Genomic DNA, 487,654 nt, shown 5'->3' on the forward strand with positions numbered 1-487,654 from the left:
AGGCCCAGGATAAAAGAGCTACGTAGACATCTTCTTACAGCGGGTGTCCCAAACACAGTAGGGCAGGCAGAGCAGAGCCCACACTTCTTTTTTCATTAAAGTACAGTTGATTTACAATATTGTATCAGTTTCAGTTGTACAGCAAAGTGATGCAGTTATATATTTTTTTCAGATTATTTTCCATTATAGGTTACTACAAGATATTGAATATAGTTCCCTCTGTTATACAGTAAATCCTTGTTGCTTATCTATTTTATGTAAGTAGTTTGCATCTGTTAATCCTATACTCCCAATTTATTGCCTCCACCTTTCCTTTGGTAACCATACATTTGTTTTCTATGTCTGTGAGTCTCTTTCTGGTTTGTATACAGATTCATTTGTATTATTTTTTAAATTCCACATATAAGTGATGTAATATTTGTCTTTTACTGTCTGATTTACTTCACTTAGTATGAAATTCTCCAGGTCCATCCTTATTGCTGCAGATGTCAGTATTTCATTCTTTTTTATGGATAAGTAATATTCTATATAAATATATTGTTGAGATCCCATGTCGGCTGCTCAGCCCCTTCTGGAGGACAGAGCAGAGGGATTTCTGGTTAATTCATGTCCTGTTCTGTGTCTGAAAAGAAGGTTTTGAGAGCCGCTAAGCCCACGTGGCTGAGGAGGACCCTGAGGAGGACCCACGGTCTGGAAGGTGCCAGCTCTCTGCCCAGCACTTGCAGCTCCCAGTCGCCTCCCCTGAGTCCCGGTGCGTCCATCATGGCGGAGCTGTCCCCTCATCCTGGCCAGGTTGGACCAGGAGGTTTGTGGCTGTCTTGCAGGGCAAAGGGCAAGTTCCTAGCTTAGGGGCTCCCAGCTGCCAAGAAAGGGTTAAGTTCCCTGCTGAAAGGCCAGGCTTGGGTCAGGAAAACCGAGAGCCTAGGAAGCAAACTGAGGGAGGCACGTGGCCCTAGTGGCGTGTTCTGCCCTGGCTCCAGACGCGCATAGAGCAGCAAAGGGCCTGGGCAGACGGACAGCGCGGGGGTGGGAGGGAGTCCGGGGGTCCAGCAGCAGCTCCTACCCTCACTCTCCATCCTGCCCAGCCCCTCCCGAGCCCATCAGGCCTGCCACGGACACTCCTAGGGTCAAAAATGGGAGATTGGGACCTGTGCTGGACATTTGGTCAGTCTCAAGGCAGCGCGTGACAGAGGTGACAGCCATTCCTGGAGGAGGGGAGGAATGTACCTCCAAGAGTCTCGGACTGCGTGTCAGGAAGCCCCATGACCCTGCTGACCCTGCCACTTGCCCCTCTCTTTCTCCGAGGGATCAAGTTCTTAGTTGTCACTTTCTGCTAAGCGGATATTTACAGAGGGCTCCCTGCACGCTGGGAGCTGCGCTGTTAAGACAAAGACAAAGACAAGGGATCAGCTCCGGGAAGGCTCTTCCTTTGTGGTATCCCCCTTCTTCCTCTGTAGTCGTGACTTTAATAGACACCCCAAACACCCGGTGATGGTGACCAAGCTAGGATCAGCCTGGCAGTGCCCAAGCAGGCAGCCTCAGGGACCAATGGTGGGCTGATATTTTCAAGCACAGTAATTAGTAAAAGCAAGTGAAACAAGGATGTACATCAGAATTTCACTGTATGACCTGAGCGATTTCCTTATTGATTTGGATAATACTTTTCCAGTGTGATTTGTATATGTGGGCACTGTCCACAGTATGACTACAGACCCAACACATGTTTACATTTAATCTGTGTTATTAGAACCTATTCCATTAATTTCTTAAGTCTAGAAAATCAACGAAACTATAAGTCAAGCCCTGATTTGTAGTATTTGCCTGGCACTGTGTGCAAATACCCATCATAGCCCATTTTAACTTTTACAATGTGTAGTCACTGAATACAGGTTTGGGAAGAAATTCACAGTTGCACACCTTTGCTTCTTATTTTTATCATAAAGATACAATAGACATAAATAACCGCAAGAACACAGACAACAGCAAAATTTAGTGAGATAATTATGTAGAGATGAAATTTGAGTAACTATTACCTTTCTAAGTAAAATTCACTTAACTGTAAGTATATATAATTTAATTGTGGTTCAGAAATTTCAGTAATTTTAACACGACTCTGGTTAGCTAGTCTGAGTCATCTCCAGCACAAAATCCTGTCCCCAAAAGAGGGATTTTGTGGTTTATATTTCTATTTGTATCTGTGTTTACTAGAACTCATACAAAAAACAAAACAAAACAAAATTAGCCTGTATTAACATATATAAATGTATATATTTTTATATGTATATATACATTAAAGTGTACATATACACTTAAAAAGTATATATATATACTTTTGTATGTGTATATATAGCACATATATATGTGTGTGTGTGTGTATATATATACACTTTTAATTAATAGTCACTTTTCAAGGGTCCATTCTGTGCCAAGAACTGTACATCTCTTCAAATCAGTATCATCTAGTGCAAATGTCAGCTAACTAAATGGGCCAAATCTAGGTTATTTTCGTACTGCCAGAAAGCAAGGTATGGCAAATATACATTTACATTTTAATTGATTGTCCTTTGCACAAGGATGGTTGCTTGAAGAGTTGAGAGCAGCACTAACAATCACCTAAAGAACAAAGTTTCCAGTGTCTTTAAATGAATAGACAGATGTTACTAATAATGCTCAGCTATCCCTGTGAGGAGTTGATGCCCAGTTTGAAGTGACTAAAAAATTCTCTATCAGTAGTCTGCTTAGAACAGCTGTGTATCAGAATATTTTTAAAGAAGTTGAGAAAATACTAATTCAGTACAACCTGAAGTAGAATCTGCTAAGACATATTTCAACTGATGCTGGGAAAAATGTGTGGAGCAGAAAAAAAAATTGGATACATTTATAAAATATGTGAAATATAAAGTGTTTTAGTCTGTATTTTTTCATTTTATTATTCATCAGAAAGTACCTTCCATAAAATATTTGAATCTATCATGTGTTATTAAACCAGCATTGTCATTGGTGAATTTCATTCACTCTGGTAGGTAGTTCTGTGATCTTTTTTGTCAGAAATTGGAGCTGAATAACCTGACTTTTGTTACCACTCAGTAGTTTGATGGGTTAGCATTCATGATGTTTTCTTGCCATTTTTTTCAGCTCAAGGGCAAGATTGGAAAATTGCTCTTAATGAGAAGAATTGCCGTTGGCCTATGTTCATGACCACTGAATAGCCTTGGGAATTAGCTTTTGCTACAGATTCGAAAATACTTCTTAATAAAGAAACATACAATGCTCGGTGAAATAGTGCTTATATGTAGAGCTTATACCATACGAGTCATTTGGTCAACTCATGTTCTATGAATCGTTAGTATTATCTAGTTGCTCTGTTCATTTCTTATGCTGTAAAAAGTTAAAACAGAAGAAAGATCTCTCTTCCCATAAATATTTGGAGCAGATTTTTTTTAAAGATCAAACTGCGGCTCCAACAGCATTTTTCACGTTGGAATGTTAAGTACAGAAAAAAATTTATTTCAAAGTCTACTTCAAAAATTTCCAATTGAGAAGCTTCTGCCTAATCTTTCAGTTGGGAACGATTACTTCACAATGCAATGACATAAGAAAAGACAAATATCAAGAGAAGGATTCAATAGAAGTCTATAAATGCCTCGTAAGGCATAAATATGTGCACTAAAAATCATATGCTGGTGGGCTGACGGTATTTGGCAGTACCTACCTCTGTATGTGACAAGCCATTTTCAAAGGCAAAATCCATAAAATTTCACCCCAGATCAGCATTAACATATGAGCATTTGCAATCAATTTTTATGCTGGGAAAGACTAACCCTGAATCCCAATTAAATAAAATTTTATTAAAAGAATTCTATAGTTGTACTAGATTATTATATTTTATATTTAACCAATAAAAGTTAGCAAAACATTTTTTCTCTTGTTACAGAAATACCTTCGTAATATCCTCAATTTTTTCTCTTTCTAGCAAAACCTAAAATATTTACTATCTGATTCTTTACAGAAAAAGTTTGCAGGCTCCTGATGTAGTTGAAAACAAAATTAACAAGCATATATTGACTCTTTAGAATTTTTTGTGGACTCACTCTGCCTACTTAATTCCTGCAGATAACCACGAGTCAAATGTTTTATAAATTTTATAAAAAATCCATTACAGTAGTAATAAATAATATAGATTCTTCAGTTCGTATTTAAGTATTTGGCATTAGATATATGGCCATTTAAAATGATAAAAGTAAACAATGTTGCTTGAGATAAAATATTAATTAATTAAAATCTATTATTATTGACATATATTACTGTATGCCTCTCTGCCCTGTAGAAATACTCTGTAAAAGCAGTTTGTATCTTTCTAGCTCACTATCTTCCATTTAGAGTTTAATATACATTACTATGCGTCAGTAGGCAGTACAGCAAAATGCAGCATCAGTCCAAATCACTGCATGGAGACAAGATGCCTTCAAGTTCTCTATAAAGTTGTCTTCAAGATACATTCTTGTAATGAAACTGCTTTGGAAAAGTAACTCCTACCCAGACTAAAATGATTGATACGTTCTCAGGAAAAAGAATCCCCTATTTTGCATTCAAAAGCTATTGATAGTAAAAGGCTTCATAAGAAGATTTATGTTATTGCTTTTTTAGCAAACCAGTTTATATATCCTAGAGATCAGCATACAGATACATTACAATTGATATTTCCTTTGGCAATCATTCACTTGTTGTTCTCAAGAGGACAGAAAGTTTTTATTCCCCTGTAGAAATTCGCTTCCTTTGTCTCTAATTGTTGTGGCGATTTATAATGTGGCCAAGTTTTCCACAACAAATTCTGAATTTTCAGTTTTGCAATGTATATTTTTTACATGGCTTACTGAACATAAACATAAAATTTCTATCCCATGAAATGTAACATGGACTGAAAATTCCCTAACTGTAAGTCATTGGTAACAGGAAAAAACTGCTATCCTACTTTCTCGATTCCACACTTAAAAATTATATAGTTATGAGTTTCTTATGAGTAGATGTATCTCTATGCTCACTTTAAGGCCTTAAAGTTTGAAAATCAATTTTAAATCTCAGGTCATTTGCGTAATGTTACACACAGAAACACTATCAGACAAGTAAGAAATGAACTCAATTGCCTTTTTATTTATTCCCTCATTAAGCATGTATTTACCTACATAAATACCTACTAAGTGCCCAGCATTGTATTAGATGCTTGATTCAGCCAAATAATAGCTATTGTACTACTTCATTTTTATTCAGTATCCTAATGTACTGATTTTTTTAAGTTTCATGAAATGGAAACCAAGGGATTATCATTCTTTTAATGAGTGCTTCAAATATCATATTTTAAATATTTTATTATTTTATTTCCCCTAACATAGAATAATTATGCTATGAGAGAATAGCATTGTTTGTCTTTCTTCCTCCAGTTGTACTTCTAATCATCTTTCAAAATGAGCACATAAAGTCAAATTTTATCCTAAAGACTAATTTGTTGAATTGGCCTTTGCTTTAGCTTGGATTTTGCAGTATGCTTTCTTATCCTCAGAAGATGAATATATTTAATATACTTTAAATTGCATTATATTTTATGAGCTCCCAAGGGATCCATTGTTACATGAACCCAGCATTATTGTATAATTATTGCTTCAAATATCTCAAATGATGACTAATTAAACATACATGTAATACATTCATTGGTGAAAAATTTTCAACGACTTAATTTCTATTCCCTCTTGAAAGTGCCTATATCCTCTGCATAAGAAGTTTTAAGAAGGAGCAAGTATCTCAGCAATTGAGAACATGATTAGCATCAATATTTCATAGTACAGTTGAGCGACATGGTTAACCAGAGAAATGCCACCATCCTCCCACCCTCCAAGTAAGTGTGACTCTTAGTTTCACTAAGAAGGTGATGTACAAGGCTCCATGGAGGATGTTGGTCTATCTTTGAATGTATATCCTATTTATGGTAAATATTTATTATTACTTTAGAATAGTGTCATTAAGACACTATTCTTTATGAATATAAATTCTTAAAAAAGAATAAAAATCTTACCACTCCTTTCTTCATTGAAGCCACAATCTATATAACGAATTCTGCTAGATTCTAATTCACTACATTTCCACAGGCTTAAATTGAAGATGAATCAGAAATCTTAGCCCTTTGGCCACTTCCACCAAGGGAAACGTTCCCAATGTGTTATTCCTGAACTATGATTTGAAATGAAGTTTTTACCAGCTTGTAGTTAGTTATATTCCATTTGTAACACAAAAACAAAGAAACATAAAAAAAGGCGAAGAGGAAACTTACATCACTCACATGGTCTGACAGTGAAAGTAGCTTACTGATAGCCGTGAGACTCTGCGTGAGGTGATCTTTAGCACTGCATCACATTAGAGATTTTCTCTACTTACTGTTTTGTGTTAACATGTCATTTCTTTTGAGGAATGATAATAATCCTTATAGAAATGGCAGTGATAGTAACTGATTTATTTAAGGCACTAATTTTGGTTAAATTACTTGTTTGCAACATATTTCTGTTTTCCTTTTTTTCCTTAGTTTTGCTTTGCTATTTATTCATCTTTGAAATACAAAGGACCAAGAACCATAGACCGTGTGGGAGGCAAATATATTTTCCCTCACAAATCTTCTAACAATGACTTCCAAGCAGGATGCACCTTGTGTGCTCTCCCCGCCAAAGATGAGTTCAGCATCCAAAGTACATTAGGATAGGATTGCTGTCGATGATGACATTGTGATGTTCCTACAGCTTTGTGGTATTTGTAAGGCACTGTTAATTAGTTTTCCTTCAAAATATTCCTGTAGGGAAGGGTGGAGTAATAAATTTCTTTGAGTTCTAGGGAGTAATTTATGCAGTAATCTCATGTAAAACAAAGCCTGTTGTTAAACTAGTCTTCGTGTTTATAAGTACAAGAACCTTTGAGTTCCTGACTGTCTAAAATGTTTGGATGATTCAAACTCTCTTTGAATTTGGCTCCTTTCAATATAACTCTTTTTTATATATAAATTTATATAAGCCAGTGCCTAATGTGAAAGGTTTGTAACATATTGATGCCTACAATTTAAAAATAATTTCCTATCGTTTCCAGACAATTGCCCACAAGTAGCAAGCCATTCTGGGAAAACAAAGCAAAATGGAATAGCAACAGAAAGAGAAGAAATGCCTTAAACATGGCAATAACATTAGGAGCTTTCAGATTTCTTGCTTTTTATTTTACATTAGAGGTCAGGGAATTCTCCTCCTTAACCTTTTATAAATTATATTTCCATATTCCCTCTGTATGTTTCTTCCCTTCACTTAAAAAGAAAAAAAGCGACAAGGAAATTCAGGTCCAGACGTTATTGAAAGAACTAAGCAAACTCTTCGTGCCTTAGTTAGGCACTACCAACACCTAGAAACCTGTGCAGGACTAGAAATGGTATTAGGATGTTTGTGGAATCAATAAACTGTTAAAGGCTAGTAAAAGATTTTGCTAAAAAATTAAGAATTGTTATATTTCTTTAAGCAATCAAAACTACACACATGCTAAAATACCTTGTATACTTTTTTTTTAATCAGGACTATAGTCTCCTCCTTCTTTAATAATTATGACCTCTTGTAGTTGCAACGATGCCAGAATCTGACCAATGGCAATATTGGAATGGCACTGACCACACTGTGCCCCACTTAGAGATGTCGTTTGACATATTGTGACAGGCGGCACCCACCCATAAGGACCTAGGAAAGTTCTATCCAAATGGGTCTGGGCATCCTGGTGCAAAGGTAGGCTTGGATCTCTATACCTTCTCCCTCCTCAATGTCTGACATCAATGTTAAGATCAAAATGAAAAGTTTACAAATTCTACACATCAAAAGGAAAAAGAAAAAAAAACATTATTGGTAATAGAGTACACTGCTTGTTACCAGATGACCTTAACTCCACCCAAGAAACTGCAGAATATTAGAGAATAGTCAACAGTACTATGGAAATAAATTTCTAGGCACAAGATGCCCAGGGTACCATGACAGCAAACCCAAACTTAGATAATCTGTGTTGTGGTGAGTGCTCTGTTTGACCGTACACGCAGTACATCCAGTAGCCAATTCTGGAACTCCCAGCCAGCTCTGGACTCTGCTTATTTCCTTGTTCCTTCTCACCCCAAAGCAAGTTTGACTACATGGCCCTAGGCAATCACATATTTTCTATTTTAATCTTCCTTGTTCTTTATGCTACAAAAACTTCCTGCTTTTCTGTCCCATTTTGCAGTTCTCCAAATGGAGACTGTCCACTTCATGGAGGGTTAAATAAAGTTTGTTTGTATCACCTAAATTGTCTTCTTTAATAGTTTTTAAAACTACCCAGTTTAGACAGGGAAAGTATCAGTATTACCTGGGAGCCATTAGAAACGCAGGATTTCAGGCCCTACTCCAAATACACTTAATCATAATCTGCCATTTACCAAGATTCCCTAGATGTGCTGTGTCCTCCCAAAGTTCATATGTTGAGATCCTATCCCCAAAGTGATGGCAATTGGAAGTGAGGGCTTTTGAAAGGCATTTAGGTCATGAGAGTAGAGCCCTCATGAATGGGACTAGTGTCCTCATAAATGAGGCTTCAGAGAGCTCTCTGGTCATGTGAGAACATAAGAAGCCTGAGGTCAATGAACCAGGAAGTGGTTCTCAACAGACACCTGTTCTACCAGTGCCTTTGAATCAGGAGGGAAGAGGGCAGGGCACAACCACTGAAGGATGGCACAGCCACTGAGGACAGGGCAGACTGGTTAGGACCAAGATGGCAGAAGATTCAACTTCCAGTAGACCTGGAGCCTCGTTGCACACTCACAGGCGCCATGACAGTTCCCAGGCCGTAAAAGACCAAAAAGTGGGCAGTGGCCCAATTCCTGGAAACCCCAACCTCTTTCCCAAGTTAGTTGGAATAATTCTCCCACTTGTGAGCGTATGAAATTACCCAGCCCATAAAAACTAACCACCCTCACACCTATGGAGTGTGTACCTCCCTGAATAAATCCACTTTCATTTTACTATGGCTTGCTCTTGAATTCTTTCTTGTGTGAGACAAGAACCTATTCTGCAGCAACACCAGGTCCCTGATCTTGGACTTCCCAGCCTCCAGAACTGTGAGGAGTAAACGTTGCATGACCCACCTGGTCTATGGTATTTTTTATGTAGCTGCCTAAATGGACTAAGACATGAGGGGATCAGGATACAAATTAAAATCTGAGAGGAAAAGGTAGAGGTCTATAGGACATTTGACCTGAGATTCCACCCTCTCTAGGTGAAGTACCTTGCTATACTAGTTTCAAATTAATGTTACCTACTTGAGTTTCCTTTATCTAAGGGAGTTGATACATTGTGAGAAAAAAATTCATATAGTAGTTCATCAGCTTGAATGTGTGGATGTAGATAAAGCCATGTTCTGTTATCTCCAGTGGATGTGATAATGAAACCTATTAGTTTCATCTACTGTGTATTGTTTGAATATTTTACAACCCAACAAGTGTGCATAAAATTAAACAACAAATGCATCTGTATTGAAACAAATTATATTCCATTATGAGCATTTTGAAACCAACACTAAACTGATCAAATTAAAACTTGAATATTTCAACATCACTCAGAGGTGACATCCTAAATAATAAGGATTTTTGTACAGCTTTAAAAACAAACCAAACTTAATAAAAACCATTTTTAAATAAATAGATGTCAGATAACATTTTGAGGAAGAAAGAGATTATACCCCACCCCCACACACATACACAATCCACGTGCCCACAAATGTTGGTTTGAAATAACTGTTCCATCTTTAGTGGATAAGAGAAGTAGGAACATTGAGCAATTTTCTACTGTCTAGTCAAGTATAAAATCAAGATATTACGAAGAGACATTATTATAATTAGCCAAAAACCCATAAACATGTTTTTTCCAAGGTATGCTAGGTACGATGATTTTAATGGATTCCTTTTACATGATATACTTCTTCACTAATGCCAAGAGATGGTCCAAAGAAGAGCCATTTTAGTTAAATTTGATTAATAGCCCTTGCTTCTTTGCAAAACTGGAATTGTAAGAGCATAGGTAGATGCTCAACCATATAAATAAGCAAAGACAATGTGGTTTATACAAGAGACTCTCAACTGAATCATTTAGACAAGAGAGTCTCTGGAAGAAAACAGGCAAAATGAAAGTCCTTCAGGGTAGGCTGTCAGACAGAGAATAAATCAGTAATATCCTCAGACGCTAATGCAGAAACTTTTATAAAATTACATGGAAAAAAGGCATCCAGGAAAATCTTGGGAAGTGAGCTATGTGCACAAACTTGTGTGATAATTTGTTACAAGTAACTAATTTTAAGAAAGAAGAGTAACTAAGCAGAAGCATTTTATATTATCGTTCTCTTCTTTATCACTCGAAGTCTTGGTTGAGCTACTTCATAATTCTCTATCAGTACAAGTACATTCATAGGGTAGAGCTTCCACTGACTTGGTTAAACTCTACAAATCTGGCTTGTGTAGAAGTTCTCTGGAGGGACACAGAGAGAATACTTACCGAACTTAAATAAAAGACATATACACGTCATCTGCTCTATGTCCAGACATTCACGATCAAAAAAGATTGTGTCCAAGTCTCCACAAATTTTAAAGATTGCCAAGGTTAATACTGAATATAATTGATGCTGAATTAGTTGTCCTGCCTTTAAAAATGTCATTTTGAAATGAATTAGAGAAATACAGGGAAAGAAAAAACATTAATTAAATTAGTTTAACTACTAACTGCTTTCTGTATTTCGGTTACTCTACTAAATACATTCATCAGCTCACATAATATTTACACAGTTTCTCTGGGTTAGCTACTATTTTTATCTCAATTTTACAAACCAGAAAAATAGAGAGCTGAAAGATTCTATTAGTAAACCAAATTCATATACTTCTATATGGTGGAGCAAGTGAATTCAAATGCAACAAGATACTGTGAATACAAATGCCTTTCATATATAAATACACCCATTTAAATTATATGTGGATGCTAATTATGAGCATTTCTGCATAATTTATCCATATGAATCTTTCTGTAATTATTTTTTTCAGAAAACATAAGATTGTTGCCAAAATTTATTTTCTTTACCCTTTCTCTGTGACTACAATGATTGATTTCTCTATGGCATTTTCATTATCAAAAGAGAAGTGATGGGCAAAAATGTCATCTGTTACAGAAAGGTAAATAAAAGGAACACAGAGAGGAAGCTGCTGGTCACTGATGATTGCTCCCAGATCATTTTCAGAATGATAATGAAAGCAGAGACTGAGTTGCATAAATTTGACAGAAGGAGGCAGCAAATAAAGAACATGTTTCAAGCAGCATAGCAGCAATGAGAAGCAGGGAGGCAGTGATTTAGAGAGGAGTCATAAACTATTTTCGTCTTCATATTAAAGACTAACATTGAAGGAAAAATGGATCACACAAAAGAAGGTTTTGAAACTACCAAAAAGAAATGATACTGAAGTTGCATGACAGAAATAGAGCAAATAAAGGGATAAAGATGAAAAGCATAGTTACTGGTTTTAGGCTGGCCAAGTGGGAAGGCTATTTCTGTTCAGCTTGGAATTAAAAAAAGGGGGGGGGGACTAATGAGAGAAAATATAAGAATCACTGTCCTTTGGAAATTAAACGTAATAAAATGTTATAGTTGGGATAAATTTTTAGATCTAAAGAACCCTCAAAAACTTATCACAAAAGCAAACAAATAACCTAATGTAAAAATAGGCAAAAGGTTTGAATGGGTACTTCACCAAAGAGGATATAAGAAGGGCTAATGAGCATGTAAAAACTGCTCATATCATTAGCTATTAAGGAAATATAAATTAAAACCATGATGAGATACCACTACATATCTATTAGAATGGCTAAAAATAATTCTGACAATACTAAGTGTGGTTAATAATGCAGAGCAACTGGAACTTTTTTACATTACTGGTAGGAATGCAAAAAATAATAAAGCCACTTTGGAAGAGTTTAGCAGATTTTTGTTTTGTTTTGTTTAAGTTAAATGTGCAGTTACCATCTGACTCACCAGTCCCACTACTGGGTATTTACCCTAGAGAAATAAAAATGTATGCTTACACAAAAACCTCCATGGAAAATTTTATAGTAGCCCTATGTATAATCACCTAAACAGGAAACAACTCAAAAGTCCTTGAGCACATGAAAGATAAACAATGGTACATCCATAGAGTGACATATTATTCATCAATAAAAAGGCTCAAGCTATGGATATATGCAACAACTTGGATGAATTTCAAGGAATTACACTGAGTGAAAGAAAACAGCCTCAAAAGTTTACATAATCTACAATTCTGTTTATATGACAGTCTCTAAAAGCTGTAGTGATGGAGAACTGATGAATGGTTGCCAGGGATTAAAGATGAAGGAGGGTATATCTATAAAGACATAGAACAAGAGGGTTTTCTGAGGTGATGGAACTCTTCTATATCCTAAACACGTGTGTGTGTGTGTGTTTGTGTGTGTATTCATAAAACAGTACACCAGAAAAGTAATTTTACTGAATAATAATTTTAAAACATATATTTCAGGTTGGGTCTGATGAAAGATCATAAAACAAAATGAGAGCTAGATTGCCTTGTACAATAAAATCATTGGAATGATGGCATTGTCTTCTGGCTACATAAGTAAAACATTGGAAAAATTTGAAAAGGAGGTGGGACAAGGAAGGACTGGCAAAAAACTCCCCGGCAATATGAGGCAAGCCGGTGAAAATTCCCGGCTGCAAGAGGAAATTATCAGCTCGTATGTTTTTTCCTCTTATGTTGATGATGACGCCTTGCCTCTGTTACTTCCAAATGTTCAATAAAAATTCTGTTTTGCACAGAAGTTACACATTAGAGTTACTTGGTCGAATATAGAAGTGGTCTCTGTCCATATATGGAGCAGCTGGAGCCACAAGCAAAGAGAAGAGCAGCTGAAGGAAACAAGACGGAAGAAGAGGACTGAGAATCCAAAGTGGTAGAGAAGGTGTAGAAAAACACTCCTCCTGCTTAGCAATCTTCTGCAATACTGTGATGGGTGTGGCCATGCTCCATGGAGTGAGATTTATGTCTAGTCAAGAAAAAGGCTCAGGGTCTTGGGGACACCTGGGTTATATATATATAGCTAGGAAATAGAATGCTGAGGTACCTTCTCAACTTTGCCAATGGGAACTTCACAACCATGATTTTCATAATTTAAGTTATCTGATACTTATCTCCTGTATGGAGAAGAAATTTTTTCATTAAGTCAAATATATTCTACTGAGAGTGCATATTATTAGATACGATTCTAACGATCTTATTATTTACCTTTCTACACCTTTGTCAACTCTCACACTCACTATTTTATTGTAATGTTTTTAAATCTCCATAAAAACCCATTTGGGCATCTGATAAGGCATTGACGATAGCACTGTGGCTGTAACAGCATGAACTGACCATCTATCAATTGCCTTTGGGTGGCTTGTATCCTCTCAGGTGCCAGGCCTTCTCCAAACCAGTAATAGCCCCAAAATATACTGTGACTTCTGCCATTTTCACACTGTCCTTTGCAGCATCTCAGTCAAAGTCAAACACAGAAAAGGATGATATCATTTGTAGGTAGTTAAAACTTAAACTTTTAAAAAGTTTAAAGACAACAGGTAGTTAAAAGACAACAGAGAAGTAAGCTGGGTTATGAAAAGTTCTGTTAAAAGACAGTAGTTAAAAGTAGTTAAAAGACAACACAGAAGTATGCTGGGTTATGAAAAGTTCTGTGACATGAACAGCATAACCCTTTGGTTTTACTGCAGATTTGAGTGAAACCAACAGTGATATAGCACTCTGTTATTATTATTATCCTAGCAAGAATATAACTTTTAGAAACCATGTTGGCTCCTACCTCATTTTTATTCACTTATTTTTTAAATTTTTATTGAAGTATAGTTGATTTACAATGTTGTGTTAGTTTCTGGTGTACAGCATATGATTCAGTTTTATATATATTATTTTTCATAACAGATTATTATAAGATATTGAATATAGTTTCCTGTGCTATACAGTAGGACTTTGTTGTTTATCAATTTTGTTTATGGTAGTTTGTATATGCTAATTCCAAACTCCTAATTTATCCTTTCCCCTTTGGTAACCATAAGTTTGTCTTCTATGTCTGTGTATTTGTTTCTGTTTTGTAAATAACTTCATTTGTGTCATTTTTTTAAGATTCCGCATATAAGTAATATCATGTGATATTTTTCTTTCTCTGTCTGGTTTACTTCACTCAGTACAACAATCTCTAGGTTCATCTGTGTTATTGCAAATGGTATTATTTTATTCTTTTTTATGGTTGAGTAGTATTCCATTATATAAATATACCACAACTTCTTTATCCAGTCATCTGTCGATGGACATTTAGGTTGCTTCCATGTCTTGGCTATTGTCAATAGTACTGCTATGAACACTGGGGTGCATGTATCTTTTCAAATTGGAGTTTTCTCTGAATATAAGCCAGGAATAAAATTGCTAGATAATACGGTAACTATTTTTAATTTTTTAAGGCATACCCATACTGTTTTTCATAGTGGCTGCACCAAATTACATTTGCACCAACAGTGTAGGAGAGTTCCCTTTTCTCCACACCCTCTCTAGCGTTTATTGTTTGTGGACTTTTTAACGATGGCTGCTCTGACTGGTGTGAGGTGACACCTCATTGTAGTTTTGATTTGCCTTTCTCTGATCATTAGCAATATTGAGCATTTTTTCCCATGTGTCTATTGGCCATCTGTATGTCTTCACTGGGGAAATGTTTGTTTAGGTCTTTGGCCTATTTTTTGATTGGGTTGTTTGGATTTTGGTTTTAAGTTGTATGAGCTGTTTGTATATTCTGGAAGTTAAATCTTTGTCAGTTACATCATTTGCAAATATTTTCTCCCATTCTGTGGGTTGTCTTTTCATTTTGTTCATGGTTTCCTTTGTTGTGTGAAAACTTATAAGTTTAATTAGGTCCCATTTGTTTATTTTTTATTTCTACTGCCTGGGTAGACTTACCTAGGAAAACATTGCTACGATTTTTGTCAGAGAATTTTTTTTGAAACTTATGTCAGAGAAACTTATTTTTGAAACTATGTATTTTCTTCTATCCCTCACTTTTTAATTTCTTTTGTTACGAAAACCATCCTTGCTCTCCCCCTGTAGAATAATTTACTTAGAGATACTTGCTGTATTGCTCTACTAGGGCTGTCGTAAAAAAAATACCACAAACTGGATGACTTTAATGACAGAAATTAATTTTCTCACAGTCTGGAGGTCAGAAGTCCAATCTAAGATCAGGGTTGGTTTCTGGTGAGAGCTCTCTTCCCGGTTGCAGCTGCCCCTTTCTTTATGCCCTCACATGGCTTCTTCCCTTTACCCTTGTGGGAAGAGAGTGTGAGCTCTGGTGTCTCTTCCTCTTCTTAGAAGGACACCAGTCCTATGGGACTAGGGTCCATGCTTATGACCTCATTTAACCTTAATTTTCTCCTAAAAGCCCTGTTTCCAAATACAAACACATAGAGGGGATAAGGCTTCAACATGGGCATTTTAGGGGTACACGTTCTGTCCATAACATTTAAATTGTTGAATCATTAAAAAAAAAAAAAACAAAACTGTTTATCTCCCATCAACCTTATCTTAAGGACCAGGTTAAGAAGAATCACTCAGGGATTCTTCCTACCCATTCAGTGGTCTGAGCAGTATTAGGTACAGGCTAGTCTTCAGTGGTGGCTGAGTGCCACCATCTTCAGTGGTGAACTGTGGGATAGGAACAAGAGGCACATTTGAGCTTTCGAACCAGCCTGCAACCACAGACTGAGTAGGAGCAAGCTCAGGCACTAGAGTGGTCCATTCACCCTGACAGCCCTCCTTGATCACAGCCTTTTCAGCAGAGGCTTGCTCTTCCTTTTCTTTCTCCCCAGTATCCCTGCAGAAGTAGACATCAGCCCTGACCTCTCATGGCTGGTGCTGTGTGTGTGCAGAACTTCCAGGGCCAGCATCCAGGACATCAGACCACTGTGGGAGTGACTTATTGTGGCATGAGAAGGCAAGGTCTACAAAGCACAGAGGAGAGTCTGTGTTACACATGCAATGGTTACCTGGATCTGGCTAGTGAAACTTCCAGGAGCGAAGCAGCCAGCAGTGGGGTGGCCCCAGTGACAGAAGCAAACTTCAGCACAACTCACTGGCCAGTTACTCCTGGAGGATATGACACTGACACCAGCTGAGGTTTCAGTGGTAACAATGGCACAAACTGTCAGCAGAAGCTTCTCCCAGGTTCTCTTCACATTTATGATGTAGATGCCACCACTCTTCCTTCTGTAGATGGACTGTTCCATTTAGAGGTCAAGGCTGGTGCCACCTAAGTGGGTGTTCCTGCTGCAAACAATTTGAAGATACCCTCTTCCTTCATTTGAAGGACATCATGAAATTCTCCCTTTAAGTTATGCTGGGATCCCAAAACAACACGGTCTAAAACTCTCTGAGTAGTACAGAAAGGGTTTGGTTTTGTTTGTTTTGTTTTGTTTTGTTACAGCATCAATCCTTGACTTTAGGGAGAAATTTGCACAGGGCAGAAACACACCTTCTGAAGAATCCACTTGTTCCTTTATATGACAATCTCTTTTATTAAAAATATGCCTGTTTCTTTGCTTCCGTATAACTATGTCATGAAGGACCCTTGCATCATCACCCACTGACAGGAAAGTACATGATCCGAGAGTCAAATATTTCTCTGAATTCCTGAATTGAATAGTGTTGCTCTTTAATGGCTCTGATTTAGAATCAATAAAACAGTGAAAGAAAGGTGCCCCATTCATCTCCCTCACAGGAAGAGTGATATGAGAAGAGGTGTAATTTAGGGATGTGATTTGAGGGTTTGGGCTGCACAACAAACACCGAGATAGTCGCACCGTTAGAGAAGACTGAAATATGTTCTATGAAGAAAAAAAAAAAAAAAAGAAAAGAAAAGAAAAGAAGAAAGGAAAGAAAGCACAATGCATGGTCTAACTAATTAGTTGAAAATACTGTAACAGCTCATTGGGCAATTTTGTAATCAGATGAGCCCAAGGGATGAATATGATCCAGTTTATAACAGTTCATTTTCTTTGAATGCAGCTGTATACAATGCCCCAGGAGATTCTAGAAGCAATGAAACCACAGTGACTCTTTTGATTAATAACATTTTCAATCCCTAAAATCCATGAACAGGAACGCTTATTGTTATGCTTTGAAGGGTAGCCACAGAGACTACGGACCCCCTTCTGGAGAGAGAGCGAAGAAGCTGGAAACCTCCTGTGAATGACCGTCTTAATTGTGTGGCCTTCTTAAAGATGGTCTTTTAAAAGTTGTTCCATTTTTTTCTTTGTATGTAAGTTCCTAGGGTTAAACTAATGCTGTGATTGCCATAATTGTTATTTCTCCCCCAGTGATTTTATAGCCAGCAAGGGAACATTTAGCACCCACTAACTCCTTGTGGAAAATAATCGAATTTAAGGATACTTGCTTCAGTTGAATCTTTTTTAAATGCTTTCCTCCATTACTTTATTATGGAGAAATCTGCACCAAGGCAGGACTGGTGCTTCCAAGAAGCTCACTTTTCTGCCTATTTATCCTTCCCTGGGAGTCCCAAGCCTCTGTTGATAGCATCCCAGACGGGTGTTAAGAAAGCAATTATGATTAAAGACATGATGGGAATTCAGAGCTGCAGGATGTCTGCAAGAATCAAGGACTCTTGTCAAGGGCCTAATCCCACACCCATTACATGGCTTCTTTCCTAGGGTTGTCTATCCAGCAGTAATGATTGGATTATTAAATACACACATTTAGCCAGCCCTTTGTATATTACACAGACAAAGCTGATCAGCTGTTCGAACAGTATTGGATATACTTTGGTTAGACACAAAAAATCTGACATATCTAAGAATCTCACTTCAACTGAAGGAAATTTACTGTAAAAGAATGTAGTAAACAAATGAAGTCAGTCATATGATTTTTCTCAGCACTGTCTAGCATATACAAGTAAATGCCAATTTCCTTCTCTTTCATCCTTTCTAAAGCCAAGTGTATGTCACTTAGGAAGGGGAGAAAAACCTGCCATAACTATAATACAAGTAATCTTTAAAAATTAAGTTAATCAGTTTCTTTAAATATTTTTGCAATGTAGGGAACAAGTAGTATCTAAAATAAAGTAAAATTCAGAGTTTAAAGCATACTCTGTCTCAGAGATTCAAGTTCTTCTGGGCCCCTGTGGTCTTGTTTTATAGCGTTTCCATTGTGTGAAAAGTTGATGATAACTGGATCTTATTGGTGCCGAGTTATAGGTAGTAAAATCTATTACTGCTTTCAGTCTGGAGAACCTTTATGACAACTAAAGGACAAAACAAGGAGCTGAGATCAGTGGTGGCAAATGATCTAATTAATAGATAATCATAAAATAGGTATGTGTGCGGAGATCAATTCAGGATATACAAGGAAATATAAAAGGACAAAGGAAGTGGCATGGTAATGGTGGAGGGAAGGTTGGCGTCTATAAATACCGTGGCTCCTAAATAACTTTTCAAGACTAGAAGCACCTCAGCGCCACGACTCTAATTCCGAGCACTGATGCGTTATTAGTGAGGCCCTGACCATGTGGATTTATTGTAGTTAAGGTATAAAATCTTACATAAGTTCTGTCTTAGGAGAGAGAACATGTGTACACAAGCAAGAATAATTCTAATGCTTGGTGAATGTTTAAAGTATCAAAATGAGGGGAAAGTTCCAGCAGGATTCAGAAGAATAAACTATATAAATGGCTGGAGAGATGGAAGGATTAAATGAGAAGGCAGCAGGGGTACAGAACACAAACTGAGTCTTCAGAGGCTGAAGAAAGTAGGAAACACTTCCCAACCAGCAACAGCTTGTAGATAAGGGAAGTAAGGCTGGAAAGCAGAGATTACCAGAGAGTTGGGGCTCCTCCACAGAATGAGGGGCTGTCAGACGTAAGGCTGGAAAGAAAAGTGGGGCCAGGACATAAGTAATACATGTGTTTTTTTTTTTCCCCCCAGTTTGGAGCTGTTCCACTTAAAATTGCAATATAATAAATGACTCCCAACTTTACCTGTGGCTTAAAAGAAACATTTCATTATGCTTGTGGATTTTGTAGCTCAGAAATTCAAACAGCATAGAGGGCATGGCTTGCCTGCTCCTTGTAATCTGGAGCCTCACTGGAGAGGACTTGAAGGCTGGGATGACTTCACTGCCAGGGAGCTGGAATCTGAAGGCTTGTTCACTTCTGTTGCTGGTGCCTGGGTGGGGACAACTCGAAGAACAGGGCTGTGACTGAGCAACCGTGTATGACATCTCCATGTGGCTTGACTTCCTCACAGCATGGTTGCCTCTGGGTTGTTGGACGTTTTGCATGGTGAATCAGGGCTCCAGGAGGAAGGATTCCAGCAAATAAGTTGGTAATTACAGGCCTTTTGTTTTTTTTTTTAATTGAGGTATAGTTGATTTATGATGTAGTGTTAGTTTGATCCAGCTTCATAAATCACCTGGTGGCATTTCCACTCTATTGGCTGAAGCAGTTCCATACCTGCTCATATTCAAAAGGAGGAGATGTAGGCCCCATTTCTAGATAGCAGAATTATCAATAAATTTGGGGGCACTGGTTTTTTTTTTTTTTTTCAGGGGGAGGCACTGTTTTAAAATCCTTATGGAAATGAGTACTAAATAAGTGCTGGATGGATGAATAATTTATGGATAAAATATATTGATAACTGATACCAGGATAAAGAATTGTTTAAAGTTGAGAGAGAATTAAAATTTAGTCTTATGAGACCCTCTTAAATTAAAAATAGGCACTGTCCTAAATACTTACCAAATTGTATTTCTAGTCCTTACATCTGCAAAGTAAGTTTTATTCTTACTAGTTTATAGATGAGAAAATAGACATTCAAGAAGTTACTCAACTTGCTGAAAGTCTTACAACTAATAAGTGACAGAGATTCTATTTCAAATCAAGTCTGAGTTTTGTTAGGATTTTTTTTTTTCTATTGAATGTAGTAGGAAAGGAAAAAAGGATTCATAAGACACCTTGTGAGGTTAGACTTGACACAACTTTGCAAACAATTGGATATGGAGGTGGTCAAGGAGAGGTGAAGTGGAGATGAAGCTTTGTGTCCAACATTATATAATGAGGCAGATAGTGGTTATGTTCTTAAAAAACAGAGAAGATGGAGACCAGATTCACATTAGTTGGCAAGAGGAGAATGAAGCAGCAGCACTGGCAACACAGTTTATGAAGCCCAGTTCAAAATGAAAATTTACTAAGAATTTCAAGACAGAAACAGCATCACATTAAACCAAGGGCTGAACCCTGTGGTCCGCCCAAATCCCTTCACCAGGAAGGCTGCCCTGGAAAGGGTTCAGTTTGGGGCGTGTTCCCTTTTATTTGCTAGAGGTATAGTGAAGGTGAATTTACAAAACAGGATATGAAGAATTACATGATCCTTTATAAATCAGAGGGACAGAGTAAGAAAGAACATTAGAAAAAACATGTATCAGCTGAAGGAATCTATACAATGGTAGAGGGCAAATTCTTTTTAAGGACAGTGTTAAGTATAGAGTGTTAATTTAACTGTTTCTTGAGTGCAATCATTTAGAACAATTTAGAAAAAGAAACGTCATCTACTTCAGAGAGCCAGTCCTGATCCAGGGATGGAGAGGTATTGCGGAATGGGCTACCACTCATGGTGGAAGACAGAATCTTTTATCAAGGAGACAGATGTTGGACTTCCATGACTTTTACTACTAACTAGGTGAATGGCCTTTAATAAAATAATTTCCTTCTCTTGTTCTAATATTTTCTCTAATTAAATGGTAGCTTGGGCTAGATATATTCATTTCATAATTAATGCCTAGTTTTACCTAGGCACCAAACTTACCACCTAAATACTGAAGAATAAAACAGAATCCTGGACATTTTTTTTTACCTACAGAATGCTAAGATTTGTTTAAACACACAAAGACATAATGATATATCATAAACAGTACAGTCCAGTCAGACCTGGGTGAGGGCTTCAGATCACCCTCTCACCACCTGAGTTACCTTGATCAAGTTTCTTTAATTTCTGCTTTCATATTTAATCTGTCACTTGAGACTAATGAGGCTGCCTAGTGACGTTTAAGATCCCTGTGCACTCATGCATGTAAAGTGCCCAGCTCAGTGCCTGGTGCCTAATGCTTACTAGATAAATGTTTATGACTTTTTCACTCTCTAACTCTTACTCCTCCCTCTGACTATGCATTTCAGATTCTCAGTATTAGCTCATCCATCCAAATAAGGATAGTTCCCTGATTGCCTCATCAGGGTATTTTGAAAACTGTTTAGAGAGCCTCTAAAAAACTGTTTTTTTTTATTAATTTAAAAACACAAAATTTAAACTTGGGCCAATTCTTCCTAGCGTCTTTAAACATCGTGATGGGTTTGGAGTTCCTTTTCTCTCACTCTCAATGTAGTGATTCTTACCTTTTTGTTCGTTTATAGATCCGCTTGAGAATGTAATAGCAGTTAAGGGCCCTCTTTGTAGAAAACCGCACGTGTACATGAAACAGCACACAATCTCACTGTGGTCCCAGGCTCCTTGGGCCCCTGAAGTTGGTCCATGCACCCAGATTGCGAACTCCAGAGTAAGCCAAAGACAGATGTATTTGCTACCAAAGACTCAACTTTGAATTTGAAATTCATGAATTCCAAGTGGTGATGGAGCTTGATAAATCATCCGTTACCATTGCTAATATCACCAAGGGAAAACTTTGAATCGATTCGATTTCACAGACCATGTGTGACTATTGATTTCAGCCCTGCCACGTAGGCCTTCTGCACGCTGAGTGAAGAGACTATTCCGCCCGCATTTCAAGGTGGGGCTCGTCCACCACAGTGACAGACACCGAAAACAAGGCACATGGGATCCAGCTGTCTCAAGCCGCGTCCTAGGCTGCTCTTCCATGTGTCCGAAAGATTAGTTAAGTTATATTGATACTTCTGCATGTGGTGTGAGTCCCTCATTGCCAGACTTGAAAGTAGAAGTTATTTGAAGTTTCCAAATCAATGTCAAAAGGCAGATGATTCTGAAAGTTCTACATTTTTGACTCTTTATAGGCAAAAATCCTTAAATGTTTAGATCTCAGTGATAGTTTATTTTGTGTTAAGTGTAAGATATATATGAAGTCTATACTTTATTAAAGTAAAAATGTTGCATTTTTTTCTCTTTATGTGACGCACCCGCCCTAGATCAGATTTTTATTTCCTTAACATGTTTATGGACTATCTTCCTTAAATTGGTTTGTGTTCAGATTGCCTCTGACAGACTGTTCCCACTAAACACAGTGCTTAATCTCTTTTAGTTGTTTTAAAAAGATATTCTTGTATTGCAGACATCATTATCTAATCCAGCCTGAGTGCTTTTTCAAAATGTATAAAAATTCATTAAAAATATAATAAAATAAGAAAATGTTTTAAGGCATTATGTGTCATGCAGTTTGACTAGTTTTCAAAAAAAGATATTATTCATCTTCAAAGGTGTATTGTTTTAGGGATGTTATATTTTAAAACATGTTAAAGATTAATAGTTCAGCTCAATTTTCTGTGAGACTTTAAAGTTTTGATTCCTGGTATATAAAAACAAAACATAAAAATTGTCTTCCCTATTACCCTCTATGGTAATTATTAAGAAACTTTTCTATGGATAGATAGTCAATTAAAAAAATTAATTCTATGGAAAAGTTCATGTAAAAACTCAGAAATAGCTACAGATTTGGCATTAGTATAGTATTTTATGCCCCTAATGTTAGTAATCTAGGGTTGTGTGTTCAAAGCCATTGCTTTATGTAATACAGACAAATAATTTAATTTTTACTTCTGATAAGCATCAGTTTGAAGTTTCTAAACTCAGAAATTTAAGATTGCAATTACTACATTGATAGATAGACCTCAAAAATGATTCAATACTTGAACTTCATTCTGCTAAATGAAGATAACTGGTCTGTCACAAAGTATTCTTGATAAACACCGGATCTTTGCTTTGGAAAAACAACAGTTCACTGAAAGCAAACCATAGGCCAGCAATTAGCTAAATGTATTTAATTTAGTCCTCAAACAGCACTATGTGGGAAATGATGCTGCCGTTTTAAAGATGAAGAAGGTGGGGCTCACAGAAGGCAAGTACCTCACAAGACTGGCAGGATGGAGATTTAAAGATGTGTCCTCCTGACTCCAAATTCTGAGCTCTTTCCCAAATCCATGACAAACATCGTGATTTTTTTTTTTTATAGACAAATATCATGGTCTTAAATGTCTCCCCTAGTTCTACACCTGGTGAAATGTTGTGCAAAATGTAAGAACATTGGTATCTTACTATGTAACGTGTCGTACCATGGTCGTGGCAAGCTGGGCTGTGGAACAAGACTGCCCGGATTGGATTCCTGACCCCACACTCAGTGGTTTAAGTTAGCCTCTCAGTTCTTCAATTCCCACACCTGCAAAAGCAGTGTCATCATAATGCTAGTTTCCTCGACTTATGGGAATGAAATGAAGTCCATTCATCAGTACGTGGCAATTAATAAAAATAATACCGGTCAATTACTCATTATTTGAATCCATTCAACAATACATGGCCCTGGGAGTAGTAGATATCCAATATACGTTAACTGTTAACACGATTAACTATTATTATTGAATTATCTTTGCTTCACATATGTTGGCCTATAAAGAATGGAAATTTGTCATCTAGAAATCAGATTTTATGATTTTCCCATCTCTGTTTAATGCAACTGATTCTTGTCATATAAAACTAAATATGTAGGTTGTCTTCTATCACCCTCCAAGGCAACTAAGAGTGTAATTTTTCCTGGACATGAGGATTCAGTCTTGAAAAATACTCCATTCTATGAAAACCCAGCCAAAGTCTAATATATCAGCAATAGGAAAGAAAAGAAAGAAAAGAAAGAAAAGAAAGAAAAGAAAGAAAAGAAAGAAAAGAAAGAAAGAAAGAAAGAAAGAAAGAAAGAAAGAAAGACAGAAAGAACGGAAGAAAGAACAGAAGGAAGAAAAAATTTTAAAAAGGAAACAAAGCTCTGGAAGCTGGGCATTTACATCACCTCTATGAGTTAAAATAATAATGCCTCCTTCACAGATTCCCTGCCAACACCTTTTCCTTTATACTGGGTGTACCAAGCTGTTTACCATATGGGTGTTATTTAGCCATTTCAATTGCCCAAGACTGAACTGAATGGCACCCACACAGACACAAATGTCCACACATTTTGTAACTTGAAATACCAAATAATAGTTATTACTATTCCGGATGAAAGACAAATGCTTTACCTCTTCATTTAATATTCTAACAGAATTTGCCAAAATATTTCTTAAGCTTCTTTCTTAAAACTATTCACAATCTTTGGTTTTTCATCACCCCAGATATTTTTTAGTTTTCAAGAAGCTTAAATATTTTCATCCAACATGGGTTTTTCACTCTTAATGAACGGCTTCATTTTTAAGGTAACACTGCTGCTTGCAGAGTTACTTGCATTGTTGCAAAACATTGCTGTAAATGAGTAGCAGGGTGATCTAAAGTCAATTTCCTAAGGAATAAAATTTGTTATTTTAATGATATATGGCCACACGACTGGCTGTACCCTCCTCTAGACTAGAGAAACTATCTTATCAATATAGGCCATCAAGATATGTTCACTAAACAGAACTCTGAACTTTCAATTAGCTAATAATAGTGTAATGTAAAACAGTAATGGGAATAAGGTAATGAGAAAAATGTGGTTATTTCAAATGTATTAATTTTAACTGGAGAGCAGTCAGAATGTTCCAAACTCATTTACCATCATTTTATCTCAAATCTGTTCAAATGGAACATCTTCCAAAAAAAAAAAAAAAAAAAAAAAAAAAAAAACCCAGTGGACTCAGACTAGGATAGGACCACATAAAGCATACAATTCTTAGTCACACTCAATGTCCCAAAATTACCTTTTTATATCATCTGTGTTTATCCTATACTTTGTGTGGCTGAAGAGAGAACTGAACAAAGAGCAATGGAAATCTGTCTGATTTAGTCAAATCATTTTACCCGTTTGGACTTTGTACTTTTGGAAAATAAGATAACTGAACTAATAATCTCTTGAGGTCCTTCAGATGTTTAAGTTTCCGCCTTTTCTACTTCTAATAGTGGGAAACTCACTATATTTTTTATAGTCCACTGGAAAGCTCAAATTTTGAGACTATTTTTTGACTCCCTGTATCTTTTGTCCACTGGTTCGGTGTCTGCCAGCGACCCAAGAAACGCCAGGTTGACTGGCTGCCCTCTCCCACAGCCTTTTACATATCCACAGGCTTGCCAGCCTGCCATCCTCCTGCCATTCTTCTCTTTTCTAAGCTAAGTGGAAATAAATAAAATGTAACTCATCGATTTGAATGACAACACATGAATTGCATTCAGTGAAATACTGAATTTTAGATGTTAAAGGTTTTGGCTTCAACATTCATCAGGGCTATGTTTTGGTCCAAAAAAAAAAAAAAGTGACCATTTAGTCATTTATTCAAACATCTCATTTTCTTCATACACAAATTTCATAGGGTCTTGTGAATGAATAATTACTCAAAAACACACAACCTACCAACTGTCCTCTTTATGCATTCTCTTTGTACTTCTTCAATGATCTTGGAGAAAATCCAAAGCTTCTAACATCTCACACTGGGGATAGATGACCTGACTTCAGCTCACCGCTTTTACTGTTTCCCACCTCACAGGTTTTGGTCAAGCACAAAATTGCCTCTGGCTCCTAAGCCAGAAGCTGCTATCTCTTACTGTCATTTACTGCTTCAAGCTGCTGTTCCTTCACTATCTAATTTATCTTCATTCCTTAAGCCAGCCCCCCAGAAAGCCTCCCTTTGGCTTTCTTAATGCCACCAGACAAGATTGGGGTCCCTTCATTATCCCGTATCTCCCGAGCAAATGTCATACCATTAAACTTAGCACAGTGATTCACAGATATCACTTCTGGTGATTGTTATTTGTCCTCTAGAATCTAAGCTATTGAGAGTAAGAACTCTATCTTCCTCATCTCTCTGTCCCCCCGACAGAGCACAATACCTGGCGTACAGCAAGCTCTATTAAGTGTATGAGGAACACCTGAACACCTGAATCAGCAGTAAGTAGATACTGAACAGGGCAAATTGCCAGTATATGAGAGATATTTGATCAATATGTGTAAGAAATGCCATTGATCTGTGCAGAATTTTTAATAAAGCCATCACAACAATAAAAAAAAAATAGGCACCTATTATATTGCCAGATAATTTGTCACTTAACTTGAAGAAACATTGTGACACATGGCGGATGTTTATCATCATCATGTAGAATGTTCCAGTTTCAAAGAGCATCACAAGTGATGCAACTTGAAAGTGGGAGGAAAGCGGCACATCCTTGAAGCCCCCTCCTGGGCTCTGTTGTTGGAAGGGGGTAGGAAAGGGAGGGAGAAACCGTATAGATGGCTGCGCACACTGCCAGCATAGCTGTGTTCAGCCACTCTCTATTCCTGCCAAAGTGGAGGTGGTGCAGGGAGCATGGTGTGCAAAACAGCAGATGAGGTTGATTCGGTCCCCATGGAAACCAGACCTCCCATTGAGAAGTAAACATATTTGGTACTTTTGTAATCAGAACCCATCAAAAAGTGAAAAACAATCCATTTTTGTGGCACACGTATTGTCTTAAGAGAATAGATATTTGAAGTCAGATTCACGGGAGAATATTTCCATTTCTGATGCAGACTTTATCAAGTTATGCCTCATTGACATAAGAGATTTGAAGTTTCTCACTTAGCATTGTGACTTAGCTCTCTCTATAGAAGTACTGGGAGTGAAATATGGTAAAATGACCAAAACATCTAAAATCTGTATCTAAGTATGTAATTGTTCATTCCAGATCTTCACCTACAGGCAGACAGTTCAGTATAACAAAACTTCTATGATGAAAATAATTATAAATCAAACTAAATAAACAGGGTCCTTGTCATAGCCTATGTGACATCATTTCAGTGCACCTTTAAAGTGTGTGTATTACACTTTCAAGTATACTGGAAAAGACGCTGTTTATTCCTAACACATTTATTAGGCAGTCTTTAAGAAGCTTTTGGGAAAATAATCAGTCCTGTCCCTTGAAATTTTCCCTTCGAGCATTACCTTTTCATGTTAAATAATAATCCTATACCTATTCTGAGTCAGAGGACTTGATTTGTAGAAAAACAAGATGCATAGCAATAAAGATCCAGTATCTATAAAATTCTACCCGATGTCCTACCACAATAGAGATCTTACAATTTCTTACATGTAGAAGTAGTATGACTTTACCTATACTGCTCTAAGTTTTGGAAAACTAAAACTTTGCCTCCGTGTGTTACCAAGGGCAAGTTTGTGTGCCCCACACCATAAGGCCAAACAAACTGATACATAGGAGTTTGGAGCAGAGAAATGTTTATTGCAGGGCCAAGCAAGGAGGACCGGGTAGCTAATGCCCCAAGAAAACCACAAACTCCCAGAAAGATTTCAGCAAAGCATATTTAAAGGCCAGGTGAGGGACGGGGTTGCAGAGTACATGATCTGCTTGTGCACAATTCTCTGGTTGGTTGATGCTGAGGGAACAAGACGGTCAACACTATCAACCCTTAGGTGCCAGGTCTGAGGGCCATGTGCTCTCAATCATCAAGCAGTAAATTTCTTCCCTTTGGTGGTAGTTTTATGCATCTGAAAAACTTAGGAAATATACATGAGATACTATTAACTGGGTGCTTCAGTGAGGAGCTGCAGCAGAGGACATGGGGGAGGGTCTGACCCTGGAGGGCCCCACAGGCTCCTGCTCAGCTACAATTGCCCCCTTTTCTTTGATAATCCTCAATCTTGAGAAGAACAGGTATTGGACAAGAAAGGAAATAATGTTTTGGACGGAGAAGTTAAAGATAAATTCAGCAGAGGAACCTAGTTTTAGTAGGAACTTGGTTGCAGTCTCCAATTCTATTTCATCCTTCCCCAGAGCTTTCAGGGAATGGGAATGATGACCTCTCTGGCTACTTCCTGCTGAAAAGGGACATAGTCCTGCCTCATTGTGGGGGATGGACACTGAACTGAAAAACATACCTGCATTTCAAGTCCTGGACCTGAGTATTGTATGATTAAGATCCCAGGCCTTTACTCGACCCTTTTGGTGCCAACAGACCCAATTAGAAATCACTGGAAGAGTAACAACCAGAACTTTAATAGACAAAATAGAGCCCATTCCCCATTCCCAGAGGAATTCAGGAGAATGAGCCTGAAAACCAGTCTGGAACTGGTACTTTAGGGGAGGTTGTAGCCAAGTGGCCAGTTGCCTACTTTAATCTAAGTAGGTTCTAACTTCTGATGTGGTATTAACATATACATATGGACATAACATATACATATACATATGGAGCTATTGGACATCACACATCTCCTTTCTTTAGTTACCATCTGATCTAAAACAATTTTATTGTCTAAAATTTAATACTTACAAGAGGAGACCTTGAAGTCAAAGGTTGCAGCTGCCAGCAGGCAGCTGCTTTGAGCATGACTGGTGGTCTCCCAAGTATGACACAGCTCAGAAAATTTGAGTTCTCCATGATATAAGAACATGTCTGAAATCGCGCCCCCAATGGTCACCTAGTTCTACCTTGAAGTCTGAATCACAGCTACTCTGTTTAGACTTTTAAATGCACTCCCCTCCTCAAGGCCAAAGCAGATGTACAGTGCATGTCCCAAAGGCCATAAAATATCCTCCTTTGGTCAGTAACAATTCACCATGTATAAGCCAGAATGACTTCCCCATACCTCAATATGTGCATATTTTTCCATCACTTACCCTTTTGACTGCAAATCTTTCAAAAGAAAGCACTGACAATCAATATATTCATCCCTCGATGCTGGGGTGATGGCTCCCACACAGGTTCAGATCATGCCCCTCAGTGCTAGGCCCCCTTCATATCTGCCTAGTTGTCCATGTTGGGAGAAAACTAATCAGGTATCGTGAACAGGCTTAAAGGCACATTAATGAGGAAACAGGTTATAGGCCATATTTTATCACTTACACCCAAGTGTTACACCAGCATTATAGGTGTGCTTTTAGCAAGAGACTTAGAGCAAGCATTATTGTTCATCATGAGTAGTTATACTCTGTGACAACTCCGTTAGAGAATTCTCTTTCTATTCTAAACATTTGGAGCCAACAGTGTGGTTGGAAGTAAAACAGATAGGGAGACAAACATCTGATAAACAATTCAACTTCAAAATGTAGATTAAAAGCTAGTAATATTTCAGACAAAGCCAAAACAATTATAACCATATTCACCAGTTTACTCAATCCTATGTAATTCTTTTTACTAACAGTTCTACGAAATCAGTTTTCACCAAGACTTCTAAATACCTTGGCCAGTTCAGCAGTATGATTTAAGAGAAAACTGTACTTGTCAAAAAGTCCCTTTTGTGAAACTTACTGATATGAAGCAGTTTTGCAAAGCATTGGTTGAACTGTCTATAAATGACAAAAGACTTAAAAAAGGCAAGGGTAAAGATCTGGTTACAACATTTTTGACAAAGAATTTTAGTCCAGTTCCTATGGCATACAACATTTAAAGACAACAACAAGACTGGAACTAGAGTTATGACTGGAACAAGTAGAATTATGACTGATAGCGTCACACCAGGACATAGCTAAACTTCGGAAACCTTATATAACTTCCAGAGCATCTATATTAATAACACTTATCACTATCATATAATCTGAGGAGGCTTATCACTCATTTGACTATGCCATGTAATTTAACATATCAATCAATCCTAGTTAGTTTAATATTTCCCTCTGAGATGTCTCAGGGGTCGTCTGAAGCCTCCCAAAGTTAGCTGAAGTCCAAAGAACTTTGATTAGAATTTGATAGGAAGCTTGTTAACAACATCAAAAAGTTTCACACAATCTGTTATCAGAAGCATCTGTTATCACAAGCAATTAAATTTGTTCTCTTTAACAGAGAAGAAGCAGATCTAGTCCTGCATGTCTTTTTTTTTTTTTATAACAAAACCCATTTACCATTTACTTAAGTTTAATCTAATCTCAGTCCAACCATGCACAAAACTCCTTTTTTAGGGGTCTCTTTCTATAAACCTTTCCCTTAACAAAATGTAATTCCATTCCTCATACTTTTTACTCAGAACATATATCCTACTTTCCTACTGTGTACTGAAATGTTTCCTTTGTTTTTAGTAGCTTTAATGGCACATTTAGATTAGAATCTTCAACTCTTAAAAACCTTAATTTCTAGTGAAAACCAAGAAGTAAGCAATTATGAACTGTCTTTTACATTAGCATTCTGTAGATTGGCAAACATAAATACCAATAATAATTTTTAAAAACATGTGCTTTTTATAGAAATCTCTGTGTGGCACCAAACATATTTAATAACAGTCCCAAACACCTTTAGTTTCTCTGTAAAGGGAAGCCAATGTTCAGTAAATAATGTTGCAGTATCTTATTTTGTTTGGGAGTGACCTGGCTAGTCAACAAACTTCCATCATTTAACACATTTAGCCCAAGTCTAAAATTTCAAGTATTCAAATATCTGGAGAAATAATCTTTAAGTAGACATTCCTAAAACAGAATTATTTCAAAAGAGTTCTCCCAAAAGCTTTTATGTTATTTGCATTTAATTTACTTAAGAATTTTGTCATACCAAGTTAATTGAATTTTTTTCTTTCTAGCAAATTCTACAACAGAAACAACAAGAACCTACTGACCTTCAGTAAATCTAGGTACAATAAAAGACATGCCTATGTTGATTATGCAAAAAGCTTAAGTTAGACTTAATATCAGATATTAATTTAATATTGAATATGTCCTAGATCACATAAGCCTGAAATCTGGTGTCTAGCTTCTTTTATACTTATAAGTATTTAATTTGTAAGTGCTTACTTCTAAGTCAATTAGGTAGAGCTCTTTTACATATTAATTTTACATAAAGATAGAATCAGAGATCTCAGTTTTTCTGCCTGAGTTTGAAAAAACACTTCTTCCTTGAGAGCCCGGTGGATCATTTACATCGCAAAGGCACAGAAAGAGAAATACAGATTCTTCCTCTAAGGGATCATATAAAACCCAATCATTTTGGCTATTTTCAGAGATTTTTTTTTTCCAGTTCCCAAATATCCACTTCAATATAAAGAAATAACAGTAACAGATAATAATATATATATTATTCACTCATGTTCAGATGCTTCACTTTCAGCAAAACTAGGAAGAGAATAGGATTTGGACTCTGGTACCAAAACACTCATACACACACACACACACACACACTCCCCAGATAAAAGCCAAACTGCAAAAGGTCCACTTTGACATAATAGCAGAGCAGTTAGGGTCATTGTTCTCCAGATCTCAGGAAGTACTGAGGTCATACAATGTTATAATAAAAATATCATTTGCTTTCATTTATGAGAGCATAGCTGAAGATCTCTCAGTTTTGCAAAATACACTCTAGGTGGACTCCATAAGATGAAATAGAGCTCTATCATCCATACTTTTTTTTTTTTGATCATCCATACTTAATTATTCATGGCCAATGTTATCAAATACCAAGCAAACAATTCAAAACGGTCTCTCAGAGTCACAGTTCCCTAGCCCATAAGGCAGATTCCTAACCAATGCCCCGTCAATCTAAAAGGGGAGAACCCCAACCAATGCCCCATCAGAGATGAAGCTGAATGAAAGACCAAGGCTAGAAAGGAAAAATCCTGACCAACGTTCCACCACAGAAGAGTCCAATGCAATAGGGAAGGATACCTTGGTGTCATCACACGCCAGACCCATTGCTTAAAGATGTCTCAACTGACCAATGCAAGTTCTGAACACACATACAAACAACAAACATGGTCCCACAAAAAGATCAAAGTGTAGCCCCCAAATTCCACTTCCACTCCTGGATGGAAGTCTCCAAACAGATGGGCCCAGCTCCCAAAAGAGAACAGACCCAGAGTGACTCTCCATGAGCCCAGAGTGGCTCAGTTTCCAGTGGGAATGAGCCCAAAATGGAGTGGAGAGAATTCCCAGCCTGTACAAGCTGGAGCGACTCACCACCAGGCGACACCGAATGCAGACCATAGCTCCTGATGGTTCTTGGCTCCAAATAGCTTCATGCCGTTGGGCAGCTGGAGCCTGTCGGAGACAGTCCCTCCTGGTTCCCCAGAACCAAGTGAGCTCCTGCAGCTGCTGGGACCCGGGAAAGGGGCTGCCCTTGGCAGGGGTCTGCTTGCCAGGAGCATAGACTCCTCTGCTAGCTCACCAAAATTGTTACGCAACGTAAGTTCCTGTGCCTGCTGCACCGGGGTGGGGGTGGGGGGCAAACAAACTGAAACATCGAAGTTTGGAGCAGAGAAATGTTTAATGCAGGGCTGAGCAAGGAGGACCGGGTGGCTTATGCCCAAGAAAACCACAAACTCCTGAAGGGTTTCAGCAAAGCATATTTAAAGGCCAGGTGAGGGAGGCGGGTCACAGAGGGCATTATCCGCCCATGCAAAATTCTCTGATTGGTTGATGTTGGGGGAACAGGGAGGTCAACACCACCAACCCCTAGGTGCCAGGAGATCTTGGGGCTACACGCTCTCCATCATCAAGCAGTAAATTTTTTCCCTTTGGTGATGGTTTTAAGCATCTGAAAATCTCAGGAAATATACATGAGATATTATTATCTGAGTACTTCAGAGAGGAGCTACAGCAGAGGATATGGGGGAGGGGTCTGACCCTGGAAGGCCCCACAGGGTCCTGCTCGGTTACACATGATTATACATTTATGAAGCTAAAGCACTGCGATATGAAATGAAAGGTTAGTTCATTAACTAAACATTAACATCTAAGTGAAATTAAGCATCTAGATATTCTAAATAATGGGATATTCGCGTGTTACAAAGAATTGAGAGTATTGTCCGCCTCACATTTCAATATACATCTTTCAGCATTGTCCAGGTAAAAGCAAAATAATAATACAAGTCCCATAAATATGAAATTAGAAATATCCTTCTAATATATTTACATATGAAGTCTCTAAAATTCTGTCTAAAATTTAGCAGATTTGTCTAATTAATCCCAGCACACTTGCCAATCTTATATAAGATTGTTCTTTTTACATCATTTATAGAAATTGGCATTCACGTGTTTCTAATATCTCATAAACACTAAAAATTCTTGCTGCTGTCTGTTTATTAGGTTTGGGTAAATTTTTAAAGAACGTATTCCAATCAGCTGCGCTATTGTCATGGCTTATGATGATACTGTAGAAAATTTTCTAATATTTTTGTTAGCAATATCAATAGCATTTTTATCATCTTCCAATATAACATAAAGTTTCAAATTTATTGCAACTATCTTAGCTAACTTGAAAAAAGAAAGAAAAAGAAAAAACAAGATTGAAAAAGTAACCAGCTCACAGATAAGCACTTTTCATGTGTACATGCTGTTCTGGAACAGGGCCTTTCAATCGTGGCCTCTGAAACTTGAGACAAGGACAAAACCTCAGCTGCAGGGGTTTTTGACCTTGCTTATTACGAGGCTTGAAGGGCTCAGCGATAGGAGGGATTTTTTTCCAGCCTATTTGCCCAAGTTCTTTACAATTACTTTCTTAATACATCGCCCTGCTCTGGTACCTGACCACCTACGCAGGCTTCAGTCAATCACATGTTTCAGTGCCCTTCTCTGCCTCTGACTTTACCCCCTGTCTTAGTCCATTCGGGCTGCTACAGCAAATTACCATAGATCGGGTGCCTTATGAACAGAAATTTATTTCTTACAGTTTTGGAGGCCGAGAAGTCTGAGATCAAGGCACCAGCACATTCAGCTTCTGGTGAGAAACCGCTCCCTGCTTCAAAGATGGCTGTCTTCTTGCCCTGTCCTCACCTGGTAGAGGTTTGAGTGAGCACTCCCAGGTCTCTTTTATGAGAACACTAACCCCATTCAGGAGGGCTCCATCCTTAAGACCTAATCATTTTTAATCACCTCTCAAAAGCCCCACCTACCAATACCATCACATTAGGTTTCAACAGATAAATTTTGTGGGGACATAAACATTCAGTCCATGCACTCCTTTACCCTAGTTCCTTTTGCACATTCTACACATTTCAGGAAACAGTTGCCTCATTGAAAAAGGGCATAGTGAAATTAATACACGAATACCATTATCAGAAAACCCCACTGTAAAAAGCCATCTAATTCAATTATCTTTCCAACTGAAGAATGTCACCATGCCATAGTATCAAATAATTGTTTCCCAATATGGGTGTTTTCTACAGTTAGCAAAAAAATACCATTTCCAAAATGAGGTTGTACCTAAAAGTGGTTTCTTCTCAACTAGCCAAAAATTTGATTGTTGTGAGTCTTACAATCAAATTCAATTACGTATACTCCCTAATTTAAATAGTTCAGGGATTTTTTTGTTTAACCACTTCACAGTCACTATCTATTATCATTTATTATATTGGCAAATATCCAGTGATGAGACAGAAAACTCACCAGTTATTCTAACAGATAATAGAAAGAACTGTTAATAGATACAAAGCTGACATAGGTTCAAAGGCAAACATGGAGCACTGGGTAACCACAGAGGTAACAACTGCAGGAAACAGTACCACCTGTACGGCTAGGGAAACAAAAGACAGAATTCTTAACACTCAGAAGCTCTGATGAGCGGCCTCTCAGCTGGCGCTGGTTCTCAGCTCAGAAAAGGGACGTTGAGGGGCTAGAATTCAGACCTCTGAGGAGAAGGTACTAGCTCACCGGCTTTGGTGTTTCTGAAAAGCTGCAGAAGAGGCTGGTTCTAAAAGTATTTTAAAAACTGCAAACTGGATTCAGCTGCTGCTATTGGAACAAACCATCGCTGTAGGGTGAAGAAGGAAGCTGGAAAGAGACTGACAGCAGTAGAAAACCAGTAGAGCAAAGGGGAAACAGCAAGTCCCTTTTTCTTTTTCTAGCTTTTTGGCCTTTCTTTAGCATCCCACTCAGGGAGTTCAACAGGGAGCCAGCTGCCAACCCAAAAACGTGGTTTGTAGCATCCCAGCCCAGCAGTAATGAAGACGCCTACGGCGGTGGGTGTTGAAACTGAGAGACAATCACTAAATAACTGTCACACTTACTTCACTGTGTTTTTAATTCTTTGTGTAAATCCCTTCAGCCTAAAAATTTCTCCTGAAAAGCAGGAAGTATATGTGTATCCCTCCCACTATCTGCCGTAGTACTTAATATACAGTTCCTATTAAATAAGTATATGGTAAAGGTATAACAGCCTATATTTATCCCTGTTTGATATTATTCTGTTAGATACATCAATTATCCTAGTTTGCAGAATGTGATTTCCCCCGACTCCCGCCACCCCAAATAATACTGGGTCTGTTGGTTATCATTGCCAGCTTTGGGGTCATCAGCAGATTTAATATGCATTACCTGTTTTCACAAGAAATTTATGTGAAATATATTGCAAAAGTCCTCTAACTTGAGAGAACATAAAGACCACCTGGAGAGCTAGTTCAGCATGGGTTCCCGGGCCCTAACCCCAGAGATTCTGACTCAGCAAGCCCTGAGTAGGACTTGGGAACTTCTGATTCTAACAGGTGCACAGGTACACCAATGTAGTCCACCCCTGAGCCACATTTTTATTTACACTGCTTTAATAAAAGATCGGAATGTAGCAGTCTTTAAAGCTGGTTTGCACTTTAGTTCAATCAAGCATTTATTGGACACATAGTATATACAAATCACCCTGTTGGGAATTGCAAAAAAATCCAGCAACAAGTAAGATATGTTCTCTCAAAAAGTTTATAATTTAATAACTTAGTAGAACATCTAGAAGCAATAAATAGGAACTAAAACAGAATAATTAAAGTTCTCGGGGACATACAGAGGAAGAAGTAATAATCAGAAATAGTGGCTTTTTTGTTTAATTTGTTTAAAATACAGCAGTGGACTTTGGGAAGTTGATTATTATTAATGTTGTACTCATTTCTATTGGTTCCTAATAGATGGATAATATGATGGGAGCATCCCATTCACACATCAGCAGCATCTGGCTTCAAATCTTTCTTTTGTACTTGATCTCCATCACTTACGCTCTTTTGGAGACTACCCTTCACCCAGATCTCCTCTATTATATTCTTTATAACAGAAGTTTTTAAGAAATCAAAATAGGGCAAGAAACATTGAAATAAGCTTCTGAAAGGGGAGTGAAGGAGAAAAGTGGAGGAGCTGAGGATTCCCCTCTTCCTCTGTGGCTCCAAAATGCCAGAACTTTATCATCAGAACACCAGGCGTTTCCCTCCACACGTGTCTACAGACCACAGCGTCATGACCACAGACTGTGTTACATGTAGCCAGGTCTTCTGTTCAGAAAGAGGGGTCGGGCCAGTGAAATGACGAGGATCAAGTAGGTCAAACCAGTCCTTCTGCAATCAAGTACTGGGGGGAAATGTCAGCTTAAATCCAATACCATGGGCTCACAGCTTTGGATCCTGTTTCCCTCGATTCAAATTTTGGATCCCTTAAATTTTAGTTGAGCCCCGAGTGAGTGATTTAAATGCTGTGCCTCAATTTCCTTGCCTGTAAGATGGAAATTAACATAGCATCTCTTTCATAGGATTGTTTTGAGGATTTAATGCATTAATTCAGGTAAAGCACTAAAAAGCATCTGACAGATAGGCATTCAACACATCTTAGTTGTTATCCAACTGTTTTCCTGTAGATCAATCAATAACATCATCTTCCACAGAGTATAGTTGGTCTTTTTACCAAAAAGATGCTATTTTAAGACCACCGATTTTGGGGGGAGTGTATTAGTTGTATGTCTTTGAAAATGAGTGAAAAAAATTTTTTTTAATATTATGGTGTATTATTGACATATTATGTCTATCCCCTTTGTTTTTCCTTCTGTTATCGAGAAAGGGGAAACAATTAGGTACAAGAATAATTTAAATAGAAAGATATTTGGATGAGTAATGTGATAGATTATAAAAGTTCACAAACATTTCAAAGAACATGAATATAGTGTGAGCACTATTTGATCTCAGTTTGAAATAATATGCAGAATGCTAACCATCTGTACACTATTGAACAAGCATTCGTATTCTTGTTTTATGCTTCTGTTGTACCTTTAATCTTTTATTCCCTATTATTTTGTTAAAATATCAAAGAGCATTGAACAAGCCATTATTATGATCTAAAATCCTTCCACCTGATAATTAATTGTGATTGAAACATGGTAAAAATGGTGCCTAGTACTTAGCAACACTAGATATGATCATTGTAAGGTGATAAGTTACAGTCATTTAGATCTGGTCCAGATCACTAAACAGTGAGTTAGACTTAATGTCCTTCTTAAAAATGACTTTGTATATTTGACACTTGTTTGGCAAAACTATCTCCTTGACTTCTTCACCAAAAAAGGATTCTCTCACAAATAACAGTATTTAGGACACACTGTCTTGATGTATGGATACTATATTCCCTTTCTCACTGCATATGTTTTTGGGAGAGGTAACTTAAAACAGGTAGGCATAAGGATGTGTGTCTGCACATGCATGTGTGCGTGCTTCCCCATCCTGATATATCCTGCTGCTTCTGTATATCCAGATATTTTTAACATGGGGATGTTCTCTCTTCTCTTCATTCTCGTGGTACCTAACTGTAAACTGCAGAAGTTACTTTCAGATCTTGTAGTAGGAGGAGGGAGGTCCTGAGTCCCTCATGATCCATGTAAGTCAGTACTTCTCAACTTGACTGAATATTGGAATCTCCTGGGATTTTTTGGTACAATCTTCCCAGGTGATTATAAAGAGTAGCCAAGTTTGCAGGCCATTAGTTTAAAACTAACAACTCATTATTTTGTTTTATCCCCACATTCTTGCCCCTTTTGCATCCAAACCATGTTACCTGGGTCCTACCAACCTCTGATTAAGACCCATATTGAGTTCATTAGTGATGGCAAGAAGATTTTCCCTTTTATCCTGTAGCAGTGAGCGTATTTGAGGGATATCTTCTTAATTCAAAGGAATCAGTAATTGTCTGTGCCAGTTGTATATAAGGCATCATGCTAGCAGCCACTGCAAATACAAGGATGAATCTGATAGAGCATTTGCAATCAAGGAGCTTGACATTTGTGGAAAGAGACAAACATATGAGCAAATATTTTTCGTATCAGAAAAGCTTTAATGCCGATTTCTCAACACTGGCTGCACATTTGAATCACCTGGTAAGTTTAAAAAAGAATTACTGATGGCCATTCCCACCCCCAGAAATACTCATATTAAATCTGGACTGCATCAGAAGTCTTTAAGTGTCCCTCCAGTGAGTGATTCTCCAGGCTTCAGAGCAATAAAACAAAGTGCTGTGACAGTGGGGAAAGGTACGTTCTTTGAGGAAAAGATAGCATTCAACAGTAAGAGAAACTGCCCACCATGAGCTTACTATATACTCAAATCTTTACATGATTTAACTCATCTAGTCATCACAGTCATCCTTAAAATAGTGCTACAATGATTTTTTTTTTTAATAACCAAGCAAACTAAGTCATAGAAAAATTAAGTAACTTACCCCAGGCTAACTGTGTGGTGGAGTCCAAACTAGAACCCAGGGAATCTGACTTCAAGACTTGTTCTCTCAAATACTATGCTGTTCTTCCTGAGGAATGGGAATTTAAGAAGAAAATGAATGGCAAAATATTGCAGGCAAACAGCATGGAGTAATGTTTACAGGCGGGGGCCCGGCTGCCAGTCTTGTGCCTGTTTGAATCCTGGCTCTCCCGGGAACATCACTCACTGGCCACTTACCTAGCTTCTCTGTGTCTCAGTGTCCGCATCTGTACAATGGGGATGATGAGAGCCCTTGTTCCAGGGTTGTTGTGAGGATTAAATGAGTTACTACATTAATATTAGCAACCGTAATTATTGTTCTGAGGAGAAGAAAAACTCCTAGGGGAGCTGACATGCTGGCTGTGGTGGTGAGGAATCCAGTGCGCTAGGTGATGGGGAGTGGAGGGGCCCATAGTTAGCATGACAGTCATTCTAGGTTTACACCTATTGTCTTGTTGTAACACCTGATAGCTCCTGTTTTTCCCTTGCATGTGTCCTGGTTGTAACAATAAAAAGAAGATCTACCATGGCTATAATATCCAGGCAGACCCCGTTTTATTGTGCTACACAGTTACTGCAATTTGTTCAAATTGGTTTGTGACAACCCTGACTTGTCAGATAACAGCATTTTTTTAGCAATAAAATATTTTTAATTAACATGTATACATGGGTTTTTTTTAAGACATAATATTATTTCATACTTAATAGACTCCAGGATTGCATAAACATAATTTTTATATATACTGGGAAACCAAAAAAGAAAAAAATTATGTAACTTGCTTTATTGTTGTATTCGCTTTATTGCAGGGGTCTGGAACCAAACTCACCCTTTCTCTGAGGTACGCCTGTATCAGACTGTAACAACCCAAGTGAAGGGTTTAGAGGAAGAACCACTCAGAAGGACTTTGAGTTGGGAAGTGCCACAATCAGAAAAAAATAAGGTCTGCGCTTTATAACAACAATTCAGGCAGCAGTGTGTTGTATGGATTGCAAGTTATACAATTTGATAATTTCCAACTCAAAGTGGTATAAACACATGATTTGAAAGGTAGAGTGGGCACTTGGGGACATCGATCAAGGGGAGAAGGGTTGAGAATGGGACGTATCCTAGGAAGACTGAATCGTTAATCTTTGAAGTCAGGGATCAAACCAGGAATTGTTTCATTATTAAGGCCATGTGTGGCCTGAAACACTCAAAAAGACCAGGCCTCAATAATTTGGCCACATTGCCAGCGGTGCGTGGGTTTGGATCTTTCTCACTGCAGGAAATAACAGCGATTCAGGCCAAACTAGAAAACACTGGGTCACATCTCGGTGTTTATGGCCCATGAGCTGGGAATGGGGACCAGTAGAAGGAACGGAGAAAGGAGACAGGAAAGAGAGGTGGTTGCTGTCAGATCTTAAAGTAACTGCCATTCATCTGAAGGGACAGGGGAGGGCAGCTCTTGGGAAATGTATTAAGTTCCTCAGCGTTTTCCTTACCTCAGTGATTTCCACGTGGATAAGAGTTCTCAGGCCAAGATCCTTTTGAAAGAACATAGCACCTCTCACATAACATTCCAGAAGCACAGCAAATAACAAGGGTGACTGTGGAGTGAACCTATGACTGGAAAGTGAAGCCAGAATTTCTGCATTCCTTGCAAGTACCCATAGTTCCTTTAATTATACTTGGGGCTTGTAAACAGGAAAGTGCTTCACAGATGTAGAAAATCCAAGAAGTAATCCAAAAAGTAAAATAAATATATGGTCTTGCAAAACCAAACTAGAATAAAGCGACGTGATTTACTAAGGGAGAGGACTATTTTGGAGACATAGTAGCAACAATGGAATCCTGCGCAAAATGCTACTGACTTGGGAAAGCTTTGTCACTCAGGGAGAGATTGTCAGGTTTGATAAATATAACAAAGATGTAGGAAATAAAATGAGGGAAATGACTTATATTTAAAAATCACAAGTTTAAGGGAAAAAAATCTATCTACCTATCATCACATTTCCAAACTTTCCTTTGAGAGAGAGAAAAAAAATTCCTAGAGTCCTTTACTTTTGCGGTTATTCCTGAAAATATTTTTACAACCCTCTTCAATCTATTTCCACTATTAAATATCTCCATCTTGTTTTACCAATTCATATTTGTCTAAATTTTGAGGTTTTACAGACTCTTCAGTTTTGCTTTTCTCCTATCCAGATTTCCATCTATGTAACATTAGGAAACCTCCGATGCCAATATGAAACTCATAAAATTTGGTAGTGAATCAGACCAACAATTTAAGAGGTAGTTTTCGGAGAAAGTCCAATTGTATTCAAAAACATCTGCAAAGTACTTTTTTCCCCCTCAGCATCCAGAAGGCACACATGAAGTTGATTGAGTCTGTTAGACATGAAGTATTTCAATCAAAGTTATCATTCCACAGAAGTAAGAATTTGTTCCATTTATTAACAATTAACATGCTGCTTATCACACGATTCATTAGCACGCTTGTGTGAACACAACAAGCTTGTTATCTAATTCGCTTTCCCAGAATTCCTCTCACTCTCCCTGGCGGGAAGTCACCGTGGGGACATCTGTTTCTTGTAGAGCTATCAAGAATGATAAGCAGCTTCTTGGGTTGCTTAAGTCATAGATTTTCCTCCCTCTTCTCCAACAGCTAATATTCTCTTTTTTTCTGCCATATGGAAAAAATAAATACCAGAACTTAAAATATCAGAAAAAAAAAAAAAAAGAGAAATGAGAATGAAACTCTTTGAACACTGACCATGAAAGAAATACTTACAGAGTGTGTTCAAAGGTGTTGGACTTTCTGTGTTATTGTTATTAAATTAGTGACCATATCAAAAATGTTAACTAGCAAAAATTTTCCTTTATGGCACTCTATTCAAAAGTTCAAATGGACACAAAATGTTAAAGTCATACCCCATTTCCAGTTATTTATTGCTATGTAACAAACACCCAAGACTTGGTGTCTTGAGATTACATTTTATTATTATCCTAATGAATCTGTGGCTTGACTGAGCTCAGGAAAGTGGTCTCAGACGGAGTCTCTCTAAGGCTTGCAGTGAGATACTGGTGGAGATACAGTCATCAGAAGACTCAGCTGGACTAGGTAAGCGGGATGGTTCACCCACGTGGCTGGCAGCTGGTGAAGGTTGTTGGCTGTGAACTTGACCACCTGTCAGCCGATGTGGGCTGGAGAGGGATTCGAGGAGGTGAGCTGCCCCACCAGAAAAATGTACGAGGAGCCGCCATACCGTGAAACAGACTGTGCGAGGGGCCGACATGGAGCAAAAGAGCACTTTATTGCAGTACAAGCAGGTGGCATGCACGGTGGGCGGCAGCAGCTCTCGACACTTTCGTCTAGTTCAACAAGATGGCACCCACCCGCGTGGTGCGCTTGTCCTGCTTTTATTCATTCTACCTGCACATGCGCATTGTTCATTTCTTTGTTCATACTGCTTACATAATGCCAGTAGCCCATGCGTGCCTTTACTTCTTTGTTCATATGGCTTACATAACTAGCACATGCGTACATTTACTTCTTACCTCGTACACAGGCGAGTTATTGTGACCTTTGGCCTGGGTCCCATGGCCTACTCACTTAAGGCTGCGGACACCAACTTAGACCCACCTCGCCATGTGGCTTGGGCTTCTGGTTGCACGGAAACTTGGTTTCAAGATGGAGTGTCCAAAGAGCAAGTGTCCCACAATACCTAGGCAATAAGCAAAGTTTCTTATGACCCAGCTTCAGAAGTCATGTGGCATCTCTTCTGTCCTATTCTACTGTTCAAAAAGTAAGTAGTGTCAAATTAAGTTCAATAGGAAGGGACCACACAAGGGCCCCCCAGTGAGGCAGGGGGCATGCCTCATTGAGGGGCCATCTTTGGAGATCAGTCACCAGACCTCCAATTAAAGCTTTATTTGGAAAGCCAAAGAGAAATTCTATGTAAAATATATATATATATATATATATATATATATATATATATATATATATATATATATATATATATATATATATATGAAATATACATCATATTTTTAAATGTTATTATATTTTGGAGGAAAACTTTCCCCAAAAGCATATCTCTAATTTTTAAATAGAATTAAAGGGGGAAAGTAATGATATATTGACAGACTGATTTTATATTAATTAAGCACTTATTTTAATATTTATGTTAAGCTGCTCCTTTTACATTACAGTTGACCCTTGAACAAAATAGGTTTGAAGTATGTAGGTCCGTTTATATGTGGATTTGTTTTCAATAGTAAATACCACAGTACTATGCTGATTCGTGGCTGGTTGAATCCATGAGTGGGGAACTGTGATTATATTCAGATTTTTGACTGCATAGGGGGTTGGTGCCCTGAACCCCTGCATCATTCAAGGGTCAACTGTAATTGCTTTTGGTGTCATTTTCTGTAACATTTATATTGAAAGAAAAGGCCAAGGATTTTGAACCCAGATATACTTAGAGACGTCAATATGATAGGTAAGAGTCACAGGACTTCTACGTTAATTGTTAGTAACATACTGCAGTCAAATAAAGACTTTTTTTACCCACTCAGCCATCTTGGATGACTGGGTTAAATGTCGCTAAGCTTTAACGCAGAGTGTAAGAAAGCAGATCAGATACCACTCAGCAGTTGTTAGAATTTAGCATTCAGTTTAAGGTAGTTTGGAAGAAAATAAAAAAAAGAAAGAAAAAAGAAAGAGAAAAACCTATTCCTAGTTCCTATGTTGCTGGTGATTAGGTTCTTGTCTCATCGCAGAAAGAATTCAGAGACAAGGTGCAGAGGTTAAGAAAGTAAAGTGAGGACTTTTTAAGGGATGGATGGTACACTCTCAAGGGGAGAGCAGGCAGGCTCAGGTGAGCGGCTACACTGAGTTTCTTTGACAAGTTGGTTACACAGAGTATAAAAATGAATGGGCAGAATATTCATTGGGGAGGAAAGGGTTTGGGGTCATATTCCCTGATTTTCATTCAACTCCATGTTCCTGAAGGGAGAAGGGATTTTTGTCCTTATTTAGTCTGGATCAGAAGCGTCATGGCATTAGTCCATGATGGGGTACTTCTAATCTGCAAGGCTAACTTTATTGAAATGAGGGCATAATGAGCAAGAAGTTACATTCAGACACTGGAGATTCCTGCCTTTTCTCACCTTTCTATGTTGGCCTCCAGGACACTTTCACCCCAAAATGTGTGACCTCTTATCAGCCCAGAGGTTCCCGATTTTCTTCCTCTGCCCAGGGACCCCCATTGTTTACATGATGTATGGTCTCTTCCATTTGGCTTATGCCCCTCCTTTTTGCCCAATTCCTGCCATTTGGCCTGCGTCCCCCTTTCTCTGCTCATATCTAGCTATCTGCCTGCTCTAACACGTAGTGTAGTAAATTTCATTTCTCTGATTATATAATCCTGTTTATTCTTCAAGACTCAGTTTTCTATTTCTTTGCTTGAGATAAATGCCCTTCCTTAGAGGCCCCTAAAATCTTGTTCATAAGTTTATCATTATTTTTGTCTCCTCCACCAGGCTGTGGACACTTCAAGGATGGGGTCATTCATCTTCTTATCTTAGTGTCTAACACAATATTTGCCCTCTAATGAATGTTCATAAAATGCCTATTGAATGAACAAATGAATGACTGAATGGGTTTTAATTTTTATTTTCAGTTTGTAAATAAATTGGCATGAAAAGAATTTTCTTTCTCAAAATGAACAAAGTTATTATGTTATGATGAATGAAATTGCAGCCTAATGCCATGACAGCATGCAATAAACAGTTTACTTTAAAAAATAAAGTGATTTTCTAACTTACGTATGATCTAACAATCCTTGAAGTGAAGTTATTTTTTTTTTCTGTACCCAGAAGACAAGATGTTTTCTAAAGACTGCTTTATTGTTTTGTTTTTGGAATTTGTTTTAGAAAATACAAAACAGGTGTGGATCATCTGTAGTCATTTAAAGAAACTTACAAATGAATTTTTTAGTATGTATTTCAAAAAATGCATGCAAACAGCTTTATTTCCAATGCAAATAAAACAAATATTGATATTTATAAATACCACATTTGAAGCTTTTAAAATTAATATCATAACTTCAAAAAATGAACTCCAATGTCTAGAGTGCTAAGAGAAGAAAAAATAAAGCAAACTTGTTAATTCCAGTTATTTATAGCCAAATATAGCTCATTAAATAGTGCTGCTTATTCAGGACAATATTGCTTTTGAACTCAAACCTGACAAAAATAGTTGCTTCACACATTAGGAGGTGACAATTATGGAATTTACTTTGTTGTGCTGATTCTTCCCATTGTTCAACTTAACTGAAAAACAACAACAAGAATAACAAATACTGCCAACCATTCAAGTTGCACCAATCAAAAATAATTCCATAAATTGTTGTTCTAGTGGACTAATTTTTGCATCTCTTACAATCTCATGAAAGGTTGTGTGTAAAGAAGATCTCATTAGACTGCCTGCTTAACTCCAGAGAAATGTAAGGAGGAGATGTCCAAGGAAGAGCTATTTTTCTTTGTTAAAAGAGAAACTTGAAATATTTTATTCATGCTTCCTGATAAATGTGTTGGAATTGTTTCCATCATGATATAATTAATTAATTAAACCAACTGTAGCGAATTCAGTGAACTATAATTCATTACTCAATTTAGAAAACAGAGGAAATAGTTCAACAATTTCATGTAACTTAAAATTAACTTACATGATTAATAATAACGTAAAGATTTTAGTAGTTGATAATTGACAAAGTTAATAATCATTAACATTTTAGTAAACTAAATTGAAATTTAAAACTTCAAAAATGAACCATAAGAAATTTTTAAATGTATGTATCTTCATGGACCTTTATTTTGAGGGGAAACAAAGTCCCAAAATGGAGGTTAGAAACATGTAATCTTGACTTTATCCCTATAGCTCTTTAGAGTCTTATTTAGAAAAACAGTTACTGTAGTAAATGTATTTTTTTCTACTATAAATACATGTAAGACAGATGGCAAGCCATTTGGAAATATTTTATGCCATTATAAAAAGGAAATATTTCACTGCTAATGAAGATCTCATAGAATTGCCACAAAAGGGCACTCAAACCCTGACAATTGAAAATGATTTTCCTCATATGAAAGACCATAATTTTATCAGGAATTCCTATTGCTAAGCACATAAATATTTGAAGATTTTTTATCCTATTTGTAAGAAATACCCTATACATTATTAATATAGCAAGTGACAGTTTAAAGTCTAAACCCTAAGGATGATTTACCAAATACTTATTAAATAAGCATTTATGATCTAATTGATGTTTCTGATGATTATTTGAAGGATTAGAATGACTGTAACTGTCCTCTCAACCTGGCATATTAATAATTCACCTTTATTAAATACTTCCTATATGTCAGATAGATACTTTACGGTAACTTAGATTCAGAGAAGTTAGGTAACTTGGACAAGATCACAAAACTAGTAAGTGGCAAAGTCAGGATTCAAATCCAGGGAGACTGGCTTTGTGCTCACAGCTGAGCTTCTACACTGCACTGTCTCCCTAGAGAGCATCTAGTAGTTCTCTTGTTACAAATAAGGAAGCCAAAATGCTCTAGGTTAAAATAACGTGTACAAAGCCACACAGTAAAGCTTTGTTGATATCAGAACGCAGCCCAGACAGTTTATTCCAAGTCCCCAGCTTTTTCCACTATGACAAACTGCTCCTCACTTCCCCAGAATCCCCAATTTCTCTCAATACCATGGATTTCCACTTCTGTCCTATTCACCCCCTTCTCAGACCTGTGTTTCTCCCACGGTTCAGTCAATCTGCTCCGTCCATGGGTCAGCTTCATACACCATTCTAGATCCACCTGAACTTTGGTGTAGGTCATTTGGCCAAAGTGGAAAGACCCTGAACTGGGCCAACTAGATAAGAGGCATGCATTTTCGGATGGACAAAAGGATCTGACAAAAGAGAGAGAAATAATGAGAAGAGAGAATTATTGAAAACATGCAAAATGTGAGAAGAGTGAGGGAAATTAATCTGCAAGAGAGAGAACACTTGGAAGAAGAGGCATTTTCTGGTTCAGAATATTTGGAGGATGATGTGCTGGCCACTCTCTGGCTGCCCCTCCAGATCCATTCTCCACTTGTCTTCACCCTGTATCTGGTATGATGACCTCTGTGAATTCCACCAACAGGCTCTCCTTCTGGCAACAGAAGTCACCAGCAAGACTTCAGAGGGAAGGGGTGTGAGGTCAGGTATTTATTTCTTAGTTCCCTTCTTGTTGGATTGCTGTGGCTTGGCTACAAAATTCTTCCAAAACCACCACCAATCAGGCTACTTTCTCCTTACACTGTCCTCCCTGAGTTCCAGGAACTGCCCTGTCCCTTTTCCCCTTCAAACCTAGCAGTGGTGATGGTTCTGTCACATTGTGAACCCCAGACTACAACATGCTGTCTTGGTGGTATCTCCAAGTCCCCTACCGATACAGGAAGGCTGGAAGACAGGAGAGAAGTCATCAAAAAAAATCTCCTTGGCTGTAAGTAAAGAATAGGTCTATTTCAACTGAATATCATTAAGATGGATTTTCTGAACAATGCCAATGCAGTATGTAGTCTGAGGAAACAGAAATCTCCATCATTTGAAGATAAAAGTCAGGCAATTAAGATTGTTCAGCATGCTGAAGACTTCCGAAAGGAAGCCCCAAACTCACAAAAATTCAAGTCAAAAGTAAACTTGTGAAACAACAAGTTTCTTCTGTAAAGCACAGGGAACTATATTCAATATCTTATAGTTACCTATAATGAAAAGGAATATATGGATGTGTATGTATGACTGAAACATTATGTACACCAGAAATTGACACAACATTGACACAAAATTGACACAACATTGTAAACTGGCTATACTTCAATTTGAAAAAAAGCAAATTTGTGGTGGTTGTTTTAAGTGTACTCTACCAAGTGCCTCAGAGAGCATTACTCTTTAATAGCCACTCATTTATTAAAGCAGTTTTACTCTAATTCAGACCCAATCTTTATATATTATTTTTAAAAGAAAGATCAACTATGAAAGAAAAATAAGAATATATAATATATTTATTATATACTAAGAACTTTGCTAAATATTCTTTTTTAACATCTGTTTGTTGAGGTTTAATTTATGTAGAGTACTATTCAACCTCTTTGAGTATAAAGTTCTACATTTTAACAAATGTATATAGTCATGTTACCACCATTAAAATTAAAGTATAGAATATTTCCATCACACCAAAGAATTCCTCTGTGCCCATTTGTAATCAGTCCTTTACCCCATACCCTCACTCTAGACCCTGAATACCAGTGAGCATCTGATTTCTGTACCTGTCAGTTTATAATTTTCCAGAATTTCATATAAATGGAGTTGCAATTTATGTAAACTTTTGTGTCTGAATTCCTTGCTTTAGCATAATGGTTTTGAGAGCCGTCCATATTGTGCATGTATCAGTAGTTTGTTCCTTTTATTGATGAAAAATATTCTATTATACCACAGTTTCTCTATTTCCCTGTTGATTCATTTTAGGGTTACTTCCAGTTTTTGTGATTATGAATAAAGCACTTATTCAGGAGGTCTTTGCGATAGCATATGCTTCCATTTCTCTTTGGTAAACACGTGTGACCATTGTGTCACATGGTAAGGGCATGTTAGAAAATTATCAAACTGTCTTCCTTGTGCTATGTAGTTATAAGTATTGTCTTATTCAATATCTAGAATACTAAACCTCATTTAAGTCTTAGGAAAGAAGAATGTTGGTCTCCTTCCATTTTACAGATGAGAAAACTGAGGCTTAGAGAGATGAAGTGACTTGTCCAAGGCTGCATTTCCAGTAAATTATAAGGCCAGGATTAGAACCCAGATATTCGAGCTCATGTTTAGAAAACATGACATTAGACTATACTGAATAGTTTGTTATTAAACAAATATTATATTGTGTATCTATTATGTACCAGTCACTGATCTAGGCCCTGAAAATCTGAGTTAAAATAAAACTGATGAAATCTCTGTGCCCAGGATTACTGCACCAAATCTTCAAAGCCAGTATAGAGGCAGGTGCCAACTGCTTGACTAAAAATAAACATCATAGAATTGCAGGAAAAACATAGTTTCAAAATCTGGCAGTAGATGATGACTGTTAGCAGCCTGGGGACAGGCACAACACTTAGGAATCAGACTCTGATCCCAGATCCAGGCTTGGTGACTTGCTAGGGGGAAGCCTTAGGTTGCGTAACCACTCTAAGCAATGGTTTCCTCATTTATAAAATAGAAATAGTCATTTCATGGGGATTCAATGAGTTAACATGATACAGCATTTAGAACAGTATCTGGCACACAGTGAGAGCTCAATAAGTGTTCGCTATTAACATGATCAGGGACGTACTGTCAGTTCCAGTCCAAATCCCAAGTTGGCCTCTTACCTGAAATTCTTTTAAGTTCAGTAAGATCTGTATCTATGAATGTGTTTATTTATTTTCTTCCTTGTTTCTGCAAAGTTGAAGATGGCATCTGTCAGTATTAGGGAGCTGAGGCTTATCTGAAGGTCATGAATGATGACTTTTAGGTTGTCTTTCAGCTTTGGAGTTTTAAGATTCAGCTTCATGGTGGTAGAATAACCAACAGATACTTCATGAGTAATAGCAGAGCCAGGAAAAATAACCCCATTTGTATTTGCCGACTTTTATGCCTATGCAAAATCACTGTGTCTGCTCCAACAGCACTCCGTCCTTTAGTTCTTGTTCACAAAGTAAAGTAGGGCTTGGGCAGTTAGGACATGCCAATAGCAAGCTTGGTGCTAAAGACATAATCAGAATTAAATATTAATAAGGTGTTTGTCTCCTTTTTACTTGCCAAACCAAATCAACCTCACACGTACACACAAACACACATACACACACACCTATATATACATACACATCATATGCATATATAGGTAAGCCTATATGTGTATGCCTATATATGTGTGTACGTGTGTGTATATATATGTATAGGTGTATATATGTATATGTGTGTATACGTGTGTGTGTGAGGTATGTGTGTGTGTGAGGTTGGTTTGGTTTGGCATGTACCAGATATACGTGTGTGTGTATTATATGTGCATATATATGTATAATAACACTTGCATCAAGAAAAAGAGCTCTGCACTTGAGTTAACTTTATCTCCCAACTTTAGAGTTTTGGACTTCTTATAACTCCCCGTATATTACAAAAACAACTACATTAAAATGTCTTGGTTTTTCTTTTATTATTAACATAGTATCAAGGATAGGAGTTAAAAATAGGAAACCTCTAAATTTACTCTAGACACATAAAAACTAAAGGGCCAAAATGTGCAAGTTTTAAATTTTACATTCTCCCTTATACTTAATATATATTATAGAAATTATTTGTGGTCAGTTTGAGATAATTTTTGATAGTTTATCCACAGTATTTATACAGTGTAAGATAAATCCATTTTGTGAAGGCATGCACACACAAAAACCCTACTATATTTAAAAGAATTCAATAGCCTTCTGAATGAAACCATTGCAAATGTGAATTATGCACGTGAAATAGGCTCAGATTCTCTTCAGGGAATGTCTCATCATTTGGACTCACCTGATGTTTGAGCCTATAGGGTCTTGAAGAAAGTCCAGCTCAGAGTGAAATTTAGGAAGGCAGAACGAAGCAGGCAAAGCCAAGTGATGAGAGCTGTCACTAGATTTGCTGTGGGATGAAATTGGCAGGCTTCACTTGGCTATGGCCAAAGGTGGAACATAATTTTGATGGCTTTATCTACAGTTCTTTTGAGCATTTTTTTCCCACATCATGGGAGTCTGGTTCAATTCAGTATGACAGATGGATATCTGATTTGCAGAAATGTGGAAGCCCCTGTACCCCAGGACTGAAAGAGACAGGGCCACCGGTCTTCCTGGAAACAAATGCAAAGTCAGTCAGTTGTGACACAAGGAGACTGTTGTTTGGTTTCCTCTTTCTACCCCCAGGCACGCAGTGTCCAAACCATAATATATGCATTGCCCCCTGCAGTTAATCCTGTTATCCTGGTTAAGCTTAAAAAAGGATGGAAGAACCGGATGAGTCTGAGTAACAAATTCTGAAGTCGCTTACTTGCTTTTTAAATCATTCTGTGTAACATATGCAGTGGGACAGAGCTCAGCAGGTTCACTGTCACTGAGCTAAAAGGGGCCCTGGTTCTGTTTTACAGGATCCACTGAAAGAGTTGATGTTCATGAAAATGTTCGTTCCAAGTTAGTTTTGAGATGTATGCAGTTTTTCTTCAGAGTTTGAGTTTTCTTCAGAATTGAATGGGAACTTTCAATCATGAATATTACAAAATGCTATCATGTTGCTCCATTTTCTTGTAAATTGTGTTATTCCTTTAATGTGTCTGAAAACGCAAGATCTAAAAAGGCTGATTAGAGAGATGTCATGGCATCGTGGGTAATGAATATCTCTCAAGAAAGTTCATTTTTAAACCAAATCTGGCTGTATTTTTAAGACTGGCAATCTATACAAACATGTATGAGTGCCAGGGTTCTCACAGTTTTTTGTTTTTTTTTTCCTCTTATCCCCTATGTGGCCATACATGTTTATACAAAGAAAACCAACACTGTGCTCAGCTTTTACTGAAGAACCAGCTGTGTTCTGCAGTGATACGCTCTCTGCTTGGAATGTTCTTTCCCTGCATATCCTCAAGGATTGGTCCCTCTTTTGGTTCAGATTTCCACTCAAAAGTTACTTGATCAGAGACTTCCTTGCCACACCCACTTCACTTCCTCACTCTCCATCCACCCTCTGTTTGAATATTAGGCAGATTTTAATCATGGGAAAGTCATATAGGTAGAAACAAGAGGTTAGGGTTTCAGGGTTGAGCCCGAACTGGACACGCATGCACACGCTTTCCTGGTATCCTCAAGGTATTCTGTAAGGCAGAACTGAATGCATTGGGATTCTGTTTTGTTGTTACTGTTTGGAAACAAATGCTTTGGCAACCTAGTTCTGTTTGATTCTCAGAGTAATTCTATCATTAAGTTTATTACCATTAAGTAAATCTTTCTGCTGAACTATGTGTGCTAAACTCAGTACTATACACCTACTTTGTTGTAGAAAACTCCACTTAATAGATTTCGCTGCAATGTATCGCCATATTTTTCCCCAGCCTTCTGTAAGTCCAGGAATCTTTTCCTTTTCTTCGCTTGAGACATAAGTCGAACTCACATCTATTTAGGTGAATATACATGACGAAGTTTGCTCAAAGACACCCCCCCCACATATTTAGTTAAATATAATGTGAGGAGGGGACAGAGCAGTATTAATTTTTCATACCTCTTTTATAAGCAATGGCTCATGAAATCAAGGAGACCGCTAGTCAAAACACACAAATATTTCACTCCAGAAAGAAGTACAATCATCTCTGAGTCACTGGAAAGCAAAAATCTGCTCCAAAAACGCAAGGAAGAGAGTAAGCTAACAACAACAACAACAAAGCCACAGCAGTAAGTTGTCGGGGAGGGGAGGGCAGCAGCAGAAAGTTCTCGTTATCCGTGAGAACAACCAGAGGCTTGTGGGACCGACCCTTCCAGAGCTGCCTCCCCTGACCGTCCTCCAAACCAGGCGGCCTGCAGGTGGGATGCGAGGGCCCGCCTCGGCTTTAGTAAAGGTATCTGGGTATCTATCAAGTCCATCTGTTGCTTGCCCTTTTCCAAAGAAGAATTAAAGCCCTAGACAAATTTTTCTTTTTCCTTTTTTTTAACTAGAGGAAACTGGAAGAAAGCGAAAAATGAGGGTAGGAAAAAATGAAACCAGAGATGAGGTTAGTACATAAAATGCATGTAATAGATCTGGTGAGTTTGATCTAGACCGGTCACAATTTTGCCTCTAAAAGCCCTCTAGAAGCCATGCTAAGTGGGAAACATAATAAACGCTATGATTTAATCGTCCACTAGGTAACAACAAACTAGTTGCTCAGTACTTTTCCAGGTACAGAGAAAAATGTTTCCCATAAATAGGACTTGTTTCAGATTGAAAATAATATTCTCTCAAAAACAGACTTTAAAATAAATATAAGACATTTGAAAGGGATATTTCTTATAATATGCTAATGATGTGATGAATCATTGCAATGAAAGCTACAAAGAACCCAAACAAGGGTCCCTGGACAATTTAATATGATGAACTGAATGTACTAGATAGTATTTTTTTCACAGCACTTTTGGTAATTTTGAGCAAAGTACATCCCTTGAGAAGTTTCAGATGTTCCACACTGCTCATTACGTGGACTCCTTTACACTTCCACGTTCGGTCACGCTGCAAGCAAATCTGACACGTGTACTAGTGCCAAGGGTACTAGGGAGGAAACACTGCTCATTAAATATACTTTTCTGTGAAGTACTTTATTTGAACTTGTCAAACAAATGACATTTGCCTAAAAGCAACAGAATTATATACTAAACCATTAACTGACTTTAGTGAGTAGTTAAAACAAACCTGACGCATACTTATAAGCATATCAGACAAGAGTGAGTTTAGCTTTGAATAGTAAGCCTGCTTCACAGAGTGTGTAACTATGGTCTAGCCATTGATGATGCCACCAACACATCATTCCTGCTCTTGCCTTCTACTCTCCTGTTTCTCTTGAATCTGTGGATGTGTCCCCAGAGACTTGAGAACCCCTTGTGTTCACTCAGTATCCAGGTCTGATCCCACCAGGATCCTGTAGTTTGGGAAGCGAATCGAGGTGAGCTGGCTTTCTTTTTTCCTGACTTCCCTTCTCCCTCTCCCCGTTGCTTTTAGAGTCTCTTTTCTGCAGCCTCACACTCTAGACAGGGTGCTAACATTTCTACTGAGGCTGCTTCTCTCTTGAGCTTCTCTTTCCCCATGTTTGGTCTGTGTCATGCTGTCATTGCTTTTTCCTGTCCTCCTGGTGCTGCCTGCCCTGCACTCATGCCTCAGTCTGTGTCCAGGTGCCCCCCAAGGGGCAAGTTTCAAAATATTTCTCCCACTCCATGACTGACCATTGCACACATTCCCCAGTTTCCACATGCAGACTTTTTCATGCTTTGCATTGCAGGAGGTTCTCAACCTTGGGATACTCTGTGTTGGCGGAAAGAAGCCACTGTCTGCTTAGTGAGCACCACCAAGAAGACAGCTGCCCTCTCCCAGGGAATCCAAACAGCTCTACATGTGATAATTTGCTTCTCCATTCATCTGAAGTGCTCAGGTCCTACCTATGAGAAGAAATCAGAGCTGCTTTCTAATCCTAGGGCTGTGCAGACATTAGAAAAATTTTGATACTTAACATCAGTTCGATGTGTGTTACATGCTTCTTCAAGAAGTAAATGCTAAAAAACATACAGAGGGGAAAAAAAACTCTTTCTGGAGGATTTTCTCAAGCCAGCATAGACTTATCATCCATCAGCCTAGGGAATGAATTAACATCAACAATGGTATACGTAGGAAAAATCACATTCCTGGTCACCTGAGAAGATGGTCATGACATGACATGACAACAAATTTCATGATGTCAAAAACTTCTCTTTCCAGCAATCTTGATGTAAAAATTTTTGCTTTAAGAATAAGGCAGTCTTTCAAGTAAATATCCCCATTGAACAACAGGAAAAAAGGTAAATTAATATGCTGTTCTCTCATATATAGAGAAAAATATTGTTCTATTTTTATATTAGCATTAAGCACGTGTATTGGCATCCACTTCACAGAACATTCTACTACCATATGCTGTCAGAGAGGGAAAAAATTAGGTCACTCTCTCCCATTATTTCAATTCTGAGCAAAGTTCTCATAAGGAATGTTACTCTTTGAGAGCCAGTCAGGCACGTTGGGATAGTTCTTTTCACGCGGTCAGATCACATAGGTACTAATTAGTTTATTGAAAGCAAAGTACTTCTATGACTGGTGCTCTCTTGATTCAGATAATCAACTGAAGCTCCTATGAGTAACTGGCACATGAGCAGCTCATGCGCTTGGAAGAGCTGGAGCCTATCACCGAGGTGAGGACTAGAAAACAGTCCAGTGAGATTTGGTATCATCACCCCATCAAAGGGCTGAGAGCAGCACAAAAGGACATTTTAACCCATCATCTTCTTTGATAAACAATATCCAAAATTGATAGATAAGGTTAAAAAGCACAGGTCAAGGATGAACTTTACAAAATAAAAAAAAAGAATTATGATTAACAATAACTTACACATATGGTGCTTTTTCTTGTAAGTGCCTTATAAATACAAATTTAATTCTTACAGATTCCTATAAGGGTGATGCATCATTAGCCCCATTTTAAAGATGAAGCGAGCAGGACAGAGAGGTTAAGTAAGTTGTGAAAATGATCCAAAAGATGCCATTAACTGCTAGTTAATGGCAAAAGGAGATTTGAACCTGGCAGCCTGGATTCAGAATCTGTGCTCTTAATTACTACACTTTAATTCTTACATAAAAACAGAAATTCAGACATACAACCCAATGGGCACATACGGCACGTGATCCTGAACAAATTATGGTTCTACTGTATTTTGATGTTTACAGGGTTAGGGATTATCAGTCATCAACAGTAGTAATAGCTCAGTTTACTAAGCATCTACTATGAATCCAGCATTTTGCCTACATCACTACTCACAATAATCTTTCAAAGCAATTAGTTAGTCTCTATATATGTGTGTGTATACATGCACCCACATAAAGAACTTTAGAGAAGTTAAGTCACTTGTTTAACTTTTTATAGACAGTAAGTGACATCACTTGGATTTAACGCCAGGTCTCTCTGGGTCCAAAGATTGTCTATATTCTATGTTTAGATCCCTCTCACTTAAGACTGATTAAAAAAAAAAAAAACTATTTGGGGTCTACAGTTCCTATAAGTCTTAGTAAAGTGCCACCAGTATATGTTTCTCAAACACATTTGGAAATAAGCATGATGGAACAAGAAGGAAGAGAATGAAAAACAGGATGAAGATTTTAGTTTAAATTGCATTAACCTTTCATCAGCATGGACCAGTGACTGGATAAATAGAAACTGACCCACCACTCCAATTTTAGCGAATGCCATATTTCTTTAGGAATAACTTCCAGATGCTGGCTTGGGTGTCCATTTTGTTATTTCTGGCAAAGAAAATTCTTTTGCATTTTGCCAGCCTAAAAGAGCAGAATCTATTAATCAGTGCCAGCCATGATTTGTTCTTCCAGCATAAAAGCACAGGCCTTCTCCTTGGAATGCTTTTAGTTATAAGCATCTTTTTCTCCACTTCTGCCTGCAAGGATGCACATTCGTATTTCTACCATGAACTGTGTCCGAGTTTAGTGCTAGTCTGTTAATTAACTGAATTAATTATCATGAACTAGTAAATGGCATACTCTTTCGGGAACACAAGCAGTCCTTCTAAGGCAGTGGTTCTCAAATTTTGGCATGCATTAGAATTGCCTGGACAGTTAATGAAGAAGACAGAGTTTAGGCTTCCTGAAGTAACATAGGGTCTGCGTCGTTGCACTTTTACCAAGTTACTAAATGATTCTGAAACCAAGCAGAGTTTAAGAACCACTGTCCTGTGGTTCATGTCAACCCTGCCTTTTTCTGATTCTCAAAGCTGAGCCACTGAAGCTTTCCAGATTCATAACCCCTTTCTTTATCCAGTTCCTGAACTGAAGCAATGGAGTTTAGCAGAGATTGCCCCGCAGGTACAAACGGCCTCCAAGCTAGCTTCTGAGTCACAACGTTTCCCTGTCCGTCTGCCCAGTTCCCAGGCCTAAGCTTAGGTTCTTATTTCCTTAGTGTTTCTGCCGTCATCTGGACATGTGGGCCCGTCTTCACAATGCCAGCTCTATGGTTGGAGTTACACCTTGCTCTGGCCAGCCCCTCACTGCCTGGGTCCTGACATCTAGCCACTGAAATCCATTTCCAAATAAATATCTCTTCAGCCATTTACCTAGACTACTTGATTTTTTTCTCTCAAACTCTGGTTGGTGTTTTGGTTGGTAAGATGGCCCCAATGATTCTTTCCTCCCCGAATTTACATGACGGGGTAATTCCTTCATCTAGAATGTGGAATGGACTGACTGATTCTCTTCTAATGACTAGAAAATGGCAGAAGGGACGGGATGTCACTTCTGAGGTGAAGTTATGGAAAGACTGGGGCTTCTGTCCTGGCAGGGTTTCCCTCTGACCCGCTCTCTTGGATTCCTCCCCCTGGAAGCACACCGCTGCCTTGCCATGAGGTAGCCTATGGAAAAGCCCGCCTGGCGAGAGACCAACCGTCATCAGACAGGTTGTTGGAAGAAACATCATAGGTCTTGTCTGAGCATAAAAATCCCATTGGATGATTTAAGCCAGGAGTCAGTGTTAACAGGCTCCATGAGGAGGGCTCACCTCTAGTTCCCATTTTACGAAGGGAGATGTTCAAAAGAACAAACCATATTAAATGTACAGCAACTGTCCACCAACCAAACTGTTGGAAGGAGTAAGAGAAACTTATGTGAGCATAAAAATCTGTTATATGTAGCTGCGAGGATCCTTCTGGCTCGTTCTAAAATATATAGCCAACTTCTTGATTTTATACAAAGACCTTCATGAGTTAAGGGCAAGGAACAGAACAAGAAGAGTGAAACACTGTCTTCTTACAAGTTAGTGAGGTTTGTTTGGCACTCATGTGTCTTGGAACAAGACAGCAATGTTAAAACCGTGACCACACAGAAAGGGCTGCAGAATAAAAATCAAGTATGGCCTATTGAGAATTAGAATAATTGAGCCACAAATTTAACAGAGTAAGAAAAGAAGTTCCAACATTGTGATGATGTTGCACAGAACCCAACTTGCGGTTATTTCTAAGAAAAATATCCTAATGTTTTTCATATGTAATCCGCTTTTTAATCAAGTAATCTCTAAACCCAAAAAACCTTGCAATTTTTAGACTAACATACTTTAAATGTAATTTTATTCATTTTTACTTAGTTACAGGCTTAATTTATTTCCAGAATATCCTTTTCTAGCTTTCAGATACCTGGCAACTACGAAATCTTTTTTTTATGATAATAGTCAAAATTGTATTATTTTTTTATGTGTGGAAGCTAAATATTATAAACATGAAATTTCCCATTTTCTGATTGAATCATACGTGTCTTCTAGAAAATAGAACAAAATGAAGTTTCCTTTTGGTCCTCCCCACTGCTGAATATCAACATACTTCAAGTAATCATCTCCTCCAGTGCTACAAAGGTATCCAACATGAACATGGTCATAAAATTCTTTTTGAGCCAGTGAACAACTTCAAGAAAGCAAATGGTATGTTTTTGAAAGCTGTTTTAACTTATTAAATCCTCAAGAGCACGTGTAGCAGTCTCCACCATCTCATCCCTCTTAAAATCTGGTTTAGAGACCCATCTTCTCTTCTACACTCAAAGATTGGCTTTATTATACAAGTGAGATAATATTATAAATACTATCTTATAGTTTTCTTTTTTCCTCTTTAAAATGTGTATCTCCCATCGTCCCATGTCATTAAATGTGCAGTATTTTATTATCTGGATGTCTTATTGCTTATTAAATTTTGTTTCTTGCTATTGAATAATTTGTCTGTAATTTTTCAATACAATTTAGTAAACAGTCTCATGGATCAATTTTTGTGCATATCCAAGATTATTTATTTATTTAAAGTTCCTAGAGGTGAAACTGGTGAAGCAAAGGCATTGAAATATGTTGCCAAATGACCTTCCAGGAAGCTGTTTAGCACTTTATATTTCTGTTGGCACCATGGAAGAATGCCCATCTCCTTTTTCACTTACCAATGATACTTTGTTGTTGATGCTGTATACTTGTTGGTTTTCTTTGATTTGGGGCTAATTTTATTGTAGAAAATATAATCTAACTGCTTTTTTGTTGGAGTCTCTGTGATTCTGAACATTAAAAAACTATAAATATTTTTAGTGGCTTTGTAATATTTCATCCTAAGGAGGTACAAAAAGTATTCAATCTTTCCCCATTTTTCCTTACAGATCCCTTCTAAATACTTCCATTAATAATGCTACAAATAAAATTTTTGTGTATAACTGTAGTTTACATTTCTGTTTATCCACAGGGTAAATTCCCATAAGACGTTAGTAGAAGAAAAAGTACTGCTGAGGTGCTGTGTACCAAGGCTTTACTAACTTATCAGTGTGGGACAGTGTTTGTTGTGGGTTAAATCATGTTAAAAGATATGCTGAAGTCTTAGCTCCTTGGTTTGCTATATAACTCACTATCTAAATGTAGAAAATAAACAGGAATCATTTCATAATGTTTATAAAATACTTCTGCTTCATAAAAATAGACTGTCAAATTATAACCAATAACAACAAAAATATTTTTTGGTTTCCCTAATTTGATGATGGTATTCTCTGGAAAGTTATATCTAAATTACATTAAAACTCTAAAAAGAACTGTCTTTCAGGGGAAAAATGAGAATGAAAGGACTGCATATGCAGTTTTATTCTTGTGTAGGGCAGATTAGGGATAAAGGATATTTTTCCTCATCATAGATCATCATATTTGCAGCAAGAATATTTATTACTCTCCAGTGAGTAATCTGGTAGCAAACTTCCATTAAACACAGCAGAACAGGAAGTTGTGTGATTATCAACAAGGTCAAGGAAAATTAACATTTTTATTTCTTAGAAGAAGATGGAAGGAATGGAAGGGAGGGAAGGAAAGAGAATGAGAGAAAAAAACAGCTCTGGAAAACTTCGAAGAAACAAGAGCAATCGGAATATTTTTAGATAACAAAATAATAATGTCTTGTGATGAAGAGATGGAGCTGAGGGAAGTCATACAAGATCGGCAGGAGTTATGATTCTGTCAGAATCCCTTCTCCGTGATAAAAGCAAGAGGCCATGATGATAATCACTGTGGGAACCTCCAAGATAAGGATTTATCTCCAAGAATAGCAATAAAAAGCTGACAAGTACAATTTAATTATGATGAAGTAGGTCTTGAATGACTGTAAATCTACCACTGGGGTCTGTATGAAAATTAAGATGCAGGAGTATATGTTTTAATTTATAGGAGTCTTCTTTAGACTGCTTATAAATCAAAAGAATAGCAGAAATTTCAAGGACAAAACACCGGCTCTTATCATTTTCTGAGGCCCTCTTGGGTGGGTTAGGTCTTTTTCTCCTTTGATGCTATAAAGCCAGGCAGCCAGAATTCTCGTGATTACCTTCTCACATGCCTTGTTATGTCCCCCTTCACAAGGCCTAATGAGTAGACACTACACAGTGATATGGTGTAGGCTCCTAAGACTTAATTGCAGTGTGTGTGAACAAGAAACTGAGCAGAATCATGTAAACTTACTTAATAAATAGACCCTAATGTGCAAAATAATTTGTGAACAACACATGAGCTTGTTTAGTTAGTTCAGAAAACCATACGGATGTCTATTCTGTGAAACATTCAGAACTACTTACCTGACCTTCGCAGTGATAACAAGTAGTCTTCCCTTTGCTCCCCTTTTCTAACCAGTGAAAAAGTGATTTTCCTTTGGTATAAGGAAAATAGAAAAACAATAATTTGTTCTCCCTCTTGTCAAAGGAAGACATTAGTATATAAATCTATTTATGGCTAATGATTTTTCTTACGTTCCATGTGAGATAAATTGCTTGAACATGTATGTTATCATATTTCAGAGTGGGTAGATATTATGAAAATTGTTCTCCAGTCTTTCACCCAATTCTTATTCTTTATTAATCCAACCTTTTAAATAGCTTTCCATGGTAATGGGATAACCACGTGACAATAGGACTAGGGGATATATTGGTGCAGAAGCTTAGAGACAGCATAAATGAAAAAGACAAATGGAAAGCTTAAGGTACACAGAAGATTCAAATTGGGGTGGCTGCACAGTTCACAATAAATTGAGGATTTATTCTTTCTCCCAGTCTCACCTCAACACCCTGCTCTGATATAATGTGATCCTATATTTCTGACAATGGGATTAAGGCAATGGTTTTTAATCAGGGGCTAATTTTGTCCACCAGGAGACATTCGGCTACTGGCACCTAGTGGGTAGAAGCCGGGGGTGCAGCTAAACCTCCTATGATAGGACTACCATCCACAATATGCAGTCAGTTAGCTGGCCCTGGGGTGTCAGTAAGCCGAGGTGACAAATCCTGACCCATTAAGCAACGTCAGTCAAAGCTCTTCCTTAAGAGCTTTGATTTTGTTTTTTAAATCTTAAAGATGGGGAACAAAACTCAGTTTCCCAAGTAACACAACTTGGAATGTGGAGTCTAGAAACTGCCTCGTGGAGGCCACAACAGAGAAGCAGAGCTTTCCAGTTAAAGCAGAAACCTCCCAGCCGGGGAGGGGAAGAGGGGTCCAATTCCATTTCTGTTTGCTTTGCCCCCAGTAACAACCCAGCTTTTCCCAGTTAGGTTAGCTGTTTTCTAAATTCGGTATTTGAACCATCACACTCTACTTTATAACCTGCCCTGTGTCGCGAGAGGCTAGGGCAAAATAGCCCCAAAGTCACACCAAAGACCTAGGGTGGTGGCCCTGTGGGGTTTCCTCCCCAGCTGACTGGCCAGGGTCCTCACAGCCTTTTCATCTCACTGCCTAAATGCACACGGTGCAAGGCCTCCTCAAAGGGGCAGGGCGAGGCCATGGTCAGGCTACAGCAGCTGTTCAAGAGGCAACTGTACATGAGTCAAGCTGGTTCCAGACCCTTAAAGTTATGAGTCACAATTTTGTAACTCCTGAAAACGAACACATTTGGTTCCAGCCCTGCCACTGTGGGGGTGCAGTCTGGACCCAGAATCCTTATGCTTCTTTCTCTTCCTACCTGGTGCTAGAGCTGGGCCACAGGTCCTGTGTCCCTCAGCTTTCCTGAGGCTTTTGTGTGTCTGGGGGATGTCGGGGAGGGTCCACCTCTAGGTTCCTCATATAAACTGAATGGCCTCATTCCCAGGGCTCTGAAGACTGTGATTCCAGCTGTTTTGCTAAGACAAACGAGAGATCCTTCCACACGTTCACTCTAGGGCAAGTTTGCCTGGTCTACATGGCATAGTTAATACAGGCCATAAGCATCTGCTCAAAGGAGAAGGATCTGGGCTCATGCAGTTTCTATACCTGAAGAAAAGCAAATCAATTACTTCCTCATGGGCCACCCCATAGACAAGATGCTCTCACAATCAAAGTCCCTATCTTGATACCATTTCACATTGTATACACTAAGATAAATCATTAAACAACCATCTTCACTACTCTTTACTGTAACTTGCCCTTTTTTTGTTGTTTTTTTTAATTTTGTGATGCAGAGAGACTCTTTTCAATAGTGTGTTTAAAATAGTGTAGAATCCGCCTGCATCTCCTGGAGACAGGCCTGGGGGAAAACATTACTCCAGGGAGGCTGGCACGCCCACCTGCATCCATCTCCTGCTGTCCCTCCTCTTTCTCTGCTCCCTCCCTTTCTCTCCACCTTTCCGTGCAGCCTTTCCTCCCTCCCCTGCATCCTTCCTTCCTCTCCAAGGGCTAACCCTAATGAGCCCTTATCCAAGTCCATCTGCTCTCCTGAAATCACTAGTTTCAGAATTCTTCTAACAAATAAAATGAAAATCCTGTTCATAGTTTCAGTTTAATAGGGTGTGTGTGCAATTAGAATAAAAACACCTATTAGCTGTCAATTAATAAGGAGTTATAATTTTTCTTGTTTACTTTCTAGCACTTTCCCTACCTCAAAAAGGAAAAACAAATACACAATGACAGGGGAAGACTTAACTTGACCTCAGCCAACTCAGTTCCCTGTGTGGCTTTATTTCCCCATAATTACCTTCATTTTATTTTTCTAATTACCATTATAGATATTAATTTGACATTATAGTTAAATTTTCACATCTTTAATAAAATGCACTGCTCTTGAAAATTCTTTGATACGGCACAAACCTTCAAATTTAAGTCCACTGGTAGCAAGAAACGTCTATATATCTTAAGCACCACTTATTTAAAAAAAAAACTTTTTGTATCTTGCACATTGATTTAATAAACCTTGTATTTTCATTTAGCAGATAGAAAAATGCTAATATAAAAACATTTTTGAATAGTTTCTAAGGCAAGGCAAATTTTACAGCACACAGAGTTATTTCTCTCTTTGACAAACGGACATTTTACAAGAAAAAAATTATTGCTTTATATGTTCCCTTTCACAGCCTATATCCATAGGGATTCACTCCTTGTGGAAGTTAACAGTCAAAATATACATGAAATGTGCTTGAAAGCTAGAAGTCCTCAGTGGCCCCGAGCAAGATGGTTCTAGAATTGATGACGTCAATAATATTCATGTTGACAGTTTCTTGCCTCAGTTTCTTTAAGAAATTAAATATTCAACAGTACCCATTCTTACACATACACATATATAAGGCTTTAGAGCCATCTACATGTACATGCACAAATGTTTTTTCTAACGTATTGTGTACTAGTCAACCCTAAATGTGTTTTACAGCATTCTCTTCCTCCACCCAAAATCCACTTTAACTTTCCTGATCCAGACTGGACATCTCCTTTCTCTGTATCCACAGACTCGCTTATGTTCTGATGTACAAGCTTAACATTTAATAAAAGCCAAAAGTAGAATATAAGAAATTGTGGAAGTTTAGAATGAGGTGAACAGGGTCAAGCCTGCCTCTGAGAGACGATCCGTGTTTGCCTTCAGCAGCCCTTCCCTTCAACACCACGTTCACCTGCTCCCCCTGGGAAGCCTCCTTTTCCTCTGACTCTCCGTACCTTTGCGCTGTCTCCTGGCTTCCTGCAGTCAGAGAGGCCTCAAAGGCACAGACCACCACTCACGGAAGGAGACTAAAGGATCCTGGGATCTGCCTGCCCCATGTGTTCTTTTATTTTGTGAGACAATATCCTATATACATTTTTTAAATAACTCAAGAATTTTATTTTACTTATTTTTATAATATATCTTAAGTTAAATGACTCAAAACAAAAAATTCATCCATCTGCAGATAAGTGGGAATTGCTCTCCATTTTGTTGCAAGTTAACCAAAATTCAGAGCTAGGAAGAGATGGTGCGGCTACTTGCCTTAGAAGCAGATATATGAGTGATTTATATTTTAACTACAATGTATACAAGTCTTAAATTTCAATTACTACAAAGCCAGTTATGTATGTATATATAAATATATATAAAGCCAAAATGTACATTTATATAAAACATATGTAATATATATAAAGCCCCAAATAGGTAATTCTTACCCTCTATTGTTGTATAAACAGCAATCCACAATGAATTAAATCAATAGTGAAGAAGCTAAGCTCACCATAACTTACACACAGACACAGGTGTACACACAACACACACGACTGTGAGAAGCAAAAGACCCTAACCAACTGAAGATCAAGATGAGTCACGACATAGCGTACTTCCAGAAAACCACTAATTCTGGTGATCCGTGAGTGTCTACAATAGGAAGTTTGCAGAATAGTTCGGTAGTCCTACCTTGAAGACCAGTAATTATCCTCCCGAGTTGAACGTATCTCCCTTAACTGTCCTTAAGAGTAAGTATGTTACCCTTAGTAGTACAAACAAATGAAATTCTATGGGTCTTCTCTTTATTGGCCTATATGAATCAAATAAATGACTTAGATTTTTGGAGTTAAGGGTAACAGTTTGAGAATCTAAGATCTGACGTCTTCACATTGCTCCATTCCACTTTCTGCTTTGTGGACATATTTTGGCTCCTTCTTTGAATTAAATTTATCTGTCTTGATAATAGCTTGAAATATATTAATAATATTCTGAGTTTAAATTTAAGGTTAGCACCTAAATTATGGTGCTCAGGCATGTGGTAGTTAAATGGTGGTTATTAAACAGAAAACAGTTATACATATATAATTGCTTATAATTCTAGAATGCTAAGCAAATTATATATAGTTTTCACGTGTGCCCTCTTATAAAACACTGAGGATTAGGTATTTTTTTCTATATCACTTAACTGAAATTCTATAAAAAGATATTAAAATATAGTTCTGTCCAATAGTAAATAGGTCTGTAAAATGAGTACTGAGCAGGCTTAGCAGATACACATCATATCAAAATCTACTAACAAAAGTAATACATATTCTCAGAGACACTCTAGATAGAAACATGTTTGAGATCTTTGCCATGTACAACTGCATAGTTCTAAAAATTGTATCTTGATGGAGATCGGTGAAATGATTTACTCTGACTCATTTGCAAACATATGTAATTTTCAAAAAAAAATGAGTTCTCCTTTTTAATTTAAAGCAATATATTTTCAGTGTATCCAAAATATCCAGATGCGTAAAATAAAAAATTATGCACACTGGAAATGAGACAGTCACGGTGTTCTGGTTTTTCATTTGAATTAGGCAAATATGGATTTGGTAGGTAGCATGTCTCCTGAAAATAGGGTTACATTTTATAAGAGTGATTAAGTGGTCCAGTGCTCAAAGAGTGAGATAACGTTTTGAAATCAGCCAAGAACTCAAGGAACCTGGAAAAAGTTGATGAGTGCTCTTAGAGAGATCTTAGGAGCAGTTTAGTTTCAATTTTCTGATTACTGCAACAGGGAAAGAGAGACTGCTACTGCCATCTGTTGGTCAAATAAAACATTGTCCTCTCTGGTCTATGGATTAACTTCCTGCAAGGCAAAATCTTCCCCGAAAGGCAAGGACTCTTGCTAACCCTACGGCATTAGGCCTGATGAGCCTAGAGTTCTGTTAGAATACCAAACAAAAGGACATTGTCCAAATAAACTTCTTTCTGCCTTGTGCATTACACTGTTGCTTTGTGGCGCTGTTTAAGAAAGGGGAAATGTTTGCGTCCTGACAAAAATCAAGAGATCTTCCAAAAAGTTTAGCTCAGCACTAAAGTCAGAGTGATTCACTGTGTTTCCATGTGTGTATGTGTGTGTGTGTGTGTGAGAGAGAGAAAGAGAGAGAGAGAGAGAGGTGGGGGCTGAGGAACAGAAAGAGACGAGTGGTGGAAAAGAAGGGAGAACAAAGAGGGAAGCTGTGATCTAACAGATATTCCTGGTATGCAGCATAGGCAGTTTGAAATACCTTTGTTACCATTCTGATGAGAGCATTGTCTTCAGGACATGCCTTTAGCTAGGATGATAGAATTCTGTTCTTTGTTATTCAAGGTGAGGACCCCAAACCAGCAGCATCTGTATCACCTGCTTGCTCTCCTTAAAAATGTAGAATCTCAGGCTCAATTCAAGAAATTCAGAAACTAATTCAGAAATTGATTTTTCTTAATCAAATCTGCATTTCAAAAAGATTGTCAGGTGATTCTACGCATGTCCAAATTTAAAAAAGGATCTTCTAGTTGGCTCCCATTAATACCTCAAAACAGACTGTTTGCTTATTACATTTATTGATTCTAAAATGCACATTTAATTTACATTTTTACATCTTTAAAATTAAGATACATTTTATAATCTATAACGTCTGATATTTTAGTTAGCAGTAGTGTTTTTTCATTTCATTGGTACATAATGTAGTGATCCATCTTGAAATTGCTGGAGTCTGAAATACAGTAGGCATCAGTTTGTTAAGCAGAGAAAGAATCTAAGGGGAGGAGGCAGAAAGCTGGTAATAATAAAAACAGCTAATATTTCCTGAACATTTCCCACACACTACATATTTTGCTAAGTACATGCATCTTATACTTAATCATAAGAGACACTATAATCAGTCCCATTTTACAGATAGAAACTAAGACTTCAGTTAAATGAATTTTCATGTCACCATATGGACTATAAACGTAGATTTGGAACTGAGCAGAACCCTGCAGGGCCCCCAAGTACAAAATCGAGCACTTAATGATTAGGACAATATATTCACAGACTCAAAGTGTCTGAAACATATTCCTGAGTTGTTTTACAGACACTGTAACTGCCGCCAGAGGACATGATGTGAGCTGCTCCATCTTGAGCAGCACTGACTCTAAGGCCAGCACCATTCCAAAAACTGGCCTCAGGAGAATGGAATTAATGTTACTGCTCATAATGATCTATATCTTTGTGGGCATCAAAATAATTGTAGCTTGCTCTGCTTGTATATGTAAGTGGGCACCTAAAATTGTCAGCAAAGAGATGCTACAGACCCATGTTGGCATCTTCCCCTTTGAGACACAGTGCCCTATGTCAGCGTGGAGAAGTTACAGGAGATGGACCCTCACCCCTAATCCTACAGAAATAGAACGATGTTTGATGGTGGGGAAGTGGAAACAGCTCTTTGCTCCTTTCCTGTTTGCCCATTCCTGTTCCCCTCTAACCATGAAAGAACCTAATTAAACTGTTGATTCTTTTCCTAGATAAAAAAGAAGAATGAAGAATTAAATAGTTAAGGAATGACTAGCTCTCTGCTCCCAAGAGCCCCCTTGGCAATCCTTGTAGGCAGATCACTGAGCAAGATAGCATCTGAGCAGAGAGTCAGCCAGTCTGCACGCAATGGAGAATGACGCAGAACCCAGCCTCCCTCCTTGATGATACACTGAGATTCTTCCCCCTCCTTGGGGAGAAAGTGTTAAAGTACATGGCCTAACAGTTGGCAATCATAGAATGAGTTTGGGAGTGTGCCCTCCTCTTCAATCTTTTGGAAGATTTTGAGAAGGATCAGTATGAGCTCTTCTTTGTATGTTTGATAGAATTCCCCAGTGGAGCCATCTGGTCCTAACTTTTTTTTGCAGGGTTTTTTTGTTTTTTTTATTGCTGATTCTGTTTCATTTTTAGTGATTGGTCTGTTCAAATGATCTCTTTCTTCTTGATTCAGTTTTTGTGGACTGTATGTTTCTAGAAACTTGTCCATTTCCTCTAAATTGTCCAATTTATTGCCATATGGTTGTTCATAGTGTTCTCTTATGATCTTTTGTATTTCTGTGGTGTTGGTTGTAATTTTTACATTTTCATTTCTTATTTTGTTTATTTGTGTCCTCTCTCTTTTCTTCTTGGTGAGCCTGGCCAGAGGTTTGTCGATTTTGTTTACTCTTTCATCAAAACCCCTCTTGGTTTAATTGATTTTTTTCTATTTTTTTTAATCTCTATTTTATTTATTTCCTCCCTGATGTTTATTATTTCTTACCTTCTGCTGACTTTAGGTTTTGTATGTTGTTTTTTTAAGTCTTTTAGGTGGTAGGTTAGGTTGTTTATTTGAGATTGTTCTTCTTTTTTCAGGAAGGCCTATAATTGCTATGAACTTCCCTCTTAGGACTGCTTTTTGCTGCATACTATAGATTTTATATGGTTGTCTTTTCACTATTGTTTGTCTCAAGGTATTTTTTAATTTCTTCTTTGACTTTATTGTTGACCTTTTTTTTTTTTTTTTGGTAGCATCTTGTTTAATCTCTATGCGGTCTTTTTTTTTTTTCCTTTTTTTTCGTGTAAGGACACCAGTCATATTGGATTAGGGCCTACTGTCATGACCTCATTTTAATGTGATCACTTCTGTAAAGACCCTGTCTCCCATCCAGATGGCCAACAGGCACTTGAAAAGATGCTCAATATTGCTCATTATCAGAGAAATGCAAATCAAAACTACAATGAGGTATCACCTCAGACCAGTCAGAATGGCCATCATTCAAAAGTCCACAAATGACAAATGCTGGAGAGGCTGTGGAGAAAAGGGAACCCTCCTACACTGCTGGTGGGAATGCAGTTTGGTACAGCCACTGTGGAAAACAGTATGGAGATTCCTCAAAAGACTAGGAATAGACTTACCATATGATCCAGCAATCTCACTCCTGGGCATATATCCAGAAGGTACCTTAATTCAAAAAGATACCTGAACCCCAATGTTCATAGCAGCACTATTTACAATAGCCAAGACAAGGAATCAACCTAAATGTCCATCCACATATGACTGGATAAAGAAGTTGTGGTATATTTATACAATGGAATACTACTCAGCCATAAAAAGTAATAAAATGATGCTATTTGCAGCAACATGAATGGACCTGGAGATTGTCATTCAAAGTGAAGTAAGCCAGAAACAGAAAGAAAAATACCATATGATATCACTTATATGTGGAATCTAAAAGAAAAAAAAAAAGACAAACAAACTTTATTTATAAAATAGAACAGACTCACAGACGCAGAAAACAAACTTACAGTTACCAGTGAGGTAAGGGGTGGGGTGGGAAGGGATAAATTGAGAGTTTGAAATTTGCAGATACTAACTAATGTATAAAATAGATAAACAACAAGTTCATAATGTATAGCACAGGGAACCATATTCAATATCTTATAACTTATGATTATAAAAAATATGAAAATGAATATATGTATTTTCATGTATCACTGAAACATTATGCTGTACACCAGAAATGGACACATTGTAAACTGACTATACTTCAATAAAAATATATGTAAAAACAAAACAAAACAAAACAAAACAAAAAAGAGTCAGCAATCAGAGGGTCTAGAAAAATAGGAAAAGCATGTATCAAAGAGAAGAAGATATTCAAAACTGCCAATGTAGGAAAAATTTTCAAAACTCTGAGTATGAGGAACAGATGATAGAACAGGCTGGAGTGGCAGCTGGGAGCCAAGTCCCGGGGAGGGGGAAAGATGTGCTGGCATTGGCAGTGAGGAGGCACCTGGGGTATGCTTGTCTCACCTCACTGCGTTATCATGGGCCATCCCTCCACAGGTGCCAGAAATGATCTTGTAGTGAGCACATGGGTAAAAGCAGTGGAGATTTCCTGGTGTTATAGCTGCATCTTTTGGGGCGTTAGTTAGTTAGTTAGTTAGTTAGTTAATTACTATTTTAATGTTACACAAAGGTAAGAATGTTTCCTAAGGTGACACAATCCAGATTTGATCTCTTACCTTTCAGACAAGTGCTATGGACTGCAAACTTCATAAACTAGGTTGCTCAGTGAGCTCATCAACAACTCTAGTTTGGAGATATTCAGGGAAAGTGATGATAATACAGATCTCTATCATCAGCAGAGTACCTGCTATTCCCCAAGTACCACAACAAGACCTTTATACACAGCAACCAGCAGGTCAGTATGCCCATTTCAAAGATGAAGAAAGAGATGCTTCGAGGACTTGAAATCCTAATGTTGCACAAACAGAAAATGGTAGAGCTGAAAGTTCCTGACTTGTATTCACATGATCAAATCATAGGGGAGGCAGGTAAGCAGGTATTAATGAAGTCCACAGGTGTTGAGGTTGCGTGAAACAGTCTGGCTTATGGTTCTCTCGGGTTAATAATTAACGGGGCTCCCATGCACTCTCACAGTTGTCATGGGTTGGACAAAAAACCATATGGTCAACCTCCAGATTGTGAATTAGTCCTCATTCTTACTGAGTTTGGGCAATTCAGAAAGAGTGAGCTCCCTTCAGGTTACCCTGTGCACCTCAGTCAAGTAAGTGGCTACCAGATACTTAAATCAGAAAAATACATAGAGAAGTGTTTGCAAGACTTGGCCCAAACCATAAGCAAATATGACCTCTAGCGAATACCAGCATCCTACAGCTAGATTCTCAGGGCAAGGATTCCCTCGGCTGACACTGGTTTAGAAATAAGCATTATTTATTACACTATATAAATATTACTGATAATGATGCTGATAATGTCTTCCCATTAAAGGTTGCACTCGTTGTTGTGTAAGCCTCCTCCTGCTGATTAATTGCCCACAGGTTAAGTCAAGTTAGTGTGTAAATACTACAGAGTGCCAACCGAGAAGAATCTAAGAAGCACAACTTCAAAATAAGTGATTATGGCAGAAAGCCATTTCCTATTGTCACTAAGTGTTTTAAAGGTTGTTAATAATATAATAAAAACATGCCCTAGTGATTTGTTGTTTCACAATATATATGTTTGTTCACAATTGGAAAATTTATTAAATATACAGTCCATCATCTTAATTAGTATGAAAGCATGACTGAGTTCTGAGCAGAACGAATTCCCCCAGGTATGCTTACAAGGAGTTCTGTTCAGCTTAGAGGCACTTTCATACTGGGTAGACGCAGAGATCCCACTGTTCCAATCATTTATCTCTGAAAGTCTAGAAACACTTTCTGAGTTTTCAGGTACAGTATTTCTCCCCGTGTTATTTGAATATACAGTGAAGGCATATAGTGACTTTTTATGCATGCACCAAGTGACTTTTAATGTCTGTCACCAAGTGACTTTTTAAATTTTTTAATCAGTGGGAAAATATTTTCAAAACATAAAAACAGAGAAATTCTGGCACAATTATAAGTGAAGAAAAATACAAGAAAAAAAGGAAAGCAATTCAAAATAATCTTTTTCATCTGAAAAAAAGTTTACATTTCTAATATTTTGCTTGTGGAATTTTGATTCTGAAACTGCAGATAAGGATCTTAGATTTTGTGGCTCTAATTTTTTTGGGGGGGGGGTGAAACATATTGCAAACGCAAACCTCTTTAGTCAATAGAGACAATTTACAACGCTTTGTCTTTTCTTCTCAATGGGGTGCATTTTGCTTTACTTCTCAAAGGAATATTCTCACACATTACTTATATACCCATGATAGCAATCGCTCCCATTTTTATTTTTTGCTTGAAAAATTGGTGAAGAATTTTAGACCAGTAGAAAAATCAAGGAGGAAGAAAATGCATGATTTTTCTGGAGTAGACTGTGTGTTAACAAAAACTAGGTTACTAAAATAAATTCCTAGCCTTGAACTTCATAGTTGATTTCCTTCACTTTCTACTTTCATCATAAAACTTTCTTTCCCTTTCTGGATGTGTTTATAGGATTGATTATTTGCTGGGTTGATTCACTCACACTCTTACCGAATTGTTACAACCAGCTCTGTGTTCCAGATGCCATTAATGTACTTTTGTTCTCATTGTTGTTGTAAAAACTGAATTAGGAATGATGATTTATTTTCCCAAGGTCATATATGAACAATTAATTGCAGCATGGCTCTCTCTGATTAAAGGCCATAATAAGAGCTACCAGTTATTTAAGACTACCATGTACTAGGCACTGTACAAATTATCTCAACAAAGCTGTAAATTAGTATCATTTTTTATTTTGTATTATTTTTTATTTTGGGAAGAGGTAATTAGGCTTATTTATTTTTAATGGAGGTACTGGGGATTGAACCCAGGAACTTGTGCATGCTAATAAGCATGTGTTCTAGCACTGACCTATACTCTCCTCTCTGCAAATTAGTATAATTTTTCACTGAAAAAAATAATACCCAGAGAAATGCAGGGATATGCTAAAGGCTACAACAGAGAGTTTGGATTTGAAGTCTTAGCTACGTGGTGCAAAACCTGGGCTTTTTTTACTATACCAATTTTGTGGTCATTGATTTAACAAATCTGTTCAATGAAAAAACTAAAATCAGCTACACTGTTTCAGGCCTCAGAGTGTGAAGGCTAGTTGCCACCAAAGAAAAAGAGGTACTTCTTTAAGGTAGAAAAGATCTAAATGTGAGGACTAGTGTAGACAGATAATAACCATGGAGATAATACATATGGCCCAATGACTTATAAAATTTTGTGGGAAAAGGTTATTTTGCTTTAGAGAAATCACTTACATAATTTGATTTTCTCCCCAATGAAAAGGAATTATTTGCTGTCTTAACATAAAACAAAGTCACAAATATACATGACGTCCTAATCTTTATGAGGAAACCATAGTTATTTGATACCTATGACTCAATTTATTCCATTAAGAATAGTTTCCCTTATGGAAAAAAAAAATTCTTCATAGTAATTTAAACACTAGCAAAACTTTAAAATTTTGAAATTCATCTCTATATAGAGATACTTATTCCCTTACTGTTTTCCCCCTATTTACACATTTTTTTTTACTCGAAACAGTAAAGTCTAGTGATGTGTTTATAGAATAAAAGGAAAAGGAAAAGTGCCAGTAATGAGCCTCAAAATATAAATTCCCTCTACACAGAAGTGAGGGGTAGAGGAGAGAAGCTGGTTCTCTACAGTGAGTTAATTCAACTGATTTCATACATCAATTAAAAGCACTGAATAATGGCTGATTTTTCCTCCCTTTGCCTGTAGCTATAGTGAAAAGAGAGAGAAAAAAATTTAATTTTTCTAGTAAATCCTCAGGCTTTGCCTAATTTTGAATTTGGGAAAATTCAATTGTTTTTACTACAGGGTAGAAATCATGTTTATTTCAGTGTTTGAGACCCCGAGATATTTTTCTAGCACATGGTGGGCAGGGACATCTATTTATGCATCTAGGTCATCTTTCTATTTATGCCTTAGTATTTTTAAAAATACCAGATCAAACTGTAAGCCAACCATAAGGCTTTCTGCATAACTGTGTGGGCGTTCAACCACAAATATTATCTATATTTATGTTGGGCGGCCCCACCCGTTGGCGGGTTTAGTAGGACTGACAGTCCTGGACAGCAGTGGCGCCACATCTATTCGGCACAGCTGTCTACATGGGACCTTCCTTCTGTTGTCTTTCTTTGGCCCAAACCAGTGAATGAAGTCATGCAGAAATGTGCCTAGTCATTGCGGATGCCTGGGACTGCGATAATGGAGGCGGCTAATCTGGCAGTGTGTCCGGTGGTTTCTGAATTATTTCCTCGCTCTGCGGGTTTTTGCCTGGCCTGATACGTGTGTGCCAAGCTTCCCACACTCAAGAGCAGTGTGCACAGGAGCAGAGTACATCAAGTGGCAGACGTGAGTGGAGAGACGTCGCCTCAGTCTTCTAGCTGGCTGGCAAATTCTCATCGCGCTATTCACACAGCCCTTTAGTTTGGGTTTTACGGGGCATACCTTCTTGGACTTGTGGAGCTGTGGAGTCGTGCTCTGTGGTTGTGTATCCACTCCTGTTAAGTTCCAGGTATGCTGATTACCAGTTGTAGCACAGCACAACACGTTCATGTAAGTCTACAGATTTGTGACCTGGGAAAAAGTTCAGATGTTTTCAGGGGAGTCCCCAGTCAATCATAAATAATTATTATATGCACTTATTTTGTGCCCGGAATCTTTAAAAGAAGGAGAGAGGGGGGTTGGGAGGGAGAGAGAAAGAAAGAAGATTAATTGTGGTGACAAGAAAAAAATGAAACTAGCTAAAAGTATGAAAGAACTTTCAGAGAACCTAAGATGACTCAGGCTTCAGTCAGGCAAGGTTGAATGCAGCAGGCAGGCTGGAGCCAGGCACTGAAAGCCAACCAGGAGTTGGTCAGACAGGTGGCGAAGTTAAAGGACCGTTAACACCATCAGCAAACATTTAGAGGATATCTGTGATATGCATATGCAGGTGTTTACACCAAGTGGGAAAACAAAGTGATACACAACAATCTCTTTACTCAGAACCTTATAATCTAATCAGAAGCACATACAATAGGAAAGCAAATAGTAATTCAGGCCAACAAATTATAGTGCTAAATGAGAGAATCTGACAGTAAAAGCGAGTAAGATTAGAAGCGTGGGAGGGATCAGGTGGCCAAGAAAGAATGAGTGAATGAGTCGAAATATAAAGTGGTCTCTCATAGGTAAGCCGGTCTTAGGTATGTAGAAAACACACCCTAAGCATTGCTTTATGTCCAACATGCATATTAACTGAACACAAACAATGTTTGTGTCAGGAATAGTGGGAATATGTGAGAATTAAGGTCAAAAAGTTATGCATCATAGGGCCATAAATTTGGAAGGGACTAGAAAATCATGTGGCTTTTCACAACCATAAAACCTCTACAAAAGCACTCTATAGTGACAAGGGTGCACGATTAGGGGAAATGATGCCTGGATTGTATAGGACTATTCATGCCAGGCTTTAAAGTTTGTTTAAAATTTACCCTCCAAGAGGCAAAGAGTAACTGAAAATATTTGAGCAGGCAAGGAACGTATTAAAATATATATACAGATGTTATGTATTAAAATCTACCAATCAAAACACCCGTTTTCTGATCCAATTAGAAGATATGAGCAGGCAGGTCAATGGGGAGACCTTTGAACTTGTCAAGCCCTAAGGTGAAGTAAGCAAGATGAAGTTTGGTGGCAGCATAAATACTGAAGTGATGGATCTGTTGTTAGAATTAAGAGAAGTTGAACAAAATTCTAGTTTAGTGGGAAAGAAACCTTGATTTCAGTTTTAGGCATGCTTGTTTTGAGTTCACAGAGGGCAAAGCAGAAATTTAGCATGAAGGTGAATGTATAAGACTGACACTTTCCAGGGTGCTAATAGGTTGAGAGAGAGGACTGGGCTTGATCATCGAGTATGGGGCGAGGTCTTCATCCTGCATCATGATGGAACTTAAGACTGGAAGTGTAAAAAGAAGTCATAATTATCAAGAAATTGAAAAAAATTCTAATTTTTTTTTCCTGTTTCTAAAACTGACAAGTTGAGCCTTCCATCTACACAGATTCAAAAACATTTCAGGTCCGTTTTACAACCATTAATCTGTGGGGCAAAATGCAACCCAAAGATGAAACTCCTTCTGCTGGTCTATAAGTTACTGGCAAGCCTCAGAGACTCACGGCAATGCTGTTTAAGTGGAGAGCAGTAGCAGAAGTATTTACATATATATGTTTCTTCCCTGCAAAACAAAGTGGCCTTAAATTCTATTGCTCCCCTCCCACCTTCTGCCTTCCAAACACCAGGCAAAAGGAAAAAGAAACAAAAAAAGTCAATAGTAGAATTTCCTTCTAAGTTTAATTTCTGGGTCCAGATGAGTACCAAAAATCATGATGTGATAGCTGGCTGAAGACAAACATAAAGCAAGTAAGTGGAGAGATCAATAAACAATACGGTCAAAACCATTCCAGGGAATACTTGGACTGCACCATATTGAATTAATACAAATGCCTTTGGTACAAAACCAAAATTATTTATGAAACAATAGAAAATCTGCTCTTAAGCAGGAAGAAAAAAAAAGCACTGAACATGATTTCAGTGAAAAAAGAACCAGATGTTACACACACTTAAAAAAAACTCAATCCCATATGCAGTTACCCATGAAATATTCAACACATACGTAAGTTGAGGGCTTACTGCCTCGATTTCTCTCCTCCCTCTCACCTTCATGCTAATCTTCCCATGTCAGCATTTCTCTGAAATCAGGGTGTGTTACTCAAATTGAGAAGAGAGAGCCAATTGAGGACTGACTCCAGTTAAAATTTTTGCCAGGTGCCTAGGGATGCTCTCATCCAAGAAGGAAGAGGATGCAATGACTCCATGCCAGGAGTGCGGGTGTGCAGGCATCACGGGACTGTGGGCTTTCTGCAGAACCAGCAGTGGTTAGACCTCTGCAAATAAATTTAATAATTAAGCGAATGTCTGTGCAAGAAAGGGGGTTGTTTAGTCCAGATTTCTATATTGCAGATGAGAAAGTAGACCTGAAATTATCAGTTCAAATCCCACCACTCAAAGTGACCTATGTGGTCTCAGTTACAAAGTCAAACCCTGAGCTGGATTATAGTATCCCAATTGAAATTAAATTTATATATGAAGTTTTGTTTTTTTTTTTAAGATAACACTGAATAACAAGCAGCCAACAATAGCAATCATATGTTTACCCACCCCTTTGTTATTTTTTCCATTGACACAAAAGCCCCAGGAGTTTCCTACATTTGGGATTTTTGTTAGCTCTGCTTTTTTGAAATCTGCTCTTGGACTTTTGACATTGATTTTATTTTTATTGTTTCTCCACTCAGTTAGATCTGGTGTATTCTGAAGCCCACAGCCATTACTAGGAAATACACAGATATGCTGTATCACCCATTCAAAAATGCAAACCTTTTACTTTAATATGCTGGTTTCTCTCTTTAAAAATTTAACAATATTAGGACTGTCTCATATGCCCACAATCCTTCCAGATTTCTGTCTCAAAGGAAGCACCAGTCACTCTACAAAGAATCTCAGGACCCCAGATTCTAGAGGGTTCAACGAGTATTAGAGGCTGACCATGGTGGGTTCTCCCTAGACCTACAGCTGAGCCCCCTGTGGGCAAAATTAGATCTCGGGCTGCAGGAGGAGATGTTATAAGCACTGTAATTATTTCACTGAGGGTACATATCAATCACAATTCTCTTCTAATTTTTTAAACAAGAACACCAATAGACAAGCTTTCCCAGATACTTTATAAAACATGCATTAACAACACCTTTCCTTCATTCAAAGCCTGTGAGGCACTTACCTAAATATTTGGGATTCATTCATTAACAAAGACAGATAGACTCCCTGACCTCCAGAGAGCACTTATATCAAAGATAATGTAAATTTAGAATTGGATATGGATATAAACATATAGTAGGTATGTGTCGATTATGTATATACTTATATAAATGCTATTTCTCTAGTTAGAGATATTTGTATAAGTAAATATATACATATAATATCACAACACGCCCATTTCTTTATATGTATGTATGCAGTTATCTTAATAGAGCATGTATGGTGTCTATATAGAGTCTTTAGAAAGCAGATACTTCACAGCATCTTGTTTGAGAACAAGTCATGGCCTTGTCAAAATAATCTGCTTTCTATAATAAGGAAAAAGCACGGCATAGGCAGAGCAAATATTCTCATGACACGTGTAGGAGATTTTCCTGAAGTTCTGCCCTACCCTTTCTAATCCATTTTAATCCAAAAAATTAATTGTGTTGGACCACAGAAATAGATTGCTTACAAGACAAGATAATGAAGAAAAACAAAAGTAGTCAGGGGAGGAATGCAAAAAATGCAAACCAGCACATCCTCAGATACCATGATCAGAGGTAATGTATACAATTTTCCAATCATCGGGACAGAGCAGAGTCCCTTGTTGATAGTACATTACCTGACGATGTGTTATTTATTCATCAGCTATTCATCAGTGGATGTACTACAAAAAGTGGTACATTATTTCCCCATCAATAAAAAGAGCTCACATATTTGGAATTAACTAAGATAAGCAGAGACTTTTTCCTTCAGCATTGTCTTTCCTTCCAAAAAACATAAAAATAAGTAAATAAAAATTTCCAAGAAGGGCATTGATGAAGGAAATAATTAAATACTGTTTGGGGTTGGAAATTACCAATCATGACTGTTGATACTAAAAACTACAAGCTCAAATAAGCTCTCTCCTCTTTTCCTCCTTCCCTCTCTTCCGTCACTTTTAATATATTTTTCTTTCATTCCATACTTAGTTTTATATATTTTCCCTTGAAAATAAGTCATGAGAAGGAAACTCTGTAATTCTTTAAATCTATGCACATTTAAAGGGACGGGCGTGGTGTGAAGTGTAAAGTCGGGAAGAAGACATGGCTGCAAATGACTGAATAATAACCCAAGTGGAAATAGAAATGAAGGCTGGCATTTGAAATATCCGAGAGGGCAGAATGGTTATGAGTGAGTTTGGCTACTATTAGCCATTCTGCAGGGTATGTAAGTCATAGAGTTACAAAGTACTGTGATTTTCATTCCATATCTTGGTTCGAGGTTTGAAGCTTTAGAAATGAGACGTACCAGCAAGATAGACAAGCATAAGGATGGGTAATCTAGTTAGGTGAAACTTGGATGTCCACTTAGACAGGAAGACACTGGCCTTAAGGAAGTCAGTCTTTAACTATGGGAGCCCAAGTCACCTAACTGAGTTCTGAGGCCGTTCCAGCTCCCACATACGGGTGCTGATCAGAGCAAAGCAAGACTCAACATCCCAGGGGCACTAAGGAATTAGACAGGAAATGAGAGTATGAATAAAAATGGAAACCAGATCAGAAGCTGAGTCCAGAGACAAGTTAGAACCTTGGGTGTAGACACTCTGGTACCAAAAACACCTTCAGAGCAAGGACACCACAGACAGCTCAGAACTAGGTAAGGTCCAAGGTCAGCCCTGTGATCCATGGTCTCAGGTCAGGTTTCCCACAGATATAACAAGTGGCACAGGATAGAGCCTGAGGGGATGTCGTGACTTTAGTTAGTTTGGTACAAAGAATCCAGAAAAGAACACTATCATTTATCAGATTCCACTTATACATCTGGCACAGTGTCAGATGTTTTGCATACATTTTTTTCTAATCCTCACAACCACTATTTAAGGTAGATATTATTAATTCTATTGTAGTGATGAAGGATTTAAAGGCAAAAAAGGGGGCTGATTTAAACTCTTAAATCCAGATTGGTCTAGGAATTAAAGCAGGGTTAATTGCACAGATAGGGATCTTAATGAGAGAAGGAAAGCACAGGAAGATAGAAAGCAGATGGTCTTTTAGCTGCTTTTCTGGGAGCATTATCTGTAACTCTTGCAGCTACCTGCCGTATGTAACATAGTCATGAGGGTTTGAATATCTACTCAAAATCCCAAGGCGAAGCCCAATTACGTGCTGGAAAATATCTAGGCACTGGGATATCTAGGGAATGGTCATGAGTTAGTTAGATAGTATATATTCTCACGGAGTCCGTATGCCAGTAGTTGATACCCCAATGAATTTTGTAAACCAATCATGGAAATCGCATGTCCAATAACCAGCCTAGACTTGTGGGACATGAGTAGTCAGCAGAGGACATTTGAGGAAGATTTTCTTTCCAAGAAAGTTCCAATCCCTCCCTATCGTTACGCAAACACAGAGGAAGCTAACTCCATGAAGCTGACGCTGAGGATGACAGAATGATAGAGGAAGCCCAGGTGCCCGATGACATCATGGAGTATCTGCTCATACTATTCTGTGGCCTGCTCTGTTTATGGGTTTTGATTATGTGAAATAATTTCCTGACTCCTTAATGTGAAAGCCATTATGAACTGATGTGTTCTATAATTTGTGGCTGAAACTTACCAACCTGATGCACAGACAGGAACTGAATCAAAGTATCTGTCCTATAGGCTAATTTTAGCCATTCAAGTATTATATGGGTAGGGTAGGGAGGCTAAAGAAAGGGTTCAAATCTAAATTGTAACAGGTAGAAGAGTAAGGCTGAGAGGAGAGAAAGAAAATGACCAATGAAAAACCAAAGCATGAGATGTGGAAGTCCTTCTCTAAAAACGAAACAAAACAAAAGTATAAGGGAAAGAAACAGAATCAAGTACTGAACAGACAAATCACCAAGTTGCCTTCCCAAAAGATTTTTCTGGAATAAAATGTACTTTTCCCAGAATTCCAGGAGCAGATTTAGTACCTATCATTTCAATTTGTCTTTATTAACTTTAAAGATACAGGTTGCAGAGTGTCCTGCCAGAGTCAAACAGCATGGACCTTGATAATGTTCATTACAATGAGCACACTCTCTCCTGTGAACACCTCTTTCAACGGCTCTGATATTTTTCGACTTGGAAATATTCGTACTCTGGAGCTATTAAACAAAGGTAGAGTCAGTGTAGGGCAGAAGAAAATTAATTTGATACAGAAGAATCTTAGATTTAAATCACATTCTTTTAAAACAGACATTTTAGAGCAACCAGTTGTTACTACTATTGCTCAGTCTTGCTGATTGGCAGTTTTTAAAATATTTAATTGAATTCTCAAGCTTAAGGGCAAGTAGCTTTCTTTAGACAATAAAAAGAAATATTACAAGGAAGATTTGCATTTAAAGTATCAAAATAGCCTTTGAAAGGACTGAAGTTGAAAGAAGAGACCTCAAGAATGGTGAACACTAGCATCAACTCTAGTAGCAATTAAATATTACTTACATTTTGCAAATTTTAAATACTGTTATTTTACAAAGAGCACAGTTTTATATAGAAATAATATAAAATGAAAACAATAGCTCATTGTTAAACTTCCATTCTAAGGATACCAGACATAATTGAGTTACATTAACTCTCACAAAATAGGACCCAGTGGTGACATCCTGATTACCATTCTCAATTAACACTGCTACATTTTTTAATGCCTATGTTTAATGTCAAAGCATTAAGAGGCTTCCAGGATAAGAAATCTATTAGTGTTTCAAAAATATGTTCCAAACCAGAGAGGCTAGAAACAGAATGAAACCATATGTCATTTGCACTAAGGTGATAATTTCAGCAATATGAATTAATCAAGTTTCTCAAGGGAAGGCTATAATTTAAAAAGTAGTAAAGAAATTCAGTGTTGAACACTAGGCTGAATCAGCTTGTTTAACATGCAAAACAACAAATCTGAAAAGATTTGAGGAGTATTACACTTGGGAGAGAGAATATTTCCATATTTCTAACTGCCAAGTGTGCCTATTCAAATAACGACCTTTCTGTGTGTTCTTGTTTATTAATGATGACCCTCACAGGGCCAGGCAAAAAGCATGCCTTCAATGTGTAGTTTATGAATGAATGACTAGCTTAAAGAAAAAAAAAATCAGAGGGATAAAAACCTTCAAAATTTAGGATTACAATAAAAGAGGCAATGCAACCTAAATCGGCATTCTAGTCCCAACTTGCAGTAAGTTATTTTTATAACCATGAGCAAATTATTTGACACACAATTATTACATCCCTGAATTTACTTACTAGATTGCTAGGTCTCTAAAATCCCTCCCAACTCTTCATTCTGTCACGAAAGCTGTGGCTTAGCTTTAAAAAATTAGGCCAATAAAATGTCCCAGAAGTTGAGACAAAGGAAAGGAAATACGGAAAATGGCTAAAAATTAGTAACGGTAGATGATTTGAAAGATTGTGTTTGTTTTTAAGATTGGAACCATCTGAATAAAATTAAATGGAAATAATCCCTTAGGGTCTGAATGTATTTAAATAGAAACAACCAGTCTAAAATACAAAGAATACATCCTTGATGAAAACAAAAAGCAAAATTTCCAAGTAGAAGATATTAATATTCAGAAGTTGTTCATTTATACATTCAATCAACAAACGTGTATTAAATGTGTTCACCATGCCAGGTACCTTGTTACTAAGGACGAAGGGTATAAGGATAAAGGAGAGAAACTCTGTTCTCTAGGAATTACTAATCTGACAATGAATTCACAATCTAGTCTAGAAATGTAATGCTGAGAGTTAAAAAAAAAATGTCACTAAAAGGAAATTCAGACAATAACAGTGTAGTCCTCAGACTGAAATGTATATATTTTGAAACATACAAAATTAAAATATAATTATTATTTTTATCTTGAACTTATTGGGAAAATCAAATTAATTGATCTGAATATTAACTGACAATGACAAGTTAAATGAGAAAACAGGCTAAAACAGAATGTTCTCTTGCATCTGACATACGCAAATGCATAAGCATCCCTAAAATATCTCTAATTAGGGTGCTTAATGTGTATTGAGACTCATTTTTTGTCCTTCTCATGCAAGGAATTTATGAAGACTGGGATTATTAGAGAGTAAACTTTAAAAACATTTTTAAACACAAAGCTAAATTACTTTGTCAAAAGTTTCTATTAATTTAAAATATATTAGTTAAATGTTCCAACCCATTCTTATGAGCAAAGAGCATTTTAATTATTTTATATTTTTGCTTTATTAACAAATATGTAGTATTTTTGTTTAAGTTTTGTCTTTCTTTCATTACTGGTGAGGTTCAACATATTTCTGTATGCAAACTGTTTGTCATGGCATTTTACCACTTCTTAAGGGCTTGTTATTCTATTTTCTTCTAAGTTTTATGTGCTTTCACAATCAAATATATTATACTTTCATCATATTTCCTGTAAGGGTTATTCCCCTATTTTGAAGTTGCCTCTTTGGTGTAGGCTTGTCTGGGATTTGATGTTTATATATTTAAAGTTTAATTTATAAAATGTACTATGATTTTTTACTTAATAGCATTTATAAGATATAACATTTTTAATTATAAAGTACATGATTTAAAAAAATAATGTAGTTTAATGATAAAGTGTCAAGTTTTGGCATTGCAATATAAGCAATACATGAATTATTTATAGATAAAATGTATAGTTCAAAGCGTACAGTCAAAAAAATTTCCCATAGCTAAAGCAGGATTTTCAAACAAAATTATTTTAAGCTGATGGGGCTATCAATGGAGTGTTTAGTAAGATAAAATAATAATACAAGTAAGAATAACAGCTAAGATCTATTGCGTCCTTTCTGTGTTCCAGGCCCTGTGCTAAGTAAGTTATGAAAAGTATTTAATCCTCACAACCACCATTTGGGACGAGAGACTGAACCTTCTCTAGAAAAAGCCTGGGAATTGGGAAGGGAGGGTTCTCTCCAAGAGTATCCGGGAAAAGACTTTGGAAATCTATTTGGTGTTGTTGGTGCTTAGGGGGTCTAAGGAAACATTTTGTTATACCTGAGAACAGTAATTCCCTGGAACAATCATAGGTACTGTTTTTATTTGATTTGTTTATTTCTGAGTTAGAAGGAGAATCCATGGTAAATGATTTGGAGAAATCCTGAATTAAGACTAAATATTTCTTTCCTGCAGGATTCTCAACACTTTTTACAAGCTTATATGCATTCTTATTCTTCAAAAAAACATATTCAGTATTACTTGTGCATATTTGACCACGGAGTATCTTTTTTTCCTATGAACCTAGAGATCCATGGAATGTTTTAAGTAATACTAGGTTAACCATTTGTATAACAGTTCTTTATGGAAATGGTAAGCCAGAGATTAGGTTATAAAAGCTCTTCTCACCAGTACAGCAGAAAGGGAGCTCGCTTGTTTAACCATGCACCACACTTTGGTGTACTGTGATCCAGGAACTTTCCACCGGAGGGAGAAATTAAGAAAAGAAATGGAGCTCAGAGAAGGGAAATGTTTTTGAAGGCAGGATACTTTCTGAGGACCTTCAAAGCACCAGATGTTTTTCCAAGTTCTGGGGATAAGGAAGATTAAAAGTGTCATAAGGGAGACTGCTAAGCAAACAATCACACTACCCTAGTGTGAAGTTGGGATAGTGGTGCTCTGGGAGCATAGAGAAAGAACGTCCAAAGTTCTTCTAGGAGGTGTCAGAGAAGGATAATGGAGAAGGGTGTTTTTACCTGAATCTTGAATACTGAGTTGTTAATTAAGCTGGTAGGTGGTGACAAACATCCCGGGAGGGGTAATAAGCAGGACAAAGGCATGGAAGTGTGAAAGAATGTATTGATGGTTTGGGAAAGCAAATGATTTGGTAGACTTACAGGTAGGGTAGAGTCATGGAGCTGAAAAAGTAATCAGGGATCAGATTCTAAGAGCCTTGTTTGTTATATGAAAAAAATAAGTTTTGAAAGATTTTAGGTAAGGGAGTGGTATGAGTAGACAGGTCTTTTAGAAAGTTCTGGAAACTCTGTGGAGGATGAGAATGAAAGCGGGTGAGAAGGTGGCAGGGGTGGTGGTCAGAGGCAACACAACAGGTGAGAAAAGCTGAGGATTTAGATTAATGCTATACAGGGGGAAAGAAGATGGAGAGAGGACAAAGCTGGGAGCTGAAGATGTTTAGAAGGTCATGATAGAACTTGATGACATGGTGGCTGTGGATGCCTAGAATGAAGGAGGGATTAAAGAAAACAGCTTTTTCATGGAAACTGGGGCCCTAATAGAGTTTCTTTCAAAAGAATCCAAGATCATTGCATTGTCCTAATGTAAAAATCAAAGAACTGCACAGTGTTCAGGATAAATGACATATTCATGGCATTTTCATTCTTATGCCTGTTTGTTCAGATTGTAAAAATAAAACATGCTTACATTAAAACATTTGAAAATATAATTCCTGTGATGCTTGAGAGAATTTCCTTTCAGGCTTTTCTTCTAAGCATATGGGGAGGGGCTGTGAGTGAATGTGTGTGTTTACTGTGTGCGGTGGAAATCCAGTTTTTATACCATACTGCACCTGAGTTTCTATTTAATATTATATCATCAACATTTTCCTATCTGTCTGGGCTGCCATAACAAAAATACCATCGAGTGGGTGGCTTAAACAACATTTATTTCTCATAGTTTTTGAATCTGGGGAGTCTGAGATCAAGGTGTCTGTCTGCTCTATGTCTGGTGAGAGCTTGCTTCCTGGTTCATAGACAGCCTCCTTCTTGCTCTGTTCTCACGTGGTGGATGGCTGAGGGAACTCTCTGGAGTCTCTTCTATAAGGGCACTAATCCCATTGAAGAGGGCTCCACCCTCATAGCCTACCTCCTTGTGATATCATCACATTGGAGGTTAGGATTTTAACATATGAATTTGGGGGAAAACAGCATTAAGTCCATAACACCATCATTAGAAATTACTCCTCAGCATTATTAAAGTTCTTTTTGATGGCTATATTAAATTGTTTAATAACTGTCTTACAATTAACTTAAATTTTCCTATTTTTTGATATGTAGGTTGGTTTTTTCCTTTTTTTTCCTTTAGAAGTAAGTATCTGTTCACCTAAGTGTTCTCAGATTCTTCTGATAATTTACTTTTCATAGATTTCATGAAGTGGAATTACTTTGTCAGAGGTTATAAATATTTCCAGTATTTTTATGGAAAATTTTGATTTTTCTAAATTTAAAAATGGAAAAACTAATCAAGAACAAGTTATTTATCTCTTCTATGTTTAATATATGTTTCTGATTTCTGCTAAAATCAATACTGCACAAGGTAGAAAATTTGGAAAATATGGTAATATCTACAGGAAAAAAAATTACTTACAAGCCTATCATCCAAAGAGAACCATCTCTAATGTGTGTTACCATTCACAATGGTCTGTGGGGTTTTTTTGTTCACAGATCTGATCCAAGTTTAACAAATATTTGTTGAATGAAAGAATTTTTTTTAGTTTAATTTCCAATATTTTACATAGATATTTACAATAGCTAACATTTATTGATTGATATATCAAGCTTCATGCTAAATGCTAAAATGCTACATGCAACATCTCATTTAATTCAACAACCCTTTTTGGTAGGAACCAGTGTAGTACTCAAATGGTAAATATAGTGTCTGTGCTTTGAACAGATTAAGTTGCCTGTAAAATGTCACATAATAGCCAACAGTTTAAGCTGTGGCAGGATATGCTTCTAACAACTACTCAATTCTGCCCCCTTGATAAGCAGATAAACCATAGACCTTTTATCAGGGTTTACTATTTTAAAACTGCTATTGTTTGTTATCCATTTTTTAAATCCCTGAATGTTTGATTTCCTGGAATTAGTAGCATTTATTAAAACATTTCCATTTTTTTGGATAATTTCAATATTTTGCTATTTTAATATTGTGATGTTTATCATTGTAATTAATAGTAAGTCCAGTTTCTGATAATTAGTTGTGATTTGATTGCTATCAGTGGAAGTACTAGATCAAGGAAAGGATTATTTTTAAGAATTCCAGTTTAAACTAAGTAGTTTCCACTCTCTGACAGTCTGTTGGTGTGCTCATTATAAACACAAGCAGTCCTCAATCATTTTGGTCACCAGACCCCTTCAGATTCTTAAAACTTATTGAGGACCCCAGGGAGCTTTCATTTATGTGAGTCAGAGCTATCTATAGTTACCATATTAGAAATTACAACTAGGAAAAGTTGTAAACACCTAAGCACACATTCCATTATCATCAGAGTGATGACTCAGCACAGATTAAGTAACCTGTACAAAAGTCTCCAGCTCAGTTGTGAGAGAATGAGAGTGAAAGGGCAAGTGATGCCATGGCTTTGTTATGAAAATGCTTTGACCATGTGGTTTCTGTGAAAAGTTCCTGGGGAGTCCCAGGGTTCCCTGGATCACTCTTTGAGAACCACGGCACTATACCGTACTTAGTATTTTAATTTACTATTTAAAAAATTCTTTCATTTTGATGGACAAAGAACAATATATCACCCTTGTTTTAAGTTGCATTTATTTGGGTCATTGTTATTTGATCTCCCCTTTTATGATCTTCCTTCTTCTTGTTGGTTTCTTTCTTTGTCTTTCACTGCTTTGAATCAGAATTCAAAATCTCTTCACATTTTCACTTGAAATGTAGACAATAGCACAATTTAGTTTTTCACTTTCTTTCTAGCATGCTGAAGCAAAATTATGTTACTTGTGAAGGTTCTGGCAGCCTTCAAGCTTGTAAACCCACAGAATAAATTCACCTGACTTCATACTTGCTGCAGGTGACCTGTGTGTGCGCTGCAGGTGACCTGTGTGTGCACTACAGGTACTTCAGAAAAGGAGACTTCTGTCTTGAAAAGCTGATAATCTGTTTAACTTCTGTGTTTGTTATATAGAATCTCCCTTAATGTTTACCTAAAGATAAACCTTTTACTCTTTCCTCCTCATTCTGTTCCTGAATGCAAGTCTGGAGAAAAGCCGTAGGAAAAAAACCAGAAAAGACACGCATACTTCTACACACTGTCATTGGGCCACCAAATTTGCTTCTTACTGCCTTTCCCCCATTTGGGTCTTTCAACACTTGTTGCCAGAATACCTGATATTATATAACACCAGCTCTTTTGCTATTTAATTTCATTCTCTTGACTTAAAAATAATTAGTTTCTAAACGATGCCTACACTTATATTTCTAACCATCATCTGTCTACATTTTCCAATTTAACATATAAAATTGGGATTCATTTTTAAGAGACTATCATGGGAATCATATTGTTTCAACTGAAATTATATTGTCTTGTCTGGATATTAATCATATTTTCTTCTATTGAATATAACTTTCCATGTTTAAAAAAGCTAATTTCATTTTTTGACAATAAGGTTGAGTTTATCTCAAAAAAAAATCCCTTGCAGCATTTGGGTTTACAGAAATTATGTTCTGTCAAAATATTTTATAATGGCAGCATTAAATATTGCCCTAAGGAAAAATACAGCTAAAAGTTGACTGAGAAATAATATCTTGGTGCTGTGCCACATTAGAATAATTTTTTATTTCCTGGAGATAATATTTTATGGCCATACTTTTGAAAGAGAATCTGTATTTGCCCACAAAGTAGAATATTTAAATGGGAAAGTTAAGGATTCATGATGCATTGCTAGATTATGAATTCGACTGCCACCTCCATACATTTCCACTCATAAAAGCCCCCTTTCCACTTTGTACTAAATGAAGTGGTTAATAGTTTGGGTAGAGTACTTAGCTTCTGAAAATAGCCTGCAGATAAAGGATGACATTAGTGATAAATATAATACACAACTGACAATTTACATACAGTGCTTATGCCGACAGTACTGTGTGATAATTAGCAAGCACCCCTGGCGACTCCCTGTATCCTCCCCTCCATCTGTTGCTTCACTTTGAGTTTTAGGCAACTAGAATATTGAGTATTTGGAATGTTTTTCAGGGCTGTGAAATTTTGTTTTAAATATATATAATGTACATATGCATATATTATATAATATAGTAAATAAGTAATATTATTGACTCAAGGACTCAAGAATTTTTCTACATCTGGCAATGGTTAGGCTGCCTATCAGATATTTGAAAGACATTTCCAGTCTTCATCTGTATATCTGGCATTCCTTTAGACCTTGAAAGATGGTAAAATCAACCCTGAGCATTGTCAGAGCAAGATCATATAAAAGATTACATAGGATAGCTGCAAATAACCCACATCGGGGACATGATTTCATGGTTTAAGAAAAGAAATATTGTCTATTTTCTGGAATATGAGACCAAATGGTTAATGATATCAATGTGATAAACTCAAAAAGCAAAATTATTTTATAGAATAGTCATTAAAATATGAATGATAAGAATCAGACTTTCTGGGTTAAAATCCATACCCTACTATTTACAAACCAGGTAAACTTGGTCAAGTCTCTTTATAATTTTTCTCTTTGTCTTGATGTTTGCATTTGTAAAATGAACATAATAATAGTATCTGTAGGGTTGTTGTGAGGATTGAGAGATAATATTCATAAACACTTGTACAGTATCTGCCACAGAGTAAATCATACGTGGTTGTTAAATGGCTAAAAAGGAATAAACACGCTATACTTATCTTACCTTTGCTCATTTTAGCCCTGAAACTGTGAAAGATGCCCAAGATTTGCTTGTGCTAATCAGTCATAAAATTCTTATTGAGCTCATTTTATTCTTCAAAAAATAATTTTATTAAATGTTCTTAACATCATGATAGAATTCAGTTGACTTCTATCTACATTTTATCATGAATAAAATGTAATGCTTTCACTTGAAAGACATGATACCTATTTTGAAACTGACTATTGTTTTCTGGGATGGTTCCAAATGAGACATGTCAGTTAGTATAATAACTAGCAGTGCTTATTAGTCAATGTGCCCAAACTTTTTTTTAAATCTGCAGAAAGTCTTGTATTGCATGTGAATATTTTTAATTGAACAAGAGACCATAACTAAAACCCTGGAGGTATAGATTAGATAATTAGTCACGGTGTGCCCTTTGCTGATCCCAACAGAAATTAGCTAAATCTAAACCACTAATGATGGACAGTATAATATGAGAGTAAACAGTGGTCCTGTTACTCCCTATTTGCTGATACATTCCTTTTAAAAATATGTTTTTAAAATAATTTTTTTCTTGTATCTTGGTGTGAATTTTTTAAATTTCAGGATGAAAGATTTTTACTACATAGTTGTAAGTAGCAGTAAAATGGTAATATAACATGAACAAAAATTTGCTTAACTCTCTTCTGTTTTTTTAATGGAGGTACTGGGGATTGAACTTAGGACCTCATGCATGTTAAGCATGCACTCTACCTCTAAACTATATCCTCCTTTCTATTTTTGATTTAAGTTCTAAAATACAAGGCAAACAACAAAGGAAACCATCTTTTGTTTCCTGTTTTAAATATATTAATATCATTAATATTCTTCAATATTCAAATAATCTTTCTAAGATCCTAAAGTTAGGAAAAAAAACCCCCAATTAATTTACACTGTATCTGTATAATTTATAATAAGTGCAAATAAACACAAATAAAAAGATATAGTTGTAGACAAAGTCTAGATGTTTTGATAGCTCATATGGATGTCATTTAAATACCTGCAGTCAGAACTTAGTAAATTTCTCAACAAGCAGGAGATTTGGGCAAATTAAGCTTCTCAATAATTGATTAAGAATAGCTCCAGTACCAGTTAGCTTTTGCTATGTTACAAGCCACCCATAAAAGGAAGCAGTTTAAAACAATAACAGGTTATCATTGTTAATGAGTCTATAGGTTGGCTGGGTGGTTCTGCTGATCTGGGTCAGACTTGGCTGATCTTAATGGCTGGGGTAGCCTAGGACACATGTCTGGATGTTGGTCAGGTGACATTCAGAGACAACAAGGCTAACTGGACCATTCTCTCACCATGTGGCAGTTTAGCCTAGACTTGTTCACGTCAGTCAAGAGTGAGAAAGGGAAGAAACACACAAGGTCCCCTGATGCTTGGGTTCAGAATGAGTACATCACTTTGCCAAATTCTATGGGCCAACTACAAGTTGCAAGGGCAGCCCAGATTCAAGGAATGGAAAAACAGAACTCCACCTTTTGAAGGGAGTAGCTACAAAGAATTATAGTCATTTCTGCAATCTACCACAGGTACGCTGGGTAATTTAGTAATAAATTATACTTTTTTCTTTAACTGAACTGAGGCCTAATCTAAGTACATCATGAGCCTTATAATTAATAAGTTAACTTTTTTTTCCTTCTTTCTTTTTTCTTAATATTAACAACGAGATAGGAAGTATGAAAAAAAAAAAATAGCCAGTCTGGCCTCAAAGACCCCTGAAATATTTTAGCCATGGTTGAACTAAACTATTTGATGGTTGATTCACAAGAAAACATTTCCAGGCCAAAGCCTCTTGATTTCATGTCAGCAAGTTAAATTCCTACCCTTTCTTTAAATTAACTGAATGGGAGTAACCATCGCAATGGCGAACAAAGTTGTATTCATTTAAAAATACCTACTCAATGCAATTCCAGTTGAATTGGCCTCCCAAACTCCAGCATGGTACTGTGGTAGACAGTTAGCATGTGTACAGCAATGTACCTATGATCTTGCTAGCTAAAAGTGCATCGGTAACAATCTAAAGTTTGGAAACATACAAACAATGCTTATTATGTGTTTTTTCTGTTCCAAGCACCAGATTTCTGTCTGCCATTTGCTGTGGAGGCCACCTGATACCTGTGCTTCTTTGTGAAAGGGTCTTCCAGCCTGGATCTTATAGAGGTGACAGAAAGGTTCAGTTGAGAAGAATGTACATCATATACACATTAGCATAGACTACATGCACACGTGTAAACATGTCTGTCTTTGCTACGTAACTCACAAGATCTTTTGCCCCATCTGTCACCCACCTTTGTTCCTCCCTCTTTACTTCCATCTCAATTATTGGCACCACTTTCTGTTCTGTTACTCAAGCCCGAAACCTAGAAATCCTTCCTAATGTCTCCTCTCCTTTATTCCCTGTCTGTAATGAATAACCAAGCCCTACGGATTCTCATTCCTCGATATCTCTGCTGTCTAACTTTGCCTCACCATTCTTCACGGCGACTGCCCAACTTCAAGCCTGACTCTTCAGTGATTGCAACTGTGTCCTGACACTTCTCCTTAAAATCAGTTTCATTTCCTCCAGCCCACTGCCTTCACTGCTGTTGGCATGAACTCCCTAAAACAACTCTACTTATGTCATGCGCCAGCCTAAAATTGTACACTGACAATTCATGGCCTTCAGGATAAAAGCCAAACCCACAAACACATGGAACAAGATTTTAAAGCATGACCCCTTGTGCATTTAATTAAGTTATTACCACAAGGTCTAGAACAAAGCGACGGGTGCTTGGTGCTGCCACCTTCCAAAAATGAGACAGTGCACTTTGTAGGCGGAGTTACTGAGAGTGTGGCAAAAGTTGATCTGCAACCCTCAACCTGTCACCTACTTCTAGGCTGGGGCTGTAGAGACATTTTAAAGTGCTTTAGCAACCACCACCCTCCACACCCAGACACACACACACACAAACGGAGGCACTCCCAAGTCCTGGGGAAGGGAAAGATGGTTCTTTCCTCTTGATCTAAGGTGAGTGGCAGGGTCTTTAAGAGGAATACTTGGCCCTGGAAATGTGTTCGGTACAGAAACCAGTACCAGAGCTACATCTGAAAAAGCCCACAGAGGATAGACTAGATGGCACAGTAAAGAGGCCACAATGGAAGCAAATTTCACTAGAGGCAGGAGGAAAGGCAGGTGTTGCTTTCTAATTTGTGGGCAAGGTGTGTACCACACGTAGGCTGAAGCTCTTTTAAATATCACACAGATGGCTGCCTGGTAGGTCGATGTGACCCCAACTGAGAGATGGCCCTTTGCATGCCCAGGGGCCTGAAGGACGGATCATAAGTAAAACGGACTGCTTGAGGCCAGCATTTCCCGTCTCAAAGGTACTGCAATCAGAGCTCCCAGCAAGGCATGTACCTGAGGAACCCAGGAAAGCAGCCACCATTGAGTATCAGCAGGAGCCAACATTCATAGGGCGCTGTCGCTAGATTACTCCTGTGCCTGTCAAAGAGCTCTTTTCTATTTCTCACATCTCCCCAGTTCTAGTCATTAGCGCCTCACGGGAGCCAGAGTAGCCCAGGGATGCTTTTGGGGAGAGTGAGAACAAGGCGATCCTTGCGCTGGATAAACTGTCCTTATCTCTGGCAAAGAAACTGGAATTGGTATTGTGAAAAGGGAGAATGGGAGATAGAGGTGGGTTGGGGGATAAGATAACACAACTTTTCTTTGTGCAAAGTTTCTTTCCCGGAAACTGACTATAAAGTTTTCTGCAGAATGTATTTACACCCAATATTCAGAGATACAGAAAAATCTAAGATACCTTCGCAGTATTTGGTTTTTCCTTTCTAGAACTAATCTCTACTTAGCCACAGATTCACTTGTATTTGAAGATAATATAAAATGCCCTCTTGTTTCTCTCAGAAAGGGAAATAAAACATCAGAACCTAAGAAGTGTCCTCAGTCATTACAAATAGATGTTTATAAAACACAATGGACTCTGGTTAAAGGAACTTAAGAACCTGGGGAAATATTCTCTGGCAACCCCTCTGGCAACATTTTAATTATAATGTGGCCTTACTCCCCAGACAATGAGTCCACTCTATTATAATATGAGCAACAATCTATTTACTACAACACATTAATAAATCCAAATATCTGGAACAGGTCATATCTCATTTGCTGTTGCCAATTAAAACAAATAATGGAGTAAGATGGCTTTCTGTCTCTTTCTTTTTCTTTTTAAAACACCATTGTGCTTGTGTCCAAGATTATTTTGGAAATAAAGCTTATACTTTAATACTCGAACAGATATAATTTTCTAAATTGTATTAATGACATGAAACCGTTTAAAAGCTCTTCTCTTGAGTACTTATCTTAGTGGTGATGGAGGCACTCTTATTTATCAGTGCTGTATGTATTTTGTAGACTGTTTCAAGATCATCTCCACACAGGTCGCTACAGGATGCCAAAATATGACTTCTTGAATAATGGAAAAGTGAAATCCCCTCTTCCCACCTTTGATCATTTCTCTGATCATTTGGTAACCATTTGCACAAATTACCTCTAGTTCCTATATTTTCTCTGAGAATTACAGAAATGATACCTAAAAGATGGCCTAGTGCATCACACTAGATTCTCAGCTAAGTGACAAACAATGGGTGTAGCCAAGCCCACATGTCACTCCATGCCCAGGGTGAGAGGACAGACCACCGTCCTCCACTCTCACTTACATCACAGTTGCCAGCCCTTTTTTTTTGTTTTTTTGTTTTTTTGTAAGTTTAAAGACTTCTCAGACTCCTGTTGGTATATCATTAGTTCCACTCTTCACAGAAGACAAAATCTTGAAAAGACAGCTTATCTGTGCATATAGGAAATGATTTTCCCTGAAGGGCATTTTCTTTTTCTTTATTCAGTGTATTTTTAAATGTCTCAAGCGACAAGGCTGGCTGTTCAACTAGGTTCAAGAACACACTTTTTTATTCAACCCATTATCTATCATTGTGAATTCAAACCTGCTGTTTCTCTCTGCTGATAATCTATCATCTAACGAGAGCGGGGATGGCTTTAAACCACAGGAGCAAAGTGCAGTCATGGACTTGGCTTACAAGGAGATTTATATGTTGAGCTACACACACACATGCACACACACACACACAGAGAAAACATATTCAGTTTAATAATTCCTTGCTCAAGTTTTACACAATGCTGTACACACATACACCTCCCCCTCGATGACTTTTGGAAACTTAAGAGACCTACTACAGAGAATTAACCAAATATTGAAGAAGAATTAATGGAGGAATCTAAAACTTATATCTCGTCTCTCAAAATTAATGTCCAGAATATTGTTTTTAGTGGGAAATGAATCATTATTGTCTGCACATAAATAGAAACCAGAAGGGATGTCCTGCTGAAGGACTCTCTCTCCTAAATGTCCTTATTCTTCCTTCATTATGCTATCTATGTCCCAGGATAGCAACATTAATTTGACATGGCTGAATTATGCTACCTGCTGTTCCTGTGTAGCACATGCAATGCCTGAGGCTGGGTTTCCCGCTCTGGGGATCAGGGGGCAGAAAGACATTTCTAACTCTACTCTAGTATGAGAAGCAATTAGGCTACAAGTTGTTTAGCTGTAAGCAGTTAACCTCACAAACCTAATAAATTATTTGATTACATGGAATGCTTAGAACCTGGACCCCCTTTGGTAAATGTGCATGAAATTGCAAAGCTTGTATTTTTTGGTTTTTGTCGCTTAATTATTTTACCATTGCCCCTCTTATTCCATGCTTTGGGATGTACAAAGAGCAAGCAGGATAGGTGTGTATGCTCCCTCGTTGCCAAATCATTGGATTATACTGTCTTTGCCACTACGATCATCACTCGTTCAGGCGCAGATTATATCATTTTATTTCTGCCTATAAGGAAAAGCAGCCTTTGTTCTTTTTGTCCCCTCTACTCAATTAAAGACAAACAAACAGGCATAAAAACCTTCATGGACACTAATGAACCCAAAATAGTCTGCAATTAATTTCAAATTCACTGCTAGTTTCAAAAATTAGCTAACACTGCAAATTGCACTGACCATGATCAGGCCCTTAATAACAAGGCCTATTGTGTGAAATGTGCAAGTCAGCAGAAACACAAATGAAAACCTTCCGGCTTCAAACACTTCTACCCGCATGAAAACAAACAGAGCAAGATGAAATCTGAAATTTCAAAAGGGCTTTAAGCAACTATATCTCATAGCATATCAATTAATAAGTCACTTCAAAGTGCACTTTCTTTTGTGTATACTCATTTTTTTCTGAGATCAACTCATAGGAAGCATGTCAGCCAAATTTTGCCTTTTTTCCTAAAACCTCAATAATAACATACCAGAAAGTCTTAGGCCATCTAGGGGCTCATGTTAGTTAAGTATATAAATGACCTTTATCTTTATTATGAGAATTAATTTGAAAATAGGCAAAATTAAACAAGTTCAAAGTATTATTTGAACTAACACAAAGATGAAATGTAGGATTATTATCTTACAGCTGACCATTTCCCTAATCCTGTTTTCAATCTAAGTATTCCTGAGATTTCTTTGCTTTTTAAGTACTGTAACAACTAAATCACAAATTTACTTTCATTTTCACTCTCCTTATATATATTCACTATTTATTTAGTCAAGGTAATATAGACTTGCAGTAATCATTTCACATTATTTGCATTTGCTGTTGTTATTTGTTTGCTTTTAAAGCAATGCAACTTTGAGCTATTATTTTTGAAATAGTCCAAATGGTTCAAACAGCCTGCTGAATCACCGTGCATCTTCAAGCACCATACTCTGTGGCTTTAAATTCCGGTCTTATCACTTGTCAACTGGGGGAAAATTGCTAAATCTATTTAATACTTGGATTTGTTGGTCATATAATAGGGATGACTACCTACGTCACAGGGACAAAAACTGCAGGGGCAATCTATAGTACTGACTAGAAGAATATGGAAAAGATATTTCTTTCCTTCAGTAATTGTTCTGTTGATCACCAGTTTCCACAGAATCCACACCCCGATCCTCTCCAGGTCTCCTCGGTGGCTCTGTAACTCATGGCCAATCGTTTTGCTCTTCTTCAGTTTTCATCATTTGCTGCTTCCTGTCTTATAAGAGTGCCCCTTCCCCTCACTGAAACTCTTTCTTCAATGCCCTCTTAATGAAAAATTTATGCAATACTTCCTCCTACCCTTTGTAAAATCTCATTCCACATTCTTAACGACTTTCCCAACAAAGGAAAAGCAGATGCTGTCCCCAAAACTCCAGATGCCACACAACGTCTGACACCACATATAGCTAATCTTATACAAACTAAAGATTCATTTTTTTCTTTCCCTGAATTTTTTTTCTATAGCACATGGTTCTGCTTATGAACGTTATACATACAGTCAATTATCCAAGCTAATGGAGGCGAGCAGTGGGAGAGCTAATTAAGAAGAGTAGATAATCTACCCTGCTATTAGTGCAGGTGTCAGCAAAGAGTCTGGCCTGAGACAGCACCATAGCGGATGTGTGGTGGGAAGAAGGCAAGCTTGTAGTCCCAAGCTACAGCAGAGTGGCAGGGAAAGAAACTACGGAGGGATGGGGAGACCAAGCCTGCAGGAGGGGGAAATGTTCAGACAGGTGATCACTCATCAATATGAATGTTGTGGATAATCTGGAATTTCCTATTATGTTTAAATGCCTACATGGAATATGATACTAGTCTTAAGTCATATGTTTGATTTATACCATGAGCAGTTAGTTTCCCCTACTCCATTGGTTGTATTTTAAGGTGACAGATCCTACTATCAGCCCCAGAAGCCATTGTGCCCTTATGATCAGTAAAGGATTGGCATAACCCAACACCACCAGCACTGGGAAATCATTTAACACACATATTCTATTGATTACAGGTCATTGCCATTGATTTTGTACATACAAGCCAGAAAGTATACCCTAAAACTATGACCAATTGGTTTTTAATCCATTTTTTTCCAGCACTGTTTCAATCAAGTGGTCTGTTCAAATGGGCAAGAATATGTGAGCATCTCTTTACTAATTCAGTAACTATTTCATAAAGGCCTATCATATGGTTTCCCGACCTAACAAAGCTTATGTAGTGGTGAGATCGTATACCTTCAGGATGGCAATGAACTCTTTCCATATTCTAAAGACATGATAAGTATTTTAATACTCCACATATAGAATAGAATCAAAATCATCTACCAATGAAAACTAAAGAAATATTAAAATCTACATGGGAGAGTAGCAAGAGTAATCCAGAGTGCTCTATTTAGTGCCTTTAAATAAAAACCCTGATACTAATGGAAATTCTTTGGCAATCTAAGAGCTTTTGTCTTTTTTTTTTTTTTTTAACCATCAGTGGTTTCAAAGGAGGCTACGAGTAGCAGATGCAGACCTTTCAGTTTACAACCTTCTTCCCCACAGCTTTATGCTGTGGTGTCCTTTGGGCAGAAACACTCCAGGGTCTCAACTAGTGTGTATTTCAATTACTGATACTGTCCTGCCCTGATAGATAGGAAGTGATAAAACAAAAAGCAAGAAATCATTTTTCATAATTCTTCAGAGTCCAATCTAGCCTCAGTCCTGCTTCTCTTGCAGACCTTCATGCCATGGAAGCTGAGTTTTAGTGGATTCTACAGCCTCAGAGTAGAATCACTTCACATATTTTTCAGTAGATTAGCCTCTGGAGTATTTCCTTCTCACTCTCAAAGTCTAGAAAAACAGAATATAGCCTATAAGCACTCTCACTGAGGAGACATAAATATCAGACAAAATATTTAAACAACCTTGCTGTCCAATATTTCAAACAACATATTTTCATTTAATAAACATCCCCAATTTTTTCCCAATTGGTTGAAGGAATCTGGAATATTTAGATGAAGCATTCAACACATAAAATCCCAGTGGATCTGTGTACTGGGAATTATGAAAATTATGAAATTTCTTTGCTTAAAAAGTTGAATGTCCAAGGAAATTAAACTGCAACTTGCCAAAAAATAATCTCCTTTCAAAGAAGAGAATCAATCATATATTGAAGTATTAAAATTTAATATAAAGAGTCTGTTTTTAATTGGCTTCATCTTTTGAGGTTAATAGGTATTAACTTTGATTTTTATAAAATATTTCCATGTTAATGACTCCAAGATCTATTGTTGCAAGGATTTTCCTGAGGCACATGAAGCTAAGGTTTAAAGCAGTTAAGGGTGCTTGAATTCCTTTACAAGCCTATTATAAGCCAATATTCAATCAAAACGATTATTGCTAGCCATTAAAAAATCTACCAAGTATCAGGGGTAATAACTCTTGCATGTTATTACTGGGAATTCCTACAAAGCAAAAGGCTTTTGTATTGCTGTTTGCAAAGACTGCTTAATTTATCTGACATCTTGCAGGGAAAAAAAATCTGCTGTTCAACCAGAAAAGAAAAAAAAAAGTAGTTTTGTCCCCATTATCTCTGAACAAGTAGTGTCAGGAAGCTTCAGGCTAGAATTAACATAAGATAGGCTATTACAGTTGTAAGAGCATTTAGCAGCCTTCCCTACTGACTTCAGGGTGATAATACAGACAGCTCCGTGTAATCTGTCTCTTCTGCTGCTCTTTCTTTGCCTCTTGCCTCCTCTCATTCTTTACTAATATCCATGCCTTATTATAAAGTGTGATAAGAAGTAAACAGCAGCATTTTTCTGCTAAAGTGACACCATTGGTTGAAGTCATAGAGTCACTGCTTATAGGGAACCATTTTAAAAAGCAAACATTCAGGTATAGAAATAGTCCATGACTTATCCTCTAAAGATTAAGCTACTATATCCTTTCTGCTAGAAAAATTGTTTTCAGATATTGCTAACTTGCACAGAGAATGCAAATATAGTTAAACTGAAGTTTAAGAAAACAATCATTTAGAATGTGGTATCTTAGTTCATGAAATAAAATGCAATAGTGTTAATAAGAGGTGAAAAATGTTCCTTGGTGATTCAGAATATCCATGATTATTATTGTAAATATTATCTACCTGGAACTGAGTATGGCTGAAAGCACATTTAAACCAAGGCTGAAAGCACATTTAAACCTTGAAATTTACAAGACAGAGTATACAAGAAATGTTTGAGCATTTTTGGTTCCTGAATTTCTCCAAGTGTTTCTAGTTTAATTTCTCTTAATTTTCCTTAAACTAATATTATTCCCCCTGAAATTAAAAATGGAAAGCAAAACAAAAATGACACAAGTGTGTAATTCAAAATTTGTTAAAGCTTAAGCATCACAAAAATCCAAAAAATAGCAAAGCTAATATAAAGTAAAATTATTTTGATGAAATTTCTTTTAATCAGGCGTTTTCAATCTGTTGACATTTAGAGCCATATGGTACTTTGCTGTGGGGGACCGTACCTTGTATTATAGAATGTTTAGCAGCATCTCTAGATTCTACCCATTAGATTTCATTAGCACCCTCCACCCTACACACCATGGTTGTGACAACCAAAAATGTCTCCTGAGGGTCAAAATCACCCTCACTGAGAACTACCGCTCTAGGTGGAAGACATAATCTAAATTCGATTAAATTTATTAATGTTTAATTGTATTATGAACACTGGAAAAAGGAAGTATCACCAAACTCTCAGTTGCAAAATTCAATTTGTTTTTAGAAAATGATACACATACTAGCTGTGGCAAGACAGAGCAGGGCTTCATGTACATTTCCTATACACATTCTGGGACACTGAAATATTATTATGCATATACAGGAAACCCAAAGATCCAAATACCATGAACACCATGAACATTTATAAATACCATTGTCTTAGCTTTCTCTGGCTGCCATAACAAAATACCATAGAATAGAAATGTATTTCTTAAATAATAGAAATGTATTTGTCATAGTCCTGGAGGTTGGAAGTCTGACAGTAGCATGACCGGGTTTTGGTGAGAGAACTCTTTCTGGCTTGCAAGTGGCTGTCTTCACACTGTGTCCTCACGTGACCTCTTCTTTGTGTGTACAAGACGAGAAAGAGAGAGAGACCTTTCTGGTGTCTTGTCTTACAAGGGCACTGATCGCATCACAAGGACCCAATCCTCGTGTCCTCATCTAAACCCAGTTACCTTGCAAAAGCCTCTCCTCCAAATACTGTCACACTGGGGCGTATCTGTTTCTCTGTTCCTGGAAGATAAATGACTGTCAGTTACTTTTTAGAATGTCATACATGTTGAGTGTTCAAATTAGATAAGCATTATTGACACTTTAATTGGTATAGTTAAATTTGAATTATTCTGGGTTGAGAACTTGTCTTTTTGTGTTTTATTCATACACATATAAAATAAAGAGAAAAAGTAAGAAGGTGCAAATTCACTTACCCCCAAATTACCTAAGATCACAAAAACTACATGAAACAGTTTCTTACTATTTATTACAAAACGATTCTATACTGTTAGACATCTGAATGTGATTACTTTTGGACAAGGGGAAGATTTAGTGACTCTAAGGGGTCTGAAGGGACCCTCTGAGCAGACTCGGTGACTGAGAGTATTCTGGGGGGTCATTTCATAACCAAAGTTGGGTACACTTTATGATTCATCAAGTTGTACACCTAGGACTTACAAAGTTTTCTTTATATAATTTATACTGTAAGTCCAATGTTTAAAAGCTTGTTTGAACACATGGAATCTGAGTCACACATTTATTGCTTTTGTGGATTCAAAGATAAATAAGATCCTCAAAGTCTAAAGAAAGGTTCAGACCTGTAGATAGACTGTACAATGCAATGTTATAAATGACATATATGAGCAGAGTTGTTTGAGAACACGGACAGTGAGGTAATTAACAGTGCCTGGGAAAATCAGGAAAGAATTTGTGATAAGTAGTGCCTGAACTGGTTAGGAAGCATGTTAAGAGCCCATCTTGCTACATATGAGTTATTGTAGAGTAAGTTAGCTTTGAAGAAAATGTATACATTCAGGTTAACTGATGATGTATGGATTTCAGTTTTTAAGTTGTTTCTATACTTTTGATTAAGACAAAAAACATGAATCAGATGCAACTAAATAAAAAATCTCTTGCCTTATTACCCAGAACTTTATTTAAATAGGAAAGTACTGAATAGTGGGTAGGCATGGATATTTGTTTATGCTCCATCTTTGGTGGCTTTGTCATTGAAACAAACTTAAAAAAATGTAACAATTAAAGGCAAAGGGTGAGGAAACAATAGAAGAGATGAAATAATAAAACGTCACAAAAATGCTGATGGAGTACATTATGCAAATTGATGCTATGCAAATACTTAAGCATTGCCTTCATAGTAACAAGATGAAACTATGAACAAATTTCTTTGAAAATGATTGCCAACCATCACTGACTGACCATGAATACAAAAATTAACCCTTGAGGAAGAGTAATGGTTATGTTCTCATAGATCTAAGTTTTAACCTGGAAGGAAACACAGACTTCTAGAAGCAGAGTTAACAGCAGCAGCCACATTGTAACCAGAGTTTGCAATACAAGAGGTACAGGTCTCAGTCCTGTCTACTAGTAAAGGGGCTGCTCCAGAGAAGGGTGAGAAAAAAGATCGCTTTTCCTGAAATTAAAAGTTAGACACAGGAATCTGTGTGTTTTCATTGGAGCTGTATTGCAAATTATTTTTCACTGTCAAAGCCGCTTTTGAATGATATACTGGAAAAATTATTCAACCAGGAGTACAAATCAAATTATTTAAAAATCCTATTTACTTTACTAGGCACAATATTAAATTGGGTATTTCTCATTCTTCCTTCTTTAGCAAAGTTCTTTCAAGATGGAACACTTGAACTAGTTAACTCTCACGTGTGATCCTGAAAGGTTAAACTCTGAAATGCTGGCATTCTTACAATCACCTATCACTTCATATTTCTCAGTCTCTTGGTCTACACTGCATTTCTGCATTGACCTCCAACTAGAGATTCTCTAATTAATCTCACCCTGCTTAGCAACTCTGTGCTAATTTCACCCTAGTGGCATTTTCATCACTTTGATAAATTCTCTCCCTTTTTCATCTTTCTACTACACCTTCAGTAACCAGTCACTATCCACTTGGATCCACTTGGGTCAATACAGCCCACCTTCAATTCTCTATGATTACCAATGCCTCACACACTGACAATGAAGAATCACAGGACGATGTTTATTGACGTTCTGCACACAGTTATGGTTTCTAATTTGAACTGCACCACTAAGGTGCCTACTGTTACACTTCTTTTTCAGTTCCTTGAGAAATCTGTTGTAAATGTTTACTCTTCAAATCCCAGAACATATCCTACACTGTTAAAAGAGATCAGTATCAGTCAAAAACTCTGTAACTCCTCCATCATGCTCAGGTATCTATATATAATGCCACACATTCTTTTTTTCCCTTTTTGTCTATGAGTTCAGAATCTTCCTATTCTCAAAGAGTAAACTTTGACCCATGAATTGGAAATTTTATTCTCTTTTTTTCTCTGAGACCTCATTCCTCTAATTGTCCTCTTTCCCTTTTAGATTATTGAAACTCTGTTTTACTTACCTAATTAAAATAATTTGTCTTCTTCAATCTAAAAACAACTGCCTCCCACCCCAACCCCTTTCCCTCTGGGGAAAAAAAAAAAACTTGCCTCAATATTACTACCTCCTCCAGTGACTGAACTATCACCTTCCTTCCTTTTGTGATCAAACCTCTTGAAAGAACACTTTGTACTTACTTTTGTAAATGTCCTAAGTTCCTACTTACTCCTTGTCAATGGTATACAGAGTGGTATGAACCTGGCCTTAACCTTTATAGAAGGCTATGGAAAGCTGTATGGCCTTGGGCAAATTATATAACTTTTCTAAGTCTATAAAATTTTAATGCCTACTGTGACAATCTGTTAGAGGGATTACATGTCATAATGGCACCTAACACTTGTGCAATGCCTGCACTGTGTAAGTTCTCCATAAGTATCATCTATCATTATTCTTATTCTTTCATATTCTTATTCTTATTATTGCTACTACTGTTCTTCAACCCAGTATAATCCACTTCTGCCCATAACCTCATCCCCAATTATCCTCTAGAATTGCCCTTTCTAGAGTCACCAATGTCCTTCTAGTTGTCAAATTCAACGTACTATTTTAAATGCATTACCCTGTTTGAGTATTAATATTTGATACCTATAGATGCTCTTGTCACTTGAAATACCTTCTTTACTCGGTGTTTACAGTGTCTCTCTTAATTCTTCTCTCTGCTATTCCTTCATGGTCTCCTTTGTTGACTCCTTGTTCTCAGTGAGCTCTTAAATGCTGGGTTTCATCAACGTTCTGTCCTTGGTTACATTTTCTCCACTTTCTTGCATGTTCCTTAAGAAAGTTCCTTCGACAAGGCTAATGGCTCTAGCTCCACATCTTCTCTAAGCTCTGGGCTGTATTTCCAATTCTGTGCTGGAGAGCTTCCCATAGATGTCTCATAAACGTATCAAACATAGCGTATCTACAGTGGATTCATATGCATTCCCCCTAAATAATCTTCCTCCTACAAACTTTATCTTAATTGTCCCTATCTACCAGACTCCGATTCTAATTTTGGTCAACTCAACATCTCAACTGAAATATTCATTTTTTTATCCAGTAGCTTTATACTTCAGTTTATCTGCCACAAGATTACCTTTTCAAACATAAAGTTAGCACCACAGTATGAATGGACTTAATACTGCAGAGCTGTACACTTTAAAATGGTTAAAGTGATCAATTTTATGTTATGTATACTTGACCACAATAAAAAGAAATTTAAAAAGTAAATGCATCAAATGCTGGCAAAAATTCTTCAGTGATTCCAGTTACTATACTCTCATCATTGCAAACAAGATACTTCAAAATCTGGTTTTAATTTACCCCTCTAATTCTTCTGAGTCTGGTATTTCTGTCACTTGGATGTTCACACTATTTGTTGAACATTCTAGGACACTTCACCACTTTGCATATATTGTTCCCTCTGCTCAAAATATATTCCTTTCTTGGTCTAATAAACACTTAGTGATGATTTAATCCCTAATCTCTCTTCTGTTAAGTTTGCTCAGAATCTCCCAGGCAGAGCCAGTGACTTCTTCATAATTACTCCAATAATAGCATTTTCTGTACATACCTCTACTACAGTGTTTACCACCTATATTATAATTATTCATTTCTTCTCTCCCTCCCTATGAACACATTAATCACAAGACTATGCCTCATTAGTCTTTTTATCCTTAGTTTTTAGTAGAATTCCTAGAACAAAATTGTTACTTTTTATGGGTTGCACAAATGGATGGATGAGTGAGAGTATACAGGAAAAAAGTGACAAGTGACGTTGCAAAAATCCCTGTTATAGTACTTTATTTAATCTAAGATGCCATCGATTCTCAGAAGTATCTTTTTTTGTGCGTGATTGTGAAGGAAAAAAATCTGCCAATTAAACTATGACAAGCTTTCCTGAAACATAAATATTTTCATTTTATATTTGTTGAAAGAGCTCTTTTAGACTTTTTTAGATGTACAAGAATTTTTAAATATAATTTATGCATACATTTAAAGGAAAATATAAGCAGACTGTATTGCTTTGAGGAGGATACATAATTTTCTAAGTCTCAATTCAATTGATATGGAATTCCTAAATTAGGTTTACTTTCAGAGCCTACTCGTTTGAATCTTTTTGACTTACTCATCCATGAGCGTGTTTACACCCCAATAATCATCTACTGTCCCACTAAGTGCGTTTCTGATGCACAGTTATTTCTTACATCTTCACTATTTTCTTCAAAATATTCATCTAGACTCTTGACTCCCATTCAGCAGGTTTTGATATCTGACACTACATTCATCTTACCAGCAGGTGTTAATAGATAGTATTCTTTCAGCAACAAGGGCTCATGCCCTTCTTTAAATGGTGCTTACATGGCTGGTTGAATGAAAATCATGAGGTTGCAATTGCAATTGTCCACTCACACTGGCAGCAATAACAACTAAGACATCATAGTTTTGGATAATTGTATTTTAAAACTGGTCCAATGCACATCCACTAACTAAAATCAAGAAGTAAAATATGGATACTCCTTAAGAAAGGTTCCTAAGTGTCTCTTCTAGAAAACATATATCCAGTCTAATAGCTCAGTAATTTTCCAACCATCTGTGTGTGTGTGCACGCACATGTGTGTATGCACGCGCACATGTGTGTATGCACCTATGTATGTGCGTGAAATGGTTTTGAGGAGATAGTCCTCAGAAGTATTTTTAGGTTAAAATTCAACATGGAGGAAACATTTGGCCGTTGGCAACAAGCACAGCTTGCTTCATGGTGATACATCGCCTTTCTTCATCCATGCTCATGATCTTCATCTTTTCGTGCTTTGGTCTTGATGGTCTGGTCTAGGGGCATGTCAAAGAGCTGCAGGATTCATCACCTTATCCTACTTGACTAAATCTATATGCAGTTTTCTTCAACTGAATCGCATGTTGCTGGAAGTGAAAGTACTCCTATTCAGTTAGTTGAAGTCTCTGACAAATGAATGTCAAGCACTTTAAGAATAATTCTGTGTTAACAATTGCATTGGTCACACCAACTTCTCATTGATTTGAAAGTTCATTCATTTATTCTGAGGTATACGGAAATTTCCCTTTCCTTCAGTTGCCTGGTCTGTGATTGCAATCGTTTTACAAACATCTCAGTAATAAATATATGCAGGTCTGATATTCTTGGATCTCATTAAAGCTTTTGGTTTTTCTTTGCTAGAAACTATAGAATTGCATTCATTCCTTGTCTGATGAATATTTGCTTCCTTAATATCAAATTCATGTCCTACTGCTCTGTTTCCATGCCTTTCTATGTACAAAATAACTTATTGTTTCAATTCTGAATCAGAGTAATCATTTTGATGACATTTTCAGCAATGCACATAACTCAATTTAAGTGACAATATGATTAGGCATGATAGAGTTCCCATATGTGCTGGAAATAGCAATTACATGAAGACTTAGCTAGCACTGATTTTAAGTTGCCATCAATTATTAAAATGTTAGAAGAAAATCATGCCTTATAAACAACAAAACATTGATTCCTAGGGAATTCAGCATAGTGACCATTCTAAAACTTCTCTATTTTTTTCTCCACTCACGATTCCACCATTTACTTATTTTTAATACAGGACTTCTTACATCACTTAGAGAATCAAGATGTTCAAATTAAGCTATTTATGTGCTCATCTGTCCACTTTTCCATAAAGTTCATCCAGACTCTTTCTTCTTTGCTTAAATCTCAGAGGCAAAGATACTCTTTTTCATTTTTAAAGATAAACTTCCTTTTGCTCTTTGCCTAGAAAAGATGTGTGACAAAAACGATGTGACTTAGATAAACACCACAGGTGACTGTGATGTAGGTAGTCTTCAGCTCTGTTTGACAGACAATGGTGCCGCCATCTTTCATCTTTGCCTCCACTAGGAGCTCTCCTGCTGTTATAAATACACTCGTGGGGTAATAGAAGTTTCCTGTTCCTTTTATGCACTTCCTTCCTTTAAGGTTGTCGATACTAACATAGAAGTGTTTACCTTTCAGATGTTAAACTCCAGAGAATCCAGACGCTCTCAATTACTCCCAGCAGAAAACAGGATGAAACCCCCAAACAACAGTATGATTTGCCCTGACTGCAAGGTGCACTATGACCTTGGTGTTTTGAGGCTGAGGAGAATGAGAAGAATAAAAAAAGAAGAGAAAAGCGATGAATGATTAAAAAAAAAAAAGTGAAGGTACTTCTGGGCACCCATTCAAGGCTGATAGGGCATGGACTACAGGAAATCCTATACAAAGCATGATGGCATTTCTCACCTTTTCCCATAAGCATGCTTGAGTCCACTGATTAAGAGTTTTCCCGGACCTACACATGCGCCCCACCAGATGTTGTGAGGTCTTATTTCAAGTATCTTGAAAACACTCTACTTCCTTTTATTTAACTCTCAGAATTTTGAAGTGTATTCTTCTTTCTACTCATTTTCTCACCATCATTTGCTCTTTATCTCAAAGTATTCTGACCTTCTGCCCCTACACTAATGAATCAAACTTCTGAAGGTCACCAATGACAATCACAAAATCAAATGGCCTTTTCCTCTGCCCTCTCTGCACCCACTGTACATGATTTTCACACTTTGACCACTCATCTTTGAGATTCTCTTTCCTTCTGACATTCCTAACACTAAACCAGGGATCCTCAACTTACTTACTTGTGTCATTTATTTCATTTTTATTGGATAAAACTCAAATTTCACAAAAGGAAGAAGCTAAGGGAAATTGGTAAAAAAAAAAAAAGAAAAAAAAAAAGTTATGTTGAGAGCAAAATCTTTCCAGAAAGTCATACAAAGAAAGGAATTGGAGACACACAACTTCCAACTCCACATTTCCAAACTGATTTTTTTCAGTGATAGGAATGTCCTTTCAAGCACGAAGAGAAGAAAGTCAGCATGTTATCTTTCTCCCATATACCAAAGGATGCTAACTTGCTTTTAATAACATTTAGCAATATACATTTAGTAAGAATGCTTTTAGAAGTCAACACCAGGGGTGGTTCCTTGGTTCACAATGATTTTTTTTTTTACTTATCTGATAATAACCCACTAATAAGCAAAAATGGGTTCTTAATAGCCATATGTGTACTCTAACCTTTCTATTCTGAGTTCATCTGAATATCAAGGGATAAATATCTGACCTCAGTTGGACATATAGATTTGGTATCCTAGGAATTCAAAATTTAGAAGGGAGAAACACAGAGACTTGCTGGGTATTCTACCAGAGTCATGTTAATAAATATCAATACCTGTAGCAAAAGGTATTCCTTCAAGTCCTAACAGTTGCCCTAGCCCTGTTCTTCAAATAAAGTATACTGCTCAATTCTTCAACTAAAGGTGTTATTCAGTATTAAGTACTGCATAGACTTACAGTAAGAAGGTACCATTAGCTGAACCCTTATGAAAGAGATACCAAAACACTGCAGGGTTGGGCTGTGTTTTCCTCTTTTGCTGTCCCTCACAGACTTTGGAGTAAAATCCCAAGTTCCAAATCATGCACATTTTGTGGATAAAAATCAAGCCATACGAAAATTTTGGTAGGTAAACATTGTTAGACTATATTTTTGTTATCAGGTTCAATGAGATGCTCAGCGTTTTATTACAAAGTTCAACCCACTTGCTTTGTTATCTCTTAACCATTTGTTTTCCTTCTCAGCTGAGCTCTGAGAATGGTTGTTATGTTCAGAGTTACTTTTTAGTGCCTGTTCTTTACAACACACTTGTGAGTTAGCAAAATATGATTATTCATACTGTACAGATGGTAGGACTAAGGTATAATGCCATCTAAAATCTGACTAGCAGGGTCGGACCAGAATTTATGATTCCCCAAACCTCAGGAAGTGCAGTATTTCCTGGGATATCCCTGCCCTCTCTTTAATGTTTATGAACAAAAGGCTGCGGAAAACTGCAATCTTTAATCAAAATGCCAAATACTTTTTCATACGGAACAGATCTGGTTCTCTCACTGCAATCAGTGTTGTTTCTTAAAATATAGATAATGGTTATTAGTAGTACTCAGAGATAAGTTCTAGCTGATTTTGAAAAGCATTGTCTTTTGTGTTTTGCATGAGTTTAACTCCTTTCTCATTAGATTTCTTGTTTAGGGCATGTTTTTTGAAACAAGCAGTAATCTCTGGTGGGAAAAATGTGTTGTTAGAAATAACATTGAGCTAAGTATTTAACCCTATGCTCCAGGTCTGGGAAACTGCCAGCTTAGTCACCCAGGGTAAATGACATTCTGTAGCAAGAAATATATGAAAATTCAGATTTAACTTATTTTACTACTGGTAAAGAAAGGAAGGACATAGGGAAAAAATAATTCAGACTGATACATTTATGTTCTTATTTCTAAAGCAGCTATACATCAATATTAATAAAATGATTTTTCCCCTCTAAAAACTAGGTATAGGAAGAAAACATGTTGGCCTCGCGTATGCATTTTTCCCATTCCTTCTCTTCTGGGGCCAATTTTGGAGTAACTAGGTTAACTGAACACATAGAATAAGATTACAATTGACTTTCCATAATGTAGAAATCAAAATACGCCTTTGCTCTATTTATCATCTATATAGTATCCAAATTAAGATTTCTGAAAGGGTTTTCAAAGTTGAGTTTACCAGCCATGTCGTTCAGACGTTTCTTCTGTCGGTTAATGAAGCGCAGGGGCTCACCTAATTCATGTGACTCCCATTCGTCATTGCTGCCGCAGTGAAGCCCAAAATGAAATTCCATTCTTCATTCAGTTCCTGTAGCTCAACAGTAGTCAGGTAATCAAGCACAACTCCTGGGGTCTTGCATTTTCAGGTGAGGAAACTAAGGTCAAGTGACTTTCCCTGGGTCACACAGCAAGACACCGTAAGAACAGGGAAAAGATCCAGCAACCTTGGACTGCCTCAGACGTTACCAAGACCACCGATGCATACCACCTTCTCAGGTAATTGCCTTCTCTGATATCAAGTGGGTCACATTTTATTACCTCTTTTTTTTCCTCTTTGAATAGAATCTTTTTTCTTTCTTTCTTTCTTCTTTTTCTTCTTCTTTTAAACAGGCATTTAGAGATGCTATTGTCTGCTTAGTGTTTCTGGTAATTATCTTCAAGGAAACCAGAATACAAATTTAAAGCCCTCATTAACATGCTGATTAGAAATTTCTCTCAAAGACTCAAAAGGCTGGAAGAGACCCCCAGAGATCATCTGATCCAGCCCCCGACTTCAGGCGTGTTTCACCTAAACAGCTTCCAGCAGATGGAAGACTGTATTTATGACCCCCAAGGAGAGAGTCCCCAACCTCCCTGGGCAACACAACCCTGGGCTTAGATCTGCTTTACTATGTAATGGGTTATGTGCAAATTGTAGAAGAAACTGCCCTCTCTTGTAATGTCAGATATTACTAAAATGACTAAGAGTAACCATAATTTATATTTGTATTCATGTAATTTATCTGACCAACATTTCTGACTCTATTTTAGAAAAGTCTTCCTTGTCATTAGGCATTCTTTTGACATAAACCTGTTGGAATTTATTTTTAAATTTTAAACCATATTCTGGAAGACACTGAATATTTGTCATTTTAATTGAAGTAAAATGTCTGCCCTTTTTATTTTTATGCTTTTTGCTTCTCCAGTGCTGAACGTGTCCCACAGAAATACTAGTATTTCTCTCAATCTCTATTTCATCATCTGAACCTGGATAACCTCAGCCTGGGTTTGAGGGAACTGTGAGACTTAAGAACTGTTTCTTGTGACTTAGATATTGAATAGGGTACATGCATACATCCTGACTTGTTCCAGGGAATTGTCTTCATCAATTTCTAATTTCTTTAGCAGATTGTGGGCAGGGCTTCAAAAAAATCGCAGCTCCATAATCCTAATCCTATTTCTGCATCATTCCTTTCTGGAACCGATCTCATCTCTGTCCATTTACGCTTCTGACGTAAAATAATTTTCCATCTTCATTCAAATCAGAATATATTTACAAAAATATTAATGAGTGTTCTGAATTTTCACACTGAATGGCAGAAATCATTTGCTGCAAGAAATTTCCTAGCTCAAATGCACCTAGGCGAATAAGAAGTTTACCCAAAGGGCTGGCCTCTCATATATACAAACCTGGCCTCAATGAGCTACATGAATTATACCCTGGGCCCTGATGGTGGTGGGAACATCTTGTCATTTCTTCATAAACCATAATGTCTAAGTATATCAACAATGCCTGCAGAGTTCTGAGACTGCCTTCCAGATCTTCTCTCTTCTTTATTCTCTGTCTCTTTATTAAGACAGGACAGGGCAAGCATTGGCTTGGAAGCTGGGTCATCGAGGGTTCCTCGTTATAGAACTCCTAGTGATAACAGTGAGTTTCAGCAATTCTTTGTTATGGGCCCTGATATCTATTTGTAAAACTAACAGCTTGTAACAGATGACTTGTAAGACCCTGTTAACCTCTGAAATTCTAGCATAGAAGAAATAAATGACTGAATAAATTATTAAGCATTCTGATCTAGTTTTACCTACTTTGTCTTTCTTGCAATAAAACTGAATGGTATGACTTGAATATGCATTTTTGAAATGTATTTAAATTATAAGCTAAATGTTGATTGAATATCGTTGACTTAATACAACTAATGTTTATTGAAACCTTATCTGCCAGCAATGTGTGGAGGACAAAAGAAAAAGGCAGTCAGTTATTTAAACATTTAAATATGTTGATTGTCAACACTATGAATACAGCCTGAGTCCAAAATTAAATCTCAAATAAAATTTTGATTAAATACAAATGCACTATATCCATAAAGCAGAACAAAGTATTAAACCAAGTCTGTTTCAATGAAAAATTTCATGTCAGGATTTGTCCAAATGTCATGTGTTTTACTCCCTTTCCTAGGAACCTGCTAGAGCCGATGTGAGAACGCAGCAGGGGTACTCTTGCCAGGGGAAAGCTAGACACGTTAGCATTTCGAACACAGCTAACCATGATGCATGACAGTAGAGAAGAACAGTATATCTATGTCAGTAAGGTCAACAGTGCTTTTTAGAACCACTTGGGGGGTGTAAGATAGCATTAGGGAATCAATCTACAACTGGAATAGGGCCAATGAGTCATACTTTTAAACAAACTTAGTCTCACCTCTGGTAGACAGAATGCTGTCCCTCAAAGGTGTTCACGTCCTAATGCCTGGAACTTGTGAGTAAGTTGTGTTACATGGCAAAGGGAAATTAAGGTTACAGATGGAATTCAGATTGCTAACCACCTGACTCTAAAATCAGGAGATTATCCTGGAATATCTGAGTGGGTCCCCTGCAGTCACAAATGACCTTAAATGTGGAAGGAGGTTAGCAGAGTCAGAGTTGGAGACAGATTTGAAGATGTTACTCTGCAAGCTTTGAAGATGGAGGAAGGGGCAAGGAGTCAAAGAATTCAGGCAGCCTCTAGAAAACACACCCCTGATGAAACCTTGATTTCAGTCCAGTAAGACCCATTTCAGAATTCTGGCCTCCATGACTGTCAAATAATACATTTGAGTTGTTAGGCAGTAAGTTTGTGGTAGTCTGTTACAGCAGCAGTGGGAAACTCGTACAGCATCCTTCTGGTAAAAAACCAAGGGTAGACATCCGAGAGAGGTTAGGGGTAAACCACTTGAACAGCCTCCTTTATAAACCAATATCCTGCTCCCACTAATCTCAAAATTGTATTTGAGACGCTCCATATCTCCAAAGGCAGCAGCTGTTGTCATAAAAACTGTCCTCACCCATACGTCTGTTCTGACGTGACAAATCACCTTGCTACACTTAACTACAAATTTAACCCTCTTAATACAAGTTACTTTGCTTGTGGGGTTAGTTGTCATCATCTAGAATAGATTATTCTTAATTTGGCAGAAACTCTATCTTGATACCTCTTTACACCTCTTTATGCCATACATAGAATAGACCATCACTAAATACGATCGTTGACTGTGTTCTCACAAGGACCTCGTAAAAATTAGTCTCAGGTGGACACTAATCTCACAACTGGGTCTGTATGTGCATCAACAAGATTCCAACAAACTGAATGCTCAGGTCTGTTTAAGAATGATTATCTTAAAGTTGTAATTTAAAAATAATATTAAATTTTTAATTTTTAAATTGTATGTTTTAGGCTGGTTTATAGCCTAAGTTATACTTCTGACAAATAAAAAAGAAACAAAAAGTGAAGATAAGCAATTCTCATATTAAACTATGAAAATATGATACAGCACTCCTTCAGAGTCTGAACATTATGTACATTCAGATATTACTTATGATTACTATTGTGTCTATCAGTAAGTTCAGGTTTATGCACTTTAGACATTCCTATATTTTCACTGCATCTAAAATATCGAAAATTATTTTCAAAATTATTTTAATTTTTCATCTACTCTTAGACATCTCTGAACTTCTGAGTCACTTCCCTGCATATAAAGAGAGACACATTTAAGAGGAGACCTTTTAAAAATGATGACACATTTCTAAATACAATAGATTAATTATAGCCCAACTATCTTAAAGATTTCCAAACAAATTTATGGTCACAAGTTCAATTAATCACATAATTTTTTTAGTGGCCCCAAATTGTACGACCATATAGTGTGACTTGTCATTTTAATTCTTGATGTACGTTTAATACTTTTACTAGACTTTTAACTTCTTTAAAACAAAACCCATCCCTAGTTCATTTTTAGACCCCTTAACTAGCATTGCATGTTTCATATTGCAGGTGCTCTTTAAATATTTGTTATGTGACTGAATAAAACAATGAAGAGAAGCCCATGTAAATGTAGCTTGAAATGGGTGTTACTATAAAAGGCCATCTTATTTGTGTAATAATAAGAAATAGAAAGTGTAATGCCACTGTTTTAGTAAATTATTCATACTTAGTAATTTACCAAGATCTAACATCCACAGCCTCTTTTAATTTCTACTCATTTGAAATAGAAAGTGAGATAGCTATTAAGGTTTATTTTATTGAAGAATCAAGTCCATCACTCCTATACTGAAGTTCATTTCTACCTTATATGGCAGTAGCTCTGTGCTCCAGAGTCCTTATTGGATTGAAGAGCAAATCTATACATACGCTGTGTTGTGCCAGGGGGCACAAATACTGTCTTGATTTACTCATGTGCAACTCCTATTAACACTGTGAGGAATTCAGCGCAAAGCTGAGTATATTTTTCAAGAAGGATCATGTTGTTACACATCCAAGTAACACACGAACTCTTTTTGACTATAAAACCAATGATGTGCAGCCCTACACACTTAGGGTCCTCATTTAGCTTTTCATTGACTAAATGTCCGACTGGTCTGACTCATTCTTTGTGGCAGATATTTTTAAAAGCAAGATTTGACAAACAGAAAAATGAGGCAAATTTCTGGAACTATGAAAGCATGGAGACAGAAGTCATAGGGAAAATTCCAAATTGTCATGCTGTAACATGGCGAACATGCTAAAACATGGGCAATGTTGCGTACATTATTTAGCTTGAAAGGGACAGAAATTACCCACATGTTTGAGATAATCTCCTTTGAGTGTTGTCCTTTGTTTTGTCGGGTAGAAGCAGCACTGCCTATTCTGCTCTGAATTTGGAGATGTTAAGAGAGGGGGATCCATGTACAGACGCTGAGCCCTGACGAGAGCTGGGAACCAGGAAGGGATGGTACAACGGGAGATCCTTCTCCAGCTTACCTTTGCCTGAAATCAAACCTCGTATTCCTCTGTGAGTGCATGTGGACCTTACACAGTCCACACTCTTTGCTGTCCTGCCCCCTGAGCACACACAACCTCCCCAGTCATAGCCACGTGGTAATTGACCAACAGAGCCGACGTCATCGACCAGGAAGTACGAACACACCAAAGGAGTCTTTCCTCACATCCTCTGACTCAACACCTTATTAGCTGTATGACTTTGAAAAGCCATTTCATTTCTCTCTTAACTGTTTACTTCAAGAAATAAGAGACTTTTCAGACTTTGCCAATGACTCTGTCCTAAGTTTCTACGTCTCTAAAAACAATTCAGTGCTATATAAGTTGACATGTTATTCACAACTTTGCTTATAAATAGTCAATTTTGTCCTGTAACATTATTAAATATAAGGCAGAATATAGTTTGTAATTAATGAAATAGCAAAACAGTTTTATAGTCTGTACAAATTTGAACCTAAATGAAACAGGAAGCAAAAAAGGGGATATCCACATTACTCTTTAGATTATTTATTGACTTGGAACCAGGCTCTCTAGACATATGCTGTTTATGGGGATGGATAATGTTGGCTGCTTTCAGATATATGAAGACTTGAAACTAAGTGTGTTAAGTCAATAGAAATGTACTAATTATATATCATGTCATTTTGGCATTGAAACATTGAAACATAGGTAATAAAAGATGCTACTGCATTATTAAGTTTTGATGAAATATACTTACATTCCAGTAGGAAATGATTGAAGTGTGTGACAAGAAATTCTCTATTCTCTCTGAACCCAAGGAGCTTAGGATCAGCTGCTGAGGAGAAGAGACCAACACAAACAAGTCTGTAATGAATCCTCCCAATATAATAAATACCAATGTTAGGCACATATTTCTTAAAAAAGTCAATTCTACAAATACAATGGAGTCAAGAACAAGAAAAACAGTTTTTTTTTTTTTAATTAAGGAGAAAGAAAAGGGCTAACTGGGGAGTAGGGTAGGGTGGAGTGTCTGTTAGGGTGAAGGTAACCAGGATCAGAATTGGAAAACATAAATTGAATATTTATATTTTCTCTATTACAGATGACTGAAATTCAAAGTGAAGAGATTGCTCTTGATAAAACACAAAAAGATGAGAGAGCTGGGAACAATACTGTGCATTGCTTGGTATGTGTTGGTGCTACTCTGGATGTTTACATGTATTAGTTCATTTAATTCTTTCAACAGCCACATGAAGGTAGTACTGATATTATCTCTATTGTACATGTGATGAAATGAACATGGAGAGGTGCAATGACTTGCCCCAGGTCTGACAGCTAGAAAGTGGCTGAGTCGGCACAGACCTGGGCAGTCTATGTCCAAAGCCAGCACTCTCAATCATGATGTTGTATGCTCTCAAGGGCCAAAAGAGTAGAAGAGGGTGTCTATTTAAATGATAGCTAAGACACCAAAAGACTGAAAAATGGCAAATACTCTGGATTTCAAAGAGGACACTATGTTAAAAAATATTCCAGAAAATTCTTTTAAATAGATTATTAAATTATGTTTTATTAATACTCAGAAAAGAAACTGTTAATCATGTGGAGGGAATATTGTTTCCTCTGGAATGAATGACACCAAACTCAACTCATCTCTTCTATCTTTATAGGTTGCTGGAACAGATAAAGTGTGATATAACATAGGCATACCTTGATCTCAGCAGAAAATTCTTTCTGCTTTATCAAAAATTACAAAAATCTTCAAAATGGTCCTAAAAAATGAAAGTTAAATAAAATCTTGATGACTTTGTATGAATGGATTCATAGACAGCTACCATGGCTCAAAAGTACTTACAAGCGAATCAATATAAAGAAGAATGGATGTCTCTAGTGATGCATGAAAACTTTTGTATTTGGGTTAAAATTATCCATAGTCAAGTATAGGATGGGGAGAACTGAGTAGGAATTTATATTTTAAAAAAAATACTAAAAGTTTTAATTGGCTAAAAGTTTGATACAATTCAAAGGACATGATAGTCAAAAAATTGTAACACAATCGAAGAGAGTACTATCAGAAATTCCGTGTACAGAACAAGGGAGGTAATAGATGGCATCATTCCAAGATCGCATGTAAACAATTATGTTCCACGTGAGGTGAGCGACACACAATGAAGGGAAATAAGCAGGAGGGAAACCCGGATGGTAAAAATTTGGATATTTAATAAATGAATAACAGAAGTTCAGTCTGTAGAACAGATATGTGCGTGTGCGCACATGCACGTGCATGAGTTCACACATGTATGTGGGGTCCAGACGTGAGTATTGAGATCATGTTGCTCTCTTTCTGAGAAACAGAATAGCATGCTCTGATTCACATTTTAATGGGACCACTCTGTCTGCTCTATTGAGACAAGAGAGGAGTGAGGGAAGGATGGAAGCAGGGAAGTAATACAGGTGGTAATGATCCAGAAGATGAAAGTTTCATGGATTGGGATGATTCTGAACTGTGAAATGCTCTATCTTTTTGGCTTTACCCTATCTTTAAGGGTGAAGCCAGTAAGATTTGATGACACTATCTGTAAGGAATGAAACACCATATACCAAGACATCATTTTAGTCATAATAAACTTCCCAGATTTAAAGGAAACTTAGAAACCTTCTTATCAAGACTGATTCTTTAAAGGAATTCTTTCTACAACAATCTACTCCTGCTTGACTACTTCTGTGACAAGGAACTCACTGTGTCACATACCATTCATCACATTTTAGAAAAGCTCTGCTTTTAAAAGCTCTTTTACTTATAGGAGCCTAAGCCTGTTTCTCTTTGATGAGCAAGAGTGATAGTGTGAAAATAGGTATCTGGTCTTTATCCTCAGCACGAAGCTCTTAAAGCCCTAGGGAATTCAAGTGATAAGAGCAATAAAGGTGTGTGTATTCATAACAAGCTCACAAGTGGGTATTAATGAGGTGACTTTTTGGAAAGCATCTAAGAACAGGCGCTGGTCACCAAGGGAACCAACATTAGAGGGTTGGAACTTACAGTCTCCTTCCTCCAAAATCTGGAGAGGGGAGAGGAGCTGAAGACTGAGTTCATTCACCACTGGTCAGTGATTTAATCAACCATGCCTATGTAAGGAAGCTTCCATAAAACCCCAAAAGGTTGGGGTTCTGGGAGCTTCCAGGTTGGTGAACCAGAATGCATCCATGTGCCACTGTGCCTGGGCCCCAAACCCCATGGGGACAGAAGACCCTGCATTCAGGACCTTGCCCGATGTATCTCTTCACCTGGCTGGTGATTCCATATCCTTTACTATCTATTGTAATAAACTGATAATCTAATGAGTAAACTGGTTTCCTGTGTTCTGTGATAATCCAACAAATGAATCAAACCCAAGGAGCAGGTCATAGGAATCTCTGATTTACAGCTGATTGGTCAGAAGCACAGGTAACAACCTGGACTTGTGATTGGCGGGAGCACTTTTGGGGGACTGAGCCACATCAGCCCTGCAGATATGATGCTACCTCTGGGTGGAGAGCGTGGGAATCGTCGGAACTGAGCTCAACTGTAAGACACCCAGCTGGTGTTGGAGAACTGCTTGGTGTGGGAAAAATATCCTACATGTCGGAATTGGTGTCAGAGAGTGACAGGTGAATGAGAAAAAAAGTAAAACCTGGGAGAAAGGTGCGTAAGAGAAAAGGGGAGGGGAACTGTATTTGTTTCTTCATTGGCATCTCCCAGCACATAACATGTCATGTGCCATTAGGTATGTAATAAATATTTTTCTGTCTGAGCAATTTGTATTGGGTCACAATAATGTGACCATAGGATATTAGTTTATTTCTTAATGAGGTTTAAAAATAATAAAATTTAAATGTTTTCTCTATCCACACACACACACATACATATGCTTATATATGTGTCTTGTTGACTCAGTAGGTTTGTATGTGTTGATGGTTTTAAACAAGTGAAAAATACCACTGCATTCTAACTGATGGTTCCTTGGTGTCCTAAATCTCAGTTAAGTTTAAGGGTACATGCCCTTCAATAAGGAGTGACAGACAAAATATATACCAGTACAGTTTGACCAACTAACTCATCAGAATGGATGCCAGTCTGCCTGGTGCCTATCAGCTGAATATCAGCCTGCTTCAAACTAGGAGAGAATTAAGCTATTTGAGTGCTGAGTTTAAATACTACATATTTCTATTTTGTCTTTATTGTTAATGAACAAGCCCTATCTTTAGCTCCTGCTGTGCACTTTTGGAGGGTCTTCCATATGGTTGCTGCTAAGTATTTTGGCATTTTCCCAACTGTTTCAATTGGGTCAGTGGGGGGGACTGTGTAGGAGTAATAAAACAAGGGTGACTGCAGCAGGGAGGAGTATGATTACTAGACACATAACAGCTTACTGCCTCTCAGGCATGAAAGCACAGCTCAGTGCCATCCATTACAACAGGCAGTCAGGGCAAACCGCCTTTTTGCCATAGAGTTTACTCCAGGAAAGGCCAGGCCTTGGGTGCAGAGATGAAATCTCCTGCTTCCAGTTGTTTTTTTTTTTTTTTTTTTCCTGTTTCCTTCCTTCTTCACCTTCCCACAATATCTCAAATGACTCGACAAGGAGTTAGACAGTTATATCTTGCACGCTACGTCATTCTGAGAAAGTTTTCATGAGTGGACTCAGCTAAATTTTAGCAGCAACAGCAGGGTATCAGTGGCCCTGAGGGCTTTGATCTTAGGAGAGGGGAAAATGGGGAGGGGAAGTCTGACTACCACAAATACTTGAAAATCCCTGAGACATGATTCACAAAGCCAGAGGTGACTGATAATACTGATACTATTATTGAAGTGTCTTCCTGTTAGAAATAAAATCTATGGAAAAAAGGTACTATTGTTTTCATCCTATGGAAGGCAGTGTTGCTTAAACACTAATAGATTGGGAGGGAAAAAGTCCAAAGCAAAATTAAGATTCTAAACAGCAAAATGATATATTAAAGAGATGTGTACACACACACAGAGACAAACACACAAAATGAACGATGTATTCAAGGTCTTGATCCAAAGAGAGTATTTCCCATATTTATGCTTATACACACAAGGATTGTTTAAATAATTCTTTATGCTTTTCCTTTCACATAATATGGCGCTTTTTCTCCACACTGAACACCAATATACAGCTATGTAGCATTCTAATAGGTTCACAGTGTAGTCAGTAATTTTTCTTGAGCAAGAAATCGAGATGTTAAAGAAATAGTTGGAGACATTTAAACCGGTAAACAAATATGTATACGGATTTCTTTTTTTCACGTTTCCAGTCAGGAACATTGAACAAAAATGTTGCATTAAAAAAGTTGCTCCACATTTCCTTCCTCCCCTGCCACCCCCAAGCCTAGACACGGGATCCCTGGAGACCCACACCCACCCGCAGTGAACGCCCCGGGTCTGGCAGGAGGCTGCGCGGGGGAACGAGGCAGGGCGGAAAAGAGCGTGAACTTCCTAGACAAACACCACTGGGCCCGGACCTCAGCATCACCACCAGCCCCTGCACTTAGGAAAGCACTACTACCGACAGCAGAGGGATGGTCGTAAATCAACTGGTTCCAGGAGGACCCACACTTGTCCTAGGACTCCAGGGAACCCTACTTCCAGCTCCCTCAGGGCAAGGAGAAAGCTAGGTAAGACTCATATCTGTCAGCACGCAGCACGGAATCCACACCTAGAAGCCCCTGACACCACCCGCGCGGTCTCCACACCGCAACCGCCGCAACTGCGGGACTCACCGCGCCGCGACCCCACGAGCGGGAGGAGCTGGCAGCCGCTGAAGTGAGGGCAGCGGCAGCGGCTTCGAGCGCCGCAGTGCGCAGGCGCGCGCGCAGACCGCGCAGACGCCGCCTAGAAGTGACTTCTCCAAAAAGTGTCTTAGTTCGCGGTCACCTGAGCTCCAGGCAACTCGGCAGCGGCAGGCTTCGTGGATATCCGCCCTCCGCAGGTCCTGCCTGGAGACCTCGCCCTCTCCTCTGGCCCATCCGCTCCGCCATCCCGAACCCTCCCGGGGTCCTGTCCTTTCCCTCCTGTTCTTTCCCAGTCGCGGGCCGGACCGGGCCGAGCCGGGCAGCCCGGGCGCGGTCCCTGACCATGGCGTCCCTCTTCAAGAAGAAAACCGTGGATGGTGAGTTCCAGGCCGGGCCGAAGAGGCCTAGCTCTGCGTTTCTCCGGTGTATTTTGGGGGCTTCCGGCCGCGATTCTTGTAGCTATCCCTGGGGGCGGGGCCGGATCAAGTGGCCCCACAGGTGACCGCCCTCGTGCGTCACTTTTCTGCTTCCTTATCTCTTCTGACTCGCCCCACCTCAACCTCACCTGGGCATTCTTCTTCTCTCTGATAACATAACCTTTAAATCCTCCCGGCCCCCACCTCCGGTTTCTCCTTCAGCGGGATCCTGAGCATTTCATGAAGGGAGGATGCGGCTGGACCTTGGGGGGTCCTTAGACTTGGGGATGTGATGAATTTCTTCTTGATCTCATCTGCTTGTCAGTTGGGAGCTGTACTGCTACTTCTGGGCACCAAACCGGAAACCTGTATTGAGGTGGGGGAGGGTGTAATAGGCTCCAGTTGCAAATTGAACTTGAGTCTGGGTTAGTCTTGTGCTAAGAACATCCCATCAATGGAGATGTGATACAAATGCTTCTTGACTGACTCCAGTAGAAAAATAGAAACCCAGGGAAAGTGCCTGGATTTTAGTTTTCGTACTAGATTTTTCTCTCTTATGATTATCTTTTGCTGTCTAAAGTAAGAGATGTTGTATGTATTGTCCGCATAGAAGTTTATTTACATTTTAAGATACTTGCATTGCTTCAGACATTTAGCTCAGTGTCATGTTAAGGGGAAAAAAGTGAATATACAGGGACATACAAATTGATGTTTATAAGCAGTGCCTGTTATTATATGATTATATAACTGTTTAATTAGTCCTGATATTTTTTTTTTGACTCTACCAGGAATCAGATTCATTCAAGTTACTTAAAATTTGTGTTTCCCATTACATGTTGATTCTAGGTTGCTGCTGGTTCAACCAAAGAATCACTTCTTTGTAAGGGTCTAACTCTGCCACAAAAGGAGCAGTGGTAGCTAGACAGTGATTGGTACAAACAGGGAGCTCAGTCCAGACCTGGGGTAACTCCTTCATTCTTTTGTATTGATTATTCCAATGCCAGCAAATTATTTTGTGGAGGATTACAAAGATGTCATCTTCACCCTGCCACTCTACCCTTCACTTCAACACATAATGTCATTTTACCTCTAATCTATCCCAGAGCATAATACATTTTTGCTTACCCTTAGTGGGTGAAATGGACTTTTTATTAACTGAGAAATACCATTTACAATACCTGAAATAACTACCAAGTTGGTATCGGAAGTAATACAATTATGTGAAATTGGTTTTATATGTGTTTTACCTGAAAATGCTGTTTAATCTTTAACATGGCACTTTATTTTTTTCAGTGTTTCAGTACCAATATTGTAATGTTCAGTTATTGTATAGTACTTCAAGGGAAAGAAAAAGATTTATTTTTTTGTTTCAGTTTCATAGAGTGAGAATTTACTAAACAGAGAAATGGGGCTGCATCTTTCTTACTGTGATGCTACAAATTAAATTTTTTTAAATTAACATTAAAAGCCAAACATCGCAGTTTTAATTGCTTGATATCTGTCAGATATTTTCACAGACATAAATATCAGTTCTGTATTCTCATTGCTGTGCTTCCTGGTGCTTTCAGCAATCTAGTGACTATTGCACTTGAAGTATAGAGCAGAATTAAAAAAAAAAAACAATGAGGATGTGCAGTGAGGGTATTTAACTGTATACTTATTTGCAGTTGGGTTAATTCATCCATGGAACAATGCTTTTGTTAAATAGACTTATTTGTGAAAAAAAGGTCTTAAGGCCTTTTGGGAGAACTACTGACTTAAAGATCTGTGTATGAAATTTCTGATTTCTGAAATTTCGCCACTGTTTACATTTACTATAACTACTAAACTGCATACTTGATGTTTTCTTAAATTATCCTGTCAATTCAGATCATTTAATGATGTCTTAATTATAGATCTGTACTTTCATTATTTTGACATAGAGCTTTGTTGATGTTTTTATTTTTTGTTTTATTAAAAAGAAGGTGTTCTGTTTTGTTTAATAGGTGACAGCATTCTTCTTAGTAATGATGGGGCTATCTATTATGAAATTAAATGTATTTTTAAGCATTTCCCCCAATCATGAGACTCATTGATTATTGATCATAAGACCTTTTACTGTATGCTGTCTTTTTATCTGTTTCAGCTGTAATGAAATTCTGATATATAAGGAAAATATGTAACTGCTTATAGAGCTGGAGAATAATTGAATCTTTTTGTCTCTTTGAATTGGCTGGAAGAGTTGCACACTATATCATTAAAGAATACTGCACATGTAAATTAAAAAGGGAGGCAACAGTACAGCACTTATTACTATTCAGAGTTATGTTTAATTCATTTTTGACACAAAGATGAACAAGTCTCTGCAGTGTGTACTTTGTTACAGAAATTAATGAGAATTGTACCTTAATGCCATAGAAGAGGAAGATTCTTTTGAATTTGAAATTACAATTCAGACCTTGATTTTCCTTTTACTGATTTATAAAGTATATACATATACAGGGCAGTGTGTTTATCTACAGTGTTGTATTTTGTTTTTGTTTTTTGTTTGTTTGGTTTGGTTTTTTTTCCAAAGTAGACTAATGGTGACCTATTTATTGAAGCTAATCATGAACCTGTAAATCAGGATGCCGTGAGGACTTGTCATGAATGCATGACTAAATATATTTCTTAAAAACTGAAGTTCTTTAAGCACTATATAATTCATGTCTGTGATCTTCAATAAAGACAAACTTGAGCCAGCATTGTGTTAGCATTTGGTATCAGCATCTTAATTCTTACAAAACCTGTAAGTACTAGTGTTATCCTCACTACATAGGTGAGGAAGTTGAGAGGCAAAAGGCTAAGTAACTTGCCCAGGATCACACAGCTGCTAAGTGGCAGAGCCAGAACAGCATCCCTTTGAGTATTATAATAGTTATTTTTTTCTCATTTGGGATCTTATGGCAGTTTAATTTTGCTGTTCTTGCTAAGTACATGAAGTTCTCAGCGTTTGATAGGTACCATGTGATGCTTACTTTTGCCTGTGAACCAGACTCTCTTCTCTCATAATTAGTGGTAGAACTTTAATTTCTAATGGTGGTAGAACTAGAAACAACCCTCCTCATCCTGACTCTCCCTTACTCCAACGTTTTCCTAGGCAGTATTGCCCAATCTCTTTTTGCACTTCATCTAAACCTCTTGAAGGGGTAGTGCTGTCTCCTGCCTCCACTTCATTACTTCTCTGACACCTCCCATCCTACAGCAGTTTGCTTTACATCTCATGTCATGAAATCTTGCTACTATCATCAGTGACTTCTACATCACCAAATCCAATGGTAATTTTTTAGTAGTCATCTCTTGAGCTTATGTTTTGCATTTGATCTTGATAATAATTTCTTCCTTGAAATTCTCTTTCAGCTTGCATTACATAACACTGATTTACTTTTCCTCAAATTCCTCTGACTATTCTTTTTCCTTTTGGGCTTTTCTTTTCTTTTTTGCTTTCTTTCTTCCTTCCCCCCTCCTTCCTTTCCTTCTTTCTTTCTTACTTTCTTCTTTTAACCAACCCTTTAAGTGTTAGTGTTTTTCTTGGTTCCATCTTGGGCTACAACTATTCTAACTGTACATCCTCTCTGTACATGGTCTTATCTTAACCCTTATTATTTTAGTTATAACTTAAGTGTTGATGGATCCCAACTGTGTCTCTATATATATTTTTCTGAGTTTCAGACCAGTATATCCAACAGTTTGATGAATATCTCCACCTAGATGCACAAGAGTACCTCAAATTAAAACAGATCCCAAACAGAGTTCATCACCATCTCCTTCAAGTCAGTTCCTTCCCTGAGCTCTCCTCCTGCAGTGTTTGACAGTTCTCAGTTTTGCCCTCTGTGTTCCATTGAGTACCAAGTCCTGTTCCTTTTGCCTATTAAATATTTGGCACATATGATCTTCCACTGTGTGCCTTCACCTCCTTGCTCTAATTCAGATCCCATTTATCTTGCTCATTACTGCATCACCTTTCTGCTTTTCTTTCCTGTAGCTTCATAGCCCTTGAATCTAGAGTTGCCTGTGTGATTGATAGACCCAAAATCCAAATCTTACTATACTGCTCCCCAGTGTAAACCCCTTTTTTGAGTCTCTAGCACCAGCAGGATCAAGTGAGTCCTCTTTAATAAGGCATGCATGGCCCTTCTGAATCTGGCCCTTGTCTTTCTAAAAAGAAAGCCATGTCCCTGGACAGCAACACTGTTCTCATATTCATCTCTATGTACCATATTCTTTCTCACTCTGATATATTTTTGCTTATGATGCATGGAATTTTTTTCTTCCTCTAGCTAACCTGAACTGTCTCAGCTCTTTTCCTTCTCTAGAAATTCTCCTTTGATGCCACCTCAAACTATGTTAAATACCTCACTCTTTGTGTCCTTTTTTTTTTTTTTTGGCATCTGCTTCCTGATTTGCATTCGCCAGAACCAAAGTAGATCCTTATGCACTTCCAGAGTTGGATTATGCTTTTTCTAAGTTTTTCCTACTTTCCATATTTGCAAGGTTAAAGAGAATCTTCAGCATAAATGAAAATAACTCTGCAGCAGTTTGTAATTCAGAGACTAAATTCCAAAATACTAGCATTTACTAACCAAAAGTAGTGTTCCCAGTATCCAGAGCTTACTATAGTCTGCACCCATTTTACCGCTACCCACCTGGCACCTTAGTGCAAGTTTAGAGATAATTTGAGGAATATTACTGACAGAAGAGGAACAAAGCTTCTTGGGTTTTTCCTCATTGGGGTGGTATCCATGCATGCTAGTTGTCCAGTGTTCAGAACCTGTGAAATTACAGATAAGTTGGATAAATCTCCTGTCAGGAGTCAGTTGCGATGCCACATTTTCGATAGCTCAAGAGGGAATAAAATTTACCATGTATATAAACTATGTCCCCTCCATTTCTCCCAAATAAAATGCAACATTCTCACGATGCTACCTGCGGGACCCAGATCTCTCCTAGCATACTGTGTGTTCCCTTACTGCTTGTTACCCTGAATACTTAAAAACTCAAATTTTACCTTTTGATTTGGCCCTTACATTCTTGGCACACCAAAGAAAAATAATTGAATATGGGATTCAGGAACACAGTCCTGTCTTCTGATCATTTTTCTGAGCGAAAGTTCTCCAGACAGAATGGGTATTTCTGTAGGAAAGTGTCTTTCCTCTGTATTTCTCCATCCCGAGAATGATGCTGAAGAGTGGTCTTTCTTTTCACAGTACCTACAAGTCCATATGTCTGTGAGACTGTTCTTTCGAAGGACATTTTCTTCATCCCCTCACTTGTCAAAGCTGAAAAATGCGCTTTGACAGTTTTCTGGCTTGAAGCTGTTACTTAGTACCAAAGCCTGTGCCTTTGAGAACCACATGAGACCGAGTGGTAAACAGATTCATTTCAGTGAGTTCCTCAGGGTTTGAGTGACTTCAAGACTTTAGTGGTAGGAAAAAAAAATTCCTTGTTACTTCCTTTTGTGCTGCCAAAGGGTAGACTCCTGTTCTCTTGTTAGTGGCGCACCCCTTCCTTCCAAGCAGGTCCTGTTGAGTGTTTCAGCTTCAGCCTGGTTCTTAAGTGGCTCCTTGGCTCCATGGACCAGTATGTAGATAAAGCTGTTGGTGTGATCCTCCTTTGTTTCCCATAGTTTGTTTGTTTTGTTTTTATTATTTTCTTTACTATATGTTAAGACTGATTAATTAAGCTGATACCATTCCTCCCTGCTTTCTGATGTACCCTGTCCAAAGCCTGAGAAATAGATTTGCCGTGCATATCAAATTCTGATTTCTCCTCACCCACTCTCTCATTGTCATTGTCCTTCTGCCTCTGAGTAAATTTGGTTTTTAGGGCCAGCATTTTCTAGTTACTGACCTTTAATATTTCTTTCTTAACCCTTAACCTTTGAGTTCAGAGCATTTTTGCAGTTTCTTCTCCTCATCAGCCTAAGAAGATGGTATATCCCCACGTGGCCAGGACCCCATCCCCCTTTATTGTTCACTGGTGAGCTCTACCGCTCCTGCTCCAGCAGGGCTCACACTCCCAGCTCTTCTGTTCATAGCCGTGATCAGGGTTTATTTAGTGCCCTTGATCAGTGCCGCAGTCCCCACTGTTTCCATTGATACCAGCTTGCAGAGTTTCAAGATGAAATCTAAAGAGGGGGCTCACTTTCCTCTTGGATCTTGATCTCCAAAAGCCAGTTAATGGAGGTGGTCTCGTAGGATGTGGGAGCATTTTGTGCACCTGTCTCAATTCTTGTGATGGTTAGATTCAGGATAATTGGTAGGCAGTAAAGTTGCATAAATCAAAATGATTTTTTTCTCTGAAGAAATACATTTAAAAGCAGAAAATATGACATATTAAGTTAGATTTTAAAATCCATCATGACCTTATAGTACAGCACCAAACCCAGTACCTGGTAGAGGGGATGCTGTCTAGGAGACCAGCGTGAATCCCGCTGATGGTACGATCTGTGCCTTGTGCCTTAGCGCTTGTGGGGCTGTAATCCTGCTCTGCCCTGTAAGCTTGAGACAGGCCCCCTCCCTTCTCTCAAAAGATAGACATTTTAAAGGATATTACAAATTAACGAGTGTCCATATTTGCAGTTGATAATTACTTTTTGCTTTAATCCTCAAATATACACGTAGCTTGTAAATGAGCAGAGTCTAGATGGACAGCCATAATTCAGTTTGGAGCTTGGCCCCAAACCTCGGTAGAGAATTCTAGTGAGCTCGACTAGACCACATGAGAGGCCCTTTTAGATTTTTTTTTTTTTTTTTTGGCTTTTCTTCTTCTTTTTCTCTGTAAGCAGATAGACCTTATTGACTCAGAAACAAAGAGGGCAGAATGACCTTCTCTGTCTATATCTTCTTAAGTCCAAAATTTAAGTCAGTGATCTTACCACACTGATGCACACATGGGTTATATTTTGTTCAGTGAGAAGAGCCTGAAGGGCTTGAGACAGGCTTTTAATGCTCAGAGTGGAGCTGGCCTGGGTGGCCCTTCCTAAGTGTTGTGCTGGATATGGGTGAGGAGAGGGTGGTGGGTGGGGCGCCTCCAGATACTTGGTACCTCACCGGATGGTAACAGAGAGAGCAGACCATAGGCACATGTGTGTACTTTTGACATTTTCACAGGTTGAAAGTTCCTTATACCCACCTGTTATGAATGCTTCACAACACCCCGCAAAGTAGATAAAGTGCTGGACTATAAGAATTCAGGGCACGCTCTGCTCTTCTGACTAGAGAAGGAAGCAGAGGATGGACAGGGAAGCACAGGCTAGACAGGAGCCAAGTGCTTCCCTTCTCCTAGGTCAGCAGTAGCTATTCTGTCGTTGTCATAACTCAGAATGAGAAGAGGGGAAAGCAAAAAACTGGAAGGGAAATTTCTGATTATTTCAGTGCTCCATGTTTCCATTATGGAAAAGTATCTATCATAGTTCAGATTTTATTATTGTTAAATTATAAGCCATCTTTCTTGCTAACCAATAGATTTTATTATACATGTTTTTAAAAAAATGTGTTCAAGTATGACTATTAGACAAAGTCTTTACAGTTAACTATGTATGTTTGTACCCCTTAGAACACTGTTACTGGGGTAGTAGTTGACATGAAGTAAAATAGGAATAGAAATAGGTAAATAAATAAATTAAATGCATTTATTTCTTGCTGGTAAAGAACTTGTAATCTTGGGAAGAAATGAGACCTACTAAGAAATAAATATAATGGAAAATAAACTTGGCCTTAAAAAATATTAAAAGTGTCTCAGAACCTTTCTCATGTTATTCCTTCTGAATTATCTAGAAGAGTAAGTAATTAACTGTGGGTTTAATGTAGGGATTGTTAAAAAATGAGAGTAATTTGTTTTATAAGATATACCTATCATTTCATGTAAAAAAATTTTTACTGTCTTTTCTTACTTTCCATAATATATTTTAAAGTGTTATGACTGTGTTTTAGTATATGGCATTAGATGCTCTTGGTTTATAGCTTAGAACTGTTTAAATATTAATAGGTCTATTAACAACAGGCTGTGGAAAGTGCAGTAGTTAATTTTCTTTATTTTTCCTCCTCTAATATACAGTGACAGTTATGGTGCACATAGTTACATAACATTAAGAAAAGTTAAGTCAAACTATCTTGATTAACTTACATGTTTTGTTAAAATTTCATGTCATAATACTTGTTTTTCAACAAAGATGGCTGTGTCTATTCTTTACTCTAATTCTCTGACACCAAGCTGGGTATCTCCAACAATTTAGTCCAGTCCTAACACTGACTGTCTGGAGTTAGCACAGACCCCACAGGTTAAGGGCTCAGTCCCACAAGCCTGTCCTCACTTAAGGGGCCCATCACAAGTCTTTGATTGCCACCAGTTCTTCTGACCGACCAGCTATAAATTCTAGTGTTACCACAACTCTGTCTTCAGGTTTGATAATTTATTAGAACAACTCTTAGAACTCAGGAAAGTGCTTTACATGCTATTACCAGTTTATTATAAGTATACAACTCGGGAACAGCCAGATGGCAGCACGGTATTGGCCTGGGTGGCAGGGGTAGGTAGGGTGAGGAGTGCGGCTCAGAGCTCCTATGCCCTCTCTGGACATGTTATCTTCCCAGAACATAAATATGTTCACCAACCCAGTAGCTCTTCCAATCTCCTTGTTCAAGGGTTTTTATAACCCAATCTCCGGCCCCACTCTTCTCCCTGAGGGATTTGGCTAAAAGTCCCTACCCTCTAATCAAGTATTTGGACTTTCTGGTAACTAGCCCCACCCTGAAGTTATCTAGGGGTACCCTTCCCTGAGTCAAAAGACATTTCTATCACTCAGGAAATTCCAAGGGTTTTAAGAGCACTGTGCTAGGAACTCAGGACAAAGACCAAATATGTATTTTTCATTATACCACTCTAGAAATGAAAACATCTATATTGATAGCATTCTAGATCTTAGCAGTTAAAGCTTTCAGCAGTTGCTTTGTACCATGTCAATTTTCTGGCCACAATTCAACTACCAATATGGTAGCTTCTCTTTCAACTCAGTACTGTCGTAATTTTAGAAGACCATTATTATCTCAATACTTCATCTTATCTTAGTTGAGTTCAGGGAGTACACAAAGGGATTGCACTCCAAAAATTAATTTGTAATATTATAGTTTTAAATTTAGAGCATATTTTCTATTGAAATAGTAGGAAAAGTGGTGACTGTTTTCATACCAGTGCATTGGCTTTGGCAAGATAGGAAACTAAGCCCAAAAGATGAAAATTGGCAGAGTTTAAGTGTTGAGGATGAAAAAGCTGATGATCGTTGTGAAAGATGGGGAAATGAGAACTTTCTTTGCTATTTTGTTTAGTATCAATCTATAAATGTCAGAGGAAAAATAATCTTGTTTAGTGGGCCTAATTGTGTCTCCCCAAAATTCATATGTTGGAAACCTGAGCCCTAATGTGACCACATTTGGAGATAAGGTCTTCAGGGAGGTAATTAAGGTTAAATGAGGTCATGAGGGTGGGGCCCTAATCCAACAGGACTGGTGTCCTTATGAGAGGAAGAGACACCAGGGATGGGCACACACAGAGAAGAGGCCATGTGAGAACACAGCAAGAAGGTGGCCATCTGCAAGCCAAAGAGAGAGGCTCAGGAAAAACCAACTCTCCAGCACCGTGATCTTGCGCTTCTAACCTCCAGACCTAGGAGAAAATACATTTCTGTTGTTTAAGCCACTCAGCCTGTGGTGTTGGTTATGACAGCCCTAGCAAACTAAGAAGTCATAAAATTTTAGAAAAGGATCCCAACCAGTGCTCCAGGAAGCGTTCATGTCTAAGAAATGTTTATTCTTTAAAAGGACCCTCAGCGTAATAAATCTGTGGAATAACATATATTTTCCTCTTAAAAGTTGACAATGCATATTCATATATTAAATGTTCTTAGAAGCCTTGAAGCAAAGAAATCGGTTTAATTGTTTTCAGCATGAAAATTTCTCAAATATGTTTGTCTTCGGAATATCTCCTTCCTCTTCTTTAAATGAAACATGTGTTTCCCATCCAGAAGAAAGTAGATGAGGGGAGAGACAACTCCCTCTCTTTTCATCTCGTGTAGATATTATATGGTTTCCTAGTCCTATGTTTAAGGAACATGTCGAATGTGTTCTTAGTAAATCCTGAGCATGAGATGTCCACCAATATAACTTAATTGAAATACAGGGTAAGCAAAGGAGGGGAAATAGATGTTTTGTATGTAGGATGTAGGAGCTCAGGCATCTTATATTAACTTTTATTGAGAAAGTCATTGTGGTTGATTAGTTATATTCTGTACAGTGACTTGGAGTGTTTTCATTGTTTGACCTGTATATTTTCATTGATACAGATCTATATTTATAAGGATTATGTCTCTGATAACTTTACTTTTTTGTTTTCCTAAAAGCGTCACAGTGTAATATCCTATTTAAAATCAGAGGCCTTGAAATCAGAATGCTTGTATATGAATCCTAGCAGTTTTTCTCCCTCGGGCAGATAACTTCAATGAATATCAATTCCTTCCTCTGAAACAAGTGAGCTAAGAGTACCTACCTTTTAGGGTTGTTGTGAAGCACTTAGCATAGCGCCTGTTACTTAGGATCATTAGTTATTTGAATCCTGAGTAAAGTTACATTATGACAGAAATACATAGAACATAAGTTGAGGTGCTCCATCACTAAAAAGGATAATGGTTGCTGGCTTTGTTGCTGTTTTAACTGAGATGAAATTCAGATAACATGAACATTTTAAAGTGAATAGGTCAGTGGCATTTTGTACATTCATAATGTTGTATAACCACCATTGCTAGTTCCAAAACATTTTCATCACCTCAAAATAAAACCTTGTGTCCATTAAGCAGTGACTCAGTAGCCCTCCCCGACTCCTGCCGACCCCCAACTCTTGGCAACTATCAGTCTGCTTTCTGTCTTTGTGGATTTCCCTATTCTGGGTATTTCACATGAGTGTAATCATATCTGGCTTCTTTTCCTTAACATAATATTTTTGAGGTTTATCCATGTTGTAGTATGTATCAGTACTTCATTTATTTTTATAACTGAATAATATATATTATATAAATATATGTATATGTGTGTGTGTGTGTGTGTGTGTGTGTGTGTGTGTGTGTGTTTGTGTGTATACCACAATTTATCTACCTGTTCATGGACATTTGGGTTCTTCCCACCTTTTGGCTGTTGTATATAGTGCTGCTGTGAACATTTGTGTAGAGTATTTGTTTAAGTACCTGTTTGAGTTCTTTTGGGTAGATACCTAGGAGGGGAATAGTGGGGTGATTTGGTAATTTTTTGTTTAACTTTTTGAGGACCCATCAAACCGTTATCCAAAGTGGCTGAAATAATTTACATTCCTACTGGCAATGTACAGGGGTACCAATCTCCACAGCCTCATTGACATGTATTACCCTTTTTTGTTTTTGATTGTAGCCATTTTGGCAGACGTGGAATGGTATCTAATTTCCCTAATGACACTTTGCATCTTTTTCATGTGTTTATTGGCCATTTGTATATCTTCTCTGGAGAAATGTCTATTCAAGTCCTTCACTCATTTATTAATTGGGATATTGGTCTTTTGTTTTTGAGTTGTAAGAGTTCTTTATATATTTAGGATACTAGACTCTCTAATGCGCCCGTGTGCGCACTCGCTCTCCCTCTCTCTCTCTCTCTCTCTCTCTCTCTATATATATATATATATATATAATTTGCAATATTTCTCCCATTTTCTGGGTTGTCTTTTCACTTGATAATATCCTTTGATGCATAGTTTTTAATTTTCACAAAGTCCAGTTTATCTATTTTTTCTTTTGTTGGCTTTTGCTTTTGGTGTCATATCTAAGAATCTACTGCCAAATCCCAGATCATGCAGATTTACTCCTGTGTGTTGTTCTAAGAGTTTTATGATTTTAACTCTTATATTTGGGTCATTAATTTTTTTTTTAGTTAATTTTTATATATAATGTGAGGTAAGGGTTCAGTTTCATTCTTTTTCATGTGGATATCTAGTTTTCCTGGTGCCTTTTGATGAACAGACTATTCTTCCTCTTGTAGTGGTGGTTTTATATCTGCCTCTTTACTAAAAAGGTACTCTAGTGAAGTGATTAGGTTCACTGATTCAGGAGACAACACTTGGATCCAAATCTGGCATCATTACCACTTACTACCTTGTGACCTTGGGCATGTTATTTAAACTTCCTCTCAATTTTCTTATATATAAAATAATAGAAAAAGCAACTCCATAGCATTATTGTGAGCATTATACTGTATAATATATATAAAGCACTTAGCAAGATTCCTGACAGTGAGAGAACAGTTTTGGCAAAAATAACTGTCCACGTCTGTGATCCTTCGAAGAAATCACTGTTTAGGAACAACTAACCCAAATTATAGTTCATCAGGCTTAGACTAATTCTTTAATTCTTCAAAAGGTGAGACTGATGCATCCAGATGAATTGAGATAAATTAGAAAAACATTAGCAGTGAGTGGACACTTACAGTGGAGTACATCAGCCATTGTATATGTTATTTACTCCTTAACAATTCCTATTTTATAATAAACCTGAGGTTTAGGTGGTAACTAACTTTGCAAGGTATCGTCATCTAACAATCAAGTGGCAGAGGTTGAATTCAGATCCACTTCTGCTTCATTGGAATGTCTGCTACTTCGCTCTGTTACGATGTAAGTACTTAGTGTAGAAGAAAAGATTTGGTAAACACATTGCCTCTTCCTTGGAATTTCACATAATATTGGAGTAAGGAGAGATAAAACAGGTTTGTGTTTGTGTGTTTGTGTGTGACGTATGTGCCATATAAAACATGTATACTAATCAGTTCTTTAAGGGAATATTTTATTGTGATTTATATATATACTTTTGGCTCAACCTCAGAATATAGCATATTTGTACTTCTGTAATTTTTTATATAATTAATATTTATAATTCATTTTAACATTTGACTACTTTTTTAGTATACTGAATTGAAACAAGAATTTTTAACATCTAGTAAATTAAGATTTTTTAAATTGAAGTTTCTGAGTTCAGTATTTTAAATGGTATTGAAGAAGATTTTACAATCTATACATTTAGGTTTCTTTTGTGGTTCTCTTAGATGTAATAAAGGAACAGAATCGAGAGTTGCGAGGTACACAGAGAGCTATAATCAGAGATCGGGCAGCTTTAGAGAAACAAGAAAAACAGCTGGTAAGTAGAACATTAAATTTCAGTTTAACTTTTCAGACAAATTTAGAAATTAGTGTTGGAATAATTAGCTAACTAGCAAAAAGACACAAGGCAGGTGGTAAGTGATTTACTTTACTAAGAAATGGCATTTAACGCCTTCTTGCAATTTCTGCTTACCTTTGTTTACTGTGTCATTCCGCTGACTTTTACCAGGAGTCTGTGTGTTCTGCTGATTATAAAATCAAATTATTCTTCAGTTTGTGATAGTCATGAATGCCTAGAAGAAATATTGCTCAGAACAGAGCCACCTTCTTCTCTGTTCACAGCAAAGATAAAATAGTCCTAGAAACCAAGGGAGAGTAATAAAAAAAAAATTATGCTAACTCAGAGGTATCTTACTTGATATTTTAACTATTATTGGGTCTGTGATAATGACTGTACTTTTAAAAATAGATTGCCTGGCTATCGTTAAATATTTTTGTGTTTTTAAATATATAGTGCATAAAATATTTTTTAAAACAGCATTATTGAGCACTATTGACATGCAATAGACTGTTCATTTTTAATGCACACAATTTGATAAATTGTGACTTATGTATTAACTCATGAAACCATTACACAGTCAAGTTAATGAACATATCCATCATCCCCAAAAGTTTCTTTAGTCCCTTTGTAATCCCTTCTGCCTACCCCGCCTTGTCTCCCTCCCCACTTAGGCAAACACTGATCTGTCATTGTAGGTTAGTTTACATTTTCTGGAATTTTATATAAATGGAATCATAAAATGGATTCATTTTTATATGGCTTCTTTCACTGTTAAGTATTTTGAAATTAATCAGTATTGTTACATGTATCAATATTAACTCCTTTTTATTGATGAATGTTATTCCATTGTGTGGATGTCCACAATTTGTTTATCCATTCATCAACCAATGGACATTTGAGTTATTTCCAGGTTTGGGTTATTTTGAATAAAGTTGTTACAAACATTCAATTGAAGTCTTTGTGTGAATATATGTTTCCTAGGAATGGGGCTGCTGGACAGATCACAGATTAAATGTATGTTTGACTCTATAAGAATGTTAAACAATTTTGCAACGTTGTTTCCACCAGTTTTATATATACATGAGAGTAAAGTTGTTTCACATCCTGGCCAATAGTTGAAGTTGACAATCTTTATTTTAGCCATTCTAGTGGTGTGTAGTAGATTGTCATTTTTAATTGCATTTCCCTAATTATTAATGATGTTCAGCATCTTTTCATGTGCCTATTTGCTAAGTCCTACCTAAGAAATCTTTGCCTAACCCAAAGTCACTAATATTTTCTCTTATGTTTTCTTCTAGAAGTATTATGCTTTTAGTTCTTACATTTAGGACTGTGAATCTTATTGAATTAAATTGTATTATGTTATCAGGTAAGGGTAGAGGTTCACATTTTGCATATTGAAATTCAGTTGTTCCAGCATCATTTGTTGCTGACATCTTTCCCTATTCAAATGCCTGTTATCTCTGGAAGATCAATTGTGCAGATGCACATGGGCCTCATTTTGGCTCTGTGCTATTCCACTGACCTGTATGACTATGCCTAAGCCAATACCACACCGTTTTCACTATAGCTTAATACTTAAGTCTCAAAGTTATATAGCATTAACCTTTCAGCTTTGTACTTCTTTTTCCAGAATTGTTTTGGCTATTTTAAGTGCTGTGTATTTTCATATGAATTTTAGAATAAACTTGTCAATTTCTCCAAAAACGATTAGATTTTGATTGGGATTACATTGAACCAAGTTGAGAAGACATCTTAACAATATTAAGTTTTCCAGTCCATGAGCATGCTATACTCTCCATTTATTTAGATTTTAAGTTTTTCTTAGTAGTATTTGTACTGGTAATTATTCAGCTCCTGTGCTTCTTCAGATTTCTGATATTTTTGTTGCTGGTATATAGATACATTCCTTTTTTTTTTTTTTTTGTATATTGATCTTGAATCCTGTAACCATCCTAAAGTCACTTATTGTAGTAGTCATTGTGTAGATTCTGTTAGATTTCTACATAAATGATCACGTCATCTGTGAATAAATAAATTTTTTATCTTCCTCTTCAGTCTTCATTTTTTTTTCCATACCTTACTGCACTGACCAGACCTTCCATTGTTAAAAGTGGAGATAACTTCATCTTTTTTATTGATCTTAGAAGAAAACATTTAGTCTTTCAGCATTAAGTATGATATCAACTGTGAGCTTTTTGTACAGGAAACATTTCTCAGATTGAGGAAGTTTCTTTTTTACCCAGTTTGTCGAGAGTTTTTATCGGAAATTAATTTTGTCAAGTCTTTTTTTTTTTCTGTATCTATTGAGATGATGATCATAAAAGTTTTCCCTCCTCGGTCTGTTAATGTAATAAATTACATCATTGATGGATTTTCCAAAGTTGAATCAAGCTTTTGTTACTGAAATAAACTTCATTGATACTGATGTACTTTTTAAATATTATTTCAAATTGCTGAAATTTTCACAAGAATATTAGCATCTGTGTTCATAAAAGATACGAATTTGTAGTTGTCTTTTTGCATAGTGTCTTTATGTGATTTTGACATTAGGGTACTCCTGACCTAAAAGCATGAATTGATAGCTGTCCTTAACTGTTTTCTTTACTGGAAGGGTTTGTGTGTTTCTTTCTTTAATGTTTGCTAGGACTCATCAGTAAAGCCATTGGGAGTGAAGTTTTCTTTCTGGATAGATATTTAAACTACAAATTTAATTTTTAAAAAATAGATAGTGGAGGTAGGGGTATATAGTCCATTTGGTAGAGCGTATGCTGAGCACACGCAAGGTACTTGGTTAAGTTCCCAGTATCTCCATTTAAAAAAGAAAAAAAAAAAAAGGAAATGAATATAAATGAAAAAAAAAAGATACAGAATGGAACAGGCTATCTGCCTTTTTGAATGAACTCTGATAGTGTGCATCTGTAAGGTAATTTGTTCTTTTCTACTGAATTTTAAAATGTATTGATACCTTGTTTATAGTATTTTTATTATCCTTTAACATTTTTAGGATATAAAGTGATGCTCCACTTTGCATTAAATTCATGTGTTCTCTCTGTTGTCTGTCTAAGTTTTTTTTTCCTCTTCTGACTGGTTAGTGGTTTATCAATTTGATCAGTTTCTTGCAAAAAGATAGCTCTTGATCTTATTAATTTTTTGTATTTTTCCTAGTTTATGGATTTCTTTTCTTGCTTATATTATTTCCTTCCTTTCATTTACTTTGTTTTATTTGCTCTTCTTTTTTCTACTTTCTCTAGTTTGAAGTTTACAAGATATTCATTTTTTAAAATATGAGTTTTAGTGCTATAAATTTCTCTCTAAGAACTTTTAACTGCAGCCCACACATTTTGGTATGTGGCATTTTCATTTTATTAAGTTCAAAATATTAACTCATTTCTCCTTTGATTTTTTTTTTTAAACCCATGATTTATTTCAAGCCATGTTGTTTAATTTCTGTTTGTGATTTTCTTTTCATCTTTTTCTTACTGCTTTCTAGTTTAATTTCATTGTAGTTAGAAAACTTACTTTGTATGATTTCAATCCTCGTATAGGTTGAGCCTTGTTTTCTGTTGCAGAATATGGTATATTTTAGTGTGTGGGGGTTTTTTTGGTTGTTGGTTTGTTCTTTCTTTCTTTCTTTTTTTAGTGTACACTTGGAAAGAGTGAGTATTCTGCTGTTGGTGATGGAGTTTTTAATAAGTTTTGGTTAGGTCAAGTTGGTGATTGTGTGTTTTTGTAATTCTTCTGTATCTCTACAGATTTTCTTTCCACTTGTCCTAACAACTATAGCAATATTCTCAAGAAAGAAATTACTGATACCCCTCATGCTAATTGGGTATTTGTCTGTTTCTCCTTTCAGTTCTATCAGTTGTGCTTCATAAATTTGGAAGCACTGTTGTTAAGTGCATACGTAGTTAGGATTCTTTTGACATCTATATATATTGATTTCTATATCATTATGAAATGCTCCTTTTTATTCTGGTAATATTCCTTTTTCTTAAGTTTTATTGATCTGATGTTAATGTAACCACACCAAATTTCCAGATTTTAATAACTATTTAAATAGAATGTTTTTCTATCCTTTTACTTAGCTTTATTTAGGTAATTAAAGTTGGTTTCTTGAGATAGCTTATAATTGCTTTATGTTCTTATCTGATCTGACAATCTGCCTTTTATTTAGATAATAGATGGACCTTTTCACTTAATGTAATTGTCTGTATTGTTAGCTTTAAATCTACCACTATGCTCCTTTTCTTTTTTTTTTTTCGCTTTCTCCCACTAACTATCTTTAAGTATCCATTTTTTCCTATCTACTTTTGGATTGAGTTTTTAATTTTCTTCTGGGTTTATTGTGAGTGCTGTACTGTTTTGTAGACTTGCTTTGTATTTATGGATGAAGGTACTAGTTCTTTCTTCCCCATGTAAAAATGTGGAATAAATTGCCCTCTCAAATTACTGTTTTTTTCTGACTTTATAACAGCTTTTGTTCTTCATAATCAGGGGGAAAGAGTACATTGTATATGTTCAATCTGTTCTTCTTAAATCATTGAGAACTCCTCCTTAGTGGTTTTGTCCCTCTCTTTTTATTTCCTCTCTTAGGAATTAGAAATTAAGAAAATGGCCAAAATTGGTAATAAAGAAGCTTGCAGGGTTTTAGCCAAACAGCTTGTACATCTACGGAAACAGAAAACAAGAACTTTTGCTGTAAGTTCAAAAGTCACTTCTATGTCCACACAAACAAAAGTGATGAATTCCCAGATGAAGATGGCGGGTGCAATGTCTACTACAGCAAAAGTAAGTGGGAACCTTTATGTCCATGGCTTTATAAAATTTTATCTGAGATATTTAAACGTCGATATTCAAATCATATTTTAAAGCACCCTCTTACATATATGTGATACTGAATCTTTGTAATTTTTAATAAAATGAGTTATAATACTACAAAATTCAGGTAGGTATTTTGAGATTTATTACTGATTTGTTTTCATATAAATTTTTTGTTTGTTTTAGATCAGTTCCACTGTTCCAAGATTACATGTAGCTTCTAAATTTTTAAACTACTTAAAGTGGTGTTTGCTTTTTTCCCTTAAATTTAAAAAGATTTTGGGGCCTCTTACTTCATTATGCCGTAAGTGTTGATATAATAATTAGAATAATAATTTCCTTTTGATTCATTTCCATGAATGTGTCAAAAGGACACATGAATATTGTCAGAAATTATCAGTTAATTTTATCAGGAACTTAGGATTAACTTAGTGTTTATAAAAAAAAAATCAGTGTTTTTTTCTACAGAACTTAAAGGACTGTGAGCCTTTCAGATATTTAATAAATAATGAGCTCCTTAATATATTAAGAACCATGAGAAATCAGAAGAAATTTAAGACAAAGGCTCCGCTTTCACAGATCTAACAGTTCAATTGGAGTGGAAGGAGGTTAAGATACGTCTGAAAAGGAAACTCACCATACATCAGGCTGTGCGAGGTGTCAGTGAACTGCACAAATCCTTGAAGACAATGATCTGAAAGGCTTTGTAAAAGACCTAGGTCCTAAAAATACCCCTAGGTTTTAAACATAGGGAAGGAAGAGTATGAATGTGAAAAGCAAAAGAAAAAAAGCCACAGAGGAGAGAAAGCACAGGTTTATATTAGGAAAATAGCACAGAACAGTTGATTCTTGTTATCCACAGTAGTTCTGGTCTATAAAGTCAGGAACACTGAATCAGGTGTATCGAACCGTTGCTCCTAGAGGAAGTGCAGGGTAGGTTTCCTGTGAGCCTTTGGTCATAGTTTTTGTCAACCAATCTATACCAAACCTTGTTTTATGTGTGTTTCTGTTGAAGGACGCCTCACTTATTATAGTTGATTCGTTAAAATTGAACTCATGGTCAGCAGCACTGTAACTCAAGCCCGAACAAAGCTTATCTAACAAATGTCTTTTCTCCACAAGGCCCATCATAGCCCTCTTACACTTAGCAACACGAGAGCACACTTTAGTACTATGCTGGAGGGCATTTTAAACGGTGAAATCACCAACCAGAGGCACAAAATAGACCGCAGGGAAGACACTAGTTTACATTATGAAGGCTGAGTCAAAAAGGAAGAGTGTCACCTTGTTTGACCTAAGCTGGAAACATGGGTGTTGGGTGACTCAAATTTTTTGCTGCTCTGCGCATGTCCACAACTGAACACTGAAGTACTGCAAGTATTGACGTGTAGCTATAAATGTATTTTAGTGAGTGGGCAGATTCACAAGTAAGGAATCCAGAAATAATGAGAATCAACTGTAACTGCCTCTTAGACTGCAGAGCACGTGAAAATAGAATGTGTCCATCTTATGTACAGGAAGTACAGTTCCTTAAAAAAACAGAATATTTCAATATAAGTTTTATTTTCAGTTGTCTTACTCTTGATGGAGCTCAGTCATTTTATAGTGAAAAATACAATTAAGGGCAAAAACTTCTGTTTTCTTTTTTTGGTTTTACAAATCAAAGAACTAAACAGTGCCTAATTGGAGGAAAAGATCATTTATGAGCATCACACACCTCGGCTGGATCACCTTCCAATAATGTTGAGGAGGAAATCTACTCATTTTGCAATTTTCTGCAAGTGATAGGGTAGGAAAAGATACTTCATGTGGTCCTACCATACAGCATTGTCTGACTTAGAATTTTCACTTGAATTTCTTAGAAATATGTTAACTCAGGAAATAGCATATAAACTGAAATCTGAAGTATTGATAGTAAAAACAAATTGAGAAAGGCATTCCAGGTTAGAGGCAGTGTATGCAAAGGTCCTGTGGCAGGAAGGAGCACAGCACATTTGAGGAAATGAAAGATCAGCACAGCTGGAGGGCAATGGTGCAGATTGAGACTGGCTTGTTAAGCAGAGTTCCAATGATGTTTAGTCTCACAGGTCAATTATGGAATTTGGCTTTTAATACTAAGAGCAATGCAAAGCCACTGAGGAGTTAGGTATGTATGGGCTGGTGGGGAATAGGGTAGTACAGTGTCATACTTGAAAAGATTACTTTGGCTACAGCATTGCATAGAAGACTGTGTTTGTGTCGTATCCTTGAAACCAACATGTTTCATACTGTATACACTTAGACACATATATAATGATAATATATAAAATATTTTTGCCATACTAGATAACATTAATTTCTTTTAATAAAATTAGTTGTGAATATAAAACATAAGAAAATTCTTTTCACATATTTTTGCAAAACTCAGTGTTTTGATCAGTTCTTGAAACCATGGTAAAAAATGTATTAATAGGTTAAGTATGTATGCTAGTATATCCTTTAATTTGAACGTCAAACATTTTTGAAAATTTTTGAAAAAAATGTAAAAATTCTTTTTAATTTAGACTTTACCTGCTTGCCACATAGTAGGCAAATGTAGTTTTCCCATTTGAATAGCAATGAGTTTTATGTTGGCAGTGTTTTTTATTACATAATTTTTTGCCTACTGTTCAGATGAGATTTTTCACAGTGGTCTTTATAATATAGATGTTAAGCAGATGGCTTCCGAATGAGTATTTTATTTTTTTCTGGAATACTAACACTTATGTTTCATTATGGCAGAATGTATATCTTTAAAAAGCCTGCCTTTTTTTGATGTGTTCCCTTTGGACTTGTTCCATAGTAAAATTTTCATAATTATGTAGCTAACATGGATCTTTTTATACATTTAAAGACAATGCAGGCAGTTAACAAGAAGATGGATCCACAAAAGACATTACAAACAATGCAGAATTTCCAGAAGGAAAACATGAAAATGGAAATGACTGAAGAAATGAGTAAGTTTAATAACTTGTAATGAAATTTACAGTTTTTCATCTTTGAATTCACAAGTTTATTGACCAGCAACCTCATGTTCTCACCTATGAAGGCCCAAGTGATGAGAAAGAAATGATACAGCTCCCTTCGAGACAGACGTCTTTATTGTAATTTCAGTGTATTTTTATATAAGGCTCAAAATTCTGTTCACATTTAACTGAAGGAAATTGTAAAATATACTATGCCATATTTCTGTGCCATATTTGCCTCAGCAGTTTTATTTTATTGATTAGTGGACCAAAACCAACTTGTGAATAAAATAGGTCTTCCAGGTGTAAGTAAGGTGGTTTCAGGCTTGTGTTGATTCTTTCATACTGTAGATTTGTTTATATTGGAGGTAGAGATAATGGAGCACTTTCATTCTTTTTTCTTTCTCCCCTCCCAAAGTCTAAATTTAATATTTAGTTTTATCCTTTTTGAATATAAACTACATCTTTTGGTGGAAATACAGAGAATAAAAGGAACAAAGCATATAAAAAAAATTTATCATCATACCACCCAGAGATATTTATTTATTTTCTGTATTTTCCTGTATCTTATAAAGTGAAATAATATAATGTATACAATTTTGAATCTTATCTTGCTTATAAAAGACATAGTAGTACATAATATAAGCATATATGCATGAACTTGAATTTTCTCTGGTCTTTGTTTGCTTTAATATTACGTAACATTAGTATAGCCTAATTTATTAAACCATTCTTACATTGGTTAGTAAGATTGTTTTAAAATGTTCAGTGTATTTGATAATCCTTTGATTAATATGTTTTTATAGTATCTTTGTCTGAATTTCTTTGATATTCTTAAGTATTAACTTTTATAAGATTTTTGGCTCATGCTTCTAGATTTATCCTGGAAAGACTATACCAGTCTTCATTTCGCCAATAACGAAGGAGTGACCCTTCATAGCCCCCTGGGCAACATTGAGGCATTGCCTGCATGATATGTCAAAACTGGCCTCATTGTTTCACAAAGATATTTTCTAATTACTTTACAACTGTGTAGGGATATTGCCAGTTTAGCTCTGCTTATCTGCTAGCATTTTAATTTAACAGTATTTATTGCATAAAATAATACCTAATTAATTACTAGCATTACTAAATTCACCACTGTTCTAGTTTTCCAATTCAGAGTATCTATTTTCCTTCTAAGGTTTAATGATACTGTATGTGAATCTTTGATAGTTCCAAAAATTCTTTAGTTTTTACTTTAAACCTTTGTTTTTGAAAAAATGTAATTTTTTTTAACATCAGTAAAATTGTAATGACTGAGAGAACTGTCATTGATATAACAATCACAGTATCTAACATGTTTGTGTGGGTTCCAGTGGTGGCACAGGTGCGAGCAGATCTCAGCAGAGGAGTGAACTTTCCCATTAAGCTATAATGAAGTGAATCGATATGTGCACTTCAGGCTCGTGTCTGTCACACTTGTTATAGTTTGTATTTTAGTTATTGCTGGTTACTTGGTTTTTCAGTAAAGTATATTAACTTTAGTATTTTCATCCAAAGAGAAATTCAAGGTTTTAAATGGACATATCTTTTTCCGATTAGAATTATTATTGTATGATGTTGCTCCAAAACTTGTTCACATTCAAGTTTTATAAACAAGATCTTGGGGAAATTTTTATTATATCTTTGATTAATTTTGTTACACTTTCTCTGAAAGCACTCTTCTGTGTTAAACCCTAATTACACCATTCTGGTGTTTCTCTTCTATCCTTTTCTTTCATTTTTTTCTGCAAGTACTTTTTTCTTTCAGGCCGTTATGGACTCTGACCTGGACTCTCCACCTCCCTTGTTACGTCACTACCAGCTGAGTGTCAACTGCTAAATGATTTTTCCAGAAGTTTACCTCTGAGCATCCCAGTCAGGTTCCCACAGTAATTCTGACTACAAAATAAGATCCAGATCATAAATCAAAAACAAGTTGCTGGTCAAGCCCCTTTGTTTTGTCGTTGAAAACACTGAGGCCCAGAGAGGTAAAATGACTTCCCAGCAAAGTTGCACAGGCACCAAGTGGAAGAATTGAGATGCTAATTAAAGCCTTAACATTCACTTTACTTCTTCAGAGATTATACTCCATTTTTTTGGCCTTAAGCTCTTTAGCATTTTTCCAAATTGACTTTATACTATTAAACTAACACAAAAACTCAGATTGTCAAACCATGCTCATACAAATCAGAGATCTTAACCAGTATCAAGCTTTGTAAGTAATGCCAAGGATACAGGCTGTGAAGATGCACGTGCAGCACAGGGAGAGGGCTTGGGCGTCCCAGACGCTTCCCCAGGTCTCTTCCTCCCGTATTAGACATGAGCTCTTTGACGCAGAATAGATGATGTATCTGATAGGTTTCTTATCATCTTAGATTGAAGAGAGCATGTGCTTTAGGAAATAAGTTACATTTATTGCTCAGATGGTCACCTTATGTGATATTTTCTAGGGAGTCATGACCTGTAAACCGATAGAGTATAGCTGTAGCAACCCTAAATCTTGGACAGCTTGCTAAGAGCATCCCATAGACAAGGACTCTCTTGCTAGCAAATATCAGTCTGTTTACCAGGAGCCCAGTTAGCAGCATTCTTACAGAGAGATCAGGCTAGGTTTCTTGTCTTTCTTCCTCTGGGGACATTCCCCAGTGATTGAGTTAGGTGTGATCACAGGCCAGCTGCTTTAATTCTTTTCCCCTTACACATCTTAAATAACCAAACAGAAGAACTTACTCTTCCTTATTTGTGTCCCGTCACCCTCCACCCCATCTTTGCTTATGCTTCTCTGTCTCTGTTCCTTTAAATCCTCTGTGTCCTTGAAGGAGCCCCTCAGGTGATACTTAACCCCCAAAAGGAAGAATGTAATCTCTTCCCTTTGAAGCTTTATAATCATTTACCTTTCCATTTATCACAATCTGTTTTTTAATCTTTTTCTTCTCTACTTAAGTGTAAACTACCTAAGGTCTTCATTTTTCCCATCTGCTCATCAATTTTATTGTACTATGTAAATTTACAAAGTTGGGCCTTCTTCTAAAAATAGAAACCCAACCTGAAATCTGTTTGAAAGTAACTGTTTTGTTCCCCCCCTCAAGTCAATGACACCCTTGATGACATCTTTGATGGTTCTGATGATGAAGAAGAAAGCCAAGATATTGTGAATCAAGTTCTTGATGAAATTGGAATTGAAATCTCTGGAAAGGTATGAACATCTAATTTTTCTCATTCAGAAATATTTTCTCTACCACTTTTGTCACTTAATTAAATTTCCCTTTATGTTAGGTGCATGTTTTCAATATTTGTTTGGAAAGTAAATTAAACCTCTTTGCAGCACATCCTTTATGTTCTAACCCAAAAGTTTGATAATATAATGCACATTTTTTTCTCTTTTCCTCTTTTTAATGTAGATGGCCAAAGCTCCATCAGCTGCCCGAAGCTTACCATCAGCCTCTACTTCAAAGGCTACAATCTCCGATGAAGAGATTGAACGGCAACTCAAAGCTTTAGGAGTAGATTAATCAAAAAAAGCCATTATATTTTGCCTATCATAATTTAGTATAAACCAGGCACAGTGCAGATTCCTTTTACAAAATACATTTATTTTGCAAAAATGAAGACCATGAGTAAACAGTTGTTTCCTAGCCCATGGCTATTTTGAATCTTTTGCCAAAGAATGACAATGATGCAAAATGGAAACAGTTTGGATTTTAATTAGAACTGTTTGGGGGTGATGATGTGTAAAAAGTTAACTTTTCTGCATGGCATAGAGAATTATATTCATTACTTAGTGTTGTTTATGTTCTAAATCTTTTTACACTGAATACAAATTTTGTTAAAGCCACTAGGCACCAACTTAAAGAGACTTGTAAAAATATTAAAAGTAAATCATTAATTCTGTATCTGTTACTTGTCCTTTGTAAGTGATGTGTTATGACCACAGGCGATTCGGCTGCCAAATTATTTTTAAATCATCTAAAAGAAGAGTGCTATTTAAACATCTGTCTTAAACAAAAACCATTATGAGCTTTTCTTCTCTCTTTTTTTTTTCCTTTGGGAGAACATTCTAGTTGGTAAGTTTATTACCTTTCAAAATATTCTTGGCACCTGCCTTAAACAGCACAAACATATTGTGCACATATTTAAATTATTTTAACTGACAGTAAAGAATTACAATTTAAACTCAAATTGAAGCCTCTTACAAAAATTATCCAGGCTCTTTTTTGTAAAGCTTATAAAAGTGAATGTAATTAGCAAAAAAACAGACACTGAATTAATAGCATTTTATAGTAATAAAACAGTATATTTTAGTCTTTCTTCCAAGAACTGAAGAGATTTTCTCCACATGAATTAGAATTTAGTCACTTTAACTTTGAACCGTGTTTAAGATGTATTGAACCCTCTAAATCGAAGCCATCATTCCCAATTAAATAACACTGCTGTGACAGAACTCAACCTAAATTTTAAAATAAAAATTAGCATTTTTTTCTTGGTAAATAAACTACAACCATGTCAGAAATTACTGCCTGAATGTGTATTAATGTATTAGCTGTATTTTTTAAGGTGAAGTTGCTATGGTATTTAATGTATGTATGGAAAGTAAGAGGAAAGAAGAAGTGGCAGATGAGTTAGGTAGAACTTAGAATTAGGTGAGTTTTGAAAAATGATGTCATATGTGGGCTCTAGCTCATCCCACCACAAAAACTCTGGAAGAGATCTGATAGTTGTAACCCCGTTAATTTGGGAGAATGGTTATTTCAGACTAATAATGATAATGTAGATACATTTTAGGATTAGTACACATGGCATATGGATTGGTGGGAAAAACAAAAACTGAAACTGTATAGTTTATAATCCATAAACCATTTTATAATGTTCAAAGATAAGGTTCCTTTATTGATAGTATCAAATACAGTTACCCTGCACCATGATGGGTCAGAACCTTTCATGGGTTATGGGATGTTAACCCAGAACTTGTTTTGAATCTTGGATGTACATAATAATGCCAGCTAACTTTATTTACTTTCTTGTTTACATGTGGGGTTTTTTGTTTTTAAAAATTATTTTGTTAAAAACCAATAAAGATTTATTGCTATTATACTTTTTTTTCTTCTGTTACTATTTTTTGGTTTCTGCTAAAGTTAAAAATTTTATGCATATCTGGTAATTTTTCAAAAGAATGATTTTTATTACTTTCTTGGAAGGACAAATTACTGTGCTATTTGTGTTTTAATAGTAATTGCTTTTTTAAGAATTAGCACTTGGTAAGGACTGAGATTTATGAATGGAATCATTTTAAGGATTGATGATTTCACATGAAATTTATTGGATAATATCTTCTGGAACTTCCAGGGGATAACTTTTTAAATATTATTTTTAAACAGGTCTTAGTGGGTTTTTTGTTTGTTTGTTTGTTTTAATTTCAGTCAAACATGGATGCCACGGAAAACTTTGGGATCCAAAGGAGAGAGTAGAGTCTTCTGATTTGGCTACATTTATAAAATGCTTCAGTGGCACTTTTCACAATCACTATAAATTTGTGATGTTATGGTATCCTTTGCTAAAAACAAAACTTTATTTTGATTCCTTAAGATTAGGAAACAAGGATTTTTATACAGTGAGTTTAACAAATATATTTTTTTTAATATTTTATTTATTTTTATTATTGTATTATTTAACTATTTTATTTTGGCATGGGGGGAAGGTAATTATACTTATTTATTTTTAGAGGAGGTACTAGGAATTGAACCCAAGACCCTGTGCATGCTAAGCATGCACTCTACCACTGAGCTATACCCTCCCCCGAAAATGTTGATTTTTTTTAACTTGATTGCCCTCATTTCCTACTTTTGGCAAAAAGATTTCATTAACAACTGTATTTAAACAAAAAGTTACCAATAAACAGAGGGCAGAGTTTAGCAATTTCTCTGTCACTGAAAGGAATGCAGCGCAATATCATTCTGTTACGGGGTGTAAAAGTCATGGATGGAGATTTCAGAATATCAGAGAAGTCGAATGTGATTCGAAAATGTCAATACTGATGATAATAACATCTTGCCGTAGAAAACATGAAATCACTGCCTGTCAGATGATGGTGTTGCACAGGCTGTCCTCTGAGCTCTGAGGGAACACCTGGTCATGGCAGGGGAAGTGGACACGGGTTCGAGTTTGTGACCCTCTAGAGCAGAGTGCGGGATTGCGGCCAGTGAGCTTTATGTTATCTGACCTGCACAGTGATGGGTATTTTATTATGTGTATTTGAGTGCCTTTAGGAGAAGCCTGCACTCTCCCCTTGGCCACATGTACATTCCTTACTAGCCCAGTATCCACACTTCTAGCCTGCCCTTAGTGGTCCTCATTTAAATATGTACTCCTGTGTCAGACACTCTTACGTTAAAAGGGATGAATGTCCGGGTCTGAAAAGAGACCTATGATGACTTTCTCCTCTAATGCCATTACCTACATGAATACGGTTTTGAAGCTACAGGAAAACAGATAAACATTCCAATTTCCTCTCTGTAGAAGCTGAGTCCCATAAGGTGTGACCATTTCTATAACCTTAGTTCCTTCAAGAGTCAGTTGAGTTGAATTTGTTTTCCAGGAAGCCTGGGGATGATGAAGTCTGATTTCAGGTACTCGACTGTTGGAACAGTACACACTCTCCCCCGTCCCCACCAAGCTACCCTCCCAAGAACTTGAACACAACACAAACACATACACAAACCTCCTGTCCCCAAACACTGAAAATATTTCTTTTAACTAACCAAATATCTCCACCATTAGAGACGGAAAGGTAAATTACGTGAATGAATTTCTCAACCACCCCTACAGGGTAAAACTGAATGTACCAATCTGTGTAAGTGGAAAACAGATCTTTCCATTTTAATGGAACTCTACTGAATTTCTGAAGATTTAGCACAAGAAGAGCTCACAAAAACGGAAAGGCTGTGTGGCTAAAGTCAGCTTTTGATGTTTATTCCCAAACTTATGAACACATAGATACTGCACAGTAAATTACATCTGTCATTTGCTTAATTGTGCCTTAGGATTCTAAATAACATTAGTCATTTTCTAGTTTTTAGACTAATACCTATTAAAATATTATGTCCATATAATTAGAAAATAGAGGCTCAAAACTCATTTATACAAATGAGTTAATAGTAAATACCAGCACATTTACAACTAGTGAATAGCTAAATAAGAAATTGCTATTTCAATATTAAGTATTGATTCAAAATATTTTTTAGGGAGAAAAATTGTTTTCCAATGTTACTTGTACCTAAACTTGAAAAGAAAGACCTATGAATGAATGATATTATGGTCTAAGCATGCATATGTAATGAATACTAAGCATATATACATGCTTGTTTTTGCTGTATATAAAGTAAGATTAAACAGACCCAGCAGATCCATATTTTAAGTGCAAAAAGTCACTATTCTAGATTTATATTGCATTACATTTTGCTTGTATTTGCAAGTTTCAAAGACATGCATGTATGTATTTTTATGTGTGTATATATATACATTCTTCCCTGCCTTTTGCAAATTAAAGCATCACTTCCCCAAGTAATATATTTTTTAAGTAGGTGAAATATCAAGAGAAAAGTACTTGTAAATCCACATAGCTGACTAATTGGGAATTTACTCTTAAATAAGAAAAGCCTTTATATATATATATATATGGTATATGTATATATATATGGTATTTAACTCCTCTTGGGTACAAGCTGCATGATTATACATGGCTGATTAAGCTACTGAAAACTAAATTTTTTGTTGTTAATATATCAAAGTTTCTAGCCATCCAATTAATGCTGAGTATGTGTGCACAGACATATATGATCTGCATAGACTATGGCTTGTGTAATGCATGGTCTTTATTAATATTATAAAAAGCAAGAGACTGGACAGTACAGTTTATTTAGTAAGCATTCTAAACAATAAAATTTGATCTAATTGTTCCAGTTTTGTTATATAAAATGTTATATAAACATTGCCAGCAGATTTACATTCAAAATGCAAAAAAAAAAAATTTACTATTTGATAGTGATATCACATTACATAGTTTGCTTCTACCTACAAGGTTCAAAGAAATGCATTCTCTTTTTTTAAATTGAAGTATAGTTGATTTACAGTATTATGTTAATTTCAGGTGTACAACATAGTGATTCAATATTTTTATAGATTATACTCCATTTAAAGTGATTATAAAATACTGGCTATATTCCCTGTGCTGTACAGTGCACATTCTTATAAATTAAATAAATATGTTCCTTAAGGTACAATTCCCTGAATTGCAAAGCTCAATATACCAAACTTTTTTATTAATAGTAAATCATATTCTAACCAATTAAACCAAAAGTGATGGTCTTTTCTGATAGGACCCCAGATGATTTTCTAGTTAGAGATATTCCAAAAATAAGTTATGTTATTAAATTAGGCACCCTTCAAGTTTGTAGCCATTGTTAAGAGCACATCCCTTTGTTTATGTAACAAAGATCGCATGCTCACTGTGATGAGATGCTTTCCCGGACGCCGGAGAAACCACAGCAAACAACACGGACATCTCCCTTGCACCGTTGCAGCTTACAGAAATTGTAGTGTGGCCCAAGAATCCATGGAGTGTACTTTCCATAGCTAAACATCAAAAAGGCTAATGTCTGGGAAAAATAAAAAGATCATAAATTAATATTTCTACAAATCTCTTTTGAAACACTTCTTTGGGCTCTATGCCATGAATGTTAACTTCAAAGGTGTCACTTCTGATTAAGATTTATTCCTACATGCAATAATAAAATTCTAAGGCACCTCTGGTTCATAAGTGCAAAACTTTTAGTTCAGAAAAACTATTAGAGATGATGCAAGCAGGATGTCAGTTAAGGACTTTTCTGATTGGATCCTCTCTGGTGATATTCTTTATGTGACATTACTGCCTGAAACAAAAAAGCAGATTTATAGCCTTTGGAAAAAGAACCTTTAAACTAGAAGACCCATGTGCACACTCATGTGTATGTGTGTGTGTGGAGAGAGAGACACTGGGAGAGAGAAAATCATTGTTTTATTCCTTTTAGTCTTTGGCTTAAAATGTACAATGTGGCTTCAGAGAATAATTCATCAATATAATTTAAACTGTATTTTTGAAAATAGAAAAGGATAGATTCTACAAAAGTTACTGATATTTTTTTTTGAAGCTAACCAAATAACTAATTCTATTTTGGCTAGAGAAGAGAAAGGAATGAAAAAATAGAAAACCTGGCTATTACATGACAGGAAACCTTATCTGCATTCAAGATGCTCCTTAGAAATAGTAAACAAACTCTGATTCAGACTTGTTTTCACCCGTTTTTCTCTTTGCCTTCGGTTGCAAAACCAAACCCTCACTACTTCTTTCTCCAGATTCAGTTCTTCAGCCATCCGCAGGATCTCTTGAGAGGAAGGTTTATTCTGTTCTCCAAAATGTCTCTCTAGAGCGTCTTTAGCAGCAATACTGGGAGGTGGGGAGATGAGGGGCAAGAAGAGAGGGATAACCTTTTTAGGAATGTTTTTAGCAGATCAAAATTAAGTTAGGTTGAATTTCCTAAATAATAACATAAAAAGGAAACTTAAAGACTCTGAAAATACTGTCAAAGCTCTTCAACAAAGATAAATGTTCAGTTTGTTGAACATATAGAGGCTTAACTACTGTTAGCAGAGTCACAGGAAGAAATAAGAAAGTGGGAGAACCCAGACTTTGTGTTTATCCCACTTTGTGCCACAAGAGGGCACTGACTTCCTGAGAAGGAAATAATTCTGTAGGCATTTCTAAATTTCCCCCAGAAATCATTTAGGTTACTTACAAGAAACGAAATCTTTAGTGTACCACTAACCGACCAAAACAAAACCTGCATTTTATCAATTCCTAAGTGAGCCTCTGGATTTTAGAAAAAGATCAATGAACAATCTTTCTGGTTTGAAATGCAGGGAGTCACCCTGGACTTAAAGAGACAGAAATACTGATGACTGATAACAACACAGATATATTGCCAGAGCAAGACCTGTACTTAAAAGGACAGTAGGAACAGTCACTCCTCTGGAAGTGATTGTTCAGTTTCTGTTTTATTCGACACTTGCAGAACAAAACTGTTCTTGAATCAAACAATACACAGTTTTCCATCAAATTTAAAAATTTCTAGCTATTTCCCACCATTAATTTATTAAATATTATGCTCTTTTTACCAATCTTGTTTTTTCAATTGACTCTATTCATTTTTATGTTCTATTGCGTTTATGCTTAAATGTTCATTCTATCTGTAAGATTCTTTTTCTTCTCTAGAAACTTAATATCTCAAAAGTATACCTGATAGTTGTTCTCCGTTTCCTTTTCCTTTCATTTGCTCCTACTTTCTCATTGTATAAAGCTGTGATGAGAAAACAATGATTACAAAAACAAAGTAGGTTTTTGTTTTAAACTGTCAGAACTGTACTTCAAGTTTTCTTTATAAAATGATGCGAAATAAAATCACCGTATACCTTTTTTAAAAAATTATTGTAGTCTACATCATTTTATATTCCAAGCCCTAGATTAAAATGTTAATGAGAAATAATAACTTTGCAAAAACAATTGTCTTTAAGTCATATCCCTACCTTACTTTTGTTGGAACACTTGCTCTAAATGCTCTCAAACCTTGCTCTTTATCCAGCCTTGACATCAATATAAGAGGATCATTTTATCATATTTAAGTGCTCATCTGGCAATAAGCTTATGTTATTCACTAGGAAGACGGTTGTGCAAGCGCTCTGGCTGCACTGATATGAGGTTATAAAAATGATTTACGTACAATTACTACAGCACATAGCACAGAGGCAAAAAGGGAAAAACTCTGCACGTGTTGGAAAAAATTATTTCACCGCTTCAAACCTGTGCCATGCTCTCTAGAAGCTCTCCTTCTCCAGTTTATTCTCTCACTATTTCCTTTCCCGGTAAATTTCTTTCTACACTTGCATTGGCCTTACTTGTTTCTAGTGTGACGAAAGAAGACATTTATGTCTCATCTCAAGAGAAAAATCAAACCAAACGAAACCTCAAACCTCTGGCGTTAGCATTCATCCAGCCAATGGACACCATTGTTTTTAGGCTGAAACACCACAGAGTCTTGAGAAACCCGGCTTTAGTACCTCCTACTTGCTCAGCTTCCTCCAGCCACTTGGATAATATTGCTTTTAGTTTGCACGCATTTTTGAAGCTGAGCTGCAGGTTTTCGAATCGGCAGATAGTTGTTTGACTGAACTCAGAGCCATGCACGGCTGCCAGGGCTTCCCCAACATTCGTTTGGGTGTAGCCTGTGAAACAAAACAAACACCCTGAGCTTCTGGTTTTCGAGAAGCATTCGTTTTGGTCCACCATCGCAGAAATCTGTGTAGCTTTTTTAGTCAACTGTTAAATACTGCTTTTAACCCTATATTTGTTGGCACTTTAGAATAACAGTAAGGTTCATTGTAGAATCATCCAGTATTTCCAAAAATATTCCTTCTCACTAATAAACTATTTGTTTAGAAGTTAAAAGAATTCAGATAGAAACATCATGATATTTAGCCAAATTGGTTAGATGTGTCAAACACTTTAGAAGACATTTTAAAATTCTCTCTTTGTCATTATTCTTAAATATCTGATGATATGTGCTCAAAAATCGATAGTACATTAAATATAATGCATAAAGTATATGGTGATATAAATATTTTTATCTCAACTGTAAGAATGGAAAATCTAATATGTTGAAGGATGTCAAATAAAACTATGAATTGTGTTTACTTTCATATTATGAGACTTTGATCACACGACATTTTATATATACCCCCAAGCATATTTATTATATCATTTGGTAATGCTTCTGTCTCCAGGCAAAAAATTCTCAAAGATTGTCTCAAACATTTTTAGAATGCAAGTTGATAGAAGTCATCAATATAGAATTTGAAACATTCACAGCAATGTAAATAGCAAATTGAAAATGAATGTCATACAGATGTCTACTGCTGTGTTTGTGACAAATAGTAACTACATATTAATTCAGAGCCTCAAGCTATATACCTGTATGCATAAAATGTTTACATATGATGCCCATCAATAAATATTAAAAATCACTGATGGTTCATTCCACAAGTGCAGAAGTTTGCACTAGCATTTCAATCTGTTAAAATATACTATTTCATGCATTTAAGTCAGTTTTTAATTATAGCCATTTATGTTAAAAACACTTTTTCAGTAGAAAGTGAACAAAGGCTATGAATAGACGGTTCACAGAAAAAGAATCACAAATGACTGTCAAATACATGAAAGAACATCTTTCATTCTTTACTCATAATAAGAGAAATTTATTATATAAAATAACAACTTTGACCTTTCTGATTTGCAAAGATACAAAAGATTAATAGCATATTTTTCCTTCAACAACTATTTTCTTATTCCATGTGCCTGTCACTGTTCTAAGTGCTGAGGATATGCCATCAAGGAGAAAACAAAAATAAATAAATAAACAACAAGAGACTCCCATTTGCACGGAGCTCATAATCTGAAAGGTGGCAAAAGAAATATCCACAGTGATAGTATATTTGGGTACAACTTCCATAGAGACCAATTTGACAACATCTATTAAAATTACAAATACGCATGCTCTTCTTTGATAAAAGTAATTTTGCTTTTAACAGTTTTCCTACACATATATTTATAGAGGTACAAGACGGTATGTATGAATTTAATCATTGTGGCCTTGTTTTTGTTAGCATAAGATTGAAGATCATCTAAATTCTCTAAGTAAGAGATTGGTGGTATATTAATAAAATGGAATTTGACAGATGCATTTTATTTAAAGAAAGCTCTCTAAAAACCAATACTGAAAACTCTCCAAAATAAACAAATTTAAAAAAATCTGTCTGAAGAAATATATGTATTTGCTTATATGTATATATGCATAAAATATCTTTGGAAGGATATCCAAAAAACTAACAACATTGATAAACAGGAAGGACAAACAGAAGGAATACATTTCCCTTGTACATTTTTAGCCTTTGAATCATATGAACATATCATCTACTCAAAGAAATATAGATAAAAGCAGGCACTTCAAAATTAATCTTTGAAAAATAGTGCCATTAATTTTAAAAACTGTGTATTTTGGAATTAAGAACTTTACAAGGAAATGAAGGTTTTTGTAGGTTTTTCATAATTTGAGTAACTCACATCCACCGTGGAGATGAAGAATGAGACCTGTCTTGAACTTTGGACCTGAGTGTAAGAGACTGAACAGTAATAGAGTAAGAATTTGCAGACCAAGTTGTGCACCCCACTGCTCTGAACAAGCACATACCTAACTTAATTCTTCTCACTTTAAATTCATTGGCAAACTTTTCAAGTTCCCGGATTTCCGGAGAATCCATGTCTATTGGTTCTTCCACCAACTTGCTTTTCCGCCTGAGCTCCTGCTTGAAATCAGCGGCTGTGGGGTCCTCCGGCAGGAGAGGCTGGTGCATGGGGGGAAAGCCATGACTCAAGGCATGGTCGGGAAACTTATAAAGACAAGGGGTTAAGCTGCCTGGAACAAGAAAAGGAAAGGACCATTTGTCGTTATCCCCCATTTCTGTGCATGCAAGGGTTTGGCTCATAAGAGCCCCCTATTCTGGGACAGCCAGTCTCAATTCTGAAAGGTTACGTGACAGTCAGGCTTCTGAAGTAGACATCAGAGTAGCTTAGTATAAATGCAATGATCTATTTTCCACCTTCCTCAGAGCAGCAAAAACAAAAAGAATACAAAGCCAAAGGGAAGAGGCAGGGACTTGCAAATAATTAAAATAGAAATAAGCATATTTCACCAAAGTGTGAGTTTTCCTTCATTTTTTTTCCCTTAAAAGACATTTACTCCTGGGAACCTCCTCCTGAGGTTCAACTCTTACCAGAATGTGTATTTTGATCTCTGTTTTCTGAATTCACTGAACGAATAATCTATGATGTTTGTTATAATCAAGGCACAGGGCTGGGAAGTTTTTTTAATATAGAAAAATTGATACTGTAGTATTAGGAAGCCCCACTATTTTATCAGTAGATGCTTAATTTCAAGGGGAAAGAATCATGTCTGTTTTTAATTTAGCAAAGGCAGGTAAAAAGAAAGATTATGAGAATCTAAAATACATTAATGTGGTTAAACAACTTTGAGGAGTAACAGATATTAACAAAAAGTTATTCTTAAAGTTCTATTAAAAAGTCAGCAACAAGATTTCTTGAAAAGTATAAAATATAATGGTATCATCTCTTGATTATTATTTAAGAAGCAAAAGTAAGTGGCAAGGAAGGGTGCAATTCTAGATATGACAGGTAGATACGACATACATGATGAAGCATTGAATCCATTGCATGAGTTAAAAGACAAATCACAGAAAACTAAAAGATCTAATTTTTCAATTGCTTCTAGATTTCATTCTTCATTTGAAAAGAAGAGTCTGTCTCAGCTGGGGAGCATGGGTGAGAGGATGTTTTAAGCCAGGTTCTCACTCATTTTATTTATTTTCTTCATCAGTACATAATATTTTTATTGATAGAGATTTCACTTCAATTTATAGTAAATGACACATGTATAACCAAGACATTTGGGTATAAATAAAATATTCAGCAATCAAGAATTTTCTTATGAGTATAAATAAATATTTAAACTAAAAATAAATTACTAGAGAATATATGCAATAATTATTCTTAAAAACTTACTGAAAAATATATCCAATTTATGCTATCTTTAATCTTTCCATAAATACATCCACAAATCAGACATGAGTAATAGTGCATTTTGCCAGAATATATAAATCTTACATTAATATATCAATATATAATGAGAACGGAATAGTGGAAGTCAGCAAATTGTTGACATATTATTTATATGAGAATATGTGATTAGGAAGTGTACCCCTAGCCAGTAGACTGTTTGACTTTTCTGAAGCAAAATACACATGCAAATGAGAGATTAAACAAAGTAGTATAAAATAAATGTAGCTGTTTCACAGTGTAAAAGTATATATAAAGGAAACTATTCCACCGTCTAGAACAATTCATGCTACTTTTACAAACCCAAATTAGCCAGCTTTACTTTTTAAAAAGTCACTTTATACTTTAGTGGTTGGTATACTGATCAGGCTAGATAAAATGTTAAAAAGTAATTGTATTGATTTTTAATTTATTACATAGCTCATTTTAGAAAATGTTTACTGTCTTTGGGGTTCATTTTTAGCTTTCTGTTAGTTTTAGATTTCTTCTAGTTGAAATAAAAGACTAACATATATTAAAAAAAACTAATCACATTTATTTTAACATCTGCTTAATAATTATCTCAAGACTTTTCTTTTGCTTCGGCTTTCAGAGTTGGTTCTTACACATACGTAAAAACCTTCACTTCTTTCATCATCCAGAAATATCACATGTCACTTACTACATCTAATGATGAAATACTCTGAGAAACAATAAAAACAGATAGAAGAAAACAGGCTGCTGTTTGATTTTGCACACTCAGTGTATTTTAAAGCATTTTAGATAAGTCATTTAACTTATGTCAAAATATTTTTATTTACATAAATAATTTGTTGCCTGTCATTTACATGAGATGCCATAAGGACTGAATTATATTAGCAATCTTGACCATTTTCAAATTTTCTTGCTGATAATTATAGTCACACACTGCTACAAATCTACGGACTATTTTCATTTCACATTTATCATCTTATCCTTATATAAACAAATAAGGTAGAAAAGATATGTATTTTTTACTCACAAGTTAAAATCTAAGTAAAAATAAGTTAAATAACGCTCCTTGGGTACTATGATGAATTCACTATTATAGTTTGAAACTAGAACTGAAATCCAGTGAACTTTGCAATAAACCACATCAAAAGAATAACCTAGTTCATTTTTCAGGTAGTCTATACTGAGAGAAATCAAATAACTTAAAGATGTATGCAGTTTAAATACATTCAGCTACATTAAACAAATGCTCTCAGACAAAATATTATAATTATTTATTAAATATTGGAAGTGTGCCATCTCTATTTCTGGAAAATTGTAAAGGTAGTTTATATATACATTATAAATACTCTGGAATAATGGACATTTAGAAAATAAGTTTTAACATGAGTCTATAAAATAGACACAGGAAAATCCCACGTTCCCATGTTTGACAATCCACAGAGAAAAGGAAAACACAATGTGTGAGATCTTATTTTTCATTAAATGGAAGTATTCACAATTAGCTGCAGGGACAGTTTTCCTGGAACTAACCTTAGAGAGAAATTCATGACAGTCACAGGCACTGTCCAAACTGCAGTTTTTATCATAGGACCTTGTATTTGGGGGAGAGTGGGAAGTAATCCGTATGGTATGCCTAAGATATTTTAAAAATTTTTTCTAAAGCCTGGATTATTGAAAAAGAGAAGGAAAGAGGGAAGAAGATAAAAGACGTGGTGAGTCGGGTGCAGCAGAAGGCCCACGATCAATTTCCAAAGCACCGATTAAGCAAAATTGTCTATAAGCCTCGAACAAGCGCACACCTAAATAGCTCAGACATGTTTGCACATTCTTTACAGCCCAGTGTATCTTTTCCCACTGCAGATCTACCCACCACAGCCTTTCTGAACTGCTCTGCGTGTACATCTGTGTGGCAGAGGTGAGAGAACGGAGGTAAGTCTTTTCAAGCAGGTGATGGGGAAGCCGAGGTCCAGCCTGCCTTGCAGGGACCTGCTCCAGGTCCCATGATAGGGGCCAAACTGCTTTTCTGCAGAAGCCTGTTCTGCCAGATGCTAACTGACAATACCTCTGAGGTTACGGGCTTGAAGCCTTAGAAGAACAAACAGGGGAAGTGGAGGGACACAGTAAAATACCCCCATCCTGCTGTAGACATCCATAGAAAAGGGTATTTCCATTTCTTTTTTTTTTTTTTCCTTCACGCATGACGGCGTGAAACAAATCATGAATTGGAATTGCGAATTTTTTTCTCTTTTGTGCATTAGTACATCCTATCCACGGGTAACAGGGGTCCTCTGCCTGGTTTTGTAAACGAGGTTGACTTGGAGCACCGAAACGCCCACGTCTCCATACGGCTATGGCTGCTGTACAATCACCGAGTTGCGTAGCAAAGAGAGACTAGAAAATTGAGAGAAAATACATCATGCTAGAGCTACTGAAAGTCCTTTCATGATCCTGAGGCAAAAGATGGTTACAATTAGTCCTTCCTTTAGTGTTAACACGACCAGAATGAATTAGAGAAAAATGAAACTTAAATAAAACAAACAAAAAAGACAACTTAAGAACAAAGAGATGGGCTCCAAAGTAAACTGTTTCTCTGTCGCTGTCAAACAGCTTCTGTTGCCTTTTGTGTTAGCCCAGGAGAAAGGGCACTTTCAGCCATACTAACCTTTCTTTTATTATCCATTTCTCATAAAAAAAGAGCAGACATTCATCGTCGTGATTAATTCCCGACATCAGCTATTTTGTTTTCCTCTTAAAATTAATCTTTAAACAAGGACGTCTTGGGTGGTCGTTAACACCACATAACCTTGCTGGGTTTAGCCATCATCGCTGTGTCTGGTTTACTCAGTTTCCACAGGACAGCGGACAAGGCACACAGCTCATTAAGCTTGTTTTCTAACTTGGACGCAGCTTTGGAAGCTGGAGAACAGACCCAATCTCAGATACTCAGGAATAAGAGTTCTGAAAGATTTTTGTTGTTCTCTCATTTTCTTTTGTGTTTATCTAGACGAGATTTTTGAGTAGTATGTATAATTTCCTATTTCCTGGTATCTATACTATAGGCTATTGAATTATCTAAGTTCTTAGGAGGCAGACAGAAGAAGGAATCTAGCTGCAAGTTTATCTGAAGGGAAGATCAAGGAGAAAGTCAGGCTGAGTTGGTACAGATTTGCCACAACTCAGCTCCAGCAGAGCTGTGGGACCCACGGCAACCTGGATATGAAGAGACTGACACTCTGAGTTGTTAAGTGACTTGAACAAGGTTTGTAATTAGTTCCCGGTGTGACTAATTTAGTTGTCCCAGTCATTCTCTTTGATATGCCCACATCTGGACTATGAGGCACAGTGGATTCATCGGATGATGAAAGTCCTCCCTACCAACCTTAACAAAATATTCGCTATAGCTCTTGCCTTCCAGTGGGTTATTCATTTAATGAAATGCTCAAAGTAAATTCAAGCATCAGAGTGTGGTGATAAAATAACCATATTCAAATAAAGCAATTTCATACCTTTTGAAATATTGTTCTTTTCACAGCGCCCCTTTTTCGTGGAGTGTGTGACAATGAACCGGTCGGCTGTTGATAAGACACTTCTGTGGATTGTGTGGAAGTGGTTGATTTGATGAATGCCTTGAGAGTTCTCAGAAAATTCAAATGACATAACCAGGCTTCTCTTGTGTATTTTATACCTTTGCTATTTTACTTTTGAATTGCTGTGTTTTATAACGCAGTTTGTGTAGCTTCTCTGGGGATAACGGCATAAGGGTTCAGATTCCCTGAGATTTAATCTGCCACGATGCAAAGGCTAATGTGAATATATGTCAAAAATAGTGACATCGTAACAAATTATAAAGCACATCACATTTTAATGATCTCCTTCTCAAAAAATATTCAAATATAATCTCCATGCTTTCCATGGTGAGGTTTTCTTTCAGTGACAAAATATATTTAATTTTGTTTAAAGACTACCGCGATAGCTCCAAATCTTAGGACAAACATTGGGCTCTTGATTGTCGCTAACCCAGGCTTTGAATGATCTTAAAGGGCTTCTCCAGGAGCCTCTCCTTTTTAACCGTAATGAGTACGAGAGTTTGCTGAGTACCTGCCGAGGGAACTCGTGCCAGCCTGAGCCTCCTGCGGACTCATTGTGAACCTGGGCCTGTTCTCCCCGATCCGGGAAACTGGAAGGATGTTAGATTCCTCAGGCCAGCTGTGACCTCACCAGGCCAGCAGCCAGCAGCCTCGATCTGGTGGGAGGGCGGTGGTCGCAAAAAACCTTCTTAAAGTATTCGATCTGTAGCTGATTTTATCTCTGCGCTTGCTGGGTTTAGGGGGCGCCTGAAATTGCACCTGGGTTCCTGCGAATTACCAAGAAGGAGCAGCACACGGCCAAGAGCTTGTCATTTCTTTTCTCCATAATCAAAGTGTGGTGGAGGCCACAGAGAGCATTCTGCCTGCACCTCTAGTGGCGAAATGCGCGTCATTCTACTCTTTTATAATGAAAGCAGTTCATCATCAGCGGGGGTGGTTCTCATTAACCACGAATACTGATTAACTGCTAAGAATATGAATCATAAATAATCCACTTTCAAAGGGAAAGAGAAAAATATGGCTTTCTTTATTTCTTAATTATTAAAAAGAGACACTAAGATTTACAGGTAACCATTAAGAACATCAGTTTTCATTTTACCATCAAGGTGAGGATACTAGTTTATTCAGAACGCCTCAATAGAAGTTAAAGGAAACTAATTTGTTCGGGAATATCTAATTTTAAAGTTTTAAAGTTTTATTTAGTCTTAAACTGAGAAATTAAAGTTTGGTGAACTAAATTCTTTAATTTTATTTCAAATTTATAGACATAAGTCCATGTTTGATTTTTTATTATCTACTCTGGATAACAAAACACAAGAAAAGATTTCCCTAATATGTGATTCCTTTATCCAGAGTTTCTCTCTCAATATCCCACAAGTGTGCACGTACACACACACACACACACACACACTCTTATAGTCGCACGTAGAGCTTTAGTAGTTTATTGTCACCCACAATATTTCTCTCCCTGCTGCAGTAATAAATATAACAGTTTAAAGAAAACCTAAAAAATTCTGTGCACAACAAAATTGTTTCTCTGGCCATGTCCTAAAACTGCCGTAAGTTTTGTGATAAGTGGATCTGTTAGGTCAGATTTTCCTTTTCCTTAAGAAATGTGCCTTCGAGATTTCCATACAAGTAGTTAATCTTGGTCTAGTGATGACCTACTTATCCAGAGGAAAAAAAGATATGTAACTTTCAACTATATCAGTCTCATTTAAGACTCAAAAACAACTCAGAAAGGGCTGACAAACACTGAAACAACTATCACTAAAGTAGCTGCAAATCACTCTTAGCCTTCAATGTCTTATTTATCTTCATGGACCAAATGTCCAGAAGAAATATTGCCATGAGGGGGAGGTCCTGTAAATCTGTTCTGTCTACTTTGGTAGCTGCATAAGGTTATCGAGCACTTGAAATGTGGCCAGTGCAACAGAGTTTTAAATTTGACCTTATTTTAGTTCAGTTTCAGTTGCATTTAAATTTAAATAACTACATGAGGTTAGTGCCTACTGTATTATTACTGGAGGCAAGCCCACCAACGGCATAAACAAGTAACAATCAGCAGCTTGGCAGTAGTGAATCAGAATAAAAATCATACATTATCATTCTAAGTGAAGTAAGCCAGAAAGAGAAAGAAAAATACTATATGATATCACTTATATGTCAAATCTAAAAAAAAAAAAGATACAAATGAACTTATCTACAAAACAGAGACAGACTCACAGACATAGAAAACAAAATTAGGGTAACCAGGGCAGGGAGTGGGAAGGGATAAATTGGGAGTTCAAGATTTGCAGATACTAACTACTATATATAAAATAAATAAACAAGTCTCTTCTGTATAGCACAGGGAACTGTATTCAATGTCACGTAGTAACCTATAATGAAAAAGAATATGAAAACAAATATATGTATATGTATGACTGAAACATTATGCTGTACACCAAAAACTGACACAACATTGTAAACTGTCTATACTTCAATAAAAATAAAGAAATAAAAATATATAATTATTAAAAAAATAGAATAAAAATCTTACAAAGCAAACACAAGAGTTAAGAAGCATCACAGTTCAGGGCTGTGTACAGTAGGGGCAATCGAATATAATCATTATGATCTCTGAAGACATCACAGATCAGGGAACGTTTCAAAACGCAGTGGTTTAACCAGCAATTTCCAAGGTGAAGAGATCTGAATTTCATGACACACTCTAGTCAAGATTCCCTCAAACCCAGGAAATCCATGTAAGTGTCCCCAACTCAATCTCATATGTGAAGACAATTTTTCTTACCTGCCATCACTCCATAGGTTGATGACTGGTTCCCATAATGACAGGAAGGAACAGAATAATGAAGTCCTGTTGCTGTGTTTCCCAGTGTCGTCACCAAGAAATATGTGCACAAACATTTAGGAGTTTGAATCAAAGACAAAACAGACGGGACTGGTAAGAAAATGTATGAGGATTCAAGACACATTCATTTCATTTCAAAAGTACACATTTATGTGATTATTAAAGTTACATGGCAATAATTTGTTCTCATATGAGGGAAGTTCTCTGATGAGTAGGTAAAAACTAGATATTGAAATTTGTCTCAGATAATGAGATCATGACCCATCAAAGTGGACTATAGCCTTCATTAATTATGTCCAGTGCTCCACATTAGGGTCACTGACTGGATTGAACCTTGGCTAATTGGGAGTTGCAGAATTCTTGCAGGTTTCACTCAATATAGACATTGCAAAGAACTGACTAGAGGACAGTCTCTTAAAACCCTTGTATAACATGGTATTATAAAGTAGTTTTTTTCTGGAACAATGAATACAGAAATCAACTCTTCGAACAGTCTTTACTTTTGTTTATTCGCCTAATAAATTTCTTCCAGCAGAGGAAATGGCAGAGCAATTAGCCTTTTATTGGATACAACCATAAAAATCTCACTAAATTCAGAGATTTATGAGAAACCTGTATGATGGACGTAGGTTGAAGTTGAAACCATGAGGTTGTACATTTTCTGCATGCACACAATTAATTTAATAATTCTAATGATAAAGCTGGTCAAAAATAAGATCACTGACTATTGAGTGACTTGAGGTCTCCAAAGGTTGAATCTGATATATAAACATAGCCTCACTAATAAACAGCTATGTCTCATAGAGGTAATGTGTAATTTGAAAGTAAATTTGAATTACTAAACTTTAATCAAAGTTTAAACATAAATCGCCACTTTGACTAAGGAAATAAGACTCTTGACAATAAAATCTTAAGCCAGTGTTTGCCTATATATTTTATTTTCTCTTTTTTTCCATCATATCCTGAATATAGTGGTGGATTTTCATAAATATAATTGTATCTTCTTGAATAAATATGAGATATTATAAAGTTTAGATTTAGAATCCTTTGAAAATATTGAGATGTACTCTAGTGACCAAAGACATGAAGTCTCTTTAGAAAGTAAAACAAATTTTCTCTAACTATAGCTCAATTTTTAATATTTTAAAATATCTGTGTAAATTTTCATTTTACACCTGACACGTAGTGAGAACTGAAGTCATTTTACATTATTATGATTACTGTGCATTCCAAAATTAAACAGATAAACATGAAACACATTTAACATTCAAGTGCTATTATAATCAGTATATTACTAATTCCTTACTTAGGCAATTAGATGTATAGGATTACAATTTGATAGAAAAATTAAAAATTTAATGCTATGCTATTTAAAACACATTAGGTCATTTTTACTGATTATGAATTTCTTTTACTTCCAAAGTTTAAATATTTTGTTTCTCTGATTTGGGGGAATTGTATAAAAGCCAGGCTAATATACTAAATATCTTATTTATTTTTAAATAAATAAATAAGGTTTTGAGCCTAAATTTGCTTAACTACTACCTCAATTCTAAATTTTATTTTTATTCTGGCCAAATACTATCCACACACAGTAGATTAAACAATGCATTATTCTTCTCATCCCAATTTCTAGAAAGATCTATTATTTAAAATATACAATTAGCTATGTGATAATTATTTAAATTTATTTATACCACAACTCTTTGATAAAAAAGACTTTATTACATTTTCCTAAAAATATGTTTGAGGATATTTTCATTAGTATATTTTAATTAAATTTTGAGAATCTTTATAGTAGATAAAAAAAAACTCTGCATTAATAATTCTATCAAAGACTAGATGTATGATCTCTTGACACTTTAAAATTTGGCTGAAGATGAATGCCAAATTTACATATATGTTTGGAAGCTGCTTAATATATTGAAGATAACACTTAAATATTTTAAATCATCATAAAATATATCAACTCAAATTTTGATTTTTAAATGTATAAAATTAGGTCATATTTCGATTGCTTTTAAAACAAGTGGAAAGTGAATAGTATGTTGCTATTAAACAGAAGACGTTTACTCAGCTTGAATTTTTTATAAATCAACTTCAAAACACTTTGTTACTGCGTAAAACTGGACACATTAACAAAACATACTTATCTGCTTGGTTGTGTTTGAGATAATATATTTGAATTCATAAGTTTAATTTTCACTTAAAAAAGTTAAGTAAGAAATCAATAAAACTTGGTTAGACATTGAAATCTCTTCAGAACTCAATTTTGAGAAAAATTCAACTCAGTTCATGGGCTCTAAATATTATATTGCTTCTATATTTGATTTCTGAGTTTTTAGTTATGCTAAAAAGGTAAGGGTATTAAATTAAATTAAATAGTCTATAAAAAAACCATTTAATTATTTAAACATTTAATTATTTTTGGAAATCCATCGTTGTTGGTATTGGGGATCATTTAGCTGTGTTTACTATGAGGTGTGTTGTTTTTAGTCATGGTAGTAAATATAACCTAAGAACCAAATAAATCTCTAAGATAAAGAAGTAACATCTTTTAGACACTAAATTATTTCACACTGTTTCTTCAGCTTTGCTATTTATACATATATGTTTACATAAAAATAGTTTTCATATTAGAAGTAGCCAGACTCATTGTTTACTTATGTAGAAAACAGATCTTTATAATAAAACCAACAGTGATCGAAATGACTACACTTACTAATACTTCTTGAAAATTTTCTTAGGCATTTTGGCTTCTTTAATATCCTTAATATTTAACTTAACACAAAATTAACATGAAGGAGAAAGTAAAAGAAGCAAAGAGATTCTGAACTAATAAGATTCAGAGCATCCTCCCCGACATCTTTAGGGCCAGCCACATGTAGACCGCTGTTGGAGCCCGTACCTGTGGACATCACGTTGGTGGCATGGTTGGAGACTGGTAGGCACTCGGCAGCGCTGTGGTGCATTATCAGAGGCAGAGTTGCAGAAGACTCAGAATTCAGAGGTATAAAGGTATCAGCCGAAGTAAAAGGTTGGCAACTCATTCCCACAAGAGAGTTGACAAATGAGGAGAAACGCTGCTCCCCTAGTCAGAGTTTTATTATATTACCATCTCAAAGGGCCGTTTCAAATCTCACTACCTGCATATATACATCAGGGAGGCGCTGAAGCACCAGGAGGGCTCGTGCTGGTATTTATACTGCAGGGAAATCCCTTTATACATGTTAATCATCTTTTCCCAGGGGTATTGCTTTATCAATCTGGACTGTCTTCCTTCTTCCCCAAACATCATCCATGCCCCAGAGGGGAAGCTGGTTCTTGGGTACAGACTGAAGACAAAAGAGAAATAGAAACTTTATTTGACAACTTCAGATTAAAGTGTCCCTCAAAGAAATAACACTACAATAAATTAAAAGGTACTAAGTGTCTTTTTGCTATTAATACAATGACAAACTTATACATATGAGATTTTTTTTGAAACTTCTCATTAAATATGAAAAATAACATAAGAGAAGTACACGCCACCTAATTTTAAGAAACTGAATTTTTAAGTTTAAATTGAAAGAAGCATAGAAAACTAAACATGAGAATGAATGTATTACCAACTACTGATTCACACTCAATATAATTTTGAAAAACTATAAAGGCCAATTGGCTTTTTACTATATTATAAATAAAAATGGTAAACTATTGAATAAAATTTTGGTAATTTGTAGAGAAGATGAAAATGAGGGATAGCATTTCTCTCTTGATTTCAATTTTCTCATGAAGAACATACATTTAGTAACCTCTTACTAGATGTCGACACTGTTCTAAGGCACTTTGCATGGTTATGTCAGCAAATCTCACAATGTCTCTGTGAGATCTGCTCTGTTCTCACTAAGCTGGACTGTGTCAGAGCCTCTGACCTTAGCCATCCCACTCCAGAATCTGCACTGGTGCAAACTTTCCACACAAAGTATACTGGCATTATAAGAGAATGAAAAAAAATAATTTACTGTTCCAAGTTATCTTGAGACATTTCATAATATGAAATTTCAAAAAAAAATCTAATGAAACATGATCCTTGCTTACATGCATAAAATCTATGCCTGTCAGGTTACGGCTGGTCGCTATACCATCCCTAGTCTACATTCTAAAGATAGTATTGCATTCATTCATTTATCTTTAGAAACCATGATCATTGCGAAATAGTGATACTGATATTTATCTTCAAATCAATTGTTTGTAGTACATTTTTTTTCTATTCTAAAAGTGACATATTCTTCATTCTGAATTCTCTATCTTTGAATTTTTATTAGTCTTCTCTAGTGAGAGAAGAAGGTTAGAGGTAATCAAAAGTATTTCACTCTTGCAGAGTTCTTGTAATTTTTAGATTTCACATGTACAAAAAAGTATTTTTTTCAATGTGTTTATAAAGAGAATTTGCTAAGAAAATTAAATAGTCTATAGGACATCAAATATTTTAAAAATTAAGCTAAATGATATTTAGGAGGAATAGCACTTGAAATCTGTCCCTAATAACCTTTTTTTTTTTTAAGTTATTGCCTGGAATAGCAACAAAGGACTTCCCCAGTAGTTTGCCATACTACCTGAAATTCTAAAATTACAATCTTAGACATAATTTCCTTAATAATTGTTCTAAAAATTTTAACTATTTGTGCTATAAGGTACAAACCAGACTTAAAATTGTGTAAAGCCTGTAAGTAGGTGTTCCCATTATAGTCTTCTCACTTGGTGATATAAACCATAAACTATTAATTTATCAAATTTTAAATCAGTTTTTGTAAACAGTTTTAATTTTGCACAGTATTGATTTGTATAGCCCTATCATATTTTAGCCATTTCTTTATTGTTGGGTGTTTGTATTGCTTTTCACTTTTATAAATAACAATGCAGTTAACTCTGTCCAAAATCTTTGTTTTTAAAACATAATGCATTTTTACAATTTATCTGTAGGATTATTTTGAATATCACTCCCCCACTTAAAATAGATGTTACAAATGGGATTACTCATTCTGACTTATGAGATTTTTAAAGTTCTTGAAAACATTCTCAAATTGCTCTAAAAAAAGATATTTTTTAAAGGAGTTTTAGGTTCACAGCCAAGTTGAGCAGAAAGTACTGAGGGTTCCTGTATGCACCGTGCCCCGGCACACGCACAGTCCTCCTCTCTGTCAACATCCTGTACCCGGGTGATACATTTGTTACAATTGATAAACCTATGATGATACATCATTATCACCCAAAGTCCATGGTTTACACTAGCATTCACTCCTTTGTAGATTCTACTGGTTTTTGACAAATGTATAACGACTTGTATTCACAATTGCAGTATCATACAGAATAGTTTCACTGCCCTAAAAATCCTCTCTGCTCTGCCTATTCTTTCTTCCCTCCCACCTACTCCTGATACCACTGATCTTTTCATTGTCTCCATAGTTTTGCCTTTTCCAGAATGTCTATAGTTGGAATCTCACAGTATGTAGCCTTTTCAGATTGGTTTCTTTCACTTGGTGATGTGCATTTAAGTGTCCTTTTTATGGCTTGGTAGCACCTTTCTTTTTAGCTCTGAATAATATTCCATTGTCTGAATGTACTACAGTTCATCCATTCAAGAACTGAAGGACATCTTGTTGCTTCTAAGTTTTGGTGATTGTGAATAAGTCTGCTGTAAACATCTGTGTGCAGGTTTTCATGTGGACATAAGTTTCAGCTCTTTAGGGTAAATACCAAGGAGTGAGACTGCTGGATCGTATGGTGAGAATATGTTTAGTACTGTAAGAAATTGCCAAACTCTATTCCAAAGTGTCTGTACCACATTGTGTTCTCACCAGCAATGAATGAGACTTCTTGTTGCTCCACATCCTCGTCAGCATTTAGTGTCATCACTATTTTGGATTTTGGTCATTCAGGTAGGTATGCAGTGGTATTTCACTGTTGTATTAATTTACTATTCTCTGAAGGCATATGATGTTGAGCATCTTTTCATATGTTTATTTGCCGTCTGTTTATCTTCTTCAGTAAATCGTTCAGATCATTTGTCCTTTTTAAAACTGGATTGTTATTTGTTCTTATTGTTGAATTTTAAGGGTTCTTTGCATGTTTCGGATAACAATCCCTCATCAGATACGTCTTTTGCATATACCTTCTCCCAGTCTCTGGCTTGTCTTCCAAGTTGCTTTCTCAAACAATTTGTTCTATTATGATTTGGTTTCAAATATCAGGAACAAATTGAGCAAAAGAATGGCTGTTTATTATTAGGAGATATGGAGGTTTCTTGGAACTCATGGAGGTCGGGCCATAGAGAGAGACTGAACAGGAAATGAAAGCCATCTGCCATGTCTCTCTGACCTTCTTATCTCCCTTTCTCTGTGTCTCTCACTTTTCTCTTTCTGTACAGCACAGCCTAGGTTGAGTCCATCCAGGGCCACCTCACAGATCTCCAGATCGCACCTTAAGCTTTTAACCAAAGAGATTTCTTTGCTGTTTCTCAGTCTATATTTATGAGAGAAACAGGCTGATTGTCCATGACTTTTGTTGTGTTCCAGAAGCACAACATGGGTCCCCATGCTCACACTTGTGAATGAATTGGTTTGCCCTGGAAGTGTTCAGGCATTTGTAGACAATGAGGGATAGATTGTTATCCCTGGAGACACCCTTAAAATGTGACTAATTTGATTCCACAATTTCATAGTAGCACCAGTAGAGAAAACGTGATATTTTTGGTGCATTCTCAATGTTATTACTAAAGTTTAAATACTTAGCTTTATTAGTTTGTTAAGACAACAACATATTGTTAATTTACCTTGTATCTTTTATTTCTAATATGCTGTCTTTTCATGTTTATATTGCCTATTTGTATTTATTATTTCGTTAATTAACAGATACTATGTATTTACCTTTTACTTAATATCAATTAAATTTTATTATCAATTTGTATGTGCTTTTAAAATGTATTAAGAACATTAATTTTCATTGTTTTTATCACTTACTATTAAATTTTTAAAAATTTCTTGTCTTTTAAATTTGCTCTAGACATTGACATGTATATTTTGTGCATGAACTAAATATGTTGATCTTTTCCCTCGTGCATTTCTTAATGATTTTGTTTTAAAATTCTCTTTTGCCTAGAAATTTTGTTTTTGTTGTTTTTTGTTATTTTTAGAGCCTTAAAAAATTCCTCCTAACCTTTTAAGCTGCTACATGCATTATGTTTCTAGAGTTAACTTATTTAAAAATTTTTTCTTCCAGTTTTATTGAGATATAATTGACATATAGCACTGTATAAGTTTAAGGTATACAACACAATGATTTGACTTACACACATCATGAAATGATGACCATAATAGGTTTACAGAACTTCCATCATCTCATATAGATACATTAAAGAAATAGAAAAACAAATTTTTTCCTTGTGATGAGAATTCTTAGGATTTACTCTGCATATAATGTACAGCAGTGTTAATTTTTATAATGTTGTATATTACATCCCTAGTATTTATTTATCTTGTAACTGGAAGTTTGTACCTTTCGACTATCTTCATCTAATTCCTCTTTCCCCTAACCGACACCTCTGGTAGCCACAAATCTGATCTCTTTTCTATAAGTCTATTTCTTTTTGAAGTGTAATTGACCTACAACACTATGTTAGTTCATGGTACACAACATAGTGATTTGATATTTCTATACATTCCAAACTGATCACTATGGTAAGTCTAGTTGTCATCTGTAACCATACAAAGATGTTACATAATTATTGACTATATTCCCCATACTATATATTTCATATCTGTGACTCATTTATTTTGTAACTGAAACTTTGTACCTCCTAATCTCCCTCACCTATTTCTCCCCTCCTTTCATCTCCCTTCCCTCTGGCAACCACTGGTTTATTCTCTGTATCTATGACTCTGTTTCTCTTTAGTCAAGTTTGTTCATTTATTTTGTTTTCTAGATTCCACATATAAATTAAATCAAAAGTATTTGTCTGTCTCTGTCTGACTTATTTCACTTAGCTTAATACTCTTTTGGTACATTCATGTTGTCACAAATGGCAAGATTTCATTCTTTTTTATGGCTGAGTAGTATTCCACTGTATATATATACATTTTATGCATTCATCTATTGATGGGCACTTAATTTGTTTTCATGTCTTGGATGCTATAAATGATGCTGCAATTGAGTTCATTTATAATTACTTAGATACTAATGAAAATTATAGCATAATTTGAAAACTATCAGATAAATAAGAAGAAAAAACTTGCTTCAAGCTAAGGTAATAAAAGAAAATACAGCAGGGGTCTTGGTCAGGCATATTTGTTAGTCTGGTTCACTCACTGTAGCTTCTCTTCAATTAAGCAAATAATTATTTTTTAAAAATACACTGAGTTTAGACAGAATGATCACATTTTGACAAAAATATATAAGCCCAGAAAAAAATATTATACTATTAGGAAATAAGACTCAAGTCTATTTATCTCCAGGTAGTAGAATTGAATTTTTTTCCCTTTTTCACATTTTGTTTTCTAATTTTTCTATACTTTTTGCATGAGTTGAGAAGTATAGTAATAGTTCAGCATGTAGCTAGATTTTGGATCTAAACTGTTTGGACTTGAACTCAATCTTGACACCTTAATAACTATGTAATGATGGGCAAGTAACTTCACCTTAAAGTGTCTCAGTTTACTTTTTCTGCAAAATGGTGATAATACTAATACTCATTTTATTTAGAACAATGCCTGGCATGTATAAGTGCTCAATAAATGTGAACAATTTTATCACAAATAAATTTTAAACAATAAATATTTATGCTTACTATGTGCTTTATGTATATTACTTCATTTGATTCTCATCTTAATCCAGTAAGGTTGACACCGTTTTACAGACTGGGAAATTGAGGAATAGAGAGGTCAGAGACTTACCAAAACCATACAGTAAGTAGTGGAACTGGTATAGGAATCCAGTTCATTTAAATCCATTCATTTAAAGCCTGAACAAGCTACAGAATACTGCCTTTTGTTATATGCAAAAAAGGTATAATGATATTGAGATTTCTCTAACTCTGGTTCCCTATCTCTGTGTATGATTTCTATATTTAGACTTTTTGTTTATTTCATGACTTCAGGGAGAAAACATGGAAAAAGAGCTAATTCTCTACAAGGTATAGTGTTCTCAGCTTTTCAGCATGTGGATCTTTATATAAACCTGTATTAGTACCCAGGTATTCTACATGAATAATATAGATATTATTTCTTGTAGGGTAATGGACTGGCACTGCTGAATAATTTAACTCTATTCAATAATGTGTTCAATTGATATTAACAATTCTTTCATTACCAACTTGTAATTCAGATCACTTTGAACTGATTAGAATTTGTGAATATTTTATATGTTTTATATATATAATATATACAGAGAGAGATTAAGAGGGGGAGAGAGAGAGAAGGAATTAAGATGGGGGAGTCCCATCAGGATATGAAAATGAATCTAAATTAATTTATTCAGTTTATCTAAGTGACAATAAAATTTAGTATTCCCACAACTCATAACTTTTGAAAAGATGATAAATTTTACTCAAAGCAGTTTTTAAAGAAGAGATTATACAGCCATATGGCTTGAAAAGAAACTCTGTTACATTCGAAACAGACGTTATTCAAAACACACATCAGTCGTGCATTTATATTTGGCTCTTTATTGATTATGAAAGTAGCAGTGAATGTGTATATTATGCAGTTTATTCTTCCTTAAATTCTTTCATGTCCAGAAATCAAGGTTCTTTATTGCCCAAGGAAGAGATAATTTCAATGACTTGCAACCTTGCTGAAGATGTATGCTTTCTTAATGCTGTCTAAAGGGTAAACTTGTTACTTATGGAAAATAAACGTCAAGGTGAGACACTGACTTAGGAATGATGCTTGCCCACAAGGACCATATCGCTGTTGTACTACACTTCATAGGTAGATTTATTATTTGCCTCACTCACTTAAATAGAATAAGTCTTGTCTAAATAATGAGCTGCTGCGCTTGAATTAATTTAGTTGGAAAACCTCTTTGCTCTGGGTTTCATTTACAACATTAATACATGATACATAGAGGTATGTTTTGGAGTGCGTAAATCTTTCACAAGAGATGTTTGCTATTTGAAACTAAATTAGAAGTTATATTGTTATTCCTTATACTAATGGTGTTAAAAAAAAAAAAAAGATTAGCTCCTTAGTAGTCTTATTGGGTGACACAAGGATATCATATGGTGTAACAAGAAATGTACACAGAACACAGCAAATTAATTGATACTGTGCCGAGTGAGTCTGACTTCTTTTTTCATTAGGCATCTCTGAAGATGAAAGAAGCAGAATGCTTTCCTTAGCCACTGCAGTGAGATTATTTAATTATAATCATCTGGCTGTGGCTTAGTTCATGACACAAGATAATCTAACATAGGGGTTGCAGAAGGGGGACAAGGTAAACAGGGGTGCAAAGTAGGAGAAAGAAAGGTGTTTTGTTTCCTCTGATAGAGATCAAAAGCTATGTTTGATTATTTGGGATTGCCTCAGTGTTTTGCGTTGTTTTTTGAGGGGGGCTGGAATACGTCAACTAAAAAATTCAGTCATTTATATGTAATTCATAATGTTTGCTAAAAAAAAATTCACTGAACTTAGTGTGGTCATCATTTCATAATGTATATAAATAGTCAAATCATTATACAGTACATTTTAGACATATAGAGTGCTGTATGTCAATTACATCTCAATAAAACTGGAAGAAAAAAATTTCACAAGAGCGAAGGTAAGCAAGACATTACAGATCACAATGAAGAATTAGGAGGATTTCCGAAGACAAAAGCATATTATGCATACTACATTCTGCTTTAAGACTACCTATCCTGAAATATTATCTGTACCATTTGTCTCCTCTTCTGCTTTCTTCTGCTTATCCTTATTTTTGTTTTGTTTTGTTTTGCTTTGTTTTGTTTTGGTTTGGTTTGGTTTGGTTTACTACCACGCTTATACTGCTTTCATATTTCCTACTTGTATGGCAGGAATGTCATGAGCAGATGAAGTGGTTTTAAATTTCTGTGTGATCATCTGAGGAACAGAAGATGTACAAACCTAAACTTTCATAAATCTGTACTTTTTGGAATCAGATGTGGCTAAATTTTTCTCAATTAATGACTTAAATGGGGAAAAAAATTGAATGGTTTGATGAATGTAGGAGAGTTATGTAGCAGCAAAACTAATTTTATTGAAAAATCCCAGTGCCTGAGGGGGACATTATTTAAGAACAGGTCTGAAGGCTGTTCTTGGCACATAGACACACAAGACTATTTGGTACCCAATTATTAGAAAATAACATTCTGTTTTTGTAAATAATAAGACTTTTTCCTAATTCAAATTCAGATTCAATTATTGTTTATTGAACATCTACTTTCTGACTCATTTGTGCTGTTTTGAAATATATTATGTTATCCCATCATATGTTATTTAAAGGAGTTTAATTTTAATGATATCCAAGTGATTTTATGCTAATCTCTGTTCTGTATTTTCCCAACATTGTTATATATATATAGATAGTAAATATAAATTTGTTATTTACATTTCTTTAGTTGAAAATACTTCCTTTACATTTTTTGTAGGTTGCCATCACAGAATATACAAATATTCTGACTTGTAGTTACTTTGAAAACCTTAATCTCTCCATATATATTTTCATCAAGTACTAGAACTCTTTCAGTGTAGTAACTGAACGAGTCTGCGGAGGTAAGTTCAAGTTTAATTCTTTATTAGATGTCTTATTAAGCAAGGAAGAGGCATTTGTCTCTGCAGGGGAAAATGGAGAGAACAGATTAAGACAATTTATAGAATGCTCTCTTATGCCCGGAACAATAGCAATTAACCATATGTGTGTGTGTGTGTTGTCTATGTATGTGTGTATGTGTATACATATATTTATGAATAATTAGCTCTCTAGATCTTAGGTCTCTGAATAAAAATGAGAGTAATTACATTACTCTTGACAGGAGCCTAGAAGTTTAATTAAGAAAAATTGAGGGGTTCAATAAAGGGCAAATAAAATTAGAATTTCTTTCACTGAGACACCTGCCTTGCACCAGATTGATTCTGCAAATGAAAACCACTCTGTTGTACATTAAAGAAAGGAACTACCTCTGAGGATAAAGCTGTTCTTCCCACGGTTCTCAGAGAACACGTAGAGTGTAAACAAAGTGTTTTGACAGAATTTTTTAAAACTAGATTAGCTAAATTTTGAATTTTAAATAATGATAAATAATGAATTTTAATAAAACAATAACTGACCTGGAGATGTTTATAACAATAAAGTTGAACACATAAAATAAATAAAACCAATAAATGTCACAAAACCAATGACACTGATACTCTTAGGCTACTCTGGGAAAATAAAAATTAAAAAGTAAGTTTTAATGATGTCATCGATGAAACTGAATATGATCAGAATCACCTAATTACTTCACTTTAAATGAAATAAAATTATTTAAAAATATATTACATATTAAACTGAATGATTATTATATTTCTAATGAAAAATTGAATCAGTGATTCAAAAATTATGAATGAAGAGATTAAAATATTGATAATAGTTACTAAGTGAAAATAGCACATGACAATTATTTTGCACAATACATTTCCCTTTAATGAACAAACATGCTGACTAGTTGGTACACAGTGAAATAAACATGTTTCTTACTTGTCCTACTTTAACTCTACATATTTTCCATGAAAATAGATTGGAGAAAGTGAGGGAAAAAGTGAAGGGTATGGAAAGGAACAGGGAGTTAGGGGAAGGGAGATGGAGGCACTGGAGAGGATTAATGATACACCATGTGTTTAAAAGGCCCATTGAGAATCTCGAGTAATGGTAGATAGGAACCGATGCATGGAACATATAGAGCTGGGAACTCTGGTCATGTTTCACATGTGACAGTCATAAAAGAAAAATATAATACATCGTATGATTCAGTTAATTAGGATATAGTTACCACAATGTAAAATATTACAAATAATTTTGTCTTTTAAAATTCTTCTTCTTAGTCTATCCTCCATTTGTGCTTGGTATCCATAACTGGAGAAAAAAATTTAGGGTTATACGAAGGATGAAAATAGGAGTAGAAAATGTTCCTAGAATTAGCCAATTACGCAAGTTTGTAAAGCCGGCTACAGAATTCCAGTTTAAAAATGATTAGTAATGAGAACAAAAGTTCTTCAGAGTTCATGGAAGCTTTGTAATATTTTAATTGCCCCTTTTATATTGAAGAACAAAGTACAAATCATACAGGTATTGAGAAACGATGACCTAATGGAGATTAACATGTAAGCACTGAGAGAATCCATTTCATTTTTATTCATACCTGAACTTTGGACACATACTTCTGTTTAATGAATATTGGTGCACCAGGCAGCAAAACATCATCTGTTCCAACAGAGTTGGGAGTTTAAGGTTTCATTTTTTTTATCAAACATCTTGCAAACCAAGTGATTTCATCAACATATTCAAATCAATACCCATCACCTGTGAAAGGTCACTTGTAACACTCTGAAACATAAGACAGAGAAGGTAAGATTTTACCCTAAAAATATTATAATGGAATTGTTTTCTGAAAAAATACCTTTTTGATATTTTATATTTATAATAATTTGTCAAACTCTCTAATAATTTCAGAATCATTTATACAAGTATCAATGTGAGAATTTTGTTTTTGATGTAGGTGCCTTAACAAATTAGTAGGAAAAGAGTGTTATTTAATAAATGATCCTGTGACACTTGGCTCACTTTTGAAAAATACATTGGAAAAAAAGTTTCATTTCAGAGCAGATATCAAATAAGTACACATGGATTAAAGTCTCTATTATTTTTAAAAATGCATTCTTACAAGTAGAATTTATAGGTGATTATTTAATCTCCTGATGGAAAATTTAAAGAAATAATAAAAGAATTTTAAAAGAAAAGACATTCAGATTTAGCTATACTAACATGTAAGAAGGTCAATACATCAAAATCATCATAAATATGCTACTTTTAATATTTTCAGCTCTGGAAAAATGGCACTCATATAATCATGAAAACTTTCTGCCACAAATGGAAATGCTACTAAAAATAGTTTAAAAAAAAAAGCTCAAGAAAGAGAGAAAGAGAAAAGACAGGAAGGGAGGGAGGGAGAGAGGAAGAAAGGAAGAAAGAAAAAAAGAGAAATCTCCAGATAATAAAAACGAGCAGTGCTAAATACATGGATGAATCCATACCAGACCTGTGTTGCTGGTATGGTAAAGTGAATGTTTGGCTTAGTAATAGTCAGGACCTTGGATTTAGTGGCCTCACAAAACTATATATATTCACACCATCAACAGAAGGTTTAGCTATCCAAAGAAATATTGAAGTTCAATTAAAGAAAAATATAAAAACATTGGACAGGAAAAATCAAGAGTTATCCAACTGGATCATTTAGTAATAGAGTGAGAGATCAGAAACTGGAAGCTGCAACTCAGATTTTAAAAGAAATTTGGAGTAGAGGAAAGTAAAGAAATTGAGTGGTCCTTGGTGTAGGTAGGGACACCCATAGAACACAAGCCTTATAGAGGCAGCTCCGGACGTGAGTCTAGGAATCTTTCGACAGTTCCAGTTCCCTGTTTCCTTTCCTCTCTAGTCTCACCACAAGGACCCAGCTCCCCACTGTGCATTTGAAGGTGTCATGGTCTGTGAGGCACTTACCCGCTACATCTGGGGGGTGGGGGGACAACAGTACCTATGACATTGGGAATGGAGCATCTAGAAGGCAAAGCAAGTTCTCTCAAGAACAACAACCATCCATCAGAGCATAATTTCAACAAGTATTTATTCTAAAAGGCTTCCCTCTCTATCCACACCACCTACCAGAGGTGAAGTTGGGAAACAATGATTGTGGTGAAGAGATCTGAGATTTTGGCCCTATCCATGTTGTAGAGAACAAGAGATCAAACACAATAGGTCCAGAGAGGTTAATCAGTTTCATCAAGTTTTCACAGCGAGGAAGTGGCAGGCCTGGAATTACCACTGAAGTGTCTGAACTCTAAAGCTGGTGTACTTTCTTCCTCAGGATGAGACTTAGAGGACCAAGCAATTTGGAAGAAACTGTTTTCCACCAGCTCTACTTTAAAATGAAGAATCACGATTGGACATAATTTCTTCCCATGAGTCTCTGTGAAACAATTTCAAAATACTGTGTATATGTGTATTTCCATTCAGAAATTCAGCTGTACCGGAAAGACTCTATTTGTTAATGTCTGTAAGCCATGCCCTATTAAATCCAAAGACCTCATCTCATAAGGCTGGTGGGAAATTTAACGTAAGACCTTGGAAATCTCCACCCCTACTCTTTTTCAGGGGTCTTTAGTCCCTGAAGATGTGATCATCTGGTCACACTTGTTACTGTTTAGATACCTTTCGTTCCAACCTACATGGTTACTTCAAGCCTCCGTTGTTACACTTCGGCCATACTTGAGACACAGAAATCTTTGGTGCAGAGCTCTGGGTGTAAATTAAACCTCCTCAAGAACTTATGTCTATTATTTTTTCCTGGGGTCCTCGGGTCCTGCTGGGGAGGTATCTGCAAGTCCCTTCATCAATACCAATACCACTCCATTCTCTCGCCTGAAGAGTTTGAAGGCTTACATCTCTTTTCCCTCAAGTGTTTAGACTTTTGGAAACATAACCCAGAAAGCCTTACCATAAAAGTCATGGAAGTACTTGAAGAGATGGAAAGAAAATTCAGTAAGAAAAGACGGAAAATGTAAGGAGAAAAAATGTAAGCTAACTTCTTTAAAAAATATTTCACCCTAAATTCTAAGACTTATTTAAAGGAGATTGTGAAAAGAAAATATGAAAATATTGTTCAAGTTGACGTCATTATGAAAATTATTTATGGAGAGTTTGTGGCTGGAGCCCAGCGTTGAAGAATGAGCAGTAATTGAACTGGAGGAAAGGCGATCGGCTAGCAGAACACTAAGACCAAATGAGAAAAGCTGCAGAGGGTGTTGGAGGAAATGCAGGACCCACTCAGTTGTGATGACCTTCCCCTCTGTCTTTGTGGCCACTTGGGCAACATCCTAATTACACTACCATTTTCAAATACTGACTCTTTTCAAAAAAATCCAAATGGACCTTTATCCAAGTAAATCAATAAAGAAATAATCTGGAATGTAGAGAGGAGCTGGAGCTTTTGAGTAATTTTTTAAAAAACTAAAAAGAATATTACTATCATAATCATTTTAAAATCTCTTCATACATACTTCTTTTCAGAAAAATGGGTTTTCTACATTTGCTAAATGACACCTTTGAGATAAGTAAGAATCATGTCTATTTCCATTTACTCCCTGGTCTCATCCATCACATTTGTAGCAGCTAGATCGTGGCATAAGTACGTCTGTTGGTTTTAAATGGTCATTTGCAATGCTGTATTATCCCATCTACTGAAAGCATAGCTTAGAGAAAGAACATCACACTTTCTTCAATTAATATTTAGTATTAAAATTGAAAAGATATTTAAAAATGAAATGAATAATTTCATGGGAAGTTTATTAAAAAAAATAAAACTTAACCCCTTTGGCTAGAAGGAAATCAGACTTCTTATGAAGATAGAAAATAAATCATAATGCTTTATGAAAGTACCAAGAATGAGATACATTCATTAAAAAATAGAAGTAACCAAAATAGATGTGACAAAAAGAGGCAAATCTTTATAAAATAATGTTGCATATTTTCTCTTCCCATGAACTTAAGATTTACTAAATTACACAATCCAATTCTGGTAATTAATACAGGAGTCTTGGTACAGATGAGGAAATCAAGTTCAAAAATTTAATCAGTGACAAAAATAGAATAAGTAAATCATCATAATGCACTAAATAATTAAATTTCTGACACAAAGTCAATATCAGGACAAGTGCTACATGAAGGCTACTTAATGGCTGCTTACATGGTGTTACTGATCACACCTTTCTTACTCCCTGATAACCATCTCTACTGATAAGTCTTTGATGATAACCACTTGTTATCCCTTTATTAAAATAGTCCCCTTCTGTTATGATTAAGGCGATCATATAATTTATCTTCCAAATATAGACAGACTTTAGAAACAAGTGAGTTCTATTACAAATTATACTAGGTAACAGATGTAAACTGGGTAAACTGGGATATAAGGCTCAGTGTGATGCATCACTGGCATGGTTGAGGAGACATATTATGGACCCATGCAATCATAACTTATCAGATTTATATAGATCAGAACCCCAAGTGAACATATAATAGCATACATTGACTTGGACTTTAGGATTGGATAGTAGGAACACTTACTTTGGGCATCATTCAAAGATCTTGGAAAAGTAATAGAGAAAAATGGTAATAAAGAGAAATTAATTCCATTAGCGACTGTGATGGTCACTCACTTGTCTATGGCAGTTTAGCTAGGTTGTAGTACCTGATGATTTAATCAAACACCAATCTCGGTGCTGCTGTGAAGATATTTTATAGATGTGGTTAACATCTACAATTAGTTGACCTTAAGAAAAGGAGACTACCCTTAATAATGTGATCAATATAATCCAATCAGTTGAAGGTTTTAAGAGCAAAAACTGAGACTTCATAAAAGAAATTCTGCCTCAAGACTGCAAATATCAACTCCTGCCTGAGTTTTCAGTAGGCCAGATGTTTTACAGATTTCAGACTTGGTCCCCACAATGACAGGAGCCAATTCCTTTAAATACAACACACAAACACATCAACACATTCTATAATTCTATGGGTTTGTTTCTGAACAGAACCCTAAAACAGCTATTCATCATCATTAGAGTTCAAGATTATTGGCAGCTGGATTATTCTTACTATTTTTAAAAACAATACTTTCCTTCATGTAATATCCCTACCTAGAACTGGAAGATGTAAAAGGCACAGAAAATACACAACCTATGAGATTATATCAGAATGTTCTGGATTTCAGGATTTAAAAAGAGTTTAAGTTAGATTTTAAAGTAAAATTAGAACTAAAACTAATGGCGAATAATATAAAACTGAATGTACTAGGGGCATATATTAAATAAATCACAAATGATGTTATATTATATTGAAGATAAAGACCTTCTCCATAATCTGCCCATAAATGGTTTAAAAGTTCATACATTAACATGGATAGTGACATATTCCAGATGATCAGATGTGTGATTACTTCTGCTGCTGTCAGCTCCTACACAGTATCACATCTGGAGAACTGCAAATCTTTGAGTGGAAAAAGGCAATAGATGCATTCATGATAACACAAGCTTAAGCCAAAATATTACTGTGAAAAGGGATTTGAAATAAAAAATCAGGCCACCGAAGTTATGATATCCTCCAACCTGACCTTGCAAATATGTGCATAGAATGAACCACCTTCTACAGCTAGTTTTTCATCTTCCTCCCTGAGTTTTGACTTAAGTCATCTAGATGGTTACTTGAAATATTTTTGCAGTTTCCTCTCAAACTGAAGGTACTGCCAAAGCCCTGCCTATGTCACATGTGATTCAAGAAATCCTTTTTGTAGAAACAGAAGATGTCAGAAAGGGAATAAGCATATTTACTGAATGCACATTTATTGTTTGAGGGGAGAACTGTTAACATGATCACATTTCTACATCTTGTAAATATTCCATTAGGATATTTTAAAAAGGAACTATTAATAAGAAAATTACTTAAATATTCTCTTTCATGGTAAACATAATAATTTTTACTATTCTTAATGTGCATATCTACCTAGGTGAACTGGCAGTTTTCAGTCATAAATGATGAGTTAAACACTTGAGAAAACACTTAAATCATTTCAAAATCAAGGGTGTTTACATAATGTCGTAAGTTGCTTTTAAATTTGGTGGAGTCTACATTTACCTATAATCTCCATCGTAAGTAATATAGCTAGGTGTTAAAACTTTACAAACCAAGTCAGTATCCAGAATAGCAAATTATACCAGCACTGATCACAGCTTAGAGAGGCAAATTTGTCAAACTGGAGTCCTTGTATTTCCTAGCACAGGATGTTCAGGATTCAGGAAAGATGACTCTGTTTTCCAAGGTCCCAAGTTTGGTGTTTGCCATCAGGACTTTTACTGGACATTCGCTATTGTAGGCAGTCTTGTACTTAAGCCAATCACAGTCACACCTTCCTGTCTTTGAATTATCTATGACCACTAGTTAATCACAATAAGCGTTAATAACACACAAGCAGAAAATTTGTCATTATCTTCTCACACCAAGTAACCTGACATCATATAATCAGGCACTTTTCACTAAATTGGTATTCATTTTTGCTAAATTCCATTCTACCAGTTGGGGTAATCCACGCATCTTCAAACGGTACCCAATTACTCCTACAGAGTGGTTTTTCACTAAGAGATTCTACATCGTGAGGTGTCAAGGCAGTCTCCAAGTATGGGTTTTGAATTTCAAGTGTGCTGGGATAAGCTGAAGCTTTAAATTCAGACTAAAACCCTCTCTTTAGAGAAGATGGAAAAGGTACTTTTAGAAAACTTACATAAAAAGGTAAGTTGTCTAAGGAAATGAAAAAAAAATTATGCTAGGACTTAAATACTCAACAAATTAGCATCATATAGAATTAGTCACTTCCTGTTGCTCACCAAGCAGATGGCCAGCATGGACCATCCTCTAATGATAAAGCAGCACAGGGCAACAATGTGACTTTTCTCCTCAAAAGGAGGTTAATACTTTGAATCAATACACAGAATTCTCTATTCAGGTCAAGCAATGTGTTGATAGGTGATAATGTACAGCTTTGCAGCATTTTGGTAGTATGTAGAAGCATCACAAAGCATTAAATATTTCTGCTATAGAAATCACATGAGATTTGGTTTACATTAGCAAGTCTACAGAAGTTTTAAACATTCTGCTCATTTCTTGGTTTTGTCAACGTGGGCTCTGTTGCTAATAGAAACTAAGATGAGATTTGTCCTGACACCTTCACTGTTGAATTCTCATAGGGTCAGCTCTGATTTGGGGTCCTAAAAGCAATAAATAAATTGTAGATTTCCAGGGGTCTACAAGACCTTGTATCTTCCCCCTAACCTGACACTAGTGTATCAGAGATACAAAGCTCACATTCATATGACTCCTTTCAGTTTAAGCAATGTTTTGGAAAGGGTCAACCATGCAGTTTTAACCAGAAATTCATTAAGTCACTAGTCCTACTGACCATTTTTCAGGAAAAGGCCTTTAAGGGAAAAAAGCCTACAACAGGTATTTATTTATTGAATATATTTAATCTTCATACCTAGGCTATTTTAAAAAGGAATGTAAAGGAGCTTATGCTAAAAGCACTTAAAAATAGACAAAAAAGCACTCCAATAGACAACATGGAGTAAAAAAGAAATATTGAAAGCCATGTAGCAGAAGGAAGGCATAGTCTTTGGTCCAGCGAAGATACCTTGATGACAGCACTAATGGAGACAGTGCATTTCTCAAGTATTCAATATTTCAGTGGTGGTCAGTGTGTAACTAGAGAGCAGCATAAAGGTATAGATTCTACTAAGGGGGGAAGGTCACCAGAAGGGAGTCTAGCAATGCTCAGAAAGTTGACGTGAGGAAACTACTACGTTTATATAAACTTGTCAGCTTACACAATTTCACCTTCAGTGTGAATCTGCTTTGCCATTTTTCCTCTATTTATTTTTCTGTCTCAGGAAAAAAGCAGTTAACTTTTGTTCAAAAGATGCTGGAGGAATGGGGTGTATGAAAGTTAGAGTCAGTTAGTGAGAGTTAACACTTGATGCTAAAACTTTGGGTTTATTCATCTATTACAAAATGTTAAATGACAACTTTCTAAGGTAAAGATCTGTCTTCTTGCCTCCCTCTACAAACACTTAGCATTAAATTGCAAGCTTTTTTTTTTTGCAAGATGATACTAATACTTTTGTTCTGATTATTTAAAATTTTTATTTTAAAAGCAGTTTAAAAGTTGTTCATTGTTTAGGTGGTTTCCATAAATACAAGAGGCTATAGAAAGAAAACTGGAGGAAGAGAGAGAGGCTAGTACTATGAGGTACTCTGACTGCCATGCAGTGATAGACCATTAATTGACTTGGGAAAGAGTGAAAGTGGACTGAGGGCATGCCTGGTACTGATGAGTAAGCACCAGATAAACTGTATTCTGAATATTCTGTTTGAGAAAGCCGGGAAGTATAGAGAAATTTTATAAAAAATTCAAACAAAAGAGCTGAGTAAAGACAATTTTAGTGGCTAAAGTTGTAAACGCCTCATTAGAAAGTTTTACAGTTTTAAAAAACTTCACTGAAGGTCTGAACTGGACAATTTTATTGCATTTAAAAATGAATCTTTAAAAAATAAAATACAAATTAGGTAAAGTAACTTTATGTACCTCAAATAGCATTCAAGATTGTTTAATTTTCTAGCCCCTCCTAGTGCATTTTTATACTATGTCCAACATGTAGATTATTTTGACTCGTAATACTACACTTGCTTCACGTACACCAGCAGGTGGTGCTACCGCACATCTAGAGCAGGGAAAACAAGGAACTGTTAAAAATTTTTCTGAGGCTGTTGACTATTGTCAGGAAAATAAACTTTTCTCAAAAACAAGTCATGTTATTTTTAAAAAGATAACTGTAAATAAAAATTCAAAGCTTGACTTTTGACTTCTGAATCCTTTTATGAATTATACAGATGACTATCTATCTATCTATAATGGTTTCTGCAGAAAATCTGAAGTCACATATGACAGAAGTACAAAGAATGCACATTGAATGTGCTTCTAGGACAGATAAGATGAAGGGAAATAGTTGTAGTTTCTCCTGGTGCTTGGAATAACCCTCAAAATGGTGCTTGTTTAAGACATTCCCAAATGTATTTATTAATTAATATAAAATTATACTCCATGATTAAAATGTTTAAAATGAACTCTGAATCATGTGTAAATGTTGTTTGTCTGCATTCTCAAGAGAAATGTAACAACATTTATTTTATTATTTTATTAAAATAACCTTACCACTGAAACCATAGATTCATGGGGGAGTATACTTTTAAAACCAAGAAAAGTCATGCTGTATTACAAAGTATTTTCAAAATCTGCAAGGCCAAAGCCTGTATTAAACTTGTTTGAAAGCATAAAATTTGCTGAATATCAGCGAGTACATGAGAAAAATAAACTCTACTGAGTGAATACCGGTTAATTAATGCTGTAGCCCTAAGTACAAAAGAAATAAGATGTAGGTTTTCTGATTTAACATATCCTAGTGAACACTCTAAAACAACCCACTAGAACAGCCCTCCAGATGTGAGCAAAAGAATCTAGCCTGCCACCTGCTTTGGTAAATATAGTGTTACTGGAAAAAAGTTCTGCTCATTTTTCTGAGTAGTGTCTACAGACATTCCCACACCGTGACAGCTGAGCTGAGCAGTTGTGACAGATGTACACCAAAAAAATCTAAAAGATTTATTATCTGGCCCTTTACAGAAACAATTTGCCAAACTAGCTCTAAAATACAAATTTTACGCATTTTTGCCTCCCAAATTACATGAAAAAATTGCATAAGGTACAACGATATTATATGTACAGTTGAGAAATTTGTAATTTCTCCCCATTAACCATCATACAAAAACCGAATGAAGCGTCAAAATTCATTAATCAGTAGTGAATTCCTCTGACTTCCAATAATCACAAATAGATACACATGAGGCCCAGAGGATACAAACAGTTAAAAGACTCACTTCCCAAGATTCAAGAGTGTACTGTCTTTGTGGAGAGATACTTATAAAAGATAACTAGTCATACAAAGCAACAGAAGATAAATTTCAAAGAGAAGGCACAGTCAATAATCGCTCTAGGAATTCAGGGAAGTGAAAGACCATTGTTTAAGGTAACTAAAGTTAGAGGCTGTCTTAACAATAACAGTTTTAAAGGTGAGGAGTTAACTTGTTCATAACTAGTCAGATTCACAAAGCTGGCAAGATGAGGAAAGAAAATTCCAGGCAAAGGAAACAGCTTGAATGATTTTGATGTGTGTCTGTGAATTCACAGCTTGCTGTAGCTTCCCTGTGAATATGTAATATATACTTTAGCTTGGGGGCATTTGTTGGTATTTTAACTTATAATGCAAATTTGTGTCCAATTTATAAGGAATAATTCATATAAGAAATACTATATTTTATAGAAATATAATGACTGCATTATGACTGTAAAAACTTATAGCTTGTAACTAAACTCTCCTCTTCTGCTTACAAAAAAGAATAACTTCAATTTGGCGAAATATAGTTTGAGTAACATTAGGATAGCTTGTTATACAATTTGACCTAATTTTTAAATACAGGCATGTCTCAGAGATGGGGCTGGTTTGGTTCCAGACCATGGCAATGAGGTGAATATCTCAATAAAGTGAGTCACATTTTTTAATTTTATTTTCCAATGCATATAAAAGTTATGTTTATACTATGCTGAAGTCTAAGTGTGCAATACCATTATGTTCAAAAACACACAGTACACATCTTAAAGGATACTTTATTGCTTAAAAATGCTAAGCATCATCTAAGTTTTCAGGGAGTTCTAATCTTCTTGCTGGGGAGGGTCTTGCCTTGACGTGAATGGCTGCTGACTGATCAGAATGGTGGTTGCTGAAGGCTGGAGGGGCTGTGGCATCAGCTAAGTCTGTGCCACATTCTAAATCCTTTGTTGTCATTTCTGCAATCATCACAATATCTTCACCATATCTTCACCATGAATAGATTTCATCTCAGGAAAGTACTCTCTGCTCATCCATAACAAGCAACTCCTCATCCACTCAAGCTTTATCGTGAGATTGATAAAGCAATTCAGCCACAGGTCAGCCCCTACTTCTCATTCTAGTTCTCTTGCTATTTACACCACATCTGCAGTTACTTCCTCCACTGAAGTCTTGAACCCCTCAAAGTCATTCATGGGGATTGGAATCAGCTCCTTCCAAACTCCTGTTAATGTTGATACTGTGGCCTCTTCCCATGAATCACAAATGGTCTTAATGGCATCTAGAAGGGTAAATCCTTTCCAGAGGTTTTCAATTTACTTTGGCTCAGATTCATCAGGGAAAACACTATCTATGGCCTTACAAAATGTATTTCTTAAATAATAAGACTTAAAAGTTGAAATTATTCTTTGATCCGTGGCTGCAGATGGATGCTGTGTTAGCTGGCATGAGAATGACATTAATCTGGTTGTACATCTCCATCAGAGCTCTTGGGTGACCAGGGACATTGTGAATGTGCAGGAATATTGAGAAAGAATCTTCTTTTCTGAGCAGTAGTTCTCAAATGTGAGCTTAAAATATTCAGTAAACCATATTAGAAACAGATGTGCTGTCATCCAGGCTTTGTGGTTCCATTTATAGAGCACAGGCAGAGTAGATTTAACATAATTCTTAAGGGCCCTAGGATTTTCAGAATGGTAAATGAGCATTGTCTTCAACTACAAGTCACCAGCTTCATTAGCCCCTAACAAGAGTCAGCCTGTCCTTTGACATTGAGACCAGGCATTGACTTCTCTTGGAAGAACTAGATGGTATGTTTGTCCACTATAAGCCTGTTTCATCTACATTGAATTTGTTGTTTAGTGTAGCCATTTTCATTAATGATCTTAGCTAGATCTTCTGATAACTTCTGCATCAGCACTTGCTGCTTCATCTCGCACTTTTATATTTTGGAGATGGCTTCTTTCCTTAAATCTCATGAACTAATCTCTGTGAGCTTCAGATTTTTCTTCTGCAGCTTCCTCAGCTTCACAGCCCTGCCATAACTGAAGAGAGTTAAAGCTTTCTCTGGATTGGGCTTTGTTTTAAGGGAATGTTGTGGTTGGCTTGATCTACCCAGACCACTCAGACCTTCTCTGTATCAGCAATAAGGCTGTTTTACTTTTTTTTTTTTTTTATCATTCATTTGTTCACTGGAGCAGCATTTTTAATTTTTTTCAAGAACTTTTCCTTTGCATTCTAACTTGGGTAACTGGGTAACTTGGGTAACACAACACTTATTGATTAAGTTCACTGCCTTATATGGGTGGCATGATTCACAGCACCCCAAAACAATTCTAATAGTAACGTCAAAAATCACTGATCACAGATCACCATAACAAATACAACAATAATAAAAAAAAGTTTGAAATATTGGGAGAATTACCAAAAGGTGACACAGAGAAGTGAGCAAGTGCTGCTGGAAAAATGGCACCGATGGACTTGTTTAAAACAGGGTTGCCACAAACAACCAATTTGCAAAAAACATAGTATCTGTGAAGCACAATAAAATGAAATGCAAAACAAGGCGTGCCTGGACCTTCCTGTGCCTGCCTGTACCAGGCACGACCATGTATTATCTGAGCATATCAAAAGAGACAATTCAAGGGAATAGAGTTTGCTAATGAAGAAGAGAGTACAGTAAAATCTATTTTATTTTCAACTTAATTCATGTGCTTTAATTTCAAGGGCCACAATTGTTAGGAACATTCAAGAGGTTGGTAAAATGTGTAATGAATTATTATTGGAGTGAAATTATGGCATTTCAATTTTTTAAATGCGGATTTATGTTACTCTTGGTTTGCAATCTTGGAAGTTCCCCAGGAGGGTACTGGCCCCTGTACATGGAGGGTAGGGAGAGACAGAAGAAAGAGGCAAATCATTTCAGACTGGTAGGTGGCAGTTTAATAAGCAAGGGAACTTATATGCAAAAGAGGTTTGTCTGAGTGGGTGCAAGATGGGTAGATCTTGGCACCTGCCTTCCAGAATCCATATATAAAGGTTTATATAGAGGATTTAAAACTGGGTTCAGTCACATAAACCATCCAGGTGGTCTCAACAACAAATGACTTTTTCAAGTTTATGTCCTTGAAGCAACTCCTAGTGTGGAAAAGGTGGGCAGAACTTACATCCTAAGACAGGGGAGGGGGTGAGGAACCTCTGATTGCCCAGGGCAAGTTCAAGGGTCAAAGGGCAGTCACATCTTGATGACCTTCTCCAACAGTTACAAATTCAAAGGAAAAGGAACATGTTAAAAACATATTAAATGCTGCTTTACTGGGGTAGAGTGGAAGTCCTGGGCAGTTTTGATTGCTTTATGCTTTGCTCACTTTAGAATACACTTTAAGGATTTCCTTAGATAAAACTGAAATTAAGAAGAGAAAATACCTCTGTTTTAAAGTTAGCTCTGTGACAGTTTCAGAGTATGGATACAGAGGAAAACATGAGCAAGATGATTTTGGAGTACAGCAATTATAGGCCTAAGTAGAATATTAGAAGAAGGAAAATTTAATTAAATTCAACAACATGTCAATTATGTGGCACTGTAATAGGTTATGTTTAACAAAAAATAAAATTTTTTTGTGAAATTAGATCAATTGGTCTTAAAATGTTTTAAAAACATTTTGATTTGTTAAAGAACTAAAAATCTGGAACATTATGCAAAGTCTTGTAGATGATTCAAGATCATTGTTATGAACATCAGTTACCTCCACCTCATTAGGCCTTAGTAGTCATATTTACCACTCCAGTATTGTCCACAGATTTGGCCCATCTGTGGGATTTGTCCTGCTGTAGGTACATGGGGATTATTCTTGACTTCTGTCCTCTGCGTATGACCTTGCAGTGACTTCTAGTCTGAGATGCAGTGCCCTGTCCCATGCATGTTAGGTTTGGTCAAACAACTTGTTCTGGCAAGTGCAATATGGTAGGTCTCATGAGGTCCTAACAAATATTGTCTATTTCTACTTGCTTTCTTATGCTATTATTATCTATCAAAAGAGGAATGCACCCTGGATAGCTGCTGGTCCCAGAATGAGACCTGTAGAGAACACTGGAACCCAGTCCACAGCCTGAAGCCCAGCCCAGCTGACCCACAGCATGAAGCAGAGCTGTCCTGGCTGCCCCATAGATCTGTGGGCAAGAAGAGTAAATATTCTTATATTTATTGCATATTAAATATATTATAATGTAAATTCCTGTTGCTGTTCCTGTAAGCCACTGAATTTCAGCAATAGCTCTCTAATACACGAAGATAGTCTGCATAAGCCCAAAACTCATTTTGGTGACTTCAGCTTATATTAATCTTTAAGTCATGAAAAAATCATGAAGCTTGTTATTGAAATCTGATGGTGGCAGAAGTCACTTAGATTTTTATACATGAATAATGCAGAATGGAGTTGTTGGAGAAATTCCTGAGTATTTTTCTAGGTGAAGGATCAGCCTTACCTACTGTGTCAGTCTGCTCAGGCGGCTGTAAGAGGATATCATGTACGGGGTGGCTTCAGCAACAGACATTTATTTCTCACAGTTCTGGGGGATGGGAAGTCCAAGATCAAGGTGCCAACAGATTTGGTTTTTGGTAACAGCCCTCTACCTGGCTTGAAGACAAATGCCTTTTCTCTGAGTCCTTACATGGAAGATCTGGTCTTTTGTTTCCTTTTGATAAAGACACTAAGCCCGTCACTGGAGCCCCACCCTCACGACCTCATTTAAACCTAATTATCTCTCAAAGATCTCATCTCTAAATGCCACCATACTGGGAGTTATAACTTCAACATGTGAATTCTGAGGGAAAACAAATAATCAGTCTATAACACTTATGTCTTGATTAGACATTTCCAGAAGTATCCACTGTCACTAACAAATTCTGCTACTATAATGCTTTTTATTTCACAACTAGAAATAAAGTTTAAATTGAATACACTTATAGAAAAAAAAATATTCTTTTTTGGTAGATTGTTTCCAAAATTGCCAGCAAGAATACCTCCCATCCATGTACATGTATGCAGTTTCTCTCATCAAGAGATAGGGTTAATATTCCCTTCCTTAATCTATGCTGCCATGTGAGTTGCTTTGACCCAAAGAATGTGGCAAAGATGACACTGTATCAGTTCTGGGACTAGGGCATAAGGGACCTGACAGCTTCCACTTTTGCTGTTCAGTCTCAAGCAGTTCCATCCACTCCAGCTGAAGTACCAGACATGTGACTGAGGCGGTCTTAAACACCCAGTGACAGACAGCCCAGCTCTCAGTGGAAGGCAGTTACACACATTACCTCACCTGACACTACCTGCACCCGAAGAACCATCCAACTGAAACTAGCCAATCCAAAAAATCAGGAAACCAACAAACCATTTTTGTTCTATGCCACTAAGTTTTGCAAAACAATTGAAACTTCATTTAATTAAAATAGAGTGTCAGAACATTTCTGAGAATTTGAATTGGAAAGAGTACAATGAAGGCAGGGAAAGGACCCAGAATTCTGAGCCTAGGGTGTCTGAAGCAGAAGTTTACTTTCTTCAGAGTTTGTTTTGTTATTCTGTGGAAGTTTTGTGAGAAGAGAGACTAGCCTGATCCACATCTTTGTTTCTGAGCCCTGTATCATACAATTCAAATGTTTCCAGCCCTTGTGTTCTGCTATAGTATTTTTAGTGTCATATATTCAAATTGCCAAGTCATAAGAAAACCACGAAATAAAGAGAATTCAACTTTCTTTGACTTGGCCGGCATCCCGCATGAAATGGCTATGGATAACATCTGACTGGACTTGAATAGGAAATATATTGGACTGCAAGGGCCTCAATTTTCCAAAGCTCTCGTCTTTACACATGCGTTTCATGCAGAATAACTTGTTCTGTATGTGAAGAGAGAAACATCTATGGATTGATAAGTGGATCTCAATGTAGGACTTGCCATGCCTATGACCTTCTTCTCAGTTAGACTCTGAGAATGCATGCATCAACAATTCTTTTTATGACTACTAGGATTATAACTCTGGGAGTTAAGCCTAGAGAGAAGCGCACAAAAAAGAGAAAACGAAACAATACTTTTTTAAAAGGATAAATCAGATATTTATAGTTGGCATTGCTTTAAATTTTATCTTTTGAGAAAAATGTATGCTTCTAGCTTACTAACAACCAAGTCAAAAAACACATTTTCTCATAGCAAATAGGAATCTCAGGAATTTGCACATGTTTAAACAAGGTGTAAATTTTCTGCCCACCATTTCTTGAAGAAATTAAAATTTGAAATACAAGAGGACTTTTTTGGGTTCTTTTTGTTGCAAAAATTCGAGTTTAAATAGTCTACATTTTCTTTGTAAAAACAGAAACGGATGGAGGAGAAAATGTCTTTTACTTCGTTGAGCATTTTAACAATGCACGAAAGGATGTGGTAGGGGTCTACAAAATGGCAATGATTCAGCAAATAGTTACTTAAAAGTCGAAAGGAATCTGTTATACATTAAGAATACACAGCCACTGTTTACTTCACCAAATAGCACTGGAAAAGAGGAAGCTAATGCAGTGCTGTTAACAGTGATTTAATCATATTTTATAGTGTGAGCAACGAAAGCCAATTGGGACTTTTAGAAGATGACATGGTTATATTTATGCTTTAGAAAGACCATTCTGGAAACAATGCAGAGAGTGGGTCAGAGACACGTACAAGTGGAAGGAGGCCTTCTGCAGTGGTCCAGGCCAGAAATGAAGGGGACTTCAACTCAGCCTCTAGGGATGGAGAGAAGCAGTCAGACAACTTCTGTCTGGGATCATTTGTTCTGCCCTTCCAAATAACCAAAGCTCTTGCTTCTGATGCGAGAGTTCAAATGTCACCTTACCAGAAAGGTCCACCCTGACCACCCTGGTAAATAGCTTATCTATCACTTCCTTTCTCCTTTAAACTGTACCTGTTCCCTCTTTACTTTTTCATAATGCTTATTTTCCCCTGATATATCTGTCCATTTTCTATCTCTCTTCATTACAAGGTAAGCTGCTTGAGGCCAAGAATTTTGGGTCACTGTAGCATCCTGATTCCTAGAAGATTTCCTGGTACTCTGCAACTCCAGTTATGGAGAAGATCGACAGCTCTGGCATCTTTTTGGAGCCTATTAAACATGCAGAATTCCAAAACTACTGAACTAGTAGCCAGACAAGATCTCAGGTGATTTGTATACACATTAAAGTCTGTGAAGCACCCAGGCTAGCACACTTTAGATCCTCAATAAATATTGGATGACAGCATGAAGTCAAAATAGACAGAAGATGGTAATCAGCTGATTGTAACAGACGGAGTTAGAGGAGAAGCCAAGGATGGTAACTGAGTTTCTGGGTTTCTGGATCAAGGAGGGTGATGAGATCACTCAGTAGGATGGACAACACCAGGCATAAGCAAAGGTATGGGTGGGGAGATGGAAAGTCAACTTTGCATCTTTGGAATTTGGTTCTCTGATGAATAGCCAGTAGGTAACTGAATATAGAAACCTAAAGTTTAAAAGGGAGATCAAGATTAGATACACAGATTTTCTAGAGACATAGAGTAGAACAATTCAGAGACACTTAAACTTTGCATGTCTCCCAGTTACGTCTCGGCCAGATGGAGATAAACAGGTGAACTCGCAAAAAACTGCAATTTAAATGATAAACTAACAGGGAAAGTGGTTTCGGCTGAAATTCCCATGGACTTCATTTTGCCCATTTGGATGCATTCATGATTTGGAAGGAGAGGAGACTCCCTGCTACTCATTACCCAACATACTGAATCATTTTAATCTACTGTTTATATTATTAGTCTATATTGGCTGATACTAAATAAATTTTGTAGTCGTCGTTAACTGCTTGATGCTAAGATTGGGAGAGACCAATCTTCTTAGGGCTGTTCTGAAACTCCTGACTTAGCTCTGTATACATTATACTCTTGGCGGGTAATCAGAATAAATATTTAGGGGGCAATTCTTTCAGCTTCACTGAAGCATTTCACTTAATTGATTACTTTTGGCTTTTACAGATAATGAGGACTCCCCAGTTGTAAATTGCTCAGATGACTATTCTCAATGGATGATGATATAATTGAACAATAATTTTTGTTTCAAATGAGAACTGTACGCAAACAATGGGATGCTTCCACTTGCCTGTTGACAAAATAATTTAGGAAAACTACATAATTCTAGTATCAAAAAGCAGCAGGTATAAGAGAGGATGCTAGTGGTGTGTGGTCAGTTTTTATTTTCACTTTTAAATCAGCCAACCCTTTAAAAAAGACAATGCCTGCTAGAATGAAGGCAAGCTGGTGTGTTTATTGGTCTCTGTGAGTATCCTAAGGGCTTCAAATTGTTAGCGTGTATCAAATAGTGCACTTTCTTTTTCTAACTTTGCTTTTATTATTTCACATCTGGGAATTTCTCTTAAAGAAATACTCCAAAATAGGAAAAAAAATTCATTACTTAGTAACATGTTGACTTTGATTAATGAGCCCTCTCCCCATCTTCCGAGGATTTTTTTTTTTTTTTGCTGTCTTGAATTAATAAGCAAAAAAAAAATTTTTTTAACTGTCTTTTCTCTCAGGTTTTAGAATCTCAGTTCTGCACTTTCTTGCATAAGGAAGAGTAAGATGAATAAAAAATATCCAGGCTTCAGGAGAAAATAGACAACATGATGCTACTGAAGTTGGAGCCATCAGTAAGCTCCAAGGAAGTGGACACCTTAGGCATTCAAAAGACTCAGAAAGGGACAGGGATCAGTGAAGTGTGCATATGCAATGAGGGACTCAGATCACGTTTAACACAGAATGACTACAGGCCACAGTTGTGGCACGGCCTCCCTGCAGGATTCCTGAGGACTTGGGCTCTGCTGCTCTGATGCTCAGGGGCCCAGGGCCCATCACCTTCACCTTCCTGGATTGCTTATCTTTTATAATTCCCAAGGAAGGCTGGGATTTCCCTGTGCCCTTAAAAAAATGGTTGGAATTATTGCAAAATCTTCAAAATCTGAGGGGTCTTTTGCCCAAAGAGGCACTGTCATTACCTCCTTAGTGTTTAGTATTTTGATCTTATAAATCTACTAAACATATTTAATCAAAGTTCCTAACTAGTCAGTCAAAATCGTAATAAAAGCACATTCTCTTAAGTGTTCGAAACCTCTAAAGGTACACACGTCACATAAATGATCACAATGAGACCTATTTAAGAACTATTTCTATCTATATATACACATATGTTAAAAAAAGTATTACAGTCACATGCTTTGGCTTCTTTCAAAAGCAGAACCTGATAAAAAGGCTTGTAGGCAGGTTGTTTATTTGGAGATGATGCCAGGGAGCTAGAGGGAGGGACAAGCAGCGTGGAGCAAAGGAGGTGGAAGGCTGATCACAGATGCCTTATGTTGGTCACCACACTTGACACCTGATGCTAAGTTCCAGAGGATGCTCTGAATTACCTTATGTTTCCATCTCACAACTCCAGTTTGCTCAGGAAACAAAAGCACTTCCATCCTCATTGGACAAGAATGGCCACACCAGTGTTAATTCTTTCCAGCTTCTGGGATGTGCAGTGGTGGGTACCATGTGGAATCTCTCATGACAGGAAATGAGAGTTATATGACTTGAGCCCTCATTTGGTGGTCATGTAAATTTTTAGGATTATTGCCAAATTAGGAAAACCTCTATATTTTTTTTAACTTAGGAGCTATAAGATTTCACTCTTGTGAGTTACAAAGCTTAAATATTCTTTGAGTGGATCAAAGTAACCGGTTTGTTATTGATATTGTTGTGCTATAGACTGAACGTTATTTTTTAATCAATAGCATTATTTTGTGGTAAATCTTCAAGAAATGTAAATACTTTTCCATGTGTTCATATGATTTATTCCTTTTTATCAGACTATGAAATAATCCAAGAATCTAGTCATTACTTCTATGTGTGTGACTGCTGGTGGATGAAGCTTCTCCCATCACTTGTAGGCACAGTCGACCCATGACCCCAGAAGCACCTGGAAGGATGGAGCTGCAGTTGCCTACAGAGAAAACCAGCTCAACAGCCTACTCTTGGACAGGTTTCTCTTCCCCACTCTGCTGTCTCTAGTTCCCTCACTCTGTTTCTCTGGAATCACTTGCCAAAATAAACTTCTTACTTGTAAGCACTTGTCTCTCAGGCTCTGCTTTTTGGGAAAATGGAAGTGAAGACAGTTGGGTGGCAAATTCATGTAGGACCACATAGGTGATTTAAGACTTTGTAAGACTTTGACCTTCTTCAAGTGCAGGATTTTGGACCAAGGTGAGGATGATCTAACTCAAAAAAAGATGAAATTAAGGAAAAAGAGATAGAGAAGGGCTCGATCAGTCAGTGACTGCAGACAGCTGTTTGCCTCCACAGGCAAAAGTGCAAACTCACAATCTTCAGTCCTTATAATCTCAGGAGAGTCTGAACCCAGATTCACAGCAGCCATGCTTAAGTCCCTCCTGTCCTGTGGAGAGTAAGAAACCATGCCCTTTCCCTCAGATTGGTACCAGCAAAGCGGCTAAAGTCCTAAGGAGGCTCTTTGGAATTTGTGGAATGGATGCAGAATGAAGCAGATTGTAAATGAGACCCCTTCATTTTAACCCTCTCAACCCCTGGATGTTACTACCGCTCATAAAAGCAGAAAGCACTTTAAATACACAAAGGATGCAATCCACTCAAGAAAATTATGTTAATACTGAGAGGCTGGCTTCTTATTTGATGTTTCTGTAAACAGTTTTTACAGACTGTTTCCCAAGACTTAGTATTTAAGAATCTGTTGCTGGAACTCCCCAAAATCTGCATTTTCTTTTTTTTTTTTTTGTAGAAACATATGAAATTGTGATGCTTATATTATTACCCTTCAAATACTGTAGTGATATATTGTATTTTACCACAACATAGGTTTTTTTCCCCCCAGTGCAGTGCTAAAAGATGAGGATGTTGGTTTCTGTCACCGTTCAAACAAAAATGTGCTACAGTATGTCAGACAATTTTAGGTGAACCTCTTTTGGAATATCAACAATAACTTGGATGCAAAATGCTTCTTTTTCCTCTTCTCATGGACAATTTGATCATCCAGGATATTTTATTTAACTTCGTATGGCAAATGTTATATTTTGTTTAACTTATAAAGTCAATTTTTGTGTAACTTAGATTACAATTTTGTGTATCTTATTTTAATTGAATTTTGTGTAATTTATGGTCATAAGCCAGGAAAGGATTTTACTAACAATGCTAACAGTGTAGCCTGTGGCAGCTTCATGGACACAGGTGGAAGGCACAAGACACTGGGGTTGCAGACAAAAGACTTTTTTACTCAAGGCACAGCCAACAGGATGAACTTTATGTTTGCATCAATGCTCCTCCTCCCTGCCCTCCACCAAGTCCACAGGGAAGAGATGCAGGTGAGCACAGATGGATGCAGAACATGCAGTGAGTCTGTCTCACAACCAGAGAATCCAGAGTTTAGGAAACCTCAATCTTTTATAAGGAGATTACAAGCAAATTGGCTCAATCTTTGCACCAAAGAGGGACATTATCTTTATTCTACTGATGGTAAGCAAATTTGCCTTCTGCTTGGAGACAGACATTATTTCTGTCTTCTAAGGCTGTTCACTATACAAATAGCCTTGAAATAACAGTCTGGCACAAAAAGTTGTCAATGCCTCTGCTTACAAGATGTGAAGAAATGTGAGAGACATAACATTGTGTTATAATTTGTTTTTGTAATAGAAATAATTTTTGCTCACAGCAAAAAAAAAAAAAAAAGAGCACCTTAGAAAAATATATAAAATAAACAGGAATTTTTCACACAAATGAGATCATGGGATTCTTTATGTGTGACTTAAAACAACAAAAATGTGTTGTCTCACAGTTCAAGAGGCCAGAAGTCCAAAATCAAGATGTGGACAGGGCCATGCTCCCTGTGAAAACACCAGGGAGAAATCCTTCCCTCTTCTAGCTTCTGGCCGTGGCCATCAGTCGTTGGTCCCAATTCCCCATCTCTGCCTCTGTTGTCACATTCTCCCTCTGTGCCTGTGTCCAAATTTCCCTCTTCCTGTAGGACACCAGTCCTGTTAGACTAGTGCCACCCTAATCCTAATGACCTCACCTTAGCTTGATTACATCTGCAGTGACCCTATTTTCACATAAGGTCACATTCACAGTTATTCAGGGTTAGGATGTCAATGTGCCTTTGTGGGGGAACACCATTCAACCCACAACAGGTGTCTTTTCCTAATTCACATAAAGGTACTCTCTGCTTGGGCCTGGGGGCTGCATCCACCCCAGAGGTGGTCTTTGTGCATATTAGAAACAAGATGCTCTGTTTTGTGTAGTTGTGAGTGCTTGCCATGCGATCTTCTCTCAGGAAAGTGTGTGTGCTGGGTGCTCAGAGAGAAGATGGATGACAATACTGTCCTGAAGAGTCTCACAGCCCGGAAGGAGCTTTCCTGTACTGTCTCTCCTCCCGTGTAGCTGGATAATAAGCCCCAACATCGTGTGATTTCTCCTTGTGATCTGGAAGAGTCTAACATATGAAAGAGTCTAACTTCTAAATATACACACTAAAGAAGCCTTATGAGCTCAACTGGTTGCCCCCTCTCAGGGCTTCTTCCTTCCCTGCCATCCTCCATGTGATCACCAGAGAACTGCTTCTCCTCACAAGGAACATTTGGCACTCTTCTGCTTAAGACCCTCCCCTGGCTGGTGGGCCCCTGCCTGCAGGGTGGGTGCAAGTTGCAACCCCACCCTACTGCAGACAACTCAGAACTGCTTGTTCTTGTAAAGCAAGCTGTTTCTTGGCTCTGGGTTTTGTTCAGGCTGTTCCTTCCAGCCTGAGGCACCCTGTCCTTCTTTATCATCTGGAGGGGAAATCTTTTTTCTTATTAAATAAATTTGACATGTAACCTTGTGTAAATCACAGGTATATAGTGTGTTGCTTTGATACATTTATATAGTATAATATGGTTGTTCTTGTAATGATATTTATCACATTACATAGTTACAGAACAGTATTATTGTCTATACTCAATATACAAACATTAAATCTTTATGGCTTATTTAGTACTTGTTACAAATTTGTCACCTGAAACACCATCAATCTTATCTTCCACTCCCAATCTCTGGTAATCACCATTTTACTTTTTATTTTTTAAGTTTGACTTTTTTTAGATTCCACATATAAGTGATATCATAAAGTATTTGTCTTTCTGTTTCTGATATCTCATTTAGCATCATGTGTTCATGGTTCATCAATGTTGTCTCAAATGGCAGGGCACCCTCCTTTTTAATGGATAGATAATATTCCACTGTGCGTATATATACACCAACTCTTTTTTTATCCAGTCATCTGCTGATGGGCAGTTGAGTTGTTTCCATATCTTGGCTATGGTGAATAATGCTGCAACCATGGAAGTGCATATATGTCATTTAACTCCTGTTTTCATTTCCTTTGTGTATATTTTTAGAAGCGGAATTGCTGGATCATATCATATTTTATATTTTTTTGAGGAATCTTCTTATTGTTTTACATAGTGGTTACAACAATTTACATTCCCATAAACAATGCCCAAGGATTCTCTTTTTATCAAATCTTTGCCAGCACCCATTATCCCTTGTCTTCTTGATGATAGCCACTCTAAAACATGTGAGGTGATATCTTGTGGTTTTTATTTGCATTTCTGATGTTGAGCATCTTCTCACGTGCCTGCTGGCCATTTGGATGTAGTCTTTAGAAAAATGTCTATTTAGCTCTTCTGCCCATTTTTGTTATTAAGTTGTGTAAGGTCTTTATTTATTTTGGATATTAACTCCTTATCTGACATATGATTTACAAAAATTTTTGCCATTCTGTAGGCTATGTTTTCATTTTGTTAATTGTTTCTTTTACAGTGCAGAAGCTTTTGAGTTTGATGTAGCCCCATTTGCTGCTTTTGTGATCACAGTATTCTTAAACTCACCTTTTGTGACTAATTCTGTATTTTAAGCATTCTATATTAGGACATTAAGATATATCTTAATATTTTATACACATATATAAAACCATTATACAGATGTTTCATAATTTATTAAATCAATCCCTGATCAGTGAATATTTAATTCTTACAAGTTTTTGCTATTACCAACAGTGTTAGACTAAACTCCCTTATACTTATGTTTTGAGTACCTTCTAGAGTATAGATGTATGATTCACAACTAGGAGGATGTGTGATTCACTATTGGGTCAAAGAGTAGGTGGGATGTTAATTTGAGGGCAATGAAATAGATCTATTAGAAACTGCATCATTTTTTGTTCTGTTTCCTTACATCTTTGTCATGTTTGGGTGCTATCAATGTGCTAGACGGAATAATGGTTCCCCAAAGATGTCCAGGTTATAACCACCAGAACCTGTGAATATGTTATCTTACATTGCAAAAGGGACTTTGCGGGTGTGATCCAGTTAAGGATCATGAGATGGGAGATCATCTTGGATTATCTAGGTGGGCCCCATGCAATCACAAGTGTTTTTATAAGTGAAAGGAACAGAGAGAAGGAGAAATGATGAGAGGAGAAGGGGTTGTCCTGATGTAGATGCTGCCTGGGGGCCATGGGTCAAGTTATGTGGGCAGGCTCTGGGAGCTAAAAAAGACAAGGAAACAAATTCTTCCCTAGAGTCTCCAAAAGGAACACAATTCTGCCAAGACCCAATGAAACTCATTTCAGACTTCAAACCTCCAGAACAGTAACATAATAAACGTGTGTTGTTTTAAGCCATTTAGTTTGTGGCACTTTGCTCCAGCAGCAACAGAAAACTAAGACATTCAGATTATTTAATACTTGCCAATATAACCAGCAAGAGGCAGCATCTCATTTTTAAAATTTGCATTATTCAAATATGAGTGAAACTGGCCTTCTTTAGTGTGTTATTGTGGGTTTTTTTTTTTTTTGGTTAGTCTTTTCATACTCTATTAAAATATCCCTTGTACTTAGGAAATTATTCATTTTTCATAATGCTGGAAGCATTTTTACTATTCTGTTGTTTAGTATGTCTTGTAATGACATTCCTGATATGCCTGTTTTCTTTCTTTCTTTCTTCCTTTTTTTTTTTTGCTAGCAGTTACATGTATGGTTTTTTCCTTTTCTTTTTGGCTTCTGAATTCATGTCAGCCACAGATTTTTTTTTCTTCCTAAAGTATTAGAAGTTCTAGCAATGTTATTATTCTGTTACTTTTAATGGTTTTAGCTCTAAATCTTTGTTGCTGTATCCTAAGTGCCTAGGATAGAGCCTGGACAAAAAGTAAGTACTTGAAAACTTGTGTTAAACAAATAAAAATATGAGTTGATTTATGATTTATTTGGATGCAGGCAGCTTCATTCATTAAATATTTCAAATGGCTTGATAGTCTTCAGAAAACTATTCAAAACATAGATTTTACTCAGTTTAAGTGATTACTTTGCATTTTATTAAATCCTGATACATTTTTGTATCTATGTCTGGACTTTGTTTTATGTTGTACTGCTGTCTTTGATTATACCTACACCATATCTAACTGTTCTAACTTTTATAGTTTCATTACAGAATAAGCCCTTACAGTTAAAACAAAAGCTTATAGTTAAAACTACTCTTCACATTGTTTCAAAAATTCTTGCATTTTCTCCTTGATAAATGTAATTTCTTTCAAAAACATTCCCTTCTCTAAAATAATCCCCTTATTGTTTTTAATTTTGAGGAAAATTATTTTTGAACCCCAAACAGAACTTACATAATAAGGTTTTAGCTTTGGGGAGCAGAACTCTCTTTTAAGTGTAGAATTCACTTATAAATATGGCTTTGCATATAGCTGTGAAAATATAATATGCAAAAATTATATGACTTTCTATAATTACATTGAAAGATAAGTATGAACCTTGACTATGTGCCTAGATTGGCTTTCAAGTTTGTCCAAATAAAATGATAGTTTACTGTAATTCCAGTCAAATGTCAAGATTATCTTTTAAGATGAAAAAAATACATTAAATTATCTAGCACGGGATATAAGCATATATAGCTAAGATAATTTGGAAAATGAATTTGGCAAATTCAATTTAAGGTGATTTTTCCTTTCTAGGTATTACATTATGATACATTTATTAGAGAAATAAAGTGAGTCAAAAAGCATGAGAAGACTGATGGAATAAATAGCTTGGAAATAGAACCTATTCTGTCAATATTTATATAAATTAAGAGTTTGTAAATATGTAATTACAAATCTTTTTTTTTTTTTTAAAGCAAAGCTGAAGAAGGGACAAGGACGTGCCCCAAGGGTCTTGCCCCAGGGAGGGGCGCCTGGGGCTGAGAGAGGGGAGACAATCACATATTTGATTAAAGGATAGGGGTGTCAGCCAGACTCCACCACCTATAGCCTCCCACCACACCAGGCACGTAATCCCATGAGAGGCTGACCCCTCAGGCCCCCAAATCCCTACCAAATGAGTAGTCAATGAATGGTTTTGAAGCAACTGACTTCTTTTATTTTGAACAAGCTTACCTATATGCTTTTTTTGTTAGACCCTCAAAATTTCATACCTAATCTCTGGAAACTGCATATGATGATGTATCACTCCCAAGATTATGTTATGTTACACAGGGCCCAGTTGACCTTAAATGAGGGGGATTATCCAGGCGAACCTAATCTAATCACATGAGCCCTTTTAAAAGCAGAGTTTTCTACTTTATACTACAGCAGAAGAAGAAGTTGGAAACATCTTAGGAACATGGGAATGCAGCTTCCTGGCTTTGAGGACAGAGCAGGCCAAGTAAGATGTAGTGGGGTGGCTTTAAGTCACTGAAAGAAGTCCCCTGACTGACAGTCAGCAGGGAAATGGGAACCTCAGTCCTATAGCTGCATGGAACTCAATTCCATCAACAACCTAAATGAGCTCAGAAGAGAATTCTCCCAGAGAAGAGCCCAGCCTGGGAACTTCTTGCTTTCAGCCTGGTGAGACCCTAAGCAGAGATTCCAGGTGAGTCAACCTGGGGCTTCTGAACTACAGAGCTATCAGCTAATATGTTTGTGTTGCTTTAAGCTACCATGTATGTGGTAATTTGTTATGCAGTAATAGAAAGCTTTGTGGCCTAAAACATGTTTTTGGAATGTTTTTAATAAGAAGAAAAGAAAATGTTTATGCTATAGTTAAGTGGAATTATAGGATCCGGACCTTACATATCATTTACACTCATAAAATGACCCTAGAAAAAAATAAATATACAAAAATATACATAAACAGTGATTTATATAGTCAGGAGATTGGGGATTGTAGTCATCTTTTGGAGAGTTAACCTCCCATATCCTCTTCTTTGAAAACTACCTATTACCCACAGCTGCTTTTGAAGATCTAGGTTTTAAATGTACCTGCTGGTAGGCACCAGACCCAAGCTAAGCCAACTAAATCCTCTGTTCATGAGAATTTGAAACCAGAATTCATGATAAAACTAAGACTGAGTTAGTCATTTTCTACTACATACACATATATATACATGTATACTGAAGCAGCAAGAGCAAATTTACAGAGAAAGGAGGTAAAGCTGACAAACAGAAAGGGGAAATGAGATCTTTGTAGCTCCTCACTCTTCCCTTTTAAGTTTCCTCTGTCTTTTCTGGTTCTGGATTTCATGAAAGTCCCTGTATCTGTCCACAGTGTCCCCTCTGGCTTTAGCTTGTTTGAGTAGGTTTATGTTTTTTACAACCAAAACAACTCACAGAAAAACATGATGGATTATTTAAATTGTCTTTTGTATACTGTTTTAAATTATCCAAAAACTTTATATTACAAATACAGAATTTTTTAATCAAGCAAAAGAAATTTTTATTTAGAAATGTGTACAAAAAAATGCAAGAAAAAATTTTTAAAAATCAAACAATACAGCTGATGGTCAATGTGAAAATATGTTTACACATATTTACAATGCATCTAAGTCCCAAAAGATCTGAGGTGACTGAGAGAAAAATACATTTCCTGTAGGCAAAATTTATTTGAAAAAATAAAATTAAGCTAATTAAAGAGTTGGTAGATATTATGCCAGGAAATTGGGACAAGGAAACGATAGCAACTGAACATAAAATTTGATTGAGAGTTTTGTAGCAGTCATGGGGGAGAGAAAGCACAATGAGTGATTGTCTATTGTCTGATTAAAGGAAGCATCTCAGTTTTTTGGAATATACAAATTTCTCCCTGGTTGTTTAAATGGAGCTTCTATAATACATACCATTATAGAACAATAGAAGGTGCACACTAGAAAGGTAAAAATGATAATGTATGTCATCTAAGTCTTTCATTTTGCCCCCTGGAAATTTATATCTTAGCAAGGTAAAGCAATATGCCTTGGGTCAGATAGAAATAAGAGTATTTTGGTAGACGATGCAGAAATATTTTCTTACATGACTGCCTCTTTACATTGCATCATTTAAATTACCATTTTTTCAAGTCATTTCTAGGGTAATACAAGTGCATAATCTTAGTGTGTAGCTTGGCAGTTAAACAAATATGAAGCTTAGACAATCAAAGAGATGGCAGCTTGACATGCATTTTGTTTTTTCTAGCTCAGCAATAAACTTGGCTTCTAACTCAGTCTTGAATCGATGGCTCCCACCAATATGAAATAAGACAGCTAATCTTTCAATGACAATCTGGAGTTCAAACATTCTGTACTCTTGATTAAAGTGAGAGTCACATATGTTAAATCGCAGGTGTGTAGGTGGCAAGGTAACATCCACATGATAAAAAAAAATAGAGAGTTTGTATTCTTGCCCAAGTAGAGGGTACTTCTGCTTACCAACTTTGGGCAAAATGGTGCATGTATTAAGAGAAAAACATGATAGCCCAGAGAGTGATAATGTAGACTTAGAAAGTAAATTCATATTACCCAAGCATTAGAACTAAAATCCATCCAGGTGAACCTCTAAGAAATGTTTTTAGTTTATTTGTGATACATAAAATCCAAAGTTGGTGGAAAATAACATAAGTGCAGTAAAAAAAAAAAAAAAAAAAAAAAAAGAATAGGTATTGACCTGAATCTTATCAAGTTTCACACACAGTCATCTTTTTTTTTTTTTTCTTTAGCAGAACATTTAAGCTCCATTTGAATGGTTTATAGGTCTGAATTTTCAAGGGTGCTGAAGAAAAGCAACAGTTTTATTTCTGCTCCATAGATATTACCTTCCTATTACTGCCAAAAACCAAGGTCATGGAGGTGATTTGGCCAAAGGCCCAGTGTAATCAAAGTCACTCCAGGTAAAGTGAAACGTTTAATTATAACCTTCATTTTCCAAATGCCTTATTCACTAAATGGTTGATTAAACATGGACACAGGCTGCCAGGGGTGATTGTGGTCTCCATGCAGACAGATGAAGAAAATTAAAGAAAAGAGCCTGTTCCCTGTAGTTCTTAGCTGAATGAGAATCATTCTTGAGCAAATATATAAGTGAGTAAAAATGAAGGATAAATGTGAAAAAGGGGCAGACAGAAACTGATAGATAAACTAAGGGTGAGCATGGCTTTCCTTGACAATATCACATTAACAGTAATAGAAGTTAAGAAGAAACAAGGATTTGATTTTAATATGCAGGGTCTATGCCAAGGCAATGGCTGCAAGAATCGATAAAACATGGCCTGATATTAAAATTCTGATAAAAAGAGAGAGGAGTTAACACAAATCAATATGGGGATATAGTTGGTGCACAATCTTTATGTATTTTAAAAGTTTAGAGAGTGAGAATGTGATTTGGGAAATAAAAATAAAGGAAAGGCAAAATTACACTTATATTTATTTGTAAAATCAAAAAATACTGGAAAAAAGAAATATAAAAATATATAACTTATGGGCCCTCAATTCCTCTTGTAATACTACCCTACATAAATAATAGAATATAAATATATGTATATACATGTATGTATATTGGTAGATATAAACACACACACAGATATGTACATATATATCTGGGTTTATTGCAGTATTGTTTGCATTAGCAAAAATTTGAAATAATCAGAAGTATCATCAATGTTATGCATCTTTTTAAAGGAAATGCATCATACGTAATAAACTACTTTTAAGTGAAAAAGTAGGTTACACACTGATATGTAATAAGAAATGTATATATACATGCACACATGTGTATATAAAAAGATATTTGTGAAAGCAGATATGTGTGTTGATATGCATATCAGTATATCTGTAGAAGCAGAGGAGAAACTGGAGAAGGATGTACAATTCTTACCAATTTCAATTTTGGAAGGTGGAACTGGGAGGGGTGAATGGAAGGGCTTTTAGTTTCTTTGATAATTTTGAAGTTAATGGTATATGGGTAAATATGTAGTTTTTATAAATTTCTAAATTTTTCTCATCTAAAAATTGATTTTGGATTATCTACCATCTTCATATGAGCTATCTGATTTTCATTGATAGACTGTGTAGTTTTAGACATTTTTTATGATGTTATGAGACAAACATATCTAATATATCTTCCACTAGAGGAAGGAAGACCATGATTTTTACATTAATACATAATTTTTGTGTTTTACAATTTAATAAGAATATAGCAGAAAAGGACAAATATTCAGGCAAGATTACTGAATACACACAGACTCTAACACTGGCAAAAAGACAGCTATTTCTTTAAAATATTAAAAAGCAATAAAAGGAATTGAAGCCAAATTCATCAGACATAAAAGAAAATGACAGAAAAACCTCATTCAAAAGATATGAGATTTGTTGAATTATAAAAGCCATATTCAAGTAGTCATCAGAGGATTTGTTGAACTATTGAATGGACTGTCACAAAATCAGTGAAAAGTGGGCCCGGTGATATTCTTGCATGTATGAAAACAAAAATAAAAGCTATAAGGAAAACGATAAAAGAGGCTGTAAAATCAATGAAAAGGACAATAAAAGGGGGGCAATCTAGAGAAAATGAGAAGGGTGGATGCAAGCTATATGATTTCTACTTGGCAAAGAACATATAAAGATGAGTGGCAAGCTACAGCTACACAGAAACCTTGCCTAAAAGGAAAAGCAGAGGAAGTGAAAAGAACCTCAGGATCTCACAACCCAAGAGCCAAGGCAACGTATGATGTTGAACGTTAATAGATGCAAAAGAAGCTGATCAGGAAATGAATCATATCCGCCTTTCACCAAGATGAGAAATAAACAGGAACAGTCAAGAGACTAATAAAATTGTATCTCTGTTTTATTAATCAGCAGTTTCATAGAAGCTCATTTATGAAGGAAAAAGAAGAAAGTCTTGGTATCCAGAGGGAATATACTTTAAGAACTTCTTTTTGTTGTTATAAAGCCTTTGAGAAGGAACACCCATAAAGCCTGCATCCCTCTGTATAAAGATTGTATATAAAGGAACTAGAAAAGATCCACTCATCTAAAATTACTGTTTCGCTCCCAGTCTGGCTATCTGCCTTTAATTTCCTCTTCATCCTTCTTTTTTTTAAATTTAACTCATGGCTTTGGATAACTGTGCTTTATTTCTTCAACTCCAAAATAGATACTTTGTAGAATATTTTACTGCTATCTTCATTAGGCTTTTAGCCAACCTACATGTAGTTTCTCCAATTAAAATGATTATAAAAAATTATCTCAGTCATAGAAGAGTTGAATAATATAGCATCTCCTCTTTGGTGGGTGGAAATTAAACAGAAAAGTTGATAAGGTCTTAAAATGTTGGCTGAATTTGTAGTTTTGATAGTGCTAAAATGCAATTATGTTTATTCAAAAGAAATGAGTAGTGGCAGATGTAGTATAAAAATATTCTTTGATATTTCACTGCACTTATGATGAGACGCATGGTCTCTGGGGTAAAAAAAAAAAAAAAAGGAATCAGACACCTCTGAGAGAGTTAACTACAGCCTCTGAGCTGTGCTGTGCTATGTTCCCCCCAACTTTTTTTTTTTACTTTGTTCTATTTATTGGGTATGTAATTTTTAAAATTTTATTTTTATTGAAGTGTAGTTGATTTACAATGTTAGTTTCAGGTGTACAGCAAAGCAATTCAGTTATATATATACATACTTTTTTTCAGGTTCTTTTCCATTATATGTGATTACAAGAAATTGGATTGTAATTTTGTTTATTGAAGTATAGTTGATTTACAATGTTGTATTAGTTTCTGGTGTACAGCAGTGATTCAGCTCTACATATATATATTTCATATTCTTTTTCATTATAGATTATTATAAGCTATTGAATACAGTTCCTGGTGCTGTACTGTAGGATATTGTTGTTCATCCATTCTGTATACAGTAGTTTGTATCTGCTAATCTCAAGAATTTATGTTCTTGCTCTAACTTGCACAGTTCTTGAGTGTGAAGGTCACTAACGGGGCAAAATAAGTGTGCGTCTGAGCAAATTAATACAGAAGTGATTCGAAGTTAACAAAGTCAAATTAATGAAATACATATGTACTACCATACACACTAGGGATAAGGAGGTAAACAAAGGTAGACCTTTCATAAAGCTTTCCTAGCCTCATGGAGAGAGACCCATGAACGGGTAGCTATAACAGAACATGGCAGGGTAAGAAGACCTGTACCAAGAAGTGTGGTGGGAATGAAGAGACACCCCTCACCTCCCATTTGTCTGTTGAACTTACTGCTCTCTTTGCTCCTCCAAGGTGCATAGCATTCTTGATATCACATGCTTTAAGTGTCTTCCATCTGGATTATTTCTCAATCCTTTGATTCCTTGCAGGTCTCTACTGATCCCACTCTCCTGACTCCTCCTCCCTTCCTTCTGCTTTTTGTCGTGGGTGGGGGATAATTCACTTTTTTTAATTTAAACTTTTTTTAAATGGAGTATAGTTAGTTTACAATGTTGTATCAATTTCTGGTGTACAGCATCATGTTTCAGTCATACATATACATACATATATTCATTTTCATATTCTTTTTCATTCTAGGTTACTACAAGATATTGAATACAGTTCCCTGTGCTCTACAGTAGAAACTTGTTGTTTATCTAGTTTATATATAGTAGTTAGTATTTGCAAAGTGCTCATTCCTAAACCCTCTAAATGACAGATGACAGTGGTTTTGAGGACGATGGAGTTGAGTGGAAGAGTATGGAAGAAACAGAGCAATTTGAAAGCTGTTGCAAAAGCCTTGAGAGGATGTGCAAGAAGGGCTTCATGAATCTCTCACTAAAGTGGCTTGAAGCATCATTAGAACTTCAACAGGCAGAGCCTGGGGGAACGTGCTAGTCAAATGGATGGAATGTTTTAAGTGAAAGGACAGCTGTTTAACTTGGTTATGGCAGAAGGAGGAGCAAAACATATTTGAGATCTAGGCCTGAATATTAGGGAAATTATTGGTCATTTTCAATTTGATATCCTGCTATCACTAGAAAACACTTTGCCCAGAAACCATAGTGGAAATCTAATCAAATTCCAAATCTCAGGGTCATTTTGAATTTATTGTTAGGGAGAGCATTGAAAACTAATAATTAAGCAGTATTTCTAGCTAAAATTCCATGATTCTCAAAAATTCTTATGCCATGAGATAAGAATGGCCTTATTTTGGAAGAACCCTTTCTTCAGGGCCATTGGAAAGGATTCAGCTTATTAAAATTTTAATGGTCTGTCAATAAGGAGAGTGAAATGCAATTGGTTTTTTCCTTTTCTCTTTTGGAAGATTTTCATCCCTCTTAAACCTTCTCAAGAATTAAGTCAGGCAAAGTTTGCTTTTCTCTTTGGAATTTTTAAAATGTATACATCTTTTCAACCCTCTCTTTTCACTGATTTCACATTTTGTGAAAAGCATATTATAGAAATACTTACATACAAATTGTAGTTAGGCTAGAGATAAACATATTTTTAATTGACCTGTAATATTTACATTTAAATTTGGTCTTTTCTGTGATTCTGCCCTATTCTCTTTACTACCAATTCTCAGCCATCCTTCAAGGTCAATGTCAAGACTTTTATTTTCCCCAATAAAGCCCCTTTTTGACCTCTCTTTTGAACCCCAAACCATGATTTTCTGTATGTCATACATAGTTTTGTTATATTATTCAAATATTTCACTTGTATTTATAATCTTTTCAAGCAAATTATTCTTTCTTCTAGAGCATTATTTTCTGAATCAAGATCTGTCAGTGGATTATGACATCAACGAGGGCTGTGATAATATTTAAAAAAAAGTGAAAATGAAAGAAAAAGAAAAAAGGAGAAATAGATTAGAAAAGATCAGACTAATGCATCTAATAAGTGTGACTATTGTTTGATTAAATTAAAGTTGCATTTGTTTGGGGGGGTGTTCTTGTGTGTGTGTGTGTGTGTGTGTGTGTGTGTGTGTGTGTGAATGAGAGCATCCAGATACAGGGACTGTGACCACTACCTAGAGAATGAAGCATGGCAAATTCTTTCTATCTTAATCAGGAACCATTGAATCGCAATGGCTCTGAGTCATTGTGGTGTGATGCACACAGAGTCCTAACTAAAGAAACCAAAGTTCCATGAGCAGTGGCCTGTGAGATTCTCAATAAAATAGAAAAAGAAATAATCATATTACATTAAAAATGGAAAATAAAGCAATAATTTGGGAACCACGGGCCAAAATATCTAAATATCATAACAAAATTTCTAAATAATTGAGGGTAAAATGGGGTTCAACAAGAGTGGTAGCAAATAAAATAGAAAAAAAAAGAGGGGAAGCTATAAGACAAATTATGAAATAAGAATTTACGGTACTTTATCAGGAGAGTAATTGGCTCGATGGTAATTTGTTATGACGCAATAATCTGGCTACCTCTCTTACTGAGGCCCACTTTACACTCACTCCTGTATTATTGACCATAATTTTAAAGTTCCTAGTTTTGCTTGCAAATAATTAATTATTTAAAATATTCCTCTTATTATTTCTAAATAATAGTTTTATATTTCCAAAAATTCTGAGACTGTTATATTGATATAGAACATAATATGTGGTTTTAATTTTATTTTTAAAGGGTTGGTTCCTTATTCTAATATCCTAATAAAGGAATAATAATAATGTTTTTTATTAGAGTAATGAAAATAAGCTAAATAGAATACTCAAAAATAGAAATAAACAAACATGCTCACCATTTGGCATTCAGGATGTTACTATATATGAATCATGAATCATTCCCCTTGGCCTATTTAACTTCATCTTGTATCAATTCCTGTATCAGTTTTGATTTCCTGCTGACTTTTCTCTGTGACTTTGCTTTGTAAAAATGGGATTATCCCTTCTCTTCTTTCAAGAACTCACTCAGGTGTCTCCTCTTCCAGAAAGTCTTCCTTGACCACTACATCTGACTAAGGGTGTCTCTCTTCTGTGATTCTCCCCCATTTCACTGATTTTAGTGTATTTGACTCCAAACACTAGTAGGATAAGAATTCTTCTATGTAGGGGGGAAATTCTTATCTATTTTTATATCCCTAGACATAAAATGCTTGATTAATTGCTTGATTAGATTTAAGGGTTACCAGCATTTTAACCAATAGCGAATACGTATTTGCACGCAGATCAACGTGCTCGCCACTGGATGTCACTCTTAATCACCATGATGTTCTTGGATAAGTCCACAAAGCCTTGTGTGCAATTTTGAAAACCAAAATCTCAGAAAACCAAGAGTTATTTTAACATTTTGGAAGGGAAAAGCCTGACCTGACTCGAACTTATTTTGTGACAAAATTAGACTTTAGACTCTTTATAATCTGCCTTTTTCACTTAGTGTAAATATCGATGTGATTGATTACATGGTGCTACCCAAACCCCTTGAGAAAGGTTATATAATATTTGAAGTACGCTTCACATTACATTTCTCAAATACAACAGGTTATGACTTTAGAAAAACATCTGGCCCAAGATTTTTTTTAAAGATCATCTTATTTTTTTCCCCTGCTTTATTGAGGAATCATTGACTAATATGATTATATATATTTAAAATATACAACATGATGATTTGATATACGTATACATTGTTAAATGATATCAAGATCAAGATAATTAGCACATACACCACCTCACTTAGTTAACTCTGTGTGTGTGTGTGTTGGTGAGAAAACTTAAAATCTACTCTCAGCAAATTTCAAGTATACAATATTGTATATTAATTATAGCCGTCATGCTGCACACTAGAACCTCAGAGCTTATTCATTTAACAATGTGAAGTTTGTATCCTTTGACATACACCTCCCCATTTCCTCCTTTCCTCAGCCCCTACCTGGAAACCCCCATTCTATTCTGTTTCTGTAAAATCTGCCTTTTTTTTTTTTTTTTTTTTTTAGATTCCACATATAAGTGATACCATACAGTATTTGTGGTATTTGATTTTTTCTGTTTTGACCCAAGGGTTTTTGATAAATGACTCCTTGTCCTGCACCCCTGCACCAGTACTCTTCTTGTTATTTTTCAGGAAACGTGATAATGATAGTGATAATAAAAGCCTTCATTAAGTTGTAGACTATGTATCTATGATAGCGCCAATTCCTTCCATCTTTACATGGGGCCTCTGCATCTAATTCCGATGCTGTAAAGCTTATTATTTTAACCTTCACAGTAAAAGTTAATGTAAAAATTAAACTTTGAGAACATATATGCCTTTTGCTAAATTTTAGTAACAAAATATGGTCTACATACAAAGATACTTCTTAAGTTTTCCTATCTAACTCCTGATTTTTGTGACTAGGTTCTAATATGACTGACTTCTTATATTTAAAATTATCTTTTCATCTCTCTCATGATATATTTAAATGACATGTAAATGAGCTGGTCCCACATATTATGTATTTTTACAATTGTAGAAATATCTTTGATAGCTCTTATCAGTATCCTAGTTTGAAATATTTCATAAATAAGTAGAACATAAAGAGAATTTTTAAAAAGTTTCACCCTGTCACTGCTGTCTTCCTGTTTCCCCCCAAAATATATGAACTTATTTTGAAAGATTATCCCTCAAAATCTATGAGTACTAAAGTTAACCTTTAAAATTTTCTCCTTGGTAAGATGATCAGATATCAGTTCCCTTGTTTCCTGACAACAGGCATTGCTTATTCATGTATTTTATATTGCTCTCAAAACTACTGTTTTATTTCTTGGCATGTTATAGAAACCTCTGTGAGGAACCAGGGGAAGAGCTACATGATGTAATAAGAACCAACTGGAACTTGAGTACCAACCGGGAGACCTAGGTTTTAATCGCAGATCACAGGCAGATTAGCTTAACAGTATAGATGCCTCCTTTAACTTCTCTGGTTCTTAAAAAATGAGGCTATAAATTTGGCATATGCCTGCTTGCCATAATTGTATCACATTCTCATAATAATTAAAAGAGGCATTCTGTTTACTTCCTGCTTAACTGTAAAGTCTAGCTAGCTTGCAAGAGGAATTAGTGGTGGGTTTTCCTCCTGTGAGGCCTGCATCCATCAACTGGTTGAATCCAAGCACCTTAATAACAATACTAAGCACTTCCCTACTGCAACCTGTAGCCTGAGCTCACCCAACTTGGAGTATTCTGATGGTCATCCCAGCTCCCCAACAAGTTATGCATTCTGGCTTCCTTCCTAAGAGTCTTACCATGGTTTTGTTCCCTACCATGAAAAAAAGGTTAAAATGTATTTTGCAGGTAGAAGTCATGGGACAACTGAGAGGAAGCATATCATGGTGATTAAGAGCACAGACTCCGGAGCCAGAGTAGCCAATTTTAAATCCTGTCTCTCTGTTTTACTGGCCTTGGGCAAATTATTTAATCTCTTTGTGTATATTTTCCATCTATAAAATAGGCATAACAATACACTCTCATAAGCGATTTAATGTATTTAAAGCACTTACAACTATGCCTGGCCCATTATATGTATGAGAGTGTTAACTATGGTTTTATTATAATTTGAGACATACTTAATTGTTAGAATCATGAGTTCTGAAACTGAATGGTCTGCCTTGAAATCCTGACTACATCATTCATTGGCTATATGTCCTTCAGTACATCACCTAAGCTTTCTCTGCTGCAATTTCCTTGTGCACAAAAAAGGAAGTAAATAATAGTATATACTTCATATGTGGGTTAGGTGGATTAAGTAATTAATATTTGTAATGAACATAGTACAGTGCATAGCACATAATATACATGTAACAAATGTTATTTATATTGCTAATGGATTGGAGTTGGAATGATCTCAAATATGTCTCCTAGAATTCTGACAAGGCCTGCTAGGTTTATATTGATCTGATTTCATGATATAAGTAAGAGAGGTAACACTGAGAAAATGGAGATTTAAACTGTTACAGGCGAAATATAAGATGTCCCTGAGACATCCAAGTAGAGATTTCAGTTAGGAATTGGATATAAATCTCAGAAATTTTACAAAAGTTTATCTAAGTAAAATTTTAGGAGCCTTCACTATGAAGTCAGAGAGGTTTAGAGACTCTATTCTAAGCTCTTAGGAAATCCTGAACTTTGAGGTTAAACTGAGGAGACAGAGCAAGCAAATGAGACAGAGATACTGAAAACAGCAATTAAACAAACAGGAAAGCGAGAAGAGTGTGGAATCTTGAAGTCTGGGAGAGACCAGAGCTTTCAGAAGGAGCTGCTGGCTGTTTGTGAAGTTATCATTCCGGCAACCGAAATAAGGAGAGAAAAGTGTTCACTGCTTTCATCATTTACACTTGATCTTAGCCAAAAAGCCGAGAAGCCATTGGTTTCATCATTTAAAGGTTGGTCCAACTTGACAACAGGTTTCAGGCAGAGTGATCAGGATAGAAGTTAGTCTGAAAAAGACTTCAAGGAAAAGAAGTGGACAAAGTCAGTGTAGACAACTTTTCAGTTAGATTTGCTAAGAAAGAAAGAGAAATTGAGGCAGTCACTGGAGAGGAATTTGAAGTCAAGAAAGGGCTTTTTGAAAGATGATTCTGCTAGAATCCGACTGTATTTATAAATTATATGCATAATTTAAAAGTTCAAAGTAAATAAACAAGCAACTGAGAAAAGCAGAGGTATATAGGATGGATACAGAGAGCATGTGAGGGGTGGGTGGTTTGCCATTGTCAGGGGGAGGGACATTTTATTATAATAAGAGGAGAAAAGGATGAATTCAGACCCAAGTAGTTTGTAGTTTGGTGACAGGAATTGAGTAGAACCTAAATTTAGCAGTTTGTACTTTTTTAGGTATTGTACCAGTTAAGATTTAGTGAAGAAAAGAGAAATCACTTCAGAGGTTTACAGGGAAAGGAACACAATGCAGGGAATCGGATATGCAGTGGTGGAGTTACTGAGCACCCAGGTCAGGACCCTGAGACAACACAGAGATTCTGGATAGCAGGGTCTCACCACCACCCCTAGATAGGAAGATCACAGGTAGGAGGTGGGTTATTGATTCCAGGGCTGAGGTGACCCCACAGAAGCCAGAAATAGCGAGCTTACCCAACAGGAACAAGTAGAAATGCAGCTGCTGTCGGAGACTCCAAGACATAGGGACAGAGGACAAGGAAAGATCTGGCTTCCTCCTTCCTGCTCTCATACTGGCCCACCAGAGCCTCCCCACACCCCCCCTCCCTGGCAAACCCAGCAGGCAATCAGGTGACAGCTCGGGGTTTCAGACTTATTTCTTTGCCAAAGAGAAGATCAGAGTGGGAATTAGGGAGAGGACGCAGCTGAGAGCAAACAGGGCTTAGGCACCCACAAATGTAAAATGATGTCATTGGTATAAACCGGGGATGAGAGATGAGGAGAAATGGTGAGTTTAAGGAGCAAGGAAAAGAGATAACCTGGCCATTTTGAAACGAGTTGAGTGAGCTTAACAGAGACAAAAATGAGGCTGAGTTTTAAGCTAAATCGTGTGTAATTGCCATATTTGTGGGTCAAAAATATATAATATTGAAAATGGCATAGAGTTAAAACTAAGAGTAGTTTTTTCATTTTAATGTAAGGGATAGAACTATAAAATTATGGTGTATATTAAGAGATAATTTGTATAATTTACTACCTGATAATATTTTTGTTGTTAATATTTGACAGTAAGTCATATAGTTGTGCTATGACTTATCTAAGCTGGCAGGCCTCAAAGAATGACACTATTTTGCTAAATTTACCAAGTTTTAAGGTATAAGAGTAAACTTGTAAGTAGGAAATGGAACTGTTATCAATATGACTAGAAATAAATTGGTTGTTGAGGAGACAAACTAATAACTATAGACACGTGACGCTGGTGTGGAATGAATACCTACTGATGTCTGTATTAACTTACAATGGAAACTACAACTCTCCAGTCACTGGACTGCTTGCATCCGTGATCCAGAGCACAGTAGTTCTCCTCTTTCTTCTCCAAGATGCCTGAGAATCTACTTTACTGATCCAGTTTGTTAAGTCCTAATAAGCACAGAATTAAAGCGAAGGTAATTGGATTGCCTTGTGGGTGACTTACCAAGGCCAGAAGGAACCCTGTTGAAATACCCTTGTTCCCTACATGGAAGTCCTCTCTTATAATCTAGTTTATTGTGTCCTGGGAGGCTCAGTACCACTGCAGCCAGTGCCTCATCTACACCATCATGTTTTATCTTACTGATTCTACTGTTTCTTCCTGGTTCCCTATCTTTCAACACATCTCTGACTGATGTAGGGTTAGACTAGTGTTAAATTTCCATGGTGTGAGTCTTCTGTTTTTACGAGTTGAAGGTTTTGTTGTTCACTCTCAGAAGCCAGCTCTGTCCCCTTTGTTTCTAAGTTCTTGGGTGGGAAATGGGGGAAAGGCAGACAAGGCATTGTTACCTCCTTGTTGTACAAAAAGTTATTATTTGCTGGAATCATCAAAGAGAGATTAAGAACAATGAGCCTGTGTGTGTGTGTGTGTGTGTGTGTGTGTGTGTGTGTGAGAGAGAGAGAGAGAGAGAGAGAGAGACAGAGAGAGAGAGAGAGAGTGTGTTAAACCTGTTATAAAATAAATGTTGGATCTCTAATTTCATGGTGAACTACTCTTATTTCATATATATTCCTGTGCCACTCTGCAATGGATGAAAGCCTTTTTTTCAGACCATCTTGATTCTTTCCCAGAATTAAGGGTTATGACTCAGTGAAATATTTGACAATATTGTTCAATGGAGCAGCATATGGCTAAACTTGCTATAACATGCATGGCTGCTAGAAGTAAAACTACATACAATTTGTCCTGGTAGAAATGCCAGATAAATTCATCTTGCTATTCTATAATGGGAAAGAACTATGTTTAGTTCTACCATATCTTCAGATTATTACCTTACAATCCATTTCATTCCTCAGCAAATTTAAGTAGCCATAAGGTACAATACTGCTCTTCAGTGAATGAACAGCAAAAGATCTCCTTGATCAAGTTTTTTCTATCTATGCTATTGAGCACAGCTATTTCCTGGAAAGGGCCAATTAAAGTTAGAATTGAAAAAAAGATCCAATAATCATTTTTGAAGGAGAATTCTAGAATAAAGCTTTTGGAGCATGGCTTACAGCTTTTCTACTGTGGAAAGCCCTACCTTTTAGACCAAGAAAATGGTGGCTATATATAAAGATACTGACTTGTAATATGATTAATTTCCAACTTTTAGTACGAATAAAATTGGAAACTAAAATGAGCAGATGGAGTTACAAAACTATTTCTTATTAGGAGTTAATTATTCAAAGTTAAGAGTGAATGAGAAATAATATTTGACTATGCCAATTCCACATATCTCTGAGAATTATTGTTTTCACATAAATCTGGCATTCTTTTTTCCAGGAAACGTCTGAGAGGTAATACATGATTTATTGGCCCAAACATTTAGGTAAGGTTGTTTATAATTTTAGAAAATATTTACAAAGAGCAAGATTAGAGTAATTCCAAGTTACCATTAGATTACATAAGACACAAACAATGACTAAGAACCAAGGCAATACCCTTCTTGGTAACAGTCACCTCTTTGGGGCTAAAATTTAATCTACATTTAGTATTTTCTCTAAAGCCAAAATATTTTTAAGAAAATGTGGTAGATCAGAATATGAAGTAATGACATTGGCCAATAGAAAGATTATCGTTTCCTTATGAACATGTTAGTTTGAAGTCCATTTCATTAACTTTAAACTCATAGTTCTATAAAAGTGTAATCTACTAAAAATAACTAACTAAATAAGCTTTATGTTTACTAAACTCCTTGCAAAGTAAGGTAAACACTGATAACACAATAACTGCAAGTTATTTAATACTTGTCCTAGTGGTGTTACACTTGATTTATGTTAGATTACATGAGGACTTGGTCTAGTTTTTCAAAAATTGAAAGAAAAATAACCACAAGCCATGCAACTGCATCTTAAGCAATAAAAAATTCTCCTTGATAATCAGATTGTTAACTACTAAAAGTTGCAGTTTTTACACTAATGGAGTATAAAACAGATCTATTCTTGCATTATTCAAGAAATATTCACAGGGCTTATGTGCGGGAGCTTGTTAGACACTAACACAAATGAATCATACTCAGATTCTGAGCTTGTGGTCTAGTTAGGATACAACATGGCCATAAAGAACCATAATGGAAGGTACAAAGTGATGACAAGCATCTGCTTAATTTCCGGCACTTTTAATGCATCCAGTCTTCCTCAAAACCATTTTATCAAGAGAACATAAAAGCTGTTCATACACAACCATACCACTTGAAGACTTTTTCTTGGAATTTTCTTGCTTGGAATTTTCTCTGAGCTTTCTCTATATCTGACTGTGAACATAGATTTCCAATATTCCATTGTGGCGTCATGGCTTGACGTACTACTTCTCCTTCCTCTTCTGGCTTACTGACTTCCACTACCCACTTAGTCGTGGCTTGGTTTGCATCTCTGAATTTACCCTCCACAAAAACTCCATTAAGAGACATTTCTACTACTTATCCTGGATTTAAGCATGACTTGGTCAGAAAAAGGGAAGGAGTTTCAGATAAAGGAAAAATAGGGAGGAATTGTGATTAGAAGATGCTGCCTAGAAAGGGAAGTGCAGTAGTTGCTCATTCTTTATGCTCAGTTATGTTCTATAGAGGCACAGTGGACACTGAATTTGCAAATACCAAACCATTGCTTCCAGAGGAATACTGAGTCTGAGCATCTGGTCACAACATTTTTGTCAACCAATCAATAAATAACCTTGTTTTATGTATACTTCTGTTCAGAGACACCTTATTTAATAAATACTGTTGATTCATTAACATTGAACTCATGGCCAATAGCATATAATTCACACCTGAACAAAGCTTATCTAACACATATATTTTCTCCACAAGGCACACTCCAGCCTTCTTGCACTTAGAAACACCATACAGCACTGCAGCAGTATACTTGGGGGCTATTTTAGACAATGAAATCACCCCCCCAAAAAAAACACACACACAAAAAAATGTGGAAAATGATACTAAATATGCTACGAAAAGGACAAGTGCTATCTGGAAAACATGACCACCTCCAGGACAAAGGGCTGAGGGAAAAAGGAGACAGTGATGCTATTCATACGAAGAAGCCAGCACTAGGAGTGTGAGGTGAACGTGATAACCACTACACTATGGAAATGCTTTAGAAGGAGAATTTAAAACTAGGTGGAATGTACTATGGGACTTGGAACTGAAAAAAGATATCTTTGCAGTAGACCCTGTCTGTGCCGGGAGATTCCTGTGAGTGCATCCCAGAGGCTAAACCTTGTCAGAAGGCAGCTGACTTTGGAGCCTAGGAAATACACTAAGCATGAAACTGCTTAGCGGCAGCGGGGTGGGACATGGAAGCCAACAGAGTAGGAGAAGCATGAGAAATGGTTCCAAGTACAAACAGGCTCAGCACCAGCGTAGAACTGAGCCACACGTGTCCCACCTCTCTTCAGCCTAAATACAATGGGTGTGGAAAGCCTCTACATTAAGCAAAGCAGAAGCATTGAGATATTTTACTATGTACAGTAACATGATCTGTATGTCCCATGCTGCGCTACAATAATCAAAAGAGATCAGGGGCAACTATATGTATATATACACACGAGCTCCGAGTTAGAAATTTAAGTCATGGCCCATTTGGTCAAAAGTTCACCAAATAGAAGTTGCTCTCAAAGTGAAAAAGACAACTGAATACATTCAATAAAAAGACTAGACCTATAGATTACAACTTAACTGTATTTTTACAGGAATATTAGAAGCCTGGGTTCCAAACTATCAAGTAGGGTGAAGCTGTGAATATTTTTCTAATGTGCCTTCCTTAAGCATAAATATATCACTTAACTATCACTTATCATGTCTCTTCTGCTGGCTAAAGGCTTCTGAGCTTTTACAATTTATTACATGTCAAAGCACCTTCCTAATATAGTATTTTTGTCATGTCTAAATAATATATATTTATTTTCTGCTTAAGGAGTCTCCCAAACTGGCTTTTAAAATATCAGTAGAAACCTATATCCCAAAGGTGGCATATATATTTTTACTTGAAATAAGACTGGAACATATTCCTTTTAAAATAATTCTACAAATATAATTAATTAGACAGCTTAAAACTGGATTTTTAAATTCTTTTTAAAGGTTTTTGTTTTTTTTTTTTTTTTTTTTTTTTTTTTGGAGTCTTCCTTCAAGAAGGACAGAGCATGCTAGCAGTCAGCTTCAGAAGAATGGGTAAGATTTATCTATGTTTGTACACAGACTTTGACAATTACCTTCAGGATAGTTTTCCAATTAACTATTATTTTTAGACTTAAACTTCCAATTGTAGGGCAATTGATTTACTGGCCAAATGAAAAAATTAAAGCTAACAAAAAACAATAATGCTTCACTGTTTAACACTTATTTTATTTCCTGGTACGAAAGATTGGAGCTGTTTAAATATCAGGAATAATCATAGCTTCAATTTTCTCAACCAAATTTCTCATCTTAGTTGGCAACCTTGTAAGCACTGAACTGAAAAGTTTTGGAGGCTTACCTCCAGTATAGGGACCTTAACAGATTAAAAGTTACGGTGGTCACAGCCCAGTGAGCCTCCCCATTGGTAGTGGCCTTACACCTGAATTTCACCTTCTCCAGGACAAAGCAGACTCACCATGAAACTAGAAAGCAACTGGAGGGTCACCGAGTCACCATATTGCTTATGGAAAGCTAGATTTTATTTCACATTGATATTTTGTTTCTGACCAAAATATAGAAGATGTGGAACTGTACTTAGAAATGGGTCTAGGTAGTGAAAGAAGATGAAAGGAATTTGCCCTTCTGCTTTCTTTCACACTATATAAAAACAGGACTACCTCTTTCTGTGAGTCATTAGATTCAGAAACAAAGAAGATTCCAAACATTCATCCAGGATTTGCTTACTCGAATTGACCTGCATGTGGCATCCATTTGTCCTCAGAAATACAGACAGCTATGCATCATGTACAACCAAATTTTTTTTTGTGGTCAACGATCACCACATTTCCTCCATTCATCTTGTGGAATGGAGATGATTACCGAGTTTGATAGAGCATTTTATTATTAATAAAACTTGTACCATATGCATATACACAATTTTGGATTCTTTAAGTATAAACCAAAATATAGTTATTCCTTTAAATTAGCTGTCCAGCAAGCTTCTTTGTCTTGTAGAACTTTAATAAATATATGATTTGTTTGAATTCCATTACCAGATAAGTTAAATTTCAAATTTAGGTTTAAATGCTTATTTTAGAAGTACCATATGCCTCAAGATTTAAAGGAATAAGGGAAAGTGGTTAACTTCTTTATGTCACCACTCCCGTCAAAAGTTGAATGAAAATGAATAAACTCAAACTAGATGATTTTAGGTAAAGATCAATTAAAAGTTTCTGATCTCCTAAGACAAAAATGTTCCTTTTTTTAAATAAAGCATTGCCCTTTATATGGTTTTAGATGATCAAATAATTTATAACAAATGAGTTTTTTTCATTTATCAACTGCTTAGAGCATAAATATGTTAGTACTTTTGAGCCTGAAATATCACTTCCTCTCAATTAGTTGCATCCCAGCCAACTTGCTTTGAGTTTTATAACAGACTAGACCAATATTTTTGTCACTCCCCTCAAATCAAAGCTTTGATACATCATCCTTACTGTAATTAACACCTCTTAAATTTAATCTATTTCATGTGTTCATATGGTGCATAGTATTTAAATGTACTGCTATTTGGACACACATCTATGGACTAGAATCACCAGATGATAACTTAGAATTCTAAAAGATATTTAATAGTTTCACAGTTAGAATGAAGTGGTAGATTTGGCAACTTTATGGGACAAAGTGTTATGGAAAGCCAACCCAAACAATTAATACTTGTAATTCTTGCTTCAAAATCAACAACTATTAATATTATCTTTATTTGTTTCTATTTAAACACTTTCATACTAGAGTTCTGTTAGAAATAAATGTCTGGGCGTGTGGTGCTCCATTGTCTGGGACATGTGGAATATGTGCCCAAATTGGAGTTGGCATTAGGATGTGGATATATCTGGGGGGCTACAATTAGCCTATCACAGGTACTAATGCATTCTGGGAGAGCTGGTTTCAATTGTCCCTGTATTTCTACACATGTTGATTAACTGATACCAAAATTTAAATATCTAATTAAAAATATTTATAAGGAGAAACAACAGCCCCAGAGAGGTCCTGCATCCTAGCCCTTGGAACCTGTGAAGATCTTACCTTACATGGCAAAAGAGATTTTGCAGATTAAGGTTAAAGACCTTGGGATGTGGAGTTCATCTTGGAATATCTAAGCGGATCCAGTGAAATCACTGACTCCTTAAAAGTGAAGGACCTTTTCCAGCTGCGGTCAGAGGGAACTGTCAGCATGAGAAGAATTTGACATCTCTTTGCTGTTTTTGAAATGTAGGGGGTCATGTGCAAAAAGCAGAGAGAGTCCTCCAAAGGCTGGAAAAGTCAGGGAAAGATTCTCTCCCAGAGCCTATAAGAGGGAAAGCAACTTAGCTAACACCTTAATTTTAGCCCAGTGAGACCTATGTTGAACTACTGACTTACAGAAATGTAAGATAATATATTTGTGCTGTTTAACGTCACTAAATTTGTAGCAACTTATAAATCACAGCAATGGAAAATGACATAATGTCTGAATTCAGTTCATTACTAATTCATTTCTTCATGTTTCCATAGCCACAAAATTTCATCAGAAAGGAAATTTCAAAAACTAAAGGTAAGGTTTTATCATCAACAATAAAGGCTGACTGAGATCAAAGGAGAAAGTTTTTCTGGAACACAGGTCTTTCCTGATATCTAATCAATTACACCACCCTGATTTTCCTTCAGGACTATCTCAGATATGTTCTTCTATCTATATATATCTTGAAAACATGAGCTATTTCTATATGAGATCATTATTTACAAAGGAGACAGGAAATTGTTGCTACAGATGTGCTGCTGGTGGCAGGAAGCCAAGATTTTGTAATCACCATTTATCACTGTGGTTTGCGTATTTGCTTCTGTTCTTCCCAGATCAGCTAAGGTTCATGAAGGTTGAGGCTGGCTATCTTATCCATCATTTACCTGACCCCTCACTTCTCTACTCCTGCCTCTAACACAATGTCTGGTACTAGAAAGGCACTTATTAACATATTTGTTGAAAGAAAATAAAAATGTACCACCAACATCTTTTTTTTAAAGGAAGAAAGTGACTTCATCTAATACTCCCAAAATAATCTCTATTAATATTTTGGTGATATTTATGTATCCATAACAGAAAATAAAATCTAACTGTACAGTTGTCCTTTGGTGTCCATGGGGGATGGATTCCAGGACCCCCACAGATACCAAAGTTTGAGGATGCTCAAGTCCTTCATATAAAATGGTACAGTAATAGATTCACAGATATAGAGAACAAACTAGTGGTTACCAACGGGGAGTGGTAAAGGGGGAGGGGCAATATCGAGGTAGGGGAGTAAGAGGTAGAAACTATTAAGTACAAAATAAGCTACAAGGATATATCGTACAATATAAGGAGTATAGCCAATATTTTATAATAACTATAAGTGGACTATAACCTCTAAAAAATATGAAGCATTGTACACCTATAACTTACATACCATTGTACAGTGACTATACTTCAACAAAAAATTTAAAAATTAAAAAAAATTTTAAATGGCATAGTATTTACATATGTATTATTTACATATAACCTGCACACATCCTCCCATTTACTTTAAATCATCTCTAGGTTATTTATAATACCTTATGCAATGTAAATGCTATGTAAATATTTGCCTGCATGAGAGACAAATTCAGGTTTTGCTTTTTGGAACTTTTCTGGAATTTTTTTAATGAATATCTTTGATCTCTGATTGGTTGAATCCACGAATGCAAAACCTATGGATACGTGTATACAGGGCAGACTATATACATGCCGTGGGCAGTCAAGGCTAGGATAGCTGAGTCTTGTCCTAGGCTCAGTAGATAGATGATGTACAAAGACAGATAATCATTTTAAAATTCCAACCAATTATTTGTGATGTTTGGAAATTATTATTAACCTATGGGTAATCAGCAATATGGCATTGATGATGAAGTAAGAAAAATGCCTAGAACCAGAAAGAGCTGGGTAATGAGACTCAATAAAACAGTGTTTGCACACAGAGTAATTGATCATGCCAAAATTCCTGAACAATACGCGTGGATTATGAGGGCTTTCCATTGAGTGAACTAGGAGAAATGCCAGAATTTCACTCAATAAGCACCTGTTTTTCAATATCATTTTTTACCCTTTGTTGAAACCTGATTTCTTTTAACTTACTGCCCATATACAGGTGCAACTTAAGCGAGTTTTCTGTGGTAGAATATTCATTATGTCCAACCTCCACACAGTCATCTGTGGGCCCTTCATTTACATAATGTCACAAACAGGACACTGGCAAAATTTGGTTTTAAAAATTGATGTCAGAAGTCTCAAACTGAAAAGTGTATGTATGAGACCTTGAATCCCAGGGTGACAATATCAGTAATCCACCAATGGCAACAAACACAGGGCCTTTTTAGGTAATCTAAGCATCCAGGTTTTCTAAAGCCAGAAGGAAGGAAAAGAGGTGGAGAGATAACCATCCACAGAGACAAATATTACGCTACGATTGTTGAGCAAGGCAAAAACGAGGAAATACAGCTAATGGGAGAAGTTCAGAAGCTCTGGTTGGAAACCTTAATTTTGCAAATACATGAGCAAAGAGAAGATATAATTATACACAAAAATGAATCAAAATGGCTTAGAGACTTAAATATAAGACAAGACATGATAAATCTCCTAGAAGAAAACATGGGCAAAACATTCTTGACATAAATCTTAGTAATGTTTTCCTAGGGTAGTCTACCCAGGCAATGGAAATAAGAGCAAAAATAAACAAATGGGACCAAATTAAAGTTATAAGCTGCACAGCAAATGAAATCATAAGCAACAAGATGACAACCTATGGAATAGGAGAAAATATTTGCTAATGATGAGACTGACAAAGGCTTAATTTCCAGACTATATAAACAGCTCATACAACTTAATAACAAAAAACCCAATCCAAAAATGGGCAGAAGACCTAAACAAGCAATTCTTCAATGAAGACATATAAATGGCCAATAGGCACATGAAAAAATGCTCAGTATCACAAATTATCAGAGAAATGCAAGCCAAATCTATAATGAGGTATCACCTCACACCAGTCAGAATGGCCATCATTTAAAAGTCTATGAACAATAAATGCTGGAGAGGGTGTGGAGAAAAGGGAATCCTCCTACACTGCTGGTGGGAATGTAGTTTGGTGCAGCCATTACGGAAACCACTATGGAGATTCCTCAAAAAACTAAAGATAGACTTACCATATGACCCATCAATCCCACTCCTGGGTGTATGTCTGGAGGGGATTCTAATTCAAAAAGTACATGCACCCCAATGTTCATAGCAGCACTATATACAATAGCCAAGACATGGAAGTAACCTAAATGTCCATCTACAGATGACTGAATAAAGAAGTTGTGGTGTATTTTTACAATGGAATATACCCAGCCATAAAAAAAGAATAAAATAATGCCATTTGCAGCAATGTGGATGGACCTGGAGATCATCATACTAGGTGAAGTAAGCCAGAAAGAGAAAGAAAATACCATACATCACTTTAATGTGGAATCTAAAAAATGTCACAAATGAACTTATTTACAAAACAGAAACAGACTCACAGACATAGAAAACAAACTTATGGTTACCAGGGGGAGAAGAGGGTGGGAAGGGATAAATTTGGGAGTTTGAGATTTACAAATGTTAGTCACTATATATAAAAATATATTTTTAAAAAGTTTCTGCTGTATAGTACAGTGATCTATGTTTAGTATCTTGTAATAATCTTTAATGAAAAAGAATATAAAAACAAATTGTGTGTGTGTGTGTGTGTATCTGGGACATTGTGCTGTACACTAGAAATTGATACATTGTAACTGATGGTAATTCAATTAAAAAAAGAGAGAAATAGAAAAGAAAATGAAAACATTTTATTATGGTCCAAATTCAGCTCTGGGAAGATTTCCTCAATGTAGGTACAGAGCAAGCTGGGACTTGACCAAGTTTGCCCTTGCTGAAGTCACAATCCTGGACATCACCAGTCCTACAAGGGCCACAGAGTAATTGAGTGAGCCAATGCACCCTGCCCTAACCTGGTGAATATGAAAGTAATAAGATACGAACAAAATGAATTAACCAAGAAGAGACTGAATATGCATTTGTGCCAAGATATCAAAGGTATATTAACTCATTCTTTGTAGCTCTCATAGCATTTCTGTATTAAGTCTTGAAGGAAGACACAGGATTAGCCACAATTGTATCTTCACACTGATGATATCCTACTTAATATAATAAACTGATGTAGCCTCTGGATATAGTACCAAACCATCTACACAGTCTGGCTGGGGAATTAACCCCAGGAAAATGTAAGGCTCAAATCAAGTCAACTAATCCCTGTGAATACATTGGCTAAAGTACACATAAAATTTTCTATTTCCAGCACACTCATAGCTGCTAGAAATCACTCCTTCCATCTCCTAGGAGCTAGGAGACTCTGAAGTAAAGTATATTGGGCTACTGAATTGTGTATATGATACATTTAGTTTTTAGGAATCTTCATATATACATATAAATATGTGTGTGTGTGTATATATATGTGTGTGTGTGTGTATAACTACAGTCAGTCCTCCATATCCATGAGTTCTGCATCCACAAATTCAACCAATAATTAAAAAGTTCCAAAAGGCAAAACTTGAATGTGCAGCTATTTATATAGCATTTACAGCATATTAAGTATTATAAGTAAACTAGAGATGATTTAAAATATACTGAGGATATGGGTAGGTTATATGCAAATACTGTGCCATTTTATATAAGGTACTTGAGCATCCTCAGATTTTGGTATCCACGGGGGTCCTGGAACCAATCCCCTGCAGATACCAAGGGATGACTGTACATAACTATATAGTTGAGCCTTGAACAACAAGGGTTTGAACAAGTCCACTTATTTTTTTTCAATAGTAAATATTACCAATCTACACAACCCTTGGATTTCGGATATTTTTGAAAGTATAGCCAATAGGATTTTCTAAGAGATTCTATGTGGTTGAGAAAAAGAGTGGAATCAAAAGTGGCTCCATAGTTTCATCCAAGCACCTGAACATTTGGAGTTACCATCTATTGAAACGCAAGTGGAAACAAATCTTGGAATAAGTCTAGGAGTTTTAACATTTGAATTTGAGGCATTCGTTAGCCTTCCAAGCAAAAATATCAAGTAGGCATTTGGATATACAAGCCTAAAGTTTGGGTGAAAAGTCTGAATTGAAGGTGTATATTTGGGAATCATTGGAAAATGTTGGTAGTTAAAGTCTTGGGGCTTGATGTGATAATTAAAAGAGTGAGTGTAGGTAGAAAGAAGGGCTGAGCCTTGGAATCCTCAAAAATTAAGGGACAGAGCAAAGTGGAGCTACCAGTAGAGGAGAATGAGAACCAACAGCCAGTGGGGCAGGAGGATCATTATCTATTTCATCTGGATTATTTTAACAGCATTCTTTACCCCCCCCCCCACCTTCACACCCTCTCCCTTCCAATCCATGCTCCCCAAAGTAGCAAGAGTGTTTCTTTGTAAATCACCCTATAACACTTCCTTGCTTTCAATCCTTCGGTGGCTTTTTTCTGTCCTTACAGCATTGGTCTTGTATCATCAAAGTATTTAATGGCATTGAGAGTCAGTAAACTTTAGCCTGAATGGTTTCCTTTGGCTCTCCTGATTCTGACCTTCCATGCTCCTGACATTGAATGAAACTAAGACTTTCTGCTTCCTTGTCCTTGCACATGACATGATTCGCTTTGGATTCGGATCTCCGTATTCTGAACACCAGCATTGTAACTAACAGTTCTTTAAATGTAGCTCAACAGAAAAGAACTGGTTCCCTCTGAGTGAGAGACTTGATTCTTACTGGTACACTTCCAGGTGCTAGTCATTCTTCTGTGATGTGTGAAGAAGACCCCTTCAAAATAGGCCTAATACCTATCTATAGAATAGCATTGAAAATTGATTGTATATCTACTGATTTATTTAGTCCAGAAAATCATCAGCTAGTTTTACAAATCAAGTTATCTATAAGTTGGTAGATTACTAGATTACACCTTTTATTTGAATAGTGCTTTACAATTTAAAGATTATTTCCTCACGGCGTTATTTATTGCCTTGTCAGTTAGATAAATAGCTCTGCTGTGGACAACACAGTCAACATGAAAGGAACATGTGTGCTTCTTCCTTCCTAGGGGGTTATGTTTACTACTTTACTACTCTTCCCTCTTTTTATATCGTCTCATTTGCAGTTGGAAAAATGTCAAAACAATATTTTATTGAATCCCAGATATATGGTTTGTATGGAATTCTCAGAAACTTAATGTGAGATACAAGTTTAATTCTTTATATAAGACTCCTTTGTTTGAGCTGAATGTGCTCACAGATGGTAACATGACCAGAAATGCCACTTTCAACAACAAAAATATACAATCTTACTGACGATAGTGCCCTTAAAAATGATGAAGGACTTAGCAGACAGCAGTCACTTAATGAAAATTGTGGAATGACTGCTCTGTGAAATGCTGCAGCAGCCAAAGGAAAAATACCTCTTCATATTTTGCTTATAGCTTTTTCCTTTTCTTTCAAAACTGTCTTTGTTTTCCTTTCCTAATAGTAGTGGGGTCCCTTACACAGCTATTGTTTTTGTTTTCTTCCTGAAAATTGTTGTGTATCGTCAAGAAGCTTGGGGGTACAGGACCATTTTATCGTGGCCCTTCAGCAAGTCTGATTTCAATATTATATGGTATTTCCTCCCTCAGTGTTCTCTCGGGCAATTATTGAAAAATCCATTTTCAATTTGCTTCATGTCTTTTTTATACTTTCATTTGCTGTCATGGATTATTCACTTTACAAAAGTGCCTTCCTTTTATGAGGACACGCAGCGAGCGTTGCCTAAGTCTGTGCTTTCCCATTTTGTTTGGAGCACTCTGCTGGAATTTCAGTAGACTAATATGTCTAAATTAAAAAAAAGAAAAAAGCATATCACATTTCACTGCACTCCTGATCTGGTAAACAATCAGATACTCTCTTATCTCACTTTGACAATAAGAGCGAAGAAATGGATCTTTTCTGTGCTCTGGTATCTCCAGGTTATCTGTGACTGTACACTTGATGGGCCAGCAATAGTTACGGAGCATTAGCTGCTCCATTTAGGAATAGCTCATGTTTACAGATTCATTTAGTGACTAAATTGAGCCCATTTTTTTTTTTATTGGTTTAAAGGTAAACTATTTCTCTTAGCAATGAAATGCCTTCTTAGGATGCTCCCTGTTTTCAAGGGGAACCATTTATGTGTATCAGATTCTTTTTCATTTTTTTATGTTTTTAATGCTATTTTAAAATATAATGTTCAATTAAGTGTTATATTAGAAGTCACATCATCACTATTCTAGTACACATCTAGCTCTTCAAATATTTCTTTGAATGGTTCTGTCACCTTTCCCTATACACTGAAAATACAAAACTAAATCTGCTACATCCAGAATCAACTGCTTTTTATGTATGTACGTATGACATATACATGTATATATGTATTTTTGCTTCAGATGTAGATTTCTGAGTCTTCATTGGCTAATGCTTTCTATAGATTCAATAATCAGCCAACTGTCCAAATTCATTCAGGCTTTCTGAGACCTATTTCTTTTTTCCAAACCCAAATCTAGTCCTTACATTCATGACTTTATACCTAAATGCCTACCGTTCATTCTTATTTCACAATGATGCCCAATTACATTTACTAAACAACTTCTCTAATCAGAAATAGTCATGGGCCACAAACAGCTAGAGAATGAACGTCATCTAGTCAAGGAAATCTCCTAGATACCCTCCAACTTCACGTTCCACTCTTTCACAGTAAAAATCCACAACACTTAACCACCTTGACTCTTCACTGCATTTCCATGTTTTCCTTTCCATATTTATATCCTTGGTATTTAATCTTTTCTCCACCTTTTTTGAAATTTTGTAATATTTATTTTAAAATAAAAAACTCTTATCAGGTAATACACTTAAAAAGTAATAATGTTGCTAGAGAGTGTATAATGTGAAAATAGCAACATCTTGCACTTTCCTACTTCACCCAAAATACTGCTTACCTGCATGACCCATCCTCAACTTAGATGGCTACTTTCCCTTTTATTTGTAAACATTTTTGTAAATATTTATATTGATACACTTGGGCAAAAGTATTTTAGGTATTGTCTTTTGATTTTTCATCTTGGAAGGTGATAAATTAGCTCTCCTCTCTTCCCTAACATAATTTTCCCACTCCTGAGTTGGGAATAAATTCTGTTTATGTCTCCTTTTTGTGCTTTTATGATTTTTCCCTAGAGTTAATGATTGCTTCATTTTTCATTTGACATTTTTTATGTACCCAAGTCTCACCAAGTTCTGCCATCTGCCTATCCAAAGTATTTGTTATGTGTTCCACATTCCCAATTCTATTCCTCTTCATGGAATCACCATTCTTAGGGTCTTCTTTTCTTCAGTTCCAATTTGAGTGGTGATTTTTTAGGCCTGCTCAACTGCCATCATCTGAATACTCTCTTTACCCTTGGGATAAATTCTTTTCTTGACCAAGCCCAAATTTTATTTCCTCATTTTATGGTACACATTGTCCAATAAATTCTTAATAAAGGGAACATTAAAAAAAAAACATGCTTGAGTCATCACATGTCTAGAATTTGCTATACTCTATCTTCATACTTGATTGACAGGTATAGAATTCTAAGTTGAAAATAACTTTACTCAGAATTTTGAAATAATTTCTCTATTATTGTATTCTTGCTTTCAATTTGGCTGGTGAGACATTTATTGCTGTTTGGACTATTGAGCTCATGTAGGTGAACTTTTTTTCTCTCTAGAAGATTTAAGAGTTATTTTTTAATCTTGCATTCTAAATTAGTCCATGATTTTCTTTGGCTTATGTCTATTCCACCCCCGCGCCCCCCATTTATGGCTCTAGACATCATTTAGCTCACTAAATATAGAGTCTTGTATCATTTAGTTCCAGGCAATATTCTTTTACTTTTATTTATGATCATTTCTTCGCTATGTTCTCTGTCCTCATTTTCCTTTACATTGTCCTTTATCCTGCACTTAGTAAGCCGCTAGACCTTCTGAATTAATCACTTAAATGTACCATTTTTATTTCTTGTTTTTTAAATCATGTTTTTTTCTCTTTTTAGGATATGTATTTTAGTTCATTTTCAAACAGTAATGATGAAATATTTTTATCTATACTCTTAAATGTCCAAGAGTTCTTTTTTATCATCTCATTGTTATCTGCTCACTCTATATTTATAGCTTGTTTGTTTCAATGATACAATATCTCACTTTATCTCTTGGCATTCTGTATTGTTTCCTCTGTCTCTATTTGTCTTTGATCTCTCATTCATGTTTGAAGTTTTTAAAAGAATTGTTTCATGATCTTTGAATATCCAGTCATAGTTACCAATTTAACAAATACTTACTGAGCACTTACTATGTGTCAAGCAACTCTATTCTAGACAATATTGATTAAATAAAAGACAAACCAAAGCGATGCTCTTGCATACAAGTGTTACAAAACTGATTAGGGATTGTGACTTCCAGTAATCGTGGACTGTTATTGGACTAACCCATCCATAAATAACAATATTGAACTCTGAAAATAATATAAAGAACTGAATACGCTGGAGAGCAACCAAAATCAGGCAGAAACAGGAAAGAATCTGACCTTAGAAACAAGGGAAACACTATGGGAGAGATTTTTACCTAAGTATTGTCACCAGCACCACCTGATAAACTTTAAGCAGAAAGCTAAACTTTTACTGACCTGATTATACAGAGTGTAAGGTTCAGAGATGCCAGAGTGACTAAAAATTGAAGAACAAAATTCTAGGGGACAAAGAGAGAGAGAAAGGAGAGGAGTCCTGAAATCTGTGTATAAAATCTTCTCAAATTCTTTGCTAACCCCAAAACTTTTTTATTTTTGCAGAAAAGACTCCAAGGAGCCCAGTAAGAAGCTATAGTTGTAAGGTGAACAGTAATTAGAAGAGATTTTAGCTACTTCCAATGATAGGGGTGACAGAGTTTTGAGTTCAAGTCCTGCCAATTTAGAGAGACCTAGTAAATACTTCATTTTCCTCTGACACCCTAGAAGGGATACAGTTTAAAATTATTTCTCAAGATTAAAGAATTTAACCCCAAACTAAGGGCAAAACCAAAATCCCTTGCAGAAAACAAAATCACATCTTCATAAGTTCAAGGTAGCCCACCAGTTATTTCACAGCTTAATGAACAAAATTCAACATTTTCCAGAGGAAAATGTCAGAATCCAGAATGTTTACAACCTATCAACAATGTTCGGTATACAATAAAAAATTACTATACATGAAAATAAGCAAAAAGTATGACCTATAGTTAAAGGAAAATGTCAGTAAATAAAAAAAAAAAATACACACACACAAACTAGATTTGGGGATTTGCATACAAGGGCTATAAAGTAATATGTCTGCCTAGGTCCTCTAATAAGCAGAACCTGAGATAAGCTTAGATGTGCAAGGAATTTACTTAGGGAAATCCCTTTTTTAAAAAAATGGGAGAGGATTGGGAAAGGCTGAGAGAGCCAGACTGTGATGCAGGTTTGACCCTACGTGAAGGAGAGAGAGAAGGAAAGAAGACTGGAAGTCAAATTTTAGACTGAGGTGAAGTTCTAGGGAAGACAGTTGGGGAATCCTCAGGCCAAAGAGCCCTGGGAATGTCAGGAAAGGTCTCCCTTAGATTCCCTGTCGTGCTCAGTCATTGGCTGGAAGCTGCTCATGGGACCTGTATCACATTCTCCACCATTAGAGATCTGGGTAGCATATTCTCATGCTTGCCTCAGTCTATCCTACTGCTTCAGATTTACTTCTCCACAGGGGTTTGAGGAGTAGCTCCTCTGTGGTTCCAACACACCATTTTTCTTGAGGAGAAACTTAGAAGGAGTTAGTATGACAAACTACAGTCTCTGTCATTGCAGTTGATTTTATTCTTGTAACTGGTATTCTTCCTCTCTGCCTTTCCGCTAACATTCTAAATTCCTCCCATACTCAGCTGTCACCTTGGCAGGTCTACTGAGCTTAACTGTCATGTGACCCAAACCTTCAGTCCTAAGGTGTCTAAACCATTAGAAACCATCTTCTTCTCAGTCTGAGGTTGCTATATGTGTTGGACAAAGTTTCAGTTGGACAAAGAAGTATCAAAACGGACACAAATGAGTCACCTGTGTTGCACACTTATTCTTTTCTGTCTTTGTATAAAACCAGCCTCACCTTTGCCTACCAATCAGGTTCATTTACCACTGACATTGTAGTGACTTTTCTTCTTACCTGCTGGTCCCTGTGTACAAGAAATCCAAAGTACCCTATTGGCAGTCAAACTTGTAGTTCAATAGGATCCTTGCTATGTTCCTTGGCAAGAGTACACTCCCTTTGGAGATAAAACCTCTAATCTTGCAGAGCCCAGAGTAATCAGGATGAGAAGCACAAATTCCCCAGTGAAGCATGGGAGTCGCAGTGAGAAAGGCTACTCTTGTTCTTTCTTATCTAATGGTTATAATATACCTGAAATTCTGTACTATTCTACTCAGGACATACAGTCATACCCAGGTATATGATCTAATGCATTTTGAAGGATGACATCTCATCTTTTCCTATTGTTATTTAACTGATGCTTTTGCTATAACATTAGTAGACTTTTCCAGCATTCTACAAGGCCCAGATGATGTTGTACATGTTATAATCAGTGGATCTCATGGTCATGGGTCCACTTCTGTACCTCTTTAATTTTGAAGTGTGTCCCATGGTCACATGTTATGCTGTGTAAATATTGATAAGCTCCTGCAGAGAAGTTCTGTGGGCAGGAGAGGACAACACATACTTGGAATAGGTATCTATCCCTTTGAGGATAAACTGCCTGTCCTTCCAGGACAGAAGGAGCTTGATGTATTTGAATTGCCACCAAGTGGCCAGTTAGTGTCCTTGAGGAACTGTGTCATAAGTGAGGAGAAATATTGGTCTTGGTTGCTGACATGTTGGACTTTCATACACAGAAGTAATTAAAGTGAGAGGCCACGGTGTAGTACTCATAATAGTCTCTCTGTGTCTGCTGCCATGGCACCACATTCACGTGCCCATCGTGCCAGTTTCGGTCAGTGATAAAGGCTGGCTCCCATTCACTGATTTAAATCATTGTTTTGTGCTTCTTCAGCAGTGGATGCTTTCTGGTGGACAGTAACATGTGACATAAAAATCTTCACTTTTCACAACCACCTGATATGTCCATGTGAATGGCTCTGTATCTTCTTTATTCCAATCTTCTAGTTCTTTTCCTGTAAAGGCCCTAACCAGGTACCTGTGTATATTCTCATTGCCCCACTTCTCCTTCAACTGAAACAATAACTAGGTGTATATTTGCAGCTCCACTCATTAGGAAGATGTTTTTCCTCTCCACTGTCTTTCACAGATGCTTTTGAATGTGGCTATGATGCAACCTCTGTCTACCTTAGCTATGGAACCATGTAAAATCCAGGCCACCTATAAATCAAGTTTGGTATTTTTCTTCTCTTTAGCTGATCTTATGAAGACTTTCCCCTATTACCAGAAATAAAGAGGGTCTTTTCATACTGATAAAAGTGGCACAGAATAGTAATTATTATCAACAGTACTGTACTATATACTTCAAACACTTTAAGAAACTGCATTCTAAATGTTCTCATCACAAAAAAGAAATGATGATTATGTGAGATTATAGAGGTGTTAAAACTATGGTGGTAATCCTGTTGCAATATGTAAATATATCAAACCAACATGTTGTACATCTGAAACCTATACAATATTATATGGAAATTATAATTCAATTAAAAAGTAACTATCCATGATGATATTAGAATCCTAAATGTACATGTACCTGATAACAGGTAAATACGCAAATATAGTTGAAGATTTTAACACCTCTCTTTCAGTAACTGTTAGAACAGCCAGTAAGGATATATCAGTAAGGCTATGGAAGATTAGTACAACCTATCAGCCAATTTAATCTAACCAACATTTATAGTCCATGACACCAAACCAGTCAATTATTTGAATCTCTTGGGGCCAGATGCATTTTGGAATCCAGAATTATTTGCATTTTTAGAAAGGCTACACATAATATTCAGGTCCACTATCCCTTACCCATAACTATCCAAAAAACTCTGAAAACTAAAATTTTGGTAATCTGGGAGCCAAAGCTATTCTGGTAGCAGAATCTGACTTGACATGAGACATGAATTGTGCCTTAACTTCCTCTCAGCAGTAGGAAATGCTGCAGTTCACTGATGTTTTATTTTATGGTTTTGTTAATTAGTGACACCATGAAAAGTTTGAAATAGCAAAACATGTTGCCTTTGTAGGCAACAGAGAAATAGAAAAAGAGGCATTTACCGAAATTTAGAGGGCAGAAAGTGAGGATGTTACAGAAATTTCAAAACAAGCATGCAGTTGAAGACGTTAAAGTATTTCCTGATACTATTAAAAAGACTACATTAAATCTTATTAGTTCACCAAATATGCATCAGTGAAAGTACAATTAAGCTAGAGAAAGCTCAGCACTGGAGAAATGCTAAACATTAACAATGATATGCCTGTTGTGCACCCCTTCAAGGGAAAATTATGGGATGGAAATATTGCTGAAATAGTCTTAAATATAGTGAAGCAGGAGGATAATTGAGAGGATGATGCTGACTTTGTGAAAAAAACTTTCTCTGGATGATATGGTAAAATTGTATGATCAGTTAATTGCTGGCCTTGAGCAAAACACAAGAGGTCAGAGCAGTGGAATCAATTAAAGAAAAGCTGCTTGGAAAGATACCCATGTTAATAGCCCAGATGACATTGAAAGAAGGCTTTAAAAAGCTATGGTCCTTGAAAATATGCTGTGAAAGAAGCCAATCATAAAAGATCACATACTATATTATTCCATTCATATGAAAGTCAAGAATAGGGAAATCTACAGAGACAGAAAGTAGACACACAGTTGCCTAGGGCTAAGGTGAGACGGGGGTGTAGGGGTGATAGCTAAAGTGTTCAAAGTTTCTTTCTGACATGATGGAAATGTTCTAAAATTGGCTGTGATGATGGCTGCACATATCCGTGAATATATAAAAAAATGAGCATTGAGTTATACATTTTAAATGAGTGAATTGTACAGTATGTGAGTAACTCAAAAAAGCTGTAAGAAAAAAGGCTAAGTCAGGGTTCATCACCAAGCATCTACATAACTTTTAAAAAGTCTGTATTATTTACTTACTATGCCAGCCAGGGTAAACGTGCTAATATAAGATTTTTTAAAAATATCTTGTCTAGAAGTAATTATGAGCATATCACCTGCATTCTAGTAACATATACTGATACAAATATATCAAGAGGATGAATTGTAATTTTTACTTTTATACTTTTTTTATAAAGCTAAGTTACCATTTGGAATCCTTATATCATCTCCTCCACCGTCATATAATCAAATATATTTTTGTTATAAATTGTAGGCTTGCATTGAAATTCTTTCATCAATAGTGAATTTCAGCCTTGAGTTATATATGCCACAACTTCACTGATTCAGATTGTTTGGAAAGTTATCAATTTATGCAACAAATTTTATTGATTAGCTTTATATTAGCCTAGTGGTGAGAATTCACTGGTGATCCAAAGCAAGCAAGGTTTCCCTAGCTATAGAGCACTTGGAGTCTACTAGTGAAGCCAACCAATATTCAGATATTCACATCAATAAACGTACAGTTGTTATTTTGAAAAAATCCTATGGAAGAGATAAATATGGTACCATAAAGCCCCATAACAGGAGGATTTCATCTGGTCTGGGAATTTAGAGGTGGCTTTTCTAAACAAGCAACACCAGAATGAGATTTATTCAGTGATGAGAACTTAAATGGATAATGAGGGGATGTCTAATTTCCAAGTAGGAAAACCAGCATATGCTAAGGATCTGTGTCTGGAGGAAGTTTGTCAAATGTTTAAGGGACATGATGGCCTGTTTAGTTGGAATACTGTCATAAGAGGAAGTAGGATGAGATGTCAGGTGGGGCCAAACTCTCCAGAGACTTGCAAACCATGACAAGGAGTTTTGCCTCTATTCTTAGCACTTTGAGGTTGGAGTCCCCCAACCTCCAAATATGAGATGCCATTAAATTAGGTTCTAACATATTCAGATTTTTGAGAAGTTTACTTTGAATACAGTGTGGGGAAGAGGCGAAGAGAGGAGTAAATGCAGGAATGCCAATGTAGCAGAAGAGAAACGATGGTAGCTTGGACTGAATGGCGGTGGGGCTGGGAGATGGAGAGACATGGAAGGATTTGGAAGGTAGTCTGCAGGGAACATCCACCACTTTGAGATTGGTAGAATACATGTGTTGAGATACAAAAAGTGTCAGAAGTGGCTTCTAGAATTCCTATTTATGGATGGGATGCAAAGAAAGTGGTTCCATAAATTGATAGAGAAAAATGGAGGAAAGCAAAGTTGCAAGTAGAGGAGGAGCATGAATGAGATCTTGAACATGAGGCCTTTGAGACAACCCAATGCACATAGCAAATAGGTAATAGATACAAATTTGGATTTCAGAGGCAGAATCTGGTTTGGAAATACAAATTTATTTATGAGTAGAAATTATTTACTTAGGTTTATGTATTTTTTAGATAAGTGTTGAACAAAGCAAAGGATATTTATTTACTAACACACGTGAGAAAAAAACTAGGTTCCATGCTTCATTCAATTCCTGTAAGTCTTCAAGTTAGATATTATAACCTCTATTATACTGATGAAGACATCGAGTCTCAGAGAATTTAATTTACCAAAAAGTGTACAGAAATAACAGTTAGGATTAGAAGCAAGTCTTATTCTAGATATTTTTCTTTCAATTAAGACCTCTTCATGTTAATATATTGACTTAAGCATTACCAATAACTTAAACTTTAGGGGATCTGCTTTAAGAAATATATAAATATTCTGGAGAATGTTCCATGTGCACTTGAGAAGAATGTGTATTCTACTGCTTTTGGATGGAATGCTCTATAAATATCAATTAAGTCCATCTGGTCTAATGTGTCATTTAAGGCCTCTAGTTCTTTATTGATTTTCTGTCTGGATGATCTGTCCATTGATGTAAGTGGGATGCTAAGGTCCCCCACTATTATTGTGTTATTGTTAATTTTTCCTTTTGTGTCTGCTAACAGTTGCCTTATATATTGAGGTGCTCCTATGTTGGGTGCATATATATCTTTACAATTGTTATATCTTCTTGGATTGATCCCTTGAGCATTATGTGGTGTTCTCCTTTGTCTCTTGTAAGTATTTTAAAATCTATTTTGTCTTATATAAGTATTGCTACTTCAGCTTTCTTTTGGTTTCCATTGGCATGAAATATCTTTTTCCATCCCCTCACTTTCAGACTATATGTGTCTCCAGCTCTGAAGTGGGTCTCTTGTAGACAGCATACATCTGGGTTTTATTTTTGTATCCATTCAGCCAGTCTATGTCTTTTGGTTGAAGCATTTATACATTTACATTCAAGGTAATTATCAATACATATGTTCTTATTGCCATTTTGTTAATTGTTTTGAATTTGGTTTTGTAAGTCTTTTTTTTTTTTTTCCCCCTCTTTCTTCTTTTTGTTCTCTCCTCCTGTGGTTTGATGACTATAGAGTTACATTGGTTTGTGGTTACCATGAGGTTTTTGTATAGAAGTCTATGTATATACATGATTGTTTTAAGTTGCTGATTTCTTAATTTCATATGCATTTTGACACCCTGCATTCATACCCTCCTCCCTTCATGATTGCTTTTCTTGTTTCTAGTTGTGGCCTTTTCTTTATTACCTAGAGAAGATCCTTTAACATTTGTTGTAAACATTTGTTGGTTTGGTGGTGCTGAATTCTTTTAGCTTTTGCTTATCTATGAAGCTTTTGATTTCTCCATCAAATATGAATGGGAACCTTGCTGAGTAAAGTATTCTTGGTTGTAGATTTTTCCCTTTCACTGCTTTAAATATATTGTGACACTCCCTTCTGGCTTGTAGAGTTTGCTGAAAAATCAGCTGATAATGTTATGAGAGTTTCCTTGTATGTTATTTGTTGCTTTTCTCTTGCTGATTTTAATATTTTCTCCTTATCTTTAATTTTTATCAATTTGATTACTATGTGCCTTGGTGTGTTCCTCTTTGGGTAAATCCTGTGTGGAACTCTCTGTGCTTCATGGACTTGGGTGACTGTTTCTTTTCGCATATTAGGGACGTTTTCAGCTCTTATCTCTTCAAATATTTTCTCAGGTCCTTTCTCTCTCTCTTCTCTTTCTGGATATGATGCAAATATTAGGGTGCTTCATGTTGTCTCAGAGGTCTCTTAAGCTATCCTCATTTCTTTTCATTCTTTTTTCTTTTTTTCTGTGGTAGTGATTTCCACAACTCTGTCTTCTAGCTCACTGATTTGTTCTTCTTCCTCATTTAGTCTATTCTTTGTTCCTTGTAGTGTTTTATTCATTTCAGTAATTGCAGTTTTCAACTCTGGTTATTTGTTATATGTCCTAACTCTTTGCTAAAAACTTCACTCTGTGCACCTATTCTCCTCCCAAGTTCTCTGATCATCTTCATAATTATTACTTTAAACTCTTTCTCAGGTAGGTTGCCTATCTCCTCATCACTTATTTCTTCTTCCAGGATTTTATCTTGTGCCTTTGCCTGAAACATATTCCTCTGCCACCTCATACTGTCTACATTTCTTTCTTTAAAAAGTTTTTTTACTTTATTTGTTTGATTTTTTGAGGGGGGAGGTAATTAGGTTATTTATTTAATTGGTTAATTTTTTAAATGGAGATACTGGGAATTGAGCCCTGGACTTTGTGCATGCTAAGCATCCACTCTACCATACTGAGCTATACCCTCCTCCCTCTACATTTCTATTTGTATTTTTAGGTAGGTTAGTCACATTTCTCAGCCTTGGAGAAATGGCCTTCTGTAGGAGATGGCCTGTGCATCCCAGCAGTTCACTCCCCTCTTGTCACCCAAGCGTCAGGGTCCAGCTGGCCCCGGGGTAGAGCCTGGTCTGCATTTGCAGACTCCTTCCACCGCTTTGGGGTTGTTGTTTTTATACTTTTGGTTTCTGCCCCCTGGTGAGTGAGGCTGGACTAGAAACTTGTGCAGGCTTCCTGGCAGGATTAGTTGGTACCTGTCTACTGCTTAGTGGAGCTTGGTCCCAGCCTTCTGTTGGGCAGGGCCTTGTCCAGGGGCATGTCTGGAGGTGGCTGTGGGTTCAGGAAGTCTGCTGATGGGTGGGGCTGCATTCCCACCCAGTATGTTGTTTGACCGGAGGCTTCCCAGCACTTACACCTACAGAATGGGTGGGGTTAGGTCTTGGCACTAATGACCCAAGCAAGATGTCAGCCTCCAGGAAAGCTCATGCAGATGAACACTCTCCAAATGTCTAACACCAGCTTTTATGTCCCCGGGGTGAACCACAGCCACCACACCCACCTCCCACAGGAGACCTTCCAAAAGCAACAAGCAGGTCTGGCCCAGGTCCCTACAAATCTCTGCCTTTTCCCTTGGTCTCTTGGTATATATGAGATTCCGTGTGCACTTCCCAAGAGACTGAAGTCTCTGTTTCCCCCAGTACAATGAAGTTCCTGCATTTAAGCCCCACTGGTCTTCAGAACCTGATGTTCTGCGGTCTCTTCCTCTCAGTGCAGGAACCCCAGGCTGGGGAGCCTGACATAGGGCTCAAAACTCCCACTCCTGTGAGAGTGCCTCTGCAACTTAAATATTTTTCAGCTTGTGGCCTACCAACCCAGGGGGTATGGGGCCCTATTATATCATGAACATGCCCCTCCTACCATCCCACTGTGGCTCCCTCTTTATGTTTGCAGTTGAAGATCTTTTTTTGCTAGGTTCCAGTCTTTTATTCCCATGGTTGTTTAGCAGTCAGTTGTGGTTGTGTAGTTGTGAGAGGAGGTGAGCTTGTGGTCTTACTACTCTGCCATCTTGATGGGAAATCCTTCTGTGTGGAAGATTCCTTGGGGTACACATCCAAACATGGGATTGTTGGGTTGTCGAGTATATGACTATTTACTTTCACTAAATACTGAAAGTTTACTGTGCTGAAAAGTTACAACAGTTTTTACTTCTACAAGCTGAGCCTGATGTTCTATTTTTCTTTTAATTATAGGTTCCAAGTGGTACCTCACTATTGTATATATTTGCATTTCTCTAATGTTGAGCATCTGTTTATATATTTGACATTTAATATTTCCCTTTTGTGAATAGCTTGTAAATAAAAAAGCTCATTTTTCTATTGGGCTTTCCATTGTTTCTTTGCTAAATTGCAGGAATCCATTCAGTTTCTTAGAGATCAGAATCCCTTACCAGCAATGTTTGCAGATACCTTCATTGTTTCCCATCAGTCAACTTTGTTTCTGTTGTCTCACTAAACACAAATCATAGTCATAAATCAATACTTTTCATTTAATGTTTACACTTTACCAGTGTTAAGAAATCAACTATATTACAAGGTCACAAAAATATATATTTATTCCTCCTTTTATTTTATAAATTTAACTTAAAAATTTTGAACCTTAATTCACTTTAAATTTATTTACTTATTCATTTTTTGGTGTAAGTTTTATATCCAACTCTGTTTTTCTTCACATAATGAGCTAAGTCTCCTAACATCATTTACTAAACAACATAACCTTTCTCTATTGATTGGTAATGACATCCTATCACAGTTATGCTCTGGTCTGTTTCTAGGCTCTATATCCAGTTTCTTTTCTATTAGTTTATTCTGTGATATCCTAAGATATTTTAAAATATTATGTATTTGTAGTATTTCATACCATTTTCTACTTGTAAATATGGTTTTGACCCTCAGAAATTATGTCCTTTTGTATATATTTTTAAAATAGTGCATTACAAATTTTTATATTTTCCCCAAAATAGTCTTGGGAATTATTTATTTATAGGGAAATTTCTATATTGATATTTTAAATGGTATTTTATTTGCATATTTATAGCTATTCTACACAAATATGGTGGCATGATTTTTATTTGCATAAGTTGATCTTTTGTTTTGCAGTCTTGGTTATCTTTTTTAGTCATACTTACTTGATTTTTTTTTTCTTTCTGAGTTTTAAGAACATTGGTTTCATGATCTAGAACTAATAATTACTTACTTGAATCTCCTATGCCACACATTAATAATTTAATGCATATATATTTATGACAAAAACTCATTTTTTATAAAAAGCTCAGTTATCTGATTTGTTTTAACTAAGAATAAGATTAATTCTTGATAATTTTAGTATATAAGGTCAAAATAGGTTTGATTACCCATTAAGATTCAAAGTCTAACTATATATCACACTAGTGCATATTTTCACAAAGAAATAAAGTAACTCTAACATTCAATTATGAACTAATTTCCAAAAATCATTATTCTGTTAAACGCTTCGAAAACATGAACGACAGAACCAAGCACCTTTGCTGCTAAATAACCTTGGTGAAAAGACTTGAGCTAGAGATATAAATTTGTGCATCATCAGCTTGTAAGTAGATAGTATTTGGAGCAATGACACTGAATGTGTCACTGAGGATCTGCTGAGATAGAGAAGAAAGTCAAGGACAGAGCCCGTGGGCACTGGATCTTGAGAGTCATGACGGATGAAAGTCAAATCACAAAGGGGATGGGGGAGCTGGGGAGGAGCAGCCAGTAGTAGGAATAAGATGCAGTCAATGTGGTGGAATCCTAGAAGCCAAGTGAGAGGGTGGGGTGGGAGTGGCCAGGTGTCAAACAGTGTTGAGAGATCACAAAAAATGAGGGCTGAGAAATGAACATGAATTTTTAAAAATTTAGGTCATTGATGGACAAAAACAATTTCAATGAGTGATAGGGATAAAGCTGGACTAAAGTGACTCAAGACTACACAGAAAGAGGATTTACTGGAGATAGCCAGTATAGGCAAGTTTTTCTTGGAATTTTGCTTAAAAATAGTATAATACAAAAGAGGACAGACTCAAAGCCAAGATGCCTGGATTTAAATCCTGCCTCTACCACCTACTAACTGTGTGATGTATACATTTTTCATTCTGTCTCTGCCTTGGTTTCTCATCTGTAAAATAAATTTTTCTCATTCTTAATAATATTATTGAGTAACCAAGTGAATTAAAAGAATTAAAATATGTAAAGCTCTTATAGCTGTGTCTGACACATAGCTAACATTATATAATTTTCAATGACCATTATTTAATAGAAGCACACAACACTGTAAATCAACTATACTTCAATGAAAAGAAATAGAAGCAGAGAAAGGAAACAGGAGCTGAAGGAGGATATGGTCAGGAAAGGATATTTAAAAATCCATTGGAATGCTGAGGGAAATGGTTATAGAGCAAAGAAAAACTGATGATGTAGGAGAGACAAGAAACTTGCTAGAGTAATATCCCTGAGTGGGCTGGAAGGAACAGTACCTAGTATATAAGTGAAGTGTTTGGTTTATTTATAACACAGAGATTTTATCCAATCCCGTGTACGGGAGGTAGGGGAAGTAGGGGACACTGGGACGCTGGAGGTAATGAGTGTTTGAATGGCAGAAACAAATATATCCTCTTCTGATTGCCTCTATTTTCTCAGTGAGATAGGAAGCAAAGTCATTACCTGTACATGGGGGGAAGTGTTGAATACTTTCCTTCATGTTTGTATCACTGTGATTACTGTGCTTAGGAATTAATTAAAGTTTATCAATAGGTCAAAATGTGTTTCCTCATCCTTCCAAACAATGAAATTTTGGTTTGCAAAAGAAATAGAAAATTTCTCCTGGCTTCCTTGTAGTCTCAGCTGGGAGGTGAGCCGGTACCAATTAATAAGTGAAAAAGGCAAGGACATAATAAAAATCCACAGATCATGCCAGGGATTGATTTTGCCACCTCAGCACGTCTCTCACTTCCTTCAGCTGTTCAGCTGCTGATTATTTTCATGATGCATTTCCTTTTTCAATAAAAGCCTCTATTTAAAAAAAAAATAGAAGAAAAAAATCTCCTGTGTTGCTTTATTTTGGCTCATCTTTTATTCCTTCTAAAATTCAGACTAGACACAAATATCAATTCAATTATTCTAAAGACATATATAGATATAAAGGGAAACAGACAAAATGAGAAAGGTTTGTTTTTGTTTTGGGGGTCATTTTAGGTTGGAATACATTTGAACTAGAACAGAACTTTCGTCTTATAGAAAATCAATAAGAAAAAAGTAGTTGTCAATAGATGGGATTATACTAAGTATGCTACTGCTGAGTTTTGTGGAAATTTTTCAAGAGGGGCTATTATTTTCAGTTTTAAAAAGTAACATATCACTCTTTCAAATCTGGACATTAGTATAAATGCTGTGAACAATTTCTATGCACTGATCTACAGATATTTTTATTGTAATATAAAGTCTACTGTAAAATCTACTACACATTTGGAAATAATTAATAGAAATATGAATGGAGTAAGTTAATCAGTGGCATATACTACTTTTTACATTGTTAAGAAAATTAGAAATTTAAAACATTAAAAATTGGAAGGAGTCAGATTAAGAAACCAAAATGAATCAGAAAGAATAGAGATAACTCTTTTAGACTATTGCCTTTGATGAGAGCCAGTGAGACAATGTGTTGGACTTTATGGAAAATCCATTTAGGGAAAAAATACATCTTAATTATTTTTCTCTCTTAATGTCAGCAATGCTCTTTACTTCTGGGAAAAAAAATTCCAGAGGGAGCAGTCATGTCACAGTGTGACCCTACCCTTAGGTCATAGTAGATTGAAACAATAAGAATTACTGGGGCCAGTGAATCCTTTCCTTGGGAATATGGGACTGGAAACAAGGTAAGGCACCCTAAATCAAATTTTGTGTTACTGGAATCATAAGATTTAAAGGGTCAGAAATGATCACAGCCAAATCTGTATCACGTAGATTAGAGCACTGGAAAAAGGCAATTAAAATGAGATGGACATTCAGAGGACATCCAGGATAAAATAAATTAAGATTTGGAGAGAGTCTTTTTTGTAGGCACCTAGCAGCCTTAATGTCAGTTATTTATTCCTAAAGTCCAGCCTCATTTCTTCCTTGGGCCATGTGAGATATTTAAGCACTCTACAATATATTCTTTTTTTTTTTTCTGAAGCTATTTCTAGTTCAGTTTTGCTATCCAACCAAGGAAATGCTTTCTAAAATATCCACCCTCAAGGAGATAAAAAGTAAGCCAAGAAGACAGAAATGCAATTTTGAACTAAGTGATTTGGTGACTAGTAGGCAATCATTTTGTTTTGCTTAGCCTGAGGAAATTAGGAAAGGTTGAACAGAAGACATAGAATTTACTGAATGTTGCCAAACAGAGTTTCAGTCTAACAACCAAGAAAATTATGACATGATCCTTTTCCTTAAGGATCTAACAGTTTAGTTGGTGTAAAATTGAAACATAATAAAATAATTAAACAAAATATACATTTATGATTACATATGTGGTTTAGACTGATAAGAGTTTAGAGAAGGAAGAGTTGGCTATGACAACTAATCAGGAGAGCCCCAGGGAAGGCATGGACCCACAAAATACCTTGAAGGATTTTCAGAGTCCAGTCTGTTCATCCACAACATTTTTTGGATAATCACTATTATATCAGAGATGGTTATAAATATCAATGATATAATAATGAACAAGATAAGAACCTTACCCCGGAAAAGCTTTTAGTGTATTGGTAAAGATAAATATAGAAACAAATTTTGATTTTTTGAAAAATTTAATTCCAAGCAATATCTTCTCCAGCCTGTAGTGTCCAAAAGTATCATTATGGAATTGGCATTTCAGTGAAACTCCTCCAAGAAAACACTTTTATCTTATAAACATATTTTTCTTTCCCCTCCACCCCCAGAATTCTAAGCAGCATCTTCTGTGCTAATGAGTTTGCATCCAGATTCTCCCTGCTCCCATCCACGCTTAGAGGCTCTGTGACTGCCTGCAGTCTCCAAATATCAATTTGTTGTGTGCTCCCTCAGGCTTTCATTAATTTCTAAAAGCTGAGGATGGTGACCTTGTGTTTTGTTATCAGTAAGTGTTGCCGCAATCTCGGTTCTCTCTTAATACATATTTTTTGATGATATCTACAATATTTGGCTTCAAAAATGCCATTTCCTCCTTGTTGGGGCTCTTCCAGTGGGGATCATGCAGGCTTGGAGTTCTCCGAATTGCAAAATGTTTCCAATGTAAGGCCTGGAAATTACGGGAAAACTTCTTTTCTTTTTTTTTTTTTAACATCTTTTTAGAATAGAGTTCATTAATCTGATGGTACTTATTTGAATGCAAGTAACAGAAAGTATGTCTAAGTGGCTTTTTAAATGGAGGTTATTTTTCTCATTTAACAAAATCCCTAGAAGCAGAGACTCGGCAGCTCAATAAAGCCATGGACTCACATAAGAAAACCTTGAATAGGGTTTAACTGTTCACCTCAGCCCAGATAGTGATGTATGCTTTCTGAGTAGCAGCTATTCTTATGTCTGTCTAACTAGGGAGTTATAGGAAAGAAAATTACAATTTAACTGCAGATATGCTAGAGCAAAGGGAAAGCTATTTCAGACATAAAACTCACATCTTTCAATAGTTACAGGAACTAAGGGCAGGGCTAAAAATGCTTACCTCACATCTTTTTAGCATCCCCATTTATTTAAACACTTTTGAAATGTCACCCCTCAAAATTACAAAGGCATGTTTATGAGATAGACGGGGTGGAGGAGGCTTCAGTCACATCAAGAGTCTATCTCCAGACATAATTCTCTGTACCGGGAATTCTCTGTGAAGAGGGTGAAGAGGTGGTGGCCAGTGACAGATAAAATTTAAATTTTATCTCTCTTATGACTTGTTTTTTTCTGTGTGCCTGGACTGTTCAGCAGAAAGTCAAAAGATTAAGCGAGATCTCAGGGTGACAGTCTAACTGAGCAGAAAGTCCCCGCTTATCAGCTCCCCTTCTTACTTTTTATCTCTTCCCTCTTCCAGCACCAAGTCTGTAGCACCTTGGTCCATCTCACCAAGGCTATTAGAGCAAACACTGGTAACTGTTTTTATTTTTGTAATGCTTTATTTTTCTGATTTCCTTATTCTTAAGACCCACTCATAACAGCAGGATTCTGATAATTATTTGCTCACCTAATTTATCTTGCTTGTGAGACAAGTTTAGTAATCAGGAGCTAACCTATTCTAGTTGTCAGGGGAGCGGAGCTGCCTCATCATGGTACCTGCAGTTCATAAACAAAAAGCCTTCTCTGCCTTTCCTCATTTCTCAGGGAGCAAAAAGTACAAAGACATCTTTGAGAAATTCCCCCTTCATCCTTTATTGATGATTTTAATTTTTAGGTTTCCAGTATTGATGCCATTGGTAAAATTTACCGGCTTATGTTTCGATTCATATTTTTCTCTCTTATTCATAGCCATAAGCAAATTAACACTGTTTGCTGAGGCTGTATGTGTAAGATATTTGCTTTTATTTGTGCTTCAAATGTAAAGGATATCTCATCTGATATTTTTAATCCAGCTAATATTAAGAAAATGAGATAAGTAATGAAATTATATTTAGCTGACATAAAGTACCCCTTGAAGTCCAGGTTTGGGGAGTCCAATGACTGTAACCATGGCACAGTAGGAAATGCATGGAAAACCCAAGGACAATACATTGTGAATCAATTGATTCTAATAGCAACAGATAGCTTAATAGAAAAGAATAAGCTTAGCTTCAAAAATTCTGATTTCATTTACAGTCTTCATACTTTCATAATTACTATTTTAATATCTCATACTTTATAACTTTAATATAACTAAACAATCTATTCTTATTGTATATTTAAATTACTTGTATTTATTCTATAATGAATAACCCCTGAATGAGCATATTCTTGTAAACAGATTTTTTTCTTTTATATCTGAGTTTTTCTTTAGGGAGCATTTCCAGAAGCAGTGGGGTTCAAATGCTATAAACTTTGTTTTGAGCCCCTTAAGTGAACTGTCGTATCACCATTCAAAAGGAGTTGCCTCCTGTCATAAACATAATTTCACTGTACTTTCTTTAGCATTGCACTCTAGCAATTTTACCAGATTTTCTGTATTCTACATTAGTTGAATCAAAGCAATGAATAAGTAGTAAATGTCTTCAAATTGGACAAACATATGTGCATTTACAACTTACCAGATATCTCACAATTAAGAGAGATTTCTTCCTCAAGTCTCAAAATAAATGCCAGTTTGTTAATGTAACACATTCAATGATAGTTGGCTGTCACCTAAAAGGGTATCTCTCAGTCATTTCATGGTTATGGCTTTCTTTGAAAATATGATGAATACTATAAGCAGTTTCTTAGAATAATGGACAAATATATATAGATACACAACAAACACACATACACACAGAATTCAATACAATTTAGGGAATTCATGGATCATTTCATGTCCATCCACTGTAACAACCTTACCCAAAGACAATGGACTAAAAGTTAAGAGTAACAGAGAGGATAAAAGGAAAAATCTGTAGCTTTGAGGTGTATGGGGAGGGTAAGACCAGAAGGGGCTCAGCACTAAGGTATTAAAGACTAAAAGTCAGTCTGAGGATTTCGTGGACTTCCTGGTAAAAGCCAGGGCCATAAATGAGGGAAGAAGAGGCACTAAAAATAACCCCAGTTAAATTTAGTCTTACTCTGGATTTAGAGCCAGAGATAATTGGTGGGAGACTATTTTTCTTGCTTCTCTAGTTTTCAGTCATGGGAGACGTGTTGAAATATAAAGAAGCTCATTTTGAAGTTGTGTGTTCACTTAGACCATCTAGGAAGGGGGACTGACTTACACCCTCTCTCTCCCTCTCCAGCCCTGGTCCAAGCAGGTCCAAGCAAAAGCCCTGTTTTGGTGGGGGAGCTTACATAGCTACATCCAGAATGACTTCCTATGCCATCGTAGTGTATTCATGGTTTCCCATGCACATATTTTCTTCCTACCTTTTTTCTTAATTTTCAAAACTTTTGGGACATTCTAAATAGTTATTCAAAAATATTCAAGTTCAAAGAAATGTAAGGTGTCATAGTTTAGTGATTGGATTGATCTGATCTTCCAAATCAGAGAATCACTATTTACCCATTCTGCTTAATAGCATATGAAAAACATCATATGAAATAATTGACTAAATATAGAGAAAAAAGAAAACACGTTTATTTTTCTGGAGTTTTTACCAGAAAAAGTCTTATTTACAGCCTTTCTAACCATGTTTTAAATCCCAGACTTTTATTGCATTAAATAAATTTAAAGAATACCTTCTATTTTTTAAAGCTAAGGTATCATCCAGTTGGTAGTTTGATGTGGTAGAAGTATTTATGTTGGTGATATCTCACTTCTAGAATCGCCAGGGCAATAACAGAGGAAAATGCATCAAATGTAGGCTGCAGTCAAACTGAAGAGCATTTTACAGTCACAGTGTGCAGTGGATTTCCTTGGAAATTACATGGCCCATAATCATGTGAAAATAATAAATAGATTTTAAATATCACAGCACCTACAGTCTTATCAAATAGCATCTTGATAACTTTCCTATAAAGACATTGTGCTAACTAAGAATGTTCCAGTTTAGCTGTACACACTGCTGGTACATGTATAATAATTATTAAAGGGCAATGAGGAATCTATGCAGTTTTTTTTATAAGCTATTTCAAAACCTTTTATCAGTGCATAAAACTTCTTCAGGCCTTTTTTAGAGCAATCTCTGAACATGAGAGTCAAAAAGGTGACCCCCAAAATAGTGACAAATATCTTGTGATATTTGCTCATAAACTCTCCTCAAACATTGCCATATGGACGCTTACTCGTGTACAACCATAATAAGATTTGCTATCTGTTCCTTCAGCCCAAAGTAAATTAGCAGCAAACAGAAAGTGAGTCAGGTAGCGCTGGATAGAATTAACAAAAATCACATCAAGAACAACCTGACAAAGGCAGAGTGAGAAAAAAATTAAAAAGTAGAACAGAATTGCTAATTTACACAGTACAATTATAGCTGCTTAAAAGATCATGTAAAATTATCAAGAAAATAGGCTCATAGCCTCATTCTGAGGATGCATCAAAGGGCATAGAACATTTTAGAGCTATTTTAATTCAACCCAGATAAAATACAAAAAAAAAAAAAGTGGGTACTAGAGTTCATATGCCTCAGTATTTGGAAAATTTTACTTATGTAGAACACCTGATAATTTCATACTGATGAAATACTATTATATTTAAAAATGAAAATGCATGTGATTTAAAAAGAAAATTAAAAGTTGGAGGATGTTTAGCTAAATTGTATTTTAGCCAATCTAGTCAATCAACAGAATAAAAAAATTGACATTAAAATATATTTTAAGAAACTATGAAACAGAATACTAAATAAATCTTACAAACTATAAAATGTTCACAACAATTATGGCTCTTCATATACTTGTGGTGCTATGGTGATGATGGATAAATTTCCCTCTTAAATAGTCATTCCATATTGTTAAAAATAACCCATTTACAATAAATAATATTCAGTACAAAGTATATTCAGTACTAATAATCCAAAAAGTATCTTAAATCATTTGTTAATTTATCTATCCATTTACTCCACAACATTTTTGAAAGCCTTCTATAACTAGTTTGGTTCTATTAAAACGCAACAAAAATTTTTTTTAAATGACTTAACAGTTATCAAGTCTCCCCCAATAACTACCTCCTATTCAGGAAGAGACTTTAGACCCCTGTAGAAGGGAGACTGCAGCATGAGAGGGCTAGACAAAACACCACGCAGGAACTCTCCATGGAACCGCACCTCCTCACTGTACATAATATTGAGCCAAGCTTCCATCTACTCATGAAAAGGCTTGCCAACATTCACAGAAAATTCAAGCCTCAAATCTGTTTAACTGTGCATGGTATGACTGAATATATTGCACTGGCAAATTATGAAAAAAATTAGTACTGTACATCCAACCATAAAACATTCACTGACAAATGAAGTGCGTATCAGTCAGAAGAAATATTTCATGTCCTATTCAAAGTAGGACTCCAAAATAGCTGTAGTGTTCTTAGCTGTACACCAACAGGATATTGGATAGTTTTTAATGTCACACTACTCTGCTCTCCATAAAGAATACTCAGCTCACCACCATCTTCTGATTATAAAGGGAGATCCAAGTTAAAGTTATATAATCGAAGAACCAATGACCATCTAGGGATTTGTGCTGATTAGTAGTGAGTATTGCAAAAAAGGAGGTGAAGCACAATTACAGAATCATGCCTAAAATGTTTAGTTTTCAAAATTTTAATCCCTTAATTATTTCAAACCTAGAGAAAATATAAACTTATGAAAAATACCGATGTGTCTTCTGGCCCCCCACTATCTAAGAGATGTTCTCTCTTGTTTGTTTTTTATTTATGTTGTTTAAAAACTAAAAACACTAAAGAAACAGCCATGCTCCATGAATCCATCCTTCAGTCCACTGCTCTCCTCACGTGAGATCAGGGCCCTGGAGTTGGTGGGTGGTGTTTGCATACATGACTTTCGGTTTTAACATCCGTTCACAAGATAGACTATGTTTTACATTTTTAAAATGTACATAAATGGCATACTGAGTATATCCTTTTGCAGTTCAGTTTTATTTTATTCAACACTGTATTTTTGATATTTATATATGTTGATATATGTAGATAATATTTGTTGATTTCTATTGCTAAAGACTATTTCATAGTATTCAAAATAAGAATTTGCATCCATTCCACGATTCCACTACAGCAAAAAATGCTGCAATGATTTTTACATGAGTGACCTGAATGAGAACAAGGGTATCTTAAAGGAAAAAATTTTGTGAATGAGCACTGAAATCAGAGAGGAGGTAGACTAGAAACAAAGACCACCTGAAGATGTGTAATCCCTTGTCCTTGTCTAGCAATTAAACCTCTGGTTTGAATCTAGTTAGGAAAAGAGGGCCAGCAGGCAGAAGCTAAGTGGGTTGGAAATGTTTGAAATTTGGTATATTCACTCTGCCTTTTTCAGGACTTTTGTGAGAAAGTGGAGCAGAGCTGAGGAAATGTGAACTCTATTTGTGAAACACACATTCAGAGGTACAGTGAGGCCTGAGAAGAAGATTGGAACATTTCGTTCACCAAGGACTTTGCAGCTTTGATAACACCAAATCTTAGTCAGAGAAACAGGATTCTCAGCTTGCCTGGAGTGACACATTTCCTAGATTAGACCCAAGTACTCACCCAACCTGATGCCAGAACACTTTGCTATGTACTTTGCTGTACCCCAACCAAAGGTGGAGCATATGTTTCCATCCTACACTCTGGGCTTATCCAAATGACTTATTTGGGTGAATATGATATTAGCTGGTGGATTTCAAGCAGTAGCTTGAAATACACTTGTGCAATTGGCATTGTACTCGAAATTCTGCCATTGCCTTGAGAAGGCCACGCCCTGGTCTACATACCTGTCCCAGCAGAATGAGAGGCGAGGGGAGCAGGCTCAGGAAGATGGAGAGACATGTGGATCAGACTCACATGGTGATGACCCACTCCAGTCACCACAGCCTCCCCAATAGACAACAACATCTATAAGAATAAATGAATGTTTTGTTTTGTTTTTAAACACTGAATTTTGGGATTGTTATAACATAGCAATATTGTAGCTACAGTTAGCTTACTCTGTTCCTGGATTGAAAACTCAGTAGTGTAAAGATGTTAGTTTTCTCCAAATTAATCTCTAGAGTCAATGCAATTCTAATGAGGGACCTAACAAATTTTTGTTTTTTTAAATTGACAGTAATAACTCTAAAAATTCATAAAGATATGTAAAAGGTAAGAATAGTCAAGGCAATTTGAAAAAGAACAGCATAAGAAGGACTTCTACCACCAGATAACAAAAACTATGAGAAAGCTATAGTGTTTAAAACAGTAAAAGACAAAATGAATATACGTAAGTTCCTATATGACTGAAGTATTGTGCTGTACACCAGAAATTGACACAACATTGTAAATTGACTATAGGTCAATAAAAATATATTAAAAAATCAAAAGGGCATAAAGTGACAATAAAATAAAATAAAGCAGTAAAAGACAAAATGACCAACAGGTTAGAAAGGTGAGCCCAGAAATAGATCCACATATGTACTGTCACATAATTTATGGCAAAGTATCTGAAGTTTGGAGGGAAAATGATAACTTTTCAACAAATAGTGTTGGAACAATTGGATATCCATATGGAAAACAATCATGACTCCTACATAACCCTTTACAAAAAAAAGGAAAAAAAAATCAGTTCCAGATTGATCACAGATCTAGGTGGGGAATAAACACAAACAAAAATCTTTTGGAGTAAAACATGGGAGACTCACTTCATAACCATAAATAAAGATTTCTTGAACAAGAGACAGAAAGCACAAGTCATCAAAGAGCAGAACGATAAATTTCTATTAATATTAAGAAGTTCTATTCATCAAAAGGCATTAGCAGAGTGAAAAGCCAACTCACAGAGTATGACAAAACATTTGCAAAACTTCTAAGGAGAGGCTTTGTTGGAAGTGCAAATATTCGTACAAGTCGGTGAGAAAAGAAACCCAAGTTCGACCGCAAAGACTTGAACACCTTTTATACAAGAGGATATCTAAATTGTCATGTACATATGAAATGAAAACATGTGAAAATGGCCAGCGAGTATATGAAAATAGAATCAGTCATCAGGAAAAGGCAAACTCAAACCACAGTGAGACATTGGTGCACGCTTGCAAGAATGGCTAAATTAAAAGGACTGACAACATTGAATGTTATCAAAGATGCTGAACAACTCAAATCCCCAGCATCACTTTAAAAATGCAAAATAGTAACCATTTTACAAGATGTTTGGTGGTTTATTATAAAGTTAAATTTAGATCCATACTATGACCCAGCAATTTTTCTGTAGGTGTATCTAGGATATCTTAGATAAATAAAAACATCTGTCCCAAAATAAGACACAAAAGTATCCATAGCAGCTTTATTCTTAATAGCCCAAACTGGAAAGCCCAAATGAACATCAATAAGAAAATGGAGAAGCAAATTTGTGGCACATCTGTATGATGAGATTTTCCTCAGCAATAAAATAGAACAGATTAATAGAACAGATTATACCAGGCATGAATCTCAAAACACATCATGCTGAGTGAGTACGAAACACTACATATGGTATAATTCTGTGTGTCTGACGTTCTGGAACGGTCAAAAGTGATCTATGGTGATAAAAATAAGAATAGTAGTTGCCTCTGCAGGGGGTGCATAAGGGAATTAGCTGGAGTGATAGAAATATATATATCTTTTTAGGGGTAAAGGCGTGGATTATATGAGCGTATGCATTTGTCAAAACTCATCAAACTTAAGATCTGTGCATTTCACTCTGTATAAATTATACCCACAAAAAGGCAAAGAAGCATCTTGCCGAACAAAAATGTATGCACATAGTCATTCTTATTATAGGTTGGAGTTTTAGTTTTTAACTACTGGTGAAATTCCAGCACACTCTAATTAATGTTCGATGAAATTTATTAAAAATTTACTGTATGCATATCAGGTTCTTGGCTTTACGTTCAGGCAGTTGCAAAGTGAGAAAGCAATTTATTAAAAATTGAAGTTACAGCATATTTACACAAGATTTAATACCCTGGAGAAAACTGATTTAGAGAACAAAATGATGTTTGTACTCTACTACATGTGTGTGGCATTGTGATTTACAGTGATTAGGGGAAACATTTACCAAAGGTGTGGCACTTTCTTGAGCTTTGAAAAAGAGCTCTCTTGTGGATGGATAAGGAGAGAAGATTATAGGACTTTCTAAGTTGGTATAACAGCAGATGCAGAAAGATGGTATGGGAATTTTTTGATTCAGAATTTAACCCTTGGAAATAACTAATGAAAACAGAAATACTTTTAAGCAAATGTATAAAGTGATCTCTTCATACTACATACATATTTAAACTCAATGGAAAATGAATTAATTCTTTAAACTTAATTGAGTAATTATTTTTTTCTCTGGACTTGTTTTAGATGTCAATTGGTAAAATTGATTAAGCTATTAAGTCATAATATTTAAATTTCCAGTACATGGAATTACACAGACTAAATTTGTGGTATTAGTTGAGCTCTAATTCTTTTAGATAAATAAATATATTGTTGGTATGTTTACATGATATCACACATCCAAATGAAAGGTTAAAAATTAATTTGGGTAGGGGTGGGTATAGCTCAGTTGGAGAGTGTGTGATTAGCATGCACAAGGTCCTGGGTTCAATCCCTAGTACTTTCATTTTAAAAAAAATTTAAAAATTAATTTAGAAATAGCCAGTGTCTGAACAGTGAGTTAGAGAGACAGGATTCAGAATGGAAAGCTATGGAGAAAGATTGTGGAAAGATGGTGAATAGTAGGGCAACAAGAAAGCAGGCAGAGCTCTGAGGATTAAGATCACTTCAGGAAATAAATAGACGCTGGTTTTAAAGAAGGAATGTCTCATATTCAGTTTTAAGTTACTGCCTGTACTTTGCTGTGCTTTAATCCTTTTAAGTAATTTCTATGACTCTACAAATCTGACATACTAAAAGAAAACTGCATTAGTAGAGGAAATAGCTATGCCAGCTGAAGCCAGAAATTAGAGCAAGAGATGACCAGGAAAAATACAATCTGAGTCCTCCTGCACCAAGCCTCTTTAGAAATATTAGGAAGGGGTAGGGATCCCCCTGTGCTTGGCAGAGGCACTTGGGCATGTCTCATTGTACCCCCAAAACAGTGTTACCTCTGAGAGCTGGAATCCTTGTGAATTTTCAGGAGGTAGAAATGGGTTACACAGATGAAAAAGCCAGAAAACTGACTTACCTTTTTAACTCAAGTGGTTTATGAATTAGGCCACATACAGTTTCAGTATCCTCAATTACTTCCCAAATGTCCTCTTCATATGATAAACGATTTTGAAAAGTTTCACGTGATATTCTGAATTCCTATGAATAGAATGCATAGTTTGAGTTGATAGGCTTAAAGCTCTAAGGTTTCATTGCAGGTCACAAATGTACTACTAACATATGTAACTTAATTTTATTATTGAATAAGCTCTTTTCTAAAGGGTACAAACCAGCAGGTTTACTTTACTGAAGCTGAGATGCCAGTCTCTAACATTCATAAGGCATGACGGAAATAAACAAAGCACTCTGCTCGGAAAAGTTCCTTCAAAGTGTAAGTTTCCATTCCTGTTTTTTTTCTTATATAGCACACAGGGATTGTTATTGCTGGAATGATTTTGCTATCTTTTACTAAATTCTACACCTTTCTTCACAATATGTAGGTACTTTGACTAAAATCACAGCCAAAGGAAAATTTTTATCCAACATCTTATCACATTTAAATATGACTAAGATATAGAATTTCAAAACCTAGATGATTTGTGATTATTTTTAAAGAATTGTGCTCCAACAATAATTTGAAATACCTCAGTGACTCTGAAATGCACTGTACATATGGGGGTATGAATTCATAAGACATACACTTACATATACAAAGACTGTAACATTCTTTATTTTTCAATAACTAAATTTAATCTTGAGCCCCTTTCCACCCAGTACTAGAAAGCAGTTTTTGTCATTTATGAGTTAACACTGTCATTTCAATTCTCAACTCAGTCAAATAAATGTTTTCCCACTTCCTCCTCCCTCCCCACCCATGGGTATGATCTAAGTTTCCAGTGGGGTGGACTTTCCTACATATAGTCATGGCACCAAAGGGAGATGTTTGTTCTTTGGTTAGTGTCTTTTCTTACTGGTATCTGAGAGATGCATGTTGCCTGCCTGACTGACTCTTGGTCCTCATCCCCTCTCCAAAGTGGTGTCTACTGAGGCATCCGAATCTCACCTGTTCTCCACCAGAATGTTTCGTGCTACTTTCTGCCACAGCATCACCTTATCACAACTATGAGACCCTCTTCTGTCCACTAAATCTTCATCCCCTCAGAAAGTCTGATGCTCTTCCTCCATGCATTGAGAACATAGGAAATTTAGGGATTTTTTTCAGGGACTCTGCCTAAACTCACCAGAAGCTGTTTCTATATTCATGAAGGCAACTGGAGTTACTGAAGACCACCATTTCCTAGGGATCCACAGGTCTACTCTCAACACCCAACTTGATGTCCTCTTCCCTGGGGCTAAGGACAGCTGGTTGGGCAGTGGGGCTCTCTAGCTCTTTCTAAGAACCATTTACAAGCATCTAATACTCCTAATTCTTTTTCAATTCTACCCTGAAGTTTCTCTTTGTCTTTCTTTCTCTCTCAGAGGAAAAATCTTATTTGTTCCAAATTTTCTGCCTTAAAATCTGGACCATGATTTTGATATTAAATGAAAAGAACTGGCTAACTGGTATACTAGATCCTTCTGTCACAGCTCCTTCTTGGGGCGACAGTAGCCCCATATCCATCTATTTAAATATGAGTGCAGAGTTAAACCAAAGAGGAAGAAGTGAGAGAAGGGGAAATAAGAGCATATTTTACATCTGCTAATACTTAATGATAGCTATTGAGCAAAATATGTAAATGGATCTCACCAAAGGGAAATGTCTGTTATAAAGGATTTTATTTTGCAGTGGAGTATGTTCTCCGGTCCATGTTAAATCATCATAAAGTCTTCAAAATGAAATATAAGAAATGCTCTGAAACAAAATATTGACTGTTCTCCTCTAGCAAACAGACTCATCAGAGTTGTCTTTCTTTTTCCCACTGAATGAGCATTTTTCTTTTTCTCATTAGCACTCTGAAGACAAACAAAGCTTAAGAGTAAAATTTAATTCCGCCTGCTATAAAACTAAATTAACTCAATAGCTGAATCCACACAACCCCAGAAAAGAAAACTCTGGATAGAATGTACACATCTGTCGACTGACTTGCCAATCCACTTTGGATTCACTAAGTTGACTGCTCTTCTAGTTTATAATTATTCTTCAGCGAACAAATTACATTTTCCTTCTGCACAGATGTTATCTCCATTTGTCGTGTTCAAGTAAAATATTATTACTAGATGTATATGGGTCTTGGAACAAAGAGGAATTCAGCATTAAACTGCAGCAAACCATTGGCAATCAGAACATGAAAAGGTCAACCCTTGACTATCTTATGAAAATCTAACTTTTCTATTGATGGTAAATACTCTTTTACCCACTATATTGTGTGTTATGAAAACCAGTGGCTGCAGCTGTCTATTAATTTCCCCATTCCATCTCATCCACACAAGGTTCTCTCTCTCTAGAAATTCTCTCCCCTCTCACCTGAAAAATTTTATTTTCTGTCTTTCCAGAATTATTCCTATCAGAAAACAAACATGGTATAATTTTTCCTAAAAATGAAACTCTCATAATCCTACATCTTTTTCCAAATATCAGCCTGTTTCTCTGCTCCCCTTTGTTAGAAAAACTTCTTGAAAACATCTGCATGTTCCTCTCCTCCCATTTCTCTCTCACCCATTCCAGTTGGGCATTAGTCTCCATCATCCAATTAGACTGCTTTTGTCAAAACCAACAATGAGCCTGCTTGGAAAAATCCAATGGTCAATTCTAAGTTCTCACCTTGCTTGATCTGTCAGTACCATTTTTTCCAAAATCACTCTCTCTCCTTGTTACACTTAATTTACTTGGCTTTCCAAGACCCAGACTTCCTTGGTGTTCCTGCTCCTTCACTAGCTTCCCCTCTTCTATCTGTTTGCATGTTCCTATTCACCATCTCATTGTCTAAATATGAAGTGCCCCAAGACTCAGTTTTGGAAGTCTTCTCTTTCTACACTCCTTCCTCAGATCAGTGTTTATTATGGACTGAATTCTGTCCCCACCAAAATTCATATTTTGAAGTCTTACCCCACCAATGTGATGGTATTTGGAGATGGGGGCTTTTGGGAGGTGATTAGGGTTAAATGATGTCATAAAGGTGGGTCCTAATTTAATGAGATCGGTGTCCTTATAAGAGCAGGAAGAAGGTACCAGAGAGCTGTCTCACTCTGTGCATTTGCTGAGACAAAGGCCCTGTGAGGACACAGAGAAAAGGTGGCCAGCTACAAGCCAAGAAGAGAGGCTTCACCAGAAACTAGTCATCCTGGCAGCCCAACTGATGTTGGACTTCTAGCCTTCAGAACTTGGAGAAAGTGAGTTTATGTTGTCAACACCATCTCTTCTGTGGCATTTTGCAGTGACAGCCTGAGCAGACTAATACAATGCTTCTCAAACTTTAGCTGTGTCAGTTGGTATCATTTGGTAGACGTGCAAAAGCACAGAATGCTGAGATCCATCCCTTGCAGTTTCTGATTCTATAGAATTTGCCTTTCTAACAAGTTCTCAAGTGATGCCAATGCTGCAGGTTCTGGGACCACACTTTGAGTTCCACTGCAGTAGATTATTTCATTGAGGTCATGACTTTAAATACCAACGATATGCTCAGGTCTCTCACTTGTTCATCTGAAGACCAGAACGCCCCCCTGAAGTCCAGACTCATATATCCAACTGCCTACTTGACTACTTGATGAAAATGTCTAGTATCTATCTCAAGCTTAATGTATCCTAAAATGGGCTCCAATATTCTCCCCAAACCTGCTCCTCTAGCATTCTTCACCATCTTATTAAATGATAATTCCATTGTTCTAATTCCCAAAACAAAAACTCTGGGGACATACTTAAGTTCTTTCTTTATCTTACACCACATGTTTAATCTGTTTTCAAATTTCATCAGTTGCTTCTTCAGCCTACGACTACAACGTGATGGTTTCTCACAACTCCCATCATCCATGTTCACAGCACTGTCATGTCTCACCTTGATTATTACAATGGTTTTTAAACTTTTTTTTCTTTTGCTTTAATCCTTCTATGTTCCTTGCACCACTCCATTATAGTATCCACAAAATTCAGAGAGATAAGTAAAATTATGCCAGTCCTCTGCCTCGATCCTTCAATTATCTGTCTTCTCACGCAGAGCCAGTCCTCACAATGGCTCTGGAGCTCACACAGTCTCATGCCATGATACTTTCTCCTGCAACCTGAACTGCTATAACTCCCTCAGTTCCAGCCACACTGGGAATCCTTATTGTTTTTTGAATATGCTAGTTTTATGCTATCCCTTGCACTTGCTATTTCTATGCCAAGTACTTATCACCCTCTGAAACATCATGTATTCTACTAGTTTACTTTTGTCTCCTTGCACTAGAACAAAAGCTTTGAGAGAGAATGTCTTAGCTCGGGCTGCTATAACAAAAATACCATCAACTGGGTGGCTTAAACAATAAACATTTATTTCTCGCAGTTCTAGAGGCTGGGAAGTCTCAGATCAAGGCTCCAGCTGCCTGGCCTCTAGTGAGACTGCACTTTCTGGTTTATAGGTGGTCATCTTTTTGCTGAGTCCTCACGAGGCAGAAGGGGCAAGGGACCTCTCTGAGGTCTCTTTTATAAGGGCACTAATCCCATTCCTGAGGGCAGAAGGGGATGACCTAATCACTTCCCAAAGAATCCACCACCTAACATCATCACTTTGGGGTTAAGATTAAACTGTGAATTTGGGGTGGAGGGAACACAAACATTCATCCCATCACAGAGAAGAAATCTTTTTAATCCATTTTGTTCATCACTGTATCACCAGAGTTTAGAATGATGACTGCACACGGTAGGTACTCAATAAATATCTGTTGAATTAAATATATATATATACATATAATATACAACCAATTGCAAAGAAGAATTCAGAGGTGAAATTGGAATTTTCCTTCCCTCTCTGAAAGGCAGTGCAGCAGAACAGTGAAGGACATGGACCCTAAATTCAGACCATCTTGGTTTGCATCCTGATTCTGTCACTCATTTAACCTTGAGTCAATTCCTTGATGGCTCTGGGGCCTCAGTTGACTCATCTGTGAAATGGATACAATAAAAATGCATACCTCACAAAGCCACAAGGTATTTGAAATAAATTAATATCTGTACAAAGAACTTAAATTAATTCTTAGGACAAAGCAAGTTCTGTATAAGCTCATATTGTCCTTCAGAAGCAGACTCACCAAATCAAAATTATTGATGAAAGTTTTATCCATTCCCAGGTTGAAAATATAGTGGCCATTAAGGCTGGCTTAGGATACTTTTTTTTTTAATTGAAGCACAGTCAGTTCACAATGTGTATATTTCTGGTGTACAGCACAATATTTCAGTCATAAATATACATAAATATATTCATTTTCATATTCCTTTGCATTATAGGTTTCCACAAGATATTGAATACAGTTCCTTGTGCTATAAACAAGAAACTTGTTGCTTATCCATTTCACATATACCAGCCAATATCTGCAAATCTTAATCACTTCTTCAGAGGCCCTATATCTAAATATAATTACATTCCATCATCAACTTTAAGTGCAAAGTTTCATCTAAATATCACTAAATCATATATGAGTTAGACTCGAAATATGATTCACCCTGGGGCAAAATCCCTCTTTGGCTTTGAACTTGTGAAACCAGACAGGTTTGTGCTTACAAAATACAATGGTGAAACAAGCATAAGATGGACATTTGCATTCCAAAAGTGAGAAATCAGACAAAAAGGGGGGTGAAGAGTCCCAAGCAAATCTAAAACCTAGCAAGGCAAATTCCATGAGATGTTAATACCTGCTCTTTTTTTTCTCTTTCTCAAAAAGAAATTTATTTAAATATTTAACTGAAAATTATAATTTGCACATTTTTTTTTTTTTTTTTTTTTACTGAAATGTAGTCAGTTTACAATGTTGTGTCAATTTCTGGTATGGTATTTTTCTTTCTCTTTCTGACTTACTTCACTTAGAATGACAATCTCCAGGTCTATCCATGTTGCTGCAAATGGCATTATTTTACTCTTTTTAATGGCTGAGTAGTATCCCACTATATAAATATACCACAGCTCCTTTATCCAGTCATCTGTCAAAGGAAAATTAGGTTGTTTCCATGTCTTGGCTCTTTTTCAAGCTTAATGATTCTTTTCTCTGTCAGTCTTCAATGTTCTGGTTTTTTGTTTGTTTGGTTTTTTTGGGGGGGAGGGTTCTTGGGGGAGGTAGTAATTAGATTTTTTTATTTTAATTTTTTTTAATGGAAGTACTGGGGATTGAACCCAGGACCTTGTGCATGCTAAGCATGCATTCTCCAACTGAACTATACCCTACCCCCCATTATATTTTAAAGCTCTAGAATAATCCTCTTTGGCTCAATTCTCTGCCCTCTGGGCCCCCTGGGGTGACAGCCCCTTTCTGAATCCCATCAGCCTCAGGTGCTGACTCTGCCTCTAAGGTCCTGGACAGCAGACTTGCCCCAGAATCACTGGGTGGCAACTGTATGGCCCACTGAAACTGAGAAGGGGAGACTGGACTCGTACCCTTAGGGCCTGTGGTGATAGTGGCTTCCCCGACAATCTCTTCAGACTTCCAGATCATCCTTCTTTTTTCTTGTCAGATAACATGCTCACAGCCAGACAGCTCCATTGTTCCATCCTGTACAATCCCAGGAGTACAATAGTCTCTTTTCATTTAGTGCTGTCACTGTCCCCAAGCGGGCAGTGCTTCTGCTGATGTGGCCTCATTTGTATTCCTGGCTTCTGCTGAGATGTCTCCTTGGATCTATGAGTCATATCCATAATTTCTCTATCAAATAGATTTCCAGCCACACCCTTGCTGCTCTCCAGAGTACTTTCTTATTTTTTTGCAATATGAATAGTCTGATAATTTTCCAGACCTTCAAGTTCTGGTTTCTTTTTGGTAAACAAGTTTCTTCAACCTGTATCTCTTCTCTTGCTTTTTACTGTAAGCTCCAAGGAGAAACCTGGCCACACCTTTAACACTTAGCTAAGAAATCTCCTCAGCTAAATAGCCAAATTCATCACTTTTCTCTTCTACTTTACACAAAACACTAGAACACAAATCAGCCAAGTTCTTTGCCATTTTATAGCAAGGATTGCCTTTCCTCCGGTTTCCAGTTACATATTCTCATCTCTGTCTAAGATCTCACCAGAATCACCTCCATTGTCCATTCTCCTAACATCAGTCTCTTCAAGACAATCGAAGTTTTTTTCTAGCATGTACTCAGAGTTCTTTCAACCTCCACCCATTCCCCAGTTCCAAAGCTAAGTTCACATTTGTTTGTATAGCAGCACCTCACTTCATGCTCCCCAAATCTGTGTTAATCAGGGTTCTCCAGAGAAACAGAACTGAAAATCTGCATGGTGAGCTGCAGGCTGGAGACCCAGGAAAGAGCCAATACTACAATTCAAGTACGAAGGCCAAAGAACCAACTCTGTAGTTCAAGTCGGAAGACTGTCCCATGCAGAATTTCCTCTTGCTCAGGGTAGGTCTGCCTTTCGTGCTATTCAAGCCTTCAGCTGACTGAATGAGGCCATCTACATTACAGAGGGTAATCTGACTTATTCAAAGTCCACCGATTTAAATGTTAATCTCATTTAAAAATACCTGTCACCTAAACATTCAGAATAATGATAGCATATCTGGACTACATAGGCCAACCAAATTGACACATAAAATTAACCATCACAATATACAAACATATAAAAACAAGGAAAGAATACTTACAACTCTTACAGTCTTTGTTTCTACAACTGGTCATATGTTTGTAGGTGGTATTTATAACTGTGTTCTCCCAATGACCATAACCCCAATCAAATAACAGACTTTGGGGAGGGTGATTTGGGTGCTGGGGCAAAAGTAGTTTTAAGAACTTCTCCAGGGGATTCTAGTGCATAACCAGGTTTGAGAACCACTGAGGAAGAAGCTGATGGCATAGCTGTTAACTGCTGCCACTTGCATTTGGCTTTACTTTGGAGAAGGGAGAGTATGGTAAAGAATTTATAGACTTCTCTTCCCTTAAGGAGAAATGGAGCTTTCCTTCACTGCAGGAAGTAGGGAGGGATATGGCTTTTTGAATAGGGTTACTGGAAAACATAGATTATTGACTAAGGGCAGGGGACAGGACACTTGAACCTGAAGCTTAGAACAAAGGAAAAGCCCACTGATAGCCCCTTTCCTTGGGAATAATCTTCTGAGTCCCAAGGGAAAGTCCTGGTAGCTGAGTAGCTAACATCCTTCCTCCTACAGGTAGCCACCCTTTGAAATTCTTATTTCTTTGGTCAAAAATGTATCTGTGCCTGCAGAGTTGGTGTTAATTCTGGCAATGGTGGAAAGAGAATTGTTCTAGGAAATGAGGCATTCCAGGTAGTGTGTAGACTATGCCTTGAAACACCTTGTGATGATCAAGAGAACCAGAGATTCTCGAGAAAGACTCACAAAGCTAGGAGTCTTTCTCATGAAGAGGAGAGAGGCCTTCCTTCCTGAAAATGAGAGAAAGGAGAGCGAGAATTGCAGTAACAACAAGTCTGTCTACCACTCTAGTCTAGATTACACATACTGTCTGTTAGAAGGGGAAAGGAAAGGACACTGCAAATATATGTTATATATATTTTAAGATTATTCATAATGCTTTTGTCCATAAAACTAAATTTATATGATAAATCAGATATTAATTTAAAACAATACTAATAAGTAAAAAGGCATATATTTCATGCACTTTCCCAAGCTGGTTTAAGTATACACATTTCTTTATTTTTAACAAAGAGTTAACCTGATTCAGTGAGTTCACTTTTTTTAGATTCCACGTATATAATGAGATCATACAGTATTTGTATTTCTCTGTGTGACCTATTTCATGTAGCATAATGCCCTCAAGATTCATTCATGTTGTCACAAATGGAAAGATCTCCTTATTTCTCATGGCTGAAAATATTCCATTGTATATGCATATACCATGTTTGTTTTCTTTATCTATTCATCCACTGACAGACACTTAGGTTGTTTCCATATCTTGGCTATTGTCAAAAATGCTGCAATAACATGGGAGTGCAGATTTCTCATTGCTATCCTGTTTTCCTTTCCTTTGGATATATATACCCAGGAGCAGGATTGCTGGATCATATGGTAGTTCTATTTTTCATTTTTTGAGGAATCTCTACATTGTTTTCCATAATGGCTGTACCAATTTACATTCTCAACCAAAGTGCACAGAGTAGAACGGTGATCACCAGGGACTGAATGGTGGGAGAAATGGAGAGATGTTGGTCAAGTATAGAAAGTTTTAGTTAGAAGAACTGGGGATCTTTGCACAGCATTGTGATTATAGTTCACAATACTGTAGTATACACTTGAAAGCAGCTAAGAGAGATTTTAAATGTTCTCATTGCACCAAAGAAATGGTAATGATGTGATATGATGGAGGTGTTAGCTAAAACTGCTATGGTGGTAATCATATTACAGTATAAAAGTGTATCAAATCAACTTGTTGTGTTAAATTTACACAAGGTCATATGTCAATTATATCTCAATAAGTCTGGGGAAAAAGTTAAGATGATGCGTTTAATACTATACCATCATAATGAATCAAGCTGATGCATTACTTTCAGTGGATTAACAGCTCTGAAACTTTCCACAGAAGAGGCAAACAAAGAACATGTCTTTCCTTACTCTTCCACTTTCCCTCCCTTCTCTCTATAGGAAATCTGGACCATATTAACTCAAAGTGATATTATTTCCAGAAGAGGTCTTTAGGGGAGACGTATCTAGCAATTCAAATGCACTTAACTTAAACCTACAGCTTTTTACATCAAACTTTTCTCAGTGAACATGTGAAACTTATCTCTATCATTCACAAATTTAAACCATATATACCCTAAGGCACCTTGAAATCCCTCTGCCTTCAACACTGAAAGATGCTTTTACACTGTTGCTTTTCTGTCATTAATCTACCTAGAGCTGTGATAATGCTCAACACATATTAAAGTTTTCATGATGAATTTTGATACCATGCATCAAATTAAATGTTGGAAGAAGCTATTTTTCTCCATAATGTTCTCCCATTGTGCTTGGTTATTTTAATTTATTTAGAGATAAATTTATTAACCTGTCTTGGAAGAAACTGCGTAGTTCCTTTAGTGGCAAATCATTCCCTGGTGCAAGTACTCCTGGAAGAGTTCCTTCAGCAGCAATGAGGTTATTAATAACTTCTTATGATACCATCTCATAGTCATGGTAACCATCTGATGGTGCCACCCCTGGGGCCTGAAGATTATTACAGGGTCATAAATCCCCAGTTGCTTCAATAACAAAGGTTAACTCTAGGAATTAGTTTATCACTCACCTGTCAGCTGTTGTGGAATGCTCACTTCCGTGTTTCAGATTCTGATAGACATAAAAATCTGCTGGCAACCTTTCTCTCTTCATTTATTCTTTGGTAAAGACTTGACATTTTTGCATTGGATTAATATGTCACTCTTCTCACTAATATTTTAATGTGTATTTTATTAAGTTTTTATGAACTTTCATTTCCAAGGTTATTAGAGATGCTGTAAGCACTGTAAAATGTGAGTTCCAGCTAGAGAAAATATTGTTTTAGTTTCATCTTTCAGTGAAACTTATATGGATTCTAAAAGCCCATATTAGCTTTACCAAGACTGAAAGGTCTTCACACTTCTCCATGTCAGGAAAGTGACGATTAATTGACACATCTCTTGTTTATAGTTCAGTACATGTCAAAGTTTCTGAATTTATCTATGAATCATATGCAAATCTGGAAGGCAAAAGACTGTCTTTACTTTGGGAATCTCCAAGGACATCACATTATCAAGCACAAATAATACCAGTTTAAAGTATTTGGCCATTTTATCAGCTCTCCAGACAAATATAAATACCCACTGGTGCTGACAATTTTACTAACAGTGATTAAGCCCTTGGATCATTTATTTTCCAAGGATGCCCTTTCATACACTTGACTTATGAAGGTTAGAGAGCAAATTGAATCTTACTTCATAATGAGTGTATGTTTAATCAGATATTATACGCTGTTAATTTAGGATATTAACTAGTCATGCTCTTTGAGACTAAAAAAGGGGGCTAGAAAGAGAAGACTGAAGATTCTGCATTCACAATTCTCCTACATGTAAATATTGCACCAAACTAGCTTTTATCTTGGTCACATTTTCTCCCTCATGTGTCATAAAAAATATCTTCCTTTAAACAATGTATCTGTTTTAATAGTTTTCAAAGTTCAGTGCAGTCTGTCGGGTAAGAATGGCCTGAAAGTCTGAGAACTGCAAATGGTGGCAGGAGGAGTAAGTTGCCAGTTCCCTGGTCAAGCATGAGCCTGTTCTCTTCATTACACAGGTAAGATTTATGCAGGCATGTTAGGCCCGGGCCTACATTCTCTGAGTTGGTACAGTGCATCAATATTAGCCTTCCTAAGGCACATTCTGTGATATACAGCAGTATGTTGCACCAAGGTAAATATGGTATTAACTACAGAACACAGCACATGCAAACTTGGCAAGTTCAAATTCACCTTGCCTATCTTTGAGAAGAAACGCTTTCTATTATTAGCCATTTCAAAGATATTGATCTGTGCTCCATGCAGTAGCAAGTGTCTGAGGATATTAGTATGGTACCTTAGATTCAGTCTCATTAATTTTTGCCCGAGGAGAGTGAACAGAGAAGAAAAAAAGGAAACCGAAGGGGAAAGCTCAAAAGAACAGCAAAAACCAATGTATGGACAGACTGCAGAGATTTTGATTAAACTAAGGTAGTTGGGGGTATAGTGAAGAGATGATCTTGTACAACAAGGTAGAGAGAAAACTATTAGGAGACAGACTACAAATTCAGTCCCCGTAATCTAGACGGGAAAAGACCATTTTTGCCACGAGAACCTCCAACCTTACCAATCAAAAATAATATCGGACCTGGAGATTGTCATTCTAAGTGAAGCACGCCAGAAAGAGAAAGAAAAATAACCATATGAGATCACTCATATGTGGAATCTAAAAAAAAAAAAAAGACAAACAAATTTATTTACAAAACAGAAACAGACTCACATAGAAAACAAGCTTATGGTTATCAGAGGGGAAAAGGGGATGAGAAGGAATAAATTGGGAGTTCGAGATTTGCAGATACTAACTGCTATATATAAAATAGATAAACAACATGTTAATACTGTATAGCACAGGGAACTATATTCAATATCTTGTATCAACTTACAGTGAAAAAGAATATGAAAACGAATATATATATGTTCATGTATGATTAAAGCATTGTGCTGTACACCAGAAATTGATACAACATTGTAAACTGACTATACTTCAATATATATGTATTGAATTTATATATATCAACATATATATAAAGCCAAAAAATAAAAATAATGGTAATCTAAAATTGATTGTGTTAAAAGATAAAAGATCAACCCCCCCTTTTTTAATTTCAGTAAATGGAAATAAAGTTGTACAGTTCTTTAAACACTTCCCTGTGACGACAACCTCTTAACAAATACAACAGTGTTTCGAGGAGTCCTCAGGGAAGGGCAAGCAGGCATTCCTTTCAGTGACTTGCAATTTAATCAACAATGCAAGAATTCAGATTTTTTCAAATGATATTCTGCTTTGCCAGTATTTTGTAGGGGAGGAGGTTAATCCTCCATGTAACCATTTTTGATTCTGTGAAACTGTTATCCTGTACTTCAGGTCAAGTTCCCTGGGAAACACTCTTGCACTGAGAGTAGAAAGTTTACGGCAGACTGCTGTTGGGTTTCTCACCTGAGGAAGCAAAGGGGCGGGACCTGTGTGCAGGCTGCATCCGTAGACACAGAGCCTGAATTCTGATGTAGTCTAAACAGAAGCCTCAGCCAAACCAACCGGGGGCTCTGAAGTTTAGATGACCCTTCAGAGTTGGTCTGAATTAGAGCAGGGGGACCGGCACTTTACCACTTCAGTCAGTTATTGGATGTGGGCTGTCCTGGGAAGGAGGGCATAACGTGAGCTATGTGAGGTGGATCTTCTGAGCTGAGGGCATCCCACGGGGACTGCAGGGGGAACTCTCAGCAGATACGGCGGGGTAGGGAGTTAAAGCTTTCATTCCTGAAGGGAATTCTGGCTGATACATCAAGTCACCTACCAGATTTGGAATATGAAGTGTTATTATGAAAGAATTTTATTTGAGAGCAAATGTATTACACAAGTCCATACAGGAATTTCGATCTTATTGAAATACCTAAAACAACATATTTAATGTTGATTTAGCTTAAAACACGATTAGGAGAGCAGCAATCAGTATGAAATTGATGGCAGGTAACAAAATACCCTGTTCAAACCAGCTCAAACACAAAGGAACTGCACTGACTTATATAACTGGAAATACAGACAAAGAGTGTGCTTCAGGACCAACTTAAACTAATAGCCCACTTCCACCTCCCTGTGCTTCCCTTGGCTCTGTTCTTCTTGGTGGGGCAGTTGTTGTTTTGTTTTGATTCGTTTTTTAATCTCTGTCACAGTCTTGGCTTCACATTTACCCATAAAATCATCCCATGGGAACCTGTCTCTTACTGAAGCTTATGGTAAAGGGTTTGGGTTTTAGGCTAAATACAATAGGATTCATCAAAGAGTTTTTTCTTTAAAATAAAACTTATTTAAGTAAATATATTAGCTTTATAACTAGAGTAAATTCAGTACTTAGCACACAGACAGAGCTTTTAAATTTCAAATGACTCCAAACGTGAGACTGATCATGTAACACCCTTCCTGCTGTTCTTATTATTAGGAAGTTGTTAAACCTCAACAATGAAATACTATCCCTACACTCTCATAAAATTAAAGAAAAGAAAACAATTTACTCATGAATTCACTTTTAAATAAACCACATTTATAAAACACTATCCTGGGGATTATAATTTTGACTGTGCTCCCATTTGAGCAATTGTACAATCACTTAACTATAGCAGAAAATGAAATGAAAAATTCATATTCAGAAAGAAAGACCAAAATTCATCAGCTTGTGGATCAAGAAAAAGAAGTTGTTAAATAGCAACACCAAAAAAACTGTGCTTAAACCATCTAGAAACCAAATAAACTGGAAACGAATCACTAATAAGATTTATCTTTATATAATGAGATTTATCTTTATATAATGCACACTTATGAAAAAAACTATTCTAAGAATTATAATCCTGTGATATTTCCATTTTATGCGATTATTTAAGTGCGACTTAAATAATTATTTAAGTTATTTAAGTCGCACTTAAATAATCGCAAGAAAGCTAAAACAGAAAGCATTCTAAATTATTTTAAGAGAATAACAAAACAGATTTTTGCTGTGCATGTGGATTATTTTAATGCACGTTATCAACAAAAATGCTGGAAATACACAAAAAGCAAATAGAACGAAGTAGAAGTAATTAAATCACATGCTTCACAATGAAATTATCTATAATGATAAAAATTATCCTACAAATTATAATTCTATCAATCTTCTGTTTGAGCAAATGACACTTTACTAATAGCAATAAAGTGAAAACAGGAAAAAAAATACGAAAAAGGAAACATCTTGCTATGGTTCTGGAAGCAGAATCATTAGGATGGATGACACGGAGAGTGATTGACATCTGTTTGCAGACCATGTAGACACAAGTCCAAATTCAGTGCTTGGTAGAGCAATATTTCTTATTGCCAGTAAGGATGTGATCAGCTGGGGAAGTCCCTTCATAGAGAGGTTTGCCTTTGCTTTCCAGAAGAGGCGGAAGGGCAGGGATCCTCTCAACAGGGACCCCTCTGTAACAAACAACCTCTAACTGGAGGATGATATTAAGCACCAGAGTTTGGGCCATTCTGGAGGGATAACTGAATTAAAAGAAGGTCCAAAGAATCTTCCAGTGCAAGGAGCATCCTTCAAGCTCTGTCCTGTGGAGGATATGATGCATTAGAATGGAGTTGGCCTGTTGGAAAGATTCTCCTCCTAGGGTCATGGTCCCCATTAGGTGGCATCTGTTTTATTCTGGGCACCAAAGCCTGGATGCCCCTGCCAGCCAGATTTCCCTCCTCCCTCAGGAATCCCTTCATCCAGAGGGTTCCTGGTGATCCCCTCAACCCTTCTGCCAATATCACTCTGAGAATGTCTGGGAGACACCTGGGACAGAAGAATACACATAGAAACATTCACATTTAAATTAAGAATTGTCTTATTTGGTTTTTATTCCCATTAAATTATCAAAGTTTCTCTTAACCATCAGCATTCTCAACCTGTTGTTTTGAGCTTCTCTCACAGGAATCAGGCTGGCATTGATCATTTTCAGTGATTATTTTCAATTTTTCTGGGAAATTATTGACTTGTATTTTATAGGTGCCCAACTTTTCACATGCTTGGCTGATCTATTCAGTTGCTTTGGAAATGCTCTCCTCTTTTTTGTGATAATTTCTTCTAAATTTAATCTTTAGTAAAAATGTATTTCTTTTTCTCAATTCAGTTCCAGAAAGGACTGGGTTTTTTCTTAGAACTTTTGTCTTTCTTTCTGTCTGTCTGTCTTTCTTTCTTTCTTTCTTTCTTTCTTTCTTTCTTTCTTTCCTTTCTTGCTTTCTTGCTTTCTTGCTTTCTTTCTTTCTTGCTTGCTTGCTTCCTTCCTTCCTTCCTTCCTTGCTTGCTTGCTTTCTTCAGCAGTTTTCTCACTTTGGAGAATTTTAATGTGATCTCAAAGTATATTGATTAAGCTTTCAGCTAATTTAGTACACATCCACTTTAATTTTCCTCTAAGAGTTCTTAAGCAAGTGTATTTGTTTCTTAGTGCAGCTACAACAAATTACCACAAACTTAGTGGCTTAAAACACAAGTTTATTACCTTGCAGTTCTGGACATCAGATGTCCAAAATCGGTTTAAGCTAAAATCAGCGTATCTGTCAGCATATCTATCAGCAGGGCTGCGTTCTTTCTGGAGGCCCTCAGGGAGAATTCACTTATTTTTTCCAGCTTTTAGAGGCTGCCCACATTCCTTGACTGTGGCCATGCTAACCTCTGATCCTGAACCTCCTGCCTCTCCTCTCATGATTACATTGTTCCTACCTGAATAATCCAGGATACTCTTCCTGTCTCATGTTCCTTAATTTAATCACATCTTCAAAATCATTTTTTATCATGAAAGGTAACATATTCATAGGTTCCAGGGACTAGGATGTAGACACCATTGGGGGACCATTATTCAGCCTCCTATAGTATTCACTCAGCCTCACTGAGTTGGTTTCTTTAAAGTGTCTCCTAAGAGGTGTTTCTGTTTTGATTCATTTGTCATATGTATTGGATTCCATGTTCTCACCATCCACCATGTCTTCTCCAAGAACAGCAAGTGTTCGCTCAGAGACCTTGTCTGGCCTTGTCCTTTAGAACTTGTTCCATACCACTTTAAGTTCACTCACTCTTCTTTTCCAACCTTTTGCTTCTTGTGAAAGCAGCTGTATCCTTCCCTAAAGACTGGAATTTCATCTAAAGTATTTTTTCAGTGCTGTCTGAACTCTTCTTCATTCTTCTGATGTAGTTTGAAGACTGTTTTGGTTGCAGCTACTTGAAATGGGAAGTGTTTTGAAGCATCTTTTATTTTATTTTTAACATTTTTTTATTGAGTTATAGTCATTTTACAATGTTGTGTCAAATTCCAGTGTAGAGCACAATTTTTCAGTTATACATGAACATACATATATTCATTGTCACATTTTTTTCACTGTGAGCTACCACAAGATCTTGTATATATTTCCCTTGTGCTATACAGTATAATCTTGTTTACCTATTCTACATTTTGAAATCCCAGTCTGTCCTTTCCCACCCCCCACCCCCTTGGCAACCACAAGTTTGTATTCTATGTCTATGAGTCTGTTTCTGTTTTGTATTTATGTTTGTTTGTTGTTGTTGTTTTTTAAGATTCCACATATGAGCGATCTCATATGGTATTTGAAGCATCTTTTAAAGAATGTATGTTTTCTGTTCCATTTACCATCAGCACAACTTGTTCTAATAATTTAAATTCCTTTCCTTTCAGTCCTTTGTCTAAAAGCCTCCATTTTAAGTCCAGGTAATGAGCTTTCCTGGTCTTCATCTATTGCCTCCAGTGTTTTGTATTTTTGATAATGTCTTCTCAAGTCTGGCTTTCATTAACATTGATTCAAGGCCTCCAAATAATTTTGCATGCATCTAAGCATCTTGAAGATAACTCTGTCCTTCTGTCCAAAGGGCAGAAACTCTGGTGCACTTTTTTGTCTCCAACTGTATAAAGTAAGGTTCTGATGATTAAAAATTCTACATTCTACTGGAATTAAAACCACCACCATCTCCCATCTCCCATGGAGATCTGGGCCAGGTCTAAGGTCCACCATCAGCACTGCTACCACCTGATTCATTGTCTCCAGGAACAAAGTGACGAAGAACATCACAGCCATTGGCAGACCCTCAGTGGCCCCAGAGGCCTCAGCTGAGATTTTTCAGATTGCCTGACCCTGCTGGTTACCACAGGCTGCAGAGAACCCCATGGGCATTACTCCCTGAACCACACCCTGCCTTGACAACCAAGGCAGACCTCCATGGAGCTGGGCTATGAGAATAACAAATCCAGTAGAAGAGAACCTCCTATCCTTCCTCACCTGGTGCCAGAAATAGAAATAGTATCTCATGGCCCCTGGGCATCCAGAGGCTAGAGACAGTAGCCAGGGCCCACCCAGCCCTGCTTGCTGCCTTCAAAGACTCAGATGATAAGTATCTTATACTGGTAACAAATTAGCGTCACTGGTTGAAAAGGTCCAAGGTAGAAGAATTGCTGGTTCCCAACCCTGATGAATGCTTTCCATCTTTTTTTGAATCCATTTTCTTTCTGTGACATGGGGCCTCATCCTACCCACAAAACTCACAGAAAACTTGCAGCTCTCCTTGATTTGTTTTTGGTCTACCTTAAATATGCATAAGAGGGGCACAGGATGGGAGGGGCCCTCCAAGATGTTTCAGTGGCCTGGAGTAGGCTTGTATCAGCTGGTTCAGCCAATCGTGTATGTATTTTCCTGTCTTGCTACTGGACCTCCCATGATTTGAAATCATGCTGGGAGCACTTATAGGCCAGATATCAACAAACATAGCAAATCAGCGGTGGGTTTTTGTTGCTGTTTGTTTGTTTGGAGAACCTGTTTTGGTCATCATTTTCAAGCACAACACTGCCTCAGAACTGCTAGGTCTCAGCTATGTCCTTCATCTGTCTGCATCCTCATGCCATTGCTCTGTTCACCATGGTCACCCCAATGCAGGCCCACTGATTTTCACTCTCAGCTTTCTTTCACATTTCCTAAAGAGAGCACGCCAGAACTCCTGACTTTCACACAGACTCAGGGAAACTCAGGGGTACAGCCCCTAGCCCTCCTCTTCATGGTCTCTCATTTCTATTTAGCTGAAGGTCTCCCAATACGGTATATCCCTCACCACTCCCATGAGCCTGTGTCCTCTCAGAGCTCAGAAGTGAAAAGAGAACAAAAGAATCCTTACTTCTAACTTGATTTATCTTGAGTTTCTCCTGCTTTCTTCTCTTTCACATCTTCATTTAATCCAGGTGAAGGGAGAATAAAATGAACCCCTCTCTCCCATGTGTCCCTGTCCTGTCTTGCCACGTGCCTTCTTCTTTTCTCTATATTTAATTCTAAGATCTCTCCTTTCTAGGGCAGAGACCATGGTGTCCTCAGCTTCTTCTGATTTGGGTTCCTCTACATCATGTTTTGACTTTCTTCATCTCTCCTATACAACCTAATATATGATCTCAAGGTGAGGAGTCAGTCAGTTCTAATCTTAACATGGAAAGGGAGACTTTTAAATTTGGAAAAATATGTATACTGTAGATTCAAGGGGGTAAGTTTGAGACTGAGGGCTGCTCTAGGACTCCTTTTTCTTAAGGAGTATTTGCATTCTTCCTTGAGGCAAATTTTATGGTTTAGCCTTAATGGTGGAAGAGCTGAAGAAAAACAAGGTTTATAAGGAATTAAAAGCATATAGGTTAAATATTTTGGCAGTGTTATCTCTGTTGTAGTTTTATTATGCCTACTGAGAAATAACACTCTACCTTAGCAAAATACCAGAAATGTATATGAATTTTATGTATTTGGGCTTTTTGAGATTTAAACATATCACTTATTTACATATTCCTGTGGTGCCTAAACTTTTAAATTTAAAACTATGAAATGAATCTTGAATGTCCTAGAAATGTCACAAAGTAAACCAATGAAAGTTTAGGTAAAGAAGATCCATTCAATAAGGTAAACTCTTGTGTTGTAAAAATTGTTACGGAAAATATTTTATTCACTAAAATAACCAACAAATATATTGAAATATTGTTCATGGTGTGTGTTTTTAAAAAAAAATATTGTAATTAACATAATGTGGTTAAGTAAACCTCCAAAAATGACAATAATCCATTTAACTTATAACTAAAAGGTAAAAAAGGGCAGGAAAACTGCATTGAGTTATCATATTCTGATTATTACGTTTTAAATAGTCCTAGTTTGCCCCTAAACACCTCCAACCAGGACAATTACTGAGCACAATTTCAGAATACATTTTCATTCCCAGTCAGCTTCTACAGTGCTTTTGGAATGATCTTTCCAAATGATCACACTGATCATGCCACCATGCCTTAACTGACTGGCATTCCAAGTCTCTTTACAATCACCTCTAACCCATCTGTCTCATTTTCATCTATTCCTACTTTCATCTTCGCACCTCCTAATTCAGATACATTGATCTAGTTTCTATACTGATAATTGCAAGCTTTTTTGTTCTTTACTTGAGCTGTTGCCCATAAGGCAAAGATCACCAAAGTACGCTGCAGATATAAATAACTCAGCTTAGATTTATACTGTGTGTCTTCCTACAGTGGTTTAGTCTAGGGGTAGAAAACTGATCCCAGTGGGACCAATCAGGTGCTTTTTTTAGAAATCTAATTAAAGACGAAGAGAGCCTAACTCAGCCATTATTCCAGAATGTAGGAGGCACAGTCTTGAGAACTACAGCATAAGCAACTTGCAACTGCCTGTGGAGGAAGTTGAGAGATGGTCTCCAGAGACAAAGTGATGGAGATGTAACATTAGCAACTGAAAACAATAGCAACAAGGGACCGTTACTGCCCTCAGAATTTATCTGTCCTTGGTCTCAGTGCCTTTCCCACACAGCTATGTTTCTGTTCTTGGGTTTTGAAACACACTCCTAAATTCTCAAAAGTTATCCTTCTTGTTTTAAAGCAAGTTTTAGATGATTTCGCTTGTAACCCTAAAATCTTCACAAATACATGGCCTGACGAGACAAGGAATTAAAGATGAAGAAAACACTGACAATTTTGGAAGGCAGTAAATTTCACATCTTAAGATTACATCATTAATACCTTTGATTGAATTCTGCCATAATTTATTTCTAATATGTTTCATAATTGTTTCTATTTTCAAATCATCTAATCTAATCCTTACCACTATATTGATACCTGCTGATGACTTGCCATTTTTCTGAGATAAGTTGTCTTGGTGAGTTGATTTCTCATTTCCCAGCATTCCTGGCATGCAACTGTTTTTGCCAAGTGAATATGACAGAAATAATGTGCATCACATCCAGGGTATGAGCTAGAAGCACCTAATGGGGTTTTACATGTTCCATTTTTTTTCTATCTGCCTGGGAACATGCAGTGGACCCCTAGAAATAGGGGCTGGCAGAGCCGCAAATTGCAAATGCCACATGGAAGATCACCTGGCATACCAGGAGTGTATACATTTAGCCAGTGCCTCAGCAGTGTATGTCTATTATATGAAACATAAGATAAATGAAATGTAGGAATTCATTCGTTATCATGAAACTCACTAGACTGTAAGCTCCCCAGAGACTAGAATGCTGCAAGTCCACAATAAAATTTGTTGATTAAGTGTATGAATCCACTGAACAAAACCCCAAATATTTATGTACGTGTGTTAGAGAAGTAAATAAATATGTATCAACCAATCATAGGAGTAATTATGGTTGTCTCTTCCTGCTGCCAAGTAATTGTAGGATGACCCTTATTTAAGACTGTTACAGGGAGACCTGCAGTGAGAAAACTGGAAACAGGTCTAGAAAAATGTAAGTTGAGGGGGAGCGAAGTGCCAATGTTGCAACTATGCTATGAAAAATTGAGTTTTAGTTTAGACCTTGTCCCATGGAACTACATGTTACTGGGTTTTAACACTGACTGTGTCCTTTACCCACAGCTTTAAAATATAGCTTTCTGCTTTAACAAAAAATGACAACAAAAATTGATCTTAATTTTGGCTGAAAAGGAAATACAGGATTGAAGCATAGGGTCACAGTCTATTAGGCTTTGTCCTTGGTAGTGTGCCACCTAGAGGGAATCAGAGGGATTGACAGTTCTGATATTTGTAGTTAGGAGAGCTTTTAAAATGAGGAAGAAAATAAACTTAAAGGTGGGAAAATAATTAAGGCAAACTTGCATTCCAGATAATTATTCCCAGATATGGCCTAATTTGGATCCCTCAAAATGAATCCTCAATTTTAAATTTGAAAATAGGAAACTCTTCTCAGGTACTTTGTTTTCTCCACTTAAAATAACTTTTCATATATTCCTTGAAACTAGAAAATTTCAAGACATGTACAATATTCAGTTAAAAAGCAGAATTTTATGTTAAACAGAATATGATGACAATATAAACTCACTGAAAAAAATGTAAAATGTTCCTAAAACTTTTCTAGAAATTTTTACTTACTCTTGTAACAATCTCCTTAGTTACTTTTTGTGAATATTCAGTGGAATTTTTAATGTCTATTGTATAATGATTACCCTTCCATGATATTTTATTACACTCAGTTAATTAAGGTTGGGTTTGTAAAAATACATTATTGTATTTTTGTTTTATATTTAGGGTTTTAAGTACAGAATTTGCTTATTCTTCCTGAAGGTGGACTGGAAAAAAAAAATTGTAATCATTTTAGTTAAATCCAATGAAAGCAAAGAGAGTTTGTGGGTCTCACAGGTATTGGAATAAGCCTTTTTAACATCCATGGTCATGAGAAGATATATGGATTCCTTACATAGAGAACAAAAATAAAACTGGTAGCATGAAACAGTCTGGGGAGGGAAATAAAAAAATTTACCAAATAGATTAAAAATTGACATCTGGTATATTTATACAATGGAATACTACTCAGCCATAAAAAGAGTAAAATAATGCCATTTGCAGCATTATGGATGGACCTAGAGATCGTCATTCTAAATGAAGTAAGCCAGAAAAAGAAAGAAAAATACCATATGATATCATTCATATGTGTAATCTAAGAAAAAAGGAGGGGAAGGGAAACTATGAACTCATCTACAAAATGAAAACAGACTTGCACATATAGTAAAAAATCTTATGGTTACTGGGAAAGAGGGTGGGAAGGGATAAATATGGGAGTTTGAGATTTGCAAATGTTAGCCACTATATATAAAACTAAATTAAAAAAAAAACAAGCTTCTGTATAGCACAGGGAACTACACTCAATATCTCATAATAACCTTTAATGAAAAAGAATATGAAAACAAATATATGTATGTATATGCATGACTAGGACATTGTGCTGTACACCAGAAATTGACACACTGTAACTTACTGTACTCTAATAAAAATAAATTTTAAAAAATCAGTATCTAAAAGTCCATCAATAAGATTGTAATCAAATGATGTAATGATTAAGGAAGTTAATTTGATACTTGTTTTGAAAAGAGAACCCACCAAATGAACAAGAATGGTTGGAGACAAGTATTTTCCATGGGATGCATAGTGCGAGCTATATATAGTTGTGGTAGAACTCTTTATTCACATTTTGTTTTTCTTTCCTAATCTTCATCAAGTATTGGGAACTGATGGGCAGGTCATTCATTATTTCCTCATCATTAATAAATTATAAATTCTTACATCTATCTTGTTTTTGTTTGAAAAAATAAAATTGAAGAAAATTTAAGTATTCTTCCTCTTTGCTGTATTATTTTGGGTAAATAGTGATAATTTGGATCTTGACATAGAAGCCATTAATAAATACTCTGGAAAGAGTAAGAAATAAAATAGTGAAATTGGGATTATCAGATTAGCTCCATCATGGACTTTCTTTGTAATAACGGTCAAGGAATTTAATCTGATTCTCAGATTTTTCACCTTAAAGTGGAGATAATTTTTCTACCATATATGAAGGGTTGTAATCAAAATAAAAAGAGACAGCATTACATAAAAGTATTTTGAACATAAAATTTTTTTATTCATTATGTTTTGAGGTTTGGTGTAGGTACAATTTTCATTTGCTTCCCTTTATGAAAATGTCTCAGAAGTCTAGAAAAAGAAGAAAAACAGAGAGCAAGGGGCTGACGCCCCACCCCATAAGAAATCACCTATTCACCAGAAGAGGGGAAAATATCTCCTAAAACACAACGTGCTGAAAGGCTCTTTTTAAAAGCTCTATTTAGAATACCATCTGGTCCCAACATGCTTCATAAAACAAGGAGAGGATGATGGGACTTGGCACATCTACAACTCTTTCTCTGAGTGAAGGAATGTTTGCCATAATACCCACAAATGGATGCATGCAGAACAGTGTACAGCAAGTGGGGCCCAGGACATCAGGCAACACCATCTGAATATAAGTGGGGATGTCACAGACAACACATCAAACACTAAGCATCTTTATGATGGTCGGCATGCAGACAACATCCCGAGGACCCACTAATAGGGTCTGGAATAACAGACTCAAAGAAATGCAGCAGTACTGGAAGAGTGAACAGATTGCTGGGCTGAACTGCAGTCGTGAGAGCCAAGAGTGTCATGCCAAAGATTCCTGGAATTGTCAGGAGCGTTGTACTACCTGAGTTAACACAGAGACGATACCAATATGCTCAGGTATACTTTTTGGAACTAGAATGACATTCTGGTTAGTTACAATAACAAAAAAAAAAAAAATAGGTAAAATTAATTATCCTAAAGAGTCATGTTAGCTTAATCCGCTCTTTAAGGAAATGCTTTCTATAGGAGAATACATCAGCTATCTAACCAGCCAGTGTTGTTTCATTACTCCAAACCCTTCAAGTGGACACAGACCATATTACAACAAGACTGCCAGACAGCTTTTTGATTTGTATACAAGTTTCTCATCCCATTTTGTTAGTTCTTGTCAGTACCTTTATAAAATGTAATTTCACTCTTTAATGACATAGAATTCTGGATTGTTGGATTGCCTAAACCCTTACAGAAAATCTTCTCTCTTTCACTCACTGTCATATCCAGGGCTAACCATATATGGAAGCATGTGTGTGTGGGCATACACACGTGCACAGTATATCTCAGGACCACCTACACAAAAAAAGTCTTACAGTCTAAGATTACCGTGAACCTCCAGGGAAGGGTGGTTAGTGTTTACATCATAGGTGGTAGAATCATTTGATGTCTAAAGACAGTACTTTTCCTCATTTCATTCTGTAATTACAAGCAACTGAAGGGGCATAATGAGAAAATTGGAATACTTGATAGAATACGTGGATGCAGCATTCAGGGCAAGATGTAGGAAGAGGAAGGATATATTAATGATAAATAACTTGATTTACAGTGAAAATCACATAGCAAAAATTTGCAAGTAGAAAAAAAATGCAGGGAGTTATACTTTTTAGTTGTTATTGTTGACAATGTGCAAGTGATCAAAAGAATACAATGAGAGAGCTGAAATGTCAGGCAGCTACCTCATTAGACTGGAGTTAAGGAATTGTATCTAATGACTACATTATGTTATTCCTTCACTGAGCTGGAGAGGGCTAGGAGGAGAAATATATTTAAGTTTACTCTAACTATAAAATCATGGTGGATATTTGCAGTCCATTAAGTGGTCTTGGGGACTTTACTAACATCTTGGTTGACTCCACTCCGCTGACTTTCTCCATTATCTCCTTTCTTTTTTTTTTTAAACTCTACTTTAGAGACACTCACCTAAGAAAAAAGGTAATTATGTGATAGGTTTTGCTTTAGATCCAAAGGACACTCTGAATGATATATGGTCAAGATAGGGTAGGTTGTGCTCAGTGACAAATAATTGCCAAAACCCAGTGGCTCAACACATCTAATGTTTATTTCTTATTCACATAAAGTGAGCCACGGTTCTAGACAACTTCAGGACAGCAGTTCCCATTCACCAACATTGACTTAGCGTCCTTCTACCTCTTGGACCCATCATCTTAATTTGTCTCCTTAACAACTACACTGCACACACTGCAGGGAAAGTCCAAGGAAAACTGCTCATGAGTTCTTCACTGTCCCAGCCAAGAAGTGACAGATATCAGCCTGTACTCATCAGCCCAGAATTAGTCAGAAGGCCTTGTCCATCTGCTAGGGGGCTTGAGAGTGCCATCTTTTCTGTGCATAGAAGCAGAGGTTATCCAGATATTGGAGAGCCTTCAAAATGGTTATCACACCATAGCTGCATTTTTAAGACAGTGAGGTTGTTTTGTAAAATAACTTTAATAACCTTAAAGAATATCTAAGTAAATATGAACCAAATTAAAGGACTTGGCTGTTTTTCTACAACTTGAAAGGCCCAGGAAAAGCTGAAGATTTTTATGGGCAATTTGGTTAAATTCACAAGTGATAGCCAGAAAATATAGACTGGAAATATGTTTTCTATGTGCAGTGAAGGCTATCAAATGACAAAAACACAGGAAGGCAACTCAAAAAGATGTTTATTTCTTCAAACCTCATTTACCAAATCCCTAAGAACAATTTCTGCTCTCCTCTTGCAAATTTTCTATCTACTCTTATAAATGTTATTTAGACAAGGGAAGGCATTATTGTATAATTTCTAAGATGTCTTCTGTGCAGTTTATCTCTCGCTGGCTTGCATTCCAAAATTGATTAGGTAATATGAATAAAATTATTGTATTGTTTGCTTTGATATTTACATAACTAATGGTGCCTTTATTTTCTTCTATATCAACTTAAGATACGCTTTTATAATATGACTTGCACGTTTCTTAGAAGGGTAACTCAAAAAATACACATCATGAGTGAATTGTTACGTCCTTAATCCTTACACTCTGTGCATCTACAGCACAGTAAACATCATTACTGAAATCATGCCATTCTTAGACAGTTAGCATACTAAAATAAAAGTAGACAGCCACAAATTTAAGTGGCTATCCAAAGTTAAGCTCTGTGTCATTTAAATTATTACACATGAGCTAATTCTAAAGATGGCAAAAACAGTATATTAATGTAATTTTTAGAAGATTGCTGTATCCACAAATTATTTCATAGTGAAATTCATCAAAAAATAATGAAAGGACATAATTCATTAACATGGAAATATTTAGTTCATAAAATGAAAACGGTTGTGACTATTACGAACTTGAGTTCAGGGGCTCTAGCCAAGTCTCCTGCCAGAACGCATACTATGTAAAAGGACATCCCATCCTTATACAGTGCTCTGTCTTAGCCAATAGTCTTGAAAAGGTAATGTTAAATCTCCTCCCTTCCAATTTATTCCTGACACACTCCAGTCATTCATTGGAACTCCTCTGGCAATTGTCACATTTAACCTTCATCTCTTTAAACCCACTGGACATTGCTCAGTCTTCACCTACAGTGATCTCACTAGTTCATGTCACAGTACTGATCTTTTCTGACTTCTGGAAAACTACTCCCTTTTCTTCTGTGACATGCCATTTTCTTGATTCTTCTCCCAGTTCCTCAAATCTTTTTCTTCATCGTTTCCCTTGTGACCTTCTTTCTTCACTCTCTCATTAGGTATTACTGATTTCTATGACTCTAATTTTTCTCCATTGAATTTTTCTATGTTAATCTACCTTTATCTTCTGGGTGATACTACTTACTATCATATTTTAACCAAGAGACTGCATGCTAGTAATGTCCATATCCATGCATGTAACTCTAATTTGGCATCTGGATTTCATATTTTCATAGAAAACTGCCTGAGGGAGATATATTTCCGGACGTTCTCCAGATACTTCCTGTTCAACGAGCTCACCTCATGTTAACCACAAGAATTATACATCCTGAATCTCAGCTCACATACTGGCACTACCATCAACACTGTAATGCAAGACAAGCAAGTCATTCTGGATGCCTGTTTCATACTGTATACATCAATCAGTTCCAAAGGCCTTAGACTTTTACTTCCAAAACATTTCTCAAGTCTAATGTGTCTTCTCTATCCAAAATAAGAAGATCCTAGTTCTGGTCCTCAGTCTTATCTTGCCTACTCCAATATCTCCTCACTACATTCCCCAACTCCAGAATTCCTTGCATCAGATATACTCTCTGATTATTCTGTTGCCTCTGCCTCAAATATCCTTTCCCTGATTCTTTCCCAGTTCTTTTCATCAATTAGTATTCTTCCATTAAGATTCAGCCAAGTGTCATTCCCTATCAGGCAGTTTTCTGAGTCAGCTTTGTGTGCTCACAGGAAATGTGAGCACATGCTGTGCATGTCAGCTCTGTTTATCTATTCATTCCTTCAACTCTCATGATGCTTACCTTCTTGTAATTAACATTTGTTAAAAAGAATGTTTCTCCTTTTTAATGGATTTCTAGCTCCTTGAGGGCAGAAATCTTTGGAGTACTAGGGCTCAGAACAATGTCATTCCAAGTCTGGGAATTCAGAAGGTGTTAGTTGAATTGAGCTGACTTATTTCCAGCTTTCCTGTTCCTGCTTCACCTCACTGTCTCCTTACAAATAAGTCTTTTCCCTCCTTACTCTTTCCTCTGCGATGCTTCATTAACACTTTTTCATTTGTGTTTAAAGGAAAGAAGAAAATGTACTAGAACAGAAGTCACAGAAGCCAGACATTTATCTAGTGGTAGCCATGCTTGCAATTTTATCAACTTCAGTTAGCCCACATGTGAAAATGAGGCCATGCAGTAGGTCTAAAATGCTGTAGAGCAGGAATGAGGAAGATCAGGCTGTGCAGAGAACAGTATAAAGATAGCGAAGGAATTAGAATTAAATGTGTTCCCACTAATGGAAGAGATTGGAGCTAGGTCTAAGTACACAGTCTTTAGTTTTATAATGTATTTCACCACACATGCAGTTACTTTAATAATCGGGTTTTTTTCTCTAGCTACAAAATTTTAACCTCCTCCTAAGTTTGAAAAATCTTGGAATTCTACCCCTATGTCAACCATCGTTTCTGTTATGTCCATTTTCTGTGTCTTTTCATAGACATTAGCAATTGCCAGTTTTCATGTTTCTGTACAATCATGAAATATATTTACAGCGAAAATAAATTTTATTCCTTTGAGGTGTTTTTCACTCCTCTTAGCTCTTCATCAAAGTCCCTACCTACCTCTTTTCACTCAAGTAACTGCTGATAGCACTTCCTTTCTTATAAAATAGTAATTAAACAGTCCTGTTTGAGTCCTGTAGGTCTCTTATTTGGTGATTTAAACTTCAATGGTAAATATATCCAAATCTCATCAGAGCACTCAATACCAACACTAGGTTAATGTAGTATTTCTTTTACAAATCAACTACAGTGAATACATCTCTAAATATTTATTACAACAAACAGTGTATGCTTCAAGATTAGATAATAAACACTTCAAAACAATACAGTTTTATTTACAACATATCAATAAATGCACTGAGGTAGCTGATACTTTCTCTGTGGGTACGGAATCTACACCTTCCACAAGATTCAAAACAGAGCCAAAACATGCAACAACGTATTTCTTTGACTAAGAAGAGAAAGAGAAAGATTTTCTTAGAAAAATATTGCTTGAGAGCAATAAGAAACATTCGTAAGATGACATCTTTCTCATGAAACTTTGAGAATAATATTTAGAAATGTTCCGTACAAGTTTCTTCTGGATGTCATCCTCAAGCACCATTAGCCCTGCTCAGACACCGCAGTCCTGTGCGCTCAGGTTCTATTTTCTGGAGGAGGCTAGCAGATGGAGCTGCCACTTCGTCCCAACAGAGAGTTTGGTAATTTCACAAGAGGTAGTCAAAAAATGTACACTGGAAAAATGCCTTTCTACACGCCCACTCAATGGGAGTTGTAAAATGTCAACGTCAAAAAATTTTTTTAAAAAGCAACTCAAAAATGTTAACTTCTTCAAGCCCCATTTACCAAACCACTAATATCACTTTGTTGCTCTCCTTTGACTCTCTTTAACCCCATGTACATATGCTACCTAATCAGGCCAGAGACTGAATAACATTTCCAAAATATCTTCTCTAGGGCATTGGTGGTTCAATGGCAGAATTCTCACCTCCCAAAATATCTTCTCTGCTGTTTGTTTTTATCTAACATTGATGAGCTAATACTCTAAATGAGAAGGGTCTGTATTTCTTTATTTTGACTTGATGTAAGTGGTTACCTGTTTAATGCCCTCAACTTTATTTTAATTTTAAATTATTTGTATGAATTTCATAAGTACAAATTTAGAAATATAAACTTTAAGTTAATTACTAAGTTTCCTTCTTCATGAGACTAGAGTGTAATAAATATCTTTAATGAAATCATGCCATACTTAGGAAATTCTTGTACATAATGAGAATTATAGGGCTAAGTATTAGTAACCATTCCCAAGTGGAACAATGCATCATTGAAATCACTATATGTGATATATATGAAGATACAAATGTCAATATCTTTAAAAAGCAAAAATAAAGACCTCTCTTAAGAATACTGAAATGGCTTATTGGATTGTTAAATAAATAAACATAAGTAACATTATCAATAAATTTATAGCTCTATTTCAATATATTTTACAATATAACAGCAAAAAATTATTTTGTAGCTAAGTTCACAGAATCTTTAATGAAATGAAATGTTCAAGATAAACATAACATAGTAAAGATTAAAACAGATAAAAGTAGACAAGAGCAAGAGTTAATATTAAACACCTGTTACATTACCTAAAATAAGGAATAACTAGAACTGACCATTTAAATCATAGCAGTGCTTTAATCACAAGTCTCTTTCAGTCTTAGTAAGTAACATTCTAACACAAGCATTGTGTAAGTCAACTCTGTTCCCTTGAAGCGTTAAGCTTCTTTTGGTTCAAGTTTCCCCATTCCTAAAAAAGTGGCCTTTGTTCTTGTGACTCCAGACAATAGTTTCTGGAGTCCTCTAAGTAAAAGAGAATAAGGGAAGCCAAAGCTGTCACAGTTATGTGTGACTTCCTTTTAAAAAAGGTCCCCAAAGCTGCCATGTAAAACTTCTTCAATTCTATCAGAAATTAGTCCCATGATCTGCTCGGGAGGCAAAGGGAGATTGAGAAATGTTGTCTTTAAACTGGGTGTTCACAACCTTAGACACAAACCAGAGTTTCTATTCTGAAGGGAAAAGAAAGAAGAGACATTGGCCACAATTTTAAAATGTCTATTAGAGAATCTTCCCTCAGGCATTTTTAATATTTCATGTTTCAGAACTATTAAACTAAAGAAAAATCTTATCAAATTTGCAATTAAGAATTTTTTTTAACCAAGGTAAATAATTTTTTGACGTGTACAGTTCTATTCTGTGGAGCAAATACCATATTGCTTATTATTTGGTAGATGTATTGCCTGATATATATTATGGAGAACACTTTAATGGACAGTCAAATTGGATGTTGATTAATCAATCTATCATCATCACAACATCTTGGGACAGGCACCCTTTAGGAACATGACATTTACACCAGGTTGTACCCTACTTTTGTGAAGTTAAATAAAGATACAGCAGAAGAATCAATTCCTCATTTTTCACAGGGCTTCGTAGAGGGGGATTAGCAAAAGACTGCCTTGGAGTCATTGGGGGATACCTAAGCTTTATTTACTGTGGGTTCTGTAAAATGTGAGTTTCACTGTGTTCATATTAGCGCTTTCTGTGACACTTTTGCTCAAGTGAAAAATAGGGATTTTCATCAACTTCACAATAACAGCACCCCCCATTTTTCATGATTAACTTTGATTGTGTCTTTATAGTCACTGTTCATGAAATATTTATATTCACTTTGCAGAAAGAAACCTGAGACTCAGCTCTGTTAAATCATCTAAATAATGAATTGTAAGACCTAACCTGAAATCACGAACTGATGGACTCCAATGTTTTTGCCGGATTGTTGCTTCCAGAAGACATGAGGTCCTTCTAGGCCTCATCTACACTAGAGCCAGAGTAAATTTTAACTAAAAGGAGTATTTTAACAACGTATCTTATCAATTCAGTGCTTGTGTGATGGGAATTAAATTTCTTGAAATATATTAATGTGTTTTCTCATTCATGATTTTTAACTGCTTGATTAAGGTATCTTTGCCTATGCAAAGAATTGTACATACCTAATGTGTATAATTTGATGAGTTCAGACATATGCCAATATCCATAATGCATCACCACAATCAAGATAATGGACACATCCAACATCTTCCAAAGTTCTCTTGTTCTCCTTTTTGTTTTGTTTGTTTTGTTTTGTTTTGTTTTTGTGGCAAAGACGTTGAATGTAAGATCTGTCCACTTATATTCTGAAATACATATACCATATTGTTAACTATAGGCATTATGTTGTACAGATCTCTAGAACTTATTAATCTAGCATAACTGAAACTTCATGTTCATTAAAGAACAATTCCCTATCCCCCCACCCAAACCTGGCCCATGGCAACCACAATTGTATTCTCTGCTTCTATGAGTTTGACTATGTAAATGCTCATATAAATGGAATAAGTATTTGTCTTTCTGTAACTGGTTAATTTCACTTAGCATAATGTCATCCACGTTCATCCACATTTTCACATATCTCATGGTTTCCTTTTTGAAGGCTAAATAATATTCCATTATATGTATGTGTCACATTTTCTTTATCTATTTACCTGTCAATGGATGTTTGGGTTGTTTCTGTATCTTTATGTGCTAAAACGTTGGTTAACCTAGAGGAAATGGAAAAATTCTTAGACACATGCAACCTACCAAAACTGAATTATGAAGAAATAGAAAATAAGAACAGACCAATTACTAGTAATGGGATTGAATCAGTAATCAGAACTTTCCAACAAATAAAAGCCCAGGACCAGATAGATGGCTTCACTACTGAATTCTACTGAAGATGATAAGAATTAATGCCAAATTGTTTTCAAATTATTCTAAAAAATTGAAGAGGAGGGAACACTTCCAACTCATTTTATGAGGCCAGCATTATACGCAAATAAAAGCCAGACAAAGGAAACTACAGACCAATATTCCTAATGAGTATAGATGTAAAAATGCTCAACAAAATACTAGCAAACTAAATTCAAAAGCACATTTAAAAAATAATTTTTTTCACCAAGTTAAAAAAAATTGAAGTGCATAGTTATATTCTACAGGACAAATACCATTTTCCTTATTATTTGGTAAATGTATTGCCTATGAGTCCTGTACAATGTGAGTTTCACTGTGTTCATTTTTATTCTTTCTGTGACAGTTTTTCGCAAGTGAAAAATAAGGATTTTTATCAACTGTGCAATAAATAGCATTTCTCATTTTTCATGAGTAAATTTATTGTACTATTATAACCACCACTCAGGAACTACTTATATTCATTTTACAGGGAGAAACCTGAGACTCGGTTCTGTTAAATCCTCTAAATAATATACTGCAAGATCCAACTTGAAATCATAAACTGATGGACTCCAATGATGTTTTTTGCCAGACTGTTGCTTCCAGAAGACATGAGATTTTTTTCACACTGTCTATAGGCCTCATCTACATTAGAACCAGAGTAAATTTTAACTCCAAGAAGTATTTTAACAAGCTGTCTTATCTAATTCAGTGCCAAGCTATGGTCACAGTCAAAGAGCACGACTAAGTGAGATTTATCCCTAGGATTCAAGGATGGCTCAATACACATAAATCAATAAATGTGACACATCACAATAATATAATGAAGAATAAAAATCACATGTTCCAGGAACAAGAAAAAAGGTGTCCACTTTCCTCATTTGTGTTCAGCTTGATACTTGTATGCTGAAAACTACAAAATTCTGATGAAAGAAAGTAAAAGAGAAACACATAAATGGAAAGGCATCCCACATTCATGGATTGGAAGACTTAATACTGTTAAAGTGTCCACACTACCCAAAATGATCAAAATTCCAATGGAATTTTTTACAGAAATATTAAAAAGCAATCCTAAAATTCATATGAAATCACAAAAGACCCAGAATAGCCAAAGTCATTTTGAGAAATAAGAAGAAAGCTGGAGGCATCACATTTCCTGATTTCAAAATATATTAGAGCTACAGTAGTTTAAAAGTTATGTTACTAACATAGGACAGATATACAGAACAACGAAATAGAATAGAAAGTACAGAAATAAACCTATGTATACATGGTCAACTGATCTTTAAAACAGTGCCAAGAATATTCAATGGGAAAATCAACACAAAATGGATTAAAGGCTTAAATGAAATACTTGAAACTGTAAAACTCCTAGAAGATAATATAGGGGAAAAGCTTCTTGATCTCATTCTTGGCAATGACTGCTTAGTTATCACACCAAGGGCACTGGCATAAAATGAAAATAGACAAGTGAGACCGTATCAAACTGAAGAGCTGCTGCAAAGCAAAGGAAACAATCAACAGAATGAAAAGGCAATGCACAGAATGGTAGAGAATATATGTAAACCACATATTTGATAAAAGGTTATACAAGGAACTCCCACAACTCAAAGGCAAAAAAAAAAAAAAAAAAAAAGCCTGATTTTTAAAATGGGCAAAGGACTTGGACAGACATTTCTCCAAAGAAGACATACAAATGCTCAACAGTTATACAAAAAGGTGCACAACATCACTACTTATGAGGAAAACACAAATTATTACTACAATAAGATATTGCCTCACACCTGTTAGGATAGCAATTATCAAAACAAAAAACAAAAAAACCAAACAGAAGATAACAAGTGTTGGTGAGAATGTGGAGAAGTTGGAACTCTTATACACTGTTGGTGGGAATGTAAAATGGTGCAACCTCTATGGAAAATAGTATGGAGGTTCCTGAAAAAATTAAAAATAAAACTACCATAAGATCTAGCAGTCCCAGTTCTGGGTATATATTCAAAATAATTGAAATCAGTATTTCTAAGAGATATTTGTGCTCCCATGTTCATTGCAGTATTGTTGTTTCTTTATATATCTTTTCCTGCTAGCAATTCAGAGCAAGTGGTATGCTGGATCTGACTTGTACCAGCTAACAGGAGCTAATGATTAAATTTTCAGGAATCTGGTAAAGTGTTGGTTGTTAAAAATTAAATTCTATAAATCTACATCTAAGTAAATTATACTTAAAAAGAAGGTAACAAGTACTCAAAACTCATCCCTCAATTATTTTACTACATATTATTAATATTTATTAAGTTACTTACTACTGTTGCATCTGTATGGTAAAAATACTTATGATATTTCTCATCTCTTTTCTTCTCTGGCTTTAATAATGATCTCACGTCAGCTCAGTGGAATAGCATGGTTTTTAGACAACAGAAATAGGCAATCACTACAAATCAACACACTGCCAAAAAATAGTCAGTTGTTAACTATCAGCACACCACTGTCCAGATGCATGTGTTTTACCTCAGAAAAGATTAAGATTGTTAAATCAGAGATGCAAAGAGAAACTAGGATTATCATAATAGGTTTTGAATCCCTAGGGGAACCATAGTCTTAATAGCCAGATGTTTTTGAGAGAGAAATGTATCTTCTAAAATCCTTACAGTCATATAAGCGAGTAAAAACCCAGGGCTTCTGCCTTGAAGGTATACCAGAAACTACACTGGTGGAAAGAAACCAGAATGCAATATAAAGGAGCCTCCATGCAACTTGGAGGGAAATAAAGAGACTCCTGTGTTGGTGGAGACAGAGACTCAGGTAAAGGAAGAGGTAGAATGAGGAAGTCCTTTTTTCCTACCTCTGCCCACCAGGATTAGATCCCAAATATGTTGATGGGGCTGGGGAGGGGGGAGTGGAATGTGCCTCTTATCAAAGCACTAAATAGTTAGAAAGAAATTCGAATCACTGGGGATAGTGGCCCAGTGTCCCACTGAATAAGGCACAGGGCCTCTCCCAGGGTCTCCATCACTGATAGAGGAGCAATATTGCTGCCTCGCTGGGAGAAGTGTCTAAAGCCACACTGCCCAGGATGTTAGTCACTAACCACATGTGGCTATGGAACTCCTAAAATGAGGCTAGATTAACCTGGGCTATAATTGTAAAATACATACTGTGTTTTGAACACTTAGTAAGAAAATATAAAGGAAAATATCTCATTATTAATCTTTCATATTGATTAATTTAATATGATAATATTTTGGACATATTGGAGAAAGAAAAAATACTATTTAAATTAACTCTACCCGTTTCTTTTAGTTTGTCTTAATGTGGCTACTAGAAAATTTTAAATAGCATATTAGTTCCTATTTATTGCTCACATTACACTTTAATGACAACTGGTGACCTAGATAGATGACCCTGACTGAGGTATCCCTCCAACACGTGCTCTATAGGGTCCATAAATCCCTTAAGATTGACAAGGGCAGGGGTCTCAAGATCGAAGGCAATGGCTGGGCCCATTAGCTGGCTCCAGAGCAGCAAAGGCAGCCTCACAGTCCAAAGGTCACCATGAGACTCTTCCATCACCACTGAATTCAACAAGTACAGAGGCTGATATGCAGAGGGAAGCAGGCAGAGTCCACTCTGGACACCTGGATCCTGTATGTCTAGATCTAAGACTTCCCTCCCCTCGCTGTCATGAGATTACATAAGCCAACATACTAACTGGTAGCAATAATGCTTTTGGGATCTTGACCAAACCAGAGAAACAACTCTATTTTTAAGTTCTTGTACATATATAACATTCAAACATACATGTCTCTTCCAAGAGAAATAACCTCAGTTTTATTTTAACTTATAAGTGTTAACTAGGTGCCTTCTATTTGAATTGTATCAATTTTGCCAATACTTAATTTCTTCTCTTAATATCAGAATAGTTACCTCAGAGTTTTAGCAAAAGTTCTAAGTGACATTGCATCACATTGGCATCTGGAGTCATAATAACCTTCCAAGATTAGACATTATGTTGTCTACTGATTTATATTCACAAATTTTGGTAAATTCCATAATTACTAAGTTTATCTTATAATTCTTATTTAAAATTTTGTTCTTTATTATAACTGAAAATAATATTTAAAGATATGAGAATCATTCCATGATTATACATTAATGAAATAGTTTAATATTTGTAGCCAATTTCAAGTATTGATTTGCATTTTGATGATTTCCATATACAAATTAATCATTTAATTACTAGAAATACCTTTAGTTTTTAAAAGACAATGATGTCTTCCACACCCTACAAATATTGAATTTGTATCTTTGTACACTTAAATCATCTGATAAAGGAGCAATTAACAGGCATTAATTAAGATAAAACATAGTTTTTTTTTTGTTTGTTTTACCTATTGAGGAAGAAGGTAATCCCTAAGCCTTTTGAAACACAATACCATTATTTTACATGTGAATATACTGAAAAAGTATTAAAAACACAAATTATGTATATTTTAGTTACCACCAACTGTGCTTTTGTTGTGTAAATTTTAAAATAAACCAAATTGAGATGTGAATCAAAACATTTAAGTGTCACTGGATAAAAGTTCATACAGTTAATAAAAAAACAAGTACCAGAGATGTCAGTAATTCAAGAAATAAAGATTTTATTTGCTAATCTAAGTTTCATGGGAAAAAAAAGAGAACATGGACCAAATCAAAGTCATTTCAAGGTAGAGTATTTTGGCATTTATTCATGCAAATATATTCTGCATCACTTGGCAAGGAATGAAATGTTTTGATGCCCTCAGCAAGGGACTACATTTTTCTTATTCTCTGTATCTCTTCCATTGAACATCTATCAGCAAAACTGAAGATACATTTTGGATGAGCATGGGAGTAGCAGTTAAATCTTTGAAAACTCTGTAAAAACTCCAAAATTAATAATTAAGCTTTCCAGAATCATAGTTCTGTAAAAATAAAAATTTAATGACAAAAAAACTTCCCTTGCCATTGATTGAAATATTGTTCTTGGTGAATAAGTGGGATTGTCAAACTACTGTCACAGAAATCAGGTACCAGTGCTAACAACAGTGAGTATTCTCGTATTTTCACAGTTCTTGAATCTTAATTTTGGGAGCAAAGCAAGGATTTACATTTCAGCTTTAGAAACTGTGAATATATGAATAGTATTTAAAATAATTTACGATGCTTTATCCTCACCAGCCCCCAACAAAGAAACATTTGAAATAGTTTCAGGAAAGTTTTATTTCTATTTTAATATATGTTGATATAAAGTAAATATACTTAAGCTTTGGGAAGATACAGTACTTCAAATTATTGCAAACTACACAGTACAAAGTGTTACAAAGTCCACTAGAGTCCTGCATAGGGTTTCAGAAAACAAAGTTTTGAATTTTTTTAGCTGAAAAATAATTGACATGTAACATTAAGATTAAGGTGCAATGTTCTGATATATTGCAATGACTACCTCTGTAGCATTAGCTAACACTTCTATTATATCACATAGTTATTCTTTTTGTTGTGATAGGAACAGTTAAGTTCTATTCTCTTAGCAATGCTGGAGTTTATAATACAACACTGTTGTCTATAGTCACTGCGCTGTGCATTAACTCTCTAGAACTTATTCACCTACCAATTGCAAGTTTGTACATTGAGCTTCTCTTAATGTGGTATAATCTTGAGTAATTTGCTAAGCTTCTCTAAACCTGGATTCCTTCCATGTGAAATGAAGACAACAACTCCATCCAACATATTTTAATTTGTTGTGAAATACAAATTAAGAAATACATGTGAAAGATATTATAAACTTCATATTGTACTAATATTTGGTCATTGTTGCATCACGGAACTTACATTGCTCTTAAAAGTTTTAACTCATAGTGGGATTTTCAGGAAATAATCTCTGAAGGACTTAAAACAGAACTTACATTTGCCTAGAAACCTGGATTATATCAGTATGTGTTTCTCCTTTTTCCCTTTTATGTTTTGGAAAGGAAACAGAAGAACATAAGCACAGTCACTCAAATAAAGAAGAGAATAAGGGGTTTTCCTGTATTGAAGGCATGATCTGAGTAAAGCAAGATCATAAGAGAAATTAAAGAGGTGGTAGATTACTTGGAAAGATACGGATGTAGGAATAAATATGTTGTTCCATTAAAAAAGAAGATGCATTTAATATAGAAAAGAAAAAGGGTTGCTGTTCTGGAAAACACTAATCTAAAAATGCTACCCACCAGACTCCAAAGAATGGCTCTGCTGTGGTTAATATGAGTAAATGAGGACATTCCTTACTCAACAAATAGGTTGGTAAATAAAATTAATCACTAATTAAGGTTCACCTGATCTTCTAGTTTTATGTCCCTCTCCTAATTCCCAGCAAATATATCCTGAAGACTACATATTTGTATGTATCACTACCTCAAGTTTAATTTTTTTAAGTTGATCCTTAGTTTTGTTCACTTGTAAATTCTTGAACTTGTAACTGACTCACATTGCTGGAACTGCGGAGGAAACAACTGCACCTGTGAAGAAACAGAAATGAAAGCACTGCACTCCTTCTCCACAGCTGACTCAGCCGACGGGCTGGACCACAGGCGATCCGTGCCCTTGGCCCCCTTGTTCTGACTGTTGCTCCTCCACTTAGTCCACTGTCCCAGCCTCTCCACGTGTCTTAACCCTTAGACATTTTTAAGGTGTGAGTCAGGTATCAGTCTGCAAATTCCCCACTTTCAGGGCAGGCAGGTCAACCCTCTACGTGATTTCTTAAGTCTCTACCTTTGACTCTGGTGGACGAGGAGACACCCTTCAGCACTTTAAATCTTTTTCAAAGGAAACTTCTCTATCAGTCATTTCCCATTTATCCCCCTGAGATAGGTAGGTGATGAGCTGCATGTCACAAAAAATCCCTGTCACAACACTGTAAAACATCCTGCGTCCATATCTGGCTTCTGTTCTCTCTGCCCTTGGGCTCCACTGAGACAACAGGAGAAACCCAAAAAGTCACAATTAGCAATCTGCTACACTAGTTTTCTTCATAGTCGAGACTTACTCTGTGGAATCCAAAGCTAAGTATAGAACTCTCAACAGCAAACAAATTCTTGGTTAAATGGCAACTTCTATCTTTAAAAGTTTCCAGAAGTTAAGTGTGCTATTAATATTTCTGTTTATATTTACTTTGGGATAAACCTCTGTTTTCTCAAGATTAGTATTTCTGGAGCTAAACTGAACCTCTCTGCCCTCACTTTCCCCTCCAAAAAAAATACCCAAATTCCCTTTTCTGATCTTAACATTTTAAAAATGTAATTTAGTTCCTCCAGGAATTCATGAATCAAAGCTCAGCAGCATTGGTGATATGTGGTCCCACTCCTCCTTGACACGACCAGCACAGTGCCATGGGCTGATTTCTCTTTAACATATTTTAGTAGAGCTTTTACCGCCTCATGCTCAGATTACACAGTAGCCTATACTAACTATACGCCACATCTTCATTTTTTGTTTGTTTGTTTCTCCTACCTTCCTGAACATCATGTTCAAATTACCATCTGCAAGTCCCATTTCCACCTCACTCCCCAACTTGAAAAACTTCAGGTTCTCACTGCCCATGAGACAGAACTTACGCTCCATAACCTCAGTCCTTCACAAGGGTGTTGATGGGGCTTTCTCCTTGTACACATTTTTCACTCCAGTCCTTTTTTTCCCCTTTATGTAAATACTAGAGACTCATCTGAGACTTTTCCTATTTTTATCTTTCTGATTTTGCCAACATTTTCCATTTTTTCTTCTTTATTCCTTTTCTTCATCTGTTTAAAACATACTTGTCAGTCAAGGTGTATAATTTAAGGAGCACTGGTCTGAGAGTTGTTTAACCTTGGCATTGCAGTAATTTTAAGAAGTATTCACAGACTAGGAAAAGCAAAGATTATATCTTCAAAGGTCACAGGCTCTCTGTGTGTAATCCTGATGAATTACTTTCCATGACTGGTCCTGTTTTGCTCGTCTTTAAAATAGGAGAGTCAGATTAGACCATATCTATCCTTGGTCTTATTTCTAATGTTTTATTTGTCTATGAATTGGATCTTCCTATATAAACTTTTCTTTAAATAATCCAACAAAATTGCTCACCTTACCAAATTAATATTTGCCAACACTTTTAAATTCTTTTAGTAATGCCATAAGTCCCTATCTATTTATTTCATACTTATTCTTCACTTTTCTGAATTACCGTTCTTTAAGTTTGCTGAGAATTGGCATAAGGGCTGCTGCTCTCATATATACACCATACAGAACCTAGAACTATACTGTATGTGGAAACTCAAAAAGATGTTTTGCTTTTCTGCTGTAATGTTTAGGGAAAGCCAAGAGGTCACTGATACTTTTTGAGTCATTTATCTAATATTTAGAGGATATAAGAGGTCAGTGATATTGGTGGGACTCACTTCTATGTGATTTAAAGAAGCGTTGGAAAAGCTGGGCTGGCCAGGACTAAACTCGGTGTACGTCTCAGGACACCTATTGGAAACAGGAGAGCCAAGATTTGTACATGGGAATTTCTGTATAGGAATTGTGATTACTCTTTTCTAAATGCGGAGAAGCCACGTGGTGAGGAAGAAAACTTGGATGTATCTGTTGCCTTGGATTAATCTCTGTGAACTTCAGAGCTCACCTTGTAAGGGTGCCATACATAGCAACCAAGGATAAGTGGTGTTGGCCACATAGCATAATGACATATGAAAACAATGTTTAAAACCACTTGGGAAGAGGATTATGGTTACTGAGCATTTTAAATTTCTGACTTCATACTGTTTTATTTTCTAACTTACAGCCCTGTTATATTAGTGTATTAACAAAACATAAATTCCACATTATTCAGATGAGCATGAAGCATAGCTAAGGCACATGAAAAAGTGATTTTATATTTAATTATCAATTATCAATACTTAATTATCAATAATTTAGATGTCACAACTTAATTTTCTTGCATGACTTGCTCACTTTATGAGAACTCATTTTCTATTGGGAATACATGACTGGAGAGGGTGTAATACAGATGTGAGAAACAGTTCTTAACATTAATAAATGCTGATACGGTTTCATTTTCATGAACCTACAGAGCACCTACAAAGAGTTAATAGCAATTCTGAAGAACAGCCACTCTGCATCACATGCTTTTAATTTTAGGAATATCCAAATCCATTTAGATCAATTTCAAATTATGGCAGAAGAGAATCCCGATTGCTAGACTGAGCTGCGATGGTTAAATTTTGAAGACTCTTGTCGTTATTTTTTAAAACAAATGTTTAGCCTAAGTATTCTGATGATTCTCTTCCTTTGTGGTTTGAATAAAGGTCATCATTTGATTTAGAAATAAAGGTGATTTAATAACATTTCCATTTTCTCTTTTCAGTGGCGTAAGCATAAAACACAAAGCATACAGATACATCATATTTTTGTGAGGAATTTTTATAGTTATGAAACTCTCTCCAAATGTCTAACTCACCAAAAGTGATGTGATAATAGGCTTTCTTCTGCATATTTTTGAAATAACACATTTCAGGGTGTTTCTCTTTCCAGCCCAGCCTAGTTTAAAAAAGTGAAATACCTGTTGAACAGAGTAGGAGAAACGAATGAACAAAGAAAAGTACATGAAATCATCCAGGTCTCCAAATCAAAGGTTGGCCACGGAATATGAAGACAACAGAGGCTCCAGTAATGACAGCCAAATTGAGGGCTGAGGAAAGGACTGGGCTCTTTAAAGGGTACAATAGTTCAAGGTGAAAAGAGAAAATGGTTCAAAATTATCTACCTCAAATCTAAGGCTGGCGTGGAAATTATAATCATACGAGGGAGTGATTATTGCCCTTTATAATAGACTTATTTCATGTCATTTTCCCCCACTCACAACACCCTACACAGTACTAAGAATATAGTACATTCTCAACAAATGCTGACTAAATGGGGTTCAATTAAAAACAGGCATTTTAAAAAATGTCTGTAGGAATGAAATCTTCAAGGGGAAAATCACTTGGTATCTTTCTAAGGTTTAAAACTCTGGGTCATTATTGCTTGGTTTTCTCTCATTACAAGCTTGGCTTGTATTGCACTGAAGGGATCTGAGGTTGGAGACTCACAAAAGGAACTTGGACAGAGTGGCTTTTCAAATACCTAAAAATGCTTTAGGAATATATCTGAGAGAAATCATTTATCTACCCAAGTTTCATTTTAGTAGAAATATTAACATTAAAGTCATAAACTGCTCCAGATCGGTATTACTCACCCCCAAATTTGAAAGGTAATCAAGTCACTAAATTATTATTCATTACTTAAAGTTGAAATTTAATTATTATTTATTAAATATTGTTCATATAGTCTGTCTTTCTAACAGCCTTTCCAAAACATGATCTTGTTCTGAAGGCTGCTTATAGGTTCTCCTCTCTTTATGTAAAGTTCAAATGTATATAACCAGGAGCGTCATGAGTTCATTATCTAAGCAGTTATTGCTTATAGGAAGCAGTGTATGTGACAATTTCAAGGGAGATCGTGCATTTGTGGAAACAGATAACAGGGCTTTGTGACAGGAATTCAATTTTCAGTTATTTGCATGTAAAGACAATTTTAACACCTATGTTAAAATATTAGGCTTTAAGATTCATGATTTTATTTTGAGTCATTTTGTCTAGTCTGCTATGTAATCGCATGGTTGAATTTATTCCAAACGATGCAGGAACTATGCCCTAAATATGCTAGATTAAATAGATTTCTGGACTATTAAGTTAACTTTATAAATTTTAAAAAACCTATTGCGTAGATTAGCAAAATGTACATCATATGAGTCACCCAACAGGGCTTTATAACTTAGAGTCATATTCTAGGCTTTTCTTTAATAGAAGAGTCATGTGGCATTAGAAATTCTAAATACTTAAGTTTATGATTCATTCTTAAGGAGACTGAAAGCACGTTTAGAGTCCCAACTAAATTTTAGAAATAACCTTGTATCTTTAAATGATCATGATTTCTCATGAAAAAAATACAAATTAGTCAATGTGTTATTAGAAATTTAAAATATTCATACCCATAGTTTAATTAAATATATATACCAAATTTAAATTATTTTATGAAATGAATTTTATTATTACTTTATTAAAACATAAATTATACAAAAACACTTAAGAGTAATACCCTGCTCCACATATTCTTTCCACTTAAAATAATATGTATTCATAGAAAATTAATTCAGGTAATTCCACATGATAAATTATTAAACTGTTTTTAAATTAAAATTTAAAATTAACCACCATATTCAAGATATCTGGGGTTATAACCACTAAATTACTCTTCTTACTACAACACTACTTTGCTTCACATTAGCAGAATACCTCCCAGGTTGCCTTCATACCTGTTGCCCATATGAAGATAAACACTGAGTCTATTCCTTCTTGTTATTCGCATTGCCCAGCCCATAATCTGGCAAATTATTCAGAAAATATTTATTGAATTCACATGAAAGAATAAATGTAAAAACAAAGCAGTTTTCTGGCACAGTATCTTGTAAGAAGACAACTATTTTTAATTCCTATTTTACAAAGAGGAAATAGAGGCACTGAGAAGTTTACTGACCTAACATGTGTTTTAGTTTGAGTTTGAGGATGTAAATTGATTCCATTCCAAGATTCTATCATGTAGTGAATGAGCTATCCTGTGATAAATTTGCATTAAAAACAAGGAGGATTCTGGGAAGGATTGGGAAGGATGCTATCTAGGGAAATGGAGAACACATTTCCACAAGTTGTACACAAGAAAAATACTACCACCAACAACTATATAACAATAATTTGTAAACCTTTATTATATACCAGGCACAAGAATAATAAGTTTTATCTTCACTTATTGTGTACTTGGTATTAAATGATTTCTAAAGTGTATCCCAATAGGATCTTCACTACAATTCTGTCAGGTAGATCCCTACTGGAGATGAAGAGACAATTAGGACTAAAATCTGCCCACCATTTCTTCCTCTATTGAAGGAACTTCAATTCTCTAGATTTTCATTTTCATTTTGGAGTTCAAACAGGTCTACAAGGCTGAAGTAAGATATGTAGATAACAGGATGGATCAAAATAATTTGAAGAAATAAAATGTGATATAAAATCTTTTCTTAACATTTTTTATTGATTTATAATCATTTTACAATGTTGTGTCAAATTCCAGTGTAGAGCACAATTTTTCAGTTATACATGAACATATATATATTCATTGTCACATTTTTTTCTCTGTGAGCTACCATAAGATCTTGTATATATTTCCCTGTGCTATACAGTATAATCTTGTTTATCTATTCTACATTTTGAAATCCCAGTCTATCCCTTCCCACCCCCTGCCCCCTTGGCAACCACAAGTTTGTATTCTATGTCTATGAGTCTGTTTCTGTTTTGTATTTATGTTTTGTTTGTTTGTTTGTTTGTTTTAGATTCCACATATGAGTGATCTCATATGGTATTTTTCTTTCACTTTCTGGCTTACTTCACTTAGAATGACATTCTCCAGGAGCATCCATGTTGCTGCAAATGGCGTTATGTTATCAGTTTTTATGGCTGAATAGTATTCCATTGTATAAATATACCACTTCTTCTTTATCCAGTCATCTGTTGATGGACATTTAGGCTGTTTCCGTGTCTTGGCTATTGTAAATACTGCTGCTATGAACACTGGGGTGCAGGTGTCATCCTGAAGTAGGGTTCCTTCTGGATATATGTCCAGGAGCAGGATTCCTGGGTCATATGGTAAGTCTATTCCTAGTCTTTTGAGGAATCTCCATACTGTTTTCCACAGTGGCTGTACCAAACTACATTCCCACCAGCAGTGTAAGAGGGTTCCCTTTTCTCCACAGCCTTTCTAGCATTTGTCATTTGTGGATTTTTGAATGATGACCATTCTGACTGGTGTGAGGTGATACCTCATTGTAGTTTTGATTTGCATTTCTCTGATAATTATTGATATTGAGCATTTTTTCATGTGCCTATTGATCATTTGTATGTCTTCCTTGGAAATTGCTTGTTTAGGTCTTCTGCCCATTTTTGGATTGGGTTGTTTGTTTTTTTTCTTATTAAGTCATATGAGCTGCTTATATATTCTGGAGATCAAGCCTTTGTTGGTTTCATATGCAAAAATGTTCTCCCATTCCATAAGTTGTCTTTTTGTTTTACTTATGGTTTCCTTTGCTGTGCAGAAGCTTGTAAGTTTCATTAGGTCCCATTTGTTTATTCTTGCTTTTATTTCTATTGCTTGAGTAGACTGTTCTAGGAGAACATTTTTGAGATGTATGTCAGATAATGTCAAAAGTATGGAATGCTTCACGAATTTGCGTGTCATTCTTGTGCAGGGGCCATGCTAATCTTCTCTTTATTGTTCCAATTTTAGTATATGTGCTGCCGAAGTGAGCACCATAAAATCTTAATATAGTTGAGAGGTTAAAAATCATTCTCCAGTAGAGGATAAGTAAGAAAAGAAGTTTTGAAAAATTACTATAAACCTCACAAGTAAAATAAGAAATGTTTTTGATGAAGTCTCAAGAAATGATCATGTTTTTACATAAGGTAAGAGTTTATAAATTCTTGTTTTATTACAGTATGCTATTTTATGACAAGAATGGAACACTACACAAATATATACATATAACTTTTTAAAAACTTTGTAATCCAAGAGCTTTAATGCTATAATATTTAGACAAAGTTTTATTGTGGTTGGTAACTTTATGATACCGGCCACCATTGAAGTGGCTGATTAAACAAGAAGCACTACTAGCTAAAGACAGATTTCAGTGGAAGACTCCAGAACCAAAAGTATCCTTTGTTAGGGAAGAAAAATCCTTGTTTGATCTCCATTGGGCAGAGAGTCTTACAGAGGCCATCTGGCACTCCTCCTCAAAGTGGGAAAAGGCAGCTCTTCTCAGCTGGCTTCTGGTGAGCTTTTATCTTCTCTAATATAAAATCCATGGTGTAGCCAGATGACAACGATATTTTTCTTAATATTTCAGTGCCATAAGAATGATATGCATATTTGCAAACTAGATCAGCTAATTGAATGACAGAAAGAAATTTTACAATCTGGAGACAACAAAGAAAAAGATACTATGAGCAGTGCAACACTATCAAGTGATGGTCACGATAATTAAATCACTTGTGCTGTGCTCACCTTAAATGAGAGAATGCATAATCCTCTCTCCCAGCTCATATAACGTTGCATGGAACACTTAAGCCTGCTACAGATTGGTGGTAACACTGATCTCCTGTTGTGAGGAATAATTAAAGTTTATTAAATCACTCTAAAAGCTTATAAAAGCAAACACCAAAAGCTTGTATAGTAGGATTGTCAACCACAAAAAAAAAAAAAAAAAAAAGGCAGTTGCTGGGGTTGATTTAAAAGCTGCTGTAGCTAAATTAGAAGATTTATGATGGAAATTTTAGCTTCTTTCCTAGTCAGGATTATTTTATCATGTAATTCCTTTAATCATTTTCAATTAATGCCTGAGTGTTGCCCCTCAAAGCAAATTTACTCTCATAAGTTAAGTCTTATTTAATGTGCACTAAACAGCTAAAAACTTGCCTAAGACTGTACCTTATGATACCGTAAAAGGATGTTACTGGCACTCCCAGAACTTTGTCAGAGTGCTTATGCTTACTGAAATGCCTTCTGGGACAGGGTCCTCCCTACCTAAAATTCTAAATAAATTTTGGGAAAGGCAATTACAGAGCACGATGGTGTGGGGTATTATATTCGGCTGGATCTGACAATTGAGAATTCTTTGCTTGTTTAAGCGTTTTAAGAATCACTTGTTAAGAAAACTGATGTTAAGATTTAAAATCTGAGTTTATAGCTTTATGATAATTCCTATTTAAGAAACTGATGCTAAAAAGTGCTAAATGCTTAGAAGAATTTTATCAAACAAAGTAGAAATGGGGCTTTGGAAATAAAAAAAGTGAGGATAGATAAGAAATATATATATAGATATTTTATATCCAATCCAATTTATACCTCTACTTGAAAATGATTCTAGACATGTCCATAATCCAGCAATCCTCTAATTCCTAGCTTTGCACTCATGCTCTGTAGCTTAATCTGAATTTCATACTTTTATTGAAAAAAATGTAATAGAATATTTAAATTTTGCACTTGAAAGAATAAAGAGCAAATATGTTATTGAATAAAATCACAATAGTGTTGTGGAGGTAAAACTTAGAGAATTTTTCTAGAATTGAAAACAAAGAGAAGATCAGCATTAGAAGTGCTGTGAAAATACAATAAATATCCCTGATGAAACCATCAGAATTAATAGAATTATCTTCAAAGATTTAATATAAGCAAATACATTTAAGATGAAACAAGATCTGAGACAAAAGGCTCAGAAAGGGGCTTCTGCCTCCAGAGAGTAAGTGAGGTAGAATGCAGCAGACACCAGCTCAGCTGAAAAGAACTCTGAAGCCAGTACGATACAACTACCGTATACTTATGAGTACTGGAGAAAGGATGAGATGATGAGAACTAGTAGGGCTGATTCTAGAAATGAAATGACTTTTCGTATTGTTTTCTGTAGGCTATCTTCTAATTCTGGGGGCAACCAAGAGACTGAAAATGTGGGCTATTAAGAGGCATAGCACTTCCCCCAAAGAGAGAGAAACATGCAAAAGCGTAAGTAGTCTTGCAAAGCAGGAACTGAAGTTGAGACATCAGGGGCCTCATACTCATCAATGCACTTTCTAAATTCTGAAGCCTTATGAATAGGAAGCTAAAGAAGTAAATCAAAAACTTCTGAATTTGTTTTCTATTGCTGCTAGAAGAAGCTACCACAAAGTTAGTGGCTTAAAATGGCATGAATGGATTATCTTACAGTTTTGGAGACCCAAAGTCGGCAGTGGGGTCTCACTGAGCCATAATTAAGGTGTCAGCTGGGCTGCTTACCTTTCTTAAGACTTTAGGGGAAAATCCATTTTTGTGCCTTCTCCACCTGCTAGAGGCTGTCTGCATTCCATGGCTTGTAGCCCCTTCCATCTTCAAACCCAGCAATGGCTGGTTGAGTTTTCTCAAGATGCTATCACTCTGGTTCTGACTTTTTGCTTCCCTCTTCCCCAATTAAGGACCTTTATGATTATGTTGGGCCCACCTGGATAATTCAAGGTTCTTTTGTCTTCAGCTCAGCTGGTTAGCAACCTTAGTTCCATCTGACACCTTGACTCCTCTTTACCACATAACATACCATATTCTCAAGTTCTGGAGCTTAGGATGTAGACATCTTTGGGGAACCATTATTTTGTGTCCCATAACCTCTGGAAATCAAAGCAAAGTTTTCTGTTGAGGAGAAGAAGATTAAATTCAAGTTCTTCCATAGGAACAAGAAGCCCAAGAATAAACCTTAGCTAGTAGTCCCTATCCCAGAAACAGAACCCTATCACAGGTTGACTGCACCTTGTCAAAACCACAACTCAGTGGCAGTTCATTCAAATCAGCTATAGATTTGAGAGACTCAATCTCAATGCTGTCTAGGAGGAAAAAAGTAAGACTCTTTATAGAAGAGAATAATATTTTCTTGAACTTTTATAACATTTAGTTGCAATTTCTTGCATTTATTAAAAATTTATTAAATTTATTTAAAAGCAGATGTGCTAAGAGAGAATAACATATGACCAAAAAATGAGGGAATAAAGAAACGGAATTCTGGATGATCTAGACATTGAAATTAGCAGATAAAAATCTTTAAAATAACTATGAGTAAATTGTGTAATGAAATAGATGAAATGGGAAGACTATCACCAGTGGATTATGACTTTTAAAAAATAAAATAGAATTCTAAATATAAATAACAAATACAATATTTTAAATTAAAAATGTATAGATGGGTCACTGTAGAAGACAGGATTAATTAACTACAGGTTGGTATAAAATATCTTAATATTCTAAAGAGGTTGAAGAGAAAATATACTCCAAAATAAAGATGTTTTTAGACAAACAAAAACAGAGATTTCATTATCATCAAACCAGCACTGAAAGGAATTCTAAAAGGAGTTATTATGGAAGGTGGAAAATTACTTCAGATGGAAAAATCATAATACAGAAGAGAATCAAGACAAACAGAAAGAAATTTGTGAACAATCACAGAAACAAACTATTAAATAATTAGTATAAATATAAATAATCATTTTAACCATATAAGCAACAAAATGTAAAATAAATGTAAAACTTAAAAAGAAATACAAGGAACCTGTGAAAAAGTCACTGTGAAGCCATAATATTTAGACAAATGGAAAGATTTGGGGGAATATTCTCTTGGAGAATGTTTAACATCATTTATTGTCACAAAATGTCTATTTTCATTCCAATATAAAAAATAGAGGGAAGAGGGTATAGCTCAGTGGTAGAGCACATGCCTCACATGCATGAGGTCCTGGGTTTGATCCCCAGCACCTCCATTAAAAATAAATACATAATAAGTAAATAAACAATTACTTTCCCCACCCAAAAAAAGATTTTTTAAAAAATTTTAATAAAATAATGCCATTTGCAGCAACATGGATGGAACTGGACCATCATTCTAAGTGAAGTAAGCCAGAAAGAGAAAGAAAAATACCATATGATATTACTTATGTGTGGAATATTAAAAAAAAAAAAGACAAACTTATTTACAAAACAGAAACAGACTCACAGATATAGAAAATGAACTTATGGTTACCAGTGGGGGAAGGAAGGGATAAACTGGGAATTAGAGATTTGCAGATACTAACTAATATATATAAAATAGATAAACAACAAGTTTCTACTGTATAGCACAGGGAACTATATTCAATATCTTGTAGTAACTTATGGTGAAAAAGAATATGAAAACAAATATATGTATGTTCAAGTATGACTGAAGCATTATGTTGTATACCAGAAATTGACACAACACTGTAAACTGATTATATTTCAATAAATATATGCATACAAAAAATCCTTTGTAAATCAGGCAAAAGAGAAAAAGATCAACTTCATAACATAAAAATACTTATGATTTGCAAGTGTCAAACATAATTAAGCTAATTAAACATTAGTCATGCACATTAAGCCACATGAGAAAAATCAGTAAATACTTGAAATAAAATAACACTAACTACATTTTTACTATAATACATTAAATCTAGAAATTAAATAGTAAAAATAAAAACTTCAATGCTCTGAAAAATTTTTTAAAAAAACCTCTCAAACAGTTCTTGGGGAGAGGGAAAATGGCATGCAGAAAGGTGAATATACTGTAAATAAAATCAATGAAATTAAAAAATTCATGAGATGTAACTTAAGTAAGAGGAAAATTCAAAGATGAGAATTAATGAAAATAAATTAAGAATTTACTACAAACACTAGAAAAAGAATTATAACATTTAGGAGGAATCTGGAGGTAACTGACAAATTTAATAATAATAATTTACAGAAACTCTAAAATAAATCAAAACTTTGGTTCTTTAGGGGAAAAACTGACAAACCATTAGTGAGGCAGACTACTTATGCACAGTACAAAATGAAGAAAACAAAGAAAAAGAGATAAAGTTATAAAATAACATAAAGACTAAAAGATTTTCCATAAAGATTCCACAAATTTAAAAAAAAAAAAACTAAAAATGATGGCAACTGAAGAAGCATTACTATTACATAGGATAAAATGACAAACAATGGAGTCCATAAGAAAAAATACAACCTACTGACCAATAAATATTTTCAAATACGTTTAACCTCAAAATGAAAATAAGTGCAAATGCAATAATGCATGTAAAAGGCAATTTTTCACTCTCAGGTTAGTAAAGATTAATAAAAATACTTGACACAATTTATTTTTGCTAAGTACATAGAGCACCTGACAGCCTTGTGCGTTGTTTTTGGAATAGTTTTAGCACCACATTTTTGGAGGGAAGTACCAATCAAAATATTTTCTTCATTGCTTAAATCCATTGACCCCAAAATTCCCTTTTAAAAAACATACTGTCTTTTTACTGAACAATTGTGTCAAGATATAGGATACCTATTTATTGGACACAATGTTCAAAACAGCATTACTTGGAAACTCCAGCAACACTAGAAATATAATGAAGAGGGAATTTTCTTTATAATATAGTTCATCCAAAGGGTGGATTACTATGGGCATAGAAGAACAGAAAATAAAGTAGAGCTCTGATAAAAAGTAAAACAAAAAGCAAGGTACAGTGCAATATGTATAATATAAATTATAGATGTGTTTATGTTAGATTTCTGGAAAGAAATGTAAGAAACTACTGAGGGTATTTACTTTTGGTAGTGAAACTTGGTTGAGGGGAACTGGAAAATTGATCATTTACATGTTAAAAGCTTTTATATCATTTAAAAATACATGTTATTTCAAAATTACGAATTTCAATAAAAAGAAAAATGATGTAAGAAGGCAAAGAATTGATTAAATTTTGTGTTACAGTAGATATATTAGCTGCACAGTGTGATGAACAAACGTTGAAGGATCTGCTCAGTGGTGAAGTGGATATAGCTGAAATGGTACTTCACCCATCAGTATAATTTATCCAAGTAGCTTTTCAGGTTGGTGACAGAGTTTTGAGGTGAAGTGGCACATGGAAGCATAACTATCATTGATACGCACTACTTGACTTTTTTTAACAATCAAAAGATGAACTCAGAAGAGCAAGTCAATCATACATGTTTCGTATATGTAAATGTAGCCTTGGCTTGGGGTCTTGTCCTTCTATCTTCCTGCATTATAATGCCCAAAAACCTAACATTACATTAAACATCTCAGAAAAGAAGACAGCTCTGTAACTCTAAAAATTTTAGTAGACCATGAAATTATCCCGTTACCTTAGAGGAAAAACTGGCTATAGTCAATTAGGTGTTAAATAGTACTTTCTTTCATTTGATTACTGGTTTAAGTATTACACAAGAAAAAAGCACTTTGGCTGAAAATCGGCCATATACCTATTACAAAGTGTCTGCACCCTCACATTCCAAAGACCTTACAAAAAGAAAAGAAAATATAACTATTAGAAATATGATAGAACATTAAAGATACATTAGACCAGCTTTCAAAGTTCAGAAATCTTTTGATTTTTTTTTCAGAAACAGTATAATGTCACATTTTTTCATGAGTAAAAGTAAAAACAAAATAAAATAAAATCTCTGTATGTTCCATGCCAAGAGAACTACCACAATCACTTCCTCTGAGCCTCAAAATATCATGTATTTAAACACTAATAGGCAAAGATTGAAAGAATGTGTTATGCCATTCCACTCTGGTGATGCAGATGCACAGCTCCCTTTCCTTCTTTCTGCTCCTTCATTTTAGAAGCAGTCAGCTTTAGACTAGGAATGAAGAGAAAAAGCAAGTAAAAATCATGGACGTGGTACAGGGAATATTTTGTGATGGGACTTTGAATTTAGCGAGTTCCTTTTACTTGGCATCAGAGGGGATACAACGTGAAGAATCATGAGGTTGGTTACTATGCATCTTATGCCCAAATGAATGAGATAAAGAAGCCCTTGGGATTTTCTTTGTTTGTCCAATCCTGGTCAATAGATTAGGAAAGAAAGTGATGAAGGTTTAACAATAAGGATAAATAAATACATACACATACAACTATTTCTTTAGCAGTAGCCTTTCTCACCTTACCCAATCTCCACCCTCTATATGGAAAGAGGCCATTTCTGTTAAATAGAAATTTTGATAAAACATAGAGTAGGATATCAGAAATCTAAAAGGCACTCTTAAATGAAAAGTGATGCTTTCTGGAGAAGTGATAATTGACGATTCCTGAATGTGGCAAGGATGCTAATAGCATCTGACTTACTGAGTGGACAATGTAAGAGGAGGGCAAAGCAGAATGACTCAGGACCAAAGAAATGACTTCAGACTTGATGTGAGAGAAAGAAAGGAGAGATGAGGTGGATGGTGAATTTGGGACAAGGATCCATGATCCTGAGGGCGCATATGAAGTTTTGCTCTTAGATACGTGGCGAACTCTTATGATGGTTTCTTCATGAAATCACATTAAAATATCATTATTTGCTAATGCATCGTGGTGTTAAGTCTGTTATTAGGGTGCTGAGTGAAGTATGTTGGGGTTTGAGACCATTGGCAAGAATACTGCCACTTTTTTTCTACTCAGGAACAGAAGTTCTGCTCAGCAAAACACCTAGGTGATGCTTCCCTGCTCCCTCTCTTCCCTGACACAGAGAATCTTTCTCTCTTCCTCCTCTTCTTGTCAAAATTGCTCTAAATAATGAACCTGATTTTGATCAGCTACAACATATTATTTATTAAACATAGTGTATTCTCTGAGATGACATCACTGAAGATGCTTCCTGAGTCGTGAAATAAAAGGCACTCCTTCCCAGCTAACATGATTCCAGGTGTCAATGAGACAGGCAACTCTATTTGGACAGAATCACCTATTTAGGATCAGAAATCAGTAAACCTTATCTATTATATTTATTAGAAAATTATTTCTGACAGCTTTTTATTTATACTAACTCAACATAATCCATCAATAAATTGATGAGGGGTTGAAAAGTTGACACTGGGGAGAAGAGTTGGACTTCCAGAGAGTTCCTGGATCCGAGAACTCCCTGTGAGATTTACCAGAACCCATCACCAGGAGGCTATCCACACTGATTGGGGCAGATTTTCAGTAGAAACTCCCGTCATCCTCCATCCTTCTAATATACTTCAAGCCCATCATGTGCTCTTCCCAACAAGGAGGAGTATGTTGGAATTTTGAAATTCAAACCCCCACCTCACTCTCAACCATGTTTCTCAATGGCTCAAGTCTGTGTAATCCTAACTATTTTGAAAGGGAAGTTTAGTTTCTTATCTTATCTCCTCTTGGGAAATTCTTCCCTTCTAGAAGAGAGAGAAAAAAAATAAAACTAACAATTCTCTTAGAGACAGATAACTATTTCATAAGCGAATCAGTAAAAGTTCATTGCAAAAGACCTCAAGTTTGCATTGTTTTTCTCCCTGACTTTGAAATAGAAAAACAGAAGATAAAAAGTATATTTAATTTTCACAGTCTAAAGGTTCACGCTCCCAACATGCCCAAGAAAATGGAATTTTAACCATTAGCACACCATAAAGAATTCTTCCAATTTATATCTGTAAATGAATAAAATCCAAAGGAAACTTTTAATTTATATTTTGGTAAAGTAAAATCCTATTATGAAAATTGTATCATCCTCAAGGTGAAACAAACAGCAAAAAATGAAATTAGGAACAGAATGACTTTTAGTTAAACAGATGGCAAAAGATTTACAAACACCACCTAAGTTCTATTTATTATTGAAACACTCAAGTAAATCATTTAGATGATCCATTTTAGTTTCTTGCAAACCTTACTGATTTTGATTTTCAGAAGATTTTTAATTGTCTCCATTATGAGAACACCTAGGCTCCCTTGAATGCCTAATTTTGTGAGCATGGTAACTGTTACTAAATTTTTGCTAAAAACCAGACACCAGAAACAGTCAACTAAATTAGATGGCAAATCATTAAATTTCTAAAACTTTGTAGAGCTTCTTGAGAGAAAAATCCAAAGTGGAACTGGGTCAAAGACTGGTGAACAAAATGAAAGCACTGATGGGGTTTTGAGATCATTGAGAACTAGAGACAACCGCATTTGAATTGTGTAACTTGCAATAATCTACCAGAGGTGTTACGAGTTACACTGAGCTTCCATAAATAATTTTGAAGGAGTTTGACTATAAAAGGTATAATGTAATGTGAAATGTTAAAAAATCACTAGTTATATTGATGATATATTATAAATGTTCTAATATTTTACATTAGTAGTTAATTTTAACAGCAGTTATTCCTCATGTTTTAGGAGATACCTATCAATCACTAGGAATTACATATTGCATCATGCCTGTAAATGAGCCCTTGACAAAATAATGTGTGCAATTATCTCACAACTTCCTTTGTTAATTTTTGTTTACGCTCTTGAAACAACCTTATCGTTTATGTACACTTATGATTGTGGAATTAATATATAAAGACACATGTGATCACTCATGTTATATATTTAATTAGGTAATATTACCTGGGATTTCTTTTACTCCCAAGACATATCCAGTATTTAAGTATAATTATGCATTAAAGCATCTTGCCATTCACTTTTACCAAGTATGATGACTCCTTCAATTGACACTGTGCTATTGAGTATCTTTTGTAATGCCTATTTCTAACATTTGAGATAGTTTTACACTGAACAATTGTAATGATGATCTCCAAAAGAAGTAAGTCCTTCTTAGTGTCTTGAGATGAATGAAGAACCAGAGATAATACAAGGCAGTCCTAGCTAAAGGTAAATTTTTGTCTTTCTTACCTCACAATACTTGATACTGTTGAGTTTTTTTCAGAGTTTAAAGGGTTTCCTTTTCCAAGTGGGAGAAAAATACGGTCTTCATAACACTATTTAAAAATTGCATTGGATTTGATTTGGCTTTTATATTCAGAAAGATACTCTATAGTGTACATGTGAACTAGAATTTAGCCTCAACCAACTGGCAGCCAAATGTTGAAAAATCATGTACGTAGATGATTTGAGTTTTCTCTTAATGGCTTAAGTATCTGTGAAAAAAAAGTGTATATATATAATATATTAAATAATATACACATAAAATTCATGTCTCATGGGCTTTAAAAATTATTTCAAAGATATTTCCATCGCAGAAAATGTTGACACCTATATACACTAAAATTAAAATATATATTTCAAAAGCTCAAGAATTTAATAAAAACACATCATGCATATTAATTTCATGGTTCTTTAAAAAAAACCACACTTATGTTAAAACATGATACAGAGTCAGTTTCCATTTCATTAGAAACTCTCACTCATTGAAACATAAGTATGATTATATCAAGTATATATTCACATCAAAGGAAAGTTTCCTTTTAACAGAAACTGATGATGCCAAATGTCTGTGATTTGCATTCTATAGCTATTTTAATTACTTTAAATGAGATAACTGTATCAAAACTGCTTCATGGAATTGAAATTCAAAGCTTCAAGGTCAGAGAGATTGATGGAGTCCACCCACTGCCATTCTGAAGCCAAGAAACATTAAGTAGATTTCTCAAGGTCACACAGAGAAAGAATGGTAATGCTGAGAACAGAACCTGAGTTTTCTGGCTTACAATCAGCTGTCCTTTTTAACACATAAATTATCTTGTTAACCCATACATTTTACTGATAAGGCAACTAATAAGCAATGTGGTACAAATGTAGTACAAATCATAGCATTAGAACTGAAATAAATCAGCATACTGTGGTCAGGGGGGTTTAGGAGGTAGAAAAAATCTGAGTGTTCTCTGGAATACAGAAAGCAAGAGAGATTAAACTTTGAGATAGAGAAGACAGAGGAGATTCATACTGAAATGCTTGATTTTTTATGCGGGGGAAAAAATTAGGGCTGGCCCCAGGCAATGCTTTAAAGCATAATTCATCTCAAGATCATTCCTACTTCACATAGTTTGTTGTATTCTGTGATCTATCCTGTCCATACTTTAGTTTTCATCTTCCTCTTATGTCTCCTTGACCCTTCATATTAAACTTCCCATCTCATAGGGTGTTTTTTTTTCCCCCACATAAAAACCAACATAGCTCATCTTAGCCATAGAGATATCAGCTTCTCCTGAAACATTTGGGCTGTTTTGTCCCAATGAATCTCCATATGATGGTTTCTAAAGCAGTGCTGGGGACAAAGAATAGGGCACAGTACCTTTAGTCAAATCATAATAAATACATGTAAATGTGTATAAAATGGGTCCTTGGCAAACAGACAAATATGAAGTTATGCCATCTTCCCAAAGATAAATATATCAGTTACAGATATTTTTAAGAATTATTTATAATATATGATTGCCATGAAACATAAAACTTCTAAGCATATTCCTCACTTTCTCATTCATTCATTTAGAAAATATTTTTGAGTACCAAAAAATGGCAGGAGCTCTGTTACATACTTAAAAAAATTGATGTCTGAGAGAAAGGCTGACAGGCTGACTTAATGACTGGCATTAAATCAAAATAATTATATACTTTAAATACAAATTTTATTCATATATATACTTGGTGTCTACATGATTTTTCTTCTCTGATGTCCTATGGTCATATACATACAAATAAAATTTAAAACACCTTATTATACCAATTGACTCTCCCAGCTTAAGGACTTTTCAATTTTCAAATGTTCTCAAAAAATAATTGATGAAAATGTCTAACTATGTTGAAATTTATTTGGAAAGTACAAGTTGCGGGGGGGGGGGTATCTTTTGTCACCTAAAGTTTGCTCCTAAAGTGTGGTTTTTCAACCAGCAACCATATCTGAGAGCTTGCTAGAAATTCAGAATTCCATCCCAGACTTAGTCAATTAGAGTCAGAATTTTATCAAGAGTCTCCAGGTAACTAGCATCACTTTCAAGTTTGAGAAACACTCACTGATCTCAGACAAAAACTGGAATGGTCATGACCAGTTTCATCCCATGGTGCAAAAGCTTCCATGCATGATGCAGAACGCAGGAAGTCAGAATTCCACTTTATTTTATCATATTACTGAAAAATAGTCTCTTAGTTTATACTAACTAAGTATACCAAGTCTACAAATACTACGAAGGAATTTCAGGGGACATGCAGGATATTCGAGAAATTTAGAACATGTGACAGACATCTAGGGACTTACACATTCATGAGTTTCCACATCCATCCTTGAATTCACCAGAATTGACCCACCAATTGAATTTACCACTGGTAAGCTTCGATTTCAGAAGTAAACCCTGTTTTAGCCTGGATTTCTCAGGGCTATATCCATGAGAATTTCTTACAATATTTCTTATCATTTTTTTTCTTCATCATATTCAGGTCAATTTATCATTTCTACACTTACTCCTGTGATTTTGGTATAATTTTGTTTTTTAATCATCATGACCTCAAAAGAAGAAAAGAAAACTTTAACAATGTTCTTTCCACTAGTCTGCCCTTTACCTGAGTTTAAATATACAGATTCCCATATGCACTCCCCCAGACCACTTTGCCCCACCTAAACTCCAAGGAAAGACCTTTCTTTCATTTCCCTACTTTTTATCCTCTTTCCATGTTTATCTTTTACATTATCCCTGGCCAGGAAAAAAAAAAAAAAAAGGACTAATAGAGCTCATCTCTCCTGGTCACACTTAGGCCAGCAGTCACTTTCCCTCGGAGTAGGATGATGCGGTCACAGCATTAACACAATAAATTATCTCAATGAAGAACATTTAAACCAGAATGTAATTCTGTCATTTCTGCTTTTCTTAGACAGCATCCTTCTCCATCTGTTCTGAGTTTGGAGCCAAAGTGTGTTCTACATAAATTTAGTATCTGTGGGGATGGATCTGGGGTTCAAAGACCGACCTCCTGGATGGGTTGTCAAAAATTAGGAAATGGAGAAAAGCTCCTTCTTTTACACACCCTTAGGGAAAACAAAACAGAATCAAAAATCCTGTCTGTGGAAACCCTGTAGGTGGCATTACTGAGTATAACACTTTTCCAGGGACCCCTCTTCTTATCTTCTTTGTATGGTAGAGTGAGCCCCCAAATTTTCCTTCTCATTTTACTTCTTCTTGAGCGGTGAGATCATCCATTCCCCCCAAAACTTACCTGGGGAAATGGCTGCACTTTCCAAAGCACTGTCACCATCACATTCCAACTCCCTTTCCTGCTGTTTCCAAAGACACAGACTTTTTTCACTGTAATGATTTTGCTATAAATCTCTATAGGGAAATAGGAAATTGCAAATGAAAAATATAAGAATGTTACACATTTTATGTGGCTCCTGGTGAATAGCTTTTTAGTCTCCAGAAACAGAAAATGAAGCCCTGCAGTATTTCACCCACCATTTTTACTCTCCGAAAGTAGATTATTTTTTTCCCTAAAGTTTATTGGGGATTGAACCACTATTTTCTACTGACTTTTTTTTATTGAAGTATATAGTCAGTCTACAATGTTGTGTCAATTTCTGGTGTACAGGGTAATGTTTCAGTCATACATATACATACATATATTCCTTTTCATATTCTTTTTCATTATAGGTTACTACAAGATATTGAATATAGTTCCCTGTGCTATACAGTATAAATCTGTTGTTTATCTATTTTATATATAGTACATATACACACACACATATATTTTCTATATATAGTTAGTATCTGCAAATCTTTTGTGTTCTATATAAACTAAGTAGATTAAGCTTGTTAATCTTCTCTATGCTTGCTGCTCTATTTTTTTGTCTGCCTATCTATCAAATACTGAGAGAATTGCATTCAAAAATGCATGAAATATGCTAAACAAAGCAGTCATTAAAAGTGCAGTGTGAGTTTGGGGGAATTTTGTGTGGGAAATTCTATTTGGATAATGTAGAAAACATCAGGAAAAATGCTGGAAACATTAGGAAAAATGCTAAGAGACTGGAGAAAAAATATAAGCAAACTTTTCACATCACTAAGTCTTAAATAGTCAACAAAGTATACTTAGCATCCACTATACACAAGACATTGCACCATGGAATGCAGGAATTTGAAAATAAATGACAAGACTTCTATAAAAATACAGTATGAAAGAAGAAATAAGGCACACATCAATTCTGATAGAAGATACCATTTGATAAAAGTTCTAATAGAGTGGGACAAACAGAAGACTAATGACACCGAAAGGCAGAGATCACTTCTAGTCAGATTGATTAAAAAGCCCCCAGAAGGAGCAGTGATGTCTTGAAGGATGAGTACAATTATGACAGAGAAAAAGAGAGAGAGTGTGTATTTCACAAAAGTGAGAAGTAACTATTGGTTTGTTCAAGAAAAGAAACGTTTTCTAATTTGGTTGGAATATAGCATTCATAATATGTCTGGGTGATAATTATATTTCAAGTAAAGGGAGTGCTATGGGCTGAAATGTGTCCCCCTAAAATTCTATGTCAAAGTCCAAACCCCAGTAGCTCAGAATGTGCTCATGTATACTTGGAGACAGGGCCTTAAGTGATTAATTAAAATCAGGCCATTTAAGCCTGATCCTAAGATCTATTTCAATCTTACTATTGGCTTTATAAGAAGAGGAGATTAAGATACACAGAAGAGCCACCTGGGGTGCCTGAGCACAGAGAAAAGGCCCCATGAGGAAGCAGGAAGAAGGTGGCCATCTGCAAGACAAGGAGGGGGCCTCAGGAGAAACCAAACCTGCTGACAACTTATCTTGGACTTCTAGCCTCCAAAACTGAGAGAACATAAATTTCTGTTGTTTAAGCCATAAAGCCTGGGGTAGTTTGTTATCGCAGCCCTAGCAGACTAATACTGGAATGTAACAGAAAAAATAATGCTTTCTGTTTGCCTTTGATTAGCCTTTGAAAGCCATCACACATGTATCCACTTTCTTTTAAAGTATTTACCATTACTTTTTGTCTCCCCTGGTTGTTACCATGAACATCCCCAACACTTGCTCCTTGCTGTATCTGTTACCTACCACACCATTTTCACCCATGACAGGACTCCTAATATTAAAGCCATCTAATCTAGCATCACTCCAACCACATCAGGTCTCCCATAAAAATCTTCCAGCTCAAGAAAATTTCACAGGTACCTATAGATAATGAAGAGGAGTTAGTAGGGCATATGTGAAGATATGAATATGGACAGTATATTTATAGAATTATAGTACAATGCTTAATTCTAGAAAGAAAGTATGAGGCTATTGGAATTCCTTTTAATGCAGATATTTGAAGGAGACTTAGTTTTGTTCTTGTCCAAGCTCCCCTACCTGCTATATTAGTTAAGGTTTCTAAAGAGTGATCTGCAGCTTCTTCATACTTGGAGATAAGTGAGCAGCAGGGTATTAATCTTCCATGGGTTTGGATTTATGAGCCATTTATAAAAACACATCATGCTAAAATACAGATAGTAGAGCACCATGACTTTAGCCCTGGTTTCCGATAATTTATCTGCTAATTTAATTTTCTTCCAACCTTTTAGCAGCTCTAAGTTGTGAAAGCAGTAACTGTACCAGAAGTGCAATACTAACTAGCATTTTTTACTAGAAATTTCTGTGTAATGGGGAGTGTGTTCTTTCCCTATAAATAAGACTGAGTCACTTACTGAAGCTAGACCTCCTGTTTCTGTTTCATCTCCCACAGTAGTTTGGTATTCTGCAAAGAGTACATATTGTATAAATACGGAAAATGTAAACTATAGTAGGAAATTGTCACAGATGTTCATTATATTATTATAAAAACAAATGAATGAGTAATAATTAAAAGAAAGTTGAACATGGATGATGAGAATAAATCAAAAGCAAAGGTTATGATCAATTCAACTATGTGCCCTTGAAGCATAAAGGGGAAAAAAATGTCAGGGAGATGTTTCGGGCTTACTTATAAACTAATTAAGACTTAAGCTCCTTACGATTCTAATAAAATGGCAAAGGAAATATTTTAAGCTGTTGGATAGCAAGATGAATGACGTATTAAATATTGATTTTGTCATACCATCTCCCACTCTTAGATGTTATAGAATAAAGAAAAGTTTAAACAGTAAATCTGTTTTTTAATGTAGGTACACAAAATTGAAGGCAAAGAATACTTGAAGTATTGAATTGATAAAAGATCATTTTTATACTTCATATTACTCAATTTTCTTTCATTTTACTGTGCAATGGATATGGTGAAATCTGTAAATTTTGCCTTTTATAGTGAAGAAACTGACAGATGTATTTGGCTGCAGAAATGTTTCTGAACTAGGTCCAAAAGCGATATAGCAAAAGAAAGATTTGGCTTATATATATATTCATCCTTACAGGGATTTCAGAAAACACATTTCTCGGCATAGCTAAGTTAGGTTTTCAAGTTAGAATTTTAACAAATATCCCTTGTGATGCATGCATCTTCTTTTTTAACAGTATGGCTATATACCATATTTAAATACAGATCATTTACATTCTGACCAAGAAAAATAAAAAATGAAAACAAATTCTAAGCAAAAAACGCCTACTAAATATGGGCAGTGAAGCCCATTGATATACGTTTTGGCAAATACTGTTATCAGTATCATGATCAACAAATGTTTTTCAAGGACTCACCGTAAGTGAAGCTAAGTATGAGTTTCTGGGTATATGAAGGCATCAGATATAATAGTTTTAATCAAGACATATGTTTCCTATTTGCAGACAACAGAACAGTCTGTCCTATGTTTGAGCTCCAAATGGATTTGTTAAAGGATGTTTGAAACCTCAGAGTACTATTGGCAGACAAATGGGTGAACTTCCAGAAATAATTCCCCAACCGTCATTGCAGAGGTGACGTGCTAAGGGAGCTAATGCTGCTGCAGAGCACAGGGGTCCCCAGCCCCTGACTCCACCCACACTAACAGCAAGAAGCCAGTCCCACTGACGTCCCATGGAGCTCAGCTTCAAGTCAGACTCTTGCATGGATGTGTCTGTTTTGTGAGACCTAAGGGAAGTATCTCTCATTTGATTTTAGTATCTTGGGAAAAGTAATTAACAATTAACAACAATGTGAGACTGTGTGGAATAAACAAAATGTGAAAAATGTATTTTAAAAGTTCTGGGTAGTCATAAATGGCAGGTGTCATATTTCTATATGCAACCAACTTCCATTTCATTAGCATTGCCAGATTTTATTTTTCTAAGTGCTTTCACTATAGTTTTACATATGTATGTATATGTGTGTATATATATAAGTATATGTACTTAAGCCTAGCTACAATATACTTTACAATCTTTCTTTCACCAACCAATGTGTTAATGGTGCTTCACATTAACCAGTAAGCTTAAGCCAAAGAAGAGAATAAATTACTGAGTATTTTGTAAAGTAATCACTTTTTAAATTCCCAGTCCAGTAAGAAAATATCTATGTAAATATTACCAGTTTTTGTTTTCTTGTGAATAAAGCAGCCATAATCTTTTCTGATAAACTACAAAATACCTTTACCACCAGTTCTCTTGTCTACTTGTAATGAGATTTGTTTTAAGTGTGTCAGCTGAGATACAAATATTAATTTATTTCAGCAGAGGAATCATTTTGAGTATGCTAGAAAACATGATGTGCTAGGTAATGAAAAACACAAATTTCCATTGTTCTTCCTCTGGATCATTCTGGATGGTATTCTCTCAGCAGAACTGTTAGAGAATTGTGGGAAAGTTTAAAAGATAACAATATGCAGAAGTAGAGGACTGGCACACAGAAAATGCTCTGTATTTGCTTCTACCTTCAACTTTCCCCCTACTCAGTCCAATTCAGAAAACAGTCATTGCCTGCCTTCTACCTGCCATGTGTTTGCTGGGCGTTGTGGTGAGTAAGGTCACATCACTGCCCTCACGCCATTTACAGAGGTAGGCAGACATTTCCAAAACAGGCACTCTGAGCCAGGAGAGGATATACAAGCACAGAAGTTCACTTACCGAAGAAGGAAATAATCAATCTTTTCCTTTCTGGAGGAGAGAGTGCCCCAGCAGTGGCTTGAAAGTGAAGGAAGAGTTCAACAATTTAGGAACGTAGGCTGTATCGGAAGAATGTGGTCTGCTTATGTATTGTCCCTTCTAGGTAACAAAATGTAGGAGACTTGGAAAAACAGATGACCTGTCAACTATTGTCAACCGTATAAATACAAATCATTTCATATAGGTTTGGGCACACCTGGCTCCTTTCAGATCGTATCACACAGGCTGAGATATTCTTCGAGTAGCAGAAGCATACTATTAAATTAAGTCAATAGGAAAAAAAAACTGGTCTCAATTTTAGCATTTAATGTGGAAGAGAATAAAATCTCCGTGGAAGAGGTAAGCACACAGAAAACAGTGGCTTTCCTACCTTTCCTAATGGTAAGTAGGCAGTAAGTGGTTATTGAAAGTATATATCTCTACGCTTTTATACGATAATAGATCTTCTATATTTAATATGATTAAATTATGGGACTAGATACAAGGCTAGCTTGAAGGAAGCTTAGTCATGAGGGGATAAGAAGGGAAAGGTAAGGATTATTTCCAGGGAATTATAAAATAAATATGGTACTGAAACCAGAGATGGCAGGAAAAATATGATTAAAATGAATATACTTGTTTTCATTAAGGCAATGAGAGATTGAGATCATTTCAGATTGTGAAATCACAAGGTAAACACACAGAAGAAAACGTTTAGCTGCTAGAATAAGAGCAAAGTCAAACTTGGGTAGTTCTTAGAATTTTTAAAAAACTAACAGGTTGTCTCATCAGTCTCAAATTTCTAGTATTTTGTAGTCATCCTTTCTGTTATTATCCAAACTCCAGGCCCTTATCACACTTCATTCTGTAATCCTATTATCTCATAAGTATTTTTTAGGCTTTTCTTGAATTGCTTTTGGTCAATCGTCATCTCCAGTACTACCATCTGTAGTCAAGAAGATCTGGTACTGCCCAAATCTGAGGGCACCACTCACACAGAGCCCACGCTGGGCAGTATTCAACGTGCTTGAAAGTACTTCTCCCACCTCAAACCTCCCCTGGCAGCTTCAGTGTGATCCCTCTGTCTGAATTGCCTCACATCATCCCTGCAACTTCAGGTTTGCTGCAACTTCAGGTTTGTCTGGCCCGCTTCCTCCCCAAATGTGACATGCTACCTTCCTTCAGTCCTCCAGGTGCCACTAACCAGTTGCAGTCTTTAAACATCTTGAACTTGATAGAATCGAAAGGGATTGATCTTCCTCTCTGTCTCTGTCACACACACACACACACAAACACACAAAACTTAAAACTCCATGTTAATAGCAGATCCAGTATTCCTAAATAGTTGAGTTTTTGTTTGCTTTCCAATTAAGATTGTAAGACTAACTTTTCAGTCTCATAGACCAAAAATTACAAATAAGAAACAAAACAATTACAATAACAGCATTATCTATAACATAATAACTTATGGTAGGCACTGTTCTCAGAAAAGTATCTGGAAAACTCCAAAGTTTTAAATTTAAGGGTTAAAGTTTTGCATTATGAATCCATCATGATTCCAAAAATTGCTAATAATGTTTATTTATCCAGAATTCTAAACATATTGCCAAGTCTTAGTATCAGACCTGAAAGTATCAGACCTGAAATGATGAGACTGAGTTTCTGGAAGAAACCCAGCAATCCTGGCTGATTTCAGTTTACCTTGGAGAAAACTCCAACAGGTGGAGCAAGACAAAGTTATGTGGATACCAGCAGCTCCGTTTGTCCAAGTGGGCTTAACAATAAACTTAGAATTCCAAAAAATAAATATTATTAGGCGACTTTTGCAGACTCTCCTCCTTGCAACTGGATAAGACCAACAGAAGTCAATGGCATAGCCACAGACCAGCTGGAATGGCCCCATTGTGAGGCTCTCAACATTGCACTTCCAACTTGTCTGTAGCTGAGCTCAGATTTGGGGGATACCTGCCAAGCAGTCTGTGGTTCTACATTCCAAACTCAATAGAAGTAGAAATCATTCATTGAGGTTTGATATAGACTGCACTAGAGTAAGTTATCAATGTATAAAATATATAAAATACATTGTGTACCTTTATGTGCTGCTCCTAAAATATTTACTGCCTCCATCAGATTTTACTAAAGAAATGCAGGTTGAAGGAATAAATACCTACAGAAGAGGAAAGATTAAGAAGATGACTAATGGATGCCACCAAACCAACTGCCTGGTAATTGCTAGTTGCAAATGGACTCCTTTGAAATCAGCCACCCTCACTATGAAGGGGTCTGCTTCCCCCTGCTGGAAGCATCCTATAGCTGCATCTCCTGCAGAAATTCTTTTCATTCATGTCAACACCGATGATAGTAAGAGCCAACATTTATTGCTTGCTTGGCCAATAAATGGGTTTGGTATATGAAAATGATTTTAAAAACTCACTTTCCTCATGTGCATGACTGAATCTTGCTTATGATTCCTGCAGACGTGGCTATGATTCTGCCTGGGCTTCTCCTGGACCATAGCACGTGTGATAACACACTCAAGCCCATGGAATAATAAGGTTGGATATTTTAATATTTAAAAAGTACTCTTTTGGCCTCCAGCCTGTCTCAGATATGTGCCCACATGTTCCACTTACTCTCAAAACTTACAATGACATACAGAATCTCTAATTTCTCTAAATCCTTATATTCTTTCTCTAAATATCGTATTTTTCCTCTTCCTATACCAATTCTTTAATAATTCTTTTCTTCCATACAGAGAAGCCTTCAGGGTCCTGTGGAGGCCTTTTTCATTACCAATTATACGATTATTTCCCCATAACACCTCCTATAATAATTGAAATACCATAGCCTGACCCCTTCCATATCTCTATGTATACATATTTTATGTTATAGATTAATTATTCACACAGATTAGAAGTCAATTAAAAGATAATTTTTCCAAACAAAACGAACTTATATGAAGCCACCAAAATAAATTCATCAGTTTTCACATATATATGATATACTCTAATATTTATGGACCAAGTCAGGTAAACGTCACAATTTGAAACTGAAGTTAATAAACACTCAGTGACTATGAGTAGCTACTAAAGCTTCTGAATAAGTAACGTCATAATTATGGCTGGTAGTCATTTGGATGTCTTCCAGTTGTCATCAGGAAATGAGGTGTATCCTCAGGAATATGATTAAAAGGAAATTGTAATACAATTTTCTAGGACAGTAATAAACACTCACAGATAATGAATATCGAAGACAAATTGGTGCTTTGCAATTAAGTTTGTTTTCCAAACACAGATTGTGTGTCACAGAAAGAGAGTTCATTTTGGAGAGTGAAATTTCTAAGATGGAACTGATTTCCGGCAGTTCACGGCAGATGGGAAAAACATGAACTTCTCAGTTTTAAGATTTTTGAAAGATTAATATCACATGGGGAACAGTTGATTAAAAACACAACTGTTTCGAATTCAAGGGGCCTGCCTGAGATGAATATAGATATTCTTTATAAAGCTGTGCTCCAACTTACAGAATAAAGTTATGTCACATTTGACCATTTCTTGGTCAGAAAAATCTGTTGCTATTTTCTGTAACAATGCCTGTTGGTGACCTTGAACTTGACTTCATTCTTTTCACACTGCAACATATCAAATTTCACAGTACACCAGGATTCAAAACAGGAAGGATCTAACACTGGGAGATCAGAACTCAAAATCTAAAAATACCTAAAATTGCTCTGATAGTCTCATGCAGGAGACTTGCATTCTCCCTGTGAAATTTTCTGCTATTATTTTAAGTTATAACTATTGTAACTGCAGTCAAAGGTCAATGTAAATGAGCATAGATCATTAGCAGGCTTTATATTGACATCACCTGGCTATTAAAACTGGTCAGTGGATGCTGATACAAAAAATTCTTAGAAAGTCTAGGGCTAAGTTCTCTGAAAGCAGTTCTTTATTTACTATGGTAACATTTTATTGTTTTTCCTTGGAGACAGTATACTTAAGGACTATGATTTCCATATCTGGGATATATTTAGAATTTTTTTCATTTTTGGCAAATCTTTTTAACTTTTAATAAACTGGGTTAATGGCAATTGGAAATGGTTTAAAAACAGCTAATAGGAAATGAAGTTCTAAGATATGCACTATACATAAGTAAAGGAAAATGTATTTGGTATCTCTATTTGAAAAAATACGTAACTCTTTTCTTTGGCTATTTAAAGTAAAATTCAAAATTCTAAGAAAGCTTACCAAGTCAAAATTTATTTATTTATTTTTAAACTTGGGCTTTATTTGAATATTCCGTCAATTTAAATGATCAAACCTCTTTACAAAACGAAATGACATATCAAACATATTATGCACATTGTTAATGGTAAGGGAATATGACTGTTAAAGAAAAATACTAAGCAGAAGATTCTTATTAATACACAGTATCTCATTTTCCTATTCGAGGTATATTTAATAGGCTGAGACTAATTATGATTGTAACTACATATGCCAGCTGGTTTGGCAAAGAGTAAAACACAATGGCTGAATGGAAACTGTCTAATTGTATTCTCCTTATATTTGAGAATACGTATTCATTGAACATTTGGCTAATATAACCATTTCTTGAAACAGTTGCACTTATTTGCTGCTTCTATTGCTCTACCCCTTACACTCAGTTAAATGTGGGTTTCTTAAATATCCAGAAAATTTGACCCCTAGTAAAATTTAACCATATTTCCTATCTTCACTTCTTGGGCAAATCCAAGAATTATTTTAGGAAATTACAAAATTTGCAAACATACAAAGACTTTAGAGAATGACTCACTTATCACCAAGATTTAACATATTCTTCTTTCTTGTCATTCTTTGCTTTAAATCATCTTTTTTTAATGGTTAAAAGAAGTAAAATTTTACCAATGCAGTTTAAAGTCATACCCAATCCACCCATTATTGTAAATATCTCTATAGAAAGATCTAATATCTTGAAGTTGATGAGTAATCTCCAATCTTTCTTTAAACTTCTCATATACATACAGTGCGCTTGTGTATCAGTGCGTGTAACAGCATTCAACATTAATTATACACTTTGTATTTTGACAATTCACATAAAAAAATCTTACTGTACATGTCACTTTTTGATTTCAATATTATATTTCCAACTTGATACATGAAGGTCATATATTACAAAAGCTTTGTTATATTCTATTTAATGTTTATGTCACTATTTATTTATTCATTTCTTCCTGAAAATGTTCTTACAACATGACCTTGTTGCTACCCATTTTACATTCCTCAACCTTGTCTGCTTTACTTTCATCATCTTGAGATAGTGTTAACCAATCTCTCTTTCTTGAAATACACTTCTCTTCACTTTCTCGATACCACTAGCTCCTGGGTTTCCCCAGGCCCCTTGCCTTTCTGTCTTTTCAGCTTTAGCCTCCCTTTGGATGATCGCATACATTTCCTTGACTTCAATTACAAGCAGGCTAAGGCTTTCTCCTGAATTTCAGACCTGTAACTAGACGTCTCCACTCAGATATCCCACTGACAGTCCATGTCTATCTTGCTCAAAACTAGATGTCTCTGGTCGAGAATTGACCCATGCCTTGTCACCTATGCCCGCATCAGCATGATCCTTGACTCTTCCATCGCCCAGCACAACTATCCTATCATGAAATCCCTGTAATTACTTCCTATGTAAAATTTGAATCAAACCATTTTTCCTGCCTCTAGTCATCAAACTTTATCATCTGTTTTCCACATTGTTTTCCATTTCATTCTAAATGATCTTTCCAAAACAAAATATGATTATGCAACTTCCTTGCCTAACTTAAGTGACTCCATGTGATTCTTCCAATCAAGTAATCAAATCTTGATGTAACTCACCAGGCCTAGCACTTCAATTTCTTTACACATCTCATATTCATACTGACACAATTCTTCTCTTTTCATCAGAACATTTAAAGAGGTAGAAAGTTGAAAGTGGAAATTAGATATATTTCTCTTGGTCTCTTAAATGTCTTACTGAGGCCTGGGCATACTACCACACATACGACAAAAAATCTTGAAATTAGATAACCAAATTGGACCTCAAAATCATTTAGAATGATAACAAAAGAAGATGCTGAGAGATTTAAGACAATTAAATACAGCTTTTCAAAAATATAGTTTCTAAATTACAGGGTAAAAATCTTTTTTAGAAAATTAAAATGGACAGGAAACAGTAGTTTCTTAAAAATTGCAAAACAGTTTGCTATTAGTAGACTAAACATGCATCCACTGAACCAAATAAATCAGAGAAATTCTATTTTCTCTTTTGATCAATTTAGTTGTTGGTCAGAGATATCCAGAAGATACAGGTTATCTGAATTTAAAGGCATTTGACATCATTTCTTCAACAATTATACCATTTCTTATGGTTTATTTTGGTTGACAGAGGACTATGGACTGGATAAGTGGTGCACTTATGTAGATTGAAAAAAAAGGTTGAATGATAGTATAGAAAAAAGTAAAATTTAAATTAAATCATAATAAACTACAGATAAATTTCAAGAACTATAAAATAAAAATTTACTTGTTCTGGGCCTCCACATAGTTAATGTCTCTATCAATAACTTTTATTTACATACAAAAAGCCAACTTATTAAGTACATTCTTGTCATTTATCTATGAGGAACAACAACTTTATATCACTAGAGAGAAAATTAGTGAACTAGGAGACAAAGCTGAGAAAAATATCCAGAATGCAGCAAAAAGACAAAAAGAGAAGGAATATGTGGAAGAGCTATTCAGACACTTGAAAGACAGGAGAAATTCCAATGTACATTTTGTGTAGAAAAAAATATTTAGAGAATTTTCTAGAATTGAAAAAAGAGAAATATTCAGCTTGAAATACAGCAGACAAATAAAAACAAATCCATACTAGATGAACTGTAGTTGAATTGCAGAATACCAAAGACAAAGAAAAACCTAATTAATTGTAGAGAAAAGAGAGGTCACCAAAACAGCAGACTGACAACAGTAATAACTAGCAGAAGACAATGAAATACTACCTTCAAAGAGTACAGAAAAAAATATTTCTGCAAAATAGTACATATTCAGCATAAATATGATTAAAGAATAATGGAAAAAAAGCTAACTTTTAACAAAGTTTAAATAAAGGAACTATAAAGATATATATTTCAGTATGAAAAAAATTCCAAGAAGGCAAGAGTGATAGTTAAGAAACAATGATGGATAAAGAAATGAATTAATATTTATGTATACCTAAATAAATATTGACAATAAAAGTAATAAGATTAAAATGATAATGATAATAACAATGCTAATGATGAATTTAGAAGGCTGGTTAAAAATCAGTGTAAAGCATTTGGGGGATGACCATATTTAAATTTAAAATTGCTTCAAACTCGGCTCTTCTATAAACAACTATATATAAGATATTAAGCCAAATGAATACAGTAACTCTACCTGGCATCATTTAAATGACATCACTCAATAGAAGTTAAGTAGCATGAAATTTTACTGAGATGAATTTAAAATACAGGTTTTCTTAAATATGATTAGGACACTGCCTAGCTCATAGTAGACAGTATCTTTTAAATGAATGACTATTTCAGAATGGCTGAAACAATTCAAGTTTAGTAGCAAAAAATAGAGAATAAAAACAGTTATACCTCAAAGTGTAGCTAATATTAACATTTTATTTTTATTTTTTGTTTTTTCCTGAATCTTTCTACTAACACTAATTATAAATTGTATTACTTTTTTGGAGTTTACATTTTACACCAAATTTGCACATGCTGTATATTTTATTGAAAACTGAGATTTCTAAGTTTCATACTAAGGGACTCTAATTATTTCCAATTCTAGTGATAATTCCTAGTACTGGTTAAAACCAAAAATATTATTAAAAGACAGTCTGGTGATATTAAAGAAATGAACTATATCATGATTTTTAAAAGCAGTGAAATAAATCTGATGATACAATTTAAAAATTTCAGGACACAAAGTGCACGAAGATGGAAAATGCATGAATAATATAAACAATATTATTACTCACTCCTGCTCAGTTTTCTAAAAATGTCAAGCTAGGTATCACGTAATGAAACTTTAATTTTTTTTGGAATCTAATAACTCTTACTGACCTAAAGCGCAGATTTAAAACTATCTCATCCTTATTTTCATTGGCATGATGAATTATGAAATAACTGCATTTTATAACGATAGTTATTCTACCTCATCGGCATTTCTATCCCAAAGACAAAATTAAATATCTGCTTCTAGTATAGAGATATGGATTGATAGATATTTTGTTTTTCCAATTAGTAAAGTAAAGTTTCCTCTAAGTTAAATTTATTGCTGTATTTTAGTTTATTTTCTTAATTCCTTATCTTTAGAGAGAAAATACAAATAAAATACAGTTAAAATTTTTGTGGATTACTAAGTTCTATACAAATCAGAAAGCCATTGGTCTGAAATGGATGCATTCTTTCTTTCTGCTTTATGAGCTGAAGATATTGAGTGTCCCTCCAAAAATCGTATGAGCCTCACAGAATACTTGATTTTGAAAACACTACAGTTTAAAACTTGAATGATTTTGAAAACTTTTTCCAGATTGGTATAATTTTTTTTTTGCTTGAAAATAGTCTCTCCTAACATAATGCTGAATCCTTTAAATGTGTAGCTGTTCCTAATTTGTATCAGAACTGGATTTCTGACAAAACTAAGTAATACCTCTATAGATTTATTTTCACTTTTCAAAGAAAATGGAAACTTACTGACTCACAAAGCAAAACATGTTAAAATATTCAAACTACAAAAAAAGAAATGCATATTCATCTTAGCTGGCAATGAAATCATATTAACAGCAGCATTTGATTCCTTTTATTGCTTCACCTATTGCTTGATTGGTCTCATACGACTGATCTACTGATTGAGCTAATAAAGCATAATACAGTAAAGTATCCATTAATTTGTCAAAAGTTCTTGTCTTTTTTTAGTGGACTTATTTTTATTTTTAAATTAAACTCTTCATTTTGAGATAATTTTAGATTCACATACAGTTGTAAAATAAAATAAAAGGAGATTAATACACTTTACTCAGTTTTCCCCAATGGCAGTATCTTTAAAAAGCCACAGTGCAATATCACAACAACTGTATTGTCATTACTGCAATTAAGAATTATTTTTTTTTTATTTTCAGCTTTTTTATTTTGAGGGGGAGGTAATTATATTTATTTATTTACTTATTTTCTTTTTAATGGAGGTGCTGAGGATTGAACCTATGACCTCATGCATGCTAAGCACATGCTCTAACATGTGAACTATACCCTCCCCCAAAAGTTCTTAAGTCTTAAAACATCAAATCACGTTAAATCTTTTAAGAAACATTGAGAAACTGAAAGTAGTCAAAATCAGTTTTACAGATGCTTATTTTTCCTTATTGTTCATTCAAGAACCAGAAAGTTAACAAAAAGCAAAATTCCTTACTAAATGCAATTTCTTTGACCTCTTTTAGCAAATATTTACAAAGAAAATATGTTTGCAGCTTTCAGTGTATGAACCAATGTAGTCAGTATCTTGGCTTCCCTTATTAAATTAAGCTTAAGCTTCTTGTATAAAAATCATTGTTTTATGTCATCCAAAGATGAGTTAACTTCCTGAAGTTGATAATATCAGAAGCCTCCAGGGGAGAGGCAAAACATTAAAGGAAATCAAAAAATATCAGTTCAACACTACTCATCTAGGACCATGTAAGAATACCTTACAATCATAAATCAAGATTAAACCAGAATGGGACTTTGAAGATTATCTAGTGACTTCAAGTGTCTTTAAGCAGTGGAACCAACTCTTATTTGAAATCCCAATCTATAAAATAGTTACAAGTCTTGGAGCCCAACTGTGTCAGCCCGTTTCTTTCTCCATCTCTCTCCCAAATGATGGCCCAGATTCTATGGCTTTCATGAATGTGGTTTAAAAACCATGGAATCCCATCATTTTATGAAGACATTAAAGACACAAAGTTAAATAATAGCAGGCTTAGGACTAGAACACCATTCTCCAACTTTATTCTCATTCTTTCTGTTAGTGAGACTCCTTCAGCTCAAGGAAGCAGTATATACAATATAAATGGTTTTAAGTATGGGCTTCAGAATTGAACAAATCTAAGTTCAGTCCTGGCTCCACTACCAATAGTTGCTAAGAGTAACTTCCTAAACACTCTGAGTTTCATCTTTCCCATTTCAATGGGAATTAAATGAGAGGACTCATATGAAGGACTCACCCATAAAACTTCTACATAGCAAGTACTCAATAAATATTAGCTCTTATTACCATTAATTCAAAGTTTAACAGACTGCACATAAATGCTGAAATTTCAAAGTTACACGAATGTTTATACAACTAAAAAGAGAGGAATAGGTCAGTTTAAGTATTATATGGACTAAGTCCAAATGAAATGACCTCCCTTATTTAAAAGAATTTAAGGAAATGGAAGTGGGAATAAACACAGAGCAAAAGAAGAGGACTAGAATTTAAAGATATCTAAACAAATCAGGGCTTGATAACGTAAGTGCAAAAAATATGTCCCACCAGCTGGTATTACCTACAAGTCTTACCAACCTCAGCAGAGTTCCTTTCTAAGCTTCTTTTTGTGTGCTAAAACCACCACCCCGCCTCCGCCCCTGAAGTTTTCAATGATTAGGAGAAGGAAAAATGTCTGCCTGATTTGGTTTTATTTCAGGAAGCTGCTATCCCCTGCAGAAGCCATTCGTGACACATTACTCAAATGATGGCCCCAGTGGAGGGTATCATTATACAATGGTGCTGATAATTCTGCAAAGGGGTTTAGCTCTTTCTGATGAAGAGTGATCTTGCAAAGGGGACCAGCAGCCAGATCTTGTAAAGTCAAGGTTTTCTCCGCTCCTCTACCCAGATTCAGCTGTGATAGGCACATCCTGCTAGATACCCAAGCAATCCTCCTACATGAGGGCCTCATGTACAACAGCTTTTAGAGGTGACTAAATCACTATGCAATTCACAAACACTGCTATTTCCCAGGGCATAAAATAAACTCAGGAGGGCTGAAGGAAAATAACATGAGGTGTCTGCTTCTTCATAAACCCTGAACAACCAGTCAGCCCATTTTCTCTCTAGTTCAGCACCATGGTTAGCACACTGATTTTATTTTGCTTTACTTTTGTGGTTAAACAGAATTTTTAATGCTTCACAGCTTCTTCCTGCCAATGGGCTTTGGCTGGGACCCTAGAGTTGAGTGGTCTCAGCCTAAGTCTCACTCAGCTAAATGAAGGGTCAGAGACGTGTCTTCTGCACATCTCCTATATCCAAGTGCCCAACATATTAGCCACTATGAGATCTTCTCACTCTTACTGAACAAAAAACACTTGGTAACTTTTTATTAAAGCTCTGTTAGCATCAGGCTGCACATATACACACATCCATGGATGAAAAGGGACAGGTTCAGGTACAGGGAAATACAAGGAAGGAATAACTATGACTTAATTTTGTTAATGAGTCCAAGAAGAAGGTGATCATTAATCTGAGTTTTGATAACTTAGCATGGTTTCATCAAGTAAATGATGAAATTACTATGAAAACTAAGGAGTGGCTGTATTTTGTTTGTTGGAAAGCAACAATAGTTGTTAACTATTTTAGAAAAGTCATAACACAAATTGTAATGCTGCTCAGGGTATTTGAATCAATAATAAAACAACAACAAAAACCTGTGTGAAACTACATATTTTGCTCATGATGTGAACACTTGACAAACTACTTCTCTATAACTTCTACTGAAGTCTTTCTGAGATATTTAGACATTGAAATATTTATTACTTCATTATAAATTAATGTTTTACATTGATTAGGATACTATCAAGACATAATATTGGTATTTTTATAATTTTGGTACATAAAATATTGGTATAAAATAATTGGTATTTTATCAAATTATATAGGTGGGTTGTAATTACCCACGAATTTTATTTCAGGATAGTAAAAATGGATTTATAAAATATTTGCTATTAAAAAAGAATTTGATAGGGCTGAGAACTACTTTTCCAAAGCACACCAGATAAAAGCACTACTAAACAAACTTTCTAGTTATAAAAGTAATAAAGGCTTTAAGTTAGTTTTCTAGGCTGCTGTAAAAAAGTACCACAAACTAGTACTGAAACGAAAGAAATTTATTCTCATAGTTTGGGAGGATAGAAGTCCCATTGGTTCTGTTCCCTTAGAAAACCCAGACTAACACAGAAATCTAGGCCAGCGGAGAATGCAGCCAAGGCGGTACCACAAGAAAGAATGGTTAAGGCACTATTGCAAGTATCCTGACCCCTGGGCACATGCCTCCCCTGCCCACTCCTGACATCCTGCCGCCATTATCCCTGGACTTGAGACTTTGCCATGGCCACAGTGAATAAACTTTAGCTATCCTGGCATCTTGATTTTGTTCCCTCTGAATGCAGAGACTCACGTAGAAGTATGCACTAAACCAGTGCTAGAGGGTGGGAAGAGGAAATGGCCAGCCCCCTTTGTTTTTATAGCAGGAAAACAGGCTCAGCCTCCCACCAAAGATGACACAGAGGAAGTTCCTTCAGATTATAAAGGGAATTCAGAGAGTGGTCAGCAAAATAAATACCAATGTCAACTACTATGGCATTCAGAATACCTGGTAAGTTTATTCATACCTGTATGTGTACACACACACATCTATATGCCACAAACATTTATATCATATTTCAAATATTTAGGTTACCAAGAAGCATCTGAAAGAAGAATTCTCATAGTGGCCTTGCTGATAATAACATTTTCAGAATTAAAATTTGTTGGCCTTTGCTTCTCTAACTTGTTTTGAGTAATTATATTCCACCTGAAGGATCATACATATTCTAAGGATGTCTACATGAATTTTATTTTCTATTAATTAGATAATGTTGTGACTCTAGCGTAAAGCCTTTTCCCTATTCTTTTGGAAACATTTCCCTAGATGTTAACACTAACAATGAAAAAAATTGCAGTACTTAAGAGAAAACAGTTATGTAACAAGTTAGAAGACAAAAGCAAATAAGCAAATTCTAGCAAAAATAATCGGTGTCACCAGTTAATAATACTGAAAGAGGTTGTTTATAGAAAGTCAAATATTATAACAAGATGGAAGTGACATTGGGAAAACCCCAAGATTTAAAATAGAGTTTCATCAGTAAAGGTCATAATAAACTAGTCATGGAAAGTCAGATGTTATCCATTCTCACATTTCTTTTAGATTGCTGAGAGAAAAGTGATATTCTCTATTGCTAAATTCAGGAAGGTGTCTATCTGTAATATTACTGATACTTCAAAAATATTAAGACCTAAGAACAGATTTTAGAGAAAAGTCAAACAATATGTACACCCTTCAAAATAATATGTTCTACTCAATTTGTTGAAAATAATTTACACTGTTCAGTTACCTTTTAATACATCCAAAAGGCAAAAATAGAGAAGAGTTTTCCTTCTTTTCTATGAAGAAATAATAATTGTGGAGCATTCTCTGTGCCAGGAACAGTGGGAAATGTCTTAATCTAATGCTATCTCATGGAATCAGCATAAGCCTAAAAGGTCCAAGTATTGCAATTGATTAATTCTCTTTTTATCTAGTGGCATATTCTCCATCTCCTTTCTCCCCCGTGAAATTTCTTGGTTGAAGAAACAGAGCAGTATGCCTTCTGAAATTGCTCAGTCTGGATTTTGTAGATTGCATCAAATTTGCATTCAGTTTTTATTTCTCTCATTTTTACAAGACTACTTCAAAAGCAGTGTTATCTTCTTCCATCCTGAGACACATAATATATGGTCTTCTCTCTTTTGGGGATGTGTGCAACTGTTCGTCTATGCTTGAATCTTCCTCTTTTGTTTCAGTTCTCAAAGTAATGGGTTAATTCACTGACATGGTCTAATAGTGAGCTATTAGTTAATATTTCTAACTATCATTATAAACCCAAAGATCTAAATATATTTGATGTGATGGAATCTTTTGTAGTTATAATCTGTTTTGATGATTGAACTGTCCAATTTTTAGTCAGTGAGAGCCTCTTCATGTGAGCGTTTTGAGTACAAGCCTTTGCTACTTGGTGTGACTTGTTACCATCTCATCTTGTATGTGTCCTTCCCAGCCCTGAAATCAGCCTGTTCTCCAAAGGAGCCTTGGTTCCTCTTATGAGGAAATTGTATTTCAGCACAATGTGGGCACTTAAGGGCATTGCTTTTTATAAATTACAAAATAGCCACAGCTTGTTTGATCAGGAATTTGAGGAAGTGGAAAACTTTTACTTTTCATCAAAACTCTTGGATCATCAACCGAAGCTATTTTCAAATGATTTCCTTGTTAGTTGCTGAGACAATACAAGACTAAGTAGGGAATATAATAAAAATCTTAAAAGCATTGTCAACCGAGAAAGTGACCAACTCTGACAGACTTCTTTCCTCCGTATTTTATGTTCAACTTCTAAATGTATGTAAAGACAGGTATTTGAAAGCTTTGGAATCACTACAGGCCTTTTCCAGGTACAATTATCTGCCATATTTACACGGTGCTTCACTGACTTTCTTCCTCCTACTCCAGTTCTTCACAGTCCTTCTTGTGTGTGTCAGCTACTTCGGGAGAGACACAGCCACACAGAATATTCTACTGCTAACTTAGGATCCATCTCTAAAATTCTTATACAATTAAAATACTTCTGATCTTGTGAACCAAAAATAAGACTGGGAATTTGACAAGTGAGTGAAGCTATTAGAAAATGATGCTTTCAAAAGTTTAACAAAAATAACACAATGACTATAGCACACTAAATAAAGAAATAATCAACACATCCTAAATTAGCCACTTCCATTCCTTTGAGGAATAGATGGGTTATAAATAAATAAGCAAATTAATAACAACTTTACTTTATAATAATGGAATTTTTATTCACTGGAAAGTTAATTTTTTCTATTTTCCATGAGATTTTTTATAATATTTCTTGCTTTGTTGCTGGTAATAGAAATATTAAGAAGTATATGAGTAATTGTGTATGTGAGAGAAAGATAGTGAAGTTGAGAGATAGAGAAATCTGCCCGGATTCCCAATGCTTTCCTAACAGAAGGACGTGGGATTTTTGTCTAACTCTAGCATTCAACCATCATCTCTAGAGGCAAATAATAATTTGAGTGCTTCAGAGGGCAAAAGCTCCAAGCAATCTTCATTGAAGCCAGTCAGATAGACATGATTACATATGTACTTTGAAAACTGTATTTCCATTCAGTGTGTCACCCACAAGGACTTCACACAAATAGTATGAAGTACTTCACACACCAAACATTTGAGAACTTTGGTCTGGCTCTGCCACTCTTCTTTACGTGTCTTACCGGCTTCTCTCCTAATAGCTATATGACTGCAATTCTAAGGCCCAAGTTCACATGTTTTTCAGCATCTTTTACTCCTTTCAGGATTGTTTCACTGCAAAATCCTCTAATTCTACTCATTCTTCTGCTTTACTGAGCTTTTTATTTCTACATTTATTTTTCTCTTTTTAATTGCAATGAACGGGTCATGCCTATAAACTTGTTTGCTCTCCAATAAACATTTTCCTAGTTGAGGAAAAGGTATACAGGAGGAAATGAGAATACACTAAGGTAAACCTGAATACCTAAGGGAAACTCACTGTTTGAGGAGTATTATTGTAAAAACAAAAAAACAAACAGAAACACCAACCAGGCTCTTCTGGATGGCTTAGAGTTTATAGGACTCTGTTTCTTGATGAGTTTAAGTTTATAGGACTTAAGTTTCTTGATGAGAAGCCAGGAATTCTAACTCCTAATTAAATGCTTTTTCACTTCCACCATTCTATGTCCATTTTAAGTTTCTTAAGATTTTAAATAGATGTCTCTTAAGCTTGTCACTCCTAACGACATAAAGATGTCTTCAAACATTAAAACACAGGGGTAATAGTTGGGAGAGATTAATGTAGCCAGCTGGCTACACTGTCAGTTTTTATTAACTTCAATAGCATAATACAGTAAAATTTATTAATATTATTATCATGAATAATTTTTTTCTTTTCTATAATAATGTCTTCTCTTTTCCTTTATTTTATTCCCATGAGGTTTTTGTTTCATGACCTTCAAATTATTTTTATACATATGGAGGATGTTACTTGTTTTCTAAAATGCAAATAAGGCAAATGAAGATAGTGAAGTCAAGCTCTCCTTGCCTTCACAAGCTTCATAACACTCCTTAAACATTTCTGCAAACTTCTCTCTAATTTAGGAGGAAAATAAATTCTTTGTCCTGCTCTACTTTCAGATCAGATTTTCCCCTTCTCTTTAATATCATGTAATTAGGTGGCCCTATAGTATAGCGTTGGAGTTTGAGTTTCTTTGCGTCCAATTAGAATTTGGTTCCCTTTGAGATTTTGTAGTAATGTTTCAAAGGCAGTTAGGCATGGTCTTACTATATTTTGAACTTGATGAACTCTTGTCCTCTACAGATTCTTTTAAAAATAGAAATTTATTTAAAAACAAAAAAAAAAAGAATAACCTATTTTAGTTTGAAATGTATTATTTTAGTAAAGAATTTGTAAATTGATTGTTGACTTGATGAGCTGGAATAAATTTTGAATTATAGTTCATCAACATTTATGAAATTGTGATTCTCAACTTAATTTCTACTTTGCAAAGCTTTGTTTTGCTGAGACCTGTGAATTCCATTTTTGGAGATGAAGAGTGGGGAGAGGGGTGTGGTCTTACATGACTGATTTCATAATTGCATCACACATACTTCATAAGAACCTCCCAATAACCATTCATTATTTGATGTCATAATAATACTCCCTTTTAAATGCAAAGCCTTAAATGAATTAATTCATCTCAGTGTTGACTGCTCTAGAGAATTAAATTAGGATTTAGCTCTAGTTTAACATACTTAAGGCAAAATATGTTAATTAGGGCTGGAGGAGATAAAAGAAAATTAAAAATGAGAGGGTAGATCTGGGTAGGGTTGGAGGAATTTAGCCAAAAGCTAAATGTTACTGTGTTGAGATGCTGATTGAGACTGGAGGTGGGTCAGTGAAGAGAAAGAGAAAACTAGAAATGAGAGAAAAATTCAGAAAGAGATGTCAGGAAGATAACAAGGCAATATATTAGCTCAGAATCTTGATGGCAATCAGTGTGGCCATGAGTGATCTAGTCAGTGTCTAGTGCTGGCCAGAAAGAGTACCTGCTGTGGGATGGACCTGAATCTTTGATTAACAGGAGAATAGCAGATAAAATAGCATCACATTTTTACTGCTATCATAATGTTTCACTATCTGACCTCTGCCATTTTAACTGGATATCCACACTGCTTCCTTGAAAGATTTTTTCAATCATAGGTGTAACTATCATCAATATATAACTTCTGAACACTTTTAAAAGGGGCCATTTGTGAAGACCATTCTATCCATATTTTGCTCTACTTCACACCTACACCCCACATGGTTCAGCTAAGTTTTATGTGCCAACTTTTAAGATAAGATAAAATTGGAACTTGTTCCTTCCAAGACCAGGCTTAAATTTTCCCCACCAAATCCTTACCTTTCCAGGGCTGGGAAGAGAGGATCAAAGGAGTGATAGTTCTATCACATTTGCTCATCCCCGGTACCCTGCTTCTTAATCTCCAGCACCCTTAATTAGTCTCAGGATGGAATCAGCTGTTTTTCAACCTTATAATTTATTCAGAGGTAGCATTATGGAGTCTTTGCAATATTTTGAAAATGTAGAAAAATTAATGTTCCCATATATTAAAAGATGAACCATAAGTCTATCATTTGCAATTTTGATTTTTCTAACAAAGAGTGCTGATTCTAGATTTCGTTCCACCTCTCACAAAATAGAATGTATCTTAAGACAGACAGCATTCATTTTTGTTCTTTGGTATAATGTTTGCTTTGCTTTCATAAGCTTTCAACCTTTCATTTTAAAAATACACAATGCCATCACACTAGTTCTGATATGACAGAACAAAACTAACATTGTTGTTACAACGGATGATAAACCTGCCAAGCATCACTTTTAGGTGTTTTCATATTGAGTTTTGTTTCTGCCTGTCACATGGATATATTTTCATTTCAACCTAAGTGCCATGAACATTTTTGCTTTCTTATAAAAAATACTTTTAAAGATTTGTATGACTGTAAAGAGCAGCCATGGTTTTTACCCTCTGAAAATAAAGTGTAAGAAATACAACTCTTTATTAGAAATTTCAAATCAAATTTTTCTCTCTTATAAAGTAGAAAGTCAAATCTAACCTATATCTAATTTTTAATGCAACCATTCCTAATGTATACTGATAACTCTTGGGGAGGTTTGGGAAAAAGGTAAAGTTAAAGTTATACTTGAGTATTTTTTTCTATGAAAGCATTCATAATTTCTTCAAACGGTTACCAAACTTTCCTGGTCATCACTGCCATCTCTCTGGGGAGTCAGAAAATTCTCAGAGAACTAATTGGAAGGTTGACACTCTAAGAGTCCTTTTTGTGGACTTCCTAGTAAGAATTTCTTTTTTTTTTAAGTTATTCTTTGAGGACCTACTCTGTTCCAAATACAGAAGTTATGGATAAAATACTTTAAAAGCATGTATCTGTGTGCTCATGCATGCACACATGTTTTAGAATAAAGCATGTCACCATGAAAGAGAGAAAGACAAAAAGGCAAAGACGAAGGATGTGGAAGTGGATAAATGGTCTGGAAGCAGGCGGAGAAAGCTAGGAGTTCTCTTCTCAGTGGCCCTATTCAAGGTGCTGGTCAGATATCCCTTCACTTAGTCCTCGTAACAACCACATGAAGCAATTTCCTTTAACCACTTTTTCTGGGTGAGAGAACCGAGACACAGAGCTGATAATTAACTTGCCTATGTTCTCAGATACAGTAAGTGTAGAACCTGGACTGAACACAGCAGCATCATGCCCAGCCTCTGCATCCCCCACACCATGGTGCCTTCCATTTTAGATATTTTATTGGTAAAAAGAAAGCCCAAAAAGAAATTTCAAAATGTTTGGAATCAAATGACAATGAAAGTAACAACTAAACTTGTGGGAAGTATCTAAAGCTGTACTTAAAAATAAGTGATATTCAGGGTACTAAAAACGCAAGGTTGGAAATAAAAGGAGAAACATTCAAATCAGAGTGTAAATCACTAATGGAGCAAATTCAGATAAAGTGGAAGGAAATAATAAAAATAAAGCAGAAATTATTGAGTGAGAATTTAAGAAAAACAAACAGAATCTCAACAATATATTTGAAGAAAACAGTTTTTGAACAGACTAATAAAATTAACCAATATCTAAAAACCAAGATTTAAAAAAATTAATTAATTAAAAACACAAGAGGTTCAATAGTAGGGTAAAAAAATGACAGAAGAGATAGTAAATATTTTAATATTTTATAAAGATAGTTAAAATCTTACATCGATAAATTCAAATAATTAGTGTAACGGATAATTTTCTAGAAAAAAATTGCTAACATTGACCCAGGATAAAATTTTTAAAAATAATAAGAGCCACTAGAGATATTTAATTGTTAGTTAAAAGTAGTCCTTCTCCAAAATCACAATAAATCACTTTCTTATTTTGAAAAGCTTTTAATTAGCCAAAACCCACAGCTTACGCACTGTGAAGGTCTTCTGGGATGGCCACATATTTATGTTTGTAAATAAAAGACCAGCCTAATAGACCAGCTCATTATAATAATCCCAGAGTGGATAAAAAACAAACTCTTCATGGGAGAAACATTTAATTGCAGGAGGGAAACCACTGCTTTTACATTTTCAAAGCAGCCTCATCATAATCTGATCTAAAACCAGTCATGGACTGATTCAGGAATCACCAAGCTGAGAGCTTTAAGTGAAGCAGAAATGCAGGCCAGGTACAAGAAGGTTAATAAAGATCAAGAGAAAGAAATCTTAAAAATAGGCAAAAATACATTAAATCAATTCAAAACACGGTATTAGGGGCTGTAAATAATAGTTGATCTTCAACATCCTCAAATTTGAAATAATCTGTGTATTTTAAATTTGATAGAATTCACGAAATCTTTGGGCAATAACAGTTTCTTTTGTTTCTAACAGGCAGCAGTCAGGTATGGAATTTCCTCAGGCTATTTCTCGTTATTCAGGAATCGCTTAAACATTCTTTGTAATCTGGATTTTTTTTTTTAAATGTCATCTCAAAACCTCCCACCTCTTACAAGACTGATAAAAATGTGTTTGTCTAAATACATCGCCTTCCATACTAAAGCCTATGTTATAGAGAGGCTTGGCACAGATTTCTTTGAAAAATGTTTCTTACGCATTAAGAAAAATTTTTAATACTAATTGCAGAAAACTGAAAGTAGTTATCTAAAGGTTAAATGGTAGGAGGCAAGATGAGAATCTTCTGTCACCGAGAAGGACCACACATATAAAACTATCAGCAAGGCTCAAGCTTGTTGACTTGATAACAATAACTTGCAGTGAGGCGCCCCCCTGACTCCGACTCGCTCGCAGATGGGCGGAAGCAGAGCTCGGCTCTGCAAAACGTTTGCCCCGTTACTCCCCGCCCACCTGAGGGACTTCTCACAAACCCCATAGGCACTTCAACTACCACGCTTAAGGGCACTGAGGTGTTTTATTTTCCCTAGAACTATAGTCTCTCTTTTGCTCCACAGATTGTTGTTGACGTTTTATTTTTAGCACTTTGATGTTAGGGAAGTTTGGCAAATTTAGCACCGTTTTCAAATGACTACAGAACATAAAATCACTTTTCTTACTGATGTTTTTTAAAGACCTCTGTTGGGATTCAAATAATTGGAATATTTCACATTGATATTTAAAAATAACTTGTCACACAAATAGTAGACTTTTCAGCCTGTCTAGTGTGGAGATTTTAAAAAGCAGATTAATTATTATGAAAACTAATAATAAGATATATAATAGTTAAAACAGACAATTTGATTTCAAAAATTACAGAAAAGTTCAAAGGGCCAGGAATAGCCAAGACAATCTTGAATAATAAAATTGGAGCATTTATCCTACCAGATGTTAAACACTTTGTATAAGAGACAGACAATTGGAAATAGACAATTGGAACAGAACTGAGAGTACAGAATGATGCATAGGGATATATTTACCTGATTCATGGCAAATGTGCAAGTACACTCAAGTGAGAAAAGGATGCTCTTAAGAATAAATTCTGTTTGAACTGATGAACATCCATATGGAGAAAAAAGTGAATGTTGATGCTTAAATGACACAGAAAGCAATTCTTGGATTGTTGACATAAACATGAAAGTAAACAATAAAGCTTTGGAAAAATAAAAGGACATCTTCTCAACCTTGGGAGAGGCAGAGATATCTAAACAGATCACAAAAAGCACTAAACATAAAGACAAGTGATAAATTGGACTTTATTAAGAACTTATTCATCAAAATACATCATTAACATAGTGAAAAATCAAGATGCAAAGTTAAAAAAAGTAACTTCAATTTGTCCAATGAAGGAATCATATTCATAATATGTAAAAAAAAAAAATTCTACAAAGCAGTAGGAGATAAAGAACACAAACAAAATGGAATAGGCACTTCTGAAAAGAAGATCCCCACAAAGTGACAAACATGGTCAATTGACTTTCAAGCCAAAAAAGTGCCCAGATAATTGAATAGAAAAAGAATAATCTTTTCAATAAGCATTGCTAAAACAAATGAACATTTATATACAAAAAAAAAACTCAATTTTTTACCTTGTATGATATAAAAATAATAACTCCAAATGGATAACAGATTTAATTAAACCTAAACCAAAAAGCTTCTGGAATAAAACATAGAATAAAATCTTTGTAATCTTGTTTTAGACAAAAATGCCTTAGCTAGGTCTCAAAAAGCATCTCAAAAAACATAAAATTCATAAATTGGACTTCATATTTAACACTTGCACACTTCAAAAAACATGGTTACAAAAATAAAAAGACAAGCCACAAAATGGCAGTATTACAAAATACATATTTGTACCCAGAATATTTAAAGAAATTTCATTTGCCAATGATAAGACAAAAAAATCCAATTTGACAAAAGAAGATATATGGATGGCAAGCACATGAAAAGTTGTTCAGTATCATAATCCTTAGTGAAATGTAAACTAAAGAAACACCAATACAGATCTACTGGAATAACTAACATTTAACCACCGCCAGCAGCAGTATATACCCTGGAAGAAAAATTAGCTTGGAAAACATTTGCCAGTATCTACGAAATCAGAACATATATAGATATGTACCGTATATGCCATCATTTCCACTCTGAAAATACACAAATAGATTAGACAGCTAGATAGAGATGTACATTTGTGCATCAACAGACATGTGTAAGAATTTTCATACTAGCACTATTTTAATAGTCTATAACTTCAAACAAACTAAAAGTCCATCAACAGTAATGTGGGTAAATAAATGTTATATTTATAAATGGAATAGTCCACAGCAGTATAAACAACTGCTGATATGTTCAACAAAATGGACAAATCTTGGAGATATAATATTGAATAAAAAGCCAAACTCACAAATGTACCTACATATGATTTGGTCAGGTTTCAAAAGAGGCAAAAAGAATGTATGGTGATAGAAGTCAGAATAGTGGTTAACTTTGGAAGTGGGACTGATAAGTAAGAGTCTTCTAGGGTATTAATAATGTTATTTATTTTGATCTTCTTGGGGCCTACAAAGGTTCAATTTATAAAAATGTATCAATTTGAACACTTAATAATCTTTGCACTTTTTCTTGTATGTTATGTTTCAATAAAAAGATTACTTTAAAATTATTAATTAGCAAAATCCAGTGCAGAAATATAAATCATTATACATTTTTATTTTTTCCTCCCTTTTTTTGAGGGGAATAGTTTCAGCCTTCACAAAAAATATCCATACCTTTAAACAAAAGTATATAACACTGAGCTAAATTTCATCTGGAAATATACCATAACATCATTTGCTAATTTATACTAGTAAAGGGTAGTCTAATGACTCTTACAGAACTCTGTTTTTGAGTTTGTCTTTCTTGGTGTCACTATGCCTCACACTGAAATATATTTTAAATAGAGGTGTAATTTTTTTAATTAATTGATTTACTTGAATAAGTCTCAGATAATCCTGTACTCTAGATGATCATTTCCCCCCATAGGTTAATACTTTTAAGATAAAAAGCACTATATAAAGTAAATTGTTGTCATAAACTTTATATTTTTATATGACCAAATTTTCTTGATGATTTAATAATCTAGTCATGAAAGTTCCTATCTCAAATTGGTTTGATTTCTTAGGGAAAAACAAACCCTCCAAAAATCAAACTATTTTTGATTTAGTTATTTGTAACTTATATTTTTTTCAAAATTGCCAAATATTTGCCATAAAATTGTTTTTTGCCACAACGTAGTAAACAAACCCCAATGTATCGTGAGTTACGAGTTTTAGTTTGTTCTTTATCATTGAGTGAATGTAGATGAGCCATTTAATTCCTGCATATCACTTAACTCATTTGAAAAAATGAGAATGGTGAATGATGTGATTTGTAAGGTATCAGTAAATGTTGGTACAGACAGATCAAGTTAGTCAAAATAGTTTAACACTGGTCTAAATGTAACTACACTGCCTGCAACAATTCTTGTGTGTGAAACACTCGCCTTTTGTGATAAAAAGGCAAATGCCCTAAAAAAGCAAGAAATGATAGGCATCACAAAATAGAAATCAAGTATTTTCTAAACAGCAGCCACACACCTAAACATTCATCCTGAAAGACTTGAATTCAAAGCCCAGTTCAATGTAAATGTTTTCAAATAAATATTAGGCAATTCTTCCAATTTTACTCCAGTGCAGTATGAAAGTTAGTATTATATGAACTATAGCTATAAAATAAGCAATAAGAAAAATGAGTACCAAAGAAAAAACAGTAGAAGGCAGCAATTGGCAGAACATAATAGCTATGGAACTTAAGATGGGAAGAACTTGAACTGTGTTCAACTTTCTCAGATGAGTGAGACAAAAGCAAAAAAAGAAAGCAGCAATTTCCAGAGGTGTTATAGCTAGTTAGTCACAGAGGCAAGATGAGAAGTCTGATAACCTGAAACTCCTGTAATCCCGTCCACATGACATTGCCTCATTCACCCAAATAAAACGTCCTTCCAAGTCTTTCCTTTCGGAAGTGTCAGCTCCAACCACGGCAGTGACAACCCCGATTAGCTCATTAGAAGGCCATTTGGAGGCCACCATTTACTGATAACAAATGACCCCACTTTATAATATTTTCAGTGAGATAAACTCCAGTGAGATACAACCATTTGATTGGATTTATCTTTCACTAAGTGATAGATGAAAACCATAAAACGATCTCAATAAAACAAGATTCAAACTTGAAGTTTCAATTCAAATGGCACCTCTTTCTCAAAGTATCAGTTGATCCTTCCAGTCAGATATTCTCTCTCTTGTCTCAAACCCCATAGCCCATTTGACTATATTTTTTGCCACTTGTCATTATCATTGTATTATGATATGTGATCTTTCTTATGTGACCTCACCCCATTCCTAACTCTAATGTTTAATTCTTAAGGACAGGAATCATTCTTATTCTTCCTCATCTCTTCCACAGTGCTGCATGGTACCTACTAGATATGTAAATGTTTCTTGCTTAAACGGATGAATGAATATATAAATATTCTAGTTTGAACAAAATAAAACAAGGTAAAGGATAGAAATCAACCCCAACAGTAACACATCTTTTAAAATAATTTGACTAGAAATGGAAATCAACTTCCATTATATCGGTAAAGTGTAATTTCTTAAAAAAACAAAACAAAACAATGAAGACAGAATGAAAACTTAAGATTCGATAGAGCTAGGTGGTGGATAAAAGGGTTGATAATGTTATCCTCTCTACTTCTCTGAATATTTAAAATATTTCACAACTTAAAAATCTGTGGGACAAAGGCAACACCAGTACAGCAATGTATGCCCAATAACACATCACCTAGACTTACATTACTTGTCTTAAATAATTATTTAAAAAAACAATGTAGCAATATTCCACTGGTCTGCAGAAAATATATGACATAAACTATACAGAACACAGTCAGGAGCCAACATGCAAAGAGGACCTCTAAAGAGAATTGGTTTTAGAGATTTTGTGAAATAGAGAGCACAGGTTTACAAGGTCAAAAAATCACTTTCTTCACACATTATCCTACTAAGCTTAGCTACTTATTAGCTCTTCTAGCTATCCAAAATTCAAAGGGTCAAATTTGAAAAATGGACGCAAAATAAAGGCTAGGGAATTGTAAAATATCTGGGGACATTTGATAGAATATATCATTTAGAGAGCCTTACTAAAAACCCAGGGTGATATTTTGTGATCAAAGTGGTGATACTCTTCTTGGGTGTGGGAGTGAGATCTCAACTCTTTTTAATACAATTTTTAAGAATTCAGAAACATAACAATTATATATCAGAAGAAATTGTATTCTTTGTATAATGATGAAAATTTTTAAAATTTGAAAAAAGTGGTTAGGTTCCACTTACTTGGAACATCATATTTCTTGGTAATTCAACTGAGGTCAATTCAACTAAAAGACCAGTTTTGAACTCCCACTACACGCTTCTGAGGTGCACCTATGATGGAAAATTGTAATAAATTCTAAAAGATACTAAATGAAAAACCTGTCAGTAAAGCCTGTTTTTGTGAAATCATCTTTATAAGGTATACTATTCACATATACAAGTCAATTGAGATATGAAATGTATTTAGAGGAAATGAAAAGACTGGAGAGTTAGAAATGCCTGTCCTTCAAAGGGAGAGGGTTAGAGCAAGCTTTCTGCAAGAACAGCGTTCTACTCAAAAGCAATAGAATGCCTCTGCCCAGAAAGATCTGAAACAAAGACTCTGATGTTATATCATAATATGCAGCCCCAGCAGGAGCTTTCAATCAGATGAGCATGACAATCTGGCAAGAGGTCTTTTCCTCTCATTTAAAAAAAGAAAAAAAAAAAAACCCTTGTTCTAAAAGAAGAGCTGCAATAGCAGGCAGAGTCCTGGTGATTTAAAAAACCTAAGAAAATGACCCATAAAATGAGTACATACATTTTTAGAGCTTTAAGGGTCTTTGAGCTTCATTCAGTGAAAATACCTTATTTTACAGCTGAAAAAAATGAGATTTGCTGATGATTTTTCAGCTTCAGATATAAGCATGGAACCTAGAGCTTCTGACTGCCAATCTACTTTGACAGGATGCCTCTCAAAACTTAAAATGCATCCAATAAGTTAAATGAAACCATTTTTCTTGCCTCAATGATGTGACACTTATATATTTTTGTAGATGACTGTGAAAAAAAAAAATCCAAATAGCATATACCATCAGTTTGGTGTATCCAAGCTTAAAAAAAAAAAAATAACAGTAAATTTCCTAGTCTAGAATTGTTTCTACAGAACAAGTGAGCATTCTAGCAAGATAAGGCAATTTAGTATAATAGCAGGAAGAAGTTTCCTCTAAATGCTTCACAATTCTTCCAAAGGTACTAGAGAGCATGCCTAAAACCATAAAGCATCAGACATCCACAGAAAATGGAGGAGTTATCCTGATGTCTCCAATATATTTTACTGACAAGAGTCAAATAAAAATATATATGAAATTTCATTTCAGTTGAAAAATATCAATTTTTAAAAATTATTCTCATAATAAGATGCTAGTTACTATAAACAAATTCATTGCATTTCAAACAAGGGTTTTAGAATATAATATTAAATTTATACAAGGATCTTATTTTAAGAGTAAAGCTACTGTCTATAATAGATATAAATATTTAATGCACTGTCATAAATATGATATATTTAAATCCTGAAAATTACCATACTCTGCTTTGAAAATAATTGAATTCATGCTTGAAATGTATGCTTATTGTTTACAGAGAGAGGAGAGAGCTTTGGGTCTATAGCCAGAAAATCTAGATTTAAGTCCCACAAATGTTATTAAATTGCTATAAAGTTTAGCAATTTAAATTTCTATAAAATCTGGAGTGGGGGTGGGGGTTGTTTCCTTTTCTGCCAAAAAGAAATAGCATCATCTTCAGGGGTGTCATTAAATCTAAATTAAATTTGCATATAAAACTTTGCTGAAAAACAATATATACATACAAATCCCTATCCTTTTTTAATATACATTATTAGTTTATATTTATATTGTCTATAAAGAGAGGAGGTTAATGAGTGTGGCTCTTAAGACCATTTTAATAAGAGTCCAGTCTGATACATGTACCAGGGTAAGAGTCATAAACTATTATATCACCATCTTACTGAAAAGTTTCATAACAGAAACTCAGTGATTATAATTGCTGATGCAAAAAGAAAATAGCTCAAGTTAAATATGGCAGAATGCCTGAATAATATTTTCTGTTACTTCTACCTAAAAGGACCTAGTTCATGCTTTCTTCATCAGAGTTCAGTCACCATGTACTTTTCAGTTTTAAAACCCAATGGCTGGGCCGCTGGTGAGGCTGCATGGGCAATGAGATGTAAATCAACCGTAACTCTTACACTCTGCTGGCGGGACTAGAAATAGGTTCAGCCACTTTGGAAAACTATGTATTAGTAGCTATCCAAATTAAACATATGCCTACCTATGCCCCAGCAACTCCACTCTTTTAAGTATATCTCCAAGAGAAATAAGGGCAAAATTTTACGAAAAACAAGTCAAAGGGTCTTCATGGAAACTATAATCTTAACAGCCCAAAACTAGAAACACAGTAAATGTTCATCATAATAATGAATAATTGAGGTTATACAATAGAACACTACACTTTAGTAAGAGGGCAAAAATAATGATACATGTGAAAAAATTGGTTGGATCTCACAGATATTATGCTGAGTGTAAGAAGTCAGTCACTACAGCATTCACACCACATTATTCCACCACAGGTTGTTAAAACAAACAAACAAAAACAAAACTATCAAACAAAAACAGGCAAAACTCTCTTTAGTTATTAAGTCAAAACCATTAGTGCAAGTGTGATGCTGATGTGCACGAAAATCAAGGCATGTGTCAGCGGTTTGGACACTGGGCAGCAGACAGAAGGCAGAAAGTTCTTGAAGGGAGTATTAGCAAGGCTGGAAAGAAAGAGGGAAATCTTTTTGGAAACGAGAAAAAAATGATTCCGTTTATGTACTGGTAGAATAATTAGCAACACTCTGGCCTGAAACAGCAGGGGCTGTAGAAAGTGGCTGCCCTGGCAGGGGCAGGGAGGGGCTGATTCACTTGGAGGGGACGAGAGCTCTCTAGGATGAGTATTCTATATCTTTGTAGAGCCGTGGTTGCTTTGGTGTAATTTGTTAAAACTGTACACTTTTGATCAGTATTATTTGTTGTAAATAAATTGGGCCTCAACTTTTAAAAAAAATAGAAAAAGATATGTTTTTAAAATTTTTTTTTTAGAAAAAAAGACTTTAAAAATTATTTTCTAATATGTAATACTGCTATGTGTTATAAAGTTGTGAAAAATACAAAGTACTTATGGATTTACCATATGATATGGTTTTCAAATAGCATGAGGCCCCCACCAGCTTAAGTTTGTAAAAATCACATGAGATTTTCCACTTATTTCAGTGCTGAGCCATCAACCTCCTTGAATCATCTGTGTTTTTCTATAGTTTCGAATGTGGGAATGCTAGAAAGCTTTTTCACATGTCGGCCACAAACATACGTGAGCCATGTTAATAAACAACAATCATAAAAAATTTCTTATTCAAAATTTGTTGCCTTGTTTTGTCTTGTTTTGTTTTAATTTGGGCTATTGAGTTAGAACTGTTGAGCTTTCTCATAGAATGAAGAGGCTGGTAGGGTCAAAATATCCAAAGAAAAACCTTCACACGTCAGGGTATAATAGGGAATTGACAGACAATTATCTAGACTTGGAAACACACTGTGACACACAGTTGAGCGAACACTGCCTTTCAGGCAAAGATGGCACAATTATCCTACATTAGTAAGACCCAGAACCTTGAAGTTTTCTCATTTTTTGGATCATCCTGGGATCAAAAAGTACATTCCAGATGTAGCTAATAGCAGTGTTCTCTCTCTGTTTTAAACAGCAGACATTTGAGTGTGCTTGAAGAGCGTACATAACATGAGCTAAATCATGTCCTCCCTCCCAAATTTATATGCTGAAGTTCTAACTCTCTATACCTCAGAATATGACTGTGTTTGGAGATGGGGTCTTTAAAGAGGGAATCGAGTTAAAATGAGATCGTTAGGGTGGGCTGTAACCCCACCTGGCTGATATCCTTGTAAGAAATTAGGACATAGACAGATATACATACAGAGCAAAGACCATGTGAAGATACAAGAAGCAGGTGGCCAGATACAAGCAAAGAGAAAGACCTCAACACCTTGACAGCACCTCAACCAGAGACTTCGAGCCTCCCTGGGACTGTGAGAAAATAAATTTCTTTTGTTTAAGCCATCAGTGTGTGGTACCTTGATATGGCAGCCCTACAGATCAGTGCATCGCCACATTACAAAATAACACATTTGGAAATAACTTATTCTCTCTCACTCTCTCTTTCTCTCTCCCTCTATCTCTCTTTCTTTCTCTCTGTAAATGTCTCCTTTCATAGATTGTGCAGTTTGGGATGAGCCACACTGATGTGAGTGGAATGCGAGTTAGGCGACTGAACCAGCAGATGACTTCCGTGCAATGCTGGGAGCAAGACCCCAGAGACCTCCTCTTTCTATAAGCAAAGGAAATTCCACTCATTTGACAAGCATTTGAATCACCCTCACATGCCTTCCTCGGATTTGTTTTTAATTTTGTCAAAAGCTTAGCCTTCTTGGGCCTTCTTTGATAGTCTAAAAATATTAGCATCATATATTTTAAAACATTATAGAATTTAGAAATTGGGTGAGATAAGTCAGGGGAGCAGGAAGAACACAGTACCCAGAAATCAGACTCACCAGTCCGTAGGTGAACTAGTCGCCCGAGGTTGGACAATTTGCTTGTTTAGGGCAGTTATCCTTTGTATCAGTGATTCACAAACATGACCTGAATTAACATTACTCTGGAGAACTTTTTAAACAATCAGGTGTCTGGGGCCTACACCTTCCCCCGATTCTCAAACTTGTCTGGACATTGGAATCATCTGGCAGACTTTTAAAAATTGTGATATCTAGACCCCCATCCTCCAGAGCTTCTGATTTAATTGGTTTGGAATGTTGCTTTCACATTGGGAGTTTTTAAAGCACCCTCCTTCAAATATGATATCCTTTGCCCTTGACAGTGGGATTTAACTGGTCTCAGGAAAAGCCTGGGCACTGGTATGTTTTAATTTGCCTGGTGATTCCGATGCACATTAATTCCCATGGTGATGCCCAGGCACAACCTGAGGATGCAAAGTTTAAATAATGCTCCTTTCAGCTTTAGATCGTGCAATTTTTTTGACTTTTTGTGAGATACATGGTACTGATGATACATCTCAAAGCATTCTTTTTTATATTTAAACAAGGTTACTTACTCCTAAGCTCATTAACTAATTGTAGAGAGTATGAATTTTTAGTTCTCCTGTGAGTCAAACACCTTTCGAGCGTTTTCCAAGTGTGTCTAAGCCAGGAGAGAGGCTCTGTATGAAACTGGGAAGGAAACTGGGTTACCATCTCAATCCCAGCTGTATGATGGATGCAATTATTTCAGGAAGGAACACATGCAAAGATGAAGGCACAAAACATAATTGCTTCATGATAGTAATTTAGTTTCCTAGGGTAAGGATTCAAACCAGTATCTCCATTAGTCTAACAGCAATTACATAGTTTTCCCTCTCATTCGCTTCTTTCACGCTTTTCTTATATTTGAAGCTTTCTAAAGGGTATTTGAGTGATCTAACATTAACCACCCGCACACTGTTCACCACTGTTATTAGCACAGTGGATGAGCTTTACAACTTAGTGAAGCTCCAAGAAGCATTATTACCAATTTTCTTTAAAAGTGCCTCTGAATCATTTGCCATCTTTCGATTTATATCCCAGGCAGAATTATTTTCAAGTGACCTTTTAGTGTCTTGTACTTACATTTAAAAATGACTACAACTAGTGATATGATGAAAATGGACCTTGAACCTTGAAGTGTTACATTTCAGTTTACATAAATTCACAAAAGATTAGAAGACATACTGTGACAAGGGGAAATGTAATAGTGGAATAAAGCCCTACTTTGAGGTCCCCCAAACAACTATATACGTATCAGAAGGGAATTAGGTGAAGGAAGGGGAGGGAGCCAGTTTATAAACATTAATGAGAAAACTTACTAGTTTTGATTGAATGAAAGATACAAGTCCATATATAGCTTCTATAAAATGAATTATGTTAGTCTGTATGAATAGAAAATGTCTAGAATTGAGGAGGTAGTCTTTCTGCTCAATATATTACTTACCAAATCAAACTTACAGTATTACAGTAAGTTCTGAAAAACACTTCACCGTGTTAGTAAACACACATCCTTCTGTTAGATAATAGTAACCAAACAAAATGAATCCAGCTGGAGAGCAACCAACCGTGCCAATTTTGGAAAAGTTGAAAGAAAAGTGAAAAGAGAATCACACTGTGTGATCAAAATGCCATAAAAAGACCTACATGTAATTAACAGAAGGCATACTGTGAACCAAAATAAAGTAAAGCATCTATGAGTCTGCACTTGAGAACTCAATGAGGCCCCATCATTAATCACTAGAGTTGTTTATGCATAGGCTGAAAGACATATGATAGGGAAACTATAGAAGAGATTTATGTAGAGATAGGGTTAGGCTGGTGACAAGGTAATACTACAAGGTGAAATAACACTCTAAAATGAGCTGATTTGTTTAAAAATTAATGTAACTCTAACTCTGAATGTGTTTAGCGCATTGGTAGAAGTAGACAGAAACACTGAGGATAGGGAGGTATTTGGGGCTGGGCAACTGTATCCCAACCAAGAAATATCCTGGGAATATAGCAGGCACCTTTTTATTTCTTTTTTGAATGACAAGGTATATAAACATCACCACACTTCTGTGATTCCACAGTCTAGTGTAATAGCAATAGTTTTAAAATTATGGGAATATAAAAATCACCTGTTACCCAACTAGTCCTTTCTGAGTGTCCAACCACCAAATGCCCCAAATACAAACGCTTAATGCCCCAAATACAAAAGTAACTTCTCTTTATAACATTAAAATAGCTTTTCTTAGTTTTTTTTTCCATTAAGACCTTTGAGAATTGCTATTGACCAAGTGATTTTTTTTGAGAAAGGCATCATTTTAATACCAACCCTTCCATTAGCAACAGAGTGTTCTAAAACAGCTGGTTCTTAGCTTAAAAAAAATCTTATTTCAAAGACAATGAATTTCTTCTCCTAAACTTCAGAAAACTGGAATTTGACACAACATTGTAAAATGATTATAAATCAATAAAAAATGTTAAAAAAAAAAAGAAGGTGGGAAAATATTCCATTTACCATAACACATTTTATAAAAACGGACAATAGGGAAAGATTGAATTTTCCTGTACTAATTTATTAGGTAGACTTTAGCACATTTAAGCTCACAGAAGATTGGAATCCCTTCTTATTTTCTCCAAATCTCCAGACCTGGAGAGAGAAAATTAAAACAATACAGATTCCTAAAGAAAGAATTAGTCTCTGATGCTCAGAGAGGTGAATAACAAGTCGGTCATGTGACAGTCTGTGTGAAGACTTGATTTCATCTTGCCTTTTTATTCCTGGGCCTTTGTTGAGTGCTTATTACATATTAGCTATTTGCTGAATGTTAATATAAATTCATAATTTATTTTTACACTAATAAGGCCATAATGAGTGGCAGATTTCCATATTTTTATTAAAACTAATTGTCATAAAATGTTAGAAAAGTCCTGAGAGATTATTTTATACAATTTTTCATATGGGGACCAGAAGAGTTCAACTAATTCAGCAATTATTTACTGCATAGACACTATTCAAAGCGTATTTGACGTCCCAGAGGTAAGTGACTTGTTTTAAAAGTATTTAAATTAATTGTACTTGTGCAGCCTGCATTCTGGGAGAGAAACAGACAATAAATGAACAAACAAGTAAATGCTCAAGACATTATTTGATAATGATAATTGTCATGAATAAGATAAGCTAAATAATTTGCTCAAATTCACTCCAGTTGTAGACCTGAACTTGAGCCACGGTCTTCTGTGTCTCAGTCCAATGATATGTTGACTAACAACTACATCCTACCTCTAAATCAAGTACAGTTTTTATGGAACTAAATTGAAGTCATTATTCAAGGTAGCAACTGAGCAACAGTCTGTATAGGTGAAGGTAAATTATAAGTTGCTGTTACAAAGGTACCCACAAATGACAGTGGCTTAATTAAGATAGAAATTTATTTACTTCTCATAAATAATCTCAAGGTTAAGACTCCATGCTGCTGGGGAGGCCTCCATCCTGTCCTGCAGAAACTCAGGTTCCATCACCTTATTACTCTGGTAAGCAAGGTGTGATCTTAGTAGAAGTGTGGAGTAACAGGAGGCTGCAGCATCTTTATTTGGTACGTAGAGAGGGAAGAGGGGGAAAAGCACATGCCCAATATCTTAAGGCCAAGGACTTGAAATGGTCACATTGTTTTTTTGCTCACTTTCCATTCACTTAACTCAATAAAGTACACTGAGATGCAAGAGAGCCTGAAAAACAGAGTCTCCTGCTGGATGGCCATCTACTCAGCTCAGATGCTGGCCAGGCTGGGGTAGTTCCAGCCGTTCAAGAAGAAGAGAGGCACTTAGTCATCTCTGTCTCACTGGGACACTATTATTTACATTTGCTTGGTCTTAGAAACCGAGAACATTGGTAAACAATGAGGTCAGAACTGTCATTGCAAGGACAAAGTTATCAAAAACAATGAGGCATTTGATGTAAAGAATATTTGGGTGAGTAGTGGCCCCACTTCTACTGCCTGAGAAACTCAATACTAAGTTTAAAGAATACCTTTACTTAACTTCCTAAGAAAGATGTGTGGATAAAAAAGGGAAAAGAAAACGTATACATCATAAGTGACAACTGTTTGTGCAGACAAATTGATTTAAGTGAGTAATAGAGCCCACTTTAATGAACCATAACTGTAATTTGAACTGGCTGTTCTATACAGCACTCTAACTCACTTTATAGACCCAGAAGATTACTTGCAATAACCGAGGTTACATATTACCTTGCTAGTGAAATCAGTAGGGAGGGCAGCTGTGTAAAACTGGTAATTTAGCACTCGCTTAGCAATTCAGACAAAGCTGCTGAATCACAGAGATGTAGATGATAATTGTCTGGAGGTACGAGGGTCAACTGTTTAAACTTTCTATTTGTCAGAAGGAAGTGCATCTGGTGCTTTGAGTAGACACTTCTTCATGTTATAAAGAACTTCCTGACACAATTGTTCATCTTTGAGTCACATCTGAGAAGACACCTCATATAGTATCTCTTCAAACAATGATGTTGATAACATCACATCTCTTTACTGCTCTTCTCATTTTCTCCTCTAGTAAATTCACTCTTCCATGAAGAGAAGGAATTAGTCAAATCCTGTCTCCTCTAACAGGGGAAAGATTGTTGTAAGGCCAATGACATGACATTGTTGTAAGGCCTGATGATATGCTCAGGGTTAAAAAAACATGTTTCAAGGCTACAAAGAAAGCATGTAGCTGGAAAACAGCTTGAATGTTTTAGAATTGAGTTAGTTAATGGGAGAAGTACTCATAATTTAGTGAAGCATGATCAAGATTCAATAAATAGTACCTAGATTTAGATCCTTGGTTAAAACCAGGTAGAGGATCCAGAAAAATCTACAAAAAAAAAAGTTAAATTTCTTAACAACAATGAACTTTAACGTCAAGAAGACCAAACATTATATATTTATTGAGCATCTATTAAGTACCTACTATATGGCCCAGGAAGTGCTGTCAATATCTTTTCAAGCTGAAATGATATAGTTCTTGCACTCCAGTTTATATGGTAGTTTATTTCAAATGCAGGCATTTCTCCTGTAATGCAATAAAACTAGGGGATACAATATTTTTATTTGTGGACTTCTGTTGGTTGTCTTGCAACACAGCAACTTTGTTTGTGAAGGTTAATCATTTATTCTAACAATGGGAAACAGAGACAATAAGGATGTCTAACATGCACTGGGCTAATGATAGAGCTGGAGAGGATAGGAAAGACAGGTCGTTGATCTGGAATAGTAGTTACAAATAAACAGGTGAGTTTTTTTCATGCAGGTTTTAGGGATATGCACCTGTAGCCCTACATTTACATCTAATATCCCACCTTTCATACAGAAATGCCTTTAAGTAAAACAATACAGAAGTTTTTTCCTGGGAGTCTATAATTCTAACGCCTGATTCCCTACTCATTTAGTCCTTATAGTAACTTTACAAGGTAGGTTCCACTAATATTCACACTGTCAGATAAGGAAGATATGTCACAGGGAGGTTAAGTGACTTGCCCAGGTCATACAAGGTAATGTAGCTGAAGTATTCCAGAAGTCTCTTTTAGTTTGCTCAGGTAAAAACCACATAATCTTCAAAGATCAATAAAATATCTTCCAATGTTTTTTTGATTTCTTATTAATAAGTTAAGATTCTTTTAGTTTTACTAGTGTTAAGTTTTATTTAGTGAAATAGTATAGCTGAAAAAAATTTAAAAACTTTCCAAGTGAAAATTATTCTAACTGGAAATAAATCATAATTCTTCCCCAAAATAATTTTTTTCTTCATTTCAAAGTTCTCTTTTTTTAAAATCAAAGGGAAGGAAAATTATTTCACACAATCAATAGTGTACATTATGGACAGTAATTTTATATAAATAAATATTTTTAAAGGATTGTCTTTTCTCTTTTGTGTTTTACTCTTTACCCTCCTTGTTCATCAGCTTGCTAAAAAACAAAATTCAACCGACAATTTAAAGATCAAATGGCTTTATTAAATGATTTACGAATCAGGCAGCATCCAATCTAGCAAATAAAAAGGACCTGTAAGGAGCTATAGAAAAATGGGAGACTTTGGAGGCATAAGGGGGCGGGGACAAGGAATGAATGGATTATCTCACCTCTGAGGGATGGAAAATGGATTACATCATTGGTGCTGACCAGGAAATTATGACCAGTTTAACATTACATTCTTGAGAATGGCTGAAAATACATTTACTTTAGGTTTACATTAGTCTTGGTTTGCTGACCTGGGGCTTATCACAAGTGACTCCATTTGAGGGCCTGTCATCTTTTTTAAATAAGTTGTATTAATTTTCTGTTACAATCATAACAAATTACCACAAATTTAGCAGTTTAAATCAACACCTATTTGTTATCTCACAATTCTGTTCATCAGAAATCTAAGTAGAATGTAATTTAACTGTGTCTTCTGTTTAAAGTCTCATAAAACCAAAATCAAGATGTCATCAAGATTGACTTCCTTGCTGGAGGCTCTGGGGATATATCCACCTCCAAGTTCATTCAAGTTGTTCCTTCGATTCAGTTCTTGGTGTTTATGTCACAAAGAGTCAGTGTTTCCTTGCTGGTTGTCTGCTGGGGATGGTGGTGCAGAAGGGTGCAGTCTTTGCTACTAGAATTTGCCTGAATTCCTTCTTTTGCTTCCCATGTAGCCACCCTTCCAACAATGGTGAAGTGAGTCCCTCTCATACTTCAAATCTCTCTGACTCCAGCCAAAGGAAATATGGTACTTTGTAGTTTCTGCCTTTTTGTTTACTGGCTGTCTATTTAAATTTAGGAGACCTATCTTTGTTTTTTGTTTTGTTTCATTTTGTTGGGGAAGGAGGCTATTTTTAATTTTTCTAATTATGAGAAAGCTAATAAAAGAGGTGATAAAACATTATCAAATAGGCTGACAAATTTTATAAGAATCTTCTAAACTTCAACACTATGAAGTTATATTTCTACCTCACATTCCTCATTTTTCATTGTACTTTAAACAATTTTTCACATATGTTACACAAATAACTAAGGCAAACATTTCCTGAGCAGGGTAGATAAACCAAAAATATCTTTCATCCTCTTCATTTTTCAAGAGGAGACAGGAGTACTGTCTAGAATGTCAATAAATGGAGACGTATTTGCTTGAGATGGTCACTCAAAATAGTGAGAGAGAAAGCATCAAACCAAACATTTCAACGATTTCTTCAAATACATACTTACTGCATTAAAATGTTAAATTCATATAACCTGTTTCGGTTCCTTCTTGTTTTTTTTTGAAGTTTTGTTGTTATTTGTTTGTTTTTCTCTGTCTGCACATTCCTATATCCTTATTATAGTCTAAATAGTCTATTCTAATTAGTCAAGAAAGAAAACATGATTCCATCTCTTAGTTTGCTTAGACAAACAAATTCTAAAGTTAATATCATTTTTCTCCTTTGTTCATACCTCCCATCCTGTTGCCTCTAAGTCAAAACTGTATTCCAAATTCCAGTTTTTTAGTACCCTCAGTGCAAAATCCTAGTTCAGGTCAGCCTCATCCCCTGTGACAATTGCTTTAATAACCTCCTGATTGCTCTGCTTGCTTTAACTCTTGCTGCCCTAAATCCATCCTCCACAGAGCAGCCAGAAAGATATTTCTAAAAGATAAACTAGATCATGTCACTTTCCTGCTTAAAATCTTCCAGTGACTTCCAATACAAAATCAACATGTTCCAAATTCCTTAACAATGGCCTCCAAATTTTTCTATGATACATCTCCACCTACCTGTCATTAGGTACCCTTCATGACTCCCTTTCCTTCCATTAACTCTGCTCCAGGTGACTGGCTTTTAATGGTAACTCTTAAAGTGATGACAAGCTTATTAGCATCTTACTTTGCACTCACTGTTCCTTTTCTTTGCTATCCTCTGTTCAAATGCCACCTCTTAAGACAGACCTCAGCACTCTAGTTCCTTTCTACTTCTTTACCCAGTTGTGTTTTTTTCATAATACAATTTTTTTACTTTGTTCTATATTAGTTTACATGTTTTTTGTCTGTTTTTCTATACCCAGATTCCCTATATCCACTAATATGTAAACTCCTTGAAGACAGGGATCCTGCCTGTTTTGCTTACCACTTTCTCCCAAGCATCTATAAGATGCCTGGCCCATAACAAATATTTATGGACTCAATTGTAGAGGACTTTTATATATTGAGGATAATTCTTTGTCCAATTTACTGGTTAGGAATAAAAATACTAATTAATTGAATGCTTAATAGGTGCCAGTCATTGGGCTAAATAATTTACATATATTACTTTTTTAAACTTAATAAATATCCTGAGGCAAATATAGATATTATTCCCATTTTAAAGATGAAGAAACTAAGGTTTAAGAAGGTTGCATGATTTGCCCAAGGACACAGAACAAGTAAGTGGCAAAGACTGAACTGTTTCTCACTTAAAAAAACTGAGATTAGACTATACCTCATTTCAAAGAACTATATTATTTTCCATCTCAGTCTACTGACCTAACTTAAAATTTCTAAGTAACTTAGCATTGTGAGGCCAAATTTCTATTTATGTAAAATAATCAAGTTTGTAATAAAATGTGTCTCAAGATTTTAGTGCTTAATACTTCAAGCAAGCAAATCCTTAGGGAGATATATGAGGCTTTCTATTTCACTAATTCCTTGTGATTTCTCATTTATTCTAGGTAATATAATTGATTTTCAACATAAAACTACTATCAAATACAACCACAAGTGACACTCAATCTTTTAACCTCCAACATTTTCCATTCTCAGCATAAGGTCATCCACTTGTTTGGAAAGTGTCCTATTAGCAGCTCTTGGAAAGCGCAGGATCTGAAATTTGGAGTGCACGCTAGTGGCTTACATCCCCACATGTAATGCTGTGTAATAGCAGCACTTAGACTTGACGCCTCCAACTGCTATTCTAGACAATGTAGAATTGCAAGCCTTGAATGGAACTCTTTTCTAAACAACACGGCAGCACTCCAAATACCTTCAAACCATTCTTGTAGGTAAGTTTTATTTCTTCAAGAAAGTACCCTTCAAGGGAAGGAGTCTGTTATTCTCTACGAGTTTATCCCATGTTGTTTCAGTCACATATCCAGTTTTACTTTGCTCTCTTTTCTCTTAAAAGTGATGGAGGGGTTTAGATACTGAAATTGTTGTGTTAACCTGAACTGCAGTAGAAAAGCATTTGTTAAAGATTTGCTCTTCATCTAACATATTGTAACCTCTTTTAAGCATAGAGGAAAATAGCATTTAAAAAAAAACAGATGTAGATTCCCTTGTCAAACCAGAATCTAAAGCACTGACATTCAATATTCAAAAAGCAAAAACTATTTATATACTTGCCTTTTAACAGAGTTATGACAAAATATCTGTAGATTTGGTAGCAGAGAGCAGTATGAAAGGGGGAAAAAACAAAATTTAATAAAATATATCAGCAGGTACTTCTTAACCAAAGCAAAGGCAACAAAAGTAAAAATAAACATAAAACTAAAAAGCTTCTGCTCAGTAACGAAAACCTTCAACAAAGTGAAAAAGCAACCTATGAAATGGGAGACAGTATTTGCAAATCATATATCAGATAAAGAGTTAATACACAAAATAGAGAAAGAATTTATATAATTAGATAGCCAAAAAGCACACAATACAATTTAGAAATGGGCAGAGGACCTAAATAGACCCACGTGAGAGGCAAGGCAGACTGTCCACAGCAGTGCCTCTTCCTGAGAACAGCACAGGAAAATAAATAAAAGTATGAAAATAAATAAATATTTATTTATTTATTTGACCCTTTTTTTTTTTTAATTGAAGTACAATCAATTACAATGTGTCGATTTCTGGTGTACAGCACAATGTCCAAGTCATGCATATACATACATATATTTGTTGAAAAGGAATATTTGGAACATCTGTTTTTTTCCCTAAGAAAATGGAATTTCAATTTTTGAATATTAAAAACCCACTTGATCTCATTTATTCTAAGAAATCTCCTTACAAAGTAGTATTAAAAGCGACAACTGGCCCAAAGTGGAGTCACTTGCTACTAAACCCACATCACCATACCAAGACTTAATACCTAACCTAATTGCAGTTTCAGCCTCCCTCAGGAATGTAACCTTCATGGGTCAGTTCGGAATTTTCTGGTCAGCACCAGTGACTTAATCCCCCTGATAGATTCCTTTTGTCCCCTAAAGGAATGTGACCTTGCCTGAAACAATCTGCTCTTTCCTTGTCCCTCACACATCTCTCTGCCTATAATACAGCTCCTTGGAGCTCCTTTCTATTTGCTAGATGGGATGATGCCCAATTTATGAATCACTGAATAAAGTCAGTTAGATCTTTAATTTACTCAATTGAATTTTGTTTTTTTTAACAGTAGCATTTATAAAGCATACAATTGATACTTTTAAAAACAGATTTATTTATATTAATCTGAATGAAAACATGAAACTCCTTCATCAAGGCAGATTTTTATTACTTACAGCAGTAACAACACCCATTCCTCATGCCACACGTGGAGCTGGCTGGCACTCTGGAGTTATAAAACCCCCACCCCTGGGCTCTCTGTGTGCCTGGAGCCATTGACACATTAACCCCTACTCCCCACTGCAGGACCCTTTGCAAACCTGCATTTCTGCAAGACGTAAAACATCTTCTCTTGATGTGTGTTTACCCTAACAAAAGTCACTGCCCCAGGAGATAGCCCTGCATACAATACCCTAGGTGGAGAGGCCTCGCATCCTGACCTTACCGAAGTCCTAAAACCTATTGTTCACAGAAGTCCCTGACAGACCTTACAACTAATCAGGTACCTGTGCACGAAGTGATCGTGCAGCCCCCTACTCCTTGTGTGCACCCTCCCCGCAATGAAAGACCCTGCATGCCCACCCTCGGTGCTCTGTGCACCTCTCGCCCGTGTGGCCCGCTGTTTCTTATAGCAGTATAACTATTAAACTTTCCTAAACTTTCCTGTCTCTGGTAATTCTTTACCAACCCACGTCACCGGCCCGCCGTCCTATGCCCAAACACCGCAGGTCTTTCCCTTTCCTGAGTAGTGCAAATTAAGCACATACACAAAAGCAGGGCTCCTGTCTTAGGAGGAAACCTGAAATTACGAATCTAGCAGTTTATAAACATGTTGTCTCTCTCCCCTCCCGAGAAAGGGAGAGAAACCCTCATCCCCTAGTGGTTTACAATCCTTCGGAACATAAATGACTGTCCCAGGTTTCATCTCCCTTTGAAATGTAAACACACGAGAGGTAAGTCTCCAATCTCTCAGGAGATCTTCTAGCTATCCAATCACCTTCCAACTTCCAAGTCATCTCCTTCAACCTAGGCTTAGGTCTTTTTGCTCAGAAATTCCCTAACCGTAGATAAATAAAAACATAGACTTCATGACAACAGTTGATCCAAGATATTTGATAATCATGAACATTTCTGGATCAAATAATGATGATTTTAATGTATATAAATAAAAATACATTTTTATGAAGAAATAATAATAATTTCAATGAATTCCAAAAGGGTTAAATATTCATAGTATATTTGCTGATCATAGAAATAACGTGATTTGTTGATTACAAAAACAATGGCCAAAAAAAGGACAAAAATATTTCTAATTGGAAATTAAAGAATATTCTTCTAAACAATTTAATAATTGTTACAGGTTGAATTGTGTTCCACCAAATTCATACGTTGTAGTCCTAATCCCCAGTATTTCAATATGTGCCCCTATTTGGAGCTAAGGTAATTGTAGATGTACTTAGTGAAGTGAAGATGGAGTTACATTGAAATAGGGTAGGCCCCTAGTTCAATCTAAGGAAGGTCCTTACAAAAAGGGAAAATTTGGAGACATACAAAAGAAGGAAGACTATGTGAAGAGATCCAGGGAGATGGCCACTTACAAGCTAAGGAGAGAGGCCTGAAACAGATCCCTCACTCAGAATCAACGAGAAGGAATTAATCCTGCCAACACCTTGATTTGGACTTCTTGCCTCTGGAACTGAGACAATAAGTTTCTGTTTAAAGAAGTGTAAAAGAATTTTTAAGCAGAAAATAAAATAGCAATTTAAAAAATAAATTTTAAAATCTGGATCTTTATCAGTCCCCCAAGACAAAAGAAACAAAAGCAAAAATTAAAAAATGGGACCTAATAGGTTTAGTTACCTACTATACACTTACTGACACCTAAATACAAAGTCCAAACCAAGTGTTAAATTCCCAGTCTCTATGCCTATATGTTTCATAGTCATTTCAAATTCAACATGTCCAATAATGAACACATTATATATACAAGGAACACATTGTGTTATATGTATTTAAATATGGAAATATATGTGTATGTATATACATATAAGTCCGTGTATATACAAGTATATAGAGAGATCTGTGGAATAACTTATGGAAGAGAAGTCGCTTGATTTAGAACTTCGAGAGAACCAAAATCTAGAAAAGTACACAAAAATAGGGATCATAAACTTTATGTCTGATAAAGTCTTAGATATCTAAGGAAAATAAATCTGTATTAATGAGGCTAACATACAGCCCCAAGAATGTAGGTATACAGGTGTAAGAATCCACCAAGGAGTGATGCATGTTGGTGTCTGAGGGGTGCTAGTAAGAGAGCGCCTAACATCTGCTCAGGGTTGAGGAGACAGCAGAGAGCAAGAGAATGAGAAAGTACGAGACAGAGAGAGAAAGAGAAATGGAGGTTAAAATATCACCTTTCTATCAGAGGTCTGCTAGCTAAGGTCCATATCCTCCCCTCCCCAGTGCACACTTTGGAATGGCCATACCAAGGGGAATTTTGTCTCTACAGAGTAGAATATTTACTGAAGATCACTGCATTATGCTGGTTCTGAGAAAGGAGAGCAGAAATATATTAAATTCCATGTTTACAGATATTAATTGATTATTCCCACTTATGGAAAACCATAGAGCAATGGCAGTTAACCTATTCTCCAAGTATCTTATTCCACCTCTGTGGAAGTAGTCTTAAGAGGGGCATTTAGGAAAAATGTCTTCTGCTGCAAAACAGAATGGTGGGGAATATACTTTATTTTAAAAAATGTTGTATAGTAAGTAAACCCTGGCTCCAGGAATCTTCCTTAACTTCTTCTACCAATGCCTTCATTTTATGAACATTACAAAATTTAATAAGGTGCCTGGGTGGCAAAGAGCATTCCTGTTTAAATTCACTTGCATCCTTCACTTAAAGATTTTTAAAATACTATGGGTAAAGTACGATAAGTGGGGATTTCCTAAGACTAAACCCAAGACTACTATAACAATTTTTCTAAGAAATGCTGGAGAAATATGAGGGAGAATAAAAGGGTGATGTAGTCTCAAGCTTAAATGTTAATGGTAATTTGAAAAGATTAGTTATTTTTAAAGGATCATATTATATTAAAAATTGATAAATGGAAAATAAAATAAATAGCAACTGAACTTTGTAGGAAACTCTGAAAAAAAAGAATGAAGAGGTAACTAATGATTTTCTAGTTTACTCATAAACTAGAGTTTACTCATGGATGAATCTCCAGTAATATTCTTCTTTGTCCCCTGAATTAGTGAATCACCAGCTCCCATGAGGAGACTCACCATTGTCATTCAGAATCCCACCCAGGACATCATCACTACTATGCGTTCTGTACCCTCACATGGCATTGTAAGTTTCTTCTTCTGCATTTTAATGATAGAACCATGCATATTTCATGGTCATGGTGCTACTTGCTGTGCATGAGTCACCAGGAGCTGGCTGCCAAAAGTAACTCGAGATTATGACAGCAGTATAATTTTTCATTTAATCTTGATTTGTAGGATACTATAAAACTGGCAAAAAAAGAAAAAGATGAAGAAGAGGAATCTGTTCTAGAACTGTCACTTCTCAAGGGCATGGCAGGAAAGGGGCAATAAAAAAATCAAATAAGATAATAATGAATTACTAGAAAGTCTTAAGGAGAAGCTCCCATATGAGAGAGGGTTGAAAAAAAGAGAATGCAAGGAATATTCCAAAGTTAATAACATAAGTAGGAAATGGGAAAAAATTGGAAACAGCCTAAGAACACTGTTTGTAATAGTAATTTCATGTGAAATTTCCAAGTATAAATATGAAAGCAGAGTTAGCTTTTCCTTATAAAAGGTTAGATGTGAACACTGTATATGTTAAATATGATTCCATGTATGTTTGATGTAGATTAATTAACAAAATTACTGGGCTGCTATGGCCAATCTAAACTAGAGATAAGTACAACTGTGTAACATGGGACAAAATTGGAAAATCACTTAATGTAATTCTCTGAATAACTCACATTCTTGCACTTTTTTAATGGTGAGAGACAGCAAAAGCTGACCTAGAACAATAGAGTATCATTATTTATATTCAGCAAGTCTCGAAGCCCTAGCACGTCAGAAACTGGTGCTCCTGTGGAAGAGGTTTTATCACATAACCATAATGCAATAAATTCCTGGACTAGAGATAAAACTCACCATTGGAGAAGCCTCTTTGGGTTGAGAGGCAACGTGGAGGTATTCCCTGACAAAGCTCTCCTCAGTGAAATCCTTCGGGTGAGCATGCTTGTTAACACTTACTTTATAACAGAGAATTGTCCTATGAGAACCATATGATTTTATGAATTGGAGTCATCCTATAACCCTCTTTCCCACACACACCTCACTTGGTCACTCTTCACATTGATATGTTCACTTATTCTGGACTAGGGAGGATACAAAGGTGTTTCAAATCAAGATCGTACCTGTCTCAGGAGAAATTGAATGAGAGGGACTTGGTCAAATATTGAGTATTTAAAAAGATATTTAAGTGATTCTTAATTCTCCTTAAGAATTCTTCTTAAATCTTAGAAAGATTCATCATTTTAAGTGAAGTAAGACAGAAAGGGAAAGAAAAAATACCATATGATATCACTTATATGTGGAATCTAAAAAAAGACACAAATGAACTTATTTACAAAACAGAAACAGACTCACAGATGTAGAAAACAAACTTATGGTTACCAGTGGGGAATGGGGGTAGGAAGGGATAAATTGAGAGTTCGAGATGTGCAGATACTAACCACTGTATATAAAACAGATAAACAACAAGTTTATACTGTACAGCACAGGGAACTATATTCAATATCTTATAGTAGCCTATAATAAAAAAGAATATGAAAATGAATATATGTACGTATATGTATGACTGAAACATTATTCTGTACACCAGAAATTGACACAACATTGTAAGCTGACTATACTTCAATTAAAAAAAAAAAGAATGTGTTTAGTGAGGGAGAGTTTAAGTGGTTGCTACTCATTATGTGTTCCTGTGACTAGAAGCGTCAGCACCACCAGGGAACTTGTTAGGAATACAGACAGTTCTGGCTCTACCCCGGAAGTACTGAATCAGAATCTGCATTTTAACAAGATCCCCAGGTGATTCGTAAGCACATTAAAGAAGCCTTATTCTAAATTTCATAAGAAAAAAATTTTCTCAGCTCTTCATGTTTTTACCCTAGATTCTAAGATCACCTAAAGGGAACTCAGTATCATTTGCTGGAAGAATGAATGAGTAAACTAATTAGTGGATTCTCTTCAACTTTTACTTTAATCCTCTAAAAAGATGTTAATCCTTATTAAAATTTTAAAATTATAACTATAGTTCAGGCTTGACTAAATGGATGCTGAGTACTTGAAATGAGCAATGCATTATGCTAGGCTGTGGGGACTATAATGATATATAATTCTTGTAAAATATTAAGATGTACCAAGAAACCTGTATTCTAGTTAAGAATTATATGTCTAATGATATGACAAATATATTGAAATCTAGACTGTAATTAATATTTAAATAGTGTAGGACAACAACAAAAAAGAAGGCACCAAGTACTAGACAAATTACAAGGAAAATAAACTCTGTTGCAATTTGGAAGAAGAAATCATTTACTTCTATATGAACAGAATAACAGCAGCAACTAATGTTTATAATATGTTTAGCAGGTGCTTTCCAGTAGAAGAACATAGAATTGAAGAGTCAGCTATTGGTGGTGATAATAATAGTTTATGTTACTACAAGCTAAGACTTAACTGTGTACAAAGCTCTATTATGAGCATTTTACATATATTGACTCAATTATCATCACACCTTTAGCATAGGATAACTATTATTGACAATTTACAGATTAAAAACTGCGTCATAGAGTAGCTTACTAATGTGCCCAAGACCCATGGCTGGTAAGTGGGAGGTGATTCAATGTGACTAATCTGACTTAGAGCTCACTCAAAATAATGAGGCTTTCCTGGTGGAGAGCTGGGGCTTTTTCCTTGGATTAGGGGGTAGGTGGGAGGGAGGGAGGTAGAAGATTAGAGCAGCGGAGGTTGAAAGGTAAATAAAACAGCATGGGCAGATTCAGAGTACTAACAATTATGTAGTGATTTTGAATATCATGCGTAAGAAATCAGGATTCGGACTTGAGTAGACCAGTGAGCAACAGGTCCTGCAGCGCAGATGGGAAAGGTTTATTCCAAGCCTCCCTACCTTGGGCTTGAATCCTGGCTCATTCACTTACCACTCGTGGGGTCTTGCACACCTGACCTCTTTGACCCTCTTTCTTCAAACATTTCATGAAGTGGGTATAAGAATTAATTGAAGAGACTAGATAAATTAGAGCTATTTTATGACTATGTCAGTAGCCACAAAAAAGTTAATCCACAAAAGCTCAAGTTAGACCCAATTTAGTGACTTCAGTGTGTCTCATCTCTGACCAGGGACACTCAAGGAACTGAATGCAGGGGCCTAACTAGGTTGTATCTGATTATGTCAAAGCTCTGTGGCCAATTTCCTGCATATTTTCTCTTCCTGCCCTCATCTAAAGGACACTTCATGTGGGTTTCTGCCTTTTAGTTATCTTAACCAATGTGGGTAAAAATCAATGCTTTTACAAAGGCAAGTAATCCTTAAAGTTTTCCTCCTCCCCACATAAACCTCTGTGCAACTTTATATATGTGGAGATACAATAAACATGGGATAATTATAAGTTGTGCATATGATGTCAGAAGACTATTCCTGTGACATTCGAAAGACACTGTTTTCAAAGCGCCTTCCTATAAAGTCAGTGCAAGTTAAATATAGAACTCCAGCTTGGTTCCACATAAATTATGGAGTTGGTCAGTCATGAAGAGAAAATTACATTTAGAGTTCCCACTGGCATTATAAGATGCAAAACTGAAAAGGGCATTCTCACACTGAATAACAGGTGTCCCAGCTTCTTAATGTTGTTGTTTTCTGAGTGGAACCCAAGTCATGAGTTTTAAAATAAACTCAGAAGCCTGAGAGATTACTGCAGTGGGTTAATAAGCTTCATATTTTCTACTAGGGAGCAACCATGGGTTGACAGAATTGGCTCATTAAGGAATAATTATATTTTCTGTGATCTAATTTGAGTCTAAAACTCATGTCTGCATTTGGTTTTAATTTTTTTATCCTCATTTAATAAATCTTCCATCCATACTGGCTGTGAAGTGAACTTGCATCATATTTGGCATTTCCTTTAATTTTCTCTAAATAAATACCTTCAACCAGAAATCATACATGTACTAGAAATAATGCCTTTTCACAATGATGTTTCTAATTTATTCCAGCTAGGTTCAGATCTCAACCATATTACCATTTTTTTAAGAAAATTAAAAAATTATTCAATTATTACTGTAGATGTTGACATCAGCCCTTGAGTTACAGTGTTTAGGTCAGTTTTTTTTAGGACTGAAACATACTACAATATAATTAGAGGGCAGCCTTTATCCATATTGCCAAGAGCCAGAAAAGTAATCAACCTTGAACCAGGAGCCAAGGAGAATCATGGTGTTATAGTCTGCAGCTTGTCTTAAGAAAAGACTAATTTTGTACCATTTCTGTTCTCATCATATCATTTTATCAAAAGAAAATGCTTAAAAATAGAAAATTAAAGTGAGTCTCCAAAGTATTATCAATCTATAACTCTTTCTCACAGGAAAGAGCAGGTAAAATCCATTCACCTATTCTAAGAATAAAAAAAGGAGTAAGAATTAGGGAAGAGTTGATTCCCGACCAGTTCATGAGAGATCTGCCATTTATCTCTCAAGTGTTTTGTTTTGTTTTGTTTGTTTTTTGTGTGGTTTTTTGGTGTGGTTTGGGGGTTTGGGGTTTTTTGTTTTTTGCTTACTAGAACAAGCAATCACCCCAAAAATGATTACCAAAATAGACAGGAAGAAGAGAGTGTAGAAAGTAGAAAGAGTAAGAGAATAGAGAGCCTAAAGTGTCATTTTAGTGACTAACACAAAAATCAGTACATCTAATTCAAGAGATAATTGATGATCAGAATGTTTTTCAATCAAAATCTTATTAGTCAGGCATCACATTTATTCATTTTCTTAGGAAAAGGCTTTTCATGTCACTGAATCTAGTATAGGTATACTCAATATTTAAATATAAGCCCAGGAACTATAAAACTTCTAGAGAAAAAACTTAGAAGAAAAGCTTTATGACAATGTGTTTGACAACGATTCTTTTTCATTTGACACCGAAAGCACACACATCAAAAGCAAAGTGTAGATCCACTTCAAACTAAAGAGTATCTGCACAGCAAAGGTAACGATCAACAAAGTGAAAAGGCAGCTCACAAAATAGGAGAAACCATTTGCAAACAATATATCTGATGAGTAATTAACATTCAAAATATAATAAGAGCTCTCACAACTCAACAGCAAAAACACAAATAACTAGATTAAAAAATGGGGAAAAGGCTGAATGGGCATTTCTCCAAAGAAGATATACAAACGGCCAGATGCTGAACTTCACCAGTCATCAGGGAAATACAAATCAAAGCCACAATAAGATATCACCTCACACGTGTTAAGATGGATATTAATTTTAAAAAAAGATACATGTTAGTGAAGATGTGGAGACATTGGGACCCTTGCACACTATTGATGGAAATGTAAAATAGTGCAGCTGCAGTGGAAAATAATATGGTGGTTCCTCAGAAAATTAAATATAGAACTGCCTCATGATACAGCAATCCCACTGCTGGGTATATATCCAAAAGAATTGTAATCAGAATCTCAAAGACATATATACCAAACGTTCATTGCAGGATTATTTATAATAGCCAAGACACAGAAACTACCTAAATGTCTATCAACAAAAGAGTTAACAAAAAAAATGTGGTATATACATGCAGTTGAATATTGTTCAACCTTAGGGAAAAAAAACAGTCTGCAATGTGAATCATGAATGAAACTGGGGTGCATTATACCAAGTGAAATAAGCCAGTTATCGATGTTCAGATAATGCATACTTCCACTTATATGAGGTATCTAAAGCACTCAAACTCATAGAAACAGAGAGTAGAATGGTGACTGCTAGGCCCTGGGGCAGAGGAGGGAGGAAGGAGAAGTCACTGTTCGATGGGTATAAAGTAGTAGTCATGCAAGATAAATAAACTCTAGGGATCTGCTGTACACATAGTGTCTATAGTTAACATTACTGTATTGTGCACTTAAAACTGTTAAGAGGGGAGATCTCACGTTAAGTGTTCTTACCACAATTAAATAAATAAATAAATGTCCTGCAGTGATTGATTGATTGACAGATAGATAGATAATAGATAGATAGTGTTTATTTGAAGGATTAATACCACATTTAAGATAAATGGTTCAGATCACATGTACCCAGTATTTTTTCAGTTGTTCTGAATATTATGAGACTTTCCCATGTTATGAACACTTAAATCAGTTACAGTAAAATGAAAGAACAAATTATTTGCATGGGAAAAGAACCCTTTTTCAAATATAGGACTTCTTAGGACATTGTATTTCTTCCTTTAACCTATTTGCTTACCGCAGATTGAGACCAACCCAAGAGGAGGCAAAAACCCACCTGGGAGTATGTGCCTAGTAGTTCAGGTTTTAGTGAGTTTTCCCGAAATAATATGATCATTATTTATGACTAAGCCATAAACACTTTGAAAAAGGAACTAATAATATTGGGATTATTTACTTCTTTGATTTTTGGATTCCTTGAATACATACAACTTTAGCTATCACATCATATTTTTGTAGCATCCCCTTTTAATATTTTCAACATTCTTATGGATAAACATTTGCATATCCACATAATTATAGTTAATTTTAATTTACTTTAGAATTTTTTCCTTGTTGATGTTGCTATTTATGTAATATAACTAATAATGAAAATACCATATGTTAGCTTTTTAATTCCATATACACAATAATTTGAATATTAAAATCAATATTAGAATTGAATATTAAAGTCAAAATCAATTGAATATTAATATCAATATTAGATTTTAATAGAAGATTCAAAACAAGGTAAAAATTTTGCATATAGATTTCTGAATTTAGACATAATCAGATGTTAGAAAATTTGTATTTTATGGAAAGATGCCTTGAGCCTTGCAAAGTAGGATCAAGAGAACAAGGATTCTAACTGAAATCTTTGTAAGCTCTGGTCTCCAGTTCCTGTAAACTGTGAAGGCTTAGCTTAATAGACATTGTATAATGAGGCGCCTTAAGGAAATCTTAGTCATCAGGTTTAGCTCTATCTCAGACCTGTATAAAAGAATGTACGCTTAGAAACTTCATAACTATAATTATAAATAAAATACTTACGGAGTAGTTACTATGTACCATGCACTGTGCAATGAAGTCTACATAAGTTCTCTTTTATTCCTCAGATCAATCTTATAATATAGCTACTATTATTACACTATTTTACACATGGAGAAAATGAGACTTTTTAAAGATTGAATATCTTGCCCAATTGCAGAGACCTAGACAGTAACTCTAAGAGGAAAAATTGAGGACACAGTAGTTTCTTTAGCACAGTCATTTTGATTCAAATATTCAAAAATAAAGTTCCAAGAAATAATTAGATATTTCTTAAGTCCCACCCAGTACGACAGCATGATATAGTTCACCTGTAGGTTTTCTCTAACACTGTTTACCCTGATTCTAGCTCATCCTTAGGGACCACTTTAGAGCACACTTACTCCTTTTCTGTGCAAACTCCCTGTTTACTTGCAGGCAGTTTTCAAGTTCTCTCCCTCTTCTTGAGAGCAAACATCCTCATTATTCTCATGGAATGTGTTTCTCACCCTGTCACTCTTCAGGAAATCTGCTTCTGGTGTGCTTTGGTTTGCTAATGCCTTTAAAATGAGGCAATAAGAGAGTTAAAAGTAGGAAACATTAAAGGCTAGATAAATTAAAGAACACAAGTCCTTGGGAAGAGGGGGTTTCAATAGAAACTGAATAAAAATAAGGGCCTAATAATAAGAAAAAAGGGATCACTAACAAAAAACATACTTCAAGTATTGGCTTAGTGCTGGTCCAGCCAATGATAGCTAAAATTAGTTTTATGCTTCCATCTGTTGCTCCCTGAGTCATGCACAGAACATAATTCTCTATGTGGTTGGATCTGAGGTTAGCAGACGCTCTTTAAAATGAAGTTCAAATGAGTTTTCTTTTCCTCAGGCTTGCTGCCTGGAAGATTGTTTGCTTAGCTTAATGTTCTTTACCTTAATGTTTTAGGATATTTTACTAATTTACTTTTATCTTTTCTGCTTAATATAAATTATAAGAGAATCTGAAACTCCCATTACATGAAAATGCAAGCCCATGCAAGAGAATACTGTAACTCACTACACGATGATCTTCCACTTTATAGTAACAGGTAAATATTACATAAGTCATTGCAGTTTTACTTCACTCATTTCATTAAGCACAGAGTCTAAAATGTTTATTGATATTTTACATTTCTCTTAGCTTATAGTCTTTATTAACTAACTTAATTTTCCATGTTTTCAATATTACAAATATAAGAAGGTAGATTTGAATTGTTAGGGTAATCAAAGAAATATCTAGCTTAGTTAAAAGTTAGTTATTACTAATAGCTCATAAAATATGTAGTAATAAGATTAATGACATGCATCAATATTATTGATATTCTCTAAGAAGTCATAAAGAGAATATCTCATATTAATTCTATAATAGGAATTCTCCCTAAATTAAAAGAATGAATATTAGACTGCTTCACATGGCAGCAATGACTGGAAAGCAAATGAGATCATCCATTCAATTAAAATATTACAGAGTAGTTTCATCCATTCAATTAAAATATTACAGAGTAGTGAGAGTGGGCATCTTTGTCTTGTTCCAGATTTTAGCTGGAAGGCTTTCAACTTTTCACCATTGAGTATTATCTTGGCCATGGGTTTGTCACAAACAGCTTTTATTATGTTGAGATAGAGTCCCTCTATACCCATTTTGGTAAGAGTTTGTTTTTTATCATAAATGGGTGCTGAATTTTATTAAATGCTTTTTCAGCATCTATTGAGATGATCATGTGATTTTTGTCCTTTCTTTTGTTGATGTGGTGTATCACATTGATTGATTTGCATATGTTGAAACATCCTTGTGTCCCTGAGATGAACCCAACTTGATCATAGTGTATGATCTTTTTCTCAATATCGCTAATTATCAGAGAAATGCAAATCAAAACTACAATGAGGTAATGGCCATCATTAAAAAGTCCACAAATGATAAATGTTGGAGAGGGTCTGGAGAAAAGGGAAGCCTCCTACACTGGTGGGAATGTAAATTGGTTCAGCTACTATGGAAAACAGTATGGAGGTTCCTTAAAGAACTAGAAATAGAGTTACTATTTGATCTAATAAACCCATTCCTGGGCATATCTCTGGAAAAGATGAAAACTCTGATTCAAAAAGATGCATGAACCCCAATGTTCATAACAGCACTATTTACAACAGCCAAGACATGGAAGCAACCTAAGTGTCCATGAGCAGATGACAGGATAAAGAAATTGTGTATTATACAATGGAACACTACTCAGCCATAAAAAATAATAAAATAATGCTATTTGCAGCAAAATGGATGGACCTGGAGATTGTCATTCTAAGTGAAGTAAGCCAGAAAGAGAAAGAAAAATACCATATGATATCACTCATATGTGGACTCTAAAAAAAAAAGACATAAATGAACTTATTTACAAAACAGAAACAGACTCACAGATATAGGAAAAAAAAAAAAACAACTTATGGTTACCAGGGGGGGAAAAGGGATGGAAGGGATAAATTAGAAGTTTGAGATTTGCAGATACTAACTACTATATATAAAAAAAAGCAACGAGTTTATACTGTATAGCACAGGGAACTATAGTCAATATCTTGTAGTAACCTATAATGAAAAAGAATATGAAAATGACTATGTATATGTACATGTATGACTGAAACATTTTGCTGTAAACCAGAAATTGGCACAACATTGTAACTATACTACAATTTAAAAAAACTCATTTAATTAATACATGGAGCTATCTAAATTTTAACACAGACAGACTTTCCTGAGTTCAGAGTCCACAAATTGAAAATAAATTCTGGAACCCTTCACTTTGTTTAAGTGCTGCACTAAGCAGTGGAGACAGAGATGAATAAGAAAGGATTCTTTCCCACAAAGCCTAGTGTAGAAGACATCAACAAATTTAGTCCAATTTAATAAGTGCAATGAGAAGATTCCAAACTGCCTTGAGATCTGGGAAGAAAGATCCCTAATCCAATATGCATATTTTAGGAGGAGGTAGGGTTGGACAGAGCCCACTGTGAGTAATGTATGTGTACCCCCTATACATGTAACTTTGTAAGATACATGTGTCCTTGGTAAATTTTTTGGTCTGTACTATTTGCTAATTTTTTTTGTTTGTTTAGCATAATAGTTTATTAGTTGTTTCATCATCTTTAAACACAGGGACAATTTAGAATTAGGTATAGAAATATTCAACAGAATCTCAGCCATAATACTAATATTTTGTTTTAAATTTGTACATTTATGTATGTTTGAGTATTTGTTTTTTATTTTTTTAATTTTGATATTTATTGGAGTGTAGTTGATTTACAATGTTAGTTCCAGGTGTACAGCAAAGAATTCAGTTATACATATACATACACATTTTTTTTCAGATTTTTTTCCATTATATGCTATTAAAAGAAATTGAATATAGTTCCTTGTGCTATACAGTAGGTGCTTGTTATCTTTTTATATATTGTAATGTGTATCTGTTAATTCCAAACTTCTAATTTAGCTCTTCCTTGCCCTGTCCCCTTATGATAACCACAGTTTGTTTTCTATATCTGAGAGTCTATTTTTGGTTTGTAAATAAAATTAGTATCATTTTTGTTTGCTAATTTATCTCTAGTACCTGTAACAGTGCTTGGCATATATCAGTTGCTCAAAAATATATTTGGTGGAAAAAAATTACTTTTCCCATTGATACTACACTAGTTATTCCTTTATATGATTGATTATAAACTTCGGGATCTATATAGTTGTTTAATTGGAAGAGGGCAATAAATATTTATACTAAACTAAGCAACCAATAGCTTTCAGAAATATCACATTATCAAGCAGAAAATACTCTTGAGCTATTATTACTTTAGTCCCATACAAGAATGCACTGGTAAATTATAAATACAAAGCCAGAACTGCACAGGTTTGTTGGGGCTTACAGAAAAGAGAATAACTTGAATCAGTGCAAAAGCAAATATGAGCTCCCACTTGCAACTACAGAGCTGGACTGAGATTTAAAGCAAAGGAAAGGACAAAGTTATTAGTCACTCAATTTGATATTTTTTTTACATTTGTTTAATCGATTGTTCCTCTATTAGGAGTTAATAAAATTACAATGGAAAGGATATTTTTGAAATTTTTTTTTAAAATGTAAGAACTTTCCCTCTAAATATCAGGAGAATAAATGTTACTGGACACTCTCTTAGTCCTTACTGAAAGTAAGATTTCCTAAGTGAAATACATGAGCCCTCAGCAAGCTGACATTGCAGTAACATAAAGAAACATGAAACTGTTGGAAAGCAGGAAAAGTCAAGATGTTCAAATCGCCTTTCCCTAGATAGCTTCCCTATATTTAGTTTCAATGGAAAATAGAATGTTTTAAGACTCCATTTCTGCCGAGGTTAGGTCATCATGGCCTTAATAAAAACTTATTTTTTTTTCCTTTTTGAGTTTAGAAATTTCAGGAGTTCCTCCTTGCCCAGCTGTGAGCTCACCTACCATTTTCCCTCACTATCCCATTTTTATGCATGACTTATAAATTCACTTTAGAAAGTACCAGATAAAACTGATAGTTGCTTTTTAGATAACATTTTCTAATTAAATGTTGAAATAGAATCTAAGGTGAAAGATATTCATCCAACTTGCCGAGATAATTTGGTATGCTCTTGGCACTTTTGAAACTAAAGCTAGATTAACTGTGGTATCTTATCAGTCATATGCTTGATAACACTATTATAGTAATTTAAGGAAAATTAGTATAATAAATCTCTTTTATGAGTGCATATATTGCTCTTCATGTAGAGGAAAAACTTTCATATTCTCATATGTTATACTAGACCACTGATTCATTACATGCCATTCTAAGGGATATAAAAGGCATGATGAATGAAATTTGGCTTCACATTTTATTACTTTAAAATTCAGCTTTCCTAATTGCAAAGATGTTAATAATTATTAAGTTTTCAAAGAAAATCCTTGAGTTTATGAATTTTAGATACTTCATGTAAACCAAAATAAAAAATAATAATAACACCATATATGTTATGACCTTGGTTAAGTCATACTTCTGTCCTAAAAATTCTTCAGTGAGGCACTTAAATCCTTTCTGCTCAGATTCCACTTCACCATCTACTTAGGGAAGTCCTAACTATAGGTCATCGCCCACAAGACAATAAAAACAGCTTTCAGCCATGTCTAGTTAGCAAGTCATTTTTTTCAGTCCTTTAGTAAACCACATTTTCTAAGCAAGCAAACAATTTATGTTGATTCTATGGTCAATAATGAGTTTCCATTTGTATCAAAAGTCATAAATATACAGGATGAACAATTTCCCTTGAAGTAGGCAATTCTTTCAAACATCAAGAATGTAGCTGGTCTTAACCTCACAGCACATAGAAAAAGCTCTCAGTTGGGTTTCTGGTTAGGCCAAAGTAATTTCAAAAGAATGAGGTAGTCAAAAGATAGATCCTGGAACCAGCTCCTGGCCTTTGCTTTTTATTTGCTTTTTTCTTGTTGCCAAAGAAGACAAACTTTTACAACTAAGTGAGCTGAAAATTAGAATCAATGGAGAGAGACTTTATTGTCACCAGCCTCTAAGTTCCCATTTCTCCTGTGCAGCTCTCTGACTCACTGGGTCAAGGTTTTCTGACTATTTCTGTCATCCTTGACTTAACTCTGGTTAAACCAAGTTCTCTGTGCTATGAGGATTGTCTTCTTGTATGACTTGATAATTCATGGTTTAATCTCATACTTAGGCAAGTACATTATCAAAAGCACAAGTTAATAAAAATATTAGCTTTCCCCACAAACTTTACATCTGTTCTTTTCTGTCTTACAAGTGAAAACTGGCAAAACTGTAACATTAAAGCAAAATCAGACACATAAACCACTGATCAAACTTAGTAAATCCATTTAATTAACCAGCATACAAAAAGATTTGCTCTGGGGAAAAGAAATTGTTTGGAAACAGACTAATTTATTGGATCACCATTTTATTAAAGAAAAATGGAATTTGGAATAAGAGTATCCTACCCCAAGGTCATATATTGAAAACTGTGTGCTATAGGATGCATAGACATTTAGCAGAGAGAGAAACGGCATCTCGATCTCTGGAAATGCTGACATGTAAATTTAACCTTCAAGTAACAAGTATACCAGCATCATCATTTGGGAGATTAAACTAGAATAAATTCAGAAGAATTAATCATTCATGTGTGTCTCTCTGTAGTAGGAGTTAAGGCTGATCCCATAATCTTCCTATGGTGGAGACTGTGGTCAACATTTCCGTTCCTCTCACCTTCAACACATATACATATCAGAATGCAAACGCCTACTGTATTATCGTCAATTGATTTCTCAGACTGGGGATGACTATATGTAGACAACATTCCTCTATCCCACCATGTCCCATGGCTAGCTGTTAGCATCAATTTGAGTTGTTTTTTCCTTTCTTATTGTTGCTGTTTATTTATTGAATACTATTGACTTGGTTTTTCCAAGTCATAAAGAAGTTATATCAGAGAAAATTTGGAAATAACTTCTTAAAAACCGCTTGTCAACATCATTAAATTTTAGAGGCAGAAGTGTCTGTGGACCTCATTTAGTCCAACTCCTTCATTTGATACATAATGGAACTGAAATTCTAAGACACTGTGATATACTTAAGGACACAAAGTTGGATTAAAATTAAGAATAGAAATCAGGTTCTTCACTTTCAGTTCAGGAAACTTTCTATTATTTCTATATCATTTCCCACATAACAGTTTTGGGTTTTGTTTTTTAATTTTTTCAAAACCAAACAATCACCAGTTTGAAAATTGTATAGCAGTTTCTGTGATGTAGAAAGGCTTTGATATCCATTCTATTCAACATATTTAGCAATAAAGTCTGTTTCAGTATTTATTCCTGACTAATCATTGCTATATTACACATAATGACCCCCCCAAAAATCGGCTTTTAAAACTTTCCATAATTATAGAATTAACATGAAAGCTGTTACAGAACAAATTGTTATATTGTTTGTGAAACATTTTTCATCTTTACAAACCAAATTTGGGGAAGCAATAGTTTAATAAATGAGAGAATATTTTGTTCTTCAGAGAGTCATTTGAAAACCAACACTAAATGGTATTTTAAGTAAGATATAGTATTGTATATGTATTAGAAAAATGAATAGTATGTGTATCTGTGTATGTTTTCTTCAAATAAGTTCAAAATGTTCTAAGCAGACAATTATATTTAGTCTAAAATATTGACGTATTGATCTGGAGTATATTTTTAAATCTATAGGGAAACAATGCATAATAAAAAATGTGTTCACAATCCAAGTGAATGTTTATTCATGTTTTGGGCTATAATTTAAAAATTAACAACTACTTTGTTACATTTGCTGATAATGAGATGTTAGTTTCTTTATGTATGTAAATTCTTCCTGATCAAATGTCTTCACTTATGCACACTTAAACTAAGACTCTTCTTTGGCTGGAGAAACCAAAGAGGCAGAATAAAAAGACCTAAATACCTCTCAAAGGGAAAGATAAAATGGTGCCAACTTGTTGACATAGTTTGCCCTGTGCTCCAGGGTAAAAAAGCCAATGGCCAAGTTGGCTTCCAGGTATTACATTGAGTATTTTTCTCTTTCCAAGTCTATTTAACTGAGAGTAGATACGATTACATAATGTGGCTCCAGAATACATTTCATCCTAAACTTGTAATTTTGCTAGCCGTTTTATTAGTTCACATAAGCTGCAACAATGATTAATGAAGACTAAAAACTATATACTGTATTATATCACATTTCTTTTTTTCTTTTTGCCACATTCAAGCGTTCATTACATATTCCCCATTCTAACTGTGGTTCTGTTCTCTTAGTCCTCAGAACGATAACAACAATCTGTAACTGATTTCCATCTATTCATCTACGACAAAGAAAGAGGAGTGTATGCAATTCGTTCACCTAACAACTTTATTCTATTAGGAAGATTTCCTTGTGTGACTAACAAACAAGAATCAACAAAATATAAGGAAAATATGAGGGTCTGGATTTGAACTTCCCATAATTCAGATTTTCCCTTGCTTGACTGAATTATAGTGTTAGTAACTCCTTGGCTCTCATATTTACTTTGAGATCTAATTAAAAATTCATGTAAAGACCACAGTGCTTTATTACCACGACTCTTTTATTTACCAAGCATGTCACTTGATAGTACAGTGCCCAGCAAACTTTTGTCAAATTACTTAATAAATTTAATAATGTATACCATACATTATTACCACAGAGGAATCCAATGATTACACCCTAATTTCACATTTATTCTTATAACAAGCTATGCTTGTTCATTTTATTATGTATTATTTAAAAAGCACTACTATCCACGCCTGAGATACAGAAATGGGAACTCTGAGAAGAACTATTTTAAGATGTTAAAGAAATGACACATAATAAGCAACTTTTTCTGTAAGAAGAGACATAAAACACAGAGTATTGAGTTTTTATTTTAGAAAAATACGTATATATTTAACATTCAAGCAGACCTTGACAAAAGATCAAAACATTTTGCCCAGGGTGGACATTTTGGTGTAATTCTGTGGTGTTTTGGAAGCAGGCTGTGCTGTGAGCACTGCTTAATAAAGTGGATGATGCCAGGGAGACTCATCTCGTATCTACCTGCTCTTTCATCCAATCAGCTGAATCTCAAAAGCAGTAATATTGCATTTGAGAAACAAATGCTGAAATTGAACAGCTTACAAAGGATTTAAAACTTAAACCTTATGTTTAAAATACTTTCAAGGCTCTATGATCAATACAGGACTTAGCCTCACGGTGTTACATGGACTTAAAAGCTGAGCTTAAGTTTATTTTACAAATAAAAAGTAGACTTTATATAAGTGCATGGACTTCCAATTCAAAAGTTCAAATAAAGCTCACAACCTGAAGAACAGATAGGGATTTCACAAGAATTCCTTTAAGAAAAACATTTGCCATTTTCTTGTTTGTAAAGGCACATCCACTTGCCCTCTGTTCTTTCTTTAAGATTTTTCCTTTTAGACTCGTACATTTTTATGTCTTCAAAAGTCACGTCCTTGCTGATGACCCTCAGTCCTATTTACTGATCCAAACTGCAGTTCTGGAAATCTAAATGCTAAACATTCTGTTCAACCTTTTCCATTTGATTCCTCATTATTTCAAATGCAGGATATCTAAAATTGTCATCTATCCTCTTTTCTAACGTCTTTCTCCATAGAAGCCTCATAAACACTTTCTTGTTACTTTAGAGTCATTTATAAATCAGTCCACTTATCAGCATTCAGTCAATAACCCACTTCTAGTGATTCCTCTTTCAAAAATTCTCTCAATCAGTGCTTCCAACGGCCTGTCTTATGTTAATTTCCCTAGAGACCGAACCTGAGACAGAGATTTGAGCATTCATGATTGAGGGTGGCAGTGCTCTCAGGAGAAAGAGACCGAAGGAAGCAGAGACAGCTGGGGAAGGAGCTGAGCATGGATGAACTTTCATCCTAAGACCAGCTTCTGCCTGATCCCACGTAGCCTCTGGAGCATGAATTATGACACAGAATCCAGCCCACCTTGAGGCCAAGGACCTGCCTTCTCTATCTCCATGTCAGTCACTGGTTGCATGGAAGGGCACATCACCTCCTGGGCAAGGAAGCTCCCATTCGACCAAGAGCAATTCTCTAGAGAAGGCAGAAGCTGTGAGTCATTAGCACCCAACATTCCTGACAGCTGATGGATGGGTGTTCCTGTCTGATACTGTGGATCTGGATGGGGCACCAACAGTGTCCCCTACCACACTCAAGTAAAAATTTTATATATAACATACTTGACTCAAAACTTTGTTATTATTAATACTGAAGAAATTCTGAGAAGCTTAGTAATGATGTTAGAGGCTATTTCTCTCAATGTTCTTCCATAGTCAAAGTTCATTTCAATAAAAATTTGTAAAATCTGTTTCCCCACCCTGCTATAAGAGGTATAAAAAATGTGAACTACTATTGTGAATAACTTTGTAATGACGTTTTAGAGGTCATAATATAGGGCAAACTACTCTCTGAATTCTGATTTTAGCAGATGAAAATTTTTTTACATAAGCTCAAAGGCATACATGTATGCATGCACATACATGCATTCAAATAAGCACATGCACACACAAATTGGTTTGGATACAAACCTTTGGGGGAGCTTCCTGCATGGCCTCCAAGAGAATGAATGAAACAGAATGGAAGGGCAGAGGAGTTAGTTCTCCACAGAGTAAATTCTGGTTAACCAAAGTTGGAAAAAACCTGGGAAGATAAATCCTTCCAATTCTTTCCCTAGTAGGGTTCTTCAAGGGGCAGTACCTCCTTGTAAATCTTCTAGGAAAATACGGTGGACCAAGTGACTGTGCCTGCTAGGTGACCTGCCCGTCTCTTTGCGGCTTTTTGTGAAAGTGCCAAAAGGAGTAATGTCTCACATTATATTGCTTCTGTCTTTGCCTCACTTCCCTTTTATATTAACCCCCACTTTCTTGGATGTCTTTTTCTCAAGTAAAGTATGAAACTTGTATCCCTGCCTCAGCTTCTGCTTTTTTTTCCTGCTATTCCACGTGTGGGTCCATAATCATTATCAGAATGGAAATCAATGCACTGCTTTCTTCTTTGAGAAATTCTTACTATTAAAAAAATCAGCAGTGTTCAGTAATATGTTTGGTTTACCTCTAACACAAATGCCATATCCCATTGTGAACAGGTGACAGTTCATCAGCCGGCTAACGGTCTGTGTATTACCATTTGAGAAGCAGTTTCAGAGGACAAAAGCTGAAATACACACATACACACAATATGAAGAGAAGGCCCCCAACCAAGACATACCTTGCCAAACTAACAGCAAAGCAGAAGTAGCTTTATTGAAGTTCCATAATAATGTACCTTTCAACCAGAATCCAGGGAAGTTAAGTAATATTTCACACTTCTAATAACTACATGTTTAGCACTGTGCTAAATATTCTACAGGTTGTACCAGATTGTGTATGCCTCAGACAGCAACCATGTTATCTCCCTTCCCATATTCCTTTTTACAATACAATGCTATAAATCATCTATAAAGTGCTAGTGTCTACTTGCCTTCCCCTTGAACCTGGAAAGATTTGTAATGGCATTCACAAACACAACTGTGGCCAAGTGACATTTTGTGACTTTCCAAGGCTGGTTCCTATCAGCACTTGTCTTGCTTGGAAGTCATGTACTCCAGGCTATCACAAGCAATGACGCAGTAAGCCTCTCTGTACATGTGTTCTTTGAAAAAATTACTCAAAATATAGCTTGAAGTGGGATTCCTGTGGCATGGGATATGTGCTTTTTAAACTTAACCAATTATTGCCTAGACTTCCAGTCTAGACAATAGTCCTAGATGTCCAGTCACCCAGCTCAGGTGCTAAACATGTAAGTGAACAACTCTTCAGATGATTCCACCCTTGGTCGTAGATTCATCCCCAGACTTTGGGTCTCGCTAGCTCCAGATATTATGAAACAAACACAAGACTTTTCTGCTATGCCCTTTTCAAATTCCTGACTACTGAACCTGTGAGCATAATAATGTTGTTTTAGGCTGTTAAATTGTAATTTGCTATGTTGCAATGATAAGTAAAACACATGTGATAATGTTTCAAAGTCCTAATAATTTTTTTACTTAGAACATCAATCCTATTATATCAATGCATTAAGAAAACTTATTAATGATCTCTATTAACAAGCAATAAAAACTATACAAGTTAATAGTCCCAAATAAACATTATCACTGTTAATGTTTCCATTGCATTCAAGGCCCTCTATTAGGGTTTGGAGGGTGGGAGGGAGAGGAGAAAATATTCATTTACTCAAAAATATTAATGAAAAATGCCCCACATCTAATTTTATATTCTACTGAGACATCCATAATTCTATCAGTTCCTGTCAGAGAAAATGAAACAAAAAACACAGTAGCAGAAGGTCAATATTTTCTAAACTAATTAACACCTTTACATTTCAAGCAACTTGGACCCAACCTACTGGACCATATCTTGGATTGGATGATTCTTGTTCAAATTGACACTTGGGAAAATAAAATTATTATTCCAAATCTGCCCTTCAAGATAAATTACACATTGTATTACATTTTTTCTATTATAAAAACAGATCCAAGTACACTTTCAAGTCAAACCTAAAATATAGGTAAATGACATTTAATCATCAGACATTGATATGCATATGATCACTCCTAACATCAGGCATACTTTCATCTTTGCAATAGGTTAAGCAAAGTCTGTCACTGGTATTGCCAAAAGATTCACAGCTGACATGTCACTAAGTGCATATAGAGTTCATTGTGGGAAAGAGACTTACCTTCACCTACATGGATCTGAGTTCTTTCCCCAAGGTTTTCATTATCTTAATATAACCAAACAATGCTATTGGAACTACTCTATTTCAAACCATCAGCACATTTTCGAATTAATGAAAAATCTCTGAATTAATCTTCCCGTATCTATCATTGTCCCCTCAATCTTATCTCTATCAAAAGGCTACAACTTTTAAAGCATATATTTTAAAGACATAGATCAATGCTTCCTCCCCGGCTTTAAACTTTCCAATAAAATCCTAAGAAAATAGGGAGGAAAAAAATCCCAACTTTTACCCCTGTCTGAAGGGCCTTCAGGTTTGACTTCATCTCAGATCCCTCCCCTTCACTCACTATGTCCCAGCCACACTTGCTATGTTTCTGTCCCATGTGATCACCAAGCTGACTCTATCTTTAGGACTTTTGCAGTTGTTGATTTTTCTAGCCAAAGGCTCTCTCCTCAAACATTCAGATCAGTGGCTCTTTCCTGTCATTCATTTTCCAACTGAAATATCAGTCTTCGTTTCAGAGAAGCTTTTCCAGGTATGACGATCTAATATTGCTCTATGCACTCCCAGTTCAGTTCATCCTCTATCATCTCACACTTTTTATTCCTCCCTAGTCCTTAATTGCTATCTTCAATTACACTATCAATTTGTTCCTTTTCTGTTTATTGTCTAACTCAAGGCGAACACAAGCTCCATGAGAGCAAGGCCCTTAACTGCCTTTCTCTTCCCCCAGTAACAAATAATCATTTGTTCAATGAATGGAAATACAAAACAAAACAAAACATGACAGTGAATAGAAGCAGTGTGGACATCAGCATGGAGAAAATGGCTGAATTATAAGCCAAGTAGTGTTATAGTGATGACACTGATATAGCAAGAGAATATTTTCTTCCGATACTAAGAACTAAACTTCATTGGATATCAGCCTAAAATAGTCAGAACATTTAGACTATCGTTTGTAAATCCAAGATTGTTATAATATTTTGCAACAAGAGAATATTAAAGAAAAAGTTATTGAAATTACCTATATATGTACATTAAGTCTTGTGGGTTGAATTATGGTCCTCAAAAAAGATATAGTCAAGTCACATCACTAAGTACATGTGAACACGACTTTATTTGTTTTGACGATTAATTTTTTGGGTCAGCTTGGATGGGTCACATGAGTAGATATGTGGTCAAACATTATTCTGGATGTTTCTGAGAGAGTGGTTTTATATGAGAGTATCATTTAAATTGGTGGACTTTGAGTAAAGTAGATTGCCCTTCATATTTAGAGTGGGCCCCATCCAATCAGTTGAAGGCTTGAATTAAAAAAAAAAAAGACTGAACTCTCCCCAAACAAGAGAAAATTCTGCCAACAAACAACACCCTAACCCCAACTGCAGCATCAGCTCCTCCCTGGGTCTCCAGTCTGCTGTCCCACCCTGTAGCTTTCAGACTTGCCAGCCATAATCACATGAGCCAATTCTTTAAAATAAGTTATTTTCTATATACATACACGCATTCTATTGGTTCTGTTTCTCTGGAGAACCCTGACCAGTATATTGGTAAACAGAATCTTTACAGATGTGATCAAGCTAAGACGCGGTCAAACTGGATTAGGGTAAAACCTAATCTAATGACTGATGCCTTGATAAAAAGAAGAAAAGTTGAACATCGAGACAATAGAGAGAACGTCCTGTGACAATGGAGGCAGAGATCGCAGTGATGCGTCTACAAGCCAAGAACCACGAAGGATTGCTGGCAACCACCAGAACTAGGAGAGAGACCTGGGGCAATGCCTCCAACAAAACTTCCAGGAAAAACAATCCTGCCCACACTGTGATTTCAGGCTTGTAGCTCCCAGACTGTGAAAGAACACATTTCTGTTGTTTTAAGCTATGCAGTTTGGGGTAATTTGTTACAGCAGCCCTAGGAAACTCATACAATAAGTTTAAAAAAAAGTATTTCAAAAGAAACTATTATGATATACTCTCTGAACAGCATCCAAAAAATAAACGAGTAGAACTGAATTTGGAACTGAAAAGATCGGGTCCAATGGCAACATGTATAAGTAAATAGACTCTATTCTCTATGTGGCTGTTTTGGCAAAGGTGATTTCAGAAAAATGAAACCACATGTAAAATGCATTTTTATTTGCTTTGAACGTTAGACCTGTTTTTATAATCTGATTGTTCGTGTGCTTTTTCATGCCAACCTTTCATAAATATTTCAGCACAATCTATTGTTTGTTTTCAGAGAACTCCTCTTCCTGAAAACCCCTTACCACCCCGCAGCTCCACCCCTCAGCATTACAGGAACCACATTGTTAGGACATGAAAGGAAAACCCCCAGTAACAGAAGTTGTCCTTCACTCAAAGCCAGCTTAAATAAGTGAGCTCATTAGACAGCTACACATCTGTCACAGAAATTCTTTAGAAAACATGTAAAGTCATTTGTTCAAGTAACTCTAGTTTTTCTACTGCCCACTGGAGAATTTTTCAACTGTTATCCTGGCCACAGATATTCAGACCTTTACCCAAAAAGCTTAGTATATTAGTTTTCTATGACTGCTGTAACAAATTACTACAAACTTGGTCACTTAAAAAAACATAACTTTATTCTCCCACAGTTGTGAAGGCCGAAAGTCTGAGATGAAGGTGTTGGCAGGGCTGCACTCCCTCAGCAGGACACAGGGAGATCCTTTCCTTGCTTCTTGCAGGTTCCAGTGGCCATTTGGACTTGACTTGTGCTCAAGTCACTTCAGTTTTTGCCTCTGTGACCACAGGGCCTCCTCCTCCTCCAAGTGATCTCTTATAAAGACCCTTGTTGTTGGGTTTACGGCTCATCTGAATAACACAGGACTTCCTTACATTCTCATCTCAAAATCCTTAATTACAAAGACCTCTTTTCTAGTCATAGATTCCAGGGATTGACATGGATATATCTTGGGGAGGGTCACCACTCGGCCCACTATACTTAGATAAAGTTTTACTCTTGAATTTCTCTTTCATCTGCTGGTCAGACCTGGTAACACTTTACTCATCTTACAAATAAGTTACCTCTTGAATAAAAATATTTTGCACCTGTGTCATTTGAAGCATATTCAATTAGCAACAAATGTTTTATTTTTCAATCCTAATTGGGAAAGGGTCAAAAACAGATATTATCAGTCAAATAAATGGTTGAGACCACACCTAAAATTAAATTAATTTAGCTCAGCATAGCAGTTACAACAGTAATTTTTTTTTAATATAGAGAGTCTATGAGCAACTGAAATTAAAGCAAATTCTCAAACTGTAAAAAAAATCTACATAGGAACAGATATCTCCATTACAGTTGACCATTGAGCTCAGGGGTTAGGGGTGCCCACCCTCTGCACAGTCAAAAGCTCACATATAACTTATACTCGGCGCTTCATATCCACAGTTTCACATCCACAGACTCAACCAACCCCAAATCGTGTAGCACTACAGTGCTTACTATTGAAAAAAATCTGCATATACATGAACCTTTGCATTTCAAACCTATGTTGTTCAAGGGTCAACTGTCTACTAACAATGATTTTTCCTATTTTTATTTACATTATGTCCCTTTATAGTTAGGTCATATCAAGTTTTTCCCTTCCTTCTTCAAAGAGACTAAATGCTACTGGGTTCAGATGTGCTCCTCTCCTATATCTTATCTCTGTTAATGACATCATTTATCTATTAAAAACTGGAAATCTGCCATTTCTTTCTCCTCATCCTTACACCTACCTGCTCCACATCCATTCATTCATAGAATCTTGTGGATTTTATCTTCTAAATATCTCTGGAATCCATTCCATTCTCTCCACCTAGCTCCCTTGTTTTCGTCATTGCCTTGATTCATATACCCAACATGACTTGTTTGATCAAGTGCGAAAAATAACCAAAGATTCGTATCTCTCATAAGATCCCATGACTTCCTGCACACAGCCATTACTGATGCCTTTTCAAAACACAAACCCACTTATTTCATTCCCTGACTTAGAAAACTCCTAGAGTCCCATATTCATAGGCTTAAGTCTAAATTACTACTTAAGGCATACAAATCTATCTATAATTTCTTCCAATAACTTCCAACTCTCCCTGCCGTCCACTGCCTCCAGCTAAACAGAAGTTTACACTATTTCTCAAGAATTCCAGACTAGTTCACTCATTAGTTTTCAACTTGGAATAATACACAGCACTATCTTGCTATTCTTTGTCTTTTTGTTTAATGGTAAATCCCTATTCATCTTTCAATAAATAATTCAGATATCTCTTACTCCATCAGTTCTTGTTGATAATGGTGAGTTTTCACATAACAAAAATAGGGCCGACGACAACTTGAAATTGTGACAGAGTAATCACAGCTCAGGTAATCAAAACTGGAGCTGGACAGCCATGAGGATCTGGTCTCAGATATGTCCCGGACCACTGAGAACCTGAACTTTCTTGGAACTGTACCGGACCCAAGCATACAACCAGTCCTATTCAGGACACCTGCTAGCTGCAACCTCTGGTCTCAAGGTCTCCTCTTGTGTGCAACCATTTTGGACCCCAACCAATCCTTGCTTCACAAGAACCCTCACTTCTTGCCAGCTCCGATTATAATAAACAACTCATATAACTAACTGCAGTCTCTCTGCTTTTTGCCTTTATAAGCCCCTTCATTTTGTAGTCTGGCAGAACACAATTCAAGTGTTTCTTGAATCTGTCTCCCAGGCTGCAGCTCTGACAGACTTCAAGTAAATGTCTCTCTATTTCAGGCAGGTCTCCGTTTCTGAAATTTTGGTTAACAGGAAGAATATTCATACATGACTCACCTGTGGTTGGTTTGAAACCTCGAGAGTTCTGGGGGTGAAATCCGAAACTGGCTCCCCGTCACCAAGGACCCAAGATATAGGCCATCAGTCCAAATTAGTAGGTGGCAGTTTTTATAATCCAGGGAATTCACACGGGAGGCTTTTCTCAGGCACTGCAAGACCAGTAACTCTCCATACCTGCTGGCCAGAATCTTAGGACTTTATGTGGACGCCTTGCCTTACTGGAGCTCACATCTAGTGTGGTGCACACAGTCTCAGTAACACGGTACCCTCTCAAGGCTGTGCTCTCCAAGTGGCTGCTGCAGTGGAAACAGTGGGCAGAAAGCGTGTTCTGAGGACAGGGGAGTGGGAGGAGCCTCTGATCACGCGGTTCCAGCTCGAGGGTTGACCTGCAGTCAAGTCCTCTGGATGACCTCCTCCATGGCCAGTATGTCATAATCATAATCAGTGTCCTAAGTCCTCAGGTAACTTCCCAATGACCACAACTGCCAAGGCTCTTCATGGGAACAGCTGATCTCCCCATAATCAGGCAACTAAAAAAGAAACACCTGATACTTTAGGAGAGCTGCAGGCATTTTCCTCAGCACTATAGTCAAACTCGATTCTGATTTGTTGACACCTGTGTGTTGTTTCACTTTTTAAGAATTTTCATATTGCTTCTGACTAAGAAGGAAATCTAGGAATTGATACTCTCACATTTTTAAAGTTTGCAGTGTCTGTCCTGAGTAGGAAACTGTGCAGTTATGCTAGAAACTCAAGGGATAATCAGATGTCTTTAAAAGGGTCTAGAGTCAGCAGGAAAAATAATACATTTACACATGTAAACTAATACAAGATAACTCACATGACTGAGCAATGCATGGTAACTATGTGTTACAGAAGAGGAAGCAGTCACTGCTGACCAAGATAAATAGAGACAGAACCTGACAAATGCACGAGATTTAGCAAATGTAGAGAGGGATTTAGGAGGCAACTTCTGATCAATCAAATGTTTGCTGCAAGCAATGAGCTCAGATAGGAGAACGTGCATAATAATGGTGATTAAACCAGTTTAACTGGGACATTTGGTGTGTATAAATGAATAGGGAAAATTAAGCCAGTAAAGGTATGGTGGCAAGCATAAAAAATTTGATTGGAATACCAAGAAATGTGCATTTATTCAAAAGGACAGTATTTATTACAATATTATTTTAAATCGTGGGGAAAAACAGGAGTAGTTCTGTCCATTCACAGATAAATGGTTAACACATTTATCTATTAATACATTCATGTTATGGAATTTTGAGGCATCCAGGGGTGGATCCACAAGACAAAATTCACTGAGACATATTAAGTGATAAAAGCAAGTCGTAGTCTCAGCACTCTACCTCTCCTTTTTTCTTTTTCTCTATTTCTCTCTCTCTGTCTGTCTCTTTCTCTTTTGACCACAAAAGTAACCACAACATATTTGAGAAATTTTGAACGCTAACAAAAAGAAAACTATACCCACTATATAATAGGATTTTATAAATGTTACATTTCATAAGACTGGAAAAGAAAGATTAAAATAGGTTTCATTCTTCATCCCCCAAAGAACATTTATAAGAACAACAAAAAAAAGACATTGAAGGTAGTTAACCATAAAAATTGGACAAAGGGACCTGCTTTTTCTACAGAGAAATTTTTTTTTAATCCCTAAGACATTGAAGAGGTTTCAAGATTTGAGAAGGGTTTGTTTTTTATTAGTAGTAGTATTGTATTAGAATATATTTATTTTTATTTTGTTAGAAAACAAGAAAGTTTGAATTTTCCCCACTAATACTGATCTTAGAGGAGAGAAACCAAATCTGTAATTGTAAAAGTACATTTCCTTATTACTCAAAAATGATGTAGTGATTTCTCTTAAACTTTTCTAGAAACACAAAAATTACTTGCTTCTATAATCAGTTGCTTCATGGAGGAAGAGCTCTTCAAAACCAGAATATAAAGGGTGTGTTAAATAAACTCCAGTTCTTAAATAAGGCATCTCTGCAAGAAATAATTGAAAATAAAAATATTCTTCTGTGGAATTTACGCCACGAATTGGACTATTTCTTCAATGCATACCTATAGGGCCCCATTTAAAAGAATATATGATGTCATAATAAAAGATTTGAGGGAGAGTTTAAAGGCTGAAAAAAGAAATATTAAACTATGTTTCCTCTCCACCCCCACCAAGAATACTTAAGGAACCAAAAAAGAGCTACCTTTTGCTGTCAAGATCTACACTTCAGAATTACTTGGTGCATTTTATTGTTTTATTCCAGACTATTTTCAATATAAATGTTCTTTTTTTCCCCCTTTCCTCAAAGCCCTTGTCAACTTGCTGCTACCTGTTAAAGACAAATGCAAACAACTGCTGAGTTATAACTAGCAGTCTGCAGACCTTGAGAGTACTTCAAAAGCATACCAAGTATGCTGAAAATATTCTTTATGAATATATTTCATTTTTCAACTTTGAGTTTAAACAAGAAACCAGAGGAACCAAAATTTGGTAAGATCTTAGAAAAGTTGAAATTTAATATCTTAACATTTAAAAGAAATAAAGCCAGTTCTTTTTTCTTATGTGATTATGTAAGAAATAATAAAATTAGAATAACGAGAAAGATACATTCATATATTCTAAAACCAGCAGGTTTTTATGTTTAATGTTAAGATTGAATTCTCTCTGTAAAATTTTGCATAAACTCAAAAGAATAATTAACACTTGATACGTTTAAAAATGAAAGAAAAACTTACCTTTGGGTTAAAAGTAAAGATATGTGTTGTATATCTAATTATACTTACATGTACATTTTTATGAAGTGTATTTATATACATACATTCATTTGCTGAGATTTAAAAACTAAGGTTGGTTATATAAGCTAAAATGTTCTAAAGAGACCAAATTTCTGAATTTAGATTATAAAATTATTCCCACAGCAATCTACAGTGCAAACTCTTAACACTTACAAATCATGTAACTCCTTGTCGTGGGTGGTAATTAAGTGGCATATATAAAAGAACAAAACATCACTTCCTTTTATATGATACCAAATTGTTACTGACCATCCCAAGTCAGTCCCCAGCAAGGGACCTTCTGCCTGGCGTTGCTCGAGCCAGTAGAACGAGATCGCGATCCAGTTTGCCTCAGAAGCGAAGAAAGCTTTGTTCTTTGATCAGAGAATGGAGAGACCGTGCTTTTACTCCAGAGCACACACTCTTCCCGCTCTTCCCGCTTTTCCCGCTTTTCCCGCTTTTCCCGCTTTTCCCGCTTTTCCCGGCAGGCTGTGGGCGAGGCTGCTTTATACGGATCGCCTCAGCGAGGAGGGGGGAGGGGGCGGAGTTCTCGGAAAAAGCGGCACAGCTGTGCTGCTCACGCCCCAGAGCGTAGTGCCCGGCGGGCGCAGGGTCTCCGCACACAGCCCGCCACCGCCATCTTGAACCGCCCCGTGGTGCTCTGCGCCTCGGCATCCAGACCCCAAGCTGAAGTGTCCTTCCACATGAAGAACTCTGGTCTGAAGGGATGGGGGGCAAGTCCTCTGCCGGCCGAGCCCTATGAGCAAGTGAAACTAGATGAAGCGCTGACGAAAAGGAAAAGATTAGACTTTGTTTTATTACCCAGATTCCATTTTTATTTCCTGGGACTTGCCAACGAGCTTTGCCAGGCACGAAATGGTACAGTATTTACCAGATGTAAAGTCCTCTGCCTCAGAACCATTTTGAAATAAAGAGGTAAGCAACATTTTTCAGAAGTTTAGTTTAATTTGGTTTGCTTCTTTTTAAAGAAAATATTAATTGTATACTAATATTGGATATTAGTAAATACTAGGCAGTATGCATACAAATTAAGAGGCATTTGCGTCTGTTGGTATTCATGGAACAAGTGATGGGGTGGCAGTAAATGGGCAGTGCCGAACTGATTATAAAAGAAGCACCACAGCGAAGAGCTATTTAAGACATAAGTTGAGAAAGGAAATCAGAAAAAAAACAAAAATGGACTTGAAGTTCATGAAATTTTCCAAGTTTTTCTATTCAAAGAAACACTATTTTGAATATTCTTTTATTCAAGTTGCTGTATGAATATGCATACATAGATTTGTAGCTTATTTGGGCTTTCATAACTGATATAAATACATATATTCATCTACACATATAATCAGGAAATAGTTTTAAGGTGAAATTTTCTTATTTCATGAAGAGTTTCATATATTAAGCACAAAACAACAGAGAAAAGTTATGTTCCGCTTTGCTTTACTTCTTATTTTTACTCTGAAAGAAAGTATTTAAAATGAGAAGTAACTAAGATATGTTTTTCTAGAATAGAGAAACTCTACCTCCAGAATTCAGGGGAAAAAATCTGGCTGAATAGTACATTTGGGCTCTCTCAAGGGCCACTGAAACTTTGCTCTGATTATTATTCACAGTTCTTAGATTGCAGAGAAAATCAAAATAGCAGAGGAAAACTTAGCAGTTCAATACTCAGAACTGAGTTGCTTTGTCATCAGAATAAAATGTAATATACTGAAAGCCTGACATGTGAACAATGAAAATGCCCACTCCTAGGTGAGGTTTACCATTCTGAGTTTAACTGGCAGTAGCACAAAGCAGATAAAAATGCCCTATTTTTCTGGATAGGGTTTCATTCTAAGTAACAGGAACTTTTACCCTGTGTACCCTAGAGCTTAAGAAATACAGGCCTACCTTAGAGATACTGTGGGTTCGGTTCCAGACCACAATAAAGTGAATATTGCAATAAAGCAAGTCACACAATTTTTTATTTCCCACGCATAGAAAAGTTATGTTTACACTGTACTGTTGTTTATTAAGTGTGCAATTGCATTATGCCTAAAAAATGTATATGCCTTAATTAAAAAATGCTTTATTGCTGAAGAATGCTAACAACCATTCGAGCCTTCAGCACATGTTAGTAGTAATATCAAAGATCCGTGATCACGGATCACCATAACAGATATGATAAGAATGAAAACCTCTTAACTGTTGTGAGAATTACCAAAATGTGGTACAGAGATATGAAGTGAGCAAAGGCTGTTGAAGAAATGTCCTTGTTGGACTTGCTCAACACAGGGTTGCCACAAACCTTCAATTAGTAAAAAAATGCAGTATCTGTGAAGCACAGTGAAGTGAAGCACAGTCAAACAAGGTATGCTTGTATATGAATTTGTAACTCACAAATATATGTGTTATCTCATTTCTCAGAACCTCACAAAGTATGCAAAGGAGAAATTACATTCCCCTATATAATTTATATTAAATTGCCATAATAGTTCATTAATTCCCTTCTGTCCTATACACTTAAGACCCTGCCTCACCCCAAAAGCTGAGATCTTCAGTTGATCCTGTGTCCAGGACTTAGTACAGTGCCCATAAGTAGAAGATACCTATTATTTGTGACAAATGAGCAGCTGGATGAATGGGGGAAATTCAACTCCTGTTCTTAAGCTGGATATTTACTAGAGTCAAATTAAGAGACAAATCTGGCTTTGTAGAAGGGGTGCTAACGACTTGGAAACAGTGATAAATATTGGAAAATTACAGAGACCTTACAAAAATAAAATAGATGCCTGTGCTCTACCCTGAGCATTTATGATTCAGTAAGACCAAGAAGGCAATAAGATGTGTGTACTTTTAACAACAGCCGCATATGATTTTGAGATCATTCTCAAGGTGATCAAAACCAAGTATTTGTCAAAAGGTCAGTAATATGCTACTCATCATTTTAATGAAGAACAGAGTAGATGTCAGTTATATTTCCTAAAATTAAATATGTAGGCCTTACCAGATTTTGACATTGTTTGTGTGTAATTGGAATGAATGTAAGTTATTCTAAGTTGTTGTGTTTAAAACAAACGTTTAAAATTAAGAGAAAAACTCAGACTGTTGAATAAAATATAAGACTTATGTTTTCGAGGAAGCTTAATACTAAGAACTGACAGTTGTCCTGGTCATTAGGTTGGAACCTCAGCCTAGTGGAGAGGTGGGGATTGTCAATCAAAAGCCTGGAATAACCTGTGCCTGCTAACAACCATACTTAAGTGCATGCTTAAGTCTGGGGTACTCAGATTTCTTTCCTATGTGTTTTCCAGTACCCTTCTCTGTTGCAGACAATATACTCATGGGAGCATAACCATTGCCAAGTTTGCCTTTAGGATTAGTTCAGTCTCACTGGGAAGTAGGTACAGAGAAAAGGTAGAGAAAAGGTCTTGTATGGTATCACCATTCCTGCTGAGTCAAAAGTTTCAGACGGTCAGGTGGACTAAAAAATACCTCATGTCGTTTGTAGTACTTTTGAGTGCAAACCTAAAGCAGGAAGAATACTGGGATCTGAAGTTAAAAATTAGTCTGGTCTGAGTAAGAATTGCTCCCAAGAAACCAGCTTTGAGGAAAGAGACAAAAACTGTTTTATAAAACTATATTGTCTAATGAGACTTGATAATAAGAGAAAAAGAAAAAGTTACAACCATCTTCAAGATGCCCAGGAATCCTTCTACGTTCAGTTTAAATTAGCATTAAGAATTTTATTTTTATTTTTGTAGATTAATATATGATTTTATTAATTGTTATTTAATATAGATTTCTATTTTTTATTAAAAAATTTTAATTGAAGCATAGTTGATTTACAATGTTGTGTTAGTTTCTGGTGTACAGCAGAGTGATTCAGTTATATATATATTTATATATATATGTGTGTGTGTGTGTGTGTGTGTGTGTATATATATATACCTTTTCACGTTCTTTTCCAATCTAGGTTATTACAATATATTGAATATAGTTCCCTGTGCTATACAGTATAACCTTGTTGTTTTAATATAGATTTTTAACTTTTAACACCCTGACATGCATAAAATAGTAAATCAGAGGGGTGTGTAATAAAAATGTCTCATCATTCCAAATCTGCAGTTCTGTAATCTGAAGGGAATCATTTCAATTATTTTAACTGATTATAATTTAAATTTGATGCTTATGTCCATATCTAAATTATATATATGCTTTGTCATTTTTATTGATTTCTTAATTTTTCTATTATATTTACTTCATACTGACTAATTTAGCATTTTTATTTTAAGTTGTATAATTTTACCTTTACATATTTTCCATCAAGTCAGCATGTTCTATCTTTCCCTTCAGTTCTCCTTCCTCCAACTCCAAAAGTTTTGCTTCACGTAGTAGAATGTGAAGCCATTTAATTCTGTTCTGCATCTGTCATCAGATGTCTATGGTTTGATTTTTTAAACTGAACATCAGTAAACATTGCCTGCATTATGTGATTGAACATTGTAGTTTGATATTGTTTATAATCAGTAAATCAGCTTACATATCTCTTCCATAATTTGTATTTATCAGAGCCTCAATTATTTTTAGTTCTTCATCATTTCAGTTATACTATCAACTCCCTTTTTCCTTGAATTCTTCTCTCTTAGCCTTCTCTAGAACTTTCCTTCCTCCTACTCTAATCTGGACTGATAACACTCAAAGTGAGCCATGCAGCTCTCTTCCCTGTCACTCCCATATTGGACCCATTGTTTCTTAGAACTCACACCCTCTTCTTTCTTGGTTCACACTATCATCTGACTGAAGCAGATCTTTGAGTAACATTCTTGGTGTGGGTTTTTATAGGTTACTTTTTGAGTTTTTGTATGTTTTTTTTCCTGCCCTCACAATTGCTTGATAATTTGAATATAGAATTCCAAGTTCAAAATATGTCCCCTAAGAATTCTGAAGGCATCTTTCTTTGTCCTATGATCTAGAGTTGGCAATGAAATGCCAAATTCTTGTTTCTTTGAAGACGTTTTTCTTCTACTTGCAAGTTTTTAGAATTTCAAGTACTGAGAACTTTCTAATGTATTTGTTGGAATCACAACCTGGAAGAGAAAATAGAAACTGTGAAGAGAAAAGCCTGAACTGACCTGATAACTGTGAACATAATGAAACTGAAAAATTCAGTGTTATGCCTTTTTTGCAATTGCCCCCATAAAATAAGTGTTGAATATTATTAATTAAAAACTATTTTATTATGGGGAAATGTCCTGAGTTACTACTTTGCAAATTCCCTACATTCTTTTCTCTTTGTAGAGCCCCTGCTGGTTATAATTGGACAAACCAATGTCATATATGGCACTTACGTTTCTTTCATATTTTCCACCTCTTTGCCTTTTATTTCATAGTCTCAAAAGTTTCTTCATTCTTATTTTTTGAATTGTCAGAACTATCACAGCACTATTTTTAAATGGAATTTTTCAACCAACTCTATCATAATTATTTTGGTTCCTTAATTATGAAAATTACTAGACCCCTATCCCAGAACTCATGAGTAAGAATCTGTGCTTGAGGGACTCAAGGAACTGCCATTTAAATGTGCAATCTTATCTTAGCATTGTTTTGAGTGGTAGCCAAATAATAGCTCCTCAAAGATTCCAGGTCCTAATCTTTGAAATCTGTGGTGTGATTAATTTAAAGATCATGCAATGGGGAGATTATCCTGTATTATCTGTATGGGCTTGGTGTAATCATAAGGACCCTTCTATGAGAGAAATAGGACATCAAAGTGGTAGTAGGAGACATAATGTCAGAACAAGAGATAAAAGTGACACAGGGAAGGGTTCACAAGCCAGGGCATGTGGCCTCTAGGTGTATCTAGAAGTTGGCTTCTATAGGCTTCTAGAGCAACTTCTAGAAGTTGAAAAAGACCAAGAAACAGATTCTCAATTTAGAGCCTCCAGCTAGAACCATTAATGCTGACACCTTGAGTCTCCACTGAGACTAATTTTGGACTTCTGACCCCTACAATTGCCAGATAATAAATGCATTGTAGTTTTTTAAGCCAAAAAATAAATGTGCACTCTGTATACTTACGAATGGTATGGTAAGTTCATGCATAGGTAAGTTACTAATTTCTCTGAGGCTCAGTTTCATAAATAGTAAAATGGAGATCATGATGGCTCTTACTTTATAGAACTGTCACAAGGATTATATTATCACTTATAAAATACTTAGAACAGTGCCTGATACATATAATTGTGTCTTAAATGTTCAATTTGTCACGATATAGTGAAAACTCAATATCAGATAAAGATGTAGATAGAAATATCACTGGGTTTTCTACCCCCAGAAGTTACCCCTACACACACACACACACACAGACACACACACACTTTCATTAATTAACATGGAAAAGTAGGAATCTCGTCTTTAGATTTTAAGTGTATGTGGGAAATCCTCTTCAAAGCTCATTTCAACGTTTCTCCCTCAAAACATTAACTTAATTTGATGCTCAAAGGACACATGCAGTGTTGACTTTTCTGCATTCTCCACTCAAGAAGCACAGACCTATCAACAGTGCTTTTATGATCTATCCCATAGGACCTCTCCAGTTTCATCCTGTGTCACTTGCCCAACTTGGCCAGCCAGGCCTATTGAACTACCTGCGACCTCATACCAACCACCTTTTTGCACCTATATATCATTTACTGCCTCTACCTATAATGTCTCCCCCCAGTGCAACCCCCAGTGACTGTTACTCTTCAAATTCAGTTCAGTCACCACCCACCTCTTTGTGAAGATTATCTCCTAAATCCTCCAAATTCAGTTCAGTCACCACCCACCTCTTTGTGAAGATTATCTCCTAAATCCTCCCTTCCCTGCTCCCCTCTCATTTTGCCCACCTGCTTTTTCACACCTGTTGTCTGTAAGTGCTCATGTTGTTTACATGTTGGTCTTCCTCTCTTGTCAGTGAACCCCTAGGAGTAGGAAATGCAGTTGGGCATTTGCTTTATCGATGTTTGTTGAATTAATAACAATGGAAGTCACACAAACTGGAATGTTTAAATGTTTGCTAAAAACTGGGAACATTTTCTAAAATATGATATTTTACAATCAGAAATTGAGTTTTTTTAAAAAGCTGAAAGACTTCCAAGTTTACTCCTACAGAGTGCAGAACTGATGTCTAAAAAAGGAATGTGACGCATATGACTAGGAAAGTGAGGACTGCGGTGGTGGAGATGTCAGAGAAGTTGGGCTGATGTGGCCTAAAGCCTCAACACATACCTTCGGCACACAATCCCATAGCTGCTTTCACAACTGGAACCCAGAACAATATACTCCATTGCCTTGATTAAAAGATACAAGAGTTATTTAAAACTGAGTTTAATTATTTAGTAAAGGCATTATAAACCAAATAATATCTATCTTCATGTGATGAATATTAGACAGCCTGTCTCTCAATGTGCATATTTCTGTTTCTTAATTAGACAGTTTATGATTTATCAGGAACCATGTTCTAGGTTACAAATAGCACCTCATCAACCATGCGTTTCATTTGCCATTCACCTATTATTTTTTGGTGACAGCACAATATCTACCTACAGTAATTGCATACTGATAATTTATTTTTAATATATTTCAAGCTAGCTTGGCTGGAATTTTAAAATAGAGAATAACAGCATTGAGTCTTACAACAATGTGATTTTTTCCCTTTTATTAGATACAAAGTGACTACCTTTTGTGAAAGAGAAATAGCAAAAAGAATCTTCTCAGAGACTAAAACATATTAGAAAAAGACATTTAACAAATCATTCGATTTGAGCACTAAATCTGTCATCTAATTGTTTCATGAAAGCATATCCTATTAGTTCATCCTTCTAAGTTAAATATCATTTTAGGTTGTTTTTTCAAATAAATGAAATTTTAAATAGCAATAATTTTCTATAAAAGTAAAATCATTCAATTTTAACTATTCTGGGTCTTTTATTTTAACTATTTTGGTTGTCCTAATATATAATGGCTAGTGCTAATCAGGAGAAAAAGGTAGCAAAATAAAGAGAAATTATTAGGTTAAACTGTCAAGTATGTTTGTAAGAGGCATCAGGGTATAATACTCTAAGGGTATTTTATGGGTACCACTGACAGAAATAAAACGTATTAAATAAATCAAAAGTATATGGATGAGCTAGATACATAAGAACTAATAAAAATATAAAGATATTCCAGTCACTTTTGTGACTACATAGTAAAACAAGCAATGAACATAATAAAGACTGAGTTAAGAATTGACCAGGCATCCTCTTGACCAGATTTTATTTTCCTGATCAGCACATTTATATCTTTAATCAAGACCTCTCTCCTGATCTCCAGAACACGTGTTCAGTTGCCTGCTGACATCTCCACTTGGACATCAGAGGCACCTCAAGTTACACACGCATCTAAACCAATTATCCTCCTTCTCCTCCTTTGTCTCTTACTCAGCAAATGGTAACCCCATCTGCAAAACAGCTTGAGCCAAGGAAAGAGCCACCATATTAACATCTTCCTCTTGACCATTGTATTATCAATCCTATATTATACATAATTTGTTCACTCTACTCTCTTGTCTCTATTCTTACTATCAACACCTTCATCCAAAACTCAATATTCTCTCTACTTCAATAACATTCTATTTTCTTTTTAGGAGTTCTTTTCTCTTACCCCTTTCAATACAGGAGCCAGAGTATGAATTTTTAAAACTCAGATCTGAATATTTATTCCCACCCAATATACTTTGGTGACTTCCAGCTGTCTTTAATATAGTTTCTAAAACCCCTACCAGAACTCACAAGATACTCAATTTAACGCTCACTAACCACTCTAACCTTTATATTCTATCCATGTCTTTTTTTCTATCCCTTGAATAGCTCAAATTTCATGGCATTTTCAGAGTATGTCTTCTGCCCCTCTTTTCATCTAGATAAGTTGTTATCATTTTTTAAATGTCAGTTTTTACATTGCTCTTTCAGGAAGAGCTTCCCTAAGTATGCCAAACTAAGTTAGACCTTTATTTTATTTTTCCTCTTTTTAACAATACCTACCTCTCTTATTAGATTGCCATCTTCATAATGACAGAGATGAATACTTCAGATAGCAACAGTGGGAAAAAAAACACCTTGATATCAAGCTGTAGTGGCTCATTCAATATATACTTCTCCCACTCTATGAGAATGTCTGGTCAGTGAACTTGATAATGAGAACTTCAAACAGCTGGCTGGCTAGAGAGATGGTTTTGTGCAATAACCATTAGCATGCTGATGGTTTCCAATTCTTTTTAGCTCTAGATTCATATGTTTAGCTAGCTGCTGCTTGGATATTCCAACTGAATGTTTCCAGTGACTCAAAACCATACATTAAACAAGCACAACTCTTGGAACTAGTAAGAGGGGTCCCTTCTGTGGGCCCCTGAACCTTAGGGGTCCCACATACCAAAAATATTCTAAAAGTAAATTTGCTGAAGAACACATGAGTGCCTCTGTAACTCAGGATTTGGCACTCCACACCAGCACAGAGCACCCCTTACACTTACACATTTATTCTCATTCTAACTAACACTGCTTAGGCCCCAGGAAAATTGTTCTTCACATCACTCATCCTGTGTCCTTGAAACGAAATGTGACTGTGGCCAAATGCAATGACAGTCTAAAGATTTTGCCACTACCAGCATCTGAATGGAAGCCACTTCAAAAGGTGAGTTCAGTTTTGAGCAGTGGCAGAGAAAAAGTAAACAAACTAATTTGTCCAATTCTTCCTCTCAGCAGGATTGTAGGGTGTTCTTTCCTAACAAAGAACTGTTTGCCAATAGTGTCAATTATCTGCTATTTGTTTTTCTTCATCTTTCATTTATAATTCTAGAGGTACTCAAGGTTTAGCATGGTATCCACAAGGGTTGCACATGTGAGATGAAGAAAATTGACAGTATTTATTTGTGTTATTTTTTAAATGCATTAATTGCATAAAAATATGTCTGTATCTGAAACATATTCTTTATTTCCATATGGAACTACATAGTACTTCAAGAGATGGTTAAAATGATGTAAGTGATAGTAATTTATGTAAATACATTAAATATTTTGCAATATTTTTCTGTGATAAGGATAATTTATTGTGTAAGATTCTCTTACAGTGTTTGAAGTCAATTTATCTAAAGTCTGTGTATTATTTTAATAATTTTTTGAGAGTTCAATTTCCTAATTTTTCAAAAAATCAGTTTTGCTAGTAAAATAACTTTAAGAAGCTACCTAGGAATTATTATGATTCAAATGATCTTATTTGGCATTAATGTCAAAAGAACATGAATTGTGTGAAAACCATAATTATTACAGTATAATTAGTGGATTTGCTGAAATAAAGGCAATAAAATAATTTCAAGTAGTAAGAAGTAATTGATTGGGAATTACATCTCTTTATCTTACTGTGTCCAGACATTGCTATTTATCCAAGAACACCAAGATGTGTATAATAACTAAATTCTTATCTTTGATATTTTGCAAATTTTCAGTGATATAAAAACCATAATTTTACATTTTGGGGAATTTTTAGTATAGTTGTATCTGTCATAGTAAATTTGTAGAACATATATGATGTAATATTACTAGCCTTGACTTAAAATATTTAATTATTAATCACACAGTAAGCTTCCATTTGTGTTCAAGTGTTACAAATATTAGGAGCAGGACTGTCTTAAACCTATTACTCACCTTCTGTATCCCCATCTAATCTACTCCTCCAGCTGTGTTCTCTATCATAGAAAATCACACCATTTATCATGTTTGATCAATCCACTTTTAATATTGAGGACCTCATCTAATCTAAAGGCCTTAAAAAATATGTTCCCTTCAGTTAGAACAAGTCTTAACTTTCCATTCTCAATTTAGCAAATTCCAAATCAATCTGAAGAACAATTTTTTAGGGAACCATCCCTAATCCATTTGGTTAGTCCATTTCTTTTGCAACATACTTTTTTAAAAATGGACTGTTCTTTTAGAGCAGGTTCACAACAGAATTGAGCAGAAAATACAGAGTTCACACATAGCCCTCCCCACCAACACATATATACTCCCCTACCCTCAACATCCCTCATCAGTGTGGCATATTTGATACAATCGATTAACCGACATGGGCACATTATTATCAACCAAAGTCCATAGTTTACATTAGGGTTCACTCTTGATGTTGTACATTCTATAGGTTTTGACAAATGCATAATGACATGTAGCCACCACTATAGTATCATACAGAATAATTTCATTGCCCCCAAAATCCCCTGTGCTCCGTCTATTCATTCCTCCCTCCCTCTCCCCAAACCCCTGGAAACTATGATCTTTTTATTGTTTCTGTAGCTGTGCCTTTTCTAGAATGTCATTTGGTTAGAATCTTGCAGTTTGTAGCCTTTTCAGACTGGCTTCTTTCATTTTACGCTTCTTTCATGTCTTTCATGGCTTGATAGATTTTTTTTTTTTTACTGCACATATATTTTTAATTTACATATATGTACTGTTCATTGTTTCTAAGAACGTTTAGAGCTTTAGCTCTATAAACTTACTTAGTTATCAAAGGAATAAAGCCAACCACAAAATAAGAATTAATTCAGAAAGATACATACACCCTGCTCTTAACAGCAACATTATTTATAATTGCTAAAATATGGAAGCATCTTAAGTCCACATCAATAGTTGAACAGATAATAAAGATGCAGCGTATATATATATATATATATATATATTTTGGAATACAACTCACCATAAAAAAGAAGGCTATTTTGCTACTTGCAACATACTCTTATTGCACTTTTTATAATAAATATTTATTTACCATTTTAAATTTGTCTTCGCTGCAAAATTGTAGTCTCCTAAAGTAAGATATGAGTCTAAAATGATTACCATTGTTTTCCAAATGCAGTGCAATGTCTGCCTCATGGTATGTATTTATTAAATTGAATTAAATTGGTTTGAATGAAAAGCATTTAATTGAAAGTAGGCCCAAGAGTAGAATCATTTCTCTAAAACATGAGTCCATGATTTAAGTACAAAAAGCATAATGAAGATTAATAAGAAATAGGAGCATAACTCAAGAAGAAAAGTTGGTAAGAGGAAAATCTCAATGCTATATTTCACATGCTGAGTTGTCCAACAAAATCAGGTATCCATTCCAGCAAATGTCATTGCAGCTTCTTAGCATTATTTTCCAACTTACCAATGCTGCAGGACCACCTTTAAGGAAAATACTTTTAAATGTCTCTATAACAGGTTTTTAGTAATTTAGATAATGAATGTTCGAACTGTTCACTTAATGTGAAATTATTTTTAATCTTTTTTATTATTGAAGTATAGCTGATTTATTAATGTGAAGTTCTGATAAAGTTGGTACACTGAAAGGTAAATATAAAAGTCTCAGAAATTTGTACAACTTTTGTATTTTTCATTGTTTAATCTCTCTGGTTGATTCTATGTTCTAACATTTAAATAGAGGTTTGTGCTTTATAAAGGCCTCAGAAAAGTTTCTGCAAGATTGGGCTGCTAAGAAAATAAATCATCTACTTAATATTTATACACCTCAAATGTTCCTAATTTACTGCACTCACTAATGAAAATATTTTCCTTGACTTATAAATAAAAGCATTTTTCTCTGATGCAGCCTGACTTATTAGAGAACACATTAAATTCTTTCCCTAGAGATGGAATGTGATAAGAAGCTATTTTTATTGTCACTGCAGTTTATCATCTTGCTGAAGGAATTACAGCTAATACTCTAGGCATTCTCTCTGTAACATTCACTTATCACATTTTAAATTGTTTTAGAGTAGTCATAAAGCATCTATGTTAGTTTTATGATATTTAAACTTGTAACCCAATGCGTCTTATATACCAGTAGACTACCTCACAATGTAGTCAAAGAATGTAATAAATACCACTTATTAAGTAAGTATTAAAATTAGAAGGCCTACTAAGGCTGAGAGCTATGTACAGTTTAAATTATATCTAAAATAAGTTTTATTACTCTGGCAAAAATTTTAGAAAATACTCAAAATATAAGTCAAACACTAAATTCATTCTTTTAATTCTGTTCATGATACCTGGGTTTTTTTTAATACTTTGATGATATGAAATACCTTCACTTAGGAATTTGGTGGACAAATTTGCAAGATTAAAAATTATTTTACACTGTGTAGAGAGCTATGTTAGACCTTTATACTTAAACCTAGACTTCTTTTCAACTGTATTTACAGGCATCAGAGATATGCGGATTTGGTTCCAGACCACCACAATAAAGCAAATATTGCAATAAAGCAAGTTAAACAAATTTTTCGGTTTCCCAGTGCATTTAAAATTATGTTTACACTGTACTGTAATTGATTAAGTATAAAATAGCGTTATGTCTGTTAAAACAATTTTGATAGCTTAATTTAAAAAAAAGCTTATTGCTAAAAAATTCTAACCATCATCTGAGCTTCAGCAAGTCATAATCTTTTTACAATAGTAACATCAAAGATCATTGATCATAGATCACCATAACAAATAATGAATAATATAACATAATAATAATCATAGTAAGAATAATAATTAAAAATTTCGAAATATTGTGAGAATTGCCAAACTGTGACAGAGACATGAAGTGCACAATGCTATTGCAAAGCGGCACTGATGGACTTACTTGACACAGGGTTTCCATAAACCTTCAATTTGTAAAAAACACAGTATTTGCAAAGCGCAATAAAGTGAAGCACCGTGAAAGGCGGTATGCCTGTACATTCATTGCCTATCTCCCAAGAACTGACAAACAAAAAAAAATCAGATAAACTAGTCAATGTCCAGGATTTTCCTTACAGGCATAATAGGTGCACAGTGTCTCCTAAAAACTGTCCCTAATACATTTGAATTCTAATGCCACCAAATGCTTTTTTGAATTTACATGGAAAAATGTCGATCAAGGTATTATCAAGCAATTATTTCTAGTAAACTCTGTTATAATGGAATGCAGAACAAGGAAAAATTCCCGATGTATGATCTTTCTCAACGAGAAAAATGCAAGTTTCAAAACTAGTACATCCAATAAACTCAGACAATTCATAAAGCCTTAAGAAATGCGTATGTATAACTTTACATGTGCGCACTTACATATAAACCTGTGGAACACATGTATATGTTAATTCAGCATAGTTCATGGTGCATAATGCTCAAGAAATAACTCCTTGAAAGAATGTGTGAATAAATGCAAAACATACTAAATACATGCATGCGTGCAACAGCGTCAACACCAACAATAGAATTCATGTTCTTTGTATATATTTTACCTTGTAATTTTCAGTGTTTCTGTCAAATTAAAAGTTTTCATATATATGGATAAATTGGCAGTGAGAGAAAGAGAGAGACAGAGAGAGAGAGGGGTGCTTTATGAAGAAGGTGTTAATAGTGTTAGTTATTCTAAGATAAATTAGAGAAAGCTTAAAAGCACCAATATTTGTAGGGAGAAATACAACATATATAGTGGAAAATTTACATCCTCTAAAATTTATGTCTGTAAAATTCATGATATATTGATATTTATGTTATAATGCAATTCTTTATTTTATTGAAGTATAATTGACATACAATATTATGTTAGTTTCAGGTGTACAACACATGATTTGACACTTAAATACATTATGAAATTATCGCTGTAAGTCTAGTAATCATCTGTCACTATACAAATTACAGTATTATTGACTATATTCCTTATGTTGTATAATACATCCTCATGACACTTATTTTTATAACTGAAAGTTTGTACTTCTTAATCCCCTTAACCTATTTCACCCAACCCCCCCCCAACCTTTCCTCTGGCATCCCTCTCTGTATCTATACGCCTGTTTCTATTTTGTTTTGTTTATTCATTTGTTTTGTTTTTTAGATTCTACATAGAAGTGAGATCATACAGTATTTATCTTTCTCTGATTTATTTCACTTAGCATAATACACTATTATGGGTCCCTCCATGTTGTCACAAATGGCAAGATTTTATTCTTTTTTACTTTTTTATGTTTGAGTAATAATTATACATATACACCATATGTTCTTTATCCATTCATCTATCAATGAACACTTATGTTGCAGCCATATCTTGACTATTATCAACAATGAGGCAATGAACATAGGGAGCATATGTCTTTTCAAAGTTGTATTCTATTTTCTTTAGGTAAATACCCAGAAGTAGAATTGTTGAATCAAATGGCAGTTCTGTTTTTAATTTTTTGAGGAACCACCATACTGTTTTCCATAATGGCTGTACCAATTTACATTCCTACCAACAGTGCATGAGAGTTTCCTTTTCTCCATATCTTTGCCAGCACTTGTTAGTTGTTGTTTTTTCGATAATAGCCATTTTGACAAGTGTGAGGTAATATTTCATTGTGGTTTTGATTTGCATTCCCTGATGATTAGTGATGTTGAGCATCTTTTCATGTGCCTGTTGGCCATTGTATGTCTTCTTTGGAGAAATGTCCATTCAAGTTCTCTGCCTATATTTAATCAAATATTTAAGGTTTTTGATAATGAGTTGTATTTCTTTATATAATGTGGATATTAGCCCCTTATCAGATATATTATTTGCAAATATCTTCTTCATGTAGTAGGTTGCATTTTCATTTGGTTGATACCTTCCTTCACTGTGCAAAAGCTTTTTAGTTTGATGTTGTCCAATTTGTTTTTTTTTTTTTTTTTTTTTGCTTTTGTTGCTTTTGTTGCTCTTTCCTGAGAGTATAGATACAAAATGTATTGAAATATTTTTGTGGCCTAACATGTGTTATATCCTGGAGAATGTTCCATGTGCACTTGAAAAGAAAGTGTATTCTGCTATTTTTGTATGGAATTCTCTGTATATATCTCTTAGGACTGTCTGATCTAATATCTCTCAAGACTATCTGATCTAGTATGTCCTTTAAGGTCACTGTTTCCTTATTGATTTTCTGTCTGGAAAATTTATCCATTGATGAGAGTGTGGTGTTAAAGTCCCCTACTCTTATTGTATTACTGTCAATTTCTCTCTTAACGTTTTATGTATTAGGTGATCCTGTGTTGGGTGCATATATATTTACAAGTGTTATGCCTTCTTGTTTGATCCCTTCATTATTATGTAGTACCCTTCTTTGTCTCTTTTTGTAGACTTTGTTTTAAAGTTTAAGTTCTCTGGCATAATTATTGCTACCTCAGCTTTATTTTTGTTTCCATTTGTATGGAATATCGTTTTCTTATCCCCTTAGTACTTTCAATCTGTGTGTGTCTTTGTATCTGAAGTGAGTCTCTTATATGCAGTATACAGATGGATCTTATTTTTTCAATCATTCGTCCATCCTATGTCTGACTGGAGCATTTAGCCCATTTACATTTAACATGTTTATTGATGCTTATGTACTTATTGCCATTTTACTGATTGTTTTGTGATTGTTTTTGTTGTTCTTCTCTTCCTTTCTTTTTCTGTTAGTCTCTTCCTTTATGATCTAAAGACTTTAACTTAGTGTTATGTTTGTATTCTTTTTATTTTTTGTGTATCTATTATCACTTTTCTATTTGTGGTTACCATGAGGTGTTTATATACTACGTATGGATAGATCAGTATATTTTAAGTTGATAGTTGCTTACATTTGAGCATGTTCCAAAAAGATTATATTTTTACTCCCCCCACCAAAGTTTTATGTTTTTGACTCCATGTTTTACATCTTTTTATTTTGTATATATCTTAACTTATTATTTTATATATACGTGATTTTACTAGCTTTGATTTTTAATCTTTGTACTAGCTATGCAGATGGTTGATCCTTTACCGTTACTATATGTTTACTTCTGCCTGTGAGATTTTTTTTCTTTCATAATATTTCATATTTCCAGTTATGGTCTTTTTTCTGTTTAAAAAAGTCCCTCTAACATTCCTTGTAAGATCTGTTGGGTGGTGATGAACAACTTTAGCTTTTGCTTGTCTGGGAAACTCTTTATCTTTACCATTCAGTTCTTATTGATTATCTTGCTGAATAGAGTATTCTTGGTTGTAAGAATTTTCTTTCAGTACTTTGAACATAGTATGCCACTCCCTTCTGGCCTGTAAATGTTCTGCTGGGAAGTCAGCTGATAGTTGTATGGGGGTATCCCCTATATGTAAGTAGCTTTTTTTTCTCTTGTTGCTTTAAAGATTCTCTCTTTATCTTTAAATTTGACATTTAGTTTTACTGTGTCATGGTGTAGGTCTCCTTGGGTACATCTTGTTTGGAACTCTCTGTGCTTCCTAGACTTCAATATCTGTTTCCTTTGCTGGGATAGGGAATTTTCAGCCACTATTTCTTCAAATACATTTTCTATCCCTTTCTCTTTTATCCTTCGGTGACCCCCTGTAATGCAAATGTTAGTATGCTTGATGTTGTTTCAGAGGTCTCTTTAACTATCCTCATTTTTTGTTTGTTTGTTTATTTTTTTGCTCTTTTGATTGGGTGATTTCTACTAGCCTGTCTTCCAGATTGCTGCTCCATTCTTCTGTGGCATCTAATCTCCTGTCCCTCTGGTGTGTTACTTATTTATTGTGTTCGTCAGCTATGGTGGTTCTTTTTTTTAATATTTTCTATCTCTTTGTTGAAATTCTCATTGTGTTCCTCCATTCTTCTCCTAAGTTAAGTGACCATATTTTTAACTATTACTTTAAATTCTTTATCTGGAAGATGGCTTATCTCCATTTCATTTAGTTCTTTTTCTGAGGTTTTATCATGTTCTTTTGTTTGAAACATATTTCTTTGTGTCCTCATTTTGCTTAACTCTGTGTTTGTTTCTATATACTGGGTAGATCAACCCTGTCTCCCAGTCTTGAAAGACTGACTTTGTGTAGAAGGTGTCCTGCAGGGCCTAGTAATGTGGTTAGATGGGTAGATACAGAAATGGAATCTGCCAGCACCAAGTCAGCTAAGTAGAGGATGAGTCAAAATTTAAAAACAAACAAAAATACTGGCACCCACCAGATCCTTTGTACCAAAAGACAGTTACAACAGATCCCTGCCCTCTTGGGTACATGCCCCAAAAATAGTTAATAAATTGCCTTCATGTATGACCCAGGCACTTTTCAGACTGCTGCCTCTGCACTAGGACTTAGATCAAGTGAGTTTTTGTGTGTGTCCTTGAAGTTCAGATTCTCAGTTTCCTACAGGACTCTACTAGATGTAAGCCCTGCCTGTTCTCAAAGATGTTATGGGGCTCTTCTTCCCAGTGTGTCTCCCCTGGGCCAGGGATCTGGGTGTGGACTTCAAAGCACTGGCTCCTCAAAGAGAACTTCTGAGGCTGTGATATCCTTCACACCTGTAGTCACAGTGCTAGGGGTGTAGGTCCTGGCCAGATCACATCTCTGTTCCTTTTACCTGTCACAATTTGACTTTTTCTTTTTATTGTTAGTTGTGGAAAATCTCTTCTGCTAGTCTTCAGGTCGTTCTTAGAGGTTTTTTTTCCCTATATGTAGTGATAATTTTGGTATGTTTGTGGGAGGAGGCAAGCCCAGGATCTTCCTATTCCACCATCTTGTCTTGTCCTTTGGAAAATCTAATACAATATTTTAAAAGTACAAAAAATGTGTATGTAAGTCTTAAAAAGACAAACAAAAATGAAATACCCATCTCAACATGTATAGAGTGTAGCATGATTTTTTTGTCATCATTTGGAGATAAACTTTTCAAAAAGATCTGATACTGATTTAACTTTAATTTTATTTTATTTTGTGATTACTTCTCTGTCTGACATCATAAAGTATACATAGTTTTACATCTTACTTTAGCAATTAATATCATCTAGTTAAGTCATGATAATGTTCAAGACAATTTCTTCAAAGAGTATTGCCAAGATGTTTTATTAAATTATAATCTTCATATAAATTTGCATCTCCTGACTTCTACCTTTCATAGTTTGATTTTAGCTTGTGTGAGGGCTACAAAATAATATGTAATAATTTGTTAATCTCTTTTGAAGAAATTATTAATTCACTCTCCAAACAAATTTAAACACTAGATAGGATCCAGCTGCCTTAAAAATTAAAAAAAAAACAAAACTGTTCATTTAATAGCAATCTGTAGAAAATTGGTAAATATAAGATCTATTGATCATTAAATTTCTTAGTAAATTACAGTTAGACAAGTCTGTTTGCCTCATTGCTAAACTTTATTAATATTTTACAAGAGAATTATTAGCAATTTGCCTTTTGCATAAGCACTAATAGTTTCTGTGAAACATGAGTATTTGTTTCTGGGAAATTCTACTTCTGAACTTCTTTTATATTTTAAACAATGAATGATATCTTGTTGACTCAGTAGTTTAGAAAGAAACTTTATTTTGTGATAAATTTCTATACTAAGAAACAACAGGGATATACTTCAGGGATAAGTTCTTAAGTATATGAAAGAATTATTCTTTGACATTTTTAAAGACAAAAGGAGAAAACAAGGAGACAATCAAAATTATTTTTCAGATCAATGTTTTACACTGGCATCTTCCTATTATTTCTTTAAGCATATTTTCTCTAATAATTGAGATTGACTTCAAGTTTCTTTGGCCCTCTTTTAAGGATTTTACGTTATTTGGTTATGTATTTTATATTTTATTATAGAAAACTTAAACACAGAGTAAAGTAAATAGCAAAATAAATTCCTATGTATCCTTTCCTCAACTGCAAAAATTATCTCCGTTGTATCATTCCTGTTTCATCTCTCACTCTTCCCACTCCTCACCATGGCAGTGATGATAATGATGATGATGATTATGATGATGATTACAGTGATTGTGTGTGGGGGGGGAGGGTGGCATTTACATACATTGAAATGCACAAAACTTAAATGTACAGTTTTGAAAAATGGATACCCCTATAAAGAACACATCTCTATCCTATTTCTATTGCCCCAGAAATTTTCCCTTGTCTCCCTTCCCAGTCAGTCTAGCCTTCAGAAACATGTTTCAAATCAGATTATTATTGTCTATTCTGGGACTTCCTATAAGTGGAATTATATAGCATGTGTTCTTGTGTATGGCTTTTTCTGTAGCATTTTGTCTGTGGGAGTAATCTATGTTGATGTATGTATCAGTAGTTCATTCCTTGTTGTTATTGAGTAGTATTCCATTTTATAAATCAACAAAAATGTATTTATTCTTTCCTTTGTTGGTAGCTGTTTCATTTATTTCCAGTTTTGAGCTGTATATAGAACTGCTATTAACATTCCTAAACAAGTCTTTTTCTGGATATATGGTTTTCTTTTGGATAGATATCTAAAAGTAAAATTGTTGGGTCAAAAGGTAGGTTTATATTTAACTTATTATGAACCTATCCAGTCTTTTTCTAAAATTATCATACTATTTTATTTTTTAATGCATAAAATACTAGTTTCTCCAACATTTAGTGTGATTAGTCTTTTTATTTTCAGCCATTCTGATAGGTGTATAGTGGTATTTCCAATGAGATTTTAATTTACATTTTTAATAACTAATGATATGCAGTTTTCTTGTGCTTTTTGGCCATCTTTATCTGCCTTTGGGAAATGTCCCTCAAATATTTGCTCATTTTTATTCAGATTATTTTTATTATACTATATTTTAGTTAAAGAATTTTTTAAAATTTTTTTATTAAAGTATAATTGATTTACAATATTATATTAGTTTCAGGAACACAACATAGTGATTCAGTATTTTTACAGATTATACTCCATTAAGAGTTATTGCAAGGTAATGGCTATAATTCCCCATACTATACAATATATCCTTGTTGCTCATCTATTTTATACATAATGGTTTGTATCTCTTAATCCCATAACCCTAACTTGCCCTTCTTCCTCTCCCTCTCCCCTCTGGTAACTACTAGTTTGTTTTTTTAAGTGTGAGTCTGTTCCATTTTGCTAAGTACATTCATTTGTATTATTTTTTCCACATATAAGTGATATCATAAAATATTTGTCTTTCTCTATCTGACTTATTTCACTAAGCATACTGTTCTCTAGGTCCATCAACATTGTTCAAATGGCAAAATTGCATTCTTTTATGGCTCAGTCATATTCCATTGTCTTTCTATATACCACCTCTTATATATCCATTTGTCACTTGAGGTGCTTCCGTGACGTGCTCTGGCCACTGTCTTGAAATTCTTAATAATTTTATTGTTGATAATGTGCTTCCAGTTAGCCAATGTCTGAAGACAGTTGTTTCAGATGATTTTTGCAGTTCTCTTTGTTGTTTACAGCAGGGTTAAGTCCCATAAGGAGTCTCATATCCCTTCACATGAAAAAGCAGAGGTCAAAAATATAATTTGAAAATTTTGGAGATTATTTTTTAATGTAAATATAAATTTAAAAATTAGTTGTTTCCCTTGGACACAGCTTCTATAGGTATAAAGAACTTATGAATCCTCTTACAAATAAATTTCCCCAACAAGAAATTATTGACTCAAAATACCAACAGTGTCAACATTCAGAAACTCTGCTATACTGGAAGTTATCCAAAGGCTTACAGAGATCAGAATGTTAGAATGGATTTATCATGGAAAGCCTGTTTACCCATTCATTAACTGTATGCCCTGGAAAGGTCCAGAGGAACTCTCTTCACTACATACAGTTATGAGAAATAAATACATTTGTAAGGGGGAACCCATTATCTTTGAAAAACTCTGTGGTGGCCATTATTCTCTGTACACCAGAAATGACAAATGGAACAGCTATTACCAAAATAGGCTGCCTGAATTCAATAGGGATGATGAGATTCCAGAGTGGCAGGAATCAAGTGGCAAACTTAATTGCCTAAAAAAGATGAACATGGTTACCATAGTAAGCTCTAGAATTGAACCAGCTTCAGAATATTCAGACCTGCATGGATCTTTAGTTTTAACTAATTGATCATAATAGCTCTAGAACTGAAATAAATAAACAATCTAATGGTCTTATTTAACTTATATAAGTAGAAAACTTCCAGGTCTGGTAAACAGAAATCTGACTTACATCACCACACTAGAAAGTCAAAGCCCCTTCGCCAGTTCCCACAGACTGGAGCAGTGCACAGACCCAGAGTCCTTTAAATGAAAGGGAGGCAGGGGCTCTCTTGAAAATATCCTCTACAATGCCAAAAATTTGTACTGTAAATTTTCCTTTTTGATTCTCCTACAGTCTCTAGGATAATGGCACATTGGAGAGATATCAACATTTTCAGTTTTTTGGACACTGGCTCTTAACTGACACTAATTCCTGGAGACTCAAAACACTATTGTCATCCAAAAGTCAAAATAAAGACTTAGAGGGATGAGGTGATCAATGGAGTTTGGGTTCAGTGAGCCAGTGTGTCCTCAAAACCCTCATGTGATTATCTCCTCTGTTTCAGAATGCAAAATTGCCATAGGCATATTCAGTTCCTGATAGAATTCCCGTGTTGGCTTCTTGACCAATGAAGAAAGGGCTATTATGGTAGAAAAAGTCAGGTAGAGGCCACTAGAACTGCTTCTAGCTAACGAATATTAAACCAGTGGCAATACTACATTCCTTAAGGGATTTCAATAATTAGTGTCATTATCAAAGTCTGGTGATGGGAAAGCACAGAGAGCAATCCATAACACGCAACCTAGGTTTCTCTGAACCCAGGCCTTCTTACCTAAGACACAAGGAGAGTGAACTTTTATTATTTCCTAGTTCTACAATCATAATTTCTGAGGTTTTCTTCAAAGCAGCACTTCTGATGAGTAGAATGGGTGAAACATCATACCTGTGCAGCTACAGAATTTATTTCCAAAGCCCACCTGATCAGAGATCTTGTCAGAGAAATAGAACTGTAGGGCCCAGGAGCTATCAGAGATCGATGCAAGCCAATCCTTTCTTATATGGTTAAAATGATTTTCCTTGGTCACTATTATAAAGCCCTCCCAAAATCCTCCATAATTTTTCCCTAAAAGTGGAGTTAATTCAACTAAATGTAATTCAGTCTCTAATTTCAGTTTAATATACATATATACTCTTAATATACATACATAATACATAGTTAATATACATACTCCTAATATGCATACAATAGCAGTGTTATTAACATGGGGAAGAGACCCTATTGCCCCAGTTGAAATGGGCCATGAAGGTACAACTTCAAATTTTCTTTCATTCCTTTTGATCGATGTCCCAATGTTCTTCACTCATTTCCTAGATTTTATTTTGTGTGTGTGTGTGAAAAGTTGTCCATGATTCGTTCTTGTTTAATATGTTCTCTAACTGTGGGCATATTTCCTTATGTTTGAAACTGTTTGTGTTCCCCTCTTTATATCAGGATGAAACTTATCATAGGTATTAAGGTTACTAGTAACCCTCTTACTATTGTTTTGGCCATGTCTTATAAATTTTTATATGTGTTATTGCCCTTATCATTTCTTTCCATTTTTTTTTAACATTTCTATGGTATGACTTATTCCATTTGTTATCCTTTTGTTCTTTTACTCTCCTACAAATCTAGGGTCACATCTCCTTTCTCCCTCCTAATATTAGGGTTTTTCCTCTACTCTTTGATCAAAGACTTCAGAGATTTTCCTATATGATACTCTTGAGAAAGAACTCATTCTCATAAATTCTACCAGGGAGAAAGGCAGTTATTTTGTCGTTGTGTAGTGTTTACAATTCTGTTTCATGAGTTTTGCTTCTATATTAATTTCTTACATCTATGTTTGGTTGATTTTGCTAAATTTTTTCCTAATTCTGAGTTAAAATCATTTGTTTACCTTTTACTTTTTTATTCAATTAAAAAAGATAAAGGCTATGATCTCTGATTATTCCTTAAACTAAGTAAAACAGATTTCTACATATATTGTAGTTTAGTTTTGAGTTTCTGTTTAACCAAAAAAGCTATAAAATTTATTATAATTCTTCGAAGTATTTTTATTTTTTTTATTTCCTAAGAGACCTTTAAATTTTTTAACACATGATTTCTTCCAGTGCTACTTTTAAAGGAATAGAGTACAAAGAAATCATTTTGGTAAAGGTCATAAAGCCAGCTTAAGCCAAGTCTTTGCATTCCCAGGTTTTGTATTTTCCATTCAGCGGCAATCTGTTTGTTTCTTTTAGTATCTATTCTTAATAGTTATGTTTTTCTACACTGTAATTTTTCTAGTTAAATGCCTATTTTGTTAATATCATCTCCTACAATATCAATATTATAATTATCTCCTATGAGATTAATGTTGAAATAATATATATTTTTGAAAAATTAATTTCTTCCCCCACAGCCATAGCCACACACCCATACTCACTCATAGCAGGTTCATCCTAAGACCACCAAAGCTTTGCCAAAAGTCATTCTATTAGCTTAAAAACAAACAGCAAACATCCTCCCTCAGGTTTTATTTTCTCCTGGATATTTCAGTAGTACTGATTCTGAACATAGATCCTTTATTGAATTCTAAAATAATTAGTTTTGTTATGTTCTCAAGTATGATCAGAATAACATAATAGCTAAAACATTCATCTTTAGGGTCTCAAAAAATTAAACCTTGTATCTGGTGGCACATACTTTAAAAATTCATCTAATGCCTTACAGATTGTAAATATTTTCTTTCTTTGACAAAAGGAAAAACATTTATACAGAAACTAAGTATATTTCCTATTCAGTATTTTTCCAAATCATAGTTGAATTGTTTCATTGTTGCTATTGTTCTTATATTCCTTCCTAATAAATGCAACCACAGAAGTGCCAACCGCTTGGGAAATATGGCTACTTTTTCACAGATATTAATATCAGTAGAAGCAATTGAGCCCTCTGGGAAAAATAAGTCAATCCATTCCCAGTTTTCAAGACAGATTTTCAAACAGACAGAGAAGAAGCCAGCCATGACATAAGAACCGAGGAGCACTAATAATCATTTCTGTCTCCAAATCTACTCAGTTTTCAGTAAAGAGGCGTCTCATTTTGGGTGAAGAGAAAAATATTCTACAGTACTACTAATCATGTTAAATCACAATTATCTATATATGTCTTAGAAAATCTAGTTCAGCAAGCAGTTTTCCTGCCATTTACAAGAGCAGAGAGTCAAGTCCGTCTCATGAGAAAGGCTCAGATTGAAAAGTGGCCAGACATAGGAAGGGGCCCTTGGCGCTGTTAGACCCCAGCAAGCAGACTGAGGCATGCTTAGAGTGGAGCATGTGGAAGGTGGGGAGAACAAACACACTGGACCTTTTCTTTTCAGTATTTTGCCAAGGGTTCATTACATGTTCTCATCTCTAGTTGTATAATAGAATCACCTAGGAAGTTTTAAAAGAAAATTCCAATGTCTCTGTTCCATCTCAAGTCAATTAAATCAGTATCTGTGGAAGTAAGGCTCAGCCATCAGTATTTTTAAAAGCACCTAAGGTGAACTGAAAGTGCAGCTCAGGCTGAGAACTCCTGAGCTCAGTTCTGGTCATGTCACCCTCACAGATTTGTCCTTGACAGATTAAGTGCAACAAACAATAGCTACCACTAGAAAATTGAAGAATTATGTCTCCACACCTCTTTGGCTTGTCTCTCAGAAAAGCAAACTTTGACTTGGAGCTGCAGATTTGGGACTTTCTTAATTGTTCTAATATGAGCCTGGCTTTTTCTTTCAATATCTCATCTGACTACATAGCACTTACATTTCATCCTTTTAAAACCAGATCCATACTTTTACCATTTAGCTTCCTGAGTATTTTCTAATCAAAACTAATAGGGGAGGATACTGTTATATCTCCAGATTTATAAGTTAGACAAGACCAAATAGTGAACACTACAGGGCAGAGGACATACAATGAGACCTTGGGGGTGGGTTTGGACTAACTGTGGAAATCCAACCAGATAAGTATAAGCCAGTGTCCAAGGGGTTCAGCAAATGTCTAAGGTCAAAACTTCTTTGAGTAGATGTTTGGTAGCAACAATATAAGATAGAAGGCTGAGATACCACAGCAGAAGAGCACAAGGATATGGAGGGGGAAAGTGGAGGATTCGTACTGTAATATTTAGAATCCAAACAGAAAGTTGATTATGGAAATAGTGTACATGTATAGCAGATGCCGAGCCACAAGGGCTACACAAGATAAATCCTGGGTCCCAGGACTTATTTCTAGAAGAGAAAGGTTGATAAAATAGGCCTTCAGAGTAGGCAGAGATAGATTTGGGGCACAACAGCCATGTTAACTAAAATGGGCACTGTCTGCAATGAAGAAATCCAAAATTAGAATAAAATCCAGAGGATTGAAAAATATCACTAAAAGGATAGTTCTGATCTTTCTATGTGTCCATTCACGCAGCACCTAGTGTAGAATCTAAGAGTGCAATCTCTGGAGCCCAGATATCTGGATTTGAATTCCAGAACTGCTATTTAGTTTGGGTAACTTAACTCCTCTTTAACATATCCCTTATTTGTAAAATGACAGAAAAATAGACCTAACTCCTATTATTTTTATGTAAATAGTTTTAAATTTTAAGAGGATTAAAGGATTAAAATGGTATAAAGACGTAGTGCCCAATCTCCTTTTATCATCCTGAACATGTCTCTAAGTCTGTTCCTTCTTTGAGGATAAAGACCAAAAAACAAATAAGAAATAAAACTTTTTAAAAACTTCTACCAAGTCTGAGATGCCATAAGATATTGCCCAATTCAGGACATTAAAGACACTTTTGGTTACTGTGGTTTTTTTAATCTGTAGGCAGGGTCTGTAAGAAGTACATATTCAGGTTTTATTATTTCTTGTGGGAAAAAATACTTTATAGGCTCAGATTTTAATAATAATAATAAACCTTAATCATAGATTGGTATACGTTTTGAAGTAAATATACAAAGACTAGATGAAAGGATAATTCACTATCGTCTTACTTTGCTCAAACTAAAAAAAAAAAAATCAAGACATAATAGAAAGCTTATATAAAAAAGGCACCCAGAAAATTTTCATTCTAGTCCTGGCATGATAACTACCTACTGTGAGACTGAACAAGTCATAGACCCTTTCTTTGAACTTCAATTTCTTCACTTGCAAAAGGAGGAGAGGTAGTGTTATGTATGCTAGGTCTCAATTATCCTCCTCAGGTCCAAAGTTGTATTGCCCTATATAGGAAATTACCTATCAATAAATCCTTATTTTATTCAACTATTTTAACTTTTGAAATATTTTTAAAATATGTGGAAGGTTCTTTTCATTGTGAAAAATCCTACATTTTGGCCATCAATCATAATTGATGATCAGAGCTGTATGCAAAATATTCTGTTTTCCAAACTCAAATAGCCTATTTCAATCTATATAGAACAACTTTGGGTGAGAAATAATCACCATTTCTCACAGGCATAGATGCCTTTTCTTAAAATCTGAGAATAAAATCTAGGGAATCTAGTCATATGATCCTGTATTGTAAGTTTTTAAGATTTCATATTTTCCTGATACCTCAGCATGTCTAAAACAGGCTGTGAGCACCATCCAGATGACCAAGTACAACAGTGTGATACAGCTGGTCCCTGCCACAAGTTCCCTTTCTTGCCCTCCCCTGACTGTGGCTTAGTGACATTCAAACACACCAGTGAAATCCCTTCCTTTTGCTTCTGCAGTCAGCGCTGACCCCTAGTAAAGCGTGTTTGCCCAGGGGTCCTCATTGTCTCTTGGCTGGCTTGGAGCTCCTCCAATACGACCCACTTTGTGGCATGCTGCACCTCCCCCTTCTAGGATCCTTGAGTATAATGAATCTCTTTCAGTTTCATAGCCTCTCTGAGGTGTTGTTGTGTGTCTGCACCAGACTGATCATCAAATAAAATCACTTTTAAGTAATATAATTACTCCTCATAATACAGATGCCCACTCTCCAGCATCATCAGGGAGCAAAGTCCAGCTAATAAACACCCCCTTCCTTTACCCCTTTCCTGCCACCATTTCATGGTTCCAGTTTGTTGGTTGCTCAAGAGATGAGGGAAAGTGACAGTGGCCATTCACCAGCCTGGCTCCAACTTCGATTCACTCTGTATAAGATGAATGTTTCTTGAATGATTATTTTAAATTATTCTGCTAAATATGTTTTTTTGCCTACCTTGGTTGGTGCTCAGGTCAAGAAAGCAAAATAAAAACCCTAGCCTGCTACATAAAACACAGAATATGATGATCATTTACTCATTTATTTTTGTTAAAACAAGTAAATAATGAAATAGTCTTATTTAACTCCTTTTGTCTTGTGTCTTGATTGAATTGCAATAGTTCAAATTTCAAGGAGTCTTAGATAAACTTAGAAACATAATAAACAACTTACTGTTTTAATACTTTCATAGTTAGATTGTGATTTTCCCCATTACCAAAACCCCATAATATATAGGTAGAAATTACTTTTCTTATTTTAATGTATTGACATTCTGAGCTTATTAACAAAATGCTTTGTTCTCTGAAATCATGTTTTCATCAAAAATGAAACACAAATACAACAATGTGAGAGCAAAACCTTGGGGCACATTTAGATGTGAAGAGTTATTCAGTAGTGCATCAAAGTTCAATGTCAACATATTTTGCTTCCTTCTATGAGAAAATGTAGAAGAAAAATAGGCAGATAAACAAGTTTATTTTTTTAAAAGAGAGCAAAAAGAGGGAAATGGGCTAGAAGTTTATTTTAGAAGAAATGTCTTTTTTCAGTATTATTCTCCAGGTGTAAATTGTTCAGTCAGAAATATTTCTTTAGTGCTGGACAAATAGAATAAAGAATATACTCATAGTAACAATTCTGACCTATAAGTCATTAATTCCTTACTTTAAAATACCATGTTTTTCTTTAAGAAAAAACAATGCTATATAGATGTTTTTATAGCAAGTCGGATTCTACGGCCTTCGTATAAGCTGATAAACTAAATTAACTCATTTATTCATTCAATGAACATTTATAAAGGACCTCCTACTATGTGCCTGGTATTATCTTTTCTTTAACACTTTACTGATGTATTATTGGGATTCAAGATGATGACTGGAGCTAACTCAAAATAACCTGAGATTGACAGATAAATCCAAATTTCAGTCAGTGATTTAAAAATGAGATGAAAGACCAAGCATTCATACTGGCCTGTTAGTACTTTCTTTCTAGAGGGTCAAGTGTACAGAATCCAATCAGACCCCCAAATTTCTGCTGTTGCCTGTCAGAGCAATTCATCTTATGGAATGTGGGGCAAAGCTACATACACACTTTATTTAAGCTCAAATTGCTTCTTTCAAACCATGTTATTTAGGGTGGAAAACAGGGCATGAGTCATTTACTTTAAATCACTTCTCCCACCCACCTGTAAAAATGTGCAACTTTACGAACTGTGCCTCTGTGATCTTCTCCTTTTCTCTTGTTCTACAGCCATACACATCCCTTTCTGATGACACTTTACTTCTGTATATTACTTAATATTTCAACTGGGTCTTCCTCCTAGGAACCATTCCATTTTTGTAACATGATTGTGTCAATTGCTACTCTGATCTTTTATGTGTTTACGTTTTATTATATGTCTCATATATGTTTTAAGTGATAGGAAAGATTCATAGTGAGGCATGTATCATTTATTTTTTGCTCTGATGCTCTGCCTACAAGGTCTATTTTATAAGCATAGTAACTGAGAATCAGAGGGACTATGAGACTAGCTCATTGATGTTAGTAAACTCCTGAAAGGAATTAGAATAAAAATATTCTTACCTAGAATTTAGTGACTCCCCTTTATCTCTTCCACATTATGGTAGATACATGAAAACCCACAGAATAAATGCTGTCTAGAGATGGGAAAAAACCTAAAATGCAAGTGAGAGTTCACTGTCTTCTAGGAGCATGAGCCATCCTAGGCTAGTGCCCCTGCTGATTAAGAGTAAGAGATCAAAGACCTTCTAACTTTTTTTGTCCTGCAGTCTCATAAGATCACTTCACAGGGGAGCCTATGTTTCTTTTCAGACATTTGGTTATTGTAATTCCACCTCTGCAGAGGCACTGGACAGCAGTCAATCCTCAATATATTGAAGCTTTTAGAAACCTGAAAACCCTATTGCCAGTTTGATGATTTGCCAAGTCCTGAATGAGAACTGGCTCATTCCTGACAATTTACCAATCATGTAAACTAACAGCACATCTTATACTAAGAGAAGGACAATAAAAAATAAGTGAGCAAATACATTACCAAGAGCAGATTCTGCTTACTGCAAATATATGTTATGCTTACTACAAATATATACAAAAAGATTTATAACCACTTTGTATATTTTAGAAAATTCCAAATGATGCAAAATCAAATTTGAACATGACTTTGCTTTCAGCAAATTTATTTATTCTCAAGTAATATCTTTATTTTTTTAATAAAAGTACTGGGTATTGAACCCAGGGCCCCATGCATGCTAAGCGTATGCTCTACCACTGAGCTATATCCTCCCCCTCAAGTACTAACTTTAAGTTTTTTAAAACGATGTTTTGGGCTAGAATTTTAGGTTTTACAATTTATATATCAATGTATAAAGACATTATTGCTAATAATAAAACAAAATAGAGAAAGATTGTATAGGAATAAATATTGTAGTTTTCCAAAGAAAATGCAATTTAATTTATAAGTTGAAAATATCTTTTTTTAATCTGTGAACTACTAACACAATTTTGCACAGTTGATGCTGCATTACAAATGTAGGAGTAGTAAGAGACAGTTGACCAGATTAGCAAAGAAGTTTAATTCTAGAGTAACTCTACCTGGGTTTGAATCTAAGCTCTCCAACTGCCTGTTTAGAAGGCAATTCATTTGACCTTTTTAAACTTCAGTTTCACAGCTTATAAAATTATAACATGTCAGTTGCTGTCTTATAAGATTTTTGTGAGGATTTAATGAGGATAACCCATGCAAAACCTTAAACCTAGCACTTTTTAAAGTATGCACTACTATTAATATAATCAATGTAATTTCCCAACAGCTTTTGGTCAACTTGTTTTTTAAGGATTCATAAATCAATATTATCATTCATCTACTGCCTAGAAAATGATTAAAAATGTCTACTCGAAATAGGAGACAGTGCTAATGTGAGCTTTTATTACTGTGATATGTTATCACAGAGCATTTCCTGTTCTTTAGATTTCAGCAGAATATCACTCTGTTTTATTTCTTCCTTTCAAGGAACCCTGACTTAAAATAAAAATAAATCTTATCCAAATATAGCAATTTAGAATTGATTTTAATAGTTTTAGATAAATTATAAATAATGAATAGAAATTATAAAACTTTTTAAAAATGAATATAGCAAATACTTTAAAGCACTTACCTGTGTTCCATATCATGGTCAGTTGCAAAAAAGAAAGAAAAGGAAAGGAGTGATGGGGAAGAGAGGTGGGAGGTTAAATTAAAAATGAAGTATTTTTAAAGAGATTAAAGAGAGAGAGACAGAGAGAAAAATGGAAGAGGAAAAACAGATGTGGAGGATCTTTGGGAGACAATCATATTTGAGGGGAGAAAGATAAACACTACCGCCAGAAAAACAATAATGCCCTCAGGTACCTAAGCCAGGGCAGGTATATAGATGCAAAGAAAGCTATTGGTCTTCTTGCTCTGGTCCATCACAGAAGCCTGGTTTCCTTCTCATGTCACCCATCAACATCTCCTGACTCTGGGCCAGATTCCCTTGATTTCCAAGTCCAGACATCTTTTTTGAGATTCTCTTCTTCCTTGTTTGCCAATTTGGCCAAAATTGCTCATTTGCTATCCAATGGTGACCATCCATCAATTGCAGGAGCCAAACAAACCCTCTCCATCTTTTTGTTGTGACCCAGGTATTATAACACTATAAGCCACGCCATTGCTTCTGCCACCACCAGGCTGATAAAACTGATTCTTAGAGAATGTCTGCACAACCCACTGAGAGCATCAGATCCCTAAGGGACCTTTCTATTATCAATAAATGTTTATATGTGTGTAGATCATTAAAGTAGGATCACCCTCAATAACTGAATCTTTGCTTTGGAAAACTCCCTATGGTACTAGAAAATAGTTTAAGACTTTTGGATTGCACAAGCTTGAAATGAGATTCCTAGGAGGAGAAAATATGTAGAGTTAGCATAGATTTTGTCTTTTATTTTGCCAAGTAAGATATTTTCTTTTTAAGGATGCAGATTTGTCATTTAACCCTCCTGTTCATTGACATCTATTGCTCTACAGATTAAGTCTCAAATACTTAATGTGGCCTCAGAGGCCTGCAGAATCTAGCCTCCTGCTGGCTTCCCAGACCATCACGATGATTCATACCCTTTTCTGTTCTCTTCACTTCTGCTCAAGATCTGTGCACATGCTGAGCCCTCTATGTGAAAATTCTTCCCTCTTGTCACATTCTCCAGTCCAGTTTAAGTATCCCTTTTCATAGAAATAAAACATCACTTATTCCAGACATCCCTGACCAGATTAAACAGGCTCCCTTTATTACATGTTCTGATAGCACCATGTACATTTCCTTCATAGCATTTTAGCACAGTATAGTATGTATATGTGTGTGCATGAGAGATTGTTTGATAGACTCTGTTTCTTAACTTAAATGATAAGCTCCATGAAGGAAGAAACCAAGTCTGGTATATTCATTGTTATACTACTTTTTCCTTGGTAACAATTCACATATGGTAGATGCTAAAAATATTTATTACTGTAACTAATAGGAGAAGCAATCCTATCACTTTCAATTCCTTTTAAAAGGTTATTTAGCACCAAACAATAAATAAGGACTTAATCTTAGCACAGGGAGAGTTTTAAAACTAAATTCAAATAACTTAACAAAAATTTCATTTATGCTTTTCATCCTACTAACTAGAAAAATCCTAATTATGTACTTGAAATTAATCTAATATTTATCTTTCTCTGCACCTAGAGATTGATTGTCCCAGATATAAGATACAGCCATGTCATTAGAATATACACATCTTATGAAATTGGCTGTAATTTTCCTAAAATGGCACAGAAACCAGTTCTCATTAATATAGGATCCTGCTTCCTAGTGATAAGAGCCAGTATAAAAAGGAATCCTCTCAATTTCTAGCAGTAAGTAACAATAGTTTGGACTTTATTCTGCAAGTTTCTATTGTTTTCTAAGACTGTGTCCACCATATCCCTAGGTTTGTCTTATCTTGTTACTTGACACCAAAAGTTATCATTTGTGTTGATTTATTTATTTGGTTTTTTTTATTGTCAGTGGAGTGTGATGGGGACTGGAGAACTGAGGTGTTGAGCCCCAAGTAGGGAATTTCTTCAGTAAAATTAATTAAAGTTTAAGATTGAACATAATATTGGGAAGTGGTTAGTCATATGTCAGTCTATAGACCCCAAGAAAGAGACAAAAACTTGTATTTGATGTCATTATTGAGCTACTTCTACCCTATGTCTTTTTATTTTTTACTGTTATGAAGTAAACTGAACATTTCATAGTTTGCACCAACTAGCACTTATTTTTTATTGACATCTTATCTGTCATGGTCCAAGAGGTTCAGATATCAGTAAACTCAGGAACATATAAACTATATACACACACATTTGAAAATACAACAGGCCATTTATGTTATAGTTTAAATATGGCTATGCACATGGGAAAACAGATCATTAATCAAATAATCTATCTTTCCTCGCTCAGAAATATCACTTCATATTTGGGCTTAGCTGTAATATTTTCCAAAGATTGTTTGTACATTTAGATAGTTACCAAAAAGGATGTAAAAGATTTCTAATTTTTAAGGATTTAGAACATTCTTTTTTTAAATATTCAGACACAGTATCTATTACAATGCAAGTAGCTCAGCAATATTTGGGGCTAAAAAGTGTCAAGATAATAAGTAATTCTAAAATCTGTCCACATATCACATGAAAGTATCTATAATCTGTTTGGATGTTGCAACGCCATGAACAGGCAATTATGTTTAATAGAAGAGGTTCCATGGACCTTTGAGTACTAGTGAGCTGACAACAGTGACAGCAGTGTGTCAGTAACCTGTCCTCAAATTTATATTTTAGATTTCTGGAATGAGCAGTATTTTCCTCTTTGGGGATTTAATATTAACTTCCTGTGTTGACACTGTAGGTTTTGCTATAACTTTTGTTTCACATTTTGCATGAATCTAATCATAAAAGACTTCATAAAAAATTAAACCAAAGAAAAGACAGTGATCATAGTAACATAAATATGAGATAATTTTACTCAGGTCTTTGTAAATTCTCCCTTGAATAATCACCAGGTAACAGTAGAATCTATTCACTGATGTGGCTGGTATTCATTCCTGTTTTGTCATCTCTGTGTTCCTATCATAATGCCTTTGGATCTAAAGCCTGAAGTATGTTGACATGTCTAAAATAATGTACATTTAAAAAAATCCATATCCTTATCAGTAAATGCACAGGAAGTCTGGCTGCATACCTTCCCCCATGCTGTGGTAGAGAAGGTTAGAGAATCTCAAAGGAAATATAGCAAAATGTTATATACCCTGCGGGTACCTGAAACTCAAATCCACCTCTTTCCTCAAGTAAAGAAGCTGCAGTGAAGACAAGGATACACATTCAAGTCATTTGCATCTTCCAGGAAAATGTTTCAAAAACAAAAATATCTGTTTGAGTATCTACTCAACATTAGAAAATCCACTTTACTTTGATGTTTACATATGATGTGTGTGTTTGATCTGGTGGATCAAATTTTGCTTGGGCATCATAATGATGCCCTCTGGGACAGTGTCTGTATTCCATGCTTTTGCCATACAGAGGAAAGTTAAAAACTTGTGAGAAGTAACAATTGACTGAATACTTTCAAAACTGGATTCTTGAGAAATTACAATAGGAAAAGGAGTAATAGTTTGAAGAGGGTAAGTGAATAAAATAACGCCACTGGTGTCTCTTGGGAGCAGTGAGAGACTATAAATTCAAGAGAGTCAATCCAAAACCTGAAACTGTGATTGGCAATGTGAATATATAGATGGACTGACCTGGTTTCACAAGAATAAATAGAATTCAATACCGGTTCATGAATACCTTCATAGTGTTATCCCTGCTATGTCAGGCATTGTGCTAGGAACAGAAATTACCGTAATGGTCAAGACAGACGTGATTCCTGACCTCAAGGACCTTACAGACTACAAGACACAATGGAAAGTTACAGAGGATAATGAGAGAGAGTAACAGAAGGCCTATGCCAGGGAAGGCTGTGCTCAAGAAATACTATTTTAGCTGCGAGCTGATGGGTATGTAAATATTAACTTGATGAATGAAGTTGGAAGGCCTGAAAAAGCATCCAGACTATGCAAACAGCATGAATAAAAGCCTGAAGTGAAAAAGAACTTTCACTTATGTATTACCAGAGGGATTCTTTTATTCTGCATGGGTCTGGACCTTGGCAGAAATTCTGTATAAGAGTTTGAGTTTTGTTCTATGTGTTTTTGTTCCTTTCCCTCCATTCCAGTATGTTTGATGCTAGGAATTTACCATGCTATCCTTCCCATGAGTAATTGCAATTGAAAGGAGGACTTCTGCATGAAGGCATTGTATAATCCACAAAGACTGCCTTATTGATGGAGATACATCAGGCATTGTGGACTTTGCAGGGTACGGGAAGAATGAGGTATTGTTTTGGCTGCTAGAATCTTACTGAGTTCTTACAGGACATATTTAGAAAGGCCTACTCCTCTTTATCATAGGAAAACCGGATGAATTTGGGATGTGATACACAGGTTGGGAAACTATTGATGCAGAAGTGACATCTTCATACAGACAAGCATATCATTATGTTTATCATTCAATGTCCAGAGGTTAAAAAAACTACTCTTTATTTTCCCAGCATGTCACTACTGTGAAGTGAGTAGTTGGCAAGCTCTGAGGGAAAGAGACTGGAGAGGTTCATATTTTACTCTCTGCCTTATCTAAGTGGCTACAGGTTAGCCTCAGTCAGACTGACTGCTTTTCAGTACCTTCCTAATTCACTCCCATCAAATCAAAAACCTAGGGAAGCCAGTCATTTGAGAAAAGAAAATAGAAGGCCTTACTTACCTCTATAGCTAGGGAACAACTAATTGGTTAGTAATGTTGATCAATACAATGGACATGATCTTCATGGAAATATAATCAAATAATTGATAATTTTTAGCACCTACTGTATGCAAGGCTGTATACTATGCCCTGTGGATAATTAAAAGACATATCAAAGATTGACACCTACTGGGGGAAATAGTACTCATTTATACTAACCAAAGTAATAATACAAGGTGGCATGTAATAAAAACTAAATTAAACAATGGGCTAGAATATGAGCACAGAGTAAATATTGAATGTTAAGTAGAAAACGTAAATATAATTCTATCCAGAACATGCTTACAACATGTATATTTCATTTCATTCTAAAGAATCACTTAACTTCCTCAAAGTTTTATTTAGTCTGCATTTCAGAGCATGAATATCACATTTTACATCAAATATGCTGCTACTTGACTATAATGAGACAAACAATAATATTTTCAAAAGTTAAAGTGTACTTACAAAATATTGATTAAATATTATATCCTACATTCCCACAAACATATTTGGAGATTACAAAAGAAAACAGAAAATGAGCCTAATGGCAGGCTGCAATGAATGGGGGGAGAGAGGCTAAACATGTTCAACACCATAAAGAGAAACAGAAAAAAAGATAAGAAAGCCAGCAGCAGTCTTTCTGATGACAAATATAGAAATGATCTAGTGAAATTCTACCAAAATTAGAATTTCAATACACAAATGAACTTGGAATTAAGAATTATGTTGCTGAGGAAAAGTTAGACACTAAACTATTAATTGTTTTTGGACAAAGATGAAAAAATGTTTAAAGTGATCATTAAAAAGAATAAAATAAAATAAAACTATCATGTTTAAACATTTAAGTGTTACAGTTAAAAGATGCTAAACAAAATATTTAGGAATGTAAAGAATATAATACTGTAACAGGGAAAAACAATCTTCTGAAGAACAGCAAGAATGCATTCAGAAGAACTCAGAAATAAGCAATTAAAATAACACTAATTACTAAGCTAATCTATGTTCTAATTTTTCTAATTTCAATACTTTTAAGGAAAATCACTAGTAAATGTCATTTCTCTATAAAAACAAAGAAATTATCACATTGATTTGTTCTCATATACCACCCGAGAGTATGATTTTCTTGAAAGCAAGGGTCTTTTATCATTCATTATTGTATCTTTACCTCTCAAAATAACTGAGGCATAACTGAAAATATTCTTGCTATTTTTACAAACACTGTTGGAAACAGAAGACTGGCTAGTTTTCCTTTCTGAAATTAACATTTTGGATCATACATATCCTAGCTTCTCTTGATTGATATAATTTAAAGTCAATTTATTATTTCTCCTTATTTCATTTTATAGGAAAATAGAAACAGATTAAACCTTTCAGTGAATTATCATTCCCATTTAGTTGGCCAACTTGCCTTTGAAAGTCACCTTCATTCTACTCTTTAGAGATTAGGCTTGTTCTTCTTGGAGGTGTTTTGTTTTAGTTTGTTTTGTTTTTAAAATAATTTTCATTAGTCTCATTCTAACCTAAAGATCCCTTATCAATTACCTATAACCATATAGCAACATTTTCTCCACTCCAGTTTCTTTCATTTACCCTTCTCTGGTACTACTTTGCTACCAAGATAATCTGGGCAAAATAATTAAAATACAGACATTTTAATAAAAAGTAGGGCATAAATTTACTTTTAAACCAATATTCTTCTTGATTATTCCCAAATGTTGTAGGGGAATTACATACTTTAATGTATTCCACGAATAAAATGTCAAATGTGACTCTGGCTTTAAAAATTGTGTAATCAAAAAATTATGGAAGCATTAAAAAGAATTTGGAAAGCTTTGTGGGGGAGGTGGGTACTAAATGGAGCTTTTAATGATGGAAATGGTATGCATGGTGTTTAAAGCTTTAGTTTTGTAAAATGGAGGTGATAGTACCTATATTATGGACTTATTATCAGGATTAAATAAAATAATATCTGTGCTTAGCTCACTGCCTAGCCCATTGGTCTTTAAGACAGTGCCTGGCACATTCATGGCAGCCTTAGGATAATTGATGTTTGTGGTGGTGGTAAGAGCAATAGTCAGATTTGAGGAAAAGTATTCCATATGTATGCAGAAACCTAAGAAAACGTTTTGAAAGCAGGAAAGTGTTCAGGTTAAGAAACAAAATATTTTGTTCCAACACATTATAGAATAAACTTATTCATTCAACAAATTAGAATTTGCCTCTAAGTAGACTTTAACTACCACTATATTAGAAAAGTAATAACATCATGGTATAATGCTTCCTAAATGGTATAATTGAAAAAAAAAATAGATAAATATCCAAAGAAAAGAAAAGTCATTGGGATCATCCTTAAATTTACAACAAAATAGCAGTGTAAATAGCTTGTATCCCAGTCCACAACCATTTATTTTCTTCATAAATCAACAGTAAAGAATTGTTTATCCAGCCTGTTAGGTTATAACACCACTGTATATTCAGGAAGGTGTTCATTGTGATCCAAAAGAAATTGTGTGTGTGTGTGCATTCTGCAAAATGGGGATGATAATAATAACTCCCTCTTTATATGTTTATTATAAGGACTAAGTGAGTTAATAACTATAAAGTGCTCAGAACAGTGTCAGAAACAGTAATTTTTTCTATAAATATTTACTGTTATTTATGATGTTGTATTAAATGTTGATTAAATGGATCCCAAACTTTCACATGATCATAAGCATATAATCAACTGCATACAATTTTTATTGAAACATTTGCAATTATTTCATGGTCTTTTGGTATCACAGATAGAATTTAACTTTGTTTTCCATGCTATGAGTATTTCTATATTTGGATTTACTGGAATGTGATCTCTGCCCATTTAAACTCCACATATACTTCAAGGTACACCTAAAAGCTACCTTTTCCATGAAATTTTTTATGCTTCCAACCCTAACATCCACCTCAACCACCATCAGTAGCACAATGTCATTCCTACCCTTTGGAGAAAAATCTATTCACTCAACAGTCTCATTCAGTTTTCTTTGCCCTTTTTCCTCCTAACTTCATTAGAAAATTGCTTAGGGTCAGGGATCTCTTATCTCATCTTTGTATGATGATCTTTATATTCATGAGTAGAGAAAACTTTGTACACTAAAGGTGCTCAATAAAACTTTTACGATTAATATAATTAACAGTTGACACTGAGGAATAGTAACTGAAACAACAATAGCCAAATTAAATTTTCACTAGCAGGGAGCAGGTTTTAATTAGAAAAAAACATGATAGGCCATCTTTTATGGACTGAATTGTGAACCCCCAGTATGTTGAAGGACTAACCCTCGGTACCTCAGAATGTAATCTTATTTATTGATAGGGCCTTTGAAGAGGTAATTAGGTTAAATGAGGTCATCATATGGGTGGGCTTTCATCGCATATGACTGGGGTCCTCATAAGAAGTGAAGGAGATACCAGGGATTTGTGCACACAGAGGGGCAACCATGTGAGGACAAAGTAAGCCAAGGAGAGAGGCCTCAGAGGAAACCAGTCCTGCCTGTACGTTGATCGTAGATCTCCAAACTCCAGAACTGTGAGAAGATAAACTTCCATTGTTTAAACCATCCAGTCTATGGTACGTTGTTATGGCAGGCCTAGAAAATTAATACACCATCTAAATAACCTTTTCACTAGATCTATAAAATTAGTCAGTGTCCTCAAATGAGATATAAAGTAAACAAAGCACAAGCATTTTAGTTAGCCTTACTTTTATGGGTTGAATTATGCCCTGCCTCCCTAATTCACATATTGAAGTCCTAACCCTCAGTATCCCAGAATTTGACTTTATTTGGAAATTCAGTCATTGAAGATGTAATTAGTTAAGATGTTATACCAAAATAGGGTGGTCCTCTAGTCCAATATGACTGGCATCCTGGTAAACTAAGAGATGGGATTTCCTTCTGCCCCCACCTTAAACCTCCCATCTTGCCTTAATACCACTGAAAGCATTTTTCAGAAGTAAGTGGTAAATGTGGCCTTATGAAATAAGAAAGAAAGGAAAAGCAAAATCGACTGGTCACATTGCTTTTGTCCTGGCTTTTGCTGAGCACTTTCAAAGAACACAATTGTAACTGATTGTGAAAACTTTACATAATAATTCAACCTAATCTTAAAAGGGGCATTTGCCTACTCATTGACAGAACATTGAACTGATGGGTGAATAGGTAGGTGAACGAGTAAATGCCTAACTATAAAATGTGTTTATGGAAGCAGGCTGGCTAACCATGACCATCAGAAAATACTTAGATATTCTCTCTGAGAATCAGGGATTCTGATATGTTCTATGCACTTTCTGTAAAAAAGCTCCTTGTTGGCACTAGCCCCTTACAAGAAGCCCTAGCAATGTGTTCCCATAGTCAAACACTTTCAGTAGCATTTTTGGAAAAGTAAATTGTACTCTTTTTTCTTAAAGAAGGCCTTCAAAATTCTGTAAGCTTCTGGATCTAACGCTGTCTGCCGGACAGCAACATTCATACTCCCTGTCAAAAGTGTGGGCTTGGAACTTCCTGGTTGTAGCTTCAGGGGAATGACAGTGCAGAACCTAACTGGGCTAAGCTAAATTTTGGCCCCATTAAATGCTGATGGGCTCACTCATGGGTGGCAGAGAGGAAAAAGAAGTGCCAATTTTTCAAGCACTGCCCAGAGACTGACAGTGGACTCTCTATGATGCCATTAAAGTTTTTCACACCGAGGCCACATACTCTTTCCCGTAGTTATTTATACATTGATGTTGCCGACTTCACTTCAACTAAATAGTATATGTCAGAAGAGTCCAAGGATAGAGATGATAAATTGGGAGAAAGAGGAAGGGAGAGAATTTTTAAAGTAAGAAAATTGTATGGGTAAAAAAATTTTTACAGGGAGAAATCAATTGATGTCTGAAAATAAGATTTATCTTAGAGAAATTATAATGTGCATTTAAAACTCAATTCCCTTTTAAAATATATTCCCTTTTTGAAAAGCTTAAAGAATTAATTTCAAAACATGTTGGAAAGACATGAAAACTGAAGAATAAGAATACTCTCAATATGTGTGACAGAGTTAAAGAGATGCAATGATGAAAGAAAAAATTTGAACTCCCATTTTAATCCTCATGTTCCTAAAGTCAATTAAAGCCATTAAAAGTGAGGAAAAAACTATCTTACTTGATATTCCTTTTTTCATTTCAGTAAGTTATGCAAAAGGTTGAAAAATGCCCTATTTTTTTAATGCCACCAATTGTCCTATTATCAGAAAGCCATTATCTGCTGACCTAACATCTGAAGGTGATAATCAACCTGCCACCAGTGTGATAAATTAGCTCTTGTTTATCTATTTATGGTAGTTACTGACTGCTTATGGACTGCTGCTGATTTTCAGCCAAATGCTTATCAGAACCTGTTTTAATTAAACCTAACACTAGGACTTAATTACTGATAATATTTTAATTAAAAAATTTTAAATCTCATGATAAAAATCTTTGGAAAATTCAACACACAATCAAAGCATTCCATAATAATTGCTAGATCTTGGACTATGAGTATTAAGTTTAAAAATCATTTTAAAAATTGTATTTATCTTCTCTACTTCTAAACTCCACCTCCACTCCAAATCCAGAAAACTCTACTTGCTTTTCTGTTCTTTCTCGATTTTCATAAAGGAATAAGATGACATTAGATGATGCATCTTTCCTTAAATATTTAATACATATTTGAAATATGTCTTTCAAAGTAGTCTTTGGGTATTAATCTATTCTTCTTTGAATCTGAAGCATATATTTTTCTGATGAATCATTGTGGCTTAAACTGAGTATTTAGCTGTTATATTTACATGTCCGTAATTCCCAAAGAAGTTCCAAGAGCACTTTAGAATGTGATCTAATTTGATAGTCAGAAGTTCATCTCTATAAGTGGTAACTGTCCTTCAGTGAACAACAAAACAGTCTATTGGATTTATTGCTTTTGATTTTATAAACTGAAAAGAAAGGCTGTCCTACTAAAATATATAATTTAAATAACTAGTTTTTCAATAATATGCTGGCTAGTGTGTACAATAAGTACACTAAATTCTTTGGCTAATGCCTGATATTAATGAGAAATCTCTTAACAATATATTTGTTATTTAAATCTCAGTTTCTGACAGACCTGTACAACAAGATAGGAGCCAGTATGATAAGATGTCCTTACGTACACAATAAAGAAATCAAAATTTTCAGTCAATGGGTTGCAACTTTCTTTGTTTCTGTTAGGAATAACTGATAATCAGGGAGTGGCAGAAGTGCTCAATTTTCAGAAGGTTGCACCTGTGATTTCAGCTGCTTTGGGTCAATGGCAGGCACTCAAGTTGAAATTGCAGAAGCTATAAAACTGCTGACAGCAGAAATCAATTTTTTTGTCCTCGCATTCCAGAGTGAGTGCATCAGGAACAGGGTTAACCAGCTGCACACCAGTCCACAGACACTGCTACCAGTTGGAGCCATAATATTCTAACACTCCTTTTAAATTTTGCCATTAATTTTTCTTTGAATAATAATAGTTGCCTTTTACTGAGTGCTTACTGTGAGTCAGGCATCATACTAGAGGTTTCACACGTTATTTGTAGTTCACAGATGAAGGAAGTGAAGCTCCCAGGAGATACATCTTCTGCCCAAATCCGCAAGCCCCTTCCCTATCTACACAGTGATTTTAATTGGCATGTTAGATTAGAAACCACATTGTACTATTATCCTTCTCCGCATGAGATGGTCCCTGAACCAAGCAGCAGGGCCTGGGAGCTTGTAAATCTCAGACACCACCCTAGACCTACTGAATCAGATTTTAACAAGTTCCTCACAGGAGTCATATGCACATTCAATTCACAAAGCATTACACAATGCTCTATTTTATTGGGGGGAAAAAATCAAGAGACCCTGATAGATATCCTTTATCTTGCCAGTGAATTAAAATAAATGACTTACTTATAAACATTTACAAAAATTTTCAGCAGTCACATTTTCAGGTGTATAAGTAATGTGTGAATTAAGAGAAAGTGCTTGAGGAAAGCAGCATGTTAGAGAGCATTGCTAGGAAGTACGGCATATCAGATTTGTTCTAATCAAAATTCAAAGATGTTTCATAATTTAATGGTCAAATCTCAACACTATGCATTTTCCAGCAGAAATAATTACAGTAACAGTCATATGTTTTATTTAAAAATCAACTGAATGTATTCATGTTTTGTTTATCCAGCCATCTGTTCAACAGATATTTGCCAAATGCATACAAGAGTGGGTCCCAAATTTTGCTATCATCAGAATCACCTGGAGGGTGCAAATTGTCAGGCCCCCACCCCCAGAGTTTCTGATTCAGTACATTTCTAACAAATACTCAGATGATACTGATGCTACTAGTCCAGGATCTACACTTTTAGAACCAGTGGCTTTGAAGATGGTAGGCATTATACTAGGCATTTGGAAGATTATAATGATGAATTAGGTACTGTTTCTTTCCTCTAGAAATCTACACTCATGTTGAACAGCTATAGTGAATATACAAATATGTATAAGAGAGAAAGTGATCATGTAAAGGGAATTACAAAATAAATACTACCAATGATCAAAACATGGATGGATATATTACTTCCAGATGAAAGACTGAAGTGGAATTTGGGGAGGAGTTCGTGTTGTGCTTGCAACCAACTGTGGGTAGAATCTGTTCTACTAGAATTTTATAGGAAAGAATTCAGATAAAGAATCATTGAATAAAAACTAAGATAGAGAAATACATGAATATAAAATAGAAGCAAACAGATGGTTGATTCATCACAGTTTTTGAGAATGGGAAAAAAGAAAATAAGATTGGAAAAATAGGTTACAGACAGAGTGAAGAGTGAAACTAAGTGCTTTGGACATTTATTATAAGAAACTGAGTGGTAGTTAATATTTTAAAAGAGTAGAAATATAATCACTTCTGTGTTTTAGGAAGTTTAATCTAGAAATTCCCTAAATTCCTACACCTGACATGTTCCAAAAGTAGAATTATAAGCACTGTTGTCCTGACCTCCAAAGTTTCACTTTCCATTCCTTCATTTTCCAAATGTTTTAGGGAAAAGGAAAAAAAGTGACAAAATGGTAACTAAATGTAGCAAGTTCAAGGGCAGGTTACCGCAGAGATGCTAGATAGATAGATGATAAACAGATCAGAAGATATAGGAGATTAATTGTGTTTCTAAACTGAAGAGAATGAAAAGGAAAAAATTCATTTTTTCATCAAGGGAAACTTGATGAGGTGTAGTATTGAAAAGGACAGGAAAGAAGATCGTGGCACTAGTGGCTGGCTGAGCTATGGAGAGGAAGTAGCTCATTCTCCCACTTCAATAGGAGGAAAGCAGAAGTCAGTAAGTGAAGATACGGATCATCTCTACCGCGTAACAGACACAGAGGTAAAAGGTGTATAGAACTTCCAGTAAGGTTATTTATCTGAAGAGGTCTCCTATTCTTAACAAAGTACAGCAGAGGATATTTAGAAAGGACAAAGAGGAAAGTGTAAGAATTAAAATACTGAGGAATTTAGAGGATTTAAAATAGAGATGTTTCCAATGGAAGAGGCCAACTAGAACTTATTTGTACCATTTTTTCCGCCAAACAAGAAATTGTGTTCTTACAATTCAGGTATTAGTTTAAAATATCACCTTCTAAAATATCAGATTCCATACCCACCAGTCTATCTCCCTGACTTCCATCACCTTGTTTTATCACACGCTGTCTTGTTTATTCAGTTGTTTGCTATCTCCCCACCATTACTAATTTATATAATCCAAGAATGTAGATTCCTTGTCTGTATTTCCCACCACATATACCCAGTGCCTAAAACAATGTTTGGTATATACACTAAGCCCAAAAACTTGTTAAATGAATGAATGCTATTTTATACATTTGCCATATAACTGAGAAATCCTAATAAAGCATTCTCAGAAGTTGGAGATTGGGATAACCTGGGACTAGAGAGTGGTGGAGAGTGTAATTAATGCAAAAACAGGTGGATATTTAGAGCATAAGAGCTATATCATAGAAATAGCTGATGTGGGAGCCAGAGTCAGTCAGATAAGAAATGCTTGCTAGAAGAGTAAAGATATGAAAGGTACTTTTAGAGTCGTGGTTCTTAAGGTATAGTCCAGGGCCAGCAAGATCAGCATCACTTGGGCTGAGGATTACTGAATCAGAAACACCTATATATTTTAACAAGCCTTTCAGGTCATCTGTTTACAAGCTTAAGTTTGAGAGCCATGGCTTCAGTGGTGAGCATAGTGCCTAATGACAAAATTACACTTAAAATTGTTTTATGTATATCATGAATAAATTCTATGCAAAGCATATATTTCAGAATTCCCCCTCTGTTGAAGGACAAAGCTAGGTGACTACTTACTTCCTGAAGGCCATATTCATGCATCTATAAAGTAGGGCTCAGAGTGTATCAGTACTGACAACCTCCCAATCTTGATAGTAAATCTCAGAGCTTTTACTCTACATTTATTCCACTGTAGGTTAATACTTAAAGTGGAATTTCTTCAAATCTGCTCTTTTTATTCCAAAATAATTCATTGCTCTGCAAACTGCAGTCATCTTCATTAGCTAAGAACTCACAAGCTCAGAAGCTGAACTAAACTTCATTGCATTTTCATGGAGATAAAGTTGTCACAGACATCATTTATCTCTATTACCTTGTACTTTTCAAGGAAGATTTGTGCAGTGCGTCTAACTTTTTCACTTGAAAATTGCCAGAAGAACCACCCTGTAATGTTCCAAGAGAAAAGAAGAAATGGAATTAAATGAACACAGAAATATCAACCTTAATGCCTGGAAATCAGACATACATTCCCAGGACCTTATCTAACAGGTATTGGAAGTTTTATTAAAATCCCCTGCCAGGGTAGTATGGCTTTGCTGTCCAAAAAAGTCTGCTTAAGATTCTTAACAGCTTTCCAAATAACCTACATTGCCACCACAGATGAAATATCTCTGCCAGGCACATCAGACTGATGGGAAAAAACCATAAACAAGTGCCAAATTGCATTCCCTAATGAATTCTCTTAGCATACAAATCCAGAGAGAGCAGCAAATTGAAATTTAAATTGGTGCCACGACTGAGGCAGATAACCAGGGGGATGGGAATTAGAGGTTGGAAGTGTCAGATAGGGATAGAAACAAGGTAACTATTCTAATGAAAGATCTCATAAGAGAGAGACCCGGTCACAGGTAAGAGACTAAACACTTCATGGAAAAAAGCTTCATTCAGTGTAAATAGTTGGAACAATGAGGTAGATGGATGAAATTTCACAGATACTTTTAATCAGGTTGTTAAGTCAACTTTGCTTATGGGCAAAACTATATGATCCTAAAAGACTACACTTACAGTAGCTCAGATTTACAAAATATAAATAATCCAAATTATCTGGAACTTCCTCTCTCTGTATTTGAGGAACTTCCTCATGTTTTGTTTGGAGATGGTTGATTGACTTCTGCAAGAGAGGATTTGAGTTAATCAGAGATGGCCCCATATCCTTGCCTAGGATATGTTGAAAAATTTGAAACAATAAGGCCTTCAGAATATGCTGACCTGAACTGAAGAGAGTGAAAATGTTAAGACGCACTGTTGTATACTCCGGTGTCTGCTACATAAACCTGGCTTTAGCATACATTTGTTAGAAGGCTAAATAGGTATTGATTCTAACCTTATTATTTGACCAGTGTTGTATCTATGACCATCACTCACCTATGTAGTAGGCTGAAAAACAATATATTCTAAAATAAGCATTCTACACTTTTTTAAATGAAGATTTGTTAATCACTCAGTCACCAACCATGAGATTTGCAATATATTTGGAATGCCATGTTCTTCATTATTTTTTTACCTGTATATCTATCTATGATAAAATATTTAATTACCTTTCTAATATAATTTTCTTCAAAGAACATCCACTCTTTCAAATTCATCTCTCAAAAAACTAAAAGCACCTAAAATTCAGTGTTAAATGCTAATATTTTTGTTGCATTTATGAGACATTCTTCACATGTTGAAGCCCTAACTATTATGACAACTTGTAATCCTCACTATTTGGCTTTTCTTGGATGGAGAGAGAAGAAAGAGCTGGATGCTGAATTTGTCTGGTTGGCTTACAATGGCCACAGATGTTGATGCTAATAATACAACAGTATGGCATGGTTAGTCATCTAAATGAACTAACATGAATACAAATTACTTTACCAAGTAAAATTAAGTGCAATTCTATATGATATAGTGGCTGAATATTTTTTCTGTTTCCTCTCATGCTTTTTATCTTTCAGGTTTGAGCAGTGAACCAGCACCTTTGAATAACAGTGTCTTTATTGTTGATAAAGTATTCCGAAATAAAGTTTCTAGAGTCCGAACTACCCAAAGCAATTGTGTTATGAAGTTAACTGTCAATCTGATTTTTCATCATTTTGTTTCCTTTTTAGATAATTTTTTTCTTATCCCAAAAGTAATGTACATACTTCTTTGGAAAAGTTAGAGGCAAAGCTTAAAGAATAATCTGTCAATATTTTAATAAAAAATGAATAAAAAACTAATAGTTCCTTATAGAGAGAAAACAATTGCTTAATCACCTCTCTCCTGGCACTCACTGATAATTCACTTGGAGACTGCTGGAAAGGGATGTGTTTATTAGACTGAAGAACTGAGTTGGACAGCAAATAATGTGTATGGTTATTAAAAATCAAACTTTAATGCATAGGTTGGAAAGTCCTCTTATTTGCATTGTCCTACAGCATTAGACAATGTCTACAAAATTTCCCAAATTATTAGTCAGATATAGAGTTTATCATTTCTGATAACAAGATTCCAGATAGGTAAATTACTACAAATTGTTTATTTCTAAAATAAACTATATTTTATAAAACTCAAAAGATTGACCATAGCCAAAAAAGAAAATCACAAGCAAATATGGATCTAGCATAAGCAGCTGTGTTAGTACACCCACAGGAAGTGTGATAATGTTTCTGAGTTGCATTATGGTGGGAAGTATCAAGAACACCATGGCAGTTGACACAGGCTAAAAAGGGTATCTGTAGGGCAGAAAGATAAGTCATGCTTCAGCACCTTCTCTCTTGTCCTCATTGTCTGTTTGTCCTCTAACTTAGGCACCTGGATTGATACAGTTCTTGGAGACTGAAGCAGGATTTCCCTGGGTGTCACCACTTCTGTGTGTAGGAATGAGGGGAGGGAAGGGAGTACTATGCGAATCCAAATATATGCTCAACATTTAAATACTACAGCAGCACAAAGCAGCTGCTCAGTGAAAATTTTTGGATTAGTTGCTATTTTTTCTTCTACTTACTCTAGACTATTTGCCCCTTCTTTTTCTAGCTTTTTATGGAAGAAGCATAAAACATTGATTTTAGATTTTTCATATTCACAACTGTAAGGGTTTAGATTTCTTTAATTTCTCTCACTAATGTTTTCCCTGTAAAGTTTTTAGACATATTTTATTAGATTTCCTCTTAAGCCGTTGGTATTTTTCTTATGTTACTGTCTTTTACATTTCATGTTTAATTTTTTTTTTTTTTTTTTTTTGCTGGGAAAACAACTTTCAATTTGATTACATGTTCCCAGTAGTTTGTTCTTCTTGCTATAATCCTAGGAAGACTCTTCATAGGCAATGATGAAATATTCATATATTCAAATAAATATTCATAGGCAATGATGAAATTCAAGTAAAAGGACAGATCTCTCCCAGTAGGAAAAAAATGTTCATAAACCCTATAGAACAATACCTTATCATGGAAATGCTTCTGTAGTGAAAGAACTATTATCAGCCAAGAAAAAAGGTACTCATGACTGATAACCATATCTCCCTTTAGCATAACTGGGACTTCCTCAACCTATTTATATAGCTATTACATTTCTGATAGTAAGTTAAATTTCACTGTTTCTTCTACCTAATACTGTAAGAATGTCAGCAACTTGAAAATGGGTCATCCCATACTCCCTCTCCCAGCTCAGTTATTCTGCAGGTGACCAGAGAGGCTCACAGTTAGTACATGATCCAGCTATTTCCTACGAGGTGCTTCCATTACTCTTACAAGTAGTGCCACAATTCTGCAAGGACAGCTGCTGCTCACCAGATACTGCCAAAGACACAGGAGATTTTGTGTGCAGGGAGATGTGCTCAGTCGTGGGAGAACTCCTCTCTGACCTGTGTTTTCCACTCTGCTAAGAGGATCCCAAAACTTTGACGCATGAGCATCAAAATTAATTAAAGAGAGCTTTAGTTATAACTCCTCTGCACTTTCTAGGGGCTGAGTTAGAAGGCAAATATAAATAACAGAAACTACAATATTCCCAATTTACTCCTGAGGGAGAGAAGTCTTAATGATTACCCATAATTTCTCTTACACATTTCCAATAGCACAGGAAGATTTTATGTAAATGTATATGATATATGCATGCTGTGTGTATGTATCAGACATGGCATCTCATGAGGCAGATTTTTTTAAACCAACAAATTTGCATTGTTATCCAAAAGTTCATGCAAGTAGAAAGAAAACTTCCCCACTTAGGCAGAAATTTAAACACATGCACATACACACACATATAAAACAGATGTTCTTCTGAAAAGAGAGAGTCAGCTGTCATTTGTATTCCATAATTTGAAAGACATTGAAATGACTTTCATCTCACAATTTTCCTCACCTAATGTCTGAAGTTCAAGCATTTAGATTAATTTGTCCTAAGCTTTTACAGTTCATGTTACACTGAACATGAAATGATTGACTAGGAGCACCCTGAGCTACTGTGACCTGGAAGAATATTTAAAAGACTTACAGAGGAGGAGTGATGTCAGCCATATACAAACTCAAAGAGGAATTCTTTTTCCCTGAGAAACTGAATCAGGAGATAATCTCCCTGCAGACTGGTAGAACACAGTCCTACCCAAGGCCACAGCATGGGCAGAATTCAGAGGCAGTGAGCAGGGATTGCCAAGTACTTAGATAAACTGAAGAGAGCGCTCTTTATATACATAAAAGGAGATGAAGCCGACTCTGTAAAACATGTAGCAGGCATTTTTCAGACGAAATTGGAGGAAACAAATGTCCTCTATATTCCTCAGATAAAATTCTGGCATTTAAATTGAACTTTGAATTTTTGCACTAATGTCACTTCCTCCTGAAAATCCAATAAATCTACCACAAGGGATTGTAAAGACATACCCAGTAAGCATGGAAGAACAGCAAAGTATACAACAGAAAACAAAGGAGAGAACAGGTGATGGATACAGAATATCTAGAAAACTTAATTCAGCAAGTGAAATTGAGAAATAATCCAGTTTATACCACAGAATGCTCAGACATTTCTTGGATCTGTAGCACCAGATACCTCTATAACTGAGGCGGGACAAGGAAGCAGAAATGTCAAGAGGATTGGGTGAAGTTGAATGGCATCTGGATTGCCATCTTAAACTCCTGGATAAAGCCCTCTCCCACCAATTCCTTTACCCTCTCTATTTTTTCTGGAAATACAGTCATTAAAGACGGTATAGTAAAGAGCCTTTGTGGCAGAATATGCTAGATACAGTTGAGGATCTGGCTTTATCCCGAAAATAGAGGGATTAGTGAACATATGTATTCTGAATGCTAAATGCTGAGGACCCCATATTCTCTCTACAATTTGACACTCAAAAAGCTGATAGTCAAACTGTTAGTCTACACACAGATTATTAGAAGAATTTTCTCTAGGAAATCTGACAAGCCTAAGAGGAAAGACCTAAAAACACAGACATGGAGAGGTTCCAACAAGTATCCCACTTAGATTACCTTAGTACAAAGTTTCTCAAGAGTGACCATTATCAAAAAAAAAAAAAAAAAAAAAAAAGATAAGTGTTGGTAAGAATGTAGAAAAATTGGACGCATTGTATACTATTAATAGGAATGTAAAGTGGTTCAGTTATTATGAAAAATGGAATGGAGTTTCCTCAAAAAAATAAATAAAAATAGAATTTCCACATGATATGGCAATTTTACATCTGGGTATTTTATTATCCAAAGAATAGTATTCCATTGTATATAGATGGACCACATTTTGTTTATCCTTTCATTCATCAATGGGAAAAATAGAAAAATATTAACAAAATACTTAGACATTAAGGAACACTGTCTTAAAAACCCATATAAAAAGGAAAAAAAGTCAAACTGATACTATGATTCATCTGTAAAGAGAAAGGGCCACTCAAGAAACAGAAACCCAAACAACTGAGAATCAACATAGGGCAAGAGCCTCAACCTTGGTATTATTCAGGGAAATGCAGATTACAGCAACAGTGTGCATCATATTTCAGTTATCAATTTAGAAAAATGAAAGTGCTATTTCATTTAATGCTGACAGATGAGTGGAATAAAAATTGCTTTTTCATACCTTACTAGTGGGATTCCAAATTGATAAAACTTTTTTGAAGAATACACATTATCCTTTGACCCAACAACTCAGAAATGTAAATTAATGCTTAAGAATATATTTACAAAGCTGTTTCTAGAAACAGCTGTTCTAGAAAAACCTGTGGTGACAAAAAAGTTAACATCTTAAAAGCCCATCAATTAGAGAATAATTAAATTAACTGTATCACAGTCACTATTCTGTGTAATATTATTGGCTTATAACAAGATGACTTGGGGAAAAGAACTTTTCCTTTGATTTAGAGGAATACTGACACCGGTCCATGTAGCTCACAGTCGGGAAGGTGGATTAAAGCAAGAGAATTACAGAGAGAAAAAATAGAATCAAAGAAAATGAACAGAGCATCAGCGTAGGATACCTTCAAGAAGCCTAATATGAATGTTAGAGGAAAAAAGTGTTCAGTAAATAATGAACAATATTTTTCCAAATTTGCTTTAACTAAAAATTCTCATATCCAACAAGTTTAATAAACTCCTAGGGAAAATAAAATAAATGAAGAAAACTAAAACAAGGCACATAATAATCAAACTACCAAAAACCAGTATGACAGAGAAAAACAAAGGCACCCAGAAAAAGAAAGATATACTACATAGAGAGAAGTAAAGATAAGGTGATGGCAGAGTTCTCATCAGAAGCAATGCAAGCAAGAATTACAGTGATAGAAAGCAGGTCCATTGTTGCCTGGGAAGGGAGGCATGAAAAGGAGAGTAAGGGAGAAATTACCAAGGTTCAGAAGGAAATTTTGGAAGTCAGGGATGAATCATCACCTTGATTGTGAGTTTCATGAGTTTAACACCTATGTCAAAACTTAATCACTTTTCAATTTTAAACAAATTTATCACTTTATACACTTTAAATATGTGCAGTTTATTGTATGTAAATTATATCAATAAAAAAAGTTCTGTTTGTATATATATGAATCATAGAGCTGTGGCTCAGTTATCATACATGTGTGACATATACACATATGTCACATATACACATCTGTCATATATGTGTATACATATATGGCATATGTGCACAATTTATGACATATTTTATATATGTCAGACATATATGTAACAGCTGTGCCACAGCTCCAGAAGTACCATGGTAGAAAAAGCATATTTAGGAATATGATATCAGAAAATTCTCCTTGCTATCATCTTTAGAGGTCTTTCTAGAAAAATATAATCTTTCTCTCTCTCCCTTAAAGAATTTGTTTTTCCACCTGGATGCTGTGACATCTATAAATAGCTAAAGTCAGACTTAAAGCTAGTGGATATTGAGAATAATTCAATTCATGATAAGAAAGCAGGCATTCTGTCCTCTCCATAGAAATTAGAAATACCTGGATCAAATATCAGAAACATATATAATGTTTTCAATTGTGTTGAACCTAAATCATTTTATTTTAACTACAAAATTCCAAGTGTGTAATTATATAACCATAATTTTAAGTTGAAAGTCCTATTTTAGGTTTTAGTCATTATATAATATGAATACATCATACCTGTAGAACCAGAGCCTCAGAGCACATCAAAAAATACAAAAGTAGGGGATCAAGAGGTAAAAATTATTAGGTATAAAATAAGCTACAAGGATATATTGTACAACACAGGGAGTATCGCCAATATTCTATAATAACTATAAATGGAGTATAACCTTTAAAAATTGTAAATCACTTATTGCACACCTGTAACATGTAATATTGTACATCAACTATACTTCAGATGACTGGATGAAGAAGTTGTGGTATATTTATACAATGGAGTACTACTCAGCCATAGAAAAGAATAAAATAATGCTATTTGCAGCAACATGGATGGACCTGGAGACTGTCATTCTAAGTGAAGTAAGCCAGAAAGAGAAAGAAAAATACAATAAGTTATCACTTAAATGTGGAATCTAAAAAAAAGAAAGAAAGAAAAGGACACAAATAAACTTACTTACAAAACAGACACAGACACAGAAAACAAACTTATGGTTACCAGCGGGGAAAAGTGTGGGGAGGAATAAATTTGGCTGTTCGAGACTTGCAGATACTAACTACTAAGTATAAAATAGATAAACAAGGTCCTACTATATAACACAGGTAGCTATATTCAATACCTTGATTATAGGCATTCAATACCAATGCCTATAATGAAAAACAATACGAAAAGGAATATATATATATTTATAAGTGAATCACTATGACATACACCAGAAATTAATACAGCGTAAATTGACTATACTTAAATAAAAAATAAAGTAAAAAACTAATAAACATAAGAAGATAAATAAATAAATAAACCTTTGTAACAGGTTTTAGTGAAATCAGTGGCAAGAAACAGTATATCTAATTTGTGTGGCCAAACGTTAATCATGAGCTCAAAAATACTTTATTTTCAGACATTTAAAAGCTAAATTGTTAGTCAATATGAGAGAAGAATTTTTAAATGTATTCTATTATAAATGTTGTTTATCATTTTTATTGCAAGTGTAATTATTTAAATAAATCAACACTTTAATGTGATCCTGGGCCACCAGGTACGTGTTGGCTCACTCACCTATGCCACTGCTGGTTAGTAGTTGGTCCCCTGTAGATGGAGAAGAAAGGAGAGACAAAAGAAAGAGGCAGGGCATGCCAGATGGGTAGATGACAGGTTTAATAAGCTAGGGAACTTACTTACAAGGCTTGTCCTGGGCAGCCACAAGGCGGAAGAGCTCTGCACTTGCCCACCAGAACACTAAAGTTCACTTAGAGGCCTCAACTGGGCTTGCTCCTCTCTGTGACCTCTTCCAATAGCCACATATTGCCAGTGTCTTGGATTCTGAAGAGGATGAGTGAGCAGGGCTTGGAACAGGCAGACCGCATGCCACCTTTATTGTCCTCTTATGTCAGCTGGGGAGATTTTAGGCCCAGAGAGGGCAAGGGTAGTTCTCAAGTTCATACAGCAAATAGTGGTAGGGCCAAGAGTTGAACTCAGATCACCTGTCTTTCCCAGCGTTGCTGCCTTGGTTGGGCAGTTTCAGGAGTGGGGGCAGTCATCCTGGGGAAATTGAGGGGTAGCTCAGGGGTTCAGGGTTCAGGGCTCAGGGTGATTACCCTTTCGTGAAGCTAATACCTTTTGAAACAGTGGTAAGAGGTAAGGTTTAAAAACATCTTAAAACTATATGGAGAACATGAGAGAAGTAATTCTCAGGAGTACAGCTGCTTCTTTAACATTCATTATGTACAAGTTTGATCAATGACTAACCATTTTTAAAACAATGTCTCTCTTATTTTGGAATTTTAATAGGTCACACTTTCAATCTGTTTGTGTACTTAGTATTAAATATTTACCTCAAATATTTAAGTAGTGAGGTAAAATAACTATTGCATTGATATTAATCAACACATTCACATTCATGTTTTAACCTACTCAATTTAGTTGAAGTTTGCTTTTGAGCACATTTAGACTTGGTATAACTATGAGTGTTCATTTCATTGATGCACAGGTATTTGGACTCGCAAACTCCATGTCTCTAAAATACTGCATTTAATTTTCCTCATTGATAGTAATGATGTAGGGATTTATCTGTTGATACATATAGAATGATTAAACCTTACCCTTCTAAAAGACTTAAGCATAGTTCAAGGAAAGGAGAAAGGCCACGGTCTGTGTGTTTATGGATGTACAGTACAATAGAGACAAGAAGCTATACTATTAAAAGGTATATATATAAATTTGTTTTGCCCTAAAAATTGTTACTTTTCTAAGTGTTTTTAAATGCTCAGTCCATTAGTAGCTTGTATCTAAAAGCTCTGAATTTGTGTTTATTTTTTACTCTTTTTTGATATTGGTTTCATATTGTGTCTCTAACTGCTTTATACTTTCAAAATACTCTTATGCAAATATGCCTTAGTATTAGTGTTAGTATTAGTACTAGTCTAGTAATAGTTTTAGTATTCCGAGAAGTATTTCTTCTTAGTATCAGACAGGACCAGGGGTATTATGTTACACTACTAAGGCAGTTTTGGTAAGGTCAAGGCAGCTCTTCAAAGGTCTTTTTTTTCACAACTAATGTATATTTAATTTGTATCTCTCCACCAACCAATACTGAGGATCATCCTTACAGTGATAAGTATATCTTCTAGTAATTCAGTGAAGAATGCGTTTTAAGTATTCTCAAAAGCACAATGAAAGGGAGGAAAATAAGTAACCAATACACAATTCTTGTATTATAGAATTATTCAAGTAGTTGTAAACAACTATTAAAGTTTACTCAAACTGCAGGTTGTCCTTGAAAATAGATATGTTAACACTTTACAATTTGGGGTAGATGTCAACTGTAGTTTTAGCACACCGTTTGTAGTAATTTTAGAAACTAAGATTTGTAAATTTGACACTGAAAATGCTCTTTTTAGTCCCTTCCTAGACTATATCTGATATTGAAATAAGTTCTTCCAAACTAGACAGGTTTGCATCTGATTTAAAAGCTGGGCTTTATTAGTATGTAGTGAACTGCATTTTAAGAAGCAATATGTTTTCCACTGAATTAGACTTTTTACTAATTACTAAAGCAATGAATATTAAATAATTGCTGAGTATTGTATCATAAAGAGAAAACAAAGAAAAGTCTAGACCAAAGTAACTATCTAAAAACTATCATTAATATCCAGTGACTCACTGCTTCTTTAACTATGGCTTTCCTTCAGGGCTAAATTATTTACAGATAATTCATGCTAAACTCATTACCGAAATCACAAGACTTCTGGAGAAGTTCTGGATTGAATAGTGACCTCCAAAAATTCATATCCACCAGAAACCTGTAAATGTGACCTTATTTGGCAATAGGATCTTTGCAGGTATAATCAAGTTAAAATAAGGTTGTAGTGGATGAGGGTAGGTCCTAATCCAACGACTTACGTTCTAATAAGAGGAGGGAAATTTGGATACAGGGGCACACAGAGGGAGAACGCTATGTGATAATGGAGCCACAGATTGGAATAATGCATTTACAGACAAGACATGCCAAAGATTGGCAGAAACCACCAGAAGCTGGGAGAGGGGCTTGGAACAGATTCTCTAGAAGAGCCTTCAGAAGGAACCAATCACTGAAACTAGGTTTTAAGACTTCTGGCCTCAAGTACTGTGAGAGACTAAATATCTATTGTTTTAAGCCAGCTGTTTGTGATACTTTGTTCTGGCAGCCCTATAATGTTAATACAGGAGAGACACATGGTTTTGATGGAATTTCATGGTTTTGAAGGAAGGACCTTCACTTTTAATTTCAGATTCAGTTTTCTCTATTTGCCTTCTCAGAAGAAAAGCCCTATTTACTTTTCTATTTCCTCTATGTCTCTCTCTCTCTCACTTATGAAAAAGCAAATAGCAGAGAAAGTATGTAATAATGTGATGGTATTGACCTATAAAAATCCAATCATGGTGTTTTATTAAATCAAAAGTTTTCTTGACAGTTCTTCATCATCTCCTGCAAAGAGAGATTTCCAATATTATTTGATAAATTTAAATTGAATAGTCAGATCAAATTTCCCTGCACTTTGTGAGAAGACTTAAAGTTTTTAAAATTCCTCTTTTGAACTTAAAATTATTTTGCAAAAAGAAATATGAAAAATGCCTTATTTTGTTGTTTACATCATTGCATATAGAAAAAGCACTCTTAGCCAGAAACCATCTATTTCACACTTTTATAAACTAATCAAGATGTCAGAGATTTAGCAAAAAACAAAAGTACATTTAGATGATCTCTTTAAGAAAGTATTTAATGCAATCATAAAATAGACTGTGATGTTTGTGATGGATACTATTTAATCCACTAAATCTGGAAAGTCATCTGTAGGAAGGTAGGTGATATCAAGAAATACACTCATTCTTATTGATGTCAGTGTTCATAGAACAGAAATCATCCTTATCCTTCTTTCCCATGGGTTATTCTTTTTAGGTCTATATGTCAAATTCACAACCTGTGAATTTAACTATATTAACATTTTTTTTCCTTTCATTTTAAAAGTTGTATCAGGAAGAATTTACATTTATCTGTGAGTAACTGAACCCCAGCATGTGCTCTGTAGCTGGCAAAGGACTAAGAAAAACTACATGCCACATTTAAAGTCTAATAGATTAATTGGAAAAAGAAGTGTTACTTTCTGTAGTTATTCCACAAAATGTTACCATTAACTTCTAAAGAAACATAGTACAAAAGTAATTTTAAAAATCTAGAATAATCAAGTATTCAATACTTTAGAAACTTATCTTTTACCGAAAAAATTACTCTTAATATATGTAAAACTGGAACTAATACATTTCAGTTACTTTGTATGCCTAAGAAATAAAGTATAATAGAAGGCAAAAATATTTATAAGAAAACATATATAAATTCTAGTTGCAAACTTCCAAGGAATCAATATTTAGTATGATTTGCTTCAATTCTATTCAGAAATGGAATAAAGATATTAAATATTTTTGTGTTACTTATAAATTTGAAGTAGAATATAAGATCTAGTTTCATAGACCTATAATTTCAGAAAACTGTGGATAAAAATTCCAATAATAAGCCTCTCTTTAAGCCTGAAAACTTTTGAAAGAAGTGGTAGATTGGTTGGTTGGTTGGTTGACTGGTTTTTATAAGTAATGATAATTTTAGGACTTTTTTTTAACTACCCTAATTTCTTTCAGGATACACCTCACTTAGGAAAAATCACAAGTTGGGAACAGATTATGTAGTTCAGGAGTCCTCATGGGTTCAATAATTTGCTTGAAAGACTCACAGAATTAAGAAAAATCATTATCCACATAGTTCTTGTTTGTTACAGTGAAAGAATTCAGATTAAAATCGGCAAAGGGAAGAGGGGCACTAGAGCAATGTCTAAGAGAGTTTCAGGCATGAGCTTTCCACTGTCCTCTCCCACTGGAGTCACATGGACAATGCTTATTTGTCCCAGCAGTGGTGTGCGGCAACACATACAGAGTGTTGTCGGCCAGAGACGGTCACCTGAGCACTGGTGTCCAGGGATTTTACTGGGGATTTATCATGTAGGCATCACTGACTACCCACATGATTGTTCAGAGTCTCCAGCCCCTCCAGAGATCAAGCCGCCAGTGCATGGTCCAGAACCTTCCCAGTAATCACATTGTTAACACAGATTATCTAGCACGGCCCAAGACCCCAAGTGAACAAGCACTCTTATCTGGTAAGATATTCCAAGGGTTTAGAGGTTACCTTCCAGCAACTGGAGACAATGGCAAAACTTAGTGTTCAGGCTGTGGACCATGCGGACTTGCTGACTAAGAAAGGGAAATTTGAGTTAAATGACTGAAAAAGAAAATATTGATAAAAAATTTTTATTATAAAAGACCAATTTCTAATATAACAAATAATTTCATAGAGAGCTCATTTATATCAGAAATGTAAACTAGCAAACTTCAGAGCATTTCATATTTGAAAACCTTTTGGGGACTTAGGAAAAAAATGACAAAACATTTTATTGTCTTACTTGCATCTTAGGGAAGTTGTCTGAATTATCTACTCAGATTTCCCAAATCAAAACAAATTCTTGAGTAAATGTTTAAGCAATTTCTCAAGTAAATTCTTGTAAAGTCTATACTGATCTAATTCACCAGGTTGTATAAGTAAATTAGTAAATGGTCAAATATTAATACTAATGTAAATTACTTTAGCATGCCACATGGTAATAAAAAGACACCAATAAAATGAAGACAGACAAAAACAGAACAAACCATTTCTGCAAACAGAATAAACAGAAGACAGATTAAGAAGGAACACAGATTATCTTCTTTTCATAAATACAGGTATCCCCTGAGTTTTGAAAGACCTATGTTAGTATCTGTTTTTACTAACTAAAAGAAACTCAGAGAGGATTTTCACTTCTAAGAAAAAAAGGCAAAAAGGGAAAATAGCATTCAGTGTTTGTTTTGCAGGGAGCCTTATAGAGGCATGGTGCACGAAGATTCAAGAATGGCACCACCAAGCTCCTTCTCTGGGAACTACACTCAGCATCTCAGCACCAAGCCACCATAGCTTTGTGAGCATCTGTGCTTTATCTCGCCTCCATTAGCAAGATGTCTCCTAAGGTAATTACTTCTTTGCTTTAATGCTATTTTGGCTTACGAAAGCTTTCATGGGAATATGCTGCTTTCAGATAGCAAGAGAAACCTGTGATTATGGATACATCACTATATATACTAGAAATCAAATTAAAACAATCTAATCAGATGATTTCTTTTAAAGAGCCTTTAAGATACTGTAGGAGTGAAAATGGTCATTGTCCTATGTTTATTGCATTTAATGAATCCTCAATTTGCTTTTCTCAAGACTGTTTTTTATTTCTTAGAATAACCTTGAAATTTTTAATTCTGAAAGGGAAATCAGTGATATCTTCAGGAACTCGCTTTGTGATAAAAATGCATTTGAGGTTAGATAAATAACACAGTATCTCCTCTCCTATCAACAAAGGGTGTATTTCTTAATTTCTTCTCCATAGCCCTGTCTCAAAGTTACAAGTACTTAGATCTGTGAATTTTTTACTGCATATTCTCAACTCTAATCAAAAAATTAAAGTTTTGGTTATTTGTTATTATAAAAAATTTGGAATGTATCTTTAAGCAAAAATCTTTACCCTGAAAAGATTACTTAGCCCAGAAATTTCCCCAGCCATTGATCAGTTATTTATTAAAAAACAATAGCAAAATAGTTTGAAGACTGTTTCTGATAGTTATTTGTTAACATGGGTACAAAACAATTAGTCTTGTTGTAGGATCAGAAATAATTGTCAGAACACATCTTAAATCTTTAACTATTTAATCAGTCAGCAGCAGGCATACTCCAGTAAACCTGAACCTGAGAGCAGCCAATTAACAGCATTCTCTTCTGAGTTACCTCACTTCTAAAGCTTACCAATTCCTGAATACCATGCTTCCCCCAAAACACTATATAAGATCACTACCTTGCTCTGCTGAGAAGTCTGTACCAGTACTCCTATAGTATTCCTTACTTAAGGAAGCAATAAATTTAGCTCTGTGTTTTTGTTTTGGTTGCTGAGTGGTGGTCTTACCCTTTGATATTCTTATGTTTTGGCAACAATACTAGCTTATAAACATCATTCTTGACCCTGGTCTCTTTTCTCACAATTTTCTTTAAGTGCAGTCTTTATTTCTACATTATCTTATTATCCCTTGACTATATATTTTCCTTTTGTTTCTTGAAGAATTTATAATGACCATCTCTTATTCACATAGTCGTTAAAACTTCCCTTTATATTTTGGCCTTTCATATCTCCATATGGGCTAATTTCCATATGCACAACTTGACAGATCAACCAATTTGAATAAGAGCTTTCAGTTAAAACTGTAAAAGTATTTTGCTTTTATGGAGTTTCTTTATTACCATTCATGTCAAAGTTCATTTGCACTTGCACAACCACTGCCAAGCAGAGAAGAACAATATTTTGTTCTTCACATCCCAGAACAATATTTTTGACTAAATTTTTATTGAAAATTTTTCCAACTGAATTGAATATAGTAACTCAATTGAACTTAGTAAATGATTAATAAAAATATTTTATGTTTGCCAAAATTTGCAAGACTTGATCTTGGAAATGAGGAGGGAAAAACCAGATTTGATAGTCAACCTATTGCTGCTTAATTTCATACTCTGAAATTACTCTTTTAACTATTTCTCTAAAAATAAAGTCTTGAGAAGTATGAAAATATTCTCTTTGGTACAGTTAATATTAAACTATTAAAGAAACAAAATGGCAAAATAAAAAGATCAATTTATTCATCTATGTATCAGGAAAAATACAGTACTGCCCTTAGAATTAAACAACAGAGATCCTTGGCTTGGGTCTTTTAGCTTTTAAGAGTCCCATGTATCATACACATCATTTATCAAAGAAAACATGGATTCTGCTTCACAGAATTTAACATCAATGCTGAAAGGACCTGTAACACTGAACACCAATTCTCACAACTAACAACTCTTCAGGCTCCAGGAAATAGCTTCTAACTATTTCTTGCCCCATGTCCTCCAGAAGAAAAGAGGATTACATCCAAATGCCAGGAAGGTTTGTAGATTATATGACTGACTTGTCTCACCAGACACAGAAACTGAGAATGAGAATAGGATGTGAGTGGCAGAAGTATTAAGTAGGAAAAAAAAAAAAGACAATATAAATACTAGTCAGCTCCTTCCTGTCAGCATGAATGCAAAAATTCTTATAAAGCAAAGAACTTCCCATTAGTACATAAAACCTTAAAAGTTGCAGAAGGTAGTTGCGATGAATTTACTATATTAAGCAATCTTTATTACGCATAAATTTGTATGTATGTGGGTCTAGACTTAACATTTTTTTTTAAACTTTTTAGGGGGAGGTAATTAGGTTTGTTTGTTTATTTATTTATTTTAATGGAGGTAGTGGGGATTGAACCCAGGACTTCATGCATACTAAGCACGCACTTTACCGCTGCACTATACCCTCCCCTTCTTAACGTAATTTTGATACTTCACTTTAGTATGAAGTGTGAATTGAATGCTACAGTTGCAAAAAGCTTTATTTTATAAAAACATTTAATAAGATTTAATTTATCAATATTCAAAACACTAAATTAAAAACTTCAACTTTATTGAAATACTTTTGAGCTCAATTTTTAGTTATGTATAAATGACATTTTGCATTTTAATTTCAAGAAAAAACTTTCTGAAAACAAATGTGAAAATAATTTTATCTTTTATTTTTACTTTAATAAATTTTGATGAAAATATACTTAATTTCTTACACTTTTGGAAGCAATTACATCTTATTAGATGATTAAACATGAGTTCAAGTTGGAGTCATAACAAGATACCCAAAAATGGAGCTCAAAAAAAATGAAGAAATAGGGAAAATCTTTAGAGAAGTAGTTTGTTTATATTTTCAAAAGCTAAAAAATTAAAGAGACTAACTTTTATTTAAGTGTAACCAACCTAAATTGAGCATACAAGACACTACAAATGATTAATTTAATGAAGATTTAATTTCTTTAGAAAATGAGAAGGAAAGTATCTCATCAAATAGAAAACTTGAATGGGTCAGATGAAAACCCTGTAATTTTGTTTAATTATTCTTTTTTTTAAACATTTTTATTGATTTATAATCATTTTACAATGTTGTGTCAAATTCCAGTGTTCAGCACAATTATTCTGGATTAAAATAACATGAAGCATATAACTTGTGTACAAAAAAAGAACATGTATAATTATTAGAACTGAAGGAAGACTGAATAAATAGCAACTCATAGTATGCAACAATTATAAGAAAATGTCAACAAAGAATATTGGCTTGAAGGTTTGAAGTTATTTAAAGCATGAAACTATATATCCATTATTTGTCAAGAGTGACAGTGATTTTATATATGATATTTACAGAAAACAGTAGAAAATTTCTAGATATAGTAGAAATGATTTCAAAATGTGATGCTAGGAGGACTAACATGTAAACATGGATATAAATAATTTAAAAAATCACTATCTAGAATGAAAATCTCTAAATAAGATTAATTTATTGTGTTTTTAAAAAGAAAAAGAAACCAAAATAAAATATAAATAATTCTGTACTAATTGATTCAACTAGAGAGTACTTGGAACAAGAGTCATGTAGAACAAGAAACACTTATACACAATGTTGAACCACTCAGAGAAGAAAATGGGAGATGCGAAATTAATAAATGTTTTAACGATTTTACACTAATTTTAAAAGCACAAGTTTTGACTCAAGTGGTGAGCTGAAGAAACAAAATTCAATATTAGGCCTTAATTTAAAAGTGAAAAGAGGGGTCCAAGATAGTGGTATAAGAAAACTTGGAACTCACCTCCTCCCATGGATACATAGATCTACACGTACATATCCAGCAGTTCCTTCTGAGGAAGAGCTGAGGGCTGATTTAACAGCTTCTGCACAGCAAACAATGGAAGGACCACAGAGGGATGGGTGGAGAGAGGGAGATCCAGTGTCTGTTAATATTTAATAGAAAAGATCAATGAAACTAAGATCTGGTTCTTTGAAAAGATGAACAAAATAGATAAACCTTTAGCCAGATTCATCAAGGAAAAAAGATAGAGCCCAAATAAATACAATCAGAAATGAAAGAGAAGCTACAACCAATACCACAGAAATACAAAGGATAATAAGAGACTACTATAAACAATTACATGCCAATAAATTGGACAACCTAAAAAAGTGGGTAATTCTCAGAAACATACAATTTTCGAAGACTGATTCAGGAATAAATAGAAAATCTGAACAGACTGATTACTAGTAATGAATCAGTAATTAAAAATCTCCTAACAAACAAGGTCCTGATGGCTTCACTGAAGAATTCTACCAAACATTTAAAGGAGATTTAATACATATCCTTCTTAAATTATATCCAAATGTTTAAGATGCAGGAACACTTCCAAATTCATTCTACAAGGCCAACATTACCCTGATACCAAACCAGACAAAGATACTATTTTAAAAAGAAAGATAATTACAAGCCAATATCCCTGATGAACATAGATGTAAAAATCCTCAGCAAAATAGTGGTAAACCAAATTCAACAATACATTAAAAGGGTCATGCATCATGATCAAGTGTGATTTATTCCAGGGATGCAAGGATGTTTTGATATCTAGAAATGAATCAATGTGAGATATCATATTAACAAACTGCAGAATAAAAATCACATCATCATCTCAATAGATGCAGAAAAAGAATTTGAGAAAATTCAACATCCATTTATGATTTAAAAAGAACTCTCAATAAAGTGGGTATAAAGGGAAAACACTTCAATATAATAAAGGCCATATATGATAAACCCATAGCTAACATATACTCAATGGTGAAAAACTGAAAACTTTTCCTCTAAGATCAGGAACAAAAAATGGAAGCCCACTCCTGCCACTTTTGTTCAACACAGTATTGGAAGTTCTAGCCATAGCAATCAGATAAGAAAAAGAGATAAAAGAAAGTCATCCAAATAGGGAAAAAAAGAAGTAAAAGTGTCACTATTTGCAAGTGACATGATATTATAGGTACAAAACTCTAAATACTCTACCAAAAATACTATTAGAACTAATAAGTGAATTCAGCAAAGTTGCAAGATACAAGATTAATATACAGAAATCTGTTGCTTTTCTATACATTAAAAACAAGCTATCAGGAAGAGAAATTAGAAAACAGTCCCATTTGTAATTGCATCAAACAGAATAAAATACTTAGGAATAAATTTAACCAATGAGGTGAAAGACCTGTATTCTGAAAACTATAAGATATTGATGAAAGGAATTGAAAAAGACACAAATAAATAGAAAGATACACTATGTTCAAGGATTGGAAGAATTAACATTGTTAAAATGTCCATACTACTCAAAGCAATCCACAGATTCAATGCAATGCAATCTTTATCAAAATACCCATGGCATTTTTCACAGAACTAGATCCTAAAATTTGTATGGAACCACAAATGGCCTTAAATAGCCAAAACAATCCTGAGGAAGAAGAACAAAGTTGGAAGTATCATGCTTCCTGATTTCAAATTATACTACAAATCTATGGTAATCAAAAAGTGTGGTACTGGCACAAAAACAGATACAGATCAGTGGAACAGAACAGAAAGCCCAGAAATAAACCTATGCTAATACAATTAGTCTACAATAAAGAAGGCAAGACTATACAGTGGAGAAAAAACAGTCTTTTCAAAAAATGGTATTGGGAAAAGTGAACAGCTACATGCAAAATAATGAAACTTTCTTACGTCATATACAAAAATTAACTCAAGATGGATAAAACACTTAAATGTAACATCTGAAACCGTAAAACTGCTAGAAGAAAAACAGGCACTATTCTCTTTGGCATTTGTTTTAGCTGTATTTTTTTGGATCTGTTTCCTCAGGCAAGGGCAAAAATAAACATATGGAACTATACCAAACTAAAAAACTGTTGCACAGTGAAAGAAACCATCGACAAAACGAAGAGGCAACTTACTGAATGGGAAAAAATACTGGCAAATGATATGTCTGATAAGGGGTTAGTATTCAAAATATATAAAGGACTCACATAACTCAGCATCAAAAAAGCAAACAATCTGATTCAAAAACAAACAGAGGACCTGAATAGGCACTTTTTCAAAGACATATAGCTGGCCAATAGTCACATGAAAAGATGCTCAACATCACTAATCATCAGGGAAATGCAAATCAAAACCACAATGAGATATCACCACAAACCTGTCAGAATAACTATTGTCAAAAAAGACAATGAGTAAGTTTTATTGAGGATGTGGAAAAAAGGAAACCTTCGTGCATTGTTGGTGGAAATGTAAATTGGTACAACCACTGTGGAAAACAGGATGGAGATTCCTCAAAAACTTAAAATTAGAACAACCATATGACCCAGCAATTCCATTTCTGGATATCTATCTGAAAAAATATGAGAACACTAATTTGAAAAGATAGATGCACCTCTATGTTCATCGCAGCACTATTTATAACAGCTAAGATTTGGAAGCAGCCTAAGTGTCCATTGATAGATGAATAGGTAAAAAAAAAGAAGTGGCATATATATATTATTCATATATATGTTAATATCAGAATATATAAATAATGGAAGATTACTCAGCCATTAAAAAGAATGAAGTCTGGTCATTTGTGACAACCTGAGTTGACCTAGAAGGTATTACACTACGTGAAATAAGTCAAACAGAGAAAGACAAATACCATATGATTTTACTTATGTGTACAATTTTAAAACAAAACAAACAAACATAACAAAACATAAAGAGACTCATAAATACAGAGAACAACCTGGTGGTTGCCAGAGAGAAGGGGGTAGAGGTATGTGTAATATAGGGATGGCGACTAAAAGGTATACATTCCCAATTACAACTTAAATATGTCACAAGAATGTCATGCATAGCATTACAGTATACATTACAGGGTATATAATCAATAATATTATAATACCTGTGTATGGTGACAGATGGTAACTAGACATTGTGATCATCTAGTAATGTATTAAAATATTGAATCACTATGTAGTACACCTAAAACTGATATAATATTGTAAGTCAGTTATACTTCAATTAAAAAAATTTAAAGTGGACTTGCAATATCATCTACAAATGTAAACTAGTAATAATATAATTCATACTTCAGGATGGGGAGAAAGAGGACGTAAACCTAGAACAGCTGTGGGAGTCAACAGGTTTAGGGGTGTAAGGGTGGCATTGAAGAATAGAGGTGGGAGATAAAGGGAAAGATTATATTCAGTTGAGTAGAACAGAGTCATAAGTTCATGTTCAAAATAATGAAAGAAAAATTTGAAACATTTTTAAAATAAATTAGCTCATGAAATGCTTGAGACAGTTATTTTTTCTCCGTAGCTTCTTCCTCAACAGCTACTTCTAATGATTTATTTTTTTCTACTCGGGAATGCAGAGAGCGGGAAGAAATAGTTCTCATGCTTAACAATAGAAAAATTGCTGGCTAACTTCACATTCATGAATTTTTTTAAATCTGTCATAGAACTGAAGTCACCTAGCAATCAACCGGCCCAAAATCTAAGGACACACACAGGCACACACGCAGACAGCGTGAGAGGCGTGAGTACTCACTTACCTGGGGTAACTATCAGGTCTGTTACACCTCTGCCACCAGGGGTGGCCGATAAGCCCTGATAAAGTTCTGGGCCTTGGAACTAGGTTGCAGATTCACAGCCATTAATTCCTTCAGCAGTTCAGATCAGCTATCTTTGGCACCCCATCACCAAAGATAGGCCCCAACATATTCCTGGACTCTTTCAGTATTGGGGCAGTTTATGCCCCACTTCAAATTCCTACTTGATCTCGTTGACTGACCTACAAATCAGCTCGTTTTGAGTTGCATCCTAATCAAAAGTCCCATTAGAAATTTTCCAGCAAATTATAAGACGTTCTTTACCTTTGGGTCTGACAATCCTAATGACCTTCTTGAGCTACAAATTTCTATGACTGATAATTTTGCCTATCAAAATCCCCAGCAATGGGAGGTAGTCACGCCTCAGAAGTCCCTCTTAAGGCTTTGGAATCCCTGTTGCCCACACAGCTGCTCAATACAGCATTTCTGATAAACAGCTATTAGCATACTGTTGGGCTTTATTTGAAACCAAACACCTTATCAGAAGGGCCCTGTGAGTCTCTGAAATAACATGCCTATTTTAGAGTCAATTCAGTGTCCACAACTAACAAGATAAAGCATGCTCAACAAGCCTCACTTGTCAAGTAGAAATGGCATATTCATTTGGCCCCAGCAACATCTTAGCTTACATGAGAGACTGGCAGCTGTATCTGCAAGGGACACTTCATTCCCCACTCCACTGCCTGAAGAAACGCTGCCTGCTCAGTGACTTCTCATGTCACTGAGATTCCCCACAATGCCCAGCTCTGCTAAACTGAAACCTGATGGTGTGCACAGGGCTCTGCAGGCCCAGCCTTGGACCAGCTGGGCCAAACTGAAAAGGACTGTGTTTATTCTATACTGTGGGCAGATCTCAAACTGTTCTCTAACTCAAATACTCCCCTTGATGAACTTTGTTATATTTTCACTGACTTTTGAGCTGTTGCAAAAGGCACAGAGGTGTGGTCAGCCACATGGTAAACTATGGACGGTCAGATTAAATGCACCTTTATTTGGGGCCATGAAGTGTGGAAATGAGGCTGTGAACCAAGCTATCTGGCCCACTTCTACAGGTGGCCATGATGAGGATTCATTCTCTGATGAGGCCAGCTGGAATCATACTGCTGACTGAGCCCACACTGCCCAGATTATCACAATCACTGCATAGATTCATTACTGTATATGGGATATGGCAATCCATCCACCGTCATATCCTGGGCACAAGGGAAAGCATTCTGTTTCTGATGAAGGGGCTACCACCACATGCCAGATTCTTGCCAAAAGTAAACCTGTTGTCTTGAGGCAGGAGGGATCAGATTGCTTCGGGCTTGGCCTCCACCCAGTACTTTCAGGTTGATTGCGTTAGCTCCCTAATCCCCTTATTGAGGCCACTAATGGTGCCTCACTGCTGTCAGCACAGTTCAGGCTATGGAATTTCTGTCCCAGTCCAGACAAAGGCCTCCAGTCACACCATTGTGACCCTTAAAATTAACCTCTATTGTGTGTCTGACTTTCTGGACCATTTGCAGTCTGACAGTGGTGCTCCTTGCATCACAAAACTCACTGGACAGTGTGCACAATGCCCTGATAGGTATCCGGTGGATTTTCCACACTGCCTACCATCTCCAGGCATCCAGTATTCTTGAGCATTGGAAAGGCCTCCTGAAAACCAGCTCAAAAAGATTTCTGAGTCTACTTCCCTCATTTCCTTCTAGTCCACATACTTAAGGTAGTTTGGTCATTAAAGGAGCATCTAATGGTCAGGATGGAAGTGGTTGGGGGGATATGTAGACCTGTTTTGAAAGTTTGAGATTCCAACCTGACCAGTCCTGAGCATTATGTTTTCTTCTTTCCCTTAACAGCAACCTCAGGCTGGATGCGTTAGTACATTCTCTAAGTGGCAGCTGAACCGAAAGTGGACTCAGAGGATTCAAATGAATTCTGTCTGGCCCAGACACCTGGATTTTCTCATTGAATGTACATAGTTTTTTAACTTAATAACAAGGACTCTTTGGTTGAGTGCACTATGCAACAAACCCCTTACAGTAACCCACATGACTCCAATAGGGGATATGCTGGGTTTCTGAAGCTTTTATAAGAATGTCCTATCCTTCTCACACCAGATCCTTCTGGATGAAAGGTTTAGATGACAATAGACAATGGCTGAAAAACAGTGACATTATCACTACTGTAATAGGACCTACATATTTTACAGCCATGGAGAGAGCATGACAACCGTGGCACCTTTAGGAGGGAACATCTTAAACCCAGGAGATGTGAGAGAGGGAGGGAGCTTAGTGATCTTTTACATTTCAAAATTGCCCTGGATAGCTTCTCTGTGGATTTTAACTGACTGCGGGGTTTCCTATCCCTACCAGAGGGCTTTGACAGTGCTTTGATCACCATTCCCCGAAACCATCCAGGAAGTCAATTCAAAATAGCAGGGAAAGACCCCATATCCCACATCTCCCTCATAAAACACGTGTCAATACTTCTAGATGTCTTTTTCACCCTTATTCTTATAGCTGTTGCTCTAATGCTCCATAGGACAGACAAATATCCCCCAGCGGGTGGCATGCAAGAACCAAACAGATCAGCCAAATTGCCTGTAGGCAGTCTCTCCAAAAGCAAGGATTAGGCTCAACTCTTCAGAATGAACTGGGAACTACACCAGATGGCTGGGAGATGGTGTAGGAGACACTGTTGACTTGTGTCTCCTGATGAATGTGGGTCCCACTTGGGGGATTCTTACAATTGTAAACAATTTCTTTCCAAGATTACTTTACCCTATCCCCGTGATGCTTCTTATGCAGAAGCCATCATTAACTTTCCTCTTTCCTTCAAGCTTTAAGGGAACACAATCTGTAAGGGATGTAGCCCTAAGACAATGGCTGTGGAGATCTCTTCAAAATGGCTACCATCAGTACCTTGGGGGAGCTTCCCAGAGGGGTATCTGCTCATGATTCATGAGTACTAAGTGGGCAGTTTTACCTCCAATGAGAGTCATTCCTTTAGAAAAGATGATAGAGATTTATAAGATTAACTTGCTGCATGTGGAGTTGTTCATACCTCCTCATAACCAGACAGCAAGCTCTAATACCAGTCACCACTGAGTGGGTTCTTTCATGAATATAAGCTTGGCAATCAGCTAGTCTCTCTGAAAGACATGAGTTCATATTCCAGATGTGCCACTTAAGAATGGAATGACCTTGAGAAAATCAGTCCACTTCAATCTTTTGGATTGTTTTTTTATCTCTGAAAATGTGGATAATATTACCAAAATTGGCAATATACATAAATTTTTATGGCACATTTACTGGCTCAAATAAATGAAGGTTCCTTTCTTTTCTTTGCTTCATTTAAAATCTTCAATGGTACAATTGAATTTTTTTCATTATTTTTCTTTAGTCATTTATTATTTGAGACTTTAAGCTACTGATTTTCTTAAAGGGAAAAAAATCTTGCCTATATTATGTAATGTGCTGAAAATAAATAAGACTTTGGAATCCGTCAAATCTAGATACAAATTGAAGTCCCATCACTCTTTATCAGTGTAAGCTTAAGCAAATTACTTACACTCCTGGACTCAAAAAAAAAAAATTAAGGATTTGAACTAAATGATCATTATTGCACTACAAATTTCTAAGAAAATAAATGTTTTTTTGAACACGGTGTGAGATTACTAAAGTATCTTTTTAAAAGCATTGAATCTATTTTAAAGAATTCTAAAGTGCCATCTTTTAAAAATGCATTATATATAGTCTCACCTTCTTTAAAAAAGTACTCGAAATACGTTTAGCCATTTATTGATAAATTAGGATTACTATTATGGTCATAGAGTATCATAATGCACTATAAATACTGAATAGTCCTAAAATATTCACACCTCATGATTTTTAGATTTAGAGCTTCAGATATGTGGGCAACACTCTTCCAAAATCTGAGAAACACAGGGGAAGGGTATAGCTCAAATGATACAGCTCATGCATGCCTGAGGTCCTGGGTTCAATTACCTCCTCTAAAAATAAACAAACCTAATTACCTCCCCCACCCCTGCCAAAATAATACAATGATAAATAAATAAAATCCTTTTTTTTTTAATCTGAGAAACAAACTTTAAAAAAATAGAAAGAAAAGTAGTTGGTCAAACTTTATTTTTCCTTTCAAGTGCAAATTAATTAAGATGGAATTTCTTTATCCTTGGTGAAAGGCTCTATCTAAACATATCTTCAGTAAGACTTCTTATATTATTAAATTTATTTATAGAAACAATTCACATTTTACATCATCATTAGACATTAACCTAGGTATTTTCAGTATATACAGGAAGCAATGGGATTTTAGTTGCCAGACTAAGATATCAGGATTGTATGAGATTCTGAAAGGTGTTAGGTCCCTGTCTGTGAAGTGAATGTGCTCTGAGCATTATTCCAGCTCACTGCCAGCTCTGGTCCCATGCACAAATTTTCACAAATTAATTCTTCCAAACATGAAGTATATTCTGGCGGTTATTTTCAGATACACAGCCAAGGAATGAAATTAGTGTCTAGGGGCTGTGTTGGAGCTTTGGAAGGAAAAAAAAATTGTATACTGTGTGCTACATCATTTGAGCCCATTATCTCATTGTTTACTTATTTATTATTCAGATTCATTCAGAAGCAGATAATCATGTTTCTTAAAACAAAATATATGATTGCTATGAGTGTGAGATTTGAAAGACTATTCAGGATGACAAAACCTTTTGCAGATCACAGTGACCTAAAGTGTGCTTTAACTCCTATTTCAAGGGTGTGTTGATAAGAGTGAGCCTTGAAATGTTAAAGGGAAATGGACTTGGCAAAGAGGAGAGAAAATGTTTTGAATGATGCTCCCTGCATGGAGATTGTCCTATCAGCACAAGGCGAGCTTGTTTTTAGGCAGAAAATTTAAATGTTGAAAATACTCAGTATAATTTGAGGCAAGATAGGTGCTCATTAATAGCCTCCATTTATGCTAGCATGTTTTTTGCAGAGTTCAAGGCATTTTTTCGCTCACATTGTCCTCAGGTAGAGTCAATGAAGGAATCATCTATTTTAGTAGTTTATTTGGTCTTCTTTATTGAGAACTGGAATTGTGTCTCCCCAGATCCCCAACAGTATGAAATAGAACTATTTCCTCATCTTAGGCAAAGTAGTAAAATTATTTTCCCACTCTTTCTTTATACCTGCAAATAACACCTGATTTAATTCCAGAAACTCAAGGTTTTTTCTTATCATTCTGCTGAAAAATGTCCACGTAAAATAACAAAGCAGGCATGTAATCAAAAGCATTTTAAAAAGAACCGACTAACACTTTATCTTCTTTGTTTTTATATGTGAGCGCTGACCAAAGGCCATTGGGGAGTGATTCTATATGCCAATTGAGTTGATAGTGGTGGTTTTATCTGTTTTGCATAAAACCTGCATTTCAGTAAGGAATAAGACATCAGTAAGAATTTTAAGGAAGTGCTCCATACCTCCTGTTGTTCCAAACTTCTTAAATACCCTGGAAAATGAATATACTGCTTCCACTAGGAAATATTCTAAAACATCATTCTCTTAATATAAATAGTGGAAGGGTTTCAGTGAATTGCGGGAGTTATTGATAAGGCATTTATTACATTTCTTCCATTAAACTCTAACCACTGCCTCACAGTCCTGGCTTCTTCCTTTACTTGTGGCTCTGAAGACATTTCTGAAACCGTCTCCCCTTTCATAACTTACTTTCTCTGCAGGACAACTGCTTATTGTCTTCACTATTCCTTCATAGAGCTTTGTTTGTCCAATACAAACATGAGAGACATTTCCAGGGAGGAATCAATAGGATCTAATGATTTATTTGATATTGAGGGCAAGAGAGATTATGGCTTTTAGACAAGGAGAATCTTAAGATTTTGGTTCCCAGCAGAAATTGAGGCAAGATATTTATTTATTCTTACAAGTGAGAATCATCTGCTGCACAGTCCACTTGCTGAAAAGTTGGCTGCCAGCGTGGGTCTGGAACATTTACCAAGGTTTCCCCCAAACAATCAAGAAACTGAGAGTGAGAAATCAGAACTTTCCTAACCATCCATTCCAAGATTCCATCTTTTTTACAGTGCTTTATGTCTTTATTTGCCAAAATAGTTCAGATTTTTTTCTCAGTGCTGCCTCACCTGAAAGCAGTTCTTTTCTTCCAGATTTTGACTATACATTTGAAACTGAAAACTTGAAAACTTTTCACTGGAAAACATATTCCCCTCTGAAATATGCTTATGCCTAAGGTGTTGTAAGTAGCATTTCTTGTCCTTGACGCTAATGAGCCTCACCTGCTATGATGCCAGACACTGAATTAGTATTAAGGATTACAAGGCCACTGAGAACACTTCCCTGCTCCCAAAGGCTTGAAATTTAAACATGTAAAACATAAATAAATGCCATACAGTATGGCGGGTGTGTGGTGAAAGGGAAGGCAGAAGAAGTCCACAGGGGTTAATAAATTCTCCCTAGGGAATGAGGCACCACAGATAGCTTCATAGAGGTGATGTCTCCACCTACTTTGAAACTGGGGACTAGGGATTTGCTTTTCGTGCAGCAAGAGCAGGTGAGGACAGGTATGGATGCACAGGCAGACTGATGTGCTCACAGAATGGCAAGCAGATCAGTGTGCATAAAACCACAGTGCACACAAGGATTCCACAAGAGGAAAAAATGGATAGGCTGGCAGAATTCACTTTATCGAAGACCTATGACTTCTATGAGGGGAACAGTGATTGTCTGTCCTGCACCCGCCACCCCAAACCCCATTCTTTGGCAGCTATGTGAGTGGGATCACTTCACTCCAAGTTCAGGGTGGACCAGGATTGATCTCAACCGTCGAGGTAATCCCACTCTCCTTGCCACAGTGATTGGTTCAGGGCAAGACACTAACAAAGGCCTGAAGGGGTCAATGCACTGTGATTCCCTATCCAAAGGGATTTTATTCAAAGAAGCCCCAATCAGCTGAAGCTAAAGGCCTCTTTTATATGGTTGTGGGAATTGACTGGAAGTGTCCTTCTTCTGAGGAAGGAAACTCCTTGTCCCATTTGCAGCTGAACCGTCACCTAAGAATGAAGCTAATAGAGTAGTAGGGAAAGTCAGAAGAAAAGCACGAAAAATGCATGAGGCTCACCCTGTACTTTAATGAGATGATCGAGTCAATTTGTGTTAGACACAGGTAGTGTTAAATTTTCTGATACTGCATCCTAAAGGAGCCATGGAAACATTTTAGGTAGAGTTGTAGTATTACCAGTGTTATACTTCAGAAAGACCATTCAAGACATAGGCTTAGAAAGAATTTTAAAAAACACACAACTGAGGTTGAGGGATTCTTAAAAACCTACTTTGGTAGCCACGCGAGGGCTCTGAAGGCCTTTAGCAGTAATGACAGATTCAAGAGCCAGAAGTTAGACATAGTAAGATAGAACCCATAAGACTTAGTGATTTTCCGCGTGGGCAGAGAGGTCAGGAGAGAAGAGGATTATTATACAGTTAGCACTAGGTTTCTGAGTTTTGGATACATTCTTTTTTATTAGACAGGAAATTCTGGAGGTATAATCATTTTTCAATGATTCAGCCATGTCAATTTTGAAGTGAATGGAGGAAATATAAAGAGACGTGTCAAGTACGCACTGGATATTCTCAAAGTGATTTTTTGATAGCAGTATAAATTTGAGAACCATAAATAGCTATAGGAGAATACATTAAGTGAAAAGCAAAAAATAATAAAAGATAAATTCAGAAAGAAAACTAATATTAATAAACTTAAGGAAAAGGAGTCAATAAAGGAAGTACAGGAAAAGCCCAGCAAAGTAATATAAGAACCGAGAGAATGGTGTATCAGAAACCAAGGAGGGGGAAAGAATGACCCGAAGAGAATGAGGAAGTAAGATACCACAGGAAGTAAGAAAAAGATACCACTCATTTATTCACGGATGTTTATCACTGCTCTGACTTTGTGCCAGGTGAGGCTGTGCGTGCTGAGATACACAATGCATGAGGCAGGCAGAGTTCATACTCTGTTACCTTACAATCTACATGGATCTTTTCCTACCATGGGCAAGGCAGTCTCCTGCAGTGGTCAGGATAAAATCCAAATTACAGGTGTGGGGGCCATGAAGAAGGCTGGAAGAGAGAGGGCTGATGGCAGCCTACCCCATGTCCCCCACCCCACCCATTCACAGAGGACCAAGCTGCCACACACACACAGCCTTCTCCAAGGCTGCCTCCCTCTTTCCCACCTGTGGGTGGAGACTTCAGGGAAGACCAGAGCCCTAGACAGAGTGGGTAGCAAGAGAAGCTAGGGATGAACGGCAATTGTGTATCCTGTTTTGAGAGTGATTAAGGGGGCAGCTAGTTGCTAATCTCATAGCCTTTTTTTGTTTGTTTCTATTCTTTTATATCACTGTTTGAATCGAGGAGGAGGGGTGCTGTTTGGAAATAAAAATCCTCAAATCTTCCCCCCGCAACCCCCCACCCCAGAAAACCCACAAATTACAGGTGTGGAAAAGTGAGTGGAATGAAAGGAATTAAAGTCTTCAATTGTAGGTGGAAATGTCGAGAAGTGTGGTGATGAAGCCGAGAATAAGAAAGAGTTATTAGTTGTGGAGTGGCCCATGACAATTATCTTTTCTATTTAGGACAAGAATGAGCATGTTTAGGCTGAGGGACAAAGAAAACTAAAAAGAAACATAAGAAAATACAGATAAGAAAGGGAACAGCAAAGGTTGCTTGAAAGATCCTAGAAGAGAGAAGATGAGCTTGAAACAAGAGCACAACTGGAGAAGTGAGCCTTGAATGAAACAGAGGATGTGAAAGCAAAGAGGCGGTTGGCCATGCTTGGCCCCGCTCAGATGGAGTGAGGGACTCTGCTCTGCGGTCTTGCAGAGCAATGCACATACCTCTACATTATTGTTGTGGTTATTTAAAGTGATTTTCTCCCTGATAAACTGTAAGTTTCCTGCGACCAGCAGTCGTGTGTATCATTTGTCCAATGAGGAGAGCAGTGCCTGGAACATAGCAAATGCTTATCAAGTGTGTGTTAATAACAGAATGCTCCCAGAGCAGAAATGGGCATTCCTGACTTAAAGGACTATATTCTAAATGCAAACGAATTTCCAAATAACTTCAATTTGCTCTCGCTTTATTTCCATAAGGCCTCAGGAGTCAGTAACATAAATAAAATAAAACATTTCAAAGTTATAGTGGGGTTTTCTTTCCAGTTGTTACTGGATTTTCTTACCATCAAATATACAAACATTTCCATACGCACAACCTACACCCATGACAACTCTCATCTACCTTCACTGAATAAAGAAAGGCCCTTCAAATGATAACAGCTTATTTGCAGTTAACTCTCAAAAATGTAGAAATGCTCATAAGACCTCAGAATTAACACTAACTAACAGAATTAACACTACTTAATATTATACACGACTGGCTTCTCTAAAGCACAAATATATATATAGAAATCTGAGTCCTCTGTATTTATAATAAAATCAGAATCCATTTTTAGTTAAGCAAGAGTTCCCTAATGACTCACATAGCAAATATCCTCTATGAAGGAATGGGATTTAAAATACAAATGGGGACTTTTCTTTTATAAAACTAAGCACACAGCTGCAGTCACTATACTTGTCCTCTTTTTTCCCCAAATGTCTCTAATCATGTAAACAAAGGACCATAGTTCATGATTCAGTGAACAAGAAAAAAAATGCCTTCCTTTTGAAAATCCAGCTTTAGAGAGACCTTCAATACCTTCAAAGTTCAAGTAAACTTCCTTTATCCTTAGTTGATAAATTTGCTTTTAGTTCTGAAGGAAGGGAGAATTAAAAATACAATGTTAATGTGTAGCCACTATCACTGATCTCTGTAGAAGAGATTCTACCGTCTATAAAGAATAAATTCTTGACATTGTGTACCACATCTCAAATCCAATCATAACCAAAAATTAACATGATAATGATTTCCAAGCTCTTATCATGGTCCACTTAATTCACATGATTGTTAAGAATACAGAATTTGTTCTGTAACTGTTGGCTTTAATTTATGTTACTCTGTTACCTCCCTATTGATTCTTTTGTATATATGTGTCTATTAGGAATTTGTTCCACTGTAAGTGACAGATAACCCAATTTATAATGACTTACACTAATAGGGGTTTATTTTTCTCACATAATGAGAAGTTTGAAGATAGGAGGTGGCTAATGTCAGTTCAACCGCTCAATAACATGTCAAGGAGTAGCTCTTTCTATCCCCCTACTGCGTCATCTTTAGCGTGTCAGTTTGTTTCTGATGAAAACCAGATAAATCACAGGAAGTCTGCTGCAGGTCCAGATATCTGTCTGTTTTCAAGGCAGAAAAAAATAGGAACAAATGATGCTGGCCACCATAGTTCCGTGTTTCAGGAAAGAAAAAGCCTTCACAGAAATCCTTCCCCATACTATCATTTCGATCTCATTGGCCCCTCTTAGATGCAAGAGAGATCAGGAAAGCAGAGAACAAACAGGATTCTAGAGATTGGATTAAAAGAAACATCATGCATTGCTCATTGTTCCTAACAAAATAAGAGACCAATAACAGGAAAAAAAGGAGGAGATGGATTCTTGGTAGACAACTAACAATGTCTGCCAGTGTACATCCATGAAGTCTCTATTATCTGGAATGTCTACAGTATACAATTTCACTTTTCCTTACTTTTTCTAGTTAAGAAAAAAGGAGTGTAGGTATTAATGGCTCTACTATCAGCTCCTCAAGAGCAGGGACTGTGATTTTTTCATTACTTTGTTATAACAGATATAATAACTGTCATATACCAGATATCAAATAAACATTTGTGGAAGGATGTATAAATAAGTAAATCCATGAGTGAATACACATGTAAATTACTGATTTTCAAAAACTTGAATGCCATAACATCATTCAATACTAAAATTATATTGAATAATAGATGTTTTATGGTATATCATGCAGTTGTGATCCTCTCATGTTTTTAAATTCTTTTCTTTTTTAAAATTAATTTTTCCAGCTTTATTGAGTTATCATATTGAGTTAACATAAAACACTGTGTAAGTTTAAGATGTGCAACATGTTGATCTGCTGCATTTATATATGGCAGAATGATTATGACCATCGCATTAGCTAACACCTCTATCATATCACATAACTACCATTCTTTTGTGTGTGTGGTGAGAATATTTAAAGATCTACTTTCTTAGCAACATTCAAGTGTATATATACTAAGCATTGTTAACTACAGTAACTGGACTGTGTATTAGATCCCCAGAACTTATTCATCCTGTAACTGGAATTTGTGCTCTTTGACCAGCATCTCATTTCCTCCAGCCCAGCGCCTGGTAACCACCATTCTACTCTCTGTTTCTATGAGTTCAGCTTTTTTCAATCCCACATACAAGTGATATCACAGTGTTTGTCTGACTTATTTCATTTACCATAAAGCTCTCAAGGTTCATTCATGTTGTCACAAATGGCAGAATTTCTTCTTTTTTTTAATGAGTGAATAAAATTCAATTGTGTATATATGCCACATCTTCTTTACCCATTCATCTGTTGATGAACATCTATCTTGACTATTGTGAATAATGCTACAGTGAACACAGAAGTGCAAATATCTCTCTGAGATCCTATTTTCATTTCCTTTAGGTATATACCCAGGCATGGGAATGGATCATATGGTAGTTCTATTTTTAATTTTTTGAGGAAAATCCATACTGTTTTCTATAGTGGCTGCACCAATTTACATTCTCAAAAACAGTGCAAAAAGATTTCCTTTTCTCCACATTCTCACCAACATTCTCTTATTGTTTCTTGTCTTTTTGATATAACCACCCTGACAGCTGTAAGGTGATATCTTGTGGTTTTGATTAGCATTTCCCTGATGATTAGTGATATTGAGCACTTTTTCATGTACCTGTTAGTCATTTGTATATCTTCTTTGGAAAAAAATATCTGTTCAGTTCCCCTACCCACTTTTTAATCAGATTGTTTGGTTTTCTGCTATTGATTTTTATTAGTTCTTTATATACTTTGGATATTAACCCCTTATCAGATACATAATTTGCAAATATCTTCTCCCATTCTGTAAGTTTCTTTTCATTTTGTTGATGATTTTTTTTTTTTTTGCTGTACAGAAGCTTTTTAGTTTTATATAGTCCCACTTGTTGATTTTTGCTTTTTGTTGCCTTTGCTTTTGGTGTTAAATCTGAAAAATTACTGTCAAGACCAAAGTCAAGGAATTTACTCCCTATGTTTTCTTCTAGGAGTTTCATAGTTTTATAGCTTATATTCAAGTCTTTAATCCACTTTCAGTTGATTTTTGTACATGGTGTGACATAGGGGTCCAGTTAGCATTCTTTTGCATCCAGTTTTTCCAATACCATTTATTGAAAAGACTACCTTTTTTTCCCATTGCTTACTCTTGGCTTCTTTATCATAAATTAATTTTACCTTTGTTATTTCCTTCCTTTTGCTAACTTTGGACTTAGTTGGTCCTTCTCATATGTTTTTAACTTCTGCAAAGCCTTATGAAATTTAAAGGCAATTTCCTTTCTCCAAAAGGAGTTGCTAAGTTATTTAGCTATTAAGTATATAAGGTATGAATAATAGAGTAAATGCCCCCAGTAGTTGGGAGGAAGAGGGAAAAAGAGAGGGAGGGACGGAGGCAGGGAGGAAGGCAAGAGGGAGAAAAAAGAAAGGAAAGGAAATAGAAGAAACACTCAAGCTATCATATGATTGTCAGGGTTTGGATAGCAGCTAGAGGTACAAGAGTGAAATGCAACATCATTCAAAGTCCTGGAAAAAACAAAGGTTGATTTAGTTATGCTTCTCAAGTCTAAAAATAAAGCCAGTATTAGAATAAGTCATCTTTGATAATAAAGCATAATTAAGCTGGAGCATTAGAAGCTCTTCAGATAATCAGAGTGATGCTTCTACCTTTTTAAGCAGTATTAAATATTATGAGGAAGCAAGGACTTTTCCCTGTAAAATCCTTTTCTCCATTGTCCAACCCTCTCCTCAATCTTCTACTTTTGGCAAAAAAAGAAGAGGATCATTGGTTAGAGCGAGAAGAGCCTTCTAGAGTGCCCAGTACCAAACAAAGAAAATCTCAATAGGAAGAGTAGAGAAAACTTCACACCATTTTCTGGACTCCATGTGAGCCTATGATAGGTAATAAGAATGTTTTCCTTCTGGAAGCAAACTACCTCCACAGCCTTGTAGACAGTGCAAATGAAAAGCTACCTTTTTTTTTTTTTTTTTTTTTTTTTTTTTTGCAGTTCTATTTATCATTTTTTAACATCTTACACACACACACACACACACACACACACAAAGCTGAAAAGTATCCAATAATCTATTACTCTTAACTACACATGAAAAGAATTGTTAAGCTGATGGGACTGTGCCCTCCCAGTGAGAGGTTATTTTAATGCAAGGCAAATACATAGGAGGGGACAGACAGAACCATAAATTTCATAATTCTGTACAAACACAAACCAGTCAAGCAATGGCAAATTCATTGAAATCATAAAAATTTAAACCAGAATAAGACCTTAAGAGAACAATGAATCCAACCTCTTTATTATAATGAAGAATAAACTAATATTTGAAGCTATAAAACTGGATGGCAGAGGTTGAACTAAACCCAGGTATCCGATGGCATATGATTCATCTATGCAATAAACTTTGGGAAAGTATTTGACTATCTTTTGACTGAGTTTATCATTATGATCATGAGATATGCAAGCAATTTGTATGTAAATAGTTTAAGTTAATCCAAAAACCAGTTGGACAGATTTTCATTGACTACCTTAACTTGCCTAATGGCTAACATGATTATGAATTTTTAAATTGTCCATATTAAATGGATGATCTTAGCTTTTATTATGCATAAGTTACTATGCATATAAAATTAATGTATGGAAGTTTATGTATATACATGCCTATTAAATTCTAATATGCATAATTTAGACATTAAATAGGGGGTGAATTCTGGCAGAGCTATGCTGCAGCTGGTGAATATCAAAGATACGGCTATTTGCCTTCAAGTTAACTGCAAATAACTTTTATCTGAAATAGAAAAGCGTTGCAGTTTTACATTTACTTAAAATCAGTCAAAACTGTTTCTGTGGTTGCCACAGACTAGAAAAAAAGTTAATATTTCCATTGAAATGATATGTGCTAACTACTGAAATGGTAGGAGCTAATCACAAATACTGTCCTCTCATGCCAGCTTTACTAATTGTGTATCAAATGTTTTCTTAATTAGATGGTACTGTATGAAGAGTGGCACTATAAATATCATGGCCGTGTTTTTCTTTAATTAGTAATATTCAATTTACTGAAAATTAGGGGCTTGGGGCTATTTGGAAAAGTATCTCTGTATGTTTTATTCAGAAAACTATCTGAAAATTATCTTGCTGAACATATCAAAGCAAGTCTGATATCCTTTATCCTAACAAAACTATAGCTGTTCTGCTTGTGAATTTATAATCATGTTTTCTAAAAATTTAACATCAAATATTTTTATATTAACTTAGATGCCATTCTAAAATTTCTTAAATGATTAGTGTTTTAAACAATAGTAGTTTCCTTATTTTAAATACTTTTCTGCTTCAAATATTAGTTAAATATTCATTTTGAAAGAGGAGATAGGAAGTTATACTCTATACACAGCGGCCTTCACTGTACAAAGAGAAAAATACATGGTTGCACCTGGTAGAGAAAAGTGCAACCTGGAGATGCATGGAGCAGAACTAGATTAGCAGGGGGAGAACAGAGAGCACACATTAGGAGAGGAAATTGAGAGACTGTGATGGAAAAAAGGAAGAAACAAAGGAAGTGCCGAAAGTTACATACACATAGCAAACAGAGTTCGTTTTTGAAATTGAGGGAACAAAGTAAGCTTTATGACAAAGGCTCACCACTTCATCTCTCAGCATTGTGTGCAGGGAAGAAAGGATGGGGAGAGAAGGTAGGACAGGTGTCCTCGAGCTAGCTGGTGGAAAGTGGCAGGGTGGGAAAGTCCTGAGCTCTCCTCCTCCCATAGACACACCAAAACTACAACTTCATATAGGACAACTGTCCCTGAGAATGTCCTGAAGACTAGCAGAACAGATTTTCTACAACTAATAATATAAAGAAAAGAACAATTTGAGACAGATGGGAGAGGCAGAGACATAGTCTAGTCAGAACCCATGACTCCAGTGCAGCAATCCATAAGCAGGAGAGATATCACAACAGCAGAGGTCCCGTCCCCCCTGAGGAATGAGGAGTGTGAGCTCCATGTCAGCTCCCAGCCCTGGAGACCTGCCCCAGAAAGATAAGCCCCCATAAGTTTTGACCTTGAAAGCCAGCGGGGCTTACATCCAGGAGAACCAGAGAGTTGTAAACTGAGACACAGCTCTTGAAAGACTTATGCACATTTTCACTCACACCAAGGCCCAGCTCAGAGGCAACAGCTTGAAAAGTGCCTGAGTCATACTAGAAGGAGATTGACTGAATTCATTTAGGGCTTGTGCAGAGGGGCAGGGATCTGGAGGAACTTTCTCTGAGGACAGAGTACTGGCAGGCACCATTTTTTTCTCTCCTTCCCCCTAGCTAGCTGATGCTGACTAGTACCATTTCTGTCACTCCCCCTCAACTTAGCTAACACAGTGTACCCTACCCCAGTGATCCCCCAAGGATCCACCCTGCCAACCCACCCACTGCAGCTGGCGCCTCTGAAGCAACTCTCACCTGCCCCATCTGGTGGGCTACACTGACTGGCATTGGTGCCCCTCCAAAGTGGTTCTGAAGCCCTGCCCACCAAGGCATCTGGAGCTTTTGTGGACGAGCCATGCACTAGCTCGTCCAGAGGCAGCAGAGCTTACTAGAATGCTGGCAACTGTTGTGGCTGGACCTCACAGTCAGCCAGACTGGGAACCAACCCTGCCTAACAGTGCACCTGCAGCAATCATAGCCCAACCACGGTTGGAAAGATGTATGCAGCCCACACAGGAGATATCCTGGAGCATCTAGCTCTGACAACCAGGATACATTGTGCCATTGGGCTTAACAGGACAACTTTATGTAAGGCCACTCTTTCAAGACTGGCGGATATAATTGATAAACCTAGACATAAAAACAAACACAAAGAGTTAGGCAAAATGAGAGGACAAAGGAGTACCTTCCAAATAAAAGAACAAGACAAAACCTCAGGAAAAGAACTAAATGAAACAGATAAGCAATTTACCAGATAAAGAGTTTAAAGATAAGAGAGAACCTTAAAAGCAGCAAGACATAAACAACTAGTTACAGATAGGGGACCCCCATAAGACTATCAACTAACTTTTCAGCAGAAACTTTACAGGCCAGAAGGGACTGGCATGATATATTTAAAGTGCTAAAAGAAAAAGTTACAACCAAGAATACTGTACCTGCAAAGTTATCGCTCAGAATTGAAGGAGAGATAAAGACCTCCCCAGACAAGCAAAAGCTAAAGGAGTTCATCACCATTAAATCAGCCTTATAAGATAAGTTAAAGAGTTTTTTTTTTTTTTAATGTGAAAGAAAAGGCTATAACTAGAAACAAGAAAATTATTTTTTTAAATCTCGCTGGTAAAAGCAAATATACATCAACATAGTGGAACAAACAGCAAAAATCTAGTATGAGGATTAAAAGACAAAAATAGTAAAAATCATCCATATCTAAAATAATTAACTAAGCAATACACAAAATAAAAAGATGTAAAATATGAGGTCAAAAACACAGATAGAGGGGAATAAAAATGTAGTTTTTTTAGAATGAGCTTGAAATTGAGCTATTATAAAATTAAAATAGACTGGTATATACAGAAGATATTATATATGAACCTCATGGAAACCACAAACCAAAAAATTTATGATGGATACACAAAAAATAAAAAGAAAGGAATACAAACATAACACTAAAGTAAGTCATCAAATCACAATGGAAGAGAATAAGAAAAGAAAAGAAAGAAAAAGATGAAAACTACAAAAACAATCAGAAAATTATTAACAAAACAGCAAAATACATACCTATCAATAATTACTTTAAATGGACTAAATGCTCCAATCAAAAGTCATAGGATGGCTGAATGCACAAAACAAACAAACAAAAAGACCCATATATATGCTTTCTACAAGTGATTTACTTCAGATGTCAAGACACACACAGGCTTAAGATGAAGAGATTTTTTTTTTAAAGCTACTCCATTTAAATGGAAATGAAAAAAAAGCCAGGGTAGCAATACCTATATCGGGTGAAAAAGGCTTTAAAACAGAGAATGCAGTAAGAGACAAAGAAGGGGTTTACATAATGATAAAGGGATCAATATCAAAATAAGATATAACATTTATAAATATCTATGCTGTCAACATAGTAGCACTTAAATATGTAAAACAAATATTAACATGCATACAGGAAAAAATTGACAGCAATGCAAAAATAGTAGAGGACTTTAACACCCCACTTGTATCAGTGGATAGATCATCCAGACAAAAAAATCAATAAAGAAATACTGGCCTTAAACAACATATTAGACCAGATGGATTTAATAGATGGATAGATATATATGTAACATTCCACCCCAAAAGAGCAATATTACACATTCTTTTAAAATGCACATGGATATTCTATCAGATAAACTACATGTTAAGGCCACAAAATAATTCCCAATAAATTTAAGAAGGCTGAAATCATGTCAAGCATCTTTACTGACCACAATGGTATGCAACTAGAAATCAATTATAAGAAGAAAACTGAAACAATACAAACAAGTGAAGTCTGAAAAACATACTTTTAAACAACCAATGAGTCAACAAAGAAATCAAAGAGGAAATCAAAAAGTACAATGAGAAAAATGAAAATGGAAATACAACTATCCAAAATTTATGGAATGCAACCAAAGCAGTTCTAACAGGAAAGTTTATAGCAATACCTCAGAAAACAAGAAAAATCTCAAATAAACAATTTAACTTAACATCTAAAGGAACTAGAAGAAGAAGGACAAACAAAGCCCAAAGTTTGTAGAAGGAAGAAAATGATAAAAAATCAGAACAAAATAAACTTAAATAGAGACTAAAACAACAATAGAAAAAAATCAATGAAACTAAGAGCTGGTTCTTTGAAAAAATAAACAAAACTGATAAAACTTTAGCCAGACTCACCAAGAAAAAAGAAAGAAAGAAGGAAAGAACCCAAATAAATAAAATCAGAAATGAATTAGAAGTTACACTCAGTACCACAGAAGTACAAAGAATTATAAGAGGCTGCTATGGACAATTATATACCAACAAATTGGACAACCTGGAAGAAATGGAGAAATTTCTAGAAGCATATAATCTTCAAAGACTGAATCAGGAATAAATAGAAAATATAAACTGACCAATTACCTAGTAATAAAATTGAGTCAGTAACCAAAAAACTCCCAGCCAACAAAAGTGCAGGACCAGATGACCTCACAGGTGAATTCTACCAAATATTCAGAGTTAATACCTATTCTTCTCAAACTACTCCAAAATATCGAAAAGGAAGGGAACTCTTCCAAACTCATTTAATGAGGCCAACAGCACCCTGATATCAAAATTAACAAAGACACTACAAAAAAAATTACAGGCCAATATCTCTGATGAACACAGATGTAGAAATTTTCAACAAAATATTAGAAAACTAAACTCAATAATACATTAAAATGGTCACACATCATGATCAAGTGGGCTTTATTCCAGGGATGCAAGGAAGGTTCAGTATTTACAAATCAATTAACATGATACACCACATTAATGAAACAAAGCATAAAAATCATATGATCATTGTTAATAGATACAGAAAAAACATTTGACAAAATTCTGCATCCTTTTATGATAAAAACTCTCAACAGAGTGGGTATAGAGGAAACACACCTCAAAGCAACACAAGCCATTTATGGCAAACCCACAGGTAGTATCACAGTCAGTGGTGAAAAGCTAACGGTGATCTTTTCCTCTAAGATCAGGAACAAGACAAGGATGCCCGCTCTTGACACTTTTATTCAATATAGTATTGGAAGTCCTACCCACAGCAACCAGACAAAATAGAGATAAAAGTCATCCAAACTGGAAAAAAAGTAAAACTGTCACTATTTGCAGATAACATGTTACTATATATAGACAACCTTAAACTCCACCAAAAAAAAAATCTATTAGAATTATTAATCACAAGCAGTAAAGTTGCAAAATACAAAATTAATATACAGAAATCAGCAGCATTTCTCTACACTAATAACAAACTATCAGAAAGAGAGATTAAGAAAGCAATCCTATTCATAATTGCATCAAAAGAGTAAAATACCTAGAAACAAATTTAACCAAGGAGGTGAAAGACTTGTACTCTGAAAACTGTAAGAAAAAGGACAGAAATTGAAAAAAAAAGACGCAAATAAATGAAAATATATTTTATGCTCATGGATTGGAAGAATTAATGTTGTTAAAATGTCCATACTACCCAAAGCAATCTACAGATTCAATACAATCTCTATTAAAATACCCATGGCATTTTCCACAGAACTAGAACAAATAATCCTAAAACTTGTATGGAACCACAAAAAAATTCAAATAGCCAAAAAATTCTTGAGAAAGAAGAAAGCTAGAGGTATCACACTCCCTCAATTCGAGCTGTATTACAAAGCTATAATAATCAAAACATTACGTTTCAGGCACAAAAACAGACACACAGATCAATGGAACTGAATAGAAGGCCCAGGAATAAACCCATGTTAATGTGGTCAGTTAATGTATGACAAAGGAACCAAGAATATACCATGTAGGAAAGACAGTTTATTCAATAAATGGTTTTGAGAAAACAGGACAGCTGCATGTAAAACAATGAAACTGGATTTTTTCTTACACCATACACAAAAATAAATTCAAAGTGGATGAAAGAGTTAAAAGTAAGAACTGAAACCCCAAAATGTCTAGAAGAAAACATAGGCAATACACTCTTTGACACTGGATCTAGCGATATTTTTTTAATTTCTCTTCAGGCAGGGGCAATGAAACAAAAGGAAACAAATGGGACTACATCAAATGAAAAAGCTTTTGCACAGCAAGGAGAACCATCAACAAAATGAAAAGGCGACCTACTGAATAGAGAATATATTTGCAAATGATGTAACTAGTAAGGATTTAATATCCAAAAAATATAAGTTCTTATACAACTCAAAATTAAAAAAAAAAAAACAATTAAAAAATGGGCAGAGGACCCAAACAGACATTTTTTCAAGACATACAGATGGCCACAGGCACAAGAAAAGATGCTTAACATCACACTTGATTTTAGTCAAAAAGCTGAGTAGCGATCAGCATCACAGCATCACTAATCATCAGGGAAATGCAAATCAAAACCGTAATAAGAGGTCACCGCACATCTGTCAGAATGGCTGTTACCAAAAAGACAACAAATAATAAGTGTTGTCAAGGATGTGGATAAAAAGCAAACTTCCTATACTATTGGTGGGAATGTAAATTGGCTCAACCACTGTGGAAAATAGTATGGAAGTTCCTCAAAAAATTAAAATTAGAATGACCATACAATACAGCAAGAAAACTAAAGCACTAATTTGAATAGATAGATACACACCAATGTTCATTACAGCATTATTTACAATAGCCAAGATATGGAAGCAAACTGTCCACTGATGAATGAGTGGATAAAAAGATGTGGAATTATATATATATATATATATATATATATATAATTTTGTGTATATATATACACATATATATACTAGGCTGTTTGTATGAATTATTTCTCTCTTATGTAATAATCAATGTAATTGATGTAATGTAATAATTACATTAAACCCATGCAATGGGAAGAAATGCTGTCTCCACTGTATAGAGGCAAACACTAAGAAACAAAGAAATACAATAAACACCTCAAGTATAAGTAGATAATAAGCAGTTAAGGAACGTTTTAAATTCAAGAAGTCTCTTCTCTATGAGAGTAGAGATACTTGAAATGCTTGAACTGACATGTGACATTAAGATTATAAAATGCCATTATGGCATTTTATAATCTTAATACCAAAATAAAGTTTGCTACAAGTCTACATAAACAAAAACCTTTCTTTTCCTTTCTTTTCTATTCTTTTAAATTGTGTTTGAATAAAAGAAGATCAAGAAAGAGATAGTCTCAGTGTTTGGGGCCAAAGGTATAATTGCTGAAGGATGAAGAAAATAGTAAACCTCTTCAATTCTTGTTTTGTTTCTGTCCTCTCTGTAAATGGAAATAATCCCTTTACTGAAAGAAGTGGAACAGACATTTTTAGAAAGGCAAATAAACTTAAAATGGATGAAAGATTTAAAAATCTACTCTAAATGAGTTAGTCATTTGGCCACAGACAAGTTACATCTCAGACTATTAAAGAAACCAAAAATAAGAAAAGGAGAAAATTATAAATAGTGGCTTAAGAGGGAAAGGATTCTAAAATACAGGCTAAGAGAAAGACGTGAACTGTGTAAATTATAAAATATAATGATTCTAATAAAAATATCAGAAAAGTTTATATTATACAAGAAAAATGCTATATATATATATATATGAATGTTCATTTCAGCCTTGTATATAATAACAAAAATTAGAAACAACTTAAATATCCAATAATAAGTTATTACATAAATTATGTTACCTCCATGCTATAGAATACCTTGCAGTCTATGAAGGTGACATATAGAGAATATATGAATGTGGAATGTTTGAAAACTGTTTAGTAAACATTCCTTGTTTGTATGGTGTGGGGGGGTGTGTGTTTAGATGTAAATTTATTGAACAGTGAGATGTCTAGAAAGATAAAATGTGTAGACATTTTTCAGATATTTATAGGAGAATTGTGATTTTAAGCATTTTAAACTATTTTATTAAAAAATTTATAATAAACATGTATTATCTTTGATTTTTAAAAGTTTTACAAAGCAACATTTATTGGAGAGTTGTTTCATGAGCACCTTCACCACCCTATATGTGTTCATATCTAGCAAGGCCTGCTTATTTCTTGATAATCAACAAATTAGTAGAAAGGAGAATCATGGTACCCGTAAAGGACTTAAACCAAATAAGCATATTAGAAATAGAAAGTAACTTCCTAAAACTGACAGAAGCCATCTCATCTCAATTTGCTGAGCCTTATAATCATAAGTAGAAGTTCAATTTTATTGAAAGATTTTTCTGCATCTATTTAAATTATCATATGGTTTTCTCTTATATACTGTTACTATGATAGATTACATACATTTATATTAGAATGTTAAGCCATTCCCGAGTTAAGCCCTACTTGCTTATGATGCATTATCCTTTTCCTGTATCATTGGATTCGAAATGCTGTCTTAACATCCTTTTAATGTGTAAAGAATATGCAGTGATATTTTTCTCTCATTCACTAAAAATCTATTAGAACCAATGAACGAATTCAGCAAGGTTACTAGTCACGTGATCAAGTTGTAAAATTTAATTGTATTTTTAGACATTAACAAGGAATAATTTTTAAAATGAAATTAAGACAACAATTTTATTTCTCATAGCATGAAAAAGAGTAAAATACTTAGGAATAAACTAAACAAAAGAAGTGCAAAATTTATAATCTGAAAACCACAAAACAGTATTAAAAGAAATTAAAGAAGACCTAATAAATGGAAAGACATTCCTTTTTCAAGAATCAGAACACTAATATGGGTAAGATAATAATACTCCCCAAATTGATCTACAGATTTATTAGAATCTACATCAAAACCTGTGTTGGCTTTATTGACAAAATTTACAAACTGATCTCAAAATTCATACAAAATTTCAGGGGACTGAGAATAGCTAAAAGCATTTTGAAAAAGCACAAATTTGGAGGACTCACATTTCCCAATTTCAGAACTTAATACAAAGCAACAGAAATCAAGAAAATATATTACTGGCATAAGTGTAAATATATAGATCAATGGAATAATATCAAGAGTCTAAAAATAAACCCTTACATTTATAATTAACTGATTTTCAATAAGGTGCTTAGATAATTTGATGGAGAAAGAAATAATATTTTCAACAACTGGTACTGAGACAACTGGATATTCAGTTGAAGGTGAATTTTTCTCTTCATACTAGATTAAGTACAGAAATGTAAGAGCTAAAACTCTAAAACTCTTAGAAGAAAATATAGGAGTAAATCTTAATGACTATGGATTAAGTAAAGACTTCTTACATATGACACCAAGAGCACACTAAGAGACAAAGGAAGAAATAGATAATTTAAATTTTATCAAAATCAAAAACTTCACAGAACACCAATCAAGAAAGATAAAACAACAACCACCCATAGAATGGGAGAAAAAAATTGGAGATTATATATCAAATAAGAAATTTTTATTTAAAATATGTAAAAACTCTTACAACTCAATTATTAAAAAAATACAACTAAAAATGGACAAAGGATATGAATGGATGCTTTTCTAAAAATATACAAATGGACCATAAGCACACGCAAATACGCTCAGCACCATTAGTTATTAGAAAAATGCAAATCAAAACACCAATGAGGTGTCCTGTTACTCCCAGTAGAATGGCTATAATCAAAAAGATAATAAAAAAAGTTGACAAGGATATGAGAAATTGGAATCCTCATATTTAATGTAGAATGCTGCAGATACTTAGAAAACAATCTGCCAGTTCCTGAAAAAGTTAAATATAGAATTACCATATGTCCAGCAATTCTACTCCTAGGTATAGAGAGAAATGAAATAAACACATGACTATGCAGAAACTTATACATGTATATGTTGCATCATTATTCATAACAGTCAAAAATTGGAAACAACCCAAGTGTCCTTCATCTGATGAATAGATAAATAAAATGTGGTATATCTATACAATGGAATACTTAATTCTGCAATCAAAAGGAATGAAGTACTGTTATATGCTGTAACATGGATGAACCTTGAAAACATGCTAAGTGAAAGAAGTCAGTCACAGAAGACTACATATTCTATGTTCTATTTATATTAAATGTCTGGAATAAGCAAATCTATAGAGACAGAAAGATTGTTGGTTACCCAGGACAAGGGGATGGGATGGGGAGAATGGGGAGTGAGTGCTAATGGGAATGAAGTTTCTTTGGGTGATAAATATGTTCTAAGATTGATTATGATGATGGTTGCACAACTCTATGTATACTAAAAACCAAGTATTATAAACTTCAAATGAGTAAATTTTATGGGATATGAATTACATATCAACAAAACTGTTAAACAAAAAACTGTAACTAAGGTAGGAGATTGTTAGAGAAAGAGCAAAGAGTCAGGGAAAGGGTAGAAGGGAGAGAAGAGGCCTAGGGACAGGGCTTAACAACAAGGGAAGGGCTGGAATTGGAGTTGGTAGGGCTCGTCCTAGAGGTTTTATAAAAACAAAAGCTCAAACTGTAAAATACATACTATTGGAGGGAGATTATAGCTCCGTGGTAGCATGCACGAGGTCCTGGCTTCAATCCCCAGCACCTCCATTTAAAATAAATAAATAAATGAATAAATAAATAGATAAATAAATCTAATACCTCCTCCCTCCAAAAAAACTCAAAGAATAAAAATAAAATAAAATACATACTATATAGCACCACATAACTACTCTTAATAATACCTTTGACTTTAACATTAAATCAATATACAAAACTGTTTTTTTATTAATGGTGTTGTGGGAGGAAAACATACTTTGGAATCAGTTATAAGATGAATTCAATCCAATTTATGCCACTTACTAGCTGGTTAACGCTATGAAAGTCGCTTAGATTCTCTAAGCCTCATCTCCTCTATCTGTGAACTAGGGACACTGATACATTTCTCTTAGTCTCACAACACATGTAAGGTGCTTGCTGCAGTTGTGGTGTCGGTAGCTGTTAGTAGAAGTAATAGTAATAACCATTATTGTTCAATTATGATTACTACCAATTTCCCATATTCTCCTGAAAGTTCTGCGAACAGGATAATCTAAACTTTGTTATTAATAGAGTGGTGCCTCTAGGTTCTACAACAGATAGCTTTAAAAAACGTTTTTTCTTTCATTTTATATCAAACAGTTATAGAATAATAAATGTTTTTCATTATGTAGAAGAAAACATAAGGGCAAACAATAAGCATAAATAGCTGATCTGAAGGCCAATAGTATATGACACAATAACATAACCCCCTCTCTGTGGTATCACCATTTAGAAAAGAACATTAAAGTAAAAGGAAAATAGAGCTAGATGTATAGAAAACAGGAGACTAATAGAAATTGGAGTGCCAAAAAGAAGAGAAAGAGCAAGAAAGTAAACAAATGCAACTAAGAGCAAATAATTCTTAATTATTATATCAACTTAAAAATGGACAGTTTCAGTTATGACAATAACATAGAAAAGGTAAAAATTACATATAAATTTTGTATGTTGTAGTATCATATCATAACATAGCATAGTACATAATAATATATTATCAGGGCCAAACACTATGTATTTTACAGAGAGATTCTCTTTTAACTTTGAAAGGTTAATTAAACATCATGTATTTGTGCATTTATCCATAACACCCCTGCTAAAAAGGCAGTTAAGAAAGAAAATGGCATTAAGCCACAAGGAATGAAACAACAGGAAAGCAGACATTAGGTTTCCATGTTTTGCTAGGAGATGGGAAAACTGAAAGCAGGTAGATGAGTGGTAGCTGGCTCCGCCACACCCGTGAGAGGCTCAGGACAAGCACTGGGCATCTTAAAAAGTGAGTATAGCACAGTCCCGAAAACAGGTGTATTGGTTAGAAGTCTTCTGTGTATAATGGAAAACTATGGCTAGGTCTTCTGACTGTGCATTGTAGCCAGGCAGTAATTTCTCTATCCTCACCCCACGAGAAAGACGGGGGAGTTATTCTCCAGGAAAATTGCAGCAGAGATTTTCCTGCACAAAAAAAACGCCAAGCACGGAGGCACGGCATAGAAAGATTAAGTGAAATTTTACATAATAAAGAGTGGAATCCCCCATTACCTTACCCCTTACTACTCCCAGAATGCTTCAAAAAAAGAGACTGGAAGATTCTTCTCTGGAGTAATTGAACAATCCCAAATAACAGACATTTTCCATGGAATATGCAGTTCACTGATCCATCAATTTTAATGAAGCCCACTCTTAGGTAGGTACAACGTGGCACACAGAGCTTCTGTATCCCACTTTTAAATATTAATGAATATCCAAACAACGTCAGACATTTTAAGATACCTCCAATATGAAAAGCAGAGAGTGACAGCAAGGGGAGGAGAAAGGAGAGATATTCTATACAGTATCATTGAATGACACTGTAAAAGACACCAGATAATTTAACAAACATCATTTTTGAAAAACAGAAGTTAATGGATTTTATTTTTAAAGATATGTACCTAATATATTTCTTCATGCATATGTTTCAAAAATTACTGAGCATCTTCCAATTTCTAGGCATAAGGCAAATTACTAAGGGTGAGCAAAGATGAATGGAATAGTTTTTACTTGAAATAGCTCAGAGTCCAGAAGAAAACAGACAAATACACAAACACAAATTAATTACAACAAAGTGTGATAAATGATAAAATAGTAGAATGAACACAGCCTGAGGTACAATAGAAACAATAATTAAATGTTTGGGAGAGTCTGCTTCCCAAAGCAGCATTAAATTATACTTTAAAACGAATTCACTAATCCTATTTCATATGTAAATATGTGCTTAAAGTAATACAAGGAAACATTTATAATTTAAAAGTGTTGAGAAGTTTTTTTTCTCTTTGAAAACTAGAAGCTTTATGGGTGAACCCTGTTCAGAGAAGCTGTCTACTTCATCCCAGTGTGCTTAGTAGGACTTCACTTACAATAGCGGGCTTACTCATACTGATCAGCTGCTGCCTTAGGCTCTCTGTGTTCAACTTTGGACTATTACCATGATGGCATTTTAAATGGTTACAGACTTGGCACGGAGCTTTGGACAAATTGTATTAAAATCCTGTGGGAAATGCACTTAATTAAACAATAATAATTTACCAAAACTTTTACTAAGCTGTTAAGTCTCATGTCACATTTTTATTTTTATTTTTATTTTTTTAACATTTTTTATTGATTTATAATCATTTTACAATGTTGTGTCAAATTCCAGTGTTCAGCACAATTTTTCAGTTATTCATGGACATATACACACTCATTGTCACATTTTTTTCTCTGTGAGTTATCATAACATTTTGTGTATATTTCCCTGTGCTATACAGTGTAGTCTATTCTACAATTTTGAAATCCCAGTCTATCCCTTCCCACCCTCCACCCCCCTGGTAACCACAAGTCTGTATTCTCTGTCTGTGAGTCTATTTCTGTCCTTTATTTACACTTTGTTTTTGTTTGTTTGTTTGTTTTTGTTTTTGTTTTTTTTTAGATTCCACATATGAGCGATCTCATATGGTATTTTTCTTTCTCTTTCTGCCTTACTTCACTTAGAATGACATTCTCCAGGAGCATCCATGTTGCTGCAAATGGCATTATGTTGTCGGTTTTTATGGCTGAGTAGTATTCCATTGTATAAATATACCACATCTTCTTTATCCAGTCACCTGTTGATGGACATTTAGGCTGTTTCCATGTTTTGGCTATTGTAAATAGTGCTGCTATGAACATTGGGGTGCAGGTGTCATCCTGAAGTAGATTTCCTTCTGGATACAAGCCCAGACAATACTATAGAGCTACAGTCATCAAGACAGCATGGTATTGGTACCAAAACAGACATATAGACCAATGGAACAGAATAGAGAGCCCAGAAATGAACCCACAAACTTTTGGTCAACTCATCTTTGACAAAGGAGGCAAGAATATACATTGGAATAAAGACAGTCTCTTCAGCAAATGGTGTTGGGAAAACTGGACAGCAGCATGTAAAACAGTGAAGCTAAAACACTCCCTTACACCATATACAAAAATCAACTCAAAATGGATTAAAGACTTAAACATAAGACAAGATACAATAAACCTCCTAGAGGAAAACATAGGCAAAACATTATCTGACATACATCTCAAAAATTTTCTCCTAGAAGAAATAAAAGCAAGAATAAACAAATGGGACCTAATGAAACTTACAAGCTTCTGCACAGCAAAGGAAACCAGAAATAAAACAAGAAGAAAACCTACGGAATGGGAGAAAAATTTTGCAAGTGAAACCGACAAAGGCTTGATCTCCAGAATATATAAGCAGCTCATACGACTCAATAAGAAAAAAATAAACAACCCAATCCAAAAATGGGCAGAAGACCTAAACAAGCAATTCTCCAAGGAAGACATACAAATGATCAAAAAGCACATGAAAAAATGCTCAATATCACTAATTATCATAGAAATGCAAATCAAAACTACAATGAGGTATCACCTCACACCAGTCAGAATGGCCGTCATTCAAAAATCCACAAATGACAAATGCTGGAGAGGCTGTGGAGAAAGGGGAACCCTCCTACACTGCTGGTGGGAATGCAGTTTGGTGCAGCCACTATGGAAAACAGTGTGGAGATTCCTCAAAAGACTAGGAATAGACTTACCATATGACCCAGGAATCATGTCACATTTTTAAAAAGTACACATATAAAGATATAATAAACTTATTTTTAAAATAATCACAATTTGTTCTCCATCAAGGACACATATTAATCAATCTTTTAAACACTAATGTCGGATAATTCTATTACATTTTAAACACTTGGAGTCTACGTTTTTGTCCTAGTAAATTTCCATTAATTACAGTAGAGTTTGTTTACATATATTAAGAACTGGCAATGATCCAGCTATAGGGTTTTACCTTGATTTTTCAAAAACATCCTTTTTTAAATTGACATTATTTCTATAACTGCATCTATGCAGAAATAACCACAGGACATAGGAAAAGAAACAAAGACCTGTTTATTGTTAAGTACATGCTGATTTTTTCAATATTCCCATTTGATACTCCAATTGGCTGAGTACTCACTAGTACAAAAGCATGCAAAGTACCCTGTCTGGTTGACCAGAAGCTGTTTAGTTGTAAATTACACTTCTATGAACTATCTTCTCTTTAAAATTTGGCTTGCATGTATTGACAAGTTTCTGATCAAAAGATTAGCAACATGGAAGATAACTTTATTGTGTCAAAACCTGATGATTTTGCTCTGATTTTCTTGCTTTCTTCACATAAATTTAACTTTTTGTTGTTTAACAGTTTACCCTTTCTGTGGAATTTCATACATTGTATCCAAGTACACTCAAGGTAACTTCTGGAGAAAGAAAGATTTGGCATTATTCCCATTTGAAATTTAGAAAGCCTGAATTGGAAGAGATTGGATACCTTATTTAAGTTACCAAACTGGTTAATGGCTTGACGAAATTGAGTCAAGTTAGTTCAGTTCTAATGCAAGTCTCCTTCATGATCTTTATACCTAGTTTTCTCATGAATACAGGGAGATAACTGTAATTTTCCAGTTGCCATACCAAATACAGAATAAATGAAAAATTGTGAAATGGTATTAAAAATATTAAGATTAACATAAACAATGGCTGTAGGTAAAACACAATTATAATGTAACTGAGAACTGCATCAAAATTACTAAGAAATATGAATTTATTGATATTGACTATCTATTGAGATAATCTGAGTTTTTAGCTAGAGCGTTGGATTATATAGCACTTTAATGTTGTTAATGTTTCTTTAACTGAACTTGGTCAACTGTAGTTTTCCTATTGTACAATCATAGTAGACTTAGTAACTACTTGTTTTGACACATCACATATTCTTCAACATTTTTGCCCAGCTATACTATAATTATAGTGTGTGAAACACCATGCTGCAATTCTTTCAGTTGTGGAGACAAAGAAAAACGTGGCAATAGATAAAAACATTATTTAAGAGTTGGTGTTTACCTTGTTCACTACTTCTCAACTCATTTTTAAAGATTAACTAACTATGGCCCAATTCACAGTTCTATAGTGACAAACCTGGAGCTTTCTAGTTAAGTTGTCTGTCTACCCCATCACTTTGCACATACTTGGAAATAACTCATGAATTTAGCTAACTAGAAGGAGAATTTTAATGATTTATATAAAAGAATCTATCTAAATTATGAAACCAATTTTTCTGTTGCTATTTTAGTTATGATAGTATTCTCTAGAGACTAAGCAAATACTCATTATTTTATGACATGGATTATTTCCCAATCCAGTCTTCCCTGCATATTATGGAATTATTAAATTATATTTATTCAACCTCTTCAGACCTTTCTATTTGACTTCCTTCCAAAAGAAGGAGCAATTATCTGATGAATTTAATGAATGAATAAATTCAATCTGAATAATTACAGAAAAATAAAATTCTTTCCCATAGACTTAGGAAGAGTTTCCTTACTTTAGTGCTTTAATTTGTATTATGAGTTTTCATTTTATTCTGCAGTATTTTTTCCAAAATAAAAAAGGGTACTTAAAATAATGCTTTTAAAAAG

The 487,654-nt window shown here is 35.5% G+C and overlaps 2 protein-coding genes, 2 long non-coding RNA genes and 2 other non-coding genes across 10 annotated transcripts; 3 read left to right on the forward strand and 3 right to left on the reverse strand.

The window, feature by feature from the left end:
• Positions 1-41,782: 41,782 nt before the first annotated feature.
• LOC116663051 lies at positions 41,783-54,819 on the forward strand. Its single transcript, XR_004319083.1, has 3 exons — positions 41,783-42,051; positions 54,650-54,653; positions 54,809-54,819. It is a non-coding gene; the product is annotated as an uncharacterized LOC116663051 (long non-coding RNA).
• Positions 54,820-99,447: 44,628 nt separating this feature from the next.
• Positions 99,448-119,683, reverse strand: LOC116663049. Of its 2 annotated transcripts, none has more exons than XR_004319071.1 (3): positions 119,615-119,683; positions 114,597-114,674; positions 99,448-99,758 (listed from the first exon to the last, which is right to left on the reverse strand). It is a non-coding gene; the product is annotated as an uncharacterized LOC116663049 (long non-coding RNA). The 2 variants fall into 2 exon arrangements; XR_004319079.1 differs by having other exon boundaries at positions 114,597-114,671; positions 119,615-119,670.
• Positions 119,684-119,754: 71 nt separating this feature from the next.
• CHMP2B (charged multivesicular body protein 2B) lies at positions 119,755-146,205 on the forward strand. Its single transcript, XM_006187008.2, has 6 exons — positions 119,755-120,003; positions 133,170-133,261; positions 137,882-138,076; positions 140,979-141,081; positions 144,204-144,310; positions 144,516-146,205. The coding sequence occupies exons 1-6, from the start codon at positions 119,970-119,972 to the stop codon at positions 144,624-144,626; spliced, it is 642 nt and encodes a 213-aa protein (XP_006187070.1). The 5' UTR covers positions 119,755-119,969; the 3' UTR covers positions 144,627-146,205.
• Positions 146,206-150,146: 3,941 nt separating this feature from the next.
• Positions 150,147-387,619, reverse strand: POU1F1 (POU class 1 homeobox 1). 4 transcript variants are annotated; one of them, XM_032477532.1, is made up of 10 exons: positions 387,162-387,619; positions 255,659-255,780; positions 175,692-175,876; positions 173,903-174,126; positions 165,210-165,636; positions 162,242-162,313; positions 154,446-154,670; positions 152,260-152,424; positions 151,442-151,502; positions 150,147-150,592 (listed from the first exon to the last, which is right to left on the reverse strand). In XM_032477532.1, the coding sequence occupies exons 5-10, from the start codon at positions 165,349-165,351 to the stop codon at positions 150,382-150,384; spliced, it is 876 nt and encodes a 291-aa protein (XP_032333423.1). In that variant the 5' UTR covers positions 165,352-165,636; positions 173,903-174,126; positions 175,692-175,876; positions 255,659-255,780; positions 387,162-387,619; the 3' UTR covers positions 150,147-150,381. The 4 variants fall into 4 exon arrangements, with proteins under 4 accessions (XP_032333423.1, XP_032333430.1, XP_032333417.1 ...); XM_032477539.1 differs by lacking the exon at positions 173,903-174,126 and having other exon boundaries at positions 175,711-175,876; XM_032477526.1 differs by lacking the exon at positions 173,903-174,126.
• Positions 301,101-301,207, reverse strand: LOC116666683. The gene has a single exon (XR_004323591.1). It is a non-coding gene; the product is annotated as a U6 spliceosomal RNA (small nuclear RNA).
• On the forward strand, positions 305,155-305,226 carry TRNAV-CAC. The gene has a single exon. It is a non-coding gene; the product is annotated as a tRNA-Val (tRNA).
• Positions 387,620-487,654: the final 100,035 nt, after the last annotated feature.

Source organism: Camelus ferus, chromosome 1 (genome assembly GCF_009834535.1).
Source record: "Camelus ferus isolate YT-003-E chromosome 1, BCGSAC_Cfer_1.0, whole genome shotgun sequence".
Classification (NCBI taxonomy): Eukaryota; Metazoa; Chordata; class Mammalia; order Artiodactyla; family Camelidae; genus Camelus; species Camelus ferus.

What these genes read in the sequence shown, in the direction of transcription:
- CHMP2B (XM_006187008.2), top strand. Translation starts at nt 119,970, where the DNA reads ATGGCGTCCCTCTTCAAGAAGAAAACCGTGGATG. An exon ending in CAAGAAGAAAACCGTGGATG is followed by an intron (nt 120,004 to 133,169) that starts GTGAGTTCCAGG and finishes TGGTTCTCTTAG; the next exon opens with ATGTAATAAAGGAACAGAAT. An exon ending in AGAAACAAGAAAAACAGCTG is followed by an intron (nt 133,262 to 137,881) that starts GTAAGTAGAACA and finishes TTCCTCTCTTAG; the next exon opens with GAATTAGAAATTAAGAAAAT.
- POU1F1 (XM_032477539.1), bottom strand. Translation starts at nt 165,351, where the DNA reads ATGAGTTGCCAACCTTTTACTTCGGCTGATACCTTTATACCTCTGAAT. An exon ending in AGTGAGAAGAATTAAGTTAG is followed by an intron (nt 152,425 to 154,445) that starts GTATGTGCTTGT and finishes TTTGTTTCACAG; the next exon opens with GCTACACCCAAACGAATGTT. An exon ending in GGAAGCTGAGCAAGTAGGAG is followed by an intron (nt 151,503 to 152,259) that starts GTACTAAAGCCG and finishes TTCTCATCACAG; the next exon opens with CTTTATACAATGAGAAAGTA.